Below are 576,716 nucleotides of genomic sequence, written 5' to 3'. Positions count from 1 at the left end.
TCTCATTCTTATCACTGAGAGTTTTCCATCACCAAAATGCTTTACAACATGAATTCTTTCCATGGCCTGGGGAAAAGACTTGGCATCATCGAAAAGGAAATGATGCCTTTGTGTAGGTGATGGATACGGTGACATTTTCTTCCCTGTCCTCAATGATCAATTTTTTACAAAGATGAGGTGACAGGTTTGTTTACCTTCAAGCTGGCATAGAAGAAGCTGGAATCTGTAACATGACCTCTTCACTTGGTGTTTGAGAGAGCAGGATACATCTCTAATCTGCACCCCCTTCACCTATTTTAGTTGTCTCAAGGTACATGTACCCTGCACACCACTGGCGGAGACGCGTAGGGTCTGTACAGCAACACACCACAGAGCAGAGCAGTAACGAGACCTGCATGTTCCTGGCTGGACACCGTAGTTGTGTTGAGACCCTTGGTTTACTTTGCCTTGTATCTCTCACCAGAAAATAAATGTCTCTCCCGAGTCATTGTTTACCCTGCAAACACAACAGGTAAATTTTCCCTTGAGACTTTGCTAATGGGCACATTAAATTACCGGGAAGGAAAAGTGAACAGCGTGTTTTGTTTAGGTTTTTGAAGTTGACAGTATGTTAATAGACTCAAACTTCTTCCGGCCACTCAGAGAATGGACCAGAGAAGCTAAAGCTTCAGAACTAAAAAGTCTTTATTATTTGAAGCTGGAGACAAGGACCAGGGCCCCTCTGTGCTTGGTGCTGTACAAACAGAGAACAAAGAGATGGTCCCTGCCCCAGGCCTCTCTCACTCCGTCCTGTTCAAGGTGTGTGTGAAATATTTAGATATTGATTGGGCCAAAGAGACAAACTGAGAATTACGCTGCAGCCCACTGGTTGGGCACTTGCATAAGAGCTGGGAGACCCAAGCTCCAGTCCCCTTGCTGCAATGAATAGTTAGAAATTTCATACACCTCCTTCATGTCCTGTCTGTGCCCTAGACCTGTCCTGTGCCCTGGCACCCGAGTGCGCTGCCAAGACAGAGTGAGCGTGTGTGGATTATGGCAGGTCGGGTCATTGCTCAAGGAGTGCAGAGTTACGGTAGCATTGGCATGTACTTTTAATCTGCACCTCCTCATTAAGAAGAAAGTCCAGGGTGCCAGGAGACAGTGGGGGTGGGTGCCCACACTGGTGAAGTTTGCATCTTCCACTTCTCTTGTCCTTTGGTCAGCCAGCGTGGTGATGGCCAACTCTCAAAGTCTCTTTCTCTGAGAACCCCAAAGGGAGTGATGGGGCAATAGCCCATCCTCTCACTATCTTGTCCGTCAATTAGCTCTAATTTCCCACACACCAGTTTGGTTCATTGACTTGTGCTCTCACGCTGTTCTTGTTTACCGGGCATGACCATAAGACTGTCCTTGAGTTCTAGCAAAAACTTTTTGTTTGGACTAATTCAGTGTTTTGTCTCTTCTTTGCATCTTTTTTCCATCCCTATTTGTTGTTCTTCATCACAGTGACGCTCTATGACCTTTCACTCACTTCTCCCAGTTGAGCTCGCACTGAGGGTAAGTAAGTTTGTAGGCCAATTATCACAGACCCTTTATAAATCCAGCCCTGGGTGGGACTTTTAAAAGCAGTGAAGTTGAAAACACCCTTTGAAACCAACGAGTTTGAGGAGCCTGAGTGCTTTGGAAAAACCCACTAGTCACCTAAATACCTTTAAAAATATGTCTGTATGTGTCCTTGAGATAACTTAAAAACCCATCACAAGTAACTGGCATAACTAAAGCGCCAATCTCTCCCCTCTTCCATCAGTGTTAAAAACACAAATCCGTTGTTTTAGGTCCCTGTCACCAACACTATGGACCAAATTGTGCCAGAGGTAGGTCCCAGAACTGAGCTTGATGGGCAGGTATTCTTGATGGAGACATGAGTACGGCAGAACAGAGGTCTAAAATCACTGTTGTCCAGTTTTCTCCGGACGCTGATGGCATATACACAGAGAAGTGGGTACGGCACTACATACACACTTCTGTCCTTCTCTTTAACCAGGTTTCCTTATTCCACAGTAGGGCTCACTACATACAGAGACCAGCCAGGGGAGCATCTCTTGCCAAAAGTAACGAAGTTTGAAAATCTAGGTGGTTAGCTCCCAGGGGTAGAAACAGTATTACAGGTCACACAACTGTCCTGTCTTCATTAAAAACATAAACCAAAAAAGCTGCAAATATTATTTTAGCTGGAAATTTACCCACTTAGGGATGAATAAATTCTGTATCAAATTTGTGGTGATGATTTTCTCATTATTAGAGCTATTCAGGACTAGAATTTTCATTTCATGAGAAATTCCATGAGTTCTGACTTTCTTTATTTTAAATTTTATTTTGAGATTTTGTTATTATATTTTGTCATTTATTTTATTTTCTATTCTATTCTACTGTTTCCTTTTTATGTTATATTTCATTGTGAATTATTTTATACAATTATTGTTTTTTAGAAATTTCCCCTGGAACATTGGGATCTTGACAATTTAGCATTTTCTGATGATAAAAACCTTCCATCAGAAAATTATTGATCTTCATTAGCACATATTAGAGACGGGGTGGCTCCAGGCCCCAGCACACCAAGTGCGTGCTTGGGGCGGCATGCCACGGGGGGCACTCTGCCGGTTGCCGGGAGGGCGGCAGGCAGGCAGCCTTTGGCAGCATGCCTGCGGAGGGTCCGCTGGTCCGGCGGCTCCGGTGGACCTCCTGCAGGCATGCCTACGGAGAGTCCGCTGCTCCCGTGGCTTTGGTGGAGCCGCGGGACCAGCGGACCCTCCACAGGCACGCCTGCGTGAGGTCCACCTGAGCCGCAGGACCGGCGACCGGCAGTGCGCCCCCTGCGGCATGCCGCCATTCTTGGGGCGGTGAAATGTCAAGAGCCGCCCCTGATTAGAGAATCCTGTACCAGAACTATAGGCCCCTTGTTGGTCTACTGGAGTGCATGAAAACCATCAGAATGTGTGTTCCAGCATTTACAGAGGAACACAGATATCCAGTTATTTCTCAATGCAAAATAAACTAGACCATTTTTATGCCCAGTCCTTTCCTAGCATAATGTGCTCCCTAATCATGCAGTAAGGTCTCATCCAATTTATCACCAGAGTGAACAATTTTCTGTCACCAAAGCTTTGTGGCTCATAGTGCCCAAATGTTGACTATATGTGGCTTACACAACTGTACTTTGGAAAAAAGAGTTTTCTTAAAAATTAATCTCTGGCAAAAATATTGCAGACAGGGATGAAATCCCATTCCTTAAATCTTCAAAGAATGCACATCTAATCTGAAACAGGCTAGAATACAGACACAGACCAGAATCTTGTCAGACCGTGGCTTAAATTTTAAATTCCAAGTTGTTTGACTCCATAATTGACAGAACAAGGAGTAGTGGTCTCAAGTTGCAGTGGGGGAGGTTTAGGTCGGATATTAGGAAAAACTTTTTCACTAGGAGGGTGGTGAAGCACTGGAATGGGTCACCTAGGGAGGTGGTGGAATCTCCTTCCTTAGAGGTTTTTAAGGTCAGGCTTGACAAAGCCCTGGCTGGGATGATTTAGTTGGTGATTGGTCCTGCTTTGAGCAGGGAGTTGGACTAGATGGCCACCTTAGGCCCCTTCCAATCTTGATATTCTATGATTGTATAATAATTTAAGGAATATTTTTAAACTAAAATCAGGGGCTTAATAATTATTACTGGCTATTTACCATTCACTGTGATCAGCTGACATATAGAGATCAATAGGAAGGATACAGAAAACATTGTCCATATTATCCTTGGCTTCCTCTTAATGCCCATTGTACACCCTGGCCTCACCTTTACCAAACTTCACCTTCTACTCTTCCTAGTCTCCATGATACACTACGACTGCCCCTTTCTCATCTCTGCAGCCCCCAATGCCCCTTGGCCCTGGGTACATTCTTGCTAGTGCAGCCGGCGCTGAAGCTGGTACCGTGGTTTCTATTTTTAGTGAGCTAGCTAGAGTACAGCTAGAGCGGCTACAGGAGATTCCATTCACACCCCTGGCTGCAGTGTAGATGCACCCCACATATGTAAACTGAATTATTCAGTCAGGCCTCTTTCCGTCAGTCGGCTGTTTTTCACTTGGCAAATTAGCGTAAATATCGAGGACCCTTGGACTGGTATAGCTTATCCCCCTTCAGAATGAACTATCCTGATACAAGGAGCTTTATATCAGTGTTGTTGCATCCAGTCACATTAGATGAGTGTCCCCCTCATGGATCCCACTGGAGGCCTCAGGGCAGCCCAGAACGCAGCCCTTCACCTCAGTTTCCCTTGTTCGTTCCCCAAATAAAATTCACATGCATTTTTTCCAGTCCAATAGCAACAGATCCCCATTTAGGTTTCATTTATTAACTTAACATTCAAAACTAAAAGACAGATGACACTCCCCCTGTCCGGCCTGAGTTCTGCCTGCCTTAGCAGGCCACTCCCAGCTCTTCCTAGCTGGAGCAATTCCCCTGGTCGCAGCGTTTTCCCTCATTCACTCTCTGAACTTTCACTTCAGCCTCCTGAGTTTGCCTCTTCCCCCATTCCCCTTCTGCCCTTATTGGAAATGGCCTGAGTCCCCTCAGGTGTGGACCCTTCTCTAACTAGGCCCTGTCACAGGCAGAGATAGGCAAATATAGTTTAAATGGTGCCATTTCTATGTGTAGACAAGTCTTGACACATTTATTCCTCACACTGGACACGAAGGGGAGAGATAAGGGGAGGTCTGACAAGAGAGACGACAGAAAGAGAAGACTCAGTTTAGTTCTTCTATTGCACAATGCTTTTTGTGACACAGACACAGTTATTAGGGTCACTAAGAAAATTGAGAAAAATGAACAGGAACTGATGGAAAACATCCCCTGGGAGTGACAGTATTCTCAGGACAGAGATTTGGCTGTAAATGTACAGGCTGGGTTTTCCCATAAAAGGCCGATGTTAGGCACCCAAATCCTATGGGCAGTGAATGGGAGTTGGGCACATCACACCCTTTTGTCTCATTTGGAAATGGTGGAGCAGATAGGGCAGTGGACTGAGACTCTGGATAGTTGGTTTCCTGGTATGAGCACAGTGAATGATTCCGGCCCTCTGGGATTCACCAACCCAGCTTGGCTGATGGAAAACCCTGCAGGCACCCAAATGTTTGCAGAAAATGGGCTGCAGGTGCTACTGGCCATGCCCTGTGGAGCCTCACACCAGGCACCCGGATGCCAAGTCCCCAGAGTGACGCACAAACCTGGGGAAGTTGCATGTTCCCCTGCCTGAGTCTCTTCCAGGGCAGGTCAGGTGCCCAGGGGCTTTGAAAAATTCCACTCAGACCCCAACTATCTGGAAAAAACTGGCCCAAAATTGTTGTTGAAAATGGGCAAATAAGAGGCCTGTGCTGGTGTCCTGTGTTCTGGGGCACAGGTCAAAGAGTTTCCTTTGGCTTTTCTCTTCCTTTGAATGATGCATGGGGATGAAATACACTCCATGAAAGGAAAGTTAATTATTCACTTTTCTAATGCTGGATTTTCATGCTGGTATTGCAACCCAGTATTTTTAGAATGCAGGCGTCTGATTTTTCAGGGGTTTGTGTGTATATCTAGATATCTCTCACTCTACCCGGAATAGATACCCAGTGTTCCAGCTGAGTTCATTTCGCCTGCATCCTCTCACAGAGCACAATCTCCCCTCATTCTCTGAACTTTGAGCAGCCACAAGTTCACGTCTCCCACAAGCCCAGTGATACCCACCTGTGGCATCTTATATAGGTCCTATAAGTCTCTACCCAAGTCTCCTTCTCTTCCTGCTGTAGTAGTACCAGCCCAGTAGTACCCACCTGTGGCATCTTATATAGGTCCTAAAAAGGCTGGGTCACAGGTTTGAAGACGTCTTTCCATCTCCACTTTCTCCTCTCTGTAAAAGCTGTGACTCTGTAAGACCATGACTACAAGACCAATGAAGTTCAGGGAAACACGACCTGGGACTACAGCAGGCTTTGGTGCAGGCCCTACCCCAGCTATTTTAACCCAAAGAAATTGACCAATTAGCATGCTCCAAACTTCAATTTCCTGCAAGCTTTCCCAAGGGCCTCCTGGACAACTTTGTTTCTCAGGCTGTAGATGAGGGGATTGACCAGGGGAGTCAGGACTGTGTAGACGACAGAGAGAACTTTCTTGAAGTCACTCAGGATGTCTGTCATTGGGAACATATAAACAATCAGCAGTGTTGCATAATAAATGCTCACCACAATGAGGTGGGAGGAGCAGGTGGAAAAGGCCTTTTGCCTCCCAGTAGTGGACGGGATTCTCAGGATGGTGGTGATGATGCAGATGTAGGACATCAAGGTAAGCAGGAATGGGACCAGTAAGAAAATCAAGCTGAATGTGAAAGCCAATGTTTCCATCAGGTGAGGGTCATTGCAGGAAAGTTTTACAAGGGGGATAAAATCACAAAAAAAATGGTCAATACCATTGGGGCCACAGAATGTTAACTGTGATATCGCCAATGTTGTTATGTTATTACCTAAGAAACCACCTAGCCAAGAGCCACCCACGAGCTGCAGGTAAGACCTGTGACTCATACGGGCTGCATAGTGCATTGGATCGCATATGGCTAAATATCGATCATAAGACATCACCGACAGGAGAAGGCATTCTGTAGCAGCCAGAGAACCAAAGAAATAATATTGTGTGACACACCCATTGAATGAAATAGTCCTGTCCCCAGTCAGGAGACCAGCCAGCATCCTGGGCAGGATGGTGGAGCTGTAGCAGGTCTCCAAGCAGGACAAGTTCCCCAGGAAGAAGTACATGGGTGTGTGGAGGTGCTGATCAGCCACAACTAGCACAATGATGAGAACGTTCCCAGCCACAGTCGTGATGTAGATCACTAGGAACAGTAGGAAGAGAAGGATCTGCAGTTCTGGGAGGTCCCCGAATCCCAGGAGGATAAAGTCTGTGACCGACGTTCCATTTCCCTCTTCTGGGTTCCCCATGGGGTGTGTTTACTGGAAAGAAATGAAATCTGCCACATAAATGAAGAACATTCACTCAATAAAACGTAAGCACTGTTTTCATTGTCCCCCTCTGCTGGCTACTGGAATGATGGGTTATTGGAGAATTGAGACCAGGGGAGGGGAAATGACATCTCGTGATCCCTGGGGCAGATTTCATATCTGAGGCGGCTGCAGCTTCAAAAAAACATTAATCTCTCTGGAAACACGTGTAGTAACTTGACAGGTGGTACAAAGCGCTCAAATATTAAGATGATGGGGCTTAGGTATCACAGTAAAAAAACATGTTGGTTGAAATAGTCACATGTTTCACTGCCTGGTGTATCAAAGCAGAACAGTGTCCTTTATAGATTGGAGATCCATGGGAGAAACGGGCCAGGATTTGATATTTGAAATGAAGCCGCAACAGATAAACAAACCAAACAATTAAGGCTGGGATTTGCAGTGTGTGGGCAGCCAACTCCAAGTGAATTGCAGTGGAAATACGGTGCCTAAGTCTATCAGAGCTATTTGAAATTTTTTCTTATCAGACCAATGCCTCTCCTTTAATTGTCCTGCGGTCAGACTCTCTACATATAGAAATCAGACCATCATTAAAATACAAAACCAAAACAACTCCTGCAAGAAAGCACCACATTAGCTGGAAATTGATCCTCTCTTGTAAGATAAAATTCTGTATAAAATTTGAAATTTGTAAGAAATGTGCAATTTTCATATTATGAGAGTGGTGTAGAACCCAAATTTCCATTTCATCTGCAAATCCATGATTTCAAATGCTGGATTTCATTCCAATTTTACTTTTTAAAAATGTATTTACCTATTTTAAATTCATTTCTAGGATATTTTTATGTTATATTACATTGTGTTTCATAGTTATTTACATTTCTTTCTATATTATTTAATTTAATTTTTATACTATATAATTAAGCTCTACAGTAATTCTTTTCCTAAATAAAAGTGTGTAGAAATTGATCTGTTCCCCTGGAACATTTTGATCTCTATCAAGAAAACATTTTTCCATCAAAAATGCCAATCGGAAATTATCAGCTCTATATTTTCTTCCTTATCTTTGGTTAAAAGTAACAGTAACCCTCTCTCTCTCACTCTCTCTCTCTCTCTCTCTCTAGTCTGCCACTACTGTCTTTCTCCCCATTACTGATCCTTAAAGAAAGTGGGTGGGTGAGGTCATTTCTTTTCCTGGACTGACTTACTAATCTTTATTAACTGTTCAGTAAGGCCCTGATCCTGCACAGAGTGATGCACAAGGTTAATTTTACACCCCGGGAATAATTCTGTTCCATCCAAGACTTCCATGCTGACATCTAAGATAAAATTTCCACTGACTTCAAGGATGGAGCCCCTCTAATTTCAATGGGATTTGGACAGCAAACGCCTTGAGCTTTCATTAAATGTACAGCTCAGCTGGATTTGATTTCCATTGACAGACATTGGTAAAGGTCGATATCAGCTGATACAACCAAACCAACAACAGAAACTATCAGGAAGAGTGGGCATTAGTGCGGCCTCTCCCAGCGCCTTGCACCTGCAGGGATGGTGTCACCGGCCCCGTGACTGTGCAGGGAGCCCTCTGCACCATCTGTCCTGGGAGTCAATTAGTGGGGCTGGGACAGCAGAGCTGCAGAGGGCTCTCGGCACGGCTGCATGGCTGGCAACACCCATCCCTGCAGGCGCAAGGTGCAGGGAAGGCTGTGGCCGTGGTGGGCCTGGGCTGTGAGGAGGAGGGTGAGTCCCTGGCAGTGGGGGAGGCCACCCCGCTGCCAAATGGTTTCTGCCCATCGATGGAGCAGTTCAACAATGAGGTGACCACTCCCATGGCCAGGGGCTCCCCGCCATCCTCCTCCTGCTCCCATCCCCGGCCATGGATCTCAGCTCCACTGGGCCAGAGCAGCCGCCTTCCCTGCCCCTTGCCCCCTGGTGTCTTGGATCCCTCAGCTGGTCGGGAGCCCCTCACATCCTGCTGGCAGCGCTGCCCTCGCCCTGACCCACAACTTAACCCCCACTGAGCTTCCTGAGACTGTAAAAATTAATACTTAAAAGTTAGGAGAAAAATAATCCAATATTAACCCTCTAAGGGGAGAAACAAAACTGATTTGTGCCAAGTCTACTATAGCCAGTGCCTGCCCGCTGAGCACCGAGCGCAGCAGCCACAGCAGCTCTGCTTTCCCCCTGGCACTTTATTAAAGCTCTCAACACCCCATTAGGTAGGGGTCAGGAGGGGAGGTTAGAGAGGAAGGAAGGCTGCTCCAGTGTTTGAAGTGCTGGCCTTGGACTTCACAGAGGTTGGTTCATTTCCCTGCTTTTTCACCAGCTCCTTGTGTGACTTTCAGGGCAGATTTCCAAATGCTGGAAGGTACCTAACAATGCACCCAGGTGCCTGAGTAGGGGCCATACCTAATGCCCATCAATTTCCCATCTCACTGAGGGGGCTGTGTGTTGAGGTTCCAAAATACCTTTATATATCTGCTCCTCTGTGCGCCAGGTCCTGTCTGCAATGCAGGGGTAATAGCATGGCATAGGGCTGCTGGGAGGATAGATATATTCAAGGCAGCAAGGTGCCCAGATACTAGGGTGATGGGGGCCAGGTAAGCACCTAAAACAGATGTGACTTGAGAGTCTTTTCTTTTTCCAAATTCTGTCATTTTCCTTTGGGTGAGGAGTTTAAGAGAGATCAGTGCCCAAATCCCCTTGGATTCTCATGGTGTTAATCACCAAACAAACCTACGTTGCTTCAAATTCCTCAAGATTCATGGAGCAGGGAGGGAGGAAAAGGATGATTTACCTCTAAGGCTGGTCTGTCAGCAGCTGGAGTCTCTGTTGTCTTCTCCTCACGCAGCATTTCTGGCACCGGGATCCAGGTTATTCAGTCCATTTTCTCCCCCAACTGCATTCACCTACTTCCACATTCCCAGTAACTAGAATGACAACCTATAAAAGCTACCGAGTCTCCATTCCTGTCTCGTAATGTGACCTCATACCCTCTGTCAAATGGAGAACGTCTTTTCTGGTTCATTATATATCCTTCTGCAGGGAGAGGCAGTCTCCTGAGTCACGTCTGCTGTGGGGAAGGCAACAGGCAAGGGCAAGTTGGTATTTACTGATATTCTCTCAAACTAAACCAGAGTCAAGCTTCTAATCTCAGAGGGAGAGTCCTGGAGAGGGAAGAAACTTATAATCCTGAACAAATCTCTCTCTTTATTGCATGGATGCCATAGTGACTGTCAAGAAATAACACACTAATTCTAGATTTTACTGCTGCCGCAGTGATTTAGGCACTGAGTTCCCATCCAATTCCTTTAGAAACGTTGGAAGATGTCAGCAGTTAGCTGATCTTACATTTTCTCCAACCAGTCCCCTTGTTGCCATCCATAGAAAGTGCCCATGTACCCAGTTCTAGTGCAATGAACTCACTCAATTAGTTCAGGTAACATTTTAAAAAAAGTGTAAGTGATTTAAAAGCCTAAATCCCATTTTCAAACATTTCTCAATTACTCAGGCTTAGCAACCTAAATCTCACTGAAAGGCAATGGGATTTAGCCTCCTATGTTACTTTTGAAGTTCGCTTAAGTGTTTTTGAAAATGTTACCCTTAGCTCAATGCTTGCTGCTCTTTTCTGAAATGAAAAATTGCAGCCTGCTGCTCAGATAAAATGCAATTGTAACAGGGTGCTTTATACGTTTAGGTTGGGAATTTCAAAGGGGGTTAATGTACAGAATAAGGATCCAATAAGGACCCAACTTTCAACTTGCTATGAGAATTTGGCACCTATCTCCCACAGGGTTCTTGGGAAGGCCCATACCATGGCAGCGTGGAAGTCAGAGACTTGCGATTATAAAGTACAAATAAATTCTTCCCATTCCCAGAAAAGTTTCAGGGTCACACGCTAATAATACAAATTATGTATCTTGTTCCAGAACTGGTGTGTTAGAGTTTGAGAACCAAAGAATAGCACTGAGTCCATCCTGTAACGGACTGTGTTCTACATTCACACTAGCCAGTTCGTGGGCCAGTTTGGGTACAGCCAATATAATCTTTTCAGGTGTGTGTATTGCAATATAGTCCACAACTTGACTCCAACACTGTCCGTTTTCAGAGGGAAGTTTTTGATCTACTGTCACTTTTTGCCCTGAAGGGAAGGTTTCTTCCAGTATTTGCAGAAGGATACAAATATCCACTTATATTTGAATGAAAAATCAACTATGGGCTTGTCTACACTACAAAATTATGTAATTTTTATCTTATTTGACCTCGAGCCCCTGTATTAATGAAGTCAATTGTGTGTGGCCACACCATGCTTGCTGTCTCAATGGATTGCATCCTCACTAGCAGCCCCTGCATCAATGCACAAAGCAGTGCATTGTTGGTAGCTATCCCAAAGTGCAACTTGGCACATTGTGCTTTGGGACATTTGTGCAGTGCCTCATGGGACCAAAACATTGTTGCAGGGGAGAATGAGAACATTGCGTTGACATCCCATGATGCACTGTGCTCCCTCCCTGACATAAATGGCAAACAGTGCAGTAGTTTTTGCACCTTTAAACCTCCACACGTACGCCACAACCCCAGAAGCATGGAGCCTGCTCAGCTGTGCTCTCTTGCTGTGAGCATCTCAAACACCTCGCACTTTCTCCTGCAGTATTTCCAGAGCTGAAGTAGGGTCCTTTGCATGGAACATAGCGAAGTCCTGCCAGCAGCCCTGCTGCAAACCATTGAAAAAAACACTTCAGTTACTAAGGGCAGTCACAGAGCAGCTGCACATTGCTTGTGAGGGTGCTGGTAGGGTCACTCTCAAGAATCACATGCAGCTCATTGTAGAACCAGCATGTGTGGGGTTCAGCCCCAGAACGCCTGTTCGCCTCCCTCGAGCGCCATTTCTGGTCCTGTGAAACAAGCGTTGACTGGTGGAAATGCATCTTTTTGCAGGTATGGGATGATGATCAGTGGCTGCAGAACTTTTGAATGCAGAAAGCCAACTTCTGGGACCTTTGTGCAGAGGTTTCCCCTGCCCTGCAGTTCAGCAACACAAAAATGAGAGCTGCTCTGACAGTGGAGAAGCAAGTGGTGATTGATATTTGGAAGCTTGCAACACCAGACAGTTACCGGTCAGTGGGGAATCAATTCGGAGTAGGTAAACCAACCGTGGGAGCTGCTGTGCTCCAAGTATGCAGGGCCATTAATCGACTTCTGCTACGAAGGGTAGCGAGTCTGGGAAATGTGCAGGACATAGTGGATGGTTTTGCCACGATGGGATTTCCTAATTGCGGTGGGGCGACAGATGGCTTACATATCTCCATCGTGGCACCAGATCACCTTGCCAAAGAGTACATAAACCGAAAGGGATACTTTTCAATGGTGTTGCAAGCGCTGGTGGATCATAAGGGGGCATTTCACCGACATCAACATAGGATGGTCGGGAAAGGTTTATGATGCGCATCTTTAGGAACTCGGGTCTATTCAAAAAGCTGCAGTCCAGGAGTTTCTTTCCAGACCACAAAATTAACATTGATGACATTGAGATGTCTACAGTTATCCTGGGGGACCCAGCCTACCCCTGGCTCCCAGAGCTCATGAAGCCATACATGGGCTGTCTGGAAAACCGTAAGGAACGGTTCGACTATAGGCTCAGCAAGTGCAGAATGGTGGTTGGATGTGCCTTTGGTCTCTTGAAAGGGCACTGGTGAAGTTTCCTAACAAGATTGGACCTTAGTGAGGAGAACATCCCTATGGTTATAGCTGTCTGCTCTGTGTTCCATAATATCTGTGGAAAAAAGTTGGGAAATTTTCCTCCAGGGTGGGCAGTTGAGACTGATTGCATGGTAGCCATTGAGACTGATTGCATGGTAGCCATTTTTGAGCAGCCAGATACCAGAGCAAGAAGATGAGCACAGCAAGGGGCGCAGCATATCTCCAAGGCTTTGAAAACCCATTTCAGTATTGAGTCACAGTAATGTGAGTTGCTTATCTGCATTGTGCTTTCCCAAACCTTCCCCTGGCTTGTATCACTGTTCCTGTAAAGCCAACCCCCCACCTAAGCCCACTGCGTCTACTCAATAAAGAACATTTATTTCTTGAATCCATTTACTTTATTTAACAAAGGTAAGTAAAGAGGGAAAACAGAAAGAAAAGCTAACCTTGTGGATAAGGGGTTGTAAAGTTGGAACAGGAGAAACATTTTCAGCTGTGTAACATAACACTGCATTCCAGACCTTCAAAGGTCTGTGGATGGGAGCCTTCTGTTCCTTGTATCCTCCCGCCCTGAGTTAAGTGAAAGGTGTCAAGGTTCCTTCCCCACTCTGAACTCTAGGGTACAGATGTGAGGACCTGCATGAGAACCTCTAAGCTTAACTACCAACTTAGATCTGGTTTTGCTGCCACCACCCAAATTATTTATGTCATTTGGGAAACTCTGTCTACCTCCCCCCAGAATATCTCCCTCTCAAGTACTATAATCCTTCCCTGGGTAGCCTTGAGAGATTTGAGAGACTTCTCCACCAAGTTCCTGGTCTAGAAAACATGACCTATGAGGAAAGATTGAAAAAAATGATTTTGTTTAGTCTGGAGAAGAGAAGACTGGGAGGGGACATGATAAGAGTTTTCAAGTACATAATAGACTGTTATAAGAAGGAGAGTGAAAAGTTGTTCTCCTTAACCTCTTAGGATAGGACAAGAAGCAATAGTCTTAAATTAGGGCAAGGGTGCTACAGCTTGGACATTAGGAAAAACTTCCTAACTGCCAATGTGGTTAAGCACTGCAAGAAATGGCTTTTGCATTTTCCTTGAATTGTCGCAGTTTATTTCAAAGCCAGGAACGTAGGCAGGTATTTTCACTGGGAGTCACACAAGGTCTCCACCCAGATTTTGCACCAGGATAACTATTTTGGTTAGTGGTGCGAATGTGTTATGGAACTAGTTGCAGTGCTACACCGTCTCATGTGGACACAGTTTACCAATAGATCGTTTATTCCCCTTCCCATGTGGGAATGAACTATCCCACCAGAAGCACTGTCACATCAGTATCATTGCATCTACTTGGTGTACACAAGTGGACACCTCCTGGTGCCCCTTAGAGGACTCAGAGCAGCCCAGAATGCAGCCCCTCACCTCATAGCCCCTCGCCTCTTCATTCCCCATATAATGGAGGACTTTCCCTGGGCTCAGGGTTTTCCCTGCAGGAGCCTCTCTCACTCTCTGAAGTCTCACTCCAGCCTCCTGAGTTTGTGTCTTTCTCTGGCCTCCTTCTACTTTTTATTGGAAATGGCCTGATTCCCCTCAGGTCGGGACCCTTCTCTAACCAGGGCTGGCTTGGCCTTGGCTCTCCAGCCCAAAGGCACACGGCCTGTCACAGGCAGGGATAGGCAGATATAGGTAACATGATGCAACATTTATGTGTAGACAATCCTTGACGCATTTATTCCTCACACTGGAGACGAAGGGGACAGATAACGGGAGCTCTGACAACAGAGACGACATAAAGAGAAGACTTCGTTTAGTTCTTTTTTTACACAATGCTTTTGGTGCAACACACACGGTTATTAAGGTCTCCTAGAAAAAGGTAAAACAGGAGAAGTAACTGGTGGAAAACATCCCCTGGGAGTCGAAGTAATTCTCACGCTAGTGGTTTGACTCTAAATGTACAGGCTGGGCTTTCCCATAAGGGGCGATGTTAGGCTCCCAAATCCTATAGGCCGTGAAAGGGAGATGGGCACCTAATACCCTTCGGTCCCATTATTAATTACAACTGGATGTGGTGGAGCAGACAGGGCACTGGACTGGGACTCTGGAGAGTTGGTTTTCTGCCACGAGCCTGCTGAGTAACTCTGGGCAGGTAACGTCACCTCGTTCTGCCTGACTTTCCCCAGCTATAACATGAGGACAAGGGTGTGGAGCTAGGGCTAGAATCACAAAACTCCCACTTTAGGCACCCGCATCCCAGAATCAGAATCCCCCCAGGATTCACAAAGCCAGCTCGGCTGCTGGCAAACCCTGCAGGCACCCAAGTGTTTGCATTAAATAGGCTGTAGGTGCCCCTGGACATATCCTCTGCAGCCCCACACCAGGCATCCAGATGCTGAGGCTCTGGAGTGATGCACAAACCTGGGGAAGGTGCACGTTCCTCTGCCTGACTCTCCTCCAGGGCCGCATCCCACAGGCCAGGTGCCCAGATGCTTTGGAAAATCCCACTAGGCCCCCAAGTATCTAGAAACAACTGGCCCTAAATCATTGCTGAAAAGTGGTCAAATACGAGTTCTGTGCTGGTGTCCTGTGGCCAAGGCCAGAGGGTTTCCTTTGGCTTTTCTCTTCCTTTCGGAAACAGCCTGGGGATGAAATAGATACTAGGAAACAAAGGTTAACGGTATAATCGCCTAACACTGGAGTTCCAGGCGAGCGTTGCAAGCCTATGTTTTTATAATGCCGGTATCATATATTTTTGTGTAAGGGTGAGTATGCATATGTGTGCATGTGCGTATGTGTGCTTGTGCCTATATATGCCTGTGCGTATGTATGTGTGTTCATGCGTGTATGTGTGTGTGCCTGTATGTGTGTATGTGTGTGCATATGAGTGTGTTTGTGTGTGTGTGTGTGTCCATGTGAGCTTGTGTGTGTGCATGCGTATTTGCATCTCTGAGTGTTTGCATATACATGTGCGTATATATGTGTGTACGTGCATGTACATATGTGTGTATCTGCATGGTTGTGTATGTATGTGTGTGCAGATGTGTATATGTGCTTGCATTTGTGTATGTGTGCATTTGGGTGTGCGTATATCTGCCTGTGCATATGCCTGCGTATGTTCATACATGCGTGCGTGTGTATGGGTGTGTCTGTGTAAGTGTGCATGTGCATAAGTGTTTATGTGTGCACATATGTGTGTGTGTATATATGGGTGCATGTATGTGTGCATGCCTGCGTATGTGTGTGTGTGTGTATCTAGAAGTCTCTCACCCTACAATGAATGTATACTCAGCATCCAGTTGAGTCCATTTTGCCTGCACCCTCTCACTGAGCACAATTGCCCGTCATTGTCTGAACTCTGAGCCACCACTAGTTCAAATCTCCCACCAGCCCAGTAAAACCCACCTGTGGAATCTGATACCGGCCCTAACAAGACTGGGATCCCAGGTTTCAAGAGGTCTCTACAGCCTGGGCTACAGTAGTGGGCGGGGGTTGAACTAAGATACACAACTGAAGTTGAAGTATCTTAGTTCGACTTACCTGGCCGTCCTCATGGCGATGAGTCGACCGCCGCGGCTCCCCCGCCCACTCCGCTTACTCCTCCTGCTGAGGTGGAGTATGGGCGTCAATCAGCAAGCTGTCAGAGCAGTGGCTCTCAGCCAGGGGCACGTGTAGCCTGGGGGTACACATAGGTTTTCCCGGGGGCACATCAGCTCATCTAGCGATTTGCCTAGTTTACAACAGGTTACATAAAAAACACAAGCAAAGTCTGTACAAACTAAAATTTCATACAGACAATGACTTGTGTACACTACTCTATAGACTATACACTGAAACATACGAACAATATTTGTATTCTAATTTATTTCTTTCATAATTATATGCTAAAAATGAGAAAGTCAGCAATTTTTCAGTAGTAGGGCGCTGTGCTAGTTTTGTCTTTTTATGGCTGATTTTGTGAGCAAATAGTTTTTAAGTGAGGTGAAACTTTGGGATACGCAAGACAAATCAAACTCCTGAGGGGGTACAATAGTCTGGAAAGGTTGAGTGACACTGTGTAAGAGCAGGACATGAAGCCCAGTGGAGCTCAGGGAAACATGACCTGGGACTACAACAGGCTTTGGTTCAGGCCCTAACTCAGGCAATGTTATATCTATTTTAACCAAAGGAAACTGACCGGGTAGCATGGTCCAAACATCAATTTCCTGCAAGCTTTCCTGCAAGCTTTGTTTCTCAGGCTGTAGATGAGGGGATTGACCAGGGGAGTCAGGACTGTGTAGACGACAGAGAGAACTTTCTTGAAGTTGCTCAGGATGTCGGTGGTAGGGAACATGTAGACAATCAGCAGAGTTGCATAATAAATGCTCACCACAATGAGGTGGGAGGAGCAGGTGGAAAAGGCCTTTTGCCTCCCGATGGTGGACGGGATTCTCAGGATTGTGGTGATGATGCAGATGTAGGACATCAAGGTAAGCATGAATGGGACCAGTGAGAAAAGCAAGGTGAGTGTAAAAGCCACCATTTCCATGAGGTGAGGGTCATTGCAGGAGAGTTTTACAAGGGGGATGAGATCACAAAAAAAATGGTCAATACCATTGGGGCCACAGAACGTTAACTGTGATATTGAGAACATATTTATGGTATTACCTAGGAAGCCACCTATCCAACAGCCACCCGCGAGCTTCAGGTAAGACCTGTGACTCATACGGGTTGCATAGTGCAGTGGATTGCATATAGCTAAATACCGATCATAAGACATCACCGATAAGAGAAGACATTCTGTAGCAACCAGAGAACCAACAAAATAAAATTGTGTGACACATTCATTGAATGAAATAGTCCTCTCCCCTGTCAGGAGACCGACCAGCATCCTGGGCAGGATGGTCGAGGTGTAGCAGGTCTCCAAGCAGGACAAGTTCCCCAGGAAGAAGTACATGGGGGTGTGAAGGTGCTGATCAGTCACAACTAGCACAATGATAAGGATGTTCCCTGCCACGGTCATGATGTAGATCACTAGGAACAGCAGGAAGAGAAGGAGCTGCAGTTCCTGGAGATCTCCAAATCCCAGGAGGATGAATTCTGTGTTAGACGTTTGGTTTCCCTTCTCTGGGTTCACCATGGGGTTTGTCTGTGGGAAAGAAATGAAAACTGCCACATAATTGAAGAACATTCACTCAATAAAACATAACCTTTTATTTCATTGTCTTCCTCTGCTGGCTACTGGAACGATGGGTGAGTGGACAATGGAGGTCAGGGGAAGGGAAATGCCATCTCGTGATCCCTGGGGCAGGTTTCATATCTGAGCATCCTGCAGGTTCAACAAAAATTTAATCTTTAATCTCTTGAAACTCATGTAGACTGGTGGTACCAACCACTCTAACACTATGGTGATGGTACAACAGTTCAAAAACATACCGCTTGAAATAGTCATACATTTCACTGCCTGTTGTATGAAAGCAGAACAATGTCCTTTCTAGATTGGAGATCCATGGGCCAAACAGGCCACGATTTGATATTTTAGCGGAAGCTGTAACAAAGAAACAAACCAAGCAACTAAGGGTTGGATTTGCAGTGTGCGGGCAGCCAACTCCAAGTGAATTGCAGTGGAAATGGGCTGTCTAACTCTACCACAGCCATTTGAAAGTTTTTATCATCAGACAAATGCCTCTCCTTCCCTAGGACAATATGTCATTGTCCTGCCGTCGGACACTACATATAGAGATGTGACCTTCATTAAAAACCAAAACAAAGAAACAAAAAATCCTGCTAGAAATGACTGCGGTAGCTAGAAATTGATCCTCTCTTGCAAGAAAAAGTTCTGGATAAAATTTATAAGAAATTTGCAATTTTCATATGATGAGAGTTGTATAGAATCCGAATTTCCATTTCATCTGCAAATCCATGATTTCAAATGTTGAATTTCATTCCACTTTATTTTTAAAAATGTATTTACCCATTTTAAATTTAATTTCTATGATATTTTTATTTTATATTACACTGAGTTTTATACTTATTTACATTTATTTCTATTTATTTTTATATAATTTTATTTCATAATGCTCTCTACAGTAACTCTTTTCCTAAACAAAATTGCATAGAAATTGATATGTTCCCCAGAAACATTTTGAGGTCTATCAAGAAAAAAATTTTTCATCGGAAATGTCAATCAGAAATTTTTGTCAGCTGTACGTTTTCTTCTTTATGTTTGGTTAAAAGTAATAGTAACCCTCTCTCTCTCTCTCTCTCTCTCTCTCTCTTGTCTGCTACTTCTCTCTCTCTCCCCATTACTGATCCTTAAAGAGAGAGGGTGGGTGAGGTCATATCTTTTCCCAGACTGATTTACTAATATTTATTAACTGCTCAGTAAGGCCCTGATCCTGCACAGAGTGATGCAGAAGGTTAATTTTACACCCAGGGTATAATTCTGTTCCATCCAAGACTTTGCCTCTGACAGCTAAGATAAAAGTTCTACTGAATTCAAGGATGGGCTCCTTTGATTTGAGTGGGATTTGGCCAGTGAATGCCTTGAGCTTTGTTTAAATGTACAGCTCAACTGGATTAAATTTCCATCGACAGACATTGGTAAAGGTCAATATCAGCTGGTACATCCAAACCAACAACAGAAAATAGCAGGAAGAGTGGGCGTTAGTGCGGCCTCACCTTGCGCCTGCACCTCCAGGGATGGTGTCACCGGCCCTGCGGTTGTGCAGGGAGCCCTCTGCACCTACCTGTCACAGGAGTTAATGAGCGGGGCTGGGACAGCAGAGCTGCAGAGGGCTCTTTGCATGGTTGCATGGCTGGAGACACCCATCCCTGCAGGCGCAAGGTGCGGGGAAGGCTGCGGCCTTGGTGGACCTGGGCTGTGAGGAAGAGGGTGAGCCCCTGGCGGTGCGGGAGGCCACCCCACTGCCGAATGGTTTCTGCCCACCTACGGTGCAGTTCAACTATGAGGTGGCCACCCCAGGGGCCGGGGACTCCCTGCCATCCTCTTCCTGCTCTCAGCCCTGGCCATGGATCTTTGTTCCACTGGGCCAGAGCAGCCGCCTTCCCTGCTACTTACACCCTGGATCCCTCGGCCGGTCGAGAGCCCCCCCCACTCCACTGGCAGCGCTGACCTCGCCCTGACCTGCACCTTAACCACCACTGAGATTCCTGTGACTGTAAAAATTAATAGTTAAAATTGGGGAGGGGGGAATCATAAAGAAAAAATAATCTCAATATTAACCCTCTTAGGGGAGAAACAAAACCCATTTCTGACAAGTCTACTTGTAGCCAGTGTCTGAACAGCAGTTCTGCTCTCCCCCCCTGGCAGTTCACTCAGTGCCCCATGATGGGGAAGCTGCCATGGAAGGGGTCAGGATGGGAGGTTAGAGAGGAACGAAGGCTGCTCCTATGTATGAAGTGCCTGCCTTTGACTCGGCAGATGTTGGTTTGTTTCCCTGCTTCTTCACCAGCTCTTTGTGTGACTTTCAGGGCAGATTTCCAAAGGCTGCTAGGTATCAAACAATGCCCACTGGTGCCTGAGTAGGGGCCGTACCTAACGCCCATCGATTTCCAATCCCACTGTGGGGTCTGGGTCTTGAGGTGCCAATAAACCTCCATAAATCCACCCCTCTGTGCACCAGGTCCCATCTGTAAAGCAGGGGTAATAGCACAATATAGGGGTGCTGGGAGGATAGACTTATTCAAGACAGTGAGGTGCCCAGATACCAGGGTGATGGAGGCCAGGTAAGGACCTAAGATAGACGTGACCTGACAGACCTTTCCTTTTTCCAAATTCAGTCATTTTGCTTTGGGTTGGGAGTTTGAGAGAGATCAGTGCCCAGTTCCCCAAAGATTCCTGTGGGGTTAGTAACCTAGGAAACCTACATTGCTTCAAACTCCTCAAGATTCAAGGAGCAGAGAGGAAAAGGGTGATTTACCTCTAAGCCGGATCTGTGAGCAGCTGGAGTCTCTGTTGTCACCTTCTCACACAACATTTCAGGGACCAGGATCCAGGTTGTTCAGTCCATTTTCTCTCCTCACTGCATTCACCTACTTCCACATGCCCAGTAACTAGAACGACAACCTAGAAAAGCTACCGAGGCTGGTAACATGACCCCGTGCCTCATACCCTCTGTCAAATGGGGAACATCTTGTCTAACTCATTATATATCCTTCTGCGGGGAGAGGTGGTCTCCCGAGGCCCATCTGCTGTGGGGAAAGCAACAGGCAAGGGGAAGTTGGTATTTACTGACATTCTCTAAAACTAAACCAGCGTCAATTTTCTAATCTCAAAGGGAGAATCCTGGAGAGGGAAGAAACTTCTAATCCTGAAGCAAATCTCTCTATTGCATGAACGCTATGGTAACTGTCAAGAAATAATGCACTAATTCTTGATTTTACTGCTGCCTCAGTGATTTAGACACTGAGTTCCCATCCAATTCCCTTAGAATGATTTGAAAATATCAGCAGTTAGCTGACCTTACATTTTCTCCAATTAACCCCTCTGTTGTCCTTTGTAGCAAGTGCACATGTACCCAGTCACCATCCAATGAGCTCACTTAATTAGTTCAGGTAAAATACTTAAAAGTGTCTAAGTGATTTAGAAGCCTAAGTCCCATTTTCAAAAGCTTCTCACTTACTGAGGCTTAGCAACTTAAGTCTAACTGAAAGGCAATGGGGCCTCCTATGTCACTTTTGAAGTTTGCTGAAGTGTTTTTGAAAATGTTACCCGTAGCTCAATGCCGCCTGGCCAGTCTTTTCCGAAATGAGGAAGTGCAGTCTGCTGCTCAGATAAAAGGCAGGTGCAACAGGGTGCTTCAAAGGGGGGTAATGTACGAAATAAAGACCCAACTCCCATGACATTGCTATCAGAATTTGGCAACTAACTCTCTTAGGCTTCTTGGAATGGCCCATACCACGAAAGCTTGGAAGACAGAGACCTGAGATTATAAAGTACAAATAATTTCTTCCCATCCCCAGAAAAGTTTTAGGCTCACATGCATCTTCAGTGCCACAACACATAATACAAAGTATGTAATCTTGTTGCAGAACCAGGGCGGGATTAAGTCTTCTGTGGGCCTGGGGCTATTAGATTTTGTGGGGCCCCTGTATACAAGTATTTTTCCTAATTTGCTTCTTGGAGCAGCTGATCCTGGAACCCACCAGAGGAGAGGCAATTCTTGATTTAGTACTAAGTGGAGCATAGGATCTGGTCCAAGAGGTGAATATAGCTGGACCGCTTGGTAATAGTGACCATAATATAATTAAATTTAATATCCCTGTGGCAGGAAAAACACCACAGTGGCCCAACACTGTAGCATTTAATTTCAGAAAGGGGAACTACACAAAAAGGAGGAGGTTAGTTAAACAGAAATTAAAGGGCAGAGTGCCAAAAGTGAAATCTCTACAAGCTGCATGAAAACTTTTCAAAGACACCATAATAAAGGCTCAACTCAAATGTATACCCCAAATTAAAGAACATAGTAAGAGAACCAAAAAAGAGACACCGTTGGTTACAACAAAGTGAAAGAATCAGTGAGAGGCAAAAAGGCATCCTTTAAAAAGTGGAAGTTAAATGCTTGTGAGGAAAATAGAAAGGAGCCTAAACACTGACAAATGAAGTATAAAAATACACTTAGGAAGGCCAAAAAAGAATTTGAGGAACAGTTAGCCAAAGACCCAAAAAGTAATAGCAAAAATTGTTTAAAGTACATCAGAAGGAGGAAGCCTGCTAAACAACCAGTTGGGCCACTGGACTATCGAGGTGCTAAAGGAGCACTCAAGGACGATAAGGCCATTGTGGAGAAACTAAATGAATTCTTTGCATTGGTCTTCATGGCTGAGGATGTGAGGGATATTCCTAAACTTGAGCCATTCTTTTTAGGTGACAGATCTGAGGAACTGTCCCAGATTGAGGTATCATTAGAGGAGGTTTGGAACAAATTGATAAATTAAATAGCAATAAGTCACCAGGACCAGATGGTATTTACCCAAGAGTTCTGAAGGTACTCCAATGTGAAATTGCAGAACTACCAACTGTAGTCTGTAACCTATCATTTAAATCAGCTTCTGTATCAGATGACTGGAGGATAACTAATGTGAAGCCAATTTTTAAAAAGGGCTCCAGAGTTGATCCCTGCAACTACAGGCCTGTAAGCCTGACTTCAGTACCGGGCAAACTAGTTGAAACTATAATAAAGAATTATGTTGTCAGACACATAGATGAACATAATTTGTTGAGGAAGAGTCAACATAGTTTTTGTAAAGGGAAATCATGCCTCACCAATCTACTCGAATTCTTTGAAGGGTTCAACAAGCATGTGGACAAGGGAGATCCAGTGGATATAATATACTTAGATTTTCAGAAAGCCTTTGACAAGGTCCCTCACCAAAGGCTCTTACAGAAAGTAAGCTGCCACAGGATAAGAGGGAAAGTGCTCTCATGGATTGGTAACTGGTTAAAAGATAGGAAACAAAGGGTATGTATAAATGGTAAGTTTTCAGAATGGAGAGAGGTAAACAGTGATGTCACCCAGGGGTCTGATTTGGGAGGAGTCCTATTCAACATATTCATAAATGATCTAGAAAAATGGGTAAACAGTGAGGTGGCAAATTTGCAAATGATACAAAATTACTAAAGACAGTTAAGTCCCAGGTAAACTGCGAAGAGCTAAAACAAGGATCTCTCAAAACTAGGTGGTTGGGCAACAAAATGGCAGATGACATTTATTATTGATAAATGCAAAGTAATACACACTGGAAAGCATACTCCCAACTATAAATATAAAATGATAGGGTCTAAATTAGCTATTACCACTCAAGAAAGAGATCTTGGAGTCATTGTGGATAGTTCTCTGAAAACATTCACTCAATGTGCAGGGGCAGTCAAAAAGCAAACAGAATGCTGGGAATAATTACAAAAGGGATAGATAATAGGACAGAAAATATCATGTTGCCTCTATATAAATTCATGGTACACCCACGTCTTGAATACTGTGTGTACATGTGGTCGCCCCATCTCAAAAAAGATATATTGGAATTGGATAGGGTTCAGAAAAGGGCAACAAAAATGATTAGGGGTATGGAATGGCTGCCATATGAGGAGGGATTAATAAACTGGGACTTTTCAGCTTGGAAAAGAGATGGTTAAGGGTAGATATGACTGGGGTCTATAAAATCATGACTGGTGTAGAGAAAGTAGATGAGGAAGTGTTGTTTACTACTTCTCATAACACAAGAACTAGGGGGTCACCAAATGAAATTAATAGGCAGCAGGTTTAAAACAAATAAAAGGAAGTATTTCTTCACACAATGCACAGTCAACCTGTGAACTCCGTGCCAGAGGATGTTGTGAATGCCAAGACCATAACAGGGTTCAAAAAAGAACTAGATAAATTCTGGAGGATAGGTCCATCAATGCCTATTAGCCATGATGGGCAGGAATGGTGACTCTAGCCTTTGTTTGCCAGAAGCTGGGAATGAGCGACAGGGGATGGATCACTTGATGATCACCTGTTCTGTTCACCTGGCACTGGCCACTGTCGGAAGACTGAATACTGGGCTAGATGGACCCTTGTTCTGACCCAGTAGGGCCATTCTTATGTTCTTAATTTAAAAGAAAAGGATCACAATTATGGCATCAAGGCTATTAACACTACACTAAACTTTCCTTTTAATTAACATAAAGCCGTTCTGTGGTTACATTTCTGTCTTAAAACATGTAGAATATAGTTAAGTTAATTCAAAATAGCCTAGTTCTTGCCTTGGAACTGCTATTACATTAGTTTCTTTCTGGGAGGGAGTTTGGGTGCAGGAGGGGGCTCCAGGCTGGGGGAGAGTGTTGGGGTGTAGGAGAAGATGAAGGGTGAAGGGTGCAGGCTCTGGGAGGGAGTTTGATGCAGAAGGGGATTCTGATCTCGGGCAGGGTGTTAGGGTGCAGGAGGAGGTATGGGGTACGTTAGGGAGTTTGGGTACAGGAGGGGATTCTCACCTGGGGCAGTTCCCAGCCAATGGGACCTGAGGGAACGGTGCTGTGGACGGGATCAGCACACGGGGCTTCGTCTTGCGCTCCCCGCCAGTGGCTGCAGAGATGTGCCAGCAGCCGGATGCTTCCGGAAGCAACGTGGCACCACGGCATGCAGGCAGCCTGCCTGAGCCCTGCTGTGCCGCTGCACTTTTAGTGGCCCAGAGATCGTGATCGACTGGCAGAGGCTGCAGGATCAACCATCGATCGCAATCAATGGGTTGGTGACCACTGAATTGTATATAATTATGGATTTATTTTTGTGGGGTTCCCCTTAGCCCGAGCCACGGGGCTGCCTCCCCTAAAGCCCCTGCATTAACCCAGCCTTGTCCAGAACTGTAGGTCTGAAATTGGTCTGTTAGAGTTTGAGAACCAAAGAATAGCATTGAGTCCATCCCGTAAAGGAGAGTGTTCTACATTCACACTATCCAGTTCATGGACCAGTTTGGGTACAGTCAATACAATCATGTCAGCTGTGTGTATTGCAATATATTCTACAACTTGACTCCAACACTGTCATTTTTCAGCATGAAGTTTTTGACCTACTGTCACTTCTTCCACTGAAGGGAAGGTTTCTTCCAGCATTTACAGAAGGATACAAATATCCACTATTTCTGAATGCAAAACCAACTAGGAGATAATTATAATTCCCGGTCCTCTCCTATCATAATTTGCCCCCATCCATGCAGTAAGGTCTTAATCCAATTTATGCCCAGTGTGAATAATTTTGTGTCTAAATTTTGTGTTGTTCATAATGTTCAAACATTGAATATTTGTGTTTAGCATAATTGTATTTTTGCAAAAGGGATTTCTTCCTTTCTTTGATTTTTAACTGATCTCTGGCAAAAACCTTGCTGTCAGGCCTGGGATGCACATAAACCTCCCTAAACAGCCCAGCATAGCCCTGCCCACGCTCCTCCCCAAGACCCCCTCCTACTTGCCACTTTCCCTTGGCTCCTCCTCTTCCGGGAAGCATACCAGGGTTGGGCTAGGTTTGGAGCCTGCTTCCAGGACTCGAGGCAGCTGGGGCTGCCTAGTGCTGGGGCCCCCACGCAGTGGAACCATGCCACCTAGTCAGGGCCCTCCTTAGGATTTATGATGCCCTAGGCGGGATTATTAAACTGGTGCCCCTGTATCTGTCTTGCTCTTAGCAACACAAACATAAGCTTACACTATTGGAAAACTTGCCACATGCATGTTATTAAAACCAGTTTAACTTAATTAAGCACACTGTAATGCTGATGAACTAGCACTAAAATGTAGCACTAAAGAAAAAATTCTGATTTGACAGAATGATGCAAATAATATAATTTTTTAAATTTATCAACATTTTATTGGAAATTTATATGAAGAGGAATTGAAACAAGGATTAGTTTTTAATTGAAAGCAATCTTACTGGCTTTTTTGGCTGCAAAATCAGTAAGAATGTCATCGTATGACAAAGACAAATTGATGTCTTGTTCGATTGCAAGAATAGCAAGACCAGTCAAGTGTTCCTGACTCATTGTAGAGTGGAGATAGTTTTTAATGAGCTTTAGTTTTAAGAAACTCCGTTCTCCTGATGCTACTGTTACAGGAATTGTCAGTAGAATACGAGTGGCAATGTACACATTAGGATATATGTCAACAAGTTTTCTGGTATGAATAAACTGTACAATGTCCATCATCGATTTTGCATGTGGCAACAACTCAATTCTTCGTACAGTTCAAGTCCATTTACATCAAAATGATCACCATGCTTCAGGAGGCTCTCTAGGTCAGGGGTCCCCAACGCGGTGCCCACGGGTGCCATGGCACCCACAGGGGCCTCTCAATGCACCTGCGTACTGGCTGGAGGATGAGCATCTGCTGAAATGCCAGGATGACATTGCTTGCCGCTGACAAGCAGCGTCATCCAGAGGCGTCGCTGCCATGGTCCTTCATCTGGCACCTGCCAGACGAAAAAGGTTGGGGACCACTGCCCTAGGTTCTTGCACTTTGTCATTAGTTGCTCTTGTTTTCCTATTTCGTTGAATTTAGTCCCACTCAGCCTGCTGCCAGCTGAATGAATGGAACCCCAGGTCGACAGCGGATTGAGTGGCTCAGCTGGGGTCTCAGCCGCCGGCCTGCTCAGCCCGCTGCCAGCCTGGGGTTCCTTGGGGGTCTCCAGGCCAGCAGCGGGTGCTGAGTGGGGTTGGCAGCCGGGACCCCGGGTGGCAATGGGGCAGCAGCCAGAACCCCAGAGCAGTGGCGGGCAGAGCCGCTCAGCCCACCGCCGCATGCCATCAAAAATCAGCTTGCGTGCCACCTTTGGCACATGTGCTGTAGGTTGCCAACCCCTGCTCTCTACACTAGTAAGGAGATGAGCATATTGCAGTTGCTGGAGGACTCTATTTAGCAGTAACAGGGCTATAGGAAAGTTAGTCAACATTTTTTGTTTCTCTGATAAAACTGGCCCACTCTCTTCTCCATACCAAACTTGTCACAACTTAATTTTCTGTTTTTGGCTAAGATATTGATTTAAAAAAATTGAAATTGAATTCAGGATTGTTAGCAAGCATTTTTGGCAAACAAATTTGCTCAATGACAATCAAAATGGCAACACAGCACTGCTTTCATGCTTGGTTCACCCCCGCCCCCCCGCCTGCTTGTCCAACAGCTGCAGTAGAGAAGAGATAGGTGGAAAACTGCAGGACCCCAAAATCCACCTATTGGGGTGCGGAGTGGCAACAGCAGCAACAAACCCTCAGGTCTGATCACATGCCAATGGGCACCACTGCCAGCCCAATGGGCCATGGTGAAGTTAGCACAGCATCTGATCTCAAGGACGGGGCACCCATGGAGCCATAGCAACTCATCCTGCCCTGTGCAGCTCCCCCCGGATGCGATGGATCACTGTCAGTCCGGGGGAGAGACGCGCTCCCCAGCTAGGATGACCAGATCCAGATGTCCTGATTTTATAGAGCCAGTCCCGATATTTGGGGCTTTGTCTTATATAGGCACCAATTACCCCCACCTAGGGTGACCAGACAGCAAGTGTGAAAAATCAGGATGGGAGGTGGAGGGGAATAGGAGCCTATATAAGAAAAAGACCCCAAAATTATGAAAGTGGGACATCTGCTCACCCTACCCCAACGCCCTGTCCTGATTTTTCACACATGCTATCTGGCTATCCCCAGCCCAGCCCTGTGTGACCATTCCAATCCCGACTGACCGTGAGAAAGTGAGTTACTTTCACTGTCATTCCTCAGCAGGTAGGCAGCCAGCCTCTCTCCTCTCCCTCCCCTCCGCACCTCACCCAACCCAGCTCTTACAGCCCTCATGCCGGGGGAAAGAGTCACACTCACAGGTGAGTCCCTTCCCCCACCCCTTCCCAGAGACTTCCCAGCAGCCAATCCCCTCCCTCAGACTGTGCTGCATTTGGCTCTCTCTAGGACCAGCAGCCCTGCTCTTACATGCTCCACTGCTTCCCATCTGTCCGGGCTCCCGGCAGAGTGGTGCCCCCAGACCTAGTGGTGCCCTAGGCGGCTGCCTGTTGTGCCTATGGCTAAGGATGGCCCTGCACCCAGTGCTTGGGAGGGCTTAGGGCACTGGAGCGGGGCAGCCTGGGGCTGGGGCGGTGGGGTCAGCAGCTGCGGGGAGAAGAGAGGGGCTCAGGGCTCCAGCAGGGTAGTGGGGAAGAAGGGGTGGAGGAAGGGGCAGAGGTGGCCAGGGCCTCAGGCAGATGGGACAGGGCTGAGGGCTTGGCTCCCCCAAAGAGGGTCTCACGCATCACCCTTGCCGACAGGAATGAAATCCCATTGCTTAACTCTTCAAGGGAAACACGTCTAATCTGCACGTTGGCTGGAATACAAGGCGAGAGGTGAATCTTCCAACACTGCGGCTTAATTTTTAATTCCAAGTTGATTGACTCTTTATCACTTTAAGAAATATTAAACTTGTGATTTCAGTTAAAAATAATTATTTTATTTGGTCATTCACTGTGATCAGCTGCCATGTAGAGATCATTAGGAAGGTTACATAAAACACTTGCCACATTAACCTTTGCTTCCCCCGATGCCCAATACACACTATAGCCGTCCCTTTCCCAGCCTTCCTCCTCTGCTATCCCTAGTGCCCCCATGATATAGTCGACCTGCCCCTTTCCCATTCTCCCCCATTTGCCCCCCCAACGCCCCTTGGCCCCAGGTACATTTTGCATGTGCACTTGGCACTGTACAAAAACAGGATGTACAACAGTTCATTATTGGAAACAAACCAACCAACCCTGAATACCGTTCTGAGATCTATTAGCAGGAGTGTTGTAAGTAATATAGAGATGCAATTCTTTCACTTGATACCATGCTGATAAGGCCTCAATTGAAGTATTGTGTCATGTTCAGGAAAGATGGGGACAAATTAGAAAAAGTCCAGAGAAGCGCAACAAAAATGATTAAAGGTCCAGAAAACATGATCTATGAGGGAAGATTGAAAAAAATGGGTTTGTTTAATCTGGAGAAGAGAAGACTGAGAGGGGAAATGATAAGAGTTTTCAAGTACATAAAAGGTTGCTACAAAAGCAGGGAGAAAAGTTATTCCGCTTAACCTCTTAGGACAGGACAAAATGCAATGGGCTTAAAGTGCAGCAAGGGTGCTGTTGATTGGACATTAGGAAAAAAATTCTGGGACCTCCACCATTGAAAGTTTTTAAGAACAGCTCAAACACCTGTGAGGAATGGTCTGGTAATGACATAGTCCTGCCTTGAGTTCAGAGGACTGGACTAGATCATAGAATCATAGAACATTAGGGTTGGAAGATACCTCAGGGGGTCATCTAATCCAACCTCTGCTCAAAGCAGGGCCAACACTGACTAAATTGTTCCAGCCAGGGCTTTGTGAAGCTGGACTTTAAAAACCTCTAAGGATGGAGATTCCACCACCTCCCTAGGTAACCCATTCCAGTGCTTCACCACCCTCCTAGTGAAATAGTGTTTCTTAATATCCAGCCTAGACCTCCCTCACTGCAACTTGAGGCCGTTGCTCTTTGTTCTGTCATCTGACATCACTGAGACCAGCCAAGCTCCATCCTCTTTGTAACCCCCCTTCAGTTAGTCGAAGGCTGCTATCAAATACCCCCTCACTCTTCTCTTCTGCACACTAAACAAGCCTAGTTCCCTCAGCATCTCCTTGGAAGTCATGTGCTCCAGCTCCCTAATCATTTTCGTTGCCCTCCACTGGACTGTCTCCAATGTGTCCACATTCTTTCTGTAGTGGACACAAAACTGGACACAATACTCCAGATGTGGCCTCCCCGGTGCTGAATAGAGGGAAATAACCATTTCCCTCGATCAGCTGGCAATGCTCCTACAAATGCTGACTTATACCGGGGTTCTCATTCACTGTAATCCCCAGGTCCTTTTCTGCAGAACTGTTGCTTAGCCAGTTGGTCCATAGTCTGTGCATGGGATTCTTCCTTCCTAGGTGCAGAACTCTGCACTTGTCCTTGCTGAACCTCATCAGATTTCTTTTGGCCCAATCCTCCAATTTTTCTAGGTCACTCTGGACCCTATCCCTATCCTCCAGTGTACAAAGACGTTGAACAAAACCGGTCCCAGGACCGACCCTTGGGGCACTCCACTTGATACCGGCTGCCAACTAGACATCAAGCCGTTGATCCTACCCGTTGAGCCCAACAATCTAGCCAGCTTTCTATCCACCTTACAGTCCATTTATCCAATCCATACTTTCTTAACTTGCTGGCAAGAATACTGTGGGAAATTGTATAAAAATTTTGCTAAAGTCAAGATATATCATGTCCACTGCTTTCCCCATATCCATAGAGACAGTTATCTCATCATAGAAGGCAATCAGTTCAGCAGTCAGGACCAGCTGAGGTCCCTTCCAGTCCTACTCGTCTATGATTCTGTTAATGTAAAGACATTTCTTGTGGATTATCTGAGTTTGTTTCAAAGCCAGGAATGTATGGACCTATTTTCACTGGGACTCACATGAGGTCTCCACACAGATTTTGCACCAGGATAACTATTTTGGTTAGTGGTGCGAATGTGTTATGGAAATAGTTATACCGCTATACAGTTTACCAATTGATCACTCATTTTCCTTCCCACGTGGGAAGGAACTATCCCACCAGAAGCACCATCAAATCAAAATAGTCTACACTATTTGGTGTAGACGAGTGGACACCTCATGTTGCCCCTCATCTCAGTTTCCCTTCTTCATTCACCGTATAATGGTGGAGTTTTGCTGGTGGAGCAGACAGAGCACTGGACTGGGACTCTGGAAAGTTGGTTTCCTGCCGTGAGCCTGCTGAGTGACTCTGGGCAGGTAACGTCGCCTCGTTCTGCCTGAGTTTCCCCAGCTGTAACATGAGGACAAGGGTGTGGAGCTAGAGCTAGAATCACAAAGCTCCCAATTTAGGCACTCGAATCCCAGAATCTGGCCCTTGGCATTCACAAACCCAGCTCAGCTGCTGGCAAATCCTGCAGGCACCCAAGTGTTTGCAGCAAACGGGCTGTAGGTGACCATGGATGTGTCCTCTGCAGCCCCACACCAGGCATCCGGAGGCTGAGGCACTGGAGTGATGTACAAATATGCGCAAGGTGGGCAATCCCCTGCCTGACTCACCTGCATTGCCCCATCCTGGAGGCCAGGTGCCCAGATGCATTGGAGAATCCCACTGGGCCCCCAATTATCTGGAAACAACTGCCTAAAATCATTGCAGAAAAATGGGCAAATAGGAGGCCTGTGCTGGTGTCCAGTGTTCTGGGGCACAGGTCAGAGGGTTTCCTTTGGCTTTTCTCTTCCTTTGAAGGGAGCCTGTGGATGAAATACACTCTAAGAAACAAAAGTTAATTATTTAATTTTCTAATGTGGGAGTTCCATGCTGACATTGTAACCCTATATTTTTAGAATACAAGCATCTTATTTTTTTTAGGGTGTGTGTATATCTGGAAGTGTCTCACCCTACCTGGAATAGATGCCCAGTGTTCCAGCTGAGTTCATTTTGCCTGCACTCTTTCGCTGAGCACAATCTCCCCTCATTCTCTGAACTTTGAGCAGCCACAAGTTCAAGTCTCCCACCAGCCCAGTTGTACCCACCTGTGGCATCTTATATAGGTTCTAAAAAGAAGGGGAGTCACAGGTTTTAAGAGGTCTTTCCATCTCCACTTTCTCTCACAGTTGTGAATCTGTAAGAGCTGGACTCAAAGACCAATGAAGCTCCGGGAAACACGACCTGGGACTACAGCAGGCTTCGCTTCAGGATCTAAGCAGACCATGTTATATCTACTTTTTTTTTTTTAACCCAAGGAAATTAACCAGTTAGCATAGTCCAAACATGAATTTTCTGCAAGCTTTCCTCAGGGCCTCCTGGACTTCTTTGTTTCTCAGGCTGTAGATGAGGGGATTGACCAGCGGAGTCAGGACTGTATAGACGACAGAGAGAACTTTCTTGAAGTCGCTCAGGATGTCAGTGGTTGGGAACATATAGACAATCAGCAGAGTTCCATAATAAATGCTCACCACAATGAGGTGGGAGGAGCAGGTGGAAAAGGCCTTTTGCCTCCCGGTGGTGGACGGGATTTTCAGGATGGTGGTGATGATGCAGATGTAGGACATCAAGGTAAGGAGGAATGGGGCCAGTGAGAAAAGGAAGCTCACTGTGAAAGCCAACGTTTCCATCAGGTGAGGGTCATTGCAGGAGAGTTTTACAAGGGGGATGAAATCACAAAAAAAATGGTCAATACCATTGGGGCCACAGAATGTTAACTGTGAGATAAACAATGTTGTTATGCTACAAAGAAGGAAGCCACCTATCCAAGAGCTACCTGCAAGCTGTAGGCAAGACCTGTCACTCATACGGGCTGCGTAGTGCAATGGGTTGCAGATCGCTAAATACCGATCATAAGACATCATCGACAGGAGAAGACATTCTGTAGCAAGCATAGAAGCAAAGAAATAATATTGTGTAATACACCCATTAAATGAAATAGTCCTGTTCCTAGTCAGGAGACCAGACAGAACCCTGGGCAGGATGGTGGAGCTGTAGCAGGTCTCCAAGCAGGACAAGTTCCCCAGGAAGAAGTACATGGGGGTGTGAAGGTGCTGATCAGTCACAACTAGCACCATGATGAGGATGTTCCCGGCCACGGTCGCAATGTAGATCACTAGGAACAGCAGGAAAAGAAGGAGCTGCAGTTCAGGGAGATCCCCGAATCCCAGGAGGATGAATTCTGTGTTAGACGTTTGATTTCCCTTTTCTGGATTTGCCATTGGGTTTGTGTACGAGAAAGAAATTAACTGCAACATAAATGAAAAGCAATGTTCACTCAATAAATCATCAGCACTGTTTTCATTGTCCCCCTCTGCTGCCTACTTGAATGATGGGTGAGTGGAGAATGGAGGCAGGGGAGGGGAAATGCCATCTCGTGAGCCCTGGGGCAGGTTTCATATCTGAGCATCCTGCAGGTTCAACAAAACTTTAATCTCTCGAAACTCATGTAGTTACTTGACCGGTGGCACTAACCACTCTAAGACTATGGTGATGGGGCTTAGGTACAACAGTACAAAAACATATTCCTTGAAAAAAGAACAGGAGTACTTGTGGCACCTTAGAGATTAACAGATTTATTTCAGCATAAGCTTTCGTAAACTACAGCTCACTTCTTCGGATGCATAGAATGGAACACACAGACAGGAGATATTTATACATAGAGAGAACATGAAAAGGTGGAAGTATGCATACCAACAGGAAGAGTCTAATCAATTGAGATAAGCTATCATCAGCAGGAGAAAAAAAAACTTTTGAAGTGATAATTGAGATGACCCATAGAAGGTATGAGGAGTACTTAACATAGGGAAATAGATTCAATTAGTGTAATGACCCAACCATTCCCAGTCTCTGTTTAAACCTAAGTTAATTGTATCTAATTTGCATATAAATTCCAGTTCAGCAGTCTCTCTTTGGAGTCTGTTTTTGAAGTTTTTTTGTTGCAAAATTGCCACCTTCAAGTCTGTCACTGAGTGGTTAGAAAGGTTGAAGTATTCTCCCACTGGTTTTTGTGTCCATTTATTCTTTTGCGTAGAGACTGTCCGGTTTGGCCAACGTACACGGCAGAAGGGCATTGCTGGCACATGATGGCATATATCATGTTGGTAGATGTGCAGGTGAATGAGCCCCTGATGGTGTGGCTGATGTGATTAGGTCCTATGATGATGTCACTTGAATAGATATGTGGACAGAGCTGGCATCGGTCTTTGTTGCAACCTGAAGCAAATACTCATCAGCAACCGCACACCATACAACATAAACACTAACCCAGGAACCTTGCAACGAAGCCCGATGCCAGCTCTGTCCACATATCTATTCAAGTGACACCATCATAGGACCTAATCACACCAGCCACGCCATGAAGGGCTCGTTCATCTGCACATCAACCTCTCTAACCACTTAGTGACAGACTTGAAGGTGGCAATTTTGCAACAAAAAAACTTCAAAAACAGACTCTAAAGAGAAACTGCTGTAGCTCACGAAATCTTATGCTAAAATAAATTTGTTAGTCTCTAAGGTGACACAAGTACTCCTGTTCTTTTGACTAACACGGCTGCTATTCTGAAACCTGTCATTGCTTGAAAAGTCACACATTTCACTGCGTGGTGTATGAAAGCAGAACAATGTTCTATATAGATTGGAGATCCATGGGCCAAACAGGCCAAGATTTGACATTTTAGAGCAAGTCATAACAAAGAAACAATCCAAGGGTTGGATTTGCAGTGTGTGGGCAGCCAACTCCAAGTGAATTGCAGTGGAAATGGGCCGTCTGACTGTATTAGAGCCATTTGAAAGTTTTCATCCTCAGACAAATGCCTCTCCTTCCCTGGGCCAAGATTTCATTGTCCCGCAGTCGGACACTCTACAGATAGAGACGTGATCTTCATTAAAAACAAACCAACAAAACAACAACACCATGTTAGCTAGAAATGGATTCTCTCTTGCAAGAAAAAAATTTCTGGATAAAATTTGAAATTTATAAGAAATGTGCTATTTTCATATTGTGACAGGGATGTGGAACCCAAACTTCCATTTCATTGTCAATTCTGTGATTTCAAATGTTGGTTTTCATTCCAGTTTTCACTTTTTAAAAATTTATCTATCTATTTTTAATTCCATTTCTGGGTTATTTTTTATTTTATATTACATTGTATTTTATAGTTATTTAAATTTATTTATATCATGTCATTTTTATATTATTTCATAAAGCTCTATACAATAACTTCCTGAACAACGTTTTCTAGAAATTGACATGTTCCCGGGAAACATTTTGATCTTGACTGACACATTTTCCATCAGAAGTTTTTATCAACTCTACATTTTCTTCTTTATCTTTGGTTAAAACACAATTAATTATTTCTCTGTTTGTGGCTGTCTTGGCAGCCATGGCTGTCTCTCTTGTCATTGCTGACCCTTAGAGAGAATAGGTGGGTGAGGTAATATCTTTAATTAGACTGATTTACTAATCCTTATTAACTGCTCAGTAAGGCCCTGATCCTGCACAGAGTTATGCACAAGGTTATTTTGACACCCCGGGAATAATTCTGTTCTGTCCAAGCCTTCTCCCATTGAAGTCAGAGATCAAATTTCCACTGACTTCAAGGATGGGGCCCTTTGATTCCAATGGGATTTGGACAGCTAATACCTTTAGCCTTCTTTGAAACTTATAGCTCAGCTCAGCAGGATTTGATTTCCACTGATGGAGGTTGGTAAACGTCGATATCAGCTGACGCCCTGAAACCAACAAGAAACTATATCAGCAACAGTCGGTGTTAGTGCAGCCTTCCCCGCACCTTGCGCCTGCAGGGATGGTGTCACCAGCCTAGTGGCCGTGCACGGAGCCTTCTGCACCCAGCTGTCCTGGGAGTGAGCAAGCGGGGCTGGGACAGCAGAGCTGCTGAGGGCTCCCTGCATGGCCATGGGGCCAGTGGCATCCATCCCTGCAGGTGCTAGGTGCAGAGAAGGCTGCCAGAGCCCAGAGCCCCAGCCTGGTCTGTGAGGAGGGGGAGGAGGGCCTTGCTGTGGGCTCACCACTGTTGAACGGCTGAATGGCTTCTACGCATGGACAGAGCCATTCTACAGTAGGGTCAGAGCAGCCCCCTCTGTCTTGGACCCCTCGGCAGTGCAGGGAGCCACCAGTGTCTCTGCTGTTACTGCTGGAAGTTCCCCCTGCACTCTGTTGTCAGTGCTACCCAACCCCACCCCCGTTTAATTTCCCCACAACGGTAAACATTAACATAGTTAAAAACTGAGTGGAAAACCCCCTTAATAGAAATCAATATTCATGCTCTAAATCGCAAAAATAAACTCTCATTCTGCCAAGCCTGCTCAGAGTCAACGTCTCCTTCCCGAGCACCGGGCACAGCAGCAGCTATCAGCTCTGAGTTACCCACATCACCTCACTGACTCTCTCAGTGCCCTGGCCAGGCTAGTGCCACCGAGAAAATTAAACTCTTTTGCGTAGCACATAGAAGAGGTTAGAGAGGAAGGAAGGCTGCTCCAGTGTTTGAAGCGCTGGCCTTGGAGTCGGCAGATGTTGGTTCATTTCCCTGCTTCGTCACCAGCTCCTTGTGTGACTTTGATGCCAGATTTCCAAAGGCTGGTAGGTATCTAACAATGCACATGGTGCCTGCGTAACAACCATACCCAATGCCCATCGATTTCCAATCCTACTGAGGGGTCTGCATCTTGAGGTGCCCAATATACCTCCATAAATCTGCCCCCCCTGTGCAACAGGTACCATCTGTGAAGCAGAGGTAATAGCATCGCACAGGGGTGATGGGAGGATAGATACATTCAAGGCAGTGAGGTGTCCAGATACCAGGGTGACGGGGGCCAGGTAAGGATAGGATTACAGATAGCAACTGTGAAAAAATGGGATAGGGTGTAGGGCGTAATAGGTGCCTATATAAGAAAAAGTCCCCAAAAATGGGACTGCCCCTTTAAAAACGGGGCATCTGGTCACCCTAGGTAAAGACCTAGGATAGATGTGATCTGACAGGTCTTTCCTGTTCCCAAATTCAGTCATTTTGCTTTGGGTTGGGAGTTTAAGAGAGATCAGTGCCCAGTTCCCCTTGGATTCCAGTGGGGTTAGTAACCTAGCAAACCTATATTGCTTCAAACTCCTCAAGATTCAAGGAGCAGGGAGGAAAAGGTTAACTTACCGGTAAGGTGAGTCTGTCAGCAGCCGGTGTCCCTGTTGTCAATTCCTCATGCAGCATTTCAAGAACCAGGATCCAGGGTACTCAGTCTGTTTTCCATCCACACTGCATTCACCTACTTCCCCATGCCCAGTAACTGGAATGACAACCTAGAAAAGCTACCGAGGGTCCGTTCCATGTCTGGTAACGTGACTCTGTGCCTCATACACTCTGTCAAATGGGGGATGTCTTTTCTGATTCATTATATACCTTCTGCAGGGAGAGACAGTCTCCTGAGGCACGTCCACTGTGGGGAAGGCAACAGGCAAGGGGAAGTTAGTGTTTGGTTTATTTCTAGACTATGTTGGTAGAGTTGGACTTCTAGTCTCAAAGGAAAAGTCCTGGAGAGAAAAAAAACATTTCATCCTAAAACAAATCTCTGCTTACTGGGTGAACGTTATTCCTATTGTGAAGAAATTACTCTGCTGCCTATGTCCCATTTTCCAAAGTGTCTTATTTACCAAGGCTTAGCAGCCTAAGTCTCACTGAAATTCAACAAGGCTCCTAAGTCACTTCTGAAGTTCTCTTACATGTTTTTGAAAATGTTACTCAACTTTTTTTCAGATAAAATTCAGGTAGAACAAGGTGCTTTACACAGGTAGGCTGGGATTTTCAAAAACGGGTAAGGTACACTACAAGCACCCAACTGCCACTGAATTGCTAGAAGAGTTCGGACTTTTTTCCCTTTCTCTTCTTGGATATTTTTGTGTCACCAAAAGTTTGTTCTTCATAATGTCCAATTCTGAATATTTGTGGCATTAAAAAATGACATTAAAAATGCATTAATGGCATTAAAAAAAAAAGAGGTTTCTTGTTTGTTTTTTAAGTAACCGGACAAAAATATAGTAGCTGTGGATGAAATCTTATTGCTTAGCTCTTTGAAGGATACTGGCTGAATATAGGGCCAGAATATATTAAAAAGGGACAGACCTGAATCGTCACGAAGCTTGGCTTATATGTTGAATTCCAAGTTTTAACTTCAAATGTTAAATTCCAAGTTTATCAACTTTTAATCACTCAATATTTTAACTAAACAATATTTTAACTAAAATCACTGTTTTAATATTACTACTGTGCATGTGTCATTCCCCATGACAGATAACAGGAGGTCTGACAAGAGAGATGACAGAAAGAGAAGACTCAGTTTAGTTCTTTTATTGCACGATGCGTTTGGTGACAGAGACACAGTTAGTAGGGTCTCTGAGAAAATGGAGGAACACGAGAAGGAACTGGTAGAAAACATCCCCTGGGAAAGTTCTCAGGAGAGTGGTTTGGCTGTAAATGAACAGGCTGGGTTTTCCCATAAAAGGCTGATGTTAGGCACCCAAATCCTATTGACAGGGAATGGCAGTTGGACACTTCACACCCTCTGGTCCCATTGTCAAATACAATTGGACATGGTGGAGCAGACAGGGCACTGGACAGGGACACTGGATAGTTGGTTTCCTGCCACCAGCACACTGAGTGATTCTGGCCCTCTGGGATTCACACACCCATCTTGCCTGCCGGCAAACCCTGCAGACACCCAAGTGTTTCCAGTAAATGGGCCGTAGGTGCCCCTGGTCGTGCCCTGTGGAATCCCACACCAGGCATCCAGATGCCAAGGCCCCAGAGTGATGCACAAACCTGGGGAAGGTGTGCGTTCCCCTGCCTGATTCTCCTCCAGGGCCCCATCCGACAGGGCAGGTGTCCAGACCAGATGCTTTGAAAAATCCCACTTGGACGCCAAATATCTGGAAACAACTGATCTTAAACTGTTTCTGAAAATGAACCAATAAGAGGCTTGTGCTGGTGTCCTGTGTTCTGGGGCACAGGTCAGAGGATTTCCTTTGGCTTTTCTCTCCCTTTGACTGAAGCCTGGAGATGAAATACACTCTATGAAAAGAAAGTTAATTATTCAATTTTCTAACAGAGTTCCATGCTGACATTGCAACCCTGTATTTTTATAATGCAGGCATCTTATTTCTTTAGTGGTGTGTGTGTGTGTATCTATACACACTACACAGAATAGATACCCAGTGTTCCAGCTGAGTCCATTTCACCTGCACCATCTCACTGAGCACAATCTCCCCTCATTGTCTGGGCTTTGAGTAGTCACAAGTTCAAGTCTCCCACCAGCACAGTAGAATCCACCTGTGGCATCTTATATGGGCCGTAAAAACAATGGAGTCACAGGTTTTCAGAGGTCTCCCCATCTCCACTTTGTCCCAGGATTGTGACTGTGTAAGAGCATGACTTGAAGACCAATGAAGCTAAGGGAAACATGACCTGGGACTACATTAGGCTTTGTTCAGGCCCTACCCAGTACATGTTATATCTATTTTAACCCAAGAAAATTGATTGGTTAGCATGGCCCAAACATGAATTTCCTACAAGTTTCCTCAGGGCCTCCTGGACTTCTTTGTTTCTCAGGCTGTAGATGAGGCGATTGACCAGGGGAGTCAGGACAGTGTAGACGACAAACAGAACTTTCTTGAAGTCACTCAGGAGGTCGGTGGTTGGGAACATATAGACAGTCAGCAGAGTTCTAAAAAAATGCTCACCACAATGAGGTGGGAGGAGAAGGTGGAAAAGGCCTTTGGCCTCCTGGTGGTGGATGGGATTCTCAGGATGGTGGCAATGATGCAGATGTAGGATATCAAAGTAAGAAGGAATGGAACCATTGAGAAAATGAAGCTGAGGGCAACATTCACCATTTTTGTCTGCTGAGGATCATTGCGGGAGAGTTTTACAAGGGGGATAAAATGACACACAAAAAAAGGTCAATACCATTGGGGCCACATAATGTTAACTGAGATATCGATAACATTGTTATGCTATTATCTAGGAAGCCAGCTATCCAACAGCCAACCACGAGCTTCAGGTAAGATCTGTGACTCATATGGGTTGCATAGTGCAGTGGATGGCATATGGCTAAATACCAATCATAAGACATCACCGATAAGAGAAGCCATTCTGTAGCAACCAGAGAACCAACAAAATAAAATTGTGTGACACTCCCATTGAATGAAATAGTCCTGTCCCCAGTCAGGGGACCGACCGGCATCCTGGGCAGGTCTCCAAGCAGGACAAGTTCCCTAGGAAGAAGTACATGGGGATGTGAAGGTACCGATCAGCCACAACTAGCACCGTGATGAGGACGTTCCTGGCCACAGTCCCAATGTAGATAACTAGGAACAGCAGGAAGAGAGGAAGCTGCAGTTCTGGGAGATCCCCAAATATCAGGAAGATTAATTCTGTGATGGGCGTTTGGTTTCCCTGTTCTGGGTTCACCATGGGTTCTGTCTATGCGAAACAAAAGAACTCTGCCACATAAATGAAGAATATTTACTCAATAAAACGTCAGCACTGTTTTAATTGTCCCCCTCTGCTGTCTATTGGAACAATGGGTGAGTGTAGAATGGAGGCCAGGGGAGGGGAAATACCATCTCATGATCCCTGGGGCAGATTTCATATCTGAGCAGACTGCAGGTTCAACAAAACATTAATCTTTCTGGAAACTCATGTAGTAACTGGACAGATGGCACTAAGCACTCAAATATTGAGGTGATGGGGCTTAGGTACAACAGTACATACACATATTAGTTCAAAGAGTCACATGTTTCACTACCTGGTCTGTCAAAGCAGAACAATGTCCTTTATAGATTGGAGATCCATGGGTGAAATGGGCCAGGATTTGATATTTTAGAGGAAGCTGCAACAGAGAAACAAAGCAAACAACTAATGCTGAGATTTACAGTGTGTGGGCAGCCAATGGCATAAGAACATAAGAACGGCCGTACCGGGTCAGACCAAAGGTCCATCTAGCCCAGTATCTGTCTACCGACACTGGCCAATGCCAGGTGCCCCTGAGGGAGTGAACCTAACAGGCAATGATCAAGTGATCTCTCTCCTGCCATCCATCTCCATCCTCTGACAAACAGAGGCTAGGGGCACCATTCCTTACCCATCTGGCTAATAGACATTTATGGACTTAACCACCATGAATTTATCCAGTTCTCTTTTAAAAGCTGTTATAGTCCTAGCCTTCACAACTCCTCAGGTAAGGAGTTCCACAAGTTGACTGTGCGCTGCGTGAAGAAGAACTTCCTTTTATTTGTTTTAAACTTGCTGCCTATTAATTTCATTTGGTGACCCCTAGTTCTTGTATTATGGGAATAAGTGAATAACTTTTCCTTATCCACTTTCTCCACATAACTCATGATTTTATATACCTCTATCATATCCCCCCTTAGTCTCCTCTTTTCCAAGCTGAAGAGTCCTAGCCTCATATGGGACTCTCTCCAAACCCCTAATCATTTTAGTTGCCCTTTTCTGAACCTTTTCCAGTGCCAGAATATCTTTTTTGAGGTGAGGAGACCACATCTGTACACAGAATTCGATATGTGGGTGTACCATAGATTTATACAAGGGCAATAATATATTCCCAGTCTTATTCTCTATCCCCTTTTTAATGATTCCTAACATCCTGTTTGCTTTTTTGACCGCCTCTGCACGCTGCGTGGACATCTTCAGAGAACTATCCACGATGACTCCAAGATCTTTTTTCTGACTCGTTGTAGCTAAATTCGCCCCCATCATATTGTATGTATAGTTGGAGTTATTTCTTCCAATGTGCATTACTTTACATTTATCCACATTAAATTTCATTTGCCATTTTGTTGCCCAATCACTTAGTTTTGTGAGATCTTTTTGAAGTTCTTCACAATCTGCTTTGGTCTTAACTATCTTGAGCAGTTTAGTATCATCTGCAAACTTTGCCACCTCACTGTTTACCCCTTTCTCCAGATCACTTACGAATACATTGAATAGGATTGGTCCTAGGACTCACCCTTGGGGAGCACCACTAGTTACCCCTCTCCATTCTGAGAATTTACCGTTAATTCCTACCCTTTGTTCTCTGTCTTTTAACCAGTTCTCAATCCGTGAAAGGACCTTCCCATTTATCCTATGACAGCTTAATTTACGTAAGAACCTTTGGTGAGGGACCTTGTCAAAAGCTTTCTGGAAATCTAAGTACACTATGTCCACTGGATCCTCCTTGTCCACATGTTTGTTGACCCCTTCAAAGAACTCTAATAGATTAGTAAGACACGATTTCCCTTTACAGAAACCATGTTGACTATTGCTCAACAGTTTGTTTTTCTATGTGTCTGACAATTTTATTCTTAACTATTGTTTCGACTAATTTGTCCAGCACTGACATTAGATTTACCGGTCTGTAATTGCCGGGATCACCTCTACAGCCCTTTTTAAATTTTGGCGTTACAGTAGCTAACTTCCAGTCATTGGGTACCGAAGCCGATTTAAAGGACAGGTTACAAACCTTAGTTAATAGTTCTGCAACTTCACATTTGAGTTCTTTCAGAACTCTTGGGTGAATGCCATCTGGTCCTGGTGACTTGTTAATGTTGAGTTTATCAATTAATTCCAAAACCTTCTCTAGTGACATTTCAATCTGTGACAATTCCTCAGATTTGTCACCTACAAAAGCCAGCTCAGGTTTGGGAATCTCCCTAACATCCTCAGCCGTGAAGACTGAAGCAAAGAAGTTTCTCTGCAATGACTTTATCGTCTTTAAGCGCTCCTTTTGTATTTCGATCATCAAGGTGCCCCACTGGTTGTTTATCAGGCTTCCTGCTTCTGATGTACTTAAAAAACATTTTGTTATTACCTTTGGAGTTTTTGTCTAGCCGTTCTTCAAACTCCTCATTGGCTTTTCTTATTACACTCTTGCACTTAATTTGGCAGTGTTTATGCTCCTTTCTATTTGCCTCATTAGGATCTGACTTCCACTTTTTAAAGGAAGTCTTTTTATCTCTCACTGCTTCTTTTACATGGTTGTTAAGCCACGGTGGCTCTTTTTTGGTTCTTTTACTGTGTTTCTTAATTTGGGGTATACATTGAAGTTGGGCCTCTATTATGGTGTGTTTAAACAGAGCCCATGCAGCTTGCAGGGATTTCACTTTAGTCACTGTACCTTTTAACTTCTGTTTTAACTTCTGTTTAACTAACCCCCTCATTTTTGCATAGTTCCCCCTTTTGAAATTAAATGCCACAGTGTTGGGCTGTTGAGATGTTCTTCCCACCACAGGGATGTTGAGTGCTATTGTATTATGGTCACTATTTCCAAGCGGTCCTGCAATAGTTACCTCTTGGACCAGCTCCTGTGCTCCACTCAGGATTAAATCTAGAGTTGCCTCTCCCCTTGTGGGTTCCCATACCAGCTGCTACATGAAGCAGTCATTTAAAGTATCAAGAAATGAAGTGAATTGCAGTGGAAATGGGCCACCTAACTGTATTAGAGCCATTTGAAAGTTTTTATCATCAACCAAATGCCTCTCCTTCCCTAGGACAATTTGTCATTGTCCTGCAGTTGGACAGTCTACATATAGAGATGTGATCTTTAAAATCCAAAACCAAAAAAATTCCTGCTAGAAAATACCACATTAGCTGAAAATTGATCCTCACTTGAAAGAAAAAATTCTGTATAAAATTTGAAATTTGTAAGAAATGTGCAATTTTCATTTTATGAGAGTGGTGTAGAACCCAAATTTCCATTTCATCGGCATGATTTCAAAAGTTGGATTTCATTCCAATTTTACTTTTTAAAAATGTATTTATCTATTTTTAAATTCATTTCTAGGATATTTTTGTATTTTATATTACAGCGTGTTTTAGAATTATTTATGGCTATCGGGAAGTTTAGACTGGAAATTAGACGAAGGTTTCTAACCATCAGAGGAGTGAAGTTCTGGAACAGCCTTCGAAGGGGAGTAGTGGGGGCAAAAGACATATCTGGCTTCAAGACTAAGCTTGGTATGTTTATGGAGGGGATGGTATGACGGGATAGCCTAATTTTGGCAATTAATTCATCTTTGATTACTAGCGGTAAATATGCCCAATGGCTTGTGATGGGATGTTAGACGGGGTGGGATCTGAGTTACTACAGAGAATTATTTCGTATAAATTGCAGCAAGAGCACTATAGATCGGACATTAGGAAAAACTTCCTAACTGCCAATGTGGTTAAGCACTGGAAAAAATTGCTTCACAAGATTGTGGAATCTCTGTCATTGGAGGTTTTTGAGAACAGGTCAGACAAACATTTATCAGGGATGGTCTCGTAATGACGTAGTCCTTACTGGACTAGATGACCAGGTGTGGTCCCTTCCAGTCCTATTCTTCTATGATTCTGTTAATGTAAAAGACATTTTCCTTGGATTATCAGAGTTTGTTTCAAAGCCAGGAACGTACGGACATATTTTCACACAGGTCTCCACACAGGTCTCCACACAGATTTTGCCCCAGGATAACTATTTTGGTTAGTGGTATGAACGTTTTATGGAAATAGTTATACCGCTACAACCTCTCATGCGGACACAGTTTACCAATAGATCACTTATTCCCTTTCCTATGTGGGAATGAACAATTCCGCCAGTAGCACTGTCATGTCAGTATCATTGAATCTACTCGGTGTAGCTGAGTGGACACAGCACCCCCTGCAGGATTCAGGGCAGCCCAAAACACAGCCCCTCACTTCAGTTTCATTTTTTCATTCCCCATATGATGGAAGAATTTCCCTGGTATCAGGGTTTTTCCCTGCAGGAGCTTCTCTCACTGTCTGAAGTCTCACTTCAGCCTAGGGTGACCAGATGTCCTGATAAAATCGAGACTGTCCAGATATTTAGTTGTTTGTCCCATGTCCCGACCGATGTATGGCCAGAACTACATTTGTCCTGATATTTTGGCTTGGGGCTGGAGAAGTACAGTGGTGAGGCTCACCTGTGGTCCTGGAGGTGCTTATTTGGGGCAGCTCCCAGGAAATGGTGGGCAGCAGGACCCTGCATCCCCTAGGCACAGGGGTGGCCAGGGAGGGTCTCTGTTTGCTGCACATACATCAAGCTCTGGCTCCATCACTGCCAATGGGAGCTGCAGGTGCGGACAGGCACAGACCCCCACACAGGTTCCCCTGACCCTCGGGCACTGCATGCTACTCATGCCCCCAAGTAAGTCCCACCCCCACAGCTTCCAGCCACTGGCAGCTGGAGCCAGTGCTTGTGGCGGACACAGCACGTGGAGTGGAGACCCCGCTGGCTGCCGCTGACCTTAGGAGCCAGAGGAACCTGCCAGGTGCTTCCTAGTGGGTGGGAACTGTCCCCCAGGTAAGTGACATGGCTGCGGCTGGGGCCCTGAACCCACAGTTTATGGGGTGGGAGCCAGTGGCTTTTCTGTGTCGGTGGTGAGAGTGTGTGGGGGGGAAGGTGTGGCTCTGGTGCCATTTTCAACTTGATCTGACCAACAGGGAGGAATTGGTTGTGAATCTGAAGGAGGAAGGCAATTCTGGGAGAAAGTGCTAGTGAAATGACAGATTTCATGAGTGTAAAGAAAAGAAGGAGTTCTGCCATTTCATATCGGAATTCCTTCAGGACTCTTGTATGAATGCCACCAGGTCCTCATGACTTATTACTGTTTAATTTATCAATTTGCTCCATAACCTCCTCTATTGACACCTCAGTCTGGGATCGTTCCTCTGATTTGTCACCTAAGATGCGGGGATCTTGCTCCAGCCTCTGCAGTTAAGACTACTGCAAGGATTTTATTTAGCTTCTTGGCAACCGCTGTGTCTTCATTGAGTGCTCCGTTAGCACCTTCATTGTTCAATGGCCCCGCTGATTGTTTATCAGATTTCCTGTTTCTGATGTAATTATATTGAATAATTTTCTGTCCTCTGCAATTTTTGCCACTTTACCGTTCACCTTTTTTCTAGGTCTTTGATGAATATGTTCAATAGCACAGGACCCAGTACAGATCCTTGGGGGACTCCACTATTTACCTCTTTGCATGATGAACACTGACTATTTATTCATATCCTCTCTTTCCTATCCTTTAATAAGTTATTGACCCATGGCAGAACCTTCCTGCTTATCCCCTGACTCCTTAGTTTGCTGTAGTGCCTTTGGTGAGGGAACTTGTCAAAGGCTTTCTGAAAGTTTGAGTATGTTATATCCCTTGGATCATTCTTGTCCACATGCTTGTTGACTCCCTGAAAGAATTCTAATAGATTGGTGAGGCATGATTTACCTTTACAAGAGCTGTGATGACTCTTTCCCAACATACTGTTCTTATCTATGTCTCTAATAACTGTATTTTTTACTATAGTTTCAACCAATTTGTATGATCCACAAGTTTGGCTTACCAGTCTGTAATTGCCAGGATTGCCTCTGGAGGCTTTTTTTGACAATAGGTATTACATTAGTTACCCTCCAGTCACCTGTACAGAGGCTTACTTAACCTACTTAACATATCAAAGTTAGTAGTTCTGCAATTTCATGAGTTCCTTCAGAATTCTTGGATAAATAAAATCTGGTCCTGGTGCCTTATTACTGCTAAATTTATCAGTTTGTTCCAAAACCTCCTCTATCAACACCTCAGTGTGGTCCAGTTTCTCTGAGTTGTGACCTAAGCTGTGAGGCTCTCTCTCTCATTCTCTACAGTGAAGACCATTGCAAAGAATTCATGTAGCTTGACCACAACAGCAATGTCTTGCTCGAGTGCTCATTTAGCACCTTGATCGTCCAGGGAGCCCTCTGATTGTTTGTCTGATTTCATGTTTCTCATGTATTTTTATTTTCTATAAGTTTTTGTGTCATTCGCTAATTGTCAATCAGTTAGTCCCTGAATGGCCTAGACAAACATCTGAGAGAGACAGAATGCTCAGTGCCACCTCCGAGTCCTGGCTCACCCCATCAAATAGCCCTTCTCCAGCCATGGCCATCCCTGAAGTTTCAGAGGAAGAAGTGAAAAAAAAGAAGCCCTCCTGGAATATGTTGATGTGGGGGGGATCCCCTTTCTGACCTGTGCTGATGTCTTGCTGAAACCTGAAGCATGACTGCTGGGAACAAAAGACAAACAATCAGAAGCATGCCCCTGTACTGCTGAGCCCTGCCCCCCAGCATCACAAGAAATGCCATCCTACAGCCACACTCATAAATGTATCCATCTCCCTCATAAAAGTGATTAAGTTGTGTGTCCCTACAGATGTTATTGGAAGATTTTTTCAAGAAACTCAAACCCTCTGATGGTGAGAAACCTTCTAATTTCCATTTGAATTTGTTCATATCCAGTTATGCCCATTTGTTTTTATATGAACAAGGAGACAGAATTAGGAGGAGGAGCTCCCACATAACTTTTACCCATTGGTTAGGGTAGTCACCTGGGGTGGGGAAGATCTCCACTTCATGTGTCTGATGAGCAGAAATGATTTAAACAGGGATCTGTCACCTCCCCGTGCATGCCCCCACCACTGGAATAAGGGATATCTCTCTCAATTTCTCCCGTTTAAGTCCCTGTGTGTCTAGTACACCCCCGACCCCCACTCCCACCCACCCATTGGTTCCAAAGAAGCTCTGATGATAAGGCCATTTAACTTCAATCGATCTACACTGATTTATACCAGTCAAGGATTTGACCCAAAGTGTCGGTCAGCTACTTGAGCGGAGAATGTCCCAAACACTAGTTACCCACAAATCTATGCTCTCTGATTACAAAAAAAGAACATATCTGCTACTTGGAAAACCAGAATTTCCCTAATATTTTCCCTACAGCTGTTTTCACCTCCTTGTTTTTCAGGCTGTAGATGATGGGGTTTAACATAGGGGTCAAGATGCTGTATTGGACGGAGACCATTTCATCCAGAAGCACAGAGGAGACTGAGCTGGGCTTTGTGTACTGGAAAAAACCTGTCACATACAATAAGCCAACCACAATCAGGTGGGAGCTGCAGGTGGAGAAGGTTTTTCGCCTGCCCTCCACAGAGGGTATTCTCAGGATGGTGGCAATAACATGAATGTAGGAGATCAGGGTGAAGAGGAAGGAGCTTGATCCAAATATCACAGCGGAAGTGAGAAGCACCACTTGATTGGTGAGAGTCTCAGTGCAGGACAGTTGTAATAGACGAGGGAGCTCACAGTTGAAATGGCGGATTTGATTGGGCCCACAGAAATGCAACCTGAGGGCAAAAATGGTGTTAAGCAGAGCATAGAAGAATCCGATGGTCCATGCACCACTCACCAGATGAACACAGATCCCTTTCCTCATTATCTCCATGTAATGCAATGGGTCACAGATGGCAGCATAGCGGTCATATGCCATGGCTGAGAGAATGAAAAGTTCTGCAGAACCTGAGAGGATGATGAAGAACATCTGGGAAAGGCAGCCATTGACAGAAATAGTTTTGTGCTCTGCTAGGAAGTTCATCAGCATTTTAGGCACCGTGACTGAGGAATAGCAGATATCAGTGAAGGATAAATGGAAGAGGAAGAAGTACATGGGGGTGTGAAGGTGAGAATCAGCTCTTATCACTACCATGATCAGTATGTTCCCAAGCAGAGTAACCAGGTAAATAACTAAAAACACCAGGAAGAGGAAAATCTGCATCTGTTGGTCACTGGAAAGTCCCAGGAGAATAAATTCAGTCACTGTGGTTTGATTTTCCATTGATATTTATTCAAGAAAACTGTGACCTGTAAGAACACAAATAAACAAACAAATAAATAAACAAAAGCCATGAAATTAACAATTTCATAAAATTGAATTGAAATGGCTTGTGCAGATAATCTGATCAATAGGATGAATGTAACACGAGCCCTATTCCAGTATATAAATCATTATTTTTTTAAATTGACAAAATGTATAGAAAGAGATAGCAATATGCTAGTTGGAATTTGTGTGTTTTAGATTGACAATGATTTAGGCACCTACCTCTACTTTAAGTACTCAAATCCTCAATCAGGTCCAAAAGTAAGGAGCTATTGGAGAAAGGGAACTGGATACTGGGTCTCCTAGATTTGGGGTGAGGGCCTCAAACACTGGACTATTAAATTATCCACTCTTTTCCTGTTTCTCTATGGCCTGATGACTTTTTAATCTATCCCTCTAACATATAGAGAGATACAGCTTTTTCCCTCCAGCTGGGGATCTGGCCGCTTTACTCCAATGGAGCTAAGGCTGATTCACACTCACGAGGGATCTGGCCAATTCTATAAGAAGTACTTCTTTGTCTGTTATCTGTAGTAATTTTTTTGAGTACTAAGTATCTATAGTATCTTCATGAATTCATCATCATCATCAACCCCTTGAGACTTTGAAATAGTGGTTTGGGACCCAGCCTGGTATAGGTTGACAACCCAACCAAATACAGAGGATACAGACAAATTGATAAATATTATTAATGACATAGGGAGGGCTTGAGAAGAGTTTACAACATAATCCAAGAGCAAATTAGATTAAAAATGTGTGAGAATTTTTTTTAAAAAGTACAATAGAGGAATACTTAGAAAAATCAAAGAAAAAATAGATGAGGTGCTGTAATTAAGAGAACTGAAAAGTGGAAGGCCCATGGGATGCATGAACTCTGGCTGTAATGCCTTACTTTTCTAAGGAAGCTTGTTTGCTTTCCAATTACCCTGCACTTAAATGTGTGTCTTCCCCTAGCCATATCTCAATCTCTTCAGGTCACTAGCTGGGCTTGAACCCTCGGTGTACAGCACTGCGAATTTGCACCTCCACATCCTGAGCTAAAGGAGGATTTCTAAAAGAACTAGCCCACCAAATTCAAGCTACAACAGAAAAAAACCCACAAGAGCTTGTCTAGCATTCAAGCCCAGGCTCTTTCAGACCTTAAGCAAGGTTCACATTCCTAGGCCAACAAGGCACCTACTACTGCACATCCTCCCCGACTGCTTATTTGAACAGTTTAACAAATGTTTGAAGGCTGGATTCCTGAGATAGATAGTGACAGCGGCAACTCTGCTCAAACCAAAAAAGAGGCTGCAGTGATCCCATGAATTACAGACTAACCATATGTTTTTCAACTATATAGAAATTTCTATCAACAATTCTGGCAAAGAAGATGTGGGTGGAGAGTGCCAGCTCACAATTGAATGCTGCCTCCTGAGCAAAAAGGCAGGACAGTAAACCTGAAAGGTACAAGGGAACACCTCAAGCTGAACAGGAGGATCACAGAAGATACAAAACAAAGAAATAAAAGAATTAGCGATTGAGTGGGTAGGCTACCGGAGAGCATACAACAGCGTTCCACAATCATGGATCACAGAGACACTGAAAATGCCTAAAGTTCATTCAAAGATCATTTTCTTTCTACAGCAATTTATGTTAAACTGGAATACTCAATTCTATCAGAAAGGGACTCTTATTGATGAGATCCAAATTAAAAAAGTAATCTTTGAAGGGTATCTTTGACGTCTCGGGGAAGGAGAACATCCAACTGGAGCAGAAGGAAATAATCCCATAGTGGGGACCCTCCTTGCAGATGATGTTGTGGTATCCTCTCACACTAAGGATACTTCTCTGGGGGAGGGAACCTCAGTTATTAGGAAGAGATAGGTATTAGTAATGGGCGATTCGGTCATTAGAAACATAGATAGCTGGGTTTGCAGTGATGGGGAGAACCGCGTAGTGACTTGCCTGCCTGGTGCGAAGGTTGCAGATCTCTCAAGACATCTAGATAGGCTTATGTGTAATGCTGGGGAGGAGCCGGTGGTTGTGGTACATGTAGGTACCAATGACATAGGGAAGGATAGGAGAGAGGTCCTGGAGGCCAAATTTAGGCTGCTAGGTAAGAGGTTGAAGTCCAGGACCTTCATGGTAGAATTCTCTGAAATGCTTCCACATGCAGGGCCAGTTACACAGGCAGAACTGCCGGGTCTCAATGTGTGGCTGAGATGATGGTGTAGGAAGGAGGGGTTTAGATTTATTAGGAACTGGGGAAATGTTGGGGAAAGGGAGAGCTTATACAGGAAGGATCATAGAATCATAGAATCATAGAACTTAAGATCAGAAGGGACCATTACGATCATCTAGTCTGACCTCCTGCAAGATGCAGGCCACAAAAGCTGACCCACCCACTCCTGAAATAATTCTCTCCCTTGACTCAGCTGTTGAAGTCCCCAAATCCTGATTTAAAGACTTCAAGTAGCAGATAATCCTCCAGCAAGCGACCCCTGCCCCATGCTGTGGAAGAAGGCGAAAAACCTCCAGGGCCATTGCCAATCTACCCTGGAGGAAAATTCCTTCCCGATCCCAAATATGGCGATCAGCTGAACCCCGAGCATGTGGGCAAGACTCTCCAGCCAGACACTCAGGAAAAAGACTTTCAATATCCCAACATTGACCCTCGGTACTAATTACCAGTGGTCGCACGTTATTGACCTATTGACTAAATCACGTTATCCTATCAAACCATTCCCTCCATAAATTTATCAAGCTTAATCTTAAAGCCAGAGAGGTCCTTCGCCCCCACTGTTTCCCTCGGTAGGCTGTTCCAGAATTTCACTCCCCTGATGGTTAGAAACCTTCGTCTAATTTCAAGCCTAAACTTCCCGACTGCCAATTTATATCCATTTGTTCTCGCGTCCACATTAGTACTGAGCTGAAATAATTCCTCTCCCTCCCTGGTATTTATCCCTCTGATATATTTAAAGAGAGCAATCATATCTCTTCTCAACCTTCTTTTGGTTAAGGAAAACAAACCGAGCTCCTCAAGTCTCCTTTCATACGACAGGCTTTCCATTCCTCGGATCATTCTAGTGGCCCTTCTTTGTACCCATTCCAGTTTGGATTCATCCTTCTTAAACATGGGAGACCAAAACTGCACACAATACTCCAAATGAGGTCTCATCAACGCCTTGTATAACGGGACTAGCACCTCCTTATCTCTACTAGAAATACCTCGCCTAATGCATCCCAAGACCGCATTAGCTTTTTTAATGGCCACATCACATTGCCGACTCATAGTCATCCTGCAATCAACCAGGACTCCGAGGTCCTTCTCCTCTTCCGTTACTTCCAACTGGTGCATCCCCAGCTTATAACTAAAATTCCTGTTAGTCATCCCTAAATGCATAACCTTACACTTCTCACTATTGAATTTCATCCTATTACTATTACTAATACTCCAGATGGGCTCCACCTAAACCAAAATGGAATCAGATTGCTGGCACTTAAAATTAAAAAGGCCATAGAGCAGTTTTTAAACTAAAGGCTGGGGGAAAGCCAACAGGTGAGGAGGAGTATGTGGTTCAGACAGAGACATGCCTTAGGGGAGGATCTATTAATGGAAATTCTCTGTGTCCTAGTAAGGAGGAGAGGATGGAAGGTAGGATCTGATGAGAAACAGTCAAATGAAAAAAAGTCCCATTCAATTACATCATGTACTGGGAGACAGCTAAAAAGTGACAAGTTTTTAAAGTGCTTATACCAATGCTAGAATTCTAAATAATAACATGGGTGAGCTAGAGTGTCTCATATTAAATGAGGATATTGATATAATAGGCATGACAGAAACTTGGTGGAATGAGGAAAATCAATGGGACACAGTAATACCAGAATACAAAATATATCAGAAGGACAGAACAGGTCGTGCTGGTGGAGGAGTGGCACTATATGTGAAAGAAAGCATAGGCTCAAATGAAGTAAAAATCTTAAATGAACTAAACTGTACCATAGAATCTCTATGGAAAGTAATTCCATGCTCGAGTAATAAGAATATAGCAGTAGGGAGATACTACCGACCACCTGACAAGGATGGTGATAGCGACTGTGAAATGCTTAGGGAGATTATAGAGGCTATTAAAAAATCAATAATACCGAGGGATTTCAACTCTCCCCATATTGACTGGGTACATGTCACCTCAGGGCGGGATGCAGAGATAGTTTCTTTACACCTTAAATGACTAGTCCTGGAACCCACAAGATGAGAGGCAATTCTTGATTAGTCATTAGTGGAGCACAGGATCTAGTCCAAGAGGTGAAAATACCTGGTCTGCTTGGTAATAGTGACCATAATATAATTAAATTTAACATCCCTGTGGCCGGGAACCAAAAAAGTGCCACCGTGGCTAAACAACAAAGTATAAGAAGCAGTGAGAGGCAAAAAGGCACCTTTAAAAAGTGGAAGTTAAATCCTATTGAGGGAATGAGAAAGGAGCATAAACTCTGGCAAATGAAGTGTAAAATTATAATTAGGAAAACCAAAAAAGAATTTGAAGAACAGCTAGCCAAAGAATCAGAAATTAATAGCAAAAAAAATGTTAAATACATCAGAAGCAGGAAGCCTGCTAAACAAACAGTGAGGCCACTGGACGATCAAGATGCTAAAGGAGCACTCAAGGACAATAAGGCCATTGCGGAGAAACTAAATGAATTCTTTTCATTGGTCTTCATGGTTGAGGATGTGAGGGAGGTTCCCAAACCTGAGCCATTCATAGTAGTAAGTCACCAGGACCAGATGGTATTCACCCAAGAGTTCTGAAGGAACTCAAATGTGAAATTGCAGAACTACTAACTGTAATCTGTAACCTATTATTTAAATCAGCTTCTGTACCAAATGACTGGAGGATAATTAATGACATACCAATTGTTAAAAACGACTCCAGAGGTGACCCTGGCAATTACAGGCCGGTAAGCCTCACTTCAGTACTAGGCAAACTGGTTGAAACTATAGTAAAGAACAAAATTGTCAGACACATAGATGAACATAATTTGTCGGGGAAGAGTCAACATGGTTTTTGTAAAGGGAAATCATGCCTCACCAATCTACTCAAATTCTTTGAAGGGTTCAACAAGTATGTGGACAAGGGGGATCCAGTGGATATAGTGTATTTAGATTTTCAGAAAGCCTTTGACGAGGTCCCTCACCAAAGGCTCTTAAACAAAGTAAGCTGTCATGGGATAAGAGGGAAGATTGGTAGCTGGCTCTCATGGATTGGTAACTGGGTAAAAGATAGGAAACAAAGAAAAGGAATAAATGGTCAGTTTTCAGAATGGAGAGAGGTAAATAGTGGTGTCTGGAATAGGGGTAAACAGTGAGGTGGCAAAATGTGCAGATGATACAAAACTACTCAAGGTAGTTAAGTCCCAGGCATACCATGAAGAGGTACAAAAGAATCTCTCAAAACTGGGTGACCTTGCAACAAAATGGCAGATGAAATTCCTATGTTGATAAATGCAAAGTAATGCACCTTCGAAAACATAATCCTGACTATACACATAAAATGTTGGGGTCTAAATTAGCTGTTACCACTCAAGAAAGAGATCTTGGAGTCACTGTGGATAGTTCTCTGAAAACATTCACTCAATGTGCAGCAGCAGTCAAAAAAGAAACTAGAAAGTTGGGAATCATTAAGAAAGGGACAGATAATAAGACAGAAAATATCATTTTGCCTCTATATAAATCCATGGTCTGCCCACATCTTGAATACTGCATGCAGATGTGATCACCCCATATCAAAAAAGATTGGAAAAGGTTCAGAAAAGGGCAACAAAAATGATTAGGGGTATGGATTGGCTTCTGTATGAGGAGAGATTAATATGACTGGCACTTTTCAGCTTGGAAAAGTGATGACGAAGAGGGGATATGATTGACATCTATAAAATCGTGACTGGTGTGGAGAAAGTAAATAAGGCAGTGTTAATTACTCCTTCTCCTAACACAGGAAATGAAATTAATAGGCAGCAGGTTTAAAGCAAACAAAAGGAAGTATTTTTTTCACACAACGCAGTCAGCCTGTAGAACTCCTTGCCAGAGGATGTTGTGAAGGCCAAGACAGTAACAGGGTTCAAAGAAGAACTAGATAAGTTCATGGAGGATAGGTCCATCAATGGCTATTAGCCAGGATGAGCAGGGATGGTGTCCCTAGCCTCTGTTTGCCAGAAGCTGGGAATGGGTGACAAGGCATAGATCACTTGATGATTACCTGTTCTTTTCATTCCCACTGGGGCACCTGGCATTAGCCACTGTCGGAAGACAGGATACTGAGCTGGTTGGACCTTTGGTCTGACCCAATATGGCCATTCTTATGTTCTTATTAATTAGCGCCAGTGCCGTTTGTGGTATCTATGCTGCCGTAGACATGAAAGCTCTGTGAGATAAATTGTGGTCATCATATCAGCAAAGAGCAACAACCAGTTAACCATTTGTTAGACATGGATGGACTAAAAGGAGATACAGAGATGGATGACATGTAACAAAGTTTGGTGAAGATATAAAACTCTGGAGTGGCTTGGTTAACTGTGTGTTGGCATCTGTATTAGATGGACAGACTGGTACAATCAGATGGCATACAAGTTAATGAAGGGACTCTCAAGATATCTCTCAGCATGATCCTTACAAATACCTCGGAATTAAGGAACTGTCAGAGCTATAACATAACAAAGTCAAAGAATAAGTTAAAGAAGAACATTAGATCAATAGCAACTATTCTAAGGACAAAATTCCAGGCTAAGAATTTGATCCAAGCCACTAGTATGAGGGTGGTGCCTGTAGTACGCTACATTGCTGGGGTGACCAAGTGGAATCACGGGGAAAAGTAAAAATTTAGCCTCTAACAAGATAGCCGCTGGTAATGCAGGGTATTGAATATCAAGCAAGATATGGACAGGGCATGTGATGGTGGAAAAAGTCTATCTGTGGAAGGAGAAAGTGATAATGAAGAATACAACATCAAAATATATGAAAAGTCAGACAGAGTAAAAAATCATCTGGTGGAGATAACAATCAATGACTGAGAGTGTATTCCAGCCCCCAAAACAGCGAAAGAAAGTAGAAAGAAATCCCCACAGAAAGACACCACAATTTTCAACAGAAATGAATGCACGAACAGTGGTGGTGAGAGATCAAACCTATTAGTGAGAGAACATTAACAGTCTCATGGCTTCTAGAAGGATATTTGAGCAGAGAGAAAGAGATACTCATTATGAGTGCATAAGAGAAGTCCTTAAGGCTTAATTATATAGAAGTAAGACTGACCAACAAAAACTGCCCCCTGAATTGCAGAATGCATTCAGAAAAGAAAGACAGTTGAGCCTTGCTGAGAGAGACACAGGAGGCCATCAAGTTCCTGAATTGGAATCTCTGTTGAAGTATGGATTTAAACAAACTGTGCATTATTACCACCACCAAGTCAAAAGTGCTCTAGAGAACAAAGAGTCTAAGATTTTTTGGGATCTGGCAATTGTCACAGACTGAGTGGTGTAGAAAAACAGGCCAAGCATGTTAACTGATATCTCCATACCAGCAGACACCATTATAAGAAGAATCAAGAACAGATACTAAAGTATGAAGAACACTTCCACAAAGTAGAACGATTATTGAAAACTAGAACAAAGAGTATCCCAGCAATTACTGGAATACTTAAAGTGATCCCTAAGGGTATCGCTGAGCAGCTGAAGAACACATTAGGAGTGCAAGACATCATGGTCAGTGACTTCCAGCAAACAGAACTCTCAGGCACCGTGAGAATGTCAGGGAAAATCAAAGGAAAATGAGTGCATTTCAGCATCTAATATGCAGGAATTCTGCGGAGGGGTTAAGAAAATTCCTGATTATCGAAACCTACACAGCAGGTGCTGGGCAGGATTTACTGGTGACTCATGGGGATAAATTTTGGATAGTAGCTTTCCCCTTTTTATACTTAAAGATCTTGTATATTGTGAAAGCTATTTGTTTTTAAAAATCCCCCTTATGTAATACCGAGGAATAATAATACTGAACATAACAGATGAATGTGCCCAGCAAATACTGTCTAGGTATGATGACATGATTTGAAACAAAGGTGTCGGATTGAAAGTTAATGAGAGTTTTGTTCCTAAATCAGTTACAGTAACTCCTTGCTTAACATTGTAGTTCGTTCCTGAAAAATGCTACAGTACGTGCCTTTGAAAATTCAATCCAATGGGACTTTGGACTCAGGGTCCTGCACATCTGAATTTCAGGCTGTTCGTATATAAGAGAATCTCTCCTGCCCTCATGGAAGTGAGCAGCTACTTAGACATTGATTTTGAGTGGAAATGGGAAATAAGCTAATGTTCTGTCAAAAGTCAAATCTATGTTTAATCCTGTAGTCTCCCAGACAGAACCTAAAACTTATATCCATTATCAGTTTATCAGACAAATGCCTGAGCAAAGATGGACCTTTTCCTGGAACCTAAATGATAACAAGAGCAGAGAATGCCCTGCCCCTAACACACACACACACACACACACGCTCCAAAACCAGAAACTACTTCTATCACACACTCATTGAACCCAGTTTTCTCAGGGATACCTTGAGAGAGAGAGAGAGAGAGAGAGAGAGAGAGAGTTGTGCAACTTAAGTAGTCAATGCAACTCTGCACAGAGACCGATTCCTAGATAACGGGGGGCGGGGGGGGGGCAGAATCTGGTCCTTTGGAATCAAAAGGATAATAAACGGTTAAAATGAATAAAAATATGAATCAGCTCACCAGCCTCTTAAAAGTGGATCATAATTATGATGAGAACTCCCGACCTGTGATTTTCTCTTTTTGTTTTTTTAGTCTATCTACTTACTTATTGATTTTTCTGTCCAATTTATCCATCTGCCCCTGAGACACAGCTTCTAAGGACGTTCCATACTCTTTACCAGTAACAATGAGACCCTTCAGGGTGTGCAGGCTTATCAGCGGGAATGGAGCAAAGACCCTTTTCTTAGCTGACTCCAAGACTAAGAGCTGTTTAAATGCTGTATTGTTCCCCTGGGACAAGATCCCTGGAGTTCACGCTCTAACACAAGCTACCAGTAACACTGTGCTGGGTCAGCTCTTAAGCAACAGTGTGTGGTTCATAAAAATGAGAGCACTGTGGCTTTGACTCTCAAAGAGCCCAAGTGATTTAGGTATCCAATCTAAGGGACAGTCAATAAAAAGGCATATGTTTGGGCTCAGATTTTCAAAGCAGCAGGAGTCAGACACCCAAATAACAAATCATTTCATCTCCTTCAGACTCCCGTGAAAATGATAATGTATGAAAATGTATGAAAAGCCATAATGTATGATCACCACAGGAGGGCAGCAGAGGTGAAAGCATAGGAAATGGCAATCCATCCTTAAACTGCACCAATGGATGGACACACAGATTAAGGAATCAGAAAGGAGTAAATAGATTATAAAATGGAAGGGAAAAGTAAGGGGTTAGACAAAAGAGCAGCTATATTGTATAGAGCTAGGGATCTTAGCCAGGTTATTCATTTCCGTTTTATAAGAGGGGTGCAAACCTTTTGCATTATCACCATACGCTCTGATGTTTTCCTCAGGTCCTCTGGAATTGGGTGTAGTTGGTCTGTCGTCTCTCCAAGTGAGGCAACATCATCCACATATTTAAGATCCAGTAAAGTTGAATCTTTATATTTTTCACCCTCTACTTGGGCCTCAATCAGCCTTGTCATCAGCGAGTGCGTTAGAACACTAATGTCTGTTAGTCTATAAGGGGCCACAGGATTCTTTGCTGCTTTCATACAACCTGTGGAACTCATGGCCAGCGGATGTTGTGAAGGCCAAGACTACAACAAGGTTAAAAAAATAATAGATACATTTATGTAGGATAGGTCCATCAATGGCTATTAGCCAGGATGTGCAGAGCTGATGTCCCTAACCTCTGTTTGCCAGGACTTGAGAATGGGTGACAGGGGATGGATTGCTTGATGATTATCTGTTCTGTTCAGACTGGATTAGATGGAACTTTGGTCTGACCCAGTATGGCCAGTCTTATCCTCTTATGTTCTCCCGAGTGAGTGCCCTAGTCACTGAGATACAGAATCATTCTCACTCATGCCCAGTGGTTGGCCTTCAGCTAGCCACCAGGTTTTGAATAACTGGCATCCTGTCTCCTGTAGTAATGATGGCTTTGAGCTGCATATTCCCTTTCTGTCCTTCCAAAGAGATTGTCCATTTTTTCATGATTTTATATCTGTTACAACTCACTTGTACTGATATCCACCGAGATGACTTTCTGTCTTTCATAGTGTCTGCCTTTACAGGTGTGGTCCGTTTCTATCAACCCTGGCTTCCTACTATAAGAGCATCTTGAGCATCCGAAGGATCTCTTCACCTCAGAGAAGAGGAAAGCCTTCTAAACCTGGTTATCACACCTTCAGGTTATTTCTATTTTTAATGGGACTCTCATTGTCTGAGGCCACTGTAGAAAACAACTCACCAGATTTAAACACAATCTTCTCTATGCCCTATATAGTAATAACTCCCATGTCCAACCACCTCATCTACAGTTTGAGGAACAAGGAGGTCAAAGATGCCCTGGGAAAGGTTGGAAGCAAAGTGTTGACTTTCCTAAATAAGAGAAATATTCAATAAGGTGACACAAGTGGCTGGAATCAGAGAGGATTGAGCACCAGCACTGAGGCGCCACTCCACCAGCCATCCCACAAACTGCTCTGCCAGCTGCTCAGCAATATATCTTCAGTCCACCCCACTACTTAACACAACACTCAGTGATTTCAATTCTTAGTAATTTTAGCATGCTAGTGATTTCAGCTTGTAGTAGGGAAGCCTCAGTGCTGGTGCACCATTGGCCGAAAGTGAATTCAGCTCAGCAGTCTGTAACTAGACTCCTAAGAGAACCAAAATTAGCTCTGATATTCCATAGTGGAGAGAGGAGGCAATGCAAATGGTGTTTCAGGCCCTCAAAAGGGAGGGGTGCATACCATCAGGTACAAATGCCTCTCTCTCTAGCCTCTCTTAATTCACTGGGTTTTGGAACCCTTGTCCCTTGTCTAGCGAGTGCTACTTAGTTGATGGCAAGACCCTCTGTCATAAAACAGTCCCACTGTCCTTGATTCACATAATCAGGGTAACAACATTTTATTCTTCCTGCCCCAATAACAGAGAAACTGGGGATTCCACAGCAGCCAAAGTGACCAATTGGGCTGCTGTGGGCTCATGCTAGGCGGGATGGGTGTGCCTATGCAAACAAGATCGGCCCCTGAAGTTCTTTTCCACAACTCGCCACAATTCACCACCAGATGTCAGAGTAGAGCTCATCCTGACTCTGCTTAAATCCTCCCCCCAGCTGAGAATTTGTCGTCCGGAGAAATCACACTCCCTATTATACCAACTCACTGGTTCCCTCCAAAGGGCCTCAGATAGCCCACTTTAGCTTCCACAGGCATGTGTGCTAAATTTATTGGCTCCTCACTAATCACTCCAGGTCCATCACAATTTAACCATTTTATTGGTCTTATTACCCTGTCTCGTCTATTGAGAATCTCTGTTGCCGTGGTAGGGAGGACATCCTCTTGAGTGACGGATGGTGAGGTTTCCTTTGAGGGTTCCTCGGCTACTGGCATGGGCCCCTGCATTTCTAGTTCTAACAGCGGAGGATCCAAGGTGCCCAGGTCATCCTCCACCTGTATGTCTCCACTGTCCAATAACCTGTGTGTGTCATCACACACGTGTCCCATCAGTGGCACAGGGGTGTCAGAAATGGGCCTAAATACTAGCGCCATGGGGTTTAGGGCAGAGGAGGGGGAGCTCTGTTTTGGTTCAGCTGATCAAGACTGAAATATTGTCTCCATTACAGGATACACCATGGTTGTGTCCTTCTCCTCAGACTTACTCTCGAATGTGCTGCATAGGGGTAGGTTAGCTGCAGGGGGTCGGCTGTCCATGTTGGATGGTGGCTTTCATCTAGCACCTTTGTTCTGCCTGGTTGCCCTGTTGTGGCCCACCTCATAAGGGGTGCCTACCAATTCCCCCACAGGGAGCAAAAGGTTTTTATGCACTGCCTTTATTTGCCCTGGACCCTCTTCAGGTTTGATCTTGTAGACCAGCAGGCATCCCAGCTTTTCCATCACCAAGTAAGGTATTGCTTTCCATCTGTCAGCTATCTTGTGTTTGCCAGCAATACCCAAATTTTGCAGCAGGACTCTGTCCCCTGGCTGGAGCTCCTGCAAATGTACCCTAGCATCATATCAATGTTTGTTGTGGTCTGCGTTCTTCCAAGCTGCAGATGTAGCTAAGTGATAAGCATCCCACAGCTTTTCTCTTAGTCGGGATACATATTGCTGATGAGTTTCATAGCTATCTCCATCCTCTGATATACCAAAGCACAAGTCTATGGGTAATCTTGGTTCTCGCCCAAACATCAAGAGATATGGCGTGACTCCTGTAGCATCGTTCTTTGTGGTGTTGTAGGCATGCACCAGAAATGCGACATGTTGGCTCTAGGTTGCCTTCTGCTCTGGTTGCAAAGTCCCCAACATATCTAATAGGGTTCAGTTGGAGCTCTCTGGCTGAGGATCACCTTGTGGGTGATAAACTGTTGTCCTAGACTTTTTAATTCCTGCTAGCCTCAGCACCTCCTTCAGAAGGTGACTCTCAAAGTTCTGCCCCCTGATCCAAGTGTATCTGGGCTGGGAATCCATAAACTGAGAAATATTTTTCCCATAGTACTCAAGCGACAGTGGTGGCCCTCTGATCACGTGTGGGATATGCCTGTGCATACCACGCAAAATGGTCACTATTAGAATGTTCCAAACATTCCTCTTGTCTACTTCTAAAGACAAGAAATCAATGCAAACCAGTTCCAAGGGTTGGTTGCTGGTGATGTTCTTGAGATATGCAGCCCTCGTGGGCAGAGTTTTCCTTTGAACACATCGAGCGCAAGTCTCACATTTCCTGTGAACATCTTCAGCCATCCGGGGCCAATAGAACCTACTATGAATAAGTTCCAGAGTCCTCTCCATCCCTAAATGTCCAAAGTCATCATTCAGTGCCCTCATGACCAGGGCTCTGTACTCTTTTGGCAGCACAAGTTGTGCTCATTGCTTTTGTAAACGGTCAATGATCATTCAGTGTAGCACTCTCCGAATCAGTTTTAGTTTGGTCCATTCTCTCAATAGTAGTTTACCCTCCGGATTAGATGGGACAACCACAGCTGGGTTTCGCCCCTACCTTTTGGCAAGTAGTGTATAACAAATGTCAATATCTTGCAGCTAGGTTTTTTGCCAGTCAGTTGCATTGAGCATGGGCAATGGAGATTGGTCCAATGCAATATAGTTCACTGAAGCAGAAGGCAGATATTCAGGGGGCAGGCCCAAAGCTTCTGCAACACATCCATGAAGGCTCTCATGGGCCTCTGGCTCTCAGTGACTCACACTGCAAATAGCTCACTCCATCTGTGGGTATTACAGCAACTTCTGGTGTCTGTGGATGCCTGGACATTGCATCTGCATCTACATTGCTTCTCCCTGATCGGTACTGAATGCTGAAGTCATAGCTAGCCAAAGCGGCCACCCATCTTTGCCCTGTAGCATCCAGCTTAGCACTTGTTAACACATAAGTCAGTGGGTTGTTGTCTGTCCACACCTGAACTGAGCACCATAAAGTAGTCTAGAAATTTCTCAGTGATGGCCCATTTCAAAGACTAGAACTCCAGCTTGTGGGTGGGATAGCGAGTTTCACTATCAGACAGCCCTCGGCTGGCAAAGGCTACAGGTTTATGTTTGCCTTCCACTTCCTGGTACAGGACTGCTCCCAGACCCTTCAAACTGACATCAGTATGCAGGGTAAATGGCTTGCTTGGGTCAGCAAAGACTAGGTTGGGAGCATGACTTAGGCAAGTAATGATTTCTCGAAAAGCCCTTTCACATCTCTCATCCAACTGTGGCCCAAATGGTTCAAGTGGCCATAGTGTCTCTGCAGAGGAGGCTTTGGGGACCTCCCCTTATTCTTGGTCTTAGATTTGTTCTTGCTGGACTGGTATCCCCTGGTAAAATCATTCAGAGGTTTTACAATCGTAGCATAGTTCTTCACAAATCTGCGGTAGTAGCCACTAAACCCAAGAAAGGTCTTGAGTTCTCTGTAGTTACTTGGACACGGCCATGTAGTGACTGCTTCTATTTTATTGGGATCAGTACTCACACCCTCTTGGGATACAATGTGACCCACATACTTCACTGAGGTTCTGCAGAACTGGCATTTGTCAGTTGAAAGCTTCAAACCATAATCTTCCAACCTATCAAGCACTTTAAGAAGTCTTTCTTCATGCTCCTCCAAGGTTCTTCCAGTCACAATCAGGTCATCCAAATAAACTAACACTTGCAGTAAATTCATGTCTCCCACGGCTTTCTCCATAAGATGTTGAAATGTGGCATGTGCTCCAGAAATCCCTTGGGGCATATGTTCGAACTGATAAAACCGTAATGGGCAGATGAAGGCTGTCTTCTCCTTATATTCTTCTCCCAAAGGGATCTGGTAGTATTCACTCTGAAGAGCCAACACAGAGAACCACTGGCTTCCCAGCAAACAGTCTCAGGCATCTTGGACTTGGGGCATAGTGTACTGGTCAACCACAGTTCGGCTGTTTAGGGTGCAGTAGTCAATACACATCCGGATTTTCCCATTCATTTTACGGACCACCACAATGGGTGAGGCGGATGGACTGCAGGACTCTGTAATGATGCCATTCGCAGCCAGCTCCTGAAGATGTTGTCACACATCTTCCATCCCGGACGAGCCCACCAAAATGTAACCCTTCTGCCTGTCTGAGTTGGCAGCAACAAGGGCTGGGTTCAGTATCTAGGAGTTTAACTTCAATAACACAATGCAAAATCAGCTCCAGCCCCCACCCAGTGCCCTGGGACAATTACATACCACCCCCTGGGCAACTCTAAGAGGCAATACTTCCCCTCTTGCAAGCACGGAGTCTGAGCGTGGCAAAATTCTTTTAATAAAGGAGGGAAACAATGCAGCATTATGTTGAGGAAACACCACAAACAGGATTCATAACACAAACCATGAGCAAAAGACCCACCCTCAAGTAAGTTTGGCAGTGTCCTTTTCTCCTCAGGGTCTTAAGTCCAGCAACCCCCAAATCACCCAAAAGTCCAACAACCCCAAAGTCTCTGTCCCTGGTCAGTGCAGCCCCAGAGTTCAAAAGTTTATCTGCAGAGTTTTACCTCCCAGCCTGGGTGGAAATGGGGAGGTGCGGGGGTGTTAAGGGGCACCTTATGTGGTCCAAGGCCGACTGCCCTGCCTATCCATGGGGTTCTGCTACAGCCTTCACCACGAGCCACTCCACCAGCCGCTCTGCTCCACCAGCCGTCCCTTGAGCTGCTACAGCTGTTCCACAAACTTTGAAGTGACTAGCCATAATATATATAATTACCAGATGAAGGCAACATGGCCAGCCAACCTTAAACTTTACTAATAAATGGATACGCAGGTTTGGGAATGGGAAAAGGAGTAAATAGACTGTATATTACGGAAGTAAATAATAGGAGTTGAGACAAAAATTTTCAGATGAACAGTTTATTAAAAAAAAAAAAGAAAGTTTTGGTCACCCCCAAATTATCCATGATTTTAACACATATTTTTCTGAATTTTTTCAAGCAGAAGAAAAATATTGGGCTAAATTCACAAAATAGCATGAGGAAGAGGAGTCCCTCTGCTGCTGCTATTTCTTGCTATTTTAGTTCATTGGTTAGGCCACACTCCTTCCAGACTGAACACAATATTTTTTTCCCCCTGTCTACCTGTTGGAGGTCAATGATTTGAAATGAGATCTCCCATTGTTCAGGAAAGTGCCTCAATCTCTGGGCTATAAAATATTCTGGGGTATTGAAGCTGTTCCACATTCTATAAATAATTAAATAAAATACTTGATTGACCACGGACTTGAACCTCCAACCTGGCAAAGGAATCCACTAACTGTGAGCTATCATATAATTTTACTGAAGCTTTCTTCCCCTATGACTATTCAAGTATTTTCTATAAAGTGGAAAAGATTCAATAGGAGACCTTGAGAAAACTCCACTCCTGTATACTCACAGCCCAGTGGTTGGGGCCCTGAGCATAGCAGTCAAAGGTTCAGTCCCTGCTCTACATGAGGTAGAAGGAGGAATTGAACACAGGTCTATCAGAACACCAGGAAGTAACACTGGGACAATGGTCAAAAGAAGGAGCACTACCTCTTCTTTCAGACACTTTCATCAACCAGGAACCATTGATTTGGCTCTAACTCATTACGTGCTTCTAGAAATGCCTCTTGCACTTTCCATTTCACGAGGAAAAATGTTGTAGTTTGTAATATAGGAGAAACACTGATGGTGCGCTCTCAAGCAACTTGAGTTTTTTCTTCCTTCTTCTATTGTTCATTTTAAGGCCCACAACAGAAAAGTATGATTGTGATATGCGTGCGTAAAGCAACAGAGGCTGGGATTTTCAAAAGGGACCTAAGGGATTTAGGTACCCAACTTGCATTGAAATGCAGTTTTCACTCAGTCAGTGGGAGTTTTCCTGGGACTAGGGTCTGAGTAAAATCTGAGACTAAGCCCAAAGATTTGACTATTAAGAAGTATGTTGGGTATGAGTCTTGCACATGAAGGCTTGTCAGTCAAGGAAGAAACCAACATCTATTGTCCAGCATAGCTGATCTCAAATGGTGATTCATTGTCCTCCAAAGGTCTATGGGCCAGATTTTTAAAGGTCTTTAGGTGACTGAAGACACATACAAATACCTAGAAGTGCCTAGCTAACAATCATTTCAAAATGACTTATGTACCTGGATGCTATTGAAAATCCCAGTAAGCATCTACCTGGCTCTTTAGATGCCTAAATATCTTCATTAATCTGGCTTTGTGGGAATCCATTTTTGTCTTTCTCCGTCTGTCTCTTTGTCAGTCCTTGGTGAGGGCTGCTAAGTGGCCCTTAACCAGCCATCTGACACCTTTCGGCCCATCCTCCTCCTCCTCCAGACCCATTCTGAGTTCACACGTTCCACCTGTCAGAGTTGCTGGTGGGAAGGTGTCAATTGTTCAGTCCCTGGGGCTCCAGTTGTTTCTCTGAATGCTCCACTGAAATGGGTCAGTTCCAGATGGTCCCTAAAGACCTATTCCTATCTAGGGTTGCCAGGTGTCCTATTTTCAACTGGAACCCTGACTGCGCCATTAAAAGTCTGGTTGGTGGTGTAGGCAGGCTCCCTACCTGGGTCCACGTGATTCTGGGAAGCTGCTAGCATCTCCCTATGGCTCCTAGGTGGAGTGACAGCCACAGGGGCTCTGCACTCTGCCCCTGTCTCCGGCACAAGCTCAGTGTTCCCATTGGCCAGGAACTGCAGTCAGTGGGAGCTGAGGGGGTGGTGCTGGCATGTGTGGGCAGCATGCAGAGCCATATGGTCGCTCCTCTGCTTAGGCGCCAGAGGGAGATGCCTCTGGTTCCTGGGAGCCACCTGAGGTAAATGCCATCCGGAGCCCACACCCCAAACCCTCTCCTGTACCCCAAGCACCTGCCCCAGCCCTGAGCCCCCTCCTGCACTCCAAACCGTAGCCCCACCCCAGAGCCCACACCCCCATCTATAGCCCTCACCCCACCCTACCCCAGCCTGGATCCCCCTCCTACACCCTGAACCCCTCATAGTTGGCCCCACCCCAGAGTCTGCACCCCCAGCCCAGACCCCCTCCCACACCCCAACCCCCTGCCTGAGCCTGAAGCCCCCTTCCAAACCCCAAACCTCTGCCGCAGCCTGGATCCCTCTCCTGCACCCTAAACCCCTCATCTCCAGCCCCATCCCAGAACTCGCAGCAGGAGCCCTCACCCCCTTTTGCACTCCCAACCCTCTGCCAGAGCCTGGTGAAAAGGAGCGAGTGAGCTAGGGCAGAGGAGAGTGAGGGGTGGTGGTGGAGTGAGTGGGAGTGTGGCCTTGGAGAAGGGGTGGGGCAGGGGTGTTTGGTTCTCTGCAAATAGAAAGTTGGCAACCCTATCCCTACCACCCAGACAGTTACATGATACAAGCACCTCCTGTCTCCTGCTCAGCCCCAAGAGCACTTTAACCCTTTTGAACCCACTGAGTACCCATCCCTAGCAGTGGGGGATTACTGCACCATGCCTAGGTGCCTCGGCCAAATTGGGGGCCCTGGCAAGGTTCTCCAGAATCTGGCCCCTCCACCCTACTCCTCGTCTTCCCCCTGAGGCCCCACCTCCTGGCCAGGCTGGAAGCCTGAGCCCATCTGTAGTTGTGAGCACATTTCCGCCCCCTCCCCCAGGGGCAGAGAGCTGGCCCAGCCACTTGCTGGAGCCACGCTCTCCTGCCCCCGTTCCCCCCTCAATTGCACCAAGCCACTGGTCAGAACCCCTCTCTCCATCCCTCCCCCCTCTCCACATGGAGCTGCTGGCCATAGCCCCGCTCCCCACCCTTCCCCGCCACGTGGAGCTGCTGGCCAGAGCCCCTCTTTCCCCCCCTTCCCCAGCCCCATGCAGAGCTGTTTGTGGGAGCTCCTCTCTCCCCCCCACATTGAGTGGAGCTACTGACTTGAACCCCTCTTTCCCCGCCACGGAGGTGCAGACCAGAGCCCCACAGAGAGGGTCCAAGCCATTCCCTGACCCCCCTCCTCGCCCACGTGGGGCTGGTCCAAGCCCTGCCACTCCCACCCAGCCCCTTTTTGACAAAAGTGGACGTTAGCCTTGTTTGCTCTTGCCAACTAATGATCAGCTGGCAAAAGCAAAAGGGACACATGCCCACCTACACACACAGTAAGAGCTGGTCTATACTATGAGGTTAGGTCAAATTTAGCCATGTTAGGTCGATTTTATAAGCAATGCGGCTACACAACCAACCTCGTTCTGCTGACCTAAAGGACTCTTAAAATCTACTCCTCCCCGAGTAAAATCACCTTCTTGGGTTGTCAGCTTCCATGTCAGCGCCACTGGCTACCACAAAGCGCACTGGTGCTAAGGAACTCCCTTGAAAGGTTTCTTTTTTAGTTTGGACATCATTACTGAGAGTCCCTTCCTGCTAGAGTCAAGTGTTCCAATTTAACGTTGATTGCCACAAAAAGGAAATGATCTTTGGAAGAACTCTGGGCCTTTTCTGTGTCTTGGTGATCCATGATTATGGAAAGCTGTTATATGCTTTACGGTAGCCTTCCCACACAATCACTAATTCTTTTATTTCTTTGTTTTGTATCCTCTGTGATCCTCCTGCTCAGCTTGAGATGGTCTTGTGTCCCTTTCAGGTTTAGCGTGCTGTCTTTTTGCTCAGGAGGCAGCATTCCATTCTGAGCTGGCACTATCCGCCCACATCTTCTTTGTCAGAATTGTTGATAGAAATTTCTACATAGTTGCTAAAGCCATGGTTAGTCTTTAATTCATTGGATCATTGCAGCCTTCTTTTTGTTTGGTATGAGAAGAGTTGTGCCTGTCACCATTCATCTCAGAAACCCAGTCTTCAAACATTTATTACGTTGTTCAAATAAACAGTCAGGGCGGGTTGTGCTGTGGTGGGTACCCTGTTCACCAAGGAGTATAAACCTTGCTGAGGGTCAGAAAGATCCTGGGTTTGAATCTGAGATAAGTCCTTGCTTTTTCCCCCTATAGCTTGAAATCGGTGGGCTAGTTCTTTTGGAGTTCCTCCTTTAGCTAGGATGTGGAGTTGCAGGTCCTCAGTGCTGTATGCTGAGGCTTCAAGCCCAGCTGGTGACCTGAAGAGACTGTGGTTTGGGTAGGGGAAGACACACACATTTAAGTGCAGGTGTTTTCATTCATCTATTATGTCTTTTTCTGCATCTCTTCTTCTCTATATACGTGATATTGCATGAACTTGAGTATTTTGACTAAATGGACATATCTTCACAGTCTGTCTCCATACAGAACTCCAGCCGAGGCTCACAGGACACAATCTGCAGGATTGAGCCCAATCACGTTTGTGTATAATCCCAGTCCTTCAGACAGATTCACTCTCATGCTAGTGTTCCATAGTCATGCTTAACTTCAATATGATTAATCATGGGTTCAACCTGTTCTCTGGGGTAAGCCTTGAGAAGACTGGGCAATATATGAATATTTAAATGAAATTTTAAGTTTTCAGTAAGCCTATCAAATTTAAATGTAAGAACTATAAGAGTGTAATTAGGTCTGCACTTTGTCAGGGCTGCAAATATTGGGTACTGAGGAAGGGACAAGAGCAGATCTTGAATACAGTGGACATGAATATATTAAGATGGGTGGTTGGAGTTACAAGAATGGACCATGTTCAAAACGAATGATATAGGTGAAGCGAAAAGGTGGTACTACCTATTAAAAAGCTGAGGGAATCCAGGTTAGATGGTTTGGCCATGTGAAAAGAACATCAGAAGAATATATAGGGAGTGTTAAAAAGTTAGAATTGGAGGGTAAGAGAAGAACTGGGAGACCCATAACCAGATGGATGGACTTCATAATAATGGATTTTATTTGCTGTGGAGTTTCTAAGGAACTGTCTTTAAGGCAGACCTGAATGGATAAGAAGGACCCCCAAAGCCCCTGAATTTGGTCAGTGCATCAAGGGATTCAGATACTATGCCCTGGTCTACACAAGTTTAGGTCAAATTTAGCAGTGTTAGATTGATTTAACCCTGCACCAGTCCACACGATGAAGCCATTTTTATCGACTTAAAGGGCTGTTAAAATCAGTTTCTGTACTCCTCCCTGACAAGGGGATTAGCGCTGAAATCAACATCAACGGGTCGGATTTGGGGTAGTGTGGATGCAATTTGATGGTATTGGCTTCCAGGAGCCATCCCACAGTGCACCATTGTGACCGCTCTGGACTGGACTTTGAACTCAGATGCACTAGCCAGGTACACAGGAAAAGCCCTGGGAACTTTTGAATTTCATTTCCTGTTTGGCCAGCATGGCGAACTCAGCAGCACAGGTGACCTTGCAGTCCCCACAGAATGTTTCTACACTCTCCCTATCATCTTCATCCCTGAGGTTATCGCAGATTAGAAGTGAAAAAAAATGTACTCGCGATGACATGTTATCCAAGCTCATGCAGTCTTCCCGCACGGATAGGGCACAGTGTAATGCATGGAGGCATTCAGTGGCAGAGGCCAGGAAAGAATTGCTGTGTTTGCTTAACGGCAAAAATATCATGCCTCGCTAGTAATCCTGCCTGAGACAGGTCCCTGTGTCACATGCAGTCCATGCTGTGTCTGCCTTAGGCAGAGGCATGACCGCTTTGTGAGCAGGAAGGCCACAGATATAGACATTGCATTAGGTAGCTTCTGTAGCTAGAGAAAACATTCGTGTGCATTTGGCAAAGTCTGTGGCAAAAAAAGAGAAGCCCCATAGTGTAGTGGTTATCACATTCACCTAACACATGAAAGCCCCATAGTGTAGTGGTTATCATGTTTACCTAACATGAAAAATGTCTCCGGATTGAAACTGGGCAGAAACAGGTCATTGTTCCTTTTTCTGACTTCCCTCCTGCATTTTTAGTCTTAGAACTGTCACAGATTGAAGCGTTACTAGAGGAGGTTTTGCAATTAATTGACAAACTCGACATTAACAAGTCACCGGGACCAGATGGCATTCACCCAAGAGTTCTGAAAGAACTCAAATGTGAAGTTGCGGAACTATTAACTAAGGTTTGTAACCTGTCCTTTAAATCGGCTTCGGTACCCAATGACTGGAAGTTAGCTAATGTAACGCCAATATTTAAAAAGGGCTCTAGGGGTGATCCTGGCAATTACAGACCGGTAAGTCTAACGTCGGTACCGGGCAAATTAGTTGAAACAATAGTAAAGAATAAAATTGTCAGACACATAGAAAAACATAAACTCTTGAGCAATAGTCAACATGGTTTCTGTAAAGGGAAATCGTGTCTTACTAATCTATTAGAGTTCTTTGAAGGGGTCAACAAACATGTGGACAAGGGGGATCCGGTGGACATAGTGTACTTAGATTTCCAGAAAGCCTTTGACAAGGTCCCTCACCAAAGGCTCTTACGTAAATTAAGCTGTCATGGGATAAAAGGGAAGGTCCTTTCATGGATTGAGAACTGGTTAAAGGACAGGGAACAAAGGGTAGGAATTAATGGTAAATTCTCAGAATGGAGAGGGGTAACTAGTGGTGTTCCCCAAGGGTCAGTCCTCGGACCAATCCTATTCAATTTATTCATAAATGATCTGGAGAAAGGGGTAAGCAGTGAGGTGGCAAAGTTTGCAGATGATACTAAACTGCTCAAGATAGTTAAGACCAAAGCAGATTGTGAAGAACTTCAAAAAGATCTCACAAAACTAAGTGATTGGGCAACAAAATGGCAAATGAAATTTAATGTGGATAAATGTAAAGTAATGCACATTGGAAAAAATAACCCCAACTATACATACAACACGATGGGGGCTAATTTAGCTACAACGAGTCAGGAAAAAGATCTTGGCGTCATCGTGGATAGTTCGCTGAAGATGTCCACGCAGTGTGCAGAGGCGGTCAAAAAAGCAAACAGGATGTTAGGAATCATTAAAAAGGGGATAGAGAATAAGACTGAGAATATATTATTGCCCTTATATAAATCCATGGTACGCCCACATCTCGAATACTGTGTACAGATGTGGTCTCCTCATCTCAAAAAAGATATTCTAGCACTAGAAAAGGTTCAGAAAAGGGCAACTAAAATGATTAGGGGTTTGGAGAGGGTCCCATACGAGGAAAGATTAAAGAGTCTAGGACTCTTCAGCTTGGATAAGGAATAAGGAAAAGTTATTTACTTATTCCCATAATACAAGAACTAGGGGTCACCAAATGAAATTAATAGGCAGCAGTTTAAAACAAATAAAAGGAAGTTCTTCTTCACGCAGCGCACAGTCAACTTGTGGAACTCCTTACCTGAGGAGGTTGTGAAGGCTAGGACTATAATAATGTTTAAAAGGGGACTGGATAAATTCATGGTGGTGAAGTCCATAAATGGCTATTAGCCAGGATGGGTAAGAATGGTGTCCCTAGCCTCTGTTTGTCAGAGGATGGAGATGGATGGCAGGAGAGAGATCACTTGATCATTGCCTGTTAGGTTCATTCCCTCTGGGGCACCTGGCATTGGCCACTGTCGGTAGACAGATACTTGGCTAGATGGACCTTTGGTCTGACCCGGTACGGCCTTTCTTATGTTCTTAGAATCATAGAATCATAGAATCTCAGGGTTGGAAGGGACCGCAGGAGGTCATCTAGTCCAACCCCCTGCTCAAAGCAGGACCAAACCCAACTAAATCATCCCAGCCAGGGCTTTGTCAAGCCTGACCTTAAAAACCTCTAAGGAAGGAGATTCCACTACCTCCCTAGGTAACCCATTCCAGTTCTTCACCACCCTACTAGTGAAAAAGTTTTTCCTAATATCCAGCCTAAAGCTCCCCCTCTGCAACTTGAGACCATTACTCCTTGTTCTGTCATCTTCTACCACTGAGAACAGTCTAGATCCATCCTCTTTGGAACCCCCTTTCAGGTAGTTGAAAGCAGCTATCAAATCCCCCCTCATTCTTCTCTTCTGCAGACTAAACAATCCCAGTTCCCTCAGCCTCTCCTCATAAGTCATGTGCTCCAGCCCCCTAATTATTTTTGTTGCCCTCCGCTGGACTCTCTCCAATTTATTCACATCCTTCTTGTAGTGTGGGGCCCAAAACTTATGTTCTTATGTTCTTAGAACAGACCATGCTGTGAATTTTTACTTTGAATTATATCAATTATGAGTTAAATAATATGGAAGCTCTCTCTAAATTATAGTCCTGGGTTCCTTACCCTTTCAGCTACTCTGATAAATTAACATTTTTGTTAGGGGCAGGGAAAAATTTTCATGAAGCCTGTTATAGGAACTAAATGTTATCTAGGACTCTGAAGTAATCTTAATGTGGCCCATACAGTGCAATCCTTCGTTCTGGATTGGTCATTCCACAAGTTGAACCGCTCCTAACTACTGTCCATGCTTCATGAACCGTGGGAGTAAGGGGCAGGCTGGAGTAGGTGCGACCACACGGTTCTGCCAGCTGGGAGAGCGGCCTGAGGCAGAAGGCTCCAGCTCACATGTTATTCCAGGCAGGACTGACTCTACATGAGACTAAACTTAAAGAAGAGAATGACCTGGAGTCACTCCCATTCGGTGCTCTAAGAGGAGGATAGCCATGTCTGTCCAGCACCCCTGATTGAACTCACTGAGGTCTGCCAGCTGAGCTGGGCTGAGCGAGACCCTGGCTGGCGGACAGAGCCCCAGACCAGCAGCAGGCTCAGTGGGTCCAGCGGACAGACCCCAGAAAAAAGGCGCAAAATGATTGTCTGCTGTTGCTTTCACAGAAGGGGGGGAAGGGGGAAGGGCCGATGACATGTACCCAAAAACCACCTGAACAAAGTTTTTGCCCCATCAGGAATTGGGAGTTTAACCCAGAATTCCAATGGGCAGCAGAGACTGCAAGAACTGTGGGATAGCTACCCACAGTGCACCGCTCTGTAAGTCAATGCTAGCCACTGTAGTGAGGACACACTCCACTGACTTAATGCGCTTAGTGTAGACATATGCAATAGACTGTATAAAATACAATTCTAAAAAAATGACTTCTATAAAATTGACCTAATTTCATAGTGTAGGCATATCCTTAAACACAAGATCATAATTGTGACAGATATCACACTGTCCTGTAACACGCTAGACAAACCCTTTTGAGTTAAATTAAACATTGAATTAACACCTTCTGAGTTGTTTGTATTAAAATACACATTTATGTACTATTGCAAGATTGTGTGGAGCTTATTTAGGAAGAAGTCATTATTAGTTCAGTCGCTGGAAGACATTAGGAAGATGAAGGGAATTTTGGGGATAATACATGTGAAATGGATGTCCTGGGACATTTTGGTGGGTTAAGGAAATGCAAATTTTAAAGGTACTTTAGAAGATGCACTTTGGGCAGAGACCTATTGTCTGACTGATTACCTAGCCAAGGTCTTTTCAGATAGCCCAACTGGATAAATGAGTGACTCTGAGTTACAAGTTATTCTGCTGCCCACAAATCCTTTCTCCAATGACGATTCCTTGTATGTCCTCTCACCCACCAATTAAATTGTTGCTTTAACCCGTCTATATATGTGTTGCAGATGGGATGTATTCAGACCACCCACCATTTTTTTGGATGTACCACCCATGTATTAGACTGAAAGGACACATTGAAAAGCACTGGGTACGCCTGCTCCCACACGTTCACCCGCAGGGGAGTATTTCCGGCTCCAGGCTGTGGCCAATTTAAATCCAGATTCTTTCAGTTTGGCATCCATACTACCTGCAAGGTTACATTCTTCAAAGCGGTTAAATTGTCATATACCCAATGTCCCAGGGGAGATTTTATGCCCAGTGTGATAGGTACATAACTGCACACCCTGGGATTTTCCTCTATGGAGATTCCATTGTGATTAGACATGGTAACATCACACCCTAATTATGAGACCCCATAACCCAAAGGTGGTTCAAACAGTTGGGGAGACCAGAGGGTCATATTTTGGGGGCCCTCCATGACATATCACATGTCTGGATGACTATTTTTCCTATTGTCATTGATCATGGCATAGCCTAGGGAATACCACACAAGATGTCCTGATAAATTTGATATTCTTCACTGGGTTGGGACCCCCCTCCACCATCTGATCTGTACACCATGTACCAACGCTGCCAAATTCCCATGGGAGGATTGGTGGTACAAACTTTTATAGGTTGATCCTTAAAGTCTTCATTTGCCTCATTACCATAACTTGAGGGTGTAGCAGTCCACGTGTTTCCTCCTTTTGACACCTCACATTGTGGGCTCCCGGTAGACCTTACAATAGCGACAATTGTGATTAGCAGCAACGACTGTTAAATTCCAGGCCAGGGGGGTCCTTGTTTTCCTTTGTGGGTTCACCTGTAAGATACATGCAATAGAATTTATACATCATTCTTCTTAACCTCCATTTTGTGCCTTTTATTTGTGTGCAATGAACCCATCCCCACTCTTCATCCTCTGTTCCCAATAGCAGCAGGCTGGGCCCTAATCTGCCAAGGGCTATGTAGAGACCCTCCAGTGAAGAGCTGAGAATGGATGGTGCTGCTCTGAAATCCGTGGATCATGCTTTTTGGGCAGGTCACATCATGCTTTGACCTTTGCTGCTCCTTGTTCCTCTTGCCAGGCCACTGCCTGCTGTGATCCATGGTATTCTGGGTTCCTCTTCAGCTGGCATCAGATTTTCTAAAGTTCTGAAAGACAAAATGCACATTTTTCTACCTCCTTTAGGGGGCAGTAGATTATTGCTTAAAATAACCCTTCCTTTTACAAACTTCCTTGCTGATTGCAGGAAAAAGAATAATTGCTGCCACACTTTCTTGGGTTTTTTTTGTTCTATCAGCGGACCAGGTTTCAATGGCTTCTATCCTTAAGAGGAAGGGTGGATTATCCTACTGTTCATTTATGAAATTCATGGAGGTGGTGTAATTCAGTTTCCCTTCTTCTACAGCCGACCAGGTTTGTAATGGTTTCTCTTCTGTGCCAAGATTTAGGTTTATTTACAGGTAATATCTGAGAGGCAGCATTATCATGAGACCTTTGAACATGAGGTTTGTTTTCAATTACCATTTTTAGGATGCTTATTCCACCCCCACCCCAAAGCCATACATATTATACATTATTGCATGGTTACTTACTAACATTAAATTTATCCCGAGGTTTAACATTTTGACAGTCTGATTACTCAGAGCCACCTTAAAGCTCAGTGTTTCTGACATTGCTTCTTTTGTCTATGCCACCCCTGTCTTTGTGTCAGAGGTACATGGTCTTAACTTTTTGTTCTGCTCCTGCAGTTCTTAGCTGCTATTGATTCCCCCCCCCACCCCCCCAACAAAAAGGATCCAGAATCTCACTTTATTCTCCTGGTTCTGTCTGCCCCAGCCATGGCCACATTCTCTGGTCCTTATTTTACAAGATATTAAACTTTATAAAAACATGGAAGTACCCAAAGGGTTAAATACTAAATGCCAAAGCCAAATCACACTTGCTGCCTGTGTCTGGCAAAAGGGACGGTAAGTGTTGCAACTTTGACTGAGAAATTCAAATGGCGTTTTAGTGACATAACAATTTTAAAACAAACAAAATAAAATCAATTTATCTTAAAACCTACAAAACGTGTTGGTTTAGGTCCTTAAAACCTTACATAATACACACACAAAAATTCCCTTTTTCCAACATTCATTGCGCTGCTTTACTGCATTTTTATTACAACTATACCCAGACTACATTTCCATAGCATACAATTGGAGACAGTCAAGTCAAATTCCAATGGAAAACCCTTATCTCTTTTAGCAATTCTGATTAAATCATCCAATAGTTAAATAAATTAAATCAGATTGTCTCTCTGCATGCTACCTGCAGCATCCCTTTACAATTGATTATTTACAGACCATTCCTTTGGGAAGAGGGCCCATTTTCCTTTAGATTACATGTAAAGATGTTGTACGGGATTTGAAGGTTGTGTAGACCCAGAACACAATCGTAGCAATGTGTGACTCACCCCTGCAGCTCCTCCTGCTGGTTGTCCAGGGAATTAGCTCTTCCAGCCTCTGGAGCACCCTCTGCAGGCCAGTGTCCCACTGCCACTGGCCCCCTCATGTCCCTCCCAGGACCCAGTGCCCCTTGTGTTTGGGGTGCTGCCCCCCAGCAGTACTCACCTCAGTCATAGGCTACTACCAGTAACCATTAACCCCCACTCTCTGGGGCAGACTGTATAAGCCACTCATCACAGGCAAAGGGGTTTGGACCTTCTGCCTCTGGCTACCTATGGGCTGCCCCTGCAACCCAGTACTTAATAGGCCTTACCAGGCCTGCAGCCTGGGGCTTTCCTAGGCCAGAGTTCCCCAGCCCTGCTCAACTCCAGATACCTGGTTAACCTCCCTGCAGCCAGGCCCTTCTCTCTGTGAACACAAAGGGAGACTGCTGAGCTCCTGGCTCCCAGCCTTTTCATACAAGCCAGCTGTGGCCAGATTGGGGTGTGGCCCAGCTGCAGCCACTTCCCCAATAAGCCCAGCTTTTAGAGCTGCAGCCCTCTCCAGGGCTGCTTTTACCCTCTTTCAGGGCTGATTTCAAGCCCTTCAGGGCAGGAATGGGTGACCACCCCACTACAGCTTTCAAGCCAGTTGCAACCATATTAGTTAAGGGTTAATGGGAAAGCAGGTTTTCAGAAGCAAGGCCATATCTAGCTGGCCATTTCTGCTAATCAGAATGGGAGGAGGGGACAGACAAGCAGACAAGTGAGACTGAAAACCTTGGTGGTTGGAAAGCCTTGAATCTAGATGCCTCTGGTATTAAAAAAAATTGAAAGTTAGAAGAATAATGATACAGTAGGGCTTATCATGACCTATGTGTTTTGTAGAAGTTAGCTATAAAAAGTTTAGATAATAGTGTGTACTTTGGAGCAGTCCTTTGAAGCCATCTTGAGAGACTTTCCTGAAACCTTTTCTCCCCAGTGGGTGAGCAACTGGCCACTACAAACCTGCTGTTAACTGCTCAATACCATTCCAGATGTTCTAAACCTATTGCTTATGTTTTTGTGTGTGTGTAAATCTAATGAACTGCAGTGTTAGACAAGAACATTCTTATTTGCATTTAATCCTTGATAGGCAGAATTGCTCTGTTCCTGTTGATTTATTCCTGACACTGCCTGGAGTGAAATAGTTAAGCTACCAGTGTTGGGGATTCTGAAAACCCTGGGTAACAAAGGCTCCTGGGGACAAAAACATAGCTGTGCTAGTGGCCAGTACTGACCCCCTTGTATAATTTAACTAATAGGATTTCACCTAGTGTGACTGTACTGAGTTGCACACATATTTATATTTACATGACTGGGTTTTATTATCAAAGCAAGAATTCTATTCTTATAACACCACAACTGTTACTCTTCAACATTTGCACAACTCTCAACTATTTACTTCCCTCCAAACTCTCTAATATTAATTTCTGCAACAGCTACTTTTATCTCTTCACACTCTTTCTTTAAATCACTCACTTCTGCATTCATTTCTTTAAAGTGGTGCATTTTGCCTGTAAGGACTTAGCCACTAAATACAGTCCCTGCAACACAGCTACCTTAGTCTGTGCTTTCTTTACCATGGGATTGTTGGAAAAGGCAGTATTAATATTATTTCCATGGTTGCCCATGGGTCTTTTGCTTTAAAATTTCAGTGGAATACAGCGGACCTCTGTCAGGCTTTGTCAAAAATACTTTTCACATAAGTATCCAAAATAACCTCCCTGAAAACTTCAGAAAAACAAGTGCGAGGGGGTGGTGGTGGTGGAAAGCAACCAGTTAACTCTGTGAAGTCATTTTAAAGTATGGGCTAACAGCAGCATATTTAGCAAACTGAAAAGAAGGACGAGAGAAAAATAATGAAAAAAAGGATATTATTAGCTCCGAGCAAAGAGTAGGGCTCCCCAGGTTAAAATAATTGGGAACCATTACTCTGTTATCCTGGCTCTGGGGGAAAATTGAGTGTTTGTTACCTGCACTTGCAAACCTGAATTTGTTCTCCCAGTGTTGTTTTTGTTTGCATGCCAAATGAATTGCAGGAGTGCCATTGCCTGCTGCAGTTGACTGTTTCTGGGCAACCCCATATATTAATCCATTAATTCTAGATGTTAACCCACTCACTCACAGGTTTTCATTTTGAAATTCCTTTGTATTCCCTTCCCTAGGATTTGAGTTGCAGTTCCTGGTTCTTAAGGTGGTCTATTAATTTTGCTACCATACATGATTCCTGCTGTTCCCTTCAGGGAAGGCATGGGGCAAGTGACTATGACTATCTGGGATCTGTCCCCTCAGGATAATAACATGGATTGGCTCCCCCCTCTGATGTATTTACCTCCACACATCCACCTGCTCCAAAAACTGAGGTTTGAGACCCCCCAAGACCATTACTTCCATGCTTACATTGATAGAGCTCATCCTATAAATCTGCTACACTCCCTGGCCGTTCATGCCTCTCCTGACAAATTGCCTCACAGGACTCCTCTGTCCATACAGCATCGTGTGTCATTAGATTCACTACCTCTACTGCTAGTATGGATTTTTTCCATTAAAATCTATTGTTGGTCCACTCCAAAGCCTTAATATGTTGGAGGAGATCAGCTTCCCTTTTTACCCAGTACACCATGCTGGAGCACAGACCTTGTAATACCATTCCTCTTTTCCAATATTCCTTTCTCTTGGGATCCCCAATAACCCCTCATCTCCTTTTCAATCTCATCTCAGGTTGACCCCCCCCTTACCTGGTATGGGCCCTGATTCCTCTGTATCAATTTATTTTAAAAGGCTGTTACCTTAGGTTACCAGAGCCCACTGTATCACCGTCAAGCAGCTTTGTGGACTATTATTGAGGGCGACTTATCTGGCTGTTACTCACCTGCTGAGCACGATGCATCTGAGTCATGGCAACACGATATTGGGGCTTGACCTTTGCCTTCCCTTGGTTCTTTGTCACACAGACAGAAAGCAGAAGACCAGAAATGCAGGTAATGTGATGTTTATTGGGGTTAATCAAGCAAACTTATCCATAGCTCTCCATACCAGTAGCGCCTTTTCCCTTCTCTTTCTCAGAAGACATAATTATACCTTTACTGCATGCCCTTGGCAGCACCCCTTACAATTATTAGTCATGTTCCATTTTAGCAGGTCTTGAGTCTTGGGGCTTCGATTCCACCTCTTTGTACCCCATGGGAGGGAGAGGAATGGAGGTTGTGTACTGGCCAGGCTTTTCTTTAGCTTTTAGTGTTTCTTATGTCACTCTCCCATCCCCCCTTGTCCCTCCTAACTGGTTGCTTGACCTTGGCTAGAGGGAGGAGTCAGGCAATCTTCAAGTGTATGCTTGTATATTACACTCCCCACCATACCCAGCAACATTTCAACTCTCTTCCTTATCTTTTCTCACTGTGCTATAAACCCTGTCTGGTTGTGAGCAGATCCAATACACCGTGTCTTTGTTCTCACATGTTAGTAAGACTATAAAAATATCACAAGTCAAACGAGCAAAAAAAGCCCAAAATTCTATCTAAGGCAAATATACAGGCCTGAATACTATGTTATCATCACTAGCATGGACCTCCCACATAACTTTTATCCCAGTGCTTAGGGTAGTTAACTAGGATGTGGCAGACCCCCATTTCAAGTCGATGATGAAGAAAAATATTTGAACAAATCCCATACGTGTGCCTTGACCACTGGAATATGGGAACTCTCTCTCAATTTCTCCTGTTGAAGACCCTCTGTGAATCTAACTCCAGCACCCATTGGTTCCCATGTAGTTATGCTATTTTACACATGCATGCTGGGGATCTGGCCAATTTACTTCACTGGATCTACACTGATTAAATTAGTGGAAGATTGGCTCAAAATGTCTGTCAGATACCTTAGCTGAGAATGTCTCAAACACCAGTTACCCAGAAATCTGTGGTCTCTGATTTTTGTTTTTTTAAAGATAAGAACATCAACACTGGTTGAGAAACCTGAATTTCCCTAATATATTCCTTAGAGCTGTTTTCACCTCCTTGTTTTTCAGGCTGTAGATGATGGGGTTTAACATGGGGGTCAAAATGCTGTACTGGACAGAGAACATTTCATCCAGAAGCACAGAGGAGACTGAGCTGGGCTTTGTGTACTGGAAAAAAGCTGTCAGATACAACAAACCAACCACAATCAGGTGGGAGCTGCAGGTGGAGAAGGCTTTCCGCCTGCCCTCCGCAGAGCGTATCCTCAAGATGGTGGAGATGACGTGAACGTAGGAGATGAGGGTGAAGAGGAAGGAGCTTGATCCTAGTATCACAACAGAAGTAAGAAGCACCATTTGATTGGTGAGAATGTCAGTACAGGAGAGTTGTAACAGAGGAGGGAGCTCACAGCAAAAATGGCTGATTTGATTGGGTCCACAGAAGTGCAACTCGAGGGCAAAAACTGTGTTAATTAAGGCATAAAAGAAGCCCGTGATCCATGCACCACTCACGAGCTGAACCCAGATCTCTTTGTTGATTGCATCCACGTAATGCAATGGGTCACAGATGGCAGCATAGCGGTCATAAGCCATGGCTGAGAGAATGAAAACTTCTGTACCAGCTAAGAGAAAAAAGAAGAACATCTGGGCAATGCAGCCATTGACTGAAATTGTTTTGTGGTCTGCAAGAAAGTTCATCAGCATATTAGGCACCGTGACTGAGGAATAGCAGATATCAACAAAGGATAAGTGGAAGAGGAAGAAATACATGGGGGTGTGAAGGTGAAAATCAGCTCTTATCAGCACCATGATCACTATGTTCCCAACCAGGGTGATTAGGTAAATAACTAAAAACACCAGGAAGAGGAAAATCTGTATCTGTGGTTCACTGGAAAGTCCGAGGAGAATAAATTCGGTCACTGCGGTTTGATTTTCCATTGACATATATTCAGGAAAACTGTGACCTGGGAAATGAGGGGATAAAACCCAAATGAAATTAGCATTTATAACCAAGGTAAATTGAAACAGCATGTGGAGATAATCTGATCAGCAGCATGAAAGTAAAAAGAATCCTATTCCAGCCTGTAAAATATGTGTTTTACATCATTTAAATTGAGAGAGAGAGAGAGAGAGAGAGAGAGAGAGAGAGGGGCGGAATGAAATGTGTATATTTTAAATAGACAAAATGGGCTGGATATACGAAAGGACTTGCCCCTTTAGATGCTTAAAACCCAGAATCAGGCCCCACTGGTATTCACAAATACCCTGCTCAGCTGGGACTCTGGGACAGGCTGATGTGGGGCTCCTCAGTCTCATCTCTTCAAGCTGTTCCACTCTGGCTAAAGAATTAGAGAGGAAGTGCAATGGGCATGCTGGATACTGGGTTTTCCACATCCAGGGTGAGTGCTCTAGCAATGGGCCATGCTGGATACTGGGTTTTCCACATCCAGGGTGAGTGCTCTAGCCATGAGGCTATAGAGTCATTAATTTTCTCGCTCACTCTCTATGTTGTCCACTTCCTCTGGCCTAATATCGCTCTATCTGCCCCAGTGACGTCAATGCAGCCACAGCAAATTTGCACCAGCAGGGGATCTGGCTCATAGACACCAAAAGAACTATGTATGATTTAAACCTACTGGGGATCTGGTCAATTACCACTTGGTCTATTATTTATGTCTACTGTTTTCAACTATTTTGCTGAAAATGCAATTTAATATCTTTAGTATCTTATTGGATTCATCCCTATTAAAATCACTAATATTTTTGAAGAAGAAGAAGAAATTAATGTGCCCAGCAAACATTCTCTAGTCACAGTGACATAATTTTGAAAAGAGCAAGATAGAAAATTAATGGCATTTTTTCCCCTAAATTACTTAAGCTCTTTTGAAAAATGACTTTGATTCATTGTTCTGCACAACTGAATGTCAGGCTGTACATACAGAAGAAAATCTTTTCTGCCCTCATGTAAGTGAGTAGCTATCTGACATCAGTTTTTAATAGAAATTGGAATGAAGCCAATATCCTCTGCAATGTCCAATCTTTGACCCCATATGACCCTAGAGAGAAACTAAACCTTTACTCCATTATCAGCTTAAGAGAGCAATACCTAAGAAAAGAAATAGACCTTGTAATCAAATGTTATTGTTAACACAGACAGACTCTATGCAGAGGGAAATTTCACAGTGGAGAGAGGTAAATAGCTGGGTTTCTCAAGGATCAGTACTGCTACCAGTGCTGTTTAACATACTCATAAATGATCTGGGAAAATGGGTAAATAGCAACGTTTGTAGATGATACAAAATTACTCAAGATAATTAAATCCAAAGGAGATTACAAAGAGTTACCAAGTCATCCAAAGAAACTGAATGACTGGGCAAGAAAAAGGCGGATGAAATTAAATGTTCATAAAGTGAAAATAAATCACATTGGAAAACAATCCCAATTATACATGCCTAACAATGATGTTTTAATTAGCTGTTACAGGAAAGAGATCTTGGAGTCATTGTGGATAGTTCTTAAAACACATCTGCTCATATGCAGCAGCAGTCAAAAAAGCTAATAGAATATTAGGAACCATAAAGAAAGGGAGAGAGAATAAGACAGAAAATATGATAATGCTGTTAAATGAATCCATGGTATGTCTACATCATGAATATTACATGCAGTTCTGGTTGGCCCGTCTCAAAAAAAATTATGTTAGAATTGGAAAAAGTACAGAGAAGGGCAACAACAATGATTAACAGTATGGAACAGCTGCTGTATGAGGAGAGATTTAAAAGATTGGGACTGTTTGGCCTCTGTTTCCCAGAAACTGGGGATGAGCGACAGGGGATGGATCACTTGATGATTACTTGTTCTGTTCATTCCTTCTGGGGCACCTGGCACAGGCCACTGTCAGAAGACAGGATACTGGGTTAGATGGACCCTTGGGTCTGACCAGTAGGGCCATTCTTATGTTCTTATGAAAAGAGATGATGAAGGGGAATGTGATAGAGGGCTATACAATCATGAATGGTGTGGAGAAAGTGGAGGAAGTTTTATTTATCCCTTCACATAACATACAAACAACGAATCACCTGATGAAATAGGCATCAGCTTTTCATAGAATATTAGGGTTGGAAGAGACCTCAGGAGGTCATCTAGTCCAATCCCCTGCTCAAAGCAGGACCAACACCCACTAAATAATTCCAGCCAAGACTTTGTCAAGCTGGGCCTTAAAAACCTCTAAGGATGGAGATTCCACCACCTCCCTAGGTAACCCATTCCAGTGCTTCACCACTCTCTGAGTGAAATAGTGTTTCCTAATATCCAACCTAGACCTCCCCCATTGCAACTTGAGACCACTGCTCTTTGTTCTGTCATCTGACATCACTGAGACCAGCCAAGCTCCATCCTCTTTGGAATCCCCCTTCAGGTAGTTGAAAGCAGCTATCAAATCCCCCCTCACTCTTCTCTTCTGCAGACTAAATAACCCCAGTTCCCTCAGCCTCTCTTCATAAGTCATGTGCCCCAGACCCCTAATCATTTTCATTGCCCTCTGCTGGACTCTCTCCAATTTGTCCACATCCCCTCTGTAGTGGGGGGGACCAAAACTGTACACAATACTCCAGGTGTGGCCTCACCAGTGCCGAATAGAGGGGAATGATCACTTTCCTCGATCAGCTGGCAATGCTCCTACTAATGCAGCCCAATATGTCATTAGCCTTCTTGGCAACAAGGGCACACTGCTGACTCATATCCAGCTTCTTGTCCACTGTAATCCCCAGGTCCTTTTCTGCAGAACTGCTGCTTAGCCAGTCGGTCCCCAGCCTGTGCATGGGATTCTTCCGTCCTAAGTGCAGGACTCTGCAGGACTCACTTGATAAATTGCTCTGTTCTCTTCACTCCTTCTGAAACATCTGACACTGGCCAATATTGGAAGGCAGGATAGTGGGCTAGATGGACCATTTATTGGACCTGGTATGGCCATTCTTAATATAGTTAAGAGGCTTCTCCAGAGAATGCCATACCCCTAACCTCTGCATGCCCATAAAACACAGACTCAAAGAAAAAAGATACACCAGGTAACACTAACCAAATGATCTCAATTTGTGATAGACTTTAGACTTCAAGGTCAGAAGGGACAATTATGATCATCTAGTCTGACCTCCTGCACAATGCAGGCCACAGAATCTCACCCACCCACTCCTGTAATAAACCCCTAACCTATGTCTGAGCTATTTAAGTCGTCAAATTATAGTTTGAAGACTTCAAGGTGCAGAGAATCCTCCAGCAAGTGACCCGTGCCCCATGCTGCAGAGGAAGGCGAAAAACCCCTAGTGCCTCTGCCAATCTGCCCTGGAGGAAAATTCCTTCCCAACTCCAAATATGGCAATCAGCTAAACCCTGAGCATGTGGGCAAGACTCACCAGCCAGAAACCAGGAAAGAATTCTTTGTAGTAACTCAGATCCCAACCCATCTAACAGCCCATCACACGCTATTGGGCATATTTACCGCTAATAGTCAAAGATCAATTAATTGCCAAAATTAGGCTATCCCATCATACTATCCCCTCCATAAACTTATCAAGCTTAGTCTTTAAGCCAGATATGTCTTTTGCCCCCACTACTCCCCTTGGAAGGCTGTTCCAGAACTTCACTGCTCTGATAGTTAGAAACTTTTGTCTAATTTCAAGTCTAAACTTCCTGATGATCATTAGTTCTTATGTTCATATTAATACTGAGCTTAAATAATTCCTCTACCTCCCTGTATTTATCCCTCTGATATATTTATAGAGAGCTAAATAAGCCAAGCTCTTGGAATCTCCTTTCATAAGACAGGTTTTCCATTCCTCGAATCATCCTAGTAGCCCTTCTCTGTACCTGTTCCAGTTTAAATTCATCCTTCTTAAACATGGGAGACCAGAATTGTCTCAGTGGTATCTCAGAAAGAGAGAGAGAGAGAGAGAGAGAAAGAGAGAGAGAGATGGGTGATTGAAGTAATAGCCGAGTTCTCAACTACAGCCCTTGGATGGCAACTCACTCTGTGTGAACATACAGTGGTGTTGTAGCTGTCTTGGTCCTAGGAGATTCAAGACTCAAGGTGAGTGAGAACAACTTTTGTGGGTGAAAGGGAAGAGCTCTGTGTGGCTCAAAAACTTGTCTCTCTCAGCAACAGAAGCTGGTCTAATAAAGAATATTACCTCACCCAGCTTGTCTCTGTGTGAACAGACTGCTGCATGTGAGCAGAAGTCAATGGGACTCACCCCTGGATACGAGGGAACAGAATCTGGTCCTTTGGCATGGAAAGGATAAAAAAAAGGTTAAAAAGGAATAAAAATATGAAACAACTCACCTGCCTTTTAAATGTGGATCATAAAAATGGTGAGATCACTCTGACCTGTGCTTTCATCTTTCTGTTGTCTTAGTCTATTTATCTCTCTACTTCCTGATTTGTCTGTCTGCCTCTGCAATACAGCATCTTAGGATATCAACTTTTCTTTATGCCAAACATTTAAATCTGACAAGGGAGGTAGGGTTATCCCTGTGAGTGAAGCAAAGAGCTGATTCTTGAGAGCTGTTTAAATGCTGTCCTATTTCCCCTGGTACAAGATCCCTGAAGTTCACGCTCTGTAACAAAGTACAAGTAACGCCATGCTGGGTCAGTCCTTCAGCAGCGATTTACTATGCATAAGAATGAGAGGACAGAAGCTTGGATTGCCAAAGGAGCCTAATGGATTTAGGTATCCAATCTCAGTGACAGTCAATAAAAAAGACACATATCTTGGATTTTTAAAGTACCCTAGTAGCTAGACACCCACACAGCAAATCATTTCATCTCCCAAACACTCCTTTGAAGATGCTAACCATAATGTGAAAGGAACAACTAGACTGCATGAGGTGGCAGGAAAAAATTAGGTGATGAGACAAAGGTGGAGTTATATTATGCAGAACTTGGCAAAACTTTTCAGACAAATACTTTTTTTGAAAAAAAAAAGCAGTTTTGGTTGATCCCATATTATTTGCAAATTTGATGCCCATTCACCAAATATCTGCATGCAAGGCCGGGGGGGAGGGGCAGGAGAGTCTAAATTGACAACCCTAGCACCCACACCCAATACATTTAACCTATCTAGGCTACTCGGATGTTGGAGAAACTCATTAACTTTCCACCTCTGCTTTCTGTGGAGCAGAGAGGTGTAGATAGGTCTCCCATCTCTCAGGAAATTGCTTTAATCTTTAGGGCACAACTTTTTAAGGCTTTCCTGTTGAAGCTGTTCATATTGTATAAATCAGCAGCACATCAGCAGCAGGAGAGACATATCACTATAATGAAGGTGGTGGTCAATGGGGAGTCATTCTGGGGGTGGCGAGATCCTGGGACAGAGAGAACTGTTGTCAGGCCCCGGATGGTGCAGCCTCACCAGATGATGAGGGGCTGTGTGACCTTGGTGTAGGTGCCAGGGATGAAGCCCCTTGCCCTGCCTATGGCCCGGATCCCTGTGCAGACACAGGAGGGGTCAGGCTGGCTGGTAGTTGGGGCTCTCCAAGATATCGGCTGTGAAGTGCTGTTGGGACAGGATCCAGGCCCTGCTCCTGTAACAGCCAAGGATTTGAATTTGAATCCAGGGAACCAATCGGCTGAGACTGAAGTGGTCAGTGAAAATGCTAAGCTCAGGATACCTGCGTCTCTGTAACCAGAGCCCTGGAGCTGAGTGGGACAGAGAGATGCTCCCCGTCCTCCAAACAGGGGAGGTGGTTCACACTGGCGCTGATGCTGTGAACCAAGCAGTGGGCTCTCTGCCTGCCTTCACTGGGACAGCAGGGGCAAAGCTGAGCCCAGGCGGATCGGAGACCCCAGCTGAGTGTGGGGAAGCACAGCCAGGGTGGGACAGCTGCCAACCAGGGCTGCCTTGTCCAGAGGTGCAAATGGCCCAGGACAAGGCTAAAGCAGCCTTGGGACACCTGCCTGTCCTAGAGGAGCCTTTTCAGAAGGTGGCCCTGGACTGGGTGAGGGACAGATGTGAGGGGAAGGCCTCTCCCGATGGAGAATCAGTGGTGGAGTATGTACTGACTTTCCTGGAAAAGCTCGCTGAGCTCATGGGTCCGGTCAGGGAGAACCTAGCCAGGGCCCAAGGGAGACAGAAGGTCTGGTACGACTGCTCAGACTATGGCACCGGGGACCAGGTGAGGGGTCTCATCCTGGTGAGGAAGAATAAGCTACAAGCTGCCTGGGACGGGCCCTTCAAGGTCATCAAACAGCTGAATGAGGAGAATGATGCGGTGGAACAGCTCAACTGGGCTCACAGCCACCGAGGGGACCAGGTCAACATGATGAAGCCGTACTGTGACAGGGAGAGGTTGGTACTGGCCGTGTGTGGCCAGTGGGAGAAGGGGGAAGATCTCCTGGTGGGTCTCTTCCCTGAGGCTGGAGCCAGCCTCTTGCTGGAATCAGCTCCCCTCTCTGACCAATTAACCCCTTCCCAGCAGGCAGAGATCAGAGAGATGCTGCATTCATACCCACCGATGTTTTCCAACCGGCCTGGGCTCACTAACTGAGCTGTCCACTGGGTGGAGACAGGAGCCGACCCTCCCATCAAGTGTTCCCCATTCAGAGTAACAGGGAACACAGGCCAGGCCCTGGAGGGAGAGGTCAGAGACATACTGGCTTTAGGGGTGATCCAGCCATCCACCAGTCCTGGGGGCCTCTCCCGTGGTTCTGGTTCCCAGGAAAGATGGGTCGATCCAGTTCTGTGTGCAGTATCAGAAGCTCAGTGCCAGCACCATGTCTGGTACCTGCCCATACCAAGGCCTGATGAGATCCTAGACAAGTTATGGGGGACTCAGTACCTCATGACCAGGGATTTCACCAAAGGTTACTGGCAGTTGCCTTTGCATCCAGATGCCAGGTTGAAACCTGGTTTTGTCACCCCTGTGGGGCTGTACAAGTTCCTAGTCCTACCTTTCAGCCTCAAGGAGGCGCCGGTCACCTGCCAGCACCAAGGGGATCAATTACTGAGGGGGAAGGATAATTTTACCCTAACGTACATTGATGATATTTGTGCCGTTAGCCAGACCTGGGAGGACTGCGTGTCCAAGGTGAAGAGGGGCTGAGTCGCCTCCAGGATGCAGGGCTGACTGTAAAAGCTGGGATGTGCAAGGTGGGGATGGCAGAAGTTGTACCTGGGCCTCAAGGTGGGGAGCGGCTGCCTAAAGCCAGAGCCAGCCAAGGTGGGGGCGATGAGAGACTGGCCTGCTCCCCAGACTAAGAAACAGGCCCAGGCCTTTATTGGGATGGCGGGGCTCTCCTGGAGGTTTGTGCTCCACTTTAGCTCTTTGTCAGCTCCCATCACTGCGCTATGCAGGAAGGGGAAGCCAGACAAGCTCGTCTGGACCGGGCAGTGCCAGAGGGTTCTCTGCACAGTGAAGGAGGATCTGGTCAAGGGCCTGCTGCAGGGAAACCCTGACTTTGACAAGACCTTTGTGGTGTTCACTGATGCCCCACACACAGGGCTTGGCACGGTGCCGAGGCAGGCCAATGCAAAGGGGGAGAAACATCACATCATGTATCTAAGCAGGAAGCTGCTGCCCTGGGAGCAGGGCTATGCAGCCCAGAGAAGGAATGCCTGGCCATGGAGTGGGCTCTTTAAAAGCTGTGGCCGGATCTATTTGGGCAGCGCTTCACTGTGTATCTGGACCACTCACCCTTCTGTGGCTGCACCAGATGAGAGGGGCCAATGCCGAGCTCCTGAGGTGGATTCTGTCCTTCCAGGATTATGAGATGGAGGTGGTCCACATTAAGGGGAGTGCAAATGTTATAGTTGATGCTTTGTCCCGGAGAGGGGGGCCTGAACTTGCCCAGGTCACTGGCTAAAATGACCCCACTCAGTTCGGTCTCAAATTGGGGAGAGGTATGACAAAGTAGGGATTTTACCTTGTTATGTTGTATGTAAGCCTATTTGAGTCTCACTGTTTTGCATGAATGCTGTGTGTGCCTCAGTTTCCCTGTGTATTGCATCAGTGTCTAGGTGCATCCGATGAAGTGGGTATTCACGCACGAAAGCTCATGCTCCAAAACGTCTATTAGTGTATAAGGTGCCACAAGACTCTTTGCTGCTTTTACAGATCCAGACTAACACGGCTACTCCTCTGATAAGTGTCTAGGTGGTAGGAATAAGGGTGTGTGACTTTTGTGGAGGCTGCTCCAGCAGCCTGCATGGATGCTATGGCTGCCCTTTTGTAACCTGAAACCCAGGATGGGGATGCAACCAGTTGACTCTTGGCCTGGAAAGTGAGACAAAGGCTGGAGGAGGAGCAATGGGCAGGCTGGGGCCAGGCAGCTGGAAGCGAGTCAGTCTCAGCCGGCTTGGAGCTCAGGGGAGGACCAGAGCCCTGGCTCTGGGCTCTCTTCCCCCCAAGATGGACTTGGCTTAAAGTCACTGATTTCTGTCCTAAAAAGTTGTTTTCTGCGATGTGTTTCTTTCGACTAATAAACCTTCTGTTTTACTGGCTGGTTGAGAGCCATGTCTGACTGTGGAGTTGGGGTGAAGGGTGACACACCAGTAGCTGACATAGCTCCAGTTGTTCCTTTCAGGTGCTGTCTTCCAGATAACCTACTGAATGGACAGTAAACGATTTCTGAAATATTGCTGTGTCAGGATTTAGTATAGGCCCCCGACTCTGAAGAAGATAATTTTGAATAACATGTGCTTCAGTTAGGATGCAATGTCACTGATCCAAATAGTGACCGGTACTAATAAGGAATTTGTTTACCTCTTTTGTAGTTACTGTATAACTTAATGATTTCTTTACCAATTTGTTTTTTCCTTGCCTGCATTTTGTTTGCTGTCATTCATTTGTTGATTTTTACCTGTGTGTTGGTTAAAAAGATGAGCAAGTTCATGCACGTTGTAAATGTTGTACAGCAACAGAGGCAGGGCCGGTGCAACCCATTAGGCGACCTAGTTGGTCGCCTAGGGCGCTGACATTTGGGGGGTGGCAACCACGGCGGCCGAATATCCCCGGTCGTTGGGGGTATTTTGAGGGCGGGACCTTCTGCCGCCTCTGTCGGGGGCGCCATTTTGGGGGCAGGACCTTTCGCCGCCTAGGGCGCCAAAAAGGCTGCCAGCGCTCCTGAACACAGATCTTACATGATGTCATGGGTTAGGCCTCCTGGGATGTCACCTGAGGTGCTGGGACACCACTGAGTCAGACTTTTCAGCCAGCCTGGGACCCCTTTTTCCTGGACTTGCTGGTTGGTCTAAGCTCTCCAGCCTTTTCCAGCCAAGCAGTCATCTTTGATGGAGGTAGCAGGGGGGAACTGAGGGCCTGGATTATGTCACTCCCCATCCTTAACTAGGATTTGCGTAAGGCAGGAGTTCCTTGTTTCCTAGTTTGACCCTCCCGCCCTAGCTTCTCCTTGAAAAGTACAGAATTCAAGATGGATTCCAGTATAAGGTGACGTGGTCATATGCCTCTGCAAGGCCCCTTTTGCCGTTCTTCACAGGTTGACTCACACATCCACAGGAAGACTAAGCTCTTTTAGAATTCATTGTCAGCGCTGATGGACCATTAGCACTGTCTGGCTTTTCCATGTTGTACCTGAAGTGTTAGCAGGGGCATCATCCAAAGTAACATAGTTGAAATATAGATACATAGTCAATATTCCTAATTTCAGATAGAGAAATGATACACGCATACAAATAGGATAATCATATTCAATAAATCATAACTTTTCTAATGATACCTCACAAGCGTTATATTGCATAAAGCATATCTTAGTTATGTCATATTCCTACCACGAGCATATTTTCATAAAGAATATGGAGTATAGTGTCACAGATGACATACAGGACAAACTTATAATTAAAAACAGATGGCACCAGAATTCAATTTATAACTGTACAAAATAAGGCAAACAAAAATAAAAAAATAAAAAGGGTTAAACATTTAAATAAGCAAGTTATTACCTTGTTATTTAAAACTTTTAATAAAAATTGATAAAATGTATATGATTATTTCCCAAATTTGTTGTATTAATGCAGTAACTTAAGGCATTTTCCATTACTTTAATTAACTATATTTTAAAACTCTGTGTGGTAATAAGGAAGGCCATGTTTCAAATATTAATCAGTGGTTAGGATTAGAAGCAGAATATGCATTTCTGTTGCTCAGCAACCATATCTTTAAGTTAGGAGTAATTTGAGCTGCTGCATTCCTGAAGGGTTAAAATTATTAATTTATTGGATTTATTTAAAGTAAATTTTTACCTTGTTTTTTCTTTGTTTGATTGTTGTTTTGTTCTATTTTCAATTGTTTTATCTTTTGGAGGTTTCTGTAAAAACTATAACTTTTAACTTTTAAAACAGATAGAGTGGAAGGTGTGGCCGGGGGGGGGGGGGGGGGTGCGGAGAGCAACCTAAGAAGGTAGCAAGACCTGAGCCAAGAGAGATTAACTCTAGCAAACTGTGAAAGGATATACAGGAAAACTTAACTGGTATGTAAAAGTATTTGAGAAAGAAAGTTATATTTTTAGCCATGAATGAGGAGTGTTGCTCTATGTGATTTCCTTAAGCGTCTTCACCAGCATGGCATGGTCTCCCTTGATACGTTCCAGCAAGAATCTAGCTGTATCATTTGTTCCCACATGAAGGACAATCAGTGGATTTTTTCCCACTCCTGTTAGGATCCTCTTCAGCCTCAGGTCCACATCCCATATCTTAGCACCCGGCAAACAGCACACCGTTCTGTTCTCCGCATCAGCTCTGGTTACACATCTGTCTATTCTTCTCAGTAAGGAGTCTCCAATCACGTAGACCTGCCTTTTCCTGGTGATGGTGCGATTCTCCGGTCTATCCCCTGTTTCCTCTGACTGCAAATCCTCTCAATTCCTGTTCACCCTTGCAATCTTCTGCAACCCATCCTGTACCCTCCTGCAGCTCATATTTGGTGTTGTAATCTCCATTGACTCTTCCCCTCTTCTTATAGAATTAGCTTCTCCTCTCTTCTTCCTTGCCCTCTCACCTTCAGTGACCATCTGCTGTGCCCCTTCATTTTCCAACTCAGCAAACCTGTTCCTGAGCTCTATTTCTCCTTCACTAGCCCGTCTTTTCCTCTCCCTGGTTCTCCCTAGTCACATGCTTCCACCGTCCACTTTCCTCACCCAGCAGTCTCCCCTCAGAGTTCTTTGGTCCTGCTTCCATCTGCAAGTCTGAGCTTTTCCCTTCAGACTCCTCATGTCTTTGCTCCATCACCCACTAGAACCCCCTTCTAAACTCAACCAGAGTTTCCACCTGCATCTCCAGTCCTCAGATCTTTTCTTCCATCAGCTCTCTCAGGTGGCACTTCATGCAGACGAAACTCTTATCAGATACCCCCTCCAGGATCATGTATATGCCGCACCTTCCACATCCAGTCATCTTCATTGTGTCTTCCACTGCTCGGGTCCCTACCACTCCTGCCTCTGTATCTGTCATAGGCTTCCCACCTAAATCCTGTAAATCTGGGAAACACAAACCAAACCAAAACACCACCACCCATTTCAAAACAAACCCCCAACAAGCACCAAAATACTGCTAGAACACTGCACACTCCCTTCACTAACCTGTCTGATCCTCTGCCTGCCTCTCTTAGTCTTCCCCCAAACTCCTCCAACAGAACTCCCACTCAAACTCCCCTGTTTACAGCTCTGTTTGCTGGCTCCTGTGCCGCAGCAGTTGTCTATGCCGCTGACTGAGTGGCTGGCTACCTTTATAGGACCCACTTCAAGTGCCTGACAAGGAGAAAGATCTCTGTTTAAATCCTTTCTCCACCCAGGTGGGTGCCCTAACCCACTGGTATATGGGATATCCTAATCCGGGTGTCTCTCATATTCTCCTGTTCAAGGCTCAGTCCCTTTGAGTATATAGCACTACCTGGGGAGTAAACCCATTGACTTCATGGATTATTATTGAACCCCCCCATAGATTTTAATAGGGTAGAATCCAATAAGATACTACAGATATTAAATAAGGTTTTCTACAAATTAGGCCCAAAACAAAGAGAACAGAAATTAATAGATGAAGAGATTCTTTTTATAGAATTGGCTGGATGCCTGGCAGGTATAAATTGGCCATAGCTCCCCTGAAGCCAGTGAACCATATTAAAGTAAGAGGCAGAGAGATGAAAGAGAAACATGTGCAAATGACTCCACATCTTGGTGGTCTGAGCACTCAATCCGAGTGAAGGTGACCCAGGCTCCAGTTCCCCAGGCTCTAGTGACTCTTGTATAATTAGGGGCCTGGCCTGCTGGCTTCCTAGGAGCCACACAATTTTAGCCCAGCCGAGGTTTTGTCCCATCATGTCGCTCAGTTACCTGAGCTGAGAATGTTTCAAACACAACTTATCCTTAATTCTGTGCTCTCTGACTTAAAAATAAATAAATAAAATAAGATCATCAACACTACTTGAGAAAGTTCAATTTCCCCAACATTTTCACCAGTGCCCTTTTCACCTCCTTGTTTTTCAGGCTGTAGATGATGGGGTTTAACATGGGGGTCAAGATGGTGTACTGGACAGAGAACATTTCATCCAGAGCCCCAGAAGAAATTGAGCTGGGTTTTGTGTACTGGAAGAAACCTGGCAGATACCATAAACCAACCACAATAAGGTGAGAGCTGCAGGTGGAGAAGACTTTACGCTTACCCTCCACAGAGCGTATCCTCATGATGGTAGAGATGACATGAATGTAGGAGATCAGGGTGAGGAGGAAGGAGCTTGATCCAAATATCAGAATAGAAGTGAGAAGCACCAGTTGATTGGTGAGGGTTTCAGCGCAGGACAATTTTAATAAATGAGGGAGTTCACAGCTGAAATGGCTGATTTGATTGGGTCCACAAAAATACAAATCAAATGAGAAGACTGTGTTAAGAAGGGCATGAAAGAAGCCTATTGCCCATGCACCACTCACCAGCTGAAAACAAATCCCTTTGTTCATTTTCTTCACATAATGCAATGGGTCACAGATGGCAGCGTAGCGGTCATACGCCATGGCTGAGAGAATGAAAACTTCAGCACCGGCTGTGAAGAGGATGAAGAACATCTGGGCAATGCAGCCACTGACTGAAATAGTTTTGTGCTCTGCTAGGAAGTTCATCAGCATTTTAGGCACCGTGACTGAGGAATAGCAGGTATCAACAAAGGATAAATGGAAGAGGAAGAAATACATGGGGGTGTGAAGGTGGGAATCAGCTCTTATCACCAGCATGATCAGTATGTTCCCAACCAGAGTGATTAGGTAAATAACTAAAAACACCAGGAAGAGGAAAATCTGCATCTGTGGGTCACTGGAAAGTCCCAGGAGAATAAATTCAGTCACTCTGGTTTGATTTTCCATTGATATTAATTCAGGAAAACTGTGACCTGTAAGACAAGAAAATGAAATTAGCCGATATCCTAAAAGTGAATTGAAATGGATTGTGGAGACCATCTGTTCAGAAGTATGTATTAAAAGAGAACTCTATTCTAGCCTGTATTTTTTTTTTAAATAGACAAAATTTATAGAAAGAGATAGCAATAAGATATTTGGATTTTGTATGTTTTATGGTGACAAAATTGGCCAGATACAGACAATGATTTAGGCCCCTAACTACCACTTTAAGTACCTAAATCCCAGAATCTGGCCCCACAATTATTCACAAAATCCCCACCCAGATGGGATTATGGGACAGTTTGATGCAGGCCTTGTTTAGTCTCTCGTGTTGACTCTGTTCCACTGTGGTTCAAAAATTAAAGAGGCATTGGAGGAAGAGGATTGGATACTGCATCTGGGGTGAGGTCCCCAACCACCAGGCTATAAAGTCATCCACTCCCTTGCTGTTTCCTTCTGGCCTAATAATGTTTTAATCTGTCCCCTAACATATATAGAAATACAGTTGTTTCCCCTTCAACTGGGGATCTGGCCTTTTTACTATAATGGAACTATGGCTGAGTCACACCCTCTGGGGATCTGGCCAGTTCTATAAGAAGTACATCTTTCTCTGTTACATGTGGTAATTTGTGAAGAGTATTTAGTATTTATAGTATTTTAGTGGATTCATCCATATCAAAATATCTGAGATTTCAAATAATAATAATAATAATAATAATAATAAATTAATTAATCATTAATACCAACATCAATAATCCCAGCCTAGAATTACTGGTTTGTGACCCAGCATGGTATAGGCAGACAACCCAACTAAGTATAGAGAATACAGACAAATTGATAAATATTATGAATGCCATAAAGAGGGCGTCAGAAGAACATAGTTGTATTACAGGCTCCCACACTCAGGGCTGCCCAGAAAATTCAGGGGGCCTCGGGCAAATCAATTTTGGGGGCCCCTTCCATAAAAAAAAAGTTGCAATACTATAGAATACTATATTCTCTTGGGGGTCCCTGTGGGGCCCAGGGCCTGGGGCAAATTGTCCCATTTCCATCCCTCCCCACCCCCGGGCAGTCCTGCCCACACTGGCAAACTGTGGTGTGTGGAGGCAAGTACCTCCAGGCTAATATCATGCAACTGACCAAACAATCCAAGAAAAGCAGAGATAATTTTCAACAAAAGAGTGAAAAAGACTCACGGGGCAAACCAAGAAGTGACCTAAGGTTGGATTTTAGCAAAACTGGAAGAGAGAGGCTGCAGGAAGTGAATGCTCCAAGGCTTAAAGAAGAAAAACAACAACACAGAGAAAGAAATGACCAATCATAGAGTCACTGGACAACTCAGATCTCAGTTGCAACAAGGACTATTTATGCAACTGGAGATTGAAAGCCTATACCGTGGGGGAGCATCCTGTAACCCCCATATTCCTCATTTTCATATAATTGTGAGCTTACATACAAAGCATGCCTTGTAAGGTATCAGGGGAAAGGTTATGACCTGCTGAAAGTCATTTCTCTATACATTTACGTATATCATTGATGCATATGAAGTTACGAGAATTGTGTTGTATGGTGGTCACTAAAACATGCTGTAAGTTGAGGAATCAGCCAGACATTAGCTCTCCAGAAGCAACAGCAAGGAAAGTAGCCAACACACAGGTCGGGTATCAATCAACCCATCATCAACCATTGTCCAGGGAGCTACGTTGCAATGACTCACCTGCATGAGGCCACACCAGGGGAATTGCTTAACCTTGCCTGGAGTCTCAGCAATGCCCCCAGATATGCCTGGACTTGTGTTTTCCAACCACATGGACTGAGCGTATAAAACAGACAGAGTGGGCACATCCTGGTCCTTTTGTCCTGCCCTATGCTGCAAGCAACAAAGACACTAAGAAGAAGACTGAAGACTTAAATCTGGGCCAGTCTCCTCTGTTGAAGAGACAAATCTTTGTATAAAGGACTGCAGTATCCAGCAGGGTGATAAAAACTGCTTAATCTAGTTGCTGCCCAGTCTAATAGGGTTGAGAGTTTAGACTGTGTGCTTATATTTTACTTCTTTTGGTAACTAACTCTGAACTAACTTTGCCTATCAATTTAAATCTACCTTTTAGAGTCAATACATTTAGTTTACTGTTTATCTTTGCCAGTGAGTTTGTATGAAGTGTGTGGCAAATCTGCTCAGGTTTGACAAAGGCTTGTGTATGTCCATTTTCCATTGATGAAGTGGCGAACCAATTAATAAATCTGCATTGCTTGTCTTCAGCAGTGCAAGATGGTATATTCCTGAGGCATAGTGCTGGGAGCTGAGTGGCCTTTCTTTGTATGATTCATTAGTGGCTCTGGAAGCATTCATGCAATCTATCTGGGTGTGTGTGGCTCCACATGCTCTTGTGCTGAGTGATCACAGCCCCTGGAGGAGCTTGCTGCTAGTCATTAGCAAGGCATTGTGAGAGACAGACCAATCTGGAGACAGTTAAGGAGGCACAGAGGTCCCACAGTCCCACGCTGCTCCCCGCAGGGATCCCATCACAATAGGACAAACAGAAACCACAAAAGAAAAAAAATCAAGGACAAATATTAATGAAACACCATCTGAAGAAAGTATAGGAAATATGAATTATTTGTTGATAGAGGTCATGCAGAGTGTAAGAGACCTTGAGCACTGACCAGCACTACCAAGTATCAGGGTAGTAGCTGTGTTAGTCTGTATCCGCAAAAAGAACAGGAGTACTTGAGGCACCTTAGAGACTAACAAATTTAGTGTAGCATAAGCTCGGATGCATGTAGCGGAAAATACAGAAGGAAGATATATATATATATATAAATATATATATATATATATATATATATATATATATATATATATATACACACACACACAGAGGGAACATGAAACAATGGGTGTTACCATACACATTATAAGGAGAGTGATCAGTTAAGGTGAGCCGTTATCAGCAGGAGAGAAAAATAGCTGTTTGTAGTGGCAATGAAAATGGCCCATTTCCAGCATTTGACAAGGAGATATAAGGAACTGTGGGGGGCGGGGAAGATAAGCATGGGAAAATAGTTTTATTTCGTGTAATGGCCCATACTCTCCCAGTCTTTATTTAAACCTAATTTAATGGTGTTGAATTTGCAAATTAATTCTGTTTTTGAAGTTTTTTGTTGTAATATTGTGACTTTGTAGATCAGCAAAGACTGGATAATAATAAAGGTAATAATTGGAGATATACCAATCTCCTAGAACTGGAAGGGACCTTGAAAGGTCATTGAGTCCAGCCTCCTGCCTTCACTAGCAGGGTCAGTTTTTGCCCCAGATCTCTAAGTGGTCTTCTCAAGGATTGAGCTTACAACTGTGGGTTTAGCAGGCCAATGCTCAAACCACAGAGCTATCCCTCCCCCCGAAGATATAAAAAGAGCACTTAATGAAGTGCTTACAGAAATTGTGGAGTAAAACCAACAAGTATTAACCATCTGAATTAGATAATTTATACAGTAACAGTAGCAGCTCGTCGGTTTAACATCAAGCCATCTGAATATGCAAACAATTGAAAAACAATCTATATCCAACAACCTCCATGGGAACAAATAAGGTTTTACTGAGAGATACCAGCCCACTAGATGAATATGAGAAAAAAACATTTGAAGAGAAATAGCAGCAAATGGCCTTGGAGATGAAATATCTGCTGAAAGAAAGGGATGTGAAAACTGTAGAGGAACAATGTAAATGGAAGCTGATCACTCAGTGTCATGGACTTGAAAGATTTCCTACCAAGTTATTAGTATGAGGAGAACAGTCACTTGACCTGAGACATTAGGAAATTCTTTGATCTTACTGAGAATTAAAAGCAGAATAAAAAAATAGAGACCCAATAAATGATGTGGAAGAGTTTCAGTTCTACTGGAAGGAAATCTAGTCTGAGGAAGTACAACATAATCAGAGAGTGGATGGGATTAAAATGCCAGAGTTAAATGTAGAAAACCACACCATAGACGAATACACAGAAAGATCAAAGAAAGAAATTGATGAAGTAGTGAAAGAAATAAAAAAATTGGAAACCAGTACTGCTACCAGTGCTGTTTAACGTACTCATAAATGATCTGGGAAAATGGGTAAATAGCAACGTTTGTAGATGATACAAAATTACTCAAGATAATTAAATACAAAGGAGATTACAAAGAGTTACCAAGGAATCTAAAGAAACTGAATGACTGGGCATGAAAAAGGCGGATGAAATTAAATGTTCATAAAGTGAAAATAAATCACATTGGAAAACATAATCCCAATTATACATGCCTAACAATGATGTTTTAATTAGCTGTTACAGGAAAGAGATCTTGGAGTCATTGTGGATAGTTCTTAAAACACATCTGCTCAATATGCAGCAGCAGTCATAAAAGCTAATAGAATATTAGGAACCATTAAGAAAGAGAGAGAGAATAAGACAGAAAATATCATAATGCCGTTAAATGAATCTATGGTATGTCTACATCTTCATGAAGTTCTGGTCGGCCCATCTCAAAAAAAATTATGTTAGAATTGGAAAAAGTACAGAGAAGGGCAACAACAATGATTAACGGTATGGAACAGCTGCTGTATGAGGAGAGATTTAAAAGATTGGGACTGTTTGGCCTCTGTTTCCCAGTAACTGGGGATGAGCGACAGCGGATGGATCACTTGATGATTACTTGTTCTGTTCATTCCTTCTGGGATACGTGGCACTGGCCACTGTCGGAAGACAGGATACTGGGTTAGATGGACACTTGGGTCTGACCGGTAGGGCCATTCCTATGTTCTTATGAAAAGAGATGATGAAGGGGAATGTGATAGAGGCCTATAAAATCATGAAATGTGTGGAGAAAGTGAATAAGGAAGTGTTATTTATCCCTTCACACAACATACAAACAACTAATCACCTGATGAAATTAATAGGCATCAACTTTTCATAGAATCATAGAAAATCAGGGTTGGAAGAGACCTCAGGAGGTCATCTAGTCCCACCCCATGCTCAAAGCAGGACAAACACCCACTAAATCATTCCAGCCAAAACTTTGTCAAGCTGGGCCTTAAAAACCTGTAAGGAAGGATATTCCACCACCTCCCTAGGTAAACCATTCCAGTGCTTCACCACCCTCCTAGTGAAATAGTGTTTCCTAATATCCAACCTAGATCTCTCCCACTGCAACTTGAGACCATTGCTCTTTGTTCTGTCATCTGACATCACTGAGAACAGCCGAGCTCCATCTTCTTTTGAAATCCCCTTCAGGTAGTTGAAGGCTGCTATCAAATCCCCCCTCACTCTTCTCTTCTGCAGACTAAATAACCTCAGTTCCCTCAGCCTCTCTTCATAAGTCATGTGCCCCAGACCCCTAATCATTTTCATTGCCCTCTGCTGGACTCTCTCCAATTTGTCCACATCCCTTCTATAGTGGGGGGGACCAAAACTGGACACAATACTTCAGATGTGGCCTCACCAGTGCCGAATAGAGGGGAATGATCACTTCCCTCGATCAGCTGGCAATGCTCCTACTAATGCAGCCCAATATGTCATTAGCCTTCTTGGCAACAAGGGCACACTGCTGACTCATATCCAGCTTCTTGTCCACTGTAATCCCCAGGTCCTTTTCTGCAGAACTGCTGCTTAGCCAGTCGGTCCCCAGCCTGTGCATGGGATTCTTCCGTCCTAAGTGCAGGACTCTGCAGGACTCACTTGATAAATTGCTCTGTTCTGTTCACTCCTTCTGAAACATCTGACACTGGCCAATATTGGAAGGCAGGATAGTGGGCTAGATGGACCATTTATTGGACCTGGTATGGCCATTCTTAATATAGTTAAGAGGCTTCTCCAGAGAATGCCATACCCCTAACCTCTGCATGCCCATAAAACACAGACTCAAAGAAAAAAGATACACCAGGTAACACTAACCAAATGATCTCAATTTGTGATAGACTTTAGACTTCAAGGTCAGAAGGGACAATTATGATCATCTAGTCTGACCTCCTGCACAATGCAGGCCACAGAATCTCACCCACCCACTCCTGTAATAAACCCCTAACCTATGTCTGAGCTATTTAAGTCGTCAAATCATAGTTTGAAGACTTCAAGGTGCAGAGAATCCTCCAGCAAGTGACCTGTGCCCCACGCGGCAGAGGAAGGTGAAAAACTCCCAGAACCAATCTGCCCTGGAGGAAAATTCCTTCCTGAACCCAAATATGGCAATCAGCTAAACCCTGAGCATGTGGGCAAGACTCACCAGCCAGACACCCAGGAAATAATTCTCTGTAGTAACTCAGGTCCTACTCCATCTAACAGCCCATCACACGCTATTGGGCATATTTACCGCTAATAGTCAAAGATCAATTAATTGCCAAAATTAGGCTATCCCATCATACTATCCCCTCCATAAACTTATCAAGCTTAGTCTTTAAGCCAGATATGTCTTTTGCCCCCACTACTCCCCTTGGAATGTTAGATGGTTAGAAACCTTTGTCTAATTTCAAATCTAAACTTCCTGATGACCAGTTTATATCTATTAGTTCTTGTGTCCATATTAGTACCGAGCTTAAATAATTCCTCTCCCTTCCTGGTATTTATCCGTCTTATATATTTATAGAGAGCTAAATAAGCCAAGCTCTTGGAGTCTCCTTTCATAAGACAGGTTTTTCATTCCTCGGATCATCCTAGTAGCCCTTCTCTGTACCTGTTCCAGTTTAAATTCATCCTTCTTAAACATGGGAGACCAGAATTGTCTCAGTGGTATCTCAGAAAGAGAGAGAGAGAGAGTGAGAGAGATGGGTGATTGAAGTAATAGCCGAGTTCTCAACCACAGCCCTTGGGTGGCAACTCACTCTGTGTGAACATACAGTGTTGTTGTAGCTGTCTCGGTCCTAGGAGATTCAAGACTCAAGGTGAGTGAGATAATATCTTTTATTGGACCAACTTTTGTGGGTGAGCGGGAAGAACTCTGTGTGGCTCAAAAACTTGTCTCTCTCACCAACAGAAGCTGGTCCAATAAAGAATATTACCTCACCAAGCTTGTCTCTGTGCGAGCAGACTGCTGCATGTGGGCAGAAGTCAATGGGACTCAGTAGAGAGACCCACCCCTTGATACGGAGGAACAGAATCTGGTCCTTTGGCATGGAAAGGATAAAAAAAGGTTAAAAAGGAATAAAAATATGAAACAACTCACCTGCCTTTTAAATGTGGATCATAAAAATGGTGAGATCACTCTGACCTGTGCTTTCATCTTTCTGTTGTCTTAGTCTATTTATATCTCTACTTCCTGATTTGTCTGTCTGCCTCTGCAATACAGCATCTTAGGATATCAACTTTTATTTATGCCAAACACTTAAATCTGACAAGGGAGGTAGGGTTATCCCTGTGAGTGAAGCAAAGAGCATTTCCGCATCTAACTCCTAAACTAAGAGCTGATTCTTGAGAGCTGTTTAAATGCTGTCCTATTCCCTCTGGTACAAGATCCCTGAAGTTCATGCTCTGTAACAAGCTACAAGTAACATTGTGCTGGGTCAGTCCTTCAGCAGTGATTTACTATGCATAAGAATGAGAGGACAGAAGCTTGGATTGCCAAAGGAGCCTAATGGATAGGTATCCAATCTCAGTGACAGTCAATAAAAAAGAGATATATTTAGGCTTGGATTTTCAAAGTACCCTAGTAGCTAGACACCCACACAGCAAATCATTTCATCTCCCAAATACTCCTTTGAAGATGCTAACCATAATGTGAAAGGAACAACTAGACTGCATGAGGTGGCAGGAAAAAAGTAGGTGATGAGACAAAGGTGGAGTTATATTATGCAGAACTTGGCAAAACTTTTCAGACAAATACTTTTTTAGAAAAAAAAAGCAGTTTTGATTGATCCCATACAATTTGCAAATTTGATGCCCATTCACAAAATATCTGCACGCACGGGGGGAGGGGAGGGGAGGGGGGAGTCTAAATTGACAACCCCAGCACCCACACCCAATACATTTAACCTATCGGCTGGGATACTCGGAGGTTGGAGAAATTCATTAACTTCCAAACTCTGCTTTCTGTGGAGCAGAGAGGTGTAGATAGGTCTCCCATCTCTCAGGAAATTGCTTTAATCTTTGGGCTATAAGGTAATTTAGGGCACGACTTTCTCAGATTTTCCTGTTGAAGCTGTTCATATTGTATAAATCAGCAGCACATCAGCAGCAGGAGAGACATATCACTATAATGAAGGTGGTGGTCAATGGGGAGTCATTCTGGGGGTGGCGAGATCCTGGGACAGAGAGAACTGTTGTCAGGCCCCGGATGGTGCAGCCTCACCAGATGATGAGGGGCTGTGTGACCTTGGTGTAGGTGCCAGGGATGAAGCCCCTTGCCCTGCCTATGGCCCGGATCCCTGTGCAGACACAGGAGGGGTCAGGCTGGCTGGTAGTTGGGGCTCTCCAAGATATCGGCTGTGAAGTGATGTTGGGACAGGATCCAGGCCCTGCTCCTGTAACAGCCAAGGATTTGAATTTGAATCCAGGGAACCAATCGGCTGAGACTGAAGTGGTCAGTGAAAATGCTAAGCTCAGGATACCTGCGTCTCTGTAACCAGAGCCCTGGAGCTGAGTGGGACCGAGAGATGCTCCCCGTCCTCCAAACAGGGGAGGTGGTTCACACTGGCGCTGATGCTGTGAACCAAGCAGTGGGCTCTCTGCCTGCCTTCACTGGGACAGCAGGGGCAAAGCTGAGCCCAGGCTGATTGGAGACCCCAGCTGAGTGTGGGGAAGCACAGCCAGGGTGGGACAGCTGCCAACCAGGGCTGCCTTGTCCAGAGGTGCAAATGGCCCAGGACAAGGCTAAAGCAGCCTTGGGACACCTGCCTGTCCTAGAGGAGCCTTTTCAGAAGGTGGCCCTGGACTGGGTGAGGGACAGATGTGAGGGGAAGGCCTCTCCCGATGGAGAATCAGTGGTGGAGTATGTACTGACTTTCCTGGAAAAGCTCGCTGAGCTCATGGGTCTGGTCAGGGAGATCCTAGCCAGGGCCCAAGGGAGACAGAAGGTCTGGTACGACCGCTCAGACTATGGCACCGGGGACCAGGTGAGGGGTCTCATCTGGTGAGTCAGAATAAGCTACAAGCTGCCTGGGACGGGCCCTTCAAGGTCAGTAAACAGCTGAATGAGGAGAATGATGCGGTGGAACAGCTCAACTGGGCTCACAGCCACCGAGGGGACCAGGTCAACATGATGAAGCCGTACTGTGACAGGGAGAGGCTGGTACTGGCCGTGTGTGGCCAGTGGGAGAAGGGGGAAGATCTCCTGGTGGGTCTCTTCCCTGAGGCTGGAGCCAGCCTCTTGCTGGAATCAGCTCCCCTCTCTGACCAATTAACCTCTTCCCAGCAGGCAGAGATCAGAGATGCTGCATTCATACCAACCGATGTTTTCCAACAGGCCTGGGCTCACTAACTGAGCTGTCCACTGTGTGGAGACAGGAGCCGACCCTCTCATCAAGTGTTCCCCATTCAGAGTAACAGGGAACACAGGCCAGGCCCTGGAGGGAGAGGTCAGAGACATACCGGCTTTAGGGGTGATCCAGCCATCCACCAGTCCTGGGGGCCTCTCCTGTGGTTCTGGTTCCCAGGAAAGATGGGTCGATCCAGTTCTGTGTGCAGTATCAGAAACTCAATGCCAGCACCATGTCTGGTACCTGCCCATACCAAGGCCTGATGAGATCCTAGACAAGTTATGGGGGACTCAGTACCTCATGACCAGGGATTTCACCAAAGGTTACTGGCAGTTGCCTTTGCATCCAGATGCCAGGTTGAAACCTGGTTATGTCACCCCTGTGGGGCTGTACAAGTTCCTAGTCCTACCTTTCAGCCTCAAGGAGGCGCCGGTCACCTGCCAGCACCAAGGGGATCAATTACTGAGGGGGAAGGAGAATTTTACCCTAACGTACATTGATGATATTTAAGTCATTAGCTAGACCTGGGATGACCATGTGTCCCAGGTGAAGAAGGGCTGAGTCGCTTCTAGGATGCAGGGCTGACTGTAAAAGCTGGGATGTGCAAGGTGGGGATGGCAGAGGTTGTACCTGGGCCTCAAGGTGGGGAGCAGCTGCCTAAAGCCAGAGCCAGCCAAGGTGAGGGCGATCAGAGGCCGGCCTGCTCCCCCGACTAAGAAACAGGCCCAGGCCTTTATTGGGATGGCGGGGCTCTCCTGGAGGTTTGTGCTCCACTTTAGCTCTGTGTCAGCTCCCATCACTGCGCTATGCAGGAAGGAGAAGCCAGACAAGCTCGTCTGGACTGGGCAGTGCCAGAGGGCTCTCTGCAGGCTGAAGGAGGATCTGGTCAAGGGCCTGCTGCACGGAAACCCAGACTTTGACAAGACCTTTGTGGTGTTCACTGATGCCCCACACACAGGGCTTGGCACGGTGCCGAGGCAGGCCAATGCAAAGGGGGAGAAACATCACATCATGTATCTAAGCAGGAAGCTGCTGCCCTGGGAGCAGGGCTATGCAGCCCAGAGAAGGAATGCCTGGCCATGGAGTGGGCTCTTAAAAAGCTGTGGGTGGATCTATTTGGGCAGCACTTCACTGTGTATCTGGACCACTCACCCTTCTGTGGCTGCACCAGATGAGAGGGGCTAATGCTGAGCTCCTGAGGTGGATTCTATCCTTCCAGGATTATGAGATGGAGGTGGTCCACATTAAGGGGAATGCAAATGCAGGGGCTGCTCTAGGTATTTTGCCGCCCCAAGCACGGCAGGCAGGCTGCCTTCGGTGGCTTGCCTGCGGGAGGTCCCGGGTCCTGCGGATTTGGTGGCAGCCTGTGGGAGGTCCGCCAAAGATGCGGGACCAGCAGACCCTCCACAGGCATGTCGCTGAAGGTAGCCTGCCTGCCACCCTCACGGAGACTGGCAGAGCGCCCTCCGTGGTTTGCCGCCCCAGGCACACATTTGGCGTGCTGGTGCCTGGAGCTGTCCCTGTGCAAATGTTATAGCTGATGCTTTGTCCCGGAGAGGGGGGCCTGAACTTGTCCAGGTCACTGGCTAAAATGACCCCACCCAGTTCGGTCTCAAATGGGGGAGAGATATGACAAAGTAGGGATTTTACCTTGTTATGTTGTATATAAGCCTATGTGAGTCTCACTGTTTTGCATGAATGCTGTGTGTGCCTCAGTTTCCCTGTGTATTGCACCAGTGGTGGGAATAAGGGGGTGTGACTTTTGTGGAAGCTGCTCCAGCTGCCTGCATGGATGCTATGGCCACTCCTTCATAACCTGAGACCCAGGAGGGGGATGCGACCAGGTGACTCTTGGCCTGGGAAGTGAGACAAAGCTGGAGGAGGAGCAATGGGCAGGCAGGGGCCAGGCAGCTGGAAGCGAGTCAGTATCATCCGGTTTGGGGCTCAGGGGAGGACCAGAGCCCTGGCTCTGGGCTCTCTTCCTCCCAAGATGGACTTGGCTTAAAGTCACTGATTTCTGTCCTAAAAAGTTGTGTTCTGCTGTCAAGGTTTCCTCCCCCACTCTGAACTTTAGAGTACAAATGTGGGGACCTGCATGGACACTTCTAAGCTTAGTTTACTAGCTTAGATCTGGTACACTGTCACCAGCCAGAAGTTAGTGTCTGGTACACTCCCTGTCCCCCCAAAAACCTTCCCTGGGGAACACAGATCCAAACTCCTTGGATCTTAACATAAGGAGAAATTAACCATCCCCCCTCCTTTCCCCCCAGACTTTCCCCTCCCTGGGTTGCCTTGAGAGACTTCACACAGATCCAAACTCCTTGGATCTTAAAACAAAGAGGAATTAACCATCCCCCCTCCTTTCCCCCCCCCCACCAATCCCTGGTGGGTACAGACCCAGTTTCCTGGATCTTAAAACAAAGAAAAATCAATCAATCAGGTTCTTAAAAAGAAAGCTTTTAATTAAAGAAAAAGAAAAGGTAAAAATTATCTCTGTAAAATCAGGATGGAAAATACTTACAGGGTACTTAAATTTATATAGCCAGAGAAATCCCCTCTAGCCTCAGGTTCAAAGTTACAGCAAACAGAGGTAAAAATCCTTCCAGCAAAAGAAACATTTACAGGTTGAGAAAACAAACATAAGACTAACATGCCTTCCTGACTAGGTACTTACAAATGTGAAACATGAGACTGATTCAGAAAGATTTGGAGAGCCTGGATTGACATCTGGTCCCTCTCAGTCCCGAGAACGAACAACCCCCAAAACAAAGAACACAAACAAAGACTTACCTCCAACAAGATTTGAAAGTATCTTGTCCCTTCACTGGTCCTCTGGTCAGGTGTCTAAGAAGCCAGGTTTACTGAGCTTCTTAACCCTTTACAGGTAAAAGAGACATTAACCCTTAACTATCTGTTTATGACATGCCCCCCAAATCTCAGACAGTGTGGAACCACACTGGCGGTGATTTCTTCCTAGAACTTTAGAATAAACAGATTAATAAAACACATGCACTGTTACATATACTACTAATTATGTAAAACTACAAGATTTTCCACATTTCAAGAACAATTTTTAACCATTTGATTGTGGGAAACTTTCACTGGAGAGTCCATCAGCTACTTTGTTAGAAGCTCCTGAAATGTGTTGAATTTCGAAATCAAAATCTTGGAGAGCTAAACTCCATTGAAGAAGTTTTTTGTTGTTTCCCTTGGCAGTATGAAGCCACTTTAGCGCAGCATGGTCGGTTTATAGCTGGAAGCGCCATCCCCAAACTTATGGGCATAGCTTTTCCAGGACATACACAATGGCATAGTATTCTTTTTCACTGATGGACCAGTGGCTTTCCCTCTCAGACAGCTTCTTGCTGAGAAACACGACCGGATGGAAGTTTTGATCCGGTCCTTCCTGCATTAAAACTGCTCCTACACCACGCTCAGATGCATCTGTGGTTACTAGGAATGGTTTGTCAAAGTCTGGGGCCCTTAGCACAGGGTCAGATATGAGTGTTGCCTTAAGCTGGGTAAAGGCCTTCTGACACTCATCAGTCCACTTAACTGCATTTGGCTGGGTCTTTTTGGTCAGGTCCGTTAGTGGGGCAGCGATTTGGCTGTAGTGTGGTACAAATCGCCTATAATATCCAGCCAAGCCTAAGATTGGACCTGTTTCTTAGACTTCGGGACAGGCCACTTTTGGATAGCATCCACCTTGGCCTGTAGGGGAGTTATCGTTCCTTGACCCACCTGGTGTCCAAAGTAAGTCCTGTTTTGGCCTATTTGACACTTTTTAGCCTTAACAGTTAGTCCTGCCTGCCTGATGTGCTCGAAGACTTTTTCCAGGTGCTCCAGGTGTTCTGCCCATGAATCAGAAAAAATGGCCACATCATCGAGGTAGGCAACTGCAGACTCTCCCAATCCTGCTAGGAGACCATCTACAAATCTTTGGAAGGTGGCGGGTGCATTATGCAGCCCGAAGGGAAGCATATTAAATTCATACACCCCTGCATGGGTAATGAAGGCTGACTTTTCTTTGGCGGGTTCATCTAGCGGTACTTGCCAGTACCCCTTGGTTAAATCTAATGTAGAGATGAACTGGGCACGTCCCAATTTCTCCAATAGCTCATCGGTGCGTGGCATTGGATAGTTGTCGGGATGAGTTACAGCATTTAGCTTACTGTAGTCCACACAAAAGCGTATTTCCCCATCTGGTTTGGGAACTAGAACCACTGGAGATGCCCATGCACTGGTAGAGGGGAGGATTATACCCATCTGTAGCATGTTTTGGATCTCCCGTTCTATAGCAACTTAGGCATGAGGAGACACCCAGTAGGGTGGGGTTCTAATTGGGTGAGCATTACCTGTGTCAATGGAGTAGTATGCCCGTTCAGTCCGTCCTGGGGTGGCTGAGAACAAGGGGGTGAAGCGAGTGCACAGCTCCTTGATCTGTTGCTGCTGCAGACGTTCCAGAGTTGTGGAGAGGTTCACCTCTTCCACGCCACCGTCACTTTTTCCTTCATAGTAGACACCTTCAGGCCACTCAGCGTCATCTCCTCCCTGGGCTGTTAACTGACAAACCTTTAAGTCTCTGGAATAAAAGGGCTTGAGAGAATTAACATGGTACACTTTAGGCGTTAGGGTTGAGGTGGGGAATGCTATGAGACAGTTAACAGCTCCCAGGCGCTCTTGGACCGTGAATGGCCCTTCCCATGATGCTTCCATCTTATGGGTCTGTTGCGCCTTCAAGACCATAACCTGGTCCCCTACTTTGAAGGAACGCTCTCTGGTATGTTTATCATACCAGGCCTTTTGCTCTTCCTGAGCATCCTTTAGGTTTTCCTTAGCAAGGGCTAAAGAGTGTCGGAAGGTGCTTTGTAGGTTGCTTACAAAGTCCAGAATGTTAGTTCCTGGAGAAGGTGTAAACCCCTCCCATTGCTGCTTCACCAACTGTAATGGCCCCTTAACCTCGTGGCCATACACAAGTTCGAATGGTGAAAATCCTAAACTGGGATGTGGTACAGCCCTGTAGGCAAAAAGCAACTGCTGCAACACTAGATCCCAATCATTGGAGTGTTCATTTACGAATTTACATATCATGGCCCCCAAAGTTCCATTAAACCTCTCCACCATGCCATTGGTTTGATGGTGGTAAGGGGTAGCAACCAAGTGATTCACCCCATGAGCTTCCCACAGGTTTTTCATTGTCCCTGCCAGGAAATTAGTTCCCAAATCTGTAAGGATGCCAGAGGGCCAACCTACCCTGGCAAAAATGTCTGCCAAGGCCTGGCACACAGTTCTAGCCTTGGTGTTGCTTAGAGCTACTGCTTCCGGCCATTGGGTAGCAAAATCCATGAAAGTCAATATCTACAGCTTTCCTCTGGGGGTCTTTTTTGGGAAAGGACCCAGAATATCCACAGCTACTCGCTGAAATGGGACCTCAATTATGGGGAGTGGGTGGAGAGGGGCTTTGACCTGGTCTTGGGGCTTTCCCACTCTTTGGCACACCTCACAAGACTGGACATAATTAGCAACGTCCTTGCCCATTCCCTTCCAGTGGAAGGACTTCCCCAACCTGTCTTTGGTTCTGTTCACCCCAGAATGGCCACTGGGATGATCATGGGCTAAGCTTAAGAGATTTACCCAGTACTTAGTTGGAACTACCAACTGCTTTTAGGATGCCAGTCTTCCTGGTGTCCACCAGAAAGAGTCTCCTTGTATAAAAGTCCTTGTTCTACAACAAACTGGGATCAGTTAGAAGAGCTGAGAGGCGGTGGGGTGCTCTGTGCCACCGCCCAAGCTTTCTGAAGGCTGTCATCTGCTTCCTGCTCAGCCTGGAACTGTTCCCTTGAGGCTGGAGACACCAGTTCCTCCTTAGACTGTGGACTTGGTCCCTGTGGAAGCAATGTAGGTGATGAGGTTGTTTCCGTTGACTGTGAACCGCTGTCTGCTGGTGCACTAGGTGGTATTTCAGGCTCTGGCTGAGTCTCTTGGATAGGGTTGTCTGCTGCTTCTGCCAGTTCAGGCCCACTGGTGCCCTCTGGCATTGGAGTGGTAGATGGGTTTGCGAGCGCTGGCGTCAGTGCTGGCAACAGTTCTGGTGTTGGTTGCTTTTCCAGTTCCGGTTCTGGGACTGGATGTACTATGGCTGTTTCAGTTGTTGGCAGGGGATCCGGTTCCACCACCTCTGTCTGGGTCTCTGGTAACACAGACGGGGCCCTGGTGGACGGCTCAGGAACAGGGATGGGTGTGGAAACTTGCTTGGCCTGGCTGCGGGTGACCACTCCCACCCTCTTGGGCAGCTTCACATGGTTGGCCAAGTCTTCCCCCAGTAGCATGGGGATGGAATAATTGTCATAGACTGCAAAAGTCCACATTCCTGACCAGCCCTTGTACTGGACAGGCAATGCAGCTGTAGGCAAATTTAAAGATTTTGACATGAATGGGCAAATTGTCACTTGGGCCTTTGGGTTGATGAATTTGGGGTCTACTAAGGATTGGTGGATAGCTGACACTTGTTCCCCGGTGTCTCTCCACGTGATAACCTTCTTCCCGCCCACTCTCAAGGTTTCCCTTCACTCCGAGGGTATTTGAGAGGCATCTGGGCCTGGGGATCCTTGGCGTGATGATGGTGTAATGAACTGTACTCGATTGGGGTTCTTGGGGCAGCTGGCCTTTATATGTCCCAGTTCATTACATTTAAAACATCGCCCAGCTGACTGGTCACTGGGCCGAGGTGAGTTGCTGGAGACTGGTGAGGTAGGACTATAGGGTGTCTGGGGCTTTCCTAGGATTGTAGGTGGGGTCTTGGGTTGCCCCCAGTGATAGGGTTTATTTTCGGTTTGCCCCCTCTGATATTCGCTCTCCTTGCTAGTAGTTTTTCTCTTTTCTGCCACTTCTACCCAGCTGGCTCCAATCTCCCCCGCCTCGGTTACAGTTTTGGGTTTCCCATCTAGGATGTACCTCTCTATTTCCTCCGGAACACCCTCTAAGAACTGCTCCATTTGCATTAGGAAGGACAGAGCTTCCAGAGATTTAGTACTTGTTCCTGATATCCAGGCCTCCCAATTCTTTTCAATGTGGTAGACGTGTTGGGTAAATGACACATCGGGTTTCCACCTTAGGGCTCTGAACCGCCGACGGGCATGCTCAGGGGTTAGCCCCATTCTGATTCTGGCCTTGGTTTGAAAAAGATTATACTCGTTCATTTGTGCCTTAGGCATTTCAGCCGCCACCTCTGCTAAGGGTCCACTGAGCTGTGGCCTCAGCTCTATCATGTACTGGTCTGCAGGGATGTTGTACCCATGGCAGGTCCTTTCAAAATTTTCTAAGAAGGCCTCAGTATCATCACCTGCCTTGTAGGTGGGGAATTTCCTGAGATGGGTAACAGTACTTGGAGAAGGGTTATTAGGGTTGTCTGGTCCATCCTGCTTAGCCTGTGCTAAGTCCAGTTCATGCTTTCTCTCTCTTTCCCTCTCTTCCATCTTTTTTTGTTGCCTCTCCATCTCTCTCCTGTGGTCAGCCTCTTTGGCTCTCTCTTCTCTTTCTCTTACCTCCATCTCTTTTTCTCTCATCTCCAGCTCTTTTTGTTTTATCTCTAGCTCTTTTTGTTGCCTCTCCATCTCTCTCCTGTGGTCAGCCTCTTTGGCTTTCTCTTCTGCTCCCAGCCTAGCCATTTCCTGTTTAACTGATTCCTTGGAACTCAATTTTTTCTGCTTTCTTGTGCTGGTCACACCCCCCTGCAGCTCACTGAAACTGGGATGCTTCAGCTCAGGGCTGCTTGGTTAACAGAGATTTTCTAACTAGCTATACCCGAGAGATAGAAAGAAAGAGAAAACAATTCAGCTTGTAAATGCCTTTTGCTGTCTATGTTTGCTTACAGCTTTTAACTGGACTTCTCTGAATGAGAAGAGACCAGAAAAACTGGTTTGTAACTTGTCTTTTGCAAACTGTAATTACCCTCCAGCTAAGCCCAGCTGGAAATCCTTTCTAACAAAGCCTTGTTAGAAAAACTTAACACCTCTGCCCTCAGGCTGCTTTCCAATCAGTTAGAGAAAAGGAAAAAAAATCTCATTGGCTTTTGGTTCTTAAAAAAAAAATCCCACACCACTGCTCACCATGTCAAGGTTTCCTCCCCCACTCTGAACTTTAGAGTACAAATGTGGGGACCTGCATGGACACTTCTAAGATTAATTTACTAGCTTAGATCTGGTACACTGTCACCAGCCAGAAGTTAGTGTCTGGCACACTTCCTGTCCCCCCAAAAACCTTCCCTGGGGAACACAGATCCAAACTCCTTGGATCTTAACACAAGGAGAAATTAACCATCCCCCCTCCTTTTCCCCCCCACCAATCCCTGGTGAGTTCAGACCCAATTTCCTGGATCTTAAAACAAAGAAAAATCAATCAGGTTCTTAAAAAGAAAGCTTTTAATTAAAGAAAAATAAAAGGTAAAAATTATCTCTGTAAAATCAGGATGGAAAATGCTTACATGGTACTTAAATTTATATAGCCAGAGAAATCCCCTCTAGCCTCAGGTTTGTTACCGAAATATCGGGTCTGCCTAGCTGAGAGCCAATAACAGCCTGACAGGGATAAGGAAAAATGCTTTATTCTGCAGGAGAAAGGAGAGCTCTGTAATAGATACAGAAGGCTCTGCCTGATACAAGTTTTACAGATCTTTTATACACATTTAGACAAAGACCATGCCATGTTAACACTTGATTGGTAGTTGCCAGACCTCGTGAAACCGTTATCTGGTCAGTGAAAACTGGCTTGGAGCAAGATTTCTCTGCTTTGAGGCAGAAGAGAAAGGCTAGTTCAAAAGTTCAGGGTACTGTGTACGTGAGGCTTCTGGAGGCTTCTTCCTCCACCTACTGGCCGTTTGTAAAACTATTAAAAAGGGGGGGGGGCATCAAATAACTTTCACAGGTTCAAAGTTACAGCAAACAGAGGTAAAAATCCTTCCAGCAAAAGAAACATTTGCAGGTTGAGAAAACAAACATAAAACTAACACGCCTTCCTGACTAGGTACTTACAAATGTGAAACATGAGACTGATTCAGAAAGATTTGGAGAGCCTGGATTGATGTCTGGTCCCTCTCAATCCCGAGAACGAACAGCCCCCAAAACAAAGAACACAAACAAAGACTTCCCTCCAACAAGATTTGAAAGTATCTTGTACCTTCATTGGTCCTCTGGTCAGGTGTCAGCCAGGTTTACTGAGCTTCTTAACCCTTTACAGGTAAAAGAGACATTAACCCTTAACTATCTGTTTATGACATCTGTGCTGTGTTTCTTTCGACTAATAAACCTTCTGTTTTACTGGCTGGCTGAGAGTCATGTCTGACTGTGGAGTTGGGGTGAAGGGTGACACACCAGTAGCTGACATAGCTCCAGTTGTTCCTTTCAGGTGCTGTCTTCCAGATAACCTACTGAATGGACAGTAAACGATTTCTGAAATATTGCTGTGTCAGGATTTAGTATAGGTCCCAAGACCCTGAAGAAGATAATTTTGAATAACATGTGCCTCAGTTAGGATGCAATGTCACTGATCCAAATAGTGACCGGTACTAATAAGGAATTTGTTTACCTCTTTTGTAGTTACTGTATAACTTAATGATTTCTTTACCCATTTGTTTTTTCCTTGTCTGCATTTTGTTTGATGTCATTCGTTCGTTGATTTTTACCTGTGTGTTGGTTAAAAAGATGAGCAAGTTCATGCACATTGTAAATGTTGTACAGCAACACAGGCAGGGCCGGTGCAACCCATTAGGCGACCAACTAGGGTGCTGATATTTGGGGGGCGTCGGGGGTATTTCGGGGGTGGAACCTTCGGCTGCCTCTGTTGGGGGCCCATTTTGGGGGCAGGACCTTCTGCCGCCTAGGGTGCCAAAAAGGCTGCTGGCGCTCCTGAACACAGGACTTACATGATGTCATGGGTTGGGCCCCCCGGGATGTCACCTGTGGTGATGGGACACCACTGAGTCAGACTCTTCAGCCAACGTGGGCCCCCTTTTTCCTAGACTTGCTGGTTGGTCTAAGCTCTCCAGCCTTTTCCAGCCAAGCACACAGGCAGGGCCACACCCAGCTGCACAAAGAGACAGAGATCCATTCTGGGAATGCTCACCTTAAGGGGCTTGGCACAGCACCCAGATGTCCACCCCTCCTTGGAGTACAAACCCCAACTTATATGAAATTTGCCTCTTCCCTCAATGCGGAAGAGAGTATGCACAGTTTTTTGTCCCCCCCAGTTAGAAATCACATAAACTGGGTTATATTATAAACAATAAATTTATTAATTATAACAGGTGTATTTTAAATAATTAAGGAGGTAGCAGACAAAACAAGGCAGATGACTAAGAAAATAAAACAGAACATGCAAACCAGGCCTGCACAACATACGGCCCGCGCGGAGCCTCACTGTGCGGCCGGCGGTGGGATTGTAAATCCCCTGCACACGGCGCTCTGCGGGCAGCGCAGAGCCCTTTGAATCTCAGCCACGGCTGGGAGTCAGAGGGCTCTGGGCTGCCCGCAGCCATGGGGAGCCCAGAGCCCTTTAAATCCCAGCCCGCGGCGGCTGATTGCCCCCTCCCTGGACCCCTGCCCCAACTGCCCCCCGGGACTCCCATCCCCTATCTAAGCACTGCTGGTCCTTGTCCCCTGATACCCCTCTCCTGGGACCCCTGCCCCTAACTGCCCCCCAGGACCCCACCCCCTATCTAAATGCCACTGGTCCTTGTCCCCCGATTGCCCCATACCGAGACCCCTGCCCCTAACTGCCCCTTGGGACCCCAGCCCCTATCTAAGCCTCCCTTCTCCTTGTCCCCAACTGCCCCCTTCTGAGACCCCCAGCTTCCCCAGGACCCCACCCCCTACCTGTCCCCTGATAAACCTCTAGGACTCCCATGCCTATCCAATTGCTGCCTGTCCCCTGACTGCCCCTCCGAACCTCTGCCCCATCCAACCCACCCTGCTCCCTGTCCCTTGACTGCCCCCCAGAATCCCCTACCCCTTCTCCAACCCCCAGCCCGCTTACCATGCCACTCAGACCAGTGTTTCTGGCTCCGTGCAGCTCCAGACAGTTGCTGCCATGCTCCCCCATGGAGCCCACAGCCCCCTCCCTCCCCCAGCACCTGCCTTCCAGGTTTGAACACCTCAAAATTCAGGAGTGCTCAAGCTCAGTTTGGGCAGCTGTTACTTCATTTCTCCCAAATCAAATATACTGATCCACTGTAACTGGCTGTAGAAAAGGTAGGATAAAATTGAGCAAGAAATGCTTATTAGGACTGGAATTACTATTTTCAACAGCCATTGCCTTTTGTTTGTTTGTTTGAAAGGAAGACAGTGATAGTGCATTGACAAATTCCCCATAGAAAGAAAGAGTAGAACAAAAGAATAATAAAGGCACCTCAACTTTTCCTCATTTATGGAGGACAGTCTTATAATATGCATCCAGATATCCTCCAATCACACTAGCTGAAAATTGTTCCACTTTACTGCAGCTCTGTAACCATATGGGAACCAATCCTGTCTGTGTTTTGTGCACATCCAAAATTCCTGCTGAATGACCCGCCCTGGGAACGAGTTACCAGTGACCCAGGGCTGGGGCGGCAGGAGGTGTAGGGGTGGGATTGGTGGCGGGGAGCCCAGGGCTGGGGCAGCAGCAGGGTGGAGGGAGGGCACTGGTGGGGAGGAAAGGGGGAAGCCCAGTGCTGGGGCAGCAGTGGGTGAGTGTGGGTGTGGGGAGAGCCCACGACTGGGGCAGCAGGAGGGTACAGGGGGGAGCCCAGGGCTGGGAAGGGAGGGGGCAGCCACATTTTTTTTTGCTTGGGGCAGCAAAAGCCTAGAGCCGGCCCTGCCGCGTTCCTCCAGCCGCGGGAGCCCCGGGCCCTTTAATTTGACCCTGAGGGCTCCCAGCCACCTCTTTAGCTGGGAGCCCCTGGTTGATTTAAAATAAAGTATCACCTCCCCACCCCCAACCTTCCTTTTTGGCCCACAGCTGTTTTGGTGGGGCGGCGCTGGGGAAGGAGGGTTTGTTTCTGCAGGGCTGGGCGGCCCTGGGGTGGGGTGTTTCTACGGGGCCGGGAGGTTTCGGCCCTCAGCTGTTTTCTTTGGAGGAATGTGGCCCTCGCCGCTTTACGAGTTGTGCAGGCCTGACGCAAACTAAGCTTAATACACTAAATGTGATTCTAATAATCTTCTTCATAGGCCAGACACCTTTCAAGACTGGGCCAAGTTCTTTCCCCCAGTTCAGTCTTTTTTGTTTCTAGCAGTCATCGTTGATGGGGTAGCAGGGGAGAACTGAGGGCCTGGATTACATCACTCCCCACCCTTAGCTAGGATTTGCATAAGGCGGGAGTTCTTGGTTTCCTAGTTTGACCCTCCCACCCTAGCTTCTCCTGGAAAAGTACAGAATTCAAGATGGATTCCAGTATAAGGTGACCTCATCACATGCCTCTGCAAGGTCCCTTTTGCTATTCTTCACAGGTTGACTCACACATCCCCAGGAAAACTAAGCTCTTTTAGAATTCATTGTCAGTGCTGATGGACCATCAGCACTTTCCGGCTTTTCCATTGTTGTACCTGAAGTGTTAGCAGGGGCATCACCCAAAGTAACATAGTTGAAATATAGATACATAGTCAATATTCCTAATTTCAGATAGAGAAATGATACATGCCTACAAATAGGATAATCACATTCAGTAAATTATAATTTTTCCAATGATACCTCACAAGCATTATATTGCATAAAGCATATCTTAGTTATGTCATATTCCTACCACGAGCATATTTTCATAAAGAATATGGAGTATAGTGTCACACATGACATACAGGACAAATTTATAATTAAAAATAGATGGCACCAGAATTCAATTTATAACTGTACAAAATAAGGCAAACAAAAATAAAAAAATAAAAAGGGTTAAACATTTAAATAAGCAAGTTATTACCTTGTTGTTTAAAACTTTTAATAAAAATTGATAAAATGTATATGATTATTTCCCAAATTTGTTGTATTAATGCAGTAACTTAAGGCATTTTCCATTACTTTAATTAACTATATTTTAAAACTCTATGTGGTAATAAGGAAGGCTATGTTTCAAATATTAATCAGTGGTTAGGATTAGAAGCAGAGTCTGCATTTCTGTTGCTCAGCAACCATATCTTTAAGAAAGTTAGGAGTAATTTGAGCGGCTGCATTCCTGAAGGGTTAAAATTATTAATTTATTTAAAGTAAATTTTTACCTTGTTTTTTCTTTGTTTGATTGTTGTTTTGTTCTATTTTCAATTGCTTTATCGTTTGGAGGTTTTTGTAAAAACTATAACTTTTAACTTTGGCCATGGCTACACTGGCAATTTGCAGTGCTGCAGCAGGGTGTGAAAACACACCCTCTCCAGCGCTGCAAATTGCGGTGCTGCAAAGCGCCAGTGTGGTCAAAGCCCCAGCGCTGGAAGCGCGGCTCCCAGCGCTGTTCGTTATTCCCCACAGGGAGGTGGAGTACGGACAGCGCTGGGAGAGCTCTCTCCCAGCGCTGGCGCTTTGACTATACTTAGCGCTTCAAAGCGCTGCCGCGGCAGCGCTTTGAAGTGCAAGTGTAGCCAGAGTGAGTGGAAATGAGGAGAGGTGGGGCGGGGGGGAGGGGGAAGGGGTGAAGAGCAACCTAGGAAGGTAGGAAGACCTCAGCCAAGAGAGATTAACTCTAGCAAATTGTGAAAGGATATACAGGAAAACTTAACTGGTATGTAAAAGTATTTGAGAAAGAAAGTTATATTTTTAGCCATGAACAAGGGGTGTTGCTCTATGTGTTAGAGCCGTTGGGAAGATCATCTGAGCCTCAATTTCCTTAAGCGTCTTTGCCAGCCTGGCATAGTCTCCCTTGATACTTTCCAGCAAGAATCTAGCCGTTTCAATCGTTCCCACATGAAGGACAATCAGTGGATTCTTTCCCACTCCCATTAGGATCCTCTTCAGCCTCAGGTCCACATCCCGTATCTTAGCACCTGGCAGACAGCACACCCTTCTGTTCTCTGGATCAGCTCTGGTTACACATCTGTCTATTCTTCTCAGTAAGGAGTCTCCAATCACGTAGACCTGCCTTTTCCTGGTGATGGTGCGATTCTCCGGTCTATCCCCTGTTTCCTCTGACTGCAAATCCTCTCAATTCCTGTTCACCCTTGCAATCTTCTGCAACCCATCCTGTACCCTCCTGCAGCTCATATTTGGTGTTGTTATCTCCATTGACTCTTCCCCTCTTCTTATAGAATTAGCTTCTCTCTTCTTCCTTGCCCTCTCACCTTCAGTGACCATCTGCTGTGCCCCTTCATTTTCCAACTCCGCAAACCTGTTCCTGAGCTCTATTTCTCCTTCACTAGCCCGTCTTTTCCTCTCCCTGGTTCTCCTAGTCACATGCTTCCACCGTCCATTTTCCTCACCCAGCAGTCTCCCCTCAGAGTTCTTTGGTCCTGCTTCCATCTGCAAATCTGAGCTTTTCCCTTCAGACTCCTCATGTCTTTGCTCTGTCATCTGCTCGAACCTCTTTCTAAACTCAACCAGAGTTTCCACCTGCATCTCCAATACTTGGATCTTTTCTTCCATCAGCTCTATCAGACGGCACTTCATGCAGACGAAACTCTTATCAGATACCCCCTCCAGGATCATGTACATGCCACAGCTTCCACATCCAGTCATCTTCATTGTGTCTTCCACTGTTTGGGTCACTACCACTCCTGCCTCTGTATCTGTCATAGCTGTCTCACCTAAATCCTGTAAATCTGGGAAACACAAACCAAACCAAACCAAACCACCACCACCCACAGCGAAACAAACCCCCAACAAGCACCAAAACACTGCTAGAACACTGCACACTCCCTTCACTAACCTGTCTGATCCTCTGCCTGCCTCTCTTAGTCTTCCCCCAAACTCCTCCAACAGAACTCCCACTCAAACTCCCCTGTTTACAGCTCTGTTGGCTGGCTCCTGTGCCGCAGCAGTTGTCTATGCTGCTGACTGACTGGCTGGCTACCTTTATAGGACCCACTTCAAGTGCCTGACAAGGAGAAAGATCTCTGTTTAAATCCTTTCTCCACCCAGGTGGGTGCCCTAACCCACTGGCATATGGGATATCCTAATCCGGGTCTCTCTCATATTCCCCTGTTCAAGGCTCAGTCCCTTTGAGTATATAGCACTACCTGGGGAGTAAACCCATTGACTTCATGGATTATTATTGAACCCCCCATAGATTTTAATAGGGTAGAATCCAATAAGATACTACAGATATTAAATAAGGTTTTCTACAAATTAGGCCCAAAACAAAGAACAGAAATTAATAGATGAAGAGATTCTTTTTATAGAATTGGCTGGATGCCTGGCAGGTATAAATTGGCCATAGCTCCCCTGAAGCCAGTGAACCATATTAAAGAAAGATGCAGAGAGATGAAAGAGCAACATGTCTGAATGACTCCACATCTTGGTGGTCTGAGCACTCAATCCGAGTGAAGGTGACCCAGGCTCCAGTTCCCCAGGCTCTAGTGACTCTTGTATAATTAGGGGCCTGGCCTGCTGGCTTCCTAGGAGCCACACAATTTTAGCCCAGCTGAGGTTTTGTCCCATCATGTCGCTCAGTTACCTGAGCTGAGAATGTTTCAAACACAACTTATCCTTAATTATGTACTCTCTGATTTAAAAATAATTAAATAAAATAAGATCATCAACATTTTCACCAGTGCCCTTTTCACCTCCTTGTTTTTCAGGCTGTAGATGATGGGGTTTAACATGGGGGTCAAGATGGTGTACTGGACAGAGAACATTTCATCCAGAGCCCCAGAAGAAATTGAGCTGGGTTTTGTGTACTGGAAGAAACCTGGCAGATACCATAAACCAACCACAATAAGGTGAGAGCTGCAGGTGGAGAAGACTTTATGCCTGCCCTCTGCAGAGTGTATCCTCATGATGGTGGAGATGATGTGAATGTAGGAGATCAGGGCGAGGAGGAAGGAGCTTGATCCAAATATCACAATAGAAGTGAGAAGCACCAGTTGATTGGTGAGGGTTTCAGCGCAGGACAATTTTAATAAATGAGGGAGTTCGCAGCTGAAATGGCTGATTTGATTGGGTCCACAAAAAAACAAATTGAATGAGAAGATTGTGTTAAGAAGGGCATGAAAGAAGCCTATTGCCCATGCACCACTCACCAGCTGAAAACAAATCCCTTCGTTCATTTTCTTCACATAATGCAATGGGTCACAGATGGCTGTGTAGCGGTCATACGCCATGGCTGAGAGAATGAAAACTTCAGCACCGGCTGTGAAGAGGATGAAGAACATCTGGGCAATGCAGCCACTGACTGAAATAGTTTTGTGCTCTGCTAGGAAGTTCATCAGCATTTTAGGCACTGTGACTGAGGAATAACAGGTATCAACAAAGGATAAATGGAAGAGGAAGAAATACATGGGGGTGTGAAGGTGAGAATCAGCTCTTATCAGCACCATGATCACTACATTCCCAACCAGAGTGATTAGGTAAATAACTAAAAACACCAGGAAGAGGAAAATCTGCATCTGTGGGTCATTGGAAAGTCCCAGGAGAATAAATTTAGTCACTCTGGTTTGATTTTCCATTGATATTAATTCAGGAAAACTGTGACCTGTAAGACAAGAAAATGAAATTAGCCGATATCCTAAAATGAATTGAAATGGATTGTGGAGACCATCTGTTCAGAAGTATGTATTAAAAGAGAACTGTATTCTAGCCTGTAATTTTTTTTTAAATTGACAAAATTTATAGAAAGAGATAGCAATAAGATTTTGTATGTTTTATGGTGACAAAATGGGCCAGATACAGACAATGATTTAGGCCCCTAACCACCACTTTAAGTACCTAAATCCCAGAATCTGGCCCCACAATTATTCACAAAATCCCCACCCAGATGGGATTATGGGACAGTTTGATGCGGGCCTTGCTTAGTCTCTCCTGTTGACTCTGTTCCACTGTGGTTCAAAAATTAAAGAGGCATTGGAGAAAGGAGACTAGACACTGCATCTGGGGTGAGGTCCCCAACCACCAGGCTATACACTCATGCACTGTCTTGCTGTTTCTCTCTGGCCTAATAATATTTTAATCATACATTATTTGGGTTGGAAGGGACCTCAAGAGATCATTTAGTCCAACCCCCTGCTCAAAGCAGCACCAATCCCTAAATGGCCCCTTTAAGGATTGAACTCATAACCCTGGGTTTAGCAGGCCAATGCTCAAATCTCTGAGCTATCCCTCCCTCCTAGTCTGTCCCCCTAACATATATAGAGTTATAGTTGTTTTCCCTCCAGCTGGGGATCTGACCTCTTTACTCTAATGGAACTATGGCTGAGTCACACCCACTGGGGATCTGGCAAATTCTATAAGTACATCTTTCTCTGTTACATGTGGTAATTTGTGAAGAGTATTTAGTATTTATAGTATTTTAGTGGATTCATCCATATCAAAATATCTGGGATTTCAATTAATAATAATTAATACCAACAACAATATCCCCAGCCTAAAATTACTGGTTTGTGACCCAGCATGGTATAGGCAGACAACCCAACTAAGTATAGAGAATACAGACAAATTGATAAATATTATGAATGCCATAAAGAGGGTGTTACAGTTATGCTATTCTATGACAGGCTCCCACACTGGCAAACTGTGTTGTGTGGAGGCAAGTACCTCCAGGCTAATATCATGCAACTGACCAAACAATCCAAGAAAAGCAGAGATAATTTTCAACAAAAGAGTGAAAAAGACTCACGGGGCAAACCAAGAAGTGACCTAAGGTTGGATTTTAGCAAAACTGGAAGAGAGAGGCTGCAGGAAGTGAATGCTCCAAGACTCAAAGAAGAAAAACAACACAGAGAAAGAAATGACCAATCATAGAGTCACTGGACAACTCAGATCTCAGTTGCAACAAGGACTATTTATGCAACTGGAGATTGAAAGTCTGAAAAGGGAGATTAGTTATATTGCACCATATGCAAATATTTTGGTAAAAGAAGTGATATAGGTGTGACATTCTGTACTGTGGGGGAGCATCCTGTAACCCCCATATTCCTCATTTTCATATAATTGTGAGCTTACATACAAAGCATGCCTTGTAAGGTATCAGGGGAAAGGTTATGTCCTGCTGAAAGATATTTTTCTATACATATACGTACATCATTGATGCATATGAAGTTACGAGAATTGTGTTGTATGGTGGTCACTAAAACATGCTGTAAGTTGAGGAATCAGCCAGACATTAGCTCCCCAGAGGCAACAGCAAGGAAAGTAGCCAACACACAGGTCGGGTATCAATCAACCCATCATCAACCATTGTCCAGGGAGCTACATTGCAATGACTCACCTGCATGAGGCCACACCAGGGGAATTGCTTAACCTTGCCTGGAGACTCAGCAATGCCCCCAGATATGTCTGGACTTGTGTTTTCCAACCACATGGACTGAGGGTATAAACAGACAGAGTGGGCACATACTGGTCCTTTTGTCCTGCCCTATGCTGCAAGCAACAAAGACACTAAGAAGAAGACTGAAGACTTAAATCTGGGCCAGTCTCCTCTGTTGAAGAGACAAATCTTTGTATAAAGGACTGCAGTATCCAGCAGGGTGATAAAAACTGCTTAATCTAGTTGCTGCCCAGTCTAATAGGGTTGAGAGTTTAGACTGTGTGCTTATATTTTACTTCTTTTGGTAACTAACTCTGAACTAACTTTGCCTATCAATTTAAATCTACCTTTTAGAGTCAATACATTTAGTTTACTATTTATCTTTGCCAGTGAGTTTGTATGAAGTGTGTGGCAAATCTGCTCAGTTTTGACAAAGGCTTGTGTATGTCCACTTTCCATTGATGAAGTGATGAACCAATTAATAAATCTGCATTGCTCGTCTTCAGCAGTGCAAGATGGTATATTCCTGAGGCATAGTGCTGGGAGCTGAGGGGATTTGGCTCTGGTGCCTTTCTTTGTATGATTCTTTAGTGGCTCTGGGAGCATTCATTGCAATCTATCTGGGTGTGTGGGGCTCCACATACTCTTGTGATGAGTGATCACAGCCCCTGGAGGGGCTTGCTGCTAGTCACTAGCAAGGCATTGTGAGAGACAGACCAATCTGGAGACAGTTAAGGAGGCACAGAGGTCCTACAGTCCCACGCTGCTCCCCACAGGGATCCCATCACAATAGGACAAACAGAAACCACAAAAGAAAAAAAGTTAAGGACAAATATTAATGAAACACCATCTGAAGAAAGTATAGAAAATATGAATTATTTGTTGATAGAGGTCATGCAGAGTGTAAGAGACATTGAGCACTGACTAGCACTACCAAGTATGAAATTTGTAGACCAGCAAAGACTGGATGATATAAAGAAAGCACTTAATGAAGTGCTTACGGAAATTGTGGAGTAAAAACAACAAGTATTAACCATCTGAATTAGATAATTTATACAGTAGCAGCTCATCAGTTTAACATCAAGCCAATGAAGATGCAAACAATTGAAAAACAATCTATATCCAACAACCTCCATGGGAACAAATAAGGTTTTACTGAGAGATACCAGCCCACTAGATGAATATGAGAAAAAAAACATTTGAAGAGAAATAGCAGCAAATGGCCTTGGAGATGAAATATCTGCTGAAAGAAAGGGATGTGAAAACTGTAGAGGAACAATGTAAATGGAAGCTGATCACTCAGTGTCATGGACTTGAAATATTTCCCACCAGTTATTAGTATGAGAAGAACAGTCACTCGACCTGAGACATTAGGAGATTCTTTTATCTGATTGAGAATTAAAAGCAGAATAAGAAAAAAAATAGAGAGCCAATAAATGACGTGGAAGAGTTTCAGTGCTACTGGGAGAAGATCTAGTCTGAGGAAGTACAACGTAATTAATTAACAAATTGTTAGACATGGGCAATCTGAAAATTCATAAATAGTCACAGTGGATGGGATTAAAATGCCAGAGTAAAATGTAGAAAACCGCACCACAGATGAATACACAGAAAGATCAAAGAAAGAAATTTATGAGGTAGTGAAAGAAATAAAAAATTGGAAAACACCCAAATTAGATGGGGTGCATAGATTGTGGCTGAGTAATTGTTTCCTTGAACAACTTAATAAATATTTGAAAGATGGATTTCCAATATAGAGAGTGACAGTGGCAACTCTTCTCATATAGGAAAAACAGAGAAGGCTGCAGTGATCCTATGAATTATAGCCTGACCACATATTGACCAACTATATAGACATTTCTATCAACAAATCTGGCAAAGAAGATCTGGACAGTGTGAGCTCACAATGGAATGCTGCCTCCTGAGCAAAAATACAGCACGCTAAACATGAAAGTGACAAATGACCACCCGAGGCTAAACAGGAGGATCACAGAAGATACTAAACAAAGAAAGACAAAATTAGAGATTGTGTGGCTTGACTACCAGAAAATATAGAAGAACATCTCACTATCATGGACCATTGAGACAATGTGAATGTCCAAGGTTCATCCAAAGATCAATTCCTTTCTGCAACAATCTATGTTTAACTGGAGCACTTGACTTTATCAGGGAGGGACTCTTACTGATGAGGTCCAAATTAAAAGAAATATTTCAAGGGGATTCCTTAGCACCAGTGCTGTTTGGGGTATCCATGCTGCTGCTGACGTGGATGCTTGTTGAGATAAATTGTGGTTAACACATCAGCAAAGAGAAACAATTAACAATTTGTTAGACATGGACAATCTGAAAATCCATAAATAGTCACAAGAAGGAGCTACAGAGACGTGTGGAACAGTTTGGTGAAGATATAAAGCTACTGGTTGGCTTGGCTAACTGTGCATCAGCATCTGTAAAGATGGCCAGACTGGTACAATCTGATGGCATACAAGTTAATGAAGGAACTTTCCATGATCTCAGCATGACTTCTACGGATATCTTTGAATCAGAGAACTGTCACAGCTCCAACATAAGAAATTAAAAGAAAAATTGAGGAAAGAATATTACATATGTATACAAATTACTTTAATAACAAAACTCAAGTCTAAGAATTTGATCTCAGCCATTAATATATCCACGATGCCAGTAGTACAGTACAGTAGTCACAGACCGAATGGTGTAGTCAAACAGGCCAGACTAAGTTGTAGAAAAGAAGAAGACAAAACAAGCCTGTGTTAGTGGATGTTGCCATGCCAGCAGACAAAAACAAAAAGAAAAACCAGAGAGAGAAGATGCAGAAGTCTGAAAAACTCTGACTCAAAGGGGACAAGTTATGGAAAACTGGAACAAAGAGAACCCCAGCAGTTATTGGCGCACTTGGAGGGATTCCTAAGGGGTTATGGACAAGCAGGGATATGGACATGTTTGAACATAAGAACTTAAGAATGGCCATACCGGGTCAGACCAAAGGTCCATCTAGCCCAGTATCTGTCTACTGACAGTGGCCAATGCCAGGTGCCCCAGAGGGAGTGAACCTAACAGGCAATGATCAAGTGATTTCTCTCCTGCCATCCATCTCCATCCTCTGATTAACAGAGGCTAGGGACACCATTCTTACCCATCCTGGCTAATAGCCATTTATGGACTTAGCCACCATGAATTTATCCAGTTCCCTTTTAAACATTTTTATAGTCCTAGCCTTCACAACCTCCTCAGGTAAGGAGTTCCACAAGATGACTGTGTGCTGCGTGAAGAAGAACTTCCCTTTATTTGTTTTAAACCTGCTGCCTATTAATTTCATTTGGTGACCCCTAGTTCTTGTATTATGGGAATAAGTAAATAACTTTTCCTTATCCACTTTCTCAACATCACTCATGATTTTATATACCTCTATCATATCCCCCCTTAGTATCCTCTTTTCCAAGCTGAAGAGTCCTAGCCTCTTTAATCTTTCCTCGTATGGGACCCTCTCCAAACCCCTAATCATTTTAGTTGCCCTTTTCTGAACCTTTTCTAGTGCTAGAATGTCTTTTTTGAGGTGAGGAGACCACATCTGTACACAGTATTCAAGGTGTGGGCGTACCATGGATTTATATAAGGGCAATAATATATTCTCAGTCTTATTCTCCATCCCCTTTTTAATGATTCCTAACATCCTGTTTGCTTTTTTGACCGCCTCTGCACACTGCGTGGACATTTTCAGAGAACTATCCACAATGACTTCAAGATCTTTTTCCTGACTCGTTGTAGCTAAATTAGCCCCCCATCATGTTGTATGTGTAGTTGGGGTTATTTTTTCCAATGTGCATTACTTTACATTTATCCACATTAAATTTCATTTGCCATTTTGTTGCCCACTTAGTTTTGTGAGATCTTTTTGAAGTTCTTCACAATCTGCTTTGGTCTTAACTATCTTGAGTAGTTTAGTATCATCTGCAAACTTTGCCACCTGACTGTTTACCCCTTTCTCCAGATCATTTATGAATAAATTGAATAGGATTGGTCCTAGGACTCACCCTTGGGGAACACCACTAGTTACCCCTCTCCATTCTGAGAATTTACCATTAATTCCTACCCTTTGTTCCCTGTCTTTTAACCAGTTCTCAATCCATGAAAGTACCTTCCCTTTTATCCCATGACAGCTTAATTTATGTAAGAGCCTTTGGTGAGGGAGCTTGTCAAAAGCTTTTTGGAAATCTAAGTACACTATGTTCACTGGATCCCCCTTGTCCACATGTTTGTTGACCCCTTCAAAGAACTCTAATAGATTAGTAAGACACGATTTCCCTTTACAGAAAGCATGTTGACTATTGCTCAACAGTTTATGTTTTTCTATGTGTCTGACAATTTTATTTTTAACTATTGTTTCGACTAATTTGCCCGGTACCGACGTTAGACTTACTGGTCTGTAATTGCCGGGATCACCTCTAGAGCCCTTTTTAAATATTGGTGTTACATTAGCTAACTTCCAGTCATTGGGTACCGAAGCCGATTTAAAGGACAGGTTACAAACCTTAGTTAATAGTTCTGCAACTTCACTTTTGAGTTCTTTCAGAACTCTTGGGTGAATGCCATCTGGTCCCGGTGACTTGTTAATGTTGAGTTTATCAATTAATTCCAAAACCTCCTCTAGTGACACTTCAATCTGTGACAGTTCCTCAGATTTGTCACCTACAAAAGTCAGCTCAGGTTTGGGAATCTCCCTATCATCCTCAGCCGTGAAGACTGAAGCAAAGAATCCATTGAGTTTCTCTGCAATGATTTTATCGTCTTTAAGCGCTCCTTTTGTATTTCGAGCGTCAAGGGGCCCCACTGGTTGTTTAGCAGGCTTCCTGCTTCTGATGTACTTAAAAAACATTTTGTTATTACCTTTGGAGTTTTTGGCTAGCCGTTCTTCAAACTCCTCTTTGGCTTTTCTTATTACACTCTTGCACTTAATTTGGCAGTGTTTGTGCTCCTTTCTATTTGCCTCGCTAGGATTTGATTGTGTCCCATTGATTGCTCTCAGTCCACCAGGTTTCTGTGATGCCTATTATATCAGTATCCTCCTTTATCACATGGCACTCTAGTTCACCCATCTTATTATTTAGACTTCTAGCATTTGTGTACAAGCACTTTAAAAACTTGTCCCTGTTTATTTGTCTGCCCTTTTCTGATGTGCCAGATTCATGTGACTGTTTATAGTCTGATCCAGCCCTTACATTATCCTCTTCTGTCCTCTGCTCCTGACTATAACCTGGAGATTCCCTATCATCAGACTCTCCCCTAAGAGAAGTCTTTGTCCAATCCACATGCTCCTCTGCAGCAGTCGGCTTTCCCCCATCTCCTAGTTTAAAACTGCTCTACAACCTTTTTAATGTTTAGTGCCAGCAGTCTGGTTCCACTTTGGTTTAGGTGGAGCCCATCTCTCCTGTATAGGCTCCCCCCATCCCAGAAGTTTCCCCAGTTCCTAATGAACGTGAACCCCTCCTCTCTACACCATCGTCTCATCCACGCATTGAGACTCTGAAGGTCTGCCTGCCTACCTGGCCCTGTGCGTGGAACTGGGAGCATTTCTGAGAATGCCACCATAGAGGTCCTGGATTTCAGTCTCTTCCCTAGCAGCCTAAATTTGGCTTCCAGGACATCTCTCCTACCCTTCCCTATGTCATTGGTACCTACATGTACCATGACCACCGGCTTCTCCCCAGCACTACAAATAAGTCTGTCTAGATGCCTTGAGAGATCCGCAACCTTCTCACGAAGCAGGGAAGTCACCATGCGGTTCTCCCGGTCATCACAAACCCAGCTATCTACATTTCTAATAATCGAATCTTCCATTACTAACACCTGCCTTTTCCTAGAAACTGGAGTTTCCTCCCCCGGAGAGGTAACCTCCGTGCGAGAGGCAACCCCAGCACCATCTGGAAGGAGGGTCCCAACTATGGGAAGGTTTCCCTCTGCTCCCATTGACTGCTCTGCTTCCCTGGGCCTTTCTTCCTCCTCAACAGCGCAGGAGCTGTCTGAGTGGAGGTGGGACAATTCTACAGTGTCCCAGAAAGCCTCATCAACATACCTCTCTGCCTCTCTTAGCTCCTCCAGTTCCACCACCCTGGCCTCTGAAGTCCATACAGGGTCTCTGAGGGCCAGGAGCTCCTTGCACCGACTGCACACATACACCACTCGCCCACAGGGCAGGTAATCATACATGCAACACTCAGCGCAATAAACTGGATAGCCCCCACTCTGCTGCTGGGCTTCTGCCTGCATTGTCTCCTAGTTAATGAAAGGGTGGTTTAAAGAAAGAAGTTTTGAAAAGTGGTTTGGATTATAGGTTTTAAGGGGACTACAGGGGAAGAGATAGGCCAACAAGGGACCCCTGCTCCCTTCCCACTCCCCTTCCAAACTCCCCTTGCAAAACTCCCTGTTAGCATCCCCTGGTCGCTTGTGCGTGGCTTTATAAAGGCCTGGCCTGAGTGAATGCCCCGCCTACTCATTAAGGCTCAGCCAATTACCAGAGGCTTTGAGCTTTCAAACCTTCCTTTGAAGCTCACGGCCTCCAACTGCCAGCCACAGCACACGGTCCTTCAGACAACCAACCAACCAGACTGACAAACACAAGCTCAGCACACATCAAGTAACCCCCAAACACAAACAAACACACACTACAGACAGACACTTACCCCACAGATGCTGTATTTTCTCCTCCTTCACCTGGAGAACTCCCTTGCGAAACTCCCTGTTAGCAGCCCCTGGTCGCTTGTGTGTGGCTTTATAAAGGCCTGGCCTGAGTGAATGCCCCACTCCACTCATTAAGGCTCAGCCAATTATCAGAGGCTTCGAGCTTTTTTTTTTTTTTATCTTGGACTGCAAGATATCATGGTCAGTGGCTTCCAGCAGACAGCGCTCTTAGGCTCTGTGAGAATGTGAAGGAAAGTCAAAGGCGAATGTGGGAATTTGAGCACCTAAAAGGCAGGAATTCTACAAAGGGTTTAATAAACCTCTTGGCTCTCCAAACCTTCAGAGTCCGTTCAGCCAGAATTTAATGGTGATTCACAGGGATACATTTTAGTCGGCAGCTTTCCCCTTTAAGCTTAAAGATTTTATATGTTGTGAAAACTCTCTCTTTAAAAAATACACCTTATATAATACTGAAGCAACAAAGAATCCTGTGGCACCTTATAGACTAACAGACGTTTTGCAGCATGAGCTTTCGTGGGTGAATACCCACTTCTTCGGATGCTTCTTCACCCACGAAAGCTCATGCTGCAAAACGTCTGTTAGTTTATAAGGTGCCACAGGATTCTTTGCTGCTTTTACAGATCCAGACTAACACGGCTAACCGTCTGATACTTGACACATATGTTGAGAACATTCTGACCTGTGATTTTCTCTGTTTTCTTAGATTATCTACCAATGTATGGATTTGGCTACCTAGTTTGTCTATCTGCATCTGGAATGCAGCATCCCACAACATCCAACGTGTCTATGGATGTGACTCTTGCACGCGTTCCCCGGAGCAGTGCAACCCCTCAAGCTGTGTAGGGTTATCTGTGGAAGGAGAGCAAAGAGCCTTTCCTCATCTGAGTCCATGGACTAAAAGCTGATTTCTTGAGAACTGTTTAAATGCTGTTTTGTTCCCCGAGACAAGATCCCTGGAATTCACGTGAATGTCACGTTGCATGAACTGGTAGATGTTACAACTTACCACGGCGATTCCTTTATATCATGGTGATTTGTGGTGCTTTAAAGAAAGGCAGATTGTCCCTCTACATTAGGGCTGGGGGACACGGACTAGGATAAAGAAATAGGGAAGAATGTAATGCTTAGATTAATAGATTCTGATGCTAGGAAGGACCATTGTGCTAAACTAGTCTGTCCCCCTGTATAGCAAAGGCCAGAGAACGTCTCCAAAATAATTCCTAGAACATATCCAGGATGGTGCCCACACTATATATATATCCTGTGGATGAATATAAGGTTCAAGAAAAGCATGTGTTTTATCTGGCCAGCCTGATCCAGCACATCCAGCAGGGGGAGGGATAGCTCAGTGGTTTAAGCATTAGCCTGCTAAACACAGGGTTGTGAGTTCAATCCTTGAGGGGGCCACTTGGGGATCTAGAGCAAAAATTGGTCCTGCTAGTGAAGGCAGTGGGCTGGACTCGATGACCTTTCAAGGTCCCTTCCAGTTCTAGGAGATTGGTATATCTCAAATTATTACCTTTTTATTACATCCAAAACACACAAGTTGTAATTTTCCAGGCTACCAGCGGGTATGATTTCCAGCAGGGTCTAAGGGAGTTAGGTATGATATTCTATGATTCTTTGGAACCCCTCTTGAGGTAGTTGAAGGCTGCTATCAAATCCCTCCCCTCCCTCTTCTCTTTTGTAGACTAAATAACCCCAGTTCCCTCAACTTCTCCTTGTAAGTCATGTGCTCCAGCCTCCTAATTATTTTCATTGCCCTCTGCTGGACTCTCTCCAATTTGTCCACATCCCTTCTGTGTGTGTGGTGCGGGGGAGGGGGGGAAACAGACAAAACTGGATGCAATACTCCAGATGTGGCCTCACCAGTGCAGACTATAGGGGAATAATCACTCCCCTTGATCTGCTGGCAATGCTCCTACTAATACAGCCCAAAATGCCATTGGCCTTCTTGGCAACAAGAGCACACTGTTGACTCATATTCAGCTTTTCGTCCACCGTAACCCCTAGGCCCTTTTCTGCAGAACTGCTGCCCAGCCATTCGGTCCCTAGTCTGTAGCAGTGAATGGGATTCTTCCGTCCTAAGTGCAGGACTCTGCACTTGTCCTTGTTGAACCTCACCACATTTCTTTTGGCCCAATCCTCCAATTTTTCTAGGTCACTCTGGACCCTATTCCTACCCTCCAGCATACCTACCTCTCCCCACTGCTATGATACATCAGGCCAAGTTCTCCCACCACTTTTATTGAGGCAAATCACAGGTGGCTGCATTGAAGTCATTGGGGAGAGATCAGTGCAAAAAACTGGTGTGAGTGAACTTTCTGTTAACCACACTAGTTAGGGGCTGAGTCCTGCACACCCTCATATAGGCCTAACCCTGAAAATCCTTACTTGTCTGAATAGGTCTGCTGACTCCAGTGGTTTCATTGGTATCAATGAGATCACTGGGGTAAGAAGTACTTTCCTCAGTAACAGCTGGCAGGGTCAGCTGAATAGTTCTGAATAGTTCTTAGTTGGGAACTGCTGATTGTGCCAGGTATTCCACTGCTATAGGCTGACATAGCTCTGTTGGTTTACACCATCTGGGCATTTTATCCCTTTGACCTTGGTGGAGGTGGCCCCACTCTCTGCACAGGAACTATGCGGATTCACAGCAGCTGGGGATCTGGCTCCATTGGGAGGTGTGGCCAATTTGCACCCACTAGGGATCTGGCCCATTGAGGTAAGGGGAGCTATTCCTGATTTAGACTAAAGAAAGCACGAAGGGGAGGGGGAAATCAGGCCCATAGACACGGACAGCTTTTCTTTTGAAATAAGAATGCCTAGCACTGCTCAAGTGGAATTCTCAAATAGGTTAAGTGTCATTATCACCAGATGGAGAAGGTGAGGCACAGAATCCTAACCCACAGGAAATACCTGGCAGTGCTGTGACAGGAACAAAAAGACTCAAAATCTTCAGATCTCGTTCACTGCAGTGGAGTTTCTCTGAAATTATATCAGTGTAACTGAGGTCATGGAGTGACCCAAACTCCTGGCTCACGGTTCAGTGCCCTACACACCGAACCATAGCTGCTCATGATCAGTGTACTGGGGAATAGGTCAGAGGGAAGAATTTAGGCTGTGGCTTTCAAAGGATGCCAAGGTATTTAGTCAGCACCTCTGCTGGGATTTGGGTACCTGATCTCTTAGGCTCATTTGGAAATCCAAGCTTCAGAGTAGATAGAAAATAAATTTTGAAACAAAACTTTTTCATGTTTATATTATTTCTGTGATTTTTCACATTTCACAACGTAAGTTGAAACAATCTATTATTGTATTGTATTTTTCTATTTTACTTAAAAAAAAACTAATGACAGCTACTGCTCAGTACAGATTGAAATATCTTCTTTCTAGATCAAAAGGGATCTTGCTTCTGTTTTCATGAGGCAGTTTGTCATTTTCACACATTATCGTATTTTCTGATCCGATCTGTCCTAAGTAGTAGCTGCCCTCCAAAATTTGTTTGCTTCTTTGTGAAAAGGAAAAAGGGAAGAGAAAAAAGAAACGAGAAAAGAAAATATTTTGACTTTATTGTCATAATATGAAGACAACATAAGGCATGTCATAGTGACATGTCATGACATAATGCTAATATAAGGAATAATAAAGTAAATTGCAAAACAAAAATTTCAGTTTGAAGGAGAGTTTTGATTTTCCCCCCAAAACAAATGCGTTGAAATAACTTTGTTTAGCAATTTCCACTTAAAATGACATTTGGAGAATACTTGTTTCTGCTCTAGTTAGGAACGAAAACAAATGTCAAACGTCAACATATCCTGCATAATGGAGATCCAGAGTTTTGACCAGCTCTCTTGCCTCCCAGAAGTCTTGCCAATTGCCTTAGAAAGATGGAGGGTTATGCTGTTCTTTGTGGAACTCCCTACCTACAATAAGAACTTGTGTACAGAAGAAGTTAGTGGGCAGCAAGCTTAGGGAAAGTTTACAGTACATTAGTCTCTCTGCACTAACTCCCATGTGATCTCTCTTTCCATGTACTAAAGTGTCCTTGTCTTCCATATCTTAATGTACTTTAAAATACTTGGTGAGTTCTCATGTGGTGTGGACAGCACAGAGAACATTGAATAAATGTTGTTCCTCCATGAGATTCTGTCCTGTAACACACCAGATTTGTTTCAAGGTGTAATGCCTGTATGGGGCAGGTGTCTATTGAACACCTAAAACATAATGGTTGATGGCATCAAGAGGGTCTTTTTGACCCTGCTGTCATTGGATAAAGTCGAAGATGATTTCTCATGGGGAAGGCATGGTAGGCATTTAGAGCAAATGACCATTTGCTCTAAATGGTTGAGTGAATGGAACCTGTTTAAGTATACTAAGTAGAAAAGCCCAAAATATAGGGCTATTGAGGGGATATTAAAAATACATAGGTAACCTTATCTATTTATATAAGTCAAAGCTACCATGTTTTCATGGGGATCCAGTATAACTCATTCTAATTAGGGTTTGTGGCCAGTTTCTGAACTCAGTTATCCCAATGAAGCCAATGGAATTAGGTATGGATTCTAATCTTAGTTACCTCAGTGTAAATCCACAGCCTCCTCTCTGAAGTCAAAAGAATCAAGATGGAATCTGATCTCGATTATCTTATTATAAATTCAGAGTTAGCCTTCTTTAATCAATGAATTTAGACACAAATTCTGAACTCTGATAAGAGATTTCACTTGTTCTGTTTGAGAAGCAAATGGCCTTGGAGATATCAGCTGGATGAGAGATTTGTGAAGGAACAATGTAAATGAAGGCTGAGCCATCAGAGTTATAGGCTTGAAAGATATTTAGCACAAAGTTATTAGTATCAAGCGAACAGTTTCTTCATCAGACACTCTAGGAGATTCTTTGATCTTATGGGTGTTAAAAACAGAATAGGCAAAAATAGAGAGCCAATAAATGATGTGGAATAGTTTCAGCGCTACTAGAAGGAAATCTGGTCTGAGACTGCACAACATAATCAGACAGTGAACCAGATTAAAAACGAGAGGACAAATTTACAAATTACACCACAAAGGAATAAACAGAAAAGTCAAAGAAAGAAAAAGTTAGCAATTGTGTGGATAGACTATTCTAAAGCATACAACAGTGTCCCACAATCATGGCTCACTGAGACATGGCTCAGTGGCTCATGGCCATGGCTCATCCAAAAATCATTTCCTTTCTGCAGCAATCTATGTTGAACTGGAGCACTCGACTCTACGGGTAAGGGACTCATTGATGAGGTTCAAATTAAAAGAAATCTTTCAAAGGGATTCCTTAGCACCAGTGCTGTTTGTGGTAGCCATGCTGCCACTGGCATGGATACTTGTTGAGATATGATAAATTGTGGTGATCAGCAAAGAGCAATGATTAGTTAACATTTGTTAGACATAGGCAATCTGAAATTCCATGAACAGTCACAAAAAGGCTCTACAGAGATGGAGGATGTGTGGAAAAGTTTGGTGAAGATATAAAGCTATGGGTTGGCTTGGCTAACTGTGTATCCACAGCTGTAAAGATGGCCAAACTGGTACAATCTGATGGCATGCACTTTAGTGAAGGAATTATCCATGAAATCTCGGCATTGTTCCTAAAAATATCTTTGAATCAGGGAACTGTCAGCGATGCAACATCAGAAATTGAGAGAAAGAGGGAGGAAAGAATTTTATGGATGTGTAAGAACTACTCTAAGGACAAAACTCAAGTCTTAAGAATTTGATCTCAGCCATTTATGTGTAGGTGATGCCAGTAGTACAGCACATTGCTGGAGCGATCAAGTGGAATCAAGAGGAGAAGAAAAAAAATTATGCATCACCAGCAGTTGTCTTATTTGGATGTCAGAATATTGATTAGCAAGGAAGGCATGGAAAAGATGTACATCCCATGGTGGGATGAGAGAAAAATTCTGCTATCTATGGAGGAAACAATTGATAATGAAGAATATAATATCAAAATATATGAGGCATCAACCACAATAAAGATCATCTGGTCATGTTAACAAGTAATTACTGAACTGCATCCTAGCCCAAGCAAGTGTGAAAGAACGGAGTCCCCCAAAAGACTTAATTTACAAGAAATCAGTGCATGGACAGTGGTGGAGCGAGATAAAATCTATTAGTGATAAAATATAAAAAAACTCATGACTTGTAGAAGGATCACTCAAAAGGGAATCAGAGAGCTTCATTGTGAGTGGACAGAGGAAGTCCTTAAGGCTTAATTATATAAGAAGTAAAAATGACTGACAGAACTTCTCCCTGAAGTGTAGAATGGATTCTAAAAAGGAAGAGATGGTGGAACAATATTGAGTAACTGCTAAAGTCTGTCTAGGACAGAATATATGAACAGACACAGTGAGGTTGCCAAGTGTCTGCACTTGAGAAGCTGTGTTAAGTATGGATTTGTATGAACATTGCACTGTTACAAACACCCAACTGAAAGCACTCTAGAAAAAGAAAAGGGTAAGATTTAATGGGATCTGTCAAATGTCACAGACCAAATGGTCAGTCAAACAGGCCAGACAAGTTTTAGAAAAGAAGAAGGCAAAACAAGCCTGTGTACATTGATTTTGTTATGCAAGCAGACAGAAACATAAAAAAGAAATAAGGAGAGACGATGGAGAAGTATGAAGGACTCTGCCTCAAAGGGAGCAGTTATGGAAAACTAGAACAAAGACAATCCCAGCAGTTATTGGAGCACTTGAAATGATCAATATGGGTATGGACATGTTTGGACTGTGAGACATCATGATCAGTGACTTCCAGTAGACAGCATTCTAAGGCACTACGAGAATGTGAAGGAAAGTCAAAGGAGAATGAATAAATTTGAGCACCTACAATGTAGGATTTCTGCAGATGATTTAACAAATCTTCTGACTACCCAAACCTACAGAGTCCATTCAGCGAGGATTTACTGATGACTCATGAGGATACATTTTAGTCAGCAGTTTTCTCCTTTTAAGCTTAAAGATTTAGTATGTTGTGAAAACTATTTCTTTTGTAAAAAATACACCTTATATAATATTGAGGGACATTAATAATTGTAAACAGGTCGACTCACCCCTGCGGCGCCTCCTGCTGGTTACTCTGGGAATTAGCTCTGTTCAGCACCAGAGTGCCCTCTGCAGGCTGGTAATCCACCTGTTCTCAGGCCCCCGTGTCCCTCCCTGGACCCAGTGCCTCTTTTCTCCAGGGTGCTGCCCCCTGGCAGTAACCCCTTTTCGCTCTGGGCTTCCCCTTTTGTCTCAGGGAACCCCCACCCTCTATCCCTACCTTGCCTCATTATGTGGCTACTGTCAGCCAGTGTCTAGCCCCACACCCTGGAGCAGACTGCAGTATCAGCCTATTCATCATTGGCAGGGTTGGGTTTGGACCTGCTGCTTTGGCCTACCCCTGGGCTGCTCTCTGCAACCCCCAGTACCCGTTGGCCTTGTGCTAGGCCGCAGCCTGGGGCATTCCTGGCTAGACCTCCTCAGCCTTTCCCCGACCCTGCTCCACTCAGGTATTCAGCCTCAAGCTAAGCAGCCAGGCCCATCCCTCTCTGAAGGCAGAGAGAGACTACTGCCTTTGGCTTCCCTGGCCTTTTATAGGGGCCAGCTGTGGTTCAGATTGGGGCGTGGCCTCACCTGCAGCCACTTCCTCAATTAGCCCAGTCTTGAGAACTGCCGCTCTCAAGCCCTGCCAGGCCACTTTTAAACCCCTCTGGGCCGAAGCAGGGGGTCACCCTGCTACAATAATCATAATAAAGGAATGTGCCCAGAAAACACTCTTTATGCACACTTACTTGATTTTAAAAAGAGGGGTCTGACTGAACGTCGATGGGACTTTTGTGCCTAAATCACTTAAGTTCCTTTGAAAGTCTGACCCAATGGCACATCTGGCTCAGTGTCCTGCAAGTCTGAATATCAGGCTGCTCATACATAAGATAATATCTCCTGCACTCTTGGAAGTGAGTGGCTATTTTGACATTGATTTTAAGTGGAACTGGGAATGGAACCAGTGTTCTGGCCTATGTTAAATGTATGTTTAATCCCAAATATCTCCCAGAAATAAATTAAATCTCTTTTCCCCATTATTAGCTCATCAGACAAATGCCTAAGCAAAGAGATCTTGCATTAGAACCTGAATGTCAACACATCCAGATTCTGTGTGAAGTGAACTCCAAAGCTAAGTGCTTTCTGCAGAGAATGCCCTGCCCCTAACCTTGCCACCCACTAACACACACATCCAGTGGAGAAACCATTTTACCTGACATTCAGGAACTGTTTCTCACCCTGGACCTGGAGCTAGTACCCCCGAACGCACCCAAGGCTGCCTCCCGGATCCACCAGGTGGAGAAGGGACCTCTGGTGAGCATACCGTTGTAAATATTATACATGGTTTAAAAGCAAGCGTGTTTAATGATTAATTTGCCCTGGCATTCGTGGCCAGTACAGCTACTGGAAAAGTCTGTTAATGTGTCTGGGGATGGAATGGAAATCCTCCAGTGACATCTCCATAAAGCTCTCCTGGATGTACTCCCAAAGCCTTTGCAAAAGGTTTCTGGGGAGACCAGTCTTATTCCGTCCTCCATGGTAGGACACTTTACCACGCTAGGCGGATAGCACGTAGTCTGGAATCATTGCATAACACAGCGTATGGTCCCGGTGTTTTGCTGGCATTGAAACAATATCTGTTCTTTGTCTCTCTGTGTTATCCTCAGGAGAGTGATATCATTCATGGTCACCTGGTTGAAATAGGATGATTTTATTAAGGGGACATTCAGAGTTGCCCGTGCCTGCTGGGCTGTTTGCCTGTGGCTGAACAGAAATGTTCCCTGCTGTTAGCCATGTGGTGTGGGGAGGGCTGAAGCAATCATCCCAGAGAATTGTGTGTGTGGGCAGGGGTGGGGGCGGTTAGTTGGGTTTGTGCTGCATGTTAACCTGAAAACCACAGCCCCTCCTTTTAAATTGCCAACCCATTTTAAATGGCCAACCCAACAGCTGCTTGGATTGAGAAATGAGGGTGCTGCTGTTTGAAACCATTCCCATGTATTATGAAGGTTAATGAAGCCAAAAGACTGTGCCTTACCATGGCTGCCTGCAAGCCAAATTCTGTTGCCTGGCCCTGCATGTGTGATCACTCACTCTAAACTTGCATACCCTCAATAAGAGGCAAAATGCGCCCTTGTATCAAAAGTACATGTGCCATGTAATATTAACAGCAAGGTTTACCATGAAAGAGTCTACCCATTGTTCTCTAAAATGTGTCTTTTTATCTGCCACTCTCCCTTTTTTTCCCCTCCACCAACTGCAAATGTTTCAACGCTCACATTATCTTCTCCTTCCCAGAGGCTAGCAAAGATTAGAAGGCGAAAAAAATGCACTCACGGTTAAACGTTCTCTGAGCTCATGCAGTCCTCCTACACTGAAAGAGCACAGCAGAATGCGTGGAGGCAGACAATGTCAGAGTCCAGGAAAGCACAATATGAATGCGAGGACAGGTGGCAAGCTGAAGATGATAGGTGGCATCAGCTTGCTGACAGAAGGCAAGAGGCAACGGTGAGGCTACTGGAGGAACAAACTGATATGCTCCAGGGTATGGTTGAGGTTCAGGAAAGGCAGCATGAGCACAGACCGCTGCTACAGCCCCTGTGTAACCAACCGCCCTCCTCCCCAGGTTCCATAGCCTCCTCACCGAGACACCCAAGAACACGGTGGAGGGCCTCCCTGCACCCAACCACTCCACCCCAGAGGACTGCCTAAGCAACAGAAAGCTGGCATTCAATAAGTTTTAAAATTCAGTGTGGCCTTGTCCTTTCCTCTTCCCCCCACCCCACCTGGACTACCTTGGCAGTTATCCCCCTATTTGTGTGATAAATTAATAAAGAAGGCATGAATGTGAAGAAACAATGACTTTATTGCCTCTGCAAGCAGTGATCGAAGGGGGGAGGGGAGGGTGGTTAGCTTACAGGGAAATAGATTGAACCAAGGCGGGGGTCATCAAGGAGAAACAAACAGAACTTTCACACTGTAGCCTGGCCAGTCATGAAACTGGTTTTCCAAGCTTCTCTGATGTGCACCACGCCCTCCTATACTCTGCTAACTGCCCTGGTGTCTGGCTGCATGTAATCAGTGGCTAGGCAATTTGCCTCAACCTCCCACCCCATCATAAACGTCTCCCCCTTACTCTCACAGATATTGTGGAGTGCACAGCAAGCAATAATAATAATGGGAATATTGGTTTCGCTGAGGTCTATCCGAGTCAGTAAACTGCACCAGAGTGCTTTTAAACATCCAAATGCACATTCTACCACTATTCTTCACTTGCTCAGCCTACAGTTGAACAGCTCCTGACTACTGTCCAGGCTGCCTGTGTATGGCTTCATGAGCCCTGGCATTAAGGGGTAGTCTGGGTCCCCAAGGATAACTACAGACATTTCAACATCCCCAATGGTTATTTTCTGGTCTGGGAAGCAAGTCCCTTGCTGTAGCTTTTGAAACAGACCAGAGTTCCTGAAGATGTGAGCGTCATGTACCTTTCCCGGCCCTCCCACGTTGATGTTGGTGAAATGTCCCTTGTGATCCACCAGTGCTCGCAGCACCACTGAAAAGTAACCCTTTCGGTTTAGGTACTCACTGATTTGGTGCTCCAGTGCCAAGATAGGGATTTGGGTTCTGTCTATTGCCCCACCACAGTTAGGGAATCCCATTGCAGCAAAGTATCCACTATGACCTGCACATTTCCCAGAGTCACTATCCTTGATATCAGCAGCTCTTTGATTGCATTGGCTACTTGGATCACAGCAGCCCCCCAGTAGATTTGCCCACTCCAAATTGATGCCCAACTGACTGGTAGTTGTCTGGTGTTGCAAGCTTCCACAGGGCTATTGCCACACGTTTCTCAGCTGTGAGGGCTGCTCTCTTGGTATTCTTGCGCTTCAGGGCAGGGGAAAGCAAGTCACAACGTTCCATGAAAGTGCCCTTACGCATGTGAAAGTTTCGCAGCCACCGGGAATCATCCCAGACCTGCAACACTATGCGGTCCCACCAGTCTGTGCTTGTTTCCCGGGCCCAGAATCGGCATTCCACAGTATGAACCTGCCCCATTAACACCATGATGTCCACATTGTCGGGACCCGTACTTTGAGAGAAGTCTATGTCCATGTCCTCATCACTCTTGTCACTGTGCTGCCATCGCTGCCTCACCTGGTTTTGCTTTTGCAGGTTCTGGTTCTGCATATACTGCAGGATAATGTGTGTGGTGTTTACAGTGCTCATAATTGCCGCAGTGTTCTGAGAGGGATCCATGCTTGCCATGCTATGGCGTCTGCACTGAAAAAAGGCACAAAACAATTGTCTGCTGTTGCTCTGATGGAGGGAGGGGTGACTGATGACATGGCATATTAAAATCAACAAAGGGGATGAATTTGCATCAAGGAGAAACACATAGCTGTCACACAGAACGGCCCCCTCAAGTATTGAACTCAAAACCCCAAGTTTAGTAGGCCAAAGCGCAAACCATTGAGGTATCCCTCCCCCCACTATTCATGGTGGGAGGGAGAGTGAAGCGAATGAATACAAAACAAATCTAGTCTCTTTCTTGTTTTGATCCACTCCATCTCTCTTATACATCTTAGGCTGACAGCAGATGGTGCAGTATGACTGCAGGCAGGACTGAATCTCCATGAGACAAAACTTAAAAAGAGAATGACCTGGAGTCACTCCCATTTATGTCCAGGCACCCCGACAGACCTTACCAAGGTCTGCCAGAAGCACCCATGTCTGCCCAGGTGCCCTGAACAACCTCACCAAGGTCGGCTAAAAGAGCACCCAGGAGATGATGATGACAGCTACCAGTTGTAAAGCACCGTCTGCTGCCAAAAGGCAAGGAGCTGCTGGTGTGTAGCAATGCAGTACCATGTCTGCCAGCACCCAGGAGGCGTACGGTGATGGTGAGCTGAGTGGACTCCATGGGTAACCCAGGAAAAAAGGTTCGAAATGATTGTCTGCTGTTGCTTTCACGGAGGGAGAGCAGGACGGAGGGCCTGATAACATGTACCTAGAACCACCCGCGACACTGTTTTTGACCCATCAGGCAATGGGATCTCAACCCAGAATTCCAATGGGTGGTGGAGACTGTGGGAACTGTGGGACAGCTACCACAGTGCAACACTCTGGAATTTGATGCTAGACTCGGTACTGTGGATGCACTCTGCTGAGTTAATGGTCTTAAATGGGGCCACACACAATCGACCGTATAAAATCAATTTCTAAAAAATTGACTTCTATAAATTCGATTAAATTTCATAGTGTAGACATACCAAATATAAAGATATGGGGCAGAATGCAGTTCTTTGATTCATAGATTGTGACATTAGAAAGGACCACTGTGATCATCTAGTCTGACCTCCAGCATATCATAGGCAACACAACTTCCCAAAAATAATTCCTAGAGCAGATCTAGGATGCATCCCATACTGTACATTTCTTGTGGATGAACATAAGGTTCAAGAAATAAACATATTTCATCTGGTCAGCTTGGTCCAGCACATCCCAAACTCCCAGCTTGTGATTTTCAAGGCTTTCTCAAAGTTTGGTTTTCAGAAGGGCCTAAAGGAGTTAGATGCTCAACTCCCACCTGATTCCTGTAGGGTTCTTTGTAAATGCCAGCCTAATGGATTCAGATGCCTGGTTCCATCAATGGGATTTGAACATCTTTGAAAATCTCAACCACACAATTTGCTCAGGAAAACTGCAGTTGAAATTTTCAAATGGGGATGAAGGAAGTTAGGTGTCCGAATCCTACAGAGAGTCAATGGGCGCTAGGCATCTAACAACCTTAGGCTCTGTGTAGCTGCGAGACCTGGAATTTTAAGTCATCACTAGATACATCAGGCCAAATTCTCCCATCATGTTCACTGAGGTAAACGGGGATTGGCTCCATTAAATCACTGGAGATCTGTGCAAAGAAAATGGCATGAGTGAATAATCAGGTCAGTCATTTGTCCTTTTAACCACACAAGTTAGGGGCTGCATCCTGCAAATACTCAAATGGGCCTAACCCTGAAGATTCTTACTTGTGGGAATAGGCCTGTTGATGCCAGGGCTTTCACTGGGGTAAGAAATAGTTTCATGACTAACTGCTGGCGGAGTCAGCCCACAGAATAGTCAGAAAAAAAACTCTTTCTCCAACATATTCAGCTGGTGTAAACTGACATAGCTTCACTAATTTACACCAGATGGTGATCTGGTCCCACTGATCTTAATGGAGCTATGGCTGATTAAAACCATCTGAGCAACTGGCCCATTGAGTTCAACAGAAATAAATTAGTTTACATCAGCTGCAGATCTCACCCCTTTGACCTCAGTGGGGCTATGCTAGTTTACATCAGGTTGGGGAAATGGTCTATTGAATCCAATGGAGTTAGTTCACACCAGCTGGGAATCTGGCACCACTGATTTCATTGGAACTATGTTGATGTCCACCAGCTTGGGATCTGGCCCCACAGATGTCAAGGTCGTTATTCTTGATTTAGATCAGAAAAGGGGGAATCAGGCCCATAGACCCAGATATCAATTTTTTCAAATAATAATAATGCCTGATACTGTCTGAATAGGGATCTCAGATAGCTTAAGTGTCAGTAAATCCAGATGGGTAGGGTGAGTGTCATGGGGCCCATCACTCACCACTGGGCTGGTGCCTCCTCCTGGTCAACTCCTGGGATTAGCTCGAGGCCGATGCTTTCTGTCTGTGGTTTGCACACTATCACTCTGTCTCTGCATCTTCCTGCAGCCCCTCTCACAGCCTCAGGAGCTGCAGCGCCCTCTTCTTGGCTTGGCTTTCTGGCCGTGTCATCATCTGTGTTTCCCCCTTCCAGGGGTTAGTATCGTAGTCCAATAATCATGCCACTTCTCCAGTAGTGAGTGGGGGGACCCGGACCCACCCATTACTCTGGGTCTTGACCCAGGGACCTTGTCAATGGCAGCCTCATGCTGCTCTCCTTGGAACTGCTCACTACTTTCCCCTGGGCCTGTTCCATGTAGCCTCTTTGCCTATTTCACCCTTACCTCTCGGCCTTCAAGCTCTGCAGTGCTAGTGGCCTTCCACCTACTGGGAGCCCCGTGTTCGCTTAATGAGCTCCAGGCAGCTACTCACCCTCCTCTACCTTTCAGCTCCTCTTATCTGAGCTAGCTGGTCCTGGATTGGTTGCTCTCTGCAACTCCTGCCAGATTGGTTGCACCTCACCCAGCCTCCCTGGGCTGCTCGAAGGACTCACCTCTACTGCTAGCTGTTTAGGTTAACTCTTTCTACACCTGAGTGGGGCCACTACCCCATTGCAGTGAGGCACAGAATCTTAACCCACAGGAAGTAGTTGGCAGTGCTGTGATGAGAACCAAAAGACTGAAAATCTGATCGCATTCACTCTGGTGTCCACCTACTACATGCAGTGGATTTCCTCTGGAATTACATCAGTGTAACTAAGTAAGGCAACATGATATCTACAGTTTTTAAAAATATCAGACAAAGCAGAAAATCTCTGGAGTCACTAGGCCAGACTATAATTGTCTTACTCACATGAGTAGCCTCATTGACTTACAATTGATGTATATGCATTGGCTTCCTGGAATTTGATGGATAATATCAATGTTTTCTCTTAAGCATTTCTCTTTTTTTTAGATTGATTTAAATTTTCACAATTTTGGAAATTATGGGGAAGCAAACAATTATTTAATGACAATAGACATTGAGATTCAATATGTTAAGCTTCATAAACCATTAAAGCAAAAAAATTTTCAACCTCTCCTATCAAAATATGCACATTAAATATCCTTAAATCAACAACTTGCACCTGTTTTTACTGTTCATTTGGTAGACCATTTGTAACAAACCTAATTCAAAAGTCTAAACCACTGTATTTTGACTCTCATAAGTGGTCAAGCAGCATTTTTCTTACTTTGAATATCTATCATTTCTATGGTTATCAATGGAAATATGTTTTCATTAGTTTGTGTGTGTATACTGAGCTCGATATTTACCAATGTTTATGGATAAAATTGAAACCTTCGAAGCCTACATCCACAGTATTGAAAATGTGAGGTTTACCAACACTTAGCTCCAATATGTTTTATTGTTATTTAGGTTGCAATTTTGAAAATCACTTAAGAGAGCTGGGCTCACAAATCCCATGAGAATGAGAGTTTCATGCCTAACTCCCTTTTGCTCATTTGAAAGTGCCAGTCTGATTTTAGCACCTAAATATCTTTAAGGAGTTGAGCCGTAGACCCTTGTCAAAGGATGTAAGAGAGCGAGAGAGAGAGGTCAGATCATGTAAAAGTTTGTTAAACCACATCAGGATTACATTAGTGTGACAAAGTATTGTCACAGCTTTGCAGTCATGTCCAATCTTCTTCAAGTTTTCAGACAGTCTGATCAAGGTTTTCTGGAATGTAAGCAAAGTGCTGCCAATGCATGAGAAGATTAGCCAAAAGTGTCTGAGTGCTAAATGTCACAAGCAACTATCTGGGTAAAATAAAGAATTATCTCCTATCAGACTTCTTTACACACAAACAATGAGGACATGACCTCATTGTAAATACAGCCTGTAATGAGGCGATATGACCGCCTTCCGAGCCAGAGGGGGAGAAACCACTCTCTGTACCTAAGTGGGCAGAGCTAGGCCTGCCTCACCCCTCCAACCAGGACAGGAAGCGTAAAGGACGGGGACTCCCATTCAGTTGGTGCTGGGACACCGAGATAGGCAGATGGATCCTGCTCGCTCCTGGGTGCTGACCCTGCTGCTGAGCCCAGCGACACCCTGCCCACCAGGGAACTTGCTTCTGCCATGGACCCACTGGGACTGCTATGGGCCACCTACCCAGAAGAGCTGGAGGACGCCCGCTGACCCAGGTACACCCTGAGAGGAGGAGGTGACCCAGGGATAGCCAACCTTAGTCTGGCTACAGCTCTGCCTGAGGCACAGTCAATGTGTTGCAGTTGGGATCCCCACTGACCCAGTAGTGGACTGCTTCACCACAGGTAGAGCCCTGGATCGGGGTCCGATGGAGTAGGGTGAGCCCAGACCCCACATGCCACTCCACTGCGGCGGTGGCAGCCTCCTCTTGCTGGGTCCAGTGGCCTGTGTCCGTGGGCCGTCCGCTGGAGCTAGGACATCTGACACCTAGAGTTTGCTCAGGCTCTGCAATAAGGGTCCTGAACTAATTGACTACGGGGTTTACTCTGTCTCTGCAACCAGAGGCCAGAGCTGATTGACTACTGGGTTTGCTCTGTCTCTGTATCAAGAGGCCAGGGCCAATTGACCAGGGTGTTTGCACAATCCCTGCTTAAAGGTCACATGGGCTATAGACTCTTGACTATTCAGCCCCGGCCTCAGGGTGAGGGCATATGGGACCCTGTGAGAGCCTGTTTCTGCCTACAGGCAGAGGCTAGTTGCCTATCAGAGAATTCAGTCCCATTAGGCTAGTCAGGATACTAACACCTAAATGCTCATTCCCGCCAAATACTAGGCCAAGCTCCCGATGGTGTAGTGAGGTGGTGTGGCCTCCTTCCGACCTGGAGGAGAGGAGGAGGACCACCACCCGCCTACGCGTCCCCTTTCTGTCATTCCATCAGTGTAAAGAAGTCTTCAAGAACTTGACAAATTAGTACACCTCTACCTTGATATAACGCTGTACTCAGGAGCCAAAAAATCTTACCTCGTTATGGGTGAATCTGCATTATACTGAACTTGTTTTGATCCACCGGAGTGCACAGGCCCCCCATCCCGGAGTGCTACTTTACCGTGTTATAGCTGAATTCACGTTATATCGGGGTACAGGTGTATTATACCCACTTTAAAGCCCATTTATACTGCCAAAAGGGTCCAGAGTTGCTTTATTGTGAATGAGAAGCAGGCCCATGTAATATAGTTTCCGAACACTGGGCCAAACTCTGTATTAATTATTATTAGTAGCAGTATTATTTATTAGGATAACCAGATAAATGTATTTAATAGTGGTATGTTTTGATGTTTCACTTGATCCACTTGTTTCACTTTCTGCCTGCCTAAATTAATGATATCCAGGTAATTGAACAATTATGTCATGTCCTACTGAAAGCCTTTATCATGACTTCTTTGACATCTTTGTTTCTTAGAGTGTAAATGAAAGGGTTAAGCAATGGTGTCACAATAGTATTGAAGACAGAGACAATTTTGTTCATGTCCAGTGAGTTCTGTTTAGAAGGCTTGACGTACAGAAAGATGGAGCAGCTGTACAACATAACCACAATGATGAAATGGGCAGAGCAAGTGGAAAAGGCCTTTTCCTGGCCTTGGGCAGATGGGATTCTCATGATGGTGGAGATGATGTAAATGTAGGAGCCAAGGGTGACCACACAGGACCCCAGAACAACAATAAAGGAAAGAGCAATGTACACCATTTCAACCAGGTGTGTGTTTGTGCAGGACAGCGCTATCCAAGAATCTATGTCACAGAAGAAATGGCTGATGACTGTAAGGCCACAGAAGGACAACCTGGTGATCAGAAACATTGGCACAGAAATAGTCAGGAAACCACCTACCCATGAGCCAAGGGCCAACTGAGTGGACAAGGTGCTGTTCATGATGGAGTGATAACGCAATGGGTGGCATATGGCCAAATAGCGATCATAGGCCATGACTGCCAGGAGTAGAAATTCAGTGCAGCCTAGGGAGAAAACAAAGTACATCTGCAGGAGGCAGCTGGGGAAGGAGATAGTTTTGCTTTGTGACATGAGATTGGCAAGAATTTTGGGAATGTAGGCTGTGGTGACCCAGATCTCCAGGAAGGAGAGATTGCAGAGGAAGTAGTACATAGGGGTGCAGAGACAACGGTGGGTCCACACTAAGGATATGATGGTGGTGTTTCCTGTGAATGTCAGGAGGTATATTAACAAGAATATCATGAAGAGTGAGATCTGCAAATACCGAGAGCCAGGGAACCCAAGCAGAATAAATTCCTTCACATTGGTTTGATTTCCCTTCACCATTGGGGCCAGGTGGTGTACCTGCCAAAATACAAGAAACTGTAAAGGGAAGACAAATAAATAATAGGTGTTATTGTTAGATCCATATAATTGTTGATAGACAATGATGTGAGCAATGACACACATATCAGGATGCTGAACAGAACTTGTATGGTGTAGTGCACATTTATAGAATCATAGAAGATTAGGGTTGGAAGAGACCTCAGGAGGTCATCTAGTCCAACCCCCTGCTCAGAGCTCTCAGTGGGAGCCCAGAGCCCTCAGCATATTGTCGGCTCAGAGCATTAGACAGAGATGCGCAGCCATTTGACTCCCAGACCTGGAAACAGAACCCTGATTCCCTGTTCTGTTGTCCAAGCTATTTAAACACACTCCTCATCCAACTCTAACACCGAAAAGGATAATCCGCTGTTGCTGTTCATGATACCCTCATATTTGACTTATGCCTCCTTTGACCAATGGTAACTGTGATGATACCACATATTGGCAGACTCCATTCACCTCTAACTTTGGTCATAGTTTATATTAATAAATAGTTCATGAAGGATTAGTAATTGATGTTTTCATAAATACTTAAGGCAATTTGTACTGAGTTCACTGGTCAAAATATGCTGCTTATAAATCTGATTTACAGACATTTATAAAACTTTCTATTGATGTGCTTATAACTGTCTGGGACATATAATGCTCATGTCTCTAACATACTATTATTATTGTTGTTGTTATTATTATTATTACTACTACTACTATTATTTGTTCTATGCAATCTGGTCAAGCCAAGCCAGAGCGTTCTTATCAACAATGTTCAAGGCATGAAAACCTCCAGGAAATTGAGTCATTTTGCAGTCCTCATAACATAACATAAGAACATAAGAACATAAGAAAGGCCGTACCGGGTCAGACCAAAGGTCTAGCCCAGTATCTGTCTACCGACAGTGGCCAATGCCAGGTGCCCCAGAGGGAGTGAACCTAACAGGCAATGATCAAGTGATCTCTCTCCTGCCATCCATCTCCATCCTCTGACGAACAGAGGCTAGGGACACCATTCTTACCCATCCTGGCTAATAGCCATTTATGGACTTAGCCACCATGAATTTATCCAGTTCTCTTTTAAACATTGTTATAGTCCTAGCCTTCACAACCTCCTCAGGTAAGGAGTTCCACAAGATGACTGTGTGCTGCGTGAAGAAGAACTTCCCTTTATTTGTTTTAAACCTGCTGCCTATTAATTTCATTTGGTGACCCCTAGTTCTTGTATTATGGGAATAAGTAAATAACTTTTCCTTATCCACTTTCTCAACATCACTCATGATTTTATATACCTCTATCATGTCCCCCCTTAGTCTTCTCTTTTCCAAGCTGAAGAGTCCTAGCCTCTTTAATCTTTCCTCATATGGGACCCTCTCTAAACCCCTAATCATTTTAGTTGCTCTTTTCTGAACCTTTTCTAGTGCTAGAATATCTTTTTTGAGGTGAGGAGACCACATCTGTACACAGTATTCGAGATGTGGGCGTACCATGGATTTATATAAGGGCAATAATATATTCTCAGTCTTATTCTCTATCCCCTTTTTAATGATTCCTAACATCCTGTTTGCTTTTTTGACCGCCTCTGCACACTGCGTGGACATCTTCAGAGAACTATCCACGATAACTCCAAGATCTTTTTCCTGACTCGTTGTAGCTAAATTAGCCGCCATCATGTTGTATGTGTAGTTGGGGTTATTTTTTCCAATGTGCATTACTTTACATTTATCCACATTAAATTTCATTTGCCATTTTGTTGCCCAATCACGTTGCCTCAACGATATGAGTCATGGTTTGTGGCTGCCTACAATGACATAATGCACTGAAAATGCTACCGGAATTCCGCTGCAGCACCAATGAAATCGCTTCAGAAGGCTCCATTGTCTTTGTGGTAAATCAAACCCTGGTTGACATTGAGTGCGGTCTGAGACAAGATACTTGTTTGTCACTTTCTCTGTGGACCATGAAGCTTGCCACACGTCCTCTTTCATAAATCCCTCACCCAGAAAATGTATCCACAAGCGGCAACGTGAGGGCAGATGACCAAGTGGTGGATGAAACAAGTATTTAATTAACAGTATATGTGGTATAACATATATATAATCTATTAATCATTTATAGGAAGGCTGGACAGAATTTTTTTAAATAATTTCAGCACATAATATCAATGTTTATTTTTAAACATTTTTTCCTATGTTTAGCTATTTAAATTTTCACAGTTGTGCCAAATTATGAGAAGGGGGACAGACAATGGGTGGGTCAGACAATAATTATTTAATGCCTGTAAATGTTGAGTTTCACATATTTAAAGCTTTATGACCCTTAAAACACAAACTGTCAACTTCACATGTCAAAATACACAAAGTAAATAGCCTTAAATCAAACTCTAATAAGTTCTCAGGCAGCATTTTCTTAACTTTGCCTACTTGTACATTTAGATTATTATCAATGGAAATATTTTATCGGTTTGTGCGTGTAAGGTAAAATTGACGTTTATTCACATTTAGCAATAAAAATCTAATCCTGCAAAACTGATTTATAAAGTGTTTATAAATGCTACCCTAATATAAAGTTTGGCCGCATTTTCTTCAGTTTAATGACCATTCTGCAAACTTCACTGTCTTCAGGATATTTTCAAGAGTGTAACTGATGTAAACTTAGTAAATAATTATGTTGATGATACAGAAGGTAGAAGGGAATCCATGTCCTTCTTTCTGAGCCGTACTGACTGCAGAACTACTTCTTTTCTTTTCGGCAATTTTTTTCTCTCTCTAAAGTGATCAGATCTGATTCAGAGTAAATAGCGGGGAAGATGGTTTTATTTTGGAAAGTGGAGAAGCTGCATTATTTGCAAAACTGACATCATTCTGCAAGACAGAAAGATGGTGAAACTGATTAGAAACTGACTATAAGCACTTGTGAAATTGTCTAATCTTTTTTTATACTGGAGTGTGGGGACAAATGCAGAAACATGGGCTGGCATTCTCAAAGAAGCTTGAGGGAATTAGGTACCTCAAACCACTGAATGTCAATGGAATTTATGCACCAAACTCCTTTAGAATCTAATGAAAATTCTAACCTAAACCCTTCCCTCCCACCCCCACACAAACAATGAAAAGAAAATCAGGCTGAAAAATTTGTTCCATTTAAGGAACAAATATTAACTTGAATGCTAGTAATAATAATAAAAACAACACATTTTCATTTCAATTAAACTGGTGTAAATGCTAACTATTCTGGGAAGGTGTGACGCAGTAGGGAGTGGGGTGGATTGACCTGGGAATAGCGTTTAGTTTTACTGGGACTGTCTGAATGGGGGATGGGAGAGCAGGGGATGACTGTAGGTGAAGGATGGTACCTGAGCCCATAATCTGAGCCAGGAAGCGGGGTGGGGCGAGTCGCCACCTTTGCCCAGGAAACTGGACAAAAGGAGAGGGGGAGAGAAGGAGGGGGAGAGAGCCTGCTGGAGTGTTTTTTGTTTTCAGATTTGGGCTGGTTGGGAAGAGGCAGGGAACCCCAAGTCTGGGGTCTAAGATCCTGGCCCCCCAGAGGGACCTGGCTGAGGGCTCCTGGTTGTACCTACAAGCCCTGCTTGGGACTGTGTTCCTGTCATCTAATAAACCTTCTGTTTTACTGGCTGGCTGAGAGTCACGGTGAATCGCAGGAAGTGGGGGGTGCAGGGCCCTGACTCCCTCAAACTCTGTGACAGAAGGTACTAGAAGAATTTTCAAAACATACTCACTGTGTTTGTAGCAAACCTGTGGATGTATCCTGAATTGGAAAAACAAACAAACAAACATTTGAATCACATCATATGCAGAAGAAAGTGATCTCTTAGCACCGTCAGAAAACTAAAACCAGTCAATCTGCTTCTCTAACACAGACTTCTTTTGAAACTTGTCAAAATGTCCAAGCACTCAGCCTGCCCTATTGGAGTCAAACATCCATTATCTTAATAGATTGTAGGCACATCACATTGTAATTGAAAACCGAACTATCTATATCTTATATGCTTAGGTTTTCCTGTATGCTCTATTCAGGCAAAATAACAGTGTCCGACTCAGGAAGGCTGATTTCATCTGCTCAGAGGCAGCCTTGGGACATGATCTACAGAGAAATTCACAGACTTTCTCCTGAGCTTTGCGGTGGAATGCTTGTGAGGTCATTAAATAAATAACTCAAGGGCCAGGGCCAGAAGCTGGCTGTAATTCCCACATGTCTGTATGGGTGTTGTGAACTCACACATTTTCCGACATAGAGTTCCCCTGCACAAAATTCTGAGCAACGTCTTCATGCTCCTGCCTCATGTCAAACCTCCATCCATTATTCTTATATCTTGTCCCAAAAAGAGTGGGCTGAATAACAGAGCACAGTGGGACAGCCAAAGAATAGCAATAATACTTAGCTCTTGCACTGGGCTTTAAATCGGTAGATCTCAAAGCATTTTAGCAAGGAAGGCAGGATTCTGATTTCACAGATGGGGAAACTGAAGCACAGAAATGGGACCAATTACATTGGAATGAGTGAGAGGGGAATCAGCCCCACAGACTGCAGTGGGATTGCTCCTGATTTATATAGGGGTGAGTGAGGAGACAATCAGATCCACTGAATTCAGCAATTCATAGATATTAAAGCCAGACTGTACCGTTATGATCTGACCTCCTGTATCACCCTAGTCAGGGAATTTCACCCCATGATTCCTACAAGCCCCTAACTTCAGTTTGAGCAAGATCATCTCTTTTAGAAGAGACATCCAGTCCTCACTTAAAGACTTCAAGTGATGGAGAACTCACCACACCCAGTATAAGTTGTTCCAGTGGTTAGTTACTTGCATGGTGCAAAATGTGCTTCTAATTTCCAGGCTGAACAGGATCTCATACTGCTTTTGTTCACTAGATTAAGGACACCTCTACTATTAGAAATATTTTCCTTTGGCAGGTACATAGCACTAGATTGTCAAAGGTATTTAGGCATCTAAAAATGCAGATGGGCACCTAGTGACATTCTCAAAAGTGCCGAGGCAAGTTAGGTTCCTAACTCCCATTTGACTCAATGGCAGTGAGGTGGTTTTTTAAATCTACACTATGTCTAGCTGCATCTTTAGGCACCTAAATCCTTTACAAAGCTGACCGTTATAAACCATGTTCAAGCCACCTCTTTGGTAAACTAATAGATTAAACTTCAAGGAATAACTCTTCTTTTACACTAAGACATAAGAACATAAGAATGGCCATACTGGGTTAGACCAATGGTCCCTCTAGCCCAGTATCCTGTCTTCTGACAGTGACCAATGCCAGATCCTTCAGGAGTGAAAAGAACAGGGCAATTATTGAGTGATCCATCTGCTGTAGTCGAATCCCAGCTTCTAGCAGAGATGTAGGGACACCCAGAGCATGGGGATGTGTCCTTGACCATCTTGGTTAATAGCCATTGATGGATCTATCCTCTAATTGGGGGAAGGATAGCTCAGTGGTTTGAGCATTGGCCTGCTAAACTAAGGGTTGTACGTTCAATCCTTGAAAGGGCCATTTAGGGAACTGGGGTAAAAATCTGTCTGGGGATTAGTCCTGCTTTGAGCAGGGGGTTGGACTAGATGATATCATGAGTTCCCTTCCAACCCTGAGATTCTATGATATAAGTGAAAACAGAACTGGTGGAACCAGAGGCCCATCTGGTGCCATCCCAGAGAGCTATCATGATGTAAACCAGTGAAGGGTCTAGCCAATGTATAACATTACAGAGCATTCCAGTAACAAGGAGAAGCAAGCTGTGCCACGTCAAGCATATGAGGGAGAAAATGTGCCTTGTAGAGATGTCTGAGACACTGGGGAAAATGTTCACATGTGCCTGAAGGCCAGATATTTAAAGGTAGCTAGGCACCCCACTGAAATCCATAGGAATTAGGTGACTAACGTGCCTAAGTATTCCTGTAAATCCCTTGAGACATCTGGCTGCATTTTCAGATGCCTAATCACCTTTGTCGCTTTTGAATATTTTAACCACAAGGCCTACCAGAGTGAAACAGAGAATCTTGTGTTGCAAGTTCAGCCAGAATTATGCTACAGAGATGTAGCCATTTAAGACTAGAGATTGCTGGGAGTTGCAGGCTCTGGACAGGGCACATGATGTAGATCTGGTCAACTGACAAAGGATCATAGAATCATAGAATCTCAGGGTTGGAAGGGACCTCAGGAGGTCATCTAGTCCAACCCCCTTCTCAAAGCAGGACCAAACCCAACTAAATCATCCCAGCCAGGGCTTTGTCAAGCCTGACCTTAAAAAGCTCTAAGGAAGGAGATTCCACCACCTCCCTAGGTAACACATTCCAGTGCTTCACCACCCTACTAGTGAAAAAGTTTTTCCTAATATCCAACCAAAACCTCCCCTTCTGCAACTTGAGACCATTACTCCTTGTTCTGTCATCTTCTACCACTGAGAACAGTCTAGATCCATCCTCTTTGGAACCCCCTTTCAGGTAGTTGAAAGCAGCTATCAAATCCCCCCTCATTCTTCTCTTCTGCAGACTAAACAATCCCAGTTCCTTCAGCCTCTCCTCATAAGTCATGTGCTCCAGCCCCCTAATCATTTTTGTTGCCCTTCGCTGGACTTTCTCCAATTTATCCACATCCTTCTTGTAGTGTGGGGCCCAAAACTGGACACAGTACTCCAAATGAGGCCTCACCAGTGCTGAGTAGAGGGGAATGATCACATCCCTCGATCTGCTGGAAATGCCCCTACTTATACAACCCAAAATGCCATTAGCCTTCTTGGCAACAAGGGCACACTGTTGACTCATATTCAGCTTTTCGTTCACCGTAACCTCTAGGTCCTTTTCTGCAGAACTGCTGCCCAGCCATTCGGTCCCTAGTCTGTAACAGTGCATGGGATTCTTCCGTCCTAAGTGCAGGACTCTGCACTTGTCCTTGTTGAACCTCATCATATTTCTTTTGGCCCAATCCTCTAATTTGTCTAGGTCCCTCTGTATCCTATCCCTACCCTCCAGCGTATCAACCACTCCTCCCAGTTTAGTGTCACTGTTTAGTGGACTGCACCCTGCAAACTTGCTAAGGGTGCAGTCCACACCATCCTCCAGATCGTTAATGAAGATATTGAACAAAACCGGCCCCAGCACCGACCCTTGGGGCACTCCACTTGATACCGGCTGCCAACTAGACATGGAACCATTGATCACTACCCGTTGAGCCCGACCGTCTAGCCAGTTTTCTATCCACCTTACTGTCCATTCATCCAGCCCATACTTCTTTAACTTGCTGGCAAGAATACTGTGGGAAACTGTATCAAAAGCTTTGCTAACGTCCAGAAATAGCACATCCACTGCTTTCCCCTCATCCACAGAGCCGGTTATCTCATCATAGAAGGCAATTAGATTAGTCAGGCATGACTTGCCCTTGGTGACTCCATGCTGACTGTTCCTGATCACTTTCCCCTCCTTTAAGTGGTTCAGAATTGATTCCTTGATTCGTGTGACTATCATCCTGGAGACTATAGAAGGAAAGACCCTGAGTCCAGTCCTTCCATGGGGACCTAGCAGAAGGCTGATAGAGTAGCTGTGAAGAGGTAACTACTTTTTGCCCACAAAAAACATTGTAATATCAGAAAATGTGGCTTAGTTGAAATCAAAGTTTTCCAGCAGAAAATGTCAATTTTTACAAAATATCTCAATTTTCTGTTGGAAAATGAAAAGTATATATTTAATTAAGTTGGACATTAAAAATATTTCCAAAGGTCAAATTGAAACAAAACATTTTGTTTTTAAATATGGGTTTGATTTTTTAAAATTGACATATTGACTTAAATTAAGACCGAGAAGGGATGGGAGGGGAAACAGAGATAAAAGGAGAGGGCAAGTGACTTGCTCAAAGTCCACACTGCAGGTCAGTGGCGGTATCAGGAACAGGACCCAGGTGCCCTGAGTCCTGGCCTCGTGCTCTAGTCATAAGCCCACAATTCCTGCCACTGCACAACATCTGGATGGGCAGAAAATCGTAAAGGGGGTTGCACTTACAGTTGCATTAATGATTTGGTTGCTGTGTCCCTAGAGGTATCTCTACACAACCCGTGGAAATGAGCCTCCAAGCTCAGGTCGACAGTCTTGGTCTTGCGCTACTGCACTAAAAAAAGGCATGTAGATGTTGCAGCCTGAACTGGAGTTTGGGCTCTGGTGTGTACAGAAGGGGGGTGGGCTTCAGAGCTCCAGCCCTAGCTGGAACAGGTGCGCTGTTATTTTTAGCACGGTAGCATGAGCCCTGGGAGCCTCAGTCTGTGGACCCGGGCTCTGAGTCTTGCTGCCGCAGCCTGTGTAGACATACCTCAGGAGCACCAGTCATAGACCGAGACCCTGTTCTAATAGGCATTGTACAAACAGAACAAAGAGATGGTCCCTGCTCCAGAGCATTTCAATGTAAGTCACGCTGTGGCAAGACCTCTGATGACTTATTAATGCTGATTCTTGTAGCTAGACACTCCACAACCCAAGGGATTCGATGGCAGCTCAGTGACTAATTCCCTTAATCTCAACCTCACCCCCTTTTGATTGGTGTGTACATTTTGTGCTGCCCCTCTTCACAGGGGTGAATTTCAGCTTGAGTGGAAGATTCGCCACAGTATCTGAACACATTCAAGACATTAGTGAACTATAGGAGCAACTTACTCAGGATTGTGGTGGATTCTCCATCACTGACAGTTTTTAAATCAAGAGTGGGGTTTTTTTTGTTTCTAAAAGCTCTGCTCTAGGAATTATTTTGGGGCAGTTCTCAGGCCTGTGTTATTGAGGAGTTTAGACTGGACAGGACCTTCTGGCCTTGGAATCTATGAATTGATGGGAGAAGAGCATGAAATGACAGTTAATTTGAACAGGTGGGAGTTTGAAGTCACCTGAGCGATTCAGGGCACCCATTTCCCATTAATGGGAACTGGACATGCATATCCCACAAAACCTCTTAGCAGGTCCTATGTGACACTGCAGTAATGCCTAGGCCTTGGGTGGGCCCACTAGATGGGGGTGAATTTCACCCAGTGGGGAATAGACAAGACTTGGGTGTAATTAATAGAAATACAATTCCTTGAGGATGAAGATCCGGGACTGCCTGCTGTCAGAGACAGGATACCGGAATTGATGGACCCTGGTCTGGTCCAATCTGGCGATTCTAAGGCACTTATACTGGTTCTCTAGATCCCAGACTGCACTGTCAAATGGCACCACCCAGGGACTGGACTGGAGTAAACAGAGATGCGGGCTGGTATTTTAAAAGAAGGACTAAGGGAGTTAGGTGCACAACTCCCTCTGAAGTACAATGGCATTTGAGTGCAAACTCCATTAGACTTCTTTGAAAATCCCACGTGGCGCAAACCTGCTGGTTCAGTTCCATGCATTGTGCTAACCCCCAGTGCAACAGTCATACTCCCTCCAGCACAGGACAGAAGGGGTGATATCCCGAGTTAGGAGGGGATCTGCAAGTTGCATGGGAGCAGCTTCAGCAGCCTGAGAGCTGGCTGAAGAGGGAAGGCCGAGTAGCAGAACCCTTAGAGTTGGGGCTGTAGGGTCTGAGAGTTGCTGCTGTTGGGAACTGGTTTGAGAACCCTGGTTTAACACAATCAGTATTTTTCATATACTTGAGTGGCCCAAAATTAGGGTGAAAATTGGTAAAAAAAATAGCAGGGCCTTTGTATATGATAGTGTACTGTGTGTGTGTGCATGCATATTGCGTGTGTGGGCTTTTCTGTGAACCATCTTATGTGGAATATGCTTGTGTGTGCATGCTTTGTGTATTTCTGCATTGTGTGTGTATCTCTGGGTGTCTCCTTCTGCCTGCCCGTGTAATTGTGTGTGCGTGCTGGGAAATGAATTCTTTGTGTGAGTTGTGATTTTCTGTGGAACAGATGGCTGAAGGCAGACCCTCAGCTGGTGTAAGTGAAAGTAGCTCCACTGTGGACAACTGAGTTAGGTGGTGAAAACGAGTGTGAAGATCTAGCCTGATGTTCCAAATGTCTCCCTGATTGCAGCCCTGTACCACTGATGTCCAGGCACAATGGTACTCCACAGAGCAGCCCCTTCAACTGACTGAGAAATCCATGGGGAACATCATGGGAGACAGGAGAGATTCCAGAAGACTGGAAAAGGGCAAACATAGTGCCCATCTATAAAAAGGGAAATAAAAACAACCCAGGTAACTACAGACCAGTTAGTTTAACTTCTGTGACATGGAAGATAATGGAGCAAGTAATTAAGGAAATCATCTGCAAACACTTGGAAGGTGGTAAGGTGATAGGGAATAGCCAGCATGGATTTGTAAAGACCAAATCGTGTAAACCAATCTGATAGCTTTCTTTGATAGGATAATGAGTCTTGTGGATAAGGGAGAAGGGGTGGATGTGGTATACCTAGACTTTAGTAAGGCATTTGATATGGTCTCACATGATATTCTTATCAATAAACAAGGCAAATACAACTTAGATGGGACTACTATAAGGTGGGGTTCCTAACTGACTGGATAACCATACTCAGAGAGTAGTTATTAATGGTTCCCAATTAATGCATGGTTCCCAATCCTGCTGGAAAGGTATAACAAGTGGGGTTCCCTAGGGGTCTGTTTTGGGACCGGCTCTGTTCAATATCTTCATCAAGGATTTAGATATTGGCATAGAAAGTATGCTTATTAAGTTTTCAGATGATACCAAACTGGGAGGGATTGCAACTGCTTTGGAGGACAGGGTCATCATTCAAAATGATCTGGACAAATTGGAGAAATGGTCTGAGGTAAACAGGATGAAGTTTAATAAAGACAAATGCAAAGTGCTCTACTTAGGGAGGAACAATCAGTTTCACACATACAGAATGGGAAGAGACTGTCTAGGAAGGAGTATGTCAGAAAGGGATCTGGGGGTTATAGTGGACCACAAGCTAAATATGAGTCAACAGTGTGATGCTGTTGCAAAAAAAGCAAACATGATTCTGGGATGCATTAACAGGTGTGTTGTGAACAAGACACGAGAAGTCATTCTTCCGCTCTACTCTGCGCTGCTTAGGCCTCAACTGGAGTACTGTGTCCAGTTCTGGGCACCGCATTTCAGGAAAGATGTGGAGAAATTGGAGAGGGTCCAGAGAAGAGCAACAAGAATGATTAAAGGTCTAGAGAACATGACCTGTGAAGGAAGGCTGAAAGAATTGGCTTTGTTTAGTTTGGAAAAGAGAAGACTGAGAGGGGCCATGATAGCACTTTTCAGGTATCTAAAAGGGTGTCATAAGGAGGAGAGAGAAAACTTGTTCACCTTAGCCTCTAAGGATATAACAAGAAGCAACGGGCTTAAACTGCAGCAAGGAAGGTTTAGGTTGGACATTAGGAAAAATTTCCTAACTGTCAGGGTGGTTAAACACTGGAATAAATTGTCTAGGGAGGTTGTGGAATCTCCATCTCTGGAGATATTTAAGAGTAGGTTAGATAAATGTCTATCTGGGATGGTCTAGACAGTATTTGGTCCTGCCATGACGATAGAGGACTGGACTCGATGACCTCTCAAGGTCCATTCCAGTCCTAGAATCTATGAATCTGCATCACTGGCAGCAATTGTTTATTGCCACGGTCTTGCAGCTCTTCCCAGGCCGCTCTGCGAATCACTTGGTGGTCTCAGCCTAATCCACAGCAGCAACAGGCCTGAATGATGCTTCTTGGACTTCAGGATCTGAGATAAAAAACTCAGATCCAAACACCCCCAATAAACATGGTGAGTCTCAGAATTCAGAACTGAAGTTCACATCCCTGGTCATTCAGCCCTGCCCTTAGTTGGACAAGCAGCCACATGTGGACCACAGAAATTGGCCTCCATCCTGGCAGGTTCAGAAGCTGCATTAAGGGACAATAGATATGGAGTGTGAACAAACTTCTGGGTTCTGATCCATAGAAATGAGTGCTTTGGAGCACTTATGGAGCACACTGTGGGGTGGGGGGAGAGACAGAGAGCACACACATGTATCCCCACTGATCTACCTAATCATCTCTTTATCCAACTATCCATCCATCCAACTGTCCATCTATCTAATTGCCTTTCTTGCTGTCTGTCCTTCAAGATGTCTGTCCATTTTTTCCTCCTTCTGCTATTTGTTCATCCAATTATCTACCCCTTGGTCAGGTTCATGGTCTGTCTACACTTCTGTGAATCTGCCTTCCAAGCTATTCATCTGTCTAATCATCTCTCGGTCCACCTGGCTAAATGTGTTTACACTCTCTTTATCTATCTGTCGCTAATGGATCCTTCCCTGTGGAAGTGGATTTCAGTGGGCAGGGGCTGCTGAGTGGGGACATGTCACAGTCACAGGCACGAAATTCAATTTACAGATATAACCTGATATTTGGTAACTAAGGAACATTCCTTCCTACTCTGTGTGCTGCTAATTTCACAGGCAAAGCAGGTGGGAATTGGAGCTGACAAGAGGCTGGCAGTGTGACTGTAACGCTGCTAAGTACAGCAGTGGGAAGGGGATAGACTGTAACAGGTTCTATCTTGGTCCCTGGTGGCTGATCAGAGATGTGGCAATGAATGGTCTGTCCATGGGTGCGTAAGGTGCTTGACCTTAAGGATGCAGCTGATTCTATAAGTCTGATGACAGATTTGCTGTCACAGATCCCCAGTTTGAAGGAACCCAGATCAGTTTAATTTGGAACATGTTAATTTCACTGATGCTTTGCTTAGATAAAAATAATTCAAAAAATAATTTAAAAAATCCTGCTTCATTATGAGCTTGTTAAAACCACCCCAGTTAACAACACACCTATTAAAAAGAAACCTCTCCAGTTAGCCATGCAGCACCTGTGACTCTAGAGAGATTTAAAAGAGGACACAATGGTCATTAAAACTTCACATGCCTTAATCAGAACTCTAAGGAATGTTAAACCCAGCTGAGACCTGGCCACTGCCTGGAGTTTTAACAAACCTCTGAAGGCTCTGCCAGTGGCAGAAAAAGTTACATGTTATTTGAATGGGTCCCATTGAGGGCCATTAGACTGAAACACTGTTGGTAAATGCAGGTTGCAGCAACAATCCCATCGGGGCTGATTAGAAGAGAAAGTCAAAGGTACTGATTGAAGTTAGACAAAGAAAGGGATGAGTCTGTTCCTATGGCAAGTAGCCCGCAGTGGTTAAAGCGAAATGGTCAAGCCTTTCACTCCCAGCCCCTGTGAACAGCAATCTCTTCCTTCATAAATTCCATCAGACCCCCACAGAGGAGGGAATGCAAGGGGGAGGGATGGCTGCAATGAAACTCGCATGTAAACAAATCTCAGATTCCTACTTGGTTAGCCAACGCAGCACAGCCCAGGTGTGGGGAGAAAGAGGCAATTTCAGATTTCTAGGTCTCAGGGACGGAGCTCAGCCAACGCACCTGGGCTGTGACTGGCTTTGCTGTGCTCCCCATGCTCCCCAGCTCTGCCAGTGTCCCTCAGTCCGAACCCACAGCCCCTTCCACTGTTCCATCTTTGGGTTCACACAGGCACAGTTCTGTCACTGCCCCTGAGTCCCAGTCAGCAGCCGCCTGCTATCCCCTCCCAGGGCAGCCCCACACACATCTCTGCTGAAGTTCCATTATTCCTAACACACAATCCCTCTAGTATCCCAGTATTAGCTCCCTTCACAGCATTGGTGAGATGCCTCAGTCCTGACTTACATCACTCCTACTATTCCTGTACACAAACCGTTCCCCAACTCTGCCAATGAGCTACAACCCCCCCCCCCATCATTGCTGTCCTACCCCAAACACACAGCCTCCCAAGTTTGCCTTTTAGTCTGGCCCTTTTCAGCCCTTTATTGGAAATGGCCTGATTCCCAAGCCAGCCCTTCTCTACCAGGGCTGGCTTGGCCCCCGGCTCTCCAGCCCAAGGGCACATGGTCCCATCACAGGCAGGGACAGGCAGATATAGTTAAAGTGGTGAAACTTGTATGTGTAGACACACCGTGCACATTTATTCCTCACTCTGGACACGAAGGGGTCGGATAACGGGAGGTCTGACAACAGAGATGACAGAAAGAGAAGACTCAGTTTAGTTCTTTTATTGCACGATGCTCTTGGTGACAGACACACAGTTATTAGGGTCTGATGGAACAAGGTAAAACCTGAGAAGGAACTGGTGGAAAACATCCCCTGGGAGCGGAAGGAATTCTCCCGCTAGCAGGCCGTACAGGCTGGGTTTTCCCATAAGAGGCCGAGGCTAGGCATCCAAATCCTATGGGCAGTGAATCGGAGTTCAGCACCTAACATCCTTTGGTCCCATTGTCAATTACAACAGGACGTGGTGGAGAAGACAGGGCACTGGACTGGGACTCTGGAGAGATGGTTTCCTGCCATGAGCCTGCTTAGTGACTCTGGGCAGGAAATGTCACCTCGTTCTGCCTGAGTTTCCCCAGCTATAATGTGAGGAAAAGGGTGTGGAGCTGGGGCTAAAATCACAAAGCTCCCACTTAGGCACCTGAAGCCCAGATTCCAGCCCCCGGGATTTTCACACACCCAGCTCAGCTCCTGGCAAACACTGCAGGCACCCAAGTGTTAGCAGTAAATGGGCTGTAGGTGCCCCTGGACGTGCCCTCTGCAGCCCCAAACCAGGCATCCGGATGCCGAGGCCCCAGACCGCCGCACAAACCTGGGGAAGGTGGGTGTTCCCCTGCCTGACTCTCCTCCAGGGCCCCGTCCCACAGGCCAGGGGCCCAGATACTTTGGAAAATTGCACTGGGCCCCCAAGTATCTGGAAACAACTGGCCCTAAATCATTGCTGAAAAGTGGGCAAATACGAGTTCTGTGCTGGTGTCCTGTGGCCAAGGCCAGAGGGTTTCCTTTGGCTTTTCTCTTCCTTTGGAAAGCAGCCTGGAGATGAAATACATATTAGGAAACAAACATTAATGGTACAATTGCCTAACACTGCTATTACAGGCAGTTGTTGCAAGCCTATGTTTTTATAATGTAGATATCATACAGTGGTGTATATGAGTGCATATGCATATGTGTGAGTGTATGTGCAAATGTGTGTGCGCACATATGTATGTGTGTGCACATATGTATATGTGCTTGTATTTGTGTATGTGTTCATGTGGGTGTGGATATGCATGTGTGTGTGTGTCCATGTGTGCATGAGTGTCTGTGTCCATGCATATGTTTGTCTGGGTAAGTGTGCATATGCATAAGCATGTGTGTGTGTGTATGCATGTGTGGATGTATGTGTGCATGTATATGTACGTGTGTTTTCATGTTTGTGCATATATGTATGTGTATATATGTTTGTGGATGCGTATGTGTGCGTGTATGTTTGCATGTGTGTGCGTGTGCATGTGTGTGTGTGTGTGTAGAAGTCTCCCATCCTACAATGAATGGATGCCCAGTGTTCCAGCTGAGTCCATTTTGCCTGCACCCTCTCACTGAGCACAATCTCCCCCATTGTCTGAACTTTGAGCAGTCACAAGTTCAAATTTCCCACCAGCCGAGTAGTACCCACCTGTGGAATCTGACAAGACTGGGGTCCCAGGTTTCAAGAGGTCTCTTCATCTCCACTTTCCCCCAGGGCTGTAAGAGCAGTGGTTCTCAGCCTGGGGTATGCGTAGCCTGGGGTACACAGAGATCTTCACAGGGATACATCAACTCATCTAGAGATTTGCCTAGATTTACAACAAGCTACATAAAAAGCACAAGCAAAGTCTGTACAAACTAAAATTTCATAAGACAATGACTTGTATATACTGCTCTAGACTATACACTGAAACGTAAGAACAATATTTGTATTATAATTTATTTATTTCATAACTATATGGTAAACATGAGAAACTCAGCAGTTTTTCAGTACTAGTGCGCTGTAATAGTTTTGTATTTTTATGTCTGATTTTGTAAGTAAATAGATTTTAAGTGAGGTGAAACTTGGGGATACACAGACAAATCAGACTCCTGAAAGGGGTACAGTAGTCTGGAAAGGTTGAGAGACACTGTGTAAGAGCAGGACACGAAGTCCAGTGGAGCTCAGGGAAACACGACCTGGGACTACACCAGGCTTCGCTTCAGGCCCTACCCCAGCCATTGTTGTATCTACTTTAACCAAAGGAAATTGTCTGGTTAGCATGTTCCAAACATGAATTTCCTGCAAGCTTTCCTCAGGGCCTCCTGGACCTCTTTGTTTCTCAGGCTGTAGATGAGCGGATTGACCAGCGGGGTCAGGACGGCATAGACGACAGAGAGAACTTTCTTGAAGTCCCTTAGGATGTCAGTGGTTGGGAACATGTAGACAATCAGCAGAGTTCCATAATAAATGCTCACCACAATGAGGTGGGAGGAGCAGGTGGAAAAGGACTTTTGCCTCCCAGTGGTGGACGGGATTCTCAGGATGGTGAAAATGATGCAGACATAGGACATCAAGGTAAGAAGGAATGGGACCAGTAAGAAAACCAAGCTGAGTGGGAAAGCCAATGTTTCCATCAGGTGAGAGTCATTGCAGGACAGTTTTATAAGGGGGATGAAATCGCAAAAGAAATGGTCAATAACGTTAGGGCCACAGAAAGTTAACTGAGATATTGACAACGTTGTTATGCTATTACCTAGGAAGCCACCTATACAAGAGCCACATGCAAGCTGGAGACAAGCCCTGCCACTCATACGGGCTGCATAGTGCAGTGGATTGCATATGGCTAAATACCGATCGTAAGACATCACTGAGAGGAGAAGGCATTCTGTTGCAATCAGAGAACCAAAGAAATAATATTGTATGACACACCCATTGAATGAAATAGTCCTGTCCCCAGTCAGAAGACCAACCAGCATCCTGGGCAGGATGGTGGAGGTGTAACAGGTCTCCAAGCAGGACAAGTTCCCCAGGAAGAAGTACATGGGGGTGTGAAAGTGCTGATCAGTCACAACCAGTGCAACGATGAGGATGTTACCGGCCATGGTTGTGATGTAGATCACTAGAAACAGCAGGAAGAGAAGAATTTGTTGATTAGGAAAATTCCCGAATCCCAGGAGGATGAATTCTGTGATGGATGTTTGGTTCACTTCCTCTGGGTTCACCATGCGTTCCAACTAGGGGAAAGAAACCAAAATTTACAATGGAATCTGTAGAAGATACATTTTCATCATGCTTTAGCATCAATTTAGTTTCATAAATATTCCATAAGGCCCCCTCATACTGTGGGGTCAGTGAAGAACCAAGACTCTGGAGGCAAATTTTCTATTTAGATCTTTTTTATTCCATTATCACCCCACTCTGGTCAGTGAAGAGATCGATGCAGACAGAAACCATACACACTGTTGTGCATATTGATGTCAAAATTGGCAAAGCCATTTTGAGTTAGTCATTTTTAACTTCAACAGGTGGTCCCCATGGCTCACCAGGGTGAACTGTAACTTCTTGCACTGCAAACATATTATCAATTCAGCTAATGGCCAGCAGGCTGTAGTGGACTCAACCAAGACAGGGGACAGTGATCAACACACTGTCATAGCAGGCTATGTTAGTCTCCATGAGTCAAGGTCCAGCCCTTTCCTGCTTTTATTCTTTTCCCCCTTTTTTCACATTCATCTTGGACCACTCCAGAGAGAGAGAGACATGTCACTGAGCTGTTGCATCACAAACTGATGCCAAATTTACACTTCACTCCCCTTATGGTTTCCTTTGCTAACACCACAACCACCATGGTGTTTCAGTTACTTTTTCTCTGAAACACTCGCCAATTGAATCTCGTTTTATTTCTGTCTGCAAGTGACTCATTCCTCAGTCCTGCTGTGAAAAGAACAGGAATCATAGAATCATAGAATCTCAGGGTTGGAAGGGACCCCAGGAGGTCATCTAGTCCAACCCCCTGCTCAAAGCAGGACCAAACCCAACTAAATCATCCTAGCCAGGGCTTTGTCAAGCCTGACCTTAAAAACCTCTAAGGAAGGAGATTCCACTACCTCCCTAGGTAACCCATTCCAGTTCTTCACCACCCTACTAGTGAAAAAGTTTTTCCTAATATCCAACCTAAACCTCCCCCTCTGCAACTTGAGACCATTACTCCTTGTTCTGTCATCTTCTACCACTGAGAACAGTCTAGATCCATCCTCTTTGGAACCCCCTTTCAGGTAGTTGAAAGCAGCTATCAAATCCCCCCTCATTCTTCTCTTCTGCAGACTAAACAATCCCAGTTCCCTCAGCCTCTCCTCATAAGTCATGTGCTCCAGCCCCCTAATCATTTTTGTTGCCCTCCGCTGGACTCTCTCCAATTATCCACATCCTTCTTGTAGTGTGGGGCCCAAAACTGGACACAGTACTCCAAATGAGGCCTCACCAGTGCTGAGTAGAGGGGAATGATCACATCCCTTGATCTGCTGGAAATGCCCCTACTTATACAACCCAAAATGCCATTAGCCTTCTTGGCAACAAGGGCACACTGTTGACTCATATTCAGCTTTTCGTCCACCGTAACCCCTAGGTCCTTTTCTGCAGAACTGCTGCCCAGCCATTCGGTCCCTAGTCTGTAGCAGTGCATGGGATTCTTCCGTCCTAAGTGCAGGACTCTGCACTTGTCCTTGTTGAACCTCATCATATTTCTTTTGGCCCAATCCTCTAATTTGTCTAGGTCCCTCTGTATCCTATCCCTACCCTCCAGCATATCAACCACTCCTCCCAGTTTAGTGTCATCTGCAAACTTGCTAAGGGTGCAGTCCACACCATCCTCCAGATCGTTAATGAAGATATTGAACAAAACCAGCCCCAGCACCGACCCTTGGGGCACTCCACTTGATACTGGCTGCCACAAGGAGTACTTGTGGCACCTTAGAGACTAACAAATTTATTTCAGCATGAGCTTTCGTGAGCTACAGCTCACTTCTTCGGATGCATAGAATGGAACCCACAGACAGGAGATATTTATACATACAGAGAACATGAAAAGGTGGAAGTATGCATACCAACAGGAAGAGTCTAATCAATTGAGATGAGCTATCATCAGCAGGAGAATAAAAACTTTTGAAGTGATAATTAAGATGACCCATAGAAGGTGTGAGGAGAACTTAACATAGGGAAATAGATTCAATTAGGGTAATGACCCAACCATTCACACTCTCTGTTTAAGCCTGAGTTAATTGTATCTAATTTGGAGGATTCTCTGCAGTTTGAGGTCTTCAAACCGCAATTTGGGGACTTCGATAACTCAGACATAGGGTAGGGGTTTGTTATAGAAGTGGATGGGTGGGATTCTGTGGCCTGCATTGTGCAGGAGGTCAGACTAGATGATCATAATGGTCCCTTCTGACCTTAAAGTATATGAGTCTATGAGTTCAGCAGTCTCTCTTTGAAGTCTGTTTTTGAAGTTTTTTTGTTGTAAAATTGCCACCTTCAAGTCTGTCACTGAGTGGTTAGAGAGGCTGAAGTGTTCTCCCACTGGTTTTTGAATGTTATGATTCCTGATGTCAGATTTGTGTCCATTTATTCTTTTGTGTAGAGACTGTCCGGTTTGGCCAATGTACACTGCAGAGGGGCATTGCTGACACATGATGGCATATATCACGTTGGTAGATTTGCAGGTGATTTTTCTTCCGCTCCCTGCTGGTGTTGTCTGCCACCGTGATTAACTACATGCTCTGGGTGAAGGGGGATTATGAACTCGCATGGGACCCACAACTCAATGAGCTTGCTCCTCAACTGTCTGCCTCCATGGATCACAACTGAGAATACCAAATGCAGAACCAATTGCTGAGAAATAGGGCAGACACACCCCAAAACTGGTGGTAATTCTTCCACAAGATATACCAAACCAGCAACAAAATAAACTTCTGTATCACCACACTGGCTAATAAGAAGTCAGAAAAGCAGTCTCCTTAGGCATTCCAGTCCTTCTACCACCACCAAAATACTAGACTTAATGAGGAGGGGGTATTTAAAGCAATTGCATCAAACAAAAGTTTTTGTCTGATCCCAAAGGACCAGCTGCACACCTAGGTCAATATATAATTCAGATCTTACCCAATAATCATGCCGTGGCCAATCCTTTAGTATTTAGTTAACCAGCACCATGCCCCACTGGAGTTCTGGTATCTGTTATGTAACAACAGAGCTGGAACCAGTGACATGACTCCATTTAGCCTAAAAGGCCAGGTTAATTTTCAGCTGTTCAGGTGTGACTGTACCTTTAGTCAGTGAGGGCATCCTGGCTGACACACATTCAGGTTAACGGGCTTCAGTGTTCCCTTGCAGTTAACTTTTTAATGTTCATAAACCTGTTATGATCTGAGGTGGTTTAAAGCATAACACAGGTTTTTAGGTTTGCAGATCTGTGACCCTCTTCCTCTTTGAGATTATTTATTAATTATTATTATTATTTATTATTTATTTTATTTTGCTGGTCATAATGTGGGAGGGTATCTTCGCTACCCTCTGCTCATGAGGTTATGTATGTGTCTTGTAGCAGTCTTCTTCACGCTAGTTGAAAGGTTTTATTTTCAGTAGGTGTGGACTGATTCTTTTCTCTTAAAAGGCATGTAATTTTTTCAGGTTCACACTGATGAACACAGAAAACAATTGGGGTGGTTAAACTTTCTTCAAATTCCATAGACAATTAAGTTCTATATTTTCCAGTATAGTGCTGAAATGGGTGTTTGTATATACACACATCAACATGCTTAACTACTCACTTTCCCCCAAAATATGGGAGTTTGGTTAGGAGCCATTTCAGCATGGATGACTTATTAAAAGACAAATTTTAAATAGAACTGTATCGTAAACTGCATTATGGTATTGTATCAAAATATTGCATTTCAATGGGAGATTCACCTTCCTTTATAGGAACAGAACAGACTCCTAAACTATTACCATAAAAGTGGTCCACAGACATTGTCTTCAATGGGATTGAACAAATGATTAAGGATTTAAAGGATTAGGTTCCAAATATGTAAATTGTTCTAATGAAACTGACAATGCCTGAGCTGTCAGATCAGAAGAAGCTTCATTCAGATAAAGGTGGTCAGATGTGTGATAGCCCCAAGTCTTTCCAGTACCCCGTACCCGCTAAAAATTTCTTACCGGTACTGCATTCTGGAGAGTACCACCCTAACTGAAATACTGGACACAACCATTTTCTGTCATCATGTCTGAACTACAGTTCGCCTTTTCAGCTACCAATTTTGGTATCCACAAGGCATTAGATGCGTCAGAGCTTACTAAGAAATCACAGGAAACATTCAAAGCATCTATGGGTTTATCCAGAATGCTGCTTTGCTGTGTATAGCCAGGAATCTAGCCTCCCTTTGAACCTTTCTGACCTGTATTATGTAATGTCCGTCTTGGATTTGTAAAAGGACAGCCAAGCCTCCATCTTGGATACCCTTCTCCTCAGATGATTTGGTGCCCTTTCAGCTTTTTTTAAATCAAGGAGGGGAAAGGTCAGGATAGTTAGAGTCATGTGACAGCCATAATCTGCCTAGCAACTGCAGCTGATTTAGTGAGTGGCTGGCCTGTCACTCAAGGCTGCCAGTCTGAGTGGCAGCCAGAGACCCACATAGTTCAGCTAGCTGCTAGGAGCCTCAGAGGGACCAGGATACATAGGACTTTGGATTCTTGGTCTCTATTAACATACTTGCACTCAGCTGCTACAGACCATTAGTGAGCACATGCTTGCACTGGACTACGAGGTCAAGCAGAGACTGCGTGGGCAAGCACTGAAGACCTACCTGAGGGAGAAGACCTGCCTGGAGGACCTGTCCAGAAGGAGAAAAATACCCAGTTCCTGAGTTTCTGTTTGGTGTCCAGCACCCCTGATTTTCACCACTATCCCTGTTGGTATCCTGAGTTTTTGTCATTGTGTCCCTGTCTTCAGGATATGGTATTGTAATACCCATTGTGGTTTTCCTCTATTTTACATCCGTTGGTTCAGGAGGTTTAAGGGCTCTGAGCTTCAGGCTCTGGTAACTGTTAACAACTGAGTGTGTCTTCCTTATGTTGTTTATTCTCTGAAGGGGTCCTTGTCTAGTTTACTGACTAGTGGCATAATAAATATGTGTCTGTTACATCTTATTCTGCCTCTGTCTTACTAAATCACCTGATGATAGATGTGGGAGGGGGTGAGATCTGCAGACAGCCCATCTTCTGATCTGTGTAGACTATAGTTAAAATGTTTTGGGCTAACACTGGGTCAGTGGATCCATACACATCTGAAAGACTCTGGCAGTTAGGAACTGAAAATATCTCAATCAAATCACTTCCATACCCCTGTTTGTAAATTCTACCATGAGGATTCTTATCTTTAGGAGCTTCATCAGTTACAGAAATTCTTCCCTTACCCTCTTCACCTAGGGCTTGCTCTAAAGGAACATTTTCCTGAACAACAACAGACTCTTTCAGGGTTTCACTTAAATCCAGAATCACCCCTGGCACATTGGGAGGATTTTCACACAATTCCCTTTTATGCAAGCAGCTAGACTCCATAGTTAAAAGGTTAAAGGCACTTTCTTTCCCTTTGCAGCTTTCCTCACTGGGAACATGTAGGTTACCAGGCTCAACACATACAGGCTTAGGGACCATTCCCTCCTTGTTACAAGTTTCCACACTGTCAGTGGGTAACAGAGTTAAATCACCTTCATGCTCTCCTTGTGCCCTGGTCTTGCTATCAACCTGATGAAACAGAGTTGTCATACCTTACTCAGCAACAGGCCAAATAGAAGCACCAGAATCGCCTAGTCCCTGTTCAGTACTGAAGATGGAAAGTCCTCAGCAATGTTCTCATTCTTAGCACTGAGAGTTTTCATCACCAAAACACTTTACAACATAAACCCCGTTAATTCTGTTCATGGCCGGGGAAAACACTTGGCATCATAGAAAAGGAAATGATGCCTCTGTGCAAATGATGGATATGGTAACTTTTTCTTCCCTGTCCTGACTGATCTATTTTTAACGAAGATGAGGTGAAAGGTTTGTTTACCTTAAAGTTGGCACAGAAGAAGCTGAAATCTGTAACTTGACCTCTCACTTGGTGTTTCAGAGAGCAGGATCTGTCTCTGATCTGCACTCCCTTCACCTATGTTAGTTATCTCAAGGTATGTCTTCCCTGTGCACTACTGGCGGAGGCACTACACCGCAGAGCAGAGCAGTAACGAGACCTGCGTGTTCCTGCCTGGACACCCTAGTTGTGCTGAGACCCTTGATTTGTTTTGCCTTGTATCTCTCACCAGAAAATAAATGTCCCTCCTGAGTCATTGTTTACCCTGCAAACACAACAGGTGAATTTTCCCTTGAGACTTTGCTAATGGGCACATTAAATTACCATGAAGGAAAATTGAATACCAGGTTTTGTTTAGGTTTTTGAGGTACACAGTATGTAAATAGACTATTACTTCTTCCGGCCACTCAGGGAATGGACCAGAGAAGGAAAAACTTCAGAACTAAAAAGTTTTTATTATTTGAAGCCTGAGACACGGAGCAGGGCCCCACTCTGCTCAGTTCTGTATAAACATAGAACAAAGAGATGGTCCCTGCCTCAGGCTTCTCTCACTCTGCCCTGTTGAAGGTGTGGGTGAAATACTTAGATATTCATTGGGCTAAAGAGACAGACTGAGAATTGCGCTCCAGCCCACTGGTTGGGGCACTCACGTAGGAGCTGGGAAACCCAAGCTCCAGTCCCCTTGCTGCAATGAATAGTTAGTTATTTCATATGCCTCCTCCATGTCCCGTCTGTGCCCTAGAGCTGTCCTGTGCCCTGGCACCTGAGCGCACTGCCAAGGCAGAGTAAGTGCATGTGGTTGTGTTGGGCCAGGGCATTACTCAAGAAGCGCAGAGTTCTGGTGGCATTGACATATAGCTTTACCCAGCACCTCCTCATTAGGAAGAAAGTCCAGGGTGCATGGAGATCGTGGAGTTGGGAGCCCACACTGGTGAAGTTTGCACCTTCCCCTTCTTTTGTCCTTTGGTCAGCCAGTGTGGCAATGACCAACTTTCCTTCCAAAGACTCTTTCTACAAGAACCCGAAAGGGAGCGATGGGGCAATAGCTTATCCCCTCACTATCTTGTCCGTCAATTAGCTTAAATTTCCCACACACCAGTTTTGGTTCATCAACTTGCACTCTCATGCTGTTCTAGTTTACCAGGCACAACCGTAACACCGTCCTTGAGTTCTAGCAAAAGGACTTTTTGTTTGGACTAATTTAGTCTTTTGTCTCTTCTTTGCATCTTTTTTCCATCCCCATTTGTTGTTCTTGGTCACCATGACACTGTATGAACTTTCACTCATTTCTCCCAGTAGAGGTCGCACAGAGGGTAAGTTTGTAGGCCAATTATCACAGATCCTCTGTGAATCCAGCCCTTGGTGGGACTTTTAAAAGCATCGAAGTTGCAAACACCCTTTGAAATCAGTGATTTTGAGGAGCCTGGGTGCTTTGGAAAAACCCACTGGGTACCTAAATACCTCTAAAAATCTGTCGGTAAGTGCCCTTGAGATAACTTTAAAAGCCGTCACAAGTAACCTCATAACTAAAGCGCAGTCCAGCATAACTCACCACCAGCGTCCCAGAAGGTCCCACTCTCTCCCCTCTTTCCATCAGTGTTAGAAAGATGAACCAGTTGTGTTAGTCCAATGGATTCAATATTCTGGCAGTAATGGGCATAATGAACAGATCTACCCCAGATGCTAGTCCAGCAAACCACTCAGACAACTTGAACTGTAGTGATTTCAGTGGGAATACCCTGGTGTTTACAATTAAGCATGTGCTTAAATGCTTTGCTGTCTGGGGGCTGGAGCACTCAGTGCTATGTAGGGTCCAGTCTGCTCATACTGAGCAAGTGCAGGATCCCCCATCAGGTCCAGGTCCCATGGCACCAACACTTTGGACCAATTCCCATCCAATTCCCTTAGAAAGGTTTGAAAATGTCAGCAGAGTTAGCTGATCTTACATTTTCTCCAACCAACCCCCTGTTGCCCTCAATAGAAAGCACAGATGTACCCAGTCCCCATCCAATGAGCTCACTCAATTAGTTCAGGTAGCATTTTTAAAAGAGTGTAAGTGATTTAGAAGCCTAAGTCCTATTTCAAAAGTTTCGCACTTACTGAGGTTTAGCAACATATATCTCATTGAAAGGCAACGGTGTGACGGGCTGGATCACAGACGGGTTGGATCAGCTTGGGGCTGCCAGCTGATGTGCCAAAACTACTTCTGCCCCTGCCTTCCCTGCCAGCTTGGGACTCCAGAACCCTGCCTGGTTGTGCCAGACATGCTAGCTGGTTACAAACACAGACCCAGGTTTGAACCACGTCCCACAAGCTTAAGGCTTAATTGAAAGCAGCTTAAGAAGTGTTCCTGTCTGTAACACTCAGATGCCCAACACCCAATAGGGTCTACAGGGTAAACTCATATCTTGAGCCAGCTGAAGACAAAATGGAGGGGTCTCCCATGGGTTTAAATAGACTTTCTCTTGTGTGTGGAAACCCCTCCATCCCCCTGTGTAGAATTCAGCTACAAAATGGAGTTTTGGAGTCACATGGGCAAGTCACATGTCCATGCATAACTGAGTTCCTTACCAACCAAGCCACATCCCTGGGAAAGCTCAGATGTGGATTGGTGTCTCCAAGTTCATTATTGGCTTAAGGGCTTCTTGAATGAGCACTTACTGAGAATAGTCTTTTCTCAGGAAGCTGACCAACTGCTTCACTGAGGCTACTTAAGATTAAACAAGTACATAGCCAATATTCATAATTTCAAATACAAAAATGATACATGCATACAAATACAATGAATATATTCAGTAGATCATAACTTTTATAGAGCTATGTTACATGGCATATGTAGCATAAAACACATTCCAGTTATGTCATATATACTGTGATAGACCCAGGCCAGTTGGGTACAAGAAAGTAGTAGAAGGCAGATATACTGGCCACTGGATAAGCAGTTCTCTGTTTCCTGACTGACCAGAGCAGGGACTGCTCCAGGCTAATGAAAACACCTGACTCCGATTAACTTGCAAAGAGTCAGGTGAGGCCATTAAGGTAATGTGAACACCTGACTAATTAAGCCCCGTTTGATACTATAAAAGGGCTCACTCCAGTCAGGCTGAGGAGAGCCAGGGAGCCAGAGGAGAGGAAGTGCAGCAGAATGGCTGGTTAGTGAAGACACCCTCAAGCCATCAGTAAGGGAGCCCTAAGGTAAGGGTGAAGAAGAGAGAAGCAAGAGAGCTGTGGGGAAGTGGCCCAGGGAAATATAGCAACTCTGGTAGTGAAACTTGGCTGCCAACAGCTGCTACCATTATGGTCTCTGGGCCGGAACCTGGGGTAGAGGGTGGGCTCACCCCCCCACCCACAACCTGCCACTACAGAAACACCTCCTGGGAGGGGAAGACAGGACAGGAGGTTAAACTGTTCTGAAATAAAGCCCATAGGGCAACAGAGACTGTGGGAGTTCTCTCACCAACCTCCTTGCTGGTGTATGATGAAAAGGGCTCAGTAGACTGTAACCCTGGCCCTAGAGAGAGAAGGGCTACGTGGAGGGTCACAGTGAGCCCCTGAGGCTAGCATAAACCGCCTAGATGCACGGGACCCATGGGGACAAGGTCGGAGCTCTACCACAATACATTCATAAGCATATTCCCATAAAGCATTATAGGGTGCAACATCACAAACAGGACTTAGCCTCATATGTCACTTCTGAAGTTTGCTTAAGTGTTTTTGAAAATGTTACCCGTAGCTCAATGCCTGCTGGTCAGTCATTTCTGAAACAAGGAAGTGCAGCCTGCTGCTCAGGTAAAATGCAGGTGCAACAGCGTGCTTTACACGTTTAGGTTGGGATCTTCAAAGGGGGGGTAATTTACACAATAAAGTCCCAACTCCCATGAGATTGCTATGAGAATTTGGCACCTAACTCCCATAGGCTTCTTGGAAGGGCCCATACCATGGCAGCATGGATGTCAGAGACTTGTGATTATAAAGTAAAAATAATTTCTTCCCATTCCCAGAAAAGTTTCAGGGTCACAAGCGTCTTCAGTGCCACAGCACATAATACAAATTATGTTATATTGTTCCAGACCTGTAGGTCTCTAATTGATCTATTAGCATTTGAGAACCAAAGAATAGCACTGATTCCATCCCATAAAGGACACTGTTCTAAATTCACACTAGCCAAATCATGGGCCAGTTCAGGTGCAGTCAATACAATCATTTCAGGTGTGTGTATTGCAGTATATTCTACAACTTGACTCTAACACTGTCCTTTTTCAGCATGAAGCTTTTGACCTACTGCCACTTCTTCCCCTGAAGGGAAGGTTTATTCCAGCATTTACAGAAGGATACAAATATGCCCTTATTTCTGAATGAAAAACCAACTAGGAAATTGTTATAATTCCCAGTTCTCTACTACCATAATTTCCCCCCTAATCATGCAGTAAGGTCTCATTCCAATTTATCCCCTGAGTGAAAAATTTTGTGTCAAAACTTTGTTGTTCTTAATGTCCAAATGTTGAACATTTGTGGCTTGCATAATTGTATTTTGAAAAAAAGGGGGTTGTTTGTTTGTTTGTTTGATTGATCTCTGGCAAAAACATTGCTGTCCTGCTTGAGTGACTGCTGCTTGGGGGGCTGGAGTAGCTGGGGAGTGGTGGCCCAGGGCTGTGGTAGAGGGGCAGGGAGAAAGGGCTCAGAGCTCTGAGTGGATAGGGGAGGCAGAAGGGGGCAGGTCTTCTCACACTGAGGGTTAGATTTTGAATTCTAAGTTGATTGACTCTTCAGCACTGTAAGGAATATTAACCCTGTAATTTGAGTTAAAATAATTGTTTTATTTGCTCATTCCCTGTGATCAACTGCCATGTAGAGATCATTAGGAATGATACATAAAAGATTGGCCACATTAACCTTTGCGTCCCCCAATGCCCAATACAGAGTATAGCCACCCCTTTCCCAGCCTTCCTCCTCTGCTATCCCTAGTGTCCCCATGCTAGAGCAGAGCTGCCCCTTTCCCATTCCTCACCCTCTGCTGTCCCCAGTGACCCTTTGCTCCAGGTACATTCTTGCACGTGCAGCGGGCAGTGTACAAACACAGGAGGTACAGCATTACACTGTTGGAAACAAACCAACCAACCCTGAACACCATTCTGGGATGTATCAGCAGGAGTGTTGTAAGCAAGATGTGAGACACACTTCTTCATTGTATGCCACGCATATTGAGCTTGATCTGGAGTACAGTGTCCAGTTCAGGAAAGATGTGGACAAATTGGTTAAAGTCCAGAGAAGAGCAGCAAAATGATTAAAGGCCTAGAAAACAGGACTTATGAGGGAAGACTGAAAAAATTGGGTTTGTTTAGTCTGGAGAAGAGAAGACTGAGAGGGGACATGATAACAGTTTTCAAGTACCTGAAAAGTTGTTACAAGAAAGAGGGTGAAAAGTTGTTCTCCTTAACCCAGGGTTTCTCAAACAGGGGTCGCCGTCTGTGTAGGGAAAGCCCCTGGGCTCCCCCTCCAAACCCCCCTGCAGCCCCAGCTCTGGGCTCTCTCCCCCCGCCACCTGCACCCTCCTTCTGCCCCAGCCCTGGGTCACTGGTGACTTGCTCCCAGGGCAGGTCATTCAGCAGGAATTTTGGATGTGCACAGAACACAGACAGGATTGGTTCCCATATGGTTACAGAACTGCAGTAAAGTGGAACAATTTTCAGCTTGTGTGAGTGGAGGATATCTGGTTGCATATTATAAGACTGTCCTCCATAAATGAGGAAAAGTTGAGGTGCCTTTATTATTCTTTTGTTCCACTCTGTGTTTCTATGGGGAATTTGCCAATGCAATATTACTGTCTTCCTTTCAAACAAACAAACAAAAAAGGCAATGGCTGTTGAAAATAGCAATTCCAGTCCTAATGACCACTGGGAAGCATTTCTTGCTCAATTTTATCCTGCTTTTTCTACAGCAAGTTACAGTGGATCAGTATATTTGATTTGGGAGAAATGAAGTAACAGCTGCCCAAACTGAGCTTGAGCACTCCTGAATTTTGAGGTGTTCAAATCTGGAAGGCAGGTGCTGGGTGTGTGTGGGGGGGTGCTGTGGGCTCCGTGGGGGAGCACGGCAGCATGTATGCAGCAGCGTGTCTGGCACTGCGCGGAGCCAGACACGCTGGTCTGAGTGGCATGATCAGGGGGCTGGGGGGTTGGAGAAGGGGTAGGGGGTTCCGGGGGGCAGTCAAGGGACAGGGAGCAGGGGGGGTTGGATGGGGCGGAGGTTCAGGGGGCAGTCAAGGGACAGGCAGCGGTTGGATAGGCATGAGAGTCTCAGGGGTTTGTCAGGGGACAGGTAGGGGATGGGGTCCTGGGGGGAAGTTGGGGATGGTCTCAGGAGGGGCAGTTGGGGACAAGGAGAAGGGAGGCTTAGTTAGGAGCAGGGTTCCCGGGAGGGGGCGATCAGGGGACAAGGAGCAGTGGTGCTTAGATAGGGGGTGGGGTCCTGGGGGGGCAGTTAGGGGCAGGGGTCCCGGGAGAGTGATCAGGGGACAAGGAGCAGTGGTGCTTAGATAGGGGGTGGGGTCCTGGGGGGCAGTTAGGGGCAGGGGTCCCGGGAGGGGGTGATCAGGGGACAGGGAGCAGGGAGGATTGGCTGGGTTGGGGTTTCTGTGGAGGGCAGTTGGAGGGAGTGGATGGTGGCAGGGTGGGGCTTCCCTCCCCGTGGAGTGTCCTGTTTTTTGAATGTTAAAATATGATCTCCCTACCACTCTCCACTCACAGCAGGCAGCCGCATGAGGTCCCCCCTTCCTTTCCAGTTGGTAGTGGACAAGGGAATGCTGGGAAATGTAGTTCTTTCCCTGCTCCAGGGATGGCTCTACAGGCAGGGAGCTAACCAAGGAACTACAGCTCCCAGAGCCCCCTGTTGGTTCTCAGTTCCCATGCTAGATCCCTGCTGCCCCTACAAATGGGCTGCTCCAAGCAGGTGCTTGCTTTGCTGGTGCTTAGAGCCGCCCCTGCCCAATGGGCCTGGGCTCCTGGAAGCAGCGCGGGTCACAGATCTTAGTGGTTGCCGCTTCAGCAGTCCCCTTTGGCCCGGAGCAGCGATCTGGGGCCAGTGGGCCACGCAGCCCTGTCAGGGATAGGCAGATCGTCTATGTGAAGATAAGGCTTGACTCATTTATTCCTCCTGCTGGACATGAAGGGGACAGATAACGGGAGGTCTGACAACAGAGACGACAGAAAGAGAGGACTCAATTTAGTTATTTTATTGCATGATGCTCTTGGTTACAGACACACAGTTATTAGGGTCTTCTAGAAAAAAGTAAAACCTGAGAAGGAACTGATGGAAAACATCCCCTGAGAGAGGAAAGAATTCTCACACTAGTGGTTTGGCTGTAAATGTACAGGCTGGGTTTTCCCATAAGAGGCAGATGTTAGGCACCCAGATCCTATGGGCAGTGAATGGGAGTTGGGCACCTCACACCCTTCAGTCCCATTGTCAATTAGAACCGAACATGGTGGAGCAGACAGGGCACTGGACTGGGACTCTGGAGAGTTGGTTTCCTGCCACTAGCCCACTGAGTGACTCTGGGCAGGTAATGTCACCTCGTGCTGCCTGTGTTTCTCCAACAAGAACATGAGGACAAGGGTGAGGAGCTAGGACTAGAATGACAAAGCTCCCACTTTGGGCATCTAAATCCCAGAATCTGGCCCCTTGGATTCACAGACCCAGCTTGGCTGCTGGCAAACCTTGCAGGCACCCAAGTAGGCATGCCATAGGTGCCGCTCTACATGCCCTCTGCAGCCCAACTCCAGGCATCCGGGCGCCGAGGCCGCAGAGCAACACCCAAATCTGGGGAAGGTACACAATCACCTGCCTGACTCTCCTCCAAGGCCCCATCCCACAGGCCAGGTGCCCAGAGGCTTTGGAAAATCCCACTGGGCCCCCAAGTATCTGGAAACAACTGGCCATTAATTTTTGCTGTAAAGTGGGAAAATACGAGTTCTGTGCTGGCGTCTTGTGGCTGAGGCCAGAGGTCTCCTTTGGCTTTTTTCTTCCCTTGGAAAGCAACCAGGGCAATGAAATACACAGTAGGAAACAAACGTTAATGGTTAGGGTTCCAGGCAGACATTGCCTATGTTTTTATAATGTAGGTATCATAATGTGGGTATGTGTGGTTGTGCGTGTCATGCTTGTGTGTGTGTGTGTATATATGCACGTGCATATGGATATGTGTGTGTGTATGTGTGTGGGCCTGTAAGTGCGTGTGTACATGTGTGTGCATGAGTGTGTGCATCCATGTGCGCATGTGTGTGTGCGATGTGTATGTGTATCTGGGTCTGTGTATGTATGCGTGTGCGTGCATGTACGTATGTGTGCAATTTTGTGTGTGCGTATGTGTGCATGTGTGCTTGAGTTTGCGTATATGTGCATGTGGGCATGTTTATGTGTGCCTGTGAGATGGGGGGGCAGGTGTGCATGTGTGTGTGCGTGCCTCTGTCTGGGTAAATTATTATGTGTACATATGTGCATGTGTGTGTGCATGTATATGTGTATGTGTGCATGTGCATATGCATGCGTGTGTGTATGTGTGTATGTCTCTAGAAGACTCTCACCCTACAATGAATGGATGCTCAGCGTTTCTGCTCAGTCCATTTCACCAGCACCCTCTCACTGAGCACAATCACCCGCATTGTCTGAACTTTGAGCAGCCATGAGTTCAAGTTTCCCACCAGCCCAGTGAAAACCACCTGTAGAATCGGACATGGGCACTAATAAGACTGGGGTCCCATATTGTGTGCGGTCTCTCCATCTCCACTTTCTCTCAGGGCTGTAAGAGCAGTGGTTCTCAACCAGGGACACGCGTACGCTGGGGGTACACAGAGGTCTTCCAGGGGTACATCAGCTCATCTAGAGATTTGCCTAGTTTTACAACAGGCTACAGAAAAAGCACTAGCAAAGTCTAAACTAAATTTCATACAGACAATGACTTCTGTATTCTTCTCTACAGATTATACACTGAAATGTAAGTACAATCTTTAAATACCGATTGATTTGTTTCATAATTATATGGTAAAAATGAGAAAATCAGCAGTTTTTCAGTAGTAATGTGCTGTGACAGTTTTGTATTTTTATGTCTGATTTGGAAAGATTTTAAGTGAGGTGAAACTTGGGGATACACAGACAAATCAGACTCCTGAAAGGGGTACAGTAGTCTAGAAAGGTTGAGACACACAGTGTAAGAGCAGGACATGAAGCCCAATGAAGCTCAGGGAAACACGACCTGGGACTACAGCGGGCTTCACTTCAGGCCCTACCCCAGCCCATGTTATATCTATTTTAACTCAAGGAAATTGAACGATTAGCATGGTCCAAACATGAATATCCTGCAAGCTTTCCTCAGGGCCTCCTGGACCTCTTTGTTTCTCAGGCTGTAGATGAGGGCATTGACCAGAGGAGTCACGATCGCATAGAAGACAGAGAGAACTTTCTTGAAGTCGCTCAGGATGTCAGTGGTTGGGAACATATAAGCAATCAGCAGAGTTGTAAAGTAAATGGTCACCACGATGAGGTGAGAGGAGCAGGTGGAAAAGGCCTTTTGCCTCCCAGTGGTGGATGGGATTCTCAGGATGGTTGTGATGATGAAGATGTAGGACATCAAAATAAATAGGAATGGGACCAGTGAGAAAAACAAGCTGAGTGTGAAAGCCAATGTTTCCATCAGGTGAGGGTCATTGCAGGAGAGCTTTACAAGGGGGATAAAATCGCAAAAGAAATGATCAATAATGTTAGGGCCACAGAATGTTAACTGAGATATTGACAATGTTGTTATGCCACAACATAGGAAGCCACCTATCCAAGAGCCACCTGCAAACTGGAGGCAGGCCCTGCCACTCATACGAGCTGCATAGTGCAGCGGATTGCATATTGCTAAATACCGATCGTAAGACATCACCGACAGGAGAAGGCATTCTGAAGCCACCATAGAACCAAAGAAATAGTATTGTGTGAGGCAGGCACTAAATGAAATGGTCCTGTCCCCTGTCAGGAGACCAGCCAGCACCCTGGGAAGGATGGTGGAAGAGCAGCAGGTCTCCAAGCAGGACAAGTTCCCCAGGAAGAAGTACATGGGGGTGTGAAGGTGCTGATCAGCCACAACTAGTGCAAAGATCAGGACGTTCCCAGTCACGGTTGCAATGTAGATGGCAAGAAATAACAGGAAGAGAAGAGTCTGTAGCTCAGGGAGATTCCCAAATCCTTGTAGGATGAATTCCGTGAGAACCGTTTGATTCACTTGCTCTGGGTTCGCCATGCGGTCCAACTAGGGGAAAGAAACCCAAATTTACAATGGAATCCGAAGAAGATATATTTACATCATGCTTTAGCATTAGTTTAGTTCCATAAATATTGCATAAAGCCCCTCATCCTGTGGGGTCAGTGAAGAACCAAGACTCTGGAGGCAAATTTCCTGTTTAGGTCTCTGAGATTCCAGTATCACCCCCGTCTGTTCAGTGAACAGATCGATGAAGGCGGAAAACCTCACAAACCGCCGCACATATTTATGTCAAAATTGGCAAAGCCATTTTGTATTAGTCTTTTGTAACTTCGACAAGTGGTCCCCTGGCTCACCAGGGTGGACTGTGACTTCATGCGCTGCAAACATATTATCAGTTTAGCTAACATCTAGGAGGCTCTAGTGGACTCAGCCAAGAGCGGGGACAGTGATCAACATGCTGTCAAAGCAGGTTACATTATTCTCCATGAGACAAAGTCCAGGCTTTTCCTGCTTTTATTCTCTTTCAATATTTTCACAGTCATCCTAGACCTCTCCAGAGAGAGAGAGAAAGATCACTGAGCTCTTGCATTACAAACTGATGCCAAATTTACACTTCAGTCTCTTTACAGTATCCTTTGAAGCATCACAACCACAGTGGTGTTTTGGTCACTTTCCCTCAGAAACACTCACCAATTGAATTTCACTTTGTTTCTGTCTGCAATTGAATCATTCCTCAGTCCTGCTGTGAGTTTGCTTCCGCTCCCAGATGGCGTTGTCTGCCAATGTGATTAACTTCACATTCTTGGTGATTATGGGATTATGAACTCACACAGGACCCACAACCCAATGAGCTCACTCCCCAACCTGGCTGCCCCCCACTCTCTGATTGCTCTGTTTTCATGCTATTTTATCCAACATGCCGGTCCCCAGCTCTTGACTTCACTCTCTGTTATAGAATCCCACTGGTTTTGGAAAGGGAGCCACTCAGCCAGCCACATGGTAGTGCCAGTAGCGAAGGCAATTGGATATCTTCAAACAGTGTCCTTGTAACACCCGAACATGTCACATCAGTGGAACCCTGTCAGCCACTGTATAATTCCACTGACAATAATGGCACATGTGTGAAAAGATTTATTTTTACAGTGCTCGGTCCTCTGTGTGGTTCATTTTCCCCAGACCTTCTAGGCAGTTATCAATTTCTCTCTTAATAATCAAACAATAATAATAAAATAGGCATTGTTAGAAAAACAATGGAACAACGTGCAGAATTAGTGGAATTATTTTCATGATTTCAGGGTAACAGGACCTGTTTTCCCCCTCCATGGTCCACACTGGGAGTTCCCAGTCAGGTCTCCAACCATCACCTTTCTCTTGGCAGGGACCCTTCTCCCAGTCCCATCTGTCAGGGGGTTTTAAGACTGCACAGCTCCCTGCCTTGCACAGGGAGGTCCCCAGCAAGCCAGTCTGTCTAAGGCCCAGAAGCACTATGTTGCTTTCTCTCCAAGGGCTAGGAACAGGTATTGCTAACACTTACAAGTTACCACACAGAACATTTATTTTCAAGGTGAAAGCATCACTAAGGAACAGATCATTAAAAGACAACAAACAAATTTAAAATAAGCCTCAAATACTGTAGGAGGGAGGGATAGCTCAGTGGTTTGAGCATTGACCTGCTAAACTCAGAATTGTCAGTTCAATTCTTAGGGGGGCCATTTAGGGATCTGGGGCAAAAATCTGTTAGGGGGTTGGACTAGATGACTTCCTGAGGTCCCTTCTAACCCTGGTATTCTAGGAGTCATCCAGCAGCCTGAGTAGGGCAAAGTCTCCTTTACCCTTCCATCATGGACAGAGATCCTATTCATTTCTGTTTCCTCAGGCTGGTCTATACTTAAAATTTAGATCAACTTGGCTACCTCACTCAAGGCTGAGGATAATTTTATGCCTTCTTTGAGGCAGTCAAGTTGACCTCTCCCACCCAACAGTATACACCAGTAGGTTGAGTGCCACCATGCCTATGTGGGTCACAACTGAGAATACCAAATGCAGGATAAACTGCTGAGAATAAGGCAGACAAATTCCAAAACTAGTTATTCTCCCATAAGATATACCAAACCAAGATAAACTTCTGTCTCACCACACTGGCTAATAAGAAGTCAGAAAAGACATTTTCTTAGTCATTCCAATCCTTGTACCACCACCAAAACACTAGACTTAATGAGGAGGGGTATTTAAAACCAATTTTAAACCAATTGCATCAAACCTCCACACCCTGGTCAATATATAACTCAGATCTTACCCAATAATCATGCTGTTGCCAATACTTTAGTATATTAAATCTAAAGGTTTGTTTATAAAAAGAAAGGAGGAAAGGTGAGAGTTACAATTGGTTAAAGGAATCAGATACATACAATAAATGCAAAGTTCTTGGATCAGGCTTCTAGCAGTGATGGAATAAATTGCCGGCTTGTTAAGTCTCTGGTTGCTTCCAAATCATTGGAAGGTCCTCAGTTTCTAGGTTAGAATGCTCGCATTAGTACAAGTTCATCGTAGTCCAGAGTTTGGAGCAGGAAAGAGGCCAATAATCATAATTTCAGATACAAAAATGAGACACGTATACAAATAACACAATCATATTCAGCAAATCATCACTTTCATATTGTGACAGATCCAAACCAGTGGGGTACAGGAGTCTGATAGAGGGCAAATATACTGGTCACTGGATGAGTAGTTTTCTGTTCCCTGAGTGACCAGATCAGGGGCTGCACTAGAGTAATCAGGAACCTGCTAGAACCAATTATGGCAGACAGGCTGATTAGAACACCTGCAGCCAATCAAGGCAGGCTAATCAGGGCACCTGGGTTTAAAAAGGAGCTCACTCCAGTCAGGCGAGGGGGAGCCGGAGGAGAGGAAGTGCGTGTGAGGAGCTGGGAGCAAGAGGCGCAAGGAGCTGAGAGTGAGAGGGTGTGCTGCTGCTGGAGGACTAAGGAGTACAAGCATTATCAGACACCAGGAGGAAGGTCCTGTGGTGAGGATAAAGAAGGTGTTTGGAGGAGGCCATGGGGAAGTAGCCCAGGGAGTTGTAGCTGTCATGTAGCTGTTACAGGAGGCACTATAGACAGCAGCAGTCCACAGGGCCCTGGGCTGGAACCCGGAGTCGAGGGCGGGCCCGGGTTCCCCCCAAACCTCCCAACTCCTGATCAGACAGGCAAAGTTGACCCAGACTGTAGGGAAGATCACTGAGGTGAGCAAATCTGCCAAATAAGCGCAGGACCCACCAAGGTAGAGGAGGAACTTTGTCACAATATTGACACCTTACTTGACACACATTGTATAAGATTCGTTCCAATTGTACAGCAGTGGTAGCAACAATGATCTACGTGGTCATATTTTAATCAGATAACGTCACACTGAGCTATCGCCTCTTGGGAAGAAGGATTTACTACAGAGATAGGAAAACCCGTTTAGTCGCTGGGGTAAGTGTCTACACGACAGTGGCGTTACTGCAGTTGTGCCCCAGATCTCTTTGTAGTTGTGGAAGTAGAGAAAGAACTGACAGGGATTTGTAGGGGATCTTAATGCAAGACAGTCTCTGTTAGCAAGAGTCAGGCTAGCTGTAACCCTAATAACGCGAGATTTGTAGAAGCGAGGATTGTGTGAGGCGAGTGGAAAAGAACTGTGTGAGAAGTTGTTTTGACCTTGTGTAGATAATATAATATGAAATGTAGACTGGCTTCTAAATAGAAGTGAGAAAAATAAGATATCAAGATGGCCTATGTATAAACAAAATGCAGCTGTTGCTTATTATTGTATGTAACAAAAAGTATAAATGCTTGCTGTAATTGTTTACCTGTGGAGAGACCTGCCTGGGACTGGGGCAACCCTGTGTCCTAGGGCACTCCCTCCCTCTATACAATTGTAAAGAGAAAATAAAGTATCTGACTCTGCTGCACCCAACCAAAAAGTGAGAACTAAGTTTTTCTCTGACATAGTGTAGACATGCCACCAGTCTCTGGAAAAGCCAACCTGAACCAGTACATGCAAACCATCCCTGGGAGGGTGCAACTTCTCTGGAGGTGCGTAGTCTCAGTAACTTGCCTTCATTACCCCCTGCTCCGGTTTTTGGTTCCTGATGGAGCTGTGTTGACTCTCCTCCTCGGAGCTTCATACAAGCCCCAACCCACATTGATCCATGACCTTAGTACAGTGAGGTCCCCAACAGTATCAGTCACAACACTATATTAGTGATATGTGAAATATTATAAGACTCAATTCTTGATGGAGATTATTATTGATTATTAATGTTGCAATGGTCCTTAGGAGACCTACTTATGGACCAAGACCCATTGCGCTCAGAGCTGTACAAACCCAGAATGTTCTTGTGGTAAAGTATAGTAACATTGCTTAGTACTGAAGATAGAAAGTCCTAAGCAGTGTTCTCATTCTCATTACTGAGAGTTTTCCATCACCAAAATGCTTTACAACATGAACCTATTAATTCTGTCCATAGCCTGAGGAAAAAACTTGGCATCATCTAAAAGGAAATGTGCAGGTGATGGATATGGTGACATTTTCTTCCCTGGCCTCAATGATCTATCTTTAACAAAGATGAGCTGAAAGATTTGTTTACCTTCAAGTTGGCATAGAAGAAGCTGGAATCTGTTGCGTGATCTCTTCACTTGGCATTTCAGAAAGCAGGATACTGGTTCTGTCGTCCATCTACGATCTGCACCCCTTCACCTATTTAATTGTCTCAATGTATGTCTACCCTGCACACTACTGGCGTTACAGAGCAGAGCAGTAACGAGACCTGCATGTTTCTTCCTGGACACCCTAGTTGTGCTGAGACCCTTGGTTTGCTTTGCCTTGTATCTCTCACCAGAAAACAAATGTCTCTCCTGAGTCATTGTTTACCCTGCAAACACCATAGGTGAATTTTCCCTTGAGACTTTGCTAATGGGCATGTTAAATTACCGGGAAGGAAAAGTGAATAACATGTTTTGTTTAGGTTTTTGAGGTAGAGAGTATGTTGATAGACAAACTTCTTCTGGCCACTCAGGGAATGGAACAGAGAAGGAAAAGCTTCAGAACTAAAAAGTCTTTATTATTTGAAGCCCGAGACACGGACCAGGGCCCCACTGTGCTTGGTGCTGTACAAACAAAGAAGAAAGAGATGGTCTCAGGTCCTAGGCCTCTCTCATTCTGGCCTGTTGAAGATGTGTGTGAAATACTTAGATATTCATTGGGCCAAGGAGTCAGACCGAGCCCACTGGTTGGGGCACTCGCGGAGGAGCAGGGAGACCCAAGCTCCAGTCCTCTTGCTGCAATGAATAGTTATCTCATACGCCTCCTCCACATCTGGTCTGTGCCCTAGAGCTGTCCTGTGCCTTAGTGCCTGAGTGCGCTGCCAGGGCAGAGTGAGCACATTTGTGTTGGGTTGGGTCATTGCTCACAGAGCACAGAGTTATGGTAGCATTGGCATGTAGCTTTACCCCACACCTCCTCATTAGGAAGAAAGTCCAGGATGCCAGGAGATGGTGGGAGTGGGAGTCCAGGCTGGTGAAGTTTGCACCTTCCCCTTCTCTTATCCTTTGGTCAGCCAGCCTGGCAATGGCCAACTTTCCTCATTCTCTTTCTCTGAGAACCCCAAAGAGAGTGATGGGGCAATAGTGTTATGCTTGAACAAAGCACATGAGATTTTTTTATAGGGGAAAAGGCAACATGCCACATTTATTGAGAATACAGCAATTAGCATGTGCTTTTCAGTCACACACACACACACACACTATGCACACACTCCTGGCCCTCAGTGTTTATAATTACCAGTCTAGAGTCTGGATCAGTCTAGAGGCCAGCCAGCTTGGTTGCAGAGAGGAGCCGGGCTCTGTTAGTAGCGATCCGATGCTCCTGGAGTTGTTGGCAAGACGAACCCAAAGCCCCATGGCAAAGCACCCTGTTCTTATAATCCTTTTTCTCCATTTAAGTCTATGGATTTTGCTGTGTCAATTTATGACCGGTCACTCCTCCGTGGGTGCAATCTTTTGATGGCCCAAAACACCAGTGGGAGGGTCACCCTGTCTGGTTTTGATTTAATCAATAATCTTGTGTTTTAAGGGTGCCAGCCTTCACCTCAGGGTCATCAGTCTGCCTCTCCTCAACCATGAAAATAAACAAACAAACCCTGAAGAGCATTCTGTGATATATCAGCAGGAGTGTTGTAAGCAAGATATGAGACAAACATCTTTCACTCGATACCATGCTGATAAGACCTCCACTGGAGTGCTGTGTCCTGTTCAGGAAAGATGAGGCCAAATTGGAAAATGTCCAGAGAAGAGCAACATAAAAGATTAATGCTCTAGAAAACAGGACCTATGAGGGAAGATAGAAAAAACAGGGTTTGTTTAGTCTGGAGAAGAGAAGACTGAGAGGGGACATGATAACAGTTTTAAAGTACATAAAAGTTTGTTAAAAGAAGGAGGGTGAAAAGTTGTTCTCCTTAACCTCTTAGGATAGGACAAGAAGCAATGGTCTTAAATTGCAGCAAGGGTGCTATAGGTTGGACATTAGAAAAAAATTCCTAATGGTCAGGGTGGTTAAGCACTGGACTAAATTGCTTCACAAGATTGTGGGATCTCCATCATTGGAGGTTTTTAAGAACAGGTCAGACAAACACCTGCCAGGGATGATCTTGTAATGACCAGGGGCGGCTCTAGCCATTTCGCCCCCCCAAGCACGGTGGCATGCTGCGGGGGGCGCTCTGCCGGTTGCAAGTCCTGCGGCTCCGGTGGACCTCCCGCAGACGTGCCTGTGGCGCGGATCCGGTGGACCTCCTGCAGGCATGCCTGCGGATGCTCGACCGGAGCCATGGGACCAGCGGACCCTCCGCAGGGACGCCTGCGGGAGGTCCACCGGAGCCACCTGCCGCCCTCCCGGCAACCGGCAAAGCGCCCCCTGCGACATGCCGCACCAAGCACGCGCTTGGCGTGCTGGGGCCTGGAGCCACCCCTGGTAATGATGTAGTCCTGCTTTGAGTTCAGAGGACTAGATGACCAGCTGAGGTCCCTTCCAGTCCTACTTTTCTATGATTCTGTTAATGTAAAAGACATTTCCTTTGGATTATAGGAATTTGTTTCAAAGCTAGGAACGTATGGACGTATTTTCACAGGGACTCACACAAGGTCTCTAGCCATATTTTGCACCAGGATAACTATTTTTGTTAGTGGTGCTAATGTGTTATGGAAATAGTTATACTGCTACATCCTCTCGTGTGGACAATAGATCACTTATTCCCCTTCCCATATGGGAATGAATTATCCCGCCAGAAGCATCATCACATCGGTATAATTGCATCTACCCAGTGTAGATGAGTGGACACCTCACAGCACCCCCTGGAGGACTCAGGGCAGCTAAGAACACAGCCCCTCACCTCAGTTTCCCGCCCCCCCCTCCCCATATAATGGAGGAATTCCACTAGCCTCAGGGTTTTCCCTCCAGGATCCTCTCTCATTCTCTGAAATCTCACATCAGCCTCCTGAGTTTGCCTCTTTCCCTAGCCCCCTTCTGCCCTTTACTGGAAATGGCCTGATTCCCCGCAGGTTGAGACCCTTCTCTGAGCCGGGCTGGATTAACTCCTGGCTCTCCAGCCCAAGGGCACCCAGCCCTATCAAGGGCAGGGATAGGCAGATATAGTTAAAATGTTGCAACTTGTCTGTGTAGACCAACTTTGTATATTTATTCCACACACTGGATACGAAGGGGACAGATAACGGGAGGTCTGACAACAGAGGTAACAGAAAGAGAAGACGCAGTTTGGTTCTTTTATTGCATGATGTTCTTGGTGAGAGACTTGCGTGCTGAGTGACTCTGGGCAGGTAATGTCGCCTCGTTCTGCCTGAGTTTCCCCAGCTATAACATGAGGACAAGGGTGTGGAGCTGGGGCTAGAATCACAAAGCTCCCACTTAGGCACCTGAATCCCAGAGTCCAGCCCCCAGGATTCACACACCCAGCTCAGCTGCTGGCAAACCCTGCAGGCACCCAAGTGTTTGCAGTAAATGGGCTGTAGGTGCCCCTGGACGTGCCCTCTGCAGCCCCACACCAGGCATCCAGATGCCGAGGCTCCAGAGTGACACACAAACCTGGGGAAGGTGGGTGTTCCCCTGCCTGACTCTCCTCCAGGGCCCCGTCCCACAGGCCAGGTGCCCAGAGGCTTTGGAAAATCCCACTGGGCCCCCAAGTATCTGGAAACAACTGGCCCTAAATCATTGCTGAAAAGTGGGCAAATACGAGTTCTGTGCTGGTGTCCTGCGGACAAGGCCAGAGGGTTTCCTTTGGCTTTTCTCTTCCTTTGGAAAGCAGCCTGGAGATGAAATACACACTAGGAAACCACCGTTAATGGTACAATCACCAAACACTGGAATTCCAGACAGATGTTGCAAGCCTATGTTTTTATAATGTAGGTATCATATATTTTTGTGTGTGTGTGTACATATATGTGTGTGGGTATTTGTGCATATGGGTATGTGCGGGTATGTTTGCTTGTGCATGTGGGTATGTGTGCTTGTGTGTACATGTGTGTGTGTACGTGTGCGTGTGTGTGCATGTATATGTGTGTATGTATGTATGTGTGCATGTGTGTGTATGTGTATGTGTGTCTTGGTGTGTGTGCCTATGCATGCATGTGAATATGCATGTGTGTGCATGCATCTGCATATGTAAGGATGTGTGTGGATGTATGTAGGTGTGCATTTTCTGTGTGTGTATGTGTGCGTGTGCATGCATATATGTGTGTGCGTATGTGTGCACATGTGCATGTGTATGTATGTATGCATACGTGTGCCTATGTGTGCGTGTCTGTATGGGTGCTCGCATTTTCGTATGTGTGCCTGTGCGTATGCGTGCATGTGTGTGCGTGCTTATGTGTGTATGGGTAAGTGTGTGTGCGCATATGTATGTGTGTGCATAGGCATGTGTGAATGTATTCATGCATGTATATGTGCATATGTGTGCATGTGAGTATGTCTGCATGCATATGTGTTCATGGGTGTATGTGTGTGTGCCTGCATGTGTGTGGATATGTGTGTGCACGTGCATATGCATGTATGTGCGTGTGTGTGTGTGTGCGCATGTGTGTATCTAGAAGTCTCTCACCTACAATGAACAGATGCTCAGCATTTTTGCTGAGTCCATTTCACCTGCACCCTCTCACTGAGCACAATCGCCCCCATTGTCTGAACTTTGAGCAGCCGCAAGTTCAAGTCTCCCACCAAACTCAGTGATACCCATCAGTGGAATCAGATACCGGCCCTAACAAGACGGGGGTCCCAGGTTTTGAGTGTCTCCATCTCCACTTTCTCTCAGGGCTGTAAGAACAGTGGTATTCAACCAGGGGCACCTGCAGCCTGGGGGTACACAGAGGTCTTTCTGGGGTACATCAGCTCATCTAGAGATTTGCCTAGATTTACAACAGGCTACAGAAAAAGCATTAGCAAAGTCTAAACTAAAATTTCATACAATGACTTGTGTATTCTGCTGCATAGACTATACACTGAAATCTTTATATTCTAATTCATTTATTTCATAATTATATGGCTTTGAAAGTTTATAAATGAGGTGAAACTTGGAGATACACAAGACAAATCAGACTCCTGAAAGGGGTACAGTAGTCTGGAAAGATTGAGAGACACTGTGTAAGAGCAGGACATGAAGCCCAGTGAAGCTCAGGGAAACACGACTGGGGATGACACCACGCTTTGCTTCAGGCCCTACCCAAGCCCATGTTATATCTATTTTAACCCAAGGAAATTGACTGGTTAGCATGATCCAAACTTGCATTTCCTGCAAGCTTTCTTCAGGGCCTCCTGGAACTCTTTGTTTCTCAGGCTGTAGATGAGGGGATTGACCAGGGGAGTCAGGACAGTGTAGGCGACAGACAGAACTTTCTTGAAGTCGCTCAGGATGTCGGTGGTTGGGAACATATAGACAGTCAGCAGGGTTGCATAATAAATGCTAACCACAATGAGGTGGGAGGAGCAGGTGGAAAAGGCCTTTTGCCTCCCAGTGGTGGATGGGATTCTCAGGATGGTGGCAATGATACAGATGTAGGACATCAAGATAAGTAGGAACGGGACCAGTGAGAAAAGCAAGATGAGTGTGATAGCCAACGTTTTCATCAGGTGTGGGTTATTGCAGGAGAGTTTTAGAAGGGGGATGAGATCACAAAAGAAATGGTCAATAACGTTGGGGCCACAGAATGTTAACTGAGATATTGACAATGCTGATATGCCACTACCTATGATGCCACCTATCCAAGAACCACCTGCAAGCTGGAGGCAGGCCCTGCCACTCATACGGGTTGCATAGTGCAGCGGATTGCAAATTGCTAAATATCGATCGTAAGACATCACCAACAGGAGAAGGCATTCTGTACCAACTATAGAACAAAAGAAATAATATTGTGTGAGGCAGCCAGTAAATGAAATAGTCCTGTCCCCTGTCAGGAGACCAGCCAGCACCCTGGGCAGGATGGTGGAGGAGCAGCAAGTCTCCAAGCAGGACAAGTTCCCCAGGAAGAAGTACATGGGGGTGTGAAGGTGCTGATCAGCCACAACTAGTGCAAAGATCAGGATGTTCCCGGCCACGGTTGCGATGTAGATGATGAGAAACAGCAGGAAGAGAAGAGTCTGTAGGTCAGGGAGATTCCCAAATCCTCGTAGGATGAATTCTGTGAGAACCGTTTGATTCACTTGCTCTGGGTTCGCCATGCGGTCCAACTAGGGGAAAGAAACCAACATTTACAATGGAAGCTGAGCGGATACATTTTTATCATGTGTTAGTATCAATTTACTTTCATAAATATTTCATAAGGCCCCTCATCCAGTGGGGTCATAGATGAACCAAGACCCTGGAGGCAAATTTCCTATTTAGATCTTTGAGATTCCATTATCACCCCCGTCTGGTCAGTGAAGAGATCGATGCAGGCAGAAAACCTTAGAATCATAGAATCTCAGGGTTGGAAGGGACCTCAGGAGGTCATCTAGTCCAACCCCCTGCTCAAAGCAGGACCAAACCCAACTAAATTATCCCAGCCAGGGCTTTGTCAAGCCTGACCTTAAAAACGTGTTGTGTATATTGATGTCAAAACTGGTAAAGCCATTTTGTATTAGTCTTTTGTAACTTCGACAAGTGGTCCCCTGGCTCACCAGAGTGGACTGTGACTTCTTGCACTGCAAACGTAATATTGGTTCAGCTAACAGCTAGGAGGCTTCTTGCACTGCAAACGTAATATTGGTTCAGCTATCAGCTAGGAGAGCTAACGCTCTCAGCCAAGAGCGGGGACAGTGATCAACATGGTATCAAAGCAGGTTATGTTAGTCTCCATCAGACAAGGTCCAGCCCTTTCCTTCTTTTATTCTTTTTCCCTTTTTTGACATCAGGGCCGGCTCCAGGCACCAGCAAAACAAGCAGGTGCTTGGGGCGGCACATTTCTAGGGGTGGCATTCTGGTGCTGGCCATCATAGGTGCCGACTCCCGCCTCCCTCCCAGGCTTGCTGTGCACAAAACAGCTGTTTTGCGCAGCAAGGATAAAAGGGAGGGAGGGAGGAGAAGCCAAGCGGCGGGGCGCTATCGGGGAGATGGCAGTGGTAGAGCGGAGGTGAGCTGGAGCGGGGAGCAGTTCCTCTACCCCCGTTACTTCCTACGCCCCACCACTCTAGCTCACCTCCGCTCTGCCTGCTCCCCTCAATGCGCTGCTGCTCCGCTTCTCCGCCCTCCCTTGCCTGAGAGAGAGGGGGGAGAAGCGGAGTGGCAGTGCACCTGGGGGAGCAGGTGGAGTGGAGGTGAGCTAGGGCAGGAGGTTGCGGGGGGCCCCCAGGAAGCAATGGGGGGGGGAAATGCAGCACGCCCAGGGAAGGAGGCGGGGCTAGGGATTTGGGGAAGGGGTTCGGAAGGGGTGGAGTTGGGGCGAGGCTGGGGGCAGGGGGGGCATGAAAAAAGGGGGGGCAGCCAAAAATGTTTTTGCTTTGGGCGGCAAAAATCCTAGAGCTGGCCCTGTTTGACATTCATCTTGGACCTGTCCGGTGAGAGAGGGAGAGAGACACATCACTAAGCTGTTGCATCACAAACTGATACCAAATTTACACTTCACTCTCCTTATGATTTCCTTTGCCAGCATCACAGCCACCTTGGTGTTTCGGTTCCTTTCACTCAGGGACACTCACCAATTGAATCTTGTTTTGTTTCTGTCTGCAACTGACTGGTTCCTCCATCCTGCTGTGAGTTTGCTTCCACTCCCCCCTGGTGTTGTCTGCCAACGCAATTAACTTCACATTCCGGGTAAAGGGGGATTATGAACTTGCACAGGAACAATAACCCAATGAGATCGCTCCCCAAACTGGCTTCCCCCCACTCTCTGATTGCTCTGTTTTAATACTATTTTATTCAACATACCGGTCCCCTAGCTCATGGCTTCACTCTCTGTTACTGAATCCCACTGTTTTTGGAAACTGAGCCACACAGCCAGCCACAAGGTAGTGCCAGGAGCGAAAGCAATCAGATATTTTCAGCCACTGTATAATTCCACTGACAATAATGGCATGTGTGTGATAAGATTTATTTTTACTGCCGTTCAGTCCTCTGCGTGGATCATTTTCCCCAGACCTTCTAGAGAGTTATCATTTTCTCTCTTAATAATCAAACAACAATCATAAAATAGGCATTGTTAGGAAAAAAATGGAACAATGTGTAGAATTAGGGGAATTATTGTCACGATTTCAGGGTAACGGCACATGTTTTCCCCCTCCATGGTCTACTCTGGGAGTTCCCAGTCAGGTCTCCAGCCATCACCTGTCTGTCTATTTCCCTATGTTAAGTTCTCCTCACACCTTCTATGGGCCATCTTAATTATCACTTCAAAAAGTTTTTTTCCTCCTGCTAATGATAGCTCATCTCAATTGATTAGACTCTGCCTGTTGGTATGCATACTTCCACCTTTTCATGTTCTCTGTATGTATAAATATCCCCTGTCTGTGTGTTCCATTCTATGCATCCGAAGAAGTGAGCTGTAGCTCACGAAAGCTCATGCTTAAATAAATTTGTTAGTCTTTAAGGTGCCACAAGTACTCCTGTTTTTTTTGCGGATACAGACTAACACGGCTGCTACTCTGAAACCTGTCTGTAGGCAGGGACCCTTCTCCCAGGCCCATCTGGCAGGGGATTTCAAGACTGCACAGCCCACCGGCCTTGCTCAAGGAGGTCCCCAGCAAGCCAATCTACCTAATGCCCAGCACCATGGTGTTTCCTTCTCTCCAAGGGCTAGGAACAATGATTGTTAACACTTACGTGTTAACACACACCAAATTTATTTTCAAGGTGAAAGGATTACCGAGGAAAAGATAATTAAAAGACAACAAACGATTTAAAACTAACATCAAACACACCAGGAGTCACCCAGCAGTCTTATGGGCCTGAGCTGGGCCAAGCCTTCCTTGTCCCCCCATCTTGGACAAAGATCCTGTTCATTTCTGTGTTTGCTAGGGCTGGTCTACACTTAACGCTTAGATCAACTTAGCTACATCACTCAGGTCTGAGGATAATTTTACGCCTTATGCGACATTGTCAAGTCGACCTCCCACCCACACACAGTAGACACCACTAGGTTGAGGATACAATTCTTCTGTTGACCGAGTGTCACTGTGCCTCCATGCGTCACAACTGAGAATATCAAATGAAGGACAAACTGCTGAGAAATAGGGCAGACACACACCAAAACTGGTGGTTCTTCTCCCACAAGATATACCAAACCAGCAACAAAATAAACTTTTGTCTCACCACACTGGCTAATAAGAAGTCAGAAAAACAGTCTCCTTAGGCATTCTAGGCCTTGTACCACACACTAGACTTAATGAAGAGGGGCTATTTAAACCAATTTCACCAAAGAAAAGGGTTCTTCTGACCCCAAAGGGCCAGTCACACCCAGGTCAATATGTAATTCAGATCTTACCCAATAATCACGTTGTTGCCAATCCTTTAGTATCCTTTAGGAATCAAATGCATACAATAAATACAAAGTTCTTGGATCAAGCTTGTAGCATTGATGGAATGGCTTGTTAAGTCTCTGGTAGCTTCCGAATCATTGGAATGTCCTCAGTTCCTAGGTTAGAATGCTCCCATTAATACTAGTTCATCGTAGTCCAGAGGTTGGAGCAGGAAAGAGGCCAGAACACATAACTTCAGATACAAAAATGATACACGCATACAAATAACACAATCATATTCTGCAAATCATAACTTTCCTATTGACACCTTACTTGACACACTTCGTGTAAGATTTGTTGCAATTGTATAACAGTGGTAACAACAATGATCTACATGGTCATATTTGAATGAGATAACATCACACCAAGCTATTGCCTCTCGTGGAGGAGGATTTACTACAGAGATAGGAAAACCCATTCAGTCGCTGGAGTAAGTGTCTACATGACAGTGGTGTAGCTGTCATGTATCTCTTGCAGTGTAGACATGCCACCAGTCTCTAGAAAAGCCAGCCTGAACCAGTACATGCAAACCATCCCTGGGAGGGTGCAACTTCTCTGGAGTTGTATAGTCTCAGTAACTTGCCTTCATCACCTCCCGCCCCCAAGTTTTTAGTTCCTGACAGAGCTGTGATCACCCTCCCCCTTGGAGCTGTATACAAGCCAGGACTCACAGTGATCCATGACCTTAAGACAGTGGAGTCCACAACAGTAACAGTCAGAATGCTATATTATTATTAATAAAATAATAATAATTAATAATAATAACTCAATTATTGATGGAGATTTTTATTGATTATTAATATTGAAATGGATCCTAGGAAACTTACTTATGGACCATGACCCATTGAACACGTAGCTGCACTAACCCAGAATGTTTGTGTGATAAAGTATCAGTAACATTGCTCAGTATTGAAGATGGAAAGTCCTCAGTAATGTTCTCATTCCTATCACTGAGTGTTTTCCATCACCAAAATGCTTTACAACATGAACACATTAATTCTGTACATGGCCCAAGGAAAAGACTTGTCATCATCTAAAAGGAAATGATGCCTTTGTGCAGGTGATGGATGCGGTGACATTTTCTTCCCTGTCCTGAATAATCTATTTTGAACAAAGATGAGCGTGAAAGGTTTGTTTACCTTAAAGTTGGCATAGAAGAATCTGGAATCTGTAACTTGACCTCTTCACTTGGCGTTTCAGAGAGCAGGATACTGGTTCTGCCGCCTATCTCTGATCTGCACCCTCTTCACCTATTTTAGTTGTCTCAAGGTACATCTACCTTACACACTACTGGCGGAGGTGTGTAGAGTCTGTGTGGGTACACAGTGCAGTGAAGAGCAGTAATGAGATCTGCATGTTTCTGGTTGGACACTGTAGTTGTGCTGAGACCCTTGGTTTGCTTTGCCTTGTATCTCTCACCTGAAAATATATGTCTCTCCTGAGTCATTGTTTACCCTGGAGGTGAATTTCCCCTTAAGACTTTGCTAATGGGCATATTAAATTTCTGAAAAGGAAAAGTCAATCGTATGTTTTGTTTAGGTTTTTGAGGTAGACAGAAAGTTAATAGAGTCCAATTTCTTCTGGCCACTCAGGGAATGGAACAGAGAAGGAAAAGCTTCAGAACTACAAAGTCTTTATCATTTGAAGCCCGAGACATGGACCAGGGCCCCAGTATGCTTGGTGCTGTACAAAGACAGAACAAAGAGATGGTCTCACTCTTTCCTGTTGAAGCTGTGTGTGAAATACTTAGATATTCATTCGGCCTAAGAGATGGATTGAGAATTGCGCTCCAGCTCACTGGTTGGGGCACTCGCATAGGAGTTGGGAAACCCGAGCTCCAGTCCCCTTGCTGCAATGAATAGTTAGTGATTTCATACGCCTCCTCCACGTCCCATCTGTGCTCTAGACCTGTCCTGTGCCCTGGCACCTAAGCGCACTGCCAAGGCAGAGTGAGCATGTGTGGGTTATGGCGGGTCGGGTCATTGCTCAAGGAGCACAGAGTTATAGTAGCATTGGCATGTAGCTTTACCCAGCACCTCCTCATTAGGAAGAAAGTCCAGGGTGCCAGGAGATGGTGGGGGTGGGAGCCCACGCTGGTGAGGTTCGCATGTTTCTCTTCTCTTGTCTTTTGGTCAGCCAGCGTGGTGATGGCCAACTTTCCTCCCAAAGTTTCTTTCTCTGAGAACCCCAAAGGAAGTGATGGGGCAATAGTCCATCCCCTCACTATCTTGTAGCTCAATTAGCTTGAATTTCCCACACACCAGTTTTGGTTCATTGACTTGTGCTCTCACACTGTTCTCGTTTACCAGGCATGGCCACAGGGCCGGCTTTAGCCAGTGCGGGGCCCGATTCATGGGGCATGTTCTCTCCCGGCGGCACTTCAGATTTCCGTGCTCTGGCGGTGGTAGCGGGGTCACGGGGTTGTGGGGCTCCTGCTGCGGGAGCAGGGCAGCCGCACTTGCCACTCTCGGGCCGGGGGAGCGGGGCCACGGGGTTCCAGGGATCCGGCCAGGGGAGCAAGGCCACGGGACTTGCCGCACTCGGCCAGGGGAGCGGGGCTGCGGGGTTGCGGGGCTCCGGCCGGGAGAGTGGGGTTGCGAGGCTACGGCTGGGGAGCGGGGCCGCAGGACTTGCTGCCCTCCGGCCTGGGGAGCGGGACCGCGGGGTTGCGGGGCTCCGGCCGGGGTAGCGGTACCACGAGGTTGCGGGGCTCCGGCCGGGAGAGTGGGGCTGCGGGGCTCTGGCCCAGGGAGCAGGGTCACGGGACTTGCCGGGCTCCTGCCTGGATAGCGGGACCGCGGGGTTGCGGGGCTCTGCCCAGGGTAGCGGGGCCACGGGACTGGGAGTAGTGGTGCTGAGGGGTTGCGGGGCTCCGGCCGGGGGAGCGGGACCGCGGGGTTGTGGCTGGGAGAGTGGGGCCAAAAGGCAAAAGCTGACATTAACATTGTTTCAGTCTGTGTGTTACTTGACATCGTGTATTCATTGTCACCATAGAAGGGAAGGGCTCTGCATAGACGGAAATTTGCTTGGGCATCAGTAGAAAATGTTAAGTAAAATTTGCTTTAAAAATTAAACCTGGCGCTTTGTCATCTTGTGTCATCATTTTTATTTGTTAGCTTTCAGCTATTTAAGTGACCTCTAAAACTTTCATACCGACTGTTTACTATCTGACATTGTATCTCTCTCATCTCCTTCATAACCATCACTGACTTTTTTCCATTTTAATACTATCCCATAGTATCAGAGACAGTGAGAAAAATAGCAAATAACGGTACATGACTATCTTTCTATCTCTATAGAGAATGATAGATATACATGCCTTTGACTCACATAGAGAGATGGCCAGGGCCAGCTTTAGGAAGTGCGGGGCCCAATTCGAATAGTTTTGATGGGCCCCCGGCAGGGATGACTAAAAAAAAAACAACACGTAAAAAAACATGTGGGGCTTGTACTCACCGGGCGGTGCTCCGAGTCTTCGGCAGCACTTCGGCGACGGGTCCTTCACTCACTCCAGGTCCTCGGTGGCACTGAAGGACCCGCCGCCGAAGACCCAGTGCAAGTGAAGGACCCACTGCCGAAGTGCCACCGAAGACCCAGAGCACCGCCGGATGAGTAAAAATTAAAAAGGCGCCTCTAGCCAGGGAAGGGAAGGGATTCTCACTGGGCCCGGGGCCCTCTTAGGCGCGGGGCCTGATTCGGGGTAATTGGTGGAATAGGCCTAAAGCCGGCCCTGCATGGCCGTAACACTGTCCTTGAGTTCTAGAAAAAGGGATTTTTGTTTGGACTAATTCAGTCTTTTGTCTCTTTGCATTTTTTTCCTTCCCCATTTGTTGTTCTTGTTCACCGTGACACTCTATGAACTTTCCCTCACTTCTCCCAGTTGAGCTCCCACTGAGGGTAGGTTTGTAGGCCAATTATCACAGATCCTTTGTGAATCCAGCCCTGGGTTGGACTTTTAAAACCATCAAAGTTACAAACACCCTTTGAAATCAATGAGTTTGAGGAGCCTGGGTGCTTTGGAAAAACCCACTAGGCACCTAAATACCTTTAAAAATCTGTAAGTGCCAGATAACTTAAAAACCCATCACAAGTAACTGGCATAACTAAAGTGCAGTGCAGCATAACTCATCATCAGTGACCCTGAAAGCGCCAATCTCTCCCCTCTTCCATCAGAGTTAGAAAGACAAATCCCTTGTTTTAGTCCACTGGATTCAATATCTTGGCAGTAACAGGGATAATGAACAGATCTTCCCAGATGCCAGTCCAGCAACCCACTCACACACCTTGAACTGTAGTGACCTCAGTGGGAATACCCTTGCGTTTACAATGAAGCATATTCTTAAATGCTTTGCTGCCTGGGGGCTGGAGCACTCAGTGCTGGTAGGATCCAGTCTGATCACATTGATCAAGTGCAGGACCATCAGGTCCAGGTCCCTGGCACCAACACTATGGACCAAATTGTTCCAGAGGTCGATCCAGAACTGAGCTCAACGGGAAGGTTTGGGGCAGATACTGTGCGAGGGAGAAACAAGTTAGTATGGCAGAACTGACACCTAAAATCATTCTTATCCAGTTTCCTCCACTGACACTCATGGCATATGTACAGAGAAGTGGGCACGGCACTACATACACACTTCTGTCCTTCTCTTTAACTGGGTTTCTTTATTCCACAGTAGGGCTCACTACATACAGAGACCCAGCCAGGGTCTTATGCCAAAAATAATAAAGTTTGAAAATCCCTGTGGTTAGCTCCTAGGGGTAGAAACAGTATTACTGATCACAGAACTATCCTGTAATATTATTTTAGCTGGAAATTTACCCTCTTAGGGACGAATAAATTCTGCATGAAATTTGTAACAAAGCACTAGCTTTTCTCATTATTAGAGCTATTCAGGACCAGAATTTTCATTTCATGGGAAATTCAACGAGATCAAATTTTTCTTTGATTCTGACTTTTAATTTTAAATTTTATTTTGAGATTTTATTTAATGTTTTATTTCTTTTTGTGTCATTTATTCTATTTTCAATTCTATTCTACTGTTTTCTTTTCATATTATATTTTATTTTATAGTATTTTACACCATTCTTCCCCCTACACAAAATTTTGTAGAAATTTCCCGTGGAACATTTTGATCTTGACAATTTGGCATTTTCTGATGGTAAAAACATTCCATCAGAAAATTATCAATCTTCATTAACACATATTAGAGAATCTTGTACCAGAACTATAGGCCCTTTGGTGGTGTATTGGAGTGAATGATAACCACCAGAACATGTGTTCCAGCAGTTACAGAAGAACACAAATATCCACTTATTTCTGAATGCAAATAAAAAAACAAAACTAGAGGACTGTTATTCCCAGTCCTTTCCTAGCATAATTTGCTTCCTAATCATGCAGAAACGTCTCATACAATTTACCACCAGTGTGAATAATTTTGTGTCACCAAAGCTTTGTGGCTCATAATACCCAAATGTTAAATATTTGTGGCTCACACAACTGTATTTTGGAAAATGAGGTTTTTTAAAAATTAATCTCTGGAAAAAATATTGCAGACAGGGATGAAATCCCATTGCTTAACTCTTCGAAGGATGCACGTCTAATATGAAAGTAGCTAGAATACAGAGACAGACCAGAATCTTCTCAGACAGTGGCTTAAATTTCAAATTCCAAGTTGATTGACTCCATAATTTAAGGAATATTTATAACTGAAATCAGGGGTTTAATCATTAATACTGGTTATTTACCATTCACGGTGATCAACAGTCGTGTAGAGATCAATAGGAAGGATACAGAAAAAGGTGGCTTCCTCTTAATGCCCATTGTACACCATGGCCACACCCTTACCAAACTTCACCCTCTCCTCTCCATAGTCTCCATGATACAGTACGACTGCCCCTTTCCCATCTCTGCAGCCCCAGTGCCCCTTGGCCCTGGGTACGTTCTTGCTTGTGCAGCCGGTGCTGAAGCTGGTACCGTGGTTTCTATATTTAATGAGCTAGCTAGAGTACAGCTAGAGCGGCTACAGGAGATTCCATTCACACCCCTGGCTGCAGTGTAGATGCATCCAACATATGTAAACTCAATTATTCAGTCAGGCCTCTTTCTTTCAGTCGGCTGTTTTTGACTTGGCAAATCAGCGTAAATTCTCAGCATGCCATTTTAATGCAGAAGACAGACAGGTTCCTTGGATTCCCAGAGTTCTTTTCAAAGCCATGAACCTACTGACGTAGTTTCACTGGGACTTACTTACGCGAGATCACCACATGGATTTTGCATCAGGATCACTATTCGGGTTAGTGGTGTGACTTTGTTTTGGAAATCATTCTACCAGTACAACCTTTAGCACGGACACAGCAAACCAATATTGAGGTCCCTTGGACTGGTATAGCTTCTTCCCCTTCAGAATGAATGATCCAGATACAAGCAGCTTTACATCAGTGTAGTTGCATCCAGTCAGATTAGATGAGTGGCCACCTCACGGCACCCACTGGAGGCCTCAGGGCAGCCCAGAACACAGCCCCTCACCTCAGTTTCCCTTCTTCATTCCCCAAATAAATTCCACATTTTTTTTCCAGTCCAATAGCAACAGCCCCCAATTTAGGTTTCATTTATTAACTTAACATTCAAAACTAAAATGCAGATGACACCTTCCCTCCAGTTACCTACACCCCAAACTCCCCTTGTCCAGTCTGAGCTCTGCCCGTCTTAGCAGGACACTCCCAGCTCTTCCTAGCTGGAGCAATTCCCCGGTCCCAGGGTTTTCCCTCATTCACTCTCTGAACTTTCACTTCAGCCTCCTGAGTTTGCCTCTTCCCCCATCCCCCTTCTGCCCTTTATTGGAAAAGGCCTGAGTCCCCTCAGGTGGGGACTCTTCTCTTCCCCGGGCTGGCTTGGCTCCCGGCTCTCCAGCCAAAGGGCACATGGCCCTGTCACTGGCAGGGATAGGCAGATATAGTTAAAGTGGTGCAACTTGTATGTGTAGACAAGCCTTGCATATTTATTCCAAACACTTGATATGAAGGGGACTGTGGCAGGGCTGAGGTAGAAACCCCTTGGATGTCCTGCCAAAGGGGGTAGCTCCTCCCCTGCTTCTCAGCAGAACGGCCAAGTGCAGGGGTCCAGACACTCAGCAAAGATCTCAGCTGCAGGCTCTAATGAGGGCAGGCTCAGAAAAATCAGCTGAGCTGAGTGGTGCCAGCTGGGCTGGGAGCTAGGAGGAGATATAAGCCCAGGGAACTCACTGGGGGAAAGGCTAGCCGGGGGGGAAGACAGAGGAACTGTAGCTCTGACTCTACTGGCTGCAGAAAGCCTCAGGGGCCGGTAGATCCAGGGACGGGTCAGTGTGGGGATTGGTGTTGTGGGAATCGGGACTCTGTAAATAAAAAGACACGGGAGAACCAGCTGAAGGAGGTGTTGGGACCCTTTCTTTGACCAGCCCAAGCACAGAGCACAGGGACGAGAGGGCAGAGACCTGTGCAGACCCTGTGTCAGGGATAAATAACGGGAGGTCTGACAACAGTAATTAGGAATTCAGCATCTCACACTCTTCGGTCCCATTGTCAAATACAATTGGATGTGGTGAAGCAGACAGGGCACTGGACTGGGACTCTCGATAGTTGATTTCCTGCTATGAGCACACTGAGTTATTCCAGCCCTCTGGGATTCACAATCCCATCTTGGCTGCTGGCAAACCCTGCAGGCACCCAAGTGTTTGCAGTAAATGGGCTGTAGGTGCCCCTGGCCACGCCCTGCGGAGCCCCACACCATGTATCTGGATGCCAAGGCCCCAGAACAACACACAAACCTGGGGAAGGTGCATGTTCCCCTGCCTGATTCTCCTCCAGGGCCCCATCCGGCAGGTCAGGTGCCCAGATGCTTTGAAAAATCCCACTCGGATCCCAAGTATCTGGAAACAACTGGCCGTAAATTGTTGCTGAAAATGAGCCAATAAGAGGCCTGTGCTGGTGTCCTGTGTTCTGGGGCCCAGGCCAGAGGGTTTCCTTTGGCTTTTCTCTTCCTTAGTATGAAGCCTGGGGATGAAATACACTCTATGAAAATAAAGTTAATTATTCATTTTTCTAACATTGGAGTTACATGCTGACATTGCAACCCGATATTTTTAGAATGGAGGCATCTGATTTTTCAGGGATGTGTGTGTATATCTAGAAGTCTCTCACCCTACACAGAATAGATTCCCAGTGTTCCAGCTGAGTCCATTTTACCTGCACCCTCTCACTGAGCACAATCTCCCCTCATTCTCTGAACTCTGAACAGCCACAAGTTCGTCTCCCACCAGCCCAGTAGTATCCACCTGTGGCATCTTATATAGGTCTTAAAAAGCCTGGGGTTACAGATTTTAAGGTCTCTCCATCTTCACTTTCTCCCACAGTTTTGACCCTGTAAAAGCATGACTCAAAGACCAGTGAAACTCAGGGAAACATGAGCTAGGACTACAGCAGTCTTTGGTTCAGTTTCCTACCCTAGCCCATGTTGTATCTATTTTAACCCAAGAAAACTGATGGGTTAGAATGGTCCAAACATGAATTTCCTGCAAGCTTTCCTCAGGGCTTCCTGGACCTCTTTGTGTCTCAGGCTGTAGATGAGGGGATTGACCAGGGAAGTCAAGACTCTGTAGATGACAGACAGAACTTTCTTGAAATCGCTCAGGATTAACATAAAACCATTCTGTGGTTACATTTCTGTCTTAAAACATGTAGAATATAGTTAAGTTAATTCAAAATAGCCTAGTTGTTGCCTTGGAACTGCTGTTATATTAGTTTCTTTCTGGGAGGGAGTTTGGGTGCAGGAGGGGGCTCCAGGCTCGGGCAGAGTGTTGGGGTGTAGGAGAGGGTGAAGGGTGTGGGCTGTGGGAGGGAGTTTGATGCAGGAGGGGATTCTAACCTGGGTCAGGGGGTTGGGGTTGGGGTGCAGGAGGGGGTGCGGAGTATGTTAGGGAGTTTGGGTGAAGGACAGGATTCTGACCGGGGGCGGTTCGTGGCCAATCGGAGCTGCGGGGACGGTGCTGGGAGTGGGGGAAGTGCACGGAGCTTTCCCCCTCCACACCAGGGGCTGCAGAGACGTGCCAGCAGCTGGCCACTTCCGGGAGCAGCGTGGGGCCACATTTTGCAGGCAGCCAGCCTGAGCCCTGCTGCGCTGCTGGACTTTTAGTGGCCCAAAGATGGCAATCGACTGGCAGAGGCTCCAGGATCAACCAGTTGATCACAATCGACAGGTTGGTGACACTGAATTGTATATAATTATGGATTTATTTTTGTGGGTCCCCCCTTAGCCCGAGGCCCAGGGTTGCAGCCCCTAAAGCCCTGCATTAATCTCGCCCTGTCCAGAACTATAGGTCTGTACCAGGTCTGTTAGAGTTTGAGAACCAAAGAACAGCACTGATTCCATCCAGTGTTCTACATTCACACTAGCCCAATCATGAGCCAGTTTGGGTGCAGTCAATACAACCATGTCAGTTGTCTGTATTGCAATATATTCTGCAACTTGACTCCAACACTGTCCTTTTTCAACATGAAGTTTTTGACCTACTGTCACTTCTTGCCTTCTTCCAGCATTTACAGAAGGATACAAATATCCACTTATTTCTGAATGCAAAAGCAACTAGGAGATAGTAATCATTCCCAGTTCTCTCCTTCCATAATTTGCCCACTATCCTTGCAGTAAGGTCTAAACCCAATTGTCATGGGATCTCACCCCCACTTTGAGCTTGTGGGTTCAAAGAAGGGGACCCGCAGGTATTCTGCCACCACCCTAACCCTTAGGGTAGGGTTCCTTCTCGCTGCCACCACTCGATTATTTTGGTGAATCGAGACACCCCTCTGTCCCCTCTCCCTTCAAAGACACTCCCTGAGAACACAGATCCACTCACAGAGGAGGAACCTTCCCACTCCCTTCTCTTCCCTCTCTCCAGCCTGCTCCAGAGAAAGAGATACCTTGATTCAAACTCCTTGAATCTCTACACACAGGGAAGCAGCCCACTTCCCCCCTCCCTCTCCTCCTTCCACAGACTTTCCCGGGGAAGCACAGATCAGATCACAGAGGGAGGAAGATTCCTTTCCTTCCCTCTCCCTTCCCTGCTTTCTCTGCTTGGAGACAACCCTTGTCTCCACAGAGTGGCGCCTAGCTTCCTTCCCCTGAATCCACAGGTAAGGAACTTAACCAAGTCCTGAACTTAAAAGAGTTTATTAAAAGAATAAAAAAAAGAAGAGAAAAAATACACAATCTCTATGAATCCAAGATAGACATTCATAGGGTCTAATCTTATTAATCCCTGGAGAAATTTCTCCCTTTTCCTCAGTACAAACAATACAGGCAAAATTACGAATAATCAATACAAACACACAGAATTGCAGACACAGGATTCTTATATGAAATTACCCAGTACTTCTAATACTCACTAGCTTGAATAGAAGAAATTAGTTCAGAGAGATGAGCAGACTTGATTAAGCATCTGGACTGGTGTACTTCCAGACGGCTAAGAACACAGAACAAAGAACACAGAGACCCAAGTTCCCGCTCTCTGGGATTTTCAAATTCTCTTCCCTGATTGGTCCTTTGGTCAGGTGTTTCACCAGGTCTGTGTTAACCCTTTACAGATAGACCTTAACCCTTAACTAACTACGTGTGAATAATTTTGTGTCACCAAAGCTTTGTTGTTCATAATGCCAAGTGTTGAACATTTGTGGCTTGAATAATTGTATTTTTGAAAAAGGAGTTTCTTTGTTTTTTTAAATTGATCTCTGGTAAAAACATTGTTGTCAGGCCTGGGCGGTGCATATCATAGGCTGAGGGAAGCTAAGCCTCCCCAAACAACCCAGCATGGCCCTGCCCATGCTTCGCCCCGAAGCCCCTTCCTGCTTGCCGCTTTCCCCTTGCCCCCTCCCCATCTCTGGCAGGCTGCTCCTTCCGGGAAGTGCACCAGGGCTGGGGCTGGGTTTACAGCCTCATCCAGGACTTGAGGGCTCTGGGGCTGCCTAGTGCTGGGGGCCCCCGGTCAGTGGGGCCGCACTGCCCAGTGCTTGGGAGGGCTGAGGGTACTGGGTTGGGGCATCCCACTGCTGGGGCAATGGGGCCAGCAGCTGCATGGAGAAGAGAGGGGCTCGGGGCTCCGACAGGGTAGGGGGGCATAAGGGGCAGAGGAAGGGGCAGAGGGGTGCGGGACCTCAGGCAGAAGGGATGGGGCTGGGGGCTTGGCCCCCCCCAAGGAGCATCTCACGCACTGCCCATGCCAATAGGGATGAAATCCCATTGCTTAACTCTTGAAGGGAAACACGTCTAATCTGCATATTGACTAGACTACAAGGCGAGAGCTGAATCTTCTCACACTGCAGCTTAAAATTTTAATTCCAAGTTGATTGACTCCTCATCACTTTAAGGAATATTAAACCTGTGATTTCAGTTAAAATAATTATTTTATTTGCCATTCCCTGTGATCAGCTGCCGTGTAGAGATCATTAGGAAGGCTACATAAAACATTGGCCACATTGACCTTTGCTTCTCTTGATGCCCACTACACAGTATAGCTCCCCCCGCCCCCGTTTCCCAGCCTTCCTCCTCTGCTATCTCTAGTGCCCCCATGCTAGAGCAGAGCTGCCCCTTTCCCATTCCAGACCCTCTGCTGCCCCCAATTCTCCTTTGCCCCAGGTACATACTTGCATGTGCAGCTGGCACTGTACAAAAACAGTAGGTACAACAGTACACCATTGGAAACAAGCTACCAAACCCAAACACCATTCTGGGATCTATTAACGGGAGTGTTGTAAGCAAGGTAAGAGAAGCAATTCTTTCACTCAATACCACGCTGATAAGGCCTCAACTGAAGTATTGAGTCCTGTTCAGGAAAGACGGGGACAAATTGGAAAAAGTCCAGAGAAGAGCAACAAAAATGATTAAAGGTCCAAAAAACATGACCTATGAGGGAAGATTGAAAAAACTAGGTTTGTTTAGTCTGGAGAAGAGAAGACTAAGAGGGCAAAAGATAAAAGTTTTCAAGTACATAGGTTGTTACAAAAGCAGGGAGAAAAGTTATCCTTAACCTCTTAGGATAGAACAAAAAGCAATGGTCTTTAAGTGCATCAAGGGCACTGTAGACTGGACATTAGGAATAAAATTGTGGGACCTGCATCATTGGAGGTTTTTAAAAATGACATAGTACTGCCTTGAGATTAGAGGACTGGACTAGATCATAGAATCATAGAAGATTAGGGTTGGAAGGGACCTCAGGAGGTCATCTAGTCCAACCCACGGCTCAAAGGAGGGCCAACACCAACTAAATCATCCCAGCCAGGGCTTTGTCAAGCTGGGCCTTAAAAACCTCTGAGGATGGAGATTCCACAACATTTCTAGGTAATCCATTCCAGTGCTTCACCACCCTCCTAGTGAAATAGTGTTTCTTAATATCCAACCTAGACCTCCCCCACTGCAACTTGAGACCATTGCTCCCTGTTCTGTCATCTGCTACCACTGAGAAGAGCCAAGCTCTATCCTCTTTGGAACCCCCTTTTAGGTAATTGAAGGCTGCTCCCCACTCTTCCCTTAGTCTCTCCTCATAAGTCATGTACCCCAGTCCCCTGTGAGGGTTTCTCGAAAATTAAAAAGGGTGAGTGATGCCGAAAAGTTTGGGAACCACTGCTCTATACTATAACTTCCTGAACAACATTTTCTAGAAAATGATATGTTCCCAGGGAAGATTTTGATCTTCAATGACACATTTTCCATCAAAAATGCCAATCAGAAGTTTTTATCAGCTCTACATTTTCTTCATCTTTGATTTAAAAAATATTAATTCTTTCTCTGTTGGTGGCTGTCTAGTCTGCTTGACTGTCTCTCTGTCATTGCTGACCGTCAGAGAGACAAGGTGGGTGAGGTCATATCCTTTATTAGACCGATTTACTAATCCTTATTAACTGCTCAGTAAGGCCCTGATCCTGCACAGAATTATGCACAAGGTTATTTTGAAACCCCAGGAATAATTCTGTTCTGTCCGAGCCTTTTCCCACTGAAGTCAGAGATCAAATTTCCACTGACTTCAAGGATGGGGCCCTTTGATTCCAATGGGATTTGGACAGCTAATGCCTTTAGCCTTCTTTGAAATGTATATCTCAGCTCAGCAGGATTTGATTTCCATTGATAGGTGTTGGTAAACGTCGATATCAGCTGACACTCTGAAACCAACAACAAACTATATCAGCAACAGTCGGCGTTAGTGCAGCCTTCCCCACACCTTGCGCCTGCAGGGATGGTGTCACCGGCCCAGTGGCCGGGCATGGAGCCTTCTGCACCCAGTTGTCCCGGGAGTGAGCGAGAGGGGCTGGGACAGCAGAGCTGCTGAGTATTCCATGCATGGCCATGGGGCCAGTGACACCCATCCCTGCAGGCGCCAGGTGCAGGAAAGGCTGCCAGAGCTGAGAGCCCCAGCGTGTCTGTCAGGAGGTAGAGGAGGAGGAGGAGGGCCTCGCTGTGGGGGAGGCCCACCACTGCTGAATGGCTTCTGCCCATGGATGGAGCTTGTCATAAACAGATAGTTAAGGGTTAATGCCTCTTTTGCCTGTAAAGGGTTAAGAAGTTCACCTAGCCTAGCTGACACCTGACCAGAGGAACCAATGGGGGACCAAGATGTTTCAAAAGGAAGGAGGGAAGTTTCCTTTGTTTAGTCAGTTTCAGTTTCAGCTGGAGTGAAAAAGATCAAGGAACCAGCCTCTTATCAGAATAGTAATTTTAGAAAGGAATAAATAGGTTTATGTTTATTTTCTTTTGTGACTTGTCTTGGTGCCATTCAGGGAATTATCAAATTGGGTATTCTTGTGTGTATTAAGATTTTTGCCCAGGGAAACATCCTGTGTTTTCAGTCTATTGTCTGTGACATTAGCTGATATGCTGTCCCCCAGAGGTTTTTTTTCTTTCTTTTACCTTTCATTTCTTTAATTAAAAGCCTTCTTTTTAAGAACCTGATTGATTTTTTCCCTTTTTTTTTAGATCTAAGTGAATTGGATCTGGACTCACCAGGGATTGGTGGGGGGGGGGGGGGAAAGGGGAGAGGGAAGGAGTAATTCTTCCTTGTTTTTGAGATCCAAGGGAACTGGATCTGGACTCACCAGGGAATTGGTGGAGGAGTCTCTCAAGGCTACCCAGGGAGGGAAAGGTTTTTGGGGGAAAGGGAGTGATCCGGGTACTCAGAAATTCTGGATGGTGGCAGCGAGACCAGATCTAAGCTGGTAATTAAGCTTAGAAGTGTCCATGCAGGTCCCCACATCTGTACCCTAAAGTTCAGAGTGGGGGTGAGACCTATGACAGAGCTATTCAAAAGCAGGGTCAGAGCAGCTGCCTTCCCTGCTCCTTGCATTCTGGTGTCTTGGACCCCTCAGTAGTGCAGGGAGCCACCAGTATCTCCCCTGTCACTGCTGGGAGTTCCCCTGTACCCCTGTTGTCAGCGCTACCCCAACCCCACCCCCGTTGAATTTTCCCACAACAGTAAACATTAAATTAGTTAATAACTGGGGAAAAACCCTTAATAAAAATCAATATTAGTGGTCCAAATCACAAAAATGAAATCTCATTCTGCCAAGTCTGCTCATAGCCAATGTCTCCTCCCTGAGCACCGTGAGCAGCAGCAGCTACCAGCTCTGAGTTACCCACCTCACCTCTCTGATCTCTCAGCACCCTCGCCAGGACAGTGCAACCAAGAAAAGTAAACTCTGGTGTGTAGCATGGAGAAGGGGAGGTTAGAGAGGAATGAAGGCTGCTCCCGTGTTAGAAGCGCTGGCAGATATTGGTTCATTTCCATGCTTTATCAACAAGTCCTTCTGTAACTTTCAGGCCAGATTTCCAAAGGCCAGTAGGTACCTAACAATGCACCCAGGTGCCTGAGTAGCAGCCATACCTAATGCCCATCGATTTCCAATCCGCCTGGCTGGCCTGCATCTTGAGGTGCCCAATATAAAATTGGCCCCTCTGTGCACCAGGTCCCACCTGTAAAGCAGGAGTAATAGCAACGCACGGGGTAGTGGAAGGATAGATACATTAAAGGCAGTGAGGTGCCCAGATACCAGGGTGATGGGGATCAGGTAAGGAGTTAGGATACACGTGACCTGACAGGTCTTTCCTTTTCCTTTTCTTGTTTGTTTTTTAAGTAATCTGACAAAAATATAGCAGCTGTGTAAGAAATCTTATTGCTTAGCTCTTTGAAAGATACTGGCTGAATATAGGGCAAGAATATATAAAAAAGGGACAGATCTGAATTGTCACGCAGCTTTGATTACATTTTTTTCCAAGTTTTAAATTGAAATGTTAAATTCCAAGTTTATCAACTCTTAATCACTTAAACAATATTTTAACTAAAATCAGTGTTTTAATGGTTACTGCTGTCCATGTGTCATTCCCCATGATCAGGTGTGATCGAGAGATCATAAGAATGGACACAAAACACTGGTCTGAAACCCTGGTTGACCCTTAGTGCCCATTATACAGTGTAGACGCCTCTTCCCGACCGCTCACCCTCTGCTGCCTCTAGTGCCCATTATAAATTGTAGCCGTCCCTTCCGCACCCCTCACCTTCTGCTGCCCCCTAGTGCTCATTATACAGTATAAATTATACATTCATCTGACAAAGTGGGTATTCACCCACGAAAGCTTATGCTCCAATATGTCTGTTAGTCTATAAGGTGCGATAGGACTCTGATACATTGTAGAGTATAGTCTCTCCTTACCCTCTGCTGCCCCTAGTGCCCATTATAAAGTATAGCTGCACTTTCCGCACCTCTATCCTCTGCTACCCACGTAGGTATCATATATGTGTGTGCATTTGTGTGTGTGTGTGTCTGTAGAAGTCTTTCATCTTACAATGAATGAATGCTCAGTATTACGGCTGAGTCCATTTTACCTTCACCATCTTACTGAGCACAATCGCCTGCCATTCTCTGAGATTTAAGCAGACACAAGTTCAAGTCTTCCACAAGCCCAGTGGTACCCCCTGTGGAATCTGATATAGGCCCTAAAAAGACTGGGATCCCAAGTTTTAAAAGGTCTCCTCATCTCCACTTTTCCCTAATGACTCTATGACTCTGTAGGAGCAGTTATTCTCAACCAGAGGTACGTGTAGCTCATCTTAAGATTTGCCTAGTTTTACAACAGGCTACAGAAAAAACACTAGCAAAGTCTGTACAAACTAAAATTTCATATAGACAATGACTTGTGTCTACTGAGCTATAGACTATACACTGAAATGTAAGTACAATATTTATATTCCAATTGATTTATTTCATAATTATATGTTAAAAATGAGAAAGTCATCAATTTTTCAGTAGCAGTGCGCTGTGAGATTTTTGTATTTTTATGTCTGATTTTGTGAGCAAATAGTTTTAAGTGAGGTGAAACTTGGGGAGTACGCAAGACAAATCAGACTCCTGAAAGGGGTACAGTGGTCTAGAAACGTTGACAGACACTGTGTAAGAGCAGGACATGAAGCCCAATGAAGCTCAGGAAAACACGACTGGAGACTAAAGCAGCTTCGCTTCAGACCCTACCCTAGCCCATGTTATATCTATTTTAACAAGTAGTGCAAGTAGGGCGGTACCCTCCAGTACGCAGTATGGGCAAGAGATATTTAGCGGGTACGGGGTACCGGAAAAACTTGGAGCTAGCCCCCTCCGCTCATCTGGAGTGGGGGGGGGGCTACGCTCTTTTCCTCAAAGCATAATACATATGCTAACAAATGTAAACAAAGGCATTGTTTAAGTTTGTTTGCATATCTATTGTGCTGTTAAGTTGGTCAGGAGTCCGCAAGAGGAGAGGGGTGGTGGGGGGAAACAGAAGGTGTTTTAACAGTGTTTTTTATTCTTTTTCTCCCCATTTGTCTGAATTATTCAAGACATTCATACTGCATCACATCAAGTCCCAATCATTTGAGGAACGCCTCTGTTTGCACTGAGTAGAGGATGTTTGGATTCTGATGTCAGCCCAGTTCTGCAGCCTGACAGGAATCAGGTGTTGTCCCAGTGTGTATAGAATTAATCTTTGCAGCCAAACTAGTCTAACATGCATTTTTTTAATTGGAACTGGAGCAACACAACAAAGAAAACAAATTCCTTGTTTTCCAGCTTTGCGGGTGAGAGAACTATAAGTGAAGATTATAATGCCAGACACTGATGGCCTTAAACCAGCTGCCTCAGGCTATGGCTACACTTAGTGCTGCACAGCACTGCCACAGGAGCGCTCCCACGGCAGCGCTTTGAAGCGCGAGTGTGGTCGGAGCGCCAGCGCTGGCAGAGAGCTCTCCCAGCGCTGTCCTTACTCCACCTCCCTATGGGGATTAACGTACAGCGCTGGGAGTCGTGCTCCCAGCGCTGGGGCTCTGATCACACTGGCGCTTTGCAGCGCCGCAACTTGCAGCGCTGGAGGAGGTGTTTTTTCACACCCTGCTGCAGTGCTGCAAATCTGCAAGTGTAGCCAAGACCTCAGGAATCTGCCAAGGACTTTGCTGAAAATATGTTCCTCATCTTAGCAAGGGAGCTAATACTTATCACACATCTACCTGCCTTTATTCGAATAACGCTCCTTCCGATCTGACAGCTGAGGCATTGTCAGTTTCATCCAGAACAATTTACAAACTTGGAACCTAATCCTGTAAACCCTTAATCTTTTGATCGATCCCATTGAAGACAATGGGACTATTTGCATGTCTATGGACCACTTTTGTGATAAGAGTTTCAGGAGTCTGTTCTGTTCCTATAAAGGAAGTTGAGTCTCCCATTGAAATGCAGTGTTTAGATACAATACCACAATACAGTTTAGGATACTGTTCTACTTAAAATTTATCTTTTAATAAGTCATACACATGCTGAAATGGCTCCTCATACAACTCCCATATTCCATATAAACAGACTGAAATACTACATATTTGGGTGGGAGGGGGAAGTGAGCAGTTAAGCATGTCGATATTTGTATATACAAACACCCATTTCATCACTGTACTGGAAAATATAGCTGAACTTAATTTTCTATGGAATTTGAAGAAAGATTAACAGCCCCAATTGTTTTCTGTGTTAATCAGTGTGTACCTGAGAAAATTACATCCCTTCTAAGAGAAAAGTATCAGTCCACACCTACTGAAAAAAAATCCTTCCAACTGGTGTTCAGAAGAGTGCTACAAGACACATTCATAACCTCATGAGCAGAGGGTGGAGAGGAGACCCTCCCACATTATGACCAGCAAAATAAATAAATAAATAAATAAATAATAAAATCTCAAAGAGGCAGAGGTTCACAGATTTGCAAACCTAAAACCCTGTGTTATGCTTTAAACCACCTCAGAATATACCAGGTTTATGAACATTAAAAAGTTAACTGCAAAGGAACACTGAAGCCCATTAACCTAAACATGTGCCAGGATGCCTTCACTGACTAAAGGTGCAGTCACACCTGCAGAGCTGAAAATTAACCTGACCCTTTTAGGCTAAATGGAGTCATGTCACTAGCTCCATCTCTGTTCTTACATATCAGATCCCAAAACTCCAGTGGGGCATGGTGCTGTCACATAAGGGCTCAGGTATGTGGTGTGTGATTTTTCAGAATCTCTTTTGGGAATAGTCATGTATGCGAAATAGCTGGTACTTATGATTATGCTATTTCTATGCATGGATCATCTTGGTATCTGAGGTTATGAATATTAGCTATGCTCACTACATGTTTGCACCTTTGGTAACGCCCACAAGGTATTTAGTGATTACATGAAGGGACAAGTCAAGTTGAATGGCTCATTAAGGAACCTTAGCTCACAGTGGACACTGGAAAAGACCTGTCTACACCCAATGGATTTCTTCTGAATGTTCAAACTAGAATATGAGTGGGGGTGATGGACATGTAACTTTCCCATGTGACTCCAAACACCATCTTTCACGTTGAGAACAGACTTCCCTTTACTTGGCCCTTGACAGAAGCTAAAAGGTCCTGGGCTAGAAACATCTCCATTTTGCCTCTTTCCTGCTCTGGCCTCTTTCTTGCTCAGGCCTCTGGACTTTGAGCATATACTAATGGGAGCATTCTAACCAAGGGACTGAGGACTTTAAGGAAATCTGGAGCCTTCACGTATGGGGACTGTTGTCCCTTTACTAAAATTCAGTGGGGGTGTTTTGGTTGGCTATCTCCCAGTACTCAAAGAATGGGGAGAGGCCAATGCTCCAGGTCAGCCTGATGGACAGGGCGGGAAGGCTAATCAGGGAGTCAAGAGGCCAGGGTGGGTCCCATCCTCCGTGTAAGCTGGAATTGCCTGTGTCAGACAGAGTGAGGCCAAGCTAAGGAGAGAGCAGGGTCCCGAGCTGAGCTGGGGAGCAGAGCCGTGCCAACCAGAGGGACCAGAAAAGCAGCCCAGGAGGCAGGTCAGTGCTGGTAGCAGAGTCACAGATGCAGCCCACAGAGCAGACTGCACTGACTGTCGCATGTATGATTACCTGCCCTGTGGGCGGGTGGCGTATGTGTGCAGTCGGTGCAAGGAGCTCCTGGCCCTCAGAGACCATGTACGGGCTTTGGAGGCCAGGGTGGCGGAACTGGAGGAGCTGAGAGAGGCAGAGAGGTATGTTGATGAGGCTTTCCGGGACACTGTAGAATTGTCCCACCTCCACTCAGACAGCTCCTGTGCTGTTGAGGAGGAAGAAGGGCCCAGGGAAGTAGAGCAGTCGATGGGAGCAGAGGGAAACCTTCCCGTAGTTGGGACCCTCCTTCCAGATGGTGCTGGGGTTGCCTCTCGCACTGAGGTTGCCTCTCCGGGGGAGGGAACTCCAGTTTCTAGGAAAAGGCAGGTGTTAGTAATGGGAGATTCGATTATTAGAAATGTAGATAGCTGGGTCTGTGATGACCGGGAGAACCGTATGGTGACTTGCCTGCCTGGTGCGAAGGTTGCGGATCTCTCGAGGCATCTAGATAGACTTATGTGTAGTGCTGGGGAGGAGCCGGTGGTCGTGGTACATGTAGGTACCAATGACATAGGGAAGGGTAGGAGAGATGTCCTGGAAGCCAAATTTAGGCTGCTAGGGAAGAGACTGAAATCCAGGACCTCTATGGTGGCATTTTCAGAAATGCTCCCAGTTCCACGCGCAGGGCCAGGTAGGCAGGCAGAGCTTCAGAGTCTCAATGCGTGGATGAGACGATGGTGTAGAGAGGAGGGGTTCACGTTCATTAGGAACTGGGGAAACTTCTGGGATGGGAGGAGCCTATACAGGAGAGATGGGCTCCACCTAAACCAAAGTGGAACCAGACTGCTGGCACTAAACATTAAAAAGGTTGTAGAGCAGTTTTTAAACTAGGAGATGGGGGAAAGCCGACTGCTGCAGAGGAGCATGTGGATCGGACACAGACTTCTCTTAGGGGAGAGTCTGATGATAGAGAATCTCCAGGTTATAGTCGGGAGCAGAGGAATGAGAAGTATAATGTAAGGGCCGGATCAGATGATAAACAGTCACATAAAAAAGAATCTGGCACATCAGAAAAAGGCAGGCTAATAAACAGGGACAAGTTTTTAAAGTGCTTGTACACAAATGCCAGAAGTCTAAATAATAAGATGGGTGAACTAGAGTGCCTTGTGATCAAGGAGGATATAGGTATAATAGGCATCACAGAAATCTGGTGGACTGAGAGCAATCAATGGGACACAATCATTCCGGGGTACAAAATATATCGGAAGGACAGGACAGGCCGTGCAGGGGGAGGAGTGGCACTATATGTTAAAGAAAGTGTAGATTCAAATGAAGTAAAAATCTTAAGCGAATCCACAGGTTCCATAGAGTCTCTATGGATAGAAATTTCATGCTCTAGTAAAAATATAACAGTAGGGATCTATTATCGACCTCCTGACCAGGACGGTAATAGTGATGATGAAATGCTAAGGGAAATTAGAGAGGCTATCAAAATTAAGAACCCAATAATAGTGGGGGATTTCAATTATCCCCATATTGACTGGGAACATTTCACTTCAGGACGAAATGCAGAGATAAAATTTCTCGCTACTTTAAATGACTGCTTCATGGAGCAGCTGGTACGGGAATCCACAAGGGGAGAGGCGACTCTAGATTTAATCCTGAGTGGAGCGCAGGAGCTGGTCCAAGAGGTAACTATAGCAGGACCGCTTGGAAATAGTGACCATAATACAATAGCATTCAACATCCCTGTGGTGGGAAGAACATCTCAACTGCCCAACACTGTGGCCTTTAATTTCAAAAGGGGGAACTATACAAAAATGAGGGGGTTAGTTAGACAAAAGTTACAAGGTACAGTGGCTAAAGTGAAATCCCTGCAAATTGCGTGGGCCCTTTTTAAAGACACCATAATAGAGGCCCAACTTCAATGTATACCCCAAATTAAGAAAAACAGTAAAAGAACTAAAAAAGAGCCACCGTGGCTTAACAACCATGTAAAAGAAGCAGTGAGAGATAAAAAGACTTCCTTTTAAAAGTGGAAGTCAAATCCTAGTGAGGCAAATAGAAAGGAGCACAAACACTGCCAGCTTAAGTGCAAGAGTGTAATAAGAAAAGCCAAAGAGGAGTTTGAAGAACGGCTAGCCAAAAACTCCAAAGGTAATAACAAAATGTTGTATAAGTACATCAGAAGCAGGAAGCCTGCTAAACAACCAGTGGGGCCCCTTGACGATGAAAATACAAAAGGAGCGCTTAAAGATGATAAAGTCATTGCGGAGAAACTAAATGGATTCTTTGCTTCAGTCTTCACGGCTGAGGATGTTAGGGAGATTCCCAAACCTGAGCTGGCTTTTGTAAGGGACAAATCTGAGGAACTGTCACAGATTGAAGTGTCAGTAGAGGAGGTTTTGGAATTAATTGATAAACTCAACATTAACAAGTCACCGGGACCAGATGGCATTCACCCAAGAGTTCTGAAAGAACTCAAATGTGAAGTTGTGGAACTATTAACTAAGGTTTGTAACCTGTCCTTTAAATCGGCTTCGGTACCCAATGACTGGAAGTTAGCTAATGTAACGCCAATATTTAAAAAGGGCTCTAGGGGTGATCCCGGCAATTACAGACCGGTAAGTCTAACGTCGGTACCGAGCAAATTAGTTGAAACAACAGTAAAGAATAAAATTGTCATACACACAGAAAAACATAAACTCTTGAGCAATAGTCAACATGGTTTCTGTAAAGGGAAATCGTGTCTTACTAATCTATTAGAGTTCTTTGAAGGGGTCAACAAACATGTGGACAAGGGGGATCCGGTGGACATAGTGTACTTAGATTTCCAGAAAGCCTGTGACAAGGTCCCTCACCAAAGGCTCTTACGTAAATTAAGCTGTCATGGGATAAAAGGGAAGGTCCTTTCATGGATTGAGAACTGGTTAAAGGACAGGGAACAAAGGGTAGGAATTAATGGTAAATTCTCAGAATGGAGAGGGGTAACTAGTGGTGTTCCCCAAGGGTCAGTCCTGGGACCAATCCTATTCAATTTATTCATAAATGATCTGGAGAAAGGGGTAAACAGTGAGGTGGCAAAGTTTGCAGATGATACTAAACTACTCAAGATAGTTAAGACCAAAGCAGATTGTGAAGAACTTCAAAAGATCTCACAAAACTAAGTGATTGGGCAACAAAATGGCAAATGAAATTTAATGTGGATAAATGTAAAGTAATGCACATTGGAAAAAATAACCCCAACTATACATACAACATGATGGGGCTAATTTAGCTACAACGAGTCAGGAAAAGATCTTGGAGTTATCGTGGATAGTTCTCTGTAGATGTCACGCAGTGTGCAGAGGCGGTCAAAAAGCAAACAGGATGTTAGGAATCATTAAAAGGGGATAGAGAATAAGACTGAGAATATATTATTGCCCTTATATAAATCCATGGTACGCCCACATCTCGAATACTGTGTACAGATGTGGTCTCCTCACCTCAAAAAGATATTCTAGCACTAGAAAAGGTTCAGAAAAGAGCAACTAAAATGATTAGGGGTTTAGAGAGGGTCCCATATGAGGAAAGATTAAAGAGGCTAGGACTCTTCAGTTTGGAAAAGAGAAGACTAAGGGGGGACATGATAGAGGTATATAAAATCATGAGTGATGTTGAGAAAGTGGATAAGGAAAAGTTATTTACTTATTCCCATAATACAAGAACTAGGGGTCACCAAATGAAATTAATAGGCAGCAGTTTAAAACAAATAAAAGGAAGTTCTTCTTCACGCAGCGCACAGCCAACTTGTGGAACTCCTTACCTGAGGAGGTTGTGAAGGCTAGGACTATAACAATGTTTAAAAGGGGACTGGATAAATTCATGGTGGCTAAGTCCATAAATGGCTATTAGCCTGGATGGGTAAGAATGGTGTCCCTAGCCTCTGTTCGTCAGAGGATGGAGATGGATGGCAGGAGAGAGATCACTTGATCATTGCCTGTTAGGTTCACTCCCTCAGGGGCACCTGGCATTGGCCACTGTCGGTAGACAGATACTGGGCTAGATGGACCTTTGGTCTGACCCGGTACGGCCTTTCTTATGTTCTTATGTTCTTATGTCCTGACCGCTACACACTGACATAGGCTCGTGCGTGTCTGCAGCCTGACCGGGGTCGGCTACCCCCGGGCTACTTCCAGTTTCCCCCTCAGGGCCTACTTCCTCCGTGACACCGGTCCCAGGCCAGTCTACCAGCATAGGTTCCTCTCGACCGGGGCTTGGTGGCAGGTCCAGCAGCTCCTCGGGGAAGTCCAGCCAGGCGTGTTCGGGCGGCTCCTCCGGATAACAGCAGGGACGGGGAGGCTCTGGCGGCTCCTCCTCGTAGCGGGCACGGGGAAGTTCCAGTGGCTCCTCCCAGTAATGGGCGCGGGGGGGCTCCGGCGGCTCCTCCTCGTAGTGGGCGTGGGGAAGCTCCATCCAATCAGGGCAACTGCCTCTGGTCCTGGAGGTTTCCCAATCGTGAGCTCCCGGCGGCGCGTCTGCTCCCTTCAGCGGCTGGGGCCCGACTGAGCTCTGGTGGCCAGCTTTTATACTTCCTGTCCCGCCCCTTGACTTCCGGGGGGGCGGGAACAGGTGGCAGTGGCTCCGCCCACTTGGGTGTCTGCAGGGGCGCTCCCTCTGCTGGGCAGGAGGGGAGCCACAGTGACTCACTACACTCTCATTGAAAACTAGCTGCTCAGACAGTAACACCTGCAAAATGTAGGTAGGGGAGGCATGGCACACAGTAAGGATGAATGGTTTGAGCCATGTGCCACCAGTGAGGACAATGACAGAGCTAAGAAGCAAGGAATTGCCACCACAAATTATCTCTGGCTTGGGTCATCACCAGTGCATGGGAGCTGAGCAGTGGGGCCCAGGGCACGGTGTTTGTTAGAACCCCATAGCATGTCTCTTCATCTCTATCACTGCTACATTTCTTAACTGGACACACATTTCATCCCATGCTGGTCACTAGTGTGATAGCTTCTTGCTACATGAGAAGTACAAGTGTCATTGGCTGGAACTCATCCTACACAATGTGTTTGACCACAGCTGCATTCACCACCAAAGCATTTGACCACATCTGCATGCTGAGATTCTCATTCCTGAGATACTCCTACCTCTCCCAAATGCACAGAAAATAGTCTGAAGTGTTGTCAGGCTTGAGTCCTTTTGATCATTCATGGCCACCTCTTATGAGGATATCCTACAATCTTAAATGGACTTGGTGACAATCTCTTTGATTGGGCCTCTATTCTTCCACAGCATCTCTCAGGATTTCTCAAAGATGGGCCTGAAAAAATCCAGGAAACGTTTTGGGCAGCTGTATTTGAAGTGTCGTGGCATGGTTGCAAAAGGAAATGCAGCCATTAAACAATGGTGCCTTTGTGCATGACTATGTATTTATGATTTGAGGGAGGGTAAAACAGGTGTGAAGATGTTTATACAGAGTCTCACCTCTCAATCTTAAATATCACAGCACTGCATCGGTGAGGGACCTAACCCTTGACCACATTAAATTTGGCTGAGATTTTCAAAAGAGCCCAAGAGAGTTAGGCACCCATATCCAACTGGGATTTGGATGTGTAATTAGGCTTCTTCAGAAATCCCAGCCTTCCTGGTTACCAAGCAATGCTGTCACTTGAACTCAAGAAAACTTGCTCTGCTAGGTGTAGAAAGGAGCAAACGTGAGACTCTGACACCAAGCAGAAGAGGACAGTGGTTTGTGCAGAGGTACAATATACATGCATGCACAGATCTGTGTGCACACACGTCAATGAATGTAAATATTCTGTTATAGTCTATGTAACCACTGTGGTTGTGCATCACCATATATTGTCCATATCTGATTCCCAGAAGTTGGCATTTCTATCAGTAAGTTTTCTTTCAGATGATAACTGTCCTATTTTGACCTGAATTAAACAGGTTTTTTTGAGGGTAACAATAATACCATTCACTTATTTCTGATTACAAACTCATGTGAAAATAACGAGGAGTCCTTGTGGCACCTTAGAGACTAACACATTTATTTGGGCATAAGCTTTCATGGATTAGAACCCACTTCATCAGATGCATGGAGTGAAAATACAGGAGCAGGTATAAATACACGTGGGAGATGGTTGTTTCTTATCCAATTCCAAATTTTTTAATCAGGACAATTTGGTTCCAAAACGTGTTAATAAGATCTCACTTCAACCCATCACCATTATGGATAGGTTTGTGTCTCCAAAGCTTTGTTCTTAACAACGCCCTGTGTGAATTGACTTGTTTTTACCCAAATGTAACTGCCCAATGAGTCTCTGGGGGCCAGAGCAGGGGAGGAATGTTTCAGATCGTGATAAAGCACTAGTTAACTTTCTGAGTGATGACTGTCCTGTACGATCCATTACAATCTGCTGCCTTTTGCCAATATTCATCTTCTGCTGCCTTTTTAGTGGGTATTTCATGGAATAGCTGCTCATTACTCATTCCTGACCATACTGCCATCTAATGGACATCTCAAAGAATAAATCACTTTTTCCAGTAGGAATCCAGTGGCCAATTCGTTCACTGCCACAGTTTTCCACCTTGTGGTCATTCTGAAGTGTAACATGCCTTTCCTCGAGCTCACCAATAAAACAGTACAGGCCATATTCAACTCGGTGTAAACTGCCATAGCTGTGATGGAGTCAGTGGGTCAGATTACCTGCTGGTGTACATCAGTGTTGCCCCCATTGAAATAAACAGGATTATTCAAGTTTGCTAGAGCGGAGAATCTTGCTCTAAAGCCGACCCTTTCTTAGCCTGCATTTTCTGCAGCTGTCTAGAGAGGTCTTTCTATAATATGTCTGCTGCTCTCCCAGCTCAGAGATGCTGCTGATATCCGGTCTCCATTATTCATACTACTCATCCAGTACAGTGCATGTGTTAAGTTCTCATCGGAATTCCTATGCAGCAGCAGCTACCCCCTTCCATCTAGGCTGTGGGCACATTTGCTTCCTAGGTCTGCCACTTATTTGCTGTGTGGCCTGTGGGTCAGGCTCAGGGACCGTTTAAATGCTGTGTGGACATTTGTGCTCGGGTTGAGCCCAGGCTCTGGGATCTTGCTATTAAACAGCCCCTTAGCCTGAGCCCAAGTCAGCTGACATGGGCCAGCTGTGAGTTTAATTGCATTGTAGACAAACCCCAGGAAAGCTAAATGCAGGAGACCAAGGGACAAGAAGGCCTAAAACAGCATGAATGAAAGGCCCATCAAAATTCAGCATATGCTATCATCTGCTGGGTCCTCCAGTCTTAAACTCTGCAGGCATGACATCATATAACCAGCCGACATTCATAATGGAACTCTAATGAAATCCAGTAGCCCCTATGCAGTATAGCCGCCCCTTTCTCTTCCTTTATTCTCTGCGGCCATTCTGTTATCACCATGTCTTACATTTGAGAATCTTCCAAATCATAGCAGAGGTTGTTTGAAAACATTGATATACATGTATTTTCATAATAGGAAAACGCCAATGAGACAAATAGAGGATATAACATTGAGTGTACATCAGAAGAACGGGAAAGGTTTAAGTAAATAGTAGGTCAGCTCAGAATATCCGGAGAAAGTAATAGACGTTCACCATAATTCTTTCCCCCATTTTTATCTTCTAGAGTTATTTTAAAATGCCATCAGAGGGTTCTGATCTGTCAGGGAAGATTATCTGAAATACCGATTCATATATTTTTAGCCATGTGGTGAGTCTAGATGTCATGGTGATAGGCACACTAATAAATAATAGTGAAATGTCACTTGAGCACCTCACTACCTGTGCTCTCATGTAAATCCCATTCTCCACTCCCATTAATTTCTAATGTGAAATTGGGGTTTCAAGTCCCTTAAGCAACTGAGAATATCAGACCATCCCCCACAGATTTACAGGGACGGGACAAAGTGAAAGTTAGTAAGAAAGAAAGAAATAATGGAATCAAGCATGAGTTTAAAGGAGTCAACTCATTTTAATGCTTGGTTTGTCTTTTATATTGATTTTATTGTATGGAATTTTCTAACAAAATTGCCTCTCCTCCCATTTCTGCACATGCAGCAAGTGAACTTTTGTATATTTGAATGATGAAAGGGAAGGTCCTTCCCCTTGGAAGTGCTCTTCACCTTTCTACCTTGTGTCAGATTATCTGCTCTGGCTCAGGTGTTAGATCCCTCCTTCCCCAAAGACTAGGGAAATGGCTGGAGCTAGAGACCACCCTGATCCTATCCCTGTGACTAGAGCTGGCCAAAACATTCCTTTGGAAAAGTTCTTAGCTTAAAAAACACCATTTTTTTCTTTAAAAAACCCCAACCAACGTTATCCCAGGGAAAATGCCAGTTCCAACAAAAACTTTTGCTGCTATTCCTGTTTTTGGAATAAATTTTAATTTTAGACCAGCATTTTGAAATCATTTGGTAAACTTCATTTTGTGTCAAGTTAAGCTGTCATTTCATTTCTGATTCTGAAACACAAAAACTGAAATGAAATTGCATGTTCAAAATTTTCATTTTGAATCAGTTCAAAACTTGCTGTCAGAAAACAGAAGTTTTCCTCCTGCAAAATTTGGAACAAAGACTTTTTTTTTGTTATGAAAAAAATATTTTTTTGACCAGCTCCACCTACTAATGTAGTATTTGAGCGAATCAGATATTAACGTATTTATCCACAGTACAGGCTTAGGAGGTAGCAAAGTCATTTTACAAATGGGAACCTAAGGCACAGAGAGACTAATTGACCTGTCAAAGACTGGAAAGTAAGTCTTAGCCAAGATGGTCAGGGATGCAGCCCCATGCTCTGGGTGTCCCTACACCTCTGACTGCCAGCAGTTGGGACTGGAGGACGGGGAATGGATCACTCGGTAATTGCCCTGTTCTGTTCATTCCCTCTGAAGCATCTGACACTGGCCATTGTCAGAGAGAGGATACTGGGTTAGAAGGACCATTAGTCTGACCCAGCGTGGCTGTTCTAAAAAAGCAAGGAAATTAACCTGGGTAATTTTGAATCTGTCCTGTACAGTTCCATTCTAGACCAGACCTTGTTTCTAATAAGTGACAAAGAAAAAGTGACCCAATGGCAAAGGGCAAAAATTTGAGATGTGTAAATAGGCTATAGACTCCTTCACTGATTGGAGACATTTCTCGCCTCTCCCTGCCTCAGTTTCTCAGTCTGTGGCCACAATGAAATTTATCTTTTTCTGTGAAACTACACAAATAATAAATCTCAGGTGCAATGACACCTACTGGCTGGAGTGTGTCATTACCATCCTGGTGGCTTTATTCACTCTCCCTGCATTTGCATTAACCCAGGCATCCTATGTTTGTATCATTGTCACCATCCTGGTTTGGGGGCCTCGTGAGCAGGTGAGATCCTGGTGCCTGTACTGTCTGGGGAGCCACAAAACGGGTAACCTGCCCCCTAGGCCGAAGTGGGTCCCTGGGGGCTGATCGGAGGGTCAGAGAGTTACGAGGGGATGGGGATAAATCCCAGGGGGTGGGTCTGGGGTCAGCATCACTACAGTTTATGGGCAAGATTTCCAAAGGGGATGAGGAGAGGAGAGGCACTTCTGTAAACTCTACCCAAGGCCTAGGTGAGTTAGGCACCTGTCTGCCATGGAAAGCCCTATGTCCCATTTGTTTTTTTTTAAACTGTGACTAGTATAAACATGAATCTTCCCATGTCCCATCAAGAGATGTTTGAAACTCATGAGTCTGGTAGCTTTCAAAAATAGTTAATAACCACCTGTGGAACTCACTGCCACATGATTTTTTTTTGTGTTTAAAAATAAAATTTGCTTGCTTTATTGTTTTTAAATGTTTAGACTTTCAATTGCATCAAACAATCCATTGAGATCAGAATCAGATGCCTTGTTTCTTGACTGACACTACAGAAAAGTGTCAAAACCTCTCTGGTGACACAAGTCAAGTCAAAGGAGTAAATGCAGACTTACACTACATTCGTAGATTGTAATGCCAGAAGGAACATAACATAAGAACGACCATACTGGGTCAGACCAAAGGTCCATCTAGACCAGTATCCTGTCTTCCATCAGTGACCAATGCCAGGTGCCCCAGAGGGCATGAACAGAACAGGTAATCATCAAGTGATCCATCTCCTATCACCTGTTCCCTGCATCTGGAAAACAGAGGCTAAGGACAACATTCCTGCCCATCCTGGCTACTAGCCATTGATGGACCTACCCTCCATGAATTTATCTAGTTCCTTTTTGAATCCTGTCATAGTCTTGGTCTTCATAACATCCTCTGGCAAAGAGTCCCACAGATTGACTGTGAAGAAATACTTCCTTTTGTTTGTTTTAAACCTGCTGCCATTTAATTTCATTTGGTGACCCCTGGTGCTTGTGTTATGAGAAGGAATAAATAACACTTCCATATTCACTTTCTCCACACCAGTCATGATTTTATAGACCTCAATCATATCCCCCCTTAGTCATCTCTTTTCTAAGCTGAACAGTCCCAGTTTTACTAATCTCTCCTCATACGGAAGCCGTTCCATACCCTAATCATTTTTGTTGTCCTTTTCTGAACCTTTCCCAATTCCAGTACCTCTTTTTTGAGATGGGGTGACCACATCTGCACGCAGTATTCAAGATGTGGGTGCACCATAGATTTATATAGAAGGAACCATTGTGATCACCTAGTCTGATCTCCTGCATAAACACAGGCCAGAGACCTGCCCCAAAATAATTCCTAGAGCAGATCATTTAGAAGTACACCCAATCTTGATTTAAGAATTGTCAGGGATGGAGAATCCACCATGAGCCTTGGTAATTGGTTCCAGTGGTTAATTACACTCACCAATGAAAAATTGTACTTTATTTCCAGTCTGTTTTTGTGTAGGTTGATGGAAGAATTCTTCCACCGACTTAGCTACTGCCTCTCACCAATAGACTCTTATTTGACCTATGACCCACTATTCTAAATGTATGGGACCCTGAGTGTCATCTTGGCTGGAGAAGCCCTGTCTGTGCTCTCTAGGCTAAAGCGGTTTGTGAGACTGAGCTGAAAAAACATCTTTAGTAAACAGAATCAGTCTCTCTCACCTCCCACTTCACTCCATTGAACTCAGATGTGGCTTCCACATGATCCAAATGATTGTTTGCATATAATTGTGTGTGTGAAAAGAGTTTTGTTTAAAAGAACAGAGCATATGAAAATGGTTTTTTATTTGTATGTGTGTTGTCTGCAGACCATTCTTTCGGTTTTCTTTTTTCCTTTAAATTAATGATTACATATATGACTTGAGCGATAGAGGATCTGGCTCAAAATGGATGGAAAAAAATGTATTTCAGTCTGCCTGGGTAATTATACAGGAAGAATAAAAAGAATAATTTCCAGTGGGTTTTAGAAGCTGACTGCTTCAGCCTTGGTTGTTTGTTCTGTCCATGAAAACTGTGACTCCCCAGACTCGGTAATTAAAAATGCCATTAAGGAGTGGGATCAGGGGAGACCTAGCTTTCTCCTGTAACAGCTACAATTATAAGCAGGTATCTGCAGTTCATAAATAGAGGGGAAAGAGTAAAGAAACCTGCACCTTCCTCATGGGACATAAAGGTACCACATACTCAATTGGAACATGCTAAGAGAATCCAGCACCCTGAAGAAAAATGAGAAGGAAAAACTTGAATGTAGCTACCAAATCCTGAAGAAATTAGAGATCGTTGTTTATGGTCTGAAACTTCCTGCAGTTCCAGGTAAGCATCATCCCATTCCCCCTCCCCCCCCACACTACTGCTCTGGATTGATAGCTCCCAACTTTGTTGTTTGCAGTGTAGTTGTAGCCATATTGGTCCCAGGTTATTAAAGACAAAAGGGTGGATGAGGTAATATCTTTTATTGGACGAACTTCTGTTGGTGAATGAGATGAGCTTGTGCACTGACCTGAAGAAGAGCTCTGTGTAAGCTCTGTCTCTTTCACCAACAGAAGTGGGGCCAGTAACAGATATTGCCTCACCCACCTTGTCTCTCTGTAGTTTCTAATGCACATTCAAATACAAAATATTAATGGCAACTCCAGCAATGTTAAGGCAGTTGCATTTTGCAAATCAATGGGATGCATAACCCTCAGATGTGTTGATACACTAGGTCACCGTTGAGAGACGGCATTTGATGAAGCTGGGGCACATTGTTTTTCAGAATCTGTTGGAGATAAGAGCAAAGGCCAAAGGGAGTTGTGGAGTGAGCTACCTACAGTGCTGTATGTCATATGATATTCTATATAATCCTGTTCCATGCAGCTTCTTACAACACCCTCATCCCTGTCAAATCCGAGCCCCTTCCAGTCGTGCATGAAGTGATGACTGAGTGTGTGGTGCAGTGATTTGTTTGTCAGGGTTTTGCTTTGGGAGATTTGTTTTCCAACATAAACTCAGCTCTTTTTTGTATTAGAGAAGGCAGGCCAAAGCAGCGCACCCTACTCTTGGAGTGGAAGGTGGTGAGGTTTGTGGTGGGCTTGAGTCCGAGCCCACTGAATGAATTCACCCAGGAACTGACTCCTGAGCCAGCTTTGTCTCCTGCTCAGGTGAGCTTTACCCTGGCAATGGAGACTTCCACTGGGCCAGGGGAGCAGTGCTGTCGACCCTGGTCCGCATGCCAAAGCATTAGGTGATCTGTAATACTCACTTATGGAAATCCAAGTAAAACTCCAGTACCACAGAGGGGACGAAAACTTCCTACTAACCCCTTCAATTAGATGCAACAACGTAAGATTAAAACAAGCCAAAAACTTAGCACTCAGTGAAAGATACTGATCGCTGGAGGTGCTATTCACACTAATCAGTACAGATCTTTCAGATGCTCCAGACCTAAGCCACTGAGCACATTAAACAAAAGGACTGAGACTTTGAACTTGACTCAGTATTCTGTGGGAAGCTGCGCAGAGAGCAGAGAACAGGTTTGAAAGAGTTAAGGTAGTGGTGAGGGATGCAGGAGACTTTTCCATTCACTTCTCATGCTGTTAAGGTTTTGGGTGGATTGGATGTATCTCAACACAAAATTAACTACTGCAACTCCTCACTTAAAGTCATCCTGATTAGTGTTGTTTCATTGTTACGTTGCTGATCAATTAGAGAACACGCTCATTTAAAGTTGTGCAATGCTTCCTTATAACATTGTTTGGCAGCCGCCTGCTTTGTCCACTGCTTGCAGGAAGAGCAGCCTGTTGGAGCTAGCTGCTGGGGGCTTGGAACCAGGGTGAACCAGCAACCCCCATATCAGCTCCCCGCTCCCCTAAGTTCCCTGTGTGGCAGCCGCCCAGCAGGCTATCAATTGCCAGCAGTTCAGCTGTCCCTGCCACCACTGCCATGTGCTGCTCCTGCCCTCTGCCTTGGAGCTGCTCCCGGGAGCCTCCTGCTTGCTGTGCGGTGGGGGGGGGGAGGGTAATGTCAGGGTGTCCCCCGTCCCCCCTGCTCCTGCACCCCACTTACCCCTTCTCCATAGAGCAGAGGGGGACATAAGAGGGCTCAGGACGAAGGGAACTTGCTGACCGCAGATGCTGTCTCAACTTCCTGATCTACTTTATAAGGAAATGTACTTAGAGTGACGTCATCGTACTTAAAGGGGCAATGCGTACCTCTCTCTCTCTCTTTCTCTCACACACGGGGTGTGTGTCTCTGTCTCTGTCTGCTGTGTTTCCCTCAATTCATGCCACCTTGCAGAGTGTGAGGCTACATTAACAACGTGTTAACCCTTGAGGGCTCAGCCGAATGCCAGTTCATCATTTAGCAGTAAGGCATTCCCTGGGAAATATCCCACCCTCTTCCACCCTCTAACTTCACCACCTCAACCAAGCTTCACAATCATCATTGCTGTGTAAAGTATTAAATTGTTTGTTTAAAACTTATAGTGTGTATATATAATATAGTTTTTTGTCTGGTGAAAAAAAATTTCCCTGGAACCTAACTTTCCCTATTTACATTAATTTTTATGGGGAAATTGGATTCGCTTAACATCGTTTCGCTTAAAGTTGCATTTTTCAGGAACATAACTACAACATTAAGCAAAGAGTTACTGTACCGCTAAACAAAGATTTCCTTTGTGTTAATAGTTTTTTATTTTTCCCAGGTAAAAACCCCACGACGAACCCAGAATGGGAAACCAAACAGCCATCACAGAATTCATCCTCCTGGGATTTGGGGATCTCCCTGAACTTCAGTCCCTTCTCTTCCTGCTGTTTCTAGTGATCTATGTTTTGACCATGGCTGGGAACATCCTTATCATTGTGCTAGTTGTGGCTGATCAGCACCTTCACAACCCCATGTATTTCTTCCTGGGGAACTTGTCCTGCTTAGAGACCTGCTACACTTCAAACATCCTGCCCAGGATGTTGGCCAGTTTCCTGACAGGGGACAGAACCATTTCATTCAATGGGTGTCTCACACAATATTATTTCTTTGGATGCTTAGCAGCTGCAGAATGTTATCTCCTAGCAGCCATGTCTTATGATCGATACCTAGCGATATGCAAACCACTGCATTATGGAGCCCTCATGAATGGCAGGCTCTGTCTCCAGCTAGCTACAGTGTCTTGGGTAAGTGGCTTTCTGGCTAATACTATATTAACATTTTTTATCTCCAACTTAATCTTCTGTGGTCCCAATGAAATTGACCATTTCTTCTGTGATTCCTTCCCAATGATGAAACTCTCCTGCAGTGATACTCATCTGACTGGACTTTTAACATCCATTGTGGCTTGCATATGCTCACTGCCTCCGTTTCTATTAACCGTGACATCCTATATTTACATCATTACCTCCATCCTGAGAATCCCTTCCAGCACTGGGAGGAAGAAGACATTTTCCACTTGCTCCTCCCACCTTATTGTGGTTACAATTTTCTATGGGTCGATACTGATTGTGTATGTGCTTCCGCATAGCAACAGATTGAAGGACTTTAACAAATTCTTCTCTGTCTTTTACACCGTCCTGACTCCCATGGTCAATCCACTCATCTACAGCCTGAGAAACAAAGAAGTAAAGGAGGCCCTGAGGAAAGCTTTCAATAAATGTATGGATTTTAAGACACTGCAGAAAATTCAGATTGCTTCAAGTTAGTGAAACACAATTAATAATTTTGATTTTCTTTTGAGTTAGTGAGATGCAGCCAGGCATCCCCTAGTTTTAGCTATCGGGAATGTGCAGCTGTAACATCTGCAAATATGCAGGAAAAGAAAAAAAAAGTGGAGAGTGCAGGATCTGTTGATCCTGTTGTATAAACAGTTTATGGTTGTAGGAAGATACTTAATTGAATTTGCTACCAACGTAAAATATGTACATTTATCTTACTATATGTCACTTCTCTTATATGATCTTTCTTTCTTTCTTTCTTTCTTTCTTTCTTTCTGTTTTTTATGATACCATCCAAGATGCTAGGTACATACTTGGCCGGCTTGCCCCTCCTGCCACAAGAGCCAGTGGGCTACATTTCTATTTTTAGCACATTAACTTAGTCAGAGATAGTGTGGGTATGTCTCTTGAGCTGGAAACTACACCATCCATCTCCAGTTTATACAACCCCTTTGTGCCTATAGAGTGGTATTAAACCCTCGTAATGGAGGGGAGAATCTGAAATACGAACAAACGTTGAAATATTGGAATTTCTCACCAGACAAAAATAAAATTTGCTGACCAGCTGTTCTATCCATGGAACTATCAAACGTTTTCTGATTCTAACTTTATCATTAATACTTTTTCTCTCACTCTTGGTATCTCCAGCGCTGCTGCTTCTCCCTTCATCTCTCTCCATCTCATCTTTATGACCTGAGAGTAGAGTTCTAGGACCAGTATTCAGCAGAATTCTCCTGATCCTTCTCCCTTGGTCGTTTCCACCTGGCTGCTCTCTCAGATCACAGAAAACCAGACATGCTCTGATATTTAGTGCAATGTGCAGTCACGTCTGCAGTCCTGTTTGGATGAGCACTTGTCCCCTAACCAGTGAGAGATCTAAAAGGGACCAGGCTGGCTGCACGGTCTCTCCTAGAAGATGTGTAATTCGGTAATTAATTATTGGATCCATTAAAGTGCGATGTGGCCTATCTGACAGGCTGCAAACTGTGAACACTGTGCTCCACTGCCACCACATAACAACAGAACTTGTTTCTTTTACTCAGAAAAATAGTTGAAAAACATTTCTTTATTTCCTGGAAATAAACCTTCCATGAGCAGCAAAAACCCCACTTTTTCAGTGGTAAAAATTTGAATGGAAATTTTTGCCCAGTTCTAATTACGACTCCTTGGAACAGCTGAGCTCTGGACTGTGCTATACTCTTTCTATACATTCTATACACATTCTGTTTCTCCCAGCAACATATGCAAGGATGGTGTATCTTTCACAGAAAACATGCACCCTGAACATTTTCAAATAATTTCTGAGATGGGGAAAACCAAATAAGATAATTAATCAAAAGGATCTTTCTAACTGAATGCTCTCTCTCTATATATGTGTGTGTGTGTGTGTGTGTGTGTGTGTGTGTATGTATGTATGTATGTATGTATGTATTTTAAACAAGAGGCACAGTTACTTTTCAGTTTGCTCTCAAGAAGAAAACAGGGCAGGGAGGCAGGTTTTGTACTGTATAACATCCTCTAGAGAGACTAGTAAAAGGAGACATGATACAGAGTTGCAGAATAATGAGTGGATCACAGTAGATAAATCAGAGCTCCCTCATCACAAGGAGCATTCAAATAAATTTAGAATTGATAAAAGGAAACACTTCCCCCCCACACACAGTAAAATTAGTGATGGAACTCCGTGTGACTAGACAATATTGAGACTAAGTGTAAAAATTTCAGCAATGCCTAAACGACATAGGCGCCTATATCTCATTTTCAAAAGTGCGAGGAACTATCTGGCCACTAGATGCAGGATTTTGAAAGATATTTAAGTGCTCAAAGATGCACATTTTCAAAAGCACTGAGACATCTAACTCCATTGATTTTGGTAAGAGTTAATTGCCAAAGTGCTTTTGAAAATTCTATTAGGTGCCTATCTGGATTGTTCGGTATCTAAATACCTTTAAAATCTGGTTTTTGGATTCTTAGGGCCAGATTTTGAGAGGTATGCTTGTTTAGATGGAACAATTACTGGACCAGCCACAAATTCTGACCTCCATGGGTGAGTTAGCATCCACATGGCAGTCAATATTTGGAGAGGCATATCTCTCATTACTGCTGACATTGCTGTGAGTGTCCTTCTTTTGGTTTTTGGCCTCTGTGTGTTTTCCCTATACAATGTTTTTGGAAAAAAGTGTGCAGCATCCCTTGAATGAAATGACCCGTAAGTGATTAAGTCTCCTAGGGACCTGTCTGTGACAAGATAAAGTTGGATTGTAATCTCACATGTAATTAGTTCTTCCAGTTGAAGGGGAAGATGATGGCTCACAGAGGTAACCTAAGATACTATAGTGATGTGTACAACTCTAGATATATACACAGACAGAAGATAATTTTCAGAACTGGAACAAAGAACCAGATGGGCACTTTGAACAATGATATCCTAAAGAGAGAAACAAAGAGGAGTCTAGATTGACTTTCAAAGTCAGAATTCAGTGCTGCTCATTCAGAATTAAACATTCTATGGAAGCAAATTCAGACTCAGTGTAAAGAGGTGCAGATCCTTTGCACTTATAATAACCATCTGAGCCCATCATAGTCCAGTGCAAAAATCTCCATTGACCTCAATGTGGCCTCAAGCTTCCTTTTCTAACAATATTTTTTGTTCAGTCAACAAATTCTGCTCTAGTTTACACCCAGAAGCTGTCTGATGACTCCACTTAAATAACGAGAGAAGCTTTGGGTTCAGATGTGACTGATTGTGACATAATTTGTGTCTGAGTTTATAAATGGGATCAGAATCATATTCAGCGGAGTTACACACGGTTGTAAATTAGCTCAGAAGCTGGACTCATTGGGGTTACACAGTAATATAAGCCCCATGCAGGAGAAAGAAGGGATTCATATTCAGTGAATATGCATAGATCAGGAACAAATGCATTTTGAACTTGAAGTATTGAGCTCTCTCACAGGGAAAACACATTACTTTTGGATATCATTAGACTCTAGCAAGACAAGAAAGGGGAGAGGGGAAGAGATTCCATCTTTCTTCCCTTTTCTTTTATTCCTCCTTTTTCCAAGACACCCTCCACTTCAATGCCCAGGTTCCATTAGTACAATGAGACCACCTGGCACACTCGTCTTTCTGGATGAGATTTTCAAAGGCTCTGAAGGGACATATGTTCCACAATTCAATGAGGGCCGAAATAACATAGGCTCCATTGAAAATCCCAGCCTCTTTGCTCAGGAAATCTTATCCTATCTCACCAATCATTCATCTGTTTTTTTTTGTTTGTTTGAATTGCTGTTTTACTAATTGGTTCTTTCAACCTCACTTGCAGAAGAAATGGACATGGGAAATCAGAGTACAGAGACCGAATTCATTCTTCTGAGATTCCTCATCCCTCACAACCTGCTTATTCTCCTCTTCTTGGTACTTTTGCTCATCTATCTGGTGACACTGGTGGGGAACTTGGTAAAAATCCTTGTGGTGTGGATGGATTATCATTGCACACGCCTATGTATTTCTTTCTCTTAAACTTGTCTCTCCTGGAGACCTGCTTCATATCTTCCATCGTCCTAGTGATCCTGAGGAACCTGCTGTTTCAGAGTGAAGCTATTTCCTTCTCTGGGTGCATCATCCAGTGGATTCAGTTTCCATCTTAGTTTTCCTCTAGTTGTCCTTTACCCAGGGGCGGCTCTAGACCCCAGCGCGCCAAGCAGGCGCTTGGGGCGGCCGTTTCCCTGGGGGGCGGCATTTGGCTCCGGTGGAGCTCCCGCCGGCATGCCTGCGGCAGGTCCACCGGAGCCCGGGAGGAGCGGACCTGCCGCAGGCATGCCTGCGGCGGGTCCCGTCTTCCCGCGGCTCCGGTTGAGCTCCCGCAGGCATGACTGCGGCAGGTCCGCTCGTCCCGGGCTCCGGTGGACCTGCCGCAGGCATGCCGGCAGGAGCTGAACCGGAGCCGCGGGAAGAGGGGACCCGCCGCGGGACCGGGGAAGGGCGGCGCAGCGCTCCGCGCTGCTTGGGGCAGCCCGATTTCTAGAGCCGCCCCTGCCTTTACCCTACATGTTATGTCCCCTTCTTGTTGCCCCTGTTTTGTAATCTGCCCAGTAACAGCTAAGTGGCAGGAAATGTTTGCACCTTTTTGGAAAATTGAGTGGGAAATGATCAGGTGACCTGAAAAGGCTCTCCCTGGTAACAAAAGGTTATAAAAGCACGCAGTGCCCTGTGACAAGCTCTGTCCATCCTACAGGCAGCTGACATCTAGTCACTGCTGAGACAACGGGGCAAGTCCAGAAGAAAGAAGATAGAAGATTGCTTATCTGTTCCTGTCCTGGTATCCTGAGATGTCCTGGTGTTCATCATTCCTGCCCTGACATTGGTGTCTTTTGGTGTTGTCCTTGGATTTTGTGTATCCCGTGTCCTGTACAATAAGAAGAATGGTGATGGTGACTTTTTACTTTGTCTTACCAATTGTTATATGATTTTGGGGCCTTGACTTAAAGCCTGTTTGTATTGTAAACACCTGAGTGGTTTTCCTGTTGTTTATTTGGGGTATAGTTATTTGGGGGTCCTTTAATAAACTGTTCGTTTTTGGGGGGGGGGGGGGTTGCACCTAATTTTGCCTCCTTGGTTTTGAGGGAGGGGGACGAGCTTTCAGTGTGAGGGTTTGGGCTTGATTAGGGTTCCCAGCTTCCTTAGCAATTTACACCATGATAACCCCTTTGCTGAACCCATTCATATATACCCTGAGGAATGAGAAGATCAAAGACGTTGAGAGAGGCCATCTCACATAACATATTTCTTCCAGGCTCTCTAAGAATCCAAAAGGTGACCCTCACAGTCAAATACCCAAAGAGATAAGCTCAGAGATGGACAGGAGTGTTGTGAATATTTCTATCTGCATCCCAAAACATGATTTATGTGCCTGTCTTCACCCTCACACACAACCATCTGGCCACTGATTACAACCCTTCAACACTAGCTGCCCAAACAATGGACAGCTACCATCATGGGGGTGTTCTCCTGGATAGGCCATGATGGAGGCACCTGCTGGGTGGACAAAGAAAACCATTCTAATGGTGTGGGTCAAAGAGACCCTGAGACTCTCAGACAAGTGGGGGAAGAAGAAAAATCACAGGGCATGGTGTACAATATAGCAACCAGGGTGGGTCCAGGAGGATTTTGGCTGGCCAGGAGAATGTATTCTGATTCTGTTCCATTCCTGGAAATGAAGAAGAAGCCTGTCTAACGTGGCTTCTGATGAAATGTAAGATGGCCTGCACGAATATTTAGTCTCATCACGTTTGCTGGTTTCAGTTCCTCCCATCTCACCCCACTCTGGGGTCTCGTTGGTCTCTATTACTGGTCACAGATCCCTGAAAGGAGGAAATGCAGGTATTTGAAAGCAGGCTGGACCTGCAGGGGGATAAGTGGTTGGTAGCATATCCAGATCCTGGTCTATGTGTGGAAGAATGGCAAGATTCCACCCTGTGATCAGTCTGGGAAAGAGGCAAAATACTAGAGAGACCAGGAAGTGGACAGCCCAGTAACCATGGTTCCATCTCATATAAACATGTGACACCCCCCGCCCCAAGATGCAAACACTTATACATTTTGGGGTGTTCAGAAGATGGCTCTGTTTCTGAATGTTGCAGGTTTGCCTCATCTTAGGTCTGGTCTACACTAGAAAATTAGGCTGGTTTCACTACATTGGTCAGGGATTAAAAAATCCACACCCTGGAGTGGTAGCACTAGGGCAATGAAAAAATTCTTCAGTTGATGTAGCTGCTGCCTCTTGTGGAGGTGGATTTCCTATGCCAACTGGAGAATACCTCCGGGTGGTGTAGTGTCTACGCTGAAGTGATACAGCTACAATGACACAGCTCTGCCACTGTTGTTTTTTAAGTGTAAACAAACCCATAAACTACGTTAAGAGTTGGTTTAAAAATGAATAAAATACAAAAAAAAAAAAAGATTCCTCCCCCTTAATTTTGAAATTTAATTGAAATTTTGAAGTCTGAACATTTTCAACCAACCCTTTCCTGCTGCCTTTCTTTGAGCTGTTAGTGACCATTGAAAAGCGTGGCTAAACTGCTGGTGAAATTCACCTGTATCCAGGGAACCCTCACAAGGCCTATGCACCATTCATGTCTCCATTTGATGGTTAAATCCAGTGTAACACCTATTTTGAGGATTTAACACTGATTCAAGTGTTTCAGTGTCCTGGATTTGACCTGCTGCACAAAGGCAAATGTCATCCTCTTTTAATTCATTGGGAACGAGGCACTGTATGGGTGGCAACTACCCATTAAATGGGTTATGTCACACAGGAGAATCCTAAATTAACTGGGCAAAGTTGTCAAAAGTGCCTAAGAGCCAGGTCACCAAACACAAACAACATAAGAACATAAGAAAGGCTGTACCGGGTCAGACCAAAGGTCCATCTAGCCCAGTATCTGTCTACCGACAGTGGCCAATGCCAGGTGCCCCTGAGGGAGTGAATCTAATAGGCAATGATCAAGTGATCTCTCTCCTGCCATCCATCTCCATCCTCTGATGAACAGAGGCTAGGGACACCATTCTTATCCATCCTGGCTAATAGCCATTTATGGACTTAGCCACCATGAATGTATCCAGTCCCCTTTTAAACATTGTTATAGTCCTAGCCTTCACAACCTCCTCAGGTAAGGAGTTCCACAAGTTGACTGTGCGCTGCGTGAAGAAGAACTTCGTTTTATTTGTTTTAAACCTGCTGCCTATTAATTTCATTTGGTGACCCCTAGTTCTTGTATTATGGGAATAAGTAAATAACTTTTCCTTATCCACTTTCTCAACATCACTCATGATTTTATATACCTCTATCATGTCCCCCCTTAGTCTTCTCTTTTCCAAACTGAAGAGTCCTAGCCTCTTTAATCTTTCCTCATATGGGACCCTCTCTAAACCCCTAATCATTTTAGTTGCTCTTTTCTGAACCTTTTCTAGTACTAGAATATCTTTTTTGAGGTGAGGAGACCACATCTGTACACAGTATTCGAGATGTGGGCGTACCATGGATTTATATAAGGGCAATAATATATTCTCAGTCTTATTCTCTATCCCCTTTTTAATGATTCCTAACATCCTGTTTGCTTTTTTGACTGCCTCTGCACACTGCGTGGACATCTTCAGACAACTATACACGATAACTCCAAGATCTTTTTCCTGACTCGTTGTAGCTAAATTAGCCCCCATCATGTTGTATGTATAGTTGGGGTTATTTTTTCCAATGTGCATTACTTTACATTTATCCACATTAAATTTCATTTGCCATTTTGTTGCCCAATCACTTAGTTTTGTGAGATCTTTTTGAAGTTCTTCACAATCTGCTTTGGTCTTAACTATCTTGAGTAGTTTAGCATCATCTGCAAACTTTGCTACCTCACTGTTTACCCCTTTCTCCAGATCATTTATGAATAAATTGAATAGGATTGGTCCTAGGACTGACCCTTGGGGAACACCACTAGTTACCCCTCTCCATTCTGAGAATTTACCATTAATTCCTACCCTTTGTTCCCTGTCCTTTAACCAGTTCTCAATCCATGAAAGGACCTTTCCTTTTATCCCATGACAGCTTAATTTACGTAAGAGCCTTTGGTGAGGGACCTTGTCAAAGGCTTTCTGGAAATCTAAGTACACTATGTCCACCGGATCCCCCTTGTCCACATGTTTGTTGACCCCTTCAAAGAACTCTAATAGATTAGTAAGACACGATTTCCCTTTACAGAAACCATGTTGACTATTGCTCAAGAGTTTGTTTTTCTATGTGTCTGACAATTTTATTCTTTACTATTGTTTCAACTAATTTGCCCGGTACCGACGTTAGACTTACCGGTCTGTAATTGCCGGGATCACCCCTAGAGCCCTTTTTAAATATTGGCGTTACATTAGCTAACTTCCAGTCATTGGGTACTGAAGCCGATTTAAAGGACAGGTTACAAACCTTAGTTAATAGTTCCGCAACTTCACATTTGAGTTCTTTCAGAACTCTTGGGTGAATGCCATCTGGTCCCAGTGACTTGTTAATGTTGAGTTTATCAATTAATTCCAAAACCTCCTCTAGTGACACTTCAATCTGTGACAGTTCCTCAGATTTGTCACCTACAAAAGCCAGCTCAGGTTTGGGAATCTCCCTAACATCCTCAGCTGTGAAGACTGAAGCAAAGAATCCATTTAGTTTCTCCGCAATGACTTTATCGTCTTTAAGCGCTCCTTTTGAATTTTGATCATCAAGGGGCCCCACTGGTTGTTTAGCAGGCTTCCTGCTTCTGATGTACTTAAAAAACATTTTGTTATTACCTTTGGAATTTGGCTAGCCGTTCTTCAAACTCCTCTTTGGCTTTTCTTATTACACTCTTGCACTTAAGTTGGCAGTGTTTGTGCTCCTTTCTATTTGCCTCACTAGGATTTGACTTCCACTTTTTAAAGGAAGTCTTTTTATCTCTCACTGCTTCTTTTACATGGTTGTTAAGCCACGGTGGCTCTTTTTTAGTTCTTTTACTGTTTTTCTTAATTTGGGGTATACATTGAAGTTGGGCCTCTATTATGGTGTCTTTAAAAAGGGCCCACGCAACTTGCAGGGATTTCACTTTAGTCACTGTACCTTTTAACTTTTGTCTAACTAACCCCCTCATTTTTGTATAGTTCCCCCTTTTGAAATTAAAGGCCACAGTGTTGGGCAGTTGAGATGTTCTTCCCACCACAGGGATGTTGAATGCTATTGTATTATGGTCACTATTTCCAAGCGGTCCTGCTATAGTTACCTCTTGGACTAGCTCCTGCACTCCACTCAGGATTAAATCTAGAGTCGCCTCTCCCCTTGTGGGTTCCCGTACCAGCTGCTCCATGAAGCAGTCATTTAAAGTATCGAGAAATTTTATCTCTGCATTTCGTCCTGAAGTGAAATGTTCCCAGTCAATATGGGGATAATTGAAATCCCCCACTATTATTGGGTTCTTAATTTTGATAGCCTCTCTAATTTCCCTTAGCATTTCATCATCACTATTACTGTCCTGGTCAGGTGGTCGATAATAGATCCCTACTGTTATATTTTTACTAGAGCATGAAATTTCTATCCATAGAGACTCTATGGAACCTGTGGATTCGCTTAAGATTTTTACTTCATTTGAATCTACACTTTTTTTAACATATAGTGCCACTCCTCCCCCTGCACGGCCTGTTCTGTCCTTCCGATATATTTTGTACCCCGGAATGATTGTGTCCCATTGATTGGTCTCAGTCCACCAGGTTTCTGTGATGCCTATTATATCTATATCCTCCTTTATCACAAGGCACTCTAGTTCACCCATCTTATTATTTAGACTTCTGGCATTTGTGTACAAGCACTTTAAAAACTTGTCCCTGTTTATTAGCCTGCCTTTTTCTGATGTGCCAGTTTCTTTTTTATGTGACTGTTTATCATCTGATCCGGCCCTTACATTATACTTCTCATTCCTCTGCTCCCGACTATAACCTGGAGATTCTCTATCATCAGACTCTCTCCTAAGAGAAGTCTGTGTCCGATCCACACGCTCCTCAGCAGCAGTCGGCTTTCCCCCATCTCCTAGTTTAAGAACTGCTCTACAACCTTTTTAATGTTTAGTGCCAGCAGTCTGGTTCCACTTTGGTTTAGGTGGAGCCCATCTCTCCTGTATAGGCTCCTCCCATCCCAGAAGTTTCCCCAGTTCCTAATGAACGTGAACCCCTCCTCTCTACACCATCGTCTCATCCACGCATTGAGACTCTGAAGCTCTGCCTGCCTACCTGGCCCTGCGCGTGGAACCGGGAGCATTTCTGAAAATGCCACCATAGTGGTCCTGGATTTCAGTCTCTTTCCTAGCAGCCTAAATTTGGCTTCCAGGACATCTCTCCTACCCTTCCCTATGTCATTGGTACCTACATGTACCACGACCACCGGCTCCTCCCCAGCACTACACATAAGTCTATCTAGATGCCTCGAGAGATCAGCAACCTTTGCACCAGGCAGGCAAGTCACCATACGGTTCTCCCGGTCATCACAGACCCAGCTATCTACATTTCTAATAATCGAATCTCCCATTACTAACACCTGCCTTTTCCTAGAAACTGGAGTTCCCTCCCCCAGAGAGGCAACCTCAGTGCGAGAGGCAACCCCAGCACCATCTGGAAGGAGGGTCCCAACTACGGGAAGGCTTCCCTCTGCTCCCATTGACTGCTCTACTTCCCTGGGCCCTTCTTCCTCCTCAACAGCACAGGAGCTGTCTAAGCGGAGGTGGGACAATTCTACAGTGTCCCGGAAACCCTCATCAACATACCTCTCTGCCTCTCTCAGCTCCTCCAGTTCCGCCACCCTGGCCTCCAAAGTCCGTACATGGTCTCTGAGGGCCAGGAGCTCCTTGCACCGACTGCACACATACGCCACCCGCCCACAGGGCAGGTAATCATACATGCGACAGTCAGTGCAATAAACTGGATAGCCCCCACTCTGCTGCTGGGCTTCTGCCTGCATTGTCTCCTAGTTAGTGAAAGGGAAGTAGTTTTGGAATGTAGTTTGGTTTATAGGTTTTAGGATTTTAGGGGGGGGCCACAGGAAAGGGATTACGGCTGGCGAGGGGCTCCCACTCCCTTCCCACTCCCCTTCTAAACTCCCTTGCGAAACTCCCTGTTAGCAGCCCCTGTTCGCAAAGCTCCCTGGTCGCTTGTGCGCGGCTTTATAAAGCCCTGGGCTGGCCTGAGTGAATGCCCCGCCCACTGATTAAGGCTCAGCCAATTACCAGAGGCTTCGAGCTTTCAAACCTGCCTCCAACTGCCAGCCAGAGCACACGGTCCCTCAAACAACCAACCAAACAAACAGACTGACAAACACAAGCTCAGCACACAGCAAGTAACCCCCAAACACAAACAAACACACACTACAGACAGTCACTTACCCCACAGATGCTGTATTAGCTCCTCCTTCACCTGGAGAACTCCCTTGCGAAACTCCCTGAAGCTCTGTTCCCAGCCTGGCCTGGGTTGTTTTCCTCAGGAGCAGGAACAGCTACTAATTTCTATTTTGTTTGGTGACCAGCCTACTTTCTTCCTTGATGTGCCTCCAGCAGCAATCACATGAATGTGGAACAAACACCGACAGCTCCCCTTGGCAGCCTCTCCTGGGACCCAGAGCTGTGCAGGGGAGACCTCACCGCTAGGAAGTAGGGCCCAGCGGATGCTATTTGGTGGCCTTGGGCAGGGCTGGCGCAACCCATTAGGCGACCTTTGGGCAATGTTCAGCCACTGTGGTTGTCGGCGGTATTTCGGGGGCGGGACCTCTGTCGGGGGCGCCATTTTGGAGGTGGGACCTTCTGCCACCTAGGGTGCCAAAAAGGCTGCCAGCGTTCCTCACCTTGGAGGAACACTGCAGATAGAAGCCAGACAGACTGTCTACACTGTGTTGTTAAACCGAGGTACATGTTTGGACCCAATCCTTCTCTCCCTACTGTCCACATAAAAATCTGTCTGACTTGGGACCTAAGACCCTCCTGTGACAGGGGCAGGGTCTGACCCCAAATCCCACTGAGGCTTGGGTTCAATCATTGTCATTTTGTGGCATGCACGTAGCTTAAGCTGCAGACTCAAGTCAGAAGGTCTGCACAGTGCAGTATGGGCACCTTAGCATCGCTGCGAGACCCGATTCCAGCAACCCAGGTTTACAGTGCAGTGAGGGCACTCCTATCTATCTGTCTGTCTAATCTATCCATCCCTCCCTCCCTCTCTCCCCATTGCCACTCCTCTATCAAGCTATCTAATCTCAATTAAGCAGGAGACTTTCCTAGGGAAATTAAAAATAACTTGTGGCTCAGAATCTGAGTATGAGCAGAACCAGTGACTAGGTCCCAGAGGTCATGCAGAGACATAAATATCTGTGGTGGTGGTTGTACACATTTACTCTTTGCTGTCAGAGATGAGGCTGCCCCTTCTGCCCGAGGTAGGCCTGAAAGATTGCCATTAAATAAGATCTAAAATTGATATTGCAAATTAATAGATTAATTGATGTTAAGGCCAGAAGGGACCATTATGATCATCTAATAGGAATTTGCACCTAACACAGACCAGAGACTCTCAGCCAGTGTGTCTTGCCTTGGAACCATTCACTTTTTGGTGAACACAATAATTTAACCAAATACAAGGAAACTATCTGAATTGAATTAGGCTGGGATTTTTCTAAGGCACCAAAGGGAGTTAGGTGCCCAACACGCTTTGAATTTCTATGGGATTTGGGGGATTAATTGCTACACAAACTGTCTAAAATTGGTGAAAGTGGGGAGAAGAGAGAGGATGATACCAAGATCTTCTTGTGTTTCCTTTACAATACACATGAGAGTTTGCGTTTGAACTGATTGGTAAGGTACAAGAGCAGAGATAGCTAGCTAGCTGGATCCCCAACTGGAGGTGGGCAGGAAATGGTATTCCCATCCTGTGACCATTTTGAATTTCAAAAAATTTCCTGTTACAGATCAGGACCAAGCTGAAACCTTTCAAAGATTTATGACCAAACCCGCCCCCCATCTCCCAGGCTATAGAGGCAGCTTCTGTTTCATCCTCTCTGGACCAGTGTATATTAATTTATTTATACAAAGTGGAACACCACCAACAGGAGAAACTGAGACCCCCGCCCCCACAGGTGGTATGTGAGCTTCCCTGGTCTGAGTCAGGCAGAACACATTCTTGAACCTGGTGCCCTCATCATCAAGCTACTGATATTGAGGAGCAGGTTGGTCGGTCTCTCTCTCTTTTCCCCCCATCTAGTTTTAACCAGAAATTCTTTCCTAGACACAGGCTTAATGCAAAAAGAAACCTTTTCCCATGAAAATTTTGGCAAAAGAGGTATGTTCCCTTGAGAAATTTCGGTTACAATTCATTCACATTTTTCTGTTTTGCTGAAGGTTTCCTGACCCATTTTATTCCCAATCTGTGGCTACATTGATACTTCATGTACTCCAGTAAATGAGATCAGTTCATTTACAGCAGCGGAATATGTACATGTATATACTTGTGCTGCGGACAGTAGAACTGGGGGCCGCTCGGCTTACACCGTGCCTTGTAAAACTGGAATCTGGTGCAACAGCTGACAAGGTGAGTTCTCACACTAAGAACTGCCTATCTCTAATCCACTGGTGTTTTCATCTACGGAGTGTTAGAGAGATTGTATCAACTCATTTGTATACATGCTATTTAAAGAAGAACTTGATAAGGTCATTATTGACAGCTGAGAAAATAAAGAGGAAAGAACCTAGAAGGGAAAATCAACTCGTGATATTTCTTTTTTTTCTTTTTTCTTTTTGCATTAAGCCTGGGATTTTTAAAGAGTCCTAAGGGAACAAGACACAATCAATGGGTAAAATTTTTAAAAGTGCCTAAGTGACTTGGGAACCGAAGTTCCATTTTAAAAAATTGACTTGGGAATTTAACACCAAATTTTCAAAGGTGTTTAGGTGCCTAAAGACTTAGCTAGGCACCTGGTAGGATTTTCAGACATTTCTAACCAGGTGAGGTACCTATCTTTCCCTTGATGTTCAATGGGAGCTGGACAGATTTCTGTTCTAGGTACCTTTGAAAATACCAACCCAAACGATGTAGCAATCAACCAGGTTTGATTCCAGGAAATGGGCAAAGTAATTTCCCTCCCCTTTTCTGTGAATTTTAAAGGGTGGGGTTGTCAGAGGAGCCAAAAGGATTTAGGCATGGAACTCCCATTCCGTAACCTCTTTTGAAAATCCTGTTTGAAATTATTTGCATGATTTCTGGATGTTCCCTACTTCATGGCATCTTCTGTGGCTGATCAGGAGTCCATCGGAGTAGGGCATGAGCAAGGACTGCAGCATCAGGATTCTTTTATAAAGTAAGTAATTCAGCATGTGAGTTCCCAGACATTTTTTTTCTTAGTTGGAGCTGGTCATAAAACTTCATTTTCATTCCATGGGAAATTTTGACATTTGAAATTTTGACAAATGAGTTTCTTTTTTGAATTTGAAGGGAAAACTGAACTATCAAATTCCTTGGCACCAAAGTTCTGAATGGGAAATGTCAAAATGCAAAAAGAAAGATTGAATTGAAATGATTTGATAAATTGAGATGCTGGGGTTTCTTTTATTAGAATCGACATTTTGGTGTTTCATTTTGAAATGTCAGCTTGTCTCCTGATCAGAAAAATCAAACAAGGTGTGGAAATCAACATCTCCCCATGGAAAATGTCCCTGTCGACTAAGCTACACTTCATGGTAGGAATTATTTTTATGTAAAACATATCAATCCCAGTGACATTTCCTGGGGAATACCCACGGTCGTGAGGCACCTCACAACCACCCACCCTTGGCGTGAGGAAATCTTATCTGTGCCTGCCAGGTGTCAGTTCCCCAACCCCACCTGCCTCTGGAAACACAATCATTAGCATCCAGGTCTCCTCAGCCCCCATTCTCTCTTAACAATCTGAGCACTCCAACCTTCGTGTCCTCTGAGCTGCTTCCTGCAATGTCCAGGCCCCAGATCCACTGGACACTCTCATAATTCTCTGATCCTCTGCTCTCAAAGGAACACCCCAGCTTACCAGTCACACCAAAGAATACAATTCCACTCAGCACACCAGCCCTTGGGTTTGTTTATAGAGAAAGCAAATCTAAGTTTGTTTAAAAAAGAACAGAGATTCAGATGACAGCGAGCAGAAAGAGTGGAAACAAAAGGGTTACATATAAAACAAAATTACACCCAAACTAGAGCCTAAATTGAACTACCCTGCTATTGCCGTGTCACACAGAGCAAAAGCTCACCCCAAATCCTTGCAGTGTGGCGCTGGTCTTCCATTCATGAGACACGTGACTCTGTCCTTTTGCTGTCCTGGAAAGATGCACAGTTTGTCCCTGTCCCTACAGTTACGGTCCAAAAATCTACTGTCTGCACTTGCAAACAGGGTACTTGTGTTTGCCTGGCTAGAATCACCACTCAAGGCTTTGCAATCAGTTGTTTAGCATTTGGCTCAGACTGTAAATAGGTGGCCATTGTGCACCATGCAATACCCACTTTACATGCAGACAGACAGATAAATATACATCCCTTGCCAGGAAGAAGATTTTGGAGATCAGTCCCAAGTGTCAGACCTTAAGAGGGTAATTGTCAGTATATATATCCAGAACTCTTCACACATTTTCTATACATACATTTCACAGTGATTATAATGATCAGTGTGACACGGACTTTCAATACATTCCTTATATGGTGGTTTTGGTGAACTAGAATGTAGACACCAGACCAGGGGATCTCTGTAACCAGACCTCTGTGTCCTTTGCCATTTGGCACCAACTGGACCTTTACTCTTAGGTCTGTGCATCCATCCACCCAGTTCAGGGCTGAGCAAAGTCTTCCTTGTTGGTTGGCCAGTGCTAGTTTTGTTTCCGCTAAATGAAAATCTTAGACATGGCTCCAACCAACACCACAAGTTCAAAACCCTCTGGAACTGAGAAAAGAAGTTTTGCAGATGGGTCTGCCTTTGATAGTGGGCAAATCCAAAATCTGTGAACTGTTTTGCAAATAATTGAAACACTTTCTCTCTTTCCTTCAGATATGGAAGATGCTGAAGAACTGATATGGGAAAATCACACTGTGGTGACTGAATTTATACTCCAGGGATTTTCCGATCTCCAGGAGCTACCGTCCATCCTGCTGTTTGTTGTAGTGTTAGTTATGTACATAGTAACTATGATGGGAAACAGCCTCATCTTTATGCTCATATTGGCTTATCCTCCTCTCCAAACTCCCATGTATTTTTTCCTCAGGAACCTGTCCTTCCTGGAGATCTGCTACACCTCAGTCACCATCCCCAAGATGCTGGTGAATTTGCTGGTGGAGCTGAGAACCATCTCCTATTCGGGATGCATTGCACAGATGTGCTTCTTTTCCCTTCTAGGAACTGCTGAGTGCTTGCTTCTAGCAGCCATGGCATATGACCCGTTCATGGCCATATGCCAGCCCCTGTGTTACGTGCTCGCGATGAACAGGAGGGTGTGTGGGCAAATTTCCCCTGTTTTTTGAGGAACTAGTGGCAGTGAGGGGATGGGGGGAAATAATTGGATTGCAACTATGCAAGTGGACAAAGAGGTTTCTTGGAAAAGAATTCAGTCAGCTACCAACTCTGCCCCTCTTACAACCCCTGCAAACCCCCAGTGGGTTAGGAGGGTCCATCGGGATGGGAGGAAAGAAGATGATATGCTATGGGCTGTGAGGAGCACATCTGCCAGCTGGAGTTAGCAAGGGGGAAGGGAGGGGAACCCCCAGAACCCATACTCCACTTCAGGGTCTCATGTGGATGAGAGGTTCTTTGCCCACCCCTCTTCAGCATAGGAGGACCACAGAGGTGTGAAGTGGCCCATTTGTCTCAATGGGATGTTCTCAGCTGATTCAGAGCACACAGTGGCTCTGGGAGCTGTGAAGTGACTTATTCATCTCAACAGGTGGTCTCCATTTCAAAGACTGCCACAGCCCATATGATGATATACCAGCTTTCAACACCACTGTGCTGTTGCAATGAGTATTAAGATTAGTTCCCTGTGTGTGTGTGTGGGGAGGGGGAGTTGTATCTGATGAACCCTGTGATCAAATGACCCCAAACTTGTATCAGGACATATGCCCTTTTCCCTGTTGTGGCATAGCACTTGCCCAGATAATCTCACTATGCCTACGTATTTTAGAGCTGTTGGAACATTAAAATGCTCATATTGTAGATGGCTGCATATTAGGAACCTCTGGATCAAATGACTCCACATTTTCTACCATAAACTCTACCCCAGCACCGGTGCCAGCCTACCAACTTTGAAGAAAAATTTCCTCATGCATAGGGAAGGGACCTCGAGAGGTCATAGAATCATAGAATCTCAGGGTTGGAAGGGACCTTAGGAGGTCATCTAGTCCAACCCCCTGCTCATATAGTCTAGTCTCCAGCACTCATGGCAGGATTAAGTATTATCTAGATCACTACCGACAGATGTCTGTCCAACCTGTTCTTAAAAACCTCCAATGATGCAGATTCCACAACCTCCCTAGGCAATATATTCCAATTCTTAACCACCCTGACAGTTAGGAAATTTTTCCTAATGTCCAACCTAAACCATCCTTGCTGCAATTTAAGACCATTGCCTCTTGTCCTATCTTCAGAAGTTAAGAACATAAGAATGGCCGTACCGGGTCAGACCAAAGATCCATCTAGCCCAGTATCCTGTCTACCGACAGTGGCCAATGCTAGGTGCCCCAGAGGGAGTGAATCTAACAGGCAATGATCAAGTGATCTCTCTCCTGCCATCCATCTCCATTTTCCGACATACAGAGGCTAGGGAGACCATTCCTTACCCGTCCTGGCTAATAGCCATTTATGGACTTAACCACCATGAATTTATGCAGTTCTCTTTTAAATGCTGTTATAGTCCTAGCCTTCACAACCTCCTCAGGTAAGGAGTTCCACGAATTGACTGTGTGCTGCATGAAGAAGAACTTCCTTTTATTTGTTTTAAACGTGCTGCCCATTAATTTCATTTGCTGACCCCTAGTTCTTTATTATGGAAACAAGTAAATAACTTTTCCTTATCCACTTTCTCCACACCACTCATGATTTTATAGACCTCTATCATATCCCCCCTTAGTCTCCTCTTTTCCAAGCTGAAGAGTCCTAGCCTCTTAAATATTTCCTCATATGAGACCCCCTCCAAACTCCTAATCATTTTAGTTGCCCTTTTCTGAACCTTTTCTAGTGCCAGTATATCTTTTTTGAGATGAGGAGACCACATCTGTATGCAGTATTCAAGATGTGGGCATACCATTGATTTATATAAGGGCAATAATATATTCTCAGTCTTATTTTCTATCCCCTTTTTAATGATTCCTAACATCCTGTTTGTTTTTTTGACCGCCTCTGCACACTGCATGGACATCTTCAGAGAACTATCCACGATGACTACAAGATCTTTTTCCTGACTCGTTGTAGCTAAATTAGCCCCCATCATATTGTATGTATAGTTGGAGTTATTTTTTCCAATGTGCATTACTTTACATTTATCCACATTAAATTTCATTTGCCATTTTGTTGCCCAATCACTTAGTTTTGTGAGATCTTTTTGAAGTTCTTTACAATCTGCTTTGGTCTTAACTATCTTGAGCAGTTTAGTATCATCTGCAAACTTTGCCACCTCACTGTTTACCCCTTTCTCCAGATCATTTATGAATAAGTTGAACAGGATTGGTCCGAGGACTGACCCTTGGGGAACACCACTAGTTACCCCTCTCCATTCTGAGAATTTACCATTAATTCCTACCTTTGTTCCCTGTCTTTTAACCAGTTCTCAATCCATGAAAGGACCTTCCCTTTTATCCCATGACAGCTTAACAAGAACAATTTTTCTCCCTCCTCTTTGTAACAAATTTTTATGTACTTGAAAACTGTTATCACGTCCCCCCAATGCTTCTCTTCTCCACAATAAACAAATACATTTTTTTCAATCTTTCCTCAGAGGTCGTGTTTTCTAGACCTGTATGTGGCTTTCAGAGCAATGTGAATATTAAAAATAACTATTTCCTTAATTGTGGAGGTATGATGAATCTCCTGGACCAAATGAACCCAACTGGAGTTAGTAACTCTACCCCTAGCCCACATGTAGCTCGGGCAGGGTGGGGAGGTGGCGCTATGCCAGTTGCTGATGGAATGTGACCTAGTGTTCATATTAACTAGGAAATATTAAAGAGAAATCCACATGATAGACAGAGCACCCTGTGATTATGTGAGCTGAAAATAGAAACAGGTCCGTGACTATCCATGCTGAAAGAATACAGAGCTTGAGACAGGTGGGGACAAAGATAGGAATTTATGAAACAATATAAGTGCCCATGGTCAAATTTTCCATTGGGTAGAACAGGGTGTACGATAGTGCCAAAAGGTACTCACACCTCTCTCAGAGCATGTCTATACTACAAAACTATGTCAACCTAAGGGTACGTCTATACTTACCGTCCGGGTCGACACGTAGAGTTCGACTTCTCGGAGTTGAACTAATCTAGACGCGATAGTTCGAACTCCGAACGTGCTCCCGTCAACTCTGGAACTCCACCACTGCGAACGGCGGCGGCGGAGTCGACGGGGGAGCCGCGGACTTCAATCCCGCGGCGTCTGGACTGGTGAGTAGTTTGAACTAAGGTAGTTCGAGTTCAGCTACGCTATTCATGTAGCTGAACTTGCGTACCTTAGTTCGACCCCGCCCCCCCTTAGTGTAGACCAGGCCTAAGTTACACTGTGTGACAAAGTGGGAGATTTTCTTAGTGTTTTGCATGAATAGTGTGTGGATCTCAGTTTCTTTGTGGGCTGTGAGTTTAACAAGGGGGTGGGAGAGGGTTCTTAAGTTCTTTTTTTTTGGTTGAAGTTTATGGATTTTGCTGTGTCAGTTTATAACCGGTTACTCCTCAGTGGGTGTTATTTTTTGATGGCTCAAAACATTTTTGGGAGGATCATTCTGTTTGGTTTTGATTTAATTAATTATTTTGTGTTTTAAGGGTGTCAGCCTTTACCTCAGGGTTGTTAGTTTGCCCCTTCTTAACCACGGATGTGCCTTGATTTTTTTATTTTATTTATTTTTTTTGCGTTTTTAAGGAGGTTTTTTAGTTTTATTAGTTTTTTACTTTTGTTTGGCCATTTGGCTTTAATATATATATTTTTGACGCATGCATTTCTTATGTACATAAGCAGTTTTTTACAGAGACCTTTAAAAAGGTAACAAATAGCAGTTTTTATGTTGAACAAGAAAGGCATCATAAATTAGGCCTTACTAAATTTTGCAACTATTTTTTTCCTATATTGGGGCCTTGGCCTTTGAAATTCCTGTAATTTAATTAACATAGACACAGACAAAATCCTGTCTGTCACTTGCAAGGCATAAATAAAAAGAAAATGGTTAATACTAGTATTTACTATCCTAGTTATTTATTTTAATACCTTAATTTTTACTATAAAACATAACCAATTATATAGCCCAGTATCCATGGTACAACATTTGGAGCCATTGACGTCAAGGGAGATTTTAATTCATTGAGTTCAGTGGGCATCTTGAGCCATTCATTTAAATAGGAGATTTGGGCAGTGGCTTCAAAGGACATTTTGATCACTTGATTTCAATGGGAGTTTTGGTCTAATGCCTTCAAAGGGCATTTTTGCTCCATGGATGTCAATGGGTGATTTGCTTGAGCACAAAATAAACAAGCTCCTCATAAAGATCAACTGAAATGGAAGCTTTGCCTGGGTAAAGGCTGAATGAAATATAAAACCCTAAAACATCAATCCAGGTGGATTTGCAAATTCAGAATATTTTTCAGGATGTGGCCCAGCACAGCTCTTTTTTGAAAAAGGTCATCCTAGAATTTAAGCAAGATCCTCGGCATTTTTGCTGAGGATTTGCCATAGCAGATATTGTTCCAGGTTTATGTGTCAGGACTCTTGCCTCTGACCTTGCCTCATGCTCACTGCTTCAGAGGGAGTGGGGTAGGGGACTTGTCTGACTTGCTTGATCAACAGCATCAGGTGAAAAATTCTCTAGCTTCAGATTTGGCAACATATGGTTGGCACCACCTTCAATGCCAGTGCCCTCAATAGTGTCCAGTAGGACAAATGATGCAGTGGCTTGACCCCACACTTGATTTGTGCTACGTGGTAGCGTGCATTAACAAGCAGCGTTAACTGTCTGATTCCTCAATGAAAAACTGGAGACGTGTTTTTTAAAGGATGATATCCCCAATGGTTATAAAGAAACCAGAATGTCCTTGCTCCACACAAGAGCTGTGTTTGTCAGAATGCTGCAGATAGGAGAGCTGCAGAGCCCATGGTAGGAAAGGAAAAATGGGTGAGGGAAGTCTTGGATAAAAACAAAACACAGTTAGAGAGAGACCAGGTGAGTGAGGTAATATCTGTTATTGGACCAGCATCTGTTCTTGTTCTGTGTGACTCAAAAGCTTGTCTCTCTCTCTCTCACCATAGAGGTTGGTCTAATAAAGATATGACCTCCCCCATCCTGTCTCTCTAATAACCTGGGACTGACAGAGCTACAACTACACTGTAAACACAGTTATAGGCAAACAGGATCAGCGATGTCCATTTCAAGGCTCTGCAGATAGTTTTCTTAGCCGAGTATTTTGGACCTGTAGCTTCATGTTGTTATGGCAAGAATGTTCAGGAGAAAGCTGGAATATTATGCATGCTGCAGCATACAAGTATAAAAGCTTCTTTCTTTCTCAAGAGACAGATTTCAGTCTTTCTCCATGCCTAGATGGAGAAAGCAATACAGATGTAGAAGTGCGTCAAGAACAATTCTGGAGGAAGCACATTTTTTTACGTGATTGCTAAGGTAACTCAGAAAATTCCTTATGCTTGAATTAATCTACTCTATGGAACTTTATGGTGGAGGTGAGACTTCCTTTCTTTTAGCCATGTAACAAGGTGTTCTTTGCTTCCTACATTAAGGACAAGGTAAGAATCAGTCCTTTATACAATCCGATCTTGCTTATGGTTGATTTAGACTGGAGAGTTAGACAGACAGAAAATCTATGATGCAATTATATATCATCTACATGTGAAAAACTGAGGAAATGTCTGTATTAGCTTTTAGGAATATTGTGTATGATTTGGTTTTCCCTGTTCAGTTCTATATGTCTGCCTGACTGAATGCCCAGAGTTACCTCAAACAAAGACTGTGAAGGGGGCTGTTAAGGAATCCAGGAAGAGTCAAGCAATGACACAGATAAATCATCCCCTCAGGTACCTCCTTCAAACAATGAGCTGGGACATCAATTGCGGGATGAACCTACCTGGCTAGCACCATCCAGATTAGGGTGTTTTTACCTATCCAAGGACAGGGCTGAGATTAAAAGACACTGTGGGGTTATAAAGATGTCCCTAGCTGATCCACAGGGGTAGAAATGGTAAACTCAGTTGGAAGCGGACAGAGTCACAGATCCAGCTTGCTGGAAGCTGACACAGACAGAGACTTGAACCAGATATAGTACAATAGAGCCCAGAGTTATGAACACCAGAGTTACAAACTCATTGGTCACCCACATACCTCAGACAAAAAAACAAAATCACAACCCCAACTCTCCCCCCTCCAACCGCAGCACCACAGCAAATCCAATACAGTACTGTGTTAAATGTAAACTACTAAAATAAAGGGAAAGTTTAAAAAAAAGATTCAACAAGGTAAGGAAACTATTTCTCTGCTTTTTTCATTTAAATTAAGATGGCTAAAAGCAGCATTTTTCTTCTGCATAGTAAAGTTTCAAAGCTGTATTAAGTCAATGTTCAGCAGTGAACTTTTGGAAGAACAATCAGAGCGCTTTTTTCAGAATCACGAATATGGCGGAGTTACGAACAACCTCCATTCCCGAGGTGTTTGGAACTCTGAGGTTCTACTGTATAGAAAACAGAGCAGCAGGGGTGGGGAGGTGGGTGATTTTTTAGACTGAAAAGGAGGCACCCTTAGGAAAGGGATAGAAAATATCATAATGACACTATATAAATCCACAGCACACCCAGACCTTGAATACTGTGTGCAGTTCTGGTCGCTCCCTCTGAAAAAAAAAGATATATTAGAATTGGAAAAGGTACAGAGAAGGGCAACAAAAATGATTAGGGGTATGGAACAGCTTCCATATGAGGAGAGATTTATTCTTACCATTTATTCCTACTCTTTCATTTCCTGTCTTTTAACCAGTTACTGATCCAGGAGAGGACCTTCCCTCTTAGCCCATGATTACTTACTTTGCTTAAAAGCCTTTGGTGTGGGACATTGTCAAAAGCTTTCTGAAAGTCCAGGTACACTATATCCACTGGATCTCCCTTGTCCACATACTTTGACACCCTCAAGAATTCTAATAGATTAGTGAGGCTTGATTTCTCTTTAAAAAAGCCATGAACTGGAACAATGTTTTTTACTGTTGGTGAAATGTTCCTAGAATGCTGTGTGCACATTATAAATCACCAACATAATTGTCATTAGAATAATCATCAATCACTCAGTCTGGTACTGGATAAGAGAGTTCATATTCATTATTTTCCCCCATTTTGTTTCTCTCTCCAGGCACATGGAAGCTAAAAACCAAACTACAGAGTTTGTGATGGTGGGGTTTGCCACTCATCCAGAGCTTCAGAACTTGCTTTTTGTGACGACTTTCATCATGTACATGGTGTCATTGATGGGGAATATCCTCATCAGTGCCACAGTTTGGCTTGACCCGGCTCTTCACACCCCCATGTACTATTTCATCTCCAATTTGTCCTTGGTTGACATCTGCTACACCACGGTCACCATCCCCAAGATGCTGGAGAACCTGCTTTCTCAGGACAGAACCATCTCTTTCACTGGCTGCGCTGCCCAATTGTACTTCCTTCTTTCGCTAGGGACCACCGAATGCTTCCTCCTTGCTGCCATGGCATATGACCGCGTCTTGGCCATCTGTAACCCTCTGCGGTATGTGGTCCTCATGAACAAGAGCCTGTGTGTCCAGCTGGTGGCTGGCTCCTGGGTCAGTGGTTTGCTGCTCTCCTTGGGTCAGACCTCGCTCGTCTTCACCCTGCCCTTCTGTGGGGACAACTGGATCAATCATTTCTTCTGTGACATTCCACCCCTCTTGACCCTGGCCTGCGGAGACACTGCCATGAACGAAATTGCCGTCTTTGTAGCTGGGATGTTAATCACACTGATCCCTTCTTTGTTGATACTGGGGTCCTATATCCACATCATCTCCACCATCCTGAAGATCACATCGGCCCAGGGCAGACACAAAGCCTTCTCCACCTGCTCCTCTCACCTCATAGTCATCACTCTGTTCTATGGCTCTGCCAGTGCCATGTACTTGCGACCCAGGTCCAGCTATACCCCAGAGAGTGACAAATTTCTGGCCCTGCTCTACTCTGTGGTGACACCCACATTAAACCCCATTATCTACAGCCTGAGAAGCAAAGATATCAATAGAGCCCTGAGGAGAGTCATAACCGCAAATATATTTCTTCTCAAGATGTGAACAGAGGAACACGGCCCGATCCGCTCCTCGTTTACTCTGGTTTAATGGCACCATTGCTCCATTGTCTTCCCTGGAGTTGTGACAGTTTTGTGGGTACTCAGGATGGTGGGTCACCTCGTTACTGAAGGCAGGGGGGTGAGAGGGAGTCTTTCTTGTGATATATGTGATACCACCAGCCTCTCCACCTCTCAAAAACTGCCCTCTGGGCTACATCAGCTCTAACTTCACCTTGCAGTTTATCAACAGGTGCATGCCAGTCTTTCATCCCCTCTGAAGTATTTCCCTGACACTGGCTACTTACAGAAATTCCTGATCCTCTGCCCCTAAAGATGCCACATATCCCAGTTTACCAGTTTTACCTTAAACCTGCGGTCTTGCAAACCACACAGCACTTGTGAGTGCTTACAATAAACCAAAAGCAGGTTTAGTGTAAGAAAGGATAAGAATTAAAGAAGGGAGTGGAGGAAACAAATGGTTAAAAAGTAACACAAAATATGAATCTGAGTCTACACTTATCAATCATTACCTTTCCTACCTAGTAAGTTAGACCCCCCTCTTCCTCTCCAACTTCAGTCGGTTGCCGAGCTGACTGGCGTCTCATTGCATTACTCACACACCGTACTGTAGGGTCCCCTAATTCAATGTCTCTGGGAGAACACAAAGTAATAATTTCACAGCCATGCAAATTATTAATCAGTATCATCCTATTGGCCTTAGCTGAGATCAAGGGAACCCATTTTGATAGGCCCTTTGCAAGACAGAGTCTGAGATTTTAAAAGCAGACAGAGATTTGGATGTCAATTCCCATTAAAATGAGTTTACAAATCTCAGGCTAAATATACAAGGAAGACATTATTTTCCATATTTGCAGATGTGGGATGGAGGCAAACACTGCACGGGTTAGGAGCTGAATTCTTACATGGGTGACCAGTCTGATACCTTCCCCTTTGGGATTAATAGATGTTTCCCTTCTCACCATCTTGCAAGTAAGGCAGAGAGAACCAGGATAATTGAGTAAGATGGAGACCTTGAGTGAGATTTTCAAAGCTGCCTAAAAGGATTTGGGTGCCCAGTTTGCATTGGAATATAGTGTTTTGGTTTTGCCCCTAAACCCTTTTGTAGAATAAAGTTATTAGGACATCCTAGAACTTTGTGTGATTCCACTATAAGCCTTAAGGGAAATGTTTGAGCATGAGAAACCTTCCTTTGCAGAATAAGAAAAGTAAAGATCCCATAAGAATGATAATACCTTTTGCTTCCTAAAGCAGCTTTTATCTTAGGATCTCAAAAATTTTAAGAGACACTAATTGAACTTCACAATCTTTTAGCTACACTTGGATGGTGTCCCACCCAAGTACTTACCCAGCGTGACCCTGCTCAGTGGGATCACTATAAATATTGTTAATATCTCTCATGGGATCACTATAAATATTGTTATTCCTTGGAGATGCATAAATATTATTACCTCCATTTTATACGGGGCGGGTGAGGGGGGGAAGTGGTCAGGCACAGAGAAGAGAAATGACTTCTGACAAAACTCACAGTGAGACCAGGAAGATCAGCACAACTATTTGGGAATAAGTTGGGAGACATTTATTCCATTTGTATTCCAATTTCGGTCTTCCCGGGGGGTATCCCAGAGAACCTGCAAAACGAAGCTATAAAAGAACAGCAATGGATTCTCACAAAGCATCTCTTTCTTCATAGTGTTCCATCAGATATCTCGCCAAGCAAGGATGGTCTATGTCAGTTCTTGAATAGGGAACATTCAAAGAACAACCCAAGGACTGGAGAGCATTCTCCCCTTCAAGTCAATGCTGACCACCATGTCCCACCCTGTCTCTAGGAGACAATGTGCTGCAGTGACTATGTGTGTGTGTGGGGGGGGAGGGATTCAGAATGGGGTGCTCTCTCCACACAATCAGGGGAGATCTCAATGTCCCACAATGGTGTTAGGGGATGCTGTGCTGAAGGGAGGCGATTGGGGGAGACACAAGCAATGGATTCAAATAGCTCAATCTGTTTAGCTTATCCAAGAGACCCATAAGGGATGAATTGATCACAGCCTATAAATACCTACCCAGAGAACAGAAATTTGAACACGAGCTCTTCAATATATCAGACAAAGTTCCAATGACTGGAAGTTGAAGCTAGACAAATTCAGACTGGAACTGAGGTGTGTGTTTATGATAGTGAGGATAATTGACCATATTACCAAGGGTTGAGGTGGATTCTCCATCACTGACAATTTTTAAATCAAGACAGGATGTTTTTCTAAAAGCTCTGCTCTAGTTCTAAGAGAAATTAATTCAGGGAAGTTGGCGGTCAGGCTAGATGATCACAGTGATCCCTTTTGGCTTTGGGTCTATTGGGTTCCTTTTGGGTATGTCTACATGATGAGCTAGGGGTGTGATTCCCCTGCTCATGTACATATGCTTATGCTAGTGCTCACTGAGCTAGTGTGTGTTTAATTAGCAGTGGTATGACAGGCAGAAGCAGAGACATGGCTTATATCTCTACATTTACATACAGACATGGATATAGATATACACGTAAATGAGAAACCAGTGATGAACTTTGATTTGAATGTAAAAGGTGTTAAAGAAATGACAGCTCTGTAAAATCAATGTATATCTCAGAGAGAATAAGGGGCATGTTGAAATGGGAAAACCAACAAACAATCCTTGACACTACAGACACATTAAAGGTCCGATAGCAGACATGAGAGTGCCTCAGACCATGATCCATGGTAGGATGGTGGGTTCATTAATAAATGTATGTGAAGTGATCCTGACACACAAATTGATTCAGAAGCATAGAAAAGTTTTGCCAAGTGGTTTAGTTTAGATAAGGAAAATCATTTGGTTTTGATTATAATGTTATAATATTTAACACTCTTAAATATTGTCTGTATATAATATTAAATATAGTACATAAATATGATATAAAAGTAATATAACAGACATCAAAGTAAAATAAAACAAACAAGAAAGTAAAAAAAACGGAATTTCATTCATGTTTTTTTCCCCCTGAAACAATTTGGTCACATCAACATGAATTTGCAAAATGATTCAATGTTACTGAATCTACATCTTTGAAAAAAGCCGAGTGAACAAATTTTGCAGTTTTAGATTTAAGTTCCAGTCTAGTGCCCTCTCTGGTAGCCCACTGTTTCTAACTTTCACTGTGCGCCCCATATCAGATCTATGTATTGTGCAATAACAAAGGGCTTCTGAGGACACTGAATGGGTACATTTAGTGTAAAGCCTGAGCTGTGCCATGGAGACCACTGGAGATACTGTAAATGAGTCCACACACAGTCAGGTAATGACAGCAATTGAGCAGAATTTCCATCCTTTCAGTTCCTGTGAATCACCTGTTACCATCGCTCTTTCCCTTCACAACTGGCACTGGAAAGGACTAGCCCAACACATGCCTCCAGAATAGCTCAAATTATGCATTTTGATTTGTTTGTATGTGTGGTGACCCCGGTAAACTTTGACAGGCTGGAGAAAAATCTCTGAACAGAAGGGACTTTTGGTCTAATTTAGTATCTAGAAGGGATACAGGACTAGAGGGGGCAGCCATCTAACCCCGCATGTTGAAAGGATATGGAGTGGCTGGGGCCGTTCTGATCTGTTAAATAGGAAGGAACTAAGGCCTTGTCTACACTACAAGACTATTTTGAATCAACTTAGTTCAAATTTGTGGATTCGACCTTATGAAGTCGAATTTGTGTATCCATACTAAATACACTAATTCGAATTTCTGAGTCCACATTCACGGGGCCAGCGTCAACTTTGGAAGCAGTGCACTGTGGGAAGCTATCCCACAGTTCCCGCAGTCCCCGCTGCCCATTGGAATGCTGGGTAGAGCCCCCAATGCCTGCTGGGGGGAGAAATGTGTCGAGGGTGGTTTTGGGTAAGTGTCGTCTTTGAACCGTCAATCACAACCTCCCTCCCTCCTTGAAAGCACCTGCGGGCAATCTGTTCGTGCACTTTTCTGGTCAGTGACAGCGCGGACGCCACAGCACTGCAAGCATGGAGCCCGCTGCGATCATCGCCGTTTTCTCCTCCTCGCACTTTATCGTCCACCTCTTCCACAGTCAGCTGCTGAGAAATTGGGCCACTTTTCAATGGTGCTGCAAGCACTGGGGGACCATAGGGGACGTTTTACAAACATCAACGTCGGGTGGCCGGGCAAGGTTCATGATGTGTGTGTTTTCAGGAACTGTGAGCTGCTCAGACGCCTGCAGGAAGGTAGTTTCTTCCCGGACCACGAAATAACTGTTGTGGATGTGCAGATGCCTATAGTCATCCTCGGGGACCCAGCCTGCCCGCTAATGCACTTGCTCATGAAGCCCTATACAGGCGCCTGGGACAGCGACAAGGAACTCTTCAAATACCAGCGAGCAGCGAGCAGCGTGACCTGTGACTGTTCAGTTTCTTTACAGAGAAGCTGAACCTGCCCCTGTTTCTTTACCCAGTTACTGTTGACTCTCCTCTTCGGTTACATACCCCGTTCACCCCGTTACCCCCACTTCCAGCACACGTGTAAAAATAAAATACATGTCCCATTATTACTTAACAAAGGTTTCTTTATTCATGACTTTTCGTGAAAGGGTTGAAACTGGGACGCAGGCTGTGCTGGGTAGGGTGTGCGGTGATGTAAAGACCGCCTCTAAACTCAAGGAATGACAGGCTCCTGCTCCTAGAGCGGTCCGCAGTGCCGGAATGCTTCTTTCAACGGAGCCTGCCATTCCTCTTTATGGAATTCTGTGTGCGGGCGGATATGTGACCTTGTGGTGGAGGAGGACGGATACAGATTCCTCAGCTGCGTGACTCAGCGGTCCAGGACAAGGACCGCTGTATACAATCTGTAACCGCCCTCCCCTGCTGCAAAGTCACATCTCCCCCGCCCACACAGATCCTGGAAACCACCTCCAAAAACCGACCAGGGTGCCTACTGACTGCACCGTGTGTGTGACCCGCTGCTGATCCTGCCCCCGTGTCTGTACCCTGGGAAAGGTGACTGTCCTATGCAATTAACCACCCCCTTCCCCACGCCCCCCATTCAAACACAGTCTTCTTTGAAAAAACATAACGGAAACAGTAATTAACAGCAAAGCATTTTTATTAATTAAGTAGACAGTTAGGGGATGGGACTGGGATTGGGACTACTGTGAGTGTGGAAGTGAAGGACTTCGGCAAATGTAGGGTATGAGAGCTTTTGGGTACTTGAGCACTGTGCTGTGGTGCAGTGACAGTATTCATGTCCCCGGCCGCCCCTCCTCCTGATTACTTTCGGTGAGGGGAGTATGGGACTTTGTGGCAGGGGAGTGCGGTTGCAGATACACTGCAGGGTGTCTCTGTCCTCCTGCGGTCCTGCAGAACATCCACAAGGCGCCTGAGCATGTCCGTTTGCTCCCTCACTAGTCCAAGCAGCGTTTCAGTCGCCTGCTTGTCTTCCTCATGCCACCTCTCCTCCCGTTCGCTGTGTGAGCGCTGGCACAGAGAGACGGTCTCCCTCCACTGGCTCTGCTGGTCCGCCTCTGCTAGGTAGCAGCCCATACATTCCTCGAACATCTTGTCCCTTGTTTTTTTCTTTCGCCGCCTAATCTTTGCCAGCCTCTGCGAGGGGGATGCTGTGGCAGGTCTGGAGACAGTGGAAGCTGTGAGATGGGAAACAGGGAGTGAATTCCTTGCAAAGATACATTTTGGCGAACAATTAACTGAGTCTAGGCTGTCTCTGTGAATTCTGGGTTGAGACCCCTGTGCCTGCTGGGGCACAAATCATTTTCGCGGTGGATTCTGGGTAAATGTCGCCAGTCATTCCTTCCTCCGGGAAAGCAACGGCAGACAATCATTTCAAGCCCGTTTTCCCAGAATTGCCCTGGCATATGCCATAGCGTGGCAACCATGGACACTGTTTTGCCTTTTGTGTATGTCACCGTATGTGTACTAGATGCCGCTGACAGAGGCAGGCCAGCAGCGCTACACAGCAGCATGCTTTTGCTTTTGCATGACAGCAGAGATGGTTACCAGCCATATTGTACCATCAACCATACCATAAATTGGTAATAAGATGGTAATAAGATGGGCATGGTTACCTGTCCTTTTGCACTGCACCATTTGCTGCTGTCATAAGTGCCCCTGGCCGAGCAGCCAGGGGCGCAAAAGCAAAAACTGGGAATGACTCCCTGAGTCAATCCCTCCTTTTTGGTATCTAAAAATAGAATCAGTCCTGCCTAGATTATGGGCAAGTGTACTAGAGAACCACTGTATCATAGAACCAGAGAGCACAGCTGCTCTGTGTCCGATCCTGCATAAATTATGAGCTGTATGCTATTCACAGGGGGTACTCCTGCAACAACACCACCCGTTCATTCCGTTCTTACCCCAGCCTTCCTGGGCTACCATACCATTGTCCCCCCACTTGTGTGATGAAGTAATAAAGAATGCAGGAATAAGACACAGTGACTTGTTTGTGAGAAATGACTGGAAGGAAGCCTCCAGCTGCAATGATAGTCCAGGCAGGACATTAAGGAGTGTGGATGAAGGAGCCCATCATCCCTCTGCTAGTCCAGGGGCAATTGAATCTTTTATTTACAATGAAGGGTGGGGGCTGATGGAGCTCAGCCCCCTGTTGCAATGATGAGGACGGTTACCAGCCATATTGTACCATCAGCCATCAAAAATTAGGGACAGGCGCCCTTGATCGACCTTATGATACTAGTCGGCATGGTTACCAGCCCTTTTGCACTGCCCCATGTGCCAAGAGGCTGATGATGAGGACGGATTTCCATCTTTTTGTACCATCAGCCATCCATAGCGTGGGGGGAGCAAGGATGTTGGTGTTTAGTGCTGCACCATCGCGTCTATCTGCAGCATTCAGTAAAGATAGGGTGACATTTAAAAGAGTCAGAGGATTGTTTTCACTTCTGGTGGTGGGTGGAGTGTGTGCGCAAATTGCCGAACTATGCCCTGACCCACCGCAGACACTGTGTTTGACCCTAGAAGCATTTGGAGCTCATCCAAGAATGCAAATACTTTTCGGAGACAGCAGGAACTGTGGGATACCTTGCGTCCTCATTCCCCCCTCCCTCCATGAGCGTCCATTATATTCTTTGGCTTTCCGTTATGCTCGTCACGCAGCTGCGTGCTGAGTCTGTGCTATGCCGTCTGTCCGTAGATTTTTTAAAAATACTTTGGACCAGGCGTAACATTACAGTAATTACCCTAATTAGATGCAGGAGTCTCCGAGCGAGATCACCCTGAGGAGGGTCACTGAAGGAGATAGAGAGCGCATGCTGCGTGAAAGCTAGCATGAACCAGGGCCCGATGCAGCCGTGCTTGGGGAGGCAGTGCTCCCTGAGTTCCTCATGAAAGCCTTGCGCGGAAAACTCTGCTACCACGGAGCACCCAATAAGGCAGCTCTCCCCAGGAACCTCCTGCTGATGCTTTTCGATTAACGCAAGGAGAGCTTCGTTGAGATCTCCAAGGATGATTTCTGTTCTATCCCCATATCTAGAGAGACCTCCTTTTCACACAGTTAAGATTCCTGTTATATTAAGAATAAAAGTTAACACGGTTACAGCACTTACCGACTGCTCCTTCCCCTGATTCAGGGTCCGGGTTAATGGCCGGGGAGGGTTGTTGGGGGATCTCCGTGATGGTGATGAATAGATCCTGGCTGTCAGGGAAACCAGCGTTGTAAGCGCTCTCGCCTGCCTCGTCCTCCACAAACCCTTCCTCATCTTCCCCGTCCGCGAACATCACCGAGGAACTGGCCGTCGACACTGTCCCATCGTCAGAGTCCACGGTCACTGGTGGGGCAGTGGTGGCAGGCTCCGTAGCGTCCGTTTGCCGCTTTGATTTTTCGGTAGCCTTGTCTGGGGGTCCTTGATTTTCACGCGGCGCTGCGTTGCATCCCACCTGTATCCTCTGTCTCTCATGGCTTTGGAGACCTTCTCGTAGGTCTTCGCATTCCCTATTTGGAGCGCAGCTCCGAAAGCACAGACTCCTCGCCCCACACACCGATCAGATCCAAGAGTTCCCGGTCAGTCTATGCTGGGTCCCTCTTTCTATTCACAGATAACATGAACTCCTCTGCTGGAGAGCTCTGCATCGTTGCAGGTGCTGCGGAGCTCGCCCCAATGACCAGCCAGGACGTCGGATTCAAAGTGCCCAGACAGGAAAATGAATTCAAATTTTCCCGGGTCATTTCCTGTGTGGCTGGTCAGAGAATCCAAGCTCGGACTGCTGTCCAGAGCGTCAACAGAGTGGTGCACTGTGGGATAGCTCCCGGAGCTACTAAGTTCGATTAGCATCCACACCTAGCCTAATTCGAGCTAGCCATGTCGAATTTAGCGTTACTCCACCTGCCGGGGTGGAGTACCAAATTCGAACTAAAGAGCCCTCTAGTTCGAATTAAATGGCTTCCTGGTGTGGACGGTTGAGCGGTTAGTTCGAATTAACGCTGCTAAATTCGAATTAAAGTCCTAGTGTAGACCAGGCCTAAGACTAGATGGACAATTTGGTTTTTAAGCAGGTATGAAGGTAGGAACAGATGGACCATTGATCGGACACAGTGCATAGGATTAAGGCTTTCAGACAAGATGAACCAATGGTCTTTTCTATTAATAGCAAACATAAAGGAATGGATCAACCATTGATCTGATCAAGTATGTAGATGGGATACAGGACAAGATGGACAATTGTTCTGGTCCAGACTGTAGAAGAGATAAAGGAATGGATGGACTATTGTTCTAGTCCAGAAAATAGAACGGATACAGCACTAGAGGGACATTTGTTCTGGTCCCCTGTGTATAAGGGATGCAGGGATGGATGGACCGTTGTTCTGATGTAGCAGAGCAGGAGTCTGGATTCCAAATGGGATGGCCACATGATCTGTCATTCACTATCAGGATCTGGGATAACAGAGACTTCTACCTCCCTACTGTTGGGATTCCCTCCAACTCTGGAGGAGAACATTTTCTCCAGCTCTCTAGAACTCAGTTCAAATCCTGACATGGCCTTGAGGTGTCTTTAGTGGCATTTCATAAAGCTACACCTGAGGTGATCAGGCTCACGTATAGGGATGGGATAGGATGCACCACAACTCCAAAGGACTTAATTGTATATCAGATTATATACATATTCTAAAACAGATTAACACAAGTGCATACATTCTACATTACATCATAGATTTCATGATTGGCTTACTAATTGGGTGCACCTATCCCTGCACTAGAAAATGTGCTAGTAAGCAAAGCTGCAGCTGCAAGCTTATCACACAATTACTCTTCTTCTTGCTATTTCTTTATCTATGAGGTACATATTATTTACAAGGCCACTTGTGAATTCCTGCTTTGTCCATTGTTAACCTGTTTCCTTACATCTGTTTTCTTTCATTGTTCAGGCAAGGCCCCTACATCCTTACCCATCATTTTCCTCAGGGCGCATATCACCTCCTTGTTCCTCAGGCTGTATATGATGGGGTTGAGCACTGGGGTGACAGTGATGTAGAAGACAGCGCTTGCTTTGAGCTGCCCCACAGAGGAGCTAGACCTGGGTCTCAGGTACATCGAAATCACTGTCCCAAAGAACAGGCTGACCACGACCAAGTGGGAAGAGCAGGTGGAAAAGGCTTTATGCCTTCCAGCAGTGGAGGGGATGTTCAAGACAGTGCCAAGGATGCGAGCATAAGAGAGGACTATTAAGGAAAGCGGGCAGACCAGTGTGAACACACAGCTCACAGACATGACTATTTGTGCCTGGCCCTTCCCAGCACAGGCCAAACTCACCATGGCCGGCATTTCACAGAGGAAATGGTCTATCTCCTGGTGCCCACAGAAAGATAACTGGAAGGTGGACACAGTGTTGACGGCAGAAACTAGAAAAGCTCCCGCCCAGGAAGTGGCCACCATGGCCATGCACCCCCTCTTGGCCATGAGGAGCGGGTAGTGCAGCGGGAGGCAGATGGCGATGTACCTATCATATGACATAACAGTGAGGAGAAAGCACTCCGTTATGCCAAAGGCGAGGAAGAGGTACATCTGGGCCATGCAACGGGCCAATGAGATGTCTCTGTGCTCTGCCAGGAGATGGGCCAGCATCTGGGGCAGAACAATTGAAGTATATCCAACCTCCAGGAGAGACAGGTTGGAGAGGAAAAAATACATTGGGGTGTGGAGGAGAGGGTCAGATGCAACCAAGAGAATGGTGAGGAGGTTCCCAAGCAGGGTCACCAGGTAGAGGGCGAGGAATGCCACGAAGAGGGCCAGCCGAACCTCTGGATGACTGGAGAGTCCCAACAGGATGAACTCCTGGGGCATAGAAGTTTGGTTGCCTTCTCCAGTCCTGTTCATTTTGTCTGCAGGAGTAAAGGGGAAAAGGGGAATAAACATCATCAGCTATCCGAGAGACAAAGTGGGTGAGGTAATCTCTTATTGAGCCAGCTCCTGTTGGTGAGAGAGACAAGCTTTCAAACTACTTCAGTAGAAGTGGGACCAGTAAAAGATATGCCCTCATCCATCTTGTCTCTCTCATTTCCTGCGACCAACATGGCTACAACACCACTGCAAAATAACTGAAGGTACTGATCATCCCTCCTCCCTCCCATTACCACAGCCTTGGAGAACCTCTTCATCTTTGAGGAATTGACCCTCCACACCACCCTGGAGGCAGGACAGTGCTATTATCTGCATTGTACAGGTGGGAAACTGAGGTACTCACGGTATGTCTACACTGCATTGTAAACCGGGTCTGTGGGACCCAGTCTCATGCAGTCAGTGTTTCTAAGCTCATGTTTGAGTGTCCACACTGCATTGTAAGCTTGGGTTTACAATTTCTGGAGCAGGGTCTCACAGCCATGCCAGCGCATCCATAGGGACTGCATAGACCTTCTTGCTCGGGACTTCAGCTTGAGCTGCGTTCACACTGCAAAATGACAGGGCTTGGACCTGAGTCATGGCAAGACTTATGCTTTGACCTTCCTCCCTAATGGGCTCCTAGCACTCAGATTCTGAGTGCTTGCTGATCTGAATCAGACTGATTTGTTTGTGGATGGAAACGGAATCAGAGCTTGAGCTTAGGGTGTAGTGTAGTCATACCCAGAGAGGCTAAGTGGCATGCCCAGGGTCACGGAGCCATAGAGTTTAAGGCCAGAAGGGATCACCAGATCATCTGGTCTGACCTCCTTGATCACGGGCCACTAGCACCACCCAGCACCCGCACACTAAACCCAATAACAGAATTAAACCAAAGTATCATTAGGGAAATCATTAAGAAAGGGATAGATAATAAGACAGAAACTATCATAATGCCTCACTATAAATCCATGGTGCATCCACATCTTGAATACTGCTTGCAGATGTTGTCACCCCATCTCAAAAAAGATGTATTGGAATTGGAAAAGGTACAGAAAAGGCAACAAAAATGTTTTGGGGTATGGAACGGCTTCTGTACGAGGAGATATTAATAAGACTGGGACTTTTTGGAAAAGAGACGACTAGTGGGGGGATATGATTGAGGTCTATAAAATCATGACTGCTGTGGAAAAAGTAAATAAGAAAGTGTTATTTAATCCTCCTCATAACACAAGAACTAGGGGTCACAAAATGAAGTTAATAGGCAGCAGGTTTAAAACAAACAAAAGGAAGTATTTCTTCATACAATGCACAGTCACCCAGTGGAACAATTTGTCAGAGAATGTGGTGAAGGCCAAGATTATAACAAGGTTCAAAAAAGAACTAGATAAATGTATGGAGGGTAGGTCCATCAACGGCTGTTAGCCAGGATGGGCAGGGTTGGTGTCCCTAGCCTCTCTTTGCCAGAAGCTGGGAATGGGCGACAGAGGATGGATCACTTAATGATTACCTGTCCTGTTCATTCCCTTGTGGTCGCCTGGCATTGGCCACTATCAGAAGACAGGATAGTGGGCTAGATGGACCTTTGGTCTGACCCAGTGTGGCTGTTCTTATGTTCTTATCACAGCCCTTGGGAGACTAGGCAGAAAAAAGGAGGGACCAAGGTGCTCCGTGACCAAAGCCCCTGAAATGGCAAGGAGCTATTAAAGGAGATATACCCAGAGGATCCCAGTAAGCAACCTGCACCCACACACTGCAGAGAAAAGTGAAATTCCTGAAGGACACAGGCAATCTGACCTGAGGGGGAAATTTCTTCTCACCCCCAAATTTGGCAATTTGTTAGCTTCTGAGCATATAAGCAAGAATCTAAGCACCTGACAAATCTATAGCAGAGCAGAGTTGGTAGCCCATGTTTTCTAAATCCCTTACTAGTATCCTAGCCAAACAGAATATCATCACTAGTGATTTTCATAGGCACTTTTTGATAGTCTAGCTCCTGCCCAATCCATTCTGCTGAAAAGGAGTCCATCTGAAAAGGAGGGCGCCTTCATTGCAGGAACTCAGTGATATTCAATAGAACTGATCTGGCATGGGAAGAATTTCTCTGAAGGAGAGAATTTGACAGAGCTCCAGGAATGAAAGAGAGAACAGAATCTGTATTATAGGAACTTTTAGGGTGTTTTAGCTCTAACACAACCATTGAGCTTCCAAATATTACAATTAAAAATTCAGTTTGTAGGCTGGGACTTTTAGAGGAAGTGCAGGGAGTTATGCATCCAATGAAGAAATTCAATGGGCCATGAGTGCCTAAATTCCTTAAGCTTCAAAAATTCTTCCCCTGTTATACAATGCTAGCAAAATGGGGCTTTGGTCTATGACTGGGGTTCCTATCACCACCCCAAAAAATCAAATGAATATTGTTATACAAGGCACACATTTTAAGGAAATGTAACAAAATATCCATTGCCCCCAGAGAAGACGTCAGTATTTCTTACCTCTGGTATCTGGATTTAATCTAGTGAAACAGTTCTTGCGGTTGCAATAAAACTGGCACTGGTTGTCATCTGTGTTCATGAGGACTGTTGCAGTGGTGAGATGGAAACAAATTTCTCAGTTGTCATATGTGTGGCTTAGATACAAATGTTTAGGGAGAAATCTAGAGGGATATACTTCCTCCTGTCTTTCAGGGTGAGTTAGAATGAATTGTGTTGTGTTTCAGTAAAAAAAAAAAGAAAAGACATAATCCCTGCTGTAGGGATGGTGGGCAGAACCTGTAGGACTAGAGCTCCAGACAAACACATAGGACGCTCAACCCCCAAATTAACCATCTTTCCAAACAGGCATCCTGTGCACAAAGAAAACATGCGAGAGAATTTATCCCTGGCACCATCTGTGGGGAGCTCTACTTCTCTTGAGACTTCTTTTAGCATGAATAGGCAAAGGAATAAATTACTGACTCGTTCCCTGGCACCTGGAATGTTTGGTGTGAGTCGCAGAGTTGACACAATCAAAAATATGCACCAGAGAGTTTATTTTTGTTATAAAGTTGAGCCACAGATGCATTTTTAAAGCCAACTTCATGAGTTTTGAGGGCCGCTGACTCATGGTGTTAGAGCATTTGGGGTGGGCAATACCCACTGGGTTTGGCAGGGGGAACTGAGTCGGTCAGCGAATGAGGTCCTGGGTGAAGTGGGGGGTGAGTCATGTGCAGTGCTCAGAGATAAGGCAAAGAGGCATGGGGAAGGCAGAGCTGGGTAGGAAGGGGCCAGGAGAGGGCAGAGGAACAGTGGAAAAGCGATAATGTTTTGTGAACTGTAAATTGTCCCTGTTTTTAATTTTGAGAGATGGGAGGAGGGAAAGCGGGAGAGAGAGCTGTTTCCTCTCTTTTTCTGCTTCTCCACCTCCCCTCCTGGAAAGAATGTTTCCAAGCTGGATCCTTGATCTCCACTATAATGTTACCCCTTTGTCCTGAGTGGATTGCCAAAACCTCAGGGTCTTGCAGATTGTTCCAGTTAGGAGGTATTGATGCTGCAGTCTGCTATCCTTGGTGAAATCCTGTTTATTTAAAAAAAAATGTACCAAGTCCTGTTTCCCCAAACATGGGAGGAATCAAATGATGAGAGACAGTGTCCTTGACCACAGTCCCAAACCTTTTACACTTGGCATGCTGGGAAAATACAAACTAATCATTTCATCACCATGCAGATTATTACTATTTATGATTTGTGTTGCAGGAACTCCTAATGGGTCCCACTATGCTAAGGGATCAGGGCTTCACTGTCCCAGATTGTCTACAGACACAATCCCTGGCCTATAGCTAGCCGAGGCTCAGATTTTGAAAGGTGCCTAAGCAATTTGAATGCCAATTTCCATTAAAATGGCTGTGATATGGACATCCACGAGGGTGACCAGATAGCAAATGTGAAAAATCGGGACAGAGGGTGGGGGGGATAATAGGCGCCTATATAAGAAAAAGCTTTGAATATTGGGACTATCCCTATAAAATTGGGACATCTGGTCATCCTAACATCCACAGGTGACATTTAAAAAAAATCTCAACCTAAATAGGCAAGGCCTAAAAATGGCCAGGTTGGGAAAGAGATAAAGGGAAAGACAGAAAAAAGTTGGGATTGTCAAAGGGGACTAAGGGAGTAAGGTTCAAACAAAAAAAGTGTCAAAACATTTATTAATTTTGAACAAAAACCTTTCCCATTTGAAGATCTTCACTGAAAATTTTCAATTTTTGGAGTAAAAAAATCCAAACAATATTTTGCTTGTTTTTGAATCCCAATTTTCGATTAAATTTGTTTTTCAAAAATAAAAAAAAGTCTCTTTTTGAAACATTATTTTTTGGATTTCACATGCGCACACATTCTTCTCTCATCCTGTCACTCCAATGTTGAGGGGTTGCGGATGGCTGGAAGGAAGGAAGTATAAAAAATGGTGTGTGGGGGGAAATCCCAAAATTGAATATTATTTTTTCTAAGGTTTTGAAAACAGAAACAAGATGTCTAGAAGGAAAAAAACTAAAAATTCATATTTTTGCATTGAAAAAATTCACTGAAGTTAACCTGGTTTTATAGAATATTTTGATATATAGAATATTGTGTTTTTCTTTGAAAAAAATGTTTGATAAATATTATGACTACCTCTACTGAAATTCTAAGCCTTATTTTCCCCAGGTCCCTTTCAAAATGCAAATAGAGTTTTTAGGAAAACAAAAGTCTTTTTAAGGTTCTCCTCAGAGCCTCTTTTACCTCCTTATTCCTCAAGCTGTAGATGATTGTGTTTAGCATGGGTGTTATCACGGTGTAAATCAGTGAGAGGAACTTGTCCCGCTCTGGGGAGTAGCTGGACTTGGGCTGTAGGTAGACAAAGCTAGCAGAGCAGTAGAAGAGAGTCACCACAATAAGATGAGAGGAGCAAGTGGAGAAAGCTTTATGTCTGCCCTCTGCCAATGGGATCTTGAGGATGGTGTATATGATACAGGTGTAGGACCCTGCTGTGAAGAGCAAGGGCAGGACAGTGATGAGCAAGCTGCTGGCTAGGATCACGACCTCATTTGGGGACGTGTTGACGCAGGCCAGCTTTAGCACTGGAGGGAAGTCACAGAAGAAATAGTCAATCTGATTAGGCCCACAGAACGGCAGGCTGAATATCCCAGCTGTGTTTCCCAGTGGTATGAAGATGCCACACAGCCAGCAGACCAGCGTCAGCCCAATGTACACCCCCTTAGTCATTTTGGCTGTGTAGTGCAGTGGGTAGCAGATTGCCAGGTAACCGTCATAGGACATAGAAGCAAGAAGGAAACACTCGACTGTACCGAAGAAGAGAAGGAAATACAGCTGCACTGCACAGCTGGCAAAGGAGATGGATCGATCCTCGGAGATGAGGTTGGCCAGTATTTTGGGCACAGTGACTGAAGTGTAGCAGATCTCCAGGAAGGACAAGTTCCTGATAAAGAAATACATGGGGGTGTGGAGGGCCGGGTCCACCATTGTGATGAGAAGAATGAGGCTGTTCCCCACTAAGGTTAACAGGTAGAGCATGAACAACAGAGAGAAGAGGAGAATCTGCATGTCCCAGTGCTTAGAAAACCTGAGGAAAATGAAGTATGTCAGGCTGGTCTCATTCACTCTTGGAGCCCAAGCAGGAGATGTCATCTGTGGGGGAGAGAAATGGAGGTCGGCTATGTTATTAACTGACACAAGGACAAAGCCTGCTTCTGCTACCCTTGCTCACACTGTCACCTTTCTTCTGCTAACAGGAAAGACTTTCTGCTAACAGGACTATCTGGTGCCTTTACTTTGCTAACGGGACTTTCTTGTGGAGCTGTCTGCCACACAGTAAGATTCAGGCCAATAGTTAGAGAGGTTAAATTTAAGAGATTACCCCAATTTCTATAGCAAGACATTGCTAATAGTTCCTGTGACCCAAGGACCTTTGGGTGCCAACTAATGGATAGAATAATGGGGGGTATAGCCGTTTACAGGACCCCAGGGGTCTGGTGTTTCCATAACAATAAACAAAGAGGGGCATGTAAAGTCTCTACCAAGATCCAGTAGTTACTAGATTATCTGGATAATATTTAAGAAGTTCTGTGTCTATCCTGGAAATTATGCTCTTCAATCTTGAAGTTAAAAGCAGGTCACCAGGAGGTGACAGGGCTTGAACAGATTCTGTTCAGGCAGGGAGGAGGAGATACTTATCTCTGTCTGGTCTGGTGTGTATCATGCATATCTAGGATAAGTCCTTGCTCAGAAGGGTGTGCAGTCCAAAGAGAAAAGAGAGACAACTGGTGGCAACGGGGGAACAGCCTGCAAATGACCACGGTCACAAAGCAGATCACTGGCTCACAAAGGGAGTCTTTTTGCAGACAAAGCCACCAAATAATCAAGGTTGCAAAACTGACACATAAGATTGTGAGGTTTACAGAATGGGAGCCACCTCAGGAGGGGGCTGGTTTAGGAATGAAGGTCTAAGGACTGTGATGATATATCTGAAATTTCAAGGAGAGAGAGAGAGAGAGAGAGAGAGAGAGAGAGAGAGAGACAGTATTCTTCACTGAGGGGATAAGCGGAGAGCCTGACTTGTTTCAGGCAAAAGGGATCACTACCTACCTGGCTGAAAAATGCTGGTGAGTAATACCGTAAGACCTGACAGTAACTAAATAAGTAAGGCTAGGTTGGAGGAGGTATGCTATGATTTTATTGCACATGTAACCCTTCCCACAACTTCTACGTGCCATCATTTAAACCTCTTCTCGTTGCTAAATAAACTCTTGCTTGTTTTCACGATAACTATATCTAAGTGCTGTGTGTTGAATGGGGAAGGGAAACTGAAGGGAAACTAGCAAGCTGGGGTTTCCTGTTTCTCTGGGAGCAGCAGGTCTGTGAAATTGTGGGTATCCAGCGGAAGAGAGACTGATCACTGCAGAGGGATTCTCAGAAGGCTTGAGAGATGGTTTGTGCCTGTCGCTTACCTGTACTGAGGAAGAAAGGGCTGGGAGGGGAGTGTTTATATTGTATGTGGAGGGGATGGGGAGCCAAGCCCTGGCAAGAACAGATGAGGCTTCCAAACGCTACAGTCAGGTGGCAGTGAGGTGCCCCCAGGAGCACCCCAGTTACCTGCTCTGTAGCACTATTTACTCACAAAGAACAATGCACTTTACAACGGTGGGTTAATGCCATCTATGTGTAGTCCTGTGACTGGAGAACACTGGAAAGAAGTGTTCTATTTGTGGCTTTACCAATGGTCTGCTTTGGTACCTTGGCCACTTCCCATCTGTTCCCCCTGCCACCCTTTGTCTCTCTTGTCTATTTGGACTGTATGCTCTTTGGAGCGGGGACTGTCTCCTACTATCTGCTATGATACCATTGCAAAAATGGCACAGTTCTGGAGTGTATTAACAGGAGTGCCATCTGGAAGACAAAAGAAGGTACCTGTCTGGCTCTGCTTAGCACTGATGAGATCTCAGCTGGAACACTGGGTGCGGTTCTAGGTGTCACTCTTTAGGTAATACGGATAAGTCAGGGAGAGTCTAGAGAAGAGCAACACAAATGCTAAAAGGTTTAGAAACCCTGACCTATGGCAAATGATTAAATAAACGGGGCATGTTTAGTCTTGAGAAAAGACTGAGGAGGGACCCGATAACAGTCTTCAAATACATTAAAGGCTGTTGTAAAGAGGACAGGGATCAATTGGTTCTTCTTGTCCTACTTTCAAAGGATCTGAAGTAATAGGCTTAATGAGCAGCAAGGGGGATTTAGGTTGGATATTAGGAAAAACGTTCTTACTCTAAAGGTATTTAAGCTCTGGAACAGGCTTTCAAGTGAGGTTGTGGAATCCCCATCACTGGAAGCTTTGAAGAAGAGTTTGCACAAACACCTGTCAAGGCTGGTTTAGGTGCACTTGTTCTGCCTCAGCACTTGGGCATGGGATAGATGATCTTCCGAGGCACCTTCCAGCCCAACATCTCTGTTGTGTGTATGTACAGCACCTAGAACAATGGGGCTGTACATACACACAGTCTGGAGCCTCCACCTGATCCAACCACACAGATCATTGTATTGTACAGGTGGGAAATCAAACATACCGAAGTAAAGTAACTTGCCCAGAGTCTCACCACAAAATAATGGTAGAGGCACAGGAAGAATCCCAATTTCATGGCTCCCAGTTCAGTGCCCGATTCCAGGGACCGCGCTACCATCTCTGAGAGCAAGAAAAGAAAAAGAAAGAAAACTCGTTGAGAGGGGCATGTAAACCGATCTCTTTCTTGTCTTCTCAGCAAGCCTAAAAGTACAACCTGCACAAAGTTAGGGGAGTAAAAGAGCAGCCAATTGGGATGCTCTGCTTGGACCTGTTATGAATCATAACTTGAGGCATTATCTGTTGTTCAAGGAAACAGAAGGACTTACCCCTTTAGCATCTGGGCATCTCTCTCCCCTGGCTTCAGTTCTGAAACCCAGATTTATCAGAGTGCTGCTGGGCCTTTGGGGATGTAATTCACGCAGCGAGGAAGACATTTGTCTGAGGAATTCTCAGAACCAACAACAATGTTCCTGTCCATTATTTCTTTTGGGTCTAATTATGAACCTGAATGCCTTTGAAAATGGGACACTTCGCGACATTTTACCCTTAATTCTAACATTCTTGCATTTGGTTTGTTAATGAAAATCTGAAAAAAAAATGCATTAAAAATCCTCACATTTTGCAGCCAGCTCTGTTCCACACTCCATTTGAGTCAAGGTGCTTGTCCCGCTACCTTACCCAATCAAGCCATATTTTCAGAAGGAAGAAGCCACCCCAATATGTTGCATACTAAATGAAGGTGCATTTCAGTGGGATCCAGGAGACTTCATGGACTAGTCTTACCTTTATCTGTAAAAGGATTAGGCCTCTCTTATAGCACCCTCCTTCTCCTAGCCTTGCTGGGCCAGCTCTCTCCCTGGGGTTCATTCTGTCTGAGCTTTGAAGCTGCTTCAGCAGGGCAAGGGCTGTTGCTTTAATTCAGCCTTCTTAAACAAATTCTAATCAAACCCATGCCGACTCTCCCCTCATAGCAGCCCCCTCCTCAGATCTGTCTCTCACACCAATAAATTCAGTAACAAGATTTTCCTCTCTCTCACCTCAGCAATAAAGGCACCAAAACAGACTTCCCTCCTGTCTGTCTGGTATGCTCTGGCAGTTCCTCTCTGTGATAGCTCCAGCAGCTAAGCATTCAGAGCACTGCCAGGAGCTGCTGCTGCTGCCCCCTTAACTTTCCAGAGGGCCTTCCAGTTTCCCATCTCCATTCCTGCTGCCCTCTTTTATAAGGGACAGCTTGCTATGGTCCAGCTCTATCTCAGGTGCAGTGGGCAGGGCCACTCAGTTAGCCAGCTCCAGAGGAATAGTATCCCTCATGCTTCCACAAGGCACTGAAGGGGATTTACTAGTGGGGAAGGCCTCAGACCCTGCCTTAGAAGAGCATCAAGGATCAGCTTCCCCGCACATGTATTTACTAATCATGAAATGCAAAGCTCCAAAAGGCCACCCCAGCAATGCTGGGAAAAGATCCCAGGATCCAAGTCTCAGCTGTTGAGCTGCACTGCCTTTCAGCAGGTCTATGCCAAGTCAAAGGGAGTTGGGTGGCTATCCCAGTTAGTCACTTTTGCAAATCCCTGCCCTTTTGGCACCTGTCTACAAATAACTTTGTAGATCTGGCTCACCTGTCTGAACAACCCCTGCTCTAACCACTGGACCCTGACCATCACCTCCAGGGTTCCTAACATCCAGCATTTAGCTGCTCTCTAGCAAATACCTGTATGATCCACTAAGAATACATGTGTCAAGTACCCCTCTAATGGCTGTCCACGAGGGGATAGACACTAAATCTTTACCTTGAGTGGTACAGGTCTGTACTGAGAACCTGAAAATCCTGGATTCAAATCCTGCTAAAGACACATGCAAGTCATCCTTATGCCTGCACATGATGGAACTTGCTTCTCCAGTTTTCTTCGTAAATCCTGGTATATTTAACTGATATAATGAGAAGACAGTGTGACGTTACACCTCGTATTCTTCATAGAAATATGGTTATGCTATGAATATGGCATAACTAAGATATACTTTATGCAAGATGGCTCATGTAAGATATCACTGGAAAGATTATGATTTAGTGAATGCGATTATCCAATTTGTATGCATGTATCATTTCTGAGTATGAAGTTAGGAATATTGACTATGTAACAATTACAACTGTGTGTGTACTTGGAGTGAATTCCCATCAGACAGTAGGCAATCCTCCTGAATGACCCATTTAAGAAGGGCAATAGAACTCTGAAGATACTTATCTCCCACCTTCATGAGGTACTTCCTGGGATGCTGCGTTAACACTACAAGGTCAGGTGATAATGTTACCTGATGAAAAATACCCCCTTGGACACTGCTGGTACTTTTCCAGTGTAGGGGGATGGGAATCAAACAAAGGATTCCCATGTTAGGTAAATCCTTTTTAATGGCTTGGGAGGGGGTTGAACTGGATATTCCTCCATTGCATACCCAAGAAGAAGGACTGCTGAAAGAACCTGAAGTGACAAAAGAACTAACCTGAAGGGAAAGGTAAGGGTGAGTCCTGACTGAGACCGGGATCCAGTCTGTAAGAAGAGATAACTGGAACTCTAAGCTACTGAAACTCTTCAAGTTGCCTAAAATACCATTTAGGGTGAAGACTTACTTCTCTAAACCGGTCTCTTTAAGATTGCAAGCTTAGTATGCATGTTTTGTTTTATTTGCTCAGTAATCTGTGTTGTTCTGTTTGCTATTCCTTATAATCACTTAAAATCTGCCTTTTATAGTTAATAAACTTGTTTTGTTTATTATTAAACCCACTTTTTTGCAATTTGTAATGGGGGGAAGAGGTTGTGCATCTCTCTTCACATTGAGGGAGAGGGGGCATTTTTATGAGCTTGTGCTGTGCAGATCTTTTTATACAGTGCAAGGCAGTATTATTTTGGGTTTATTCCCCAAAAGGAGTGTGCATGTGAGTGCTGGGTGAATCCTCTCACACAGAGCTGACTTCAGTCAGTGTCTGCAGCTGAGTGTGGCCTTACCTCTATGTGTGTGCTGCAAGAGGCCATAAAGCCTAATTCAGCAAATATGGGAGAGGGAATCCAGGCTGGTGGAGCAGGAGGGGCTCAGTGAAACCCCAGTACATCAGGTGGCATCCCAGAAGGGGGGTCCAACCCATCACCGTTGTATAGTGGTGCAGTGTAATGCACACAGCTTATTGCTCTGAGACACTGGTGGTGATTTTGAGTGAGTTTTAAGAGCGTTGCCTAGAGAACAGACAATGTGGTTACTGGTTTGTTATTTTCTGTTTGCTTATTTTGGGTAAGGGAAGTAGAGGCAGAAAAGCAGCAAAATGAGTGAAAGTGAAGCTACCAAAAAGTTGGAGCTCCACGGGTTGCAAGTAGAAGAAAATGAAAAGATGCATAAGAGACAAATGGAATTGAAACAGATGGAAATTGATGAGAAAAAAGCTGCACATCAGAGGGCCCTGGAACTGAAAGACAAAGACATGGAAGCCCATAAACAAGCCATGGAGCTACAAGCCCAAGAAAAAAGTGATACTGTCTCTACGGCTGACTCTGCCCAGCAACCAATGATGCTGCCTCCATGGCTAACTCTGCCCAGCGACTAGTGATGGTATCTCTGTTCCTCTCTGTTCCTCTCCCCCAGCCATTGCTGGAAGCTCCCATTGGCTGGGGGAGAGGAACAGAGATACCATCACTAGTCAGCCTAAGCCCTGGTCTACACACAGCCCCTAATTCGAACTAGGGTACGCGAATTCAGCTACGTGAATAACGTAGCTGAATTCGAACTACCCTAGTTTGAATAACTTACCCGTCCAGATGCCGCGGAAGCGAACTCTGCGGCTCCAAGGTCGACTCCGGCAACTCCTCCTGCCGCGGTGGAGTACCGGAGTTCGAACTAGCGCTTCCGGGGTTCGAACTATCGCGTCTAGATCAGACGCGATAGTTCGAACTTCGAGAAGTCGAACTCGCCGCGTCGACTCGGCGGTAAGTATAGACGTGGCCATAGAGACAGTGTCACTTTTTTCCATAATGAATATAAACAAGTCAAAATACCGAACACGACTATCTGATGCACACCTTGCTGCAATCCTGAACGTTTCAACTGCTTAGTCACGGAGGCCAAACATCAACAAACTGACAGAACTGAAGCATTGCCAGGTGTCTGGCAAACACTAAAAACTCTCTGGAAGGCAAAACATTGTATAAAGTTGTATGACAGTTTTATTATTTCTACAAAATTTGAAATAAAAATACAATATAAATGTTTTCTTTTCTGAACTCCATCTTCAGTGACATTATTGGCCCACTGGGAGGATTTGAGGACTGGCCCTGGCCCTAAGGTAAATTGAGTTTGAGACCCCTGCTCTAACCCCATAAACTGAATGGTGTTAAACTCCTATTAAGATGATGTCCATGAGAATCAGACTCTTTAGGTAGGTCCATGTTGTTTGTTCCTTTGGTATTGGAATGTAAAATAGTAGTGGCATTATTTCCCAAGGGTGGTTCTAACACGATTAAACCACCTGTGCTCTTATAGACTGGGGCTGTGTGAAGTCAGTGAAGAGACTATTCTTTGTTTCAGGGGCAGATAAAGAGTTTTGTATTTTGAGGGAGCCAGAGCAAGGCTTTTTACAGAGCAAGGCTAGTTATGTGTGGCATTATCAGAGGCCGTTAGGCATGCTTAATAGCATTAAGCACCTATCTCCCAACAATTTTCAAAGGACCCTAATGGTTCAATGGATTTCAGTGATTTGAAAACCACTGTCAATTTGTGGGAACTCCATTCTAGTGAATATGTAGCTGCTGTTGTATTGTCTTTATTTGAATGTCACACATTGTTATAGCGGCACTGATTCAGGATAAGGAAAGGATTCCACACAGATCCAAATATTATAATAAAGGCAGTTTCTTTCTTTCTTTCTTTCTTCTCTTAGTGCTGAGGCCTGCTAGGTGGGTCAGAATTCTAATCACTGTAGCCTCAATTAGTTCCTCCAGTGATGGCTGGTTGAGCAATTAGATAATCAGAAGGAGAGATTAGGGGAAGTAAGGAACTAATTAGCCCTCAACTGGCTAAGCTGATAAAACCCAGGAAAGCAGAGCTCAGAGGAAGAGGAACAAGACTAGGGCTAGCTGATGCTAGACTGGAAGAATGGGCAAGATAGTGAGATTTCTTTTCCTCCTGGAGCTCTGGTAAAGAGGGACTGACAGATGTAGAGAGTTAACAACTGTGGTGTTGCACTGTACTTGGGTTGGTGGTAGGGTTTAGAATAAAATATAGACTGAACACTGTCTGTTACAGCTCCATTTTGTTTCTTAAAGCTGTCCCCTTACTCCGTTTTGTTCTTGTTCTCCTCTGTGGCCGCCCCTCCCTGGCTGTTAAGTTGTTTACCAGGGCCTCTGCCCTTCTCAAAGGGAGGGCCCCTTCAGTTGTTTAACAAGAGCCATTGCCCTTCTCAAAGGGATGGCCACTTGTGCTAAGTGGGACCACTGCCCTGTTCAAAGGGTTAGTCCTGTTATCACCTTGTTAAAACCTGGGCTTGGTGTAGGGTAGGCAATGTCCAGAGCTGCAAGACCTATTGTGTTTTTAAGATCCTGGGCATGAGTCCTAGACCTCATGTGCTTTTGAGTCACCTATTGCACAGGACTTGCCCAGATATGCCTGTGGCTGCCTGCAGTCTTCTCCCTGCCTTCTCTCCTCCCTGTAAGAGGGGGAGCCAATCAGAGTTACTGGCGGGAAGCTGCCCAGGTTTGCCTTTATAAACAGACATTTTCTGAACAGACTTTAGAAAGGTTCCTGCATTGCTGCCTGGTCTGATCAGCCAGGAGGTTCTGGGGGTCCTTTCTCCGCTCTCATTTTATTTTTGAGTGTACCCCCATTTTTTGAACCCCCCACGAAGAACGAATTGCTGCCTGAGAGATCTCCTGATTATCTAGACTGTACCGAGCCTTCTGATGTTCTTGCTGCTTCTGCCTCTGCTGCTGCCTTGGGGGCTAGTAAGAATCCCTCTGTGAAACTTTCTGTACTTTTATTTTATTATTTTAGCTGCTGGCTCTGTCTCCCCAGCACACAGACTCAAGCTAAACCTTGGTCTGTGTTTTAAAATCTCTCTCTTACTTTTAGTGGCAGAGTGCCACAGAGTTTAAGTTTGTGCTGCTGCTAAGCTTTGCTCCTGTGGGCTTTGCCTTGGACTCACTGTTTTCAGCTGTATCCACTGCTGCAGCCACCTCCCTTGGCTTCCTTGGGGGCTGCCTCAGGAGCTGTATTCTGGGCACATACCACTCTGCCCTCTGTAACTTCCCCATAGCATAAGGTGCACCATAGGTTTTGTTTCTTTAGTTTAATAAGTCATAGTTTAAGATTATAAAGCTTGTAAGTCTCACCTGCCTTGCTATAGTTCGTTGTTTTGTTGCTCCATATAGCTGCTTGTTGTAGTTTGCTTAGAATTGTGATATTTGTTGTTTTGCCTAGTCATTGGTTAAGATAGATTTAAAAAGTCATTGCCTGATTGTATTCTGTACCTGTTTTGTTACTTTGTAGAAGCTGCTTGTCATTTTATGTAAGTTTAATTAAGTTAGAGGATAGATAAGGTTCTTGCTGCTCCAATCTCCCCCTCTGAACTTCCCAAACCCCCTGCTGCTTTTTTTCCCCTGTGTCTGCATCACCCTCTGAACTATTCTCATTGCCAATTGAGTTACATTGTGTATAAGGCCACCAACCACTTAATACGTTCTATCTAAGATTGTTGACCATTCTATATAGAAGCTACCATTTTATTCTGCATCTCTTTTTGGTATGTTTTACATTCCACACTATATCTAGAGCTGTTCCTATATAAAGTTGAGTTGCTTATTAACTGTACTGTATCCCATTGTGCTAAACCCCACTTACTGTACCCCACTGTTAGAACTCCCTACACTGTTCAATAAGAAACACCCCCCACACCATCATTGTCTATTGTAAACACCCTATACACCCCATCCCATCGTATTTCATTGTTAAATTCCCACTACCTCCTTTTTTCCTTTAATAAAGAAATTAATTGGCACCCACCCATGTGGTAATTGCTCCCCAAGATCCCATATACCTGCAGGCAGGGACAAACACTAAAAGAAAGTGGGCCTAAGCAGTTTCTAGGGCATTAGAGGATGGAGATGGAGCATCCCATAGTCTTTTTCTCATCTTTTGGTTTGTAGAAGTAATATAAAGGGCATCCATGCACATGTACCTGGTGTCTTTGATTTAACTTAAAAATCAGAGAAAGTTGGCTGGGAAATGGAACTTCTGAACTGGCTCTATGCTGGAGCCAGGAGGGAGTAGAATTGACAGGGATCTGTAGAAGTGTAACTAGGTTTGAGTTTATAACAGCAGGGGGTGTGGCCTGTAATTCAGAAAAGTTGGCATGTGTGCATGAAGCCTGCAAGGGTAGTGAGGCTTCATCTCTGAATCAGTCTCTTATATGTCTATTTAGTCCAAGACAGGATTAAGAGAGAGATCACCTGTAGTGAAACCAGCAGAGAGTGTAGAAATATTTCTGCTATTTTTTTTTTAAGAAAAATTTTCACAAGCAAAAGGAAAAAAATATTTGGGTTTTTCTTGAAAGCTTAAAATATAAAAATGCTTCTTGTCTGAGGAGCATAACTATATATATGCATGCAAGGGCCTGTCCTGGGTCTGATAATGGTCAATATTTTAATTAATGACTTAAATAATGCAGTGGAGTGTGTACTTATACAATTTGTGGATGACCCCAAACTGGGAGGGGTTCCAAGCACTTTGGTGGACAGGATTAGAATTCAACCAAACTTTGGCAAATGGGAGAACTGGTCTGAAATCAACAAGATGAAATCTGGGAAAGACAAGAGCCATGCACTACACTTATGAAGGAAAAATCAAACTCAACTACAAAATGGGGTATAAGCACAGACCAGCCCTAACTGAGAGTTTAATGAGAGTTCTGCTCTCATGGCCACAGGAGGGGTGAGGAGCTAATGGGGTTTCTGAGTCTTCGGACACAGCAGCTGTGCACTGTGCATAAGTAACAGGAATGAGTCAGTGGAACCTGTAGAGAAACAGAAGTAGGCAGCCGGTCTCGGGATGGTGCTAACGTTCCTGATCTGGAGCTGAGCAAACAGAAGCTGCCTGCATACAATTTTGTCCCTGGACAAAAGGAGGGGGCTTTGCCCAGGAAATCTGCAGGGAAGCGTGTGACACTTCTGAGAGAGGAGTGCCTAGAGTCAGCATCCCTGACTCAAGGCTGAAGGGTCCCCGCCATCACATCTCTGCACACAGTGGCCTGTAGGAGCTGGATTGAGTGCTGAGTTTGTCAGTCTGTGTTCTAATTTACAGCCATGGTACCAAGGGTAATTGCATTTTCATTTCTGGCAGCCCTAGCAGTGCAATCCTCTATGCTACAGAAGTGTGAAACCCCTTGCCCCCAGGCAACAGCCAGAAGAGCTAAGGGCTTGGATTACCTCTCCCACCTGCCTCCAAACCCCTGATACACCTAATGCTAGAGACTCTAGGGACTGGTCTAGCAGGCCATGGCTGGGCATGGGGTTGGTTATAATGCTTTCACATTAAAAGATGCATTCACAGAGATCACAACTGGATGCAAAGCAGTTGCTACCCAAAAATTATATTTAAATGCTGCGTCCCACAAGGAGGCAGAGTTAAGGCTGTGTAGGCATATAGACCTACGTGGGGCCTGAGTGAATTACAGCTTCAAATTGAGTTTGGATGTTAGCATGAACAACAGGCCAAAAAAGCATGTGACCAAAAAACCTGAGCTCATGAGACAAGACAAAGGTTGTTTGTGTTTAAACTAGCAGTGACAGTGTTAAACAGCGTTATCTTATTTAAAGTTTGGTTTGAGGGAATCAAAATTAAGAAAATATGGTTGACTGGGTACATGATGCAGTCAATGGTTAATTCTATATGGTTTAATTAAAAAGAACTGCTTAGTCCAGTGGCTGGGAAGAAATATGGCAAAATAAGATAAGAAAACCTTGAAGAGAGAGGCCTGGTCATTAAACTTGTATTGACCCAGGCAGAGGACAGAATTCAGCCCTAATTGCCTCCCCTGGCCTTAGCTAAGGTCCAAGGACCAACAACCACATTGCTTGTTTGTTATAGCGCAGTGGTTTCAGACTTTTCAGGCTGCATACCCCTTTCATCTACTGCATGCCACCATTTGAGATAGGGTCATAATATACTTGTGAAAACAGAGAAAAAGGTCCGTAAGGGATAATTGTCCGCCATTTCGGGATTTTTCTCCTGTATTCCCCCGATGAGAGCTGGTGTACCTGAGTTTGAAAACCACTGTTATAGCGTGTAAAAGACAAGGTTTACTGGAGGTTTCTTTGTCAGAATTTTCCCTTACCCCTCTGGAGTCGCATCACGATAGGAGGGTATTGTCTGATCCGGTTATGAGCCTTTGGTCAAGGCTTATAACTATTACTGCTACTTATAACTATTATAAGTGCGCCTAGGCTTGTATTTGTATTTTGCATGTAATCCACACTGAGTGGCTTTTGGACCAATAAAGAAATACCTGTGTGGAAACTGAATCACAGCAAACCTTAATATACTTCTCAGGGAAACTATTTCCAACAGGCTGCATATGCTAACTTGGACAGGAGAGCAATGTAATGTGTAGCTTGGTCATTTTTTGAATTTTAAGGACCTAACCTTGCAACTTCCTGCTCTCGGGTAGTTTCTCTTTTGTTGTGAGATTTACAGTTACATCATCAGATGAAATCGCTTTCTGTTGAGGACTGAGATTTTTTTTTTAAATGAGTTACAAAGAGCGATAGCCTTCCCCTGACCTCAGTGCACCTGTGGCCAGACTGCAGCTGCATTTAAATTCTGAATGCAAGTAAAAGGAGTCTATTGGTGGTGCTGCCAACATTACATACCCCTCTCAGGCAGATCTAGGGGTAGGTATATAGGCAGTAAAGTATCTTATGTAATTGCATAGCAGGAAGACAGTAGCAGAGCTTGGAATAGAACTCTAGTATCCTACCCACTGGTCCATGCTGCCTATCGGTGTCTTCATTTTCGATGGATGGGTAGATGGATGATGCCATGTGTCTAGTGGGTAAGACACATGGTTCCATTTTTGGCTCTACTACTCACCAGCTGGGAGACTTTGGGCAACTCTTTCTCCCTGTCTGGGCCTCTGTTTCCCCCACACATGACCTTTGTCAAGTTTGCATCTTTAGATTTTTAGCTCTGGAGGGCTGTGAATGTCTCTTCGTGCATGTCAGGCCTAGTGCAATGAGACCGTAATCTTGAGGCCCTTCTCCTTCATACTGATGTAAATCAGGAGCAAGGGAGTAATTTGATTGTCCTAAAGTGTGTTAAATGAGAGGAGAATAAGTCAAGGACAAGTAAAACAAGAAGTTTATTTTTCAAATTTCCAAACTGACCAGCAGCAGAGTTTGGGGCCTGTTCCTGTCTAATCCCTAACAGATCACAGAAAACTAGCTGAATTCGATCTCATTCATTTTGTGGCAATCAATAATAGCCAATGATTAAAAATGATTCACATGGGCAAGGTGGGACGTGCCAAACCACTTGCTCCAACCAATGTTAAGATTGTCCTTTGTATGCTAGGGCATGCCCAGAGTTAAAGCTGCACGTGTTGTACTACACAAGGGGGCAGAGTTAAGGCTACACGTGATCTACCATAAAACATTTTGACCAGCCCAGGTTTATGTTTTGAGATCATATGTTTATCTTCTACCCAAACAAAATACAAACACCACCACAGAGTCTCAGAAGGAGTAAGTATCTTTCCTAAGTCCCCTTTCCCAATGTACTCTCTGGAACCAATTTTATACATCAGGAGGACCCCATGGTCAAAGAAGGAAATGGCAACTGTCTGCTTCCTAGTAAAGAGAGAATGCTTTCCACAGCTGCAAACAAAGGGCCCAATACTTCAAGAAGCTGACTCTTCTGAGTTCCCATTGCTCTTAGTAGTCCTGGCTTTTGGTAGGTTGGCCTAGACCCAAAGCAAAACTCCACAGCTCAACAACCCTATAACTGACTGGTTTGGGATGCTTTCCTGGGCTTCAAGACACATGAAGCAAGGCAGCATTCTTCATGCATTCATCAGAATGGATTGAGGGTCTGGCTTAGCAATACCTCCATTGTAAACCAGGGTAATACTACTGGGGTCAGTGGTGCTAATTTTCCTCTTGCTCATCCCAATGTAAATCAGGAGTAACTCTACTGCAGTAAATGGGCTTGGGTCTGCTCTTACCCACTAATGTAAATCAGGGATAACTCCATTAGAATCCCAGAGTCTGATTCTGGACTCATTCACCCCAGAGTAACTACAATCAGGAGTAACTACAATGGAATCAATGGACCTGATTCTCCCCCCACTCACTTGAGTGTGAATCAGAAACAACTTAGTTAACATTGAAAGGCATCTATGCTCATTCATCCCAAAGTAAATCAACAATAACTCAACTGAAGGCAAAGATCCTGTTTCTTTTCTCAGTTGCTCTGGTTTGGAATTAGGCTAAATCTGCTAAAGTCAATGGTCTAGTTTATCTTCTGCATCCATGCTGTGCTTTGCATAACACTGGTGACTTTGTGGGAGGAAGGAAAGATGGCTGCAAGATGTTTTTATGGCTCTTTGTTCTTTGAGCCAACTTGGAGGTTTATTTGGGCCTTGTTTCTACTTAGAGTAACCCCAAGGCTGCTCTAAGTTGCACCAGTGTGCTTATGGGCTTGAGGGGCCATTCCATTAACAACGGATCATTGGGGGGTTAAAAACACTCTTGGACAAACCAGCTGTCTCCAGTTTCCCCTACACCAGGGTTGGGCTTTCAGCCTAGGCAGGGGGAAAACACAGCAGGCTGATTAAACTGGTTTAATGGATGCTTTGCACTGCTGGAGTGGTGAAACAGGGCTGGAGTAGGAGTTACACTGATTTATATCTGATGTAAATGAGGGCAGGTCCATACTCACCGCGCGGGTTGATGCAGTGAGTTCGAATTCTTGGAGTTCGAACTATCGCGTCTGATCTAGATGCGATAGTTCGAACTCCGGAAGCGCCGCGGTCGACTCCGGTCCTCCACCACTGCAAACGGCAGTGGTGGAGTCAACGGGGGAGCCGCGGAGTTCAACCCCGCCGCATCTGGACGGGTGAGTAGTTCGAATTAGGGTACTTCGAATTCAGCTACGCTATTCCCCTAGCTGAATTTGCGTACCCTAATTCGAACCCCCTTTTTAGTGTGGACCAGGCCTGAGAGACAAATCATGACCAGTGAGAAGTAACCTCCTATCCCTTCTCCCCATATTTCCAACCTGATCTCAGTTTGCAATGTGGTTTGAAGCTGTTCTTATCTCATCCCTACCAATTCATACAGAGCAAGAAAAGACTCATTAATTTTATTTCTCATTTGCTTTGTGACAATCACTAATCATTCACAATGAATAAAAAGGCACACTCTGTGGCCAGATGGCACTAGCCCACCACACCAAAGCAAAATAATCATGGAACTACCTATTCTGTTAATTACTAGTCCTAGAATGAAATGCTTGGGAGAGCATCTCCCAAAGGGGAACAGTGCAGATGAATAAAACACTGTCATCCTGCCAGATTAACACAGGCACACTTTGGAGTCAATGAAGATGTTCCAGATACAGGCATGGAATCTCTGGTCTGCAGTGAATTTCAAAAGCATTCAATAGCTATGTGCCAGTAACCTGATATTTCAGTAAGTACCACTCTGCAGTTTATTGCCTTCTTCCCATTAGTTAATACTGTGACCCTATTTCTAGAAACATGTGAAAGGTTCAATTCTGCAACACTTTGGGTGTGTTTACACTTGAGCATCAGGTAAAATTTCCAGTTTGGGCAGGCAGACCCATGCTAGCTTTGATCGAGCTACTGTGCTAAAAAGCAGTTTCTCCTCCCTTGGTTTTCACACCTCAACTGCTAGAAGAGGGCCTTATCCTCCCTGATTGAACTAACCTCGTTATCTCTAGCCTGCTTCTTGTTTGCATATATATACCTGCCCCTGGAAATTTCCACTACATGTATCCGATGAAGTGGGTATTCACCCACGAAAGCTCATGCTCCAATACGTCTGTTAGTCTATAAGGTGCCACAGGACTCTTTGCTGCAATAGCAAAGTAGTGGCAGCTGCATGGGTGGCCCTGAGCATCTACCTTGGCTATTAGCTGGGATTGTACTAGCTATTTACAGCTGGGGTGGGTAGCTATTTACAGCTCACTAGCTTTGACAAAGTTGGAAATTACTCCTCCATCTCCAGTCTAAACATACCTTTAAGGTATGTCTCTACACTGCACAATTAGGGGTATTCTCAGCTCAGGTTAGCTAAACCATGTTGGCTAACTTGGATTAAAACAGCAGTGAAGACCCAGCAATTTGACTCCTAACTCAGGTTAGGTGCACATGTTAAAGCCTACAGAGGAACCGTCAGTTAGACTCAAACCATTAACTCAAGTTACAAGCCAAGTTGCCATATTTTGACTACTATGTTAAACCATGTTAGCTAACAAAGGTTAGCTAACTTGAATTAAGAATACCCCTAATTTTTCAGTGTAGCCGTACCATTATACCTGTTGGATTATTTCTGAGAGCAGTCTCTAAAATGCAAAGTTACTCCATGAGCGTGTTTGTGTTTGCAACAATTCCATTTTGTGAGACCTTTCAAGGTTTCTAAGTTTGTTAGTGTTCAGCAATAACAAAACCTTTCCAGTGTTTTCACAAAATGCATTGTGTTGGAATGTCTAGTTTTGGATTAGAAAGATCAGGTTTTGGATTCTGGTCTTTCTCTCTTGTACCAGGAGTGACCGGAGAGCCCTGTTCCTCAAAACCCTTCCGGGTGAAATCATTGGCAACACCGATACATCTCTGCAAACTGGCTTTGACAAAACACCGTATGATGTCTGACATTTCATTGAGTAAAAAAGTTCCAATTAGCTATAGTTTGTTGGATTATGCCCCATACATGTAAAATTATTCCTAAGCATCAATGGTGTTACAATTGGGCTCAAAAATTGGGCCAGAGCATGTTGTTGTTATTATTTATTTATTTATTTACCTGGTATGAGAGAAGCAGCAATTTTCTCATTGAAATCACTGGTGAGGATCTGCTAAAAGCTGATTCTCTGTCTTAAACAATTTACGGCATCCATCCTGAAAATATTTACCCAGGTAGCTAACTCATATCAGCAGTCTTTGGAAACCCCAGGAACAGATTTTAAAAGGTGCAGATAGGCAATCAGATAACGCATGTAAATAAAATCAAGGATAAGAATAAGAACCTGATTCATGCAGGACATCTACACATCAGAGTTAGTTATTTGGGTGTTATAACTGTGCATTTCTGTGCCTTAACATATTTGCATTCCTTTTAAGTGTAATCTTAATTTCCTAGTGTAATTTACTTAGTTTGCAATGCTTTTTGGGGGGATCATTATAATGTACCTGTAATTTTTCTGCCCTGAAATTACTGGTATAGAGTCAATCATAATTCCATATTAAGTTGTTGTTTCAAATATATTTTGAAATAGTGAGAATCTGCACTTTCTCTCATCTTTATAATCAATCATGAGAGGTTGAAACAATCAATCTGCTTCCACTGTTTTTTGACCAGTGTAATTCCAATGACTTCTCTGAACTTTCTAATGATTTACATCATTGTAAACGAGGAGACACAAGCCATATACTTGGTCTGAGGCCAGAACCTGAGCTGGTAGAAACCAGTGTAGCTTCACTGGAATCAATGGGCCAGAGCCCCAGCTGGCATATATCTGCCAGAGCTCCTCAGGAATCAGTGTACCAGATGGTTCATTCATTACAGTGAATGAAACTACACCAGTGTGAACCAGTTGAACATTGAGCACAGCATATTCAAACACACCACACACACAACCTCCAGCCACATCTTTCTCGCTGACATTTGAAACAAAGAGAGAATATATAGAGGAAGAGGTGGGGGAGAGAAGACTCTTTTCAGCCATAACTCTGCATATCAAAACGACATTACCACAGCAAACCAAACTCAGCTTTTTAATACAGCTGTGCAAAACAGAATGAACCCCATTCCCTTCTGTGTGAAGTGTGGACAGAATCTCCCCGGTAGAAAGTGGGTGCAGAATGCGACCTCTCTTAGATAGGTGTGAATGTCTGAACTAGGTAACATGGAGGAGGCAGCCAGGTTCCTCCACAGGAACATATTGAATGAGCTGGGTTTGGAGTAAGTAGCTCTGCATGCCCCACCTTGCCTATGTGGAAATTGGAGGTGGAGTTCACCATGGTTCCTGTCTTCAGCGGTCAAGTAGACACCTGGGTTGTCTCTTTCCCTATAACCCCTCAAGGCCCAAAGAATACTTGACTAGAAATTATATAGGCCAATCTCCTATAATTTGGTGCCTGACTTTTGGGTGCCAAGATACCATGTTGATAAATGAGAAGGAGAAAGAGAGATAAAGAGATGGTGTATGAAGATAGATGAAATGGTGCTGGTCTCAGTATATTAGAGAGACAAGGTGGGTGAGGTGATATCTTTTAGTGGACCACTTGGTGAAAGAGAGAAGCTTTCGAGCCACACAGAGCTTTTCTTCAGGTCTGTGTGGGTAGATAGATATGGGGAGAGACAGATAGGCCTCTGTATAACGTACCAAGAAGCACATTCATGTTACTGTGGGTTCTGTGCTAGGTTCATAGTGTGACATGCTTATGAGGTCCTAGTGGGGCACTGAAGAGAATTTAAAGACATCTGCTCACTCTGAGCATCTCCTCAGATTGCTCACAGACATCTGGAAGCTGCAAAGAGGCCAGGCTACATGCTCCAGAAGAAGGTGAGGCAAGTTTACATTTCAAGAGAGCTTTAAACAATTCTAGCACCAGTGGAGGTGAAAAGGAATATTATGGTCATGCCAAATTCTGTTCTGAGTTACAGCAGTGTTAATCTTTGATATCTTCATTGACACCAGTACAGTTACTCCAGATGAGCACTACTATTACTTTGCTACCTTGAATACTTCTGATTTACACCACTGCAACTCCTTTCTCTTCAGTGGGCTGATTTACAACTAACCTTGACTTACAAAGAAGTGTTAATGGGCTCAGATTCCAAACTATCACTTTTATTGTGCCTCTGATTTTACTTCCTACTTGTTAGATATGTTGGGTAGGGGAGGTCAAAATTTTTCCTTCAAAACCTTTTTTCAATGGAAAATTGTGATTTCAAATAAGCAAACAAGCAAAAACCCCACCACCAACCATTTCCTGCAGAATGTGTTTGCTTTCCACAAAAAAAAAAATTTATTTATTTTTACAGAAAATTGAATTTTTTTCAGGTTTTTGATTAAAAGCAAAAACCGTTTTGCTGAAAATTTAGATGAAAACTAAAAATGTTCTTTTCAGCTAATCTTTCCATGATTTAATAAAAACCAACAACCTTGACAAGGTCTAATTTTAGGATTGACTCTACAGTCCCTACTGATGTGGAGTTGCATTTAAGCTTCTAATCCTATTGATTTAATAGGGCAGTTTTCCTAAGTTTGTTGGCCGAACTAAAAACTCAAAAACAACAAAATCAGTTTGGGTCACTGAAATTAAAAACTGGACAAAAAATGTTTCCTGTTAGCAGAACTGTTTTGTTTAACCAGAAAACACAATCATTTTGCTTTCTGATTTTTTTTCAATTCCCTTTATTAGTATTACATTTAGGCAACTGAAAAAAATGAAACATTTCAAAATAAAAAATCAAAACACTTTGTTTTAAAAATGTCAGAATGAAATGTTTCAATTTTTCTCCCTCTCTGTGTCTCTCAAACATATATATTTGTCTGAAACTATTTGCCAAATTCTATTTGAATTTGCAAATAGTTCAGTTGACCCCAAACTGCATTTTTCAGTGAATAAACTATTCATCTGAAAAATGTTGTCCCGTTCTACTCATGAGCAGGTGCTACTCAATGTTAGTGAAGCTTTAACTGAGGACTTTGGAATCATTAGTCCAAATCATCAACTGGAGCAAATCAGTCAATCCACTGATTTCAGCTGATACCTCACGGTGCCCATCTCAAATGAAAATAGAAGCTTGGTCACTTTTGCTTAAAAGAGGAGGAAGGACTATCCAGTGGTTAGAACTCTGGCTTGACAGTGGGGGACAAGGATTCAGTTCACTCTTCTACCACAGATTCCCTGTGTGACCTTGGCCTGGTGTATTAGAGCCTGATTTTCCAAGGTACTTAGGCTCCCAATGGTGCCGATAGGTAGCTAATTGCATTTTCAAATATGCACTGGGAGGTGAGTGTCTAACCTGCTCAGGAGCTGTTGAAAATCCAAAAATGGGCCCCTATTTGGATCTTTGAGGCACACAGAGACAAAGGGACAGGTTTTTAAATGGGTTTAGGTGCCTAGTGCCTCATCTGAGACATGAGAACAATAGCCCTTCCCTGCACCGCCAGGGTGTTGGGAGGATAAATGCACTCAGAAACACTCAGTTACTGTAGCAATGGGGGACATGTAACTGAGTGGATGGCTGGAGCAAAGCACAGGAGACCCTGGGTCGTACTTTATTTGTGACACATTTGGAGCCAATCCTTTACTTCACTCACATGAGTCATCCCATTGAAGTCAAATGACTAAAGTGACCCACTTAAGAACATAAGAACGGCCATACAGGGCCAGGCAAATTGTCCATCTAGCCCAGTATCCTGTCTTCTGACAGCAGCCACTGCCACTTGCACACAGGCTTAAAGGATCAGACTCTTGGGCCCCTCATTTACCTCGATGTACCTCTGTTTCCTCTCAGTCTGAGATAGATATGTAAGGCATGTGTATATAGTGCCAGTTGTGTTTGATCCCTTCATAGTTGTGGAAGGAGGGAAGGCTAAAGAGGGTTCCTCTTCTTTCTTCCCCCAGACAGGAGCTAGCCACACTTGCAGTCACTGAATAAGACAACAGTTGCAGTCACCAGCCCATGCAAAAGGGGCAGGGAAGAGACTATGAACAGATTGTGCAAGCTAAGTCTTTCCTCAAGACACTTTGTCCAAGAAGTGATTTGATTATTGTCTATATGAAAAGAAGATGCTACAGGTCTCATTAGCAGATAAAGTTATAACCAAATCCAATGGCAGGAAGGTGAAATTAAAAAAAAGTTCCACCTGGAAATGAGACATTTAATTTTAACTGTGGAAGGTAATTAACCATTGCAACAACTTCCTTATAGATGTGGTGGATTCTCCATGACTTGGAGTTTGAAATCCAGAATGATGTCTTTCAAATTGATATGCTCTAGGTCACCAGAATCTGGTCTGATGCTAGCTGAAGAGGATAAGATTTGACGTAGAACAATTTCTCGGTTAAACAGTATTCAGGATCTTCATTTACTATGGATATTTGAAAAGAATGGGAAACGTGCACCTCATGCAGCCTCATGTCTTTATTTATTTAATTTTTCCTCAGGACTGAGTGTATCAGAGAAATGACCACAGGAAATCACACCTCAGTGACCCATTTCATCCTCCTGGGATTTGCCGACCACCCTGAGCTGAGCTGGGGGCTATTTGTAGTGTTTCTGTCTTGTTATCTCATTGCTCTGACTGGGAACCTTCTCATTATCTTTGTCACTTTGGCGGACGCTGCCCTTCACACCCCCATGTATTTCTTCCTCCGGAACTTGTCCTTCCTGGAAATCTCTTACACCTCCGTCACCTTGCCCAAGATACTGGCCAACCTCCTCTCAGAGGATAGAACCATCTCCTTCCTCGGCTGTGCAACACAGATGTATTTCCTCCTTTTCCTAGGAGGGACGGAATGTTACCTCCTTGCTGTGATGGCCTATGACCGATACATTGCTATATGCCACCCACTGCGTTACCTGGTCCTTATGAACAGGAGAGTCTATATAGGGCTTGCGGCTGCTTCCTGGCTCACCAACTTCCTGGTGTTAATGGGTCACATTGCGGCCATATTCACCCTACCCTTCTGTGGCTCTAATGAAATCAACCATTTCTTCTGTGATGTCCCCCCGGTGATGAAACTGGCCTGTGGGGACACCCACAGGACTGAAATTGCCATTCTCCTGGTTGCCCTCTTCTTTGTCCTGCTGCCGTTCACGCTCATCCTTGCTTCTTACGTTCGTATCATCTCAACCATCCTGAAGATGCCTTCAGCTGAGGGCAGGCAGAAAACCTTCTCCACCTGCTCCTCGCACCTCCTGGTGGTGACTCTGTTCTATGGGACAGCCTGCACCATGTACCTGAAACCCAAATCCAGCCACTCGCCAAATAGTGACAAACTCATTGCTCTGCTGTACTCTGTCGTGACCCCCATGCTAAACCCCATTATCTACAGCTTGCGGAACAAGGAGGTGACAGGGGCACTCCGGAGATTAACTGAAAAAAATGTACTCGGGCACCAAGATTTTCTACTGCATTTATGGAGGCTTTGCTATTTTTGTAAAATTAGAAAGGCACTGTGACTCTTCAAACCAAAAAAAGCTGGTCAAAAATTTTTGATGAAAATGTTGTCATTGGAAAATAAAGTTTAATAAAAACTGATTTCTTTTAAATTAACAACTGTGGGTATTCCCCTCACTTTCCCCCAATTTCTCACTGTGTCTCAGCTGGCAAAAGCTAGAAAACAATTAGACTACGGAGGGAAAAAAAACCCTACTTTCTTACACCTCTGTCTGTTGAAAATAGTTGAAGTGTGACTTTCAGCATTTGACCTCAAAAGTATCACTTTCTACACTTATGCCTGTTTCTCTCACGTTCTTGTTTCTCATCTGTTTTCATTTTGAAAACAGCAAGGAAGAGTGGGAAAAGTGCGGGGGAGGGAAACAAAACCAACAAAAAAAAACCCTGTTTTTCTCCCTTGAATAATTTTCCCACAGGAAAACAGGGATTTCCAAATGGAAAACTTATGATAGGGATTTTTCTAGAGAAAACTGCAAAGAGAGTACACAGTATGGGTAAAGATGACAGAATCTGGCCCCATGGTTAAGATTTTCAAAGGAACTTAAAAAAAAATTGCTTTCCAAAACCTGAACTATTGAGGCCAAAATACTTCAGCCAAACCAAAAAATGTTTTGATTTGGAAATTCTGCTGCAGTACCTCACTAGAAGTGTATGTTGGGTGACTGAGACTCATTGTCCTCTGTAGGCTCCCAGGTTGGATTGCACCATGGGGTCCCTCTTGGAGAGGGAGGCAGTGCATTATGAGAGAGCCTGGCAATGGTGTATCATGGGGGGAAAAAATTGACCAGCACTAATCTTTTTCCATTGTGGACTTTTAGTCACTTTAACTAGCTGTGAATCATTGAGAAACTGTGATAAAGGAGGTGATCCAAAGACATTTGAAATCAACGGAGAAACTCCTGTTGACTTTAATGAGCTTTGGCTCAAGCACAAAAATGTTTCTTGCTTGGCCTCCATCAGCTACTCTCAACACCAGAACCACAGACCTGTCCCGAATGAAGGACACATAACCACAAGTTGAAAACGTACCACAGGCCAAGCAGCTGGTGCTCAGCCATTTCCCTAGCTATGAGAACAATTCAGAGATGAACGGACACATAAAGGGGTACATTGACAGCCTTATGGTGCCCCCGCTGGGTAAAGGTCACTGACTTCAGTGAGAAGAGAATGAGACAATGCACTTTTGTGGCCCTCTCAACATCATATCTGAAGACGCATTATATTTTGGCTTAGAAAGTTTAGGTAAATGTTGGTCAGTCATCAACAATTGCCAGTTGACATCACTTGACGTTTTAAAATCAAGATGGGATGGTTTTTCCCCACCAAAAGATCTGCTCCAGTTCAAACAGGAATTAATTCAGGGACGTTCTATGGCCTGTGTAATACAGGGGGTTAGGCTATATGAAGAAGGTGGTCCCTTCTGTCTTTACAATCTCAGAATACCTTTGTAATTCTAGAACTAAGCAATTTAGGTGCACAAATCCCATTGACTTTCAATGAGACGTGCTCCTAAAGTCCTTTGGATGCTTTTGAAAATCCCATAATCAGTCAGATTAAAATATCTGAGTTCTCTGTGAATTCAACCCGTATCACACAGCATCATGCTTACTAAATGTGCTGAGATATCACTACTGTGGGCCACCAGCTGGGACATTCAAAAACCGAGCTCTGTACCGCTCACGATGCAAGAACCCTAACTGTTCACAATAGCTGGCCCTTTGGCTGGGATTTCCAAATTTCACTGTGGATTGAGCTCCCAACGCCCTTAGGCTCTTCTGACAATCCCACACGTATAGCTCTTCACATCACAAAGATATTGAGGAAATATTTGGCTATTTAAATTAATTTTAAAAAGAGGCAACAGGGGATAAAAGATACATTTTATTGTTTTTATCAAATACTTCTCATGGGTTACAAGTTTTTAGACCCTTGGCTCTTCAGAATATTGGACTAGGTCATGTCCTGTTCATATTTGGATTTGTGTTCCAATTCTCCCTCCCCCAACGCCCCGTCACCCACTTACATTGGTTTTGCACTACATCAGTGGAGTTACTCCTGGCTTACATTGGTCTAATACAGTGGTCTCCAACCCAGAATATACCCCTCCCCTTCCCAAAAGCCCCACCCCGCTCACTCCATCCCCAGCTCTCTCCATTGCTTACTCTCCCCCATCCTCACTCACTTTCAGTGGGCTGGGATAGGGAGTTGGGGTTTGGGAGGTGATGCAGGCTCTGGGCTGGGGCCGAGGGGTTTGCAGTGTGGGAGGGGGGTCTGGGCTGAGCTTGGGGTTGAGCTGAGGTGGTTGGGGTGCAGGAGGGGATGAAGGGTGCAAGCTCTGGGAGGGAGTTTGGGTGAAGGAGGTGGCTCCCGGCTGTACCAGAGAGTTGTGGTGCAGGAGTGGGTTTGGAGTGCAGGAGGGGGCATGGGTTGTTGTGGCTCCGGGAGGGGGCTTAGGGCTGGGGGTTAGGGTGCAGGAGATGACATGCGGTACTGGTTCCGGGAGGGAGCTCAGGGCTGGAGGTTGGGGTGCGGCCTCCCACCGGGCAGCACTTACCTCTGGTGGCTCCTGGGCAGCAGTGTAGCATGGCTGCTGCTAAGGCAGGCTTCCTACCTACCCTAGCCCCATGCTGCTCCTGGAAGGGGCCAACGTGCCCCTGCAGCCCCTGGGTGGGAGCTACATTGCTTTGCTCACTGCCCCTCCCTGCAAGCACTGGCCCCATATATCCCATTGACCACAGCTCCCCATTCCCAGCCAATGGGAGCTGTGGGGACGGTACATTCAGGCAGGAGTAGTACATGAAAGGAGACCCCTGCCCCCCGCCACCCTGGGGCTGTGGGGCCACGCTGGCCTCTTCCGGGAGCAGTGTGGGGCCAGGACAGGCAGGAAGCCTGTTTTAGCAGCAGCCCTGTTGTGCCACCAGAGATCACAATTGACTGGATCAGCCAGTCAATCACAAAAGACCGGTTGGTGACCACTGTTCGAAGAGGAAGCAGAATTTCACCTGCTGAGTTTAATTGAGTTACTCTGGACCAAGTTATTATTTGCACAAGAAATCTCCTTTACACCTGCCTAGCAGTAGAAAGGGGCCTTAAAACAGAAGTACCTTTAATTTGCAATCCCTTTAAACTGCCAGTGTAATTATCACCTGATCATAAATATGATTCCATATTATTGGACCAATTGCTGTTGGTGAAAGAGAGAGGCTTTCAAGCTTACAGAGACCTGAAGAAGAGAATGAAGCTATTACCTCACCCACCTTATCTCTCTGATATCTTGGGACCAACATGGTTGCAACAATACTGTGCTCAACAATGGGAGATATCAAATTTTGTCATTTGAAATGGAAACTCCATAAAATGAAGAAAAAAGCAACCAAATTTAACAGCACCCAGACCTGAAGAAGAACTCTGTGTCAGCTCAATAGCTTGTCTCTCTCACCAACAGAAGCTGGTCCAATAAAATATATCACCTCACCCATTGTGTTGGTCTAATAGCCTGGGACCGAAATGGCCATAGCAATAGTGTAAATCTCTATATTTAAGCATTTTTGAGGCCAGAATCAGGCTCCATAACTTTGGACCTGATTCTGATCACATTAATTGTAAACCAAGAGTAAGTCAACTGATGTCGCTGAAGTTTGCAATGGTATAAAATGTAAGTGTGAGGGCTTCAGACCCTTAATCTTTGTTCCTGGCCAGATTCTGTTCTCATTGACACTAGAGTAAATCCAGAGTAAGCCATGGATGACAATGGAAATATTTTGTTTTCACATGAGTGTAACTAAAAATAGAATTTATTTCAATAATAAATATAAAGCCTATTCGCTCTGAGAATAAACATAGGATTCATTTCTATTACATCATATTTACACTGATGCTCAGTGACTTCATCGGAGTTACTCCTCATTTACAATCCACTGGCTTGAGAAAACAACAACTTCTCTGATTTAAAATAAAGTAACTCAATTGAAATTAATGGAGTTGCTCCAGGTTTACACTGGCATAACTCCATTGCCTTGAAAAGAAGTTGCTCTTGATTTGCACTGGTGTGCAAGTTGTTTGAATTTAATGAAGTTATTCTTGATTTTCACTGGGGTGAGTGAGAGGAGAATTGGACACATTGACTCTGGTGAAATTACTCCGAATTTACACTAGAGGCAGAGGAGAATCAGGACCATTGACGTTACTCCTGATTTTGCAAGCATAACCAAGAGCAGACTCGGGCATGTAATCCCCAGTGGCTCACAATAAAACACATTCACATGCTTTGAGAAGCTGTGTGTCGGTCCACTATTTTTCTCAGTGCTGCTTTCACCTGCTGGTTCCTCAGGCTGTAGATGATAGGATTCAGCAGGGCAGGTGCCACCGTGTAGAGCAGAGAGAGCAGTTTATCCATGCCCGACATGTAACCGGAGTTGGGTCTCAAGTACCTAAAGATAGCACTGCCGTAGAACAGGGAAACAGAGACAAGGTGGGAGAAACACGTGTGGATGGCCTTCTGTTTCCCATCCAGCGATGGGATCCTGAGGATGGCAGTAACAATGCAAATGTAGGAGGCCAGGATTAGCGCGAAGGGGATGACGGTGACCAGGACATTCATTAGAACTTTTGCCACCTCATTCACGCGGGAGTCTGGGCAGAGCAGCTTCACCAGCAGCGGCACGTCACAGAAGAAATGGTTGATGATGTTGGAGCCGCAGAAGGGCATGCTGAATATCAGAGCTGTTTGCCCAAGGGACACAGACATGCCGGTGACCCAGCATCCTGAGAGCAGCAGGAGGCAGAGCCTCCTGCTCATGAGGACTGGGTAGTGCAAAGGGTTGCAGATGGCTACGTAGCGGTCATAAGATATGACGGCCAGGAGGTAACACACTGTGGTGCCGAAGAATAGGAAGAAGTACATCTGGGTAGCACAGCCAGAGAAAGAGATGGTTTTCTTCTCCAAGAGGAGGTTGGCCAGCATCTTGGGGATGGTGACCGAGGTGTAGCAGATCTCCAGAAAGGCCAAGTTCCGGAGGAAGAAGTACATGGGGGTGCGGAGGACAGGGTCGGACACAGTGGCGAGGATAACCAGAGCGTTCCCCATCAGGGTGAGGATGTAGATAGTGAGGAAGGCGAGGAAGAGTAGGGGCTGCAGCTCAGGATGGTGAAAGAGCCCCAGGAGTGTGAATTCCATTATAATCGTGTCATTCCCCCCTGTCATATCTTCTGGACCCTCCACCTGCATGGGGATGAAATACAAGTCACCTCACCAGGGATGTCTGGAGTTCATTGGTGGATGGGCAGCACAGAGCAAATAGAAACTAGATTCAGTGTTCTCCTCTCTAATTTCTCCTGGAGATGTTGTGACAGTTAATAATAATAAATATTTATTATGGGTTTAATAGCAGTGCCTAGACACTGGGCCAGTGGCCAGAGCAAACGCTTGAGAATCAGGAGACATGCCCTCTAGTTCTGTCTTTGCCAGTGGCTTCAGCAAGTCCTTTCACTTCTCTGTGTCTCCATTCATCTGTAAAATGAGGCTAGTTCTGACCTCCTCTGTAAAGCATATTGAGATTGACTAGTGGAAAATACTCTGTAAGAGCTAGATATGGTTGATATTAATAATGCGCTAGGCACTATGCAGATGCATAGTTCTTACAGTCTAAGTAGACAAGACCGGCAAAGGTTGGGAGAAAGAAGGTGATATTTACACACCTATTTTACAAACTGAGTCAGAGAGATTATGGCTGGGGTTGTCAAAAAAGACTAAGGGCTAGATTTTTAAAGATATTTAGGCACCTAGTGGTATTTTTAAAAACACCTAGGCACCTAATAATATGGGAGTTGTGTGCGTAGTTGCTTTTAAAATTCTTGAATTTCCCTAAATACCTTTACAAATCTGTCTATAAATTAATTAGGCACGTAATGAGCTGTGCCTCCTTTGAAAAATCTCACATCTCCTGACATCAGGTCCCCTCCTATAACAAGACCATTTTTCTTTTGCATACAATGAATGTCTGAAAATGGCTTTGAAAATTTCAACCTTAATAATTAAATAAGTATTGTTAATCCATACATTTCAAAATACTTTGCTGGGTGTGCTCTTTACTAGGGTGATATGTATTGAAATAAGAGGACGCATTGTTTTAATTTTGCAGCTGGAAGAATGATGTTCACAGAGATAGCCAGAAGTCATACAGTGAATGATGAGAGAATTACTGTCAGTTACACTGGTGTAAATCTGGAGCCACTCTAGCAAAGTCAATGGAGATTTTGTGGATTTTTGTTAGTGGGTAAAATCTGGGTCCAAATCTCCTAAATCCCAGACTCTTACCCTCTTCGTTTTACTGCACTCCCCAGTGACATCATATGGAAATTCCAAATCTCATAAAGATAACACTTGTATTCAGTGCCTCAGTGGTTCAAAGAATACAGGTACACCAGTCATTAGTAACCAGCATCAAATAGACCTAGGTCAGTGACCATCAGCCAGCTGGAAGCATGGGACTGCTGCATAGTTACCAAATTAAATAACTTGGTCATAGGTTCAAAGATGTTCAGGACAAAAGAGCTCAACATGTCATCTAATCTCACTTCCTGCATAGCACAGGCTGGAGCATTTCACTCTTTACTGAGCCTGCATGGTTACTTCTCTACTGAATCATCATCTATCATCTATTGGACTTGTGTCCATATACAGACAGAATAAACACCACCAAAACTAGCCACAGATGGAGATCTGTGCAGGGAGGCTGTTGAGTAAGCAAGCTTAGAGACTGAGTATCTGGCAATCTTTCCCAGACCTGAAGCAGACCTCTGTGTAGCTCAAAACTCTCTTTCACCAACAGAAATTGGTCCAATAAAATATATTACCTCACCCACCTTGTTGCTCTGTCTATCTGTCTAATTTTATTGTCATACATAGTCCTTATTAGGGTAGCATATGGGATCTGAGGGTCAGGGTTGAAGCAATCCCCTCCCCGGGCATGATCCAGCAAAACATTGAAGCATACTCTTACCTTTAAGGACATGGGTAGTCCCATTGACTTCAATGGGAACATTTATGTGCTTAAAGTTAGGCATATGCGTAAGTGTTTTCTGGTTTGTTGTGTGTAGGGGGTGGGAGGAGAAGCGAAGAAGGTTTTGATAACTAGATGACTTATTGAGGTGCCTTCCAGTCCTACACTTCTATGACTCTATGATTTCCTTATGACAACCACTAGCAGTAGAAGTGTTTGAAAGCTGTGTATGTTCTTATGTTGTGTGACTGTGTGTGTGTGCATATAAGAAGAACTTGCTTGTGGCAGAAAGTAGAAAACAACTTGTTTGGAGGGTGTTTGAGTATCTTGTGTGTATTTTGTATTTCATGTCTGTGAGATATTGTGTGTGATGGAGAACTTGTTTCAATGGTGCATTGGCTGTGCATTGGCATCTCATATCTTGCTACTGGAGTTATTGGTTAAACAAGGGATTCTCTCTCCAGGTGTATCACTCCAGCACCATTCACCTGTGCTGACCACACTGATATTGATACTCTGAAGAATTGTTCTACTTTGCTTTTAAAAGGGCCTAGATAGAAAACCAGACAAGGCAGCTGGTTGGATTCATAAAGGGGGATTAGATAGATTGTTTACAGGGAGATTTTCAAAGGCACAAATGGCAGGTGGGTGCCGGACTCCCACTGAGAATTCTATCTGTACTTTTGAAAGTCTCCCAATAGATAGATAGTTATTAAGGCCAGAAAGGACTATTATAATCCCTGATTGGTTATTGAAAAGTTATCCAGAGAAATATGAAGTAATATTTCTTCCCAGAATAACTGTCCAACTATCATACTTTGGAGATGAATTTTACAAAAACAAAATTTAAAGTCAGGGAAAATAAATAATATATTATTTAAATCATATCATTATTATCATCCAGCACGAAGTATCTATCTATCTATCTATCTATCTATCTATCTATCTATCTCCCCCTGCTCTCTAAGGTGAGAGATATGTATGGTATCTGATAGACAGATCATATTGTCCCAGTTATTCCTCTTTGTAAATAGTCATAGATATCTTGCAATATGCTTTCTTTCGCTGCGGTTCTAGGTAATCTGTTCCTGCCTCCAATATAATTCCACTTACCTTTGGAAAAAGAGTAGTTTCATGCCAGCCTTTTAAATATTTTCAAATTGGTGTAACCATGCAGCAGTCTAAAGGGCCCTTATAAATAGAGAGATAATTGTCTTTGTGTCTAATCAAAGCCAGGAGGTTTCTGATCTTCCTCCACCCCACCCTCACCACTGATAATTGGCCAAGTATCTTTCAATTCCATCTAGTGGCTTCAGGGACCTGATCCCCAAGGCACCTTGGACTCTTTAGGAGAATGAATTGGAACAATGAAGACATGTTTCAGTGTCTAAAATCACATATTGGAGCAGGCGTCCAACTGCTTTAAATGGATGTGGCTGCATTGAACTCAGTAGGCATGACCTCCCCAGTGGGTGTAAACTGCTGCATCTCGATGGAAGCCAAAAGAGCCGATCCCCAGCTGGTGTCAATCAGCACAGCTTCACTGGAGGCAATGGGGCCAGATCCCCATCTGATGTAAATGGAAATCAGTGGGCTGGACCCTCGCTTTAGAGCTATGTCAGTTTATGCCAGCTGAGGATCTGGCCCCAGGCATGCTAAAACTGATTCTCTCCTGCCCTGCAGGTTGAATCCCATGCAGTGAAAATGTCTTCTGTTAAATCCACATGCAGGACTGTAAGTGTAAGCTCTGACACATTTCCATTCCCCAGCCATGGGCTTGAATGTCGGCTGCACAAGAAGGGAGTAAATCCTACTCTGAGTTACACCAGTGTACACAGAATTGTAGACTTGCAGGACAGGAAGAGACCTCGAGGGGTCATCTAGTCCAGTCCCCTGCACTCAAGGCAGGACTAACTATTATCTAGACCATCTCTGACAGGTGTTTGTCTAACCTGCTCTGAAAAACCTCCAGTGATGGAGATTCCACAACCTCCCTGGCCAATTTATTCCAGTGCTTAACCACCCTGACAGGAAGTTTTTCCTAATGTCCAACCTAAACCTCCCTTGCTGCAATTTAAGCCCATTGCTTCTTGTCCTATCCTCAGAGGTTAAGAAGAACATTTTTTCTCCCTTCTCCTTGTAACAACCTTTTACGTACTTGAAAACTGTTATCATGTCCCCTCTCAGTCTTCTCTTCTCCAGACTAAACAAACCCAATTTCTTCAACCTTCTCTTATAGGTCCTGTTTTCTAGGCCTTTGGTCAGCTGCAGAAGCATCCCTTCTCTAATGGCAGTGAGTGTGCATTTGCAGCAGTGTCACTGGAACGTGGCAGCAGACTGAGAGCTCTCAGCCAGTGGCGATGTGCATTAGTAGCGTCCCAGTAGGAGGAAATTCAGTCTTGGCCTATACACCGTTTAAACCCCATTTTGCAGGCTTAGGTGGGGTTTAAATGGTGTTCAGGACTTTTGCTGCCTCTCTGCACAGGGGTGAACATCACTATTATTAATCATTTTTGTTGTACAGAGAGTGCAGAGTTTTCAGTCGGCGGCTAGGGCCTCCATTTTGCCAAGCGTTGTACTGTGTTGCCGTGGATGTGGAATTGATTCTGAGCTCACTCAGCCCAAGGTATATCAGGAGTAACTATTGACTCAGCGGGGTCACCTCTCTACTCATTCACCCTCATGCATAGCATGAGTAATTACACTGAAGTCAATGGGATGAAAGATAGGGTTAGTTTGGGCCATGCAGGGATGTGTGACTGGAATCACCAATATATGGGATGCGAGGGAGACAGGGATGAGATGCACAAGGAGTGAGGGGAGGATGGGAGATTTGGAATGGGATGTAGAGCCAAGGGGGAAAACTGGGACTATGCCAAGGGGAGAGGAAGGGATTGGAACTAGGTCAAGGAGGGGCTGGGACAGAAAGGATCAGGCTTGCACAGGGACAGTGGCCTAAGGGGCCAGGCTTGGGGAAAACAGAAGGGTCTGTAATCACTAGGAAACACTTCCCCTCAGAACCTGGATCAGAACCCATGATTCCTGACTCTTGCCATTCCTCTGCCAGTGGGTATCACAGCTCTTTGCTGACAGCAAAGTGCATGGCTTAGCTCTCTCCACTGGCTGGCCCACATACAGGATGACAACCTACTACTCCTAGCAGGTACTGGATTAGCTCCCATAGCAGATGGTTGTGCTGTAGATCTGAAGGTTGCAACCCTGATGATGAACTATGTGGGATTCAATGGGGTGCCATATGATGAAATCACTTATTTTCTTTTCTTAGTTTACTTCTTAAGAAACCTAGGAAATTACAAAAAAGAACCTACAATGAAACATGGAAGTTGAAAAATAATTAAAGACTGTACCATAATGCATATGCACGGGTGGGGGGGGGGGAGGAATTAAGGTTGCATAGGCACAAAGTAAGCACTGGCATCTGCTTAGCTCACAAATTTGTGTCACCTAGAGGGAGTGTGTGACTCTTTAAACTCTCCCAAATCTTTTGATTCCCCTCTTTCCAGGGACTGAGTCACTCATGGGGAATCTGGGCTGATGGGCTGATAGGCCCAAGGAAATGGGGGAACCTGGCTTCCCAGGGAATGGCTCTTTCATTTTCTAAAAGTTTGCTGGGAAGTGTATATCAGGATCCACCTGCACCCCTTTTCCTGCGTGTGTTTCTGGACAATCCTGCTCGTGAATTAGCTCAATGGAATCATGCAGTAAACATCATCACAACCTTGTCAAGAGACAGTATTCATAAATGATTACAGGCAGCTCCGAATCTGTCACATTACAGTCCATAAAACTTGGCCTTCAAATCTCCTAGGTAGCTATGAAAAATCTAAGATTCTTTGATAAAATATTTGATAATGCTCTCTCCAGTCCAGAAAACAAAGGTAAAATGGGAGAGGGATAGCTCAGTGGTTTGGGCATTGGCCCGCCAAACCCAGGGTTGTGAGTTTAATCTTTGAGGGGCCTGACATAAACAGATAGTTAAGGGTTAATGTCTCTTTTACCTGTAAAGGGTTAAGAAGCTCAGTAAACCCGGCTGACACCTGACCAGAGGACTAATAAGGGGACAAGACACTTTCAAATCTTGGTGGAGGGAAGTCTTTTGTTGGTGCCCTTTGTTTGGAGGTTTGTTCGCTCTTGGGACTAAGAGGGACCAGACACCAATCTAGGCTCTCCAAATCTTTCTGCATCAGTCTCTCATGTTTCAAACTTGTAAGTAACAGCCAGGCAAGGCGTGTTAGTCTTATTTTTGTTTTCTCAACTTGTAAATGTTCCTTTTTTCTGAGAGGATTTTACCTGTTTGCTGTAACTTTGAACCCAAGGCCAGAGGGGGTTCCTCTGGGCTATACAAATCTGATTACCCTGTAAAGTATTTTCCATCCTGATTTTACAGAGATAATTTTTACCTTTCTTTCTTTAATTAAAAGCTTTCTTTTTAAGAACCTGATTGATTTTTTCCTTGTGTTAAGATCCAAGGGGTTGGATCGGTGTTCACCAGTAACTTGATGAAAAAGCCTCTCAAGGCTGCCCAGGGAGGGGAAGGTTTTGGGGGGACAGAAAGTGATCCAGACACTGAAATTTCTGGATGGTGGCAGTGTTACCAGATCTAAACTAGTAATTAAGCTTAGAAGTGTCCATGCAGGTCCCCACATCTGTACCCTAAAGTTCAAAGTGGGGAAGGAACCTTGACAGGGCCACTTAGGGATCTGGGGCAAAATCAGTACTGGGGCCTGCTAGTAAAGGCCGGGGGCTGGACTCAATGACCTTTCAGGGTCCCTTCCAGCTCTATGAGATAGGTATATCTCAAATTATTTATAAAACATGATCCAATGGCCAGAAGTTGAATGTAAACAAATTCAGACTGAAAAATAAGGGGTAGGTTTTTAACAGGGAGGGTAATTAACCAAGTTACTAAGGGTTATGGTGGATTCTCCATCACTGGCAATTTTTAAATGAAGATTGGGTGTTTTTCCCTAAAAGAACTGCTCTAGGAATTATTTGAGGGAAGTTCTCTGCCCTGTGTAAGGCATGTAGGCACCTCCCTCCCACTGAAATCAATAGAGTTTGGGGCTAGATTCACAAAGGGACTTATGCATTCTGGTGCTCAGCATCTCCATGCTTCATAACCCTTTGTTGCCTAGAGAATTACAGGGTTGACAAAGCCTGAGTTTGCCTCTCAGGCGCCCTCTGTAATGAATGGAGAGACGGGTGCCTGAGAATGGTATTTGCAAAAGCCAGCAAGCTAGGCAGCTCATCACCTAAACCAGCAGATGGCAGAGGCTGAGGAGAGGGGAGTGTTCTAAGCCCTGCCCCTCTCTGGGACTTGGCCAAATCTCTCTGCTTTGGAGTCTAAGATGCAAATCATCCCTTGGAGTTAGGCACCTAGTGCTGTTTTTAGGAGGAGGGGGAAGCGGCCAAGGTGGACAAAAAAAGTCATTGGAGCAGGGGAATGGGAACCTCCAGCATAAGTGTGCTAACCACTAGGTTGCAGAACAGTTTGCATGCTTCTCTCTGTCTGGCCCAATGACTCTCATTATTTAATCCACCATGAAACAGCTTCAATGGTAGAGACTGAGTGAGACTCACACCACAATATCCCATAGCCCGGTGGCTAGGACATTCACCTGCCAGGTAGCAGAGCCACATTCAAATCCTTTTTCCCTCCACCCCATCAAGCCAAGGGATCTCCAGCCTCTCAGCTGAGTGCCTAATAACTGGGCTAACAGTTACGAGGAATGTCCTGCCCCTGCCCTTGTGGCTCTGCCATGTGGGAGATTGCCTGTGGGTGCATGCCCCAGTAGGTGAGCTGCCAGCTAATTTGCTTGGCCAGGCTCCACAGGTGAGTTAGGTGGAGGAATTTCTGTCTTCTCCCCCATTGGTGCAGCACTCTGGGGCTTAGGTGATCTGACATCAGGAGTGAGGCTGCAGTGAGCATGCCTAGATGCAGATGGCTCAGTAGCGGTCATAGGCCAGGGGGGCCAGCAGGTAGCAGCCTGCTGTCCTGAGGAAGATGAGGAAATACATCTGGATGGCACAACCTGTGAAGGGGATGGCCCTCTTTTCCAAGACAAAGTTGGCCAGCATCTTGGGCAGGGAGGCTGAGGCATAGCAGGTCTCCAGGAAGGACAGGTTCCAGAGGAAGAAATACATGGGGATGTGGAGGGCGAAGTCCAGCACTGTGATGAGGACAATGAGGCTGTTTCCCATCAGCGTGATGGCGTAAATAAGAAAGAACAACGCACAAAGAATCCCTTGAGGGTGGAGGTGATGGGAGAAGCTGACAAACATGAATTTGGTCACTGTGCTGTGATTTACCCAGGCAGTATGTCTCATCTGCACAAGAAGAAGGAAAAACATATTGCATGTCAGCCTGATTACTTATAAATTGGCCATAGCTCCAACAGAGTAAATAGGCTAGCTCTCCAGCCTGTGTCAATTGATGTAGCTCGATGAAAACTCTCCTTCCTCCCTGAAAAACACTGAAGTCAATTTTAGGTCTGTATTAAGTCTCAGATTTTCAAATCCATCTAAAACATTCGAATGCCCAGTTCCCATTAAACAGAAGTAGAATGGGCACCCGAGCTTTGAATATTCAGTCTGGGCAGACTTGAGCGGCAGCCAGTGTAAAACTTCAGCATTCACCTGCACAACACATTTGATCATCGGCCCCAAATCTCTGTTCTGAATTATCCACCTGAGGCATCTCATAGAAATCTTCTGCCCATATGCTGGATAGGATCCTCAGGCTGGAGGTGACATTTAAAGACTGCCCATGGAATCTGGACACCAATGAAAAAATCTTAGCCTGAGATAAAAGATCAATTATATACATAGTTAGAAAGAGAGGGATAATGCGGGTGTAGTGATCTATCTATTTATCTAACCTGAAATCTGCCTCTGTATACCAGGGTTTCTCAAACAGGGGTCGCTGCTTATGTAAGGAAAGCCCCTGGTGGGCCAGGCCGGTGTGTTTACCAGCCCAGTCCCCAGGTCCGGCCGATCACGGCTCCCACTGGCCGCGGATCACTGCTCCGGGCCAATGGGAACTGCTGGAAGCAGGGGTGCCCGACATGCCCGCTGGGGCTACTGAGAGAGGAGGGCTTTTCCTTCAGCCACTCCAGGCCAGGACCAGGCATTTACTGGGTTTATATTTAAAACCAGGAAATAAATGAGAATTTACTGTCAAGGAATTCCTAATTATACCTTGAGAACCTAAGGGACTGTGTGTTAGAGTAAAGGGGCCCAATTTGTCTCTTATTTGAACTGGTGTAAATCAGGAGTAACTACACAGGAGCATACATTGCCGATTCTCTGCCTCTCATTCACTCTGGTGTATAGCAGGTGTGACTAGTGAAGACCATGGATTTAACACCAGAGTAAAACTGCTGCAAATGGGAATTCAGGCCCTAGGCCTATGTTGGTCTGTTCTGAGGGACACTGGGGTACAGTACCTCAGGAATACATTTACTGATGCCAAAGTTGAAACAAAGGGCTTGTCTACATAGGGACACTCAAGAAAGTTAATCCAAGTTAACTAAGGCCTGGTCTACACTAGGGGTATGTCTACACTACAAGAGTAGTTCGATTTAACTTAGGTCGAATTTGTGGATTCAACCGGATGAATTCGAATTTGTGTATCCACAGTAAGGACACTAATTCGACTTTGTGAGTCCACACTAACGGGGCAAGCGTCGACATTGGAAGCGGTGCATTCTGGGCAGCTATCCCACAGTTCCCGCAGTTCCCGCTTCCCATTGGAATGCTGGGTAGAGCCCCCAATGCCTTCTGGGGGAAAAATGTGTCGAGGGTGGTTTTGGGTAACTGTCGTCATTCAACCGTCACTCCCGCCCTCTCTCCCTGAAAGCGCCGGCGGGAAATCTGTTACCGCACTTTTCTGGTCAGTGACAGCGCGGACGCCACAGCACTGCGAGCATGGAGCCCGCTGCACTTATGGCTGTTGTCAACTCCTCGCACCTTATCGAACACCTCTTCCACAGTCAGCTGCTGAGAAATCGGGTGAGGAGGCTCCGGCAGCGCGGTGAGGACATGAAGTGTCAGAGTGGCACAGACCTCTCACAAAGCACGGTACGCCGCGCCGTGGAGATTATGGTGGCAATGGGTCACGTTCATGCTATGGGACGGCGATTCTGGGCCCAGGAAACAAGCACGGACTGGTGGGACCGCATAGTGCTGCAGGTCTGGGATGAATCACTAGGCACCCGGGTCACTCTGGGAGGTGTCTGCTGCCCCAGGTCAGTCTAGGAGGTGTATGCTGGGGTCCGAGCGCCTGGTATCCACAAATGGCAAGGCAGGCTGCCCTTACCATGCCCTTCCACCCTAGCCATGAACCTCTCCGATGCCCTGAGCCCCAGCCAGAGCCATCATCCCCCTACACCTACTCACCCTTCCCACACCTCACCCCTTCCTGCAAACCCACCCCTTCCTGCACACCCTCCTGTAACCGTCCTTCCCCCAGAGACCGCTGTAGGAGCAGGAGCCTGTCAGTCCTCGAGTGTAGAAGCGGTCTGTACATCACTGCACACCGTACCCACCACAGTCTGCGTCCCTGTTTGAACCCTTTAACGCAAATTCGTTAGTAAAGAAAACTTTGTTAATTAAAAATGTTCCAATAACTTTATTTTTAAACGTCTGTTGGAAGGGGGGAAACCTGGTGAACGGGGTATGTAACCGCTGAAAAAAGTGAATAGTAACTGAAACAGGGGCAGGTTCAGCTTCTCTGTAAAGAGACTGGACAGTCATAGGTTACCCTGCTTTCTGAGGAACCTAGCTTTCAAAGCTTCCCGGATGCACAGCGCTTCCCGCTGGGCTCTTCTAATTGCACGGGTGTCTGGCTGAGCGTAATCAGCAGCCAGGCGATTTGCCTCAACCTCCCATCCCGCCATAAAGGTCTCCCCCTTGCTCTCACAGAGATTGTGGAGCACACAGCAAGCTGCAATAACAATGGGGATATTGGTTTCGCTGAGATCCGAGCGAGTCAGTAAGCTCCTCCATCTCCCCTTGAGACGTCCGAAAGCACACTCCACCACCATTCTGCACTTGCTCAGCCGGTAGTTGAAGAGCTCCTTGTCACTGTCCAGGGCGCCTGTATAGGGCTTCATGAGCCAAGGCATTAGCGGGTAGGCTGGGTCCCCGAGGATCACTGTAGGCATCTCCACATCCCCAACAGTTATTTTGTGATCCGGGAAGAAACTACCTTCCTGCAGGCGTCTAAACAGACCAGAGTTCCTGAAAACATGCGCGTCATGAACCTTGCCTGGCCACCCGACGTAGATGTTGGTAAAACGTCCCCTATGGTCCACCAGTGCTTGCAGCACCATTGAAAAGTAGCCCTTTCGGTTAATATACTGGCTGGCCTGGTGGGCCGGTCCCAGGATAGGGATGTGAGTGCCATCTATAGCCCCACCGCAGTTTGGGAATCCCATCGCGGCGAAGCCATCTATGACGACCTGGATGTTTCCCAGGGTCACTACCTTTGAAAGCAGTAGGTCAACGATTGCGTGGGGTACTTGCATCACAGCAACCCCCACGGTAGATTTGCTCATGCCAAAGTGGTTCGCTACTGACCGGTAGCTGTCTGGCGTGGCAAGTTTCCAGAGGGCTATGGCCACTCGCTTCTGCACAGTCAGGGCTGCTCGCATCCGGGTGTCCTGGCGCTTCAGGGCAGGGGCCAGCAAGTTACACAGTTCAAGGAAAGTGCCCTTACGCATCCTGAAGTTTCGCAGCCACTGTGATTCATCCCAGACCTGCAGCACTATGCGGTCCCACCAGTCCGTGCTTGTTTCCCGAGCCCAGAATCGCCGTCCCATAGCATGAACGTGACCCATTGCCACCATGATCTCCGCGGCGCGGGATCCCGTGCTTTGTGAGAGGTCTGTGCCACTCTGACACTTCATGTCCTCACCGCGCTGCCGGAGCCTCCTCGCCCGATTTCTCAGCAGCTGACTGTGGAAGAGGTGGACGATAAGGTGCGAGGAGTTGACAACGGCCATAAGTGCAGCGATGATCGCAGCGGGCTCCATGCTCGCAGTGCTGTGGCGTCCGCGCTGTCACTGACCAGAAAAGTGCGGTAACAGATTTCCCGCCAGCGCTTTCAGGGAGAGAGGGCGGGAGTGACAGTTGAATGACAACAGTTACCCAAAACCACCCTCGACACATTTTTCCCCCAGAAGGCATTGGGGGCTCTACCCAGCATTCCAATGGGCAGCGGGGACTGCTGGAACTGTGGGATAGCTTCCCACAGTGCACCGCTTCCAAAGTCGACGCTTGCCCCGTTAGTGTGGACTCACAAAGTCGAATTAGTGTCCTTAGTGTGGATACACAAATTCGAATTCATAAGGTCGAATCCACAAATTCGACCTAAGTTAAATCGAACTACTCTTGTAGTGTAGACATACCCTTAAGTTGTGAATTAAAAGTGAATTAGTTAAACTGCATTAAGCCCCTATGTAAACACTTTCAATCGGAATTAAAGTGGCTTTAGTTTGGTTTACCTTAATTCACATTGGCAGTGAAATTAAGCTAACTTGAATTAAAGCCATGTTAATTTCAAATGAAAGCATCCACATAAGGGTGCAATGCAGTTTAACTAATCCACTTTTAATACACATTTAGTTTATTCAGATTAATTTTCCTGAGTGTCCCCATGTAGACAAGCTGTAGGTGTCATGTGGCAATCTGTCCCTACAGGCTTCTTGATGGGTCTCTGCCCTCACTCAAGAAAGATATCTTAATAATAATATTATATGGAGATATACCTATCCCTGAAAGGTTATTGAGTCCAGCCCCCTGCCTTCACTAGGAGGACCAAATACTGATTTTGCCCCAGATCCCTAAGTGGCCCCCTCCAGGACTGAACTCAGAGCCTTGGGTTTAGCATACTACTGCTCAAAATACTGAGCTATCCCTGCCTCCATCTTGGTGTCATTGTGGGTAGTTTTCTGAAAACATCCACTCAATGTGTAGCATCGGTCAAAAAAACAAACAGAATGTTAGAAGCCATTAGGAAAGGGCTAGATAATAAAACAGGAAATATCATAATGCCAAGGTATAAATCCATGGTACATCCACACCTTGAATACTGTGAGCAGTTCTGGTCATTCCATCTCAAAAAAAGATATATTAGAAATGAAAAGGTACAGAAAAGATACAGAAAAGGGCAACAAAAATGATTAGGGGGATGGAACAGGCTAAAAAGACTGGGACTTTTCAGCTTGGAAAAGAGATGACTCAAGGGGAATATGCGAGAGGGCTATAAAGTCATGACTGGCGTAGAGAAAGTGAATAAGGAAGTGTTATTTACCCCTTCACATAACACAAGAACTAGGGATCACCCAATGAAATTAATAGGCAGCATTTCTTCACAGAACGCACAGTCAACCTGTGGGACTCTTTGCCAGAGGACGTTATGAAGGCTAAGACTATAACAGGATTCAAAAAAGAACTAGATCAATTCATGGAGGATAGGTCCATCAATGGCTATTAGCCAGGAATGGTGTCCCTAGCCTCTGTTTTCCAGAAGCTGGGAATGGGTGACAGAGAATGGATCACTTGATCATTACCTGTTCAGTTCATTCCCTCTGGGGCACCTGGCATTGGTCACTGTTGGAAGACAGTATAGTGGTCTAGATGGATCTTTGGTCTGACCCAGTATGGTCATTCTTGTGTTATGTTCCTTCTGGCATTACAATCTAGCATCAGTCAAGATACAAGGCATCTGATTCTGATCTCAAGGGGTTGTTTGATGAAACTGAAAGTCTGAACATTTAAAAACAATAAAGTAAACAAATTTTATTTTTAAACACAAAAAATTATCATGCCTTGCTGAGTTCCACAAGTTATTATTAACTATTTTTGAAAGCCACCAGGCTCATGGGTTTCAGACATCTCTTGATGGGACATGGGAAGATTCGTGTTTATACTAATTGCAGTTTTAAAAAACAAATGGGACATAAGGACTTTTGAAGGCCAAAAGTAGAACTGGGTTCAAAAAGAGTTAGATAAGTTAATGGAGAATAGATCTATCCAAGGCTATTAGCCAAGATGGTCAGAGATGCAACCCCATGCTCTTGTGTCCCTAAGCCTGTGACTGCGAGATGCTGAGGCTGGATGAGAGGGGATGGATCACTTAATGATTGCATTGTTCCATTCAGTTTCTTTGAAGCATCTGGTATTGGCCACTCTCAGAAGACAGGAAACTGGGCTAGATGGACCTTTGGTCTGACCCAGTATGGCCATTCTCATATATGGAGATATACCTATCTCATAGAACTGGAAGGGACCTTGAAAGGACATCAAGTCCAGGCCCCTGCCTTCACTAGCAGGGCTAAGTATTGATTTTACCCCACATCCCAAAGTGGCCCCTTCAAGGATTGAACTCACAACCAGCCAATGCTCAAACCATTGAGCTCTCCCTCCAAAACTATTTGGCATTTTCAGCACAAATTTGCAAATACTTTAGGTTGACCCAAAACAACATTTTTCAGTGAATAAACGGATCATCCAAACATTTTTACTCAGCTCTGATCGAGACTGCCTGCTCCCATCTCCAAACCAACAATCTGTTCCACACAGGACACCAAAAGCAGAAGCCAGATTCTGACACCAGACTGTTGTGATAATTGGGCCTAAAAATTTTACCATGATCATGAGTTTAACTGTGAGAAGTGAGTGAAAGTTCATAAGATGCCACAATAACCTGGGACAAGAATTGTTGATGGGGAAAGGTAGGGAAAGGGAGACAGACTGAATGAGTCCAAACACAGAGGCCTAGCTCAAGGATTGTGTTAAGATCATGACGGGTAAACAAGAAAAGTGTGGAACCAGAAATCAGTGACCCAAAAAATTAGGCCTAATTGGTGGACAAAATAATGAGGGGATGGGCTATTCTACTCACCACTCCATTCTGGGGTCCTTACAGAAAGAGACTCTGGAGAGAAATTGGCTGCTGGAGCGAGCTTCACCAACATGAGTGCTACACCCATCATCTCCTGGGCCCCCAGGCCTTTCTCATCCTGATCCTGAAAGATGTCCTGACTCGGCCAAGCCAAAGAGAGGGACCCAGATGACATAACCAGCTCTGCTGGCTCCAGCTGAATTCCAAAAACCACCTGGGATGAAACAAGATTGGATTGTAACACCACCACCTCCACTACCACTTACAACCCATCATAGCTAATATCTTCTCTTCCCCCCAAGGACAGTTATGACCATCACTGATACCATCTAAGAGACTGTCAAAGAAGTGTTTTTTTCCCCCTTCTAAAAACTCTCTCCAGCTAAAGGGAAAGGAAACAGGGAATGTCATTAAAATGAAAACCTGACTTAATGCTCTAACTTTCAAATACTGTAACTGTTTTTTCCTTCTGTTCTTTAATAAAACCTTAACAGGATTGTTAATGGCATGTTTGCCATGGCACCGAGAAGGCAGAGGTCTCTGAATATCAAACCTAGAACCATTTTTTAATAATGGTTAATGTTGGACAGCGAGCAGGTTATGTTAACACCTTTGGCTCATATGACCATTTAAATTAACGCAAGACCAACAAGCCAGATGTTGCCTCTTTTACTCACACAGAACAGTATTTTACACCATGAGTAGACCTATTGAAATCCATGGGACTAGTCATAGAGTAAGGTATTGCCCCACGTGAGTAAGGAAGAATTGGGCCTTTAAATTCCCAGTGGTTGGAATGCTTCCTAAAGGCCAGACTGTGACTCCTTCATTCACACTGGTAAATGGTTATTGTCACAAATAGTTCCATTGATTTCAGAGGGACTGATCATCTGTGTAACTATTCACTGATGTGACCAAGGGGTTTGTAAACTGGCCCTCAGTTAGCACCCAGAACTGGTCACTTGCATCCTAGTGACAGATTTTACATGGACTTGAAACACAATCTGCATTCCATTCCCTGAGCTGCTCAGCCCTGAACTGTTCTGATGGTTTTGCTAACAGCACATGGGCCAAGCCTACCCATGGTGTAATCCCACTGCCTAAAGTGGAGTTACTCCAGGATCAAATCTGCCCATGTGATGTTTACACAGAACTAGCTGTATTCCCCTTGATGCTCTTTGGAGTAATAGGTGTTTTGTCTTTCCTGAGGAAGAATTGCCTTGGCCCCAAAGACATTTCCAGCACTTGCTACCGTGGGACCCCATGTGAATGTGTGTTGAGATATTCCTCTTGTGAGAATTAAATCATGCCTCTATTCTGCCACACGTCATGGGCCCGGATCCACAACTGGCAAAAAAACAGCATAGCTCCACTGACTTGCATGAGGCGATGCCAATTTACTCCCACTGAGAATGTAGCACAGAAAGTTTTGTTCCTCACATTGGCTGAATCCCCACAAGGTCTCATTTAGTTGCTATAATTTAACATCAAGTTTGTTTTAGCCTTACCCGCTACTGAGAACTCTGTATGTGACTCCTGTCTCTAGGCAGTTAGTGCAATAAGCCAAGTTTATCCTGAGTATAACATTGTGGATTCAGTGTTGTACACCAGTGGAGCCCACTGACTTTTAATGATCCCCTCTGCAACCTGTGGAGATGAAACTCTTTTTCATGATCATTGCAAAGACTTTTTAATAATGCCCAGTGGGACCCATTAGTCCTTTCATTGTTAGCTGATCAGCAGAGTTTAATTGTGAAGGAATAAATCAATACAAATTACAGATCAATAATATTATGACAGTAGAAGACCATATGGGCACTAGATCAGATAGCTATCAAGGTGCTTTGATAGCAAGGGGATGGTCACCTCAGCTATGCATAAAGTGACCAGCTCTGGATCATTTTTCCAATGTGATGATCCCAGTTACAATCTGACTGCAAAGTTAAAGTCATAGTCTCTGAGGCTGCCTGGCTCTGGAGAAAGCTAATTTGTTGTTTGAACAGAGAAGGGCAGCAGCGATGCAGAGTGAAGTTTGTACCATCTCTGATATGAGATGAATTGTCGGGTCTCAGACTAGTTCATACTGGAAATAAAATACATAAAACTGGGCTTGTTCAAGGGGCTTGAGGGAGTTTGATGTCCGGCCCCCATTGTTTTTTTAATTACTTTAGATGCACAATTCCCTTAGGCCACTTGGAAAATCCCACTCTAAAGTGACATCACAGTTAACACCAATTAAACGGCTGTGTGTGCAAGCTTAGCCGGAGAGCAGCTCCCTCCTACCCTGGGACTCCGTCCATTGTATGGTCACCATAACCACTCGGTGGCCACGTTTCAGCCATCGCTACTGTTTTTATGCAGGGGGTGTATATGTGTGCCAGTACATTCTGGGCAAACCTGGGCAGGGGAGAGTGTCAGACCAATCAGTACATGGGACTAACCTCTATTAGATATCCTAGTATGGAGAGCTGGGAGAGAGAAGGAGGAAGATAGGGAGAAAGATAGGACACACTGGCATGGCACAGGGATGCTTTCTCCATTGCAGAAGATCAGTGTGATGGATCAGTTACAGGAGAAAAGCACTGACCAGCCTGCACCTTGGGCAGCAGAGACACAATGTTAGCTGCCATTGGTCTGGCTACTAGCGAGTATGGGTATCTCACTTACTGGGAGCCCATGCTGAGACACCCCAAAAGAGGCCTGTAGTGCTCAGGTCTTTCTATGGATCAGGATTTTGCAAGGTGGCTCCAGGAGGGCATCCAAAATCACTGGTCACCTTTGAAAATTTCCACTGTGATTTTCCAAAGGGTAAAAACAGGCAGGAGCCTTTTTCCAACTGAACACGGGTGGGAATTCGGCTCCTAACTCTGTTAGGTTCCTTGAGAGTCCCTGGCTAATATGCAGGCACAAACCATGTTTAAGCAGCAAAGAATCCTGTGGCACCTTATAGACTAACAGACGTTTTGCAGCATGAGCTTTCGTGGGTGAATGCCCACTTCGTCGGATGCAATGCTCACTTCGTAGATAATGCCCACTTCGTCGCTTGCATCCGACGAAGTGGGCGTTCACCCACGAAAGCTCATGCTGCAAATCGTCTGTTAGTCTATAAGGTGCCACAAGATTCTTTGCTGCTTTTACAGAACCAGACTAACACGGCTACCTCTCTGATACTTGAAACTATGTTTAGAGTCTGCAAGGCCACCAGCTCAGGTACCAGGCCATCAGCATGGCAAGGAGTGATCGTGTGGGCAGGGGCTTGTAGGGGGTCCGGCGAAACAAGAATAGAGGCACATTTGGGAAACATGCCCTAATGCCTATCCTGTCCTTTACTGCTGTAAAATAGGAGATGCCTGACAAGCAACTTTTCACCTGTGCTAAATTAACTCATATACAGGCCATTTTAATAAGAATACCTGTTTTTACAGCATTTTTCTTCTCCAGATCTCAGACTACTTTACAAAGGAGCTAAGTATCCTCAGACCTGCCCTACAGCTGGAGAAACTGAGTCAGAGTGAGGTGAAATTACTTGGCTACAGTCATCCAGGAGGTCAGTGGTAGGGCAGAGAATAGAAACCAGGTCTTCTGAGTCCTAGCTCGGTGTCACTGCTAATAGCCCACATGGCCTCTAGACAAGCAGCGGTGAGAGGGAGCATGCATCTTAATTTCATGTTCACACTTGATATTTCTCATAAACCCATGTTCATCTGTGGATCTCAGAGCACTCCAATTCACAAAAAGTGTGAGTAAAATTTCAGAAGGTGTCTAAATGGTTTAGGAGCTTGAGTCCAATTTTCAAAAGTGACTTAGGCACTTAGGAGTCTGAGATTGTTAAAGGTACTTAGGCATCCAGATCACTTTTCAGAAGCCCTTAGGTGCCAAAGTGCCATGGATTTCAATAGGAGTCATGGGCCATGATACTTTTGAAAATCTGACTAGGCACCTATCTGCAATGTGAGGTGCCTAAATACTCTCAAAAACTGTCCCTAAGTCTCAGAGGACTTAGAGTTCTGGGCCTGTGGGTCAGATTTTTAAAGAAAAATTTTAGACATCTAACTCCCATTGAAATCAATGCAAATTAGGCACATATATATTTTCAAAAGCCTGCCTTAAGTCAGTTTTGAAATGGGACATAGCTATCTAAGGGTATGTCTACACTACCAGATTAGTTCGATTTAACTTAATTAGAATTTGTGGAATCGACCTTACAAAGTTGAATTTGTGTGTCCACACTAAGGACACTAATTCGACTTTGTGAGTCCACACTAACGGGGCAAGCGTCGACATTGGAAGCAGTGCACTGTGGGAAGCTATCCCACAGTTACCGCAGTCCCTGCTGCCCATTGGAATTCTGGGATTTCTGGACTTTGTGAGTCCACACTAACGGGGCAAGCGTCGACATTTGAAGCAGTGCACTGTGGGAAGCTATCCCACAGTTCCCGCAGTCCCTGCTGCCCATTGGAATTCTGGGATTTCCCCACAATGCATGCTGGGGGGAAAAATGTTTCGAGGGTGGTCTTGGGTAACTGTCATCATTCAACGTGCTTTCAGACATCTCAAGGGGAGATGGAGGAGCTTACTGACTCGCTCAGATCTCAGCGAAACCAATATCCCCATTGTTATTGCAGCTTGCTGTGTGCTCCACAATCTCTGAGAGAGCAAGGGGGAGACCTTTATGGTGGGATGGGAGGTTGAGGCAAATCGCCTGGCTGCTGATTACGCTCAGCCAGACAGCCGTGCAATTTGAAGAGCCCAGCGGGAAGCGTTGTGCATCCGGGAGGCTTTTAAAGCTAGGTTCCTCAGCGAGCAGCGTGACCTGTGACTGTTCAGTTTCTTTACAGAGAAGCTGAACCTGCCCCTGCTTCAGTTACTGTTGACGTTCTTCTGCGGTTACATACCCTGTTCACCACGTTTCCCCCCTTCCAACACATGTTTAAAAATAAAGTTAATGGAACATTGTTACTTAACAACGTTTTCTTTATTAATGAATTCGCGTTAAAGGGTTGAAACAGGGACGCAGACTGTGGTGGGTAGGGTGTGCAGTGATGTTAACTTCTGCACTCGAGGAATGATAGGCTCCTGCTCCTAGAGCGGTCTGCAGTGCCGGACAGGTTGTTTCAACGGAGCCTGCCATCCCTCCTTGTCGGGAGTCTGTGTGCGGGGGCTACGTGACCTTGTTGCGGGGGAGGACGGTTACAGATTCCCCTGCTGCGTGGCTCTGTGGTCCGGGACAAGGACCGCTGCATAAATTCTGTAACCGCCCTCCCATGCCACAAAGTCACATACCCCCCACCCACACAGAACATGGAAAACACCTCCCATACCGACCAGGGTGCCTACTGACTGCACTGTGTGTGTGACCTGCTGTTGATCCTGCCCCCGTGTCTGTACCCTGGTAAAGGTGACAGTCCTATGCAATTAACAACCCCCTCCCCCCCCCCCGCCCCTTCACAGACAGTCTTCTGTAGAAAAACTTGACGGAAATAGTAATTAACAGCAAACTACTCTTAATAATCAACTACACAGTTAGGGGATGAAACTGGGATTGGGGCTTCGGTGAGCCCAGGAAGGGAAGGACTTCTCAACATTTAGGGAATGAGAGCCTTCTTGTATTTGTGCACTCTGCAGGGGTGCAGTGACAGTTATCACGGCCCCTGTCGCCCCTTCTTCTTGTTACTTTGGGTGAGGGGGGGTTGGAACTTTGTGGCGGGGGAGGGCGGTTGCAGATACAGTGCAGGGGGGCTCTGTCCTCCTGCCTGCGGTCCTGCAGAACATCCACAAGGCACCGGAGCATGTCAAATTTTCCCTGGGCATTTCCTGTGTGGCTGGTCAGAACATCCAAGCTCGGACTGCTGTCCAGAGCGTCAACAGAGTGGTGCACTGTGGGATAGCTCCCGGAGCTACTAAGGTCAATCTCCGTCCACACATAACCTAATTCGACATAGCCATGTCGAATTTAGTGCTACTCCCCTCATCGGGGAGGAATACAGAATTCAAACTAAAAAGCCCTCTATGTCGAATTAAATGGCTTCCTGGTGTGGACGGGAGCACGGTTAATTTGAATTAACGCTGCTAAATTCGAATTAAAGTCCTAGTGTAGACCAGGCCTAAGCCTACATAAGAGCTGCCATACAGGTCCATCTAGCCCAGTATCCTGTCTCTGGCAGTGGCCTTTACCAGAGCTTCGGGGGGGTGTACAGACCAAAGCAATTATGGAGTGATTCACGCATCTGCCCCTCCTGGCTTCTGGCCGTCAGAGGTTTAGGGTCGCCCTCAGCATGGGGTTGTGTCCCTGACCACCTCGGCTAATAGCCATTGATGGACCGATCCTCCATGAATATATCTAGTTCTTTTCTGAACCCAGTTATACTTTTAGCCATCACAATATGCCATGATACCAAGTTCCACAGGTTAATTGTGTGTTGTGTCAGGAAGGGTCAGATTTTTAAAGGCATTTAGGCACCTAACTCTCTTGATGTGCCTTTGAAAATCCCACTGAGATCCTGTCTGCTTCCTTCGGCACCTAAATATATTAAAAAATCTGACCCTTACCCCATGTCAACATCTCCATTTTATAGTGAGGGAAGTGATTTGGTGTAGGCCCCACAAAGAGTCAGTGGCAGTGAGGAATAGAACTGAGGCATCTTGACTTTCTGCCCCGTTCCTGGACTGTTAAACAGAACTCAGTGTTGCCCTCAATGCTGAGAGCAGGAAAACAAACTGTCTCATGTTTCCTTCCTGTGTGAAAGCAGTAGGAAGAAGGGCATGTTTAATTCTGTGGGTTGAATTCCCTTGGCTTTGTTGTATGCCCGTACATGTTAGTATATTCATCTGAGTCTATCTATATAGGGTTCCGATCTGCAGGTTGAGAATCAAGAGATCTGTGGCTTGAATCTTGTCTCAGTTACCCCTGTGTAATTCACTTGGGCCAAATCCCCGTCTGGTGTAAACCTGTATAATTCCAATGAAGTCAGTGGAGCTGTGCCCCTATATACATCAGCTGAGCAAAAAGTAAGTCCTGCTTTACAGCAGCATAAGCAAAAGGAGAATCACTCCCTGGTTTATCTCATCTTGCTGGATGAGCTTGGGCCAGTGTGTCCCCTCTCTGTGCCTCACTTTCTCCATTTCTAAAAAAACAAAGATACTTGTATCCAGTTTCTATATAGCACCTTTCATTCATAGAGCTCAATGCATTTTACAAATGCAGGTCAATATCATTATCCCTATTTCACAGATGGGGAAACTGAGGCACGAGAGCTATCATCACTTGACCAACATTTCACATCATCTGATGCTCTGAGAAGATGGAGAACCCAGGTTTTCTGACTCCCAATCCACTGTCTTTTACACGGTTTCATTAGATTTGAGGGAAACCTCTTCTTCATATTGTGATCAGTCAGGAATATTCACATCAGTGGTTTGCTTGGGACAACTAGCTTGAGTCAGGAATACACATAGAATTCAAAATTTGCCCAGCACTCCCCACATGGACTGTACTATTTTAACATAACATTTTATACTGTACTACTTAAGGATCTCAAAGCCCTTCACCAAAATGTATAACGAGCCTTATCCTCATCTTACAGACGGGGACATAAGACACAAAGAAGGGAAGTGACTTGCTTAAAGTCACTTGGTGAATGAGTCAGTAGAGCCAGGAATAAAACTGAACTCCCTTGACTTTCAGCTCAGACACTAACCATTGGAAAGCACTTCCTCCCAATGTCAACGCAATGGGTTAAATGGAACCTTGGTGGAAAACACACTCGCTTTGCATTGTTTTGTAAAATTGAAACATAACTTCCATCTCTGCCCCAAGTCTGCTTTATAAATTTAGGCTACAATTTTCAAAGACACAGGAAGATAAACCAGAATCAGTGTGAATGGCTTCTTATTTAGATTAAGAATTTTAAAAAAAGGAAACAAGAAAAAAATGAAGTCACCATGAGAGAGCACAATGTGTGTGAATCCCCTGGGACATGCTGCATTTATTTCCCCACACAAGTGACATCTATCCCAGCCATCAGACAAATATACTTCAGAGGAGCAGTGCACAATCACAATACTTATTTAGTCATAATTCAACACAGTGGCAAATGTGATAGATAGATAGATAGATAGATAGTTGGCCGTGCATGAGATGGATAGATAAATAAATAGATGGCTGTTTTTGGGATGGATAGATAGATGGATGGCTGTGTATGGGATGGATAGATAGAGGCCATGTATGGGACGGATAGCTGGATGGATGGCTGTGCATGGGATGGATGAATGGATAGATGGCTGTGTAGGGGATGGATAGATAGATAGAGGCCGTGTCGGGGATGGATAGTTAGATACATGGCTGTGCATGGGATGGATAGATAGAGGCCGTGTATGGGATGGATAGTTAGATGGATGGCTGTGCATGGGATGGCTGGATAGATGGCTGTGCATAGTATGGATGGATGGATAGATGGCTGTGTAAGGGATGGATGGATAGATGGATGGCTGTGCATGGGATGGATAGATGGATGGCTGTGTGTAGGATGGATAGATAGAAAACCAAGAGCCCCTGACTGCTAATGCAGAAATTGCTGTACAGGACAGTAGGATACTGTCAGCTCCAGCAAGCTTAATGAAAATCAGCTCCATTGACAACTCAGAGATGGCGATGCACTTTTCAAAGGATGTTAATGACCATTATCCCCATTTTTCAGATGGGAAAGATGCTCCCAAACTATTTTTTTCAGCCCACATTGTTTGGGTTTTGGCAGTGTATCACCCCAGAGTATCACTGTGACCAGGTCTTCCCATTGTTGTTCTTTTTCCAGCTGACACAAAGGGAGAATGGAACAGACATGCCTTCTGCTCCTCACCATGTCTCTCCCCTCCCCTTCCATTTGCTCCCAGGAGGTATGGGTGACGGGTGTTTTCACTTCTCCAGCTAGCGGAGCAAAGACCCAATTAGTCAGCATGCAGCCACACATGCAGTGGGAAATTCTCACTGACACCTACTCCCTTGTGTGGCCATGCATAGGCTGAGGTCAAAGCAGCTTTTGGTGTCAAAGGAAAACATGCAGAGCAACTTTGGAGAATCTTTGGGCTTGCTCCCCATCCCCCAGGTCACAAAAGATACCCCAAATACCTCTCAACCAGGGCTGGTGCAACCATTTAGGCGACCTAGGCAGTCGCCTAAGGTGCTAGGATTTGTGGGGTGGCATTTTCTTCGGCAGCGACCGCGGCGGCCAGATCTTCGGCCGCCCCAGTCACCGCCGGCATTTAGGTGGAGGGAGCTGGGGCAGGGGAGCACAGGGAGGGCCACCTGCAGCAAGTAAGGGTGGGGGGGTGGCACGCAGGGAAACTCCCCTCCCCAGGTCACCCCTGCCCCGCCTCCTCCCCGAGCATGCCATGGCTGCTTCACTTCTCCCACCTCCCAGGCTTGCGGCGCCAATCAGCTTTGGCGCCGCAAGCCTGGGAGGCAGGAGAAGTGAAGCAACGACGGCGTGCTCCGGGAGGAGGTGGGGCAAGGGTAAGTTGGGGTGGGTGGGGCACCTCAGGGCAGAGGGTGGGGAGCTGCCGCGGGGGAAGCACCTCAGGGCTGGGGCTCGGGGACGGGGGGAGGGCGCAAGGTGGAAATTTCGCCTATGGCACGAAACATCCTTGCACCGGCCCTGCTCTCAACCCATCCAGCTTTTACAGGTTTGGAGACAACCAAGGTAGAACTCCTGGTTTCAGAGGGTGAGAAAGAGTTTTCTTTCTTTCTTGACAGCTTTTATAGTCATATTAGAACAGCTACATGGGAGACCTTACAGAGGTGTGGCTGCGTTGTGAGTTGGGCAGGGATGGCATTGGAGCATTTAATATCTTCTTTGGCAAATGCTCTAGGGACCTACTCCTTGATGCTTCTTAGACTCCCCATTACTGGAAAACCTAACATAGCTATTAAGCCCTATTCTTTCTCCCTATAGCTATGTTAGGTTTTCCAGTAATGGGGAGTCTAAGAAGCATCAAGGAGTAGGTCCCTAGAGCATTTGCCAAAGAAGATATTAAATGCTCCAATGCCATCCCTGCCCAACTCCTTTGAGAAACAGAGAGAGGAGAGGCATGTGGGCTGAAGAGGTAGGTGAGGCATTTCTCGATGTGGGTAAAATTACGCTGAACCCCTTTAGATTATCTCGAAGGAGCTGAATCTAGATACCTTTACTGGCTAAATTCACATCATGCCTCAAACTGTAATATACCCGGCATAAAACATTGCAGGTCCTGCTTCTCATCTCACTCTGAGTGTGAAGACAGGAATTTAACCCTAGCACCGTTAATGTTATGAAACCTGCATATGAACGGCTCTATTCTGATCTAATTTACTTTGTGTTTAAATGGACATACCCTCATTGATCTCAGTGACGTGACTTCAGATTTAATTCAGTTTAACAGAAAGAATAACCATGTCCTAAGTGATTATAGTGTGACAAAGACCATTTGGCGTCTGTTAATATATTCATTACAGCCGAGTGCCAGATCTGTTCCAAATAAGGTTGAGGACAAAGCAACTTTATTTGTAAATGTCAGCTTTCTTAAGTGATCAAAAATCTGAATTCTCTTCAATTTCCTTGTGCCTTGTCTGGGAGCTTTCCAGTGTTCATGGCCAAAACGTGGGGACCTATGAGCAAAGGTTTTCTGGACACAGCCCTTCAAGTACAGCACTGTACAAAATCATCTCATTCTTCTAATATGAACATTCCTGGGGGTCAAACTATAGCTCTGACCATGCAAAATCAGCCACTCGGCTAGTGCATGTCACCCACTGCCCCTTTTGGGGCACAATGCTGGAAAAATGTTTCTGAAGAATAGAGTTTAGATCTCCAAGGTGGCATGTGCCCAAGGGATTGAAGTGCACATATGAGCAAGCCTAGGGCTCTGTTGTCACATGAGTGTTTACAGGGAGTTGGCTGTCACAGTGTCTGGATGATTTAAGGTGATACATGGTGATCACTGAAGCTGAGGTTCAGCCCCTGGGTTGGGGGTTACAGCCCTGTGCTTGGTAGTTTCAAGACGATCTGTCATGTGCACACTGCTTGCATTTTGCATGAGCTGCTTTTAGAAGATTTTGCCAGATATCAAGATTTCTAGTCTAGGAACAATATTTTAAGGTGCCCTAAAATCCTTATGTTTTATTTTACTTCTGCAACATTGTCAAGGTGAGTAAATAGAGGGAAGGTGAAAGACAGGGTCCTGGGTCCTGAACAATGGATTGGAGTGTGAAGTAAAGAAAATAAGTCACAGGGTAAATGGGTCATTTCCTGGTTCTCAGAGGTTTAAGTTTAATCATTCTCCACATTCTGGAAAGGTAAAATGGATTCATTGGGCAACTTTAACTCTGCATTAACAAAGTTTCAGGCATTTCTATATTAATCCATGTCTGGATTTTTAGCAGAACCTAAAGGGGTTAAACATCCACCTTGAATTCAGTGTGGATCCAGCTCCATGTAGACTAAAAACAAACTAAAAAGGAATCTGTATAATTTAGTTCAGTTTTGTTTAAGTGTACATCCAAGAGGGCCAATCATCCTTCATGTGTATGATCTTGAGGTCACAGAGTGAGAAATGCTTTGCCTCTCATCTCCTGTACTATAGTTTTACACTGGTGCAACCAGTGAGAGGGAAGGGGAAAAAAGATAGATTGGGAGGGGGTTAGAACTGGAGGGGTGAGAAGAAGGAAGAGGTTAAAAAGGTTAGTAACAGAGAGGCTAAAGTGTAGATTAAGAGGGGCAGAAACAGAATTAAATGCATAAAAGTGGAGGGAGGGAAGAGAAAGAAATCAGGATTGAGGGTATTGAAGTCAGTGGAGCACTTTTGCTATAAATCCGGAATAAGTGTAAAGAGAATCAGGCCATTTCTGTAGCATACTGATTAAAAACGCTCTACCCATGTGTTTCCACAGTTTGTTGTTCAAATTGTTATGTAGTGGGAAGTATGGTGAAACAGCTGTATGCTTTGTGGACAAATCTACATGGTTCCACTGCTTATATCACATGTGAGCTGGGAATTGCATATGTTTCTGTTGTATCTACATTGCAACATCTCTGCTTTGAGAGACAGATTTTTATCTTAGCTATGTCAGTGTAAATTCACTGTGCTGGATTCAGCCATCCACAGTTGCAACTTAATTCGTGCAAATTCTCTACTGAGACTGGCATAAAACAGATGCATTTCCAATGCGTTCTTGGAGATACACAAGTCTAAGTTTGATGTAACTGAGACAACTGAGAACCATTGACTTAAATGACATTGCCGTGGATTTACACTTGTTGTGAGGAGAGAATCTGGCCAATATGATATCAGCCCTGGTAGATAGATGGATATGTATGGAGAGAGAGAGAGAGAGAGAGAGAGAGAGAAGAGTTTGTATGAAGATAGATAGGGAGAGAGAGAGAGAGATGATAGATGTCTAGGGAGATAGAGAAAGAGATGAGCATGTATGACGATAGAGAGATAGATAGACAGATGTCTAGGTACATAGATGTCTAGAGAGAGAGAAAGAGGGAGATAGCCATCTATCTCCATAGACATATAAGTATGAAGATAGTTATGCTTGAGCTCTGCCAAATGCTGTATCAAAATAATGATTTTTTTTTTGTATTTATTTATTTATTTATTTATATTTCTCAAGATGAAATATCCAGAAAGGATCACAGAAAATCACACCTCAGTGAGTGAGTTCATTATACTGGGCTTTTCTAACCTCCCACATATGGAGCACCTTCTCTTTCTGTTGTTCATATGTATTTATTTCATCACAGTGCTGGGCAACATCCTCATCCTCATCCTTATAAATGTGGACCCAGCCCTTCACACCCCCATGTATTTCTTCCTCAGGAACTTGTCCTTCCTGGAGATCTGCTACACCTCCGTCACCCTGCCCAAGATGATGGCCAACCTTCTCTCGGAAGATAAAACTATCTCCTTTGCCGGTTGTGCTGCACAAATGTATTTCTTTCTGTTATTTGGAGCGACAGAGTGCTGCCTGCTAGCCGTTATGGCTTATGACCGCTACAGCGCCATATGTAACCCACTGCGCTATGCGGAAATCATGAACAAGACCGTATGTGTCTGGCTGGCTGCTGGCTCATGGATCTGTGGCAGTCTCGTGGCCCTGGGCCATACCACATTTATCTTCACACTGCCTTTCTGCGGGTCCAACGTGATCAACCACTTCTTCTGTGAGATCCAGCCGGTGCTGACGCTGGTCTGTGGCGACACCTACTGGAATGAGTTCCAAATCATTGTGGCAGCTGCCTTCGTCATCATGATGCCCTTCCTGCTGATCCTGGTGTCCTACATCCACATCATCTCCACGATCCTTAAAATGAGCTCTGCCAAAGGCAGACACAGAGCTTTCTCCACCTGCTCCTCGCACCTCACTGTAGTGGTACTGTTCTATGGGACAGCCGTGTTCATCTACATACGCCCCAAATCCAGCTATTCCCTGGATGTGGACAAGTTGCTCTCTCTGTTCTATTCGGTGCTGACTCCAATACTGAACCCCATTATCTACAGCCTCAGGAACAAGGATGTTAAGGGAGCAATTCGAAGACTGGGAATCAAGATCTTTCCTCCAAAAACATAGGCAATTTTCTTCCAGTTGGACAGTACACCGAGGAATAGCTCTGCTCTAAAGAGAAATCTCCCTTATTGGAATATACCCTGAGAGTCATCTTGAGGACTGAGGGAAGTGTCTCCTAATGGGAAGCTCTAAGGATAAATCCTTCATATTTAACTAGTTAAAATATTGTGAATTTAATATTTCTATGATATTTTCTGCAGATTTTGAACTTCAATAAAAAAACTGCAATTATTTACCCCCATTTTCTGTTTACATTTTTGCATACATATTACCTATTAAAATGGAGTTTGTTGTAATTTTCTAAATTTTGATTTTCCCTGATTTTTTTAAATTATGATAAAGTGTGAAAAGTGTCAATATTTTTTGCAAAATATTTTTCTTCTTTGTTACAAATCTACAGAGCTCATGGAATTTTTAACGAAATTTCAAATGCCATTAGAAGATTTCCAACCCCCCATGTCTATTTCCCTGTTGTTTGATTGGCTCTAATTAAGGAACATCTCAGTTCTAGAGAGAAATATTTCTTACTGTAACATCGTCCAAAGCAGTGGTTCTCAAACTTGGGCCGCCACTTGTTCAGGGAAAGCCGCTGGTGGGCCGGGCCAGTTTGTTTACCTGCTGCGTCTGCAGGTTTGGCCAATCGTGGCTCCCGCTGGCCACTGTTCACCGCTCCAGGCCAATGGGGGCTGCAGCAAGGGCGGCCAGCATGTCCCTCGGCCTGTGCCATTTTCCGCAGCCCCCATTGGCCTGGAGCGGCAAACCAGGTCCATCTAGCCCAGCATCCTGTCTTTCAACAGTGGCCAATGCCAGGTGCCCCAGAGGAAATGAACAGAACAGGTAATCATCAAGTGATCCATCCCCTGTCACCTGTTTACACAAAATAGTGGGGGTGGGGAGGAGAAGCTCCCTCATAACCTTCAGTCCTTTGAATCAAGTACTCACCTGGGGTGCAGGATACCCCCAGTTTTAAGTCCCCTCCTCCAGTTGAGGAATTTAACAGGTCACCTCTCAGGTGAGTGGCCTCACCCCTGGACTAGGAGCCATCCTGATGTGGGGCTCCCTCAAGCTCTCCTGATGAAGCTATTCCACAGTGGATCAAATTATTAATGAACCATTGGGCCACAGAGAGGGAGAGAAAGCATGATAATGACTCCAGAGCCTGATGTTTACAGCATCCACTTGGGATGCGAAGGATCCAGTCCTCCTGCTCCACTGACCTTTTAAAATTATTTATCCACAGTGGAATAGCTTCAACAGGAGAGTGGGAGGACAGACATACCCTTCCTCTTGGTATCTCCCATTGTCTAGTATAGGTGGCTCCCTGTCTCACATGCTGGAGTTTATGAATCCTGTTCTGAGGTGCCTGCCTTTCCCAATTCATTTCACCGGGAGCCAAACTCAGACTACATGAATCCCAGGGATTTTCTAGGCACGTAGAAGTTAGGCATTGTAATGCACAGCACCAGAAAGCCTACGGTTATTTATTCATTCATTCATTTATTTATTTATTCATTTTGAATTTAGCTCATAGGGCCAGCTTTTTAAAGTCATTTGGATGCCCATTGCGATATTCAGAAGAAAACTCATCGATTTCAATGGGAGTTGGGCACCCAGATGCTTTTGAAAATCCCACTCTCTTGAAAAAAATCTGCCCCTTTCTTCATTGATCTGATTTTGTTTTCTTGGGGCCTTAATGTCTCTCCATTCATGCAGGATGGAGGATCATGTTTCTTGAAGTGCTCAGTGCTCTTCAATGGGAAATTCTCTTCTGCTTGTAGCCAATTATTTCACTGAAACATTTAATAGAGGATTTATTGTTGTGATTAAGTCTAATTAATTAATGGGTGATGGATAGGATTAAGTCAGGAGTCCAGGGTTGATGAGCATTTATGAGTGTGTATTAGGCATATAAGCAAAGTAAGGCTATAATGCAAGGCCTACAGGCTGAGGCCTGTAAGATTTCAGCTTAGTCATACTAGACTTTAGGCCTAATGAGGGTGGACATAGGTAGGTGACTCAAGAATAACTCTATACCAGTAAAGTTACAAGATCACTGAAAAGAATGTGCCAGTGGGTGATGTTTGGGAAATCATGCCACAATGTACCCCATCTAGATCGCAAGACACCGGATTGTAACATCACGAGAAATTCTGCAGTAACCGCAGGTTACAACAGGAACTTCTATACCTCAGTGCAATGGGAATAAGAGGAACTAGGATGATAACCTATGAAAAGCAGAGCACCCTAAAGTTTATTGGAAGTGGAGGCGCAAATAAGGACAAGGAAGTTGACATCCCTATGCATAGGTATGAGCCTTAGTTGTTGCGAATGTAACTCAGGATATAATGTGTTGTACAGTCTGTGTATTGTGGGTTGGGAGGAGGAAATGCATGGGGAGATTCCAGGTTGCCAGCTATGTGTGATGAAGATGAGAATAATGACTGATTCTCCAGTGTCCCCCCAGAAGGAGATGTGAGTGAGGCTGGATATAGTGTTAAGCACTTTATCTGCTATTATATTTTAGTATTTATGGGGTAGTTGATCTGCATTTGCTAATAAAGGAACTTGCAATGAATTGGAATTGTTTCTCGTATGCTCTTAGGGTCTTCAAATGCTGATAGTATTGCTTCATTGCGTAGCCCTTAGGACACCAAAACTTTAACCACAGCAGTCTAGAGCCTGGTCTACACTAGGCGTTTAAACCGGTTTTAGGAGCGTAAAACCGATTTAACGCCACAACCGTCCACACTAGGAGGCACCTTATATCGATTTTAATGGCTCTTTAAACCGGTTTCTGTACTCCTCCCTAACGAGAGGAGTAACGCTAGTATCGGTATTAACATATCGGATTAGGGTTAGTGTGGACGCTGATCGACGGCATTGGCCTCCGGGAGCTATCCCACAGTGCACCACTGACCGCTCTGGACAGCAATCTGAACTCGGATGCAGTGGCCAGGTAGACAGGAAAAGCCCCGCGAACTTTTGAATATTTCCTGTTTGCCCAGCGTGGAGCTCCGATCAGCACGGGTGGTGATGCAGTTAAAAATCAAAATAAAGAAAGAGCTCCAGCATGGACGATGCGGACGTGATCGCTGTAAGGGCAGGCAAATCTGTTCTATCAGCGCTCCGTTACAGAAGACGAAATTCAAATTCATTTTTTAAATATCTCCAGACAGATGCCATAGCAGGGACTCAGCGCACTGCTGCGTGGCAAGCGTAACGGAAAGCCAAAGAATCAAATGGACGCTCATGGACTGGAGGACTCAAGCTATCCCACAGTTCCTGCAGTCTCTGAAAAGCATTTGCATTCTTGGATGAGCTCCAAATGCTTCTAGGGTCAAAAACAGTGTCCACGGTGGGTCAGGGCATAGCTAGGCAATTTACGCACCCCCCCACCCACCCCCAGAAGTGAAAGGGAAAACAATCCTGTCTTGACTCTTTTACATGTCACCCTATCTTTACTGAATGCTGCAGATAGACGCGATGGTGCAGCACTCAACACCAACATCCTTGCTCCCCCCCCCGCCATGGGTGGCTGATGGTACAATAAGACTGATACCCATTGTCATCATCAGCCTATTGGCACATGGGGCAGTGCAAAAGGCCTGGTAACCATGCGTACTAGCATCGATCAGGTCGATCAAGGGCGCCTGGCCCTAATTTTTCCTGGTAGATGGTACAATATGGCTGATAACCATCATCATCATAGCAACAGGGGGCTGAGCTTCATCAGCCCCCACCCTTCATGTGTAAAGAAAAGATTCAATTGCCCCTGGACTAGCAGCAGGATGCTGGGCTCCTCTCCTCCACACTCCTTAATGTCCTATGTGGACTATCATAGCAACTGGAGGCTGCCTTCCACTCATTTCTTACTAACAAGTATTCCTGCATTCTTTATTACTTCATCACACAAGTGGGGGGACAATGCTATGGTAGCCCAGGAAGGCTGGGGAAGAATGGAATGAACAGGTGGGGTTGTTGCAGGAGCACCCCCTGTGAATAGCATACAGCTCATAATCTATGCAGGATCTGACACAGAGCAGCTGTGCTCTCTGGTTCTCTGATATAGTGGTTCTCTAGTACACTTGCCCATATTCTAGGCAGGACTGATTCTATTTTTAGATACCAAAAAGGAGGGATTGACTCAGGGAGTCATTCCCAATTTTGGCTTTTGCGCCCCTGGCTAAGAGCAGCCAGGGGCACTTATGACAGCAGCAAATGGAACAATGCAAAAGAACTGGTAGCCATGCCCATCTTATTACCAATTTATGGTATGGTAAATGGTACAATATGGCTGATAACCATCTCTGCTATCATGCAAAAGCAAAAGCATGCAGCTGTGTAGCACTGCTGAATCGCCTCTGTGAGCGGCATCTAGTACACATACGGTAACAGTCACAAAAGGCGAAACAGGCTCCATGATTGCCATGCTATGGCATCTTCCAGGGCAATCCAGGGAAAAAAAGGCATGAAATGCTTGTCTGCCGTTGCTTTCCCAGAGGAAGGAGTGACTGACGACATTTACCCAGAACCACCCGCGACAATGATTTTTGCCGCATCAGGCACTGGGATCTCAACCCGGAAATTCAAAGGAGGGGGGGAGGCTGCGGGAACTATGGGATAGCTACGGAATAGCTACCCACAGTGCAATGCTCCAGAAATCGACGCTAGCCTCGGACTGTGGACGCACACCACCGATTTAATGTGTTTAGTGTGGCCGCGCACACTCGATTTTATACAATCTGTTTTGTTAAACCGGTTTATGTAAATTCGGAATAATCCCGTAGTGTAGACGTACCCTAGGAGATGAATCAATAATCCATACATCCATCCATGAATAAAGCAACACGCTCAATGTGGGGTTTTCTTCTGTGCATGTGTACACAGATTATATTATCAGAGGGGTAGCCGTGTTAGTCTGGTTCTGTAGAAGCAGCAAAGAATCCTGTGGCACCTTATAGACTAACAGACGTTTTGCAGCATGAGCTTTTGTGGGTGAATACGAAAGAAGAAGTGGGTATTCACCCACGAAAGCTCATGCTGCAAAACGTCTGTTAGTCTATAAGGTGCCACAGGATTCTTTGCTGCTTCTACATATTATATTGTATATTATTGTGTATTAAAATATGCTGTATTTCCTGCAGGTTATCATGGCTGTGATGTTATTCTCTTCCACTGAAATTATTTAAAATAATAATCAGGGATTAAACATGGAAAAAGAAGAGCCTAAAGTTAGGGTCATAAATTTGGGTTTTCAAAACTGACTTAGGCTGATGTCCACCCCTTTATAACACTAGTACAGTGTCCATACTATGTCTGTATAAAAACTGTGTGTAGATAAGTTGTAAGGAAATTTCAATTTTTTGTCCCAAGTTGGGATGGAATTTCTGAATTTCATTCCTATCTATCTATCTATCTATCTATCTATCTATCTATCTATCTATCTATCTATCTATCTATCTATCCCTTTCTGAAGTGCCTTCACTGGGACCGTATCCCTAGAAGATAAGGATCACATTTCATTATCAACCTGCTCATACCAACAGAAATAAAACCAATGATCTTCCTGCAGCATTTCTATCCCAGGAGGTGCTGTATTGACTGTGTCTCCTGAGACATGAAGTACACTTGAAATATGGCCTTAAACTTTATGGTATGTCAGAACCAGAGTCCTGCTGCTGGAAAGAAGCAATTGGGAGGATTGTGAAAAAAAACCCAGGAGATGAATACATATTTTTGTTTTCTTATATGAATTCATTTTGGTTAGAGTTTTATCTTGTGACTCACTTGTTACCTTGCTATATAGCCCACGTCTTTAAGCTCTCAAGATAAATTATCAGACAACCCAGAAGAACCAGAGACGCTTTCATGTGCATGGTACTCATGTTAGATTTTACTTTAGCGGCTACTCTTTGGGATTAAGTATCTGGAATGCAGAATTTATTTTTACTCTTAATTCCTGCCTGCCAACAGCTTCTGAATTTGCAAGGTGCTGGCCACTGCAACTCTGATTTGACTAGGCATTTAAGAACGTAGGAATTACCCTGATGGTTCTAATCAGTGATCCACTTCAATACCCTTCCACTCACAGTGATCAGTGCCGCACACTTCAGAGGATGGTGCAGCAATGATATTTCCTTCTCAGAGGAAATGTTTCTCCCTGACTCACTCAGCTATGGATGGTTTGTGCCTTGAAACATGAGGGTTTACTTCCTTTATAATTTGCAATACTAGCTAATGTACTTGTGGAGATTTCTATTCACCTATTTCTATTAAGGCAGATTTTTTCAAAGTCACCTAGGATGTTTGGATTTTTATTTTCCATTAATTTTAAAAAGGTCAATAATCAAGATTTATACAGAGAGAAAGTTAAAAATTGTGCTTTTGAAATTGTCTTGAAGGGCTTACGGGGGCGTGTATAACATGTTCATATGTTGCTGTATGCCTGATTCAGAGCAGAAGTTTGACCATGGGTGTTCCACATCCCAGACAAGTACCCAAAGCTGTGTCTACACTATGGAGCACACAGTGGCACAGCTGTAAGGTCTCCCGTTTAGCTACTCTATGGTGATGGGAGAGAACACTCTCGCTGGCATAATTAAACCACCCCTAACAAGTAGCGGTAGCTATATTGGTGAGACAGCGTCTCTCACCAGCATAGCACTGTCCACACCAGTGCTTTTGTCTGTGACACTTATGTCGGTCAAGGGTGTTTTTTTTCACACCTCTGACCAACAAAAGTTTGACCGACAAAATTGCTAGTGTAGACAAAGCCCTGACCACCACGCTATAGAATCAAAGCCGCTGCCTTTCTCACATTGACTAGTTAATTTATTTATACAACGTGAAACAGCATCAGGAGAGGTACTTGAGAGACACACACTCCGATATAGTGGTCAGGGCACTCAGCTGGGATGTAGATGACAGACATTCCATCCTAAATTGGAGAAAGTCTGATGAACTGACATTTTCTGATACAAGCTGTTTAGTTGAAAATATCCTGACCTGCTCTATTCATCTGTAGAAAGCTTCAGAAAATTTTTCTGACCCTTTTGTTCTGCTTTCTCTGGTAGATGATAAAACACGTGCATGTAAATCCATGGAACAGCAGCTCAGTGACAGAATTCATTATCCTGGGTTTCCCTGGCACCCAAAAGGTACAAGTCTCACTCTTCATCCTCTTTCTAGCCATGTACCTCCTCTCCATCACTGGCAACATTGCTATAATCATCACCATCAGGATGGACAGCCGCCTCCACACCCCCATGTACCTCTTCCTGGGGAATCTGTCTTTCCTGGACATGGGATATACCTCAACCACAGTCCCCAAGCTACTGTCCATCCTGCTCACAGAGGTGAAAACTATTCCCTTTGCTGGCTGCTTGCTGCAATCTTACGTCTTCTTCTTCCTTGGCACGGCTGAGTGCTTTCTCCTTGCAGTGATGGCCTATGACAGATATGTAGCCATATGTTACCCGCTCAGGTACTCAACCATCATGAGCAAAAGAGTGTGCAAGTGGCTGATTATTGGTTCCTGGATCGGCGGGTGTCTGGCACCATTGGTGGCTGCCTTTTTGGTGATCAGTTTACCATTTTGCGGCCCCAACGTGGTCAACCATTTCTTTTGTGACATCCCACCGCTGCTAAAATTGGCCTGCGTGGACACATACAGAACACAGAAGGCCATATTCGTGCTTTCTGCCTTAGTGATTCTCAGCACGTTCCTGTCCACTCTGGTCTCGTATATGTACATTGTCATCACCATATTGAGGATCCCTTCTGCTGAAGGCCAGCATAAAACTTTCTCTACCTGCACCTCCCACCTGACTGTGGTCTCTCTGTACTACGGGACTGTGATTTTCATGTATGTGAGCCCAACAGCCCGATCCTCCTTTAACATGAACAAAATTGTAGCTGTTGTGTATAGTGTAATCACTCCAACATTGAACCCAATGATCTACAGTCTAAGGAATCAGGACATGAAAAGAGCATTGAGGAAAATATTCTTCAAAAGATGAGCTCACAGGAAAGAATCAAGTGGCACAAGTAATTCCGTTTGGTAGAGGTGAAGGACAATTTCCCCAGTGGAAGGAAGGGTGATGCTGCACTCAATTAAAACTAGACAGGACAATGTTTTGGAACAGTGGTTCTGCAGGGAGACAGACAACTCAAAAAGAATGTCAGCCCACATTTCAGAGGTATGTAACACAGACCCCCTGAGTTGAGAATAGGGCTGGTGCAAGGATGTTTCGTGCCCTAGGCAAAACTTCCAACTTGCGACCTCCCCTCTCCCCGAGCCCCCACCCTGAGGCACCCCTCCCTGTGGCAGCACCCCACCCCAGCTCACCCTTGCCCCACCTCCTCCCCGAGCACGCCGTTGTTGCTTCACTTCTCCCGCCTCCCAGGCTTGCGGTGCCTAAGCTGATTGGCGCTGCAAGCCTGGGAGGCGGGAAAAATGAAGCAGCCATGGCGTGCTCGGGGAGGAGGCGAGGCAGGGGTGAGCTGGGGAGGGGAGTTCCCCTGCGTGCCACCCCCCTCGCCCTTACTTGCTGCAGGCGGCCCTCCCCACACTCCCCTACCCCAGCTCCCTCTGCCTAAATGCCGGCAGCGACTGGGGCGGCCGAAGATCCGGCCGCCGCGGTCACTGCCAAAGAAAATGCTGCCCCCCAAATCCTAGCGCCCTAGGCGACCGCCTAGGTCACCTAAATGGTTGCACTGGCCCTGGTTGAGAATGATCCTGGGACCTTCCAGTCTTAAAGCATGAACATCTTCTACAGGAGTTAAAATAGCAGCTTTATTAAGCAAAGCTAGAGTAAACCTTCAACTTCTGTATGTGTCCCAGACGCAACTTAAGGGGGACAGAACATCACACTGAGTGGGAGTGGGTCACATGCACAGGAACAATTTTACCATCAACCCATGAGTCTCAATGTGTATCCATGCATTAGTGATCTGTGGAATACTTCCAGGTGGCTTAGAAAAGAAGCCTAAGCTAGTCAGAAATTGTCTGATGAAACACAATGATATGCCTCAGGGCCAGGGAACCTAGTATTGTAGGGTGTGTGGCTCCAGGGCAGCTCTGCAATGTGGTCTGCTCCAGGCCAGGGGTCCTCCTGGGTTCTAAAGTCTGCAGCTGCAAGGCATCCTTGCCATGCAGTCTGTTCATAAGCCAGGAACCCTTTTTTCCCCCCTCCCAATTCCAAGCAAACCCAAATTTAGAAATAACTAAATTTCTTGAGAACCAGAAATTCCACGTTTCAGCCAGCTGTAATATAGAGAGAAAAGAATAAATCTGTGGTTCAGTCAGTGGACTGGGACACCATAGATCTAGATTTTGTTCCTGTCTCTGCCACAGACTTCTTATGATCCTAGGAAAGTCACTTAGAGCCATATTTTTAAAGGTATTTAAGTACCTGATGCGAGTTTCAGAAGTACCTAACATCCATTGATATTGATGAGTTTTAGGCTCCTAGATTCTTTTGAAAATCCCACTGGGCACCTAAATACCTTTCTAAATCTGGCCCCGAATGTGGGTGTGCCTCAATTCCCAACCTGTAAAATGGGGATAAAAACAACTCCCAATCTCACCTGGTTTTTTGAGGATAAACTGATTCATACATATGAAATGCTGAGTGATGGGAACCATACAAAATTTCATTAATAAATATTGATAATGTTATTCAAGAAGATATTTCTCCTGTAATACAGAATTAATTTCTAATATCTAAGATTTGCCAATTTTAGCTTCCTTTGAAAATCCCCTTCATGACATGTAACTAGTGCTGTTTCAGTGTACAAGCAAAGTCCACTGACTTCTGAGAATTTAACTCAGAGATAGATTTCTACTCATGTTGTTTTGTTACCCAACCATCACACATCAGCTTGCCCAAGCCAAAACTAATTAAAGATAGCCCTGTGATGAAATGGCAGTATGTCTATGTAACTTATGAATTCTGGTTGAAACTGTGAAGTTACAGTATGAAAACTTCTTAGGGTGGCCAGGTGCATGGTTTTCAATTGGACTTTAAGGGGACCTGACAGTGTCCAGTCAGATCTACTGACCAGACACCCAAAGTCTGGTTACTGCAGGCATGGGACACAGGGAGGTGCCTGGTCATCACCCATGCCAACCCTTACTCAGCCTCAGCCACCTGCACTGAGTGGCTGAAGCTCCCAGACCTGGCTCCACAGGTGAATCCCTCCCAACCTGGGGAGTGCGGTGGTGTGGGAAGAGGGGAAGAGCAGTGAGCAATCAGGAAAGGAGGGAAGAGGAGCGAATGGGGGATGGGTCTTGGGGAAGAGTGGAGCAGGGGCAGTGCCTGCAGGGAAGTGACAAGGCTTCAGGGGTTGGAGGAGGTTCAAGCACTTCTGCTGAGGCATCTGGTTTTTAAATATTACAAAGTTGGCAACCCTAATGCTATATCATGAGTGCCTAGCCTATATGTATGTGGATCAACCATTACTGACAGGGCCTGTAGCACATACACCCCATACAGATGCAAAGGTAAATACTTTGGGTTAATGATAGTGTGACACTTTGCACTCCAAAGCACCCTATATTCACCACGGTGATGTAATTATTATGTTTTGTACAAAGTCTTCCTTGTGAGGTATCATTCTAAAAGTCTTGATCTGTTGAACATTAGTATCCTGTTGGATTGTATTGTGATAAACTCAGGACAGACAGTTGCAAGGGGGAGGGGGTAGGAGTCAGTCCCAGAGGGTTAAAAGGCCCTCCTCCTTATCAACTGAGAGACAACTACAGGTCAATCAGGTTCAGCTGAGAAAGGGTTACCAAGGTAGCAAATTAGAATCAGCTGAGGGGGTGCTACCTGAAGGTAATTAGGACCAGGTGATTCCAACTTGGGGCTGCCTGAGACCTTTTTAAACCCCTTCCTGGGAGGAAGGGGGGGGGGAGCAGAGAGAGAAAGAGAAGGAGCCTGGCTGCCAGGAGTGTTGGAGCAGCAAGCCTCCCCAGGAGGAGTGGCAGTACGCTCTCCCACAAGGCAGGAAAAAATTACTTTAAATAAGGCTGGTGGGAAGACAGGGAACAGACTTCCCCTGAGTCCTAAGGGGGACTGCAATTACCCAAGCCTGTCTCCCCAGGGCTAAAAACAGCAGAGGCTGGGGAGACTGAGAAGGTGCCTTGCCACAGTATGTGCTGTCATTGTATGTGAAGTTATGAAGTTTTACTATGTGTGTGTCACTGAAATATGTTGTGAAGTTGGGAACACCCACAACCAGCCTTTCAGTTGCAACAGTGGGGAAGCTAAACAGTGCTAGAGGCCCCATCGAGGGGAATACACACTCACAAGGACTATCTCAGGACTTGTATACAAAGCCTCCCAGAGGGAGCATGTAAGCAATGGGTAAAGGCCCCTGCTATGACTCAGTGAAGCATGCAAGGGCATGTAACTGGATCACATGATTCTGAACTCCATCTTGGTATTTGTGGTTTTCCACAGACTGTGCTGGGGGGGACTTGGCATGAAACAAAGGAGTTTCCTCCACATAGAAGAAGATATAAAAGAGAGGCCTCACTCTTCTACAAAAAACACCTGGAAACACTGGAGGAACAAGGATTGAACTGTGGAAGGGGGTCCCAGGCAGGAGAGAAGAAAGCCGTGCCTGAGTAAGGAAGCTAAAACCTGCTTGTATGATCTAAATGAATAAGGCACAGCTTGACTCAGATCTGATCCAGTTTGTAAAATACTAAGATTGCAGTTTTATTTATTTCTAGGTAATCTGGTTTGATCTGTTTGATATCACTTAAAATCTATCTTTCTGGTATTTAATAAACCTGTTTTACATTTTATCTTAACCAGTGTGGTTTTGAGTGAAGTGTCAGGGAATCTTAGCTCTGTTAACAGAGGCTGGTGCATATCTTCCCCACATTGAGGGGGAAGAGGACTAATTAATGAGCTTGCACCATACAGACCCCTGACCAGTGCAAGATGGAATAATTCTGGGCTTATACTCCAATAGGGTAAGGCTCGGGAGCTGGGAAATTGCCTCATGTCTCCATTCTTGGTCCATGAGTGGCTTAGATAAAGCACTCAGGTGACTCAATTGGGTGTGTGGCATCACCTGATGTTATGTTGGGTGATAGCAGGGCCTGCCTGGAGGGGCTGGCTGTGCGTCATCAGCAGAGCCGTGTGGGAGGTCAACCCAGCTGAATGGTTTGGGGGCACAGCAGCTCCACAGGCTTCCAGATTTCATCCCTGGGGTACATCCCATTTCAGATGGCACTTATACCTCCCAAAGACTATTCACAAAAGCTGCTGCATCCTTAGAAAACCAGTTTAGCGGATTCCTCTTGAGGGAGTGGGGGAAAGGGGGGAGGTAGGAGCAATGGAAGCTTAGCAGGAGTAAAACAAAATACGACAGGTGACCAAGAGTTCTTTAAATAAAAACATACAGGATGAAATAGGAAGCATGGGCCAAGGGTGGACAAGGTCATAGAAGCTGAGTGAGGGGCCCCAGGAGGGAGAGAAACTCAGCATGTAGCTGCCTCATAGGGAAAGGGGGTGGTCCTTCCCACTTTCCTAAACCCAGATGGGCCTAAGGAGTAGGACCACCTAAAAGATTCAAAGACCCCAGCCCAAGAATGTCCTGGAGTGGTGAGGAAACTGAGGCAGTGACATGTGTTTAGTGTTCATTGTTTTCTATGATCTGTACTTCCTTGCGCATTACGTGATTAAGTATAAAAGAGCATAAAGGTATCAGACTCTGTACCAAGTGTGTGCATTCCCCTGTTGTGTGCCCCTGAGAGAGCTAAAGCCTAACCTAGAAGCATCACACCTCTGGGGATGAATTATGGGAAAGGGGTTGTGTTTATGTTACTGGGGTATCTCCGGGGTCAGCTGGAGGCCCATGTCAGGTGGTCTGAGGACCCCCCTGAGAGTTGGTAGCCGGGAGCTATTCCAGAGAGGAACCAGTGCTGCAGACTGCTGAGTCCTCGTAGGTGGCTGGCAGGGAGCACAGGCTAGGATCTGTGACAGGGCCCCCCATCCAAACCACAGATCTGACCATTCCTGAGCTTATGGTACATAATTATGTATCTAATATCTATACTTGAGATCTACAATGGGTTGAATGAAGCTTTCTCCCTCCCCCCACACCCTCCATCCCATGTGCAATTTTAAAAATCTGTATGTAAATTATGAAGCTCAGAATTATGTGTACCTGATATCTGTGTTCTTGTCTGTGGAAGACCTGTGTCATGGTAAATAGGGACAGAGCAAAAAAAAGAACACTTAATATCAGCTCACATGCACAAAGGATACTGGAAATACATTCATATATATCCTATGTGGCGCTTAAATGATACAACTGCAGCTCAACTAGAATTATTATAGATTATTGACCAATTTGTCTGACTTTAATGGAGTTATGAGAATAGATGATATGACCCCTATAGAAGCACCCTGCCAGTAAGTAAACATGTACAGAAATGAATGCTATGTAGTGTATCAAAACTGATGTCCTCAAACTCAACATGCCCTACTCACGTTGGTTGGATACAGCTGATCCTCATATGTTGGGGAATGCATTTGAATGGGTCTTATTCAAATGACTGATGACTATTTGATGACCTCTAAGAAAAGACAGAATTTAGTTAAATGGATTTTTCCTGCATTAGGTCACTCATAATTTCATGACACTGGATCAATGAGAACAATTAAATTAAATCCCACAAGTCAATGGGAAATCAATAGGTTAGTATGTGAGTGCAAGTGCCTATGTGCACTGACCAATTGTGTCAGTGAGTCAGTCAGTGACTGGCTAGTTTGTTACTAACATGGATAATTTTCCAGGTAGTAGTCCACTATTTAGAACTGGTGACCTCAGATGAGTTTCATATATCCAAACTGGAAGCCTCACATACAATAAGAGTTTGGGGATTGTTTCCTGTACTCACAGCAAATGAGTAAAGCAAAGGCTGAGATTTTCAAAACTGCCTAAGAGATTTTAATGGGAAATGAGTGTCCATGAGTGTCTTTTCTTCATTTTGATTTATTGAACTGAAGCGCCCATTCTCCTCTATGACCCAGGCTCACTGAATAGACTATATTTCCCATAATGCACCCAGAGACATGTGACCCCTCATGCTGCACCATGCAGCTTGGGCAGAAGGAAATCTGCATAGCACGATGAGTGATGTAATCCTCCAGGGCTCCTGATCCATATGAGAGAATGGAGGCTGGAACTAGGGTGACCAGATGTCCCGATTTTATAGGGACAGTCCCGATATTCAGGGCTTTGTCTTATAAAGGAGCCTATTACCCCCACCCCCATTCTGATTTTTCACCCTTGCTCTCTGGTCACCCGAGCCGGGATGCTAACTCTCATAATGCAACACAGTGATAGGGACATGCAGTTTAATGGTTTATTGAATTGATTTAAAACTTAACATTTTGCATCAGTTAAAAACCAAAATATTCTTTTTCAGGTCAAACTCACCCCACATTAACTATTCATTTTGATTTCCCCCCTAGAATTCTATTTTGCAGAAACTGCATTTTCTGCTACTTCCTACAAAAAAATTCAAAGCCAGAGTTACTTAAAATCCTTCCTTTGGACTATAAAGTTTATTTTGTGCTTCTAAGAGATACTACACAAAATTACATCCTGACTGATAGCAAAACAGACGAGTTAGAATGGCTCAAAAATGGCAGCTACAACAATACTGTAAACAGCTCATTTTATGGCGTTTAAAAAAAAATTCTCATGAAAGAATATTCAGTTTGCAATAAAAAACCAAGTAATAAAAGGTCAAATATTTATAGTGATCAGACAATCCATTAAAAGTTTTGGTTTTAAATAAAAAAACAAAACATATTTATCCAAACCTGATTTTTTAACTGAAGTTTTTATTTAAATTTATTATTTTGGAAGAAAACCTATTTTCTGTAAACAAAACAAAACCCAAAAAGTTTAGATGAAAAAAATTGACCATCTTTACACAGAGCCCATGTGTAACACCAGCAGACCCCGGTCGTCAACTAGCGGGATCAAACCTGGGCCCTCTGGAGCTTAGTGTATGAACCTCTACTGCATGAGCTAAAAGCACCTTAGCTAAGGCTGTAACAGACTCATTGATTTCTCTAAGTAGTCTCAGTGCTACTAGCTGGGACAGAGCACCACACCCAGGAGATATGTGGGTTACTCATGCACTATAGGTAAAGTTTTCTATTGTTGTGTGAGAAAAAGACAAACACCTTTTACATTTTATGGCAGATCAGCACTGGGATTAAGGGGATTATAAAACGAGAGATCTCAAGTGGATCAACAAAACATAAATGCTCTTGCAGCTTCAGCACTTTCAGATATTATTTAGCAACCATCAAAGCGAACAAAGCACATTCCAAATGGAGGTGAGACTTTTGTATTTGATGTTATTTTTCTGATACATTATCCAGAAATATAAATGTACTGGGATGATATGAGAAGGTGCGAAACTATTTCAGTGGGAAAAAAAATGAAAGTTACATGATATATGAGGGATCCTGATTCCACTATAGAGATACTCCTGATTTTTGCTTTGGTAAGTGAGAGGAGATTAGTTAGTATCCATTGAATTCAATGGAGCAACTCCTGATTTAAATTGCGGTGAGTGACAGTAAAATAGGACTCATGATTTACACTGCAGTGCATGAGAATAGAATGAGATCAATTGATTTCTGATTGAACTCAGGACAATGAGAGCAGAATCAGGTCTAGTGACTTCAGTGGAGTTACTCCTGATTTACTCTTGAGTGAGTGAGAGGAGAATCAAACCCCACTGACTCCAGTTCAGTTATCCCTGATTTAAAGCAGGATATAAAAGAGGATAGAGAATCACCCTCACAGACTTCAGTGGAGTTACTTCTGGTTCACACCAATATGTCTGAGAGAAGAATTTAGCTATACTGTTGGTTCTACAGGGACTAGGGTTAAAAGATGGGTGTACTTACAGAAATCAAACAATGCAATTGTTTCACACATTGATGGTGGGTGATCAAATGTACCTAAGCAATTATAAGCATGAGTCCTACTGACTCCCAATGGTATTTGTGTTTCTAATTCACTTTGGTCTGAAAATGTCACCCAGAACAAATCTCTGTTTACTCTGGTGTAAATCTAGATTCACTTCACTGACTACAGCGGAATTACTCTGAGCCAGTTTCTGCTACTCTTGCTAAGAGCTTGTCTACACTTGAAATGCAGCACCTCATCTGTGCCACTGTAGTGTGTCAGTGTAGACACTACATACTCTGACAGGCTGGGTTCTCTTGTCAGAGGAGGTAATCCACTTCCCCGAGAAGTGGTAGCTAGGTCAACAGAAGAATTCTTCCATCAACACAGCACTGAGTACAAAGGGACTTATGTCAGCTTAACTGCCCCACTCAGAGATATGGATTTTTCAAACACCTGGGCAACCAAGTCATGCTGACATAATTTTTCTAGCATAGACAAGGTCTAGGGCTGAGTAGTATCATACTCCTTAAGTCAGATTGATTTCACTCTAATATAGCAGAGAGGAAACTCTGAGCTTTTTTTTTTATCAATTGAAAAAAATTAGAGCCATAAAATAGTGGACCAATGGAGCCAAAGTCTGCACTTGGTTACTCAGGAATAAATCCAGAATAAATTCATGGATTCATAGAGTTTCAGGTCAAAAGGGACTATTGTGATCATCTACTCCTACCTCCTGTACAGCACAGGCCAGTGAATTTCAATAGAGCTGATGAAAAATGGAATTTCCATCCTATAGGAAATTCCAATAGTTCAGTCTCTGTTTTCATCCTGATTCAGGACAAAAAATTGGTATGCCAAATAGTGTTTGCAGAATGACAACATTCTGAAATGAAACATTTTGACATTGTGAACCAAAATAAAATGCTTGCTTGCTTGCTTGCTTGCTTGGAAAATTCTGCAGATTTTTTTTTTCCCCCTGGAGATTTTAGATTTTGGTGAAACCTTATTTTCAAACGGGAAAATATTTCTATCAATGATTTACAGGTTGTGTGTTATGCCCCAGCTTTTAAATAGTCTCTCTTGGAATCCCTCTACTTTTGACCGGTCCCAAGACTTTACTTTTTACTAGAGTAGCAGCCGCGTTAGTCTGTATCTGCAAAAAGAATGGGAGTACTTGTGGCACCTTAGAGTCTCTAAGGTGCCACAAGTACTCCTGTTCTTTCTACTAGAGTGAGCTCTCATGACTTTGAGACTGGGTCAGCTAGCTTTACCACTCCCATTTCTCCCTGTGTACTCTCAATAGCAAATCCAACTTAGTTCAGACTCCTGGTTCGAGACTTTTGGGAGACAGTGCATCTAGGAAGTATCTGCAGTGACACCAGACAGACTTTTCAAGACTAGGTAGTATTGATTAGTCAAATGAAATACTGCACTTGAAAAACTGGGTTACTCTGGTAAAGGAAAGTTTAAGTCAAGGTCCAGAGCAGCAGAATCCTTTGCCTGGCTTTCCAGACATTTCTCGAGTCCATGTTTAGTCTCTGTCTCCTTGTCTTTCTCTGGCTGTGGGAGTTCTTAATACAGCCACATGACACCTGCAGTGTCTTTGTTGCCAGTTGCCGCTTCTGTTGTGTTCACAAGTTCAACCCCACCTTGGCTTAAGCATTAATGTCTGGCCATTGGGTCTTCTATTGTCTCTCCAGGAGACTCCAGGCACAGGTATCCATTCCATTCAGTCCTTGATAATGTAAACAGCCCCAATCCAGATGTCATACCTGACACTCAGCCATATCTTATTCCCTTCTCTTCTAGGAGAAATTGACCCCTTCATTTCATGCACAGTGGACAGCAATATATGGGTGGGCAAACTCAGCCACGTATATTGTTCATTAAAAGTATTAGAAAAATTCCCGCATTCTCCACAGTGTCATTCCAAATGTTTCAACGAGCCCTAAATTTCACCCTGTATTGAGTCCACAAATTCCGGCTTAGCTAAAGAATATCTTTTAGAAAGGCATCTAGTCTTGATTTAAAGATTTTGTGTGGAGAATCCACCACATCCCTCAGTAATTTGTTCCAATGCTTAATTACCCTCACTGTTAAATATTTGAACCTTATTTCCCTTCTGAATTCAGTGAGGTCAAGGAAGTTATGCTAGTGTGAATCCTGAGAAGTGGATCAAGATAGTTTACTCTAAAGGCACTATTCTGCATTTACACCTGGGTAATAAGAAGGAAATTGGGTCCAGTATCTATGGAACACAGCAGAAGAAGGCAGAATCCAGGAGATGTGCCCTTTTGCATAAGCAGTGAATATTTTCCTGCATGTTACTCTGTGTCGTGCTTTGACCCCTTCACTTGCCTTTTCTCTTTTCATTTCCCTTTTAGATGTAGGTGTTTGAACTGTAGATCCCTAAGAATCATTCAGACCCAGAATATGACCTTATCTTGAAACTCATAAATTGTCTTGTGAAAGGTATCTAGCAAATTGTGGGCACTGATGGAATACAACTGATAAATAATGAGCCAGACTCTGCTTTCATTTCAACAGGTCCCAACATAGTGGCAGAATTTGATATTTAATTTTTTATAATTTCAACAGATAATATCAAGGTTTGTTTGTAACCATTTTTTTTTCAATTGACATTTTCACAGTTGTGGGAAATTAGGGAGATAGGGGTCAGACAATAGTTATTTAATTACAGTCAATGTTGAGATTCAAAAAATTTAAAGCATTATAACTGTTAAAACGCAAATTGTCAACATCCCATGCCAAAATATATAAGGTAAATATCCTTCAGTCAAACTCTAAGAAGTCCTCAAGTAACAGTTTTCTTTGTCTGACTATCTGTAAATTTCAGATCCTATCAATGGAAATATGTTTTTTGTCAGTTTATGTGTGTCTGGTAAAATTAACATTTACCAATGAATTTGAATCCTTCTAGGCCTTCATGCATGTGAGAGGGAAGCCAGGCACAAGAAATTCCACGTCAGTCAAAAATCAGACCTCTGTAAGGGAGTTCATTTTGCTCGGGTTTTCTCACGTTCCTGATGTGCTGCAGGGCTGGCTCTTTGTAGGGGTGGGTGCTGCTTACATGCTGATCCTACTGGGCAACAGCCTAATTATTTTCATCACACTGGTGGATGCTGCCCTCCACACCCCCATGTATTTCTTCCTGAGAAACCTCTCCTTCCTGGAGATCTGCTATGCTTCGGTCACCATTCCGAGGATGCTGTTCAACGTACTGGTGGGGAGCAAAGCCATTTCCATTCTGGGCTGTGCCGCACAGGTGTATTTCTTCCATTCCTTCGGTATATCGGAGTGTTTCCTCCTTCTAGCCATGGCGTACGACCGATGTGTTGCCATTTGCTGCCCCCTGCGCTACACGCTTATTATGAGCAGAAGCCTTTGCCTGCAGATGGTAGCTGTGTCCTGGGCTGCAGGCTCCCTGGTGTCCTCAGGGCATGCCTCTTTAGTGTTTACTTTACCCTACTGCGGGCCAAATGAAATTGACCATTTCTTCTGTGATATCCCTCCTGTGCTGAAGCTGGCCTGTGCAGATACCTACAGGAGTGAGACTGAATTGTTCATCCTCATTATTCTACTGGCCATAGTCCCCTCAATCCTGATCCTGGTATCCTACAGTCAGATCATCTCCACCATCCTGAAGATGCCCTCGACTGAAGGGAAGCATAAAGCCTTCTCCACCTGCTCCTCTCACCTTATTGTGGTGACCCTCTTCCTGGGCACAGGGGGTGTTGTTTACTTGCAGCCCAAGTCCAGCTCTTATGTAGAAAGCAACAAGCTGCTCTCCCTGCTCTACACTGTTGTGACACCGATGTTGAACCCCATTGTCTATGGCTTGAGGAATGAGAAGCTGAAAGGAGCCCTAAGGAAATCATGCAGAAAAATCTACTTCTGGGCTGGAAGGCACCTCAGAAAGTCATCAGAGCCAGCTCCCCTGCACTGAGGCAGGACCAAGTAAACCTTGACCATCCTTGACAGGTGTTTGTCCAACCTGTTCTCAGAAACCTCCACTGATGGGCATTCTGTAACCACATTAGCAAGCCTATTCCAGAGTTTAACTACCCTGAGAGTTAGGAAGCTTTTCCTAATATCAAACCTGAATTTCCTTTGCTGCAGATTAATCCCATCACTTCCTCTATGTTCTGTGGACATGGTGAACAATTGATCCCTGTCTTCCTTATATCAGCCACTAACATATTTGAAAACATTTATCAGGTTCCCCCTCAGTCTTCTTTTCTCATGATGAAACATGCCCATTTTTTTTAACCTTTCCTCCTAGGTCAGGAGGATATTTTGATATTTTTTGTTGCGCTCCACTAGACTTCTTCCAGTTTGGCTACATCTTTCTTAAAATGTGGCATTCACAACTGAACACAATACTCCACCAAGCCTCATGAGTGCCAAGCAGAGCTCTGATGTTATCTTTAGAAGAATTTGGAATATTTTTCAACAAAATAATTATTGACTTTACCGATTTGTTTCTCTTGGTTTGTCATGAAACATACCTTGTTTTTATCTCAAACTTTAATAATAATATTGTCAACCTTACCAAAACCTTACCTTATTTATATTTGCATTCATAATAATAACATTGCTAGTAAATTAAAATCTTTGAAAAATGTTTTGAATAAAAAGTTAATAGAAAAAACCTGTTTTTGTTTGCTTTTAATTCCATTTTGAATCATTCAAAATGAAATTAACATGGATTGTTAAAAGTATTTTATTTTTCATTCTTCATCCACCTATAATTATTTTCACAATATTGCAAGGATCCTATGGAATGAAAGGGAAGAACAACAGTTTGATGATCGAAGAAGTGGAGGCCCAATGGTTGAATGTCCCACTTGAGGTGCCAGAGAAAGTCCCTGATTTTCAGAGAGTGCTGAACACCCACAAGTCTTTTTAAAGTGCCAGAGTTTGGGCACCCAAAACCAATTAAGACAGGCAAGCTAATTAAGACACCTGGAGCCAATTAATTGGAATAGCAGAGACTTGGTGGGATAACTCACATGACTGGAGCACTGTCAAGGATGGATATAAACTGTTCAGGCAGGACAGGCAGGGCAGAAAAGGCAGGGGAGTTGCATTGTATGTAAGAGAGGAGTATGACTGCTCAGAGCTCCGGTATGAAACTTCAGAAAAACGTGAGATTCTCTGGATTAAGTTTAGGAGTGTAAGGTGTAAGATGATTGGTATTGATTAAAATTACATTTCTATCTTTAATCTCCCTTGGAAGAGTGCCAGTCACTGAGATTCTCTTCAGTCCAGCCAGAAAAAGAAGAGTTGGGTGATACACACTGATGTCCAAAGGAAGTGGAAATTACTTTCCCATGTCTGTCATGATGATACCAGCTGAAATCCTGAGTTATGAAATATAAGGACATTGGCATTTATTCTGCTTTTCATAATGATACAACTCTAGGGTTAGGTCTAAGTACACTACACTGTTTGACACTTCATGCCAACTGCATGACATTCAGTTTACTTAAATCATTTCACATACTTTTGTGAAAGAAAGAAAGAAAGAAAGAAAGAAAGAAAGAAAGAAAGAAAGAAAGAAAGAAAGAAACTCTAAACAGCAGTAAAATAATAGGAAGGAGAAATGATCTGACATTTAATATTATTTCATGAATACTACATCATGTTTACATTACTATGGTGCTCAGAGACCAGGTTCTTTGTGCTACATGTGTACAAACCATTCCTCACACAGATTACAATCTCAGAAGATAAGTGACATACAATAAGTATAGGGAGAGGGATGCAATCCTATTTATAGAACTTTTATATAACCATGTATATTCGCAATTAAAAATATTTTGAAATAAAGTCCTAACAACCTCTCAAACTGGCTATCATGAATTACCTGGTAATTACCAGGTAATTTAGGATAAATGTCCTTCCTTTTAATTACTCTCCATATGAGGCATGACTTTTTTCTGTCATACCCATGTGAACGAAGCATTGCTTTACTAAAGTTAATGGAGTGACAGTGGTATAAAGTAGTTTCAGGATTAGAATCTTTATGTTGACTTTAATCATCATTAATTGTTTGGGATCAAGAGTGACAACCCCAAATCACCTCATGCCCTCTGAATTCTATGGCAGTTTTGAATGGAATTCAAGCACTACATTCAAGCATAGAAGAAACAAGCACTAAATTCAAGCACAGAAGAAACAAGCACTGCATTGATTTGGTGTCACTAATAGGGATTGTTATTTCTTGGCTTATTTCAAAGTCCAAATAAGTCAATTAAATGACCCCCTTGAGCTTTGGGTCAGGCCCCTTCTACGATTGGAATAACTGTCTATAGAAGCGGCTGTCCATTCTATCAGATATTTGTTTCTGTTAAATATTCCCATGAGGTGCCTTGGCAGCATTTCCAAATATTTTAATTTGTTAATTATTATCTGAAATTTTATATCTTCAGTTTTTTTACTTCAAAAAAAGAACATTCTAGTGAAGAGATGAGAAGAAGAGAGTCAAAACAAAAATGAACAGAACAAAATTATTATCTCAGTATTTTACTGAACATAAACCAGTCTGCAGGATTCATTAAAATACATCAGAGTTACAGGTAAAAATAACCTTAATCATCATGAGACAAACCCAACTCAAAATCAATGCAAGTGAACACACAGATTTAGAGTACTTAAAATAATGATTAAACAGGTAAGTCTTTTCAGACTTAATTACAGCAGACCTAGTACTCCACTTTGGTAAAATTTGCTGGTGAAGAGAAGGTCTTAAAGGCAAGAGGCTAAGCAAACAAATAAACACACATCAAAAGAAGTAAAACAAAATAATATTCTTGGCTTTTTATTGAACTTAAACCACGTACAGTTTGCAGGATTCATTCAAGTCCATCAGAACTTCAGGTAACAATCACCCCTCCTGAATCAAAAGGTGATTCTCTTCTGCCCTACACTAGTTTCAGAAAAGATTAATTTATTTTGGGATGTGCCAGTTCTGATTTATACCAGGATTCGACCCGCTGACTCCATGGCAGTTACTGTTGATTTACACTTGGGAAGTAAGAGGAGAACCAGCCCCATGAACTGAATGGAGTTCTAGGCCTGAAGAAATTACATTTTCTCTAAAAGAGTTTGATGCACAATGTTCTCCTCAAGGCACCCTTCACCTCTTTGTTCCTCAGGCAGTAAATGATGGGGTTTAACATGGGGGTGATCACCGTGTAGGAGAGAGAGATGAGCTTCTTGGTGTCTGGGGAGTAGCTGGATTTGGGTCGGAAGTAGGTCGAGATAGCTGTGCCATAGAAGAGAGTCACTACCACCAGGTGAGAGGAGCAGGTGGAGAAGGCTTTGTGTCTGCCCTCTTCTGAGGGCATCCTCAGGATGGTGGTGATGATCCACATGTAGGAGACCAGGATCAGCAGGAATGGGAACATGACGAAAAGCACAGTTGCTATGAGGGCCTCGATTTCGAAGAGAGAGGTGTCAGCACAGGCCAGTTCCAGCATGGGAGGGGCATCGCAGAAGAAGTGGTTGACTTGATTTGGCCCACAGAATGGCAGACTGAATATCCACGTCATTTGCACAGTGGCCACTGGAAATCCAGAGAACCATGAGGCACCAGCCAGCTGAAAACAAGCCCTTCTATTCATGATGTCTGGGTAGCGGAGCGGGTTGCATATGGCCACATAGCGGTCATAGGCCATAGCGGTCAAAAGGCAGCACTCAGTTGTCCCAAAGAAGAAAAAGAAATAGAGCTGAGATGCACAGCCAGCAAAGGAAATGATTTTATTTTCCAACAAGAGATTGACCAGCATCTTCGGGACGATGACCAAAGTGAAGCCGATCTCTAAGGTGGCCAAGTTCCGGAGGAAGAAGTACATGGGGCTATGGAGAGAGGGGTCAATTGATGTCACCAGGATAATGAGCATATTTCCTGTCAGGGTTATGGTATAAACACTAAGGAAGATCAGGAACAACGGAACCTGCAAGTTGGGGTGATTGGAAAACCCCATAAGGATGAATTCTGTGACAGTCGTGTGATTCCACGTGCTCATTATGTTTCTTCAGTGTGTTTCATCTGGAAGAGAGTTTTATAAAGCAGTCTTGTCAAAGAGTCAAGTATCAGGGGGTAGCCATGTTAGTCTGTATCCACAAAACAACAAGGAGTCTGGTGGCACCTTAAAGACTAACAGATTTATTTGGGCATAAGCTTTTGTAGATTTTTGAAGTGAGGTTTTTTACCCACGAAAGCTTACACCCAAATAAATCTGTTAGTCTTTAAGGTCACACCGGACTCGTTTTTGTCAAAGAGTGTGTGTGATCATTTATATCCATCAACTACACATTTATTTATGAGCATATATTTCTAATCCATCATAGATAGACAGATAGAATTATATATCTATATCTTTATATTACTATTTGACTCTCTCTCTCTAATAATCTTATTTCTTTATCTAGAACAAACACAGATAGACCTGCACCCTTATTTAGGGCTTAATCCTTTAGCTACTTGGAACCCTAAATTCCTATTGATATTGGTTAGATGTTGAGGGCCAAACTACAGCTAATACAACCACGGCTGTTACAGACTGGGGGCTTGTACGCACTACCACTTATATTGGTACGTCTTACATTGCTCAGGGATGCAGATAAGCCACCATTCCCGAGTGACGTAATTACACTGACATAAGTGGAGGTGTGGACAGAGCTATGTTGGTAGGACCGCTTCTCCAGCCAACTTAGCTACCGCCTCTTGCAGAGGTGCAGTTATTATGCCAATGGGAAAACTCACTTACTTTGGTGTTTAGCATCTTCACCAGATGAGCTACAGCAGTGCAGCTGCATCGGTGGAGCTGTGTCGCTGCAGCGTTCCTAGTGTAGACTAGCCCTGAGATTGGGCTTTTCAAAAGAGCCCAAGAGTGTGAGGTACATATCACAAAGAGAATTGGGCATCTAATTCTTTAAAAACTCTCTAGGTGCCTTATTGTGCAAATCGTCTCTTCAGCTTTGTAGTCCTTACTCATGTAAATAGCCCTGATGATGTTATGACACTGTTCTCTGTCATGCCAGTGTAAATATGGGAGCCATGGGCCAGGTCCTCAGCTTGTGAAAATGGGTACCTCTCTTTTGACATCATTATGTCAGCTGAGGGTCTGAGCTGTCCCCTTTGGGTGAGACAAAACTGGATTCTGGCTTGTTTTGTGTGGCTGTGAAAAGGAGGAAAGAGCAGCTGTGGGCACTGATACTGGAGCCAGAGAAAATTCTGATCTGAAAGCTAGAGCTCTGGCCCATGCACATCATCTCCCAAGCACAGTCTCCTGCCTCTCCATGTAATTGCTATTGACTAGTCAGTGCCAGGGGCAGCTGGGTTCGGCAGGCTCCTCCATGGTGCTATTGTGCCATGGTCAGGTGGGCTTCACAAACTACCACAAATTGAAGTCAATGTCTGAACTCCCATTGACTTCCACAAGAACAGGGTCAGACACAAAATGGACTGTTCACATGATCAACCAGAAGAGGACATTTGGGATATAAGGTGACATCTGTCAGAAACTCACACAGAACAGTGCACAACTCTGTAGTGGTTGGGAATTTTTGCGAGAGATATCATGGTAAACACCTACTAGCCCATTTACAAATATTGCTCTGCATTCTTCAATGCCCATGAAGAAGTACTGCAGCTCCATTCTCTTATGTGACAGATTAAGACTATGCACCTCACAAAGATAGTAAATTGCATGGATGTGGATTTATGTTACCTCAGGAATCTATTTTTCCCTATCCACCCTACTGGTTTTTCATAGAATCAGAGAATATTAAGGTTGAAAGAGACCCCAAGAGATCATCTTGTCCAACCACCTGCTCAAAGCAGGACAAACACCAACTAAATCATCCCAGCCAGGGCTTTGTCAAGCCGGGCCTTAAAAACCTCTAAGGATGGAGCTTCCACCACCTCCCGAGATAACCCATTCCAGTGCTTCACTACCCTCCTAATGAAATAGTGTTTCCTAATACCCAAGCTAGACCGCCCGCACTGCAAGTTGAGACCATTGCTCCTTCTTCTGTCATCTGCCACCACTGAAAACAGCTGAGCTCCTCCTCTTTGGAACCCTCCTTCAGCTAGTTGAAGGCTGCTATCTCACTTTCCTCTTGTGCAGACTAAATAACCCCAGTTCCCTCAGCCTCTCCTTGTAAGTCATATGCCCCAGTCCCCTAATCATTTTAGTTGCCCTCCACTGGACTCTCTCCAATTTGTACACTTCACTTCTGTAGTGTGGGGGGACCCAAACTGGAAACAATACTCCATGTGTGACCTCACCAGTGCCAAATAGAGGGGAATAATCACTTCCCTCAATCTGCTGGCAATGCTCCCACCAATACATCCTGATATGCCATTCGCCTTCTTGGTAACAAGGGCACACTGCTGACTCATATCCAGCTTCTCATCCACTGTAATCCCCAGGTCCCTTTCTGCAGAACTGCTATCTAGTCATTCGGTCCCTAGTCTGTAGCAGTGCATGGGATTCTTTCTTCTTAAGTGCAGAACTCTGCACTTGTCCCTGTTGAACCTCATCAGATTTCTTTTGGCCCAATCGTCTAATTTGTCCAGGTAACTCTGGACCCTATCTACCGTCCAGTGTATCTACCTCTCCCCCCATCTTAGTGTCATCTGTGAATTTGCTGAGGGTGCAGTTAATCCCATCATCCGGATCATTAATAAAGATGTTGAATCAAACCGGTCCCAGGACCAACCCCTGGGGTGCTCCACTTGATACCATTGGCCAACTAGACATCAAGCCGTTGAACACTACCTGTTGAGCCCACATTCTAGCCAGCTTTCTATCCACTGTGACGGACTCAGGCCAAAGGGATATAAGAGGGTAGTGGATGGCAGGTAGATCAGCCTCAGAATGAGCAGAGCCCTGTTCCCTGGATAGCCAAACAAGGGCTACTCCAGGCCAATCAAGACACCTGACGCCAATTTAATCAGCTACGGTCATTAGGCTAATGCTGGCACTTGACCTCAATTAAATGAGAAAGTGTCAGTTTAGGCTGATAGGCTAATGGAGACAGCTGGAACCAATTATACTACTTTAAAATCTCTCCTTGCCAGTTCTCTCAAGAGGAGCCCAGGGGAAAGGAGCTGGAGGAGAGGAAGCAGTACTGAACCCTGAGGTAAGGGTGAACCTTGGGAAAAGGGGAGCACAGGGAAGTGGCCCAGGGAAGCAAAGCAGCATCAGTGGAGGAGGGAAGCCGCAAACAGCTGCTGCCATTAGGGTCCCTGGGCTGGAACCCAGAGTAGACGGCGGGCCCGGGTTCCCTCCTTTTTCCCCCCCTCCCCCTCATGATCTACAGAGATCCCTCTGAAAGAGGAAACAGACTTTGGTCCAGGCAGGAGACCAGGCGGTACCTAAGGAGCTCTAAGGAGAAACAAAGACTGTGGGTATTCCACCTTCCCATCTCCCATACTGGCCTGTGATGAAAATAGCTCAATAAGTGGTAACCTCTGCCACCATTCTGGGAAAGAGAGGTCATCCCGAGCTTCTGAGGCTGCTATATCTGCCAGGAGGCACGGGACCCACAAATACAGGTTTGGAGCTTTCTCAAACCACCTTATAGTCCCTTCATCCAATCCATACTTCTTTAACTTGATGGCAAGAATACTGTGGGAGAACATATCAAAAGCTTTGCTAAAGTCATGATATATCACATCCACCACTTTCCCCATTTCCACAGAGACAGTTATCTCATCATAGAAGGCAATCAGGTTGGTCAGGCATGACTTGCCCTTGGTGAATCCATTATTGACTGTTCCTGATCACCTTTCTCTCCTCCAAGTGCTTCAAAATTGATTCCTTGAGGACCTGCTCCATGATTTTGCTGGGGACTGAAGTGAGGCTGGCCCGTCTCTAGTTCCCCGGGTTCTCTTTCTTCCATTTTTTTTTAAAGATGGGCACTATATTTGCCTTTGTCCAATCATCCGGGACCTCCCCCAATTGCCACATATTTTCAAAGATAATGGCCAATGGCTCTGCAGTCACATCAGAAAACTCCTTCAACACCCTTGGATGCATTAGATCTGGACCCATGGACTTGTGCATGTCCAGCTGTGACGGAGCGTTTCTGGCGGGACCCAACTGAGAGTGCCAAATCAGGACCAATTGCTCAAACAGGGCAGTCACAGCCCTAGGCTGGGGTTTTTCCACCTCTAAGGCAAACCAAACCAGCCAGACAAAAAGGACTTTGGTCTCACCCCACTGGCTAACCACAAGTCACACAAGCAATTTCCTTAGACACTCCAGTCTCCCAGTATCACCACCAGTGCACTCGTCCTGGGGATAAATGGTTATGAAAACCAACACCCCAATAAAAGGAAAAAGTTCTCTCGATCTCAAAGGACCAAGCCCCAGACCCAGGTCAATATACACATCAGATCTTACCCACAAATCACGCTGTTGCCAATCCTTTAGAATCTAAAATCTAAAGGTTTATTTACAAAGGGAAAAAGGTAGAGATGAGAGGTAGAATTGGCTAAATGGAATCAATTACATACAGAAATGGCAAAGTTCTTAGTTCAGGCTTGCAGCAGCGATGGCATAAGCTGCAGGTTCAAATCAAATCTCTGGAATACATCCCCTCCTGGGATGGGTCCTCAGTCCCTTGTGTAGAGCTTCAGTTTGTAGCAAAGTCTCTCCAGAGGTCAGAAGCAGGATTGAAGACAAGATGGAGATGATGCATCAGCCTTATATAGGCTTTTCCAGGTGTAAGAATCTCTTTGTTCTTACTGTGGAAAATCCCAGCAAAATGGAGTCTGCAGTCACATGGACAAGTCTCTGCATACCTTGCTGAGTCACAAGGCGTGTCTGCCTTCTCTCCATGGGTCAATTGTGTAGCTGATGGTCCTTAATGGGCCATCAAGCAGGCTAAGCAGAGCTAACACCAGCTTGTCTAGGATGCTTCCCCCAGAAGCACAGCACCAACTTGAAATACAGACAGCATAAAGCCAACATTCATAACTTCAACTAAAAATGATACAGACATACAGACAGCATAATTATAACCAGCAACCCATAACCTGGTCTTAGACACCTTATAAGACCCCCTTTACCTAAGATTTGGTGCCACTACAGGACCTTGGTTGCAACTCATGTTCTATATGGTCCCAATTTATATCAATAACATCACACCAGCTTTTCTAAATAGTCCTTAACCTGTTCTTTCACCACTGAGGACTGCTCACCTCCTCCCCATACTGTGTTACCGAGTGCAGCAGTCTGGGAGCTGACCTTGTCTGTGAAGACTGAGGCAAAAAAAGATTGAGTACTTCAGCTTTTTCCACATCATCTGTCACTACGTTGCCTCCCCCATTCAGTAAGGATCCCACACTTTCCCTGACCTTCTTGTTGCTAACATACCTGTAGAAACCCTTCTTGTTACTCTTCACATCCCTCGCTAGATGCAACTCCAATTGTGCCTTAGCCTTCCTGATTATACCCCTGCACACTCTAGCAATATTTTCATACTCTTCCCTAGATATCTGTCCAAATTTCCACTTCTTGTAAGCTTCCACTTCTTGTAAGCTTGTAAACTCACTGAAGATTTCACTATTAAGCCAGGCTGGTCGCCTGCCATATTTGCTATTCTTTCTGCACATCAAGATGTCTTTTAATCCAATATTTGCTAGTTTTATGCATCTGAATCTGATAGTTCTAAGCCATCCCGATCCAGCTATACAATAAGGAAGAAGGAAACGAATCAGTAACAATAATAATAATAAATAAAAAGATAATATTTCTCCCAAGTTTAACAAAATATTATACCATCATAGTAGTTTATCTATCCATCTATCTGCCCAGAGAGATATTAACTCAAAAAAGTAATCACATTTTAAAAAAATAGTTGTGATTAATCACAGATTTAATCACACTGTTAAACAATAGAATGCCAATTGAAATTTATTAAATATTTTTGGATGTTTTGTACATTTTCAAATGAATTGATTTCAATTGCAACACAGTGTACAAAGAGTACACTTGTCATTTTATATTATTATTTTGATTACAAATATTTGCACTGTAAAAATGAAGAAAAGAAATAGTATTTTTTAGTTCACCTCATATAAGTACTGTAGTAGAATCTATCGTTAAAGTGAAACTTAAAAATGGTGATTTCTTTGTAAAATAATTGCACTGAAAAACAAACCAATGTAAAACTTTACAGCCTACAAGTCCACCCAGTACTAATTCTTGTTAAGTCAATTGCTAAGACAAAAACGTTTCTTTACATTTACAGGAGATAATGCTGCTTGCTTCTTATTTACAATGTCACTCAAAAGTGAGACAAAGTGTTCGTATGGCATTTTTGTTCACTTTCTTCGTTCTTATTAAAAATTAATTTCCAATGGCACATATGCCACTTCATTCACAATGCATATTATAATCAAATTGACACTATTACCTGGAGAGTCGGTTATCAGGATATTTATCACTAAGTAATATTGTTTGTCATCATTACAATGGAAAAATACTAATTAAAAAAGTAGTAAATAAAATTATAAAGAAAAAAGAAAAAAATATTCCCATTCAATTAATTACTTGGCAAATTAATAATTATTTTCTTTTCGTTAAAGTCACTTAAATAAACTTTAGTTTTCTTTGAAAATAGTCAACCTTACTCTTCTTTCTTATTTATGCCAATTTTGGACTGTTGTGACTTCACTCACTCCACTGGAATTATCCCTGATTTGTACCAGTGTGAAGGAGAGGAGAAGGAGCCCCATTACCTGAAGTGGAGTTCCTCATGATTTACACCAGGGTGAGTGAGAGGAGAATTACCTCTCTAGCACTTCTTTGTCTGCCTGGAGTATATGAAAAAGGTTTTCAAATGATCCAGTATTTATAGACAATACCAAAAAGACTGACCATGTGACTCCACACTCCTGATTTTTCTCATTCTCACTTAAATCTGAATCCAACCTAGTGACTTCAGATAACATTTGATCAGTTTACAGGTAAAGTATGGGGGTTTTTTGGTAGTTGTTTTTGCCCCCTCAGTGTGAGCCTTTCAAATTTATCCTGGGACCTGAAGAGCGGATACCCCAGGACACTCTGTCTGCTGTTCCCACTTCAGAGAATGACTTCACCTAAATCTCCAGCAATTTAGAATTAGTGTCTGCCCTTAGTTGTGCTCACATCCATCCTCAAAACTCCATTGACTTCTACTGAGTTACTTCATATTGATACCAGACAATAACTGGTTTCAGATATCAGAATCTGGCCTTGGTTACTTTGACCAGGTTCTTAAATATATTTAGGTGCCTAATGGGATTTTCAGAACCATTTAGGTGCCTAACATATGTTGAAATTAATGATTTTAGGCACTGAGGTCCTTGTGAAAGTTCCAATTAATGACTTTACAGGAGCCTAAATCCTTTAAACATCCAATTCTATAGCCTTTTTCTACTAACTGGACAGCATGTAGATGTATTCTGAATTCTGCCTCTGGTTCCTCATCATTACTCACACTGAACAGAAAACCACTACATTATTGTTATTCTTGAAATCATGGGGCTCTACTTGCAATTTCTAATGTACTTGAATGAGACTGTCTGAATCATGCTCTCTGTGGGTTTCTGTGCAATATGTCTTATATGTCTAAGTGATTTTCAGTATCATTAAGATAAATATACAGAAGAAGGGCCCAAGACACCTTCATGTACAGTGGTGTTAATGAAGAATAAATCTACTGAAACCCAGGGAGTTACTAGTATAGGTCAGAGGAGAGTTGTGACCAAGAAACATAAGAGAATAAATGTAAGAGAAATGTCAATTCTCATATTGCTCATCTGAGCTCAGTAATTTCTTCACTTACCTCCGAAAGAAGCTGACTCCAAAGGATTCATGTATGGATTCTACATGAGTATATGACCTTTCTTTAATGACCATTGGGACTTCCCTCCTAGTCACCTTTGGGGTTAATTAGCGGAAATGACACACAAACTCACTGAAACAATGTTTACCTTTTCGGATCCCAAGAGCCCATGCAGTGAATCATGTTCATAAGGATTCTGGGGCTAGATCATTAGTTTTTATCAGTTTTTCCTAATAGCTAATCTAAATCTCCTTCGCTGTAGATTAAGCCCTTTACTTCTCCTATCCTGAGTGAACATGGATAACAATTGATCATTGTTCTCTTTATTACCACCCTTAATATATTTGATGACTGTTACAGGAGCGCATCAGTCTTCTTTACTCATGAGTAAATATGACCAGGTTTTTTCACCTCTCCTCCTAGGCCATAAAACTTAAGAACATAAGAACAGCCATATTGGGCCTGACCAAAGGTCCATGTAGCCCAGTTTCCTATCTTCCAGCAGTGGTCAATGCCAGAGGTAATGAACAGAACAGGTAATCCTCAAGTGATCCATTCCCTGTTGCCCATTCCCAGTTTTGGGCAAACAGATCCTAGGGACACCATCCCTACCCATGAAATTATCTAGTCCTTTTTTCAATGCTGTTATAGTCTTGGCCTTCACAACATCTTCTGGCAAAGAGGTCAGGTTTTCCAAACCTTTGTTCATTTTTGTTGCTTTCCTCTGGAGTATCTCCAATTTGTCCACATATTTCTTAAAGTGCAGCACCCCCAAAAAAGTTTTATATCTTACCAAAACTTTACCTTATTACCTTTACAATAAGAGCATTACCTTGTAAATTAATTAGAAAAAATATTTTGAAAAAAAGTTAATGAACAAAATCTGTATGTGTTTTCATTTATTTTTAATTCCATTTTGAATAAATCAAAATGAAAATAACTTGGATTGTAAAAAGTATTTTATTTTTCATTTTTCATCCACCTCTCTTTATTTTACAGTATTATAAGGATGCTATTGGGTGAGAGGGAAGAAGAATGGTTTGTGATGAAATAAGTGGATTTTGGATAATAGGCCTATGTTTCAAAAAATAACTAGTTTTTGCAGGCCCCAAAGGTTGAATGTCCCACTTGAGATGCCGTTGAAAGTCCCTTATTTTCAGTAAGCCCCCACCCCGGCCCTGCATACCCTTTGCAAAACAAGCCTCTTTAAAATGCTAGAATATGGGCACCCAAAACTTGATGCAGCAAAAATTGCTCATTGCTCATCAAATTACTCATTGCTCAAGAAATAAGCTCTAAGATATCTAGCCCAATATTTTGCAGTGTTCTTTATCTTTCTTACTTTCTCTCTCACATGTTAAACAAAGAAACAGAATCTGTCTTTTTTTTTTCCTCTTGTTCATTCTGGTTTGTTTGAATACGTGCTAGCTTCAGTCCTATTCGTATGTTGAATGGTTTTCAGCCCTGAAGGAAAAGGACTACTTCAGATACATAATGTCAGAGTCATAGTGTATAAGGCTAGAAGGGACAACTGGATCATCTAGTCTGATGTGCTACTGGTGGTAGTCCTCCAACACTACCCAGAAACCGCACTCTAAACCCAACAACTCACATTAGACCAAAGTATTACAGCCACCAGGAGATTAGACTATTATGTGCCACAGGCAAAGATAGGAGGCCCATGATTTACCAATCCCTTAGGCCCTGTCAATGGCCGGCAATTAATGTATTCCCTCTGCCTTTCAGGCACAAACTCTTTAATGAGTCAGTGAACAAAGAAATTGTTCTGTTGGATTGTTGATGGGGTTCATTAATGTATTGAGCTTTCTTACCAATGGAAGCTCCAATTTACAAAGCTACTCTAAGAGCTTGGAGGCCCAGTTCCCCATTATTGCCTAATATTCCTTGTACCACACCAAATTAATGTAAGAGCAATTTTCCCATGTTGTTTTCTATCATTGTTGGGTGGAAGTTAGCATCTAAATTTGCTCCAAGTAGGTCTAAGCTCCATTGATATCCATAGGGCAGACCCCCAGATGATGTAAATCAGCAATAACTCCATTGATACCCATGGCCCACACCCCAGTTTGTGTAAATCAGCCAGAGATCCATTGATATCCATAGGGCAGATCCCCCAGATGGTGTCTAAATGGAAGCCATTGTCTCTAGAGCCCCATCTGGTTGCCAACGAGTTCTGAGATCCAAAGATGCTATTTTTTCACTAATTGAAGTTCCAGCCCTCGCTGACTTTCCAAGACAATATAGTGAATCAGCACCTTACCTTGGGTTTGGTTTCAGATGTTACTGAATGGGGTTGTGGGCACTCCATCATGCAGCAGGTTCAGCCTTTTACATTATTCAGAATTCCTGAGAATAGATTATCATATTTTTCTAAAGGACTGTGTGCCTAATTTTTCTTTTCTGTCTGTCTGTCCAACTGAGAGAGACCAAGGTGGGTGAGGTAATATCTTTTATTGGACCAGCTTCTCTTGGTGGAAGGGACATGCTCTCTAGCTTCACAGAGCTTGGTGAGGTTCAATATGTGGAGCAAGAAGAAATTATGTGGCTACTCACTTTTACTGAACTATGTCATAAGAGAGAATAAGGGTCATTAGAAAGCAGGGCTCTCTGCATTATTTATAATTGATGGAATTTATTGAAGAAAGTCTCCTGGACACTTTCTGGACAGGCAACAAATCTATCTATCTATCTATCTATCTATCTATCTATCTATCTATCTATCTATCTATATATCTCCATCCACCATCCCCTATAAGTAAATGCACCAGTACAAAACTAGATATGCAATATATTTACAAATAAATACTAGATAAATAAATATCATTCCCATTTTAATGTAAGGTGAGTTGTACTGATTAAAATCACATTTACATCTTTAATCTCCATTGGAAGAGTTCCAGTCACTCAGATTCTCTTAAGTCCAGCTGGAAAAAGAAGAGTTGCGTGATATACACTTATGTCCAAGTGAAGTGGGAATTACTTTCCTATGTCTGGTGGTGCAGTTGTCAGGATGATACCAGTTGGAATCCTGAGTTATGAAATATAAGGACATTTGCATTTATTCTGAAATAAAGTCCTAACAGCATCTCAAGCTGGCTATCATGAACTACCTGGGTTTCCATTAGCACAGCAGAAAAGCTATATCTTGAAAAAAGGTCCTTGTTCAAATGCCCTTAAATGCTACATATTTTCCAGTTATATTTTAAATGCTGGGGAGTGAGGAGTTGGAGTAGTCACTTGCTGTGGGGGTTGCATATAGGGATGCAAAAGGTTGGAAATGATGATTTAAGGCTAAGGTAAAGATATAATAAGGACCAGGTGGAAGAAGAAGAAATGAGAATCAGCTTATCTGAGTTTAAATCTGTGTTTCTATGTGGTAGTGAATTTCCCTTTGTAACAGTTTTACTGGAAAAAATAAGGTAATTTAGGATAAATGTCCTTCCTTTTAATTACTCTCCATATGAGGCGTGACTTTTTTCTCAGTCATACCCATGTGAACGAAGCATTGCTTTACTAAATTAATGGAGTGACAGTGGTATAAAGTAGTATCGGGATTAGAATCTTTATGTTGACTTTAATCATCACTAATTGTTCGGGATCTAAGAGTGACAGTCCCAAATCACCTCATGCACCTTGAATTCTATGTCAGATCTGAATGGTCAAAACCTCAGAAGAAACAAGCACTACATTGATTTGGTGTCACTAATAGGGATTGTTCTTCCTTGGCTTATTCCAAAGTCAAAATAAGTCAATTAAATGACCCCCTTGAGCTTTGGGTCAGGCCCCTTCTACGATTGGAATAACTGTCTCTAGAAGCGGCTGTCCATTCTATCAGATATTTGTTTCTGTTAAATATTCCCATGAGGCGCCTTGGCAGCATTTCCAAATATTTTAATTTGTTAATTATTATCTGAAATTTTATATCTTCAGTTTTTTTACTTCAAAAAAAGAACATTCTAGTGAAGAGATGAGAAGAAGAGAGTCAAAGCAAAAATGAACAGAACAAAATTATACTCTCAGTATTTTACTGAACATAAACCAGTCTGCAGGATTCATTAAAATACATCAGAGTTACAGGTAAAAATAACCTTAATCATCATGAGACAAACCCAACTCAAAAACAATGCAAGTGAACACACAGATTTAGAGTACTTAGAATAACGATTAAACAGATTAGTCTTCTCAGACTTAATTACAGCAGACCTAGTATTCCACTTTGGTAAAATTTGCTGGTGAAGAGAAAGTCTTAAAGGCAAGAGGCTTAGCAAACAAAATAAACACACATCAAAAGGAATAAAACAAAATAATATTCTTGGACTGTTAATGAACTTAAACCACGTACAGTTTGCAGGATTCATTCAAGCCCATCAGAACTTCAGGTAGCAATCACCCCTCCTGAATCAAAAGGTGATTCTCTTCTGCCCTACACTAGTTACAGAAAAGATGAATTTATTTTGGGAGGTGCCAGTTCTGATTTTTACCAGTATGACAGAGAAGGGATTTGGTCTGTTGACTCCATGGCAGTTACTGCTGATTTATACTTGGGTAAGTAAGGGCAGGTCTACACTAAGGGCAGGGGTCGAACTAGGGTATGCAAGTTCAGCTACGTGAATAGCGTAGCTGAACTCGAAGTACCCTAGTTCGAACTACTTACCCGTCCGGACACCGTGGGATCGAAGTCCGCGGCTCCAAGGTCGACTCCGCCACCGCCGTTTGCAGTGGTGGAGTACCGGAGTCGACCGGAGCGCGCGGGGAGTTCAAACTATTGTGTCTAGATTAGAGGCGATAGTTCGAACTCCGAGAAGTCGAACTCACCGCGTCGACCCGGCAGGTAAGTGTAGACTAGCCCTTAGAGGAGAACCAGCCCCATGAACTGAATAGAGTTCTAGGCCTGAAGAAATTACATTTTCTCTGAAAATAATTTCCTGCCCAATGTTCTCCCCAAGGCGCTTTTCACCTCTTTGTTCCTCAGGCTGTAAATGATGGGGTTTAACATGGGGGTGATCACCGTGTAGGAGAGAGAGATGAGCTTCTTGGTGTCTGGGGAGTAGCTGGATTTGGGTCGGAAGTAGGTTGAACTGGCCGTGCCATAGAAGAGAGTCACCACCACCAGGTGAGAGGAGCAGGTGGAGAAGGCTTTGTGTCTGCCCTCTTCTGAGGGCATCCTAAGGATGGTGGTGATGATCCGCACATAGGAGACCAGGATCAGCAGGAATGGAAACATGATGAAAAGCACAGTTGCTGTGAGGGCCTCGATTTCGAAGAGGGAGGTGTCGGCACAGGACAACTCCAGCACAGGGGGGCTGTCACAGAAGAAGTGGTTGACATGATTTGGCCCACAGAATGGCAGACTGAATATCCATATCGTCTGCACAGTGGCCACTGGAAATCCAGAGAACCATGAGGCACCAGCCAACTGGAAACAAGCCCTTTGAGTCATAATGTCCGGGTAGTGCAGCGGGTTGCATATGGCCACATAGCGGTCGTAGGCCATGGCGGCCAAAAGGCAGCACTCAGCTGCCCCAAAGAAGAAGAAGAAATACATTTGAGTTGCACATCCGGCAAAGGAGATGGCTTTATTTTCCATCAGGAGATTGACCAGCATCTTCGGGACAATGACCAAGTTGAAGCAGATCTCTAATGAGGCCAAATTCCGTAGGAAGAAGTACATGGGGTTATTGAGAGCAGGGTCAAATGATGTGACTAGGATAATGAGCACGTTTCCTGTAAGGGTTATGGTATAAATACCAAGGAAAATGAGGAACAGCGGAACCTGCAGGTTCGGATGATTGGAAAACCCCACAAGGATGAATTCTGTGACAGTAGTGTGATTCATTATTCTCATGATGTTTCTTCAATGTGTTTCACCTGGAAGAAAGTTTTATAAAATGGTCTTGGTGAAGAGTTTGTATGATCATTTTTGTCCATCATCTACCTAATTATATGGGGATATATATTGTTAATTGACTGTAGATAGATAGATATTGATAGTAATATATCAAAATCTATATATCAGTGTTTGACTCTTTCTCTCTCAGATAATCTTATTTTTCTGTCTAGAACAAAGACAGAGAGACATGTATCTGAATAGATCTATCTATTCAGCATCATCTCTCTATATATATCACTATTTGTTTCTCCGTTGCTCAGGAGTTAGATAGTAATTCATCTCTCTCTCTCTCTGTCCCAGCTTCCCAAGCACAAGATCTGAAACTCTGTAGATGGCCACTAACATTATTCACATTTTTATTCTATTAAGTAAAGATTAATACTTTCGTGAATCATATTTTATGCTATTTCACAAGCTCTAATCTGTAGGGGTTGGCGGTCTGGGAGAATCCATAATTTTCTTTATCTCCTCATAGCATATCCTCTTTCACGTTGCCTACTTGGGGGGCCAGCCGTACAATGTTCCTTTTATTGATATGTTGGGGATGAAGTATAGGGAAGAACAGTCATTGAATCTTCAGTGGCAGATAGTATGTGATGGGAATGTTCAGCAAAATAATTCAATTTGGAGAAGAGTGGTGTGGAGTGAAATCAGATGGCTTTACCGACTGAATATGTAGTAAGCTGTTCTTCCTAGGATGGATGGATGGATGGATAGATAGATAGATAGATAGATAGATAGATAGATATGAAAAAGGTTTTCAAATGGTCCGGTATTTATAGCTATTATGAAATAGCTATTAAAAAATCATCCCCTGTGTAGAATTCTTCTTTTGCCTCTTTTGCCTAATACAAAGTCCTTAGCTGTTATTAAGCTTTGGATCAAACTCTGTTTGTTCATATGATATCTTCATTCTAACTTAAAACTAATTATCAATGGCACATATGCCATTTTGTTCACAATGTGTTTTTCAGTATAATAGATATTATTACCTGGAGAATCGATTGTCGCTATATTTATGCCCAAGTAGCATTGTTTCTCATGGTAACCATATAAGAGTAATAAAAAAAATAATTAAAATTAAATAAAATTATAACTAAAAAGAAAAATTAATCAAATGGGAAATTAATATTTATTTTCTTTTGTGCCAAAATAACTACTTATTTAATTGAAAATAGTCAACCTTACTATCCCCTCATTTATATCAGTTTTAAACTGTTGTGACTTCAGTCACTCCAGTGGAGTTATCCGTGATTTCCACCAGTTTGAAAGAGTAGAGAATGAGCCCCGTTACCTGAAGTAATGTTCCTCCTGATTTACACCAGGATGAGCAAGAGGAGAATTACATCTCCATCACTTGTTTGCCAGCCTGGACTATATGGAAAATCTTTTCAAAGGATCCAATATTTATAGAGATAATACCAGAAAGACTGACTATCTGAGTCCACACTCTTGATTTTTCTCATTCTCACTGAAATCTGAATCCAACCTAATGACTTCAGATAACATCTGATCAGTTTACAGGTAAAGTATGGGTTTTTTTGGTAGTTATTTTTGCCCCCTCAGTGTGAGCCTTTCAAATTTATCCTGGGACCTGAAGAGCGGATACCCCAGGACACTCTGTCTGCTGTTCCCAATTCAGAGAATGGCTTAACCTAAATCTCTGGCAATTTAGAATTAGTGTCTGCCCTTAGTTGTGCTCACATCAATCCTCAAAACTCCATTGACTTCTACTGAGCTACTCCATATTGATACCACACAATAACTGATACCAGAATCTGGCCTTAGGGAGTTACTTTGGATGAAGTTCTTAAATATATTTAGATGCCTAGCGAAATTTTCAAAACTGTCTCGGAGCTGAAATTAATGATTTTTGGTACCCAGATGCTTTTGAAAATTCTACTAAGTATCTTTACAGGTGCCTAAATACCTTCAAAATCTGATTCATTAGCCTTTATTTCTTATCTGAACAGAACGTAGCTGTATTCTGAATTCTGTCTCTGATTCTTCCCCATTCCTCACACTGAATAGAAATTCACTCCATAAGTATTCTACTTGAAATCTTAGGGTCTACTTGCAATTTCAACTGTACTTGAGTAAGACTGTCTAAATCAGACTGTCTGTGGGTTTCTATGCAATATGTCTTATATGTCTGAGTGATTTTCAGTGGCATGAAGAGAAATATGCAGACGTGCCTAGATACATCTCATTTACTCCACTGAAGCCCAAAGAGCTAGTATAGGCCAGAGAAAAGTTGTGACCAAGAAGCATAAGAGAATAAAAGGTATAAAAGAAATAATAATGCTCATGTTGGTCCTCTGAGTGAAATAAATTCTTCACCTACCTTGGAAAGAAGCTGACTCCAAAGGATTCATGGTTGGATTCTACACAACTATATGAACATCCTTTAATGACCATTGGGATTTGGTCTCTTAGCCACCTCTGGGATTTATGAATGGAAATTACACAAAACCTCATTTCAATGATGTTTACATTTTGGGATCCTGAGAGTCCGTGCAGTAAATCATGGCCCTATGGATTCTAGGGCTAGATCACCAGTTTTCATCAGTTTTTCCTAATATCTAACCTCAATCTCCTTTGCTTCAGGTTAAGCCCATTTAGTCTTTTCCTAACTTTAATGGACATGGAGAACAGTTGATCATCATTTTCTTTATTACAACCCTTAACATATTTGAAGACTGTTACCATATTCTCTTCTCATGACTACATATGCTCAGGTTTTTTACCCTTTCTTCCTGTGTCAGTTTTTCTAATCTTTTGATCATTTTTGTTGCTTTCCTCTGAACTCTCTCCAATTTGTCTACATCTTTCTTAAAATGTGGCACCCAAAACTGAACACAATACTCCGCTGATGCCTCATGACTGTTGAGTAGAAAGCTGACATTATTTCTAGAATTGTTGGAATATTTTCAACAAAATATTTATGGACCTTACTGATGTGTCTCTTTTTCTTTGTCATGATATGTACCATGTTATTTTATATCAAATCTTAATAAAAATAGTGTAAACCTTACCAAAATCTTACCACATTTACATTTACAAAACAGCATTAGCTGTAAATTAATTTTTTTGAAAAAATGTTTTGAATAAACAGTTAATGTTTTTTTTTATTTTTAATTCCATTTGGAATCATTCAAAATGAAAATAATGTGGATTGTTAAAAGTGTTTTAATTTTTATTTTTAATCCACCTCTAATTTTTTCACAATATTGTAAGGATCCTATTGGAGTGATGGGGAAGAAAATGGTTTGGTGATAAAAGAAGTGGATTTGGGGAAAAAAGGCCTACGTTTCCAAAAATAACCAGGTTTTTTGCTCGTACACCATATGGAATAAATTGGATTGTTGTGTTCTCTTAATTAAAATGGCAGAAAATTTGAGTACTTCACCTCCTGGAGGTCTTGCTCCAAAGGCAAATGTCCCATTGACTTCAACATCACCAGATAAGGGCTTTAAAGGGTAAATCTCAAATCACTGAAGAGTGAGAGCTGGTGCATTTGATAAGACTTCTTGTTTCTTTAACTCAACCCATTTTCACTTACCTCTTCAATGAATAGTGTGTTCTGACTACCTTCAAAGGAACTGTCTGTTGACTTAGTAAGAGAATTGGAATGTTTTGTGGAGTCCTCCTGGACATGGTCCCTGGAACATCTTAATATTGAGACTACTGGAACAAATGATTAATGCACTGTTCTTTTAGGAACATAAAACCACACAGAGATTTAGGCCTTGATTTCAGTGAGGCTATTAAACCTGTGCTTAATTTTAAGTGTGTCCATACTTGAAGATTACTGAACAAATCCTATGGTTAAAGTCAGACATATGCATAAGTACATTGCTGAATTGGGCCCTTAATAAACTTTTGCTCATCTCCTGGGAAGTTCTCTGGCCTGTGTTGTATAGGAGGTCAGACTAGATGATCACAACATTCCCTTCTGGCCTGGGAATCTACTAATCTATTCTTCCTCATCTACCTTGGTTGAATGTGCAGGAACTTTAATCCCTAATATTTTTTCCACACTATGAAATAAAATTTTAGAGCATGATTCTCATTTGCACTAAGGTCCCTTAATGCTAACACTTAGTTCTTACATAACATTTTTCGTCGGTAGATCTCAATAAGCTTTACTGATACTTTAAGACTGATGTGATACTGGAAGGGGGCCTACAGTTACATTTACAAGCACTTTAAGGTTCCTTAAACCTGCCGGAGAATTGGAAAAGGTGGCTCAGTGTAAATTAGTATCAGGCCCTAAGTGCCTAAGAGATAAGAGCTTTATGAATATGTCTACATTGCAAGTAAAAACCTGCAGCTGACCCATGCCATCTGACTCAGGCTCACAGGACTCGGGCTGTGGGGCTGTTTAATTGCAGTGTATACTTCTGAACTGAAGTTGGAGCCCAGGCTCTGAGACCCTGCAAGGTGGGAGCATTCCAGAACTCGGGTTGCAGCCCAAGACAGAATATCTACACCACCATGAAACAGCCCCATAGCTGGAGCCCCACGAGCCCAAGTCAGCTGGCATAGGTCAGCCTCGGGTGACTCATTGCAGTGTAGACATAAAGTATGTGTGTTTTACCCTCTGTACTGTGTCTCAGGGAACTCTTAACTGCATTTTCATATTGCACATGTGCAGTGTCGTGGGCCTTATTCTTTTTCATCTTGTATGGTCATTTAGATCTGTGCAAAGGGAGTGCGAAGTGGGACTAACAACAGTAGAGTCAGACTCTTAAACTGGGCTGAATACAGGTATTTAATGATTATCCAGACTGTACTTTTCTTTCATTTTGATGACCCTTTAGGTTAACAGATGTGTCCCTTTAAGGTGAAATCTTTGGTTTTGTCAATGGGGCAGTAATATAGTCTAATTGTTAGGATTCTGAATTGGTAGCTTGGATATCTAATTTTAGTCCCAGTGCTAACACTGCCTTTCTGTGTAACTTAGTGGAGTTACTTCAGATCCTTTGGAATACTACTCAAACGAGTCTTCGATGACAGGCATCTGCAAACAGGCACCAAGATCTTGGTTTACAAGGAAGTTGTCATCCCCCCCCTTTTCTATGGCTGTGAGACCTGGGTAATCTACAGATGACATCTCAAGTGGATGGAGTAGTTCCAGCAGTGCTGTCTTAGGAGGACTCTCAGGATCAGCCGGGAAGACTGACACACTAACATCAGCATTCCTGTGCAGCCAACATCACCAGTATAGAAACACAGGTCATGAAACACCAACTCCACTGGGCCGGCCACTGTGTATGTATGCCTGACACTTGCCTCCCGAAGCAAGTACTCTTCTCTCAGTTAAATCAGAGAAGAAGCAAGTACTTCTCTCTCAGTTAAGTCAGAGAAGGGCTTGCGGAGGGCAGTGAAAGCACTTCAAAGTCATACTGAAATTACACCTTAAAAATGGAGGCATCAACCCAACAAACTGGGAGGATTTGGCGTGGAACAGAACACAGTGGTGCCACACCATATACCAAACTACCACTCACTTTGAGGAGAACAGATGTGTTCATGAGACAGAGAAGTAACAAAGGAGGAAAGAAGGGGCACAATACTCCAGCCAATAACTATGTCTCCTCCAAGATCACACCTGTCACTTCTGTGGGAAAATCTGTAGGGCACGAATTGGGCTCCTCAGCCACTTAAAAACTTACCAATGGCAGACATCATCCTTGCACTGAGTGATAGCTGAAGACTGCCATGCAAGTAGGGGTGGGCCCATGGCACTGATCCCCTCATGTGGTGTGCTTGTGTAACACTGATAGACCCTGGTTGTCAATGGGCAGGATAGAACCTGGGACCTCTGAAATTTAGTGCATGAGCCTCTATTGCATGAGCTAAAAGCCACAAGGCTCTTAGCTAAGTCTGTAGCAGACTTAGCAATCTCTAGGTGATCCAGGTGCCACTAGACGGTGACAGAGCACAACACCCAACAGGCATGGATTACACTAGAGGCTCCAGATTGCATGAAAAATGGGTGAATGCTGGTACAATACCTGCACTTCACCATGGATAGCATCTTCTGGACCAAGAACAAACATACCCCTCCTTTGGATGTTCTTTAGATTTAAACCTAGGTCTTGTGGTGACTGGTGTCTTGAAAACACCTAGATAAACACAGAGAACCTGAACCTCGGCTTGTGTGGTTGGAGTCAGTATGCTGGGAAGAGATCCAGTTTGGGGGATCAGGGTTTACCAATGCCACCTGGTCATATTTGTCATTTAGGCAGAGGAAGGACAGTTGGGTTTGGCTGGGTCCTGTATTTTGGCTGAGCAAAGTCTGAATACATATTGAGCAATGGCTCCTTGTATCTCTGGAGAAAGCAAAGTACTTCCAGGTCTAATAACATAGAACAGAAAAGCAAAGGTATTGCAGTTACAGCAACTCCACCAAAGACATGAGAGATCCCACGCCCATCCCTCCTACTTTCCATTAATCTCATATACTCTGCTGCCACTTAGTGGTGTTGTATTGTCTTTGAAAGGAGAAGCAGGCTGAATTGGGTGCAAGGAAAGATACCAAATTGCTGTCATCCCATAGAGACTCACTCTGTCCTCCATGGCAGCTACCATTCCTGCAAGATGCATTAGAAACCTGGGGCCAGAGCCTCAGCTGGTGGTAATCAGTTTAGATTAATTGAGTTCAATGGCTGTGCCAGTTTACACCAGTTGAAGATCTGTTCTCTGGCCTCCATTACATCAACAGTGCAACTGATGAGATGTTTATGGCCATGTTCTATAAGATAGATAAGTATATCTCCATATTATATGGAATCTATCTCATAGAGTTGGAAGGGAGTTTGAAAGGTCATCAAGTCCAGTCCCCTGCCTTCACAGCAGAATTAAGTACCGTCCCTGACAGATTTTTGCCCCAGGTCCCTAAATGACTCCCTTAAAGCTTGAATTCACAACCCTGGGTTTAGTAGGCCAATGCTCAAACCACTGAACTATCTAATAAGACTAATAAGACAGGAAAGAAAAGAGAACTGGGAACTATGGGGAAAATACAGGTCTGTCGCATCTTAAGCGCATTTAACATGCACAATTTCAGCTTTATGCGATAGGCAAAAGTCAAAACAAAGAGAAAAATAACAATTTAAATGCTGTTTCTGAAGTGCAGGTGATTCTGCCCGCCATTCAACTCAATGTAATTTTGACTATACACGGTTTTCGCTTTACACGCTAACTGCGGAACGGAACCCCTGCATAAGATGAGACTCGCCTGTAGTCTTAAAAGTGTTTGTATAAATGACAGCAGTGGATGAGTCCTATGAAAAGAGTACTATAACTCATGTGAAAGGTGTGGTATAATGAGATAAGATAGCCACCCAGAGAAAAGGATAGGAAAGGATCAGCTAATGGACACTAGAGGTAGAAGATGATGAGGTGTGGAGAAGGGGTAGCTATATTGCATAACAACTGTGAGCCAGATTTTGAAATCAATGGGAGTTAGTCACCTGGGAACAGATGTTAAAGGTACTTAGGGACCTTATGGAACTTTCAGAAGTATCTAGGCACCTAACTCCCATTGATTTAAATGGGCATTGGCTCCTGTGTGCTTTTCGAAATCATAATAGGCTCTTAAAATCCTTTAAAAATCTGTCCCTGACTGCCTATCTGTTCAACTATGTGGAAAGATAGAGTGTGGGATTTTCAAAGCTATTTAGGACAGGGGGAGGTCGATTTCCTATTATTTCTATTTCATTTGTCAGGGTAGGAAGTTAGTAAAAATCCCATCAGGGAGCAGATTTAAAATAGTCCAATTGAGTTTGAGCTCAACAAGGCAAACACGTTAATAAATCCCTTTGAAATTATAATCCACAAAACTATAAAAGGCATTATACAGTGGGTGACTGGGAAGTGAGAGGAGATTGGGAGACACTGAGAAATAGCCTGTGCCTTTCTGGTCTCAAACCAAAGAAAAATAAATGGTATTAATGAGTTTATCTCGTTACTGATAGGACAATGTCCTAAAAGACCCAAAGGATATGAGAGTGCGCAGCCACTCAAAAGATATGTATCTTGATAGATAGATAGATAGATAGATAGATAGATAGATAGATAGATAGATGCTAACAGAAGGTTTCATGTCAGAAGAAATATCATACAAACTTCTATATCAGGTAACATTTTCATTCTTTTTGTTAGTGTAAATTGATTGTTTTTCACCTGTTTTCAATCTGCACTCAAGAAGTCAAGCAAGAGAAAATTAGGAATGGATTTATTGTATATCCAATGACAATGATTCAGTGACACGTGGTTCACCATCACACAAAGGTGATTTGTCAAGACAAGAGTTGTGTTCCTTTTAACAACAATTAACCTAGATGAACATGCACAGTTGTAAATGTCTAGACACTCACAAACGTTTGGGCTAGGACATCATTGGTGCCTTGTAACAAACATTTTTGTGGGGTAGCTAGACTGATTGGTGATCACTTGACATGAGTTAAAAGATCCTGCTCTCATTAATGTTGACTTCTGATTTATATCAGTGCAATAATCAACCCCATTCACTTTAATTTACACCTGGGTGAGTTGATAATCAGACCCATTGCATTTAATAGTTAATCATGCTTTGCAATGGTACAAGTGAGATAAGAAACAGACACTAACGTCTTCAAGGCTAAGAGGAGGGCAGGCTGAAAATTTTCCACCAAAACTGCTTTTTTTATGTAAAGTTGGATTTTCAATTAAACTTTTTCTCTCCCACAAAAAATGACCAATTTCAATTTCTTTGTCCAAAAAACAAACCTGTGAAAGTGGAAAAGCTTTTGATTTTTCAGCCATTTGTGGTCCAAAACTGAAGAAATCTGATTTGGAAGTGCCACCATGGTGCTTCATGGGAGTTGTATTGCTGTGTCTTGTGTGCCCATTCTGCTTCATGCAAGGCATTCCTCAGCCAAGGAGTCAGTAGCACAGCCAGGAATGCAACAGATATGTATGCCTTTCACTGCTCAGAAAGGATAGCCCAGTGCTCAATCATTGGATATATGTGTTCAATTCCTGGCTCTCCCAATATCGAAAATAATTCTCAGCAATTCCCCATCTGCCTTTCTGTAACTGATTTACATCTCTACAAAACATTACAGGCCATCCCCCTATCTGGAGTAAGGTTACATATCCTGGTTATGCCAGCTGAGAAGCTAGCCCGATTGTTCTGATCTGATAGTGTTTTACAAAGGTGTAAATGATGACACAAGGTGTAACACTGCTGATCTCTCTACGCCGCAGTTTCTGATTTATGTTGGTGGTGTGAGGATAAAGGAATTAGGGTTTGTGAAGCACTCATTACACTGTTGGTTTCATGTAAGTACCTAGGTAGACAGAACCACTAGATCATATTGGCATCACAAGCAGTAAAGCACTTCTGAGCTTTCCAATGTGTTCGTAAGATTATGGAAATGTTGGAATGAAAAGGTTTAAGAGCAGGTGAGATAGTAGAAAAATTGGGGGCATCTTTTATGGCTAAAGATTAAAAGTCCAGTTGGACAGCTGCTTCACAGGTGATTGGGGGTAGTATGTTGGGAAGAGAACTGAGTTTGGGGGGTCAGGGATTATCTGATTACTAACTAGTGATGGTTGCTTTTAGTATAATTGGTAGAAATCTGTAACCTTGGAGCTAAAGGGCCAGGATTCTAATCCTACTCTCTGCAGTGTGTGTGTTATTGTGTCTGTGTTCCACAGTACATTAATTTTTTACAACACAATATTGTTTTTCTCTAGACAACAAATGGCTGGGCTAGAGAAGGTGAACCAAACCACTATCACAGAATTTCTGTTGGTTGGATTTGAGACCCGTCCCGAGCTGCAGATAACCCTCTTTGTGATGTTCTTCACTATCTACCTGTCAACCGTTGCTGGGAACATTCTCCTCATTCTCACAGTTTGGACTGACCATCATCTCCACACTCCCATGTACTTCTTCCTCAGCAACTTGTCCTTCCTGGAAACCGGCTATGTTTCCAATGTCATCCCCAGGCTGCTGGTGAGTTTTCTGACGCAGGACAAGACCATCTCTCTGCCAGGTTGTTGCATCCAGTTGTATGTTTTTAGCTTCCTGGGCACTACTGAATGTTTTCTCCTGACTGGGATGTCCTATGACCGGTACTTGGCAATATGCAGACCGTTACATTATGTAACTCTGATGAGCCCCAGGACTTGCCTTCTTTTGGCAGTTGCTTCTTGGACATGTGGATTTGTGGCTCCTTCCTTCACAGTAATTACGACGTCTAAGCTGGCATTTTGCAGCCAGGGTGAAATTAACCACTTCTTTTGTGATTTAACAGCAGTGTTGAGACTTTCCTGTGAAGACACCAGCATCGTTAAGGTAACATCCCTGATCTTAGCTTCCATCATTACCCTGGTCCCATTTGTCCTGACCATTACATCCTACATCTATGTCATCCTAACCATCCTCGGAATCCCATCCACTGCTGGGAGGAAAAAGGCCTTTTCCACTTGTTCCTCTCACCTCATTGTTGTATCAACTTTCTATGGGGCTCTGATCATCATGTATGTGGTGCCCTCAGGAAACCAGTCTCTGGATTTCAACAAGGTGTTCTCCCTGCTCTACACAGTGGTGACTCCCATGTTCAACCCCATTGTCTACAGCCTGAGGAACAAAGAGGTGAGAGATGCCTTGGGAAGAGTAATCCATAAAATGTTGCTTTCTCCCTTGATGTAGCAAAGTTCTATGCCCGCATTTTCAAGTGAAATCACAAGGGAAGAAAATTCAGCAGAGAAATTCTAATGTCAAACACTCCAACAACAACATCCTAGGTTCTTGAATGCCAATGATTCTGTTTCACCAATGGTTTTATAATTCAAAGGTTACCTGAAAAGTGTGCAAGTGTGTGGATGTGGGTGGGTATGAAAGAAAAAGAGAGATGATGAGCTATTTTGTTCATTTTTCCTTCTTCTATGATGTAGCTATCCGAAATTCACATCTAGGGTAACCTGGATGTTTCTACAGACGGAGGTTTATGATTTCAGAGACACCAAGGAAATACAACCCGGTTAACTGAGAATGCCTGGCACACACCGCCCCATTAAAACTCCCTCCAGGAGAAATTTTCCAGGCGGCTGTGTTGGGTCCAAATCCACTGGACCTGTGTGCTTTACATTTCCTGAAATCTGAACTGTCTCTTCCAGGGCACCTCAAGCACATATCCTGGGTGTAGGTGGTCCATCTGTTACCATTTTACCATATCCCAACTGCCCTAAACCCCCACCAGGAGCAAAAATAACCCCTTCAGCCTCCCGAGTTGCCTAAGTACATCCTCTTCCAGAACTCTCCATGGTATAGGTATCCTGGGTTTATAGTTTAACTCTGCTGGGAAGTGCCTTGATGCTAATATCCAATTATATATGTTAGGATAGACCACTGTCGGAGAAAAACTCAGTTCTCACTTGTTGGTTGGGTGCAGCAGAGTCAGATACTTTATTTATTCTCAAGCAATTGCAAAGAGGGAGAGAGTGCCCTAAGACACAGGGTTTCCCTCTCTTAGGCAGGTCTCTCTCCAAGTAAACAATTACAGCAAGCATTTATACTTTTTGTTACCTACAATAATGAGCAACAGCTGCATTTTGTTTATACATAGGCTATCTTGTTATCTTATTTTTCTCACTTCTATTTAGATGCCAATTTACATTCCTCATTATCGACACAAGGTCGCAGTGACTTCTCCCACAGTTCTTTCCCACTCCCTTCACACAAACCTATTGACACAAGATTGCAACGACTTCTCCCACAGTTCTTTCCCACTCGCTTCACACAATCCTGTCGACACAAGATTGCAACGACTTCTCCCACAGTTATTTTCCAGTAGCTTCACACAATCCTCGCTTCTACAAATCTCACGTTATTAGGGTTAAAGCTAGCCTAACTCTTGCTAACAGCGACTGTCTTGCATTAAGATCCCCTACAAATCCCTGTCAGTTCTTTCTTTACTTCCACACCACAGTGATATTTATTCTGCCTTGGCTGCCTTTCAGCCAAGACTTTGTTTGGCATGGTTGTTGCTTTTCTGGCTTGTTTTAATGTAAACTTGCTTAAATGACATTTATAAGCCACTGTGCAGGACAAGGGTGATATGTGCGGAGAAGAGATGATAGAGAAGACACCTGAACAAACTGCCAAAACCTGCTTGAGGAAAAAGAGGAAAATCCCTATATGGAGTAAAGGTTACAAAGAGAAATAACAACATGAAAATAGCATGGACAGCAAATATTATGCAAGCTGAAACATGCATGCACATTGTATGAGTTGGACAAGACACATAATACTTCATCTTGATTGGAAAAGAGTAATTAATATGTAAATTGGAAGATGTGACTTCTGGAAAGTTACATGGCAGGCAGTGGTAGAACCCCTTATAGGTCTGAGTGATTCCCTATGACATCATGGATGGGTATATCTGTATTAGAATGTAAGGGGGTCGGTAGTGTGTTAGGAGAATGTCATTGCGACCCACCTACACCCCAGGAGAGGGTGACTGATGCCTGTCTTTTTCCGTACATCTGTTATTTCTCACTCTAATAGGAACTGCCATCACAAGGTGCGCTTTTGGTTCAAATAAAGATTTGAATGAAGAAACCTGAGTATCTCAGACCAAGAGTGTGTCATTCTCACACAACAGCTCTTATGAAGCACATGACAGTGACACAAACAGACACACAGGCAGGCTCTGCATAGGGTTCTTGAACTCTTCATGTATCACAGAAAATATGTAGATCCAGGCAGAAATAATAAACACACCAACATGCATTTCCTTGCCTCAGTTTCCTCATTATTCTGGAACATTCTCTGGGCTTATGACAGAGTCTTCTGGGGTGTCCAGGATCTACTGCACATCCACATGGCTGCATCTCTGAATCATGCAGTCTCTCTTTCTCTCTCTAAGTCAGCTAGCTTTCTTCTTCCTCAGTAGTCCCAGAGTTAAAGAAGGACACCCTGCTAGGGAAGCAAGCCTGTCTCATCTTCTCTCCTGCCCAACATTTTCTGTGTGTCTCCTCCTGACTCACTGAGCCTCCATGGTTTCTAAAGGCTCGCACCACTGCCTGGATTTCTTTGTTCTGCTGCAGGGCATTTTCCACACTCCAGAGCCCTGCAGAGAAACTTGGGCCATGTCTATACATACAGGACTGTATCAGTACAGCTGCCCCACTGCAGGGCACATGTGGTGAAGATGCTCTGTGCCGACGGAAGAAAGCTCTCTGGTCGGCATAAAACCCCACCTCTGCGAGCGGCATAAGCTGTGTCGGGAGGAGAAACTCTCCCTCTGACATAGTGCTGTGCACACAAGCGCTTATGTTGGTGTAACTTATATCACTCGGGGGATGGGTGGAATAGTCACATCCCTGAGCAACGTAAGTTTTACCAGCAGAGGACGTAGCGTAGACAGGCTTGGCTGAACTGGTTTCCCAGTTCCTTCTGAATGGGTGAACATTACAATTTAATGACCCACCCTTGTACCCTGTCTGAAAGGGATGTGCTACAGTCCTGTCAACCATCTGCTCTCACTGAGGCATTCCATGATTCAACAATTTCATAACATCCACCAGGATTCATAAGCTGTGCATAGACAGATTCCCTGAATTGTGCGATTTTCAGAGTCATATTTTGAAGATTTAAGAGGGACTTAAGTACATGGGCTTTGTGTGATTCTGGTCATCTTTACAAGGATAAATTTACCCCAGCCCCAAGCATTCACTAAATTATTAGGCCACAATCATCTCTTGTTTTCATTGAAAGAAGCAGCATTAGCAATGTCTACATAAACAGCTGGAGTGCTGTATCCAGTTCTGTGCGCCAAATTGACAAATTGGAGCAAGTCTAGAGCAGAGCAACAAAAGTGATCAAAGGTTTAGAAAACCTGACCTGTGAGAAAGGATAAAACAGCTGGGCATGTTTAATATTGAGAAAATAAGTCTGAGGGGGGACCTGATAATAATCTACTCATATGTTAAATGTTGTTATAAAGAGGAAGGTGATCAATTGTTCTCGATGTCCACTGTAGGGATGACAAGAATGGGATTAATCTGCAGCCAGGGAGATTTAGGTTAGGTATTAGGAAAAACATTTTAAGTCTCAGGGTACCTGAGCTCTGGAACAAGCTCCCAAGGGGGGTTGTGGAATCCCCATCATTGGAGAATTTTAAGAACAGGTTGGGCAAACACCTGTCAGGGATGGTCTATGTTTACTCAGTCCGGCCTCAGCACATGGGCTGGACTTGATGACTTCTCAAGGTACCTTCCAGCCCAACATTTCTCTGATTCTATGATCTGGTATTTCAGACAAATGTGAAACAATAAACCATGGTTTACATAGAAGATAAATCAAAATGAGCAAAGCCTGTTATGACAAAAGTGGGGGAAGGGAACTCAGTGGTGAACCTTGATCTCTTTCCCAAAATATGGTTTATGTACTAGATTTCACAGTTGTCATATTGAAATGTAAGGGGGAGGATACAGTTACAGCACATCTCCCCCCACCAATCACAAGAGCGATGATTGTAACCCATTAAGGCTGAATGAGTCTAATCACAAAACAACTGAGCAACCATCTGGCAGCAGCACGTTTGGCTGGCTGACTGTGAGAAACAGGTCTGAGACAGAAGAAAAGATTTTACACCTCAGGCCTGTAACACAGATCACTGAACAATATTGTAATTGGTGGCCAGAGAGACGTAGTGAGGGTGTTTAAAAAAACAAAAAACAAAAAAACAAAAAAAAACCATAGCTTTTCTGAAAGACAGACTAGGGGGAGTCATGCTCTGGAAGACAAAATAGGACAAAAGCTCCTTGACTTACTAAGAGAAGGTGAACTGGTTCTATTCCTGTAACTTAAGTGGAAAGACCATTGGAGTTAGCTTTAGTGAAATGTAAGATTAGAGGAGTCAAAACATGCATGTGGTCTGGTTGTAGTTTTGAAATGATTTAATCTAAAGCTTTGTTCTGTTTGCTAATAACTGAACTTGTTTTCAAAAGGATGTTTATCACCATATCAGTGGTCATAGGCCCCCAAAGAGAGGAAACACACATGTCCAGTTGAACCTATTCAGTAATAAGAGGTTGGCATTTGATTAGGGGTTTGTACCCAGGTCCTGATCCAAGAGTAGAAGGATCATAAGATTCTACGGGCAAGAGACCAAACGCGTGAGCCAGTAGACTCAGAGAGACCACACGGTGGTTGGAGGTGCAATTAGCACTGTAACCATAACATCTCTTAATTGTGCCTTTTTGGACTGCCCACATCTTGGTTTTCCTGCTATGACAGACCATATGTTTGTAATCAAGGCAACTGTTTCATTGCTCCTTAGGTTGGTGCTCATGACAGAAGCTGGTTGAATGCTGCAAATGCCAACCAGAAAACCAAACAAAAAATAGGTTGATACAACAGTTAACCAAACTGTGGACTATGATCCAATGATGGTTCATGGGACACTTGCTGTTGACATGCCTCAGGTTCCTCTGTAGTGCCATCATCTGGCAGAAAAAAAAACATTGGGTGGGTGAGGCCGTAGGTAGATCTGGGAAAAAAGTAGTGGTGATACTCTTCTGAGCTCCACCCATCAAATGAGCTCGGCACATGTGAGTCACCAAGTAGATTGTGGTCTCCGGGTAAAATGTACCTAGTGAAATTTGGCTGCTGCTTTGTTTGGGTCTGTCAGGCTCCAAGGGCTTGGCTCTTTCTTGAGTCGGGAGAAGGGAACATGGATGATACTTCCCTAAATGCCCTTGGGGGCAGCAGAGGGTAACGGATGGGAGTCAGATAGTTTGGAATTTAATCCTCAGATTTAACTATTCCATCCTGTCTGCCTACAATATACAAAAGCCGTGCTGATATCTTAAAAGGTGGGGGGTTTTTTTGAGATCATGTCACTAGCTGCACACAACTAAAGGCTGACTTCAGATACCTCTAGAGAATTTGGCCATAAACTCTGAAAATAACCCAATCTCTAGATGACTCTGCTTCAAAGTTTCAAAGAAAGATAAAAGTGGCTTGGTCAAAAGAGATCTCATTTATGACATGAGATTAAATAGCCAGATTGTCTCCTCTGGAGTGACATGAGTAAAATTGCCTATGATCGCAGCTACTTAAACATGTTAATAGATCCCTTTTGTAGCACATGCCACAATATTTGTAAAATCCATGAAACAGGAGGGAGTGGGAAGTGGGAGGAGAGAGAGAGAATTCCCTGGGTCTTAGTGATCTGAAATAAACAATAAAAAGCCAAGGGATCTCAAAGCCAAAGAGTCTTTCGTGAATGAATGTTGTCAGTGGACCATTCTGAGGATTTACCTCGTTCTGTCTGATATAATCGTTTCAGACATGGCTGGGTGCATGCTGGATGGATGGAGGCTGTGTTTTATATGAGAGAGAGAGAGAGAGGTGGCCAATGGAATATGTCTGATTACTGTTCAAGACAGAATAGATGAAGTGTCAAGATTCACAACAGGTAATTTTTTCTTTCTTTTAGTTCTTTGTTTAGTCAAAATTGATATTCTTTTTTTTTTGCAAAAATTTCTTTAGATGGGAAATAGCTTTTTGAGGAAACAGAAATTTCAACAAAATAAATTGTTTTAATAAAAAAAAGTGTTTTCACCGAAAAAAGAAAATAAAAAAGCGGTAAGTTTGTTTATTTGTTTGTTTTTGACAACCAATCTCTCCATCCCCCAAAATTGTGTGTGTGTGGTTTTTTTTCAGTGAAAACTCCAAACATTTCAATACAATTTTAGGTTTTTCTTTTTTTTTTTAATTTTCATTAAAATTGTTCATCGGGTAGAAAATAACTTCCCTGCTAGCTCCATTTACCAGTCCCTTTTGTTTCCATCTATCTTTTCAATAAATATTGTTTTCATTCTTTCAATCCTTTTTTTTTCCCTGTCCAGATCTGAACTCCCTCTATTTCTGCTCTATCCTATTATGGGATGCGGAGATCAGTACCAGAACACAATATTCTAGAAGAAGACATTTATTAATTGATGGAATGGCACAGGAGTATTTTCAGTGTTATTCTCCATCACAATTCTTATTCATCATGGCTGAGGTTTTTTTTTCAACTGAGCTTAATTTTCTGGCTCCCACTGAAAGTTATAGCTTGTCCCTTTGAAAATAACAGACAGTAGGACACTTGAGTAGTAACTTTCCATTCCTGGGTAAAATATCTTATAGAATCATAGCTTCATAGACCATTGTGATAATCTACTCTGACATCCTGTATAACACAGGCCAGAGACCTTCCCCAAATTCCCACAGGCCCTACAATTTCCCCAACCTCCCGTCATGTCTCAGTTCCCCGTCTATGAAAAAGAGAGAAAAAAAACACTGCCCTTTCTGCTGTGTTACACGTGGGGAGAATGAACTAATCAATGTTTGTCAGTGACATGGTGACAGGTCAGCTGCCCATTTTCCTTTTTCTGGTCTCTCTGAGCACACGCTTCTTGCCTCTTCCCTGTCTTGGGATGGAAGCTTCTTGCCGGTCTTCCACTCTTGGTGATGAGGATGTGGCCACACTGCCCTGTGTACCAACAACATATCAGCCTGCAGCTCCATCTGGGTTTCAGATAGACAATAAATATCTTTTATCGGATCAACTTCTGTTGGTGAGAGAGACAAGCTTTCAAGCCACACAGAGCTCTTCTGAAAGTCTGGGAAAGGTATTTCAAGGGTCACCACAAAATGCAAGGTAGAACAGATTGTTTACTATATGTAGTTAGCACATATTCTAAGGGCCCATTCAAGGTAGAGTGGCCCATTAACACCTCTGCAATCGCAGGACAAAAAGAAGGGTTAGTACACTACACATCTTTGTAATAAGCCATAAATCTAAGGTCTCTGTTCAATCCAGGATTTTTAGGGTTTAGCAAAGTTATGAATTTAAGCTCCCAGGCTTATCTTTCGAAAGTGTTGTGCAGGTCTCCTTGCAGGATAAGGATCATAAGTCAGATATAGAGTGATAGCTTTGTGTAAAGTGTTTACTCACAGGTGACATGGTGTTTTTGTCTTCTATCATTTTCCTGTGTGAGTGTATCTGAGTGTGCAGTGATTGTCGATATCACCCACATAGCTGTTAGTGGGTCACTTAGTGCACGGGATGAGGTGCACCACGTGTTGTGATAGGCATGTGTAGACCCATGGATCTTGAAAGGTGTGTTCTGGGGAGTGTTGATCATTGTAGCAGTGGAGATATGTCTGCGGGTTTTGCATCTGTTAAGTCAGGGTCTCTTGCTCCTTTGAGTTGGTGTGTCATAGAATCATAGACTTTAAGGTCAGAAGGGACCATTATGATCATCTAGTCTGACCTCCTGCACAATGCAGGCCACAGAATCTCACCCATCCACTCTTGTAACAAACCCCTAACCTATGTCTGAGTTATTGAAGTCCTCAAATTGTGGTTTAAAGACTTCAAGGTGCAGAGAATCCTCTGGCAAGTGACCCATGCCCCACGCTACAGAGGAAGGTGAAAAATCCCCAGGGCCTCTGCCAATCTGCCCTGGAGGAAAAATTCCTTCCCAACCCAGAGCTTCCCAAAGGATTCAGGGAGCTCAAACCACTGAGCTATTCCTCCCCTCTTTCTGCTTTTTCTTAATCACCTCTCTGAGATGCTTGCTCATCCAGCTTGGTCTACGACTTCTGACTACGAATGTTTTCCCCTTTCTTGGAATGCAGGCTTCTGATAGTTTCTGCAACTTTGACTTTAAGTAATTCCAGGCCTCCTCTGCCTTTAGATCCACGTGGTCTTCAGTCCAAACCACTTCCCTAACTAATTTCCTTAATTTTTTAAAGTTAGCCCTTTTGAAATCAAAAACCCTAGTCACAGATCTATATTTTGTTTATCCTTCCATTTAGTTTGAACTGAATTAGCTCATGATCGCTCAAACCAAGGTTGTCCCCTACAACCATTTCTTCTATGAGGTCCTCACTACTCACCAAAACCAAATCTAAAATGGCATCCCCTCTTGTTGGTTCTTCAACTACTTGGTGAAGGAATCCATCAGCTATCACATTCAGGAAAATCTCAGTCCTATTATTACTACTAGCACTTGTCTTCCAGTCTATATCTGGGAAGTCCTGGTCTGTGGGGAGCTTGCTTCTGATGATGAGCTTGGAGAGGTTGGGGGGAGTTGCATGAAGGCCAGAAGTGGGAGTTCAGGAAAGATTTATTTCAGGATTGGGTCCCCATCGAATATAGGTCATAGTTGTTTGATGATACCCTCTATGGATTCCACTGCGGAATGGTCTGTGACAACTATTGGTGTGCGGTCAGAGGGGGGTGGTATTTCTGTGTTGAAGCAGGTTGTCTTGGTGTATTTGGGTGGCCCGTTCCATGATGCAATCTACTTCTCTGGTGAAGTATCTGCCCACCACACTTTCAAAAGGTGAGTCTGGAAGCTTAAATTCATAACTCTGGTAGACACTAAAAATCCTGGACTGAACAGAGACACTGGATTTATGGCTTGGCTTATTACAACAATATGCAATGCACTAACCCCCTGTTTTTGCCAAATGACTGCAGAAGGGTTAATGGGCCACTTTACCTTGAATGGTCCTTTTTGATATGTGCTAATTACTTATGCTAAACAATCTGTTCCACCTTGCATTTAGCTGTGACACTTGGAGGACCTTTACCAGATCTGAATCCAGCACAAAACTCCTAGTTGAATCTGAACATTTGGAAGAGACATCCAATCTCATTTTAAAGACTAAAATCCACCACATCCCTGGGTAAGTTGTTCCAATGATATTTACTCTCACTTCTAAAAAAAAATGTGCTCTCTTACTTCAAATCTGAATTTGTCTAGCTTCAGGTTCTAACCATTGAATTCTTTATCTGCTAGATCAAACCGAGTTCCACAGTCAGAACTCTTCTCCCTGTTTAGGAACATACAGACTGTGATCAAGTTGTTTGTTAACATTCTCTTGTGTAAGCTAAATAAATTTAGCTTCTTGAGTGCCTCACTGTAAGGCAGATTTTTCAAACCCATGATCATTCTCACAGCTCTTTTTTTAACACTTCCCAATTTTTCAAGATTCCTTTTGAAGTGTGGACACCAGCACTGGAAACAGTATTGCAGTCACGAACACAGTAATGCTGTATATGTATGCAATACCACCTCTCTATTCCTACTTGATATTCCTTTTAGATACATCCAGAGATTGATTAACTCTCTTAGCCACATCGTCACACTGGGATCTCAAATTCAATTGGTTATCTACCATAACACCCAAGCCAGAGTAACTGCTTTTGATGGTACAGTCCTCAATCCTGTATATGCGACCTACTTTCTTCCAGATATATGACACTGTGCATTAATTAGAATTAATTAATTAATTAATCAGAATGCCATGCAGTACTAAGTCAAATACCTCACAGAACTTTATGATATCAACACAGTTATCTTTATCAACTGATCTTGGAAATTCACCAAAAAATAAAAAAAGGATCAAGTTTGAAGTCTCCAAATCAAAATTTGAATCTCTCTCCAAGATATGTGCTCTCATTCAACCATAAGATATGGGTGTGATGCAAGAATCACTTGGGGAAATTCTCTAACCTGTGTTATGCAGGAGGTCAGACTAGATGATCACATTGGTCTCTTCTTGCCTTAAATTATATGAATTTTTATCAACCCTATTTATTCCCCTTTAGATAATCAATGGCTGGACTAGAGAAAGGAAACCATACACTCATTACAGAGTTCCTGCTTGTAGGATTTGAGACTCTTCCCGAGCTGCAGATAACCCTTTTTGTGGTGTTCTTCATCATCTACCTAGCAACCATTGCTGGGAACCTTCTCCTCATTCTGACCGTGTGGACTGATCACCACCTACACACCCCCATGTATTTCTTCCTCAGCAATTTATCCTTCCTGGAGACTGGCTATGTCTCCAATATCATCCCCAGGCTGCTGGTGAGTCTTGCAACAGGTGACAAGACCATTTCTCTCCTGGGCTGTTTCCTTCAGTTGTTTGTTTTTAGCTTTCTGGGAGCTACTGAGTGTTTCCTCCTGACTGGAATGTCCTATGACCGGTACTTGGCAATATGTAATCCACTGCATTATGCAAGCAATATGAGCCCCAGGTTTTCCTTTCTGTTGGCCTTTGCTTCCTGGGCATTAGGCTTTGTGGCTCCTTCCTTCACAGTAATTATGGCATCCCTGTTGCCCTTCTGCGGTCCTCGTGAGATCAACCACTTTTTCTGTGATTTAACAGCTGTGTTGAAGCTTCCATGTACCAGCACCAGCCTGATAGAGATAACAGCTCTAATCTCTGCCTCTACTATATCAATGATCCCATTTATCCTGACCATCACATCCTACATCTATGTCATCCTGACCATCTTGAGAATCCCATCCACCACTGGGAGGAAAAAGGCCTTTTCCACCTGCTCCTCCCACCTCATTGTGGTTTCAACATTCTATGGGGCTCTGATCATCATGTATGTGGCACCATCAGGAAACCAGTCTCTGGATTTCAACAAAGTGTTCTCCCTGCTCTACACTGTGGTAACTCCCATGTTCAACCCCATTGTCTACAGCCTGAGGAACCAGGAGGTGAAGGTTGCCTTGAGGAGAGCTATCAGTAAAATGTGGCCTTCCATCAAAATGTAGCTGACACTAAGTTTCTCTTTTTGAATGAACTTATAAGGGAGAAAAAGTTAGGAGTTAAATTTACATGTCAGACAGTCCAACAATGTCTTTCTTTCCCTCAAATTCTTTTTTCCTCTTCTTCCATGGTTTCGGTTGCTGTCTTAAATGTGATCTGAACATGGTCTAGAGAAGGGAGTTTTATTAATCATGCAGAACGAAGACCTAAATCGTTTTTGTAACTGCTCTTAGCTGTGATTTTAAAAGGGGCCTAGTGGAGTTAGGTACCCAACTCTTATTGAAAGTCCACGCAATCGTCCTGTCTCCAACAATACCAGCTACTTCAGAGGAAAGAACCAATACCATGGTGATCATGGCTGGGATTCTTTTAAGATGTCACAAGTAAGGCACTCAAATTATTCTGACATTCAACAAGAATTTGGCACTTAGTCCTTTTAGCTTCCCTTGAAAATCCTAGGCCAATTTTTCAATGTAGTGCACCATATTGAGTTGTGGTCGGGGTAATCCCCCTTGAGCACTTGTTTCTTAACACTTAGATCTCTTGAACATCAAGTGCTGACAAGATAATGTGCATTTCTAAGAATCAGAGTCATACTTTCATGACAGGTCTCATGCCTGCTGCTGTTGATACATTAAAGGACCATGGGAATGTAATCAAGCCCATATATTTTAGATTCTTATGGAAACACCAGCCTCAATGGAAGTGGGCAAAGAAAGGTATTCCATTTCATGGAGGAGTTTTTGAGCTTCATTTCGACTAAGAGCAAAAACCACAATATTAAAACTTCTCCATGAAGGGGGATGGAGATGTAACTCCAGGGCAGTCTAACCAGCTCTCAGCATGAGCTGCTGGTATTTCAAACAGAAATGAAATAATAATCAGTAATGCATGTGAAAAATAAAATGAGTTGTTCAAACCCTTTTCAGGGTTGTGGGAAATCATGGGACGTTCACACAACAGGGAGATGTCAGACAATAGTTGTTTAATGGCAGTAAATGTTGAGATTTAAAGAGTTAACGTTTTATAATCATTAAAACAAATTGTCAACATAATGTCAAAATATACAAAGTCAGTATCCTTAAATCAAAAACTATTAAGTTCTCAAGCAGCATTTTTCTTACTTTGCCTAGCTGTAACTTTTCATAGAATTTCATAGAAATAACTTTTGGTTATTATTGATAGAAATATTTTTCATTGCTTTGTGTGCGCACATTGAAATCAATATTTGCCAACATTTACCAATAAAAATCTAATCCTTCCAAGGCCAATTATAATTAGAGCTGGTCAGGGAAAAAAATCTCTGTGGGGAAATATATTTTCTTTTAAATCATTCAGATTTTAATAGAAATACCAAAAGCCTGCAAAGATTAAAAAAACGAAACAAGCAGGTTTTGGTTTCCATTTTTGTTTTGTTTTATTTTTTTCTATAAACCCCCCAAATAATTTGATGAAAATGGATTTTCTTCCCCAAGAAAATTTCTGTTTTCTTGAAAACTTCTTTCATTCCAGGAAAGATTTCAACAGAAAGTTTTCAATGCACAGCCAGATTTTCAAAGGATCTAACTAGGGAGCTAGGCACTTAGAAAGATTTCCAAAACTGCCAAAGTGAGTTAGTCACCTCATTGTTTACAATGGGAGATAGCTGCATAGCTTAGGTGCTTTTAAAACTCCCACCTTTGTTATTCTGACCTCAGGTCTAGTGATGATGAACTCTGGTCAAACACAGATTCTAAGAGGCTCATTTCAGCCTTCTTGTTAGTTGAAATACTCACTTCTGTAGCAAAACAACTACCATTGCGGTCAACACATTTTCTTGCCCAGTGTTTTCCTCAGGGGCCTTCACCTTGTTCTTCTTCAGGCTGTAGATCATGTGGTTTAGCATGGGCATGAGGATGGTGTAGGTGAAAGATAGCAGCTTTTTGGGATCTGGGGAGTAGCTGGACTTAGGTCATAAGTAGGTCAAGCTGTCCTTACTGTAGAAGAGAGTCACTACAATGAAGTGTGGAAAGCATGTAGGGAAGGCTTCCTGCCTCCTGACGATTAGGCTAAGGGCCTATTTCTCAGTGAAGGCCTATTATCAGGTGATCCAAACGCCCAGCAACATTTAAGAATAATTTGTAGTAATAATGCTAAATTGTATCACCTTTATTCAGAGCAGAAAAATTGAATTTAGTGAGAATGAGAAGTTTAGTCATTTAATGTTTAGTGCAATATTCTCTTTAACAGAAAGAGTGTTCTGAATGCAAGACGGACTAGTTGTGTTAGTATGGGAAGAATGGCTATTGCAATATCTGTATCAGAGAAAACAGATTATAAGTAATTATCCTGAGTGTAAAAAGGGAATTTATAGACTGTCAACACATCTAACTATAAAAGAGTGTATGTTTGGGTTATTGATTGGATCAGACCGAATTGGGATTAGATTGCCTTGGGCTGCAGCCTTTGGTTCCATTAGGATTGGGTATTATAGGTCTCCCTTTGTTATGCGCTATTCTTAAATAATAAAGGTAACTTTATTAATAAAGGCAACCAAGCTTGACTACTCCTGTCTCACTATTTTATTGTTACCTTCTAAGACTGGACCACAAATCAATTTTCTATATAAAGGTAAGAGCCAGGATGGTGTAGATGATATGAATGTAAGAGATGAGGATCAGCATAAAGGGGGACAATAATAATGGAGCCCATCAGGGCATACATCTGAGAAAAGCTTTAGCATGAGGGGGACGGAGGCTGTTGCTGAAGTAATAGTATTGATGTACTATATTTAATAGTCTGTAAGGCGTTTGACTGAATACCACACAACATTTTGTGTGTGTTGTAGTGCAGGTGCCTCACACTTCCGTTCTCATTTGACCAGAATTCCTGATCAGGACTACAACTCCCTTATCACCCCTCTTGTAGATTCCCTCTGCCCACTGGTGTATCATGGGAGATGTAGTACAGCTTAGGTGCATGGCCCATAAAGGAAAATGGCCCATGAGGCAATTGAACTACAACTTCCACAAGTCACTGAGGAACCATATCCAAATTTAAATATTTCAGACTTCAGCTTAATATACTTGTTTGGGACTGAAATATGTCCAATTATTTTATTTAAAAAATCGAATTTTTCTGCATAGAACAGACTCTTTTTGTGAAAACTTTTAACTGAAAACCCAGGTTTCACTGGAAAATTTTCAATAAGCCTTACTTATTTTGGTCAAAACTAGTACTGGAATAGATTTTCCAAATTTCAGTTTAAGTTAAAAACAATTGATAGAATTCTCTCTCTCTCTCTCTCTCCTTTCTTCTCTAGTGGGTCTGAATAAATGCTTCCCTGACAGCTAGCTGGGAGGGGGAGAGACTTTGGGTGTGTTTATGTAAATACAGTTTGCTCCTGCTCTGGTTACATATTCAGCAGATAGAGCCATGTCAAAGTTATCAACTTTGGCAGGTGTTGGGTTACAAATCACCTTAGTAATGAATGCAGGGGTAGTGACATATGGTTACCAATGTTGTAATTATTTTAGGAATACAGAGAAGCAAGTCTATGCTTAACCTGTACCAAATGAGGGAGTCACACTCAGTTGTAAAAACCTCATTAAGCCAGGGACTTGAATGCCAGGACCCTGTGACAGTAACAGGGGTGGGGACAGGCTTCTTAGCTAGGAGGCTGCACCCCTGCACCAAGGGTCCTCCCTGGACTGGTTTAACCAGTTCCTCACCACTCTTTAAAGAACAAGCTAGGTGAGCTTCATCAGGAGTCTCTTTGTTATTTTAAATAGAATCATAGAATCATAGAATCTCAGGGTTGGAAGGGACCTCAGGAGGTCATCTAGTCCAACCCCCTGCTCAAAGCAGGACCAAACCCAACTAAATCATCCCAGCCAGGGCTTTGTCAAGCCTGACCTTAAAAACCTCTAAGGAAGGAGATTCCACTACCTCCCTAGGTAACCCATTCCAGTGCTTCACCACCCTACTAGTGAAAAAGTTTTTCCTAATGTCCAACCTAAACCTCCCCCTCTGCAACTTGAGACCATTACTCCTTGTTCTGTCATCTTCTACCACTGAGAACAGTCTAGATCCATCCTCTTTGGAACCCCCTTTCAGGTAGTTGAAAGCAGCTATCAAATCCCCCCTCATTCTTCTCTTCTGCAGACTAAACAATCCCAGTTCCCTCAGCCTCTCCTCATAAGTCATGTGCTCCAGCCCCCTAATCATGTTTGTTGCCCTCCGCTGGACTCTCTCCAATTTATCCACATCCTTCTTGTAGTGTGGGGCCCAAAACTGGACACAGTACTCCAAATGAGGCCTCACCAGTGCTGAGTAGAGGGGAATGATCACATCCCTCGATCTGCTGGAAATGCCCCTACTTATACAACCCAAAATGCCATTAGCCTTCTTGGCAACAAGGGCACACTGTTGACTCATATTCAGCTTTTCGTCCACCGTAACCCCTAGGTCCTTTTCTGCAGAACTGCTGCCCAGCCATTCGGTCCCTAGTCTGTAACAGTGCATGGGATTCTTCCGTCCTAAGTGCAGGACTCTGCACTTGTCCTTGTTGAACCTCATCAGATTTCTTTTGGCCCAATCCTCTAATTTGTCTAGGTCCCTCTGTATCCTAGCCCTACCCTCCAGCGTATCAACCACTCCTCCCAGTTTAGTGTCATCAGCAAACTTGCTAAGGGTGCAGTCCACACCATCCTCCAGATCGTTAATGAAGATATTGAATAAAACCTCCCCAGCACCGACCCTTGGAGCACTCCACTTGATTCCGGCTGCCAACTAGACATGGAACCATTGATCACTACCCGTTGAGCCCGACCATCTAGCCAGTTTTCTATCCACCTTACCGTCCATTCATCCAGCCCATACTTCTTTATCTTGCTGGCAAGAATACTGTGGGAGACTGTATCAAAAGCTTTGCTAAAGTCCAGAAATAGCACATCCACTGCTTTCCCCTCATCCACAGAGCCGGTTATCTCATCATAGAAGGCAATTAGATTAGTCAGGCATGACTTGCCCTTGGTGAATCAATGCTGACTGTTCCTGATCACTTTCCCCTCCTTTAAGTGGTTCAGGATTGATTCCTTGAGGACCTGCTCCATGATTTTTCCAGGGACTGAGGTGAGACTGACTGGCCTGTAGTTCCCTGGATCTTCCTTCTTCCCTTTTTTAAAGATGGGCACTACATTAGCTTTTTTCCAGTCGTCCGGGACCTCCCCCGATCGCCATGATTTTTTCAAAGATAATGGCCAATGGCTCTGCAACCTCATCGGCCAATTCCTTTAGCACCCTCGGATGCAGCGCATCCAGCCCCATGGACTTGTGCTCGTCCAGCTTTCCTAAATAGTCCCGAACTACTTCTTTCTCCACAGAGAGCTGGTCACCTCCTCCCCATACCGTGCTGCAGAGTGCAGCTGTCTGGGAGCTGACCTTGTCTGTGAAGACAGAGGCAAAAAAAGCATTGAGTACATTAGCTTTCTCCACATTCTCTGTCACTAGGTTCCCTCCCTCATTCAGCAAGGGGCCCACACTTTCCTTGAATTTCTTCCTGTTGCTAACATACCTAAAGAAACGCTTCTTGTTACTCCTAACATCTCCGGGTAGCTGCAACTCCAAGTGTGATTTGGCCTTCCTAATTTCACACCTGCATGCCTGAGCAATACTTTTGTACTCCTCCCTGGTTATTTGTCCAATCTTCCACTTCTTGTAAGCTGTTTTTTTGTGTTTAAGACGAGCAAGGGTTTCACTGTTAAGCCAAGCTGGTCGCCTGCCATATTTACTTGCATACATTGAGCATAGATAAATGCTCAATCAGAGCTGAAATCACATGTGAGCTACTGTGTATGACATTGCACACTATAAGATTTTATGAAAATACACTATTGTAACTGGAATATGTCTCATGCAGAAGGTTTCTTGTAATGTATCATTACAAAGTTTATAATCTACTGGGTGTGATCATCCTATTTGTATAAATGTACCACTCATATCTGAAAATAAAAATATAACTGAGAGCCAATTGTAATTATGCAAAGTGTGGGCCACTAATGGTGGTTTGGAATCTTGATGACTCCCATTTACTGGGACAATTGACTGCAGATGGGTATGTTTTACCTGTAAGTCTTCCTGTATACCTGTGTGCTGGCAAGTGTGTAATGAAGTCTTACAGTAACATGTGATCATGTCACCTGAACTGGAACAATCTTTAACCTGGTGCTTTTCCATTGGGCGGGAGAGGGGATCCAGAGGGACAAACAATTCCCGCCTTATGCAAAAGATCTATAAGTGGGTGGAACAGAGAAAAGGGAGAGCCATCATGAGGGGCATTTCCAGCAGATCAAGGGATGTGATCATTCCCCTCTACTCAGCACTGGTGAGGCCTCATTTGGAGTACTGTGTCCAGTTTTGGGCCCCACACTACAAGAAGGATGTGGATAAATTGGAGAGAGTCCAGCGGAGGGCAACAAACATGATTAGGGGGCTGGAGCACATGACTTATGAGGAGAGGCTGAGGGAACTGAGATTGTTTAGTCTGCAGAAGAGAAGAATGAGGGGGGATTTGATAGTTGCTTTCAACTACCTGAAAGGGGGTTCCAAAGAGGATGGATCTAGACTGTTCTCAGTGGTAGAAGATGACAGAACAAGGAGTAATGGTCTCAAGTTGCAGAGGGGGAGGTTTAGGCTGTATATTAGGAAAAACTTTTTCACTAGTAGGGTGGTGAAGCACTGGAATGGGTTACCTAGGGAGGTAGTGGAATCTCCTTATTTAGAGGTTTTTAAGGTCAGGCTTGACAAAGCCCTGGCTGGGATGATTTAGTTGGGTTTGGTCCTGCTTTGAGCAGGGGGTTGGACTAGATGACCTCCTGAGGTCCCTTCCAACCCTGAGATTCTATGAATCCCCTAGCTACCACCTGAGCTGGAACAAGGGCTGTACCAGGGGAAAGGATTGTGCCCAGACTAGAAAGGCATCCAGTCTGTGAAAGAGACTTCTTGAAACATCTTTCAGGGTGAGATTTTTACCTGTACTCAGTTGTATTACTGTATTAGGCTTAGATTTGTGTGTTTTATTTTATTTTGCTTGATAATTCACTTTCTTGTCTCTGTTACTACTTGGAACCACTTAAATCCTACTTTTGGTATTTAATAAAATCACTTTTTACTTATTAATTAACTCAGAGCATGTATTAATACCTGTGTGTGTGGGAGGGCAAACAACTGTACATATCTCTCTATCAGTGTTATAGAGGGCGAACAATTTATGAGTTTAGGCTGTATAAGCTTTATATAGGGTAATACAAATTCATTTGGGTTTAGACCCCATTGGGAGTTAGGTATCTGAGTGTAAAGACAAGAACACTTCTGTCAGCTGCTTTCAGTTAAGTCTGCAGCTTTTGGGCACGTAATTCAGATCCTGGGTCTGTGTTGGAGCAGATGGGCATGTCTGACTCAGCAAGACAGGGTGCTTGGGTCCCGAGCTGGCAGGGAAAGCAGGAGCAGAGGTAGTCTTGGCACATCACTTGGCAGTTCCCAAGGGGGTTTCTGTGATTCAACCTGTGACACTGTGTTTCTGCCCAGAGCTGAAAATCACTGAGAGCTGAAATCACTCAAGTTGGAGTGTTTCTGCCCATCCTGCAAAGAGCTGAAAATCGCTATGAGACTTATGTGCAGAGGTCACAGCAGAGAGGCAGGTGGCAGCAGAAGGTGACTGACAATCAGCTGGTGAATGAACAGCTGGTGAGGTGGCCAGGTGGCACAGCGAGCGAGCGGTTGGCAAGGTGGCCAGGAAGCACAGTGAGTGGCTGGTGGAGAGGTGCAGCAAGTGGCCAGCAGGGCGGCTGGCAGTGAGGGGCCATGGAGCAAGTAAGGTGCCTCCTTACTTCCACCCAGGGTGGGAGGTGAACTCTGCCGATGCACCTATGAACTCTGGGTCTGCACTGACCAAGGACAGCAACTGTGAGTGGGGTGCAGAGAAGGGATGGGCACATTAAAGAGACTTAAACTTATTTGGGGGTGGGTCTTTTGCTTAGAGTTTATGTTTTATTAATCCTGTTTGCGGTGTTTTCCCAAATTAACATCGAGTTACTTCACTGCTTTCATTAAAAGTTTCTTTTCTACACCAAGACTCTCTGCTTGTGAGTGGGGAAGTAATGCCTCTCAGGGGTGGTGTGTAATCTTCCTAGGTTACTGGGTGGGGGCTTGAGACGTTTGTGTGTTGTATCAATAGAAAGGAATGCCTAGATGTTGAACCCAGCCCTGATTGCTGATGGCTCTGCCTGGCAGAATGGTTTATATATATATATATACACATTTTCAGCAATCAGAAAATGTTATTGATTTTTTTAAAAATTTTCAAAATTTTGATAAACCAGTAAAAATTTCCCTGTGAAATATTTTACTGTTTTTACTGTTAGACAAAACCAACATCTTAAAACAAACCAAGAAACCAGTATATAGCCAGTGGAGATTATTTCATATGGCATGTGTTCAATACAGCCCTGAAAAGAAGTGACATCTAGGCAGTTTAGAAACACGACTGCAGACAGGAAGTCAGGACTTGTCTAGATGACTAGTTAGTGGGTGTCAAGCTGGGGTGAAAATGCACAGCGCTGTGTATTAACTTTCAGTGTGGACACTGCTACCATGCACTAACATTTCTCCAGTGTGCATTGACCTACTCCTGTTTCAAAGAAGAGTATAACAGAACACAATAGGGAACCTTTAGAGCTCAAAACCAGGGTCCACATGGACTGGTAGCATGTGGTACATTTTCATCCCAGCTTGCTGCACACTAACTGTTCATTTAGACAAGCCCTCGGATTCTGATCTTGGTAAAAGCAGGGTAAATCAGGAGTTAGTCACCATAAGTGAGGCTGGAATCTGATCCCGGTTCCCTTCTTTGAAGGCTGACATACTTAACAAACAGAATTGTGTTCATTTTATGATTTCAGATCAAGGAGACATCATAATATCAGAGTTTCAGCTACCTAAAATATTCACCTCCTTATCAAAACACATTTCTTTGGTCCAAAATTCTCTGGAGGGCCCCTCATTGTTCCTCAGGCTATAGATAATGAGATTTAACATGGGTGTGAAGACTGTGTAGGAAAGAGAGAGCAGCTTCTTGGTATTTGTGGAGTAGATGGATTTGGGTCGGAGATAGATCAAACTGGCCGTGCCATAGAATAGTCACCACAATGAAGTGAGAGGAACAGGTGGAAAAGATTTTGGGCCTGCCTCTGGTTGTTGACATCTTTAGGATGGTGGAGATGATATGGACATAGAAAAAGAGGATAATCAGAAAGGGTGGAGAGGTAAGTATAGTGGAGGCAATTAATGCATACATACAAAAAGGTAGGAGTCTGCACAGATGAACTCTAGAACTTGTGGATGCATCACAAAAGAAGTGGTTCAATTCACTGGACCTGCAGAATGGGAAACTAAATAACTACGTTGTTTGCAGAGTTCCCACGGGAATCCCTGAGATCCAAGAAGTCACTGCTAGCTTTTACAAAATGTCTTATTCATGATGGTGGTGGAATGAAGTGGGCCACATATAGTTGCATAGCCATGGCGGACAGGAGGAAGGACTCTGTGATGTCAAAGACGAAGAAATACATATATGTCATGTCACCAGAGAAGCAGATGTCTTTATTCTTAGAGAGGAGGTTCATCAGCATCTTTGGTACAGTGACTAAATTGAGTAAGATGTCCACAAAGGACAAGTTCTGGAGAAAGAAATACATGGGGCAGTGAAGGGCAGGGTCCACTAGGGTGATAAAGATGATGAGAATGTTTGCCATCAGTGTTAGCAGATAAATAACCAGAAATGCCACAAAAAAGCAGAAGCTGGATCTGGGGCAGATCAGAGAACTGCAGGAGAATGAACTCAGTGACCACAATCTCATGCCATTTTTTTTTTTAAAAAAGCATTTCTAATCTGGAGTCATGATAAAGAAAGGTCTAGGAATAAATTCTGCCCTGTGTTTTTTCTTGAACCATATCAGAGCTTCTGTATATATGTAACTGAGAGCATAGCCTGGGTCTTCTTGAATTCGATCTGCTGGGGAGGTGGGGTTTGCTGTCTCCAGGATTCTAGTATAAGAATACGTTATTTCAATTCCTATTAAAAAATGTTTTTCTCCAGTTCCCAGTTCAAGTTAGACAACAGTGGGTATGGCTAAGACTTGGCAAAGATCCACAGTGTCTCAAAACATCATCAAAATGCAGTGTGATGCTCGTTCTCTTTTACACTTTTCGGGTAATAATGGAGGAAAGGAGCAGATACCACCCAGAAGTATGTGTTCTGCATGAGAGAAGCAAGCACAGAAATGGGAGAGGGGGGAGACTATCTTTCATATAATTCCCACCAGCAAACTTAATTCAGTTGATGTTGCTTAAATGTGTAACACACATCTTTGTCCCCCTGTCATACTCGCTCCACTTAAACGGAAAAGAGTCTACAACTGCTGACTGGCAGAGGCACATGTAGAAATTAAATACTCTTCTTTATTTGTTTTAAAAAATTACAACATGCTACTAGGTTGAAAAGTCAGGATTGCTGGTGTCAGGCCCTAGAAAGAAAAAGAAACAAACAACACCCCCCACCCCCACCCCAAAAAAACAGGATGGTGAAAAAAACAAAAAAATAAAATAAAGAATGATACAACCATAGAGCAATAGATTTCATGCCCTGAAGGTCCCATCAGATCATCTAGTGAGAACTCCTCTCTAACACAGGCCTGCAACATCAGCCATCACCTGCCCACCTAACCCAACAATGACTGGAGTCTGAAAAAAACATAAAATACAAAGAAAACAGCGAAACAAAACAGAAAAGGGGGGGAAGAGATTCAGTGTTACAACACACACACAAACATGCACACACCCACACCGCCCCTGCCCCATCCACACCCACGCACACCCACACACTCATCGGGAAGACAAGAGCCTTATGAAGAACATGAAACAAACAAAAATAAAGAGAATGACAATGAAGACCCAGGGCTGGCTCTAGGTTTTTTGCTGCCCCAAGCAAAAAAATTTTTGGCTGCCCCCCGCCCCAGCCCTGGGCTCCCCCCCGCACCTCCCTGCTGCCCCAGCCCTGGGCTCTACCCCCCCCAACCCACACCCACTGCTGCCTCAGCGCTGGGCTTTCCCCTTTCCCCCACCAGTGCCCTCCCCAACCCCGCTGCTGCCCCAGCCCTGGGCTCATCCCTTCCCCCCCACCAATGCCCCCCACACACCTCCTGCCGCCCCAGCCCTGGGCTCTCCCCACCACCACCTGCACCCTCCTTCCGCCGCAGCCCTGGGTCACTGGTAACTCGCTCCCAGGGCGGGTCATTCAGCAGGAATTTTGGATGTGCACAGAACACAGACAGGATTGGTTTCCATATGGTTACAGAGCTGCAGTAAAGTGGAACAATTTTCAGCTTGTGTGATTGGAGGATATCTGGATGTATATTATAAGACTGTCCTCCATAAATGAGGAAAAGTTGAGGTGCCTTTATTATTCTTTTGTTCCACTCTTTCTTTCTATGGGGAATTTGCCAATGCAATATCACTGTCTTCCTTTTAAACAAACAAACAAACAAAAAGGCAATGGCTGTTGAAAATAGCAATTCCAGTCCTAATAACCACTGGGAAGCATTTCTTGCTCAATTTTATCCTACTTTTTCTACAGCAAGTTGCAGTGGATCAGTATATTTGATTTGTGAGAAATGAAGTAACAGCTGCCCAAACTGAGCTTGAGCACTCCTGAATTTTGAGGTGCTCAAATCTGGAAGGCAGGTGCTGTGTGTGTGGGGGGGGCTGTGGGCTCCGCGAGGGAGCACGGCAGCATGTATGCAGCAGGGTGTCTGGGGCTGCGTGGAGCCAGACACGCTGGTCTGAGTGGCATGATCAGGGGGCTGGGGGTTGGAGACGGGGTAGGGGTTCGGGGGCAATCAAGGGACAGGGAGCAGGGGTTGGATGGGGTGGAGGTTTGGGGGCAGTCAGGGGACAGGCAGCGGTTGGATAGGCATGGGAGTCGCAGGGGTTTGTCAGGGGACAGGTAGGGGTGAGGTCTTGGGGGGACGTTGGGGGGGGTCTCAGGAGGTGGCAGTTGGGGACAAGGAGAAGGGAGGCTTAGATAGGGGCTGGGGTCCCAAGGGGCAGTTGGAGCAGGGGTCTCGGGAGGGGGCAATCAGGGGACAAGGAGCAGTGGTGCTTAGATAGGGGGTGGGGTCCTGGGGGGCAGTTAGGGGCAGGGGTCCTGGGAGGGGGTGATCAGGGGACAGGGAGCGGTGGCGGTGGCTGGGTTGGGGTTTCTGTGGAGGGCAGTTGGAGGGAGTGGATGGTGGCAGGGTGGGGCTTCCCTCCCCGTGGAGTGTCCTGTTTTTTGAATGTTAAAATATGGTCTCCCTACCACTCTCCGCTCACAGCAGGCAGCCGCATGAGGTCCCCCTCCTTCCTTTCCAGTTGGTAGTGGCCAAGGGAATGCTGGGAAATGTAGTTCTTTCCCTGCTCCAGGGCTGGCTCTATAGGCAGGGAGCTAACTAAGGAACTACGGCTCCCAGAGCCCCCTGTTGGTTCTCAGCTCCCATGCTAGATCCCTGCAAATGGGCTGCCCCAAGCAGGTGCTTCCTTTGCTGATGCCTAGAGCCGCTCCTGCTGAAGACCAAGGACTAATCATCATGAAGAGCAGTAAAAATGAAAACATGAAATAAAACACAAAATAGATATTTTTTTCCCCATCAAATGAATAATTAAAAAACAAATTAAAAGAGACCAGCTGATGGAACAAATCTCATTGTCTCATTGTTTCCTTGCACTCCTCCTTTTGTCTCTCTGTCTCCAGCTGTTGTTGCTTGTCTTATATTGTAAGATTTTTTTTGTTCTGAGCTTGTACAATACCTAGCACAATGGGGTCCTGGTCACGGGCTAGGGCCTCAACCTATTATGGTGATACAAAGAAATAACAATAACAACAAGTGGGGCGGGATGTGGGAGTTGTTATAGGTTCGACATGAAGTCAGCATAATCCCTTAACAAGAAAGAAATTACCAGTTCAGGATAAATTCGCTACCCTAACTTAACAGCTACACAAAGAGCTGGGCAGGACCTGAAATTTCTGTTTGGAAATTCTTGGGAGGTGGATAGGCTGGTGGGAAACCAGAGAAGCAGATTCAGAGCAAGCCTGCCTTATTACCATTGAAACCTTAGACAGAATCAATATATTCCTGTAGAATAATTTGATTCTGTCAAATCAGCATTTCCCAATGGAAAATGTTTCAGGGCAGGAAAAGCTATAATTAATTTAAAACAGGAGGGAATAACTCAGGGCCTCTGGCTCCCATCCAGGACACTCTCCACTGGTCCACTCCAGACAAACCATCAGTGACTGCATCGCTGAAGCAAATCAGTTTTCAAAGGTACCTAAGGGAATGTGTCATCCAACTCCCATTGAAAGTCAATGAGACCTGGTTGCCTGACTCCATCTGGTGCCTGTGAAAATCTCTGTCTAAATGTACAAGGAGCCTAATTCTTAGCTGTGTAGCTCAGGGCAGCTCCACTTATTTTCAGTTTCCATCATCTGGAGATTGAGATCACACACTGCCATTTTTGGAGGCAGGAGAGGGATAAACTTTCCTGTCCACCTAAAAGTTGGCATGCTTACTGTTAGGCAATGGGTTTAAAACAAAGGGAAGTATTTTTTCACACAACGCACAGTCAACCTGTGGAACTCCTTGCCAGAGGCTGTTGTGAAGGCCAAGACTATAACAAGGTTAAAAAAAGAACTAGATAAGTTCATGGAGGATAGGTCCATCAATGGCTATTAGCCAGGATGGACCGGGATGGTGTCCCTAGCCTCTGTTTGCCAGAAGATGGGAATGGGCAACAGGCGATGGCTCACTTGATGATTGCCTGTTCTGTTCATTCCCTCTGGGGCACCTGGCATTGACCACTGTCGGAAGACAGAATACTGGGATAGATGGACCTTTGGTCTGACCCAGTATGGCCACTCTTATGTTCTTATCTTCATCTGGAGGACAGTTTGGGGAAACAGCTGGAGAATAGTCAGATAAAGCAATTTGGAGTTAAAATAAATGTATTTCATCTTTTTTTTAACTTGTTTAAAAGTCCTCACTTTCTTTCTCATCTAGGCATGTGTCACAATAGGTTTGGTCTATACACACTATTTTTGTATGCATTGTTCTGCACTGACCAATCGATGGGATCAGGGCACATAAACCCATCAGGATCCTTTCAGAATTCCAGCCATCCACTTTGCTACAGTGCCTAGCCCCATAGAATGAAATGTGACCACTCTTGCTACCAAATGAGTGGCAACATTTGCAGGATTAGTCACTAAAGAATCGCTGCTCTCAGATATAGTTCTTCAATGTCAGAGGCTTAAAGCCTGATCTTTCAAAGTTGGAGTTTATGTCACTCAAAAAAAAAATCCTTAATGGGAAAATTATTCATTTGAACGAGAATTACTCATTGGATTAGGCCCAGACTTGTATGATCATTGCAGACATGAATTATTATGATTAATAATAATAATTTAAGTAAAGAAGAAGATAGAGGCTTAGAAGGAATGTGCAGTGGCAGGGAAGCCAACGAAGAGATAGAGCAGTGAGCAAAGTGTCTATATTGCTCAGGGCAGCTGGCACATCAGGAAGGATGAGAGTAAAGGCAGCATCAATTGTATTTAGCTATAAAGAGGTTATTAGAGTCTTCAGTGAGGAGAAACTGGGTCCAAACTGGAGGAAGTCAGTTAAAGGTAAGGGGATAAAAGAGCTGTTGTTCCTGTTTCTATAGAACACAACAGCTGGGAGTATCAGCTGACAAAAAGCCTCCTCCCATAGACCAATGAGGCTCCAGCTCCGTTACTTCCACTGACTTTAACTGTGGCAGAGGGTAACCTATGGATCTATTAGATAGCGTTTTATGGCAGGGAATCTGAGTTGGTTAAAGGAGTAAGGTGCCTAAATACCCTTGGAACTCAGTCAGAGCTGGATGCCTAACTTCCAGCCCACATGTCAAAACGGTCATCTTAGAATCAACCTGGAAGCCAGCAGAGAGCTCATGTAGAAGAGAGAAACAAGATATGGTCATGGGAAAAAACATCACATGGACACTTTACAGGTACACCAGGAAAGAAGAAGCTTCATTCTCATCTCATTTTGAGCAGTATAAATCTGGAATTACTCTAGATATTCAGAGGTGTATCTGAGCTCAGACTCCCATTCATGGTCCTTGTTTAAAATATAAGCTGAGGTTTTTAAAGGGGACTAAGAGACTTGGGCACCCAAATGTCCATTCAAATTGGATCCATGATGCGTGATGTATTTATATTAAAACTAAGTGTAGGATTTGCAATGGACGTAAGGAATTTGGGGACCTATCTCCTGTTGACCCCCGATACACTTTTGAAAGTCCCAACAAAAACAATACAGTTTGAGATCTGTATTCTCTCCATGTACGATACCAAAGGCCACATGGTAACAGCCTTTGAGTTATCTGAAACATTCACCTGCCTGGGGAGAAAAAAAATCACAATTGCCTTGAATATATTTGCCAGCCCAGCATTTTCCTGAGGGCCCCCTTCACCTCTTTGTTCCTCAGGCTGTAGATGATGGGGTTTAACATGGGTGTAAAGACCGTGTAGGAGAGAGAGAGCAGCTTCTTGGTGTCTGGAGAGTAGCTGGATTTAGGTCGGAAATAGGTCAAGCCAGCTGTGCTGTAGAACAGAGTCACCACCATGAGGTGAGAGGAGCAGGTGGAGAAGGTCTTGAGTCTGCCTGCAGCCGAGGGTATCCTCAGGATGGTGGAGATGATGCAGATGTAGGAGACCAGGATGAGGATGAAGGGGAACAATACAATTACAATGGTGCCAGTCACAGCATACATCTCAAAAAGGTAGGTGTCCCCACACACCAGTTTCAACACTGGGGGGCTGTCACAGAAGAAGTGGTTGATTTCAGTGGGACCACAGAAGGGGAAACTGAACAGCCAAGCTGTCTGCACTGTCCCTACAGGAATCCCTGAGACCCATGAAGTCACTGCCAGCTGGATGCAAATCCTCCTGTTCATGACGACTGTATAGCGCAGCGGGTTGCATATTGCCACATAGCGGTCGTAGGCCATGGCGGCCAGGAGGAAGCACTCTGTGCTGCCAAAGAAGAAGAAGAAATACATCTGCAAGATGCAGCCATGGAAGGAGATGGTTTGATTGGCAGACAGGAGGTTCGCCAGCAGCTTAGGGACGATGACTGAGGTGAAACAGATCTCCAGGCAGGACAAGTTCCGGAGGAAGAAGTACATCGGACTATGAAGAGCAGGATCCGCTGTTGTGATGAGCATGATGAGAATGTTACCCATCAGGGTTATCACGTAAGCAGCCAGGAATACTGCAAAGAGCAGGCATCGGAGCTGGGGGAGATTGGAGAACCCTAGGAGAATTAACTCAGTGACCACAGTCTGGTTGGCCCAGGTCATTCTGTCACCATTCAGGGCAACTTCATCTATATTTCCCCCCTTTTGTTCCACCAAGGGCACCCACTCTACGCTCTCAGTTCCTCAGTTGTCACCTCTCCGGGGTAGAGACTCATGTCTCTCCCTCTTTACCAGAGGGCTTTGAGCCCTGCCTACCTTCTGATTTCCTCAGTAAGCCTTAGCAGGCCTACGTCTGTGCTTTCTTTTCTCTTCCAAGCCTACAAGTGGATTCATTCCCCCCCCCGCCCAGCTATATGTTATCATGCAATTCTTTCCAAGCAAGAACGTTTACTCTTAAGCTGAAAGCTTTACAGAGAAAACATATTAAAATAACAAAAGAACCTATATGCATGCTCATAAGATAACCAGAGATCACCTCAACTCCAGCAAGGGCTCTGCTAGGAGTCGAACCTTCCAAACGGTTTTTCCCAGGTTACAAGTTCATAACAGCATTAGCTCAGAACTCACACATTCATGAAAACTTTTGCCTCTCCTTTATACAGCCTGGACCTTTGTTTTTCAGATTCCAGGAATATGTAATCAGCCAAGAATAGCTCTCTCCTCAGGACATAGCTTCAAATGGCTGGAGCTTTCAGGAAAGCCACTTATCAGTGTATGTTCTAAAAGTATATTCTTGTCTGGCCCATTCCTAAGTACAATCCTTTGAAGCTCATACTACTGCTAAGGGTTCACCACCCCTCTCCCACTCTGGACAGGTTATAGATAATCCTGGCCCACAATAAAGTATAAACCATTAATTTAATACAATGGACTCCAAAGATACTTAAACTTAATTCAATAAGGGTTTTCAAGGATATTGCAGGAAATTGCCATATCTGCAACACATTCTTCTAAACATTCTTAATCTGAGTCTGAATGACGTTATGAAGAGAGTAATCCAGTTCTCCTGAAGCCTTCAGATTTCCTGTCCTCTTTGGTAAATTTAATTATGTTCAGTGGAATTCACGCTGCAGGCAAGGTAGTATTTCCTCTCAGTCTGAGTGTCATGGAAAGTGGTCAGAAGTGTCACCTTCTGGAATACCCCATTTATGATCCACCTTCTGTTCCTGAGGCAGCCACTGACTATGAGCAAGATATTAAAATCTCTGAGAAATATAGTGTGATGGAAACTCTCTGTTATTTCAAGCCAGGGTCAGAGTACAAGTGGAAGCCAGTAGAAGTCTGTGATCTGCAAAACATACACAAATGAAAAAAAACCCACAAAAGTAACTAGGAAATTGTTTGGACTATGGTTCTCACAGCCTCTAACTGGGGCTGGGTGTGAAATGATTTTCCCATCCAGCAAGAATTTTTGAGATTTCAGAAAAAAATATTCCCATCTTGAATCAGGCCAAAAAATATTTTGAGAACCAACAGATCAAATAATTCAATTAATGAATGAATTGATCAACCAATCAAACAGTTTGAGGCAATAAAAATGTTTTGTTTTGATAATTTTGAAAAATGCTTCATTTGAATTTAACCTTTTTATTCTTTCTAAATAAAGTTTAATTTTGAAATAAAAAAGTCATTTTCAACTGAACTGTTTTGTTTAGAAGATGTCCATTTTTTGAGCAGAGAAATTCATTGAAACCCATCAGAAATTCATTCATTTTCCCATGTATGCATTCAGTTTACATGAATCAGCATTTTTCAGCAAAAAATATTTTGTAGAAAAATTTGCAGAGAACTCTATTTCAAAGGGAATTAGGTGCCCAAGATCCATTGAAAGGCAATAGAAGTTGGGTCCCTAAACCCTTGTCAAATTCTATCCATACTTGAAATATAAATATTGTATTAGCTAAAGCAAGAGGGTGGCTGAAAATGCTACTCATATACACATTGTGCCTGGTTCACTACTGTGTTGTTCTAGTTTTATTTCAATGCAACTCCAGGGAAACCTATGGAGTTTCTCCAGAATAATGGAACCAGAGTAGTGAAACCAGCCTCTTGACTCCAATGGGTTGTCCACTGGTATAATTAAGAGCAGAACTTGTCAATCGTGTTTATCCATTTCCCACATGACCTCCAAATCAGATCAATTGTGATCCATTTTTCTCTGTTTTATCACAGAGGTCTGAACATTCTAGATGTTAATCTTACAGTTCCTCACCATTCGTAACATCTTGTGATACTGAGGGGAGAGTTTCAAAGGCAAAAAGGAGAATTAATTGATTACTTCTCATGTCTTGCTTAGTGCTCCTGCTAATAAATCCCAGAATGATGTTCATCTTTTTGCAACAGTGTTACACTGTTGACTCATATTTTGCTTGTGATCCACGATATGTAACTCCCAGATCCCTTTCCGCAACACTCCTTCTTAGGAAGTCATTTCCCATTTTGTATGTGTGCAACTGATTGTTCCTTCCTAAGTGAAGTACTTTGCATTTGTCCTTTAAATTATATATATATATTTAGAAAATGAATTTTTATACAGGAGGTCAGAGGAAAGCATTGAAGAGCTAGTGATGCACCATGTGGAAGGCTGTTGACAAATCAGGAAGAGTAAGCCTAAAGAAACACCTCTTGGATGAAGCTGGAAAAATATTCATCAGAGTCCTTTAGTAAAGGATAGTTTCAGGGGGAGTGAAGGGAGGAGAACTCACTGTGGAGGCAACCAATGGGGTGGGAAGGAAGACAAGACAACAAAAATGAAGAGTGCATGAGACACCAAAGGTGTTAAAAGTTTCTCTTAATCTTTCAACAGTGCACTAAAAATATATAATAGATTAGATAGATAGATAGATAGAACAGTAACCAGGATTAATAATGAAGCAGGTTTCACATCTCTGGAAATATGAACCTGCTAGTTATTTCATCAGTTTAAGAAAGTTAATTACCGACAATGGTGTGTAAAGTTTGCCTTTTGGAGCAACACAGAAATAGGTGAAAGAATGTCAACATCTGGAGGGAGAGAATACTGCAAAACTCATCTCATGAAAACCTTTACCTTCCTCTGCCAGAGTGAGGGTTTCCTACTGACAGCAAAACAGGGTTGGTTTAGTCTTCTTATCTGGATTTACTCATCAGCACTGGGACATTTCAACAGAGCCATCCGATGATAGCAATTACAGGCAAATTGACTGTTTACACATTACCTTAATCATACCATAAAACTTGCTAGTATAGCTTTAGTATTGGGGTTAAGTTAGTTGATGTGATCTGGCAATGTTTCATTCCCGATGCTGTCCTTCTCTGAGGTATCTGGTAACATATTTATGGCATCGTGAGATGTTTATTTGGCCTTCTCCCCAAGGGGCTTGTTTCCTGGGGACTCATTATTACCTAGTGCAACTATACACATATAGTTGGCTTGGTAACTATTACCTCATTTATTGGTGGGGTGTTCTGAATGGTGATGGGCCTGAGCAAACCCTGCAGGATAGAGCGCTCCTACATTTAGGAGAGTTTAGAACCCAAAAACCTGATGATGATGATGATGATGATGATGATGAAGCTGTTGAAATATCACCTATCAGGGATGGTCTAGATCAGAGGTCCTCAAACTGGAGAAATGTTCAGGGGTGCATGGCTGGGGCTCAGGACAGCACTCACAGGGGGTGGGAAGGGAGCACCACCCAGCTCCGGTCCTGGCCCTGGCCCTGGCTGCTGGCCCTAGTTACCAGCCCCATGCCTGGGGACCTGCCGGCCCAACACCTGGGGTCCCTGCCGCCAGGCCCATGCCAGGGGCCCCAGCTCCTGGCCTGGTGGAGACACTGCTCCCAGCCCTGCCCCCAGCTGTGGCCCCAGCCTCAGCCTCCTTACCCTGTCTGCATCTCCCTTCCCAGAATTGAGGCCCCACTCCTGGTCCTGGCTCTGGATTAGGTGGGAGGATAGGGGTAAGGGTGTGTGTGAAGTAAAGGGCTTCGGGACTAATGGTCTAGATGATAGTTTGTTGTGCCACGAGTGCAGGGGACTGGACTAGATGACTTCTTGAGGTCTCTTCCAGTCTTTTGAGTCTATAATTCTATGACTTATATTACATCAGTGGCTCAAGGTCTCAGCAGAGATCAGGTTCCATTGTGCCATGCACTGGACAAACACACAGTGTGGATCAGATCTTGCCTGGAAGAGCTCAAGGTCTAAACAGACAAGAGAGAAATTTCAGGAGGAAAAGCAGTGACCTGGAGGAGAAATGAAGTGAATTGTCCAAGTTCACAAAGTAGGTCAGTGCCAGAGCTGGCAATGGTTTCCAAATGTCCTAAATCCTATTCAAGAACACCTACGGCAATGAAGGCTAGAGTTGTAAAATTAGCCTAAACAAAGGCACCCTATTGGCGCACCTAACTCCTTTGGGTTCCCTTGAAACATGCAAATGAAGAACTGAGGAGTAGATAGGTAGATCAATAGGAAGAGTAGGTTATTGGATAATTATGTGGATAGATGGAAGGATACAGTAGATAGAGGGACTGATACATAGAGCACGTGGATAGATATAGTAGGTGGATGGATGGATTATTTAAATGCACGGATAGACACCCCCTCCCCCGATGAGCCCCACTCACATGAGCAGCCCTACTAATGCCCAGAGCAAACCCATTCACATGAACAATCACACATGACTAGAGCTTGCTCACATTATCAGTCCAAGCCCCAGGCCCTGTTCACATGAGCGCCGCAGTCTCACTTTCTCATCACTGTATTCACAGAGTCACAGAGTATCAGGCCAGAAGGGACCATTTGACCAACTAGTCTGAGCTCCTGCAGTGCACGGAGCATTACATTTCACTCAGTTACTCCTTTATTGAGCCTAATAACTTGTGTTGGAGTGAGGTATGGTCTACATGGTGAATAATGCTCACTTACAGTGGTGTGATTTCTAACGCTCACATTAATTGGGCTGCATAGACCCTGCTGGTGTGCTCCCTGGTGTGCTTTAACACAGTGTTGTTTGAAAGAGAATTATGTTAAAGTGCACTAGGGAACCTTTAGTGTGTGCCAGCAGGGTCTACATGAATGAATTAAAATGCAACACTTTAGTGAGCTTCAGGTATCACATGCTTATAAGTGTGCATTGCCCCACCAAGTAGACAAGCCCTAGAGCATGATTTGTGTTTCTCTAAAGCACGTCTTCCAGCAAGGAATACAGACTTAATCTGAGGACATCAACAGATGAAGAATCCACCCCTTCCCTCAGTAGTTTGTGCCAAAGGTTAATCACTGCCACTGGTAAAAATGTGAGCTTTATTTGTAATTTGATTTTGTCTGGCTTCAGTTTCTAACCATTGGCTCATATTCCGCCATTCTCAGATAAATAGACCTATTTACTGTCAGAGATATACTGTGCTTATACACACACAGATACCTTTCTCCAAGCTTAGTGGCACAAGTAGTCACTATTGGTATTGACACACATAGTCTCATCCTTACTCAAAAGAGTTTTTCCATGTCCTCAGGTGAATAACGTTGATCACATCATGACATCACACGTACAATACCAGTGCAACTCAGCCAGAAGATTTCCTCATGTGAGTACATTTTACTCATGGACTTAATCCATCAGGGTGCCTAACTCTATTAAAAGTGGTTTCACCACTGAGAATTACAAGCAGACGGAGTCACATAACTCTTGAACTGGCTAGCTTAGCGGCTCCCAGCCCGGCTTTTGTGATTCGCAGTCTAAGGTACCTAACTTTCCCCATTCATTTACAGGGAGTCTAGGCACCTAACTCAGGTGTTGTGAATCACAGAATTGCTCCTATGATTGCCTAGGCACCAAAAAGTGAATTGAGGCCTAAGTAAGCACTGAGTACGTAATGCGTAAAAACTGAGTAGGCACTTCAGGCTCTGGTCCATTATTTTATTGCATTTTATTTAATTTTTGCTTCATGTTTGCATGACAAATGCACTTCCATTCTGCAGCTATATGACTTTAATTAAGGGGAAAACCCACCTTGGTTTGGATGGAGAAACTGAAACCTTCTTATAGAAAAAAAGAAGTGGAGGGACAGATTAAGAGAGAGAGAGTGAATTTTCTCATTTCCTTCAGTGGGAAAAGGATCAGACCAAAAGAGACAGCAAGAGACAATCACAGAGAGAAAGAGATAATGTTGGAATGTGAAATGAATGCGAACCCCACACACTGTAACTATTGCACTAAAAGCACTATGCTCCCAGGAGACCTAGGACTCTGAGGATCAAGACAACTTCAGCGCCCCAACTCTTACAGTTACAGAATATATTTCACAGACATATTTCAAGAAGAAAGCAGAACTGAAACCCAGACCCTGTTCTCATTGTAGTCAGTTGTAAAACTGACCCTACTCACCCTAACCTGAACTGTAACCCTAATGGCCTCATTGGTGAAAGATCAGGGGGCAATAAATTTAATCTCTTCCACTAACACTGGTCAGCTGTCTAGCACTGAAGAGACACATGGGCCAGATTTCTCCTACAACACTTAGGAACCAAGTAATACAAAGAAGCTGAGAGTTTGAGCCAGCTCTACTTAGGGGAATCCATGAGAAGTGAATTGGAGATTTGTCATTGACCTCACTGGAAGCAACAAAGACTCTTAATGATTTCAGTCAACTGTTTTAACCTAATAAATACTGGAGTATGATTCAGAGATGTTATCCCTGTGCTCACTACTGAAAAGGCAATGGAGACAGGATAACTTCATTAACACATGGATTCTTCCAACTTCAAGAGGTCGGTAAAGAATTTCTTACAGCATTTACAGGTTGTGGTACGTGGTGTGCAGATACTATGTAGCCAATGAAGGAAGAAAGAAAGAAATGTAGATAAATAGACTGACATTCTCATAAATGATAAGAACTATTCTACAGGATTTTGATACCAACATTTAGACTTATATAGCAGAGATATACTTTTTTCTTCTGTTCTATGGGATTTTACAAGGGCAGTTTTGGTTTGATTGGTGTGTGTTTGTTTTTCTTCTTGTTACAGTTAAGCCATCTTAAGTAATAGATGGACAGTGTTTGGTATATTTTACTGGAAGTCCAAATAAACACATAAGAATATATGAAGCAAGTTTTCCCATTGGCTGGCATTTTCCAGAGTTCCTAAGTGTCTATTGGATTTGTGCTCCTAACTCAGTTAGGTGCTTTGGAAAATACTACTCTGTACAAAAGGAGCCAACCTCATTTTTGATGTGATTGCAATGAATTCAGCAGTGTTGCGCTAGAAAATTTCTTGGCTCTTTTCTGTCTAAAGATCCAGTTAAAGAGAGGCAAACAGGGCCAGATTGTCAAAGGTATTTAGGCAGGTTAGGAGGCTAAGTCCCATTAACATCAGTGGGAGTTAGGTAGGTATCTAAACTGCCTAGACTTTTTAAAATCCTACTAGGTATCTATCTGAATCTATAGCCAGTCAATTAGACTCAGTCATTTAGAATTCAAAGTGATATTGATAAACTGGGGAATTGTTCTTCAATCAACATGATGAAATACAATAAAGACAAGGGTAAACTACAGGGGTTGCTTCGGCTGGAGCACTGTGTCCAGTTTCGGTGCCACATTTTAAAAAAGCTGGGAAAAACTGGAGATAGTCCAGAGGAGAGCACCAAAAATGATCAGAGGTTTAGAAAACCTGATATACTGAAAGAATATTGAAGGAACTTGGCATGTTTATCTAGAGGAGAGAAGACTGAGTGGAGACACAATAGCAGTCTTCACATAAACAACAAGGAGTCTGGTGGCACCTTAAAGACTAACAGATTTATGTGGGCATAAGCTTTCGTGGGTAAAAAAACACTTCTTCAGATGCATCTGAATAAGTGGTTTTTTACCCATGCATCTGAAGAAGTGTTTTTTTACCCACAAAAGCTTATGCCCAAATAAATCTGTTAGTCTTTAATGTGCCACCGGACTTCTTGTGTTTTTGTGGATACAAACTAACACGGCTACCCCCTGATACTTGACAGTCTTCACATAAGTTAAGGGAATTTATAAGAAGGATGATGATCAATTGTTCCATGTCCATTGAGGGCAGGATGAGAAGTAATTGGCTTAATTTGCAGCAAGGAAGGTTTAGGTTAGATATTAGAAAAAAAATTCTAACTATGTGAGTAATTAAGCAGTGGAACGGGTTACCTAGAGAAGTTGTGGAATCCTCATCTTTGGAGTTGGAGGTTTTTAAGCACAGGAAAGATAGATAGGCAGACATTTGGAAATCTCAGCCTAAATTCTCCAGCTCTGTCAGTATAATGACTCCCAGCAAAGTTTGGAACTCCAAATCCTCAGCAGATTGCTACACTTGTATAACTTAGTCTTCTATCAGCAGTGATAGGCTTTTATCTTCCAGAGGATCACTCAGTAGCAGGCTATCTGACACTCATTTTTCGAATAACTTACTTAAACCACTGAGGATGTAACCTACACACACACGCACATTCACCAGGTGTTGTCAGTAGCTACCGATGTGGTGCTCTGCTCTTGTTCGATGATGATAACAGTCGGCTGTGTGCATGTTCCCTCTGTGTGCTGCCCCGGCTCTGCGCAGATAGCTGACACAGCAAACCCTGAGAGAACCCCCAAAGACCACAGACTCTAGTAAGGTACAAAGGAACCCAAGCCATGTTTATTGTCAAACGAAACACAGTAATAGTTTCCAGTAGACTCTACAAGACATACTACGAATTTGTGCCCCCTGGCAATGGACCCGCTCAGTCAGTGGCGGGACTTTCCACTGGCCATTAGGTCAGACAAAGATGTGCACTCCGGGACCTACTTTTATACAGTTACAGGACAGATTACTCATCCCTACTGATGTATTGAGGTACAGCCCCTTGGTGCATTAGGGTGCTGTCTCCCTCTTTGATCATGTTGTTTCAAACAAACAGATCTATCCATCATGCTCTCCTTTTGACCCTGTCTTTAAGATACACCTGCCTGTTCCTTGTTATCTCTGTGGAGTGTCCTTGTATCGGGATGTCCAGGTGCCATACTGGCACAAGTTCCTCTTATTAGCACTTATATGTGGATGCACCTGCTTCTAACAACCCTCTTCTCGCCAACTTCTGTGAGTGGGGCCTGCCTCTGGCTCACAGCCCAGCTTTTACTTAGCAATGCCTGGAAGTACTTTGGTTCAGGCTTCAGGCCTCAGACTGGGCCTCTGACACAAGAGTTTATGTTTCAGGGCCTCATCTTACTACACCAGGTATGGGATAACCATAAATATAAAGGATGCTTCTTCCAGCATTTTAATGCTCATCCTCTTTGTAACTGAACACAAAGAGTTATTTTATTCTTGGAAGAAAAGGCTCCTGCTTGGAAGGGGGATTAGTTACCCAGTAGTGTGACATAAGCATCCACCATCTGAATGTGAGACCCCTTCAACGTGTCTCAAGTTGGGCAACCAAAAATTGACATAACAAAAATACCTGGGTCACTTTTGAGAATAATTGGAGGATTAGAAAACATGCCGTAAAGTGTGCTCAGCTAAAGGGATGACTTGATCACAGTCTATAAATACCTACTTGGGGAACAACTATTTGATAGAGGCTCTTCAGTCTAGTATACAAAGGTAGAAAAAAGATCTGATGCCTGGAAGTTGGAGTCAGACAAATGCAGACTAGAAATAAAGAGTTAATTTTTTAACAGTAAGAATCGTAAACCATTGGAACAATTTACCAAAGATTGTGTTGGAGTCTGCATCTCTATTTTTAAATCAAGATTGCATTCTCTTTCCCCCTAAAAAGTCTGCTCTAGGAATTATTTTGGGGCAGTTCTCTAGCCTGTGTTATACAGGAGGTAAGATTAGACAATCACAGTGGTATCTTTTTGCTTTGGAATCTATGAAATTTCTACAGTGTATCCAGATAACCCTTTGCTGCCTTCATTGCCTCTGCAGATGACACCTACTGAGGAAGCGCAATGGAGGAATCAAACCCTCATAACTGAATTCATCCTGTTGGGGTTCTCCAACCTCCTGCACCTTCAGGGTCTGCTGTTCTGCATGGTCCTGTTCATGTATATGGGGACAGTGATGGGACACACCCTCATCATCCTTGTTGTCACAGTTGACCCCGCTCTCCACTCCCCTATGTACTTCTTCCTCAAGAACTTGGCCTTCATTGAGATCTGCTTCACCTTGGACACGGTGCCCAAGATGCTGGTGAACCTCCTGAAGGAGGACAAGAGCATCTCGTTTGCTGCCTGCGCGTTGCAGATGTACTTCTTTTTCTTTTTTGGCTGCGCAGAGTGCTTCCTTCTAGCAGCCATGGCGTATGACCGCTACGTGGCCATCTGCTACCCGTTGCGCTACAACACTCTCATGAATCAACCAGTCTGCCGCAAGATAGTGGGCGGTGTCTGGGTGATCGGAGTTCCTGTCTCTGTGCTGCAGGCAGCCTGGATATTCAACTTGCCCTTCTGTGGCTCCAACCAGGTCAACCATTTCTTCTGTGATGCTCCGGCAGTGCTGAAGCTGGTCTGCACTGACACCTACCTCTATGAGATGCAGGCTGTTGGCTCCACGCTGCTGTTCCTCATGTTCCCCTTTGTGCTGATCCTGGTCTCCTATGTCCACATCCTCACCACCATCCTGAGAATGCCATCAGCCGAGGGCAGGCACAAGGCCTTCTCCACCTGCTCCTCCCAGCTCATCGTGGTAACTTTGTTCTATGGAAGTGGCAGTTTGGTGTATCTACGGCCCAAGTCTAGCTACTCCCCAGATGTCAAGAAGCTCCTATCTCTGTTCTACACAGTCCTCACACCCATGTTGAACCCCATCATCTATAGCCTGAGGAACACTGAGGTGAAAGGGGCTCTGAAGAGAGTGATAGGGCAGAAATTGTTCTTGCAGAATTAGTAGGTACTTTGATTAGATGTGGCAGCATGGAGGATTTTGACTGGTATCCTGCAATCCCCATAAATACCTGGGAGGAGGAAAATTGCAGTCTGAGAGGGGAGTCAATGAAGGGACAAAGATGCAGTTAAAATATTGATAGTCTTGCATCTGGAAACAATTATTGTAAAGTATGTGGAATGGAACTCGGTAGACCTGGCTTCAAATCCTGGCTCTATCACAGAATCTCAATGCTACTTAGACTGGGATTTTCTAAGGGAAATAGGTGCCCAAATCCCATTGATTTTCCATAGGACTTGAGCATCTAATTCCTTAGGGAATTATTAAAAATTCCAGCCTCTACCCCTCACTTTCCCATCTTTAATGTGGGAAAAGCAATGACTCAACAGTGACAGATTGGAAATGATCACGGCTTCTGTGAGAAAAAAAATAGATTTTTCCCCAGAAAACCAAGACCCCCAAAATTTGTAATATTGGGCTGAAAACTGGATATTTTAGCAGTTTTTGGCTAAAAATATTCAATTTTTGGTAGTTTTCTGCTTTTTTGTTTGTTTTGCGGGGGGGGGGGGGCGTGTGCTTAATATTTCATGTGAAATATGCCAAAAATTTTCAGCTGAAAATTGCTGAAAACCTTTGGACAGAAATAACTGCAAACATTAGTTGCTGTACAAGAAATCTTTGATTTTCAGTTTTCCCAGTGGAAAAAAAAATAAAGAAAAGCATGCATTCCCATTAAAGTCTCTGTTTTGATGAAAATCCAGTTATTCACCAAATGTTTTTGACCAGCACTGTACAGTAATGTAAGCAGAGTCAGGATGAGCTCTACCCTGACATCTGGTGCTGAAGTATGGGGAGTGTGGAAAGGAATTTCAGATATTTGCATTGGCACACCCAACCCAACTAGGATAGTTCACGGCAGCCTGGGATGATTATATTGACAGCTCTGGGATCCCCAATTTCTTTGTTATTGGGGCAGGAGGAATAAAGTGTTGTCACCCTGATTATGTGAATGAGGAACTATGAGACTGCGTTAGGACAGAGATGTCTTACTATCCATTAAGTAGCACTTGCTAGACAAGGGACATGGGTGCCAAAACCCACTGAAGGGAGAGAGGTTGGGGACTGGTGTGAGTACCTGATGGTATGGGCCCCTTTTGAGGGCCTGGAACACCAATTGCACTTCCTTCTCTCTCCACTGTTGAAGAGCAAAGCTAATTTTGAATCCTTTAGGCATCCATCTAGAGGCTGCTGACCAATGGTGCACCAGCACTGGGGCTCCCCTACTAAAAGCTGAAATCACTAAAAGAGCTAAGTTTACTAAACTGAGATTACTGAGTGCTGTGTTAACTAGTGGGGGAGCCTGAAAATCTATAGCTAAGCGGCTGACAGAGCGGAGCAGTTTGCAGCATGTTGGAGCAGCCCATGGAACAGTGAGCGGAGTGGAGCAGTTTGCGGGGACGGCTGAAGCAGTTCATGGGTCAGCTGGAGGAACGACACAGCTGTTGGAGTGGAGCCAGTCATGGTGAAGGCTGCAGCAGAACTCCATGGAGAGGTGAAGCAGTTGGCCCTGGCCCACGTAAGGTGCCCCTTAACACGCTGTGTGCACGCCCCCATTTCCACCCAGGCTGAGGGGGGGGGTAAAACTCTGCAAATAAACTTTTGAACTCTGGGGTGGCACTGACCAGGGACAGAGACTTTTGAGTTGTTGGACTTTGGGGTGATTGGACGTAAGACCCTAAGGGGGAAAGGACATTGCCAAACGTACTTGGAGGTGGCTTGGTTTTTTTTTTTTGCTTATGGTTTGTGTTATAATCTGGTTTATGGTGTTTCTCCAATGGTGATGCTGCATTGTTTCCCTCCTTTATTAAAAGGATTTTGCTACACTCGGACTCTGTGCTTGCGAGTGGGGAAGTATTGCCTCCTAGAGGCACCCGGAGGAGTGGTATGTAATTGTCCCAGGTCACTGGGTGGGGGCTCAAGCCGGTTTTGCATTGTGTTATTGAAATGGAACCCCTGGATACTAAACCCGGCCCTTGTTGCTGCCAACTCAGAGGAGCAGAAGGGTTACAGTAACAAGCACCATATAGCAGTGAGCTGAATCCAAAGACACTGCCCAAAAGTTAGAAGGCGAACTGGTCAAAAATGTCAATGGGAATTTTCCATCAGAAACAACAGTTTTGTTGAAACTGAAACTTTTTCACAGGCACCTGTAGATTTCAACTAATGTTTTGATGGTCAAATTTCAAAATGATTTATTCTGACTTTCTCATTTGCTTTCATTTAATTTTGATTTGTATAGCATATTTTTATTATATTATGCACAGCTAGGGTGACCAGATGTCCTGATTTTATAGGGACAGTCCCAATTTTGGGGTCTTTTTCTCATATAGGCTCCTGGCCCTGAATTTTCACATTTGCTGTCTGGTCACCCTATGCACAGCATCTATCACAATGGTTCATGACTACTTGTTCCTAGACATCCTCAATCACCATCACCGAGAAAATAATAATGGTGGCATGATTGAAACAGAATGGTTTTAGCTTTTCAAAATGAAAGGTTTTAGTGTTTCTGAATTGAACATTTTCAAAATTTCTGTTATGCAGGAAGTTTCAACACTTTGTTTTTTTTCAGCAAAAATGCCCACCAGCTCTAGTGAAAAGGCACAGGTTGCTATTAAAATATTTGGAGGGACCTGATCCAGTCAAGTGCTGATTGTCTGCTGTAGCTGTTGATATAAATCTAGGTGCCTCATACGACTGGGCAAAGAGTCTTTCTAGGAGAGGGATGCAAACCCTTGAGATAAGAGTAGAACCAGTGGTGAGCTGCAGCCGGTACGCACCGGATCGCGCGAACCGGTTGTTAAATTTAGAAGCCCCCTTTAGAACCAGTTGTTCCCCGTGGGACAAACTGGTTCTAAAAGGGCATTTAAATTTAACAAGCGCTCCCTCCCTGCTGCCCGGCCCCAGCTCACCTCAGCTCTGCCTCCACCTCCTGCCATGAATGCTCCTCCTTGCTTCTCCTCCCCCACGGCTTCCCGCAAATCAGCTGTTCGCGCGGGAAGCCTAGGAGGGCTGAGAAGCAAGCAGGCTTCCCCGGCCCAGGAAGACGACGCTGAGGCCTACCTAGGGGGGGCCGTGTGCCCCGGCCGGTCTCCAGCCGCCCCCGCCTCCCCGGCCGTGACCCTGCCCGGCCACCCGGCCCCACCCCCATCACCGGGTCCCCGCCTGGCCCCGACCCTCCCCGGCCCCGCAACGACCCTCCCTGCGTTCCCGGCCCCGCGTTCCCAGCCCCGTGTTCCCGGCCGCAACCCTGCCCGACCCCCCGGCCCCCCCCATCCCCGGGTCCCCGCCCGACCCTCCCCGGCCACGTCTCCCCGCCCCCCCGTCCCCGGCCGTGACCCGGCCCGGCCCCGCGTCCCCTCCCGACCCTCCCCCGCCCCGGCCGCGGCCCCCCCACCCCCGTCCCCGGGTCCCCGCCCGACCCTCACCGGCTGCGGCACGGCCCTGCGTCCCCCGCACCCGGCCACGACCCTCCCCAGCCCCGCATCCCCGACCCCCTGAACCCCTGGCCGCCCGGCTCCGGCCGCACCCCCCCCCGGCCCTGCCGTGCCCCCACCTACCGGGATGCCCAGCTCTGGACACGGCCCCCTCACCTCCGGCCCGGCCTGGCCCCGTGGCTCCAGCCGCCCCTGCTGTTTTGCCAGGGGGCCGGGCTCCGGCAGCGCGGGTCTGAGCGTGACTGCAGCCCCGGCTGCCCGGCTCCAGCTCTGGCCGCAGCCCTCCCTGGCTCCACCCGGCCAGCCGCCTGGTTCCGGCCCCCGGGCTCCCGCCGCATCCTCCGGCTCCAGCCGCGCGACTCCTGTCCCGGCCCAGCCACGTCCAGGCAGCGCGGTAAGGGGGCAGGGAGGGGGTGTTGGAGAGAGGGTAGGGGAGTTTGGTGGTGGGGGGTCAGAGGGCAGGGAACAGGGGGATTGAACGGGGGCCAGGGTCCTGGGGGGGCAGTCAGAAAGGATCAGGGGTTGGATGGGGCGGTGGGAGGCAGTGAGGGGCAAGGGCTCCAGGGGCAGTCAGGGGACAGAGAGAAGGAGTGGTTGGATGGGGCAGGGGTCCTGGGGGTCCATCAGGAATGAGAGGAGGGGTTGGATGGGGCGGCGGAGGGTACTCAGGTTACAGGGAAGGGGGGTGGATGGGACAGGGGTCCCTGGGGGGGCATCAAGGAACGCGGGGGGTTGGTTGGGGCAGGAGTCGGTGGGGGGGGCATGATTCCTCCTGGGGTGAGGAGGGAACCGGTTGTTATGATTTTGGCAGCTCATCACTGAGTAGAACCCTTGGAGGAGAACAGAGCAAACAGGATATCTACATTAGATGAAATTCAGAGGGGCCAACAGAACATTCTGAGCATTGTCCCTCTGCCTAGGATTGACTGCCATTCCCATTAAGCACTGTGATTCTGCAGAGAAAGATTCTGAGGACACAACAGGCTTGGCAGTGGGCATGGGGGTTCCCACTGGCCTTTAGGTCTGCAAAGAATTGATACTCAACAAATTACCTGGTGGTTGGATGCTGAAAGGTCTCAAAAGCTATGAGGGCTGGGGTAGGTAAGTATGGGAGAAATCCTGGAGGATACCCAGAAATAGTCCCATGCACATCATGTTATTCCATTTCATTTACGGGCGACAGTGTCCTGTGATCAATAGAAGAGAGTCTTTTATCTAAATCATCGCTTTTTTATTCAGAAATATGCAGTTAACATTGTCTGTGTGTCAATGTTGGCCAATCTCATTACCTGTGAGATAACATTGCAGTTAACTCAGTAACATAGCTAGGCTTGGCACTTTTTAAAAAATAGTTCCCACAGATAATATCAATGATTATTTTAAAGCACTTTTTTTTGGATTTCTATTGATTTAAATTTTTACAATTGCATGACATTATGGGTTTTAAGTATTTTTATCAATTTAAATTTTCACAGTGATAGGAAACTTTTCGGGAGGTGTCAGACATTAATTATTTAACAAAAGTAGATGCTGAGATTCAAAAAGTTAAAGCTTTAGAACTGTTACAACACAAATTGTCAACATCACATGTCAAAAGAAACACAGCACATTCCTTCACTCTAACTCTGATAAGTTCTCCAGCAGCTTTTGCCTATCTGTAAATGTTGCTTATAATCGATGGAGATATTTGTTGTTGGTTTGAGTGTGTGCGGCAAAATCAATGTTTACCTACATTTACCCATGAAAAGCTAATCTTTCTGTAGCAGGGTGGATCCCTGCTCCTGCCCTGAAGGGCTTAAAACAGCCCTGGGGGAAGGTTGTGGCTGGGAGTTACTAAGCTGGGCTGATTGGGAAGTGGCTGCAGCTGGGCAACACCCCAATCATGCCACAGCTGACCTGTATAAGAGGCTGTGAGCCAGAAGCCCAAAACAGTCTCTCTCTAGCTGTAGAGTGAGATGGGCCTGGCTGCAGGGAGCTGGACACAGGGTACCTAAGTGAAGCAGGGCTGGGGAAAGGCTGAGGAGCTGGGGAGCTCCAGCCTGGAAAGCCCCAGGCTGCAGCCTAGCATTGGGCTAAAAGGTACTGGGGGTTGCAGAGGGCAGCCCAGGGGTAGTCCAAGGCAGCAGGTCCAAACCCAACCTTGCCAGTGATGAGTAGGCTGACACTGCAGTCTGCCCCAGGGCGTGGGGCTAGACAATGACTGGCAGTAGCCAATACTGAGGCAAGGTGGGGATAGAGGGTGGGGGTTTCCCAGGGAGGGGAGACCCTGAGAGAAAGGGGTTACTGCCAGGGGCAGCACCCCTGGTAAAAGGGCACCAGGGTCCAGAGAGGGACACAGGGGCCAGAGGACAGGCGGATCACTGGCCTGCAGAGGGCGCTCCAGAGCTGGAACGGAGCTAATTCCCAGGAGTCACCAGCAGGAGGTGCTGCAGGGGTGAGTCCACTTGTCTACACTTTCCAAGCCTGAACAAAGCCAGTGAGCTCTGAATACATGGGCCTGGAATGTTAAAATGCCATTTGTTCCTGTAGAAAGAGAATGTGTCTCTAGTACTGAGTTCCTGTTCACTTTGCAGGGCACAATGCATGTTGTTTCTATAGGAAAGATTTTTCAAAGGCTGATATGGGACCTGGGAGCCTAATACCATTTGGTGCCTTTGAAATTCTCTTTCTAGAACTACGTGAAGTGAAATAATGATTCATCCCTTAAAAAACATAACACCTAAGAAGCTTGCTTATTCAATCATATTGAAGGGTTAAAATCCATGTGCATTCTATATAACAACCTGGTATATGGATTGTGCCAGCTCTTATTTTAGACCCAAAGTCCAGAGTTTGGTCAAGAGACCAGAGGCCTAGCAAATAGTGATCAGCTAAGAGAAAGCTGCAGTAAACAGATAATCTTGTTTTGCTAAAATAGGCCTGGTCAGCAAATTGCCAGGTGTTGGATCTAAGAACTAAATAATTGTGTCTTATTCAGAGTTGCAAATTGAACAAATAATCCCTGTTCCTATTGTGTCAGTCTCTTCTGTAGGGAACGTTCTTCCCACAGATCCAACCTTGAGTCTATGAAAAGTTGGCACATGTCAGTATAAGATATGGCATCCTTCCACCTCCCTTCCCAAGGACCAATGCCTGCCTTAGACATAAAGGAGACAATCTGTATTGTCATATATGCTCACTGTTTCTTTGCTTTAACCCCTAGGAATGTACCTGTTGGACAATCAAAGGAGTTGCTCCATTCCTATGGACCCCAAATCAGAATTTCAACATATATATAAATTTTATACTAATAACATTTTATCAAAGTATTAATTAAATGTTAACTTGCTAACTTGCGACCATGGGCAGACACATTATGTAACCTTTTAACCATTGGCTAATGTGCTATCTTGTCTTGCTGCAAAACCTATCCTGGGGTGTGGAACTGCCTACCCAGTCATTTTCCCCCGCCCATGGAAAATCTATATATTCTATTGTAATCAATTGATTGGCAGTGTCTCTGAGCCTAATAAGCAAGGTGACACTCCACCAGCTCTGTGTGTAATAAACTCCTATGCTTGACCTCTACACGGTGTGGATTTATTTCCTTCACATATTAATATCCCAAGAATTTATTTTTGCTGGTACTTGTAAAGTTGTGTCAGGGTCTGACATTCCGGGCTGCAAGCCAGACCAGGGAGGGGCTGTGTTACCCATAACCTGCAATCTGGGTACCTCACAATACTTTACTGCTGTAGCTCCCACATGAGCTCCTCACAAACAGCCTGCCAGCCTGCAGGTCACACCCCAAGTGTCTGTGTATAGCCACAGTCCTGGTCCAGCAGCTTTGACCCTTGCAGCCTGTCGGCAAACACCACCCACACTCTGGCTTTCAGCCATCTTGGTTCCTCTTTACAGGGTGATCCCAACACACTCCGAGTCTTGAATTCCCCCTCCCCCCCCCAGAAATGTGTGTTCTGCACTATCCAGCCCTCTCCTGGACAATCCAGATATATTAGGTCTGTGGCTCCTCTAAGAGGATCAATATAGAATAGCCAGCTACCTTAAATGGAGTCACCCAAACAATTCACAACACTGGATTTGTTTTAATTATAGAATTAAACATCTTTATTTAACTACCAGGAGTTAGATTTAAAAAGAGTACAAGCATAAGGCATTAAAGTCAGAAATGGTTACAAGAGAAATAAAGATAAAATCCTTCCTTTTATTAAAACATAACAAGCTAGACTTGGTTGAAGGTAAAATTTTTGTCCCATGCTTCCATCATTAGGGTTGATCAATTTTCAGGTCAGGAACTTCTCCCGAAGTCAAATGGACTGATTTATTTTGTCGTCTTAGGTGAAAGAGCAGAGATGGATAGGGAGAGGTAACTTGGGTGTTTTGCCCCTCACATTTATAGTTCAGTCATCCTCTGAAATGTATTTCCCCTTGGGGTACCTCTAGATAAAATTCATTCCCACCATGAGGTTGAAGTCAAGGACTCTGGTGGTGAAAGAGGGCTCGTGCTGTTTGCTATGCTGCATATATGTTTGTTCCCACCTGCTTCCTTACCAAAGATCAACCACTTGACAGGTCATGGCCTATCTGCTTGAATAACACCTGGCTAGAGGTGTCAGCTTTGTCCTTTTCTTTGAGAAACAGGTTTACCCACTCCCAGGCATGTCTGGTAAACACACTTCAGTTATGATTTCAGATTATGTCTATAACTTTATATATAATGTTGCTATACAAATTTCTCCATACAATTGTTGACCAGCTAGTTATTAGTTTTCAGAAGATACCATAAGAGGCATATTTAGTACAAATATTATTACAATGGTGTGTAGAGTGTGAATACAGGGGTACATTCTGTCAGACAGGGCTATCACTGTTGCCAACCCAAATATTAAAAATGCATGTGTCAGTTCTCTGGAAAATCCTGAGTTTTGCTTAAAAATGATGAGATTTTAAAAATTATAAATTTTGATTTTTACTTGCTTTTCTTAAAAACCCACAAAGGCCAGAAACTTACTTTTTTATTAAAGGAAAGTTGAGGATATCAGGTAATAATCCAATTCCAAGCAGGCAGGTTTTATGAAAAAAACACCAGATATCACAAGACTCACAATAAGATCTCAGGAGTTAGCAATACCCTATTATTCCAGGAGGGGGCGACTGCACTTGCCTTATACCAATGTTTCACCACTGTCATCCTAATGCAACACACTTCTGTTTATAGCAAATACCTCCTCAGATGCAATTCATTGTTGAAATGTCCAAGGTCAATGCACCATTTCAGTGCTTTCACAATGCTTAATGGACATGGAACTCATGAAATTAAAGTTGAAGTGGGATTGAAGTGATATTTATGCCTTGTGTTTTACCTCTGCACATGGGTGAATTTCACCATTAGCTTGCAGCCAACAGCATTGTAACTGATGTCAGTGATTGTAATCACTTGGCCAAAAAGTGTGCTTTGGAAATATTCTCAAATAAAATAATAATTTGACACATTCAGAGTCTCTTCTCTGAATTAGAAGACCCATAACCCTGGTCAAAAAAGGGGTAATATTTTAAATGAAAATATTCATCAAAATAATTGACCCTTTCTCATTTAAAAATCTTGAAATTCAAAATGTTTCATACCTAAAAGGGGCACTGCCCAGGAAAAATAAATGCAGTTCCTAACTCCCCTTTCACTAACCCATGCACAAACCAGGAGTAATGTCACTGAAGTGTAAATCAGGAGTAACACAGCTGAAATAACTTGAGTGAAATGAGAGGGAGACTAGGCCCATCGTCAGAATGAAAGGTTGGAGAACTCAAAGTCATTCCAACATGAGAACAGCTTTATTCTATGTAGGATCATTCAAACAGAGTCCAATATGACTGTACTAGAATATCAAAGTGAGGAATTCAATAATTTTGGTGAAAACATCCTCCCAAATAGTTTGCCCAGATCCTACTTTATCTCCTTGTTTCTCAGGCTGTAAGTGATGGGGTTCTTTACTGGTGGTTCCACAGAACAGAGAACTGCAGCCAGCAGGTCCTGATGCAAGGAAGAAGCAGACCTTGGTTGTGTGTATGTAAATGTTGCGGAGCCAAGGAACAAACTCAACACAGTGAGGTGGGGCAGGGAGGTGGAGAAGACTTTATACCTACCCTGTCTGGAAGGGATTCTCAGCACAGTGGAGAGAATGTGATTGTAGGAAAAATGATTAAAGTAAAGTGGCTCATACATATAACTGCTGCTCGGGCAATCATCAAAATATCATTAGCATCTGTATCGGTGCAAGAGACATTTAGCAGCTTGTGGATATTGCAAAAGAACTGGCCAATAATATTGGATCTGCAGAAGAACAATGTAAAGGCCTGGTGTATAACAATGAGTACACAATATTGCTGAGCCACCAGCCATCTGGGCACATGATCACCCTGTAGTGAGGAGGTTGGCAGATTGCAACATAATGGTCAGATGCCATCACTGTGAGAGAGCCCGGTTCTGAAGCTGCCAAGGTGGGAACCAGAAATACTTGGACAACACATCCAGAGGAAGGGATGGGTCTGGTATTGGTTATGAAGTTAGCCAGGGATTTGGGGACAGAGACGCAGCAGAGGTTTAGAAAGGACAAGATGTCTAGAAAGAATAAACATGGAGCTGTGAAGGTGGTGGTCAAAGATTATGACTTTGATGATGACTAAATTTCCCACCAGGGCTGCAGGTAAATGACTAGAAACACCACAAAGGGTAGAATCTGCAGCTCCTGAATGTCAGAGCATCCCAGGAGAAGGAACTTGTCACAGTAATTTGGTTGGGCATGTCCTGCCCTTCATAGGCACTGACTCCATGGGTGCTCCGGGGCACCGACCAAAAAATAATGGGAGGTGATCAGCACCCGCAGGGCTGGATGAATCTTTTGTGGGCCCCAGAGCCCACACCTTGGCCCCACCCCCAAACGGCTCTTCCCCCCCCAAGGCCCATCCAGCGTTCTACTCCAAAGGCTCATCCACCATTCGCATGGGGTGAGGCAGCGGAGAGGAGAACTCATCAGCAAAAACAAAGGTCAGCCCCTGTGCTGCCCACTGCAAAGGGAAGAAAAAGGGAAATGGCTTCTTAAAATATTAACAAAACTAAATTCTACTAGTGTTCACTCCCCTGAGCCCTGCAGATCCCAGCACAGTCTCAGGATGCTGTTCTGGTGTGAGGCTCTTCAGCACAACTCTTGACAAATATTCAATTTCATGCCCTATTTCTGCCCTCACTTACTCTTGTGTATTCCTTCTGCATTTAGACTCTGCTTCCGTTTGCCATTCTGCCTTCACTGACACCGGTTCATTTCTACAGGGCTAGCGATTCAGCTGATGTTAACTGGCATAGTGCCATCAAAGTCCTGGAGCAACATCAATTTACACTAGTTGTGAGCCTGGCCTAGTGACTTTCACCCTGACCTGAAACAAACATTTGCTTCCACATTGTTCTTCTGTTCTACCATTATTAGCACCATTAATAACCCAGAGTTTTCCCCTACAATTAAAACGTAACTGGCATGTCTTGATGATACATTGAATGAAACAGACCCAACTCTACCCTCCCACAGCTATATTCACTGACGTTCTGCAGTAATCTGTAAATAAAGTCTAGTATCAGAGGGGTAGCCGTGTTAGTCTGGATCTGTAAAAGCAACAAAGAATCCTGTGGCACCTTATAGACTAACAGACGTTTTGCAGCATGAGCTTTCGTGGGTGAATACCCACTTCTTCAGATGGCATCCGAAGAAGTGGGTATTCACCCACGAAAGCTCATGCTGCAAAACGTCTGTTAGTCTATAAGGTGCCACAGGATTCTTTGTTGCTTAAATAAAGTCTGAAATTGAAAATGTGGATAAACCCATCACCCTTCTCTTGTGACCAAAAAAGGTCAGTGGTAGCGGGCATCACCTACAAGTTGAGAGGGGAAACTGAATCATAACGGAGCCACTAAGAGCCAGCTCAGAGGTGGGGACAGAATTCATTTCATATCGGGACCCAAAACCAGCCGGGGGATCCACCAGTAGCTATGACACAAATGTATGAAAAGCCTAAGTGTGCACAAAGCATGGCCAACTCACTACAGCATCTTCCTGGAGATGAATGGTTGAAGTTTCACTAAGAAAAGTTATTTAGGTGGCTTCTTCTAAGGGCATTTTGGTTGCTGTTCTCTGCAGAGGTGAAAGGCAAAACTAGTGAGGGGAAAAATCAATTCATTACTAAGCAAATGTAAAGTAGTCTCTGTGGTACAATAGAGAGCACTCTGAAATTTTAGCAAGCAAGGCAGTGTTTCTGTGGCTGTGGCTTTAACTCTTACTAGAAGGTGGAGAGGGCCAGTGATTGGGGCATTGTGCTGGGCACTCAGGAGAGCTGGGTTCAAGACCTTTCTGTGTGACCCAGAGTAAGTCACTTGGCTTTCTGTGTGACCCAGAGTAAGTCACTTGGAGTTAGGTGCCTGAGTCTTAGGTCTGCACGTGTAAACGTGGGCTGATATCACTTTCTTCTCTCACGGGCGTTCTGTAAGAATAATACATTGGAGATTGCGTGTTGCTCAGGATCTCTAGTAACAGGGGGCAGGTAAGCACCATAGATGGGTTCTGAAAATAAACAAACAGGGGTTGTCATTTTTTTCCAGGAGAAAAAATGTCTGAATGGGATGGACCCAGTTTAAACAAGAGGGAAACCCACCGCCTTTGAATGTTGGTGGTGGATGGTGATGTGGTCTTATAAGAGACCCAAGAGTCTATCCGGCCCCTGTGCTTGTACTGACGGATCATGCCACAAATGTAGGAGGATTTTTTCCCCCCTTCTCAGGGCATGATCTGTGTCAGATGGCATCAAGGGCAAAATCCGATGAGTTGAATGAGAATTACATTGGGACTTGAATTATTTATATGTAACCTAGATAGGTCTGTGCCACACAGGAAATCAGACTAGAGGATCTCATGGTCTCTTCTGGCCTTAAAATCTATGAATAGGATGTGCCTGGGCCATGTAACCACAACACCAGCATCACAGCTGCCAAAATTGCCCAGAGTGAGCTAAGGAACAGTGACATCACCACCTCCTTAACAGGTGTACTTAGTGATAAATGGAACAAATTCAGCAGGGCCATCTCCATTTAGGTCCACTCACCAAGGTCAATTAACAGCATTCTGTTCAACACAATTTACTGGCCCTGATTTTTGACTCCTTCATTATCCCAGTTCTATGTCAGTATGACCCAACTTATTAAAATGCAGTTATATTGCCCGAAAGTGGAGTAACACTGTGGTTAACCTGGTCCATTGGTTTCAGAGCATTTGTGATAATTTTACCACGTCTTATAAGTGTCCATATATTGAACAGTCTTAGTTCAGCAACTCTGACTCCAGCAGCCTGCCTGTTAAACCACAGCCCTTGGTTACTACTAGCCAAGTGACCCCCAATGCACTGCCCAGTGCTGAATTTCAACAAAACAGTCTCCTCTGAATCATCCAACCCTCTCATGGAGCATTCAAATGAGTAATCAGATTAATTGCTCCTTTAAAGAGACAAAACCACACCAGCTTGTTGCTTTAACTGGAGCTGATAGTCACTTCAAGTCAAACCCAGCACTGGGTTGGTTTAGAATAAAAGTAAATCAAGTTTATTTAGTCAAAACGAGAGAGAGGTTTTAGGTGAATTCAAATGTAAGGGATAGAGTCAGAAAGGGTTACAAGCAGATACAAGTGAAATAGCGACTAAGACTTAACAGAATGACAGTATTGGTTCAAGGTCAGAGTTGTATCACACCTCCTTCCAGGAAGACGGCTGACCAGCCCCTTGGTTAGGATCTCCCACAAAGCCCAAAGTGCTCAATCCCTTTGTAGGAAATGTCCATCCACATCAAGGTTCAATTTCCTAACATGTTCAACTACCAGTGGGTTAGGATTCAAGCTGTTGTTCCATTCCCTGTGCTAGAGTTAGATCCCCAACTGGCATCATGTGATGCAATTCAATTGAAGTAAATGGGGCCACATTATCAGATGGTGTAAACTGATGTAACCCCATTGAACTTAATGGGCCACATCCCAGCTAATGTGTATCAACCATAGCTACACTGGACTTAATGCGGCCAGAATCCTCAGTTGGTGTAAATTGGCCTAGCTCCATTGCTGTCAATGGCATAGATTCCCAGCTGGTGTAAATCAGGATTGCTACAGGAGCCTATTAAGCTACATCAATTTGGCCACTACAGGTGTAATATTAATTAGCTAGGCTAATGAACATTCAATTGTCCATTGATACTCATAAGCTCCAGAATTGTCTTTTACAGATGGTTTATTTGTCACCATTTTTTCCTTTTATTTTTATTAAAACTTGTACATATAAATGTTGAAACCCATAACAATGAAGATGTCGGGAAAGACAACACACAGTTCTCTGAATGTTAAATCCATCTTATGCATATTGGACCAGGCTGGTGAGCGATTAACATTTTCCTGAGCGCACCCCTTATCTCATTGTTTCTCAGGCTGTAGATGATTGGATTCACAGTTGGTGGCACAACAGAATAGAAAATAGCCGCTACCAGGTCCAAAGCTTTTGAAGACTTTGATCTGGGTCCCATGTACGTTAATGTTGAAGTGCCAAGAAACAAACAGAAAACAATCAAGTGGGGCAGGCAGGTGGAGAAGGCTTTGTACCTGCCCTGCTTGGAGGGGATTCTCATCACCGTGAAGAAGATGTGAATATAAGACACAAATATAAATACAAAACAGGAAACAGCTGAAACAGAACCAAGAACAAGCATTACTATATCATTAACACGTGTATCTCCACAGGAGAGCTTTAGTAGCTGTGGGATATTACAGAAGAACTGGCCAACCATGTTGGAGCGGCAGAAGCGTAACCTAAATGTGTTACCAGTGTGTATCACGGCACACATCATGCTGCTGAGCCAGGCCCCAGCTGCCATCTGGGCACACCTGCCCTTGTTCATTAATATCCTATAATGGAGGGGATGGCAGATTGCAACATAGCGATCGTATGCCATCACTGTGAGTAATGCTAGCTCTGTAATGGCAAAGGTGACAACCAAGAAGAGTTGGGTGACACACCCTGAGAAAGAAATTGTTCTGCTGTCCATGAGAGAGTTGGCCATGGATTTGGGGACAGTCACAGAGATGTAGCACAGGTCTAGGAAGGATAAGTTGACCAGGAAGAAGTACATGGGGGTGTGAAGTTGTCGGTCAAAGGCTACGACTATGATTATAAGGAGGTTCCCTATCAAGGCTGCCAGGTAGACCCCTAGAAACGCTGTGAAGTGTAGAATCTGCAGCTCCCAAATGTCAGAGAATCCCAGGAGAAGGAACTCGGGCATGGAGGTTTGGTTGTTCATAACCAGCTTCAGACACACTCTGGAGAACAAGACAAGGGGAATGGTTAGCTAAATAGTGACAAAAGGAAGGCGGGAGAAAGAGAAAAGCTACCATCATCCTTCAGAAACAGATATTGGAGCTACTTAAAATGAGCCGTGATCCCATTCTGTCAGGCTGTGCAGATAAATGCTTATTATTCAAGTCACTGGGCCCCAGAGGGAAAATGACTCTATAGCCTGGTCAGTAGGGCTCTCATATGGGAGACAAGGATGCCAATGACTCCTTAATTATTTAATATAGAGAACCCTTTCCCCACCCCAGGAGACTGTCCCATGCACCTGGGAAGTGGAGGACCCATCTTCAAATCCTTTCTCCTCATCAGCGGGGAACTGAATTGAGGTGTCCCACATCCTAGGTGGGTACACTAACCATTGGGCTAAAGATTATGGGGGACATCTGCTTCCTCCCCTACATAGCCATGTCGTGTGATTTTGTGTGCCGGCCCACTCTGGTAAGTGGCCTCTGAACACACCTGCCAGATCAGGCCCTGCAGTTGAATAAGGCAAGGGAACAGCTATCTTCCCCTTGTTTGTGGATTTCTCTGGGCTTAGCTATCCACATGCCTAAAGCGAGGCTGGGGTGCTCATGCCCAGAGGCAGAAATGTAGCATGTAAGAAATGTTTACATCAAAAGAAAGGAGGTACAGAGTGAATTTAGGCACCTACAGGGTAAGGTAGCAGCTGAGCAGTAAATACTAGTGGTGCGTATATCTGGGAGTTAGGTGCCTAAAGTAGTAGTGACATGCCTAAGTCCCTAGGAGAATCAAGCCTGAGGTAGCACCCAACAGCAGTTCTGCCTGTCTCTATTCATAAGACCATAAGAGCTGCCATACTGGATCATACCAATGGTCCATCTAGTGTATTATCCTGTCTCTGACAGTGAGCAGTACCAGACCTTCAAGTGCAAGGTACAGAACAGGGCAATTTTGGAGAGATCCACCCCTATCTTCTGACAGTCAAGTTTTGAGTTTCACCAGCCATGGGGTTGCATTCCCTGACCGTTCTGGTTTTATCCTGATGGTTTTATCCTCCATGAACTTATCTAGTTCTTTTTTTAACCCATTTATACTTTTGGCCATCAAGACATCTCATGGCAATGAGTTCCACAGATTCATTTTGCATTGTGTGAAAAAGTACTTCCTCTTGTTTGTATTACATCTGCTGTCTAATAATTTCATCAGGTGACCCCTGTTTTATGTGTTGTGAGAAAGAGTAAATAGCACTTCTCTATTCACCTTTTTCACACTAGTCATGATTTTATAGACCTCTATCACATCCCCCCCATACTCATCTCTTTTCTAATCTGAACAGCTCTTATCTTTTTAGTTTCCCCTCATATGGAAGCTGTTCCATACCTATACCAGCTTGTACTCACTGGCCTTTCTCAATTAACATGAATTATTTATATTTCTGCTGGCCCAGAAGAGCCAACACAGCTGCAAGAGGGTAAACTGGCTCTGTTTCTGTCTCATTATTCATCACTTCTGTTTTGAATTAAGGTAATTGTATTTATTGTCTTTTTATTTGTGTTTAGAATAATAAAAAAAATGCCTGGCAGAGACTCCAGGTGCCCCCGCATAATTAATAACACAATGAAAGCCCAGCAACATTAAGTAATCATTGTAGCTGGAACTTGGCCAGCCAGACATCTACAAAATCTCCTTTTCCTCCCCTTCCACTCTTTCAGCAATGACTCTATTAAAGATTTGGAGGCTGTGGTCGCTATGTTGAACATGAGCTCCCAGTGTGACACTAACGTGATCCACAGATGCATAAACAGGGAAATTTTGAGTTGGGGTAGACAGATTATATTACCTCTGTATTTGGCACTGGGTGCGACCACTGCTGGAATACTGTGTCCAGTGGATGTCCACAGTTCAAGAAGGATGTTGTTAAATTGGAGAGGTGTCAGAGAAGAGCCACAAGAATGATTAAAAGATTAGAAAATACATCTAAAAATCATGGTTTTAGTAAAGCACTGGATATATGGTTTGCTACAACAAACCCATTAATCCCCTTTTTTGTCCCATGACTACAAAGGTGTTAATGGGTCACTTCACCTTGAATGGTCCCTTAGAATATGTGCTAACTACTTATGATAAGCTATCTGTTCCATGCTGTGACACTGTGAGTAGCTTTCCCAGAGGTGAGGAAGAGCTCTGTGCCATTCGAAAGCTTGTCTCTCTCACCAACAGAAGTTTAGTCCCATAAAAAACATTATCTCACCCACCTTGTCTCTCTAATACCACACTACAGTTAATATACCCAATAATGATATAAGCCTTTTTTCACAATTGCAGACATGGGGAACCGATATTTGATAATGGGCTTTTCAATAGCAGACAAAGGTATAACAAAATGCAATGTTTGAAAGTTGAAGCAAGACAAATTCAGACTGGAAATGAGGTGTACATTTTTAACAGCAAGAGTGATTAACCATTGGATCAACTTACCAAAGGTTGGGGTGGATTACTAGCCATTTTATAAACCAAGACTGAATCCACCCCCCCACCCCCACAATGTAGAGCATACTTCAAACTTGAATTGTTTTGGGGAATTTCTCTTGCTGTATTATATAATAGGTTGGAAGAGATGAAAAAAAATTGGGGGGAGGGATAGCTCAGTGGTTTGAGCATTGGCCTGCTAAACCCAGGATTGTGAGTTCAATCCTTAAGGGGGCCATTTGGGGAACTGGGGTAAAAATCTGGGGATTGGTCTGCTTTGAGCAGGGGGTTGTACTAGATGACCTCCTGAGGTCCCTTCCAACCCTAATCTTCTATGATGATCACAATACTCCATTCTGGCCTTAGCATCTATGACTCATTATGGGAAGCAAGCCATTATACCTCGCCAAAGGTATAGCTATACTACCCACTGGTTTGACAGGCAGCAATTGATCCAGGAGGGGTCAATTTATCACGTCTAGTCTAGACATGATAAATCAACCCCTGATCGGACTCCTGTACTCCATCACTTTGAGAAGCGCAGGCCGAGTCAACGGGGAAGCAGCAGCAGTCAACTCACCGCAGTAAAGACACTGTGGTGAGTAGGTCTAAGTACGTCAACTTCAGCTATGTTATTCATGTAGCCGAAGTTGCATAACTTAGATAGATCCCACCCCTCCCCCCAGTGTAGACCAGGCCCAAGAGCTTTGTCAAACAGATCTGCATTCTGCAGCATGGCCAGATAAAGCTGTTTATGATTAAACTGGGGAGCAAGTTCCAGCCCCCCAGAGCCATCACAGAGGAGATCCTCTCAGCTATACTGTCAGGGAGCCAGCTTAGGAGCCCCTACTGACTACAGCTGGATGAATTGTTTCAGATAAACCAAATGCAGATATGGGTCAACTGAAATATTTTCCCAATTCATGTTGAATTTGCTGAATTGTTTTGACTGAAAAGATTATATAAAACCCTCTCAAAAATCAAAATTATATTTTTGAAACAAAACATTTAAATTTTTCAATTTGAAATTACTTTGCCTTTCAAATTTTACTTCAATTTTATTTAAAAATATGTTTAAAAGTACTCAGAAACCACAACATTGTTTCTCTACATAAGAACATAAGAACATAAGAAAGGCCGAACCGGGTCAGACCAAAGGTCCATTTAGCCCAGTATCTGTCCACCGACAGTGGCCAATGCCAGGTGCCCCTGAGGGAGTGAACCTAACAGGCAATGATGAAGTGATCTCTCTCCTGCCATCCATCTCCATCCTCTGACGAACAGAGGCTAGGGACACCATTCTTACCCATCCTGGCTAATAGCCATTTATTATTCTATACTCTCTCCTGCCATCCATCTCCATCCTCTGACGAACAGAGGCTAGGGACACCATTCTTACCCATCCTGGCTAATAGCCATTTATTATTCTATTATTCTAGACTCTATTCTAGTCTACATTGTTTTCTTGCACTTCACTCATCACTGTGGTATCTGAGCACTTTGTTTTAGTTTGAACATAACACGTTTCTCCCAAAATATTGTATTTTTTTTCTTTTTCTTTTTGTTTATTACTTTTGTGTTGTACCAAAAATAATTTTTTAAAAATCTATTTCAGGTCAACCCGAAAGGATTTTTTTGGATTTTTGGTTCAGCCAGCAAACTAAAAAATGACTTATTTGAACAGCTCTGCTGCTGGCTAAAGTGATGGCAGCATGGCACAAGGAAAAAGACAATTTCTCAGATAAGCCAGAGCCAGCAATTTATGGGTCAGGTGTAAACTCCATCTGGAGAATGGCAGGCAGCCAGTACCAATTTCATTTCACTGGTGCTATATGCTCTCAGCCAGATGCACTGTTCACTAAGTTAGCCACTATATTTTGCACTGGTTTTTGCCTCTGAATGATTTAAAGTTGAGCTCCATGTAGAGTGAATTGCAGTGGTCTAGTCCTGTGGTAACAAAAGCATGGATCAGAGACAGATAAAAACTTACGAAGTATAATAATGATGATAAAAGTAACAAGAGTTGACCCAAAGTCTGCCTTCCATTCCAACATAATTACCTGTTGTCTTCCCATTTGTCCTCAGTCACAAATCTGCTATCCTACTCCCTTTACTCTCTGCTCTCAGTGGACCCTAAGTGACATCTGTTAAAAATTGCTGGCTTTTGGCCCGAAACCTGAGGGACAAAACAGATGAGGAACTGTGAAAACTGGTGAAATGACGGCTCAGTAGGATTGTAACTGTGTTAACTGAAATTGGTTTGACCTGGGTTTAGTTTGAACTGGTTTTCACAAAGAATATGAGCTGGTCCTTCACAGAATTAATCAATATATTATGGAACATTCTGAGATAAAACAGAGCCACACAAACCTTTTCCCTCCCAAAGAAGCAACTTGTTTAAAGACCCACATTGTTTCTGAAAAACGTAATGGTAAATGAGACAGTCAAAATGAGATAAGATCTGGTTTTGAGGAGGACGGAGGCGGAAGTTGCCTGGAAAGGAGACAGATAGAGAAAATAAAAAGAAATAGAATGTGAGTGAGAGTTTGAGCTTGAAAGGAAGAGGTATAAAAAGAATATTGAGGAAGAAAGTGAGGCTGGAATTTGTAAGTGTTTCTAAGACCTTGCTCATCAGAAGTAGAGGACTAACAACCCTAACGAGAGTCAGAATTACTGTTAGGGAATAGAAAGGCATCCCTGTATCTTAAGAGGATAATAAAGGACACATGAGTGGCTATCAAGTCCTGTAGAATCCAGGGATGAAATTTTGGCCTCTGAAAAGTCAATGACAAAACTCCCATTGACTTCAATAGAAACAAGTTAATCCAGACTACACAATTGAAGGATCCTGTTCTACATCTCCAGCCAGTTATGCTCCAGCTATCCCACACTCCTTGGGTATTATCAGCTTACCTGGAATAACATCTGCTTTGCCCCTTAATATCCAGCTAAGAATCCTTTCAGATACACCGATTCCAAAGCTATTATTGGAAAGCCCCTGCAGTCTGCAGGGAAAAGACAGAGTAACTTTTAGATGTCAGCATTTCACTTGAGTGACATTATAAGTCACTTTGTCCTAAATTGAGCTTGTTATTTCTGAAACTGACAATGGAGACCGATGAATGACTGGACTATGAAATGCTCTGGAATCTGAATTGTTGTTGATTTTGCAGGGCAATGTTTCGAAGTACAGAACTTCATAACCTGTCTTTTCTGATTGTTTGCTTGGAATAGGAAGCAGTGAAAGAAGAATTTTTCTTACTGCATGTCTGGAGCGCTGAATACTGAATGATTATTTTCTATCCAGAAAGTTACAGAAACAGTTTGGGTAGTGCTGATTTTAAGGGCTTGTCTACACTTGGACATCCAGGAAAATTAATCCAAGTTAACTAACATTGGTTTGAAGTGGATTCGTTAAACTGCACTAAATCTGTGTGTAGTTAAGAACATAAGAACATAAGAAAGGCCGTACCGGGTCAGACCAAAGGTCCATCTAGCCCAGTATCTGTCTACCGACAGTGGCCAGTGCCAGGTGCCCCTGAGGGAGTGAACCTAACAGGCAATGATCAAGTGATCTCTCTCCTGCCATCCATCTCCATCCTCTGACAAACAGAGGATAGGGACACCATTCTTACCCATCCTGGCTAATAGCCATTTATGGACTTAGCCACCATGAATTTATCCAGTCCCCTTTTAAACATTGTTATAGTCCTAGCCTTCACAACCTCCTCAGGTAAGGAGTTCGACGAGTTGACTGTGCGCTGCGTGAAGAAGAACTTCTTTTTATTTGTTTTAAACCTGCTGCCTATTAATTTCATTTGGTGACCCCTAGTTCTTGTATTATGGGAATAAGTAAATAACTTTTCCTTATCCACTTTCTCAACATCACTCATGATTTTATATACCTCTATCATGTCCCCCCTTAGTCTTCTCTTTTCCAAGCTGAAGAGTCCTAGCCTCTTTAATCTTTCCTCGTATGGGACCCTCTCTAAACCTCTAATCATTTTAGTTGCCCTTTTCTGAACCTTTTCTAGTGCTAGAATATCTTTTTTGAGGTGAGGAGACCACATCTGTACACAGTATTCGAGATGTGGGCATACCATGGATTTATATAAGGGCAATAATATATTCTCAGTCTTATTCTCTATCCCCTTTTTAATGATTCCTAACATCCTGTTTGCTTTTTTGACCGCCTCTGCACACTGTGTGGACATCTTCAGAGAACTATCCACGATGACGCCAAGATCTTTTTCCTGACTCGTTGTAGCTAAATTAGCCCCCATCATGTTGTATGTATAGTTGGGGTTATTTTTTCCAATGTGCATTACTTTACATTTATCCACATTAAATTTCATTTGCCATTTTGTTGCCCAATCACTTAGTTTTGTGAGATCTTTTTGAAGTTCTTCACAATCTGCTTTGGTCTTAACTATCTTGAGAAGTTTAGTATCATCTGCAAACTTGGCCACCTCACTGTTTACCCCTTTCTCCAGATCATTTATGAATAAATTGAATAGGATTGGTCCGAGGACTGACCCTTGGGGAACACCACTAGTTACCCCTCTCCATTCTGAGAATTTACCATTAATACCTACCCTTTGTTCCCTGTCCTTTAACCAGTTCTCAATCCATGAAAGGACCTTCCCTTTTATCCCATGACAGCTTAATTTACGTAAGAGCCTTTGGTGAGGGACCTTGTCAAAGGCTTTCTGGAAATCCAAGTACACTATGTCCACCGGATCCCCCTTGTCCACATGTTTGTTGACCCCTTCAAAGAATTCTAATAGATTAGTAAGACACGATTTCCCTTTACAGAAACCATGTTGACTATTGCTCAAGAGTTTATGTTTTTCTATGTGTCTGACAATTTTATTCTTTACTATTGTTTCAACTAATTTTCCCGGTACCAAAGTTAGACTTACTGGTCTGTAATTGCCAGGATCACCCCTAGAGCCCTTTTGAAATATTGGCGTTACATTAGCTAACTTCCAGTCATTGGGTACCGAAGCCGATTTAAAGGACAGGTTACAAACCTTAGTTAATAGTTCCACAACTTCACATTTGAGTTCTTTCAGAACTCTTGGGTGAATGCCATCTGGTCCCGATGACTTGTTAATGTTGAGTTTATCAATTAATTCCAAAACCTCCTCTAGTGACACTTCAATCTGTGACAGTTCCTCAGATTTGTCACCTAATTAGTTGCTGTTATTCAGAATTAAAGCATCCCAATTCAGCGTCTCTTAAGTCACACTGGAAGTCAATTAAAATAAACTGAATTAAGGCTACTCAATTGTGAATGAAGATATTTGCACAGGGATTTAATGTGGTATAACAAGTTCACATCAAATTCCCTCCTTTAGGCAGTTTGGGTTAATTTTCCTGGATGTTCCTGTGCAGACAAACCCAAATCAAAGCAATCCAGTGCCCCCACACCACATTTGGGGTACTGGTGGAAAGGGGCCTTTTTCCTATCCTAGAAAGGCAGGAGCAGTGGCATGGAGTCCCACTCAAGAATGGCAGCAGAGACACCTCAGTATTACCTAGGTAGATGAGGTGTCTCTGATTGGGCTTCAGGGCACATCAACTGTGGATGTCTGAGAAATTGAAGTCTTATTGCACCAGGGCTACAGAGATCCTTTCTCGCTAAAAACATCTCTCTGTGTTGGGGCTAGTTCATTATCAGTGAATTAAATGGAGATTGCCTTGAATTTTTCTCTAGTCACATAATTGTTCCATTTTTGTTGGCTTTATCTGACTTCAAAGCAGTCGCTCCTGGTTTGCATTTGAAAGCAGAGAGTGTGATTTCACAAACTCCTCCAAGGCACTCAATGTGCATTTTACAGGCATGAAGGGGGAGATTGCCATATGTTTGAATGAGGGTTTGGCACTCAACTCCCACTGGCAATTTGAATGTCTCCTCTCCCTTAGAGAACATCTACATTGTAGCTGGGAGGTGTGATTCCCGGCTCTGACAAATGGACCTATGCTAGCTCGGCTGAAGTTAGTGCCTAAAAATAGCAGTGTGGCCCCAAACCAGACCTATTTTTAGGCATTAGACCTCCCAGCTTCTGTGTTAACATGCCCTAAATCTCTTCTGTCTTAGCCATGCACCCTACCAACCCGGTCACAGTACCGTCCTTATCTGAAACAGACAAAACAAAGAATTCACTCCACTGTCACTTGAGGAATCATTCAAGAAGCTGGCATATATGGGCAAGAACATTGGGGAAGAGAGTTTACTTGTTATTCAGATTTTTGCTACTAAATTTGCTCTTTTCAGAACCACAGATATTAAATAAGAGCTGGATACTTACTGTGCACTTCCTTCTCCCAGTTCCAAGATGCTTATAGGTATGATCTAACCTGTATGTAGTGTATTCAAAGTCGAGTCAGTGCCAGGATATTATTTTGAGACAAGGTGGGCAAGGTAATATCTTTTATTAGACCAACTTCATATCTAAACTATCCATAGAAATTTACTTGTTTACTTAGATAGATGGATGGATGGATGATGCTGTATATCTATCTAATCTATCACATCTTTGTCCATAGAATCTATATGCCAAAGGCACAGCTATCTTAGAGCCCTTACATCCTTTACAGAGAATGAATGTAGACTTAGTCCTATTGCTTTCTTCAGATGAACTGTGTGTAGCTGACTTTAGGCTTCACAGACATGAACAGATTGGTGCTGTGGGAACATGATTTATCCAAGTCTGCTCCGTAAGGCTTTTCAGGGGCTCACTCCCTGGAGCCCTGCACAGCTCAGAAGTGGAGGCCGAGAAGCAAACATCTGCTCTGCTGCTCAAGAGCGTTGATGCATTTTCACCAAACTAAATCAAGAGCAAAGACCAGATGAGATCAGGGCTTAGTGGTCTGAGGGCAGGGCCAGGAGTTCTTGAGTTTGAATCCCAAGGGTGCATAGAGGACATATAACTGTTCCCTGTCCATTCTCAGTGTATGTTCCCTGTCTGGTTAATCATAGAATGATAGAATATCAGGGTTGGAAGGGACCTCAGGAGGTCATCTAGTCCAACCCCCTGTTCAAAGCAGGACCAAACCCCAACTAAATCATCCCAGCCAGGGCTTTGTCAAGCCTGACCTTAAACACCTCTAAGGAAGGAGATTCCACCACCTCCCTAGGGAGCCCATTCCAGTGCTTCACCAGCCTCCTAGTGAAAAAGTTTTTCCTAATATCCAACCTAAATCTCCCACACTGCAACTTGAGACCATTACTCCTTGTTCTGTCATCTGCTAGCACTGAGAACAGTCTAGATCCATCTTCTTACCTTTACCTTTACCTTCAAAAGCTTTGCTCAAGTCAAGGAATAATATGTCCACTGCTTTCCCCTCATCCACAGAGTCAGTAATCTCATCATAGAAGGCAATTAGGTTAGTCAGGAATGACTTGCTCTTGGTGAATCCATGCTGACTGTTCCTGATCACTTTCCTCTCCTCTAAGTGCTTCAAAATTGATTCCTGTAGGACCTGCTCCATGATTTTTCCAGGGACTGAGGTGAGGCTGACTGGCCTGTAGTTCCCCGGATCCTCCTTCTTCCCTTTTTTAAAGATGGAAACTACATTAGCCTTTTTCCTTTCATCCAGGACCTCGACAAATCACCGTGAGTTTTCAAAGATAATGGCCAATGACTCTGCAATCACATCTGTCAACTCCTTTAGCACCCTCAGATTCAGTGCAGTCATCCCCATGGACTTGCGCTTATCCAGCTTTTCTAAATAGTCCTGTACCACTTCTTTCTCCACAGAGGATTGGTCAACTCCTCCCCATACTGTGCTTCCCAGTGCAGTAGTCTGGGAGCTGACCTTGTTCTTGAAGACAGAGGCAAAAAAAGCATTGAGTACATTAGCTTTTTCCACATCCTCTGTCACTAGGTTGCCTCCCCCATTCAGTAAGGGCCTGTGGAAGAAACAATATCCACTCTCAGGCTGGAAGCAACAAAATCAGAGACAGCTTCATTGATGTAATTTCAAGGGAAGAATACAGCTGGCAGAGAGCATCTCTGCCTCAGTTTCTCCAAAGTACAAACAATATCACACAAGCATTTATACCACTTGTGATGTGCATTAATTAAAACAGCTGCAATTTATTTAGGCCATGTGCTATCTATTCCACTATTTTCTCACTTTCTCTTCTCTAAACATGGTTATCTCAAGACCAGGTCACTCTGACTATTCTGCTGTTTTTCACTCACTTCTGACGTGAGACCTGCTTCTACAGGTCTCGCGATATTATGCTAAGACTTAGCTCAACAGTTGCTCTGTCTCTGCTGTTAAATGGCTGCACTTAAACCCTATCTTCTTTCTCAGCTTCCACAGGGCCCACACTTTCCCTGACCTTCTTCTTGTTGCTAACATACCTGAAGAAACCCTTCTTGTTACTCTTAACATCTCTTGCTAGCTGCAACTCCAAGTGTGATTTGGCCTTCCTGATTTCACTCCTGCATGCCTGAGCAATATTTTTATACTCCTCCCTGGTCATTTGTCCAATCTTCCACTTCTTGTAAGCTTCTTTTTTGTGTTTAAGATCAGCAAGGATTTCACTGTTAAGCCAAGCTGGTCGCCTGCCATATTTACTATTTACTAATATTTAAGTTGTACTCTGTGCTCATTCCTGATTTAAAGTGAGTCCAGGTCACAGACAGTCAAGACCCCGACATCCCTCACCAGGAAGGAGTTGGTTGGGGATGGGGAATGGGGGCATATGCATGAGCCTGTCCTTCATCAAAGTAATGAGGTAGCTGCTATCCCCGAGCCCCTCTCCTAGGTCTCATTCCTGCGGCTCAGCCAAAGTAGGGACATGGGCAGCAGCCTCTTGCTAATGCAGGATCGCGAATCCCAATGTTCCCTTTCAGCAAAGCTATTTTTAACCATGTGTGAAACTCCATCCATTTGCAGACAGTCCCTTTCCCTCAACTGGGCTCACCTGCCTCACTCAGAACAAGGTTTGGGACATTTTCAGACACTGGCTTGAATTTAGTGAACAGCCATTGTAGTCTGCAAGGAACCCTGAATTTCCAAATGCGCACGCACGCTCACACACACACGGACATTAAGAGATGGCACCAACACACTCATCTTAATCTGTTCACATGCCATAATGCACATTAACAAATACACTCCTAGTAATATGTGCGCACACACTTAGGGCCAGATTTTCAAAGGTATGGCTTCATTGCTCCATTTAGCAGTGCTAGGTTCAGAGCCAGATTTTCAAAGGCATTGAAGTAGATAGAACTGCAGATAGACATCTAGTGGAATTTTAAAAATCAGCCAAGGGCCAGATTTTTAAAAGGTATTTATGTTCCTAGTGGGATTTTCGAAAGCAATTTGATGCCTTAACACACATAGAAATCAATGTGCCTAACCCCCATTCTAAGTGCCTAACATCCAAAAGCAAAAATGTAATGCACCGTCTCATTTTTTTGCAATTTCACTAGCCTAAAGTGACAGCAAAGTCTTTGTCAAACAGAAAAGTTACAATAACTAACAAAGACACCTGCATATAATAATGTGCATGCCCACTCGCCCTCCCGCACCGCTGAGTAACATAACTTCACAAGCAAACTCATACAAAACAGACTATGTTTGGGCTAGGATTTTCAAAGGTAACCAAGGGAGTCAGTGCCTTTGGATCTTATCCTGGTCCCACTGAAATTACTGGGAATTTGCCCTTTGACTCAAGTGGCACCTTCCTGGTTAGAGCTGGACATTGACAAACTTAAGTAAGACGGATATTCCTGACCAGAATGCATCCACACAGCAGTGATCTGCCCAGATCAAGACTTTATCAGGAGACGATGGGGCAAAAGGGATAAATGAGGGCTTGGGCACAGTCGCTGACTTTCAGCTTTCTCCAGGGGTGCTCCACCCCCGCTCGGCCCCACCCGCACGCCACCCTTTTCCCCAAAGCCCAACTCTCACACCACCTCTTCCCACCCCTGCTCCTCTCCCTCTTCCAAGTGCCTCCCACCTCCCACCTAACAACTGATCGACAGTGAGCAGGAGGCGCTGGTGGGGAGGGGAAGGAGCTGATCGGTGTGGGGCTGGTGGGTGCTGAGCACACACTATTTTTTTTCCATGGGTGCTATGGGTCTGGGTATGTGGATATGACCCATCTCTACTAAAATCACTTGAACTGGCTAATGACCCCTTAGCAGAGTCCACAGAGAGGCCAGGAGTGAATTCCCCTGCCCACTTTGAAAGACGACAAGTAGTGCCAGCTGGGATGCACTGTTTGCCATGTGCTGTGATTGTTGGTGCAGGAACCAGCGAAACCAAATTCTGTTTCTTGACTAAATGAATGGGGTTTTTTGTTGTTGTTTTTTGAAAACCTGTCTGCTTTCCCTCATGGTCCCATTCTACTCTACAGGCTGGACTCCCTATCCAGACTACATCCCCCATGATGCACTGAAGTCATTGGACTCTCATGATGCACCACGGTTGCTTAGGAAGAAGGAATCCCATGGTGCAGATGTTGTCCAGTAAGGGAGCCTGTCCTATAGATAGGCTTGGCTGAATTTGATTTTAATGTTTTAATAATTTTGATGGATAATATCAATGCTTATTTTTAAGTGTTTTTCTATTTTTATTGATTTAAATTTTCACAGTTGCCCAACATTATAGGGACTTAAGACAATGGGTGGCTCTGACAAAGCAGTTTAATGACAGTAGCCACTGAGATGTAAAAAGTTAAAAGCTTTATACTATTAACACACAGTTTGTAAAGATAACATGTCAAAACAGGCCTGGTCTAGATTACGTGTTTAAACCAGTTTTAGGAGCGTTAAACCGATTTAACGCCACACCCGTCCACACTAAGAGGCCCTTTATATCGATATAAAGGGCTCTTTAAACCAGTTTCTGTACTCCTCCCTAACGAGAGGAGTAGCACTAACATCAGTATTACCATATCGGATTAGGGTTAGTGTGGCTGCAAATCGACGGTATTGGCCTCCGGGCGGTATCCCACAGTGCACCACTGACCGCTCTAGACAGGAATCTGAACTCGGATGCACTGGCCAGGTAGACAGGAAAAGCCCCGTGAACTTTTGAATATCATTTCCTGTTTGCCCAGCATGGAGCTCCGATCAGCACGGGTGGCGATGCAGTCCGAAATCAAAATCCAAAAAGAGCTCCAGCATGGACCGTACGGATGTGATCGCTGTATGGGCAGGCAAATCTGAGCCCCGTTACAGAAGACGAAAGTCCAAAGCATTTTTAAAAAATCTCCAGACAGATGCCATAGCAGGGACTCAGCACGCTGCTGCGTGACAAGCGTAACGGAAAGCCAAAGAATCAAATGGACGCTCATGGAGGGAGGGGGGGACCGAGGACTCAAGCTATCCCACAGATCCTGCAGTCAACGAAAAGCATTTGCATTCTTGGCTGATCTCCCAATACCTGTAGGGTCAAACACATTGTCCGCGGTGGTTCAGGGCATAGCTCGTCAATGTACCCCTACCCCCCACCCCCAGAAGGAAAAGGGGAAAAAATCATTTCTTGACTCTTTTAAATGTCACCCTATGTGTACTGAATGCTGCTGGTAAAGGCGATGCTGCGGCACTGAACTGTAGCATCCTCGCCCCCCCCTCCTTGGTGGGTGATGGTACAATATGGCTGATATCTGTCATCATCATCAGCCTTGTGGCAGATGGTATAGTGCAATAGGACTGGTATCCATCCTCATCATCATCCCATGAGTGCTCCTGACTGGCCTCCTGGTCATTCCCAGTAGACGGTACAGAACGGCTGGTAACGGTCTTCATCATAGCAACAGGGGGCTGAGCTCCATCAGCCCCCACCCTTCATGTGTAAAGAAAAGATTCTGTACTGCCTGGACTATCATGGCAGCTGGAGGCTGCCTTCCCCTCATTTTATTTCACTAACAAGTCACTGTTTCTTATTCCTGCATTCTTTATTACTTCAGCACACAAATGGGGGGACACTGCAATGGTAGCCCAGGAAGGCTGTGGGAGGAGGGAAGCAACAGGTGGGGTTGTTGCAGGAGCACCCCCTGTGAATGGCATGCAGCTCATCATTCCTGCAGGATCTGACACAGAGTGGCTGTGCTCTCTGGTTCTCTGATACACTGGATCTCTAGTACACTTGCCTCATATTCCAGGCAGGACTGATTCTATTTTTAGATACCATAAAGGAGGAATTGACTCGGGGAGTCATTCCCATTTTTGTCTTTTGCACCCCCGGCTGATCTCAGCCAGGGGCACCTATGACAGCAGCAAAAGGTATAATGCAATAGGACTGGTAACCATCATCTCATTGCCAATTTACAATGGCATGGTAGACGGTACAGAACGGCTGATAACCATCTCCGCTGTCATGCAAAAGCAAATGCATGGTGCTGTGTAGCGCTGCTGGATCGCCTCTGTCTGTGGCATCTAGTACACATACGGTGACATACGGTGACAGTGACAAAAAGCAAAACAGGCTCCATGGTTGCCACACTATGGCGTCTGCCAGGGCAATCCAGGGAAAAAGGGCGTGAAATGATTGTCTGCCGTTGCTTTCCCGGAGGAAGGAATGACTGACAACATTTACCCAGAACCACCCGCGACAATGATTTTTGCCCCATCAGGCACTGGGATCTCAACCCAGAATTCCAAGGGGCGGGGGAGACTGCGGGAATTATGGGATAGCTACGGAATAGCTACCCACAGTGCAACGCTCCAGAAATCGATGCTAGCCTCGGACCGTGGACGCACACCACCGAATTAATGTGCTTAGTGTGGCCGCGTGCACTCGAATTTATACAATCTGTTTTACTCAACCAGTTTTTGTAAATTTGGAATAATCCCATAGTGTAGACGTACCCACACACACACTCATTAAATACCCATAAATAAAATTCTTACAAGTTTTCAACAAGTGTTTTTCTTACTTTGCCTTTTTATAAATTTTGATGATTATCAGTTGAAATATTTTTCTTTGGTTTGCGTGTGTGTACTGTGAAATTGACATTTGCCGACACTTACTGATAAAAATCTAATCTTTTGAAGCCTAACCATGGAAGAAAATGTGGCCATGAGATACCACAGTGGCATTTCCAAATAGACATTTACATTTTCAGCTGAAAGTTTAAGTTTTAGCTGAAAATTGTAGGGGGAGGGAGCTTGTTTGTTTGTCTGGCAGCCATTCCAAGGCTCAATCTATGACTGCAAAGTTTATCCAATGCTTGCAGCCATTCCAAGGCCTGCAGCTATTCCAAGATCTAATCAGGACATACAGCTATTCCAGGGGCTAATTAAGGCCTGCAGCCATTTCAAAGCCTAACCAAAGCCTACAGCCATCCCAAGATGTAACTAAGCCAATCTAAGGCCTAATCAATCTAAGGCAGCTGTTCCAAGGCCTAACCAGGGCTGGCATAAAATTCATGGCTCAGCCAAGAACTATAGCCATTTCAAAGCCTAATCAGTGTCTATAGCCTTCCAAGGTCTGACTGTGGCCTATACCCAATGCAAGGCCTAACCACAGCCTGCAGCTGTTCTGATACCTAACCAGGCCTGCATCCATTCTAAGGCCTAATAAGGACATGCAGCCATTATACAGGTTAATCAGGGTCTGCATCTAATGTAACCACATTTGAAATGAACCCCCACCACAAAGCAAGCCTGCCACAACCCCCAACCACAAGGCAACTCTGGAACCCCTCACCCCTCCCCCCCTTCAACAACAGCCACTTATAGTATCTAGAGAGCTAACACATAAATACGATTCATAACATCCCACAACTCCACGCTCTTGCATGGTCAAACCCTCTCTCTCTCACACACACAGACACACACACGGTGCAGCTTGTGTGTTGGTGGGCAGACAGCTGCTGTATTTTCAATATTTTTTATCTGTTATTGCTTAAATTGTGGAAGTTGGAACACTGCAGCATCTTTAGCTGGACACAGAAACTTTAAACGTTAGCTGTCCAAGTGAAGTGTGATAATAATGCAAATCTTTAGATCCACATAAAAAAACCCCAGCAGATTAAATTATTTTTCTGGGAACTGGCAAATCTATAAAAAAACGAACAGGCCAATCAAATAATGGCCAGGTGGCAATCTTATTTGCAGCCTTTCCAAGCTCTAGCAAAGGCCTGAAACTATTCCAAGGTCAACCAAAGCCTGGTGTCTTTACAAGGAGTAGCCAAGCTTTACAACCACTGCAAGACCTAACCAATGAGAATGGTGAATTCCAATGACCAGATACACACATTGTTTTAGTTTAAGGACAGAAGGAATCATCCAATCAGATCATCTGACCAGCTCAGTATCACAGGCCATATATTTCACCCAAATTGCTCTAGGCTGAAAAGATAAATAATACTCAAGACATTGTCAGTGGATAGGAAATGCGTATGGTTGTACCCATGGCTGGGATCATAATTCAAGCTACTTTGGATGCGAGCCCTGAATTCAGTCTTCAAGGCCTTGCTCTCTGTTTGTCTTTTTTTCACATTTTATTTTGATGAATTTCAGACACACATGGGACAGAGAAATTAGCAATATATTGCCTTGGGGCCTCTGCTTCTGAGCTGTGCAGAGCTATAGAGAGCAAGTCCTCTAAAGCCCTTAGAGAACAAACAACAATAAATCTTTCTACAGCACCAATACCAGCTGATGGAGCATGGAGTCCCAAGCCCGCTGCACACAGCTCATTTGTGGAGAGGAATGGGTGTCAATATTTTGGTCACTTGCGTCTCAGTATCTGGGGTGAAAGGGTGTTAGAAAGCTGTGCCTTTGGTATCTACCTACAATAGCAGTAGGGGCATCGGAAATCAATAGAGAAATTTATTGCAATGACATCTTTTCTTTATTGACCTGAAACAATCTTGAAGGAGGAGCAAAGACACCATACACTGTGAAAAATCCACACGCGTCCGCAAAGTAAGTGTCCTGCACTCATTTAATCTGGGATGTATTGATTTAGTGGTATATTTATTTAATTTTAGTGAGGAAAATTAACTGGTGAAATCCCAGTGAAAGTGTAAACTATTTCCTGGTTTTAGTGCTAAAAAAACAACAATAGCCCTCCTTCTTAAACGGAATGTGATATGACAGAAAGGAAAATTCATTTTTCCTAACTTTGATCCCATTCAAATAAGGGGGACAGTCTGTTCCAGTCAACAGACACAGGTGTCAAGGAGAACAGGTTTCCTGGATTTTGTTTCTGTGTAACCTATCAACAAATCATTCGGTCCCTTCAATCCAGTGTTTCTCATGGTGTTATTGATACTAACTTAATGTTTCCTCTCACTGGAACAGATTCAACTTGACCATGGTTAAGCTGCTGGTGCTCTGAGACCACTGCCTGTCATGCCATCCAAAATGGTCTAATTGTTTGTTTGTTCTACCCTGTCTGTATCTGTCTGTTGTCTCTTGTCTTATACTCAGATTGGAAGCTCTTTAGGGCAAGTATTGTCTTTTCATTCTGTGTTTTCACAGTGCCTAGCACAATGGGGTCTTGGGTCATGACTAGGGCTCCTAGGCACTGCTAGAATAAATAAAGAACAAAAAGTTCTGACACATTTACTCACAAAAACACTGGTTTCCTCTGTGAATAATCCTATTGCAACTACTTGCAGAATAAGTTACTACTCAATATGATGAAGGGTTTTAGAATATGATTGTAGTGGGGTGAGCACCCGCTCCAGCCCTGAAGGGGTTGGAAAAGCCCTGCAGAGGGCTGGGGCTTGGGAAGGGAGCAAAACCCTAGCTGACTGGGGGAAGTGGCTGCAGCTGGGACCACGCCTCAAACAGACTAACTGGGCCATATAAGAAGGCCAGGGCAGCCAGAAGCTCAGGAGTCTCTCTCTGCTTGTAGAGAGAAAAGGGCCTGGCTGCTAGGGAGCTGAACAGGGTACTGGGAGTCGAGCAGGGCTGCGGGAAGGCTAGAGGTTTTGGGGAGCTCCAGCTGGGAAAAAACCCAGGCTGTGTGCCTAGCTGAGGGCCTAAGACCAATACTGGGACTGCAGAGGGGCAGCCCAGCTATAGAGAGAGGCAGCAGGTCCAACCCAACCTTGCCTGTGGTGAGCGGCATATACTGCAGTCTGCCCTAGGGAGTGGGGCTAGATGGTGACTGGCAGTGGTCTGAGGTAAGTTGGGGTTTGTGGGTGGGGGTTCCCCTGGGTGGGGAGACCTAGAGTGTGGGGGTACTGCAGCAACCCGGAGAAATGGGCACTGGTGTCCTGGGAGGGACACGGGGGCCAGTGGTAAGGTGGATCACCAGCCTGCAGGGAGCATTCCAGGATGCTGAAAGAGCTAATTCCCATGGACAACCAGCGGGAGGCATCGCAGGAGTGAGTCCATTCCCTTACAATAATCCCAATATGATTCTGAAGTCTGCCATTGGGAAAAGTAATGTACATGCTAACTGTGGGTAAAGTGAACTGAGAGGCAAGGCAGATGAGATAATACTTTATTGGAGTAACTGCTGCTGGTAGAAGAGACAGAGACAAACTTTCCACAAGCAAGGCTGGTCCACACCTTGTCTCCTTCGTATCCTGGGAGCAAGACAGCTATCGCAACTGAAACATTCCTGGGTTTGCATTCAGTTCATTAGGATTTTTTAAATACAATGTGGGGAAACAGCAAACAATAAATGAAAAATAGAGCCACTTTGGTTTAGAGTGATGACAACTCACGGGCACTTTGCAAGAATGGGGACTGATAAATCTCTAATGGAATAAACAAACCCAGTCTCTGTTCTGTATGTGGAACAAGTGCATTTGTCTTACAAATTTAACTTTTCTTTCTGATCACTGATCCAGCCTGCAGGTCTCCATTTTACAAATAACTTGATTTTACTGTTCAATTGTATCTCCTTTGAATTCATCATGAAACTATTGAAACTAGAACATATTTGAAATATTGTGAACATTCTTTTAATTTTTTTTAAACTTATAGACTCATTTGTTACTTTCTGCAAAGCTTAAAAAGGTTAGGAATGACTAACAGGTTGCCCTCAAATTATGTGTCTTTGCTGCAGTGGTAAAAAAATAAATAAAAAACATAGCAAAGGTTTTCAGCCCTACCAGGGTCATGTCCCTTTCTCTCTGCTGTGTCCATGTGATTATCTAAGACATTAATTAGGGCCAGATTTCAAAAGGTATTTGGGCACCTAATGGGATTTCCCAAAATATGTGAGCCCTAAGTCACAATTGAAGTCAGTGAGTTTTGGTGCCGAGATGGATTTGAAAATCCCACTAGACACCTTAATGTCTTTCAAAGTCAGGCCCTACCCCTAGAATGTGCCATGCCAATCACATGTCCACAGGAGATTTGAAGTATGAGACATTGAGCCACACTAAATAATAACTGCTCAAAAAAATAACCCATTTCTCAAATACCAAGTAGTGTCTCAGCTGTAGCTCATCACAGTTCACCTGCCCCTGTTCCAGCTCCAGCGATCAGACACAATAAGGGGAATGAAAAGCAAGGCATCTCCAAGCTGTGATTCTGCTCTGCCTTCCACTGCCTGTGCCCCATAATTAACTCCCACCTCCTCCTTTCCCTGGCAGCCTTTCTCATCTCCCCTCACAAGCTCAACTCTGCATGTGTTCCATGAACACACATTGCAAGTCTTAGCTTGAAGAGAAGGACTGGCTTTGCAACATCAATTAGATGAATGTGCACAGAATTGTGTTTGGCTGTCACGCTGCAAAATGGAGGGCGTAGGAGTGTGTTGAGATACAAAACAGTGTCTGATTCACAGGGAATAATTGGGAGTAGGGAGTTTGCAGGAAGATAGAGGTTAGACTTTCCCCTTAATTCATTATTAAGTCTAATTATCTGCAATAATTAATGTAACTAAGAAAGCATAAACACATTTTTAGAGCAGTATTTTTCTGAATGTGAAGCATTAAGACCACCAAAAATGACTAATTAAATGTACACAGATGCTCTAGAAATTCTTAAATTGTGACCAATATTGAACAATTATATTTAATGGAACTGTTTAGTAAGCATTTACTCCAAACAACAAGATAAATCAATGCAGTCTTCCAAAATAAAATATTTTATTTATTATTCTATCTACAGCAATGCCCAGATAACCAAATTATCTCCATGTTTCCATATACAATGTAGGCACTATGCGATGTGCATATTGAATTATATTGTATATTTACAAGCAGTTATTCTACTGAGGCTTTGCGTATGGCAAGTAATGCTCTGTGTCTATTAAAGAGGATCATCAAACTCAATAGGAGGAACATTTTCTGATATTACAGGTACATTTCTCTCTCATTATCCCACTTCAGCAGCATTAGTTGTATCTCCTTTCTTTATGTTAAATACTTCAGCTATACATTTGGTGTTCACATTGTTACTATTTAATCAAACAACATAATTTTCATAATCAACATAATCTTCAACTCTCTCTTTAAACATCAATAAATCCAGCCTTTGAATTCAATTTTCATTGCTCTTCTCTGAACTCAGTCCGGGGGCAGAAGATGAAGAGAACAGGGCTGTAAAGGTGTCACTGAGGGCAGGGTGAGAAGGGGTTGGGGTGCACAAGGGCAATGAAGCTTGAAATAGAGACAAGAGGATTGTGCTCATGATAGTGCAAAGATTTAAGACAACTTGTGTCTAGGTGTAGAAAGATCATGGTCACTTTGGCTTTGTAAAGTTCCAATGTCTTTTCTGAGGCATATAAAAGTAAAAGAACATAAGAATGACCATACTGGGTCAGACCAAAAGTCCATCTAGCCCAGTATCCTGTCTTCTGACAGTGGCCAATGCCAGGTGCCCCAGAGGGAATGAACAGAACAGGTCATCATCAAGTGATCCATCCCCTGTTGACCAGTCCCAGCTTCTGGCAAACAGAGGCTAGGGACACCATCCTTGACCATCCTGGCTAATAACCATTGATGGACCTATCCTCCATGAATATATCTCGTTATTCTTGAACCTTGTTATAGTCTTGGTCTTCACAACTCCTCTGGCAAAGATTTCCCCAGGTTGATTGTGCATTGTGAGAAGAAATACTTCCCTTTGTTTGTTTTAAACCTGCTGCCTATTAATTTCATTTGGTGACCCCTAGTTCTTGTGTTATGGGAAGGAGTAAATAGCACTTACTTATTCACTCTCTCCACAGCAGTTTCCCTCTTCTTTGTAACCATTTACCTTACCATTCCTCTTGTTCTTCCCTCCGCAGAATGTACCTGAGACAGGAAACATCCAACCAAACCATCCTGACTGAGTTCCTTCTCCTGGGTTTCTCCGACATCCGAGAGTTGCAAATTTTACATTTTGTGGTGTTTCTAGTGATTTATCTGACAGCTCTGATTGGGAATCTCCTCATCCTCATAGCTGTAGCTGTGGACCGCCACCTGCACACCCCCATGTACTTCTTCTTGGGCAACTTATCCTTCCTAGACCTCTGCTACATCTCCGTCACTGTCCCCAAGTCCATGGCCAATTCCCTAACCAATGACAGACACATCTCTTTCTCCGGATGTGTTGCCCAAGTCTTCTTGGTGGTCACCTTTGTTATTACTGAGATGACCCTGCTTGTGATCATGGCATACGACCGGTACGTTGCAATCTGCCATCCTCTTCATTACAGAGTCATCATGAATACAGGCACCTGTGCCCAGATGGCAGCTGGTTCTTGGATTGGCAGTGCGATCTATGCAGCCTTTCACACTGGTAACACCTTTAGGTTGCCCTTTTGCCAGTCCAATGCAATTGGTCAGTTCTTCTGCGATATCCCACAATTACTGAAGATCTCTTGCGCTGATACTCACCCTAATGAAACTTTGCTTCTTGCCTGTGTTATATTCTTGTGTTTCATTTGCTTTGGTTTAATTATCGTGTCTTACACTCACATCTTCTCCACTGTGCTAATGATCCCTTCAGTGCAGGGTAAGTCTAAAGCCTTCTCAACCTGTCTGCCCCACATGATTGTAGTTGGTTTGTTTCTTAGCACTGGAATGTTTACATACATGAAACCAAACTCAGGGTCTTCTACATACTATGACCTGCTCGCTGCTGTTCTCTATACCGTGCTTCCTCCAGCCATGAACCCTCTCATCTACAGCCTGAGAAACAAGGAAATTAAAGAGGCTCTAAGGAAAATAGGAGACATGAAGAAAAGATTAGTTTTAGTAACTCTCGGGAACTAAGCCCATATTAGTTTGAGGAGCCACAGGTTCAGAAGAAAGATTTAGCGAACAGTGTAAGAATAACCAGCAGTTAGCTGGTATTTGCCTGTAAACTTTGGGAGAGCGCAAATGGAAGAGTTAAAAGTAGAGTTACATTCCCAGATAATGATTCAGAGAGAGACTCTATAATCTCTTGTATGACAACATGGGAAGACAGGGGATCTCTACAATGTGGAGCACAGTGAGTCCACAACTGAGGTTGTCTTTATAGAAAATACTGTCAAATTCCTGGACTGCCTGGGCTAGTTCTGACCTTTCCCCCACCGTGAGGTCTTGAAATTGAATTCTAAGTTATTCTTGGAATTCAAGATATGGGTCTTTTCTGTCTAAACCAACCCTAGATCCCGCAACATCTATTGACTCTAATTGTCTCCATGAGGAGATTTCAGGACTCCTAGTGTTTCTTCAGGTGCCATCTTTCCTGGGAGGATAGGTTGCATTTTTCATATTTCACAGTGCAGTGAGTATGGATCAGGATTAACTGGAAGAAGAGTGCTGTGTAAATTCAAAAGCTAGTCTTTCACCAGTAGAAGTTGGTCCAATAAAAGATATTACCTCACCCACTTGTCTCTCTAAGAAGGGATAAAGAGAGATATAGCTTGTATGGAGTAACCCAAGTGGTTCCAGTCTGTTACCATGGGATAACTAAGTACTAAAGGCCAGATAGTTGCAGGTATTTAGGAACCGAGTGGGACATTTAAAAGCATGTAGGTACCTAATTCCCATTGATTTAAATGGCAGTTAGGTGCTTAGATATTTTTGGAAATCCTACTAGGCACCTAAAGACTTAAAAAATATGTCCCTAAGTCATTTCCATCTGAGAGCAGTTCAATGAGCCTGATGTCTCAGCCCTGATATGAACTCAGGAGGTATTGTCATAGAAATGAAAATGATGGACAATCAGCCATACTGGGTGGCCTTTACCAGTCATTTTCCTAGAAACTCAAAAACCACACAGCGCAAGACAGAATGCCTTGGGAGAGACTATATTCCTCTTTCAGCACTGGAAGTGATGTCTCCATAAGGGGGTTTGGGGGTCATGGGCAGGGCCATCTGGTGGAGCTGCCATGGTCTGTGTTACATCTGATGTGTGGCTACTGAGAGCATGTTCATCCTCCAGAGCTGTCAACCCATCACCTTTCTTAAAAAACAAAACCAAACAAACAAATTAAAAAGAGAGCTAGAAAAAGCTTTAATTTAGTTGTCTGTCAGATTGTCATACATCAACATCCCCCCATTCACTAGAGTTGTTACCCTTATTTTACTGCATCCTCAGAAGTGGCTGTGACCCTGGGGAAAAGAAACAGTCTAAAGTTTGGCTGAGAGTAAAGGGAGTGAATTATTCGTCCCACTCAGCTTTGCATGCCATTTGTTGTAGGGGAAAATGCTGCAGGAGTGTTTGCTGTCTTGCCTTTAGGAGTTTTGCTGTCTTGCCTTGAGTTCTGATTGCCAGTGCTTGAGGCAAATTTTCTCCCTAGGAAATGGGCATTGGAGTTGGAATGAGATTCTTGGAAAAGGAGATTCCCCGGCGTGCTCCTTGATCCTCTTATTTCGGGACTTGAGCATGTGTAAAAGTAAATCACCCTGAGAATATATCACTAGTTCCTCTCCCTCTGGAAACCAATTTGTAAAGCCCAAGGCACCTACAACCACTTGGCAGCAGCGGGGGTGGGGGAGAAGTGGTAGTATCAGAATGGGATGCTGGTGTCAGAAGAAAGGGAAACAGTACTTTGAATTTCATTTCACTGTGGAAATGGTGAGGAGGAGAAGGGAAGGGGAGAAAAAGAAGAATAGAGAGGAAAGTTCATTGCTCTAGGATAGAGTTTTCAAAGATTGGAGGGTCAGTTCCCAGTAAAGATAATAGGAGCTGTGGACTCAGCTCTCATAGGTCTCTTTGAAAAGCCCGGGCATCAGATGGCCTTTCAAATTCCTCTATCAGCTTCATTAACCGCAACTGTCAGTCCATTATCTGTGTACCAGGGTGCAGCTATGCATTACTCCCCAGGCGAAACTCCCATAGAAGATAATGCATGTTTCAGGTGAGTAGAAAATGAGTAGGGGCTGCAGGTTGACTTATGCTCCAAAAACCTTAGAGTGACATCTGCAGAGTTTTACAAACCACAGCAGCTTCAAAGCCCAGGTCTACAGACTCATGCTATGATTCAGGGTCAGACAAGGTGCGCTTTATAGCCCTAGCTCCAGCCGCAATCCAAGTCTTTATGTCTACACAGCTTTTCTTAGCACCTTAGTGTGACCCCTGTTACGCTGAGTCTGTAGATCCAGATTCAAATTTGCTTCCATGCATTTTAACACAAGAGTATAACTATAACGTAGGATACTTGGGGGGAAATGTCCATCCTGAGTTCTTTGAAGATTATGGTGAGGAATAATAATCTCCAGATCTGCAGATATGACCCCTCTGAGGGTTATAGACAACTACAAATTCTATCCTTAGTATGATAGAAACCCCTAAAATTACAGCTGATCAAAAATTTCCTGACACAAAGTTCAGAAAATGTGATTTCATCTCAATTGAAACTTTCCAGGGGGAAATTCCAGTCTTACTGATTGTTCACAGTGTTGTTGTAGTTGGGCCAAGAATATGAGAGACACGGTAGGTGGAAGGTAGAAACTTTCAAGCTTCACAGAGCTCTTTTTCAGGTCTGGAGCAGGAAAGTAGAGTGTCTGAGCTAAATACAACTTGGGACCAATTGTTAAGCATATGTGGAAATCAGTATTGCCAACTCCAAATGTTCAAAAATTGTGAGTCAGTCTCCCCAAAAACCATATCAGCTTTAAAATAATGAGATTACATAAAAATAGAGTTGGTATTTTTATTTGCTGTCTGCTTTTTGAGTCTTTAGAATGCACTGGGGTCACGGGTTGAAGCTCTCCCCCACAGCCACACATACTTTTTCTTTTAAGAATGAAGGCTGAAGTCATCAAAGATCCACTTGATTCCAGGAGATGGGGCTTTAAGGAAAACACTAATAATCATTAGATCAGACAAAATCATGAGATCTGGCAACACAGGATAATGCATGTTGGAGGAGGCCCCTGGGCAAAATCTAACTTCTCTATCCCATGTGTTATTGCAGTTCATTAAAATAAAGTGCGAGCAAGGACAGAGACCAAGGTCTAGAGGACTGAACTCAGGGCTTGTACCTCAAGCATCCTGAGTTATAATCCCAGTCATCAGTAAAATAAATGTGTTTGCTATATACTGACAAAAATGTTCCAACTTTCTACTGGCACAAAACTGAACACTCTTGCCCACCCCTCCTCCACGGCCCTGCCCCTCTTCGGAGGCCCCGCCCTCCACTCACTCCATCCCACCTCCCTCTGTTCCTCACTCTCCCCACCCTCAGTCACTCACTCATTTTCACAGAGCTGAGGCAGTGGATTGGGATGCAGGAGGGGGTGAGGGCTCCAGCTAGGGGTGGAGGCTTTGGGGTGGGGACCAGAATGATGGGTTTGTGGTGAAAGAGGGGGCTGTGGGATGAGGGGTAGAGCCATGGGGTTCAGAGTATGGGAGTGGGCTCTGGCTGAGGCAGGAGGTTGGGGTGTGGGAGGAGGTATAGGCTCAGGGCTGGGGGTGTGGGTTCTGGAGTGGGGCCAGAAATGAGTGGTTTAGGGTGTGGAAGGGAGCTCCAGGATGGGACAGGGCATTGGGGTGTATTGAGGGTGAGAGCTCTTGCTGGGGGTGTGGGCTCCGATGTGGGGCTGAGGAAGAGGGATTTGGGGTACAGAAGGGGGTTACAGCCCTCTGGATCCTATGTGGAGGCGCGTCCAGGTGGCTATGCACGGAGCTGTTTCTCAAAGACCAAGAACAAGTTGACACCTGGCCAGGTGTCATCAAAGCTGATGAGCCATCCCCTATCAAGTGGCCATTCTTTGGCAAGGAATGGGGGTTGGCACAAACAGATCTGCATCTGAGGTTTGGTCTACGGAACAAACTTATGGCTGTACAACTACATTGCTCAGGGTTGTGGATTTCTCCTGTTGACATAGCTTCCATCTCTTGGGGAGGCAGAGTACCTGTGCTGATGGGAGAAGCTCTCCTGTTGGCGTAGGTAGCATCTTTGCTAAGTGCAACACTTATGCAGACCTTTGTTATCTGAACTATCTGGGAGAGGGCTGGACAGTGCAGTACAGAATACACAGTTTTGGCGGGTGGGAAGTCCAGGACTTGGAGCATATTGGGGTCACCCATCATGTGGTAACTAAGGCTGGCATAAGCCAGATTGTGTGGCAGAGTGCAGCTATACACAGACCCACAGGGTGTGACTTGCATGCAAGTGGCTATTTTGTGAGCGGCCTAGGTGGGAGCTACATCAGCAAGGCATTGTAAGGCACCCAAGGTTGCAGGGCAGAGGTGTCCTAGGCCCTCACTGGGCTGGATTACTCCCCAAAATGTCATTGCCCCCATGGGCCTCTGGAGAAATATGTAATTGATTCTGGCGTGTGCTATGGAATCATAGCTGAAATAACATGCTGCAGAATGTAAAAATAGAAAACTGATTAATATTGCTCCAACGTAGAATGAACTCACTGATTTGTCACTATTCCACATCTTGACCGTTTTTTTAGGGCACTGGGATTCTTACCAGGATCTCTGTATCTGCACTAAATCCACTATCCCCATCCCTCTACCCCATCCCACTCTTCAGTGCATTTCAGCCGCTCCCTAGAGGGTGCCCTTCTGCTCCTAGATGAGGGAATCCATCCAAGTTGCATCAAGGACTTGCCCATCTTGATGTAAATGTTTGTAAATAACAGACAACTTTGGGTGGCTTGTCCTTGTGCTCAAAAAGAACTTAATACAGACCACCCAAAATAAGCCAGGGTTTTTTTTAGCACATTGGCCTAAATTTTCATAAGTGACTGGAGATTTTGAGTGTCCAAATTGAGACTCCTTAAAGGGTCTTGATTCATAGAAAGTGCTGATGACCTGTCCTGAAAATCAGGCTCATTTCAAGGTGTCCCATTATTTGGCGTGCCCAACTTGAGGGACCCCAAATCACTAATCACTTTGAAAAACTTATGCAAGGCCCCATTTTCCTGTGTTCATATTAGTAAGGATGCAGCTTCTTCCCACAGCCATGTCTGTTGGGTCAGAGTGGAGCACCCTAGTGAAAGACCAATGAGATGCAATTAACTTTGTTCATTCATCAGCAGATGGGCTAGCCTGAGCCCGTGTGTCATGCGTTCTGGGTTCAATTCCTGCTTCTCCTGCAGACTCCCTGGATGAGCTCAGGACCTTTGCTTCTCCTCTTAAAGTGCTTCACTCTGTGCATTATCCTGTTACAAGCATTACTGAGGGGGGGAATCTTTCCTTTTCATACTCTTGCTCACGGAGCATTGCATAGAGCCAGGGCCACCCAGAGGATTCAGGGGGCCTGGGGTCTTTGGCGGCGGGGGCCCCCCGCTGCCAAATTGCTGCTGAAGACCCAGCACTTTGGCAGCGGGTCCTGGGGTGGAAGGACCCCCCGCCATGGGTCTTCGGGGCACTTCAGTGGCAGGTCCCAGAGCGGAAGGACCCCCGCACTGCCAAATTGCCACCAAAGACCCGGAGAGGAAGAAACTCTGTGAAAATGAGTGAGTGACTGAGGGTGGGGAGAGTGAGGAACAGAGGGAGGGGGGATGGAGTGAGTGGAGGGCGTGGCCTCCGAAGAAGGGCAGGGCCGTGGAGGAGGGGCGGGCAAGAGTGTTCAGTTTTGTGCCAGTAGAAAGTTGGAACATTTCTGTCAGTAGATAGCAAACACATATTTATTTTACTGATGACTGGGATTATAACTCGGGATGCTTGAGGTACAAGCCCTGAGTTCAGTCCTCTAGACCTTGGTCTCTGTCTTTGCTCGCACTTTATTTTAATGAACTGCAATAACACATGGGATGGAGAAGTTAGATTTTGCCCTGGGGCCCCTGCTTGGGGCCCTGCTCTGTGCAGGGCTCTGGAGAGCATGTCCCATAGTCCCTGGAAGAATGGACCTGGATAAATCTCCTTCCCCAGCACCAGGAATTTTTTACTGATAGTAGAGGTGTGATTACAGATTTTTTTTATTGACCGTGAGGTTGGAGGAGGAAAGACACCATACACTGGAAGAAACCCACATACATCAGCACAGTAAGTGTCCTGCACTCCTTTAATCTTGGCTGTATTAATTTGTTGGAAATTTATTTAATTTCAGTGAGGAAAATTAACAAGACAAATTCCAGTGAATACGTAAACTATTTCCTGTTTTTACTGCTAAAAGAAAATCACTTTCTTAAACGGAATGCATTCCTTTAAAATCATTATTTTTATTGTATGTTTGATCTTTGGCATTATAACTATAATTACAATTCTCTGAAGTGGAAGATGTATCTCTCTCTCTCTCGCTCGCTCTTTTTCTCTCTCTATCTGTAATTGTGTGTTGGGATAGTCCCATTCACAGTGAATAATTTGATGATTTTTCTCCAGGACGATACAGAACAGACTTTCCCCTTAACTCATCATTTCCTTGCTTTTAAGTTTTGTGTTGGTTAAATTAGGGTTAATTGTCTGAAATAACTAATGTTTCCCTTAAAAAAATGCACAAATTGCAGCATTACTATTAAAATAACGTGAAGCATTAAGACCACAGGAAATTAGTAGTTAAATCAATTTATGCACATGTACTCTAACAGTCTTAAATTATTCTGACCAGTATTGAACCATAAAAATTTAGTGTACACCTTTTAAGAGCAACTTTAACTAGGAACAAAAAGACATATCAATTCACTCTTTCAACATCAATATTTTATTATATATTTGATCTGCAGCAATGCTCAGATATACAATACAATTCAATATCTGCATCACATATTTTCTAATTTGCATATGGAAACATGCAGACATATAGCAGATATTTACCACTGATTTTGTCTCCTCTGGTGCTTAGCATGCCCATGATACTCTAAGTCTATTTTAGAGGCTCATGGGCCTCAATATCAGGAATTTTTTTCTGATATTCCAACTACATTTCCCTGTCTTAATTCTGTCCCATCAGTTCTACTTGTCCCTCCTTTCTTTGTGTTAAATAGTTCATCTTCCTGTTTGGTGTTCACATTCTGAAGTTACTATTTACTACATACTTCAGTCTGCTAAATTTTCTTCCTAAATCAACAAATACAGTCTTCAAGTTCATTTTTTATTGCTCATCTCTGAACTCAGTCCATGTTTCCAAAATATTTCTGACACTGAGTTGCCAAGAGGACTATTAATTTCACTGCATTGGGTTGTACCAGAGGAATTGGCCTGAAGCTATAAACAGCTAAAACACATGGAACAAATATTGAAAATCCTATTGCTTCATATTTCACAAACAACACTGGACATGATATAAGAAAATGTCCTAGAGGTAGAACCCAGGAAGATGGGTGAGATGATCTAATAGATTTTTCCATCCTTTACTTCTCTGAATCTTTGATTAAGATCATAAAGAGACAAAGTACTAAGTCTTCCATGTGGGATACAATGCCTAAAGAGATACACAGATATTCTTCATTGAGGCATATCTTTGTCTGCAAAAATATAGACTGAGATTTTCAAAGTCATCTAATGGATTTGGATGATCAATTATTAATTATAATGCGGAATGGACTTCTAAACCTCTTTATCCACTTTGAAAATCTCAACTTTGGTCACACAGATGTCACTGAGGTCAGAAAATGAATGGAGTTGTATGGGGGAGACTGTAAAATAAGTGTTTAGCATGTGTGTCACTGGGGGAGGAATTTGAAGGCAGCTGGGTTGCACAGATGTCAGTAGGTGTGGGATTTAAAAGTGTGATACTCCAGGTGTAAGTGAGGGCAAAACTGTGCTTGTATTTGAAACTTAACTAAGAATGCTCTTGCTGAAGCAGATAAATGAACCAGAAGACCATACATGCTAATCTGCTATAGCTGTGTTGCTTCTACAATTTTAATAGGAAAAGAAATAATATAACTTATTATGGTCATTAGAGTCAGCAGATATAATTTGGAATATATACAGCTAGTCAGTCTGTTGAATAAAAGATACATTTTCTAAATTGTCATCTTTCAAAATAAAACCTCCTCTTAACCATAATAAAAATGTACATCGATATAGCATGTATAAAAGAATCATAGAATCATAGAATATCAAGGGTTGGAAGGGACCTCAGGAGGTCATCTAGTCCAACCCCCTGCTCAAAGCAGGACCAATCCCCAGAATGGAGAGTCCATTTGTAGTTCTTCAGTCCCCTGTATCTTTTCTGCTATGCAATATATATAAACAGTTTATCTTCTTCTTTCTTTCTTTCTTTCCATGTCCATTCCTCTACAGAGTGTGTCCCAGGCAAGAAATGTCCAACCAAACCACACTGACTGAGTTTCTTCTCTTGGGGTTTTCTGATGTCCGGGAGCTGCAGATTCTACATTTTGTGGTATTTCTAGTCATTTATGTGGCAGCCCTGGTGGGGAATCTGGTCATCGTCATGGTTGTAGCCCTTAACCACCAACTTCACACCCCCATGTACTTCTTCCTTGGAAACTTGTCCTTCCTAGATATCTGCTACATCTCTGTCACAGTCCCTAAATCCATGGCCAATTCCTTAACCAACACCAGATTGATCTCTTTCTCTGGTTGTGTTGCCCAAGTCTTTTTGGTTCTCAGCTTAGCTTTTGCAGAGATGATTCTTCTCGTGGTCATGGCGTATGACCGCTATGTTGCTATCTGTCGTCCTCTACATTACAAGGTGATCATGAACAAGACAGTGTGTGCCCAGATGGCGTCTGGGTGCTGGATCAGTGCTGTCCTCTATTCGGTGATGCACACGGGTAACACATTTAGGTTACCTTTCTGCCGCTCCAAAGTTATTGGGCAGTTCTTCTGCGATATCCCACAGCTACTAAAGATCTCTTGCTACGATACATCAGCTAATGAAATTTTGGTTATTGTCTGTGTTTTATTTTTTGGTTTCCTTTTTGTTGTTTCAATATTTGTATCCTATATTCACATCTTCTCCACCATTCTAAGAATCCCCTCCACACAGGGCAAGTACAAAGCCTTCTCCACCTGCCTGCCCCACCTGATTGTATTTTCGTTATTTATGAGCACCACAATGTTCACCTACATGAGACCAAAGTCAATGTCCTCACTGTATCAGGACCTGCTGGCTGCTGTGTTTTATTCTGTGGTGCCACCACTGTTGAATCCGATGATTTATAGCCTGAGAAATAAGGAGATAAAAGATGCCCTGGGGAAAATGCTACATAGGGTAGTCTTGATCAAAAATTCATCATGAAACCATGTCAAGGCAGCAGCAGCATGTGCAGTGACAGCAAATCCAGGCCAGGCTTCCTCTAGCTCTCCGCAGCCAGAAGGATGGCAGAGGTGCATTAAATTACCTTTTCAGATAGTGTTAATTTCCCATCACGGTCCAGGGCACACTTTTGTTCTCAAACCCCATCACTTGGAGCAAGGGCTTACACACTCACAAGACCTTATCCCTTCATTATAGCCTGAAATATCCCATGGCTGAGTGTTGTGAATTGCAAGTTTCTTTGTGCAATATTGAAGCTTGAATAATATTGAATAGTAAAGCCATTACCATATTTCAGTAGCGAAATAATCTATGCTGGCAAATGTGTCTAGGGCTTTAGCACCCCTAACTGACATTGATACACCCGCAAAAGTTTCTAATGTACGTGATGCTGTATGATTGAAGTATGACCATTTGTATCATTGATATTGCCACGGTTATACAATACAACGTATCTTGTGCAAAGTATATTATGTACTATGTCAATAGAAAAGTTATGATTTGCTAAATAAGATTATCCTATTTAAATACAGGTATCATCACTGTATCTAAAATTATGAATATTGGTTATACATCTGTATCTCAAATGCATTTGTTCCTGAGGTAACACCCACATCCAATTTCACCAGTCCATTGTGAATGGACTATTCAAGCTTGATGGCCTCCTAAAGGCACTTCACTCTAAGGCCTGGTCTACACTACGGGGCGGGGCGGGGGGTGTCGAACTAAGGTACGCGACTTCAGCTACGTGAATAGCGTAGCTGAAGTCGAACTACCTTAGTTCGACTGACTTACCCGTCCTGATGCCGCGGGATCAAAGTACGCGGCTCCAAGATCGACTCCGCCACCGCTGTTCGCGGTGGTGGAGTTCCGGAGTCGACCGGAGCGCACGGGGAGTTCGAACTATCGCGTCTTGATTAGACGCGATAGTTCGAACTCTGAGAAGTTGAACTCTCCGCGTCGACCCACACGGTAAGTATGGACCTACCCTAACAGTGGGCCATAGAAGAAACTCATCCCTCCTAGTAAGCCTTCCTGTGGATGCCTCAGCCACAGTACAGGTAATGGCTGGTTCTGTGAGTCACCAAAGCACATAAGGATATGTGATATGCTCATATGACCCTGGATTCCATCTTAGGCCAGTAACTTTCCACAAACAGAGACTGTGAGCTTAAATTTTTTTTTTAAAAGTAATGAAGATATCCTATCGCCTAGAGCTGAAAGGGACCTTGAAACATCATCAAGTCCAGCCCCCCGCCTTCACTAGGCAGGACCAAGTACTGATTTTGTCTTAGATCTCTAAGTGGCCCTCTCAAGGACTGAGCTCATAACCCTGGGTTTAGCAGGCCAATGCTTAAACCACTGAGCTATCCCTGTGTTTGAGCTATTGCATTTGCAGGCACATGGCAAAGGGTATAAAAAAATCCTGAGATGACTCTGTTGTGCCTCTTTCCTGCCCTGATTCTCTGGACTGTGGATTTACAGCAAAAAGAAGCATTTTGAACTATGGACTGAGGACCTTCCAATCTTTTGGAAACTACCAGAGAGACTTTACAAGCCAGCAGTCTAAACCATCGCTGCTATAAACCTGATATAAGGACTTTGCAATTATTGTATGCGTATGATCTATTAACCATTATTAACTCTCTTATTCTTTCTTTTATTATTCCACTTTTAGCTTTTAGTTACTAAAGGTTTGGTGCCAACATCATGATTGGGTAGATCTGAGGTGTATATTGACCGGGCTAAGTGGCTGATATCTTGAGATCAGAAGGACCCTATGTTTCATGAAATTGACTTTCAGTAACGACTCATCATAGAGTCCATTATTGGCTTCCTGTTAACCAAAATGTGGTGAGACAGAAGTTTACTTATGTTCCTGGCCTGCATTCTATCTAATGATAGAATAACCTCCTGTTTGGGATGAGTCTGCCCTATTTCTCAGCAGTTTCTCCTGAATTTGGTGTTCTCAGCTGTGACCCTCACTGAGGCAAGGTAACAATGTCGACCTAGCCTAAGGACTGTGGGAAACGAGATAAAAAAGTGTGCTGAGAAAATTGATAGGGGAGGTATTTTTCACCACGAAAAAATAATTTCCCATGTCGCACTCTCTGGCTACATCTACGCAGCACAGTGACGATGTGTAACATGTGTAGCTACACACAGCAGTGAAAAGCAAGTGGTGTGTAGCTTCACATGTCAGTGACAGATAGTCACTGCTTGGTATAGTTGTGGGAGGTACTGCTTGGGCATGTAGAGAGCTGTGTAGGCAGACCCTAAGATTCTGGTCTGTCTTCAATCACCTCAACAGGGCCTCACTGTCTACTCTAACTGTGTGCAGTTGTCATAAACATATAGTTAAGGGTTAATTCCTCTTTTACCTGTAAAGGGTTAAGAAGCTCACACAACCTAGCTGACACCTAACCAGAAGGACAAGGAGACAAGATACTTTAAAATCTGGAAGGGGGAAAAAGTCATTTGTCTGGGTGTGTGGTCTTCTGCCAGAGACAGAAAAAGAAGGAACCATCCCACTCTGATAGGTTAGTAAGTATTTAGAGAAGGAATGCATTAGATTACTTTTATTTACTTGTTTGTGCGTTCTTTTGCAAATAAGAAGGAGGATAAATTTGGGTTCTTTGTGTAACTTTAAAGTGTTGCCCAGAGGGAAACACTCTATGTTTTGAATCTGATTGTCTGTGAGATTATCTTTCATTCTAATCTTACAGAGGTACTCCTTTCATCTTTTTTTTAATTAAAATTCTTCTTTTAAGAACCTGATTGATTTTTCATTGTTTTAAGATCCAAGGGTTTGGATCTGTGTTCACCAGGACTAAGTGATGAAGGGATATTCTCAAGCCTCCCCAGGGAAAGAGGTGTAGGAGCTTGGGGAGGAATATTCTCAAGCCTGCCCAGGAGAGGGGGGTTAGGGACTTGGGAGGTATTTGGGGAAAGGCAGAGTTCCAAGTGGCTCTCCCTTAATATTTGGTTAACTCACTTGGTGGTGGCAGCGTACTGTTAACCTAAGCTGGTAAAAATAAGCTTAGGGGGTCTTTCATGTGGGTCCCCACATCTGTACTCTAAAGTTCAGAGTGGAGAGGGAACCTTGACAGCAGTGTATGTGCCTCTACATGCCATTGTAAGGAGTGTACGGTGTAGACTTACCCTCTAGGGTGTGCACTAAAATTCTTTCTGTGTAAAGCCATATCTTGTCTCCCCAGAGATGATAAATTATGCTGATGTTATCTGGGGATTGAACATGGGGAATTAAGAGTAGGAAGCTTGATTCTATTGGCAGAGCCTGGTGTGGAAATGACGGCCCACTTGTTAGGGTGCTATCCTGGGTCTTAGGAAAACAGGTTTCAGTTCCTACCTCTGCAGTAACCTTGTATGACCTTGAGTGAGTCCCCAAGGGTCAGCTTTTCAAAGGTATTTAGACCTTCACTGGTATTTTCAAAAGTGCCTAGTTGCCTAAAACTCACTGATTTCGATGGGTGTAAGGTGTCAAGACACTTTTGAAAACCCTACTAGGCACCTAAATACCCTTAACAATCTGTCTCAGTTCCCCAAGTGTACAATGGAGATAAAATTAATATCTGTGCCTGCCACACCGGGCTAGTATGGGGATAAATGTGTTAAAGACTGTGGGGCGCTGAGAGATAGCATGGCAATATGAGGGGCATATGCACATGAGCTACGTAGCCTGAAGTCTGTTCAACATGCCCACTATAGTTTCATGACATCTTAAATGACTGTTTCTTGGAGCAGCTAGTGCTGGAACCCACAAGAGGAGAGGTATTTCATGATTTAGTCCTAAGTGGAGAAGAGAGTCTGGTCCAAGAAGTGAATATATCTGGACCGCTTGGTAATAGTGACCATAATATAATTAAATTTAACATCTCTGTGGTGGAGAAAACACTACAGCAGCCCAACACGGTAGCATTTATTTTCAGAAAGGGGGATATACAAAAATGAGGAAGCTAGTTAAACAGACATTAAAAGGTACAGCACCAAAAGAGAAATCCCTGCAAGCCGCATAGAAACTTTTAAAGACACCATAATAGAGACTTAACTTAAATGTATACCTCAAATTAATATATATAGTAAGAGAACCAAAAAAGTGCCACCGTGGCTAAACAACAAAGTAAAAGAAGCAGCGAGAGACAAAAAGGCATCCTTTTAAAAGTGGAAGTTAAATCCTAGTGAGGAAAATAGAAAGGAGTATAAACTCTGGCAAAAGTAGTGTAAAAATATATTTAACCCCTCTGGAGTTTAGAGAGCATGGCCCCTTAAAATCTTTTTCCTAGTGGGGAGGGGAGAGAGAGAAAAAAAGGAGGGAAACTCCAGGGGGTGGCTCTGGAGCTCTGGGGAAGAGAGAGGCAGCAGCCCGCAGGCCCTCGCAAAGGAAGCAGCAGAGAACCTGCCTGAAACTTGCAGGGGCGGCTCCAGGCACCAGCACAGCAAGCGCGTGCCTGGGGTGGCAAGCCGTGGGGGGTGGCCTGGCGGGAGCTGTGAGACGGCAGGCAGGTGGCTTTCAGTGGCACGCCTGCGGGAGGTCTGCCAGTCCCGCGGCTTCAGGGGCAATTTGGCAGCGGGGATGCTGATGGCACAACACTGGCAGACCTCCCGCAGCCGCACCGCAGAATCCACCTGACCAGCGGACCGCCCGCAGGAGCGCTGCTGAAAGCTGCCTGCCTGCTGTGCTTGTGGCAGCAAAAAACATAGAGCTGCCCCTGGAAACCTGGGAAGGAGAGGGCGGCCGATCGGGGACAGCCCAAGACAGGAGCCAGGAGGAGCACTGTGCCAGGGAGGAATCGACCGAGAAGGACAGGCCGGAGCTGGACCCAGTATCATGCTGCCCAGAGCTGCATGGGGCTGTGAGTACTGGGTCTTGTGACTCTTCACTGGGAATAAAGAGGGAGGCTGTAGCTAGTTAAATGGGGAGGTGGTCGCTCTGTGTGCCTTTGCAGAGAGCGGCAGAAGAGGGCACCAGAGGGGTTTGTTGGGGAAAGTTCACTGGCGCTGAAGACAACCAGGAGCACCCAAGTCTCACCACTGGACTGGAACTTGGGTCAGGACTCCTGAACTCTGTGCACTGCTCCCCCTATATTTCCTCTTTTTGTATTTCTCCTCTCATCCCTCTGTAAATAAATACTTCCCTTTGCCATATCCATTGTACTTTTCCTGTGAGGGTGTGTATTCACTCTTGGGGGGGAGGGTTGGAACAGGTGCCCCTGGGGTAGAAGGGATTTTCCCTGCTGCATTCCTGCGTGCACCTTCTCTTGTCCAGAGCTGCCTGCAGAGCAGACTCCATCTTGGCCATGAGGGCACTAAAGATACATATAATTAGGAAGACCAAAAGGGAATTCGAAGAACAGCTATCTAAAGACTCAAAAAGTAACAGCAAGGTTTTTTTTAAGTACATGAGAAGCAGGAAGCCTGCTAAACAACCAGTGGGGCCACTGGATGATCGAGATGCTAAAGAAGCACTCAAGGATGATAAGGCCATTGCAGAGAAATTAAATTAATTCTTTGCATTGGTCTTAACTGCTGAGGAGGTGAAGCAGATTCCCAAACCTGAGCCATTCTTTTTAGGTGAAAAATCTGAGGAAGTGTTCCAGATTGAGGTGTCATTAGAGGAGGTTTTGTAACAAACTGATAAACTAAATAGCAACAAGTCAGCAGGTCCAGATGGTATTCACCCAAGAGTTCTGAAGAAACTCAAATGTGAAATTGCAGAACTACTATTTGTGGTCTATAGTCTATCATTTAAATCAGCTTCTGTACCAAATGACTGGAGGATAGCTAATGTGATGCTCCAGAGGTGATCCCTGCAATTACAGACTGGTAACCTTAATTCAGTACTGGGCAAACTGGTTGAAACTATAATAAAGAACAAAATTGTCAGACATATAGACAAACATAATTTGTTGGGGAAGAGTCAACATGGTTTTTGCAAAGGGAAATCATGCCTCACCAATCTACTAGAATTCTTCAAAGGGATAAACAAGCATGTGGACAAGGGGGATCCAGTGGATATAGTGTACTTAGATTTTCAGAAAGCCTTTGACAAGATCTCTCACCAAAGGCTCTTAAGCAAGGTAAGCTATCATGGGATAAGAGGGAAGGTCCTATTATGGATCAGAAACTGGTTAAAAGACAGGAAACAAAGGGTAGGAATAAGGGTAGGAATAAAAAGGATGTTCAAAACTGGGTGACTGGGCAACAAAATGGGAGATGAAATTCAGTGTTGATAAATGCCAAGTAATGCACATTGGAAAACATAATCCTAACTATACATATAAAATGATGTGGTCTAAATTAGCTGTAACTACACAAGAAAGAGATCTTGAAGTCATTGTGGCTACTTCTCTGAAAACATGCAGTCAATGTGCAACGGCAGTGAAAAAAACAAATACAATTCTTGGAATAATTAAGAAAGGGATAGATAATAAGACAGAAAATATCTCATTGCCTCCATATAAATCCATGGAATACCCACATCTTGAACGCTGCATGCAGATGTGATAGCCCCATCTCAAAAAGATATATTGGAATTAGTAAGCGTTCAGAAAAGGGCAACAAAAATGATTAGGGGTATGGAACAGCTGCCATATGAGGAGAGATTAATAAGACTGGGACTTTTCAGCTTGGAAAAGAGACGACTAAGGGGGCATATGCTACACATTTAGAAAATCATGACTGGTGTGGAGAAAGTCAGTAAGGAAGTGTTATTTACTCCTTCTCATAAGACAAGAACTAGGGGTCGCCAAATGAAATTAACAGGCAGCAGATTTACAACACACAAAAGGAAGTATTTTTTTTCACACAACGCACATTCAACCTGTGGAACTCCTTGTCAGAGGATGTTGTGAAGGCCAGAATTATAAAAGGGTTAAAAAAAAACTAAATAAGTTCATGGAGGGTAGGTCCATCAATGGCTATTAGCCAGGAAGGCAGGGATGGTGTCCCTAGCCTCTGTTTGCCAGAAGCTGGGAATGGGTGACAGGGGATGGATCACTTGACAATTACCTGTTCTGTTCATTCCCTCTAGGGCACCTGGCACTGGCCACTGTTGGAAGACAGGATACTGGGCTAGATAGACTTTTCATCTGACCCAGTCTGGCCATTCTTATGTTCTCTTGGTAATATTTTTTCAATATCCCAAAGTTACTAAATCTCTTCTGCCCTGATACACATGATTTGGATGATTCCCTTGGGATTTTTCTGATTCATCTGCTTCTTTTTAATATTTGTGTTCTGCATTTGCTGCTTGAGTTCCTTCTATATATGACCAGAATAAACCTTTTGCCACCTGCACATCACATCTTGCCATTCTTTTATTTTCCTTAGCATTGTTATATCATGATAGTCAAGCTTAATATAGTCTCTGAACCGTGAACTGTTATATATATTTCTGTGTTTTATTTTAATATAATATAAAAGTGAAAACAAAATTAATCAAAAAGACATACTTGAAACAAAATGTTCTACCATAATCAAAGCAAAACAACAGAGTTAAAATATTCCTCAAAAGTGTTGATGAGATTGACACTTTCCAACAAACATTTGTGTTTCGATAGCACTGCATTTCCCAGTGGAAAACTCTTCCAGCCGAAGGATTTTTCAAAACCATTTCTAGTGAAGCTAAGTGCCTTATTACCATGAGGAAGGTCACATTTAAATTGTCATCATATTTTTCACTCCCTCCCAGCCCTACTTTCATGCTAAGCACTTATGCATAAAGAAGTGGGCCTCCACGAGGTCTGAGATGTCCTGTGCACTGGCCTCACCAGACATCATGGCCAAACATAGGACACGGACTGCATATTTACAATGCCTGGATAGAGAAATGATACGAACGCACTGTCAGTGGGTAGGAACCACATGCGTCGTTCCCATATGACCAGAGTTAGAATTCAGGAGTCCCTGGCTTCCCATTCTGCCCTGTGTCTCTGTTTTCACATTAGTTTGATGAAACTTTAGAAACACACAGCAAAATCAAGTTAAGTGTTTCCACTGGTCCTCTACTTCTGAGTTGTGCAGGGCTGTAGGGAATGATTCCATAAAAGCCCTTAAAGAATGGACATGTATAGATCTCTTCCTCAAAGCTATACCACCTTGCAGCAAGTAAAGACCACAATTAGTTATACACAGCTCATAGGAAGAGAGAATAAAATCATAGAATCATAGAATATCAGGGTTGCAAGGGAACTCAGGAGGTCATCTAATCCACCCCCCTGCTCAAAGCAGGACCATACCCCAATTAAATCATCCCAGCCACAGCTTTGTCAAGACTGACCTTAAAAACCTCTAAGGATGGAGATTCCACCACCTCCCTAGGTAACCCATTCCAGTGCTTCACTAGCTTCCTAGTGAAAAAGTTTTTCTTAATATCCAACCTAAACCTCTCCCACTGCAACTTGAGACCATTACTCCTTCTTCTGTCATCCGCTACCACTAAGAACAGTCTAGATCCATCCTCTTTGGAACCCCCTTTCAGGTAGTTGAAAGCAGCTATCATTCTTCTCCTCTGCAGACTAAATCATCCCAGTTCCCTCAGCCTCTCCTCATAAGTCATGTACTCCAGCTCCCTAATCATTTTTGTTGCCCTTCGCTGGACTCTCTCCAATTTTTCCATATCCTTCTTGTAGTGCGGAGCCCAAATCTGAATACAGGACTCCAGATGAGGCCTCACCAATGCCAAATAGAGGGGAATGATCACATCCCTCAATCTTCTGGCAATGCCCCTACTTATACGGACCAAAATGCCAATAGCCTTCTTGGCAACAAGGGCATACTGTCAACTCATATCCAGCTTCTCATCCACTGTAACCCCTAGGTCTTTTTCTGCAGAACTGCTGCCTAGCCACTCAGTCCCTATTCTGTAACAGTGCATGGGATTCTTCCATCCTAAGTGCAGGACTCTGCACTTGTCCTTGTTGAACCTCATCAGATTTCTTTTTGCCCAATCCTCCAATTTGACTAGGTCCCTCCTATCGCTACCCTCCAGCGTATCTACCACTCCTCCCAGTTTAGTGTCATCTGCAAACTTGCTGAGGGTGCAATCGACACCATCCTCCAGATCATTAATTAGGATATTGAACAAAACCAGCCCCGGGACTGACCCTTGGGGGACTCCGCTTGATACTGGCTGCCAACTAGACATGGAGCCATTGATCACTACCCATTGAACCTGATGATCTAGCCAGCTTTCCATCCACCTTATGGTCCATTCATTCAGCACATACTTCTGTAAATTGCTGGCAAGAATACTGTGGGAAACTGTGTCAAAAGCTTTGCTAAAGTCAAGGAATAATATGTGCACTGCTTTCCCCTCATCCACAGAGCCAGTTATCTCATCATAGAAGTCAGGTAGGTTAGTCAGGCATGACTTGCCCTTGGTGAACCCATGCTGACTGTTTCTGATCATTTTCCTCTCCTCTAAGCATTTCAAAATTGATTCCTTGAGGACTCTCATGATTTTTCCAGGGATTGAGGTGACACTAACTGGCCTGTAGTTCCCTGAATCCTCCTTCTTCCCTTTTTTAAAGATGGACACTACATTAGCCCTTTTCCAGTCATCCGGGACCTCCCTCAATCACCGTGAGTTTGCAGAGATAATAGCCAATGGCTCTGTGGTCACATCAGCTAACTCCTTTAGCACCCTTGGATGTAGTGCATCTGGCCACATGGACTTGTGATCATCCAGCTTTTCTAAATAGTCCTGAACCACTTCTTTCTCCACAGAGGTGTGGTCACCTCCGCCCCATCATTTGCTTCCCAGTGCAGTAGTCTGGGAGCTGACCTTGTTCGTGAAGACAGAGGCAAAAAAAGCACTGAATAAATTAGCTTTTTCCACATCCTCTGTCACTAGTTTCCTCCCACATTCAGTAAGGGGCACACACTTTCCTTAAGCTTGTTCTTGTTGCTAACAACAGAAAAGCAACAGAAAGTAAGACCCATAGATAATGTTGGACAATCCATTTCCCTTATTGATCAGCAGAACCTTGAAGTTGGAGGAGGAAACATATAAATCCAGGGTCATCTACAAACTCCATCCCAGTAAGTTTAATTTAAGTCATCACATTTTATTTTATTTTACATTTAAAATAAATGAAATTAAATTAAACACTGCACATCTCAAAGATAGCAATAACTCTTTCCTACTTAAATAGTGATTTAACTCTGACCTCCTGATAGTAACTTTAGTTTAACGAGGGAGTACATTACTTTTGTCCAATTTTGATTACTTTCAAAGAAGGAATATAGAGGATTCCACTGGAGAGGGACTAAAATGCTTTGTAACCAATAGGGCTTAAGCAAAAATTTTAGGTGGAGCAAATTCTTGTTGGAAAATGATGTTTTGTTAAAATCTCAGTGTTTTGTAGTATGTGTCTAGATTAATGAATTTTTTAATGGGAAAATGTTGACATGATTTGAAATTAAAATGGAGTATTTTATTCAACTTTCTCATGCTATTTCATTCTAAATTGAATATGATATTTAATGAGACCCGAGTCCACATTTCCATCATCTCCGGGTCTTCTGGCTGCTGTGTTCTATTGAGTGGTGACTCCAATACTGAATCCAGGTATAGCCTGAGAAACAAGGAGTTAAAAGCATCTGTGAAGAAAATTATAAACAAAATATTTCAATTAGTCCCTCACTCTAGTCTTAGCATGTCTTTCTCTCTGGAGGTACGTTGATACTGCACGCTTCTTTCAGCAGTGTGTAGAGTAGATACATGGTTCGCCCCTCAGCATGGGTATAAATAGCGGTATAAATGGGGAGGTACTATATGGCCCTCTACTCACCCAAACAGTACCTCACTCATCTGCATGGCTTCTTTTAGCCAGGTTGTGTCCCACTGCCTCCCTGCTGCCAGAGTCTTTCACTGCTGCTGAGCCTTTCACTGGCATGTGTACACACCACAGTGTGGAAGCGGACTTGTTTTTCACTGTTGCATGTAGCTACACATACCCTACTACATGCCACTGCGAGTGGTCTGCAATGTAGATGTAGCCGATGTGTGAATTCCTAACCACAATAAAGGTGTTATCTTGAAAGACGTCTATCTGACTTTAACTGGGTCCTAATATCTTAACTTTAAAAATAGGGGTTGGGATTCACAAAGGAGTGCAAAGAAGTAAATTGGCTAAACCCTACTGAAATCCAGTGGGAGTTGGACAACTAGCCACATTAGGCACTTTTGAAAATCCCTGTATTTATTTTTGTAGATGCCTAGGTGAGGAGGGATCATTGGGATCACCCAGTCTGTCCACCTGTATAACAGAACTTCCTCCAAAAACTGTTGATTGAATGAGAGCAGATCTTTTATAGAAACATCCCATATTGATTTAAAACTCGACAGTGATGGAGAATCCATTGCAATCCTTGGTAAATTCTTCCAATGGCTAATTAGCCTCATTGTTAAAAATTTATACCAAATTTCGAGTCTGAATTTTCCTAACTTCTATTTTTAGCCATTGAATTATGAAACTGTGGGTCTTCTGGATCTGAAAACCCACACTGGAAACCCACACCATTTTTTTTTAGATTTCAAAATCTGGGGATGCAATTTTCCTAGCTCAGTTCCATCTCTAACTGAGATCCTATGTGCTTCCCTAAATTTTTATTCAATCTTTATATAGGCAAAACTCCGATCGACTCCAAGGAGACATTTGCCTGAGTACATCTAAAAAAATAACTTTGGGTTTTAGCCCGTTAGGAGGTGGAATACAGAGAGAGAAAGAAAATATCTTCAGTCAAAAGGAATCAGATGCCTCTTAAACATTTTGCTAGTATTTTCAAAGAAGCTTAAGCGAGTTAAGTGAGCAATATGATTGCAATAGTAACCTATTTTATTAGTGTTATAAATGCTCAGTATAGAATCATAGAAGTGTAGGACTGGAAGGGACCTCAAGAGGTCTTCTAGGCCTGTCCCCTGCACTCAAGGCTGGACTAAGTAAATATAGTATCTTTCATTGTAGCATTTGTGATTTTCGAAGTAACTAGAAGGTATCAGCAAAGTAGAATTGACACTTTCAAAGGAGCCTAAGTGAGTTATACACCCTAATGCCATTGAAGTTCCTAATTCCCTAGGTGGCTTTGCAAATTCCAGTCTAAGTCTGTGTAAGGGGTTTGTCAGTAATGAAGAATCTGAGTCAAAGAAATCTCAGTATAGGAAAATTTCTCCCTGAATGCTGTCTTCACTACAATTCCATGCTATGATTTGCCAAGAAATGAGTGCAGTTCAGAAAAGGATTGGATATTTTTATTGTTAATAGCGGCCATGAATCATAGATGTGGTTAAAGCTGATGGGTGCACTAGCAATCCTTTGTTCAGGCTAACTGGAAGAAGCAATGAAATGTGCCTTTATGTAGTGATAGCTGGAAACAGTAGGAAGCCACTGCCCAAGGCAATGGGATGCATGGCAAGGCCAACCAGAAACTATGCTGTGTGAGCTTTGTCTGTGTCAGCCTCATTGCTTGCAATCACCTCTCCCTTCTCTTTCCGCTGGGGCCACCTTTAACAGCTCACTGTCTTGTGATCTCCAGATTCTTGGCCTTGGCTGAGCCCTGTTGCTGGTTGGAGCTGAGGAATCCCTCTTCATGGTTATCAAGTTGGCTATTGTTTGAGGAGCTACCCTTATCTAAGCTATTGTTTTGCTTTTCCCTTAGCAATCCCTTTTGACCTAACTTTATGCATTCAGTCAAATACCACCACCACACTGAATAGGGAAATGGAATTGCACATAAAAAAGCAATACAGACATTTCCACGGTTCATCACACATGTGACATCATCTGCCTAACAGTTTTCTCAAAGCCAGCTTCACATCCTTATTTTTCAGGCTGTAGATGATGGGGTTTAACACGGGCGTTAAGATGCTGTACTGCACGGACACTAGTTTGTCAAGAGCAAAAGAATATCCAGAGGCAGGTCTCATGTACCTGATGAATGCTGTCCCGCAGAACAGCAGAACTATGGTGATATGTGAGGCACAGGTAGAGAAGGCTCTGCGCCTGCCCTCCGAGGATCTGATCCCGAGGATGGTGGAGAGGATACAAATATATGAAGTCAGGATGAGCAGGAGAGAGGCAAAGCCTAATGTCATGCTGAAGCAGAGTATCACCATCTCGTTAGCAAAGGTGTCAGTGCAGGAGAGCTGCAGGAGAAGCGGAAGTTCACAGCTGAAATGGTTAATTTCACGGGGACTGCAGAAAGTCAAGTCGGTAAGGTAAAGTGTGTTGACCGAGGAATCTAGGAAACCAGATATCCATGCACCCAACACCATCTTCACACAGACCTGGTGGCTCCTGGTGGTGCTGTATCTTAAAGGATTGCATATGGCAGCATATCGATCATATGCCATCACTGAGAGGAGAAAAATCTCTGTCCCAACCATGAAAATAAAGAAGAATATCTGGGCAATGCAGCCACTGACTGAAATTGTTTTCTGCTCTGCCAGGAAGTTCTCCAGCATCTTTGGAACGGTGACTGAAGAGTAACAGACATCAAGAAAGGATAGGTTGCTCAGGAAGAAATACATGGGGGTGTGGAGCTGAGGATCAACCTTTATTACCAGCATGATCAAAATGTTTCCCACCAGAGTGATTAGGTAAATAACTAAAAACACCAGGAAGAGTGGAATCTGGAGGTGTGAGTCATTTGAAAGTCCCAATAGAATAAACTCAGTCACTGTGGTTTGATTTTCCATCATCCTTTATTCTTAAAGCTTTGACCTGTTAGAGCTAAGAAGGTAAGATAGTGAGTTCATTAAACAAAGTAGAATGTGGTAAAGCTAATGCATTAAGTAGATCTATCTATCTATCTATCTATCTATCTATCTATCTATCTATTAATGTATGCTGGCTAGCATATATATATATATATATATATAATCATATGCATTATCAGAAATATGATTAATATGATATATATGTACAAGCTATGGAGGTACCTTCACTGACCAGTACCTGGAATGCAAGTATCCAAAACAAAGACAAGAAAGAAATAGAACTACAAGTTAGGGAACTGGAATGAATTGAAGGGTTGAATTATAGTAATGTATAAAGAAATGTGATACTTGTAAAATCATATAAATAATAACTGAAATGTGTAACCTTGGGAGAACACTTTCTGCGTAAGGCGAATGTAACATTGCTGCACGGGACTGCTCTTTGAAGACTGGTAACATCCCTGTGCTATATTGATAAACACGACTGACTTTGGTTATTTGCTCTCTTGAATATATTTCATAACGTACCAAAGTGTAGTCAAGCAATTGACTGACTATCTATCTATCTATCTATCTATCTATCTATCTATCTATCTATCTATAGTACCATGTCCATAATGGTGGCATCCAAGTGTTTATATGTTTGCTAGTATTCACTGACATTTTTGATGGAACATAAACCCAAGAGTGTTTGACTGTCATTAACAACGATTTTTCTGAGACTCCATTTAATGTATGCATTATTGATATTGTATAGTGGTGAGTTTTCAATTACAATGTTATGCAATATTAAAGAGAATGCCTTACAAATGTCTAAGTATATTGCATCCATGCAATTATCATGATCAACCAAACTTTTACTTTTATGAAAAATGAGGTGTTTGACAAGACCTCTTTTTCATAAAAAGCATGTTCACTAGCATTATTAGTATCCTTGTCCTTTAATTCATTTTTAAGTGAATCATGTATCACCTTTTTTATTATTTTTTCCCACGATTAACGTCAGGGTAACTCTAATTACCTGGGGCAGCCCTTGTGCCCTTTTTGAATACTGCCACAATATTAGCACTCTTGTACTCTTTTGGAATCGTATGGTGTTGTGAGATTAAATATTGCTGGTAGATGTTTGGCTCCTACCAATGTAAGACCCTTGTATGCTGATAGGTAAAACCAAAGCCCTGACTTTACACTCCCATGGCGTCATTTACTGTACTTTCCACCAAAATGCACCAAAGTAAGGAATACATTTCCACATACCTGACGCTTGTAAATAATTTTTCAATATTCACAACTGTCTCTGGCATTCGGAGGCTCTCTCTACCTGACTCTGTATGTTTGATGAAGAATGGAGAATATTGTGTTAGTTATGCAAACTAGCAAATATAGTGGCAAAGAGCTAGAGATTTAATTAGAAGGGATCTACATTAGGAAAGCCTTCTAATACCCAAGAGATTAATTATTTTTATTTATGCTGTTAACTTATCAGGAAATATTCTGTTACTGTTGGGACACACCACATGAACTTTCTCACACTCCATAACCAGAAATTGCCTTTTTTCCCCACAAAGCATGGCCTTTCTGTTATTGCTGTTATATATAAATAGACAATGTAGACCTAGGTTAGAATCATAGAATCATAGCATCTCAGGGTTGGAAGGGACCTCAGGAGGTCATCTAGTCCAACCCCCTGCTCAAAGCAGGACCAAACCCAACTAAATCGTCCCAGCCAGGGCTTTGTCAAGCCTGACCTTAAAAACCTCTAAGGAAGGAGATTCCACCACCTCCCTAGGTAACCCATTCCAGTGCTTCACCACCCTACTAGTGAAAACGTTTTTCCTAATGTCCAACCTAAACCTCCCACTCTGCAACTTGAGACCATTACTCCTTGTTCTGTCATCTTCTACCACTGAGAACAGTCTAGATCCATCCTCTTTGGAACCCCCTTTCAGGTAGTTGAAAGCAGCTATAAAATCCCCCCTCATTCTTCTCTTCTGCAGGCTAAACAATCTCAGGTTGTTACTTATTTCCCTGTTATTTTTATAGTATATTTTCTCCTTGAGATCTTCATAACTTTTCTTAAAGCAACTCTCCCTAAGGATTCTTTTGTATCTTCTACTCATCTCAAGTATTTCCCCCGCATCCTTACTTTCCTGAACTTTTGTTTTGTGTTTTGTAATACGGCGGTATAGGATCTGGTCTATTTCCGACTGACATCAATCAACCTCTGGGGGAATTGGATTGAGAACTTGTGTCAGGGGAGGCTGCACTGAAGCAGCCTATGGGACCATGGTTGGTACTGCAGCCATTTCCCTGCCTTGGTCCACAAGTTTTGGCCACTTGCTTGGAGCAGGGTGAGCAATGCCATAAGCTCAGAATCCATCTCTAAACAGTTAAAAAAAAAACCAGAATTTGTCTCTCTGTGCTTTTAAATAAAGAAAAATTAACTCAAAGGCAAACATTTAGTTGTGGGCCTGCTGGATCCCAATTGGTTAGTGTCTCCTGCTGGTACTTTCAGGTGTCTATATGGGTATATCAACACACACCATAACAGTAAACGTCACAGCCCACGTCGATAGCTAGTGCTATTTCTCTAAAAATAGCCGTGTAGAAAGTGCTGTTGACCTGGGCTAGGAGGCTCGCTTCTGTGGAGTGTGTCACCCTGTGTGCAGGGGACTGGACTAGAAGACCTCTTCCAATCCTACAATTCTAGGATGGGTTTTGTTTGAGGCAGTAGTGGCAGAATGATAATACTTTGCTACAACCCTTAATGTGTCAGAACATGTTTCCATCAATAACATGCCACACCAGTAAACTGGTACCCTTCACATGGGATGAATTTCAGAAAAAGGCCTATTCACCACTTATGTCCCAATAAAACCATGTGGCCCAGAGACCATATCTTAGCCACTATATCATAATGTCTCCCTCTCTCTCCATCTGCAAAACAGGGCTGGTATACTTATCTATGGGAAACACATCTCAGTTGCTGTTTTGGAACGTGAACTAAATTTGTAAAACTTGGTCAGACTTCTCTACCATTGGGAAGACCAATAAAATATAAAGCGATAAAGTCCATCACCTTGTTCTGAGCTCATTCACAGTGCTGCATTTCAAAACTCATAAACTGAAATGGGAGGTGCCATGTTAGTCTTGGGTATTTAAATATTTCCCATTTCCAAGCAATGTAGTGAGGGTTGGATTTATCCCACCAGAACCATTTGGCCCAGGTGTTACTGGAAAGAACCTAAGGGCTGTTAAATGGCCATAAGCCCTTCCATAATGGGTGCATATTGAGGCCTTCTGTGATATGTTGCCCTACTCAGTCAGTCAACAGTAGAATGCATAGGTTACTGAAAAAGGCTTTTCTCCATAGTGCTCTGGAGGCACCAGCCCAGAAAACAAAAGGCTTTGAGAAGTTAAGACATCTGAGAAGTCATGGCAAAAGGAGCAGACTTACTCTCCTTTGGGATATAAGCTGATCATGAACTGAATTCATGGACTGTTTGTTCAACTTCTGAACAATACTACCCGTGTGTTTTCTTTGGACTTTAACCATTATATTGACTCCTGTGCTTATTTCTCTCTCGCTTGCGCTCTGTTTTCCTCGTATTTTTTTTTCTGGTGTGAAATTGATCTCCTCTAAAGCAATGATTCTCAACCAGGGGTATGCATATCCCTGAGGAAATGCAGAGATCTTCCAGGAGGTACATCAACTCATCTAGATATTTGCCTAATTTTACAACAGGCTACATAAAAAGCACTAGTGAAGTCAGTACAAACTAAAATTTCATGCAGACAATGACTTGTTTATACTGCTCTATATACTATACATTTAAATGTATGTACAATATTTATATTCCAACTGATTTATTTTATAACTATATAGTAAAATGAGAAAGAAAGCCACTTTTCAGTAACTGTGTGCTGTGACATTTTTGTATTTTATGTCTGATTTTGTAAGTCAGTAGTTTTTAAATGTAGTAAAACCTGGGATGCACCACCAAACCAGACTCCTGAAAGGTTGAGAGACACTGCAGGAGGGGGTGCCCAATTTCCATTGACTTTTAAAAATCCCCCTTAGGTTCCTTTGAGAATCTCAGCCTAAATACTCCACAGTGGGACTAATTGTACTTTCAGTGTGTCCATTGAATCCAGTGGACATACTCCTGACCTATGCCAAGATGAGTGAGAAGAAGATCAGGCCCATTGACTGCAATGGTGCTACTCCTAATTTATCCCAGGCTAAGTGAGAGGAGAATCACCCCACTGATTCCAATGTAGTGATTCCTGATTTACACCTGTGCAAGTGAGACGGAATCAGCCTCATCATTGCCAGAGGAGTTACTCCTCATTTACACTTGGGTGAATGAGATGAGAACCAGGCCATCTGTGTTCCTTATTTATTGACAGCAATTTACACCTGTGGGAAGTGAGGGCAAAATGAACCAGAGACTGTGCTCACAGTGATGACAGCTTTTTAAGCAGTCAAGGATCCTCATCCTTAGCTGTAGGAAACCAATTTACATCAGGTGAGGAGGCTGGGTTTCCAATTTTCAAAGGTGTCAATGACTATGCAAGGCACAAGGTAGAGAAGAATCAGTCTCATCATCTTTAGCCTACATATATTGTCCACACAGTCTAGTGTAACTAACCTCAGCAGCTTATGTACAGACAATGTGGTCATCTGAGAGGATTGACAACTGTACCTTCAGCACAAACATCACAGACCCCCTACCAATTGGTGGTTCACTAGATTTGAGGAAATAGCAGAAGTTGGTAAAAAACAAACAAACAAACAAACAAACAAAAAACAGGTGGGAGGAAAGCAGCATTATGGAGACACTTGTGATTTTTCATGAAAAAAATAGCTTTTTTTGTTTAACAATAGAAAACCAAAGATTTTCAAAATGTACAGCCAAAAACTGCCACCAGTGATTTTATTATTCTTGTTCTTATTTCCTGAAACCTGTAGCTAATTATCTTAGATCCCATCCTCTTGCATATCCTAGTCAGCCTGTACAGAGAGAAATGAATGTCTGCTCCAAAGCCTGTTTTAGTCAATAGAATGAGATAGAGGTGCAAAGAGATTCTAGGATTGAGCTGTGCAAAGGGAGCACCCTTTTTCAGCCACGGTAGTGAGAGAAATCAGCTGTTGGGTCCCTGGATGCTTCAAGCTTATAGAACCTGAATGGAGCCCAGGCACTGCCCCAATCTTGGGGGTCCTTTGGCACACCTTTGTCTAACACCCTGTCCTGAGAGCTGGAACCCGTGGGCTCAGTGCAGACTCTTCAACCACCCCCCCAACCCCCATAGCTTAAACACACCCTTTCCCAGAATCCTACCAAAGGGATGAGCTGTCTGGGGCACCATTTAACTATTTCAGGACACATGTGGAAACCAAAAAGCATATAACATATACAGAAATGCCCTTCACTAGCTCACCCTTCCCTTGGGAGTTCTTAGGGGACCATATGGGTTCAGGAGGGTAGACAGGGTCCCCTGCCTCATCAGGCACGTACATGCGGGATGCTTCTCTGAGCTGGAGGAAAATGGCCCTGAAGAAGAGCAGTTCCTGCTCTTTTATAACATTTAGCCCCTTCTGCTAGGTCAGGTCCTGCTCCCCATTCTCAGGTGATTTCAGACCCTGTTCCCGGATAAACCAGTTCTCCTGGTTGGAAGCCAGTCTATTATTTAGAGATATTCCATTTCAATGGGAGGGCAATTAACATCAGTGACCTTCTTTTGTTATCCATGTGCCAGCACCCCTCTGGAACTCTAGTTCAAGATGGAGGTCAAAAGACAGTAGGAAGGTAAAGACCAGCTCTGCAATCAAAATGGAATTTGTGGTCTGACACAGACATATACAAAGCTCATAACCTCATCCAGAATTCCTAAATTCTACAGACAGATTCCCCAAATCATCACACAGGTGCTTGAATTTTGCTCTTAGAACTGGTAAGTTCTTAGTTCCCCTATACCAGAGCACTCATCTCATCTTACTGGCAAAACAGAGTGATATCCCTTCAGGTTAGCTGTTCTCTAGTGCTTTCCCCTTTAGGCCAATTATTTGTGCTCCCATCACTCCTGTTATTCTCCAGAAATAAATATGGCTGAGATTTACAAAGTCCCTACAGGAGCTTGATGCCCAGTTCTCATTTTAGTTATTGAAAATTGGAAATTCACATCTCCCGGTGACTTTGAGAATCCCACTCAATATTATTATTATCCTCCTTTCACAGTCATGTAAAATTCCCAGCCACTGAACTGCCAAGGGAAATTCCACTTTTTCAGTAGGGAATAAATAATGCTGCAGGAGAGAGATTTATTCTTCGCTAAGATGCAAAATGCACCAATCAGGGTAGAAGAACCAGAAAATCATCTCAGACACATATAAGTCCCTTTATTGAAGGATCCAAAGCAGAGGAAGGAGGTGTGAATAGAAGATGAGCTCTGACGGTTGCGGTTCCTGAAACCCTGAGTGAAGACGCGACATCAGGGAATCCAGCATGAAACACACCTGCCTTAAAGGTAAATCAATTGACCAATACTCTTTGATTGTTTCCCTACATACCCCATCTGTCTGTTTCCATCGTTTGTCTGTCTTAAACTGAGGCTATGTCTACACTAAAGCAGCTACAACAGCACAGCTACAACACTGCAGCTGTGACACTGTAGCACCATGAACTCTTTCTACAACAACAGAAGGGGTTTTCCACTGATGTAGCAAATCCACCCCTTCAAGAGGCAGTACCTAGGTGAGCCCAAGAATCTTCCATCAGCCTAGCTGCACCTACAGTGGGGGTTATGTTGACCTAGCTACATTGTACAGCACATGACTTTTTTCACAGCCCTGTGTGAAGTCGCTAGGTTAATTTCAGTTTTTGGTGTAGACCAGGCTTTAGATTGCAAGCGTTTTGAGACAGGGACCATCTTTTTGTTCCATGTTTGTATGGTACTTAGCACAATGGGGTTCCGGATCCAACACTAGCAGGGCCGGCTCTAGGTTTTTTGCTGCCCCAAGCAAAAAAAATTTTGGCTGCCCCCCGCACCTCCCTGCTGCCCCAGCCCTGGGCTCTACCCCACCCCCCAACCCACACCCACTGCTGCCTCAGCACTGGGCTTTCCCCTTTCCCCCCCACCAGTGCCCTCCCCCAACCCCGCTGCTGCCCCAGCCCTGGGCTCATCCCTTCCCCCCCACCAATGCCCCACACAGACCTCCTGCTGCCCCAGCCCTGGGCTCTCCCCACCACCACCTGCACCCTCCTTCCGCCGCAGCCCTGGGTCACTGGTAACTCGTTCCCAGGGCGGGTCATTCAGCAGGAATTTTGGATGTGCACAGAACACAGTCAGGATTGGTTCCCATATGGTTACAGAGCTGCAGTAAAGTGGAACAATTTTCAGCTTGTGTGATTGGAGGATATCTGGATGTATATTATAAGACTGTCCTCCATAAATGAGGAAAAGTTGAGGTGCCTTTATTATTCTTTTGTTCCACTCTTTCTTTCTATGGGGAATTTGCCAATGCAGTATCACTGTCTTCCTTTTAAACAAACAAACAAAAAGGCAATGGCTGTTGAAAATAGCAATTCCAGTCCTAATAACCACTGGGAAGCATTTCTTGCTCAATTTTATTCTACTTTTTCTACAGCAAGTTGCAGTGGATCAGTATATTTGATTTGGGAGAAATGAAGTAACAGCTGCCCAAACTGAGCTTGAGTACTCCTGAATTTTGAGGTGTTCAAATCTGGAAGGCAGGTGCTGGATGTGTGTGTGGGGGGGGGGGGCTGTGGGCTCTGCGAGGGAGCACGGCAGCATGTATGCAGCAGGGTGTCTGGGGCTGCACGGAGCCAGACACGCTGGTCTGAGTGGCACGATAAGGGTGCTGGGGGGTTGGAGAAGGGGTAGGGAGTTCCGGGGGCAGTCAAGGAACAGGGAGCAGGGGGGGTTGGATGGGGCGGAGGTTCGGGGGGGCAGTCAGGGGACAGGCAGCGGTTGGATAGGCATGGGAGTCGCAGGGGTTTGTCAGGGGACAGGTAGAGGGTGGGGTCCTGGGGGATGTTGGGGGTGGTCTCAGGAGGGGGCAGTTGGGGACAAGGAGAAGGGAGGCTTAGATAGGAGCTGGGGTCCCAAGGGGCAGTTGGAGCAGGGGTCTCGGGAGGGGGCAATCAGGGGACAAGGAGCAGTGGTGCTTAGATAGGGGGTGGGGTCCTGGGGGGCAGTTAGGGGCAGGGGTCCTGGGAGGGGGTGATCAGGGGACAGGGAGCGGTGGCGGTGGCTGGGTTGGGGTTTCTGTGGAGGGCAGTTGGAGGGAGTGGATGGTGGCAGGGTGGGGCTTCCCTCCCCGTGGAGTGTCCTGTTTTTTGAATGTTAAAATATGGTCTCCCTACCACTCTCCGCTCACAGCAGGCAGCCGCATGAGGTCCCCCTCCTTCCTTTCCAGTTGGTAGTGGCCAAGGGAATGCTGGGAAATGTAGTTCTTTCCCTGCTCCAGGGCTGGCTCTATAGGCAGGGAGCTAACCAAGGAACTACAGCTCCCAGAGCCCCCTGTTGGTTCTCAGCTCCCATGCCACCCCTGCAAATGGGCTGCCCCAAGCAGGTGCTTCCTTTGCTGATGCCTAGAGCCGCCCCTGAACACTAGGGCTCTTAGGCACTAGGATAACATAAAAAATAACAATAAAGATGGAGAGACCTTGGAATATCAAGTGCTGAGAAATCTATCTACCAAAGTAGTAGGTGCTCAGTAAATGATCAGCACCTCTCAGGATTCAGCCTATAGTGTTCTGTAAGGGTTCTGAACAAGTTTATTAAAATTTCTACACTTGTTGAGGATTAAAATATAATCCACAGAGGTGATCAAGAGAGGGAGACCGTTTCAGCTTCATTTCTGAATGTGTGTCTAGAAAGCTGTGCTTGGTTGCATGGCAGAATAATGCTATTTGTTTATGAGCCTCAAAACACAATATCAGATCAACTCCCAATTCCACCAGCCTTACCCATCTCAACAGATTCAGGCTATTTCAGATCAAATGGGGAAATTAATTCCAGCAACGTATGTCCCCTATGGGGAATACACTTCCAGCAGCTTCCTCTGTATTATATTGAGGAGGTGGTGGCATGAGGCTCTCCACTGACTGTGGTTGAATCAATATGGGGCAGGGAGACAGACTCAAGTTTATAGGTCTTACTTGTGGACAGTATAGGAGTAGAGCAAACATCTTAAATTCTACCCAGAAAACTTGATGATGGAACACATGTACCTTCTACTGTCGCTAGGGGTGACAGGTGGTATCAGGTCTCCATGCCCCACTTTATTTAGGGCTTTAGAGGTTAGAATAAATTCTAGCCAGAAGTTAAGCAACAGCCAATGTACATAACAGAGAATGGCTGACCTACATTAGGTGTCTCAGGGTGTTTCAGATCAAAATAGCTAACTCAGTTTAGCCAGCTTTTTTAAAAAATGGGAGGTTTTTACATCATTGTCACAATCATAGAATCATAGACGATTAGGGTTGGAAGAGACCTCAGGAGGTCATCTAGTCCAACCCCCTGCTCAAAGCAGAACCAAAACCAACCAAATCATCCCAACCAGGCCTTTGTCAAGCCAAGCCTTAAAAACATCTAAGGATGGAGATTCCACCACCTCCCTAGGTAACCCATTCCAGTGCTTCACCACCCTCCTAGGGAAATAGTGTTTCCTAATATCCAACCAATACCTCCCACACGGCAACTTGAGACCATTGCTTCTTGTTCTGTTATCTGCCACCACTGAGAACAGCCGAGCTCCATCCTCTTTGGAACCCCTCTTCAGATAGTTGAAGGCTGCTATCAAATCCCTCCTCACTCTTCTCTTCTACAGACTAAACAATCCCAGTTCCCTCAGCTGCTCCTCATAAGTCATGTGTCCCAGCCCCCTGATAATTTTTGTTGCCATCCGCTGGACTCTCTCCAATTTTTCCACATCCTTTCTGTAGTGTGGGGCTCAAAATTAGATGCAATACTCCAGATGTGGCCTCACCAGTGCTGAATAGAGGGGAATAATCACTTCCCTCAATCTTCTGGCAATGTTCCTACTAATAAAGCCCAATATGCTAATATGCCATTAGCCTTCGTGGCAACAAGGGTATACTGCTGAATCATATCCAGCTTTTCATCCACTGTAATCCCCAGGTCCTTTTCTGTAGTTCTGCTGCTTAGCCAGTTGGTCCCCAGCCTGTAGTGGTGCATGGGATTCTTCCTTCCTAAGTTCAGGACTCTGCACTTGTCCTTGTTGAACCTCATCAGATTTCTTTTGGCCCAATCCTCCAATTTGTCTAGGTCACTCTGGAACCTATCCCTACCCTCCAGCATATCTACCTCTCCCCCCAGCTTAGTGTCATCTGCGAACTTGATGAGGGTGCAATCCATCATCCCCCCAAGAGTGCCTTCACTTTTTATACCAGTTACCTATCCCTGAAGAGACAGTGGTGTAGGCAATGGGATCGAGAACCCTAAAAGAAAATGCTATGTGCTCTTAGCAAGAATTAGGCAGAGGAAAGTTGTCAGGGTCACTTCTATTGGGTTATGTAAACACGGGTTTCAGTCCAACCACATGCCTATTTTAGGAAGTTGGGTAACAAATTGTGGGCAGTCCCTTATTTGAGGTCGATTTTTTTCTCCAAATACCCTAACATTTAATATAAAAGTAACAGAAAAAAAACTGTATCAGGAATACTTGACAAAGAATAATTGATCTTGAAGGGTTTTTATAGATCCCTAGAGTCTAAGGCCAGAAGGTATCATGACCTCCTTTATTACACAGGCCATAGAAATCCCAAAAAATGATCCCTGTTTGAACTACATCAGATCTTTTAGAAAAACAAACAATTTTGATATAAAAATTGCCAATGATGGAAAAGTAAATCGTCTCCAAATATTGGGGCCTGGCTCCATGATATGTCTGACCTCACAGCTATTGGATGTAAAGGAAATGCCCTAAAAATTAAAAGCAATTTGGGCTGACTTTTTTCCCCCTCTGAGATCTCTTTCCAGGATTTATTTTGGGGAAGTTCTAAGGTCTGTGTTATCCAGGAGTCAGGCTAGAATAAATGATCACAACTGTCCCTTCTGGCCTTGGAATCTATATATCTATGAATATATAAAATACATAAAACCAAAGTTCAGATGTTTCCACCAGCAGAGTCACTAGAGAATTATCCTTCCCAGTCCAGCGCCTTGAGCCAACCATTTGGCTAATAACCCACAGCTTTTGAACAACTTGGAATTAAAATGTTAACATTATATTAAAATACAAAGGTTTTGCTTTCTTGTCTTTTGTTTCAGAGTTTGTTTTATTCCCTCAAGATGCAAAACATAACAAATATTGAATCTGGAAACCAAACAACCATCACAGAATTCATCCTCCTGGGATTTGGGACTTTCCTTGATCTGCAGATTCTTCTCTTCCTGGTGTTTCTAGTAATCTACTTTGTGACCATGGCCGGGAACATCCTCATTGTTGCACTAATTGTGGCTGATCGGCACCTTCATACCCCTATGTACTTCTTCCTGGGGAACTTGTCCTGTTTGGAGACCTGCTACTCCTCCACCATCCTGCCCAGGATGCTGGCCAGTCTCCTGATGGGGGACAGAACCATTTCTGTTAACAGCTGTTTTGTGCAGTTCAATTTGTTTAGCTGTCTCGTGTCTACTGAATGTTATCTCTTAGCCTCGATGTCTTATGATCGGTATTTTGCAATATGCAAACCACTGCATTATTCAACCCTTATGAATTTCAGGTTTTGCACTGAGCTAGCAACTGGGTCATGGATAGGTGGCTTTCTGGGTAGCTCTGTGACAACATATTTGATATCACAGCTAACTTTTTGTGGCCCCAATGAAATGGACCAGTTCTTTTGTGATCTCACCCCAATGTTAAAACTGTCCTGTACTGACACCCATCTGATAGAACTTGTGACTCTCATCTTATCCTGTGTGTTTTTATTGCCCCCATTTCTACTAACCCTGACATCCTATATTTGTATCATCGCTGCCATCCTGAGAATCCCTTCCACCATTGGGCGGCAAAAGGCCTTTTCCACCTGCTCCTCCCACCTCATCGTGGTGACAGTTTTCTATGGGACTCTCATAATTGTGTATATGCTACCAAACACAATGAGAGATCTAAACAAAATATTCTCTCTCATCTACACAGTCCTGACTCCTCTGGTCAATCCATTCATCTACAGTCTGAGAAACAAAGAGGTCAATGAGGCCATGAGACAAGCTGTCAGGAAACTGTCTTTCACAAGACTGAAGATAAACTAAGGTCTTAGTTAGATAGATAGATAGATAGATAGATAGATAGATAGATAGATAGATAGATAGATAGATAGATAGATAGATAATGAAACAGAGACAATCTGAGCTAATGCTATATAGTTGAGAATCCTCATGTGAATTCACATGAGTATGACTCATGTGATAGGTCATGAGGTTAGACCATTCCTTTATCAGAAAGCACACATTAGGTGGTCCGTTCTTCTGTGCATATGATACAGTATCAGTGCAAAATGAGGACAGAGGGTGAAATCCCACAGAATGTAAAAGAGCGAGAGTGAGAGAGAGTCTGGAGCACTGTGCCTGATGTAAGACATGAGGCTTGAACCATAGTCAGAAAAGTCCAGCCATGATGTCAACTAAACTCAGGCCATGTATGAAAGCAGATGCTTACAAGTTCACTGTTCGATACGTGACCTTGGCAAGGGCACTGCTAGCACTGCTAGAACACAGGAACTCCTAAGAAGAAACAGATACCGTGTGTGTGTGTATGTGTGTGTGAACACACTTCAAAAGATTAATCCAGATATATCCTGACCTAACATCAAATAAGAGGGCTTGACAAAAGGAATGGACAGGGATGTTTTGTCCAAGACACCTGGAACAAGGTACAAGGAGAGGTAACAAGCTGAGGGTCATGAAACATGTAAGGTGGTACATATGTTGTTTGTCTCAGTCTATAAACATCAGGGTACCTCTCTTTAACCCTTTGTGAAGCCAAGGGGACAGCAGACCATTCCTGCTGCTGACTGAGCCGCTCCTTGCCATGGGGCACACATGTGTTAGCATAGCTGTAGCTTCTATGGGAAGCTAGGGCTGTGTCATGAGGACAATAAACCTTAACAAGTGCCTTTGCCACTGAACCATGCCTGTGGTCTTTCTTTGTGAGTAACATCAAAGTCTGCTGAATCAGGGACGGCTCCAGACTCCAGCACGCCAAGCGCGTGCTTGGGGCGGCATGCTGCGGGGGGCGCTCTGCCGGTCACCGGGAGGGTGGCAAGCAGCTCTGGTGGACCTTCCACAGGCATGCCTGCGGAGGGTCCGCTGGTCCTGCGCGGCTTCAGTGGAGCCGCGCGACCAGTGGACCCTCCGCAGGCACGCCTGCGGGACGTCCACCAGAGCCGTGGGACCAGCGACCAGCAGAGTGCCCCCTGCGGCATGCCGCCCTGCTTGGGGCAGCGAAATGTCTAGAGCCACCCCTGGGCTGAATTAGCTTGCTGCACTGTCTGCTAGTGTAGCTCACATAAGAGCTCCAAGAACAGTAATATCTTTCAGCACTTAATGATGCTAACTTTATTGGATATCTTTTCCTCTGAAAACAATGGGTAAAACAGGTATTCAGCAACTGCTCAGCACCACACAGCATTGAAGGTTCAATGTTCTCACAGCCGTACCGCTCCCATCTCTGTGATTTGGCACAATTGCAAATACCTGAGTGTAATAAATAGATAGTTAAAGATTAATGCCTCTTTCGCCTGTAAAGGGTTAAGAAGTTCACCTAGCCTAGCTGACACCTGACCAGAGGAACCAATGAGGGAACAAGATGTTTCAAAAGGAAGTTTCCATCTATACTCTAAGGTTCAGAGTGGGGGTGATACCTATGACAATGAGCATTTTCAAACACACCATATTTCCTTTTACAGTTAACCTACCAGTGAAACATTATTTTCTCTCCAAGAGAGTATGTGTGACTGTTTTTAAGGCATTTCTGGTCACCTCATCTCTGAAAAGATATATTAAAATTAAAGAAAGATCAGAGCAGGGCAACAAAAATGATAAGGGGTATGGAACAACTTCCATCTGAGGAGAGATTAAAAAGATTGAAACTGTTCATCTTCGAGATGAGACGACTAAGGGGGGATATGACAGTGGTCTATGAAATCAGGAATGGTGTGGAGAAAGTGACTAAGGAAGTGTTAACTCTTCACATAACTCATGAATCAACAGTCATCTGATTAAACTGTTTGGCAGCAGGTTAAAAAAAAGGAAGGAAGTACTTCTTCAGAAAACACCCAGTCAATATGTGGAGCTCGTTGCCAGGGGAAGTTGTGCAGGCCAAAAATATAACAGGGTTCAAAAGAGAATTAGATATGTTCATGGAGGGTTGGTCCATCAATGGTATTAGCCAAGGTAGTCAGGCACTTAGGTCTCATGTTCTGAGTCTCCCATAACCTCTGATTGCCAGAGGTTGGGACTCGGCAACATGGGATGGATCATTTGGTAGCTGACCTGTTCTGTTCATTCCTTCTGGGGCATCTGGTCTGGGCCACTGTTGGAGGACGGGATACTGGGCTTGGTGGACCATTGGTCTGACCCACCATGGCCGTTCTTATGCAGTTAGTACTCACATTACGATAAATAGAATATAATAAGCTGCTTCTCATGCACATTGAATCTCACTGCAGAGAACTTCTCTGTCACTGTGTCAGAGAATGGGAGAAACTAGTAGAGTCTAATCTTACCCTGACCCCCATGGCAGGTTGCCCAGACAGGTCTGTGGAATGAAGTTAAATGTTTCATCCATTCTAAAGAGCCCTGGGGAAGGGATAGCTCAGTGGTTTGTGCATTGGCCTACTGATTTTAGGGTTGTGAGTTCAATCCTTGAGGGGGCCATTTAGGAATTGGGGCAAAAATCTGTCTGGGGATTAGCCCTCCTTTAAGCAGGGGGTTGGACTAGATGAGGTCCCTTCCATCTATGATTCTATGAAGTGTTATACATGAGACTTGAAAGAAGATGACTAAGACAAATCTGAATGGAGAAAAGGGATAAATCTCACAATATAATAAAAGTGAGTTGGGATCCTCCAAGGAGCCTACGTACCCAACTCTTACAAAACTCAGCCCTGGTTAAAAACTTGAATTTTCTCCTAAGAAATTTTAAGTGAAGGATGTTCACCAGTTTTTTGACCAGATCCAGAGATTTGGATATTAAGGAAGCTCTATAAGAAGGAAGAAAAATAAAATATATGGAAGATATGCCAAGACATGAAGACACAGTTGAAAGCAATCTCCAGTAAAAGAGTGGAGATACCATGAAGTTAGGCATTTCTCAATATCATACAGAATATCAATACAGAATATCAAGAAGAGAAGACATAGTCCAGCATGGACTGCCAACATGTATGAATGATTCCATATTATTCCTAGGAGAGAGAACTTCAATGAATACATAGTCCTGTGGTACACAAGAATGAATTGAAAGACATGATATCTTAAATTTGGATCAGGAATAACAACAATAATAATAAATATATGTTACTCCAAGATGTAAGAATATTTAGACATGTGTGCCTGTGACACCAGCATTGACTAAATCAAATTGGCACAGCCTGAATTCATTCAAAAGGATATATGATAAAAATAAAAATAATAAAAATCTTAGGGCAGGTCTACACTATGGTGGAAAATCGATATAAGATACGCAACTTCAGCTACGTGAATAACGTAGCTGAAGTCGAAGTATCTTATATCGAATTACCTACCGTCCTCCTCATGGTGCGGGATCGATGTCCACGGCTCCCCATGTTGACTCCGTTACTGCCGTTCGGGTTGGTGGAGTTACGGAGTCGACATGAGCGCGTTCGGGGATCGATATATCGCGTCTAGATGAGATGCGATATATCGATCCCCGAGAAATCGATTGCTACCCGCTGATACGGCGGGTAGTGAAGACATACCCTTAGTAACAAAAGTTCAGCACAGAACAACAGCTGAGATGTTCAAAGCCACCCAGGTAATTGGATGTACAGTTCTGATTACTCCTGCATGGTTAGTAGTAGAAACTCCAGAAATACTTTTATACAGACTTTGAGGCCACCTTCAGTGGATTCCTAGACAATTCTTAACTGGCAAGTCCTCGGTTTGAAATACAGTCTCCTGTACAATGCAGTCCACAGGAAAACTATGACAATAGTCTGAAAGGTAAATAAGTAAATAAAAAGTAAAGACAGTAAATAAGGAAGTGTTATCTACTCCTTCTCATAACACAAGTGTAAGCAGAGTCAGAATGAGCTCCACCTTGACATCTGGTGGTGAATTATGGGGAGTGTGGAAAGGAATTTCAGGTGTTTGCATTTGCACACCCACCCCACCTAGCATAGCCCACGGCAGTCTGGGATGGTTATTTTGACAGCTCTGGGATCCCCAATTTCTTTGTTATTGAGGCAGGAGGAATAAAGTGTTGTCACCCTGATTATGCGAATGAGGAACTATAAGACTGCTTTATGACAGAGAGTCTCACCATCAATTAAGTAGCACTCGCTAGACAAGGGACATGGGTGCCAACTCCCACTGACTGGAGAGAGGTTGGGGACTGGTGTGTGTACCTGATGCTATGGGCCCCTTTTAGGGGCCTGGAACACCAATTGCACCTCCTTTCTCCACTGTTGAAGAGCAGAGCTAATTTTGATTCTATTAAGAGTCCATCTGGAGGCTGCTGAGCTGAATTCACGTTGGTCCAATGGTGCACCAGCACTGGGGCTCCCCTACTACAAGCTGAAATCACTAAAAGCGCTAAAATCACTAAAAGAGCTAAACTTACTGAGCTGAGATCACTGAGTGCTGTGTTAACTACTGGGGGAGCCTGAAGATCTATTGCTAAGCGCCTGGCAGAGTGAAGCAGTTTGCAGCACAGTTGGAGCAGCACACAGAACGGGAGCGGAGCGGAGCAGTTTGCGGGGATGGCTGGAGTGGCTCACGGGTCGGCTGGAGGAGCGGCATAGCTGGTGGAGTGGAGCCGGTCGTGGTGAAGGCTGCAGCAGAACTCCACGGAGAGGCGGAGCAGTCAACCCTGGCCTACGTAAGGTGCCCCTTAACACCCTGTGTTCCCCCCACACACATTTCCAACCAGGCTGGGGGGGTAAAACTCTGCAGATAAACTTTTGAACTCTCGGGCAGCACTGACCAGGGACAGAGACTTTTGGGTTGTTGGACTTTGGGGTGATTGGACTTAAGACCCTAAGGGGAAAAGGAAATTGCCAAAACTTACTTGGTGGGTCTTTTGCTCATGGTTTATGTTATGAATCCTCTTTGTGGTGTTTCCCCAATATGATGCCACATTGTTTCCCTCTTTTATGAAAAGGATTTTGCTACACTCAGACTCTGTGCTTGCAAGAGGGGAAGTATTGCCTCCTAGAGGCGCCCGGGGGGGTGATATGTAATTGTCACAGGTCACTGGGTGGGGGCTTGAGCTGGTTTTGCATTTGCGTTATTGCAACGGAACCTCTGGATACTGAACCCGGCCCTTGTTGCTGCCAACTCAGAGGGGCAGAAGGGTTACACAAGAATGGGTTACCAAATGAAATTAATAGGCAGCAGGTTTAAAACAAAAGGAAGTATTTTTTCATACAATGAACCTGTGGAACTTCTTGCCAGAAGATGTTGTGAAGGCCAAGACTATAACAGGGTTAAAAAAAGAACTAGTTAAGTTCATGGAGGATAGGTCCATCTATTAGCCAGGATAGGATGGACAGGGATAGTGTCTCTAGCCTCTGTTTGCCAGAAGCTGGGAATGGGTAACAGGGGATAGATCACTTGATAATTGCCGTGTTCTGTACATACCCTCTGGGGCACCTGGCATTGGCCACTGTCAAAAGACAGGATACCCGGGTAGATGGACCTTTTATTTGACCCAGTATGGCCATTCTTATGTTCTTATGTCGTTTCAAAGAGGACAGGATCCATTCTTCTCCATGTCCACTGAGGTTAGGACAAGGAGGAATTGGTTTTATTTGCATCTAGACAGTTTCAGGTTAGATATTAAGAAAAAAATCTAACTATAGCAAGAGTTAAGCACTGGAACAGGTCACCTAAGGAGGTTGTGAGATCCTCATCACTGGAGATTTTTTAAGAACAGGTTAGGCAAACACCTGTTAGACTTGATCTAAGTATAGTTGGTCTTGCCTCAGCACAAGGAGCTAGATTAGATGGGCTTCTGAGATCTCATCCAGCCTTACATTTCTGCAATTCTGTGTCTATTTATATCTGAGAATGGGTTTGTGTCAGATTGTTGTGCTTGTATGTTGATCACTAACGCCACAATTTTCAAAGAAAGTAATTGGCCAGTTTTTTAAAGGTATTTAGGCACCTAGTGGGATTTTCAAACATCTACATGTCTAACACACATTGAAATCGTTTGGACCTTAGTGATTTTGGATGCCTCCATTTTCAGTGGTCTAATCTGTGATGCCTTTAAGGGGGCAGATTTTCAGATGCTACTGAGTACCCACCTGCTGAAAAATCATGTCTGTTTACGATGACTTAAATTGGGCCACTCAGAATCTTTTAGGCAGCTTTGAAAACCTTTCTCAGAGGGGGAGACTTTTCAAAGGCACAAGCGGTAGCTAAGCATCTGACTCCCATTTCAAAGGCAGCCCGTGTCTTTAAAAATCCTCCCCCTTCCCCAGTGCCAACTCTGAATGCCATATTAAATATGTTATCTGGGCTTCTGCTCATCTGGGCAGCCCCATATTCTACAGTTCCATCCCTCCCTTATGTCTGCCAGGCCTCTGCATCCCCAGGCAAATCCACAGTTTCTGGGAACTCAGTATAACTTGACTAAGCGTGTGAATCAGGGCTTCTCTAAATAAACACTTAGTTTGCCACAAGCTGGGGTGTTTTACCATGCACAAAATATCTAAATGGATGCTGCTGCCATGCAATAATATCTCCTGCACTTTGAGCTACTCCCTTTGCAAAGGACACTAGGGGAACTGTTAGTGTGTGGCAGCAATGTCCAGACATACTCTGGGTACACAGCAGGCTAGTGTGCAGTAGGTTTACACCCCATCACTAAGTGTCCATGTAGATAAGCCCTTAGTGGCTGTCTGAAAGTCTTGGGGCTTGCGTGGTTCATGGCACAGGTGGGACAGGGATAGTAATTAGGTAAGGAGGTGAGAGTAGGGGGTGGCCCCAGACAGGAAGGACATAGAAAGTGAGCAAAAGAGAAACATTATTATCCTTCAGTATTACACCATGAGAATGTTCCTTAAAAAACAAATAGCCTTCACAACATACAAGATCTTTAAGCTTAAAAAGGAGAAAGCTACTGTCTAAATCTATCCCCACAAGTCAACAATAAATGCTGACCACAGATCAATGCCGTTGGTTTGGGTAGTCTGGAATGTTGTTAAACCTTCTGCAGAATTCCTGCATTTTAGCTGCTCATCTGCACACACTCTTCTTTTACTCACCTTGAAATTCTCATAGTGTCTGTCTTGAGGAGGTCACTGATCATGGTGTCTTGCACCCCCAATATGTTCTTGAGCCACTATTTCATAGCCAAGTGCTCCAATAATCACAAGGATCATCTTTGTTCTAATTTTCTGTAGACATTCCACTTCATACTTCACACCCTTCACTTCTTGTTCCTTTTAATGTTTCTCTCTGCTGGGTTGGCAAGACTAATAAACATGGGCTTGTTTGTCATAATGAGTTTTATTTGTATGTTATTGAGCACAGAATCTCTCTCTTTGGCTCTGTGTGAGGCTATCATTCACACTCTCATGTGATCCTAGAAATCAGAAAACAGAATAACCTTCCCTTTCTTCAAAATTAATATCATAATAGCTGTGACCATGTGAAGGTTAATATATTAAGATTCAGACTGGACTTTGCATTTACTGGACATGATACAACACCTTCCTGTTTAATGGCTTTGACTTTAGTGTGTCTACATCAGTGTAAAATCACTGTGAGTGGGAAGGATCAGGGAATGGCCGAATGTTAGTTTCCAGCCCCAGTGACTTGGCCAGCAGCAAATGACAACTACCAGGGAGCCAGGGGGGAGCAGAGAGGAGGGAACTGCACCTTCCTGAATCAGAAACCTTCCCCTTGGCTGGTCCTGGGACTGTGTAGCAGAGACACACCACCACTATGATGAAGCACAAGGGCAGGTAGCTTGTGTGAATAACACTCATGGGGGCCAAGGTGTCAATGAGAACTCTTGGCCCACCTGCACATTGACCTTCCCTTAATCAGTCATTTCAGATAACAGAACTGCAACATTCAGATTAGCAGGAGATGAAGAGTGGGAATTGGTTGATTTACTTCTGATGTCACCGGGGTCCCATTTAAAAGTGACCTGAGCTATTGACCTGAGATTGGCAATGTGCAAAATGTGTTCCTAATTTAATGATTTGGAAGAACTTCTCTTAACAATTTAGCTGCATTATAACCTAATGTTTTCAAATGTGGCCTACACGCATATTTCAAATGAGTTTTAACATTATGGAAAGTGAGAAGAGTAAGTTTTATTCCACTCTGAAGATCTCTCATGACAAAGCTACAGATTACAAATGCCAAATTTCTTAAGGATCCCAATTATAAAATTTTATTCTCATGAACTAATTAAAATATTTATTTGCAAAGCCATCCACTCGCAGAGAATAAGAATCCAAATTCATCAAGGATGCACAGTATTCTTCTCACCTTACAGTGGGAGTGAATGAACAGTGACTGTCTAAGCATATAGCTTTGTTTCCTAATTTTCCTCCAAAACAAGTCAGATGGCCACAGGTAGGCAACACCCAGATTCTACACATGTCATGATTCTGATGAGTTCAACAGTCACACAAAGATAAATATGGGCTACTCATGTGAAACAGAATTTGCAAGATCATATACCCTGATTGGCCCATTAATATACACATATATATTAGCTTAAAATCACTGAATTCGTGTAAAGTTGTCAATGAGAACTCTTGCCCGCCTGTACAGTTACCTTCTCTCAAGGAGTCATTTCAGGTAGTAGAACTGCCGTATGGAAATTACCAGGAGAGAAAGACTAAGGATCCACTGAGTTACCTCTGATGTTACCATGGCCCCACTTAAGAATGAATCTCAGCTATGACATTGCTATATGCACCAGCTAATCCAAATCTAATGATTAGAAACAACCTTTCTTAACAATTTAGCTTTATTAAAACAAAATGAAGCCTACATACATATTTCAAATACGTTCTAATTGAACTGCATTTTGATTTCAGTTTTACAATCACTCTGGACAAATCAGGAGAGAGGATAAATGTGAACTTTCTGAAAGAGCACATTTTGAATTATTTCATTAGTATGAAGTAAGTCTCATATTAATTTGAAAGTCATCCACACACAAAGAATAAGTACTCTATGTTCAAGGAGGATACACTGTACGCTTCAGAGATGAGTGCAAATGGAGGTGCAGATTTGGCTTGGTGTACAAATTTTTCTCCAAAACATGTCACATGACCATAAGTTAAATAAGTAGAATCTGCCCTTGGACACAAAAAGTCCTGATCGTGCTAGTCTAGAAAAGAAAGATGAATTAGAGCTACGCATGAGTCAGTTTGCAGGTTCATATATCTATGATTAGCTTGAAATGCCTGTACTCCTGTAAAAGACAAACGATCTAAGGAGAGCTTTTCTCAAGGATTCTTTTACCTCCTTGTTTCTCAGACTGTAGATGAGGGGGTTGACCAAAGGGGTCAGGACTCCATAGAAAACAGAGCACACTTTGTTCAAGACCCTCAGTGCATCAGAGTCCGATAGTAGATACACAATGATGAGGGTTCCATAGAAAATTGTCACCACGATGAGGTGGGAAGAGCAGGTGGAAAAGGCCTTCTTTCTCCCAGTGGTGGACGGGATTCTCAGGATGGTGGTGATGATACTAACATAAGATGCAAGGGTCAACAGAAATGGAGGAAATGTGAATAGGGAGGAATGTATGACAGCTGAAACCTCCAGCCAGTGAGTGTCACTGCAGGACAGTTTCATTATTGGACTAAAATCACAAAAGAAATGGTCAATTTCATTGGGGCCACAGAATGTTAATTGTGACATCACAGATATCAAGAAGGCAACAGACACAAATCCACCTATCCATGACCCGACCGCTAGCTGGAGGCACAACCTGCCGTTCATCAGGGCTGCATAATGCAGAGGTTTGCATATAGCTAAATACCGATCATAAGACATCACAGATAGTAGACAACATTCTGTGCCTGCCAGAGAACCAAAGAAATATAATTGTATGATGCAGCTGGGAACAGAAATGGTTCTGTCCCCAGTCAGGAGACTGTCCAGCATCCTGGGCAGCATGGTGGAGGTGTAGCTGGTCTCCAAGCAGGACAAGTTCCCCAGGAAGAAGTACATGGGGGTGTGCAGGTGCCGATCAGTCACAACTAGCACAACAATGAGAATGTTCCCAGCCATGGTCACAATGTAGATCACTAGGAACAGCAGGAAGAGAAGAACGTGAAGTCCAGGGAGATCCCCAAATCCCAGGAGGATGAATTCTGTCACGGTCGTTTGATTTCCCTGGCATTTGTTTGCTGTGGGTTTCATCTAAGGAAATAAAACAAATTCTGCCATTTAGAGTCTAGCTTCCACTGCAAAACAGTCAGCATTTCATTTCTGGCTTCTCTCTGCTAGTTGCCATCCCAATGGTTGAGTGAAGACTCCAGATAGCAGAGGCATGCTGGGTAAAATTTCAAAAGGACCTAAGTTAATTGACATTGGAAATGTTACTGCTGTCTAGTATTTCTATGATTGAACACATCTCACCTTCAGCTTCCTGATCATGTCTTATGTGTTACATTAGCCACAATATCTGAAATTATCCACTCCACTGGAATCTGTCCACCAGATTCCAGTGGAGTGGACAGTAGAATTTGATTGCAGAAACCTGGGTTTTCTTCCTTTCTCTTTCTTTCCTTGACCTTGGGCTTACACTTCCTTTCTCTGAGGCTCTGTTCCCTCCATTACAAAATAGTTGATGATGATATCACTTACCATTTTCTTAATGTGTCTTGAAATTTAGAGATCTTTCTCTCTCAAATCATAGAATCATAGAACTGGAAGGGCCCTCGAGAGGTCAGCTAGTCCAGTCCCCTGAGCTCATGGCTGGACTAAGTATTATCGAGACAGTCCCTGACAGATATTTGTCTAACCTGCTCTTAAAAATCTCCAATGATGGAGATTTCACAACCTCCCAAGGCAATTTATTCAAGTGCTTAACCACTCTGACAGTTAGGAAGTTTTTCCTAATGTCCAACCTAAACCTCCCTTGCTGTAATTTAAGCCCATTGCTTCTTATCCTGTCCTCAGAGGTTAGGAAGAACAATTTTTCTCCCTCTTCCTTGTAACAACCTCTTATCTACTTGAAAATTGTTATCATATCCTCTCTCAGTCTTCTCTTTTCCATACTAAACAAACCCATTTTTTTTCAATCTTCCCTCATAGGTCATGTTTTCTAGACCTTTAATTATTTTGGTTGATCCTCTCTGGCCTTTCTCCAATTTGTCCACATCTTTCCTGAAATGTGGTGCCCAGAACTGGACACAATACTTCAGTTGAGGCCTAATCAGCGCAGAGTAGAGTGGAAGAATTACTTCTCGTGTCTTGCTTACAGTACTCCTGCTAATACATCCCAGAATGATGTTTGCTTTATTTAGAAAGGAAAAAGTGTAACACTGTTGACTCATGTTTAGCTTATGGTCCATTATGACCCCCAGATCCCTTTCCGCAGTACTTCTTCCTGAGCAGTCATTTCCCATTTTGTATGTTTGCAACTGATTGTTCCTTCCTAAGTGGAGTACTTTGTTTGTACTTGTCCTCATTGAATTTCATCCTATTTACTTCAGTCCATTTCTCCAGTTTGTCCATGGCATTTAAAATTATAATCCTGTCCTCCAAAGCACTTGCAATCCCTCACAGCTTGTTATCATATGCAAACTTCAGAAGTGTACTTTCTATGCCATTATCTAAATCAGGGGTGGGCAAAATATGGCCTGTGGGCCGAATCCGGCCTGTCTAACATTTCTGACCATCCTGCAGGCTCTTTGGCTGCCCCCTCACAAGCTCCAGGCCGCTAAAAGTCCCGCAGTGCAACAGGGCGCTCAGACAGGCTTTCTGCCCGCCATGGCCCCACGCCACTCCTGGAAGAGGCTGGATGCTGCTGGTATGTCTCCGTGCACCCCCCAACACTACCCTCAGGGATCCCATTGGTTGGAAACTGGACAATGGGTGCTGCGGGGGCAGTGCTTGCAGGTGCAGGCAGCGCACAGAGACCCGCTGTCTCCCTCTCCCCAAGGGGCACACAGAGACATGCCAGCCGCAGCTGGCTGCTTCTGGGAGAGGTGTGGGGCCACGGCACTGAGCACTCTGCTGCACTGCCTGCTGGGAGCTGCCTGTAGTTAATGCCTGCTGGCCAATTCATGCACCTCGCACCCCCTCCCACACCCCAACCTTATGCCCCAGGTCAGAATCCCCTCCTGCACCCAAATTTCCTCCCAGACCCGCACCCTCTCCTGCACCCCAACACTCTGCACCAGCCCAGAGCTGCCTCCTGCACCTAAACTCCCTCCCAGACCCCGCATCCCCTATATTAATATAGTAGACCTGTGCGGCCTGTGATGACTTACCAAAATTTGTGAAGTGGCCCCCCTGCAAAAATTGTTGCCACCCTGATCTAAATCATTGATGAAGATATTGAACAGAACTGATCCCTGTGGAATCCCATTCATTATGCCCTTCAAACATGACTGTGAACACTCATAACTACTCTCTGTTATTATTCCCCTCCCCTGCATTGAGTAATAGGCCTATCCTGTCCTTGATCTTTCTCTTAGAATCATAGATTATTAGGGTTGGAAGGGACCTCAATAGATCATCTAGTCCAACCCCCTGCTCAAAGCAGGACCAATCCCCAAATGGCCCCCCTCAAGGATTGAATTCACAACCCTGGGTTTAGCAGGCCAATGCTCAAACCACTGAGCTATCCCTCCCCCCTGTTGCTTTTAATATATTTGTAGAATGTTCTCTTGTTACCCTTTATGTCCCTAGCTAGTCTGATCTTGTTTTGCGCCTTGACCTCACTAATTTTCTCCCTACATATTTATGTTATTTGTTCATATTCATCCTTTGTCATTTGACCTAGTTTCCACTTTTTGTAGGACTCTTTTGATTTTTAGATTATTGAAGATCTCCTGGTTAAGCCATGGTGGTCTCTTGCCATACTTCTTATCTTTCCTATGCAGAGGGATAGTTTGCTCTTATTCCCTCAATAATGTCTCTTTGAAAAACTGCCAACTGTCTTCAATTGTTTTTCCCGTTAGACTTGCTTTCTATGGGATCTTACCTACCAACTCCCTGAGTTTTCTAAAGTCTGCCTTCTTGAAATCCATTATCTTTATTTTGCTGTTCTCCCTCCTACCATTCCTTGGAATCATGAACTCTACCACTTCATGATCACTTTCACCCAAGCTGCCTTTCGCTTTCAAATTCTCTATCAGTTCCTCCCTATTTGTCAAAATCAAATCTAGCCCCTCCCCTAGTAGCTTTCTCCACCTTCTAAAATAAAAAATTGCCTCCACTACATTGCAAGAACTTGTTGGATAAACTGTGCTCTGCTGTGTTATTTTCCCAACAGATGCCTGAGTAGTTGAAATCCCCCATCACCACCCAGTCCAGTGCTTTGGATGATTTTGTTAGTTATTTAAAAAAAGCCTCATCCACCTCTTCTTCCTGGTTAGGTGATCTGTATTAGACCCCTACCATGACACCATCCTTGTTTTTTAACATTTTTATCTTTACCCAGACACTTTCAGACAGTCTGTCCCTACTTCCATCTCGAACTCAATCCAAGCATATACATTTTTAATATGTAAGGCAAAACCTCCTCCGTTTTTTCCCTGCCTGTCCTTCCTGAGCTGGCTGTACACATTTTAACCAATATTCCAGTCATGAGTATTATCCCACCAGGTCTCTGTGATGCCAACTATGTCATAGATGTGGTCATTTACTATCGTTTTGAATTCTCCCTGCTTATTCCCCATACTTCTTGTATCAGTATACAGACATCTAAGATACTGATTTGACACCCACTCTCCCAGTTCTGTCCTGTCTCTCCCTTATCCCTGCTAAAACAGCTCATGCTCTCTCCAAATCTCCACTAAAGGCTAATCAGATAGCATGTTCATTTCTCAGCAAGGATACAGAACCTGGGACCACTCAGAAGATAATAAATCCTTCTTAGAATTTTAACCTAATTCAGAATGCAGAAGCTGAGGATTCTGAAATGCTGAAAGTTATTTCAATGGGACATATTCATCGAACAGCCACAGAGAGAAATTTTCAGTGAGAAAAATGGGGCAGTATGGTTGAAATTTCAAACATTGTCCATGACTGACTCGGTGAATATCTCTATAATAAGATTCCAGGATGCTGACTCCATGTGTCATTCTGAAGCATATTAAACCTGAAAAACCAAAAGGAATCTGGTAAAAGGTGGAAACATGGATAAATAGCTGAGGACCAGTACAAAAGTATATGACAAACACATTGGGAGAAAATAAGAAACGCTAAGGCACAAAATGACTACAATCCCAATAAGAAGAATAATTATAAGTACATTAACTAGGAAGGTGAAAAATAGATGACATCAAGAAGGCTGACAAATCAACACTATTACCCTCACAATAAAACAACTATCCCACACAATAAACCTGAGCACACATAGTCTGTCAGAGCAGCACACACCCACACAGATCAACTCAAATCTGCCAGCACAACAGAATCCCCACACAAATCATCACAAGCACTCACACTGCAACTCAACCAGCATAGCCGATAAACCCAATCACACATAATCCCTAACTGAAACACAAAACCCTTATTAACATACACAAATATCAACACAAATGTCCCAGTATAACACAATGCAAACAGAAATCAACATAAACAAATACACAGCTTCACCAGCAAACCCAATATCCCCAAACATCACTCTGAACACCAGACTGTCTATTGAGTCTGTATCACATGATGGAAAGAGCTACACGAATGGTTCAGAACTCTTTCCCTTTAGCTTGTCCCCAGGTTCCATTATCAGTGGGATTCATGGTCTGTTATTGGCCTGTTTTTAAGGTCTCAGCCATTTTGAGGCTTTTTAACACAAATGAGTTTCCGAATTACCCTTGTGTGACAGAAGAGGTTTTCAGCTCCTAGCAAAGGGTTAAGCTGATTGCCTCCAGAGATAGAAGCCTGCCACAGGGACCTGGCTGACAGGGCAGCTGAAGAGAAGGTAACATTTGGAAGAAGAAGGATCTCTGACAAATGTAGAAAAAAATAGCTCTAACTTTTAAAAGCTTTTAATTAATCACTAATGGATGGAAATTAAGATGTTGATCTCGTTTCCTCTTCATGCCTTCCTTTCTTTTTCTCTTTCCCTCCCATCGAGACCGTTTACCATTCTATTCTTATGTTTTGTGGGGGAAATCAATAAAATATAAACTAATCAATAAATATAGAGAAATGTGCACACTTAAAAGTGCATTACAATGACTGGGTTAACATGGAGAACGAAATGAAGATTTAAGCATTTTAAGGAGTTAATTGGGAAACAATTCCTCTCTCACTTACCCCAATATAAATCAGGAATAACTGCACTGAAGCCAAGAGAGAACTGCGCGAAAGCTGGGGTAAATGAGCGAATGACACCAAAAGAGAGGTTTCTTCTTCTTCTTCTATTGTTTAATGTCCCTATATAAAGTCCTACCTAATGCACCTGCACAGACTCAGATTATCACTTTCACAGCACCATTCCCCATGTGATGATTTGCAATCACTTCTATATGCTTCGGTGCCCACATGGGAATTGTTCCCAAAGAGAATCTACTGTGGTGTTGCCAGGCAACCTGAACCACCTTTGTAACAAATGGCAAAGAGGTCAATCTTTCGGAACAACACAGGGTTTTCTCTTATGTCTAATAGAGGGATGAGTTTAGGATGGACAGCTCCAATCTGTGGGGGCTGGAAAAGCTGAGATTGAGCTGACTAGTTATGAGACAAAGCAGCAGAGATGCCAAATATGATTGTGATTCCTAAGGCATTGCACTGCAGTGACGGTGCTGTAGAGTGGTCCCATGTTGCTGTAATGTGATGTGGACATGCAGATGTAGCATCCACATACAGATGTTTAAAAGGGCAGCCAGCCTCATGCCCCATGGTTATAGGTGACCCTCCATGAGCCTGATGCAGTTAGACCTTCATTACCTCTTTCCTTCAACATTTCAGTATGTCCCTCACTCTTCCTGCATGGGGGAGAGAAGGCAAATGTTTCCTCCTCCTGAATGGGTGTCTTTGTTCCCTTTTCATCTCCAAGCCCTTCCTAGGGTGTGACCCTCCTTCCACAATTCATGAGTAGTTCAAACTGTGTTGTACACTGTGACCATCAGGAAGAACAGGGCCCTGTGTGGGGTATTGTGGAGATATTCTGTTTCTTCAGCACATCCTGAACTTTCCATTCTATCACATTCAATAATTGGGATTGTTCCTCTTTTCCAGCCAGCCATCTCTTCTCCTTATTTCTACCACACCCTGGAAAGTGCCTCTCCAATACATTCTCTCCATGATAGAGATGTACGGCAACTCCCAAATGAGGGACACACATTGAGGGACTAACTGAATTCTTACTGAGGCAAACTTCCTGTGCGGTTAATTGAGCAACTCACATGAGTCACAATGAGGCCTGAGGACTCACATATGATTGGATTTTGACCCCATTTCCTATCCATTCTCCCTGAAACTTAACATGTAAAGATGTATATCACCGGTATGACATCCCTCAGATCTAGAAACTTGTCCCATAGCTGAGGGCAATTGGAATGTCTGTGCATGCTGCAACCATGGGGGGAGGGAGTGATAGCTCAGTGGTTTGAGCATTGTCCTGCTAAACCCAGAGTTGCAAGTTTAATCCTTCACAGGGCCATTTAGAGGAAGTGGGGTAAAAATCCATCTGGGGATTAGCTCTGCTTTGAGCAGGGGGTTGGACTAGGTTACTGTCTGAGGTCCCTTCCAATTCTATGATCTCTCCTCTTTGGCAGATCAGTAAGAATTCAGACAGTTTTGTGAATGTGTGCCATAGTGTAAATATACAGTAACTCCTCACTTAACATTGTAGTTATGTTCTTGAAAAATGCAACTTTAAGTGAAATGATGTTAAATTAATCCAATTTTCCCATAAGATTTAATGTAAATGTGGGAGGTTAGGTTCCAAGGAAATTTATTTGGGGCAGACAAAAGGCATTATATACTGTATATTACTGTACTGTGGTGGGGAGGTGCCCCGGCTTACCCCTGCAGCTCAGGGCTGGGGGTGCAGGGTCTGGGAGGGATTTAGGGGGTGGGAGGGAGCTCAGGTTGGGGTACAGTGTCTGACAGGGAGATAGGGTGCAGGAGGGAGCTCAGGGTTGGGGTGCGTGAAGAGGCTCAGGGCTGGGGCAGGCAGGAGATGCAGAGCACTTACCTGGGGCAGCTCCTGTTTGGTGCAGGGAGCCGCAATTCTGGGAGCTGCTCCCCACACACATACTCCCACAGGCAGGGCCACCTGGAACGCAGGGGCTTTAGGGGCTGCAGGGCCCTGGGCTAAGGGGGCCCTGGGGCCCTGGCCTGCAGCTCTAAAGCCCCTTTCGGAATGTGGCCCCGCGAGCACGGGCCGGAGGACTCAGGAGGCGCAGGGGCAGCCGCGCAGCCAGCGGCCGGAGAGAAGCGCCACTTTCCCCTTCAAAGTGCCACTTCTCTCTGGCCGGCTTTGAAGGGCAAAGTGGCGCTTCTCTCCGACCGCTAGCTGCGTGGCTGCCTCTGCTCCTCCTGAGTCCTCCAGCCCGTGCTCGCGGGGCCACATTCCGAAAGGGGCTTTAGAGCTGCAGGCCAGGGCCCCAGGGCCCCCTTAGCCCAGGGCCCTGCAGCCCCTAAAGCCCCTGCATTCCAGGTGGCCCTGCCTGCCACGGGGGGGGGGGAGGGGCAGTTTCCCTGCTCGCTTGCTTGCTCCCTCCCTCCCAGAAAGTCCTAAGTGCCACCAAATAGCTGTTTAGCAGCGGAGGAAGCGCTAGGAGGGAGGGCGGAAGGGAGGGGGAGGAGGTGGAGAAGCAGAACTTATGCAATGCTCCCTTGTAAAGTCAGCCAAAGGACGTTATAAGGGAGCATTGCACAACTTTAAATGAGTATGTTCCCTAATGTAGCAGTCACGTAACTTCAAAACAACATTAAGTGGGAGGATGTTAAGTGGGGAGTTACTGTACCCCATTTATGTGCAGAAAATCCTGTCTCCCTCTGGAGCCTGGATCAAGCATATATAGCAGCCTGACACTAATTTACATGTACATGAATTATTCCTTTAAGTCAGTATAGGGGCCTGAGTTTTTGATTTAATATCAAAGAAAGAAAGAAAGAAAGAAAGAAAGAAAGATATTTATCTTGGCCCATGCACATATGTCATAAGTAGTTAGTAAAGGGTTAAAACATAGTACCTGGTAGGCACCTGACCTGAGGACCAATCAGGGAAGAGAATTTGAAACTCCTAGGAGGGAACTTTTTCCCTCTGTTTCTGTGTGTGTTGTTCTTAGCCGTTTGGAGTTACAAGAATCCAGATGTTTTAATCAAGTCTGCTACAAATTTCCATCTTTCTGAACTAATTTCTTCTAGTCAAAATAGTGAGTATTAGAAAGGTACTTTGTGTCCTCATCTAATAATCCTATGTTTGCAATTCTGTGTGTTTGCTATTGATTATTCTTAATTCTGCCTGTATTGTTTGTACTGAGAAGGAGAGAGGATTCTCTCCAGAACTTAGCAAGATTATACCCTATGAGTGTCCAGCTTGGACTCATAGAGATTCTGTATTTTCTTGTTTTTCTTTTAATAAATTCTTTTTATAAAGATTTGATTAAATCCCTCTACTGTGGATACAGGGGGAGGGGCTAAGAAACTCTCTCTCGGTGGTGAGACAGACTTATCTCCGGGCAGAGAGGGGAGGGGGAAGGTTTCTCTCTCTGTGAGTTGATCTGTGTTTCCCCAGGGAACGTCTTTGGAAAGAGGCAGGGGGAAAACAGGGGTGTCCCGGCCCACGTAATTGACCGGGTGGTGGCGGCAAAAAGGGGACCTACCCTAGGATTTTAGGGTGGGGGGATACATGCCGGTCCTCAACTTGAAACCCCCCAGTTTCAAGTGAGGGTAAGACCATGACAACATATATCTTATGTGCTAATTTTTATAAAATTTGCAGATGACACCAACAGAAAAGACAGACATGGACAATTTTGGCAGTACAATTTTAGTTTCCATTCCTAATGACCTGTCAGGAAGCAAATTACTGCTTCCAGGGACCAAGGCAAGAGCAGAGAGGAGGGAACTGTACCTTTCTGAGTCAGAAACCCGTCCCTTGGCTGATCCTGGGGCAGTGTAACAGAGACCCACCACCTCTCTGAAGAAACACTGGAGCAGGAAGCATATATGCCAAGGCATCAATGAGAACTCTTGGCCCACCTATCTATTTAACTTCCCTTCTTCACTAATTTGAGGTCATCAAACTGAAACATTCATATTACAGGAGATGAAGAGTGGGTATTGGCAGATTTACCCCTGATGTCACCAGGGTCCCAGTATGAAGTAACCTGAACTACTGACATGACCATGAATAAAATTTATTCCTAATCTGGTTATTTTATAACATTTTTCTTAACCTAGAGCTTCATTAACACCTAATGTCTTCACATGTAACCTACACAAATATTTTAAATGAGTTCCAACATAAAAGAAAGTATGAAGAGTATGTTTTAGTCCCGTTTTAAGATCACTCGGGACAAAACTAGAGATGACAAATGCTAAATTTCTTAAGGATCTTATTTTAATTATTTTATTCTCATGAACTAATTAAAATATTTATTTGCAAATTCATCCACTCTCAAAGGAGAATAAGCCAAATGCAAGGAGGATGCACAGGTTTCTTCAGACATGAGAGTGGGTCTGAGGGTGCAGTGAATATCTAGGGATATGGCTCGGTGTCCTAATTTTCCTCCAAAATGAGTCAGATGGCTGCAGGTAGGCAACACCCAGACTCTACACTTGGATTCAGGAAGTTCTGATTCCAAGAATCATGCTGTATTCATTTAAAAAACCAAAAATTTACGGAGAACTTTTCTCAAGGCTTCCTTTACCTCCTTGTTTCTCAGGCTGTATATGAGGGGGTTGAGCAATGGGGTCAGGACTCCATAGAAGAAAGAGAACACTTTGTTCAGGTCCCTCAGTGCATCAGACTCTGAGACCAAATACACCATGATGAGAGTCCCGTAGAAAATTGTCACCACAATGAGGTGAGAGGAGCAGGTGGAAAAAGCCTTTTGCCTCCCGGTGCTGGATGGGATTCGCAGGATGGTGGAGATGATATAAACATAGGATACCACCGTCAATAGAAATGGAGGCAGGGTGAATATGGAGGAAGATATGAAACTAGCAACTTCCACCATGTGGGTGTCAATGCAGGAGAGTTTTATTATTGGACGAAAATCACAAAAGAAATGGTCAATTTCATTGGGGCCACAGAATGTTAATTGTGACATCATAAATATAAAGATGGAAACAGACATAAATCCACCTGTCCACAACCCAACTACTAGTTGGAGGCACAACCTGCCATTCATAAGTGCTGCGTAATGCAGAGGTTTGCATATTGCTAAATACCGATCATAGGACATCACAGATAAGAGAAAACATTCTGTGCCTGCCAGAGAACCAAAGACATATAATTGTGCAATGCAGCCAGTAACAGAGATGGTTCTGTCCCCATTCAGGAGACTGGCCAGCAGCCTGGGCAGGATGGTAGAGGTGTAGCAGGTCTCCAAGCAGGACAAGTTCCCCAGGAAGAAATACATGGGGGTGTGAAGGTGCTGATCAACCTTAACTAGCACAATGATGAGGATGTTCCCGGCCACGGTCACAGCATAGATCACTAGAAACACCAGGAAAAGAAGACTATGAAGTTGAGGGAGATCCCCAAATCCCAGGAGGATGAATTCCGTGATGTTCATTTGATTTCTCTCATGTACGTTTGGCATCAATTTCATCTAGGGGAAATAAAATAAATTTGGAATTGAGAATCTAATGTCCATTATAAAACAGTCATATTTTCAATACTGGCTTCTCCCTGCTGGTAGCCATCCCAACAGTTGAGTCAAGAATCCAGAGGGTGTTGGCATTTGGGGTAAAAGTTTCAAAAAAAGGCCAATGTTAATTGATATTGGAAATGTAACTACTGCCCGGTATCTCTATGGTTGAACACATCTCACCTTCAGCTTCCTGAACATGTCTGTATAATACTATAGCCACAATGTCTAAGGTTATCATTGTAGATCAAGGGGAATTAAATTTCATTCCATTGGCTTCATACAGAAACCCCAGAATAGTCCTGTTGCTGGGCTGATACTTCATTTACACATATTTGTACTACAGAGTCCATCTTGCCCTGAGATACCGTGTGAAAGAACCTAGGATGGATAGTTAGATTAAGGAGGTCTGCCAATGCTTCCTTTGCTACGGTTTCTGTGACAGTTTGGGAAACTTGTCTTTGTCCATTTTATCATTCCATTTAGTTTTGTAAATGTAATTTCTAACTGGAACCATCATCCTGGATGGGATTAACTCTTCTGTAGAAGGAAACATGGAATAGGTCATGGGGAAGTCATGCCTCGGTAGCAGTGACAATGGTATCAAGGGCCATCAACACTGAATGTCTCGCGTCTGGTGTAACAGTGGGAGTGTTGAGAGATCCATGTCTCGGAACATTGGCCAGATATTGCTCATATCCAAGTGCATCAACAACACATGGGATTTAGATGTTCGATCCAGTCATAACAATCTGGTGTCTGTTTCGAGAAAGTAATTGATCCACGATGTTATGTCTCAAGCTAGGTTTTCTCCTTGACCAATATTTGAAATTGGCCCAACAAATAAACCCATAGGGGATTAATTAATCTAAAGTGGTGACTTTTTTGTCTGTTAATTTGTTTGTTTGTTGTGTGCTTGCTGCTTCACTGACATTATAATGTGGTCTAGGGTTTTGTTGGTTTTTTTTGCTGGGGGGGGCGTCTGTGTGCTCAGCCTAGGTGCCTGCTAGACTTCCTAATGAAGCTTTGATCCCTACACTCTTCAGCTCCCACTAACCCTTAACCAGGGGGTGAAGCTATTCAGGGAGAACAGAGATTTAAAAAGCCAGCTCCTAAGTGATCAGAGGAGCTAGTGACCAGGAGCAGCAAAGAGGGGAGGTTTGCAAGGGAATTTAGAGAGGGAGTGGGAGAGCTAGATACATAAGAACATAAGAATGGCCATACTAGGTGAGACCAAAGGTCCATCCAGCCCAGTATCCTATCTACCGACAGTGACCAATGCCAGGTGACCCAGAGGGAGTGAACATAACAGGTAATGATCAAGTGATCTCTCTCCTACCATCCATCTCCACCCTCTGACAAACAGAGGCTAGGGAAACTCTTCCTTATCCATCCTGGCTAATAAACATTAATGGAGATAACCTTCATGAATTTATCTAGTTCTCTTTTAAACCCTGTAATAGTCCTAGCCTTCATAACCTCCTCAGTCAAGGAGTTCCACAGGCTGACTGTGCACTGTGTGAAGAAGAACTTCCTTTTAATTGTTTTAAACCTGCTGCCCATTAATTTCATTGGTGGCCCCAAGTTCTTATATTATGGGAACAAGTAAATAACTTTTCTTTATTTACTTTCTCCACACCACTCGTGATTTTATATACCCCTATCATATCTCCCCTTAGTCTCCTCTTTTTCAAGCTGAAAAGTCCTAGCCTCTTTAATATCTCCTCAGATGGGACCCATTCCAAACCCCTAATCATTTCAGTTGCTCTTTTCTGAACTTTTTCTAATGCCAGTATATCTTTTTTGAGATGAGGAGACCACAAGTGTACGCAGTATTCAAGATGTGAGCATACCATGGATTTATATAAGGGCAATACGATATTCTCCATCTTATTCTCTATCCCTTTTTTAATTATTCCTAAGATCTTGTTTGCTTTTTTGACTGCTGCTGCACACCTGATAAGCATTCTCTAAACTTAGGGCAATATACCCTCCCCCATTCCTTCCACCCCCCAAAACACAGAGAAACAATACCCAACAAAAAAGCTGCAGAAGAAAAAATAATGCAAGCAGAAGTCCAGCAGCAGAGTGGGGGCTATCCAGTTCATTGCACTGACTGCAGCATATACCATTACCTGCCTTGTGAGCAGATGGGGTATATGTCAATTCAGTGCAAGGAGCTTACGACCCTCAGAGACCGAGTATGGGTTCTGGAGACCAGAGTGGCTGAACTGCAGGAGGTAAGGGAGATAGAGAGGTACATAGATAAGACTTTCTGGGGCACAGCAAAGCAGTTCCACTCCCAGTCTGACAGCTTCTGTGCTGTTGAGGAGGATGAAAGTCATGGGGAAGGAGAACACCAAAGTGGAGCAGAGAGAAACTATCCCATAGTTGGAACCCTTCTTCCATATGTTGTCATGCCATCCTCTTGCACTGATGATACCTGTCCTAGGGAGGGATACACACTCACTAAGAAGAGCCAGGAGCATTCAACCATTCGAAATATAGATAGTTCGGTTTGTGATGATTGGGTGAACCACATGCTGAATTGCCCGCCAGGTGCGAAGGTTGCAGATCTCTCAACACACCCAGACAGGTTTATATGCATTGCTGGGGAGGAGCCAGTGGTACCACATCGGTGCCAATGACAAAGGAAAAGGTAGAAGAGAGTTACTCCGGACCAAATTGAGGCAGATAATTTAAGAGATTAAAGTCTAGGACCTTCATGGTAGCATTCTCTGAAATGTTTCCATTTCCTCCTGCAGGGCCAGTTAGACACGCAGAAATTCAGGGTCTCAATGAGTGGATGAGATGATAGTATAAAGAGGAGTGGTTTAGATTTATTAGGAACTGGGGAGCTCTTTGGGGAAGAAGGAGACTATAGAGGAAGGATGGTATCCACCTAAATCAAAATGGCACCATATTGCTTGCATGTAAAGTTAAAAATGTTGTAAAGGAGTTTTTAAACTAAAGGCTTGGGAAAATAATCAGGTGCATTACAGAAACTTGATGGAATTGTATAGTATAGGAATGGCACAGTAGATCATGCAATTGGGGGAATGGCACTATCTGTGAAAGAAAGTGTAGTAGAGTGAAATGTAGTCAAAAATCTTAAATGAATCAAACTGTACCCTAGAATCTCTATGGATAGAAATTCCATGCTTGAATAATAAGAGTATAACAGTAGGGATGTACTAATGACAGCCTAACCAAGATGGTGAATGTGAAATGTTCAGGGAGATTAGAGAAGCTAATCTCAATAATAATGGGGGAACTGCACAAAAATGAGGATGCTGGTTCAAAGTAAATTAACTGTCTCCAAAGTGAAATGCCTTTAAGCTGCATGGAAACTTTTTCAAAACACCATAATAGAGGCTTGAATTAAATACATACTCCAAATTAAAAAAAAAACATAGTAAGAGGATCACAAAATGTGCCATCATTGCTAAACAATAAAGTAAAAGAAGCAATAGAGGCAAAGGTAATTTGTTGGGGAAGACTCAATATGTTTTTTATTGTAAAGGGAAATCATGCCTCACCAATCTACTCCAGTTCTTTGAGGCGGTCAATAAGCATGTGGACAAGGGGGATCCAGTGGATATAGTGAACTTAGATTTTTAGAAAGCCTTTGACAAGCTCCCTCATGAAAGGATCTTAACCAAAATAAGCTGTCAGGGGATGAGAGGGGAGGTCTTCTCATGTATCAGAAACTGGTTAAAAGATAGGAAACAAAGGGTAGGAATAAATGGTCAGTTTTCAGAATGGAGAGAGGTAAATAGTGATGTTCCCCAGCAGTGTGCACTGGCACCAGTACTATTCAACATATTCATAAATGATCTAGAAAAAGGGGTAAACAGTGAGGTGGCAACATTTGCGAACGATACAAAATGACTCAAGATAGTCAAATACAAAGCAGACTGTGAAGAGCAAAAGGATCTTCAAAACTGGGTAACTGGGCAACAAAATGGGAGACGAAATTCAATATTGATAAATGCAAAATAATGCACATTGGAAAACATAATCCCAACTATACATATAAAATGATGGGGTCTAAATTACTCAAAAACGATATCTTGGACTCACTGTGGATAGTTCTCTGAAAATATCCACTCAATGTGCAGTGCCAATCAAAAATGCTAACAAAATCTTGGGAATAATTAAGAAAGGGATGGATAATAAGACAGAAAATATCATATAGCCTCTATATAAATCCATTGTACCCCCATATCTTGAATATGCATGCAGATGTGGTCGCCGAAGCTCAAAAAAGATACATTGGAATTGGAAAAGGTTCAGAAAAGGGCAACAAAAATGATTAGGGGTATGGAACGGCTGCAGTATGAGGAGAGATTAATAAGACTGGAACGTTTCAGCTTGGAAAAGAGACAACTAAGGTGGGATATGGGATATGATAGAGGTCTATAAAATCATGAGTGGTGTGGAGAAAGTAAATAAGGAAGTGTAATTTACTCCTTCTCATAATAACACCAAATGAAATTAATAGGAACCAGATTTAAAACAATTGAAAGGAAGTATTTTTTCACACAATGCACAGTCAACCTGTGGAACTCTTTGCCAGATGATATTGTGAAGGCCAAGACTACAACAGGGTTCAAAGTAAAACTAGATAAGTTCATGGAGGATAGGTGCATCAATGGCTATTAGCCAGGATGGGCAGGGATGATGTCCCTAACCTTTGTTTGCCAGAAGTTGGGAATGGGCAGCAGGTAAGGATCTCTTGATGATTACCTGTTCTGTTCAGTCCCGCTGGTGCATCTGGAACTGGCAGAAGACAGGATATTGGACTATATGAACCTTTTGTCTGACCCAGTATGGCTGTTCTTATGTGCTTATGCTCTATAAAAACTGGAAGTTAAATTCTACTGGGAAAAAGAGAAAGGAGCATAAACTCAAGTGTGCAAGTGTAATTAGGCTGGTCAAAAAAGAATTTGAAGAGCAACTAGCCAAAAACTAAAAAAAAAAAAAATAGCAGCAAAATTGTTTCTAAGTACATCAGAAGCATGATGTCTGCTAAACAATTAGTGGAATAACTGGACAATCAAGTGCTCAAAGAGCACTCAAGGAAGATAAGGCCATTGTGGATAAACTAAATTAATTCCTTTCTTCAGTCTTCATGGTAGAGTATGTGGAGGATATTTCCACACCTGAGACATTATTTTTAGGTGACAAATCTGAGGAACTGTCCCAGATTGAGATGTAACTTGAGGTTTTGGAACAAAGTGATAAATTAAGCAATAATAAGTCATCATAACCGAATGGTATTCACCCAAGAGGTTGAAAGGAACTCCATTGTGAAATTGCAGAACTATTAAGTGTGGTATCATTTAAATCAGCTTCTGCAACAGATGACTGGAGGATAGCTAATATGACATACATACTTTTAAAAAGGCTCCAGAAGAGATCCTGGTAATTACAGGCTGGTAAACCAAACTTCAGTATCAGGCAAATCGGTTGAAATTATGGTAAAGAACAGAATGATCAGACACATAGATGAACATGATTTATTGGAGGAATGTCAGTATGCCTTTTTAAAGGGAAATCATGCCTCAACAATTGTCAAGGTTCCTCCCTCACTCTGAACTTTAGGGTACAGATGTGGGGACCTGCATGGACACTTCTAAGCTTAATTACTAGCTTAGATCTGGTAACACTGCCACCATCCAGAAATTTCAGTGTCTGGATCACTTTCTGTCCCCCCAAAACCTTCCCCTCCCTGGGCAGCCTTGAGAGGCTTTTTCACCAAGTTCCTGGTGAACACCGATCCAACCCCTTGGATCTTAACACAAGGAGAATTTAACCATCCCCCCTCCCTTCCCCCACCAATTCCTGATGAGTCCAGATCCAATCCCCTTGGATCTTAACACAAGGAAAAAAATCAATCAGCTTCTTAAAAAGAAAGCTTTTTATTAAAGAAAGAACGGTAAAAATTATCTTTGGGAGAGATTAGCATACCAGCTACTCTCACAGACAAAAGATTTAAAACACAGAGGATGTTCCTCTGGGCAAAAACTTAGTACACCAATGAAAATACCCCAATACCCAATTTGATTATACCTCTAAATTGCACAAGACAGGTTACAAAGAAATAAACATAAACCTATTTATTCCTTTCTAAACTTACTACTCTGGTAAGAGGCTGGTTCCTTGATCTTTTTCACTGTGGCTGAAACTGAGACTCTCAACAAAGGAAAACTTCCCTCCTTCCTTTTGAAACATCTTGTTCCTCCATTGGTTCCTCTGGTCAGGTGTCAGCTAGGGTAGGTGAACTTTTAAACCCTTTACAGGTAAAAGAGGCATTAACCCTTAACTATCTGTTTATGACAACAATCTATTAGATTTATTAGAATTCTTTGAGGAGGTCAACAAGCATGTGGAGAAAGGAGATACAGTAGATATACTGTACTTAGACTTTCAGAAAGACTTTGAAAAGTTCCGTAACCAATGTAAGTGGTCATGGGATAAGAGAGAAGTTCCTCTTAAGGATCAGGAAGAGACTCTGAGACATAAGCTGTTGTATGAGAGACCTGCTTACAAAATCTGGCAAAAACAAGGCTAATATTGCAAAAGCACACATTCCTAAAAAGTGCTAAGTACAGAGTACTCACGCCAATTAGTGCTCATCCCCTATTCATGAACCCAGCACCTTAAAAAATCAAGCCTACAGCTAGAACCCAATATTTCAGAATTCAAACAAAGACATTGGAATAGTTACACACACACAAAGAGGCACACAACCCAATGCACACAGTTATAGAGGTATGCATGCCCTAGTCAGGAGAATCTAGTAATTTTCCAGTGGGTGCAGGAGCATGACTCACATACAGTGGGAACATGAAATGCAGAACCTGAGGCCACCCAGAAGATAATTAGCCCATTTTAGAATTTTGATTGAATGCAGAATGCAGAAGCTGAGGATTGTGAAAGGCTGAAAGTCATTTCAATGGGACATATTCATCGAATTGCCATAGAGAGAAATTTTCAGTGGACAAAATGGGGCAAATAGGTTGAAATTCTAACCTTTCTCTGTGTCTGACTTGGTTACAGTCCATACAGAGAAGATTCCAGTATTGTGACTGTGTTTCATTCTGAATCATATTAAGCCTGAAAATCAAAATGGAGCTGCACAAAAGATGGACACATGGACAAATAGATAAGGATGACTAGAGAAGTATACAACAGGGATGTAGGGGCACAATCTAAAGGCTAAGGTACAAGATGACTTGCACATAGCAAGAGACATAAAAGACAATAAGAAGAGGAATTATAAGTACATTAGCAGCAAAGAAGAAAAAAATGAAAGAGCAGGTCAGCTACGTAGTAGGGGACGTGAGCTTATAACGAATGACATCAAGAAGGCTGACAAATCTGCACAACCACCTTCCCAATAAAACAACTTTCTCACACAATAACCCGAAACACACATAGCCTCTCACTGCAGCACACACCCACACAAATCAACCCAAATCTGCCAGCATAACAGAACCCTCACAGAAATCATCACAACCACTCACACTGCAACTCAACCAGAATACAAGATAAATGTAATCACACATAGCCCACTACCAAAACGCAAATCCCTTCTTTACCACACACAAAAATCAACACAAATGTTCCAATACAACACACTCTGCACATAAATCAATACAAACAAATACACAGCTTCACCAGCACACATCAAACCCCAAACATCACTCTGAACACCAGACTGCCTATTGAGTCTGTATCACATGATGCAAAGAGTTACAAGAATGGTTCAGAACTCTTTCTCTTCAGCATATCTTCAGGTTCCATTATCAGTGGGATTCATGGTCTGTTGCTGGCCAGTTTTTAAGTTCTCATCCATTTGGGGGTTCTTTAACACACATGTGTTTCCAAATTACTCTGGTGTGACAGCACAGGCTTCCAGCTACTAGCGAATGAATAAGCCAACTGCCTGCAGGGATAGAAGCCTGCCACAGTGACCTGGCTGAGCGGGCAGCCAAAGAGTAGGTAACATTTGGAAGAAGAAGGTCCTCAGACAAATTTGGAAGAAATAGCTCTAACTTTTAAAAGCCTTTGATTAATCACTAATGGATAAAAACTGAGCTATCACCATCCTTTCCCCTCTGTGCCAGCCTACCTCCCTCTTTTTGCCTCCCATCAAATCCTTTAACTTTCTGTTCTTTTTTGTCTTCTTTCTATTTTCCCAACAGTTTCATTTTCTGTGGGAAATCAATTAAATATAAATAAATCAAGAAATATAAATAAATGTGCTCACTTAAAAGTTCATTACAATGACTGGGTTAACATGGAAAATAAATGAAGATTTAAGCATTTTAAGGAGTTAATTGGGAAACAATTCCTCTCTCACTCACCCCAGTATAAATCAGGAATAGCTGCACTGAAGCCGAGAGAGATGCACTGCTTGAAAACTGGGGTAAGTGAGAGGAGAATTACACCAAAAGAAAGGTGCCTTCTTCTTCTTCTTCTTCTTCTTCTTCTTCTTCTATTGCTTAACGTCCCTCTATAAAGTCCTACCTAATGAACCTGCACAGACACAGATTGTCAATTTTACAGCACCATTCCCCATGTGCTGCTTTACAATCACAGTTATATGCTTTGGTGCCCATATGGAAATTGTTCCCAAAGAGAATCTACTGTGGCATTGCCAGGCAACTGGAGCCGCCTTGGTAACAAACAGAGAAGAGGTCAGCCTTCTGGAACAACACAAGGTTTTCTCCTACATCTGATAGAGGGATGGGTTTAGAATGGACAGTTTCAATCTGTGGGGGCTGGAAATGCTGAGACCGAGCTGACTGGTCATCAGCTAAAGCAGCAGAGAGGCCCGGTACGATTGTGGTTCCCAAGGCATTGCTTTGCAGTGACTGAGCTGTAGAGTGGTGCCATGTGCTGTTATGTGGTGAGGACATGCCGATGCATCATCAGAATGAGGAGAGATTAATCAGACTGGAACTTTAGGCTTGGAAAAGAGATAACTAAGGGGGATATGATAGAGGTTTATAAAATCATGAGTGATGTGGAGAAAGTAGACAAGAAAGTGTTATTTACTCCCTCACATAACACAAGAACAAGGGGTCACCAAATGAAACTAATAGGCAGCAGCTTTAAAACAAAGAAAAGGAAGTATTTTTTTCAATCTGTGGAACTCCTTGCCTGGGGATGTTATGAAGGCCAAGACTATAACAGAGTTAAAAAAGAACTAGATAAGTTCATGAAGGATACGTCCATCAATGGCTATTAGCCAGGATGGACAGAGATGGTGTCCGTAGCCTCCCTTTGACAGAAGCTGGGAATGGGTAACAGGGTGTGGATCACTTGATGATCACCTGTTCTGTTCATTCCCTCTGGGGCACCTGGCATTGGCCACTTTCAGAAAACAAGATCCTGGGCTAGATGGATATTTGGTCTGACCCAGTGTGGCCGTTCTTATGTTCTCATGGTAATATTTTTTCAATATCCCAGAGTTACTAAATCTCTTCTGCTCTGATACACATGATTTGTATGATTCCCTTGGGGCTTTTCTCTGATTCATCACCTTCTTTTTAATATTTGTGTTCTACATTTGCTGCTCAGAGTTCCTTCTATGTAAGGACAATATAAACCTTTTGCCATTTGCCCATCACATACGGTCATAATTTGTATGTTCCTTGGCATTGTTATATCACATGATACCCAAGTTCAGAGTAGTCTCCAAGCAATGATCTGTTATGTATATTTCTGTTTTTTTTAAAATATTATATAAAATTCAAAACAAAATGAATCAAAAGACATAGTTGAAACAAAATGTTCTGCCATAATCAAGACAAAACAAGAGAGTCAAAAAGATTCCTCAAAAGTGTTTTTGAGATTGACACTTTCCAACAAACATTTGTGTTTCGATAGACCTGCATTTCCGGATGGAAAACTGTTCCAGCCAAAGGATTTTTTTAAACCATTTCCGGTGAAGCTACATGCCTTATTGCCATGAGGAAGGTCACGTTTAAATCATCATCCTATTCTTCACTCCCTCCCAGCCCTACTTTCATGCTAAGCACTTATGCGTAAAGAAGTGGGCCTGCATGAGGTCTGAGATGCCCTGTGCACTGGCCTAACCAGACACCATGGGCAAGCATAGGACATGGACTGCATATCTACAATGCCTGGATAGGGAAATAATACGAACGTACTGTCAGTGGGTAGGAACCACAGGCACCATTCCAACATGACCATGGTTGGAAGTCAGGAGTCCCTGGCTTCCCATTCTACTCTGTGTCTCTGTTTTCACATTAATTTTATGAAATTTTAGAAGCACACAGCATAATGAAGTTAAGCGTTGCGTCTGGTCCTCCACTTCTGAATTGTGCAGGGTTCCAGGGAATTAATCCTCTAAAGCCCTTAAAGAATGGACATGTATAGATCTCTTCCTCAAAGCTATACCCCTTTGCTGCAAGTGAAGACCACAATTAGCTATACACAGCTCATCTGAAGACAGCAACAGAGGGTTAGAGCAATAGATAATGCTGAACAATCTATTTCCCTTATTGACCAGCAGAACTTTGAAGTTGGGTTAGGAAACACATTATAAATCAGGGGTAAGCTACAAACTCCATCTCAGTTAGATTAATTACGTAATCACATTTTATTTTATTTTACTTTTAAAATAAATTAAATTAAATTAAACACTGTACATCTCAAAGATAGCAATAACTCCTTCCTACTTCAAAAGTGATTTAACTCTTACCTCCTGATGCTAACTTTAAAGAAGGAAGATAGAGTATGCCAGTAGAGAGGGTCTAATCTGGGAGCATTCCAGTGGAGAGGTACTAGAATGTTTTGTAACCAATAGAGCTCATTCAAAAAATTTTGATGCAACGGTTTCCTATTGGAATATTATGTTTTTTTGAAATCTCAGTGTTTCATAGGTATGTGTCTAGATTTTTGAAGGGAAAATTTTGACATGATTTGAAATCAAAATGGAGTATTTTATTCAACTTTCTCATGCTATTTCATTCTAAATTGATTATTATATTTAATGAGACCCAGGTCTGCCTCTGCATCATCTCAGGACCTTCTGGCTGCTGTGTTCTATTGAGCGGTGACTCCAATGCTGAATCCTGGTATAACCTGAGAAACAAAAAGCATCTGTGAAGAAAACTATAAGCAAAACATTTCAATTAGTCTCTCAGCCTGGCCTTAGCACATGTCTCTTTCTCTCTCTGGAGGTACGTTGACACTGCACATTTCTTTCAGCAGTGTGTAGAGTAGATACATGTCTCACTCCCCAGCATGGGTATAAATAGCAGCGTAGATGGTGAGGCACTACATGGTCCTCTACTCACCCAAGCAGTGCCTCTCTCATCTGCATGGCTTCTTTTAGCCAGGTTGTGTCCCACTGCCTCCCTGCTGCCAGAGTCTTTCACTGCTGCTGAGCCTTTCACTGGCATGTGTACACACCACAGTGTGGAAACAGACTTGTTTTTCACTGTGGCGTGTAGTTACACATACCCTACATGCCACTGCGAGTGGTCTGCAGTGTAGACGTAGCCAATGCGTGAATTCCTAACCACAATAAAGGTGTTATCTTGAAGATGTCTCTCTGACTTTAACTGGGTCGAGGGCCGGCTCCATGCACCAGCTAAAGATGCCAATACTAAGGGGAGGCCCTCCGGCCGCTTTTGGGGCAGCAGGTGCGGGTCTTTGGCAGCAATTCGGAGGCGGGTCCCTTACTCCCTCTCGGAGCAAAGGACCAGCCACCAAATTGCCGCTGAAGAGTGGAGCGATGTGATCGCGCTGCCGCGGCTTTTTTTTTTTTGCCCCACTTGGGGCAGCAGAAAACCTGGAGCCGGCCCTGACTGGGTCCTGCACATCTTAACTTTAAAAATAGAGGTTGGCATTCACAAAGGGATAAATTGGCTAAACCCTACTGAAATCCAAGGGAGTTAGACAACTAGCCACATTAGGCACTTTGGAAAATCTCTGTATTTATTTTCACAGATGTTTAGGCGAGGAGAGATCATTGGGATCACGCAGTCTGTCCACCTGTATAACAGAACTTCCTCCAAAAACTGTTGATTGAATGAGAGCAGATCTTTTATAGAAACATCCCATATTGATTTAAAAATTGACAGTGATGGAGAATCCATCACAACCCTTGGTAAATTGTTCCAATGGCTAATTAGCCTCATTGTTAAAAATTTACACCAAATTTCCAGTCTGAATTTGCCTAACTTCAATTTTCAGCCATTGAATTATGAAACTATGGGTCTTCTGGATCTGAAAACCCACACAGGAGTCCCATACCAATTTTTTTTTTAGATTTCAAAATCTGGATGCAATTTTCCTAGCTCAGTTCCATCTCTAATGGAGGCCTGGTCTACACTACGTGTTTATACCGATTTTAGCAGTGTTAAACCAAATTAACCCTGCGCCCATCCATACAACGAAGCCCTTAACATCGATATAAAGGGCTCTTAATACCGATATCTGTAATCCTCCCCGACGAGGGTAATAGCACTGAAATCGGTGTTGCCATGTCAGATTAGGTTTAGTGTGGCCGCAATTCGACGGTATTGGCCTCCGGGCGCTATCCCACAGTGCACCATTGTGACTGCTCGGGACAGAAATCTGAACTCGGATGCACTGGCCAGGTAGACAGGAAAAGCCCCGCGAACTTTTGAATTTCATTTCCTGTTTGCCCAGTGTGGAGAACTGATCAGCACAGGTGACCACACAGTGCTCATCAGCGCAGGTAAACATGCAGTCTGAGAATCAAAAAAGAGCTCCAGCATGGACCGTATGGGAAGTACTGGATCTGATCGCTGTATGGGGAGAGGATTCTGTGCTAACAGAACTCTATTCCAAAAGACGAAATGAAAAAACATTTGAAAAAATCTCCAAGGCCATGATGGAGAGAGGCCACACCAGGGACCCAGTACAGTGCTGTGTGAAAGTTAAGGAGCTCAGACAAGCCTACCAGAAAACCAAAGAAAGGTCCGGGGCAGGGCCAAAAACATGCCGCTTCTACGCTGAGCTACAGGCAATTCTAGGGGGGTCCACCACCACTACCCCACCCCTGTCCGTGGATTCCGAGGTGGGGTGGTAATCGCAGCCAAGGCTGAGGATTCTGTGGATGGGGAAGATGAGGAGGAAGAGGAGGACAAGCTTGCAGAGAGCACACAGCACTCTGTTCTCCCCAACAGCCAGGAGCTTTTTCTCACCCTGACGGAATTACCCTCCCAGCCTTCCCCAAGCCACTGTCCCAGACAATGAAGCCATAGAAGGCACCTCTGGTGAGTGTACCTTGTAAATATAAAACATGGTTTAAAAGCAAGCGTTTTTTAATGATTAATTTGCCCTGAGGACTTGGGATGCATTCACGGCCAGTAAAGTTACTGGAAAAGTCTGTTAACATGTCTGGGGATGGAGCGGAAATCCTCCAGGGACATCTGCATGAAGCTCTCCTAGAGGTACTCCAAAAGCCTTTGCAGAAGGTTACTGGGCAGTGCAGCCTTATTCCGTCCTTCATCGTAGGACACTTGACCACGCCATGCATGTAGCAAGTAATCTGGTATCATTGCATGACAAAGCCTGGCAGCGTATGGTCCCCTTGTTTGCTGGCATTCAAGCAACAGACGTTCTTTATCTCGCTATGTTATCCTCAGGAGAGTGAGATCGTTCATGGTAACCTGGTTGAAATACGGGAATTTAATTAAGGGGACAGAGGTGGCCTTTCCTACTGGACTGTTTGCCTGTTGCTGAAAAAAAATCCTTCCCTGCAGTTAGCCAAGCGGCGGGGGGAGGGGGGGCAATCTGCGCTGAGCTTTTTCTCGTTTGGCTATCAGGGATCTTCCCTGATACTAGCCACGTGGTGGGGGGCTTGGGGAGGATGGCTATCAGGGATCTTCCCTGATACCAGCCATGCAGTGGGGGGAGGGGTAATGCGCTCATCCCAGAGAATTGGATGGGAGGGATTGGTTTCTGCTGCTGCACTTTAACAGGAAAGATGCAGCACTCAATGAGCTTTGCTTGGTATTTGGGAAAGGAGGGTGCTGGATATATGAAGGCTGCAGAAGCCGAAAGACAGTGGCTTACCATGGCCGCATGCAAGCCGAATTCTGTTGCCTGGACCTGCATCTGTGATCTCTAACACCAAAGCCACAGGCACTCAATATTAAGATGCAAAATGCGACCTTGTAGTGAAATCACATGTGCAATGTAATGTGAATAGTGTTGTTCACCGTGGAAGAGTATAACCATTGTTCTGTAAAATGTATCTTTTTAAATACTTCTCTCTCTTTTTTCCCTCCCTCATGCAGCTGCAAATTTTTCAAGCCTCCCTACTCCGTCCCGAAGGCTACCTCAGATAAGGCAGCGGAAAAAAAAGATGCGAGACAAAATGTTCTCGGAAATTATGCAAGTGACCCGTAATGAAAGAACTCATCTGAATGAGTGGAAGGACATGGTATCAAATTACAGGAAAGATGCCAAGGAACATGAGGACAGGAGGGACGCTCAAGATGAGAGGTGTAGGCAGGAAGATCAGCGGTGGCTGGATGCAACCCTGGGGCTGCTGCGTGATCAAACTGACATGCTCCGGCATCTGGTGGAGCTTCAGGAATGGCTGCAGGATCACAGAGTGCCGCTGCAGCCCCTGTATAACCACCCTCCCCCCTCACCATGTTCCATAGCCTCCTCACCCAGACATGTAAGAACGTGTGGGGGGAGGCTCCGTGCACCCCCTATTCCACCCCACTGGACAGCCCAACCAAAAAGCTATCATTATTTTGAAAAAAATTTAGTGGCCTTTTCCTTCCCTCCTATCCTCCTCCCAAACCCCACCCAGGCTACCTTGTCAGTTATCTCCCTCTTTTTATAATGAATTAATAAAAAATACATGATTTTTAAATGATAGTGACTTTATTTCCTTAAGCAAGGTGTAATCGAAGGGGGAGGGTGGGTTGCTTACAGGGAACGAGTCAATCAAGGGGGCGGGTTGTCATCAAGGAGAAACAAACACAACAGTCACACCATACCCTGGCCCGTGATGAAACTGGTTTTCAAAGCTTCTCTGATGTGCACCGCTTCCTGGTGTGCTCTTCTAATCACCCTGGTATCTGGCTGCACGTAATCAGCAGCCAGGTGATTTGCCTCAGCCTCCCACCCCACCATAAAGGTCTCCCCCTTACTCTCACAGAGATTGTGGAGCACACAGCAAGCAGCAATAACAATGGGGATATTGGTTTGGCTGAGGTTTGAGCAAGTCAGTAATGTGCACCAGCGTCCCTTTAAACAGCCAAATGCACATTCTACCACCATTCTGCACTTGCTCAGCCTGTAGTTGAACAGCTCCTGACTACTGTCCAGGCTGCCTGTGTATGGCTTCATGAGCCATGGCATTAAGGGTCCCCAAGGATAACTACCAGCATTTCAACATCCCCAACTGTTATTTTCTGGTCTGGGAAGTAATTCCCTTGCTGCAGCCGTTTAAACAGAGTAGTGTTCTTGAAGACGTGAGCGTCATGAATCCTTCCCGGCCATGCCACGTTCATGTTGGTGAAACATCCCTTGTGATCCACCAGTGCTTGCAGCACCATTGAAAAGTACCCCTTGCGATTTAAGTACTGGGTGCCCTGGTGCTCCGGTGCCAAGATAGGGATATGGGTTCTATCTATCATCCCACCACAGTTAGGGAATCCCATTGCAGCAAAGCCATCCACTATGACCCGCACATTTCCCAGAGTCACTACCTTTTGTAGCAGCAGCTTAGTGATTGCTTTGGCTACTTGCATCACAGCAGCCCCCACAATAGATTTGCCCACTCCAAATTAATTCCCAACTGACCGGTAGCTGTCTGGCGTTGCAAGCTTCCAGAGAGCTATCGCCACTTGCTTCTCAACTGTGAGGGCTGCTCTCATCTTGGCATTCTGGCGTTTCAGGGCAGGGGAAAGCAAGTCACAAAGTTCCATGAAAATGCCCTTATGCATGCGAAAGTTTTGCAGCCACTGGGAATCATCCCACATCTGCAACACTATGCGGTCCCACCAGTCTGTGCTTGTTTCCCGGGCCCAAAATCGGTGTTCAATGGCTAGAACCTGCCCCATTACCAGCATGATCTCCAAAGCGCAGGGGCCCGCAGTTTGAGAGAATTCTGTGTCCATGTCCTCATCACTCTCGTCACCGCGCTGCCGTAGCCGCCTCCTCCTCGCCTGGTTTTGCAGGTCCTGGTTCAGCATAGACTGCACGAGAATGTGCGAGGTGTTTACAACGTCCATGACTGCTGTCTTGAGCTGAGCAGGCTCCATGCTTGCCGTGGTATGGCGTCTGCACATTTCACCCAGGAAAAAAGCGCGAAACGGTTGTCTGCTGCTTTCACGGAGGGAGGGGTGAGGCTGTATCCAGAACCACCAGCGACAATGTTTTTTGCCCCATCAGGCACTGGGATCTCAACCCAGAATTCCAATGGGTGGGGGAGACGGCGGGAACTATGAGATAGCTATGGTATAGCTACCCACAGTGCAACGCTCCGGAAATTGACGCTAACCTCGGTACATGGACGCACACCACTGAATTAATGTGCTTACTGTGGCCGCGTGCACTCGACTTTATACAATTTGTTTCCAAATACCGGTTTCTGTAAAATCGGAATAGCACCGTAGTGTAGACATACCCTCAGATAGGATTTGATCCTATAGGCTTCACTAATTTTTTACTTGATCTTTATACAGGCAAAACTCCTATAGACTCCAAGGAAACATTTGCCTGAGTACATCTAAAAAATAACTTTGGCTTTTAGCCCGTTAGGAGGTGGAGTACATAGAGAGAAAGAAAATACTTTCAGTCAAAAATACCTTCAGTCAGATGCCTCTTAAACATTTTGCTAGGATTTTCAAAGGAGCTTAAGAGAGTTAAGTGAGCAATGAAACTTTCTATGAGTGCAATATTAACCTATTTTATTAGTGTTATAAATGCTCAATATGAAATCATAGAATCATAGAAGAGTAGGACTGGAAGGGACCTCTCAAGTTTGTGGTCTAACCACTGGGCGATGAGATGTTCTGATATGGGGGCTGCCTCACTCTCTCTCGTTGAAGCTGTTCCACTGTGGATAATAGAGACACTGGGTCCAAGAGACAGAGAGCATGAGAATGATTCTGTAGCCTGGTGGTTAGAGCACTTACCTAGGACGGGAGTGTGATGGGATCCCCCCTCCCCCACCAGGGTTCAGCCTGGGACTGTGAGACTACTTAATTCTCTCCAGCCTGGGCTGTCTCTCACAATGCAGCAAACCTCTCCAGGCACTGTGATCACTCAGCACAACAGCATGTGCAGCCCCACACCCAGCTAGATTACAGGAATGCTCCCAGAGCCACTCAGGAATCACACAGAGAAAGGCACCAGAGCCAAATTCCCCCAGTTCCAGCCCTGTACCTCAGGAATATACCATCTTGCACATTTATTAACTGGTTCACCACTTCAACAATGGAAAGTGGACATACACCAGCCTTTGTCAAACCTGAGCAGATTTGTCCCACACTTCATACTAACTCTCTAGTAAAGAAAAACAATTAAACAAATGTATTGACTATAAAAGATAGATTTTAAGTGATATTAAATGATAGGCAAACAGTCAGAGTTAGTTACCAAGAGAAAATAAAATATAAGCACGCACTCTACAGTCTCAACCCTATTAGACTGGGCAACAGTTAGATTAAGCAGTTTTTCTTACCGTACTGGATATTGCAGTCCTTAATGTCAAGATTTGTACCTTAAATATGGGCCAGTCTCCTCTGTTGGAGGAGTCTTGTTCCATGTCTTTGCTGCTTGCAGCATAGGTGGGTGAAGGAGAAAGGCCCAGCATGTGGCCACTGTGTTCTGTTTTATAGCCTCAGTCCCATGTACTTGGGGAGCACAAGTCCAGGCATGTCTGGGGGCATTGCTGAGTCTCCAGGCAAGGTTGAGCAATTCCCCTGGTGTGGCCTCATGCAGGTGGGTCATTGAACTGTAGCTCCTCTGCTGGACAATGGTTGTTGATGGGTTGTTGTCACCCCGACCGGGAGTTGGTCACTTTCCTTGCTGTTGGTTCTGGGGAGCTAATATCTGGCTCATTCCCCAACTTACAACATGTTTTAGTGACAACCATACAACACAATTCTCATAACTTAATATGCATTAATGATACACGTATATGGACAGAGAAATGATTTTCAACAGATCATAACCTTTTCCCTGATACCTCACAAGCCCTGCTTTATATATTAGATCACATATAAAAATGAGGAATATGGGGGGTTACAGGGTGCTCCCCCATGGTAGAGAATGTCACAGGGAGTGGCCTAAAATCCTGTCCCCTTGATCTTTTGTTATTCAGCTCCAGTGGAATAGCTTCAGTAGTAGTCACTGAGGGTGCTACATGTCTGAATATCCCATAGCCCAGTGATTTCAACACTCCCCTGAGAGGGTGCAGATCTCTGCTGAAATACTTTCTTCCCCTCAGGGGAGACTTCAAGAGGGGGGTTTCTTACATCCTAGGGTAGAGCTCTAATCACTGAGCTAAAAGTCATGGGTTCATTCCTCTTCCCTGCCACTCCGTCTTCTTCCAAACAACACGTTAAGCTCCGAAATCAAAGAGAGGGTTCAGAGCTGAGCATCCCAAGCTAAGGTAGGTGCTGAACTCCCTGAGAGGGGTAGAGCTTAGCTCACAGTCCTCTCCTTGGCAACTCCCATGGTCTAGCTTGGCCAGCTCCCAGGATGGGGTATCTTATATGGAGCCCATTCTTAGGTGTCTATTCCTGCCCTTTCATTGCAGAGGGGCCTAGGCACCTCATTCAGGATTTGTGGATTGCAGTGATTTTCTGGGCACCTGCAATTTATATCTCAGCATTGCAATGTCTAATGGCTGGTCTACACTCTTTGCTGCTTTTACAGATCCAGACTAACACAGCTAGCCCCCTGATACTATACTGAAAAGGTACATCAACAGAGATGTAGCTATGTGACCTAACACCTGGTGTAGACAGCACTAGGTTGACAGAAGAATTCTTCCTAGCTTCTGCCTCTAGAGGAGGTAAATGACCTACAGAACCCCTCTCATCGCTGTAGTGAGCGTCTACACTGAATCCCTACAGCTATGCCATTGTAGCATTTTAAGCATAGGCATAGCCTGCGTCCCTTTGTGAATTTAGTCCTTTGTGCTCCCACTTACTATGGAAGAATCAGCTGGTGGTGGAACAAAGTGAGGCTATTTCTAGCACTGAGGCACATAGGGTGAAAAATGATAAGACGTTCTAGTTTATTTATTTACTATTCATTGTGCAGAAGGAAAGAGGATTGTACAGTGTTATTGTTGCATACAGCACAGTAAAAACTATTTGGAAATTAACAATAAATAAATCTTACCATTATAAATAACAGGCAAGATTATAACAGAGTAACTGTGAAGTAACATCATCAGCTTCAGTAAAAACAACAAGGAGTCCTTGTGGCACCTTAGAGACTAACAAATTTATTTTGGCATAGGCTTTCATGGGCTAGAACCCACTTCATCAGATGCATGGAGTGGAAAATACAGGAGCAGGTATAAATACATGAAAATATGTGATTTGCCTTACCAGGAGTCAGGTCAGTCTAAGGAGACAATTCAATTGACAGCAGGATACCAAAGGAAAAAAAAAACTTCTGAAGTGGTAATGGGAGTGGCCCATTCCAGACAGTTGACAAGAGGTGTGAGTAACAGTAGGGGGAAATTAGTATTGCGGAAATTAGGTTTAGGTTTTGTAATGACCCAACCACTCATAGTCTTTATTCAGGTCTAATCCCAAATAAATGTGTTAGTCTCTAAGGTGCCACAAGGACTCCTCGTTGTTTTTGCTGATACAGACTAATATGGCTACCACTCTAAAGCTTCATTAAAGTTACTCATCATTTACCAAGCGTGTATATAAAATTGAAAGATTGCTCACAGCTGGGCTCAAACTTCCTTTCCCTTTGTAAACTAGGAAATCCCACAGTGAAATCTTGCAGAGACATTGGTTTGCTGGGCAGCTGTAATACCATGATTCTGAACAGTGTAAATTTCTGTGTTAGTGTGGTGCCATTTGATCATTGACAAACCAACATGCATGTTTGTGTGTCTTACAAAATCTATCTATCTATCTATCTATCTATCTATCTATCTATCTAAAAAAGGCTTGGCTCCCAGCTACCATATTATGCACCTGAAGCACAGGATCAGGCCTCACTGGGATTCACCAAACCTCCATTCAGTTGTCACTGGACCCTGTAGACACCCTCTGGACCCTCAGTTGACACCTAAGTTTTGGCAGTAAGAGTTCCCAAGGTGCTCTGGGCATATGCACGGCTGCCCTGCTCTAGGCATACTGATGCCTAAGTCCCACAGCAGTGCGGGAATTGGGGGAAGACAGGCGTTCTTCCACATAGCTCACCTGCGGGCCCACTGTTGTAGGCTGTAGACCTGGGGAACTGGAGCCTGGGTCTCTGAACTGAGAGCCATCAGGCTTCTCATAAGAAGATAAGAACATAAGAACAGCCATACTGGGTCAGACCACAAGGTCCATCTAGCCCAGTATCCTGTCTTCTGATAGTGTTGAATGCCAGGTTCCCCAGAGGGAATGAACAGAACAGGTAATCACTGAATGATCCATTCCTTATCGCCCATTCCCAGAGTGTGGCAAAGAGAGGCTATGGATACCTTCCCAGTCTTCCTGGCTAGTAGCTATTGATGAACCTATCCTCCAAGAATTTAGCTAGTTCTTTATTGAACCCCCTTGTTGCCCTTTTCTGAACCTTTTCCAATTCCAATATATCTTTTTTTAAGACGCGGCTACCACATCTCTATGCAGTATTCAAGGTGTGGGCATTCCATGGATTTATATAGAGGCAGTATGTTATTCTCTGGTTTTATTATCTATCCCTTTCTTAATGATTCCCAGCATATTGTTTACTTTTTGGACTTACTCTGCACATTGAGTGGATGCTTTCAGAGAACTATACACAATGACTCCAAGATCTCTTTCTTGAACGGTAACAGATAATTTTGATGCCATCATTTTATATGTATAGTTGGGATTAGGTTTTCCAATGTGCATTACTTTGCATTTATCAAAATTGAATTTCATCTGCCGTTTTGTTTCCCAGTCAACCAGTTTTAAGAGATCCTTTTGTAGCTCTTCGCAGTCTGCCTGAAATTAACTATTTTGAGTAGTTTTGTATCATCTTCAAATTTTGGCACCTCACTGTTTACTCCTTTTTCCAGATCATTTATGAATATGATGACTAGGACTGGGCCCAGTACAGACCCCTGGGGGACACCACTATTTACCTCTCTGCATTCTGAAAACTGACCATTTATTCTGACCCTTTGTTTCCTATCTTTTAACCAGTTACTAATCCATGAAAGGATCTTTCCTTCTCAAGCTTGCTTTCTCTCTGTCTGGCCAAAATTGTCTTTAATCCGCAGTGGAACATCTTGAACAGAGAGATTTAAGACTACCTCACCATCAGACTATCCCGCTGCCCAATGATGAGGGCACCCACCACATAAGTAGCAGATATGCTTCAAATCCTTTCTCCCCATGAAGCAAAGAGGGAAACTGACCTGCAGTCTCCTCTATCCCAGGTGAGTACGCTACCTACTGGGCTAACAGTTATGAGGGAGGCCATCTTCCTCCTTCTCGCATCATGGCTCAGGCTCCATTGGTGAGGTAGGCAGAGGAACAGCTATCTTTCACAGGTCAGGAATCACTCTGGGGTTTAGGAACCCGGACACCAAGATGGTGGCTGCAGTGCACATGCCCCGAGGCTGAAACATAGGCACCCGGGGATATTTCATTGCAACAGCTTAGATACCAAGGGAGTTTAGGTGCTACAGAGTTTCGCAGCAGCTAAACAAGAGTTTTGTGATTCCCAGGGGTGCCTAAATGTGGGACTGAGGCACCTAAAGTGGCAGATAGGTCCCTAAATCCCTTTGTGAATCCAAGCCAGGAAAACTAACTCCTTCTACTGCATTTAGGTTTGAAATAGTCACAGTGCCGCTCAGGTCCAGGCTCAGATTTTCTGTCCTTCTTGAACACGAGCAAAACAGAGAAATGGTTTTAAAACTTCTTGGTGGAGGAGGAAACAATCTGCTGGATCTCCTCCCGAATCCTCTCCTTGTTGTTGGATACGTTCATCTTTGCTCTTTTGAGGAGTTCTTTGACATCATCCTCTTTGTAGGAAAACTGAAAGGTGGAATATCTCTCTCTGAAGTCATGTATTTTATCTAGAAATAAAAGGGGTGAGAAGTGCCAAAGAGAGGAAAACAGTGGTACTGTTTTACACTTTTACAGATTCCAGAAGCATAGATTCCAGGTATCTAAAGAGGCAGGGGAACAACATGGCCAACTCCTGAGGTTTTCATAGAATCATAGAAATGTCAGGCTGAAAGGACCTCGAGAGGTCACTAAGTCCAGCTTCTTGTGCTGAGGCAGGACCAAGTGAACCTACATCATCCCTGACAGGTGTTTGTCCAAGCTGCTCCTAAAATCTTCTGATGGTGAACCCACTACATCCCTTGGAAGCTAATCCAGAGTGTAACTACCCTTAGCCTTAGAGAGGCTTTTTTTCTTCAAAAATACCATGTGACCAGATAACAAGCGAAGTTATCATAGACAATAAAGGGGAAGGGATTCAGATCTGGATAAGTAAAGAAAAGTCACAGATTTTCTGGCAAATTTGAATGTATTCAAATCAGCAGGGCCTATTGCTATTCACCCAAGGGCACTGAAGGAATTAGCTGAAGAAAACTTGGAGCCACTAGCAACAACATTTGCAAACTGATGCAGGGTTTCTTAAACAGGGGTCACCGCTTGTGTAGGGAAAGACCTTGGCGGGCTGGGCCAGTGCGTTTACCTGCCCCGTCCGCAGGTCCAGCCAATTGTGGCTCCCACTGGCTGTGGATCGCTGCTACGGGCCAATGGGAGTTGCTGGAAGCAGTGCAGGCCGAGGGACTTACTGGCCGCTGCTTCCAGCAGCTCCCATTGGCCCAGAGCAGCGATCCACGGCCAGTGGGAGCCGCAATCGGCCAGACTTGCAGATGGGGCAGGTAAACATACCAGTCCAGCCACCAGGGGCTTTCCCTACAGAAACGGCGACCCCTGTTTCAGAAACCCTGAATTAATGGATAACAGGAGAGGTCCCGGAAGACTGTAGGAGGGCTAACCTAGTGCCCATCTTTGTAAAAGAAAGGAATCTTTTAAGCAACAATCAATGCCACCCTGAAAGGGGTAGAAAAATGTTATTTTTGTCTTTCAGAAAATCAGAAAAAGCTAATACCAGCTACAGAACAACCTATTACAAAAACAAATAAAAGTTAAAAAAAAACATACTGCAATAGCTATGGAATGTACTAAAATGCAGATATTTAGAACATAAGATGTTTTGGGTAATATCAGAGAATATTAAGGTTTTAATACATATGTTAAAGCAAAGAAAAAGATAATTGTTTAATACCTATCAATATAACTGGATGCAGTATGTCTCCAGTACGGTAAGACAAAATTTGTTAAGTGAAGAAATTGTTGTTAAAATTGCACACCAACAGGCTCTGGAAGCAAAGATATGGAAAGTTAGCCCACTCCACAGATTGCACCTGGGATCCTTCTGGCTACCTCAAACCTCAAGCCAGTGGGCTGGGGAGGAAGGGAATCTATTGGACACTAGAGGTTGTACCAAGTGGACTCCTCAAAAGTGGGTATGCTTATCCATGCCTGTTGCTCCAAAGCCCTGTAGTAAAGACATCTCACTAGGATCCTATATGTGGGATAAAATTAATAATTAGACCAAAGTATTGTATAACGGGCAATGTGTGTGTTAATTTTGGAAAGAAGTGTTTGAAAAGGATAAAAGTGTTAGCAACCCACCAGTAGACAAATGTACATGTAATGTAAGTACTGTGTTTACCAATAATCACATTTACTATTTGCCACAACCAAAAAGTCTCAGCTTACTGTAAGCACTGATTTAGCTGAGTTCTCTATCAGTCTTGGCATTGAATGGCAAACAGTTACCAATTATCTGTTTAAAAAGGTAAAAAGGTAACATAGTTCCTAAAAACAAACAAACAAAACAATGTGGGAAACAGAAACAATCATATTATCTGGATGGTCTCCCACAACTACTGGCATACTAATGTTACTACCCCTAATTGTTTTTGGTTTTAAATTGTATGTGTTTAATTGAAATGTTTAAAATATGCTGGTGGATAAAACAAATGTATGCAAAGCTAGAGCCCACAGGCCCAAATCACCTCCCAGTATTTTACTACATAAGAAGTGACACTGGCGATTGATAATCTTAGTGTCAAAAGGGGGATATGTAGGAGCTGGACTTTATAATGTATAATTTGATTTCATCCTGCCAGCCACCCTTTTTGAATAGCAGAAAGAAATGACCCTCTGGGACTATAAGATTCTGTTTTCCCATATTCATTACAAATTGGGCCCTCTCTAACTCTTTGTTTTAAGATTTAGGTAGTAAGAGACAGGATTCTCTATTGTGTCTATGTTAAGTAAATTAGAGAAACATTGAAGGCCTGGGTCTCAATGTAAATTGTCTTGGTTATTAATTGTAAAACTTAGCAAGGTTTAATTTGCAATGCCTTTTTGCTCGATATAAAATACTACTGTTTGTATTCTCAATCTGTTTGTGTGAATGAGGAATGAATGCATCAGGAAAAGATAAGGTGTGAAGGCCATTGTTATAGCCAGAGTCAAGGAAAGAAGCAAAAAGACTTAAAGAGTACCAAAGAATCATCAGGCACTGCTTACTACCCAGACAGCTGTAAACTGTCTGGCATCCGCAGCATGAATACATGCTTTGCCGTGTAAGAATGCACCACCCCCAGTGAACCAATCATCACCTCAGGACCACGCAGAGTCAATTTTGACTCCAGAAGATGACGTAGAGGAACAGCCTGCAATACCTTACAATCTACGTTCTCGTAAGGGTTGTCAGAAGCAGATGACGACCTAAAGCAAGGCCCAAGAAAAAGCAGTAGTGAGCCTAGCGCCTGCTGCCTGGTGGACATAAAACTGTGACTACAGTTCCCTCAGTTGAGGTTGTCAGAACCAGAAGGGCCCTGCCTCCAACATGCGCCTCTCGTGGTGCCTGTTCCTCGGCTGTTGGTGTCTGAAGGTCTGGGGAGTCCACAATGACAATTCTTTTATCCAGCAGTAAGTGTGGATAGCTCAGACCCTTAATATTTCTAAATGCTGGGTCTGCAGCCACATCCCAGCCCACTCTCAAACTGATGTTCCTGTCCTGGCTATCCCACTCAATTCCCCAGACCTCACTGGAGGACCTTGTCCGTTTAACACAATATGGAACAGTAATGACACCTGGGAAGAGACTATTGGCAGTTCCTTTAACCCACTTGGGGGAGTAATACACCAGGCCAAAAAAAAAAGGCTCCTGAGGTTAAAAGAAGTAGTTAAAATAATGGCAAATAAAACTGGAGAAAGTTTAAGAGCCCTGGCCAAAGAAACAGGGGCAATCTGACAGGTGGCCTCCAAAACTGTCAGGCATTGTACATAGTGCTGGCGGCCAAAGGAGGGACCTGTGCTCTCATTGGAAAACAATATTGTGTGTTTATACCTGACGATACCAATGAGGTAATAGATCACGCTAGCCACTTAGAACAAATCGCATATCTTCCCCATGAAGAGCCAAGTTCTTTATGGAAGTGGCTAAGTATTCTCTGGCATAGGAAACTGGTTGTTTCAGGGAGCCCTGACTATCCTGTTTGGAATCCTAATAATTTTTGTATGTTTTCAGTTAGTCTCCTGTTGTACCCAAAATTGTGTAAGGCATGCCACTCAGGTGACTGCCCCAGAACAGAGTGCTAATATGATGATTTTGAATATTGCTGATGAACAAAGAGATAAAGAACGGTTAATACGTGGAACCCAGTAAAATTTTGGTCATGGCGTGAGCTTGACCAAAAGGAGGGATTGTGAAAGTAGAATGAATTATATTGTAAAAATAAGAATGGATTAAAGAAATGTTGTATGTACCTTTAAGCAGAAATAAGAAATGTTGAAATACAGGTGCCAGGAAAAGAAACATTAGGCATAAACAATGGTGCTAATGGCGAAACATTAACAGAAGATGGGTAATAATTAGTAAGGAAATAAGATATGCATGCCTAGCCCAGGTAAACTTATCTGATTCTGCTTCCTTTGTTATCATGCTAAGTTCTCACCCTTTATCTGTATAAATAAGATAGTTTGTGTTTTGCATGGCGCTCACATTATCTGGGTGTTATTAGCAGAGCGCTGTGCTAATAAAACAGAGTGGTCTGACAAACTGTGAGTCCTGAGTCTAACTTTGACACAGGCAACTATAGACCAGTCAGCCTGACTTTGATGCTTGGGAAGCTACTAGAAGAATGTATACCTGCAGGACAAAGAGGTGATCACTAGCAGCCAGCCTAGGTTTATCAAGAACAAATAATGCCAAACTAGTTTGATTTCCTTCTTTGACAGGGTAACTGATTTGGTGGATGAGGAAATGCGGTGGACATAATATACCTGGATTTCAGCAGGACTTTTGACACAGTACCACATAACATTCTGATAAGTAAGCGGAAGAAATGCAGGCTTGACAGAACTACCATTAAGTGGATACATAATTGGTTAAATAACAGAAACAAGGAGTAACTATTAATGGAATAGTGTGGGATTGGAGGGAGACCTTCAGTGGGGTTCCACAGGGCTCTGTTCTGGGTCTGGTGCTGTTTAATATCTTTATTAATGACCAGGATGTAGGAAGAAAGAGCATACTGATGAAGTTTGCAGAGTACGCAAAGCTAGGGGGGTTGCCAAAATGTTGGAGGATAGAGATAAAATTTAGAGGGATCTAGACAAATTGGAGCACTGGATTATAGGTAACAAAAATAAATTAAACATAGACAGTTGTAAGGTGCTACATTTAGAGAGAAAAATTAAAAGAACAAGTATAGAGTGGAGGGCAGATATGGGAGTTGTGGTGGATCACAACCTCAACATGAGTCAGTAATGTGATGCTGTTGCAAAATAAGCAAATGCAATTTTAGTTTGCACTAACAGAGGCACAGCATGCAAGTCAGAGGTGATAATGCCACTCTGCTTGGTGCTGGGTAGGTCTCAGCTGGAGCATTGTGTCCAGTTTTGGTCACCAATGTATAGAAGGGATATAGAGAAACTGGAAATGATCCATAGTTGACTGACAAAGATGATCAAAGGGATGGAATGCACGCCGTATGAGCAAAGGCTGAAGGAGCTCGGTATGTTTAGTTTGGAAAAGAGGAAATTAAGGGGAGACAAGATGGGGCATGACAAGAGGCAATGGGTTCAAACTACAGCAGAGCAGATTTAGATTAAATCTCAGGAAAATCTTTCTAACAGTACGAAGAGTAGGAAAATGGAACAGACTGCCTAGGGAGGTCGTGAAAGCTCCTTCCCTGGAGGTTTTCAAAAGGAGGCGGATAGCCATCTACCCTGGATGTTTTAGACACATCAAATCCTGCATCTTGGCAGGGGTTTAGACTAGAATCATAGAATATCAGGGTTGGAAGGGATCTCAGGAGGTCATCTAGTCCAACCCCTGCTCAAAGCAGGACCAATTCCCAACTAAATCATCCCAGCCAGGGCTTTGTCAAGCCTGACCTTAAAAACCTCTAAGGAAGGAGATTCCACCACCTCCATAGGTAACCCATTCCAGTGCTTCACCACCCTCCTAGTAAAAAAGTTTTTCCTAATATCCAACCTAAACCTCCCCCACTGCAACTTGAGACCATTACTCCTTGTTCTGTCATCTGGTACCACTGAAAACAGTCTAGATCCATTCTCTTTGGAACCCCCTTTCAGGTAGTTGAAAGCAGCTATCAAATCCCCTCTCATTCTTCTCTTCTGCAGACTAAACAATCCCAGTTCCTTCAGCCTCTCCTCATAAGTCATGTGCTCCAGCTTCCTTATCATTTTGGTTGCCCTCCGTTGGACTCTTTCCAATTTTTTCACATCCTTCTTGTAGTGTGGGGCCCAAAACTGGACACAGTACTCCAGATGAGGTCTCACCAATGCCGAACAGAGGGGAATGACCATGTCCCTCGATCTGCTGGCAATGCCCCTACTTATACATCCCAAAATGCTGTTAGCCTTCATGGCAACAGGGCACACTGTTGACTAATATAGATGACCCTTGTGGTCCCTTCTAACCCTATGATTCTATTATTCTAATAGTGAACCTAAATCTCCTTTGCTGCAGATTAAGCCCATGACTTCTTGTCCTATCTTCAGTGGACCTGGAGAAATATTGATCACCATCCTATTTATAAAAGTCCTTAACATATTTTAAGACTGTTGTCAGGTCCCCCTTCAATCTGATTGTGAGTCTCACAATATTTCTTTTTCTTTTCCTTGAAGCTTCAGCTCCTGCAGACAAGGGGTTATGTGAGGATTTCAGCTTGTATTTATATTTTTAAAAGTAAGTTTCCAGTCTGTAGGTTTCAGAGTAAAACCTGAAATTGTGACACTAATGCCCTGTGAAGGCTCAGAAACCAGCAAACAAATTGAAATAACAAAACACTTATTGTTTTGTTAAAAAAATCATGATTTTAAGCCCATCTCATGCCTCTAATGCAGTCTATCTATCTATCTATCTATCTATCTATCTATCTATCTATCTATCTATCTATCTATCCCTATACACTGGTGTGATGCAGTGTGTAGACCTCACAAGCCCAATGTGGGCCAATGATGTTACTTGGCTGCATCTGGAGGCAGAGCCAAACTTAACTGAAGTTGGGCAGAGAGCTGGGAGGCAGGAGATTCAGAGAAGAAGGGGGCTGCAAGGAGGACCTCTCTCTGCGTTAGGCAGTGGAGAGACAATGGAAGAGAGTTGGCCCATGGGACTGTCCCCTGAGTGTGGAAATCTGGCAAGAGGCTGTGAGACAAAGCAGCCACTGGAACAGAGCAGGCTCCAGTACTAAGCCCTGATCAAAGGGCAGGATTTGGAGAACCAGGGAGAGAGCCCTGGGAGTTGCTCAGAGGAGGAACAAAGCAGCAGGGAAGGATGAGAGGCCAAGCCTGAGGAGGGTGGAAATTGGTTTGAGTTTATCCTTTTATCTTGGGATTTTTGTGAGGGGATTCCAGGGGAGACCACAGGCCCTGAATCAAGGCTGAACCTAGAGAAGTTGTGGAAGGAGAAGGCCTGTGAAAGGCCACCGTAAAAGGAAGCCCAGGGAGGCAACAGCAGCAGAAGCCTGAAGAAGCAGACCTAGGGTTGCCAACTTTCTAATCACACAAAACTGAACATCCCTGCCCCTCCCCGTCCCTGAGGCCCCAGCCCTTCGCTGAGACCCTGCCCCCACTTGCTCCATCCCCCCTCCCTCCATCACTCCCTCTCCTCCACCCTCACTCACATTCACCAGGCTGGGGCCGGGGGTTGGGTTGTGAGGGCTGTGGGTGAGGGCTTTGGGTATGCGCTCTGGGGTGGGGCCAGGAATGAGGGGTTTGGGGTGCGGGAAGGGCTTCTAGCCTGGGGAAGGGTGTTGGGGTGCAGCGGGGGTACCACCTCTGGTCTGGGTGTGCGGGTTCCGGGTGGGGCCAGAAATGAGGGGTTCGGGGTGTGGGAGAGGGCACAGGGATGGGGCAGGGGATTGGGGCATGAGGGGGGTGAGGACTCCAGGTGGGGGTGCAGGCTCCGGGGTGGGGCTGGGGATGAAGGGTTTGGTGTGGAGGAAGGGATTCTGGATTCAGAGTGCAGGAGGGTGTGAGGGCTGTGGCTGGGGGTGTGGGCTTTGGGGCAGGGCCAGGGATGAGGGGTTTGGGGTATAGGAGGGGACTGGGGCAGGGTGTTGGGATGTTGGGGAAGGTGCGAGCTCTGGGAGGGAGTTTGGGTGCTGGAGGAGACTCCGGGCTGGGGTAGAGGTGGTTGGGATGCGGGAGAGGCTTCAGGGTGCGGGGTCCCGTAGGCACTTACCTCGGCTCCCGGGAAGTGGCCGCCAGGTCCCTGCCACTTCTAGATGCACAGGCAGCCAGGGCGGCTCCATGCGCTGCCCTCGCACATGCAGGCGCTGTCCCCGCAGCTCCCAGTGGTCATGGTTCCCAGACCTGGTTCTCGAAACAGGGGCAGCATGTGGAGCCTCCCTGGCCACCTTGCGTCTAAGGGCTGCAGTGACCTGGGCAGCCGCTTCTGGGAGCCACACGGAGCTAGGTCAGGCAAGGAGCCTGCCTTAGCCCTGGGCCCCCTGCTGCGCTGCCAACCAGAGCTGCCAGGGTCCCAGGGCCAGGGTTCCCCTACCAGACACTGGAGAAAGTGGCTTGAAGTTGTTGAGAAGGGGACAAGGATGACTGGAAGCCATGGGGCAAGGTTGGCCAAGGTCCCTAGGACTCAGATTTGGTGCCAGAGATGTGATATAAGAACAATTGCATTTTATTTGTCAGACCCTTGTACCTGAAAGGGGTGGATTTACATTGTGACCTGGCTGGAGGGACATGTCCTGGGAAAAGGTGGTCCACCAGCATAGGCGCCAACTCCGTCAGTACTCCGGGGCTGGAGCACTCACAGGGAAAAATGTACAGGGTGCTCCACAGCCACTGGCAGCCAAGCTCCCCCGTCCTTGCCTCCTTCTCCTCCCCCATCAAGCATGCCACATTCCCACTCCCCCTGTCTCAGCGCTTCCCCCACCTCAGCTGCTATGCCACCCCCTTGTGGCAGCACTTAGGACTTTCTGGGAGGGAGGGAGAAGAGCAGGGATGTGGCACACTCAGGGGAGGAGGTGTTGAAGAGTTGGGGGGGTGGGGACTTGGGAGAAGGAGGTGGAATGGGGGGGGGGCGAGGCAGGGCCAGGGTCGAGCACCCACCAGGCAGAGGGGAAGTCAGTGCCTATGTCCACCAGAGCCACCATCAGCTGGGGGCTGTTGATGGGGAGAGAGCTGCTATGCCACACCTGGCCACAAGGAGGTGCTCTACTGGTGAGTTCTCCTTTCCAACTCTTTCAGTTTATCTATTTTATTTCCCTTCCCTTTGAAAACTAGGGAAAATGCAGAGTAATCTGCCAGCTACCTTTGTTTGCTGGGCAGCTGTAAGGTTGATGGGAGATCCTTTTGAGCAGCTCAGCTAACAAGTAGCAGATGAAATTCCTTCTTCCCCTCAGGCAAAGCGGGGACTTGAAGCAGGGCCATCCACATCCTCAGTGACTGCTGTAACCCTGCACTAATAGTCGTGAGAGAGGGCCTCCCTCCCCTGCATTTGTTGGAGCACACGTGCAGGGCCCGATCCAGCAGGCAGCAGAGGCTTCTGGAGGCCTGGGAGTGGGCTGCAGTGAACATGTCCAGAGACTGAAACAGGCACTGAGAGAACTTTCCTGCAAAAAACTTAAGCACTGAGCAAATTTAGGCATCTACGGTGTCTGGTGGCAGTGGAGCAGTTTTGTGATTTGAGTGTGATTGTGATGTGAAAATCTGAGTTTTGTGATTCCCAGTGAGGCCATATATCCTAACATTTCATTGGGTAAACCGGCAATGAGGTGCCTAAGTCTCTTTATGAATCTAGCCTGTAGGGTTTTAGAAGAGGTATACAATTAAGTTACCTGGAAAATTTTCCTTGTTGAAGAGTGGGAAGTGCATGACGGTGGGAACATCCTTCCCTTTGAAGATGTAGCAACTGGAGGGGGTATCTGTGTCCTTCAGCTTTTCTGGGTCTATCTTGGGAAATGGGATGTTATTTGCCTCACAGTACTCGGCAGTCTTCTTGATGGTCTGGGAAGGAGGGAAAAGTGATTTTAAATAAATAAATAAATAAATAAAGTACCATCTCCATTAATAAAATGTGATGCCACTAATATGTCCAGACTAGAGAGTTAAAAATATTCCTAACCTATGGGATGGAAACATTCCAAAGAGCCTTTAAGGAACTGACAAATAGAGGGCCTCCAATGGAAACCACACATGACCCTGTTCCTATGTCTGTGTAGTCAAAATCTTTGTGTAACAATGCATAGTCTGTGGCTGAGCTTTTCAAAACATCCTAAGGGCTATGGATGCCCAGTTCACATTGAAATTAGTCCCTTAGATGGCCTTGAAAACCTCAACCCAAGGTAACAAGCAGGAATCCAACCCAGACATTCAGCTTCAAAAGCACCAGTGGTGTTATATTTTTGTTTGTTTTTACAAATTCAAAAAAATCTCTGTCTGTGGCCACTAGAGGGAGACAATATTACATATGAAACATTGGTGATATGTGAGGCTGAGTTTAGTGAGCTTGCAAAGTTCTAATTGGCTTATTGGAACTCAGTTAACATTTCTTTTGACCCCATCTCCTCCTGCTAGAGCACTCTTGTTTCTGTAGGCACTAATAGAAATAAGAAGTGCTCAAACCTATTGATTACCATTCTGGTCATCAGATAGGATTGTGAAACACACAAAGGCACACCTTTGAAGTAAGCAGTTTCCATTTTGTACACTGAGTGAAACTGAACTTCAAGGAATTTCCTCTTCTTTCATGACATCCAAAGGGAAAGAGAGGTCACATTGAGTCGGCTCATAATCAATCACACTCCCTTATCCCAAACACAAGCAACCTTGGCAGAGAATAATGTAGATATTCCCAGTATATCCTATACATCCACACATTTCAAATTGTGATCCACATAGCACCTTCAGGGAATCCAAGTTACTGCTGCTAACTACAGTGTAACCTCATTGCATCATGGGTCAAGTCCTGAATATTTGTGCAGTGCCCTGGGCAATGGATTTTTAATCCTGAATGGGGCTTTGGGTGACATCACAATAAATAACAATGGTTACCTTGAAAGGATCCTTATTGCTGAAGTCAAAGGAAAGGATCAGTTTCACTTTCCTCTCCGGACGCAGAACAAGGGGGTAGGCGGAATTTATGCCAATGCCCGCATCGATCAAGTTGATGACTTCATCCTTATCCAAGCCAGTGGATTTAGCATCACCTGTGAAAGTGCATCCAAGTATTATTTTAGGCTGTGATTTTTCCAGTGGATCACAGTGAGGTAGGTGCCCAAATCTTCCTGAATTCCATGTGAATTGTCAAAGGTGCCTAAGCTGGCAGATAAACTCCTAGTGTGATTGCCTAAGGCACTTAACCAGGTTAGGCACTGTCAGGAGTACGGACCTGCAGCTAGCCTGCTTACATGCTAACTTAACCTCTTCGCAGTCTAATGAGCACAGCTGGGCCCCCACTGAGCCACCTGATTAGCCCAAACACCCGACTGGCTGTTGGGATCTGCAGACCTGTTCTTATGACCAGTGGCAGGGCACTGGCTGCTCAAAGCATTCACCCGTGGCTGTGAGAGTTCCTGCTCCTACCCTGTCCTCAGCCTTGTGCCCAACTTGCCTTGCTGCAGGTAACTGGCTCTGATTCCTGGCCTTTGATTCTGGCTCTGACCCTCGGCTCTGATTCCAGCTAGTGGTGCCTGCTGTAACCACTAGGCCTGACTCCTGTTCTAACTGTTATGCGTGACCGCCCCCATCCTCGTCACTGACAGGCACCTAATTCCAATTAAAATTAGTGGGAGTTAGGTGCCTAACCTGCTGTGTGCTTCTGTAATTACCACTAGGGGCAGACTTGCAAAGGTGGGTCGGTGCCGAAGGATACAGAGATGCCCAGTGAGGTTTTCAAAAGTGCCCAGGTCCCAGAATGTTAAAGCTATTTAGGTGCTGTTGTGCTTGGTGCCTAACAGATTTAGGAGACTAAATCTCAGTTTTAAAAAGGTATTTAGGCACTGCAGAGCCAAAAGCTCATTGACAGTCCACAGTCCTAAATCAGTCACATGTTGTGATGTTGAGTAAAGCAACATCTAAATACATTTAACAATCTGGGCCTGGGTGGCTAACTCCCATTAACCTCAGATGTCTGTCCATATCTTTAGGCACCAAAATCTTGCCCTTAGTCACTTTGAAAACCTCAGCTTTAATCTTGAGAAATTAGCCTCTAAACTGTCTCAGTATCACATGGGCATCAACCATGAACACATATTCAATCCAGCATTTTATAAGTATTCATTTTAGGAGAATCCTGGATGACTTATAAAGAAGTTCTGCATTTGCTTTGACACTAGCTCACAACAGAGTGGGGCAACCACAGCAACAATTCATTAACAATCATGTATTCAAAAAAAGCCCCACATTCCCTTCAGTTGCATTTAGTCCCTATTATTTACTTCTCATGAACACTCAAAAAGTCAACTAGAGCTAGTCAAAAACTGAAAAAAAAATTCTTCCACCTCCCAAAAACCATTGACATTTCAAAGTTGTTTCATTCCACAGGGATGGAAGCTGATTCATTTTATGTTTTTCATGAACAACAATGACAGAGATTTCAATCCAATAATTTCCCAGAAAATTTTGATACATTTTTTTCTGTGAAAAAGTTGAGTTTAGAAAATGGCCATTTTCTACTCACAATTGAAATATAATTTGAGAAATGTTGACCAGCTTCAGAGAGCATCTCATGCTTTACAGATAATTGTGGACTCCTTGTAATATCCTTCTAATAAAGCCTTGTAAAGTATGTTTCCACACTGGCTCTCAAATAGCCATGAGTGGATAATGCAAATTAAAAAATATTCAAAAAAGTTTGTTGGAACAAAACACAGAAATTCCCTTTTTACTGCTACTTTTATGCTCCCTCGTGCACAAGAATGTTTGTAGGTCTGTGATAATTGTCATAGTCCTCAACATTCTCCCTCTGTGATCTTGACAAAGTCATTTCTCATTTTTGTATCTCTGTTCTCCATTGGTTCAAAGGGAATAATAAGAGGTCTCTGGTTAGAAGGAAATTTTTAGCTGTCGTGGGGTACTATGGCAATAGGGATTACTAAATACAGAATTTGTGATAATTTTCATGACACTATCTTCAAAGTTCTTTATTGGCTATAGTACAGTCATCCCCTCCCATGCCCACCCCTCTGCTGCCCCTAGTGCCCATTATACTGTATCACCTTCCCTTCCCAACACCCAACATCTGCCACCCCCTACTGCCTATTATACAGTATAGCGCCCCTTCCCCACCCCCACCCCCTGCTGCCCTTAGTGCCCATTATACAATATAGCCAACACCTCTCCATCCCCGCCCTCTGCCGCCTCTAGTGCCCATTATACAGTGTAGCTGCTCCTTCCCTACCCACATCCTCTGCTGCCCTTAGTGCCCATTATACTTGAAGGCCATTGGTCTGAGCCAGTATGGCCGTTCTTATGTTCTCACCTGCTGCTGCTCCCTGCAGCCTATTATACAACACAACTGCCCTTTTCTCATTCCTTTCTGTTTAATATATTCACTGCCAAAACAGAACCTTGAAAAAGAGAGCAATTCACTCCATGGATGTACATACATGTGGAAAGGACAATTCAAATGCATTTTACTTACGACATTTGTACAGAAAGTTATGGGTGCTCCCCCATCTCCAGTGGAAGATACAGATACAGATTTTCCAAAACAATTTACATGCACTCGATACACTTCCTGTTAGGGAAAATAAATAAATAAATGAAAATAAAAATTGAAAATAAGTAAAAACAAATAACTAGAGGAAATCTGTAGACATGTTCTTCCTTTTTTTCCCTCTCAGTTGTTAGTAGGTGTGAGTAGGGACAGAGATGAGTATTTGTTGATCCAAAGGCACTGAGGTAGCGTAGTGCCCCTTGCAGAATAATTTCAGTAAAAACAGAGGGGATCTTCCCCTGGGGCTGCAGGACTCAGAAGAACAGGGTGTGCCTGTCTGGTATTCTAGCTCCCAGACCAACTGCCAGAACATCATGATGCAAGTTCTCCTACATGCTGGGCCATTAGGAGTGGTTGTATCCCCCACTGAAAATGGAAGTTTCTTTGCATTTACACAGGCATAAATCAGGAGCAGCTCTATTATGACAGGACATGGAATAAGGATGGAGTGTGAGGAGAGAGCAGCACATGTGCATGGAACAAGTGGGTTATGGAGTGAATGGGCGGGAGTGAAGAGTGGCTGAAATTAGTAGGCAGCAGGTTTAATACAAACAAAAGGAAATAGTTTTTGCACACAATTAACCTGTGGAACTCATTGCCATGGAATGTTGTGATGGTCAAAATACAAATGACATAAAAAAGCCAACTAGATAAGCTCATGGAAGATAGGCTAAATATCAGGGGTGTAAGCACGTGCTTGGTGTAACCCTAAACCTCTACCTGCCAGAAGCCTGGAGGGAAAATCAGGGGTGGATCTAACCTAAAGATGTAGATAGGTGCCCAGTGGGATTTTCAAAAGTGCCTAGGAAAGTTAGGAGTAGCAAATGAATTGTAAAAACAGGTGAGATTTGTTGATTTGAGGATATTAACTTTGTATATTTTGAATGTGATGTTGACAGTTTGCATTTTAACCATTTATAAAGCTTTAACTTGCTGACTCTCTGCATCTGCTGCCATTAAATTATAGTTTCTTTCCCCATAATTTTCCACAGCTGTGAAAATTTAAAGCAATTAAAAATCGGAAAAAAATAAAAACCATATTGTGACCAAGCCAAATTCAAAAATCTAAATCACTGGGAATAGACACCATTAAATTAGGCTTGAATAAAGACTGGGAGTGGATGGGTCATTACACAAACTAGAACTATTCCCCTTACTGTTACTCACACCTTTTTGTCAATTGTTGGAAATGGGCTATCCTGATTATCACTACAAAAGTTTTTTTTCTCCAGCTGACAATAGCCAACCTTAACTGATTACACTTGTTATAGTTGGTATGGCAACACCCGTTTTTTCATGTTTTCCGTGTTTCATATATTCCTACTGTGTTTTCCACTGCATGCATCCGATTAAGTGTGTTTTAGCCCACGAAAGCTTATGTTTAAATAAATTTGCTAGTCTCTCAGGTGCCACAAGTACTCCTCGCTCTTTTTACCAGAAGAGTTGTCAGAACTCTCTTGGTTTCCCCCTTAAAATGATGGGGAGTGAGGGGAAGGAAGAGTTGAAACACTTGGAATGATGAATTATGCAGAAAAATTGTTAAATTACGAATGTTCTTCCTTTTAGGACACACCTGGTTCTTTGCTCCCACCTCTGGAGCAATAATTCAGAAAGTCAAGAGGCTGGCTTTCTTTGAAAAGCCCCATCTAAGTGACAAAAGATTTCTATAAAACTTGCCTCCATGTTCTGTTTCAAAAATCCTGCCGAATTCAGCACACTCTTCCATTCTTGCTGACAAGGTCTTTGAACTCCAGGTGTCGCTCATTTCACAGCACTTCTGGTAGGAATTCTTGCCCTTGTGTTCTGCTTAAATAATGGGTGAAATTAGGTTAGATTTGGGACAAGCTTTAGATGTGTTCAGGGGCACAGGGATTCTCAAAGGGGGGCAAAGGCAGTTTCAGTGCCCAGCTTCCATGGAGGATTTGGGGTGTTAACTCCCTTAGGCCCTTTTGAAAACCTCAGCCTGTGTGTACTGGAACAGCCCTGGGCATTTGTGAAAATATTGTTATGTTGTCATGGAACCAAAGCAGGCATCAATTCATTCACCTGGTAACTGGGATTACCTAAGGTGCCTAAGGAAGTCAACTTTAGACCCATTTGAAAATCCCATTTTAAATGATTAGGCACAGGGACAGGTGGTAAATCTAGTCCCGCTGGTCCACTTGCCTTTCAGGACTTCCTTCAGCTTCTCAAAGACTCCCTTGCAGTCTTCCCCAGCTGAGGCATGACTGTGAAACTCCAGGAGGAGGAGGGCACTCCGACAATGTGCACAAGTGCAATGAGTACCTGGGAGGAAAGAGAACATAATGTGGGCAGCAGGCAGCTGTTTATCCTGTGAGCCCCCAGATGTGGAGAGAGGAAAGACTCATGTCCTCAGTGCCCAAAGTCTCTTGAAAGCAGGGATGCAATGGCCAGTGTAGGGTCAGACACCTGGCTACTGAATCTGTTTGTACCTGGTGTCCTAGAACATCAGGCCACACTTCAGTAGAAGGAGTGTAATGGTTAGAATTCACCTTCCACTGACACCTAGCTTACGATGTGAGCTACCTGGGGATGACCAGGACTCCTCAAATTTTATTTATGTATTTATTTTTTTTATTGAAAATGACTGTTCATCCAAACTGGAATTTTGGTTAAAAAGAACTGGTTTTCAGATGAAAAACTGAAAACACAAATTTTGATTAAAATAATCCATTGATATATTCCAAGGCCAGAAGAGACCATGGCAGTCAACTAGTCTGACCTCTTGTGTAACACAATAAACTTTATTCACTGGTTTGGTTTCACATAAATTATTTTGTTTTATTATTTTTTTTAACTTTGAAAATGAGCATTTTTTCTCTCATACATTTTACCAAAAACTGAAATGTTTTACCATATCCAGCTTTTGAAAACTGAATTAAAAATCAGTCTCAGTTTTGGTTTATTGTCTGAACCTTCCCCAACTTCTTGCAGAAAACACTTTTCAATGTGTTCTAGTGCTGATGTGAAAACAACTTGAGCCCTGTAGAGATAAATGCACATGCCAGGTAGAAGTGTATTCCCTATGGATTTCACCCTATAGATTTAGGATTTAGGTACCCAACTTCTATTGAAACTGAATGGAAGTCAGGTATCTAATTCCATTAGGCTCATTTAAAAAAATCCCACCATTGATGCTGAAGTTATTCATCAGCATCTTGAAGAACTGGAGCTACAATTACCAAGCAAACCTCAGGGAGGTAGGAACTTAACTTCCATTACATTTTATATTCTTTTGAAAATCCCATCATTAAAGAATAGACTGTCATGTGGCATGGCAGAGCTGGGGGAGGGGGAGGGGTGGTAGTTAATAATGGCTGTGAATGACAATCTGTATATCCAGTGTGACAGACCCAGGCCAGTGGGGTACAGGAGTCTGGTAGAGGGCAAATATACTGGTCACTGGATGAGTAGTTTTCTGTTCCCTGAGTGACCAGAGCAGGGGCTGCACTAGAGTAATCAGGAACCTGCTAGAACCAATTAAGGCAGATAGGCTGATTAGATCACCTGCAGCCAATCAAGGCAGGCTAATCAAGGCACCTGGGTTTAAAAAGGAGCTCACTCCAGTCAGGCGAGGGGGAGCCAGAGGAGAGGAAGTGTGAGTGAGGAGCTGGGAGCAAGAGGCGCAAGGAGCTGAGAGTGAGAGGGTGTGGTGCTGGAGGACTAAGGAGTACAAGTGTTATCAGACACCAGGAGGAAGGTCCTGTGGTGAGGATAAAGAAGGTGTTTGGAGGAGGCCATGGGGAAGTAACCCAGGGAGTTGTAGCTGTCATGCAGCTGTTACAGGAGGCACTATAGACAGCTGTAATCCACAGGGCCCTGGGCTGGAACCCGGAGTAGAGGGCGGGCCCGGGTTCCCCCCAAACCTCCCAACTCCTGATCAGACACAGGAGAAGTTGACCCGGACTGTGGGGAAGATCACTGAGGTGAGCAAATCTGAAGCACAGGACCCACCAAGGTAGAGGAGGAACTTTGTCACACCAGCTATATAATGACTTACCTCCTCCAAGTGGAGGCATGGCCATTTCTGATGTGTTTTCTGCAAGAAACAATCAAACCACCAGTTAGAATTATGTAGTTACTGATTCTCTGGCCTCCTAACACCCAGAGCCTGTCCCCACCAGCCTGTCCGAAATTCAAACATTAGCAGCATTTTTCTCATCTGTCAACCTGAGTCCATCAGCCCCCTCTTTGGTCCCACCCTGCAACACCTTCTTCCATGAATCTGAAACATCTTCAGTACCTAGCACAACTCCACCAAGACCAACTCTTAACAGAATGTTGGGGTCACAATGGGTGACATTCCCATGTGGTGCAGGATTGCAATGGAACAAGGAGCCCACAAGAAACTCCTTTCAGCCATGCTGCCAAACCCACAATCATGGGTTTCTCCATAGGTGCAAACAGAGAAGGATGGGGATATTCACCACACATACTGAAATGTCAACCAGTTTCAGCTTTGAGCTGCTTCTTGCTGACTAAATTCTGAGGAGGCCTTTTGGGCATTCTAGGATAAATGCAACCACCACTGCTTAGCATCACCCAGCTGGTCCTGGACCTATAGAGGTAAAGGAAAGTTCACCTCTATCTGTCAGGCAGTTGAGACAGAGAAGTAACTACAAGAAACTCTGTTCCTTGCAGGGGGTTGTCTAATTTAACTGAATTGAACTGGGTTAAGCCCCGTATCGGAGAGGTGAATCAGGCCCAGAGATCCGAGGAATACAATACCCACATCTTCCATGTGTAGGCATGTCCGTTTCTGACAGCTGTCTTAGAAGAAATAATACAAAAGCTCATTAGGACTATATAGTTAGCTCCTCTCTGGCTTCCAACCACCCACAGCTGGCTCTGTGCAGTCTGCTCCATATTCAAGCACTAAAATTATCTTCCTCACTTGTCAGCCTGACCCCCACAATGCACACTTTCATCCCTCTCTAAATGTCCTTCTTGTATCAACTTCAAACACCCTCTGTACCTGGAACAACTCCACCCAGCCAATTCTTAGCAGAGGTTTAGGGTTATAAAAGGTGATATTCCCATGTGGCGAGGGATTGTAATGGCACAAGGACACCAACAGAAATGCCTCTTCAGAAAACACTGCCAAACCTGAAGTCACTGGATTTTCCACAGGTACAATCAGATAAGGGTAGGGAACATTTCCCACTCAGGCTCAAATGAAAATGAGTTTGGGGTTTGAGCCACCTCATGCTGACTTTGCTCTGAGGAGGCCATTTGGGCCCACTGGGATAAGTCCACCTACCAGTGAAAAGCTTAAAATATACTGGTTCTTGTAGACCTCCCATGAGAAGCAAACCAACACCTCATTAGTATTCTATAATTATCACCTCTATGACACTTAACTCACACAGCCAGTCAAAAAAATCAGTCATCCTCCCCATCCACCTGAGTAGTTCAGCACAAAAACATAAGAATGGCCATACTGGATCAAACCATCAAACTGGACACAGTACTCCAGATGAGGCCTCACCAATGTCGAATAGAGGGGAATGATCACATCCCTCGATCTCCTGGCAATGCCTCTACTTATACAGCCCAAAATGCCGTTAGCCTTCTTGGCAACAAGGGCACACTGTTGACTCATATCCAGCTTCTCGTCCACTTTAACCCCTAGGTCCTTTTCTGCAGAACTTCTTCCTAGTCATTCAGTCCCTAGTCTGTAACAGTGAATGGGATTTTTCCATCCTAAGTGCAGGACTCTGCACTTGTCCTTGTTGAACCTCATCAGGTTTCTTTTGGCCTAATCCTCTAATTTGTCTAGGTCCCTCTGTATCCTATCCCTACCCTCCAGCGTATCAACCATTCCTCCCAGTTTAGTGTCATCTGCAGACTTGCTGAGAGTGCATTCCACGCCATCCTCCAGATCATTAATGAAGATATTGAACAAAACCGGTCCCAGGACCAACCCTTGGGGCACTCCACTTGAAACCGGCTGCCAACTAGACATGGAGCCATTGATCACTACCCGTTGAACCCGACGATCTAGCCAGCTTTCTATCCACCTTATAGTCCAATCATCCAGCCCATACTTCTTTAACTTGCTGGCAAGAATACTGTGGGAGAGCATATCAAAAGCTTTGCTAAAGTCAAGGAATAACACATCCACTGCTTTCCCCTCATCCACAGAGCCAGTTATCTCCTCATAGAAGGCAATTAGGTTAGTCAGGCATGGCTTGCCCTTGGTGAATCCATGCTGACTGTTCCTGATCACTTTTCTCTCCTCTAAGTGCTTCAGAATTGTTTCCTTGAGGACCTGCTTCATGAGTTTTCCAGGGACTGAGATGAGGCTGACTGGCCTGTAGTTCCCCGGATCCTCCTCCTTCCCTTTTTTAAAGATGGGCACTACAGTAACCTTTTTTCCAGTCATCCGGGACATCCCCCATTTGCCATGAGTTTTCAAAGATAATGGCCAATGGCTCTGCAATCACATCCACCAACTCCTTTAGCATTCTCGGATGCAGCGCATCCGGCCCCATAGACTTGTGCTCGTCCAGTTTTTCTAAATAGTCCCAAACCACTTCTTTCTCCACAGAGGGCTGGTCACCTTCTCCCCATACTGTGTTGCCCAGTGCAGCAGTCTGGGAGCTGACCTTGTTTGTGAATACAGAGGCAAAGAAATCATTGAGTACATTAGCTTTTTCCACATCCTCTGTCACTAGGTTCCCTCCCTCATTCAGTAAGGGGCCCACGCTTTCCTTGACTTTCTTCTTGTTGCTAACATACCTGAAGAAACCCTTCTTGTTACTCTTAACATCTCTTGCTAGCTGCAACTCCAAGTGTGATTTGGCCTTCCTGATTTCACTCCTGCATGCCTGAGCAATATTTTTATACTCCTTCCTGGTCATTTGTCCAATCTTCCACTTCTTGTAAGCTTCTTTTTTGCATTTAAGATCAGCAAGGATTTCACTGTTGAGCCAAGCTGGTCGCCTGCCATATTTACTATTCTTCCTACACATCAGGACGTTTTTTTCCTGCAACTTCAGTAAGGATTCTTTAAAATACAGCCAGCTCTCCTGGACTCCTTTCCCCCTCATGTTATTTTCCCATGGGATCCTGCCCATCATCTCCCCGAGGGAGTCAAAGTCTGCTTTTCGGAAATCCAGGGTCCGTATTCTGCTGCTCTCCTTTTTTCCTTGTGTCAGGATCCTGAACTCGACCATATCATGGTCACTGCCTCCCAGGTTCCCATCCACTTTTGCTTCTCCTATTAACTCTTCTCTGGCAGAAGAACTGTTGCTGTTTTCCTCATCTATGATGCGGGGGGGGCTGTACTGCAGCCGTAGCTTCTCATAGTGGTGCAGATCAGAAATAGCTCATTCATATCAGTGAAGTCATGGCAGGATAAACCCAATGTGAGTTTTAAGAAGAACTGGCCCTTGGTTCCAGAAATAGAATGACTCACCTGCTCCACCTACTGCATACTGATGTTCTCCTCGCAGTCCTCCGGAAAATATTTGAAGAACAAGCTCTGAAAACAGAAAAGAAAACACATGAATTATGAGTCATTTCACAAAGTTAAGGTCACTAACCATATCATCTAGGACTGTGGGTTTTAACCTGTAGTCCATGGATCCTAGGGGTCTGCAGACCATGTCTAAGGGGTCCACAAAAGGTTGTCATTACCATAAAATAGTGGTTTTCAACCTATGGTCTGTGGACCCCTTGGGGTCTGCAGATTTTGTCTAAGATTTCCGAAGCTCCTCTATTTGAAAATTTTTAGACACCTGCAGATTTAAAAAAAATGGGATTGATAACCACTGAGCTAGGAAATCAAAATTCAGTTACAAGGTATTGAATATCTGTCACCCAGGGTTTTTAAAGAGCAGTCATTTTTTTTTCTTTAAGGTTTGAGGTTTTCTTAACTCTAGACATCAGGGACATGTTTTGGTCTGATCTGCATTAGTGTAACTCAGAAGGATAGTGGGTAAGGAACAGAAATTCTAGCCTGTGGGAAACTTTGGAGATTCTGAAATTTGTTTTCATCTCAAATTGATTCAAAAAGTAAAAAGTTCAAAATATCTTGAAGGATTGAAATTGTGAAATATTTCAATTCAGAATTATCAAAATGACCGCACTAAATGTTTCCTTTGAACAACTAGTGAAGCATTATAAGGTAACAAAAATAAGACCTATAAATATATAATATAAAATATAAGTTAATATATGATATTTTTAGCTAGCTAGTTAAAAAAATATAAAAGTTGAAACCAAATGAAATAATAAAATTGAAAAAAAATGATAAAGTCAAAACAAAATACTCCATTTTGATTTTGTAGCATTTTGAAAATTTTCCATCAAAAATTTTATCAGAATCAACATATTTCCACAAAACTTTTGATTATCACAAAGCAGGATTTTCTGGTGGAAAACATTTAGTCAAAATGTTTGAACTGGCTCTATTCAAAAGTAACTCTGCTGTTTTCACTGGAATTATTCCTGATTCATGGTACTGTAAATGAAGACACAATTTGTCACTGTGTAAAATCAGCCTGAAACCAGAATCAAACCTTAGATTTTATCATTATCTAGGTTTTATAATCTAGGCATTATCTGATCATTATTTTTCTTTTTTTAAACACCACCACAAATATTAAGGCCAGTATTGAGCATTTGCTTCCCTTTAAAATCATCAGTAACTAATCAACTAGTTTCGGATTTCCCTGATACCTCCGTACAGTGGGCCCGATGTCACTTACACTGGTGTGAAGTAAGGGGAATTCCACTGACTGCTAATCATTTGCTCCTGATTTATACAGGTGTAAGTGAGGCCAGAATTTGCCTAAGAGCTTGGCTACACTTGAGAGTTGCAGCGCTGGTGGAGGCTTTCCAGCGCTGCAACTTAGTAACTGTCCACACCTGCAAGGCACATCCAGTGCTGCAACTCCCTGGCTGCAGCGCTGGCTGAACACCTGGTCTGCTTGGGGTGTAGCGAGTGCAGTGCTGGTGATCCAGCGCTGCTCATCAAGTGTGGACACACACCAGTGCTGTTATTGGCCTCCAGGGTATTAGCAGATATCCCAGAATGCTTTTAACTAAATTACTCTCTTTGTTTTGTTATGCAGCCTCTCTTTGTTTTGTTGTGAACTCGGAGCTCCGGAGCTCCGGTGCTCCGGGAGCTGCTTATCTAAAAACCAAACACAGCTCCTGTTTGCTGTGATCAATCTGTACCTGACTGTGAACAATCAAATGAGATAACCCCTGTGAATGAGGCAGGCAGGGAGTGAGTGTTTGCTTGACAGAGAAACAGCGGGGGCAGAGGGAAGAAAGGGAGTCCGTTGGATGCAGGCTGTTTGCAGTTAAGAGTTAAGGCTAAGGGGTCAGGAACATTTTCTGATTTTGCAAGGCAGGAAGCTAACACACAGTGTTGGCTCCAAAAATCCACTCTCTCTCTCTCCCCCACTCCCTGTCACACTACACCCCACCCCACCCCCCTCTTTTGAAAAGCACGTTGCTGCCACTTGAACGCTGGGATAGCTGCCCATAATGCATCACTCCCAACAGCGCTGCAAATGCTGCAAATGTGGCCACACACCAGCGCTGGTAGCTGTGAGTGTGGCCACACACCAGCGCTGTTCCTACACAGCTGGATGACCAGCGCTGTAAACTCCCAGCGCTGCAACTCTCAAGTGTAGCCAAGCCCTAAGTGTAGATAGTTCCAAAATTAGTATGAAGTTCCAGATCAGGATTTCATCTAAACTGAGAATTTCAAAGCCACCTAAAGGAACTGAATTTCATTGTTCCATGCACTTGTAGAGTTTGAGATGAGAAGGCCATTACATTTCACACAGATATCCCTAGTGGAACCCAGTGACCTCATTTAAACTGAGGCACTGCTGAACTGTTGTGTGCCACAGCCTGAGAACAGGAGATACTGAGGTGCACATGAGACAGAGGTCCTGCAATGGCAGGGAATGATTAGGTAAGACATGCCTATATAATCTCAGCAGGTGGCCTGCACACAATGCTGCTAAGAAAGGTGAATAAATCTCCATAGTTCCTGCCAATGTGACCTGGGGGAAAATTCCTTCCTGACCCCTAATCTGTTGGACCTGTAGCATGACTCACCAACCAGGCATCTAGAAACAAAATTCTCAGTACCACCTCAGACCATCAGCCTACCCCAGCTGGAGTCCCATCTCTAGAGATGGTTCATTTTGGATGCTTCAAAGGAAGGTTAAGAATAATTAAGAAACAGTTTACAAATGTGCACCAGGGAACAAATTCCTTCCTGATTCCTGCAGGTGACTGGCTGAGACCTGAAGCATGAGATTAGATTATGCCCAACTCTTCTTTAAAATTAGTGGAAATTAGGATCCAAACACCCAAGTAAACTTTGAAAATCTTATCTTTAGATATAATAATATGGAAATTATCTGGCATGCTGAAGATTTTGAAAGGCAAAAATGAGAGTTAGGTGCTCTATCTCCCTTTGGCACCCTTGAAAATCCAACCCATCCACAATTGGAAGACACCCATGGGTTACTTTAGGCTACTGCTAATACAGAGATTGTTGGACACATGACAGTGCCACTATGATAACCAGTAGGGAATTGGGATCATTGCTACAGAATGGTGCAGTAGCTTCTCCACTGGAGACCTGTGCTGACTCCACTGATGACCTGTCCATAACTTCAATACGCAGAAACGTCAGTACCTTTTAAATATTTCATGTTTTCCTCCATGCTTCCAAAGACACTTCCCCATAAACCTGAAAACAAGAAGGAAAAGACCTTATTTACAATGGCACAAGTCAGAGTTCATCAAGACCTCTCCCTTTAATACTACATAAAGAGTTGCCTGGATAAAAGCCCCACTGGTAGAAAAGTCAAGAGGGCACTGGCAGGCCAATCTCTGATGGGTTATGTGCTTTTGCAATTTGATTCACACATTCATCCATGACTGAAAAAACTTATTTTGAATTGAGGCAGTCAACAAATTTCCAATGTAATATTTTTACATCAGAAAATACTCTTTTGTCAAAATTTAAACTTTCCAATGTGAAAGGAGGCATGCTGACCCATTGGAACAGAACCTTTCATTTTTTTCATTTTTAAATTACCTTTCATTCCCAAATTTATTGGCTTTTACAATTCAGTGTAAATGAAACTATTACAGAAATAGGAAGGCAATGTTTCAATTTTATAAAAATAGAACATTTCAATTGAACCAAAATGGAAATCATTTTGTGGGAAAGGTCGAAATTTTGTGTTTTAGTCCTGATTTGGAGTATAAACAAATTTCCACATTTCCTATAAATGTAAATACCAACTTTTGAACAGCCTTAATAATTAGTATTAATATTTGTAGTATCACAGTGCCTATGTGACCCAGCAATGAAGAATGACCCCATTGTGTTAGGTGCCTTACAAACAAAAGAAAGAAAGAAAGAAAGAAAGAAAGAAAGAAAGAAAGAAAGAAAGAAAGAAAGAACATTACCTGCTCAGAGTTTGATAACTTTTGGAACATCTCTGCCCTACAGTGAGTTGAGAGATGGGTGTGTTAAATGTATTTATTATGTTTATAATCTTAATGGGATTACTTTTATCTCAGGATCATGGAAATATAGGTCTAGAAGGGACCTTGAGAGGTCTTTTTGTGTATCCTCCCAGAGTGAGGCAGGACCAAATAAATCTAGACCATCCCTGACAGATGTTTGTCCAACCTGTTCTTAAAAACCTCCAGTGATGGGGATTCCACATCCTCCCTTGGAAACCTAATCCAGAGTTTACCTACCCTTACTGTTGGAAAGTTTATTTTCCCCCTTTAGGATAAATAATTGCTGGAGATATCATACATTAGGAGATATATTTTGAAGTACTGTCAAAGGCACCCAGAGCTAGGATGGACTGTGTTTGATTGGTATAGTCCAAATTTGAATGAATGACTGAAGCTGGAATATTCAAAGGAAGTAAGTCAGTTTGATATCCAGGGTGAGATTTTCAAAAGCAACTAACTGGCTTAGGAGCACAGATGTCATTGACTTCAAATGATCCTTATATGGCATTTTGGGCTGTATAAGTAGGAGCATTGCCGCAGATTGCCCTCTATTCGGCATTGGTGAGGCCTCATCTGGAGTTCTGTGTCCAGTTTTGGGCCCCACACTACAAGAAGGATGCGGAAAAGTTGGAAAGGGTCCAGCAGAGGGCAACAAAAATGATTAGGGGGCTGGAGCACATGACTTATGAGGAGAGGCTGAGGGAACTGGGATGATTTAGTCTGCAGAAGAGAAGAATGAGGGGGGATTTGTTAGCTGCTTTCAACTACTTGAAAGGGGGTTCCAAAGACAATGGATCTAGACTGTTTTCAGTGGTACCAGATGACAGAACAAGGAGTAATGGTCTCAAGTTGCAGTGGGGGAGGTTTAGGTTGGATATTAGGAAAACTTTTTCACTAGGAGGATGGTGAAGCACTGGAATGGGTTACCTAGGGAGGTGGTGGAATCTCCTTCCTTGGAGGTTTTTAAGGTCAGTCTTGACAAAGCCCTGGCTGGGATGATTTAGTTGGGGATTGGTCCTGCTTTGAGCAGGGGATTGGACTAGATGACCTCCTGAGGTCCCTTCCAACCCTGATATTCTATGATTCTATGATTAAGCTTCTAAATCACAACCCCAAAGCCCACTGAATTTGTATGGGAATTGAGTGCCTAACTGTCCTTCATCCCTTTGAAAATCTCCTCCCTTCATACACACACATACACAATGGCCTCATCCTTTTAAACCCTTTGGAAATTCCCTATCTAAATAAATAAATATAAAGAGGAAGACATGCTTACACTGTTATATTAACTAGTAGGAAGATTAATGTTCCTGGCAGGGATTTTCAAAGGAGACCATGGGAGTTCGGTGCCCAAATTCCACTCACATTCAATGCAAGTTGGGCTTCCTAACTTCCCTAGGCTCCTTAGAAAATCCCAGCTCTAATGACAGAGAAGTAGCTTAGGCATTAGGACACCTGACTTCTATTCCTTCACCCCTCATTTCTGACCTTCATGACCTTGGAGAAGCCACTTCCCCTCTCAGTGACTCAGTTCTCTTCTCTGTAAAATGGGTATCTTGATACTAATTTTTGGAAAGCATATTGATATCTGTGGATGGATGTGCTATCTATATAAATGCTAACATTTCAGCAGGATCTAAGTGGGTTGACAAACGGATGAGATGGTGGAAGAAGGGTGAGCAAAGGGGGTTACATGTGAGTGAATGTCATGAGTGAGGTGGAAATTATGGTGTGGGTACAGAAGGAAGATTGAATGGGGGGAAGGAAAGCTGAGTAGGTACAAGCAACTGGCAAGGGTGCTCTGAAATTGGGATGAGACCTACGGGATTGGGTGTCTGGAAACATTCCTAACAGGTCTATAATATGAGGTAGATCTCATGCTGCATTAGAATAACGTGATTGATTTGTTGCCCCAGATTTGAGGGGTGCGTGTACCCCAGAATTTGATGAAACCAATTGCAATCATATTATGTACATTTAGCCATCATGAATTAAAAAAACAAAACTAGAACACCACATAGTTAAGGATTAATTTGAACAAACAGGGCTTCTTGAGGCAAGATCATATGCTAGCTGTAGGTTTGCAGCTTCTGCCTTTAATATAGAAGTTTATTATGACTAAGTTTGTTAGGAAAGTTAGTTGACAACTAGTTTATTGATGTTGGGAGAAGTGATGACCCAGTAGGGGGTCACTATGATCCATGTATTTTGTAAAAGTTAGTTATAAAAAGGGCTAGATAATAGAGTTTACTTTGGGGAAATTCTCTGCAGCTATCCAGAGAGATGTTTTTCATGACACCATACTCCCCAGCGGGAAAGCACCTTGCCATTACCATCCTGCTGCAAAGTACTCAATACCATCTCAGATTCTAGATAATGATTTGGGATGTTCTAAACCTATTGCTTATGTTTGGATGTGTTTAAATCTAATAAATTGTTATTTTAGTTAAGAGCACGCTTACTTGTATCAATCATTTATCAGATGAAAATTGATCATAGAATCATAGAATCATAGAATCATAGAATTCAAGATCAGAAGGGACCATTATGATCATCTAGTCTGACCTCCTGCAAGATGCAGGCCACATAAGCCGATCCACCCACTCCTTAGCAAGTGAACCCTGCCCCATGCTTCGGAGGAAGGCGAAAAACCTCCAGGGCCATAGCCAATCTTCCCTGGAGGAAAATTCCTTCCCGACCCCAAATATGGCGGTCAGCTGAACCCCGAGCATGCGGGCAAGACTCTCCAGCCAAACCCTCTGGAAAAGGTTACATCATACCAGGCACATAATTGACCTATTGACTAAGCCCGTTATCCTATCATACCATCCCCTCCATAAACTTATCTAGCTTAATCTTAAAGTCGTGGAGGTCCTTCGCCCCCACTGTTTCCCTCGGTAGACTGTTCCAGTATTGCACTCCCCTGATGGTTAGAAACCTTCGTCTAATTTCAAGCCTGAATTTCCTGACTGACAGTTTATATCCGTTCGTCCTCGTGTCCACATTAGCACTGAGCTGAAATAATTCTTCTCCTTCCCTGGTATTTATCCCTCTGATATATTTAAAGAGTGTAATCATATCTCCTCTCATCCTTCTTTTGGTTAAGGAAAACAAACCGAGCTCCTCAAGTCTCCTTTCATACGAAAGGCCTTCCATTCCTCGGATCATTCTAGTGGCCCTTCTTTGTACCTGTTCTAGTTTGAATTCATCCTTCTTAAACATAGGAGACCAAAACTGCACACAATACTCCAAATGAGGTCTCACCAGCGCCTTATATAACGGGACTAGCACCTCCTTATCCCTACTAGAAATACCCCGCCTAATGCAACCCAAGACCGCATTAGCTTTTTTAACGGCCACAGCACATTGCCTACTCATAGTCATCTTGCGATCAACCAGGACTCCTAGGTCCTTCTCCTCCTCCGTTACTTCCAACTGGTGCGTCCCCAGCTTATAACTAAAGTTCTTGTTAGACATCCCTAAATGCATAACCTTAAAATACTCACTATTGAATTTCTTCCTGTTACTAATACTCCAGTTTTAAAGGTAATCTATATCTCCATTTAGAATATCCCGATCCTCTTCCGAATTGACAATACCCCCCAACTTGGTGTCATCCGCAAACTTTATCAGCCCACTCCTACTCTTGGTTCCCAGGTCAGCAATAAATAGATTGAATAAAATCGGACCCAAAACCGAGCCTTGAGGAACTCCACTGGTAACCCCCCTCCAACCGGACAGTTCCCCCTTCAATACTACCCTCTGCAGTCTCCCCTTTAACCAGCTCCTTAGCCACCTCTGGATTTTCACTTCGATCCCCATCTTTTCCAATTTAACCAGTAATTCTTCATGCGGTACCGTATCAAACGCCTTACTGAAATCCAGATATATGAGATCCACCGCATTTCCCTTGTCTAAAAAATCTGTTACTCTCTCAAAGAAGGAGATCAAGTTGGTTTGGCACGATCTACCTTTCGTAAATCCATGCTGTAATCTATCCCAGTTGCCATCGGCCTCATGCTCCGGAACCACTCTCTCTTTTAAGATTTTTTCCATGATTTTGCATACTACAGATGTTAGACTAACAGGCCTATAATTCCCTGGGTCACTTTTTTTCCCCTTCTTGAATATAGGAACTACATTAGCTAATCTCCAGTCAGTCGGTACAATCCCCGAATTTAGGGATTTATTAAAGATTATCGCTAACGGGCTAGCAATATCCCTCGCCAATTCCCTTAATATTCTAGGATGAAGATTATCCGGGCCCCCCGATTTACTTCCGTTAAGCTGTTCCAGTTTGGCTTCTACCTCAGCTACCGTAATGTCTACCCCCATATCTTCATTCCCATCGGTCCCTCTATCACTATTCCTTAGCCCTTCATTAGCCTCATTAAAGACAGAGGCAAAGTATTCGTTCAGATATTGTGCCATTCCAAGATTATCCCTAATCTCCACTCCATTTAAAGTTTTAAGCGGTCCCACTTCTTCTTTCTTGGTTTTCTTCCTATTTATATGGCTAAAAAACCGTTTGCTATTGGTTTTAATCCCCTTCGCTAGATCCATCTCCACTCGTCGCTTTGCCTTTCTCACAGCTTCCCTGCACCCTCTGACCTCAATAAGGTAGGTTTCCTTGCTGATCCCTCCCATTTTCCACTCCTGGTACGCTTTCTGCTTTTTCTTAATGACCCCTCTAAGACGCTTGCTCATCCAGCTCGGTCTAAAACTGCTACCTACGAGCCGTTTCCCCCTTCTCGGGATACATGCCTCTGACAACTCCTGCAACTTCAACTTGAAGTAACCCCAGGCGTCATCTGCCCTTAGATCCCTAAATATGTTAGCCCAGTCCACTTCCCTAACTAGTCGCCTTAATTTAGTAAAATTAGCCCTTTTGAAATCATACACCCTAGTCTCAGATGCACTATTGATTATCCTCCCATTTATTTGATGTGTTCCCATTGATTTATTTCTGACAAAGCCTGGAGTGAAACAGTTAAGTTACCACTGCTTTGGGTTCTGAAAACCCTGGGTAACACACCTGCAATACATATCTATCTATTGGCTGAGAATCAGGGACTTGAATGCTTACCTTGCAGGTAGCAAATACTTTTCTCTTCGCCGTTATCTTTCAACTTCCCGTTCTTGAATTTGCTTCCCAAGTTTTTTGTGCACACAAATGCCCCTAGGCCGGGAAAGCCAGACTCATGAGGAGTGAATTCAAACCAGTTGCCTGTGAAACATAGATAGGGTTTATTAATAAGGCCCTTTCAAGTGCCAGCTTCTTGTTGTCCCCTTCTTGGATGATTGTAATAATTTCTCAATTCCCTGGCTACTCTGTTTGCTCTAACCTCCTACCTCTCTTTTCACTCTGTTCCTTTACCCCATGATCATTTTCAAGTCATTTTCTATGGTGACCTTCTCCATCTTGTGTTTCCTCTTTAGGCCAGCATGTGCTGTCCCTGGATATCCCAGAAGCCTGGGGGCCATCACAGACTTCCTCCACCCTCCCTCCAACCACCTATCTCTAACTCTGACCCAAAAGTATAAAGAAAAAATTACTCATAATGAGTCAAATCTAAAAGTGATATATATAACTGTAGAGCTAATCAAAAAAAGCAAACATCAATTTCATATTTTCTGAAGTTTTCCAAGTTCTTTTCATTTCTGAAACTGTTCCTCATTGGGCAATTTACCACAAACTTATTTGATAGAAATTTATATTGAAAATGTTTTTCAAAGTCACTATTGAAACAATTACGGGAATTTTTCATTTACTGAAAAACCTGTTTGTTTTTGTTGGTTTGTTTGTTTTTTGCTTTTTTACAATGAGGAATATCAATAACCATTTTGGTAAAGTCCTTGATAAAAATGTAATAGATAGATAGATAGATAGATAGATAGATAGATAGATAGATAGATAGATAGATGTGAGAAGTTTATGCAAAAAAACCCACATTTTCTAAAAAGGCCATTTTTAGACTAAAAAAAATACATTGTTAGATTGCATTCAGTTCTATTAAATCGTGATTCCACCTAGTAGTGTTTACAGTAGCAGAAAGGGCAAGAGGCAACATCAATATTTATTTTTCCATCGAGTACTTGACATTTCAGACATGGTTTCTCTCATTAATATCACCAGTGTGTTATTGTTTTACCTGGGCTGTTTTCATCTGCTTTATGTGATATCTTTGCTTCCACTGCCGCATAGATGGGATAAGGATTTGTCCCACTTGTGGAGGCATCATCTTGTTGAGATAACGTGGTCTGATCATACTGGAAAATTAAGAATTGATGAGCACAGAAATACACAAATGTCGGTGATGTTCCCAGTAATTCTGTTCCTGGCTAATTAGTTCAGGCTAGGAATTAGAAAGACCCTTTTTTCTGAGACCATCATCATCTTCATCATTGTTCCCTCATTCTAGTGTGCATTGGTTCTGTACCTCGTGGAAACACCCTACACCCCCATGTTCATCCTTATAATATGATTGTGTGATATCTAATGCAAATTTTGTCATGTTGGGTGTCTTTGGAAGGCCCATGATGCACTGAGCATTGTTGTTACAGTAATGTTATAGTAATGTTATAGTTTATAATTGCAACTACATATGAGGCTGAAAATGTGTTTTCATGGCTTAAAATAAGCCCAGGCAAAAACTCTCCAAGAGCGGAGAGGCAGTTAACACCTCATCAGGACTTGTATGGGACGAACCCAGCCCAGCCTTGCAGGAACAAAGGATGATGGCCTAGGCAGCAACAAAAGGATCTGTTGGACTCTCAAGTGAGTCACTCCCCTTCGTTTGGTCAATTTGGGTCTGTGTTGAATCACAGAATCATAGAATCTCAGGGTTGGAAGAGACCTCAGGAGGTCATCCAGTCCAACGCCCTGCTCAAAGCAGGACCAACACCAACTAAATCATCCAGGTAATGCTCACCTAACTCTGAAGGTGGGGTAAAGCCAAGAGGGAAGAAAGAACATGATACAAGTGAGTTACGTTTGCCATGCTCTTCCAGTCTCTTCCACCTATATCTACAGACACCACCACCACCAAGCAATTGAAGTGCTGATCAAAGGGGAGAGCCTGGCTGAAGGGCAACCAGCCAGCTGTGATGAGAAGCATATACATTTGTAAGGGCATTGAAAGTGTTAAGATCAGCTTAGTATCGGGGGATAGCCATGTTTGTTAATCTGTACCCACAAAACCAATGAGGAGTCCGGTGGCACCTTAAAACTAACTGATTTACTTGGGCATAAGCTTTCATGGGTAAAAAACCCACTTCTTCAGATGCATCTGATGCCTCCATAGAAGTGGTTTTTTTACCCACGAAAGCTTATGCCCAAATAAATCTGTTAGTCTTTAAGATCAGCTTAGAATGTGTTTTGCTTTTATTTCATTTGATCAAATCTGACTTGAAATTGACTTAAAATCATTAGTTTAAATCTATCTTTGTAGTTAATAAATCTGCTTGTTTATTTTACTTGAAGCAGTGCATTTGGTCTGGAGCATGTCAGAGACTCCCCTTGGGATAACAAGCCTGGTACATATCAATGTCATTGATACATTGACAAACTCATATAAGCTTGCAGAGTCCAGCGGGCATAACTGGACACTGCAAGACTGAAGCTCCTAGGGTTATCTCTGGGACCGGAGATATTGGCTTGTGTCATTCGGTTGCACAATCCCAGGAGCAGCTTACATGCCAGAGGCAGTGTGTGAACAGCCCAGGAGTGGGGGGTTCTCACAGCAGAGCAGGGTAAGGCTGGCTCCCAGAGTCATGGATTGGAGTCACCTAGCAGATCACCAGTCCAGATAACACCAGAGGGGAATGTCACAGCACTGTATGGACAAACAACAGGGTATTTACAGTCCACGGTGGTGACTTTCAAATAGACCTAAGGGAATTCGGCCCAGATTTAAAAAAAATATTTAGGCACCTGAAGATGCAATTAGACACATAGTGGACTTTCCAAAAGCACCTAAGCAAGTAGATGCCTTGGGATATGTCTTTCCTGGAGAAGGAAGGTCTGATTACCAGGAGAAGACACACCAGCACTAACATGGTAAAAATATCGGTGTAGCTGAAGCAGCAGAAGCAGAGGGAGAGAATAACCGCCTTGAGAATGTACCTAAGTTCTAAATCACAGCTCAAGTGTCTCCTTGAACTGGGAATTAAATTTCCAGCACCAGTGTAAACATAGCCTGAGTTCCATCAAAATTAATAGTAATTAGGGAGCAGTAGTGGCAGACAATGGTTTTCAGTTAATAGTAAATTCAATTAAAATTCATTTTCATAGCATTGAAATTATTTTTGAAGTCAGGTGAAATTTGTTGAATTCTTCCATCTGAGAAAAAAGGGTAAAAAGGTTTAAATGCTTTATTTTGGCTGTTTTGAAATTAAACATTTTAAAGTTTTCTTTTGAAATGTTATTTTGCTTGAAAAATTAGGTAAATTGAAAATAAAAGTTTATGAGAAAACCCTCTGTCAAGGCTGATTCCCCACTCTGGCACTTCGAGTGCAGAAGGTGGGGCCCGCAAGGACTCTAAAAATTAATACTGGCCACTCCAGGCTTGTATTAAACTCCCAAAGTTACAGCTTTTCGCTGACCTTGGATTGGTAGATGCTGCCACCACCCAAGTGCAAAACCCTTTTGGGAGCACAGGAAGGTGCACATGGGAATTCCTTCCTGTGGGGTACCCTCAAGCCCTTTCATAACCCCCCTCTGGGGAAAATCTGAGAAAGGAAAAGAAAAAAAAAGAGATAATCTGTTGCCACCAGCTAACTAAAAACATGTGCACAAACCTCTTAAGACACAGAAATCCATCCTGTTCTTAAAAAAATTTAAATTTTAAAGAAAGAAAGAAAGAAAGAAAGAAAGAAAGAAAGAAAAAGAAAGAAAGAAAAATAAAGTACATCTGGACATTTAGGCTATTTCTAGGTTTTAAAAGAGCAATTACAAGGATTAAGCACCAACAATAGCTTTCTTGAGATCCAGTTTAAAGGTTACAAGCAAAACAAAAGCACGTGGGGTTATCACAGAGGAATCCAAAAGCCATAAAGAAATAAAAAGAGATAAACCTAATCGCATCTTCCTAGATGATTTTTCATACCTGTCCCCAAGCTTCTTACTGCATAGTTGCTGCTCTGTCCACCTCTGCCCCCAAGAGAACAACAACAGACAGATAAAGGGGGATTTTTTTCTCAATTTTAAAAAGTTCTAGCCTTCCCATTGTCTCTTTTGGACAGGTGCCCACTCACTTCCTTTTACCTATGCATCGCAGTGAGACTTTTTAACCCTTTACATGTAAAGCAAGTAGAGAACAGCTACTAAGAGGGATTTTATAGCTAACTGGCTGGGTGGGTGTCCATAAAAGGGAGCTACTCTCCACCCTTCATTTATCATACCCTCCAACAGTGACCAGAAACCAAGCAAAAAACAAACAAACAAACAAAATTTGCAATTGAATAATCTTTTAGAAAACCATCCAATGCTGTTTTAAAATTGCCAGTGATGGAGAATCCACCACAATCCTTGGTAAATTGTTCCAATAGTTATTATTCCCATTATCTAAAATCTATACAGTTTTTCTCCAGTCAGAATCTCTCTAGTTTCAACTTCCAGCCATTGACTTGTATTAGACATTTTCTCTGCTAGATTGAAGAGCCTAGTATTAAAAAAAATCAAGACTGTGATGGAGACTTTTATGCCTTTTAGCTCTCTTCATATTCTGGAAAGTCAAGGATTTTGGGATCATATGCTAGGGTGAGATTTCCAAAACCACTTAAGGGATTTAGAGGTGAAATGCCCACTAGTTTTAATGGGGAATGGGTATCCAAATCCCTTACACAGCCTTGAAGTCCTCTCTTTAGAAATGCTTAAATACCTCAGTGATCTCTGAGAGCTCATGGGAAGAGGCTGACATTTACAAAGTTGCCCGAGGGTTCATATAGCTTTGAAAATATTGTCAGGAGTTATTATTATACTTCCATTATTTTGTTCCTGTAACCAAGTACTGTTGAGAAAAGGGGGGAGGGATACATTAAGTAAATGCATTGACTTTTCAGTGGAACCACTCTGGATTTACGTAGCAACCCACCTGCTTCAATATTTTATAGACAACGAAAGAGGCCCAGACATCAGTCAGAGAGAAGAGTTCATCTTTAGCTGCCTGGCACACAAGAGAGTATGCCTTATGAAGATCCCATGAAGATTTGGAAAGTGTATCACACAGGCGTTCTTCCAAGTCCTGTACTTTCTCTGTCCAGTCCTTCTCTTTGTAGAGGGTGGACATGCACCTTTTAATGAACCAGAAGGGATATGGCTGAGACTAAGGGAATAGGATGGGGAATTCCCTTCCCCCTTTTAATCTTTATACCTTTTATTTTTCATATAGGGAATTCTAATTATCATCCTGGCATTGTAACAAATCTCTGATTTAACAAGGACTTTATTCATGGCTGTCTGTCATCATGGCTGCTGGGAAATATATGGCAATAACAGGGATAGAGTAAGACCCTCAGTTGAATGCCAAGGCCCCTATGATGTATGCATACGCCATTGTGACTCTACCCAACAGAGGGCAGTGGTGAACACACTAATCAGGCCATTCTGAATGTGACCCAGAGCCCAGGGCTCGGGCCCTTCTTGAGCTACTGGGCAAAATACATTGGAGTATAGGGTATATGACATGAGGAGGCGCAATTGATCCCTCCCAGCAGAAGGCAGTGGTAACACACACACATACACACACAGAGTCCATTTCAATAGGTCACCCTTGAACACCCGTCTCATTTTCTGCCACCCTAGTTCACTTCAATGAGGTGACTATCAGAGTAAAGTTCTACTCAGCAAGCAAGAGAAAGAGAGAGGTTTCTGAAGATTTTCCTTTCCCCATCTCTTTCTTCGTTGACAACTCCACTCTTTTTGCTTCCTCCCAAGCCTTAATACTGGGGACCTGTTTACACATGTTACTTTAGCTCTGTTTCACTTTGCATGCTTTTCCAGTCTTCTCTGCTTAAAAGTAGGATTTCCAAAAGTGACTTAGGAATGCAAGCCAAAGGGTCAGTCACAGGGTACGTCTGCCCTGCAATCAGAGGTGTGACCGCAGCATGAGTAGACACAAATGCGCTAGTTTTGATCAAGCTAGCATGAGTACCAATTGCAGTGAAGCTGAAGAAGCATGGATCTCTGTGAGGAGTTGCTGAGGGTCCTAGGCGGCCTTGTACAGCCCATGTTGTAGCCCCAGAGCTTCACTGCTATTGATAACTTAGCTAGCAAGGTTAAAGCTAGCTCAGGTATGCCTATGCCTGATACATCATACCCCCTGTTTGCAGTGTAGACATACCCTTAGGTAAAATCTCACCCATAAGGAATTGAAAATTTACAGAGATAAATAATAATAAGAATGCTCCAGTGGCTACCAACCCTGTGCAGGAAAACTGGCTCATTCTCACTTCTGCTGACATGCACCTACCAGGTGGAACCCGATACCCCACACAGATACAGGACAGCATCCAACAGGCCCTGCTTCTTCATCTCCACCAAGGTTCCTTGAAGGGCTATCATGGCCCGCAGACCTCCGCCTGATCCTAGGATGGTGATATTGGGCATGTTATCCTTTGTATCCTGGGTGAGGGAAAAGAGTGAAAGACAAATGAACTATCAATGCTGAGGCATCTCTGCTATTCAGCTCTTAGAATCCTTTCAAGAATTTCACACAGAACCTCAAGTTCCAAGACTTGTTTGCTTATGTTGGGAAGCATTCCTTATCAGGTGCCCAATGATCTGTGTCCCATGATGACTCAAGAGCAAATGCATTTTATCCTGCATATTCCTGTATCTCTTAGGGCCCTTTGAAACTCATAAGAAGATAAAAACAGCCATATTGGGTCAGACTAAAGGTCCATCTAGCCCAGTATCCTGTCTTCCAACAGTGGCCAATGCCAGGTGCCCAAGAGGGAATGAAAAGAAGAGGTAATCATCAAGTCATCCATCACCGGTCGCCCATTCCCAGCTTCTGGCAAACGGAGGCTAGGGACACCATCACTACCCATCCTGGCTAATAGCCATTGATGGACCTATCCTCCATGAATTCATCTACTTCTTTTTTGAACCTTGTTATAGTTTTGGCCTTCACAACATCCTCTGGCAAAGAGTTCCACAGGTTTGACAGTGCTCTGTGTGAAGAAATACTTCTTTTTGTTTGTTTTAAACTTTCTGCCTATTAATTTCCTTTTATGACCCCTAGTTCTTGTGTTATGAGGAGTAAATAATATTTAGTTATTTACTTTCTCCACACTAGTCATGATTTTATAGACCTCTATCATATCCCCCTTAGTCATCTCTTTTCAAAGCTGAAATGTCACAATCCTATTCATCTCTCCTCATACTGAAACTATTCCATATCTCTATATCATGTCTGTTACTCTTTTCTGAACCCTTTCCTTTGTGTTTAACGTCTTATGCTCCAACCAACAGACCGGTACCAGAATTTTCAAATTAATACCTAGAAGGCATTTCAAAAGCAACTAAGCAATTTAGGTTCCTAACTGTACTGTCCTCCATGTTGATATCCCTTGCTCTCAATAATTCATGGGAGTAAGTGTTTGTTTGTTTGGACAAACTTGTAATACAGGACTGTTTTTCCACCCCATTTTGAAGCACTTGGAGGAGAGGAAGGTGATCAGGAACAGTCAACATGGATTCACCAAGGGCAAATCATGCCTGATTAACCTGATTGCCTTCAATGATGAGATAACTGGCTTTGTGGCTATGGGGAAAGCGGTGAATGTGATATATCTCGACTTTAGCAAAGCTTTTCATAGAATCATAGAATATCAGGGTTAGAAGGGACCTCAGAAGTCATCAACTCCAACCCCCTGTTCAAAGCAGGTCCAATTCCCAACTAAATCATCCCAGCCAAGGCTTTGTCAAGCCTGACCTTAAAAACCTCTAAGGAAGGTGATTCCACCACCTCCCTAGGTAACCCATTCCAATACTTCACAACTCTATGAGTGAAAAAGTTTTTCCTAATATCCAACCTAAACCTCCCCCTCTGCAACTTGAGACCATTACTCCTTGTTCTGTCATCAGGTACCACTGAGAACAGTCTAGATCCATTCTCTTTGGAACCCCCTTTCAGGTAGTCGAAAGCAGCTATCAAATCCCCCCTCATTCTTCTCTTCTGCATACTAAACAATCCCAGTTCTCTCAGCCTCTCCTCACAAGTCACATGTTCCAGCCCCCCAATCATTTTTGTTGCCTTCCCCTGGACTCTTTCCAATTTTTCGACATCCTTCTTGTAGTGTGGGGCCCAAAACTGGACACAGTACTCCAGATGAGGCCTCAGCAATGCTCAATAGAGGGGAATGATCACGCCCCTCAATCTGCTGGCAATGCTCCTACTTATACAGCCCAAAATGCTGTTAGCCTTCTTGGCAACAAGGGCACACTGTTGACTCATATCCAGCTTCTCGTCCACTGTACCCCTAGGTCCTTTTCTGCAGAACTGCTGCCTAGTCATTTGGTCTCTACTCTGTAGCAGTGCATGGGATTCTTCAATCCTAAATGCAGAACTCTGCACTTGTCCTTCTAGAATCTTATCAGATTTCTTTTTGCCCAATCCTCTAATTTGTCTAGGTCCCTCTATATCATACCCCTACCCTCCAGCATATCTACCACTCCTCCCAGTTTAGTGTCATCTGCAACCTTGCTGAGGGTGCAATCCACACCATCCTCCAGACCATTAATGATTAATTAATGGTTAATATTAATTAATGATTAATTAGTGGTTAATTAATGAATGGTTAATATTTTTCTAACCAAGTTTTACCTTGAATTTGTAAAGAGATTCAATCATGTTATTGAACATGACTTGATTAAACCATTTCTGTTATACAACAATACTAGCTGTAGTAAGACAGAACCAAGGATGGGGACCTCTTGGGATGCAGTCAGCGATGATTGTGTCATCCCTTCGTGCATCAACTTTGAGTTGAGGGTGTGATGTTATTGACATAAACTGCAACCACTATTATATATTTGCAACTATATTATACAAAGGTTGTCGTGTGAAGTGTCTATGAGGAGGTTATGATTTGCTGGTTATTAGTGTGCTATCTGTATGCATGTATCATTTTTGTGTTTAGAGTTATAAGTGTTGGCTCTATACTGTCTGTATTTCAATCTTGTGCTATATTTCTGGGTGACACCCCAGACAATGTGGCCTCAGCACTGCCTAGCCTGCTTGATGGCCCATTATGGAGGATCAGCTATACACTTGACCCATTGAGAGAAGTCAGATCACCTTGTGACTCAGCAAGGCATGACCAAACTCTGAGGTTTTTCTATGCCATGTGCTGGGTGACTTGTGGTTGGAACAAAGAAAGCACAAGCCACATGGCAAAAGGACTATAAAAGTCAGAAGCAGCATCTCCATTATGTCTTCAATCCTGTTTCTGACCTCTGGAGGAACTTTGCTATAAACTAAAGCTCTGAACAAAGGACTGAACAAGCTGTGGATGTACTCCAGAGACTTGATTTAAGCCTGCAGCTTATTCCGTCACTGCCACAAGCCTGAACCAAGAACTTTGCCATTACTGTATGTATTTAATTCCATTTAACCAATTTTAACTCTCATCTATATTTCATTCTTTTTTTACTAAACCTTTAGATTTTAGATTGTAAAGGATTGGCAACAGTGTGATTTGTGGGTAATATCTGACTTGTACATTGACCTGGGTCTGGGGCTTGGTCCTTTGGGATCAAGAGAACCTTTATTCTTTTACTGAGGTATTGGTTTTAATAACCATTCATCCCCATAATGAGTGGCACTGGTGGTGATACTGGGAAACTGGAGGGTCTCGGGGAATTGCTTGTATAACTTATGGTTAGCCCATGGGGTGAGACAGAAGTCGTCTCTGTTTGGCTGGTTTGGTTTGCCTTAATAATAAAGGAAACCCAGCCTTGGGCTGTAACTGCCCTGCTCTAAGCAATTTGTCCTGAATTGATACTCTCAGTTGTGTCCTGCCAGAGACAGCATCATTACAAATGGTTACTAAACCCTGAGCACCAAAAAAACACTGAGGTCACTCTCCCTTCAGATGAAGGAAGAATACTGTGAAGAAGAAGCAGTGGAAGACTCTTAGGCTGAGATTTGCAAAGCTGTCAGTGGGGAGATGTGTCCATATATGTGAGGTACACAGGAGTTCACATCCCTCTAAGGACTGACATTTTTCAATGATGGGTAACAATCCTGTGATGTTCCTCAAATTTCTCCATCATGCCAGCTAACAGAGTAACCATGGGGGGTGGGCAGCAGTAGTTGGCTTTTACCCTCTGTAAGGTTCAACCAGCAGAGGGGGCTGTGATATATGTAGAAAGTATGTTACATAGTCACTATTCATTACTCATATTAGTAATAAGTCAGACAAGTATTAGTAGCACAACCAACTCTGTCCCTCTAATGCTCTCTGTGCACTACAGTGACGGCTCTAATCTCCCCTTCCCATCTGTTCTCCGCTGCAGGCTCTATCTGGCCTCAAAATCAAAGCGATATATACACACACACACTGCAAAGGGTTTTTAGGAAACACTGACTGAATTAGGAAGCACTGACTGACTTCACGTGAGCATGCAGCTCTCTAGAGGTTAGCCTCAGCAAGCCCCTTACTGCTCCTTCAGCTTGTGCTTTTAGCAGTGAAGGCCCCCAAGTCTGAGCCCTGCCAAAGGACATAAGGTTTGTATGTCTGTAGCCATGGGTTGCCACCCTGGTGCTTTGGGAATGTTGTATTTCAAGGGGAACATTTCCATGGGGCAGGATTTTGAAGGCATTTCCTCCCACTGTACCAGGCACCTCAATCACCATCCACATGACTAACATCCTATATTGTTCTCCTTAGTGCCAAGAGGCATGATGGGCCCCTACCTCATCACGGGCAATGCCAAGACTCTTGAGGCACTCCAGGACTTTTGCCTTTCTGTTCTCAGTGGCTTCTTTCTCACCCGCCGAGAGCTCGTGGGAAAGTTGGACACATCCATCATCCTGCCAAAAATAAAATATAATAAAATATCTCATCTCTCCAAAGGCTGCCATAGAGCGGAGGCATGGGGACTGTGCACAAATAACACCAGTCCCTGGTGTTTTCCCAGGATTTACTCTTTACATTTGTATTATGACTGTACCTGGAACCCTCAGCCAAGGTTACAGGTGGAGGTGGGCAAATGACTGATTTTTCACTTCACTGTTCTGAGAAATTGGGAAATAAAGTTGGCTTTGGTTGAACGAAATTCAAAAATTGTGAAAGTTTTGTCAAATTGAAAGAAATCTACTCTGGGTCGAACAAAACAAGTTTCTGTAGGATAAATAATTTACCTTTCTCCATTGAAACCTTTTCATAGTTTCTTCCATATTTCCCCGTAGAGCTCCTGGTGATGTGGAATTCTTTTTTCAGTGGCAAATGGACTCTTCAGGGATTGCCTCGATGGGAGGACCAAGTCAACCTCTAACTGTTCTTTTCTGTGGCTGGTTCAGAGAAAAGGAACATTTAGTATCGTCCCATAGGGATATTGAGTGGAATTTCCAGAGTCTAAGGAGTTAGGAGTTGAAATCCTATCTCCACCTAGAAATATAAAAGAAAATAAGCTAACATGGAGTGTGGTTGGTTTAGAGGTTCCACTTTCCAAATACAAATAAGAGAGAAAAAATGGGTGGTGGTGATGAGGTTCAGATTTAAAAAAAAAACAAACAACAACAAAAACCCACTGACCCCAGTAATAACATTTCTCTCCCGCTACAACAGAAATTGATGATGGTTCATGTTCCCAAGCCTCCCGTTCCTGTAAAGTAATATATGGGGGAGAGGGAGAGGGGTGTGTGGAGATAGCCAGATAGACATCTCTGATCTTGGTGTGTGCCTGGGAGCGCAAGAAACAGTAAATCCCTGGTTAGAAACTTTTAGGTGAGAGAAAGAGCTGAGAAAACAGACACAGCCCCCATTCCCCATTTGGGGCCCTGTTTATTCTGGTTCCATTCAGCCCAAGTGCCAAGGTGTCAACCTGACTTTTAATTTTAAAGTTACTTCCCTGTGAAAATTTGGCAGAGGGCATTGTTACTGGTAGACAGACAGCAGTCAGTTTATATGGAAATCAATTTAGGGCCCTTGCAGGCTCTAGGGAGCACTCTAGGAAGTTAAAGGGACAAACCTCATTGGAATTCCCTCTGCTCCTTTGATAACTCCAGCCCTTAATTGCATTCTGCGAAGCTCTGTCCCCACACCCACAATTTGCTCTGCTTACATTTCTGAACATGTGTTATTGTGTCTGTGGGCAGATATGTGAGTGTGGGTGTCTAGATCCTGAAGAATGTGAACTCTGGATCTGCACTGGTGGTTTTCTGCTTTTAAACTCTGTGTGTGTGTGTGTGTGTGTGTGTGTGTGTGTGTGTGTGTGTGTGTGTGTGTGTGTGTGAAAGAAAGAAAGAAAGAAAGAAAGAAAGAAAGAAAGAAAGGGATGGGATTACTGTCTCCTGCTGGATAGGACAAAACTTGGCTGACAATGCTCCATGAACCTCATACAGAAGGCCCCCAGGAACACACTCAATTTGCAACTCATTTTTTTTTTTGCATTTGGGTGGTGGCAGTGTTTACCAAGCCAAGGTCAGAGAAAAGCTGTAACCTTGGGAGTTTAATACAGGTCTGGATTGGCCAGTATTAATTTTTAGAATCCTTCTGGGCTCCCACCTTCTGCACTCAGAGTGACAGAGTAGGAATTAAGCCTTGTACGCATCAGTAATACCAGCTCCCTGCTCATCGCTGATATACCCCTGTAGGGAGATTGAGAGGTGACAGTATATAAGTACCTTCATGGTCCAGTTCATTAATTTAAATAAATTATGTTCTGATAGAGCATATGACAGGAGCATCACCTGATCTCCAATTTTCCAAGTATTCTCTTTTAGGCCTTTATCAAAATAGACTTTTTTGCCTTCTGTTTGGATTTTCCCAATTTAACAGCCACCTGCAAGTGAATCAGATTAAGATGTTTTTGTCAATGCTTGCAGATAGGTTTCCAGTTTGATTCCCTCTAGCTGTGTGCCATTGGAATGCTACAAAAGGTGCTCTGACATTCACATTCTTCACCCAGTCGTCATCTCAATGTATGTATGATCTGTGGAGGCAGCTGGAGTTGCCCTGAGTGTCATTTAAATGATTGGAGTCAGCATAACCCAATTGCATCCATTGGCATCTACCAGTTTCCACAGCATTAGTTTGAAGATGCAATTTGATGATTGCGGTCTATATGGACTATGCAATTTTTGTTGCACTCCCAACAACTGTAAACACCTTGGAACATTCATCCAGTAAAATGTGCCCCTCTATCTGACTCTATCCTCGTGGAGAGTTTCCAATTAGAGAAGCCTTGTTCCAAATATTTTGGTTGTGGCTAAAGCAACATTTGCCTTAAGAGGAACTTCTTCCATCCATTTGGAGCATGGGTCAATAACAATAAGAAGGTACCGGTTTCTCCTAATCACAATAGATGAACTCATTTATGGAAAAGCAATAAGTTTCTATGATTTTTATTCTGGGAGTTATTACTGTGAAAAACTGGGTCAAGGTTTTCCCTTGATCAACATATGGGCACATATCAGAGTTCCCAGAATACAACAGGGCACCAGGCAATAGATATAAGGTCTGTACTCAGATCACTGTTATATCTTTTCCCTGCAACAACAAAGTCCAATTTGTCAGTTTAGCCTTGGACAGATTTCCATCCTTGATTCGATTATAAAACAAGAACTGGAGAAGGGTGTGTGTGGAAGGTAGAGCTATTGGGTTTAAACCAATTAAAAACACAAACTGCTTGGTAGCCTAGCTGGTGACCAATACATATTTTTCACAAATGGAATATTTAAGTTCTACTACACTAATTCTTCTAGAGTCATAGACTATTGGCTTAAATTTCCATGCTTCTCTTTAGAAGCTACCGTTGCAGGTTCAGTTGCACTGAGAGAGACCTCTAAGTGATATGGTTTGCTGGGATCTGGAGTGGTCAGCACAGATGCTTTTTTTACTGCTTTCTTCAATTTTACAAATCTATTCATATGCTGGTCTATCCAGGCCCAAGCAATCCCTTTTTTCAGAAGTTTGTACAGTGGACCTGCAATGGAAGAAAAGTTAGGAGTGAAGTCTCGATGGTATCCTGCCAATCCTAGAAAAGATCATAAAGAAATTATATCAGTGTGCATGGACAATTCCTGAATTGAGTTCACCTTCTGTTGAGCTCGTGTTCCATCTCCTTGAGACAAGGTAATACCTGAAAAAAACTTTTGTGGAGGAAAATTTCCTCTTATGATTTTAATAGTTACTGCCATTCTTTCACACACATGCCCATGTTTAGCAAAAGCATCTCTATATTAAGTCACTTATTCATGCACATTTGCCTTTTTTTGCAATGTTTGCCTTTGGAGGGAAAAACTTCACAGGGCCTGTTGGCTTCATATTATCTGTCATTGTGGGCCTCATTCACTCCCTCCCCTTCCTGGCTTTCATACTGCATAAGTAGAGCTGAAATCCAAAATAATGTTGCAGTAGCTACTGCAATGGGTTGAGGTGGGGGTGGGCTAGCAATTCAAAATCATGGAGTTCATCTGCTGGTGCATGTCCTGCATGTCACACTTCTGAGGTTCTAGAGTTGTTCCAATCTGGCGAAGTGCTAATTATGTCCAGTTTAGGATTAGGAGGCTGATAGGCTGGGATTTTTTGGGAGGGGATGATAATGATTATTGTCAGGTATGAATTGTCTCAGCTGGTGGAGATAGTGATGAGCATGAAGTGGCAAGCTCTCCTTTATTTAGGTGCCTGTGATTATTATATCGTAGATTTTGAGTTTGTGGGCGGCATGGTATGGCACCTCTTAGATATGATCATTTTCTAATATTCTTACCCAACCCTCTTGAGTGAGCTTGTTGGCATTCTGCCACATATTGTAGGCCTTCTACTTTATTTTTTGTTCTACCTGAGGCTCCTTGAACAGTTGCTATAGGAGGATGAATTCTCTTGGAACCTTTCAGTTGGATCTGAATATAACTATAAGCTTAGACAATTCATCCAAAATATCTGGAAGGGTACTCTTAGTGTGTACATGCATCATAGAATCATAAAACTGGAAGGGACCTCGAGAGGTCATCTAGTCCAGTTCTCTGCACCCAAAGCAGGACTAAGTATTATCTAGACCAGTGGTCCCCAACCTTTTCCGGGTGGCAGGTGCCGGACGACAAGCCACCGAGGACTGTGGCTGGCAGACAAGCATCTGCCGAAATGCCACCAAGAAGCAGCAACCTCAAGAGGCATCGCCACCGAAATGCCGCCAAAGTAGCATCATCAAGAGGTGTCACCGCCAAAATGCTGCCGAAAATCAGCGGCATTTCGGTGGCGGAACCTCTTGGTAACACGGCATTTTGGTGGATGCTTGTCCGTTGGTCAGTACACAGGTGCACATAGATGCCCCAGCAGGCACCACTGGGCCCATGGGCACTGCGTTGGGGACCACTGATCTAGACCATCCCTGACAGGTGTTTGTCCAACCTGCTCTTAAAAATCCCCAATGACGGAGATTCCACAGTCTCCCTAGGCAATTTATTCTGTGCTTAACCACTCTCACAGTTAAGAAGTTTTTCCTAATGTCCAACCTAAACTGCCCTTGCTGTATTTTAAGCCCACTGCTTCTTGTCCTGTCCTCAGAGGTTAAGAAGAACAGTTTTTTCTCCCTCCTCCTTGTAACAACATTTTATGTACTTGAAAACTGTTATCACGTCCCCTCTCAGCCTTCTCCTCTCCAGATTAAATAAATACTTTTTTTTCAATCTTCCCTCATAGCTCATATTTTCTAGACCTTTAATACTTTTTGTTGCTCTTCTCAGGACTTTCTCCAATTTGTCCACATCTTTCCTGAAATTTGGCACGCAGAACTGGACACAATACTTCAGTTGAGGCCTAATCAGCGCAGAGTAGAGTGGAAGAATTACTTCTCGTGTCTTGCTTACAATACTCCTGCTAATGCATCCCAGAATGATGTTTACTTTTTTTGCAACAGTGTACACTGTTGACTCATATTTAACTTATGATCCTCTATGACTCCCAGATCTCTTTCCATGGTACTCCTTCCTAGGCAGTCATTTCCCATTTTGTATGTGTGCAACTGATTGTTTCTTCCTAAGTGGAATACTTTGCATTTGTCCTTATTGAATTTCATCATATTTACTTAAGACCATTTCTCCAGTTTGTCCAGATCTTTTAAAATTTTATATCCTATCCTCCAAAGCACTCACAACCCCTCCTAGCTTGATATTGTCCGCAAAATTAATGGCATAGAGAATACATTTATAATCTAAACCATTGATCATAATCTTCCCTCAAACTGCTGGTGAAACATTGTTAACTAACAAACCAATATATTGAGAGTCCCTTTCCTTTCCAGACATTTCATTAGATTTTCAAGCTGCACATAATCTATTATAAAACACATATGAGGATTCTCCCTCCTGTTGTCTCAGATTAGCTACCAAGGTGACCCCTGCCTGTCCTGGGTCCATATTCTGTTCTAACAGATGTACAGTGTCTGTAAATGATTTTTCCCCTTCTTGAAATTTTGATGGCAATGTATTCCACAAAGTGCTGCATGTATTGCAACTCTATCTCCTTTTTTCATTGGCACTGTCATCTTTTCAGTGGCATTTGGTGTGTTTGCATTTGTTACTACTGCTATTGGGAAGGCATGGCTATTCAATCCTGAAGGTTCCAGTTTAGAAGTTGATTCTTGTTCCTCCTTTATAGTTATGTTGGGGATTTCCTTTTCCTCTTTTTTTCAAAGGAACTGGTATCTCCCAAGTTTGGGCAGTTTCTACTGTGTAAAATGTAGGTGGGAAGTTTTGTTCTAATCTTTTATACTTTGTTTTGGTTGGGGGAGGTGCCTGCACCTTGTGAAGGTCTGGCATTGGCAGATTGTCCTGTGGGGATTCTGCTTTTGGCCAAGCCTTTTGGTGTAAAGTGGGCAGATGGGAATCAGAGTGAAGTATGCCACTTGTTCTCTTCCTTATTGCTTCTGGCTCAACTGACTTAAAGGTATTAGACTCATTTGTTAGGGTCACAAACTGCAAAGACTTTCATCTTTCATGGGAGGCATTTATATCTGTTTGCTTCCTTTCATGTACCCAGCAAGTTCTATAGTTCCCTGAGTTTTTTGTAATAAGCGGCACAATTGTGAATGAGACCGAAGCACCTCCTGACTTTTTCTTACTTGGTAAACTTTTTGTAACAGACCTTCCCTTTCTTCACTGCTGACAGCTTCTTCAAATCCCCCTTTCACTCCCCCCACAGTGCTTGTCTCAGTGTCTGTATCTGACACCTATAGATCTAAAGTGACCTTTCTTTCCATCATACTTTCTGTGTTCTCTGGAGCCATGCACTCGGTGCCAATTTGTAGCCTTTTATTTTATTTAAAGTGAATTTTGTTATGTGGTATTAGACCACTGTAGCTTTGGCTCTACAGTGGCTATAATTTCAAGCTTAACAGAGTGAAAGTCACTTCTGCTACTTGCTTCAGATTTAGAGTCTCTAGCAACACCTAAAGACCAAGGCTATTGACCATACAGATATTTACAAGTAAAAGGTCTAGTCTGTTTTAAAAGTTTTATTAAAGTTACAATTAAAGTTATGATTACCTGAGCTTATAGAAATTCTACACAGACCAATGCACAAGTTACAAATATAATTATACTTACATCTCCTACGCAATGTTTGGGTCTTTCACAGATTAATCCTCAGTAGAGAGATAGTTGAGCAGGAGTTTCCCATAGGGAGCTCAATTTTCCTGATCTGGGCACCCTCTTTTTATCATATGATTCTGATTATACCTCATTAGCATTTATGTATATAGTGCAACTTGAGGTTAGGGCATGTGTTAGAAAAATGTGACTTGTAAGCAAAAAAATTACTCATTAATTTTTTGCAAGAGCTCCCATTGGTACATTTTTCCCCATAATTTTGTGGCATAGGGTCATTTTTGGTCACATACTTATTGTTAAGGCTTCCCCTCCCCATTCCTGTTAGGCAGACAGAAAGCAGAACACCAGAGTCGAAAGTGCAAGCAATGTGAAGTTTATTGGGGTTTCCAAGCAAGCATAATTCACAGCTATGTAGCCCATCAGAACTTTTCCTGTCCCATCCCCGCCTTGTCTTTCTTAGAAGGCTTGATTATACTAGTGGTGCAGGCCCCTGGTCCCTTCCCTTACAATTTATGGACATGTTTTGGTTTGGAGAGTTGTGAGTCTGGGGACTTTGTAACCACCTCTTTTGTACTCCATGGGAGGGGTAGGGAGTGAGGTTGTGTACTGGCTAAGGCCAGGCTTATCTTTGGCTTTCAGTGGCTTTTAGTGTTTCTTCTACCTTCCCCACCCTGCATCCACCTCACCCCTTCCGACTGGTTGCTTTGACCTTGTGCTTGTGTGCTTGTGTTTTGACATGTTAGGCTGACTTTTGGGAGAGGTAAAAATAAACTAAATAGAAATTTAAAAGGCTTTTTAAAAATAATAGAGTTGAGAAAAGCAAGAGAACCTGTCTCGCTGAGCATGTGGCAGTAAGAGAAGCAAAGAGAGTTTTCAAAAGTGCTTTAAAGAAAAAAAAGGGGTCATTTTGAAAAAGAAAAGCAAAAGTTTTATTAAAGAAAAGAAAAAAATAAGGTTTCATAAAGAAATAGGAAAATAAAGAAAAAGGGTTTAAAGAAATTAAAGAATAGAGATGAAGTTGTTTCAAAAGGTTATGAAAGAAAAGAGTTATAAAAATATAAAGAATAGAGAATGAGAAATTAAAAAGGGTTATTTTGAAAGAAATTAAAGAAACAAAAAAAGGTTTATGAAATAAGAGAAAAATATAAAGGTATGTTAAAAAGAGGAAAATTAAAAATAGAGAACAATTAAAAAGGGTTATTTTGAAATAAATTAAAGAAAAAAGGCAAATTAAAGAAAAGAGATTTCTTTGTTAAGTTGAGAGAAAGATTAGTAAGCACATGGTGGACAAAAAGAGGAGGAAAAAAGACAGGGAACACATGGGAGAGAGAGGAGCAAAGAGGGTTTAAAAAGTTTATTAAAAAAGGCTTATTTTGAAATAAAGCATAGAGCTGAGAAATTCAAGAAAGAGAGCATTTCAAAGAAATTAAAGAATAGATAGAGAGCCTGTGTCACTGAACACAGGGCAAAGAGACGTCTAACATTTTAGGCAGGGGAAAAGGGTTATTTTGAAATAGAGAATAGAGAGAAATTAAAGAAAGGAGATGAGCTTGTTTCAAAAGGTTTATGAAAGAAAAAAGTTTTTACAAAATTAGGAATGGTTTTTAAAGCAGAGCAGATGGCAGAGTATGAGAGCAAAGAGGGGTTTAAAAGTTTAGAAACAAGGTTACTTTCAAATAAAGCATAGGTTGAGAAATTCAAGAAAGAGAGGATTTCAAAGAAATTAAAGAATAGATAGAGAGCCTGTGTCTCTGAACACAGCACAAAGATATTTTAAAGAGGAGAGAGAGCGAGAGAAAGAGAGAGTGAAGCAGTGAGCTTACCCAAGCAGCTGCCTCTAGTGAAATGACATATGTGTTTATATGTGTTTCAATAAAAAAAATAGCATGCAGCGAGCCCTATTTGAAGTAGCATGTTTTTTTTTAAAGGTGTTTCTTTTTGCAGCAAAAGCACAGGCTTAAAATTAAATAATGAAAACCTAAAGAGATGCTAAGTTTATTTAATTTTCATCACTAAATAATTACCAACTCTGCAACATAAAGATTTTAGTCTAGAAAGAAAATTCTGTGTACAAGAATGTCAATTGTAAAGAAATCGTGACATAACCATTTA

General features: G+C 44.1%; 30 protein-coding genes across 44 annotated transcripts; 11 read left to right on the top strand and 19 right to left on the bottom strand.

The window, feature by feature from the left end:
• Positions 1 to 6,044: 6,044 nt before the first annotated feature.
• Positions 6,045 to 6,812, bottom strand: LOC120380147 (olfactory receptor 10A4-like). The gene has a single exon (XM_039497640.1). It carries the CDS (start codon positions 6,810 to 6,812, stop codon positions 6,045 to 6,047), a length of 768 nt encoding a protein of 255 aa, XP_039353574.1.
• Positions 6,813 to 16,298: 9,486 nt separating this feature from the next.
• LOC120380146 (olfactory receptor 11A1-like) lies at positions 16,299 to 17,823 on the bottom strand. The gene is made up of 2 exons (XM_039497639.1): positions 16,882 to 17,823; positions 16,299 to 16,310 (listed from the first exon to the last, which is right to left on the bottom strand). Exons 1-2 carry the CDS (start codon positions 17,821 to 17,823, stop codon positions 16,299 to 16,301), a joined length of 954 nt encoding a protein of 317 aa, XP_039353573.1.
• Positions 17,824 to 32,010: 14,187 nt separating this feature from the next.
• On the bottom strand, positions 32,011 to 32,961 carry LOC120380145 (olfactory receptor 1020-like). Its single transcript, XM_039497638.1, has one exon. It carries the CDS (start codon positions 32,959 to 32,961, stop codon positions 32,011 to 32,013), a length of 951 nt encoding a protein of 316 aa, XP_039353572.1.
• Positions 32,962 to 47,504: 14,543 nt separating this feature from the next.
• Positions 47,505 to 48,437, bottom strand: LOC120381037 (olfactory receptor 5A1-like). Its single transcript, XM_039499063.1, has one exon. It carries the CDS (start codon positions 48,435 to 48,437, stop codon positions 47,505 to 47,507), a length of 933 nt encoding a protein of 310 aa, XP_039354997.1.
• Positions 48,438 to 79,736: 31,299 nt separating this feature from the next.
• Positions 79,737 to 81,003, bottom strand: LOC120380144 (olfactory receptor 1009-like). The gene is made up of 2 exons (XM_039497637.1): positions 80,107 to 81,003; positions 79,737 to 79,823 (listed from the first exon to the last, which is right to left on the bottom strand). Exons 1-2 carry the CDS (start codon positions 81,001 to 81,003, stop codon positions 79,737 to 79,739), a joined length of 984 nt encoding a protein of 327 aa, XP_039353571.1.
• Positions 81,004 to 93,478: 12,475 nt separating this feature from the next.
• Positions 93,479 to 94,411, bottom strand: LOC120380851 (olfactory receptor 1009-like). Its single transcript, XM_039498737.1, has one exon. The coding sequence runs from the start codon at positions 94,409 to 94,411 to the stop codon at positions 93,479 to 93,481; it is 933 nt and encodes a 310-aa protein (XP_039354671.1).
• Positions 94,412 to 119,539: 25,128 nt separating this feature from the next.
• Positions 119,540 to 120,493, bottom strand: LOC120380143 (olfactory receptor 1009-like). Its single transcript, XM_039497636.1, has one exon. The coding sequence runs from the start codon at positions 120,491 to 120,493 to the stop codon at positions 119,540 to 119,542; it is 954 nt and encodes a 317-aa protein (XP_039353570.1).
• A 25,618-nt stretch (positions 120,494 to 146,111) lies between these two features.
• On the bottom strand, positions 146,112 to 147,038 carry LOC120381261 (olfactory receptor 6F1-like). Its single transcript, XM_039499437.1, has one exon. The coding sequence runs from the start codon at positions 147,036 to 147,038 to the stop codon at positions 146,112 to 146,114; it is 927 nt and encodes a 308-aa protein (XP_039355371.1).
• Positions 147,039 to 162,940: 15,902 nt separating this feature from the next.
• Positions 162,941 to 396,152, bottom strand: LOC120381226 (olfactory receptor 1020-like). Of its 2 annotated transcripts, none has more exons than XM_039499380.1 (2): positions 396,120 to 396,152; positions 162,941 to 164,124 (listed from the first exon to the last, which is right to left on the bottom strand). In XM_039499380.1, exon 2 carries the CDS (start codon positions 164,113 to 164,115, stop codon positions 163,165 to 163,167), a length of 951 nt encoding a protein of 316 aa, XP_039355314.1. In that variant the 5' UTR covers positions 164,116 to 164,124; positions 396,120 to 396,152; the 3' UTR covers positions 162,941 to 163,164. The 2 variants fall into 2 exon arrangements, with proteins under 2 accessions (XP_039355314.1, XP_039355313.1); XM_039499379.1 differs by lacking the exon at positions 396,120 to 396,152 and adding an exon at positions 168,343 to 168,418.
• Positions 227,832 to 228,797, top strand: LOC120380142 (olfactory receptor 11A1-like). The gene has a single exon (XM_039497635.1). The coding sequence runs from the start codon at positions 227,835 to 227,837 to the stop codon at positions 228,795 to 228,797; it is 963 nt and encodes a 320-aa protein (XP_039353569.1). The 5' UTR covers positions 227,832 to 227,834.
• Positions 248,894 to 252,888, top strand: LOC120381229 (olfactory receptor 5V1-like). Its single transcript, XM_039499383.1, has 2 exons — positions 248,894 to 248,917; positions 251,977 to 252,888. Exon 2 carries the CDS (start codon positions 251,983 to 251,985, stop codon positions 252,886 to 252,888), a length of 906 nt encoding a protein of 301 aa, XP_039355317.1. The 5' UTR covers positions 248,894 to 248,917; positions 251,977 to 251,982.
• LOC120380141 (olfactory receptor-like protein OLF3) lies at positions 262,298 to 265,831 on the bottom strand. The gene is made up of 2 exons (XM_039497634.1): positions 265,753 to 265,831; positions 262,298 to 263,262 (listed from the first exon to the last, which is right to left on the bottom strand). The coding sequence occupies exons 1-2, from the start codon at positions 265,829 to 265,831 to the stop codon at positions 262,298 to 262,300; spliced, it is 1,044 nt and encodes a 347-aa protein (XP_039353568.1).
• LOC120380140 (olfactory receptor 10A2-like) lies at positions 267,967 to 268,920 on the bottom strand. Its single transcript, XM_039497633.1, has one exon. The coding sequence runs from the start codon at positions 268,918 to 268,920 to the stop codon at positions 267,967 to 267,969; it is 954 nt and encodes a 317-aa protein (XP_039353567.1).
• Positions 276,451 to 290,885, top strand: LOC120381224 (olfactory receptor 10A7-like). Of its 7 annotated transcripts, none has more exons than XM_039499371.1 (4): positions 276,456 to 276,522; positions 283,947 to 284,064; positions 287,123 to 287,179; positions 289,797 to 290,884. In XM_039499371.1, the coding sequence occupies exon 4, from the start codon at positions 289,816 to 289,818 to the stop codon at positions 290,812 to 290,814; it is 999 nt and encodes a 332-aa protein (XP_039355305.1). In that variant the 5' UTR covers positions 276,456 to 276,522; positions 283,947 to 284,064; positions 287,123 to 287,179; positions 289,797 to 289,815; the 3' UTR covers positions 290,815 to 290,884. The 7 variants fall into 7 exon arrangements, with proteins under 7 accessions (XP_039355299.1, XP_039355302.1, XP_039355305.1 ...); XM_039499369.1 differs by having other exon boundaries at positions 287,038 to 287,179; XM_039499368.1 differs by lacking the exon at positions 283,947 to 284,064 and having other exon boundaries at positions 276,452 to 276,522; positions 287,038 to 287,179.
• Positions 295,071 to 296,015, bottom strand: LOC120380139 (olfactory receptor 10A4-like). Its single transcript, XM_039497632.1, has one exon. It carries the CDS (start codon positions 296,013 to 296,015, stop codon positions 295,071 to 295,073), a length of 945 nt encoding a protein of 314 aa, XP_039353566.1.
• On the top strand, positions 316,006 to 326,122 carry LOC120381225 (olfactory receptor 10C1-like). Of its 5 annotated transcripts, none has more exons than XM_039499377.1 (2): positions 316,006 to 316,015; positions 323,416 to 324,347. In XM_039499377.1, the coding sequence occupies exons 1-2, from the start codon at positions 316,006 to 316,008 to the stop codon at positions 324,345 to 324,347; spliced, it is 942 nt and encodes a 313-aa protein (XP_039355311.1). The 5 variants fall into 5 exon arrangements, with proteins under 5 accessions (XP_039355311.1, XP_039355310.1, XP_039355308.1 ...); XM_039499376.1 differs by lacking the exon at positions 316,006 to 316,015 and adding an exon at positions 321,967 to 321,976; XM_039499374.1 differs by lacking the exon at positions 316,006 to 316,015 and adding an exon at positions 326,100 to 326,122 and having other exon boundaries at positions 323,391 to 324,327.
• On the top strand, positions 329,980 to 333,393 carry LOC120380137 (olfactory receptor 6N1-like). The gene is made up of 3 exons (XM_039497631.1): positions 329,980 to 329,997; positions 331,418 to 332,346; positions 333,318 to 333,393. The coding sequence occupies exons 1-3, from the start codon at positions 329,980 to 329,982 to the stop codon at positions 333,391 to 333,393; spliced, it is 1,023 nt and encodes a 340-aa protein (XP_039353565.1).
• Positions 343,252 to 344,271, top strand: LOC120380136 (olfactory receptor 10A7-like). Its single transcript, XM_039497630.1, has one exon. The coding sequence runs from the start codon at positions 343,252 to 343,254 to the stop codon at positions 344,269 to 344,271; it is 1,020 nt and encodes a 339-aa protein (XP_039353564.1).
• On the bottom strand, positions 347,426 to 348,382 carry LOC120381228 (olfactory receptor 10A4-like). The gene has a single exon (XM_039499382.1). The coding sequence runs from the start codon at positions 348,356 to 348,358 to the stop codon at positions 347,426 to 347,428; it is 933 nt and encodes a 310-aa protein (XP_039355316.1). The 5' UTR covers positions 348,359 to 348,382.
• Positions 361,099 to 362,043, bottom strand: LOC120381227 (olfactory receptor 10A4-like). The gene has a single exon (XM_039499381.1). The coding sequence runs from the start codon at positions 362,041 to 362,043 to the stop codon at positions 361,099 to 361,101; it is 945 nt and encodes a 314-aa protein (XP_039355315.1).
• Positions 371,846 to 372,799, top strand: LOC120380135 (olfactory receptor 6M1-like). The gene has a single exon (XM_039497629.1). It carries the CDS (start codon positions 371,846 to 371,848, stop codon positions 372,797 to 372,799), a length of 954 nt encoding a protein of 317 aa, XP_039353563.1.
• LOC120380134 (olfactory receptor 2AP1-like) lies at positions 382,777 to 383,730 on the top strand. The gene has a single exon (XM_039497628.1). It carries the CDS (start codon positions 382,777 to 382,779, stop codon positions 383,728 to 383,730), a length of 954 nt encoding a protein of 317 aa, XP_039353562.1.
• Positions 396,153 to 399,253: 3,101 nt separating the features above from the next.
• LOC120380595 (olfactory receptor 10A2-like) lies at positions 399,254 to 400,198 on the bottom strand. The gene has a single exon (XM_039498430.1). The coding sequence runs from the start codon at positions 400,196 to 400,198 to the stop codon at positions 399,254 to 399,256; it is 945 nt and encodes a 314-aa protein (XP_039354364.1).
• Positions 400,199 to 410,008: 9,810 nt separating this feature from the next.
• LOC120380133 (olfactory receptor 10A7-like) lies at positions 410,009 to 410,968 on the top strand. Its single transcript, XM_039497627.1, has one exon. It carries the CDS (start codon positions 410,009 to 410,011, stop codon positions 410,966 to 410,968), a length of 960 nt encoding a protein of 319 aa, XP_039353561.1.
• Positions 410,969 to 424,879: 13,911 nt separating this feature from the next.
• LOC120380132 (olfactory receptor 14A16-like) lies at positions 424,880 to 430,441 on the bottom strand. The gene is made up of 3 exons (XM_039497626.1): positions 430,374 to 430,441; positions 427,685 to 427,722; positions 424,880 to 425,849 (listed from the first exon to the last, which is right to left on the bottom strand). The coding sequence occupies exons 1-3, from the start codon at positions 430,386 to 430,388 to the stop codon at positions 424,880 to 424,882; spliced, it is 1,023 nt and encodes a 340-aa protein (XP_039353560.1). The 5' UTR covers positions 430,389 to 430,441.
• Positions 430,442 to 444,162: 13,721 nt separating this feature from the next.
• Positions 444,163 to 448,792, top strand: LOC120381120 (olfactory receptor 14A16-like). 2 transcript variants are annotated; one of them, XM_039499217.1, is made up of 2 exons: positions 444,163 to 444,433; positions 447,499 to 448,792. In XM_039499217.1, the coding sequence occupies exons 1-2, from the start codon at positions 444,411 to 444,413 to the stop codon at positions 448,466 to 448,468; spliced, it is 993 nt and encodes a 330-aa protein (XP_039355151.1). In that variant the 5' UTR covers positions 444,163 to 444,410; the 3' UTR covers positions 448,469 to 448,792. The 2 variants fall into 2 exon arrangements, with proteins under 2 accessions (XP_039355151.1, XP_039355152.1); XM_039499218.1 differs by lacking the exon at positions 444,163 to 444,433 and adding an exon at positions 446,405 to 446,569.
• An 8,063-nt stretch (positions 448,793 to 456,855) lies between these two features.
• Positions 456,856 to 457,797, top strand: LOC120380131 (olfactory receptor 14C36-like). The gene has a single exon (XM_039497625.1). It carries the CDS (start codon positions 456,856 to 456,858, stop codon positions 457,795 to 457,797), a length of 942 nt encoding a protein of 313 aa, XP_039353559.1.
• Positions 457,798 to 470,617: 12,820 nt separating this feature from the next.
• Positions 470,618 to 499,485, bottom strand: LOC120380339 (olfactory receptor 5V1-like). 2 transcript variants are annotated; one of them, XM_039497974.1, is made up of 4 exons: positions 499,268 to 499,485; positions 493,586 to 494,191; positions 490,611 to 490,615; positions 470,618 to 471,539 (listed from the first exon to the last, which is right to left on the bottom strand). In XM_039497974.1, exons 2-4 carry the CDS (start codon positions 494,189 to 494,191, stop codon positions 470,618 to 470,620), a joined length of 1,533 nt encoding a protein of 510 aa, XP_039353908.1. In that variant the 5' UTR covers positions 499,268 to 499,485. The 2 variants fall into 2 exon arrangements, with proteins under 2 accessions (XP_039353908.1, XP_039353909.1); XM_039497975.1 differs by lacking the exons at positions 490,611 to 490,615; positions 493,586 to 494,191; positions 499,268 to 499,485 and adding an exon at positions 472,747 to 472,760.
• Positions 499,486 to 503,790: 4,305 nt separating this feature from the next.
• Positions 503,791 to 515,621, bottom strand: LOC120380343 (olfactory receptor 1020-like). 2 transcript variants are annotated; one of them, XM_039497980.1, is made up of 2 exons: positions 515,525 to 515,621; positions 503,791 to 504,744 (listed from the first exon to the last, which is right to left on the bottom strand). In XM_039497980.1, exon 2 carries the CDS (start codon positions 504,742 to 504,744, stop codon positions 503,791 to 503,793), a length of 954 nt encoding a protein of 317 aa, XP_039353914.1. In that variant the 5' UTR covers positions 515,525 to 515,621. The 2 variants fall into 2 exon arrangements, with proteins under 2 accessions (XP_039353914.1, XP_039353913.1); XM_039497979.1 differs by lacking the exon at positions 515,525 to 515,621 and adding an exon at positions 513,159 to 513,398.
• Positions 515,622 to 526,122: 10,501 nt separating this feature from the next.
• On the bottom strand, positions 526,123 to 568,337 carry LOC120380338 (cytosolic phospholipase A2 gamma-like). The gene is made up of 15 exons (XM_039497973.1): positions 568,194 to 568,337; positions 567,747 to 567,863; positions 563,295 to 563,446; positions 561,918 to 562,116; positions 557,976 to 558,093; positions 556,910 to 557,050; positions 550,982 to 551,035; positions 547,730 to 547,795; positions 544,310 to 544,348; positions 542,455 to 542,574; positions 541,966 to 542,091; positions 540,214 to 540,309; positions 537,624 to 537,778; positions 536,408 to 536,576; positions 526,123 to 527,059 (listed from the first exon to the last, which is right to left on the bottom strand). The coding sequence occupies exons 1-15, from the start codon at positions 568,227 to 568,229 to the stop codon at positions 526,893 to 526,895; spliced, it is 1,755 nt and encodes a 584-aa protein (XP_039353907.1). The 5' UTR covers positions 568,230 to 568,337; the 3' UTR covers positions 526,123 to 526,892.
• Between the last annotated feature and the right edge of the window lie 8,379 nt (positions 568,338 to 576,716).

The sequence above is a fragment of the Mauremys reevesii genome, linkage group 13 (assembly GCF_016161935.1).
Source record: "Mauremys reevesii isolate NIE-2019 linkage group 13, ASM1616193v1, whole genome shotgun sequence".
Taxonomy (NCBI): Eukaryota; Metazoa; Chordata; order Testudines; family Geoemydidae; genus Mauremys; species Mauremys reevesii.
This window is presented reverse-complemented; position numbering and strand designations above follow the sequence as displayed.

What these genes read in the sequence shown, in the direction of transcription:
- LOC120380147 (XM_039497640.1), bottom strand. Translation starts at nt 6,812, where the DNA reads ATGTACTTCTTCCTGGGGAACTTGTCCTGCTTGGAGACCTGCTACAGC.
- LOC120380146 (XM_039497639.1), bottom strand. Translation starts at nt 17,823, where the DNA reads ATGGTGAACCCAGAGAAGGGAAACCAAACGTCTAACACAGAATTCATC.
- LOC120380145 (XM_039497638.1), bottom strand. Translation starts at nt 32,961, where the DNA reads ATGGCAAATCCAGAAAAGGGAAATCAAACGTCTAACACAGAATTCATC.
- LOC120381037 (XM_039499063.1), bottom strand. Translation starts at nt 48,437, where the DNA reads ATGGAAAATCAAACCACAGTGACTGAATTTATTCTCCTGGGACTTTCC.
- LOC120380144 (XM_039497637.1), bottom strand. Translation starts at nt 81,003, where the DNA reads ATGTCAATGGAAAATCAAACCGCAGTGACCGAATTTATTCTCCTCGGA. An exon ending in AAAACAAGGAGGTGAAAACA is followed by an intron (nt 79,824 to 80,106) that starts GCTCTAAGGAAT and finishes GGTCTTCAACAG; the next exon opens with GAGAAATTGAGAGAGAGTTC.
- LOC120380851 (XM_039498737.1), bottom strand. Translation starts at nt 94,411, where the DNA reads ATGGAAAATCAAACCAGAGTGACTGAATTTATTCTCCTGGGACTTTCC.
- LOC120380143 (XM_039497636.1), bottom strand. Translation starts at nt 120,493, where the DNA reads ATGGAAAATCAAACCAGAGTGACTAAATTTATTCTCCTGGGACTTTCC.
- LOC120381261 (XM_039499437.1), bottom strand. Translation starts at nt 147,038, where the DNA reads ATGGTGAAGGGAAATCAAACCAATGTGAAGGAATTTATTCTGCTTGGG.
- LOC120381226 (XM_039499380.1), bottom strand. Translation starts at nt 164,115, where the DNA reads ATGGTGAACCCAGAGGAAGTGAACCAAACATCCATCACAGAATTCATC.
- LOC120380142 (XM_039497635.1), top strand. Translation starts at nt 227,835, where the DNA reads ATGGGAAACCAAACAGCCATCACAGAATTCATCCTCCTGGGATTTGGG.
- LOC120381229 (XM_039499383.1), top strand. Translation starts at nt 251,983, where the DNA reads ATGGTGGGGTTTGCCACTCATCCAGAGCTTCAGAACTTGCTTTTTGTG.
- LOC120380141 (XM_039497634.1), bottom strand. Translation starts at nt 265,831, where the DNA reads ATGAACACAGATGACAACCAGTGCCAGTTTTATTGCAACCGCAAGAAC. An exon ending in ATTAAATCCAGATACCAGAG is followed by an intron (nt 263,263 to 265,752) that starts GTAAGAAATACT and finishes TTACTCCTGCAG; the next exon opens with ACAAAATGAACAGGACTGGA.
- LOC120380140 (XM_039497633.1), bottom strand. Translation starts at nt 268,920, where the DNA reads ATGACATCTCCTGCTTGGGCTCCAAGAGTGAATGAGACCAGCCTGACA.
- LOC120381224 (XM_039499365.1), top strand. Translation starts at nt 276,482, where the DNA reads ATGGGCAAGATAGTGAGATTTCTTTTCCTCCTGGAGCTCTG. An exon ending in CTTTTCCTCCTGGAGCTCTG is followed by an intron (nt 276,523 to 289,796) that starts GTAAAGAGGGAC and finishes ATTTTTCCTCAG; the next exon opens with GACTGAGTGTATCAGAGAAA.
- LOC120380139 (XM_039497632.1), bottom strand. Translation starts at nt 296,015, where the DNA reads ATGACAGGGGGGAATGACACGATTATAATGGAATTCACACTCCTGGGG.
- LOC120381225 (XM_039499374.1), top strand. Translation starts at nt 323,391, where the DNA reads ATGAAATATCCAGAAAGGATCACAGAAAATCACACCTCAGTGAGTGAG. An exon ending in TCGAAGACTGGGAATCAAGA is followed by an intron (nt 324,328 to 326,099) that starts TCTTTCCTCCAA and finishes GTGCTCTTCAAT; the next exon opens with GGGAAATTCTCTTCTGCTTG.
- LOC120380137 (XM_039497631.1), top strand. An exon ending in AAAAGAGCATTGAGGAAAAT is followed by an intron (nt 332,347 to 333,317) that starts ATTCTTCAAAAG and finishes ACTTCCAGGTGG; the next exon opens with CTTAGAAAAGAAGCCTAAGC.
- LOC120380136 (XM_039497630.1), top strand. Translation starts at nt 343,252, where the DNA reads ATGCATGTGAGAGGGAAGCCAGGCACAAGAAATTCCACGTCAGTCAAA.
- LOC120381228 (XM_039499382.1), bottom strand. Translation starts at nt 348,358, where the DNA reads ATGAGCACGTGGAATCACACGACTGTCACAGAATTCATCCTTATGGGG.
- LOC120381227 (XM_039499381.1), bottom strand. Translation starts at nt 362,043, where the DNA reads ATGAGAATAATGAATCACACTACTGTCACAGAATTCATCCTTGTGGGG.
- LOC120380135 (XM_039497629.1), top strand. Translation starts at nt 371,846, where the DNA reads ATGGCTGGGCTAGAGAAGGTGAACCAAACCACTATCACAGAATTTCTG.
- LOC120380134 (XM_039497628.1), top strand. Translation starts at nt 382,777, where the DNA reads ATGGCTGGACTAGAGAAAGGAAACCATACACTCATTACAGAGTTCCTG.
- LOC120380595 (XM_039498430.1), bottom strand. Translation starts at nt 400,198, where the DNA reads ATGACCTGGGCCAACCAGACTGTGGTCACTGAGTTAATTCTCCTAGGG.
- LOC120380133 (XM_039497627.1), top strand. Translation starts at nt 410,009, where the DNA reads ATGACACCTACTGAGGAAGCGCAATGGAGGAATCAAACCCTCATAACT.
- LOC120380132 (XM_039497626.1), bottom strand. An exon ending in ACCCAGTGCCAAATACAGAG is followed by an intron (nt 425,850 to 427,684) that starts GTAATATAATCT and finishes CTTGTTCTCCAG; the next exon opens with AGTGTGTCTGAAGCTGGTTA.
- LOC120381120 (XM_039499217.1), top strand. Translation starts at nt 444,411, where the DNA reads ATGGTGACTGGCAGTGGTCTGAG. An exon ending in GTGACTGGCAGTGGTCTGAG is followed by an intron (nt 444,434 to 447,498) that starts GTAAGTTGGGGT and finishes TTCCCTCCGCAG; the next exon opens with AATGTACCTGAGACAGGAAA.
- LOC120380131 (XM_039497625.1), top strand. Translation starts at nt 456,856, where the DNA reads ATGTCCAACCAAACCACACTGACTGAGTTTCTTCTCTTGGGGTTTTCT.
- LOC120380339 (XM_039497974.1), bottom strand. Translation starts at nt 494,191, where the DNA reads ATGAAACCCACAGCAAACAAATGCCAGGGAAATCAAACGACCGTGACA.
- LOC120380343 (XM_039497980.1), bottom strand. Translation starts at nt 504,744, where the DNA reads ATGAAATTGATGCCAAACGTACATGAGAGAAATCAAATGAACATCACG.
- LOC120380338 (XM_039497973.1), bottom strand. Translation starts at nt 568,229, where the DNA reads ATGGAAGAAACTATGAAAAGGTTTCAATGGAGAAAG. An exon ending in CATGCCTCCACTTGGAGGAG is followed by an intron (nt 542,575 to 544,309) that starts GTAAGTCATTAT and finishes CTTTCCTCCCAG; the next exon opens with GTACTCATTGCACTTGTGCA. An exon ending in TAACTTTCTGTACAAATGTC is followed by an intron (nt 537,779 to 540,213) that starts GTAAGTAAAATG and finishes GCACTTTCACAG; the next exon opens with GTGATGCTAAATCCACTGGC.